Source organism: Doryrhamphus excisus, linkage group LG18 (assembly GCF_037039965.1).
Source record: "Doryrhamphus excisus strain RoL-2023G ecotype Guam linkage group LG18, RoL_Dexc_Guam_v1.1, whole genome shotgun sequence".
Lineage (NCBI taxonomy): Eukaryota > Metazoa > Chordata > Actinopteri > Syngnathiformes > Syngnathidae > Doryrhamphus > Doryrhamphus excisus.
Window position 1 is genome coordinate 11,515,128 of NC_136374.1, and position 576,716 is coordinate 12,091,843.

Sequence of the window (576,716 nt, forward strand, 5' to 3'; positions counted from 1 at the left end):
GTTGAAAAAAACGAAAAAAACGACATACTAACCCCTTACGTTTTTTTTAAAAAATCACCAAATTTAAAATCTGGCATTTTATGCCATTTTTGGATGCTTCTGGGTCCCCTGTTGAGTGTGTGTGAGGTTTCCACTTTTATTTTTGGCAGAAAAGTGCTTTAAAAGCAAGTTGAAAAATTTGAAAAAAACGACATACTAACCCCTTATGTTTTTTTCAAAAATCACCAAATTCAAAATCTGGCATTTTATGCCATTTTTGGATGCTTCTGGGTCCCCTGTTGAGTGTGTGTGAGGTTTCCACTTTTATTTTTGACAGAAAAGTGCTTTAAAAGCAAGTTGAATAAAATGAAAAAAACGACATACTAACCCCTTACGTTTTTTTTCAAAAATCACCAAATTCAAAATCTGGCATTTTATGCCATTTTTGGATGCTTCTGGGTCCCCTGTTGAGTGTGTGTGAGGTTTCCACTTTTATTTTTGACAGGAAAGTGCTTTAAAAGCAAGTTGGAAAAAAAATGAAAAAAACGACATACTAACCCCTTACGTTTTTTTCAAAAATCACCAAATTCAAAATCTGGCATTTTATGCCATTTTTGGATGCTTCTGGGTCCCCTGTTGAGTGTGTGTGAGGTTTCCACTTTTATTTTTGACAGAAAAGTGCTTTAAAAGCAAGTTGAAAATTTTGAAAAAAACGACATACTAACATAACCCCTTACGTTTTTTTCAAAAATCGCCAAATTCAAAATCTGGCATTTTATGCCATTCATGGATGCTTCTGGGTATTCTGTTGAGTGTGTGTGAGGTTTCCACTTTTATTTTTGACAGAAAAGTGCTTTAAAAGCAAGTTGAATAAAATGAAAAAAACGACATACTAACTAACCCCTTACGTTTTTTTTCAAAAATCACCAAATTCAAAATCTGGCATTTTATGCCATTTTTGGATGCTTCTGGGTCCCCTGTTGAGTGTGTGTGAGGTTTCCACTTTTATTTTTGGCAGAAAAGTGCTTTAAAAGCAAGTTGAAAAATTTGAAAAAAACGACATACTAACCCCTTACGTTTTTTTCAAAAATCACCAAATTCAAAATCTGGCATTTTATGCCATTTTTGGATGCTTCTGGGTCCCCTGTTGAGTGTGTGTGAGGTTTCCACTTTTATTTTTGACAGAAAAGTGCTTTAAAAGCAAGTTGAATAAAATGAAAAAAACGACATACTAACCCCTTACGTTTTTTTTCAAAAATCACCAAATTTAAAATCTGGCATTTTATGCCATTTTTGGATGCTTCTGGGTCCCCTGTTGAGTGTGTGTGAGGTTTCCACTTTTATTTTTGGCAGAAAAGTGCTTTGAAAGCAAGTTGAAAAAAACGAAAAAAACGACATACTAACCCCTTACGTTTTTTTTAAAAAATCACCAAATTTAAAATCTGGCATTTTATGCCATTTTTGGATGCTTCTGGGTCCCCTGTTGAGTGTGTGTGAGGTTTCCACTTTTATTTTTGGCAGAAAAGTGCTTTAAAAGCAAGTTGAAAAATTTGAAAAAAACGACATACTAACCCCTTACGTTTTTTTCAAAAATCACCAAATTCAAAATCTGGCATTTTATGCCATTTTTGGATGCTTCTGGGTCCCCTGTTGAGTGTGTGTGAGGTTTCCACTTTTATTTTTGACAGAAAAGTGCTTTAAAAGCAAGTTGAATAAAATGAAAAAAACGACATACTAACCCCTTACGTTTTTTTTCAAAAATCACCAAATTCAAAATCTGGCATTTTATGCCATTTTTGGATGCTTCTGGGTCCCCTGTTGAGTGTGTGTGAGGTTTCCACTTTTATTTTTGACAGGAAAGTGCTTTAAAAGCAAGTTGGAAAAAAAATGAAAAAAACGACATACTAACCCCTTACGTTTTTTTCAAAAATCACCAAATTCAAAATCTGGCATTTTATGCCATTTTTGGATGCTTCTGGGTCCCCTGTTGAGTGTGTGTGAGGTTTCCACTTTTATTTTTGACAGAAAAGTGCTTTAAAAGCAAGTTGAAAATTTTGAAAAAAACGACATACTAACATAACCCCTTACGTTTTTTTCAAAAATCACCAAATTCAAAATCTGGCATTTTATGCCATTTTTGGATGCTTCTGGGTCCCCTGTTGAGTGTGTGTGAGGTTTCCACTTTTATTTTTGGCAGAAAAGTGCTTTGAAAGCAAGTTGAAAAAAACGAAAAAAACGACATAACCCCTTACGTTTTTTTTAAAAAATCACCAAATTTAAAATCTGGCATTTTATGCCATTTTTGGATGCTTCTGGGTCCCCTGTTGAGTGTGTGTGAGGTTTCCACTTTTATTTTTGGCAGAAAAGTGCTTTAAAAGCAAGTTGAAAAATTTGAAAAAAACGACATACTAACACCTTACGTTTTTTTCAAAAATCACCAAATTCAAAATCTGGCATTTTATGCCATTTTTGGATGCTTCTGGGTCCCCTGTTGAGTGTGTGTGAGGTTTCCACTTTTATTTTTGACAGAAAAGTGCTTTAAAAGCAAGTTGAAAAAAACGAAAAAAACGACATACTAACCCCTTACGTTTTTTTCAAAAATCACCAAATTCAAAATCTGGCATTTTATGCCATTTTTGGATGCTTCTGGGTCCCCTGTTGAGTGTGTGTGAGGTTTCCACTTTTATTTTTGGCAGAAAAGTGCTTTAAAAGCAAGTTGAAAAAAACGAAAAAAACGACATACTAACCCCTTACGTTTTTTTTTCAAAAATCACCAAATTTAAAATCTGGCATTTTATGCCATTTTTGGATGCTTCTGGGTCCCCTGTTGAGTGTGTGTGAGGTTTCCACTTTTATTTTTGGCAGAAAAGTGCTTTAAAAGCAAGTTGAAAAATTTGAAAAAAACGACATACTAACCCCTTACGTTTTTTTCAAAAATCACCAAATTCAAAATCTGGCATTTTATGCCATTTATGGATGCTTCTGGGTCTTCTGTTGAGTGTGTGTGAGGTTTCCACTTTTATTTTTGACAGAAAAGTGCTTTAAAAGCAAGTTGAATAAAATGAAAAAAACGACATACTAACCCCTTACGTTTTTTTTCAAAAATCACCAATATTAAAATCTGGCATTTTATGCCATTTTTGGATGCTTCTGGGTCCCCTGTTGAGTGTGTGTGAGGTTTCCACTTTTATTTTTGGCAGAAAAGTGCTTTAAAAGCAAGTTGAAAAAAACGAAAAAAACGACATACTAACCCCTTACGTTTTTTTTCAAAAATCACCAAATTTAAAATCTGGCATTTTATGCCATTTTTGGATGCTTCTGGGTCCCCTGTTGAGTGTGTGTGAGGTTTCCACTTTTTTTTTGGCAGAAAAGTGCTTTAAAAGCAAGTTGAAAAATTTGAAAAAAACGACATACTAACCCCTTACGTTTTTTTCAAAAATCACCAAATTCAAAATCTGGCATTTTATGCCATTTTTGGATGCTTCTGGGTCCCCTGTTGAGTGTGTGTGAGGTTTCCACTTTTATTTTTGACAGAAAAGTGCTTTAAAAGCAAGTTGGAAAAAAAATGAAAAAAACGACATACTAACCCCTTACGTTTTTTTTCAAAAATCACCAAATTCAAAATCTGGCATTTTATGCCATTTTTGGATGCTTCTGGGTCCCCTGTTGAGTGTGTGTGAGGTTTCCACTTTCATTTTTGACAGAAAAGTGCTTTAAAAGCAAGTTGGAAAAAAAATGAAAAAAACGACATACTAACCCCTTACGTTTTTTTTCAAAAATCACCAAATTCAAAATCTGGCATTTTATGCCATTTTTGGATGCTTCTGGGTCCCCTGTTGAGTGTGTGTGAGGTTTCCACTTTTATTTTTGGCAGAAAAGTGCTTTAAAAGCAAGTTGAAAAAAACGAAAAAAACGACATACTAACCCCTTACGTTTTTTTTCAAAAATCACCAAATTTAAAATCTGGCATTTTATGCCATTTTTGGATGCTTCTGGGTCCCCTGTTGAGTGTGTGTGAGGTTTCCACTTTTTTTTTGGCAGAAAAGTGCTTTAAAAGCAAGTTGAAAAATTTGAAAAAAACGACATACTAACCCCTTACGTTTTTTTCAAAAATCACCAAATTCAAAATCTGGCATTTTATGCCATTTTTGGATGCTTCTGGGTCCCCTGTTGAGTGTGTGTGAGGTTTCCACTTTTATTTTTGACAGAAAAGTGCTTTAAAAGCAAGTTGGAAAAAAAATGAAAAAAACGACATACTAACCCCTTACGTTTTTTTTCAAAAATCACCAAATTCAAAATCTGGCATTTTATGCCATTTTTGGATGCTTCTGGGTCCCCTGTTGAGTGTGTGTGAGGTTTCCACTTTCATTTTTGACAGAAAAGTGCTTTAAAAGCAAGTTGGAAAAAAAATGAAAAAAACGACATACTAACCCCTTACGTTTTTTTTCAAAAATCACCAAATTCAAAATCTGGCATTTTATGCCATTTTTGGATGCTTCTGGGTCCCCTGTTGAGTGTGTGTGAGGTTTCCACTTTTATTTTTGACAGAAAAGTGCTTTAAAAGCAAGTTGAAAAAAATGAAAAAACGACATACTAACCTCTTACGTTTTTTTCAAAAATCACCAAATTCAAAATCTGGCATTTTATGCCATTTATGGATGCTTCTGGGTCTTCTGTTGAGTGTGTGTGAGGTTTCCACTTTTATTTTTGACAGAAAAGTGCTTTAAAAGCAAGTTGAATAAAATGAAAAAAACGACATACTAACCCCTTACTTTTTTTTCAAAAATCACCAAATTTAAAATCTGGCATTTTATGCCATTTTTGGATGCTTCTGCGTCTTCTGTTGAGTGTGTGTGAGGTTTCCACTTTTATTTTTGACAGAAAAGTGCTTTAAAAGCAAGTTGAATGAAATAAAAAAAACGACATACTAACCCATTACGTTTTTTTTCAAAAATCACCAAATTTAAAATCTGGCATTTTATGCCATTTTTGGATGCTTCTGGGTCCCCTGTTGAGTGTGTGTGAGGTTTCCACTTTTATTTTTGGCAGAAAAGTGCTTTAAAAGCAAGTTGAAAAAAACGAAAAAAATGACATACTAACCCCTTACGTTTTTTTTCAAAAATCACCAAATTTAAAATCTGGCTTTTTATGCCATTTTTGGATGCTTCTGGGTCCCCTGTTGAGTGTGTGTGAGGTTTCCACTTTTATTTTTGGCAGAAAAGTGCTTTAAAAGCAAGTTGAAAAATTTGAAAAAAAACGACATACTAACCCCTTACGTTTTTTTCAAAAATCACCAAATTCAAAATCTGGCATTTTATGCCATTTATGGATGCTTCTGGGTCCCCTGTTGAGTGTGTGTGGGGTTTCCACTTTAATTTTTGACAGAAAAGTGCTTTAAAAGCAAGTTGAAGAAAATGAAATAAAAACGACATACTAACCCATTACGTTTTTTTCAAAAATCACCAAATTCAAAATCTGGCATTTTATGCCATTTATGGATGCTTCTGGGTTCCCTGTTGAGTGTGTGTGAGGTTTCCACTTTTATTTTTGACAGAAAAGTGCTTTAAAAGCAAGTTGAAAAATTTGAAAAAAAATGACATACTAACCCCTTACGTTTTTTTCAAAAATCACCAAATTCAAAATCTGGCATTTTATGCCATTTTTGGATGCTTCTGGGTCCCCTGTTGAGTGTGTGTGAGGTTTCCACTTTAATTTTTGATAGAAAAGAGCTTTAAAAGCAAGTTGAAAAGAATGAAAAAAAAAACGACATAGTAACCCCTTATGTTTTTTTCAAAAATCACCAAATTCAAAATCTGGCATTTTATGCCATTTATGGATGCTTCTGGGTCCCCTGTTGAGTGTGTGTGAGGTTTCCACTTTAATTTTTGACAGAAAAGTGCTTTAAAAGCAAGTTGAAAAAAAAGAAAAAAAAACGACATACTAACCCATTACGTTTTTTTCAAAAATCACCAAATTCAAAATCTGGCATTTTATGCCATTTTTGGATGCTTCTGGGTCCCCTGTTGAGTGTGTGTGAGGTTTCCACTTTAATTTTTGACAGAAAAGTGCTTTAAAAGCAAGTTGAAAAAAAAGAAAAAAAAACGACATACTAACCCATTACGTTTTTTTCAAAAATCACCAAATTCAAAATCTGGCATTTTATGCCATTTATGGATGCTTCTGGGTCCCCTGTTGAGTGTGTGTGAGGTTTCCACTTTTATTTTTGACAGAAAAGTGCTTTAAAAGCAAGTTGAAAAAAATGAAAAAACCGACATACTAACCCCTTACGTTTTTTTCAAAAATCACCAAATTCAAAATCTGGCATTTTATGCCATTTTTGGATGCTTCTGGGTCCCCTGTTGAGTGTGTGTGAGGTTTCCACTTTTATTTTTGACAGAAAAGTGCTTTAAAAGCAAGTTGAAAAAAACGAAAAAAACGACATACTAACCCCTTACGTTTTTTTCAAAAATCACCAAATTCAAAATCTGGCATTTTATGCCATTTTTGGATGCTTCTGGGTCCCCTGTTGAGTGTGTGTGAGGTTTCCACTTTTATTTTTGACAGAAAAGTGCTTTAAAAGCAAGTTGAATGAAATAAAAAAAACGACATACTAACCCATTACGTTTTTTTTCAAAAATCACCAAATTTAAAATCTGGCATTTTATGCCATTTTTGGATGCTTCTGGGTCCCCTGTTGAGTGTGTGTGAGGTTTCCACTTTTATTTTTGGCAGAAAAGGGCTTTAAAAGCAAGTTGAAAAAAACGAAAAAAAATGACATACTAACCCCTTACGTTTTTTTTCAAAAATCACCAAATTTAAAATCTGGCTTTTTATGCCATTTTTGGATGCTTCTGGGTCCCCTGTTGAGTGTGTGTGAGGTTTCCACTTTTATTTTTGGCAGAAAAGTGCTTTAAAAGCAAGTTGAAAAATTTGAAAAAAACGACATACTAACCCCTTACGTTTTTTTTCAAAAATCACCAAATTCAAAATCTGGCATTTTATGCCATTTTTGGATGCTTCTGCGTCCCCTGTTGAGTGTGTGTGAGGTTTCCACTTTTATTTTTGGCAGAAAAGTGCTTTAAAAGCAAGTTGAAAAAAACGAAAAAAACGACATACTAACCCCTTACGTTTTTTTTCAAAAATCACCAAATTTAAAATCTGGCATTTTATGCCATTTTTGGATGCTTCTGGGTCCCCTGTTGAGTGTGTGTGAGGTTTCCACTTTTATTTTTGGCAGAAAAGTGCTTTAAAAGCAAGTTGAAAAATTTGAAAAAAACGACATACTAACCCCTTACGTTTTTTTCAAAAATCAACAAATTCAAAATCTGGCATTTTATGCCATTTATGGATGCTTCTGGGTCCCCTGTTGAGTGTGTGTGAGGTTTCCACTTTAATTTTTGACAGAAAAGTGCTTTAAAAGCAAGTTGAAAAAAAAGAAAAAAAAACAACATACTAACCCATTACGTTTTTTTCAAAAATCACCAAATTCAAAATCTGGCATTTTATGCCATTTATGGATGCTTCTGGGTCCCCTGTTGAGTGTGTGTGAGGTTTCCACTTTTATTTTTGGCAGAAAAGTGCTTTAAAAGCAAGTTGAAAAAAATGAAAAAACCGACATACTAACCCCTTACGTTTTTTTTCAAAAATCACCAAATTTAAAATCTGGCATTTTATGCCATTTTTGGATGCTTCTGGGTCCCCTGTTGAGTGTGTGTGAGGTTTCCACTTTAATTTTTGACAGAAAAGAGCTTTAAAAGCAAGTTGAAAAAAATGAAAAAAAAAACGACATAGTAACCCCTTATGTTTTTTTCAAAAATCACCAAATTCAAAATCTGGCATTTTATGCCATTTATGGATGCTTCTGGGTCCCCTGTTGAGTGTGTGTGAGGTTTCCACTTTAATTTTTGACAGAAAAGTGCTTTAAAAGCAAGTTGAAAAAAAAGAAAAAAAACGACATACTAACCCCTTACGTTTTTTTCAAAAATCACCAAATTCAAAATCTGGCATTTTATGCCATTTATGGATGCTTCTGGGTCCCCTGTTGAGTGTGTGTGAGGTTTCCACTTTTATTTTTGACAGAAAAGTGCTTTAAAAGCAAGTTGAAAAATTTGAAAAAAACGACATACTAACCCCTTACGTTTTTTTCAAAAATCAACAAATTCAAAATCTGGCATTTTATGCCATTTATGGATGCTTCTGGGTCCCCTGTTGAGTGTGTGTGAGGTTTCCACTTTAATTTTTGACAGAAAAGTGCTTTAAAAGCAAGTTGAAAAAAAAGAAAAAAAAACGACATACTAACCCATTACGTTTTTTTCAAAAATCACCAAATTCAAAATCTGGCATTTTATGCCATTTATGGATGCTTCTGGGTCCCCTGTTGAGTGTGTGTGAGGTTTCCACTTTTATTTTTGGCAGAAAAGTGCTTTAAAAGCAAGTTGAAAAAAATGAAAAAACCGACATACTAACCCCTTACGTTTTTTTTCAAAAATCACCAAATTTAAAATCTGGCATTTTATGCCATTTTTGGATGCTTCTGGGTCCCCTGTTGAGTGTGTGTGAGGTTTCCACTTTAATTTTTGACAGAAAAGAGCTTTAAAAGCAAGTTGAAAAAAATGAAAAAAAAAACGACATAGTAACCCCTTATGTTTTTTTCAAAAATCACCAAATTCAAAATCTGGCTTTTATTTTTGGCAGAAAAGTGCTTTAAAAGCAAGTTGAAAAATTTGAAAAAAACGACATACTAACCCCTTACGTTTTTTTTCAAAAATCACCAAATTCAAAATCTGGCATTTTATGCCATTTTTGGATGCTTCTGCGTCCCCTGTTGAGTGTGTGTGAGGTTTCCACTTTTATTTTTGGCAGAAAAGTGCTTTAAAAGCAAGTTGAAAAAAACGAAAAAAACGACATACTAACCCCTTACGTTTTTTTTCAAAAATCACCAAATTTAAAATCTGGCATTTTATGCCATTTTTGGATGCTTCTGGGTCCCCTGTTGAGTGTGTGTGAGGTTTCCACTTTTATTTTTGGCAGAAAAGTGCTTTAAAAGCAAGTTGAAAAATTTGAAAAAAACGACATACTAACCCCTTACGTTTTTTTCAAAAATCAACAAATTCAAAATCTGGCATTTTATGCCATTTATGGATGCTTCTGGGTCCCCTGTTGAGTGTGTGTGGGGTTTCCACTTTAATTTTTGACAGAAAAGTGCTTTAAAAGCAAGTTGAAGAAAATGAAATAAAAACGACATACTAACCCCTTACGTTTTTTTCAAAAATCACCAAATTCAAAATCTGGCATATTATGCCATTTATGGATGCTTCTGGGTTCCCTGTTGAGTGTGTGTGAGGTTCCCACTTTTATTTTTGACAGAAAAGTGCTTTAAAAGCAAGTTGAAAAATTTGAAAAAAAATGACATACTAACCCCTTACGTTTTTTTCAAAAATCACCAAATTCAAAATCTGGCATTTTATGCCATTTTTGGATGCTTCTGGGTCCCCTGTTGAGTGTGTGTGAGGTTTCCACTTTAATTTTTGACAGAAAAGAGCTTTAAAAGCAAGTTGAAAAAAAAGAAAAAAAACGACATACTAACCCCTTACGTTTTTTTCAAAAATCACCAAATTCAAAATCTGGCATTTTATGCCATTTATGGATGCTTCTGGGTCCCCTGTTGAGTGTGTGTGAGGTTTCCACTTTAATTTTTGACAGAAAAGTGCTTTAAAAGCAAGTTGAAAAAAATGAAAAAAACGACATACTAACCCTACGTTTTTTTCAAAAATCACCAAATTCTAAATCTGGCATTTTATGCCATTTATGGATGCTTCTGGGTCCCCTGTTGAGTGTGTGTGAGGTTTCCACTTTTATTTTTGACAGAAAAGTGCTTTAAAAGCAAGTTGAAAAAAATGAAAAAAACGACATACTAACCCCTTACGTTTTTTTCAAAAATCACCAAATTCAAAATCTGGCATTTTATGCCATTTTTGGATGCTTCTGGGTCCCCTGTTGAGTGTGTGTGAGGTTTCCACTTTTATTTTTGACAGAAAAGTGCTTTAAAAGCAAGTTGAAAAAAATGAAAAATAACGACATACTAACCCCTTACGTTTTTTTCAAAAATCACCAAATTCAAAATCTGGCATTTTATGCCATTTTTGGATGCTTCTGGGTCCCCTGTTGAGTGTGTGTGAGGTTTCCCCTGTTTTTTGACCAGAAAAGTGCTTTAAAAGCAAGTTGAAAAAAATGAAAAAAAACGACATACTAACCCCTTACGGTTTTTTTCGAAAATCACCAAATTCAAAATCTGGCATTTTATGCCATTTTTGGATGCTTCTGGGTCCCCTGTTGAGTGTGTGTGAGATTTCCACTTTTTTTGACAGAAAAGTGCTTTAAAAGCAAGTTGAAAAAAATGAAAAAAAACGACATACTAACCCCTTAAGTTTTTTTCAAAAATCACCAAATTCAAAATCATGCATTTTATGCCATTTTTGGATGCTTTTGGGTCCCCTGTTGAGTGTGTGTGAGGTTTACACTTTTATTTTGGATCAAATAGTGCTTCAAAAGCAAGTTGAAATAAAAGAAAAAAACGACATACTAACCCCTTATGTTTTTTTCAAAAATCACCAAATTCAAAATCTGGCATTTTATGCCATTTTTGGATGCTTCTGGGTCCCTTGTTGAGTGTGTGTGAGGTTTCCTTTTTTATTTTTGACAGAAAAGTGCTTTAAAAGCAAGTTGAAAAAAATGAAAAATAACGACATACTAACCCCTTACGATTTTTCCAAAAATCACCAAATTCAAAATCTGGCATTTTATGCCATTTATGGATGCTTCTGGGTCCCCTGTTGAGTGTGGGTGAGGTTTCCACTTTTATTTTTGACAGAAAAGTGCTTTAAAAGCAAGTTGAAAAAAATGAAAAAAACGACATACTTATGTTTTTCTCAAAAATCACCAAATTCAAAATCTGCCATTTTGTGCAATTTTTGGATGCTTCTAGGTCCCCTGTTGAGTGTGTGTGAGGTTTCCCCTGTGTTTTTGACCAGAAAAGTGCTTTAAAAGCAAGTTGAAAAAAATGAAAAAAACGACATACTAACCCCTTACGTTTTTTTCAAAAATCACCAAATTCAAAATCTGGCATTTTATGCCATTTTTGGATGCTTTTGTGGCCCCTGTTGAGTGTGTGAGGTTTCCCTTGTGTTTTTTGACCAGAAAAGAGCATTATAAGCAAGTTTTTAAAAAACAAAAAAAACGACATACTAACCCCTTATGATTTTTGTCAAAAATCTCAGCCCTCAAACACTGGCATTTTATGCTGTTTTTGGGTGCTTCTGGGCCCCTGTTGTGTGTGTGTGAGGTTTCCTTTGTGTTTTAGACCAGAAAAGTGCATTGGAAGCAAGTTGAAAAAACAGAAAAAAAACGACATACTAACCCCTTATGATTTTTGTCAAAAATCACAGCCCCCAAACACTGACATTTTATGCCATTTTTGGATGCTTCTGGGGCCCCTGTTAAGCGTGTGTGAGGTTTCCTTTGTGTTTTTTGACCAGAAAAGTGTATTATAAGCAAGTAAAAAACAAACCAAAAAAATGACATACTAACCTTGTGATTTTTGTCGAAAAACACCGCCCTCAAACACTGGCATTTTCTGCCATACGATTTTTCTTCCTTTGCTTATTTGCATCATGTTGAAATGGATCATATCTCAAGAAATTGCACCGTATCATATCAAATCACATTGCTTTGAACTAAACGATTATCGCTTCATATCGCATCGTTAAAGAGGGTGAATCGTATCGTGACAAAATTCCATGTATCGTTAAAGTATCGTATCGCTGGCAGTGCATCGAGATGTGTATCGAATCGTCCTCAGTGCTGAGATTCACACCCCTAATACACACGGTCTAATATTGTGAAAGGAGCTCAACCGTGCCTTTTTGTTTTTCTTCTAAAACTGTCACCACAAAAAAAATGCCTTCACAATAAAGCTGGGATGTGACACATAAGAATAGAGAGGCAAGAGTGCACATACACACACACACACACACACACTATAATGCTCCATGCTGCAAACAAGTCTGGACGAGCTTCATCCTCTCTTTGGATAAACACATGCAGGAAATGAGTGTGGCTGAGCAATGATTCACTCCATACTGGAAGCATTTTTTGTCCATTCAAAGCAGCTTTGCCTTGGCGTATGCGGCTCTTATTTTCTCCTTGCTTTGCTCTTTTCATATATATATATTTATACATATATTTATAATGAAAAAAAATCTGATAATTAATTAATTATATAAATAGAAACAAATCATGAATTGTGATGAATATAAAATTTCATTCATTCATTCATTTTCTACCGCTTTTCCTCACAAGGGTGCTGGAGCCTATCCCAGCTGTCTTTGGGCGACCCCGGACTGGTCGCCAGCCAATCACAGGGCACATATAGACAAACAACCATTCACACTCACATTCATACCTATGGACAATTTGGAGTCGCCAATTAACCTAGCATGTTTTTGGAATGTGGGAGGAAACCGGAGTACCCGGAGAAAACCCACGCATGCACGGGGAGAACATGCAAACTCCACACAGAGATGGCCGAGGCTGGAATTAAACCCTGGTCTCCTAGCTGTGAGGTCTGCGCGCTAACCACTCGACCTATACAATTTCAAATTTAGAAAAATATTTCCAGTCAATAAATATGGCAGCTGTGTTCAACCGGTAGCACATGAGCCAACACTGGTCCGTAGATGCCATCAAATCGGTCCGATGTATTTTAAAGGAAATATTCCACTGAGATGTTCAGTCTGATTGTCTACTACTGTTGTACTATTTCTGTACTATAGTATACCTGATAGTATCACATATAGTATCTATCATTGAGTTTATTTGTTGCAGCAGGTGGTTTTTCCCTGTCGTTGTCACTTTGTCGTTCCCATGAGAATGGACCATGTGGAGGCGATACAGAGGCGATGAGGACAGATAGAAGATGTGAGGAAGGGTCAGACTCAGACAGATCAATAATCCCCTGTAATAATCTTTAATCCTATTACCATGACAACAATGAGCAATATCTCGATACACTTTTTTCCGATCAGTTGATACATGTTGGCGGGCCTGTGAGAAAGGAACATCGGAGCTGCTTAGCTCAGCTTTTATAGCAGGAACGCTAGTAGAGTTTACATTTTTGTGGCTCCTCCTGGGCCAGAATGAAAAATGGAAAAAATAAAAAAAATAAAAAAAATGAAAAAAATGAAAAAAATGAAAAAAATGAAAAAAAATGAAAAAAATGAAAAAAAATGAAAAAAATGAAAAAAAAAGTATAAAGGCTATGTGTTCTTACAGTGGTGCTGATGTAGGTTCTGCTTGGTGGCTGATGGTGTCACAGTTTATCAAGAAGGCCTGCAAAGTGACGTACGTTCCCTGAGAACCGACAACATCTGCTGTCTGAACATGGAGGCCCCAGCCAAGGGGGCACAGGGGACAGAGAGGGGGACGGAGGGGTCCACTATCCACAGCGGCTACACTTGGCTACTAATTGGTTGGGGGTGAGGGAGGGGGCGTGTCTTTTGGAGTCAGTGGATAAGGAACAAGGGAGGAGAAGAATGGTCAAAGTACAGAACACAAAAAAAAGGAACCTTCCCTCCTCCCCTTCTCTTCCGTTTGTTGCCCCTCCAGACTCCAGACTCATCCTTGTAATTTAGATTAATTTCTTCCACATTTTCCTCAGGGATTAGGCTGAGAACGCATTTAGAACCCTCCCTCTTTTCCTCCCTGCACACACACGCAAACCCACTCAGCCCCCCCACCTCCCCAGAAATCACAGCAGTTACTTTAAAAAAAATTAAGTACTGACCCCCTGACATTTGTAGGGCCACCTACAAAACTGAAGTACAGTATGTGGGGTATGTTTTGATATGCTATTTATAAATACATATTTATAAATATACCACTGTTATTGTTTATTTTAAACTTGTATTGGGGCGGCACGGCGGTCTAGTGGTTAGCGCGCAGACCTCACAGCTAGGAGACCAGGGTTCAATTCCCACCCTCGGCCATCTCTGTGTGGAGCTTGCAGGTTCTCCCCGTGGGTTTTCTCCGGGTACTCCGGTTTCCTCCCACATTCCAAAAACATGCTAGGTTAATTGGCGACTCCAAATTGTGAGTGTGAATGGTTGTTTGTCTATATGTGCCCTGTGATTGGCTGGCGACCAGTCCAGGGTGTACCCCGCCTCTCGCCTGAAGACAGCTGGGATAGGCTCCCGAAGACAGCTGGGATAGGCTCCAGCACCCCCTCGTGAGGAAAAAGCGGTAGAAAATGAATGAATGAACTTGTATTGGTACTTGTGTTGAATATTTTTAAATATACTTTTGGTGTTAAGTTGCTGTGTGATGATCGTAGCCATGTACTTAAGATGAAATCATGAGTCAGACTGCTACATTGAGTAATAAAATCCTGAAATTTCCAATAGGTTGACAAGCTCTTTTGTTATTTTTTTCAAAACATATGATTGGCTCCTGTCAAATAAAGAGCTGTTTGGCTTCCAGTCCGTTTTAGAGTTGATTTTAAAACTTTTAATGTTGTTTTTAAGACAATTTGAGGTGCTACACTTACTTCTTTACTATTTTATTTTTTTACTAATCATAATAGGCCGCATTCCAACTTGCAACAGCAAGATTTGTTAGTGAAAAAAATGTATAGTTTTCACAAAGTATGATAGAGTGAAGCCACAAAATTGGCAACAAATTACTGTACAACAAAATATCAGTGAATGTTTTAGTGTCTTACATTTTTTGACATTTTGACTGTCATGTTGTGCTGTTGTTTTTTGTCTTTCTGCGACCACGCTACCTGTGAGCAAATGAAAGGAAAGCAGTCTGACCAGATACTTCAAGTATCCTCCTCAGCTGCTGGACTACATTCCCAAGAAGACTCATAACCAGTCCAGGTGTTACTTCTGAGTCATGTTGGGGGCAGACAGACCACTCACACCAAAAGTCAACATCAAAAGGAGTACAAAATAAAAAAAAATATAAAAATACAAAAAAGTACAAACTATATACATACATTAAGTACATATAAATATATATATATAATATTTATATTATAAATATATATAATATAAATAATATACATTTATATTTATAAATATACAAAGATATATGTATATTTTTATGTATTCATTTATTTTTGTCATTCCCCTGAGAATGGACCAAAATACATAAAAAATACAAGTACAAAATATATACATACATTAAATATGTATAAATATATATCTTTAATATTTATGTTTATAAATATACACAGATATATATATATTTTTTTTTATTTTGTCATTCCCCTGAGAATGGACAAAATTACATAAAAATAAAAATACAAGTACAAAATATATACATACATTAAATATGTGTAAATATATATATTTAATATTTATATTATAAATATATATAATAAAAATTAATGTAATATACATTTATAGTTATAAATATACAGAGATATTTATTTATTTATTTATTTATTTATTTATTTATTTATTTATTTATTTTTGTCATTCCCCTGAAAATGAACCAAAAACAAAGATATATTTTAGAATATTTATTTTCAAATGATGTGTGTTGGTTTTACGTACCCTCCTCATTTGGATTTGGGGTACCATCTGCTTCCTGTGCTGGAAATAATTCAAGGTCCACTGAAGAGTTCCACAGAAAAGAAGAATGTGCTGTTAAACGGTGTCACAATACGCCACGTTGAGATGTCGCTCCTCTTAAAGTGGTTTCAGCGGTGGAGAACTGCATGCAAGCAATTAGTCTCACTGCAAATAAGCCGTAATATGCAACATACTGCTGAGGCCAAAGGTTGTATGGAGTCCAGTTGGAAACAGCATTAAAACAGCATTTTTATGTGTGGCTTTCATTGTCATTGTGTTTCTCCATCTTTGTGTCGCCAGGAAAATAACAAATACATTTAGTCATGCATTTCAGCAGTCATTTGGTCGCAAATGGGCGGAAAAAAACACTATAAACAAGAATGAATGTTTTTTTCCACGCTGTCATACTGTGGCCTACATTGGAGGTTCACTCAATCTGAACTACAGAGCCTTTCAAAATAAAAGAGTGCTATTGGGATTCCTTGACTAAGCTGGACAAGTCTACACTCGCCTGCTTTTCTGTGCTTATTAGTCTGTGAATCACTCCCACAGTCGACTGTGACCATGGATGCATCACTGGAAAACAAACCATGACTTAAGAAGCAGGCTGCGGTATCAAACAGGTGCACTTCCAGGCACGTTATCCGACTAATGTGGGCTGTTGTTGCAAAATGAAGATCTATTTCACACTGAATCCTGAACAGCTCCAGTGCAGAAGCATTCAGCAAGATTGAAATCCCTGCCGTGGACTCACATTGTTCCGCGCAGTGCAGCTCCGGTTACCGAGGCCATACGGCACAATGGAAAGATTCAGTTTGGGGTCTTTTCTGGTCATGTGGGGTCATAAAATGTGTGACAAGCCATCACATCCCATATTCAACAATGGACGACAAATATGGCTGTTGTTTACAAGAACTTTCTGTATACAAGGCTAGTAATCACATGTGAGAATCTGCCACAGTGTCTACAGGAGTCAATGATCCACTGGAAAGGATCTACTCAGTGATCTACTGCAAAAATGTTAGTCAAAGATCTTCTATATGACGGGAGTTTTCTGCTGTTTTTGAGAACCTACTGCAAAAATACAAGTATACAAATCAAAGATCCTTATCTGACAGGAGCACTTTGCTGTTTTTAAGGGGTCAGCAACCCATGGCTCCAGAGCTGCATGTGGCTCTTCAGCCCTTTGTTGTGTTTTCCTTAGCAATACTCGAATATTATTTTTAAACTTCATTCATTCATTTTCTACCGCTTATCCTAACAAGGGTTGCGGGGGTTGCTGGAGCCTATCCCAGCTGTCTTCGGGCGAAAGGCGGGGTACACCCTGGACTGGTCGCCAGCCAATCACAGGGCACATATAGACAAACAACCATTCACACTCACATTCATACCTAATAACATGCAAACTCCACACAGAGATGGCCGAGAGTGGGATTGAAATTGTAATGAGTTTTAAAAAAATCCAAGTTTATGTAAGACCATGAATGCATCCTGGTTGAGTTCTTGGATGAGGATGAGCAGACAGGATGTTATTCAGTTCTCTCTCACACAGGTAAACATGAAGGAAAAAAAACAAAACCTTTACTTTTTGACATATCTAAAAATTAATTTCTAAAAATTAATTAGTGATAATTTAAAAAAACAGCGGAATGGGAATTTGTTTGGGCTAGACTAAACATATCAGGTAAGTTTACAGTCATTTACACATACATTTATGTAAGTTTATCTCCAATACTAGCAAGAGTACTCCATAAACTCATCTTTTCTTATCGGAACTACTTTGATACCCCAAAAATTCCCCCCAAATTTGGGGGTAAAATGGCTCTTTTCATAGTAAAGGTTGCCGACCCCTGCTCGATATGAAGGTTTCTCCTTGTCGGAGGAATGCAAGGAAAAATTACTGCTTTACTGGGCAGTTACACCTGATTCAGACACCGGTTATGTATTGGGGAGCACCCAGTGAGTGTCTCCTAAACCCTCCATAACATCTTACTCTTCCCCCAACTTTCACCGATACCTCCTTCCTCATCCTATCATCTGATCTCTAACACCAGCGACTTCTAGTCAACCGCTGAGCCACTGCGCTGACAGTTCTGGTTGAACAGGTTCTGAGGGGAGAGGCTGATACTTGTCGAGCTGACATGTACGCGCTAATGGCTACGCCTCGGCCTTTTTCCAAAATGCTACCTTCGGTCCTCGGCAGGAACCTGTGAGGAAAGAAGGGCCACTTTGCAACAGCGATTATGCCCAAATAAGCATGACAGAGCAGCCACTTACCGGATGAGTGACTCATGATTAGTCCATTTTGCTGTTGGTACGTCAGAGGTGTCGAACTCTGGACGCCGTACAACTGGTTGGGAGAAATATCATGAGTGACGCAGAAAGGAAACAGACATAAGAGATGAAATTTCAAACAAAAAAAAAAAGCATAATTAACTCGGGATGGTTTCTGAAAACGACTGTATCAACCCAAACAAGTTAAAGTGGTACAACCCAAATAGTGGCTTTCTCAGGGAAAAATTTCAAATTTAATAAAATAAAAAATAAAAAAACACTCCGGTATGTCAAGAGCATCAGCAAAGTCAAGGTTTCAAAATAAAAGCACTGCGATAAAATAATATGTTTGCTCACAGCAGGCGGTCGGGTCTTTAAAGCCAGGAATTGTTTCTTACAACATTGATGGGGTAGGGGAGAAATGTCTTTTTTTTTTTTATACATTATTTTCCGTAAACAATTCCCAAATTTTGCAAATATTGTCAGGTATTGTATTGTCAGCAAATTTCACAAGATTTCACCAGCTTTGCAAAACGCTCAAAGATCCTCTATATCAGTGGTCCCAACCTTTTTGGACCCATGGAACCACCTCTGTTTTCTCGTTTTCTCATTATATACATAATTGTGATCAAATTGATCTAATGTATTAGGTATTGTGTAAAACTAAGAAGGGAACAACATTAAATTAAAAGCACCCACAAACCCACCATCCACAAGTAAGAGATCAGGGTTGGTTTTTCAGTCAGAATATTATAACGTCGAATATAAACATTAGCTCTCAATAACGTCACCTTTATCGGTATCTGTATTTTGGAACAAATATGAAGTGAAAAAAAATGGTAAAAATACACTTGGCACAGTGCGATGGTGCATTCAAGTACTGTTAAACATAGTGGGTAGCATGCAAAATTCGATGCATTTACAGAAAAATTATTAAAGTTATTATATAGTTATTAGTTATTATTATTTAAATTTGAGTTATTTAAAAATGTATTTTTTTAGTGCCTGTTGGTTGGAGACTACTAAAAGTATTTAGCTTCTTCTTTAGCTTTCTTTAGTCTGTGTTACTACCACATAAGGGTATCAGTAACGTGTGATGATAACCATAGAACGCAAATGAGACTAATTGCACTATAGAAGAGCATCTGGCTGCTCAACACCACTAACATCAGCAACACATTTTTTATCATTAGAACAAGGATTAATATATTGACATTTTCAAGTGTAAAAAGAAGTTAGTAAACTCGGATTACTGAACAGATTTTTTACATGGTTGACATTTTAAATTGTCATTCAAGTGTAACAAGAAGTTTATATATATATCGATTAAAATATTGATTGTGATTAATCACATTGTACACAATTAACTCAGAATTAATCGCATTTAATCGCAGATTGAAATACGTTTTTATCTATAATAAGCAGGGGAAATCTGTTTGTGGTGAACAATATGATGTGCAACTACAACAATCATTGTTGTTTGTTTACCACTATTTATAAAACTTTATTAAACAAAAAAAAAATAAAAGTAGACACCCTCTAATGTTGTGTAGAGGTGAATTTGACGATTCAATTTTCCTTATTGCCTGTGTTTTTCTAATTTATCACAGCTTTATTTAACTTTTTGTTGTTGACAGTTCACAATGTGACTTAAAATATCACCTGAACAGTTAAGAAAAAAAAAGTTTCCATGATGCCTGGAGCCAATTGGTTTGTATCCTTTTAAAATTAGAACAGCTCGAACGTTGTGAGTCCATCACATGATGCTGCCTGGCTTCACAGAGGCCAAAAACTACACAACAGCAAATAATGAAGCCTTTCTTCTCCTCACTTTGCTGTTTAATTAAAAGGAAAATGGTCATACACATGACCAATCAGTGAAATAGCGAGACAATACCGTGTCTCGCTATAAAACATCACGTCTAGTTTTTCCTGATTTTTTTTGTGTATCTTTTACATCATCATGATCAGCACGCCCAACTTCCTAATCTTCTACTCAATAGAAAACTAACCCGTTTATTATAAAACACGTCATCATAAAAACCACACACCAACAAAAACAAAATAAAAATATTTACAATAACAACAACAAAAAAAGCCAATTAAATTACAACATAAATTAGAAAATATTTACATCTGGGACAGGAGGGTGGATAAAATTCTATATTGGGATTTAATGTCTAATCAGAAAGAAATATGTACAGTATATGTCCACTCATTCTCACAACACACAAAGTAAACTCATCATTAGGTTGTCTTTTTTTTTAAATACTAAGAGGATATAACGTGGTAAACAAATGAATAACTTGACTCATTTATAATTAATGAATACATTCATTCAATGATTCTCAAACTTCTTAATACCTAAATATATTTTTAAAAATTGCATTTAAACCTCAGCGACTCGAATTTCAATTGTATGGAAACACAGGTAATCGACAATATGGATTTCCACACAATGTGTGTCATTGTTTTTCGTAGTACACACCTCATACGTTGGTAATATTGTATAGATACGTGATAATACTAGTAAAATGCACAACATGCATGTACCAATAAAGTCGACAATTTTTGTTTTTTTCAATGTTTACGTCTTTAAGATTCACTGATAATGCTTTTTCGCCAAGAGTTGAGATGTCGCAGTTTGTCCAGAGGTCCTTCAACGCACCATAGCTGTGTGCTTATACACATATATTTGTTTGGCTTTGGAAGGACTTGGTAATATCAGAAACTGTTACTGGAATTATACCATGGAATTATACCATGACTCCACTCATAGATTACATGACATTATTATACATTATTAATGAGTAGCTATACTTTTTGTGCTTTAAATGTGTTTAATAAATATGTGAATCATCTTTTTAGGGCTTAAACCTGAATTGTATTGCGAGTGAACAATGGCAATCGAAGAGACAAGGGTGAATGTTCAACATGATAAATATTTCCTGTGCACGTGTAGTTACTCAAATATTTACAGTATATGTTAAACATCATTTTTGTAGTGTATCGTCTAATATAATTATATTTTTAGTTCAAATTTTAATAATTCCACGTACTACCGATGGTACTGGTATCACAGTTTAAGAATCAGTGAATGAATGGATTCCGATGTCCATCATTAGTTTTAAAGACATGGCAGCATCCTCTGTGTGAACACTGACGAGGTTTCTCTTGGACCCCATCAGACTGAAGGTCAGTAAAGTACAATAACACTGGATCCATCCTGACGTGAGTGACGTGGTGCAGCACAAACAATAATCAGATTTTTTTTTCGACTTTTTTTAAACCAGAAAGAATTGCGTCTCTTTTTCATAAAACGTGGTCCTTGTGTTGAGACACAGGAAATCAGAGGATTTGCCTCCAGACGGCACTGAGTAGGAGGAGAAGAAGGAGGAGGAGGAGGATGGGGAGATCACAGCATCTTGAAATGATGTCCTCTTGAGGGGAAATAAAAGAAAAAAAAACAGCACACCTGCTCTTGTCCTCCACCAACGTCTCCCAAAGTTGTTTGTCATGTTAACAGACAGCTCTCCATTGTAGAAAAGTCAAAAAAAAAAAAAAAAAAAAAGCATACGGCAACATGAAGGATGCTTCTCCGAGTTCAAAAATGGATTCTCCCAGGAGAGCGTCTCATTTCCGGTGCTTGTCCAGTTTATCAGCCGCTTTGCTCCCGCCATCTCCCGCCGTGTCGCCGCCAGCGCTCAGGTACATCTTATCCACCTGTTTGAGGGCCTCGTTCAGGTAGTTCTGCAGCGACGTCATTGCGGCGCAGATGGCCGGTGAACCGAATCCGTGGCTGATGAGGCTGAAGTGAGTCAAGCATCCCTGGATGCCCGGCTCCAGGATGGGCGCCGGCCGCGAGTTGCCCAGCGGTGAGCGGTCCTGGGTCAGCAGGTCGGTGAACTCCTTGCAAATTTGCCTGCAGGATTTAAGAGGAACTATTACAAAAGCAATCAAGGATTTACTACATCTGGTTAATTTGAAAGCTTTATTTGTTTACCAACACTACAAGTCTTGTTATGATTTGACGTAATACTCTTTGTAGTATTTCCAGCTAAATCCGGGTGTGATGCACACAGAAGTCTTCTAATAAAAGGGAAATTCCTCTGGCACTCACTTGGCAGCGAGGAGCATGTTCTTGCGTGAATTAACCTCATTGCGTTCCACGTGAGGCCTGCCCAGGTACTCTGCAATCGCCTTGGCAGGAAACTCCGTCTCACACACGTAACCGAAGTCTCTGGCTAAGTGAACCGCTTCACCTGAGGAGAAAGAAAACAAACAAAAGCGTCATAAGAGCTTCAAATTCAAGAGTGCACTGTTAATATGACACAGACTTTTTCCAGACTATACAGAAAATAGAGTGGTATTACAAAGTGTTGGACCGCGTCCTGATTTCGTACTTTTTTTTTTTTCGTACTGAAGCAGGACAAGCATCCAAAACCTACCAGCAAGTCCACCTCTGAATGGCTGAAGAAAAACACAATGAAGACTTTGGAGTGGCCTAGTCAAAGTCCTAACCCCGGGGGGGGGGGGATATTTTCACTTGTCTGGGGGGCCAGAACATATATACAGTATAACCCACACACACACACTATTTTATGCTTATAATTTTCCTTGAATTCATCCATTTATTTTCTGCAGCTTATCCTCACGAGGGTCACGGGGGTGCTGGAGCCTATCCCAGCTGTCTTCGGGCGAGAGGCGGGGTACACCCTGGACTGGTCGCCAATCACAGTGCACATATAGACAAACAACCATTCACACTCACATTCATACCTATGGACAATTTGGAGTCGCCAATTAACCTAGCATGTTTTGGACTAACCACTCACACCAGCTCCAAAAAAGATTAAAATATGTAATTTAAAAAAATTTCATAATATGAGAAACAAACAAGATGAGAATGAGAATTCTAAAAAGTACAGGAATAATGTTGAAACGTGTAAAAATAAAATGGAAATGCGAGCATAAAAGTGTAATGTATATATTTTCATTCATTCATTCATTTTCTACCGCTTATCCTCACGAGGGTCGCGGGGGGTGCTGGAGCCTATCCCAGCTGTCTTCGGGCGAGAGGCGGGGTACACCCTGGACTGGTCGCCAGCCAATCACAGGGCACATATAGACAAACAACCATTCACACTCACATTCATACCTATGGACAATTTAGTCTTTAGCCTTCTTTAGTCTGTGTTAAAACCACATACGGGTACCAGTGACGTGTGATGATAACCATAGAACACAAATGAGACTAATTGCCCTAGAGAAGAGCATCTGGTATTGAGCAGCCAGAATATATTTAATTTTCCATAGCTCTCCAGACCTGGAAATTAATCAAATCAAATTCCACACTTTTCCATACTTGCATAGGAACCCAGATATTATCCCTTAGCTCCAAGGTAAGATGAGCTGATATGAATAAGTTCCCCTCTTAAATTGCATGATCATGATGGGCTCATGTGAATCAAAACGCCAGAAGAGGGGTTTTGCCTAAGGGGGTCTACTGGCCCCTACACTACAGTGGAGGATGCGGGTTCCTATTCAGAAGCTTTAAGGTCAGCCGGGCCTCCTGGCAAGATGCACACTGGATAACAAGGCTCGATTGAGGCACTAAGGTCCCTAAATAACACACAGCATTCAGACATTCTCGGAGTCATCAGACTGTTTATCAAAATCAGAAGGAAAACAGGAAGAAAGAGTCTAACCGTACTGTGGGTTGTCGCCCGTGGCTAGTTGATTACTGTCGGGGTTAAGGTACGACTGCCAAGTGCTGGAAACTCCTAAATGTCTCCATGCATGATGATGCAGCGATAAAAGGAGAAGAGCATGTGGTGGTGCAAGACTCCCCCAGGAGAATGACACAATGAACTGGATTGTGTTCAGCTGATTCTGGTACTCGGGAAAAAAAAAAGTGGGGAGCCACTGCAGACCAAACACTTGCAGATGGAAGGTGCTATTGAGCATGGCATACTTTTTGGGGGGGGTAAGCCACAATCACATATATTGACTGACTATTGTCGTTCATTCATTCATTTTCTACCGCTTATCCTCACGAGGGTCGCGGGGGGTGCTGGAGCCTATCCCAGCTGTCTTGGGGCGTGAGGCGGGGTACACCCTGGACTGGTCACCAGCCAATCACAGGGCACATATAGACAAACAACCATTCACACTCACATTCATACCTATGGACAATTTGGAGTCGCCAATTAACCTAGCATGTTTTTGGAATGTGGGAGGAAACCGGACTACCCGGAGAAAAACTCCGCACAGAGATGCCCGAGGGTGGAATCAAACCCGGGTCCCCTAGCTGTGGGGCCTGCGCACTAACCACTCACACCAGTTCCAAAAAAAACAGATTAAAATATGTAATTTAAAAAAATGTGATAATATTATGAGAAACAAACAAGATGAGAATGAGAATTCGAAAAAGTCTGCAGTGAGGTATCACTCTGATGAAAAATCCACACTAACATTCAATCATTTTCTACTGCTTATCATCATGACGGTCGCAGGGGTGCTGGAGCCTATCCCAGCTGTCTTTGGGCGAGAGGCGGGGTACACCCTGGACTGGTCACCAGCCAATCACAGGGCACATATAGACAAACAACCATTCACACTCACATTCATACCTATGGACAATTTGGAGTCGCCAAATAACCTAGCATGTTTTTGGACTAACCACTCACACCAGATCCAAAAAAACAGATTAAAATATGTAATTTAAAAAAAAATCATAATATTATGAGAAACAAACAAGATGAGAATGAGAATTCTAAAAAGTACAGGAATAATGTAGGAATAATGCAGCCCTATTGTCGTTCAATGCTGTTAAAAAAAAGGACACAGAGTCCCGACGTTAAGACAAAAGCTGTGCTACTTACGTTCCATCGCTAAGAATGTCAATGATGAATGGCGTTAAGGGCACGGCTTTTCCTGAGCACTTATAGCGCTTTTGAAACATGTAGATTGACATTCCTGCATTCTCACTTTATTGAAGCCACATTCTAGGCCGAGACTAATTACAGTTGACGAGGGAGAAACGTCGCTGAGTGAGTGACATGTCCTACCTTCCACCAGTGAGGTAAGTAGAGTGACGTTGGCCGCCTTTCGTCTTCCAGCAGGCAAGTTGAGCCCGATTTTGTCCAGTTTTTCTCTAAGCGAGCGTCCGCCATTTTTCGATTTAGCTCTACAGAGACACAACACACATGCACAAATTAACGTGACTGTCAACTTAGCAAAAGTAATCAAGTTTTAACACAAAATAAGATAAAAACACAATAAAAAGGTCATTGCATTTGAAGTTCAATGGAAACTAAAAATTCTAAAGTAGCACAAATGTACTTTTAATTTGAAGTGCTTAACTTGTTTATACACTTGTCCGGCTGTTATGAATGTTAAAATTGTAATGCTGCGTATTTTATGACAGCAGAACACATTGTTTTGTAACAAAAATGAAGAAGTAATAGGAATAATAATAATAATAATAATAATAATAATAATAATAATAATAATAATATTAAATAATAGTATTTTAATAATTATTATAAAATTATATTATTATATAATATTATATATTTTTTATTACAATATTATATTAATAATATTAATTAATAATAGGAAAAAAATATGTAAAAAATAAAGGGAAAAACACTGTTGGGATTGGTTGATGTTGAGCATTAAAAAAAAAAGGTTGGACATGCAACACATACTGAATACATTTTTTGTAACAAAAATAAAAAAATAATAGGAAAAAAAACAATGTATAAAATAAAGGGAAAAACACAGTTGGGATTGATTGGTGTCGAGCATTTAAAAAAAGAAAGGTTGTACATGCAGTGCATACTAAACACATTGTTTTGTAACAAAAATTAAGAAATAATAGAAAAAAAAACAATGTATAAAATAAAGGGAAAAACACAGTTGGGATTGATTGGTGTCGAGCATTTAAAAAAAGAAAGGTTGTACATGCAGTGCATACTGAACACATTGTTTTGTAACAAAAATTAAGAAATAATAGAAAAAAAAACCAATGTAAAAAATAAAGGAAAAACATTTTTGGGATTGATTGATGTCGAGCATTAAAAAAAAAAATGGTTGGTCAAAATAACCTGCCAGACGAGCCCTTGCCAGCTCACCCACACAGGATCTATTAATATCAAATAAATTGCACATAAACAAGCTCTTTACTTTACCCAAAAGGCCAAGAGAAAATGAAGCAGGCATCACCCATACCGTTTGTGTCATCTGCAATAACACAACATAAGTCCCTCTTTGATGCTTTTTTTTTTTACGCATGAGTGGCGGTCAAGCGATGGGCAGCGTCTTTCGGGGTATGTGTGTATATGTGTGTGTGCGTTCGTGCATGTGTGGTGGCCCTTTGCTTCACCATCCCCCCCACCCCCCACTAACAATCCTCCTCCTCCTCCGTACTAAATGACCTACTTTAAAAAAAAAATGCTTAAACACGGACACATGGGAAGAGCCAAACGTGCACTCCAAGCACAAAATTGCCAGTCAGCGGTGTTGGACAGTGTATACTGTAACCTCATACACACACTACATGTGGCAAGAGGTCATCTCACTGCCAACACTCATATCAGTGTAGTTATTGTCTGCAGTGAGGTATCACTCTGAGGAAAAATCCACACTAACATTCATTCATTCATTTTCTACCGCTTATCGTCATGACGGTTGCGGGCGTGCTGGAGCCTATCCCAGCTGTCTTATAAGCGAGAGGCGGGGTACACCCTGGACTGGTCGCCAGCCAATCACAGGGCACATATAGACAAACAACCATTCACACTCACATTCATACCTATGGACAATTTGGAGTCGCCAATTAACCTAGCATGTTTTTGGAATGTGGGAGGAAACCGGAGTACCCGGAGAAAACCCACGCATGCACGGGGAGAACATGCAAACTCCACACAGAGATGGCCGAGGGTGGGATTGAACCCAGGTCTCTTAGCTGCGCACTAACCACTCAACCGCCATGCAGCCTAGCTTGGGTATATATATCACAAAAATATCTTGCGTTTGACTTGCTGCAAAACAGCTGGCTTTTCCTCTATGAAAGGACGACAGTGACAAGCACCTTCTAGATCATGCAAACCCCCTCTCGTTCAGGACGTTCTCCACGTACAATATTTCTCTGTATTTGTATTTTTTGTATTCATTTTTTATCATCACGGCACAGAGAATCGAACCCAGGTCTTCAGGATCTCCTGACTGTGTAGCCAACATGCTAACCACTAGGCCACCCTTTTTACTATTTGACAAGCTTATGTGACAATTGAAAGGTTTAGTGCTCTGACCTGCGTAAAACTCCGCCCAGCAGTGATGCGTTCAGGCACTCTGGTGGCGAAAGTCGCCTCTGGACCTCGGCAACCGTTACTTTGTACTTGGAGGTGGAGCTCAGCAGCGAGAGGCGACCCGGGACAGAGCAGAACACCTCGGTGGGGTTTGAAACCATGCCCAGCAAGGACTCCTTCTGGAAGGGGAGGCCCAGTGCGTTGCCTTTGGGAAGAGTCACAGGCCCTGACAGGAAGGAAGGAAGGAAGGACAGTACGGGTGAGATGCTGAGGAGTCAGTTTGATTGATAGCCGATGATGATTTATATTATCTTTTTTTTAAGGTAAAGTTAAACATGGTTTATTTGGATTTAGAAGGGATTTTGGGGGAATTTTGAACTGGATGGGTCATTGATGGTCCCTGAGCCTGCATGAGCTACAGGGACATGCACACACATCACCAAAGGGACACACTTAACAAAAAAAGCAACACATTCCACAAAAATGGCCAACAAGATGCAGCAAAAATGCTATATTGTCACATCAAGGGTTTCATTGTAGGGGGTATGATCTTTTTTTCTGCAAACAACCACAAGAATGTTAACCATCTTCTAAATGTTTTACTACAATACACTCCATTCCACAAAATAGCCCAAAATTTAATTTTTTTGCCACAAAAATGCTGCATTTTCGGGGGGGTTTAAGGTTAGACTGATTCATGTTTATCATATTCATAAACAAAAAATTAAAAACAAATGTTTTTCTAGTAAATAAAAAGTATTTTCATATTTACACATGTCACAAATATGACTGACAAGTTGCTGTATTTTGCTACAAAAGTATAATTACAAAATAGATCATGTGACTGAAGTAGTTATATATTATCTTTATGGAATACATGAAACAAAATATGAAGCTTTTTCCGAGTAACCGCAAAAATTGTGATAAGACAAACACAGCTGAACTTTGCAGTGTGCAATATACTGTAATATTGCAATATTTTGCAATGCAATATTGCAATATTTTGCCTTCCGACAAGATAGCTGACAAGTTGCAACAATAAAGCTAATGCTATGTACATCACTTCAAAGTGGTTCATGTTAGGGGTAACACATATCTGTAATACTCCTCACTGACGGGGCTTGGAGATGGGAGGGGGGCACTGAACACTAATCACTGACCATGTACCATGTGTTATCTACTGGGGAAAAAATACTACATGTAGTGTTGTATTTTGCCATGCATGGATGCGACATTGTGTGGTTAATACTAACTACTGTACTAACAGTGTAATAACAGTGCATTATTTTTGTTATGCCTACTAAAGTATCAAACCCAGGGTCACATACATACATTAAACTCCTGATCTAATATCAGCTAATCAGCCAACATCCTTAATTAAAAATCGACACTATAAATATATCCGTTTACAGTATTTTGAGTGTAATAAAAGGGCTGAGATATGATCCCCCCCCCTCTACATCAGCACGTACAGTCACTGGACACATAAGGACAATACAGCACACTAAATAAATACACAACAAAGCTACTGCATATCATTCTTCATCCTCACCCGCAAGGATGCCCCCCTGATAACAAGTCCTCTGTACGCGATCAAGGCTCCTGCCCCCTCGCAGTCCTAATACTGAGACACAAATCACAAGAGTCACATGTGGAGGCTGCATGGTGCACATATCGCTGACGGACTGACGGACTGACTGTGATGTGACGCCGCCGCGTTTTCCCCGAGTGGAAAGAAAGCCTAGTTTGCCCACAGCATACCCTTGAGCGTGGGAACAGGACGTGATGAGTCATTACTATGGCTCTATCACATTCCGATCTGTCTAGCTAAAGCATTTTTTTATGTAGGTTTCCTGCATCATGACTGAACTTTATTATTTGTTCATTATCATATTATGAATGTACTTTTTGCAAATCATATCTTTAATATTATTACTCTTTTTGTTTATTCAACAAAATAAAAACTATCCACTATGGGTCATGATCTGCTTGATACGCAGTTAAAAGCCCAAAGACAATATCTCAGGTTTGTGGCAATTGCTAATGCTAATGCTAATGCTAATGCTGAATGTTAACTGCCGGGCCTCTTATAATCGTCGGGTGCGTGGTGTAAAAAACTGAATAGTGTACAATTAGAACAAAACATTGCCATTTACCAGTTGTGGCTGTAGGCAACCTCCAATATAGCAGTAGCATCATGAGTGGTCAGCATCCACAGCCTTTATCTACCTCTGTGTGCACTTTAAAAAACTACTCATGCCTTAAATGCCTTGTCCTTACTGCTATTACAACATGTAATTTAAAAATAATACAAATTAATAAATGAAGAAGTCGTCAAAGAGAAATATATTTTTGTTCACTTTCTCATGCACTCCAAAACATTATTAAAACTAAAAAAACTAAGTTGGCATATATAATTTCATAAATAAAAGCGTGTCTGATTTCCCCCTCTTATTTGTGGTTTATGTCAACAAACACCGTAGCTACTATTACTATTTTTACTGTTGGTATATTTGTTAGTAATATTCTGTCATAGGGTCAATATTCAACAAAACTATTATTTTCCCTGTGGTGCTAATATTCCTTGGTAATGTTCCAATGCCGATTCAAAGCCAGCACAATAAAGATGTGACCCCTGGGCCGGACTTTGAAGACCTCTGACATATACAGTACAATGTATGCCAATACATGATGTTAGGGTCCACCATTTATAACATCTATACTCTTCTTTTTAAAAGTGATGCTGTAATGCGTACCTCATTGAGTCGAGGTATACGTATAAAGGTTTTGTGATCTAAAACCCACATCGATCAGTCTCTGCTTCTATCCATCTGTCATCAAAGACATTAAGTGACAGAACATGAGTCTGTCAATGATTAAAAATGTTATTAGACAACGTGCTGTGGTTCTGACTCAAAGCATGTATAATAGATTCCCGATGACAAAGCACGCGGGAATTAAGCATCTCAATCAAAACAGTTCATGTCCCAACAAATTACTAAAACTTCACATGCAATGCAAGGCTGCACCCCGCCACACCCCTTCATCCCAATGTGGGATCATCTCCTAATTTCCTGCTCTGGCAAGATGCCATAAAGATTGTTGGAGTTTTTTTCTTTTGTTTTGTTTCAAACACACCCAAAATGGGATCACATGTAGCTTAAGTTAAGTGCATCTCACAGGTAATGGAGGATCATCAACCAAGAGGGTGTAGATGCACAACAAGGCAGAGGATTTAACGTAACTATCCAGCAGTTGTGTGTAATTACAGCAGCTTTTACAACCCAGGAAGCATATTTTTGTCTTTTTTTTTTTTGTTATAATGTTAATATTAGACACTCACCTTTTTTGATAACGGTCTGATCTGCCATGATAATACTGTGGTCATCTACGTGCTGAGAAAAAGAACAAAGTGCAATTTCAAATTAAAAGCATATTATGTATTAAGGGTGTCCAAACTGTGTTTTTTTTCTTTAAAGAGGGCCACATGCAGAAAAAAGACGTTATTTTGAAATTGAACTGATAGCAAAACCTTATTTAAATGTTTCCAAATTTTGGGGGACTCAAAATCAGGGGTCAGGGGTCCTTGTCGAAACTAAACCCCCACTCATGTCAGAAGAACTATATGCATGCCACATTCTATAGCATGGACCATGGGGCCCTATGTACAGCTAGTTCCTGGTGTAAGGAATGGGACAAGAAAAAAATAAGCTGCGGCCCATTCATGGGACTGTTTACTTTCACATGTGCCCTCTACAATATGCCATTATGAGCATAATAATTATCAGTGTGGATACATTTCATGATTTGTATTATTGCCGTAGTAGTGGTGTACAATTGCCTCATAATGAGAGCTGTTTTTAATATTTTGCTGGAAAGGTAGAAATAAATATATCAAATTATTGTCTTTTCTGAGTTTTTAATACTCGTAGATATGTGCAGGTACACAAGCATACACATTATTTATAGTTGAGATATTGTTATTCATGAGGAAAAAAATTGAACATTTTTCAGTACATTGCACCATTTTGCTGTTTTTAAAAATATATTATTTTAAATATATAATTACATTACAATACAATACATTTAAGTGGTGGTCCTCAAATGGTGCTCAGGCTGCACTTTGGGCAACTTAATTATGAAATATTTTGAAGTGTGGGGTACCATGTTTGAAATACTATTCAAGTAACATTCACTGACCTGCACGTCCTCCATCCCATGGCCCATGTCATGCATGCCCATGTTCTCCCCGATCACCGACGACTCAATGCCGTGTGCATGCGGTGCAAGAAGCTCCGGCCGGCGGAAGGCTTCCCTTCTCACCCCGGAGGAACCGCCTCCCTCCAGGCCGAGGATCTGGCTTGCCAGGCCGCTCCTGCCGTGCGCAGCCAGGCCCTCCTGGCTTTGGCGACCGGGCCACGGCGGCTGCTGCTGCTGGTTGGACACCGGCGAGGACTGGTGGATGGAGTTGATGCTGAACGGGTCGGCCAGGTGGGAGTAAGGGTCACCGGACTGCGGGTAGGAGATGGGCTGGTATGGGGGAGGAAAGTACGGCGGTTGGAAGTCCGAGCTGGCCGAGTGTGAGAGGGAGGGAGACGGGCTGTAGAGGTGTTGGCTGACAGCTGGCAGGTGAGGCAACCGCGGGTTGCCATTGCTGCTGCCGTCGTGTCTCTCCTGGAAGATGGAGGATAATAGATAAACGTCATCAAATATAATTTACAGTATTTACAATTAAACGGAAATTTTGACATCCTGCTCAGTTGTTAGCCGTTATTAATTTTTTCGCTATTGTAAAAACTTTTCCACATCTAAACACATACTTCCACAATGTCACCACACCTGTACGTCTTAACATCATTAATATCAACACTTAAACTTCCAACGTCACCCTCAATCATTCTTTTTTCCCAGTGTCCTTCAACTCACCTCGCAGTCATCCTCATACTTGACGTTGTCGGCTAGTTTCCACAACATAGCGAAACAATTACAAAAAAAACACACGAAAAAGTTAATTTAAAAAGCCGCTTGAGTTAATCCAGGCTGTGTTTGAAAAAAAAATCGACCTTTTTAATGGAGTGGGAATTGGTTGCCACCTCGCCAAAGTGGAAACGTTGCCACTTTGCCACTAATAAAGGAGAGAAAATAAAGAAGTCTCTTCTCCGTGGCGGCTCGGCGCGTCTGTGGAGCAACTGGGCCCAACCAGTGCTTTTTAAAAAACTTGACTCCCTCTTATGGACGAAAACAGCGCAGATATGCAAAATGTCACTCGAGTTTTGACTGGAGGTGGGCGTGATCCTGCTTGGTGACGTCACAGAAAAAAGAAAACCTGAATGGGGACATTTCTGATTGGCCAATTTTTTCCCAGCCAATCAGACTACTGTCCGTCTGGAGGTTGTCAGAAGAGCAAAAAAAAACACAGTGGAAAAGCCTTTTATGGATGTTTTACACTAACTACTCGCTTTTGTCACCCTTTTTTGGACATTTTTATAGTCAGTTTTAGGTAGCTGTGCACACGTGGTTTATTATTCCATTGTTTGTTTACCTTACGAATTATGAAAAGATGATAGTTTATAATATATTATTGGTAGCCATGCAATAATATATATGTTTAGTTATTTACATAGTACATTACAATTGCAGCCTAATTAACTACTATATTAATGTCATATTGGGTGTTTTTCTGCAAGTATACAACATTTATTAACAGTAAATATTATGCAACGCTCCAGTTTAATGACTGAATAATGAGCATTCAGATATAGCACTTTTTTCGTTGTTGTTTTCTACAAATGACGTGGTTAAGAATCCTGGTTTCAACTCTAATAAGCCCTGGGGGGGGGGGGGGGGGGGCTAACTGGCATGCAACATTCCCTCCCAAAAGCTACTTTCTTTCTTTACCTCATTTGCATTTTTGGTGGAGCTCTGCAAGGTCCGAAAAAAGGCTGCTTTAAAGATTCAGTATGTATCAATTCAGCCATCAAAATAGTATTACCTCCTTTTTATAACTGCAGACTTGTATTTTTAGGTTTAAATTGCTGTGAATAGGCTATAATAATTAGATGCACGTTTACAGTGACACTTTATAATATTAATTAAATGGGTTTTGCACCGGGCTGGACGAGTACAAACGTCAGATTATAATTCGTGAGATTAAATTATACACTGAAACAGCCGGACCGAGCAGACCCTACAGAGCCAGCATGCATGCATGCATGCATGCATGGGAACAACAAGATGCTCGGCTGGGGTTCGGAGATTAAGTGAAGAAGTGCTTGATTAAAATGTTATTTTACGTCAGAATGGACAGAGGGTAGACTTAAAGGGGCTTACTCACGCTTGGCCTCACGTTTTGAAACACACTCAAATGCTCCCTTGTGTGTGTCTTTTACACATTTTTTAAAGCAATTAAAATAACATTTGTGGCTAAATCTGCATTAAAAATATATATATACAAGGATTAAATTAGATTTATCATCCCAGATGAGACTTTGTAGAATAAAATATAATTATTCATAACCACAAAAGGCATAAATATGTAAGATGTATAAAAATATGTATTTATGAGGTATAATTATCATGTCAAATAACTCTATAGCCCATTATTAACCTGTAAAATGATTAATTATAATTAAAAACAATTCTAAAAGTCATTTAGGAGTATAAAATATTTTTTATCCTACACTAAAACAATTCACAATGAGAAAGACTCCATTTTTTTTCAATTCATTTTCTAAGGTTTTGAGCGTATTAAAAAAAGTTAAAACTCACCCTCCAGTCTATCCTGTCCAGCACAGACATCTGCAAAGCTCCAGTCTCGACCAGTGAGTGAAACCATGAGAGCCTCATATGCTCATCGTCACCTGGTGACTGCTCACTGCGCATGCGCCAGGCACCATCACAACACACCTGAATGGGGCAAAAACGTAATATGCACAAATGATAGTGTGATTTTTTCCTTTCTTTACCTAAAAGAGTAACATTATGATCATTTAAACATTTTTATTAGTAATCTTATTGCTTGTTTTCGCAACTCATTTAACTAATTCCGTAATTATCAGCTATTACAGAACTAAACTATTCCACAGGTTAAAAGCAAAGGCGAAAAAAGAAACAAACACACACATTTCAAGATTAGGTAATTCCACCTCCCACCCTCCCTTTACACAAAAAAGCCACATGGCCTCAGGCTGACCAAAAGAATCCGCTTTCAAAAGCCAGGGAGGCCTTTTAAGGACTAAAAAAACGCCGCCTGTTATCTGATCTTCCACAACACTTTTGACTTTAATTAATGAACACATCAAAAGTGTCGTCACAGCTCGGCTATTGGGTATCCTTCTCAAGAGAAAATAAGACAAACGTAACTCTCTCAACTTGTCAAACTCTCAAATTACTTTTACTAAATTGAACAATTTATCTGTAAAGAGAAAAAAATGAATAGAAGGGATGTATCGTGTAAAAAAGAAAAAAAGAAAAATGTACAATGACTAAATGTGTTGAGTTGTGTTGTGTTTAATTTCTATTTATATTGGTTGTAGCCTATGGTAAGTTTGATATTTGTGTATCAATGTGTTAAAAGCTATTTTTGTACATACATTACAAGCAGGCAGTGAAATTTTTTTCAATTCAAAACCTTTACTGTTCAAAAACAGCTGATAAATAAAATACGCTCCATCACACCAGTCCACAAATATATGTTATGAATTCATCATTAAAAGGAATAAACTACTCTATGCACTTTTTGCTTTCAATAAAGAATGTCAACACAAAATTTTATTATGGAATGTGTGTTCATTGTTTGATATATTACCTATAACAATGTTATAATTTTCGCCAAACAAGCCAATGCTACCCCCTTGTGGTTGTTTTTGCACAGTACAACTTCTCCGGACACTATTAGGTACACCAGCACAATTTAAAGACCACCAGACAAGCTTTATTTTCAGTTGTTTTATAAAGATTAATTAAATATGAAATATTTTAATTATTGTGTTGTTTCTGACTTGTGACTCTTGATAGAAGCGTTGATGTGAGTTAATCAGCTACATGAGAACATAATTACGTCAGTAGGAGGCAGTGTAGTTCTACAATGGGTTCTGTAATAATTCTGCATGGGTTATGTAATAATTGCGCTGCAGCTTGTTTATGATGTATTTTCCAAACAAGGTTCAGTAGAGTGTTGATGTGTGATTATTACTTTTCACTGAATACTGTGTAATGATCTCATATTGAGGTTGACAAATTGCTATAAAGATTATCAATATCAGCTAAACAATATGCAAAACAGAGGGGAATGGCTTTATATGTTAATTTATTGTGAGACTCGCTCATATCACAAATGCATGTGTAATACAAATTACTACTAATTTAAATGTCTTTAAGAGAACACATGGGGGTTAAACTAAAAATCAGATCTGATTGATTTGAAAGGGACTGCACACCCTTCTAGGAGAAAAAAACTACACCAAAAAATGTTGAAGTCACCTGAGAGCATCTTAATCCATGGGGAGATGCTGCAAAACAAAAGTGTGAGCAGCCCGGGGAGTCATTAAACTGTCCACCACATCAGCTAAACATGGAGCAACATGGGCGCACGCAATGGTGGCACGGGAGAGCTGTGTGAAAGAGAGAGAATTAGAAGTGGTAGGGCGTGTGGGTGACCCAGTTGGAGATCTGCTCTTTGGTGCGCTTGGCAGAGCTGTGGGTGGTGAAGATAGACTTGAAGGCTTCGGATTTCTCCTCCATTTCTTGGATGGACCTCTTGGTGGCGGCCGATGATGATGATGATGATGACGACGACAATGACAACTTGCTGCCTTTGGATGAGCCTGAGGAACTCGAGGGTCCTGCCACATCTGAAAGAATGCAAACCAAATGAATGGCTGTAAAATAACAACAAACACAAAATGTTAAAATGGCATGTATCGGTACCTGATTGGCTGCTTTCCTCACTGCTGTGGAGCTCGCCATTTTGTGCTACCTTCACTTGTTTGTCATCTGCACAAAAGCCAGAAGCAATGTCATTACTACTGAACAGACTGGAAATACGCTTCTTTTAGGACAGAGGTGCGTGAAGAAGAGCAACACAGTCTTTGGTCATTAACACAACATACAGCAAATACACAGTAACAGGGATTCATGTAACACCAAAGTAGACAAAATACTAACTACAACTCCTGTGTGTTTTGGTAGTGTTTTAAATCATCCAAATACAGCAAGATACTGCAACTATTGCATGTCATCATCACAGTACATGTTAACGCATGTATATCAAACGATGCAACGTTGTTAGAGGTTTATTTTTTGAGGGATTCATAGTCGAAATAGACAGCATTGTAAGAAATTAACTAATTTTCTTAGATTATAATGCACAGAAAAGGGAAATAAATATGTGTTCATGTTTCACATAGGGATTGTGAATGATGGGCAAAAAAAAAGTGCAGCTCCCCTTATTCATTCATTCTTTTTCTATCGCTTTTCCTCACAAGGGTCGCCGGGGTGCTGGAGCCTATCCCAGCTGTCTCCGGGCGAGAGGAGGGGTACACCCTGGACTGGTCGCCAGCCAATCACAGGGCACATATAGACAAACAACCATTCACACTCACATTCATACCTATGGACAATTTGGAGTCGCCAATTAACCTATTAACCTAGCATGTTTTTGGAATGTGGGAGGAAACCGGAACATGCAACTCCGGAACATGCATACTCCACACAGAGATGCCCGAGGGTGGAATTGAACTCGGGTCTCCCAGCTGTGAGGTCTGCGCGCTAACCACTCGACCACCGTGCAGCCCCAGTTCCACTTATAATATTTGAAATTCCTATGGTATCCAGTACAAATGGCAGCATTATTTACTTATTTTGATGTATTTATTTAAGATTATCAGGGCTTTATAAGGGTGTAATAGTGTAAATGTAATAATAGTTTGACAACCAAACTGGCAAAAAAAATATATTCATGGATATTATTCATGCCTCATGCATGTTTTTCACTATGAGTAACTCATAGTGAACTGTTAACTTCATACATGAACGGTTAAGTTGGAACATTAAAAAATGAGGCTATGTTTACATTGCAGGTCAATTCCGATTTCTTTATGCGTTTATGTGGACAGGAAGAGGTTTGGTCCTCAGGTTGTCATAGGAACTACCATAAATAAATAAAGTGCAGGTGTTTTTTTGGCTGGCAACAGAGCTAAACGGGAAACCCCACCAACAGCAACCCACACAGAAGTCAGACGATGGGGGGAGAAGAGGGCACAGGGAAGAGGTCTTTGCAAAAGTGCAGACATAAGTACGAAGATTCTCACCACAATAAGAGGAAGGCATGGTGACGATGGCGGTTCAAGGGGTCATTTGGGGAAATATTTACTTTGTAGTCTGTGTAAGGACATTTGAATACAACATTCTAATGTCCATTCTAACCAAAAAACAAACACAAATGAGCATGTAAAGTCTTTGTTTTGTTTATGTAAAACGGCTGCTATCATGCACACAGTCCCTTAACTTTCCAGACGAGTCTGTAGTCGTATTGCTGTAAGCCGTACACGAGTCATAAATCTGACTGGGTTGTTCACACAAACCTTTTGGTTGTGATGAGGTGGTCACACTTTCAGCAGCTTTGCTCTTCTTTGACTTCTTTGAGGACATATAACACATTGATTAGCCTATGTAAAATGTCAACTCTTGCTTAAATAATGCACGTTATCATAAACCCTGGTGGATTACCACACTCACCTTAGTTTTGGTTTTGGCTTTGGCTCGCTTCTCCTCCATCTTCTGAGTCAGCTTCTCAACCTCCTCCTTGGTGCCGTTGAGCACAATGATGTCTGAATCTTGAAATGGGTCACCGCACTGAAGCATATAAAAAAAACAAACAAACACAACGGCAGGGACAAAGTTATATTAGGATCAGTTAATTCCTGATTAGTTATTGCCAAACAAGGGGTATAATGTGGCTCTTTCATTCGAATAAAAGACACTATTTATTTTGTATTGGAGGTCTTATTTTTCCAAAACCACTTCTTGGAAAAAGAGTGGCATCAGTCTTATGTTTGGGTGACTACGGTACAAGTTTAAAAATATAGTAGACTAGAGATGAGAACAGAGATGAGTGTGTTTACAGCATGTTGTGTTTGCTGCTTGTTAATAAAGCAATTACTGTATGTCTTTGCGATTATATCTTCCTTAACCACAAGCAAGGGCATTAGATTGTTCAGCATTTTGTAGCAAATAACACAAAGCTTGTCTTTACTGTATGTTATGGTTTCGCCCCAAAATGGACCAAAAAAACCATACACAAATATACTGTATGTAGTGGACACTGTAGCCTTTCCCTTTTCAGTATGGGGCCACCGTGGAAAAGGTTTGGACACTCCCCTAGACAGGAAGGGGGAACAGGTGCAAAAGACAAAATAAAAATAAAAAAAATCCTGCCTCACTCCGTGTTGGCATCCAAATTTTGATGAGTTATTGCTCATCATTTGCACCGCCTCTGTAAAAACTCGGTCATGAATCGTGCTTTGACGCAAACACAATCATTACAAAAAAACAATGCTTTGGCACTCAGATGTCCTTGACCATAATGTAAATACACAGAGACTGTTTAGCAGCAAAATATCTTATCTAAATGTATGGTAAGGCATGGTTCATTTGTTCCAGATATGCTTAACAACTTCCATTTAGAAACATCACATAGTTACATTTCCACAAAGAGTAAGGCGGAAGCAGAGCTTGTTTAATCATAAAGCTTCTCCATTTCTGTTACTGATAATTCAGTCATGCCGTTTCATATGTTGACACTCCCGATATTTCATTGGCGTACATCAGCTTGTTCACTTCCTGCTTTTTTTGTATTTTTATTTTAAGCGAGACAAATAGGCAATGTGTAACTAACAATGGATAGCTGGAAAGAAAAAAGGAATGGTGGGTATTGGGAAAAAGTTATTTTGGGTAAATAAAAAATATATATATATACATAAAATATATTAAAATACAAATGTCAACAAAGATAAAAACAAAATAAAAAAAATGTCAAATTAATAAAATAAAATATAAATATAATAATAATATCATAAATCAAATTAAGGATAGCAATAAAAAAACATAGATCAAGGATAAATGCATAGGTAAATAAGATACTGGAGTAAAAATAACATCAAGACATCAAGTTCTTGTGAAAACACGATCAGTTTGCAATAATTACCACAGACTCAGTGTCGTCACGATAGATTATTCTAGACTTTTTGCATCTTTATTTCACTCTTATTTTGTCTTACTTGTGACAGAACAAACGGGTGCAGGAAGCACAACACCGCAAGCAGTGAACTGATAAAAGTGTTTCAAGGCGGTGTGCCTCATGAGATCAGTCCAACACAAATACGAAGGTAAACCGGTGGGGGGGTTCTATTGTGTCCAGCAATGCAGGGGCGGGGCTGAGTGGGTGTGAGCCGCCACCGCCGCCATGTTCTCTATCTGACACAAGAGGGATCATCTCAGGAGCTGAGCAAGCATCAAACGAACTCGGGACAGTCAGGAAAGGATGCTGCTATTTGAGTTCTTAAGCAGACAGTGAGGCTGATTCGATATGCGTGCATTTAGCTAGAGCTAAAGACAACAATGGAAAATAATGGAAACTGAGACAACACGTGAGCAGGGTACTCTGTGGGGGAGGAGGACCTCAGGGAGAGAGTGTATGTGTAAGGTGTAATGATGTGTGTGTGCGCGCTACGCATTGGTAACCATGCTGTATCTCATGTACACACAAAGCTGACAACCAAATCAAACAGGGACATATTCAGTATAGCAACAACTATTGCTGCTGTTCTAGTTTAAAGGACTTTGATGGGATTGCGACTGAGACTTCAGACTGAGACTAATGGTGCTGATTTCCAAACGGATGAGGGCTGATCTTCCTTAAGGTAAAACTATGTTGATCTTGAACCGTGTTTAGATAAAAGCCTCTGCTTTTTTAATTTTTTTTTTACAAAGATACAATGACAATATAGACAGCAAAATCTGTGAAATGTGAGATTATTTACACAGCTAAGTAGATTCCTCCAAGCAGCATGCTGGGAGTTTGACTTGCAAATGAGGGAATCAATTACTTCTGTATCAATTTTCCACAGTTCTTGGCCATTTTATGGTGGTATGGGAAGGTGACAACTACATAAATCATCCCTAGTAATATATAGCATTATTCAGCATAAAGACTTTCCTCACGTAAATGAGTCCTGCAACAGGTATGCATATTTAGAAAATGCACAACATTTAAAACAAATGCATTCTCACTAGGTGGCACGAGGCTCGTCATTACACCGTCTTTATATTGGTGGACCTGCCAGGATGAACCTGTGTCAACAAGTGTCAATTTACTGCTTTCGTCTTACTCCGCTTCAGATGTTTGCTTTATTGCTGTTATTTTGGTACTGTAGAACCTCAGCTGCTTACACGTAATTCACGTTTCCATCTCAAAAATCTCAAAAATTACCGAGCGTTTCTTAGTGTTACCAATTTTCTGAATTAGTGGCAACCTACATAACTCAACCTTCCCCAAACCCCCATGAGGCCTGTTCCAATTCTGGGTTTTTCCATGTGTGTTTCATCTTTGCAGTGGTGCTGTCTGAATGACAAGAAGAAGCAGGTCTATTATGTGCCAGCTTGAAGGGGCCAAATGCATCTTCCTATTATGCCTAGGGATGAGCGTGATGGTCTTTTCCGTTATTTACTTGCGGGGCAAGTTGCCAAAGGAGGCCCCACCCATGGAACCACTGACTTGCCGGCCTTTCTCTGCCCAATGCTGTGCTTTTCTCCCTGCCACTCACGAACAGACCAAATGGCATCGACGTGACTGTAAGGTATGACTATAAGGACTTTGTGGTTTTCTGTTGATTGTCATAATATAATGTGTTCTCTATTAACAGATACAAAGCTATATCACAAACAATGATCTTCAATGCTCCCATTTCATGACGGACCTTCATTTCATCTCAACACCCCTGAGCGATGAAGAGGTGAACTATCCTTTAGCGTTCATCCTGACTGTTCACAAGGAGCTGGAGCTTTTTGTGCGAATACTTCGGGCGATTTACATGCCCCAAAATGTCTACTGCGTTCATGTGGATGCAAAGGCTCCGCAGGAGTACAGAGCAGCCATAATGAAGCTGGTTAACTGCTTTGAAAACATCTTCCTGTCCAGCCGCAGTGAGATTGTGACCTACGCCGGCTTTTCCCGCCTGAAGGCAGATTTAAACTGCATGACTGACTTGGTCAAATCCAAGGTCGGCTGGAGAAAGGTGGTGAACTTGTGTGGACAAGACTTCCCAATCAAGAGCAACCTGGAACTGGTGCGCTATATGCAGAGCAAAGAGTGGCGTGACATCAACATGACACCGGGGATCAAGCAGCCAGCGCATATGAGGCACCGGACGCAGCTCCAACACAAGGAGATAGTTGGTTATCACATGGCCCTCAAAGGCCTCAAGAAAGGTCCTCCTCCACACAACATGCAAATATATTTTGGGACAGCCTACTACGCGCTCACGAGAGGCTTTGTCAACTTTGTTCTGAAGAGCCCCAAAGCCCGCGACCTCTTGGAGTGGTCCAGGGACACATTCAGTCCAGACGAGCACTACTGGGTGACGCTTAACCACATCAAAGGTAAAACTCTGATTACGAGCTGATGATAGTTTTGGTAATATTCGATTAGACCATGGAAAAAGGATGCGCTCTGTCTGGTTTTGGGTTCCGTCCAAAGATGCTCCAGGGAGCAACCCAGATGGAGGCTGGGCGGGAGCCATCCGAGCTATCAAGTGGCGGGATCAAGAAGGAGACAAGCACAACGGCTGCAATGGTACTGTAGATTATGACATTTTGTCTACAAATATGGAGGTCTATATCGCTGATAAATGTTTGTTTAAACTAAATGGTCCACTACCTGTCCTGAAGTGGCTCCAGCCAGGATTGCAGATGCCAAGGTTGCAGCCGACAGGAACTTTCTCAGTACAAATGTAAATGATTACCTACAAGTCTGTTTTATCTGAGATTCAATGAAAACATTTGACTTTTTTGGTTAAAATCACTGCTGTGATAAACATGACATGAACATAACTAGTCCTGCAAACTTTATGCAAAGCTTTTTTATGGCGAGTTCTGGTCGGATTTCGGTGCTGAGGAAAGTAGTTCCAGTTCCAGTTGCTGGGGACAGTTAAAGAGTTTGGCTTCTCAAAACAATACGCGCTCAAAAGCATAATACAATTGCATTACAAAAATACTTAATTTAAAAAATCCTGACCTCACGAATTGTTATTTTCTCTGCCGTCTCAACACTTTGCGCTCCCGCCTGTCCATTGCTGTCTATGTCTTTCACAGTGTTTCGATGCACGAATCACGGTGGTCACTGTAACACGAGACGTACGTACGTACTTGTAATTATCCGGGCTGGTACAACAAGAAAGTGGCACCCTATAAATTCCATCGTTTTCGTGTAACAGGCATTATTATTAGACAACTTTGGCTGCTTGCCATTGGCTATAACGTGGGAACAATAGTGGCTAGGGTGAAACAGCTTTGTGTGTGCAGTCCACACTTTTGCGAGGAGGATTATGTTCCTACACGCCCAGGACAAAGGATGAGACGTGTTTTGAAGGGTTCTGCTGTTCCAGTAGCACAGGTAAGAACTAGCTAATTTCTGCCACCCATTAGCCCCTTGTTGTTGTTGTTACCCAACTCTATGGCACTAGCACTGAACTCCATCTGATGAAGTTCGGCGACGTCCGTGTATTCCGGTTCATAAATACATCCCTTTGGCTCCGTGCTAAAAGGAATGTCATCATCATTTGTTTCATAATCAGATATGTTTACTTTTACTGTACCAGCAGGAAACACTGTGAAAGTGGTGAAGCAAATGTGCGCAACAATTGACGGGCGGGAGCGCAAAGTGATACGATGGCAGAGAAAATAATGCAGGGTGATTCCTGAGGTCTGATTTTTATGATTAGACATTTTTGTGATGCAATTATATTTTGTTTTGAGAAGCCAAACTCATGACTTAACTGTCCCCACCAACTAGGTGGAACCACTTTCCTTAGCACTGAAATCCGACCAGAACTCAGGACAGGGACACGGAGTGGGGAGTGAGTCGCTGTTGACGAGCTTCGCTGCTTATGAGGGTGTCATACAACTTCATGTAAAAAAAAAAAAATCCAAACTATCACTTTAATTAAAATTGTTGAAAAATAATAGATATGGAAACTATGAGTACTTTCTCTGGTCATTTTCCAGGCCGTTATGTACGAGACATTTGCATCTACGGAGTGGAGGACCTGCCATGGATCATCAACAGGAACAGCATGTTTGCCAACAAATTTGACAGCCACGTCTCCCCTGAGGCCCTGGACTGTCTGGAGCAGTGGCACAGAAACAAGGTGCTAAGCCAGGCCACTGTTCCCATAGAGGCGTCATGGCTGCTGGCCACACAGAGCAACTTAAGCAGCAGTAGCAGTCTCAACAAGTGTGCTGCAGCATAAACTCAATGATGGTAATTATTAGTGAACTTTCAGTATAATGTTGTCCAGATTGTTTGCACTCATTTACGGGAGGAACATCCAAAATGATGTCTAGAAAATGGGATGATGCACTGATTTTTTTTGACCATTGATCAATAACTAGTAATTTGTGTTTGTTTATGAAACTGGTAGGCAGCTGTTCTTCTTTGTTCTGATTGCTTAATCAGAATATCATTGTGAAATTGTTTCCCGTGGCTGTAAATGGTACAACATTTATGTTAAATTTATTAATAAATAACAATGAACATTTTGCTTGCATGCATATAAACTGTCCTAAACATATACCAGGTGGGTGTATTGTCTGAATATGGTAAAATGATTTGGGTACCTAAATAGACATTTCCATTAAAATAAAGGCTATTTATCATATCCAAAAATGCCTTAATGTTAGTGGCTAAAAGTGTAAGTGCTGCTCACCTTGTGGCATATTTCGGTCTTCACCTCCTTGAGGGCACGGTCCGAGAAGACACAACCGCATGTTTGCAGGTAACAGAACCTGAAAATTAAAACATCCGGCACATTACATTTTCATTCGCCATGTTGTGTGGAGTTTGTTGTTGTTTTTACCTATGCCTGCCGTTCATCTCTAACCCGACAACAGGGCAAATAAACATTCCACAGTGGATGTCTTCATATTTGTCTCCTTTGGTGTTCCTTCTCTCTCCCTCCCACTCTGGGTTATCCGTCAGGTTGAGTTCTTTTATATCCTGAAGTCCAAAAACAAATCAAATCATTCCACACACTTCCAAGTACTGTATGCATTGTTAATACTGTGTATACTCATGACATATGATTACAACGTGACAAGATTTCACGAGAACAGGGAAGTGGATATGATGTTCATGAGGTATGTACTAACTTTTTCTAGTGTCACAGAGCAATGTTGCTCTTGTTGTCCTCTCTAGACTGGAGCCTGTTTTAGCTGACTCTTTTGGGCGGGATTCACCAGTCAATCACAGGACAAACAACCACTCACACTCATATTCATAACTGTGGGCAATTTAGAGTCTGTAGAGTCTTTAGAGTTAACCTAACACGCATATTTTTGGAATGTGGGAGGAGACCAGAGTACGTGGAGACAACCCAAACCCCCTTTGGACTCAAAGGGGGTTAAACAATACCAAAACAGAAGAAGCCCACCTTGGTTCCACGAATATGTGTCACGGCCTCAGTGTTAGGTCTCTCGGCAGACTTATCCAGAAGATATTCAATGACAGCATCTTTGTTATAAAGCCTAAAACAAATGAGTAGTTGGACTTAATTAAACGTAGTATGCACATTTTCATGGGTTATTTTAAATTTCGTTTACATTTTCACTTACCTTCCCAGTTCGCAGGCAACAATTGGACGTCTGAGTTTCTCCTGACTTAGGGCGCAGTATTTCCATTTGGCAGCCAATTCTGCATTTTTGTCAACCTGTGAGCAATTGTAAAGTACACATATTAATCGCGACAAACAACATAAATCCAAATCGAGTTTATGGTGGCGTTTTAACCACAACAGCCCCCTGGATAAACAACAATGGTTTCTCTCAGCGACGGAAAGCTAGCTAACATGCTAGGAAAGCAGCTAGCCATGTAAAGAAATCTACCACTGGGAAAAACTAAGAGGGATTTCTGAGAGGGGTGTTTAAAATGAGACTTCTAGATTCGGTAATTCGTTATAAAAACAAACAGCCACAATTACGAAGTGGACGTTAGCCGTGAGCTAGTTAGCAATCTAGCAAAGTTCGCCAACGTAATTCACCTTCTCGACTTTTTTGGGTCCTTTCACCAACTCATGTCTTTTGGGAATAGTTCCACCATCGCATCCCATTTTGAAAGGCGAGAGGACGCGAGTGAAGTTTGCTGCTGAAGTGGTAAGAAAACGTCGAAAACGACCCAGTCGAAAAAACAAAAACAAGACGGACACTTCCTGAACTGAATCGGATATCCGGTATCAACTTTCAATATGGATACCACTCATTTTATTTTGTCATTAAATACACCACTTCCCTAGTAATCATAGACGGGCCTGTTGGTGGTGTGTCTGTGCATAATATGCATGAATATAAAATAAAATAATTTATTAGTAACGCTCACGTGGCTAGGGTAAAGACAGCGATAATGGTGATAGATTCCAACTTCCGGTTCTGCCGATATAGTCACAGAACTAAAACTAAAATCTGTCATAAAAGTAAAATGTTAATCTTTTAAGTCACCGTGACGGAAATAACCGCATATTTGGATTACATTTAAGCGACTAGTCCACCAACTTGAACATATAACATATAAATGACAACATATAGCGGAAGTCCGAATCAGTTACTGTATATCTAACTTTACTGTAGTCGTATGAGCGCTAAAATGCTCTATAACGGCATTATCACTAACAAACATTAAATAATAAAGTAGTCTGAGAGGAAAACGCTTTCATGTAAATCATTCTATAACGCTCGCCGGCAAAAAGGTGTGTTTTTATTGCAATTTCCAAGTTTCCCCGCAGAGTGGCAGCACGTCTCCGCATAGTTGTATAGTTACTTTGAGACGATTAAGGTTTCGTAAGTATGTGTAAGTAAAAACGTATAGTCTCGACATCCTTTTTGTGTGACGTTAATAGTTTTTACACACTTAGTTGGTGTAAAATAGTCTAAAATATATAATGTTCATGAAAGCGAATGAGTGGTAAAAGAACTGCAGCTGTGTATGCACACATGTTAAAACACCAGCATCTTACAGATGACCTCACTCTTTCATGGCTCATATTAGAAATCTTGCATAGACCATTAACCCCACAGCTAGTAAGTGACATTAGGCTGGCTTTCAAAAGGGCTTGCTGTCCAAAGATGAAAGTTTCCTTAGAAGACAGTCCAATGAGCACTAATGAGATCTACTTCCTGTGCCTTGCAGCCTGCAGATTAGTTTACTATCGACGTCCAAGAGCAGCCATTAGTTTTGGGGAACACCTCAGCAAAGACGCCTCCTGACGGCATGAGAGATAATCTTTGCAGGGAAAAAAAAAACAGCATTGGGATTCATTTTGGCTCTTGGAGTGCCATTTTCCACCAATCTGTGCACACAGGCTGCTGACACTGCAGCAAGGTTTTAGCCAAATGAACACATTTCACACACAGAATCATTCGTCTTAGTTTTTTAGCCCTCTGTGTTCGATTGCCTCTTCCTGTCATTTATAAATTGTGTTAAGCATCTTATTGAATTTCCAGCCTTTCTCACACAGTGCTAAATGTTTAGTATGGATTTTCATTATAGGCAATGGAGTGAGAGCTCTGTTAGCAAACTGTCTTAGGGTGTACTCATGCTAGTCCAATTGTACCATGACTGGGCCCACTTAACATGTCTTGTCTAAGTGCACTGACTCACTGTCAGAGCCCCACACGATTTCATGCACACACATACACATACACATGCACTTAACATAGCAGAATCATAGAATCCCTATAATGTGCTCCGTGATACACGATTCATCATCAAAATGATATACAAAGACTCAAATCAAACGCCCAACACGTTCGCTCACATGCGACTACATTTGTAAGCAGACCAAATACAAATAAGACTGAACATAGCCCGCTAAGTCAAGGAATTGCAGTAATATGGCAGAGTAGAACACTATTGCAAGTCATTAATGACAGTGGCAACCTTGTGCAAAATTGGAACAACTCTGATGACTTGAAATAGTCCACAAAGTCAGATAAATTGCATTAATACAGGATAATAGAATGTGCTAGTTAATTAATGCAGTAATTTCTCTTTCAGTTCAATAATGACAGCGGCAAAATAAATAATCAGAATGACTATGATGGCCTGAAATAGCCTACTATGTAAGATAACCTGCCTCTCGCTCGAAGAAAGCTGGGATCGGCTCCAGCTCCATAGTGAGGATGAGCAGCATAGCAAATGGATGGATGGGCAGCAGAAAAGGACGTATTATTTAATTATTGCAATCGCCCCCTTGCAAGTTAATAACAGCAGCACCCTTGAGTGAAATAAATAATCAGAACGACTCCAAAAAAGACTGAAAATAGTAATAAATAGTAAAAAAAAAAATTGGGTGTTAGGGTGTGAATTCGTACCCGGTATTATGGCTGAGTATGAGTACGCCCTTAGAGCAAGGCAGCCAGCGACCAGACCACCCCAAACAGGCTGAGAGTAAGCCAACACCTAAGGAACAAACAATACAACAATGGCCACTGTACAACAACACACAATAGTTCTTCACTTCTTATCAACTTCTTCCCTATAGTTTATAGTGTGTAATCATCACCCATAAGATTAGTTTCAGGGGGATCCTATTTGTGCCGGAAATGTGTATTCATTTTGTATACAGTTCTTTAAAATACTTGACTTTGCTTGTTAAAAGGATATACAGTATTAGATCCTCAACGTTCTTGCATATCACTGTTTAGTTCTACTTCAATTTGTCCATCGCTCCAATTAACCTAGCATGTTTTTGGAATGAGTGAGGAAACCGGAGTACCCGGAGAAAACCCACGCATGCACTGGGAGAACACGCAAACTCCACACAGAGATGGTGGAATTGAACCCTGGTCTCCTAGCTGTGAGGTCTACGCGCTAACCACTCAACCGCCGTGCGGCCCGCATAACTTTTACTTTGATACAAATTCAGCCATATATAACTAGGCAAAATATATAAACAACTAAGCTTATATTTATAATTATGACATTTGGAATTGAACTGCGTGCTTGCATGCATTTGCGCACGTGTGCACATTGTGAATGCATTCAAATTTTGTAATCTCGTCAATGCTACAAGATTCTGTGGCTTTTCACTTCTTGTTTGCTGTGCAACGTGTATTTTAGTAGGAAAGTTGCATGCCGAGTTCTTATAAAATGTACTCTTCTATTGTGGAGTTGCATCATCACATCTTTGTGTCTTTTGCGCAAAAAAAAACCTTTAGAGCGTATATATACATTTTTGGTAGTGAATGAGTTAATCCACAAAATAATAATCAAACTTACTTATTGTTCATATGGAGCGCCATTCACCGTGAGACATTCAGTTGCACTCATAATTAGCAGTGTTCAGCGCTAATTTTTTTCCTTTTTTATTCACTTACCTCAGATAAAAATTGGTGTATCCCTCGTGGTACGTGTGTACCTGACTTTGGGAAGCGAGGTTTTATTTGACATATGATGAAGTTTTACTGAAGTCCAAATTGTATGACTTCAATGGCCCTTCACTGTATTTGATTTGTTAACTATACCATAAAATGACACTTGCACCATCAATTTGCAAAGTAATCCAAGGATAATTGACGCTATCGCAAGTTTCTGTTTGAAAGAATTCAGGTTTAAAGCCAATGAAAACGCGTGTCTGCTTCTTTTTCCACAGTCTGTTGTTGAATGCCTGTTCTTCAAAGGACGCCCTCACCTCACATATCTTTCTGGCCTGCTGCGGTGCAACCCTGCAGGACTGACCCAAAGAAAACCTCAACCCCCTCCCACCCCACAAGCCCCCAAGTTCATCCCCCTGTGTTTATATTTCCATGATGAGTCCAACCTGCCCAATCAGACTTCCACTCACTGGCCTTGAACTGAAACTGTATACATCTCCACCATCCCAGCCATCCGAGGAAGCCAGTGGGAGCCCAGGCTGCATTAATTGCACAGGACCCGGCCCTTGTAGTGTACCGAGTCCAATGCATTTAGCGTTTCTAATTGGGACGGAATTTCTGTGTTTACATTGGCGCTGGTTGATAGGGATGGACCCCCGAGCCCTCTCAAGCCAGCCAGCCAAACTAGCTAAGCTCTCCGAGGAGAAAAATGACACTGCCCATTCCCACAATGGTTTGAGACAAAGCTGGGAGGGAATGATGAAGAGCTATTTATTCATTTGTTAATTTGTTTTTAAGAGCATTGTGCTCCAATTTGTTCACTCGACAACAAAGTGGACAAAGAAGGAAAACACCGGTCAGGCCATTTCGTTAGGTAAACCTGTGTCTAGTGGTTCTACTATTTTAAATAAGTCTCAGCGGTCCAACAATAATGCTGGAATTTATGGTAATGGTAATGGTTTTATTTCATTTGAACATGCATCAGATTACAATTGAATGCATCACATAATCAGTTCACAGTTCCACATGTCCAAAAGGAGTAGGAAGAAGCAAAGCTTATTAAATCCTACCCCTCCATCTGGTACTTTTACAATCAGTAACTGTTACATTTGTTCACTTCCTGCTTTCCATAATACAGTTTAAGGTTTTTTTTGTTGTTGTTTTTTTAATAATGTACCTTGTACCGAAGTACGAGGTGATATGACCATACAATGACATAATGGGTACCATAGTAAGTGTCAATATAGTGATATGTATAGCACATCATGACTGGTTCAAGACTCTTCATCCTTGTATTTAGCAAACATCAACTGCTTGTATTGTTTCTTGAATTGGCTCATCGTTGTGCATTGTTTGAGTTCCTTACTCAATCCATTCCATAGTTTGATCCCACATACTGAAATGCAATGGCTTTTTAACGTAATCCTAGCATATAAGTGTTTCAAATTTAGTTCTTCCCTGAGATCATATTTCTCCTCTCTTGTAGAGAAGTATTGGATGACATTTTTAGGTAATTGGTTATTTTTAGCCTTATGCATTATTTTAGCTGTTTGAAGATGAACTATATCAGCAAGTTTAAGTATTTGTGATTTTTGAAATAAGGAGTTAGTATGTTCTCTGTAGGCGGCATTATGAATTATCCTTACTGACCTTTTTTGCAGTACATTTAGCGAGTGAAGATTGCTTTTATAGTCATTACCCCATATTTCCACACAATAAGTAAGATAGGGCACATATAGACAAACAACCATAAAACCCTAAACAGAACACCCCTATTTTTTTACAAAGTTTTTTTTACAAATCTGGCCTCTGTGAAGTGGTGGACACGGGGTGGACCAACTAGCTGGGGGAGGACGTTTTTCCTTTCTGACATCATGAAAAGCCACTACTTCCAAAATTAGCATCTCTTAAAAGCATCAACAAGTGATCCTTCTCTAGTGATACATATTACTTTTGCAAAATCATTAAAAAGTTACCTCCATATTGCCTCAGGAGAACAACCCCAGCCTGTCTTGTATTTTACTAAAGTATCTGCTTTGTATGAAAAAAAAGAAAGTGTTTTGAAGGTAAACACGCTAAAGTTGTTGCTGGGGTCAAGGCAAACACCCCTGGCTCCAAACTGGAGTTCACGTACCACTCGCATGACAAGAAATGCAAAACCATGGAAAAAAGAACCCAGCACATCCAACACACACATACGGCCAAGGGACGGCAATTATTTTCTCATTCCTTTTCCTATTGTATGTTTACACCCACATAGCTATGTATTGTGTCAGTGGGAAACACCCAACCGTGGACAATTGTTCGACCCCGAGGGCCTGAGCATGCGTAATGAGGGAAAATGATGCCGTTTTTATAGCTTGTTCTAGCTTGTTATAGCTTGTTTGTTGACATAATTTATATCATTGACTACTGATTGTAGAGTAATAAAATTAGGGTGATTTACTAAAGCTAAATCCTTTATTTCACTAAAATGCTCATACAATCATGACAGGAGAGCTCTCCAGTTTGTAAGAACCTACTACAAAATGCTTGGTATGCGCACTTTCAGCAGTACCCCAATTGTGATAAGGGTACGTGAATAAAAATTAAAAACAATTATAACATCAGACTGGGATAAAAAATATGTAGGATGATTACTTATCAGTACTCAGTACTAAGTAAAACTTTATGATGATGTCATTTGCGGCAACTGAAATCCGATTAGGGAATTATTTGGACTCAACAAGAACCGTATTTCGATTCCCATTCTGAGTCTTTACATTTATTTCTATCATGCAAGGTGACAGTTATAAATAACTGGTAGGAGGACTGATTGTATCGTGTATATGTAACCATACTGGTCTCAAGACGTGCACGAGTGCACCCTCTAACAAAAAGAAAAGTACTGCTTTTTAAAAATCCCTTGTTCCAAATGCTTGTCAAGTGTGCACTTGGTTTTTTTAATTCCTACAAACTTGATCAGGCGTTAACCCTTTTTTTTGCACACTCAGCCAAGAACACACAGAATGTTCAAATTTGTCCAGGTGGACAATTTTTTTTACTCCCCATCTGCCAGTGCGTGATTATCTTTTCCACTGCGGCGCAGCAGTCAAAGCAGCCACAGCCTGACAGATAAATGGACATACACAAGGAAAGTCTCCATACATCAGTGGATGGTATATGCACGGAACAAATGTTTGTTCGTTGGCAGCGCTGCACTCAATCACATCTCGTTAGTGTGATTGGACGCCCGAAAGGTTCTGACAGCAAGCTGGCTTTCACTGGTGTGGCCCCGGGTGATGGGGACATACCTGTGGCTGCCTTGTGTGCTCAGTGGGCACGTGGTGACGATTAATCGCGCACAGCAACAGCAGCAGCTGAAGCCTGGAAGAGGCAGTGACTAAGGTTGTGGGTGTCAGTGCTAGTGACTGATTCACCGAACATGTTTTCAGTCATAATAAAACACACTCTCATACTTTTTCACTATTTCTTAGATAGATAGATAGACTTTCTTTATTGTCATTGCACAATAACACAGCCGTGAAATTGCCAACAAAATGTAGTTGCCTGGCTCCCGTATAATAATAATAATAATAATAATAATAATAATAATAATAATAATAATAATAATAATAATAATAATAATAATAATAATAATAATAATAATAATAATAATAACAATAATAATAATAATAATAATAATAATAAGTGGAGAATAAATAGATTACATCAAATATGAACAATAATGCACAGCGTAAACAGTAAATTGCACATATAATTTAAATCATTTTGAATAAGCTGCATGGCGGTCCAGTGGTTAGCACGCAGACCTCACAGCTAGACCTCAATTCCACCCTCGGCCATCTCTGTGTGGAGTTTGCATGTTCTCCCCGTGCATGTGTGGGTTTTCCGGTTTCCTCCCACATTCCAAAAACATGCTAGGTTAATTGGCGACTCCAAATTGTCCGTAGGTATGAATGTGAGTGTGAATGGTTGTTTGTCTATATGTGCCCTGTGATTGGCTGGCGACCAGTCCAGGGTGTACCCCGACTCTCGCCCAAAGACAGCTGGGATAGGCTCCAGCACCCCCCGCGACCCTCGTGAGGAAAAGCGGTAGAAAATGAATGAATAATAATTTAAGTGCAGGGCTGCACGGTGGTCGAGTGGTTAGCATGCAGACCTCACAGCTAAGAGACCAGGGTTCAATTCCACCCTCGGCCATCTCTGTGTGGAGTTTGCATGTTCTCCATGTGCATGCGTGGGTTTTCTCCGGGTACTCCGGTTTCTGTGCCCTGTGATTGGCTGGCGCCTCTCGCCCGAAGACAGCTGGGATAGGCTCCAGCACCCCCGCGACCCTCGTGAGGAAAAGCAGTAGAAAATGAATGAATTTAAGCGCACACCTTCACACTTCACACAACAGGGAGAAAGGGTTGAATAAGATATGCTTCTTCCTACTCCTTTTCAGTTGTGTAGAACTGTACCTTTTTATAACTTTTTTAAACATGTCCAAAACAAATAAAACATCATTTATCATGTTGAAAAACTGCCATCCTCAAGGAAGGAATCATGCTTCACTTCACAATGTCAGCCTGCAGCATTCATGCAGCCCCAGACCATGACATTCAACGTCCAGTGGTTTTCACCTGGTTTATCTTAGGTGTTAAGACAACCAACATCTCTTAAAATGATGCACTGAGAATTAGCCGTCAGTCTTTCAGCACATTGATTCAGTCACCCCTCGATGGCTCTCTGAGGGCTCCTTTGGAAGAGACACATGTTTGCAATAAGAGTTTTTTTTTGCTTCTGGCCTTGCATAAATGTTTAGCAGCGTTCCTTCTGGGAACTGGGGCCCGACTTTACTGTCTGGGCTCAGCTGTAAATTTTGTTTTTAAAAAGGAATAGGAAGACTCCGAAGGAGTTAATGGTCTTGTTTTACCCCCTGCTCTTGCTGCTTCATGCACGTACAGTTACAGTGCAAAAGGCAGGGGACTATCATGATGATGAATTAAAAGAGAGAAGAAAATCTTTGAGGCTTTGACAAATGATCTCATAAATGACTGGGAAGATTGCAGGGAAGGTTCCCGCTGAGAGGAAGCAGGGCAATAAACATTCTTTATGAGTTGTCAATAAATGTGCAGTATTGAGTTGAGAGGAGAATCAATAGAACCGACGAGACTAAGATCCTCGATTAGGTTGTTGATTTGGGATGAGAATTCATCCATCCATCCATTCTCTATGCCGCTAAAACTAGGGTGTGCTGGAGCCTATCCCAGCTGACTTCAGACAAAAGGAGTGGTATTTCTCTTCACTTAAATGATACTTGAGTTTTGTCTAAGTGACCAAGTGGTTAGCGTGCAGGCCACACAGCTAGAAGACAAGTTCAATTCCACTCTCGGCCATCTCTGTGTGGAGTTTGCATGTTCTCGCTGTGCGTGTGTGGGTTTTTCTCCGGGTACTCCGGTTTCCCCCCACATTCCAAAAACATGCTAGGTTAATTGGCGACTCCAAATTGTCCATAGGTATGAATATGAGTGTGAATGGTTGTTTGTCTATATGTGCCCTGTGATTGGCTGGCGACCAGTCCAGGGTGTACTCTGCCTCTCGGCCAAAGACAGCTGGGATAGGCTCCAGCACCCCCTTGACCCTTGTGAGGATAAGCGGTAGAAAATGAATGAATTAATGAATGTATGGTGCTTTTTCAAGATACTCATTGATGCCTTACAGTAAGATAAAAACAAAATAAATCTGAATAAAAACAGAGCACATTAAAACACAACATGCAGAACTAAAAATAAAGCAGAGCAGTCAAATATAAAAAGTCTGTCTGCGTCCGTCTGTCCGTCCGTCCGTCCGTCACTCTGTCTGGAGTGAATAGGGCAATAAATTTGATGGCGATGGAGAAAGCTTTTGGATTTTCTTTCTCCCTCAATAATAATAAAAAAGCAAGTGTGACAAACATACAAAAAAAGAACTCTATATCAGTAAAGGCACATATAAACATATCATTAAATTAATTTGAAAATGTAAAATATGATGTGAAAAGTCTCTTTTGCACATAATATTTGCAGATTTTGGGGGGTGAAATTCAGCTAACTAACAAATAAATAGCCATGAAACCTACATATAATAAATAACTACAGGAGAACTCAGAGCTCTGCCAAGTGCCATATACTGATTCACGCCAAAATAATAATCCTACATTTTTTGGATCAGTCTTTGATATTTTGTTGAACTTGTTGGAATCATTTTTTCCCCAAGTTATGGAGTTATATGCACAAATGCCAAAAATGCTTCTATCTCACAATGTTAAAGAAACGTTTTTTAAAATTCCAACATCCGGATCACCATCGAAAATTTCTCAGTTCTGCCAATTCCTGAAAAGTTAATTCAAATCCATTCAGAACTTTTTACATTATTTTGAGCACAAACAAAAAAGATAAACGCCGGCAAAAACATAACCTCCATGCTTTACTTACGCTTTGCACAGCACTTGCCGAAGGTAATAATACAGTAATGTGAAAAAATAAAACATATAACCCTAATAGCTGTTATTTTATTGATTACATACTATTAGAGTCCCCTTTTTTCTCGGCCCATGCAGTTAAGTAGCTTGTGTAGCATCTGTCACAGCCTCATAAACATCCTGGACAGCCGAATGGCTTTCCCACACCTTTCAAGCACACTTGTTAGTCAGCAGCCCAATTAAACCTGATTTAAGGGTTCACCTGTGTACCCAGCGGCAAAGACCCCCTTAGGGCGCCGCAGCTTGTATATGAGTGATGGCTTGATGAGATAATGACACACAGCCACAGGTCTTACCTGCAGTCAGTAACTTATGATTGGCTCATTACCTAAGATGGGATAGAACCCCTCCAGAAAAATGAGAGAGGGAAAAGGTCATTCCGACAGTCCCATCACTTGAAAGAATGACAAGGTATAGTTGTAAAAATCTAACATGGCCCATGTTACAAATCCGTCATGTACTTGCATGTATATTGATCATATTTGGTGATAAAGTTGCTTTTATAAAAATTCAGTGGTAAAAATAATTAGAGGAACACATTCATTCATTATACTGCTTAAGCTCACTAGGGTCGTGGGTGTATGCTGGAGCCTATCCCAGCTGTCTTGGGGCGGGGTACACCCTGGACTGGTCGCCAGCCAGTCACAGGGCACATATAGACAAACAACCATTCACACTCATATTCATACCTATGGACAATTTGGAGTCGCCAATTAACCTAGCATGTTTTTGGAATGTGGGAGGAAACCGGAGTACCCGGAGAAAACCCACGCATGCACGGGGAGAACATGCAAACTCCACGTAGAGCTGGCGAAGGGTGGAATCAAACTTGTCTTCTAGCTGTGTGGCCTGCTCGTCCACCATGCGGCCCTGCTGTCAATCATTCATTCATTCATTTTCTACCGCTTATCCTCACGAGGGTCGCGGGTGTATGCTGGAGCCTATCCCAGCTGTCTTCGGGCGAGCGGCGGGGTACACCCTGGACTGGTCGCCAGCCAATCACAGGGAACATATAGACAAACAACCATTCACACTCACATTCATACCTATGGACAATTTGGAGTCGCCAATTAACCTAGCATGTTTTTGGAATGTGGGAGGAAACCGGAGAAAACCCCCGCATGCACGGGGAGAACCGAGGATGGAATTGAACTCGGGTCTCCTATCTATGAGGCCTGCTTGCCCACCGTGCGGCCCTGCTGTCAATCAATATAAGCCAATTGCACCATTGTCCATGATAGCTCAAGCATCATCAATACCTATCAATAGTGCTCCTGCCATTTATCAATGGTAAGTGTCAGCTTGCATAATAGAAATAAGCCACAAAGTCAGCAAAAGCAACATCAAAAAACAGCAAAGCGTTCCTGTCATATAAAGAATCTTTGACTAGCCCCCTTTTTTTGCAGAAGTTCTTTAAAACACCAAAGCACTCCTTTCATATGGAGGCTTTTTGACAAGCCTCCGAATGCTGGTTTCCCAGTATTAGTGCATTTATCAGTCTGACAAATCCAAATGGAATACATGTGGTCTCTCTCTTACATATGAGAAAGCCCTCCCTTGAGAAACGGGAGCAGCGTCTGCGGTGATATTGATACGTTTCCTTCACACCTTCCTACTCACGCCTGCAACAGGGTTTGTGTTTGGTAAGCAGAGGCAGCATCCTCCATTCGCTGCCCTTCTTCATTTCCCAGCTGGTTTCCCCATCCTGTGGATAATCTTACACTGATTCCCACCTCCCTGAAAAGAATAAAACGTATGAGTATTGCCAAGGTGTGGCAGCCAGAGGTTCAACACCCCAGTGTTCACAGGCCTGCTACAGTGCAAACCGTTACGTTAACGTTACGTCTTGAACCAGTCATGATGTGCTATACATATCACTATATTGACACTTACTATGATACACATTATGTCATTGGATGGTCATATCACCTCGTACTTCGGTACGTGATAAAAAAAAACAAAAAAAAAACGTAAACTATATTAGGAAAGCAGGAAGTGAACAAATGTAACAGTTACTGATTGTAAAAGTACCAGATCCACTGCATTTTTTATTTAGTTTTCTATGGTTTGTCATACTGAAGTACGAGGTGCATTATTAAAAAAAACAAAACAAAAAAACCTTAAACTGTATTATAAAAAGCAGGAAGTGAACAAATCTAACAGTTACTGATTGTAAAAGTACCAGATGGAGGGGTAGGATTTAATAAGCTTTGCTTCTTCCTACTCCTTTTGGACATGTGGAACTGTGATTTGATTATGGGATGCATTCAATTGTAATCTGATGCATGCTCAAATGAAATAAAACCATTACCATTACCATTACCATTGACGGTCTCTATGTCACTGCATGAGTGCCGCCGACAGAGAAGAACTGTGGTTAAAAGAAGCAAATGATCCCTTTCCCTGGGAATCTGGTTTTCCAAGTGACTTGTGTACATCTCCTCCCAAATTGAGTACCTGTGGAGCATCCTCAAGAGAAAAAAAGATGGAGGAATGTGAGGTATCCACTAGCTCCACTAAAGATGTCATCATGGAGGACTGGATTCCAGTAACAACCTGTGCAGCTCTGGTCGATTCCACAACTGTACTTGCTAAGTTTCATTTGGGCATGCTTTGATTCAGAATGTTGTCTTGGAATTCACGCATCTCCCCAATACTGGCAGCACTCTTGCAGCTAACCATCTACTGAACATCTACTATACTGTCATGTGATCTCAATCACTTGTGGTGTAGTTTCATTTTCAGTGGCTAGTAATTGTGCTACACTGACTACTCTAAAATGTATCAAAGCTGGTTTTCTATAGTTTTGAAAATAAATGGGGCGGCACGGCGGTCTAGTGGTTAGCGCGCAGACCTCACAGCTAGGAGACCAGGGTTCAATTCCACCCTCTGCCATCTCTGTGTGGAGTTTGCATGTTCTCCCCGTGCATGCGTGGGTTTTCCTCCCACATTCCAAAAACATGCTAGGTCAATTAGCAACTCCAAATTGTCCAAAGGTATGAATGTGAGTGTGAATGGTTGTTTGTCTATATGTGCCCTGTGATTGGCCACCAGTCCAGGGTGTACCCCCGCCTTGCGCCCAAAGACAGCTGGGATAGGCTCCAGCACCCCCGCGACCCTCGTGAGGAAAAGTGGTAGAAAATGAATGAATGAAGATAAATGCTTCCTGAAATGTTACGGCTACAGTTCGTCCTATTTTACATTTCCTAGTCAATCAGGATTAAGGTGTAAATGTCTAAATGCACTTTCAATCAGTGTGGCCCTTGTTAGACAGCATCAGTGAATAAACGCCATTCCTAATCGCCTTGCCGTCCTTCACTCACTTTGCAGCTTTGACTTTGCTTAACCGTGCCAGACAGCGGGGCTCAGACCCCTCTGACATTTACGTAGCAAAACGCTCGGAGCAGAAGCGGCGGCTACCAGGCAAACATCACCTCCAATCATCGTCACCAACCTCCGAGGGTCTGGCTGGCTGGCTGCCTCTCCAGTTTCACCTCCCTCCGATTCTCATTACGTTGTGTGAGAGTCTTCTCACACTGGCATCAGAGAGCAGAGTAAACAAAATGAAAGCATGATATCATGTTTTTGTGTCTCCGTCTTGTTTTTGATGGGCAATTGACTTTGGGAATAAGCGGAGGAGAGCTGACTGGGAACGCTTGCCAACAAGAACTGCAAAGGCCTCCTGCTCTTCTCGTCTGTGAGGCCTGCAGCCTGAGTTTGGCTTGGCCGCCATCGCTGCACTTGATGGTTTATGCATATTAAGCGGTGGGGGACGCTGTGCCATGAGGTTCCTTTTGCACTCAATATGTCTGCGCAGAAGTGACAGCAAAGAACTTGCTGCCATGGGTGTTTGAAATATTTCAGATTGGAAACAACGGTCGTTTTCAAAGTAGGCCAACACCACAAGTTGAAGAAAAAAGAAATGTTACTTTGCAGAAATGATGATATTTCACAGCCAGGCAAAAGCGGCTTTTTTATTTTAGCTTCTATGCTACATTTAATGATGCTTATTCACATTTTCCAATCTTTTTTCTTTTTTTATATTTATGTTAGATTAGATTCAACTTTATTGTTATTGCTCATGTCACTGGTACAGGGCAACAAAATGCAGTTAGCATCCAACCAGAAGTGCAAATTCATAAATACATTATTAGTAAATAAATGTAGAAATAGAATAGAGCTGTAAATGGACAGATATATGTACAAACTATAACCGGCTATGACTATGATACAGTGCGGATATATACAGGGATATAAATGACTATAATATGGCTATTGCAGATTATACAGATTATAAACAGTATGCACAGTATGAATGTGACAAGATATAATAACATTAATATGTACAGTAGTGCAATGAAGTAGTGCAATGAAGTGACTATGATACAGTGTGGATATATAAAGGGATATAAGTTACTATAATATGACTATTGCAGGTTATACAGATTATGAACAGTATTATCTATGAATGTGATATAATGATATAATAACAGTAATATGTACAGTAGTGCAATTAGGTAGTGCAATGAAGTGATGGGGGGGCAGAGTTCAACAAGGTTACTGATATAAGTATAAAAATGTATGCTTTGTGTATGTTTTCAAATGTAAACGTCAAATTTCAAAGCATGTTTATCAATGAACCAGACACTTGAGATTATTTTCTTTTTAATTAGCATCCTCTTTAGGTCACCTTAAATCATGTGTAGTCTCATCTAAAATCTAAATTTAAACTGATTCTATTTATTCTTTTTTATGATTTAGTTAAACTATTGATTCTGTACTTATTTATTACTACATAATTCTGTCCATTTTATTATTTTTCTAAAAACTCTTTCAACTTTACTATTACACATCATTTTCTCCCCTATTAGAAAATAGTAATGGCATGTAAAATACAGGTAGTGGACAATAATTAATTATTACAAATAATGTAACGCTGGTAAACATATTCATAATAAAGCAAAACATTACTTTTAAAAACAAAATGTATGCTTTGGGTGTGTTTTCAGATGCAAATCTCCAGTCGTACTGACTACCAGCGTGTGTTCATCAATTAACGAGCCACTTATTAGAAAACAAACAGCACAGACTTCCCCTGAAAGGCCCAGTCAAAACAAGTGGCAAAAGCCGGCTTGTCCCCTCACTGCCGTTCCTAATCAGAGCCAGATGTCTCCCCCAGAAAACTATTTCTGCACAACCCAGTCCCCTTTTTCTGCAATGGCTGCCTCCCCTCTTCTTCCACTGCCCCCCCCCCCCTTCCCCCCGATTCCCCTTTCCTGTCTGAGACGGCGTAGACGGCCGGTGTTTGGCAGTCGTGATTTGGCTCTCTTGTCTGCTTGCTGGGTTATTTTTTTCTTCTTCTTCTACATTCCACGCCACTTCTACTTTTTCAAGCAATTTTTCTACCAGATGGTTCAGTTTGGTAGGCATATTGGTCACTAATAGAACTGATCCCTACTGTACTACTTTTTGTTGTACTGCACTGTCATCCAGTAGTGCAATTCCTCTAACTTCACGTGTACCCTAAGTTACATTGCCTAATATTGCTTAATACTCATTAATATTCATTCATTCATTCATTTTCTACTGCTTATCCTGACAAGGGTCGCAGTTGGGGTGCTGGAGCCTATCCCAGCTGTCTTTGTGCGAGAAGTGGGGTACACCCTGGACTGGTGGCCAGCCAATCACAGGGCACATATAGACAAACAACCATTCACACTCACATTCATACCTATGGACAATTTGGAGTCGCCAATTAACCTAGCATGTTTTTGGAATGTGGGAGGAAACCGGAGTACCCGGAGAAAACCCACGCATGCACGGGGAGAACATGTAAACCCCACACAGAGATGGCCGAGGGTGGAATTGAACACAGGTCTCCTAGCTGTGAGGTCTGCATGCTAACCACACGACCGCCATGCAGCTACTCCTTAATATAAATATCATAATCAATAAAATCATAAATATCTTCTAGTGCTAGGGGAGCTGAGTGGGGGGCAGACAGGAAGTCACGTCAGGGGTTCAAAGTTGAGTTTTAGGGGGGAAAGATGAATTGCAACATTTACTATGACACTGTGAAGTAGAGCAGGATACTCTCAATTGGGAAGCGTTCCAATACGATAAGAAGCCCAAACACACACTCTATCCAGGTTTTAATTTCTGTCATAGGGTTCTTTGAGAAGATTCACTGTCATTAAAAAAAACATAAAATGTATTATGGAAAGCAGGAAGTGGACAAATGAAACAGTTACTGATTGTAAAGTAAACTGTATTATGGAAAGCAGGAAGTGAACAAATGTAACAGTTACTGATTGTATGGAAAGCAGGAAGTGAACAAATGTAACAGTTACTGATTGTATGGAAAGCAGGAAGTGAACAAATGTAACAGTTACTGATTGTATGGTCATATCACCTCGTACTTCGGTGCAAGGTACATTATTAAAAAAACAACAACAAAAAAAACCTTAAACTGTATTATGGAAAGCAGGAAGTGAACAAATGTAACAGTTACTGATTGTAAAAGTACCAGATGGAGGGGTAGGATTTAATAAGCTTTGCTTCTTCCTACTCCTTTTGGACATGTGGAACTGTGAACTGATTATGTGATGCATTCAATTGTAATCTGATGCATGTTCAAATGAAATAAAACCATTACCATTACTATTAAAATGCTAGGTGAAATGTGGCGGGCGTACTGGATATCATGTATGGCACTTTTTGCAACGTGAAAAAACGTGTTCACAGATGACATGCCATTTCTAGAATCAAACCTGTTTCCCTTATTTACCATCAGTGTCAGCATTGCAGCATTTTACTGGGTGGCGTTCATGTATATGCTGATCTGTATCAATAAAACATACATATCTGTAAGAAAGAAAACCTATGTCCCGTCACTGGTGTGAGAGACACAACTCTTTCCAGTTCCAAAGCATTCCACACCAAACTAAAGCGTGCCGTTTTGGGTGGAAACCTCTACATCCGCTTCCTGTCAACCTGCACTGACCCGCCACAGCGCTCACGATCACTGATGGTGAAACATTACACGCCCTCAGCAAAGAAGTGCCTCTTGCGGAACCACTTCCACTCAGCCCGTTTGATGCCGATTTTTTTTGTTGTTTTAAATCCATTCCACGGCCTACTTTGTCAAGCGAAGCGGACTTCTCTCTCTGTTTACTTTAGCACAAGCCGTGCCGCCTCAGTTCCACTCTCTGGAGTGGGCAATCTGGCAGCTGTCATCAGAGCATTCTCCGGGGTTTTCCTCTGAGCTGGGTCGAGTGAGAGTGAATGCTAATTTGCTTTTCCACCTCAACGCTGAGCGAAAACACTCCCGGAGATGAGAAGCGACACAAGCGGGTCTCGTGCGGTGGTGGCAGTGGTCGCCGCCACTACTGCTACTTTCGGCGGGGCCTATCTCCTTCAGTCTCTTTAATCTGAGAAGCAAATAGCCCCCAGTGTTGTTGCTCCAGCTCAGGCGCAGCTCTCGATGGCTAAATGGGTCCTTGGAGAGCAACAATAAAAGTGCACACGGGTGTGTTTGAAGTCGGACGCATGACTGGCACTAATTTGCTGGCTCCTTGCCCCATTTGTACTTAAGCATTATATTACAGTTGTATGGCATTATTGAATTGGGCTTTAACGGGACAGAAAGTTTTGCCCCACTTTACTTAAGTAACCTTATCAAAGACTTGCAAAGTGTAGCATCATTTATTACTGTCATTAATTATGGATTGTATATTTAAATGCATATTTTATTACCAGGTAGTACTTTAATGTAGTTGTATAACAAATTGTATAACAAATGTATTGATCCTTCTTGGCACTTTCATTGTTAAATAATAATTCCACCTAAAAATATATTGGGAGACATTTGTGAATTGGCCAATAAATGGATTGCCTTTATTGTAGCGTTTTTTAATGTAACAAAAACAACACATTTGCAATGGAATCCATGCCTAATTAACATCGAAAACTCAATTTTGTATAAAAATGGTCCTCGGGTGTACAGGTTACAAGGATACAAGTCAAGTTTTAGTGTAAGTCCGGGCTTATTTTGTGTCTAATTTATACCTATATCAACACCACAGTCAGTCACACTGCCCACGGCAACACATGAAGGACATAAATTACAATATGACAAAAAAAAAACCTACATTAGGAAAGCAGGAAGTGAACAAATGTAACAGTTACTGATTGTAAAAGTACCAGATGGAGGGGTAGGATTTAATGAGCTTTGCTTCTTCCTACTCCTTTTGGACATGTGGAACTGTGAACTGATTACGTGATGCATTCAATTGTAATCTGATGCATGTTCAAATGAAATAAAACCATTACCATTACCATTACCAATCCTATAATCTTCAGCCTTAATGATGGCAATGACAGTCGAAGGGTTGGGACAAAAAGAGAGGCCGATATTAGTGGTAGGGGTGTCCTGGTCTGATATTAATATCGGATATCGGGCTGATATCAGCATTAAACCGAGTATCGTATTTTATCATCCTGCATCTAAAATCCCTCCGTCCCACCATGTCTATCCAGCTGTGAAGAGATCATGTGATCAACAACAGAAATTAGCATGTGCTATGTGCTATATGTCGGCTATTTGGCAGTATTTGTCATTATAGTCCAAAAAAGACGTTGCAGCTGAGTGCAAAACTTGTCATGCACAAGTTTCCCGTGGTATCACAGAAAAGGCACAAGATATTCAATATGACCAATCCAGCATATATGTATATATCATCATTTTAACGCCACAATCCAACACAATGGAATGATTTTTTGGTTGCTTTAAATTTTGATTAACCTATATATTAATCTTTAAGAACTCAAAAACTAAAATAGTGCAAACCAGCACGGATAACTGAGACTATCTTAGCAGTATTTCGTGGTGGCAAAACTTCACGCAGGTTTGACCCTTTGGATGTGGATGGTGCTCCAGTGATGGAGGATGGAGGAAGGGACAGGAGATTCTTGAGGTGGTTGTGGGGGATAAAGGGGTGGGCACACTTGTGGGAAGGAAAAGCCTCTCATTGCAAGAGATCAGCTTGTGTAAACATTCAGGTTAATGAAGCTCAGTGGGCCTAATCCTCCAGCCTCTTTCTCACTCTTCCCTCACCCCGGCCTCAAACCCCTTCACCCCTTTCCCTCCCCTCGTACCCCCCGTCCTCCACCGTAATCTCTTGCAGGAGTGGGTACTGTCAATCAAAAGGACCTCAGGGAAAGACACAGGTCTGTAGTCTGCAAGGCGCATGTGAGTCTATGCAGAACACGTGCGGGGGTCCCGTTCTCTATGGTGTGCACCAACCACCAAAGTGGTGTTGCTACCTGGGCTTCAAACCATATGAAGGTCTGCATGTAGACCTGGACTTTTGGTAATCAGTAACACATGAACCGTCTATGAGGGAAAGGGAATAAAGGAGAAAAGGAGGAGGAGGCGAGGATGGAAAGGCTTTCCAGTCAAAGCTCTGCAAACACTGACATCACACATTGTGGTTGCCCTATCAGATCAAACCGACCGGCTTAAGAGTCTGTTTTCATACGCTGAAACATCACCACATATCCAGCACAGTCTGTGCCCAAACACACTCCATGGACAAATATATTGGGACACCTGGTTATGTGCACATACAGGAAGTGAAATTTATGGCAGCTTCCAATGTGGCCACTTTCTATAAATAAATAAATAAAATGAAATGTTAAAGAAAGGCTGCACGGCGGACAAGTGGTTAGCACGCAGACCTCACAGCTTGGAAACCAGGGTTCAATTCCACCCTCTGCCATCTCTGTGTGGAGTTTGCATGTTCTCCCCGTGCATGCGTGGGTTTTCTCCGGGTACTCCGGTTTCCTCCCACATTCCAAAAACATGCTAGGTTAATTGGCGACTCCAAATTGTCCATAGGTATGAATGTGAGTGTGAATGGTTGTTTGTCTATATGTGCCCTGTGATTGGCTGGCGACCAGTCCGGGGTGTACCCCGCCTCTCGCTCCAAGACAGCTGGGATAGGCTCCAGCAACCCCAGTGACCCTTGTGAGGAAAAGCGGTAGAAAATGAATGAATGAATGAAAAATGTTAAAGAAGACATGTTGTTTCCCTCCTGTTTTGCAGCTATGAAATGGTCACCTTTTAATGTCGTTTTCCCTTGAGCCTGTTTGTGAGCAATTTGTGAGCAACCTTGTGTATACACACTCCACGTCCTACAGGGCATCATCCTCGATAAAAACATATAAATAAGTCAGGCTTCGCTACACATCTTTAAATAAAGCCTGGTGATCAGGTCTACTATTACTCAGTCAGGTTGAGGTTTGCGCATTTGAAAGTGAGCCCTGAAAGAAGTTTGAGATGGATTTTTCTAACACTGGAGCCGGACTCCCTTATATGGGCATGCCCAGGTACAAGCTGTACAAGATGAGTGGGACCAATCACAACAGATGGGGCGGGCCATGGGTGGAATAAATTAAAACCGACTGTTTTGGAAATCCAAGGAACTACATCAGGAATAGGTGCAGATTCTGGAAGATCTAAAAAGCTTTCTGTGCAGGTTATTGTGTGTAGCTCCTCTATAGGAGTCCAAGAGCTGAAAATGAGCATAATAGGTCCCCTATCAATACCGTATTGAGGTGAAAGGTCAAATTGGGTCTTGTTGTTACTCTTTGAGTCATCGAGTCCCCTGTCATGAATCTTATTGGTTTTGAAAGTCAACCAATTACTCCTGCCAATTACAGTGGTGTGGTTTAATACAGCATATACAGACTGAACTTATACGATGTTACAGCATAGTCATTGACGTCCTGTGAGGCGTGGCTGCAGCATTGTGGTTCTTTGGCTGCACTGATTTATGGGAGCCCACAGAGTAGGAACACAGCACATTCGGACATAAATCATGATTGTCAACTAAAGCTTCATAAAACTGCAGCCAAACTTGAAGCAACTGAGAAAAAGGAGACATGTGAGAAAAATGGAAAGGCACCAAAGAGCCGATACGGAGCGTAAATGAATACTGCCACAATTAGTCATGCCATCCACGGGTTTTTGGAAATTACCCAGAATGCTCCCCTTACCTCTGTTGTAAAACATTGAGATGTTCTCCATAAAGATGTCCACCTCCCTAAATCTTTCTAGTCATCAACATGTTTGGTCATCAGTTACAGTAAAACCATTCAAACAATTAAGGAATAATTATTGAACTAAATGTGTGAACATCATTTGATCCCTCAGTCAGTTTGTGTCTTAATTGTCAAGCGTTCAAGTCCATACACACCATACTCACTTTTGTGCTGTCTTTAACATGATGATGGCAAAGCACTGATGCAACATTCAAGGGATGCTGTGTGCCAAAGGTCCCATATTGTAATACTTTTTGTTAGCCCTACTCGGTGTGTCTGTAGCTTTAATGCTAATGAGCGGTGTCTGTCCACACTAGTTATTGTGCACTTTTATAAATACCGAATATTGCAACAATGTAATGGATGCCATATATCACATTCAACAATGTAACATTAAGGAGTGGGACAGGTGGACACTAATGTTAGCAACATTAGCATAGGTATGTGATGTTAAGATTACACTCACATTATAACAGAAACATCATGCCAGGTTAGCATAATCATAATCAGACTCCCAGCTCCCATGTCTGTAGTGGACTGAAAAATAATTGGAAGAGCTTGGGGGTTTCATTTTAAGATGTGTAGCGAAGCCTGTTTTTTTCTTTCTTCATTCATTTTCTACCGCTTATCCTCACGAGGTGTGCTGGAGCCTATCCCAGAGGTCTTCGGGCAAGAGGCGGGGTACACCCTGGACTGGTCGCCAGCCAATCACAGGGCACATATAGACAAACAACCATTCACACTCACATTCATACCTATGGACAATTTGGAGTCGCCAATTAACCTAGCATGTTTTTGGAATATGGGAGGAAACCGGAGTACCCGGAGAAAACCCACGCATGCACGGGGAGAACATGCAAACTCCACACAGAGATGGCCGAGGGTGGGATTGAACTCAGATCTCCTAGCTGTGAGGTCTGCACGCTAACCACTCGTCCGCCGTGCAGCCTTTTGTGGAGCAAACAAGTATGGGAGATGATAGCCTCCAATAAACCCATAATGCTGTTCGCACATTATTAAAAATGACTTTTGCATAATAGGGTACCTTTAAAGTACCTCTGACTTAACATTCTTCAGAACATAAAATTCATATTTTGCATGATTATTATTTTTATCATACACACATATTCTTTGTCCCCGGGATGTCAGGCTTCAGTGCACACAGCTGTTTCTGCTCAACTCCTGTGTTTTTCTTTACTTAAGAGGTGCTTTTGCAAAATGTCGTTCCAATGCCCCCTCCCCACATTTCCCCAATCCCTATCCCTATTTCACTCACGTACCCCCCCACCCCCCACTCTCTTAAGACTTGCCTTTATCTGCCTTTTCTTTTGTTATTCGTGAACAATAGGCCAAGTTTAGAATTCAACTTATTTTGAACCATTAAAAAAATGACAGTAATTTGTCGTGAATGGATGCATTATGCAGGCATATTTTGGGAAGGTTTTGGTATTTTTTATTCTAACTACATAACTTTGCAGCAAATTGTTTCTTTTTTTACCTTTGCACAACTTTTTGTACAATTTCCCATTAAATTCTCTCAAGTGCACAGGCTAGTCAGGTTATATTGACTACAGTCAGGCTTAAAGGATGGAACCATAACACCATCAGTGTGTCTGTCAAAAAGCACAGCAGTAAATTAGCTCAATCGGTCACATTGTGTCAGTTATTATTGTAATTATGATTGAATATACATCTGGAAGAGGAAATAAAACAGTCACATCAGCAGAGCGTTGGAGGAATTACTGGTTAGGATCAAAAACATATTTGAAATAGACAGCACTTCCTCACGGTGCTTTAACTCTACTGGGAAGATTTACGCCTATTTTGGTCGGCCATTTATCACATACACACACACACATTGTCTGAGGAGAATGTGGAGACATCAGGCTGCTAATAACCTGCTAGTGGAGGGCTGATCAATAGTGAGGCTCGGGTTTCTCATCTACAATGACAGAAAGTGCAGAAGCAGCAGCTGTTTAGAGCTTCAGGCCTGATGTGAAAAAGACTTCACAGAACAGAGTTGAACTGGAGGCTTAAGCTTGATTATTTGTGGGCAATTTTCTTTGGAAAGTCGTCCTGGTATTCTTGGCATGACATGTGTGTTACAGAGAAAAGCTTTTATTTTGCAAGAAAAAATCTGTGCCTGATAGTACGCAATCTATTTCAATTATGTGTTTACATTGCAAACAAGTTTTTTTCTGGATATAGTCTGTTATAGATTCAAACTGTTGCCATTGCAGTGTGGTGTAGTGTAATTTAGTGCGCATTAAGTGTGGGTTTTTGTACAAAACAAAAATGTTTGCTATAATATATCTTGGTTTGCATTGTGCATAACAAACAAGTCGAGTTCCCAAAACTAAGCATCCCTGTTGAAATATCTTTTCATATACTTTAAGATATGTTATATGTCATGTTATATGTATATACACCCTATCCTTCTCCAGGAAAAGTTTTAATACTTTGTTTTAGTATGATCACTTCCTGGTGAGCTTGGGTATATTCATTCATTCATTCATTTTCTACCACTTATCCTCACAAGGGTTGCAGGGGTTGCTGGAGCCTATCCCAGCTGTCTTCGGGCGTGAGGCAGGGTACACCCTGGACTGGCCGCCACCCAATCACACGGCACATATAGACAAACAACCATTCACACTCACATTCATACCTATGGACAATTTGGAGTCACCAATTAACCTAGCATGTTTGTGGAATGTGGGAGGAAACTGGAGTAAACCCCACGCATGCACGGGAAGAACATGCAAACTTGCTGCAAAACAGCTGGTCCTGGAGAAATAAAAACACTGGCTTTTCCTCTATGGAAGGACGGCAGTGACAATCACCTTTTAGCTCATGCAAACCCCCACTCGTTCAGGAGCGAGTACTGCAAGTGCCTCCATGGACAATATTTCTCTGTATTTGTAGTTTTGTGTTCATTTTTATCATCACTGCACATCACTGGTCGATGTACCGCCTTGGTTTGAGTTAATGACCGATGCATGCATCTACATGCATTTCACACCCTTAACTGTTGTAGTTAATCACTGCAACAACAAAGCCTTTAATTTATCCAATAACACAACATATTTGGTTTGGCTCGACTTGCTATCGATGCTTTTTCTGTGTCAAAAGCAGGACCAGTCAGGTAATAGGAAGTACTACGTATAGTTCCTGGTCAGCTATATCAGCAATGTAAACCACTACTGGTTGCACAATGCAAAAAATTACAAAAATAAACAGTTTCTTGCAGCCTTCAAATTCCTCTTGAATAAAATGTGCCTCCTACTTGTGGCTGACAGCTACACGGTGAGAATAAAATACAAGATATGCCATTGTTGTTGTTTTTTGATCACTTGTGTTGTTAAAACAGACTGATTACTACTGGGTGTCTTTGTACGACAAGAAGACGAAGAAAAAGAAACATTTCTCCCCAAATTCAAACCATACATCTCAAGCTGCGTTCAGGAGCAGAAAATATGATTCACACACTGAGACATGCAGCCGTCGACTTTAATGGATCCCCAAAGTGCCATTATGGTAACCCCGGGGCCCAGAAGAGCCACATATTCTCCACACTGTTCTAGCGGGGCCAAGCATCTTTACAAAAAAAACTGTTCTAATTTGTCAAAATCATATTGTGGCTCGGGAAGAGTTCCACATTATATTCAACGCTAGAAGAGTCTGGATGGTAGCGTTAAGTGCTCAATCATCAGATGCAAAACAGATAACTGAATGTGAGTGGGCCAACTTGACACAACTTGATAGAACATGCTGAGCTCCAGCAAGGATTTTATTGCATGTATTATCAGCAAAAAAAAAAGTACTATGTTATATGTTATTCCAAAAGTGTCAGCTGGTAAGATATGACAGGGCAAAGGGTTCAACTTGTTAAAAACACTCAGCATCCATCAGCCGTCGTCCCAAGACAATTCACTGACTCATCCATCAATAAAGCTAATAGAAAGAACACTGCCTTCTAAAAGCTTATTTACTTGTTTGTTAATTAAATAGAGAATGTGTTCCCTGATCAGATACATGCATTACTGATAAGCTTGGTTGGGAGCTATTCATTATTAATCATTGCTCCCCATTTGGATGAGTTTGCATGACATACAGTAGAGACATGACTACTTTTCTATCAATTTTGCATGGCTTTATTTTGGTACAAGCTAACCACAGCAACCTTCTTTCTTGTTAATGCATTATTTTTCAATTTTTCTATGTTTCTATTATGTGGGGCGTCCCTCAGGGATCCTTTCTTGATCCACTGTTGTTTTAAAATCAGTGAAATTTTCAGTAATTACTGATTACTAATATTTTTCACATGAGTGGATATACTGGATGCTAATTATAATAGTCCCTCATTATTACAGTTAATTGGTGCCAGACCTGAGCATGATAAGTGAATTTTTTATTCTTCTCTCTTTTTATGATGTGGGGCGTCCCTCAGGGATACTTTATTGATCCACTGTTGTTTTAAAATCAGTGAAATTTTGGTAATCAGTAATTACTGATTACTAATATTTTCACGAGTGGATGTACCGGATGCTAATTATAATAGTCCCTCATTATTACAGTTAATTGGTGCCAGACTTGAGCATGGTAAGTGAATTTTTTATTCTTCTCTGTTTTTGTGATGTGGGGCGTCCCTCAGGGATCCTTTCTTGTTCCACTGTTGTTTTAAAATCAGTGAAATTTAGGTAATCAGTAATTACTGATTACTAATATTTTCACATGAGTGGATGTACTGGATGCTAATTATAATAATCCCTCATTATCACAGTTAATTGGTGCCAGACCTGAGCATGGTAAGTGAATATTTGCAACATTATTCGATCTTTGTAGACATGATGTAACACCCTATAGTGACTTTGACTCTGTGACATTACCTGATACAGTAGTATAGTAGTAGTATAGGGTGGTGCATTTAGTACCTGCACCTTCAGTGAGGACTTGGCCAGCTGGTGTTTTCCTTGGCAGACACTGTGAGGGCCAGCATTGTTAAATAAATAATGCTAAAATAAAATAATAATGGACCTGGCATGGCTCTTTCTGAAGGTTGAGTAAAGTTTCCCTTGCTCAGCCTTTCAGCACTATGTGGGCGGAGTTTTCACACACTTTGCCGTGACAAGACAATGTGCAACAAGGTGAGGCCACAGTGAAAATCCACTGCCTGGAGCCACCAAGCAAACCCAAAAAGGAAATGAACACATACTACCTCCCCCCCCCACCTTTACCTGTAGCACTACACTACCCTCACTACTTCCCCTCGTCACTCACCCCAGGCATCAGGTGGATAATCCGAAAAGGTCAGAGGTAGCCTCAGTCTCTTGTCCCTCCCTTCTTCTTTTTCTTGTAGAGAAAAAAGGAGAAGAAAAAGAGAAAACAAGCCTAGGGGAGTTTCACCCTGGATCACACAAGCTAGTAAACTGGGGGAGGTAAACAGGTGTATATATGTATCCTACATAGTATATACTATGTGTATATATACATACATACATATACGTACGTATGTACATATGCATATACACACCCAGATCGAGTTTGTTCAAATGTGCAGGTGTACCTAATGAAATGTTCGGTGAATTTTAATTATGTGTGGAGTCCCTCATGCATCAAATTGTGAATTCAAACAATTCAGGTGCAAAATTCAGAAATATAGTTGTTTGCATGCAGAGGGAGTGGAACGAGTGGTAAAACGTACATTTAGTACTCCAGTACAAGTAAAAGTACAGGTCTACAAGTCGAGGTGAGTAACAGGAAAAAAGTACCTGTTTTAAAATGTGAAGTAGAATTTGCTAGTTACTTTTTAAGAGATGTATTTTTTGTATTGCAAAAAGGCGAAGGTGGTACAATGTGTTGGATTAGTTTTTGCAGGTGTACCTCATGTGTCTGATGATTTTTTTCAATTTCCAATCCATATGGCGTACCTCAGGTATCAATTCTTGATCCACTGGTGTTTAAAGTATACTTGATGTACAGGTGAGATTGCAAGTTTTTTTCCCCGTTTTTCCGACAAAATTCAACAAATTCAACAAATGACCACTAGTAGCTCCCCTCTATTGAAAAAAAAAAAAAAAACAATCTGGGATTTGTTCAAGCAGCTGAATTATGTGGACGGGTTTCAGGTTTTAAAAGCATCCTTGTAAGACAACATCTCATCCTTTTGGCCAAGTTATCACATTACCTAATTCCATTCAAATAATTGATTTTTACAGATTGCTGTTATGGGCTTTGTGGAATCTTTTCGAGGGTTGGAGGTCCAGAAGGTCATAGATCAAGGGCAGGTCACCATACCACATTTCATCTGGGTATCGATCAATATGAGAACACAGTCAAGCAGATGGATAAACAAGTGACATGCATTCATTCTTTTGTTTTTTACTAATTTAGACATTGTTACTTATACTTGTTGATCAGATATACTTGAAAAACAAATAGTTTAATTTAGTCATTCATTATTAAAATGTTTATATATATTTATTTTAGTATAATAGTCATATAATATTATATACTTGGTTTAATATAAATGTGTGTACATACACACATATATATACATATACTGTATATAGACACACACACACACATTCAGATTTTTATGTACTGTGAGGACACTTCTCCCCAAACAAGTTTTTTGGTGTATTAGGGTGGTACCATATTCCGCTTGGGTCCCAGAGCAATGGCATATATCAAAAAATCTGGTTCGTGCAGTACTATGTAAATATTACTTCACAAGCCAGAAACACAAAAAGCAATGCAAGTTACAACCTGACGCCACTCCGACTTGTAAGAACAAAAGTTATGAGCTGCCTAAAATTTTTCAGTTTTTGGATATATACTGTATATACAGTATATATTTTTTTTTGTTGAATTTGATATTGTGTCGGGGCTGCACGGTGGACAAGTGGTTAGCGTGCAGACCTGACAGCTAGGAGACCCGAGTTCAATTCCACCCACGGCCATCTCTGTGTGGAGTTTGCATGTTCTCCCTGTGCATGCGTGGGTTTTCTCCGGGTACTCCGGTTTCCTCACACATTCCAAAAACATGCTAGGTTAATTGGCGACTCCAAATTGTCCATAGGTATGAATGTGAGTGTGAATGGTTGTTTGTCTATATGTGCCCTGTGATTGGCTGTGCTCTGACTCTCGCCTGAATACAGCTGGGATAGGCTCCAGCACCCCCTGCGACCCTTGGGAGGATAAGCGGTAGAAAATGAATGAATGATATTGTGTCACTTCATAGCTTATTCTCCCTCCAGTTAAAGGAAGTAGTAACAGTAATAGTAATAGTAGTACTGTAGTAACTCATAACAACCTACAGTAAAACTGTTGCTTTTAATTAAAACATTTGTCTCTTCATTATTTCCCCAATTATTGTGATAGTTGTCCTATCACATGAATTAAGCAAATTTTTCCACTGCGATTCCATTTAATGTCATCATTAAATTAACTTTGCAGCCTTCACACTCATTCCTGTGATTAAATGTCGAGCTTTGCATTTCGAAATAAAGCCAGAGACGTGCGCTTACTAGCCACACGGTGAACTTTTACAGCCTTTCAGTCATGGGAATGAAGCTCGACATTATGCAGAAATGACCTCATGCACTCTGAAGCTGAGAAAACTCTTGCTTGTATCATTCTAATGACACACACAGTATAATTTTTCATAATCTTTGCAAAGTGGAGTGGTATACAAATGTCAGAACTTTGTATTTATGTGGAAGAAAAATCACAGGATTTGAACAACATGTGCGCTCATGCAATGTTTGTCATTAAAAGTTGATCGCTGGCGGCGCTTTAAAGCGGGAATCCCCTTCCTCTGATTGCTTTGTTGGCGTGCGTTGGCCACAACAGCGGCGTGGAGTGTCTTGTTTCACCGCAGCTCTCATGTGATTGCGCTTGACAATACTTCGTTTTACATCATGTCACAGCAAAGATGATGGGATGGCAAATTAGGAAGTCATCCCGTTGTCAAAGTTCAAGCTGCACCGCAAATGAAAACAAAACAAAAAAAAAAAAAAAGGACGCTTCAGGAGGTGTTTGTGTGATGCTATGACAATGATGAGAAACATGCAGGAAGGATTTAAACACTTTGTTTGTCTCAAAGTGTAAATTAGCAGCATGAATGAACTTTTCACTTCCAGGCATTTCCTTTTACACACCTAAGAAGCACTTTTGGTAGACAAGTAGAAAAAAAAATTGTTGCGCCATGCAGCCTACTGCTAATAGGCCAGTCGAAATAACTACACAAGCCACGTTTACATGGACCCAAATATTCCAATTCCATTATTATTAACATTTGTATACACCTCATTCCGAAAGAAAAGTGCCAATCCGAATGAATATATAATCGGATTCACAGGGGTGGAATATTCCTTTCCCCAATCCGATTGAGGTATCTTGTACCCGCTCAATTGGAAAGTTGTCAGACTGCGTTTTTCTTCTTCTGTTGTTTATTGGTGGTTGGCAAGCAGCTTTCGTGTGCATTACCGCCATCTGTGGAACAGAATCTAAACCCTTCTATACGCCATTCACAAGTCCAGTTTTATTAAAAAAGAAAATACATATCTATATAAAACATGTGCCGAGCTTAATTATAAAATATTAGCAAGATTGAACTTTATCTTTTCCTGTTCCCGGGTGCGTTCTTTCAGCAAATGCTGAGATATGACGTAACACGCAGCTCGAGACGTTCTTCGATTTCGAAAAATGGAGGCGAGCAATCGGCACTGGACTGCTGCGGAAAGTTTGTTTCTGATTCAAACTAAATTTCAAGACTGGACGAACGAAAAACTGGCAATACGGAGTTATTCCAACAAGTGAAAGAAAAACTCAAGGAAGTCGGTATCACGTGATATTGGTGTTTACGCTTTACTACGCATGCCTCATTAACTATTCTGGTTGATTATAGCGGCGCATGTAGACACGCGATTGGAATATTCCTTTCCATGTATACCATTGCTTTCGGAAAGGTAATTCGGAAAGATTCCATTCGGAAAGACAAAAACCCCTCATGTAATCGTGGCTACAGTTAATGTATTATGTCCAGTTAACATTTGCTATCAAACATTACAGATACAGAATAAAAGAATTGAAAATAATTATGCAAAAGACAATGCAGCCGAAGTCAAGGCAACATATTCAAAAGGTTTCAGCAATGGACACATTTTCTATTTGATCATGAAATAATTGTGTAAGAAGTGGGCGTGTAGAAAACACTCATTTCTGTAGTGGGGTTCATGATGTGAAGCAAAGCAATCAACAATTGACATTCTTGCTACATAACTAGACACAACAAATGAAAGGATAACTTTTGTTATAGATATAAGCATCTTACTGCTGAGTTTGTTTATCACACACACAGAGGGAGACACCACCTCCAACATATTTGCACTTGTGTCATTTCTGCATGCTTTATGCTGTCATTTTAACACATTTTAACACCGTCTACTTTTTTGGTGCACACCAGCGTTTGGATCATCACGTTCACACTACAAACCGTACCAACCGACCGTACTAGCACAGCAAAGGCACCAAACTTTGCTTTTCTTACACTTTAGAGTACCCATTTACCAAATTATGACTTACAGAATCTGCTCAATATAATATAAAAAAGTGGAGAAATCCAGCGATGCAAACACATTAAAGAACCATTAAAGTAATTGCAGACATTTTGACAGCAGCAATTTGGAATCACACTCTCTCCCCTGCCTGTCTTTAACCAGCGCCAAAGTAGAGGCAGAGTTGACTGAAAGGTCAGCATGTGAAAATATAATTAGGGCATAATTAATTCTTCTTAAAAAGGAAGTTCTCCGCATGCTGTCTGTCAACAGTGTGTGATTGATGACCTGTTAAATCGTTTTGTGCTCAATGACTAATCCTTGCGTTAACACAAAGCAGTGAATGAATGTAAAATAGAGTGGTGCATTTAAGGTCGGACACTTTATGTGACATCATTCATGGCAGTGGTTTTATTGACAAGTTTGTGAACATTATTTTAACCTCCAAATACAAAATGAGTTCCAACAGTAATGTGTCCCAAAAAAAATCAAAAATCTTCCTCAATTGTTTGCTCCACATTTGAATAGAAGAGGCGCTCAAACGGTTACTTGACCTCTAACCTCTAACCTGAAGATAAGACATTTGAAAATGAAACCTGAAGCTCTGCCAACCATCCATCAGCTGTAAGTTTGATCATTTTTTCATCATTTTTCTTCAGCAAATATGCTAACCTAGCATGATGCTGCTGTTAAAATGTGACTGTTATGCTAGCACTGTCACTTGTGTCGCTAACATTTGTGTCCTCTTGTCCTACTCCTTAATTTTACTTTATTGTCTGTGATAAATAGTACAGTCATCCCTCGACACATTGCAGTTTGAATTCCATGGCTACGTTTTATCAAAAATATATTCATATGTAATTTTTTTAACATAATTAATGCATATGCATCACGGCAAACCATACCTATGTTATGATGACAGATGGAGGCACGGTGTAGCGTTCTCACATCTCACAGAGTCTGACGCTTTACTAACTTTATTGAAACACATCAACAACAGTTCAATTCTAAAACCATATATGTATCTCCAACTCATGAACATGCCTCCAGGCATCGAAACGACACTTTCTCATTGTCAGTAGACAACCACGAGATGCATTAAAAGACACACCGAACATTAACGTCTGTGTGTATGTGTGGCTTAAATAAAGGGAAATACAAATTCAATTTGCATTTATATTTCCTTTGTCGCTGTTAATACATAAAAATATTAATTTTGTCCTGTCATATATCTTACTTCCAATAAAATACTGTTAAAATGTACATATTTCAGGTGATTAATCATGATTAATTAATTTGAAACACATGATGGTCTAATTGAAAAAAGTAATAGTTTTACAACCCTAACTAATATACTAATATAAGCGATTAAGTAGACACATTCAAATTGTGACATATTGTATTCTACACCGGCCACTAGGTGTCAGTAATGTGACTGTAATGTTCAGTGAAACATACACGTGCCAGACTTTTTGCTGAAACAACAGGCTTTTATTGCCGGTTTCAATTATCTCACAAGTACAATAATAATAATAATCATCATAATAACTATAATAATAACACAGATTACTGTTGCAAGTGTTACGGTTGATTAGCATGAAATGAAGTGGCGTGTTCCCAGTAAGACTAACACACTTCTAATACGCTATTGTGGAACCTCTCAGACTTATATTTGTGTAAAATTAATGACAAATTGTAGAATATGGTTATTGTATGTTTATATAATGCAGATTATAGTGGCTGGAGTTGTTTCTGTTGTGCAAGGTGGAGGTTATCATTAATAACTGTCAGGAGGAGGAAGATGTTTTTCTTTTCCCTGTTTTTCTTTTCAAAAAACATTCCCAAAAGCAAAACCTATCACAATTCTGTCACCGCCAACAAACGTTATGCCATCTTAACAATAGACCTTGTTGTTGTGAAAGTATTTCACCCCTACCTGTGAGTCACATGTGCGGAAACACAATACTCCCGACACACCTCATCTTTGTCAGCGCAAGAGAACGTGGCATGGACGGTTTGTACGCCTGATGCATTCTGGCCCGTCGTGGGAACATACAAAAAACCCACAAGTGAACTTATCCTTCACCTTGGGGAAGCCACGCGGAGGAAGCGGAGGGGCTTGAAAGTGTGTTTTGGTGTGTCGGTTTTTGGAGCGCGGTCCTGTTTCAAAAGGAAAAAAAAACTCTCTTAGGAGCTCATCCATCATGTGAGAGAGAGTCTGGCTGAGGGTTTTGCTTTATTTGCATTCAGGCGGGGATGATCCATCACGGCAAGAGTGTATGAGTGTCAATCGCATGTGCCGTACTTCACTTTTCAGGAGTTTACACACTTGTCACACGTTTCAATGCAACTGTTGTTTTTTTTCTCCTTGTTTACTTCAGACTGAAGTCAAACTTTGACCACCTCCTTTATTCACATGGCCAAGTAGTGAACTGGATGTTAAGGACTCGGGCTGAGTCACGTATCTGCCGTCATAACTGTCAATGTTTGCATTTGAAAACAAGGGAAATTTAACAGAAAATGAAGAAAATTCCTTCCCTCCGACACGAGAAAAATTTGCATACACTGCACCAATGTCAACCAATCTTGCACACATTTTATGTGGGTTGACAGGTATCTGTAAACTTGTAGTTTACAAATTGTGGCCTTAATTAAGCATTATCAAAGTATTAAAATAACTAAAGTAACTAAAATGCAAGTATAAGACATTCACAAAATGCACTGACACGCTGATATGTAGTAATGTGCACTGGTCACTCAGTGTCAGTAATGTTTCATAAACCAGGAATAAACAACAACAACAACAAACTCTACCAATGTGAGTCTATATTATGTCTTATTTTCTTTTATTATGTCTACTGTATTGGGACATATGAGCGTAACGGTGTTATTTCATGCCTAGAAGGCTCTAATAATGTTAAAAACTGTATTTAGAAAGTTGGTCTTCTATGCTTTGACTATGAAAATATTCCATGTCTAAATAAGGAATCCTACTCCGGGAAAATTCACTTATCAGTGTTGGGTCTGGAACCAATTAACCATGAAAAAGAAGAGATTTTTTTCATAGAAAAAAAATGTATGGGGCTGCACGGTGTACGAGTGGTTAGCGCAGCTAAGAGACCAGGGTTCAATTCCACCCTCCACGTCTCTGTGTGGATTTTGCATGTTCTCCCCGTGCATGTGTGGGTTTTCTCCGGGTACTCCGGTTTCCTCCCACATTCCAAAAACATGCTAGGTTAATTGGCAACCCCAAATTGTCCATAGGTATGAATGTGAGTGTGAATGGTTGTTTGTCTATATGTACATTGTTCGGTTGAATTTGATATTATTAAAAATAAGTGTCACATGACTGTACGTGTATTCATCAAGGAGTATGACAGTTTTTATGACAATTTTGATGCTAAAAATGACTTCAAACCCCTGATTCAAACTGTGTTGGCAATTATGATGATTTGTTTAATACCTACATATGTGACAGAATCATGACACACAACATATGATCCAAGATGGTAAAAAAAAGGTGACAATTTGTCATCACATGCACATCTACTGTGTTGACAAATACACCACATAGTCGTGCCAACGTTTGACTTGAAATTTCTCACACAACTCAATGCGCTCCTTAGGGTGTATAACCAAACCATGACAATATTTAGTACATCTTTAGCGGACTGACCAGCACATGTGTATAAAGTGTGTACAACATTGGTTGAAAAACATAGCCGCCATCAAGCAAAATGTGCCATTAGGACTTAGTAACTAATTATCCATTAATCATTGAGCATTTGTTTCATGATTACAAAACGTTGAGGATATCTGTATTGCATGCATGCTAGCATGTCTTCCAAAGCATTTCGGACACATGTCATTGACAGTCTGTTGTGACTGTAGTAAAAAGTGTGGTTGTTGCGTCACACTGTGTGTACTACACAGATGATGAATGCTTGGATGACTTTCACACAGGTAACAACTGGCTGACATGAGAACACAAATGAACATATTATTACCTGCCCCGAGGACGTTCAATTGGATATTTCCGTGCAAAACATTCCTTGAAAAGTTTACTGTTCGTTTCCTGCGTTGGCTGGTTGAGAAATGTGTCAGCGGAGCAAACGCTTTCTCACGGTTCAGCGGTGAACTCGACGGGTGACTCATTCACGTTGACTTTTTACTGGAGCTCCTCAAAACTAAACGCTTTGACAGGAAATGAAAGGATACTGTTTCTTTTATGCGCATTGGAAATTAGGGCGAGATATTGTAAAACTTTCAGCACTATTGTTCTCTCTAGATTGACATAGCAGATATACTATTCATTTAGAAAATGGTGGATGAAGTAAGGGGTGTTCTCCACCACCCTTCTGATGGACTCCAAGAAGGCACAAACGACGTCAGGACCTCCTTCACAACCCAAAGGCATAGTGAAATGACCCAAGGATGACTTCAACACAGAGTCACCAAGCCAGGGGCTATTACTAAGCCCACACCAGTTTGCTGTCTCTCCCCTATAACAACTCCAAAATAGAACAAGGTCCAGCCCCTCTTGAAAAAATTTTCTTCCAGAACTCAAACTGTGGATCGAGGTGACACTTCTCCTCACCAGAGAAGTGACATTCCATGTTCCAAGAACCAGATTTGGCCGCCAAAGAGCAGAACGCCCAGGCGCCCACCCTTGACCGCCACCCAAAATGCAATGCACCGGACCGTTATGCCCCCGCAGGTGGTGGCTATGGGTCCATGGGGGGATGTAAAATTCATTCATTCATTCATTTTCTACCGCTTATCCTCACGAGGGTCGCCAGCCAATCACAGGGCACATAAAGGCAAACAACCATTCACACTCACATTCATACCTATGGACAATTTGGAGTCGCCAATTAACCTAGCATATTTTTGGAATGTGGGAGGAAACTGGAGTACCCAGAGAAAACCCATGCATGCAAACTCCACACAGAGATGGGATTGAACTCGAGTCTCCTAGCTGTGAGGTCTGTGCGCTAACCACTCGACCGCCATGCAGCCCGGATGTAAAATTAAATCTGCATATTTCCATTCATTCATTCATTTTCTACCGCTTTTCCTCACAAGGGTCGCGGGGGGTGCTGGAACCTATCCCAGCTGTCTTCAGGTGAGAGGCAGGATACACCCTGGACTGGTCTCCAGCCAATCACAGGGCACATATAGACAAACAACCATTCACACTCACATTCATACCTATGGACAATTTGGAGTCGGCAATTAACCTAGCATGTTTTTGGAATGTGGGAGGAAACTGGAATACCCGGAGAAAACCCACACATGCAAACTCCACACAGAAATGGCCAAGGGTGGGATTGAACTCGAGTCTCCTAGCTGTGAGGTCTGCGCGCTAACCACTTGACCACCATGCAGCCCGGATGTAAAATTAAATCTGCATATTCAACCACGAACCAGTGTGGTTTATTCATATATTTTTGATAGCGTAAAGCTGTGGATTTTGAATGACAAGATGAACTCGTTAAATGTTCCTGCTCATCGTTGTCATGTTTTTTTCCCCCCTTGTCACTCCACAGAGATTATCTCTGTCTCGACAGAAAGACTACTGATTTTGAATGACATCAATCTCTTTTTCCAGGCATGACTGCTTCATTCAGTGCAAAACGCCAGCTGATTTTCAACCAACCCCAACCTGACTTGGAGGTTAGTCTGTAAATACAAAGCTTCCTTTTGTTGTCAGACAGGTAGTAATTCAGCATGATGTCTATTCTTAGCTTGTACTTTTGCAAGAACAAGAACATTTGTGGTTAAAATGAAGGGCAGAGGACGAATAAACGAAGAGATGAATCATCGTCTTTGCGGCACAAAGTACTGTTGAAACTTAGTACCTCATTACAACCTGCAATATACTTCACTATCCCATATTTGGGGCAGCTTCCACGCTACATGGTAGCTTTAATACACTATAAAACACAGAAACATTTGTAATATTACAGCGTATATCAAAGCGGCAGCAACGCTGCTGTAAGGCTGAGGTTTCACCCGACTGTGTTTTCAGCCCCGGAACATCTGTTGTAATTTCTCTCAAATTGAACTTTTATTACCTGGTCATTAAAGCCGCGGCGATGGTGAAACCAGATGGCTTCTCGCTGACCTTACAACCGCTTCTTCTTTTTAATGGCGTTGGTGAAAATTGAACCAAAGGAAGCCGTGTGCTTTATAAAATTAAGGCAATCATTCCCACATTCCTGAGACACGGGGGGAAGGAGGGAAAGTGTGTGTGTGTGGGGGGGTGAGTGCGGAGGCTTTGGAGTTTCAAGACTTTTCTCTACAACCAATATGCATATAAAATATGGACCTAATATTTCTTGCTTTTGCTCATATATGGACTGGAGGCAAGTACAATGGGTACTTCTACCAGTAAATATCCCATATTAGAGTTTTAAGTCTCATTTTATTGCGTCAGTTTGATTATTCATTCACTGATGTTGGAACAGAGTCTTGCTCTACAATTTAGGATGAATAATTTAGACCAGGAGGGAGTCCAACGTCCATTTGTGGTCTGTGGCTTTTTATTGGCCTGTTGCACATCATAAAAATAGAATTAAAAAACAATAAATCCCCCAAAATAATAAAGTCAAAATATTAAGACAAAAAAAATCATAATCTAAGAAGAAAATTTCATATTTTTACGAGAACAACATAATAATGAACATACCTAACGTAGGTTTATTAGTGGCGGAAAATTCAAAATATCGTTCAGACTATTATGGGTATATGAAGTCATAATTACGAGAAGATTTACCAAAAACCTAATTTAAATAATTGGACATTTTTTGAAAAAAACAGCAGTAATAACAAAGCAGCTGTAATTTTAGCCGAATAAACTCAAAATATTAAGAGAAAAAAGTCTTTTCATAATGAGAAAATGTTCTATTTTACCAGAATAAACTCATAATAAGATGAGGACAGATAATGCCATTTTTGTACCATAGAGTTAAAATAGTAATGAAAGCTAGATAAAAAGTCATATTGCTAGAAGAAAATTTACAATAGTTATTGAAGAAAGTTTTTAAAAAAACAAACAGAGGAAAACTGGAGAAATGTAAACTGAAATATAAACAATCGACTACATTTGTTTGTTTACAAAATATCAGTGGCCCTTGCGTCCTTTCATTTTTCAGCTGTGGCCCTCGGTGGAAAGTTTGGACACCCCCGATACAGATCATTGCCCTTGAACCCTCAGCGCAGCCTTCTTTTCATATGAAATAGTATATTTTTGTATGTAACACCTCATCAGTTGGTATCTGAATTAAAGAGAGCCTGCTGCTGACTTGGCAAACAACAACGTTCCGAGGTTACCGAAAAAAGGGCGCACACACTTCACAACATCTGATGCTCTGCAGGAAGAAATATGTCACATGTCATAAATTCCCCTAAAAAGTGAGGAGGCACAATGCAGGTGTTTATGTGCTGACTTGTTTGTGTAATGGCGCGAGTGGATGTGTGCGATTGTATGCCATTGTCTCGCTGTGTACTCTGTAACATGAGCACCAGTGTTGGAGCTCGCAAGGAAGCAGGATGGCCAGACATGGATCTATGAGGGCAGCCGTGGAGGGGGACGCTGGGCTACACTAGTTTTGGCATTGCTGACCTTTCAGAATAAAAGCAAATCCTTGGGGGGTGTATTGCTTTCATATATGCTGAAAATAAGAGAAGGGAGTAAACAGGATCAGTTATCAATTATGCATGGAGACAAAATAAAATAATTTAACAATACTAGTTATTCATTCATTTTCTGGACTGGTCGCCAGCCAATCACAGCCCAGCCAATCACAGGGCACATATAGACAAACAACTATTCACACTCATTCATACCTATGGACAATTTGGAGTCACCAATTAACCTAGCATGCGGGAAATGAGAACCCGGAGAAAACCCATGTTTTGCCCATGCACATCCACACAGAGATGACCAAGGGTGGAATTGAACTTGGGTCTCCTAGCTGTGAGGCCTGCGTGCTAACCACTCATTCCCCATGCAGCCTGATACTACTATGCAGCTACTTCCCTGTCAGGAGTGGCCACCATACTAACTATAACGGCTGCAACGATTAACCAGACAGAAAATGTAGCAAAACAAGAAGTTCAACACTGTGACATGTATCCGTGGCTCCGTTGTATCGCCGTCGCCGTTGTGCTGCAACAATGAAATTCCAGCGTGAAACGGAAAAAACAATTGCGTCGATCACACCATTTAATTTTATTTAACCATGCAAAATTATGTTTTTTTCCAATTACTCGATTAATCAACAACATTTTTAGTATAATACTCGATTAGTAAACTATTCGATAGCTGCAGCCCTACTTACTATGACGTTTGCATTTCAAAATAAGGGGAGTTGTTTGGAAAAATACAAGAAAATTAGGGTAAATAAAATAAATTCTCATCTTGCACAAAAATATCTGTGGTGGTAGCAGAAATGAGGATGCTGAGGTCGTCATTGGGAGTGACCAGGATAGATAGGATCAGGGACGAGTGTAGAGGAAAACCAAAGAGGAGGTTTATGGATGTAGTGAAGGAAGACATGAGGGTAGTTGGTGTGAGAGAGACAGATACAGAAGACAGAGTTGGATGGAAGCAATTGATTTGTTGTGGTGACCCCTGAAGGGAAAAGTCGAAAGAGAAAGAAGAAGTCTATAGTGGCCCCTAGGTGTCACTAGTAACACACAGAGAACTGATCGCCAAAGACAGACATTGTGGCATCTCCAACATCCCTTCCTGTACACATCTGGAAGACATGCATTAAAACAAAAATCTTATTAATATCTTAAATGGATTATTTTATGTACTATTTATCTACTACGCTAGGTGAAAATCAGATTTAGAAAGTCATAAGCAGGTTTTTATGCTCTAACTACAAAAATATTCAATTTATTAATTATTAATTGCAGAAATTAAACTTGTTGGGTCTGGAACCGATTAACCGCGATAAACAAGGGATTACTGTACTTAAAATTTACAGGCAGAAGTCCTGCCAATATGGCATCATTAAGAACACAGCAGAGCTTAAATTAGATCATGTCTTGTGATTATTACTGCTTCTCTCAAAAACACATCTCATCCCAAATGTGTCAAAACATGAATATTGTAAAATGAGAATCGATACCAGTATTGAAGTATTGATATTTTGCTATTGATCCACTTGCCTACTGCGAAAGTTGATACAAATAGAATAATGACAATGAACATATGCCTCACAGGAAATCTGGTCTTACAATGTTGACTTAGGAAAAAAAAAATGCTTTCCAGATCTCGTTTTACAAAATGACAACATCAACGGGAAGCACCGCAACCCAGACACAGTGAACAAGTCACTTTCGGGCCTTTCTTCCAGTGGAATGTGCGCAGAAGAAATAAAAGCTGCCATTGTCTCCTTCTTCCTCTGATTGGCCATCTGTCTATCATGCAGGCAGCTGGCGGACCCTCTGACACACCAATGTGTGTCATCTGGGGTCCTTTGCATCCAATGGCAGTTTTTTGTTTTTTTTTAAATGACCAAAGTCTTCAGTTTTAGGTCAAGCATCATGTTGCTGTTGATGTTGTAACACAAAGCTGTAATTTTGTGCTAATAGTTATAGATATATATGTACTTATATATATATATGAGAAATGCCTACTCTGTGGTGGTTGGTTACACTAGCCATTACCTGCGAAAAGTATAAGAGCCTTCTTTCAGGGCTCATGTCGAAATACGCAAATCTCATTATCTGAAACTTTGGCATTGTTTAACATGAGAATACAACATTCTAACTACATTTATAGGTCAGAGATGTGAAAAAAATCTCAATAGGTCCCCTTTAAAGTCCTCTGGTACTTGTGTTAAGTTCAGTCTCATCAGGAAAAGATCTCTCGTATGTCTCCAGTAAACAGACCCAGCACCCTATCAGTCCTCTCCACTGGGACCAGGGATGGAGTAGAACCCCCAGCACAGTGGGCTAAGATTGTGGCCTGACTGTTATTTTCATAAAAGGGCAGTAAAGTGTATATTTAAAGTGTCCCTATTGTGCAAAAGTGAGTTTTAATGTTTTACTAGTAATATGTGTCCCTAGAGCATGTTTGAGCACCGACTCATCTCCCTCATGTTTACCCGGGTGCTCAAATGCTCACTTTAAAGTTGCAGCTTGACATCATAAAGGATATGACAACCCCTAGCTAGATAAGCCCCTCCCATATATACACCTAGTACTTTGTTACAAAAAACAGCAGACATAAAAAGTAGGCTTCGCTACACATCTTAAAATGATAACTGGCACTCAACCAACTATTCTTCAGTCTGTATGTCTGATCATTTGGATTTGTTAAATGAATAAGGTACCCTCGCTATGCTAGTAACATTTGTGTCCTCCTGTACAACTCCTTAATGTTGTATGTGATCAAGTCTATTGCATCTACAGTGGTGCCTTGGTTAACATCCACCCCCTGTTAGCATATTTTTCAGTGAACAAACAAAAATCTTTTGTTGAAGTTGTGCTTGGCCATTCGCCTGCTTATTTAGCGTCCAAAATACCATCCGGTTTGTTGACATCACCATCTTGGCAATGGACCGCACCGAGACAAAGGTGCAAGACTTCCAAATATTATATTTTTAGAGAAAAGATGTCAGAGGTATGTCTCACAAGTGGCTGTCATCGGCTGCAGTGCACATACACGTTGAGGGTGACGTTTTTTTTTTCTACCTGTCTCATTTTACATCCATAACATTCATTTCTGGTTCAACAAAGCATAAGCATTCAACTTACCATAGCATGTTTGGGAATCAAACATAGCATACATATTCTCACCTGATATTTCATTTGATTGATTGTTTTTAGATTTTTGGCAAATTATGGTTGCAGCAGAATAATGTACTACATAATTGCCTATAAAATGTCTGTTGTATTAACATTTTTGGTTGTTATTAACGAATTATAACTTTTATATTTTCTATAGGAAAATTTGCTTTGGTTAGAGTCTGTTCTGGTTTAAGTCGGACCTTCTGGAAGGTATTAATGATGTTAACCAATGCTCCACTCTAATGTATGTATGTATTGTATGTGTAAAAAGCTAAGACACACATTCGTGGACAAACAGCTCATATGCATGAAAAGCTATACACACACACACACACACACATAACGGTGTGTTCCCAGTCAGGCTTCCTAAAAGACTTTTAAACTGTCAAAATTGCAGCACCAAGGCTAACACACTTCCAACACACTGTTACTGCTGACACTTGTGTAAAAGAGTTGAAAGACAATACAATAGATAAAGATAAGCACACACACACACACACACACAGTTTAGCGTTTAGCATTTTATCTAAGTGTGGACTGAGAGCTTCTTAGTTGTGTAAACAAGCTTGCCGAAGAGCTCTTAACTAAACAAAGCTAGAAAATGCAGATAGAAGAAGAAGAAGCAGCGTGGTGAGGAGAAGGAGGAGGAAGGAAAGGAGGAGGAGCAGTGCATGCATTTACTTAACATGACTTCCCCTCCTCGGCCAAAGCAAACAGGCTGTAGAGGCTCCTGCTGCTGCTGCTGGAGGAGGAGGAGGACTTGCATGAGGAAGACTTGGCAGACTAAAGACGAACTCGCCAGTGGAGCGTCCAGCTTCTTATTGTTTTTTAAACATTTGAACTTTTTTTTTTGCTCATGGATAATCGGATTTTCTGCAGAATGATGGTAAGCACCAAAATAGTTTCATTTTTCCTAAAACGTAGACTAAATATTGTGTAGTGTTGTTAAATAACATTATTTATAACAAACATTGAAACACTACTATAAATACTAATTTTACACACTTGTGCACTTTAACACTTACATTAACATTTTAAATATTTATACCGTGACCTTTTACCATCCTGATATCAGATTAGAAACTACATTTCCACACTATGGTACAAAACATACGTACAATAGAAAACAAACACGTTGCACAATATACAAATAAGTATATATATCGACAAGGTCTAGTGAAATGTGGAGCTCAGGTGCAAAACATGGCATCATAAAAAAATATTGGATTTATTTGAATTATTTTGAATTATGGTCATATCACCTCGTACTTCGGTACGTGACAAAAAAAAATAAAAAAATTTAAAAAACTTAAACTATATTAGGAAAGCAGGAAGTGAACAAATGTAACAATTACTGATTGTAAAAGTACCAGATGGAGGGGTAGGATTTAATAAGCTTTGCTTCTTCCTACTCCTTTTGGACATGTGGAACTGTGAACTGATTATGTGATGCATTCAATTGTAATCTGATGCATGTTCAAATGAAATAAAACCATTACCATTACCAAATAAAAAAGATAATTGCACCCATTGCAATGGTAAAACTATACAGTAGGAACTATCAATATAAATATATGCAATTATTTCACCAATATCTGAATAACTGCCTTACAAGGTGAAATGTAGAACAATTTTTATTACAAAAAAGTAAGTAATAAAAATAATATATAGTAATGGTAAGGATTTTATTTATATTACATATTATAGTTCATAATTCTACATGTCCAAAAAGAAGTAGGAAGAAGCAAAGCCTATTTAATCCTACCCACTGTTTGTTTTGCATCAACTGCCATACATTTGTTCACTTCCTGTATTCCAAATGTATTCCTTGTTAATTAGGAAAATGATCAGGTAATATAACAATGTAGTCAAATAGAAGTCAAGGTTCTAAAATAAAATAATAAAAGATAAAAGAAATAATAATAAAAAGTCATATTTATGGATGTGTCTAATGTGGAGCCCTGCCACCTTATTCTTTACTTTTTCTGGGTGAAGTGTTGAACAGTGCAATGGTGCAGCAAAGCAGGGACCCTCATTAACTAAATTAGGGGCACTTTCAAAAGCCCGTATTCATATCTTTCAAGAACCCCCTTCATACAACCACCGCACGTCCCCTCGCACTTTCCAACTCGCGCGCCCTGTATTTTTACAAGCATTAAAATGCACTTCCATATTTCTGCACATCATTTCAATAAAATGACCACACATTTCTGTGTATTTCTTTACCAGAAATACCAGTTTAACCCTGAAAAAATACTGGAGAGTTTTATTTTCAAGCCATTTTGGCAATGTTGAATAAAAATTATTCATTTATTAATTTTCTATACCTCTTGGCCTCACTAGGGTTGCAAGGGTATGCTGGAGCCTATCCCAGCTGACTTTGTGTGGGAGGCAGGGTACACCCTGAACTGGTCGACAGCCAATGACAGCTAATAATGAATTACATTAAAATATGAATTAAATCAATAACATTTACTAATGGCTTTTGATTTTTATAATATTAAAGAGTAATCATATATATTATTTAAATTAGCTTAGAATGACAACGTGACACATTTGCTCCTTGCATCAAAAAGCACCTTCAAAAATGTCATTCAATTTCTATATTTTTTTATATATGTATTTTGTTATATAGTCAATGGCACTACTATTTCCCATTCAAAGCATGCAGAAAAGTGACTTTTACTGTTTTTTGTGATGGATAATAGATAATTGGGTTTTTTAGTAAGCATACTGGCCTTAAAAGGGTTAAAATCCCACAAAATATGTAATTGTTTTAAGTGAAAAAAAACAGTTTTTGGGAAACTGACATTTTTTGTCATTAGCGTTAATGACCTTAATGAGATCCAATACAACCATCCTCCCTACACAAAGATAATTATGCTCAGTTTTGTTGGCACCTTAGTTAATTACATATCCAATTCAGCTTGTGTATTTTGTAAAGTAAATATTGTAGTACTGGTAGAGCAGATATGTAGTGTAGTATTTCTCAGTATAAAACCAACGCCTCTATATGTAAAAAGTGTGTTGCGGTATCACATGAAGCTGTAAAACATATTCTGTACTTGCACACACGCCAACGACAGTGGTGGGGTGGGAGTGTGTTTGATTTAGTGCCGTGGTTTGTCTCCTAATAATATCCACGCCACCGTTTATGGACACCCACTCACCTCCCACCTCTATGCGCTCTTATTACACACACTAATAAATTGCGAATAAGGCCCCTCCAAAAAAACGTTCTGCTGCTAATTCTCCTGTAAGACACCCACCCTTCTCCTTAAGAAAACACAAATTAAGTCCAAACCCCCCCTCTCAGTAAGCCAACCCTTTGTGGAATGATAAATATTTTCAATGGGGAGCTCGCTCTTCCTGACTTTATCTGCACTGGCTTGCTTTTAAATTTCACTTAAGGTTGGCCTCTTGGTGCTTCTGTTGCAGTCAGTCCACCAGCTTCAGTGTAAAGTGTGGAAAAGATCACTTACACCGCACTTGGTATTCATGTGTTGTGTTCAAAGTTCTAGGAGTTCAAATAATTACAATCTGCTAAGGTGTTAAATTTTTCGGTGACTAAAGACATAAAAACACATTAAATTTGGTGGTACATTCTCGACATAGGACAGCATAAAATACATAGAACTATTACATGTAATGAAGTGGGACTACAGTGACAGAATCAAGTAATTTGGCTTCACCTATCAGCAATAAAACAATAATCCTTTACTTTATCCATTCATTTTTTTTCCCTCTGCTTATCCTTTACTTTAAAAAAATATATTTTTTTTACTTTTTTTTATCCTTTACTTTAAAATATTATTTACTTTTACTTTTTTTTATCTTTAACTTTAAAAAAGTAAAAATAAATATCTTTCTGGATGGTGCATTTTAATATGAGACAACAAAAAATGATAAGAATAACAGCAAATATGGCAAATTAAAGTCTATTGGTGTCAATGCAGGAATTTTATTAATTTTATGGGGCATTTTTATGATGTTCTATAGTTATTAAATAAGCAAAATAAGCTCTAAGTGCATCTACAATAATGTGATTTATCATCAAAAATAGTAAGAAAAAAATCCTATTTAATATGTTTATGTATGTATAACAAAATAACTGACTGATATTATATAGAAATAGTATATATAATCCTCACATTTTGAAACACATGCAGTTGAATGGAGAATGTTTTCATTGCAGTTTGTTTGCTAGCAATATATGATATTAAAAAATTACTAAATCAAACTTCATATTGGGGTGTGAATCCAAAAAAATTAATGTGAATCCATTAATTTGATTTTTTTGGGTCACATTTTGGGCATTTCGTGGTACTACTTTTATTGAAAATTAATTTATCTCAGGTGTAATTAAAGTACAATTATGGATTTTTTTCTATATTATATATATATAATATATATATATATATACGTGATCGTATGGAAGCACAGTAGGAGAAGACATTAAAAACACTTTCCCAGACTGATGAAGAACATTTGAACACTTTTACCCCCATTAAAATCCTCCAGGGAGTTCTGTACTCATGAAGAGACTTGTATTGTGGTCCGTCATGTCTTTAGCAGACGTGCAGGCAGAACCAGTCAGACTCAAAACCTGCAACACCGTGTTGTCAGCAGAAGACAGCTGTCCCTCCACGAAAGCCACACACATACACAACATAGCACCAGTTCTTTTTTTTCCCCTCCCCACAGATACTAATCTTTACTTTCCACTGAAACTTAATAAGAGGCTGCGGGTGCACGAGTATTTTCTTAGGTGTCTGAATTTTGCTCGGCTTTTTTTCCACCATTTTTCCTTCCATCAATATTAACACCAATTTCATTGCCTTCTCTCTTACACAAACTTACCCTCTTACACCAACAAATCATTTTGCATTGTACTGTATAATTATCCCTTGGCATAAATGATGCATGCAAGAGCACTGGATATTTAGATGTTCATCAACTGTCCAGCTGCATAAAAATCCAATTTGATTTCTTCTTGGGTCAATACTGGATGACTCCTCTAGGTAGCGCTTCTTACATCAACTAGGGTCAACCAGGTGTAAAAAAATAGTATTGTTAAATATAAGAGTTAATTAAATTATATTTGGCATATTGGTTGTACAACTGGTTCTAATTGGAATATCCGGGAGTTTCTTTAATAAAATTGCAATCAATTAAACTAATGAATTGTGATTTTTTTTTCCAAACCATAGTCAAGTGAATAGCAGAAAAAAAGAATAGTATTTATTATTAGGGCTGCGAGTCATGTAAAATAAATTAATCATTATGAATCAAATTCTGTCCACAGTTAACTTGTTATTAATTATAATTAATCACAGATATATTTTTTTAAATCTACGTTAAGTATATCTTAAAATTTCAAAAAAGCACATGCAGAGGTAGATGAAGTTGCTGCATTCTGACCGCTCATGATATTTCAAATGCAGTTACTGCCATGTTTTTTTTTTTATATCAGGGGGTTTCCTACAGCCACAGGTTTTAATGCCGATCTCCTTTGACCCAGTACTACGTAGAGGCATGAGTGGTTATTTGCTTTTGTGGACCACTATATGGCTACTAAAGTTGACTGCGGTTAAATGAATACTGATGATGATTGAAACATTTATTGCAGTTTCAATTAAATTTTTATAAATTGAATATTTTCATATTTAGAACATGGAATATTTATTATGTTCTTAGTATGAGTTTAACATTATTAGAGCACTGAAATGAAATAAAACCCTTTGAGTCACCTTTACACTCCTTTTATTCTTTGTTTAAATCAAATTGTGAAAGCTACCGGATCACTGCAGAGACGTAAAAGACAGATGCTGCTAGCATAGCAAGCTACTGAGCTAACTAGTTAGCCTTTCCAATCTACTTATGCAAAACTTGAGATGTTTCAAATGAAATCGGCAAAAAGGACAAAGCAAGAAGCCAAAAACTTACCACTTCCACAAGGAATGAGAGGATACATTTAATTCACTTATCATGTGCCATGGCTGACTACAGTGTTGTAATGTAATATGTATAACGTCATGTCCCACCATTGTCTTTCAATATTTTTGACTGATAATAGGAAAACCATAGGAAGGCCATAGTAAACCACTGAACAGAATCATTAATTATTTTAGGAAAAAATGCAATAGAGTGAGGGAGTGGTGTTCGAACCAAAAGTATAATTAATTTTAATAAAATACTAAGTACTTTTTGGCACCCTCTGGAGGCTACGGCGCCTTTAGCATCTGCCTATATTACCTAATAGGCCAGTCGGTTCTGATTGCAACCAGTACCGCGTTTCATTTTGCCACCTTGTGTGGGAACTCTATTGGCACAGTTGCTGTATTGTGATACTGTTGTGGTTGTTTGTGATATTATTGATTTGCAAGATAAACACACACACACACACACACAGTTAAGGTAGCAGCAAAGAAGTAATTGGACCTTCGTCGGCCTGGTAGTGAGTTTGGGTTGTTAGCAGATGCTGGGGTGCAAACGTCTTTGTTGAAATAACTATTAAAGTAGCAAGTGTGTGTATGTGTGTGTGTGTGTTCAGGGAAGCATTTGAGCGCGTGTGCGACCTCCGTCTCCGTCCAACTACACCAGATGTTTTTCACCTGGGAGCAGGGACCACCATCTGACTGGGGTCAGGCTAGTCCTGCAACCCCTGCAGGCTGCCGGGGGGGGGGGTGGTCTGCCAGCTGTCCCCATCTCAGGGGCACTGGTCCTGGGCGAGACTTGGTCCATCGCTTTGGCATAGGTGATCCTTGTGTGAGGTCAAGGAAGCCTTCGAGGGGAGGGGAGATGGAGTCATTTAGAAGGGTGCAAAGAGATAAAGTGTTGAACAAAGAGCTTGTCATTAGTTGGGGGGGGGGGGGTGCACTGGTTAGTCAAGTGGAAAAGGGGGGAAGCCCACCATGTCTGGAGGGGGGTAAAGTTACACTGTGTCTGTAGCAGGTTCACCCCTGCCAAAGATTTATTAGATCGTTCTTCTTTCCAAGCGGCTCAGCATCTGTTGTCGTTGTCATCCAGCCTTGTGACGAGAATAAAACATTAGTGAGGCGTTTGCGTGTTTGGGTTATTCGAGGAAAAAGTTGCCAGTCGAGAGAAAGGATTAATCGCCTCTCGGACCGGTTGCTCAAGTTTTCCCCGTTGTGGGTTTGATGATGTAAACACAGTGAAGGTTGTACAGCGGTGATGAGATTTTGAGACCGATGGACGGCGGTTGGGTGTTTCAAAATATATTTTCATGATCATTTTGAAGGATTTTGTACTGAAAGTGTCTGTGATTTATAGTAAAATTATATTTATGTGATAACTTCATTTATAGAGAACCTTTACAACAACAGAAGTGCTTTCCAGGGGTTAAAACCTCCATAAAATTAATATGATTACGTCTTTTTTTAAATGGCATGTAGTGCGTCACGGTAGGACTGTATCTGGAAAGTAGTTAAATGTAATATCGTGTGAAGTACAGGATTTCATATACAAATATTTTCATAAGATGATAGATGATTCCTTTTATATAAATGGAATCATTTAATAGTTAGAGCAGAGAAAACCTGTTAAACACCTTCTAAATACATTTGTCAGCAGTAGTAGAGCTCTCTGGACATGGACTAACACCCCTATGGTCACCTTTACACTTATAGTACCCAATATAGTTGACATAATAACAGAAAATAAGCCATTTAAAACATAAATAAGACTTGTGCTCATGTATTTTGTATTAAAAGAGCTGAGTGTGGGGTCGACAGGAAGTGATGTTGGGGTTCAGAGTAGAGTTTTAGCTTGTCGTGGGTTACGGTCTCAACAGGACCTCGTGTTGGGAATTAATGTGCCTGTTGTGAGAGCATTCAAAACTGCAATAAAAGGCTGTTGTTCCAGCTATCAAGTCTAGTGTGTGTGTGTGTGTGTGTGTCTCACCGAACATTATAGTAACATTGCTGACACTTAGTGACCAGTGTAGAATACTGCGTATCATCAAAATGTCTTTCAAAGCATCTTCTGTGTCTTATATTTGTGTTTTAGTTCATTTAGCAATTTTTTATGCTTGAAACTCTTAATTAAATAATAATAATTAATAACAAATACAAAATACATATATTTTGTGTAAATATGCATATATTGTCACTAATAACAACACTTAAAAATGTGAAAATGTAAAACACAATAAATGATCAAAGAAAAAAATACTTAAATGTGAATATTTTTCACTAATAATAAGATGTATTCAACCACAAAACAATACGATTTATTGTTAATATGTTTTTGAAAAACCGTGAGAGTGAAGCTGCGAAAGTCAAAGCGTGAAGTGGCGAGGGAATACTGTAAATACTATCCATTATTCCCCCAGGACTGTAATGTATTTGTGGAGGGGATGGCATGATGACGGTTTGTCAAATTTGCATAATTGGGAATGATGCATTTGGAAAAGTGAGCAAAAAACTTTATTCTATAATTTTCACAAACAAAACAAAGTGAGAACTTTTAGCAGGAAGAGACCACAGTCAATCACAGAGCACATATAGACAAACAACCATTCACACTCACATTCATACCTATGGACAATTTGGAGTCGCCAATTAACCTAGCATGTTTTTGGAATGTGGGAGGAAACCGGAGTACCCGGAGACAACATCACAACATCACAACATCCCACCATCCAACCCCACCCGTAGACAGTCTGTCCAAATGGAGGCCTCCAGGTGGGCTTCCATATGGCATGAGCACAAGTCACCTTGTCAGTCCGTTGATGGAGATGCTTCGATTAGAAAAGGGTCAAAGTATCGCAAGGTCATTAAGGAGGGTAACCAGAGTCGTTCAGAAAAGAACTGACTCAGCACCTACACATTTATTGATGATGTGAACGTGAATAATGACTTATATAAGCAAATAAGTGAGGGAAATGATATATTTTTCACACTTGGTGCTGATCAACATGCTTTAGAGATACGTATTGACGTTAGAACATTAAAAAGTCACTTTTGCATAACAGCGATCCTGTGATGTAATCCAGTCCAATTTAATATGGGTGTAGGAAGCAGTGGTCGAGCTGAACCCTGGAACTCACATGAAGCTGGCTGTGTGACCCCTTTGAACCATCTAACCCCGCCTTCCCTAACCCAACTACTCGCCTCCCTTGTGGTCTGACTGCAGGGTTTGTTTTAGGTTCAGTTTCACCCCACAGTCGTCCACATCTCTACTGAGCCTTCCACTCATCTTCCCCTCCACCAGTGTGCGGTGTTTCCTATGGGCTCGTTTTGCTTACTAAAATGGATACCTAATAGATTTCACTACTTACATGCAGCAACAGAGGACGAAATTACATAACTCATATACTACCAGCCATTTTCAAAGAAGAGAGTGCCATACTGCTAGTTTTGGGGCATTTTTGCTTAACTTTGAAGACCCACAGAATATTGAGTTTTGGGACTAGATAAACATTGAAAATTTAGGCTAAAAATGAGTTTGTTTGTAGCCTTTTGGGGTCTTTATAAATCTGAGGTTTTAGTGAAAACACCTGATTTTGACCATATTTTGTCCATACTTTCTTTCAGTGGCACCTTAAATATCTGTTAAACAAATGTTTACTAAATATTTGATGACTACATTAATTCACAGATTTAGAACATAACACAAAATAATAATCTATTTACAGATGTTTGCATGTGTTTGAATGATTTAAAGATGTGTGTGTTTGCATGTGTGCACACACGCGAACTATGGACGAACAACAATAACGGCGTCACCAACGTCATGTCACCACTATGCTTTGTGATCGCAGACAAATCCTGTGCCAGTGTAAGCTACCTGTACTTTTGTCCCTGCTGGATTTGTCGCCATTTCCCTCCAAATATCGATAATATTGATCCCAGCATTGGTATCCCAACTTCCCGACATAATTCCCTCGCTAAGACTGCTTACCTCTTGAACGCTCACTGTGCCCAGGGCTTGTCACTATGTGTAACTCATGCATACCTGAGTGCTGATGGTTGTCGGTTGTTTTGTCTCTGTAGGACAGCTGAGGACGTGACAGCAACCGGACTAACAGCATCGTGACTGCAAGTGGAGAATACTTCTATTTAGAGAAAGGTGAGAGGATCATTTATTACATCACACACTAGCAGGAAGTAGTAGGGGTCCAAACATGAATTCATTAGACTCCATGATAACTGCTTTTAGGTTCAAAAAAGCAAATGTAGGCTTATCAAACTATTTAAAAAGTTGAAAAATCCTTTTCATATCATTTATTATTTTTTTTTATTTGCATAAAATTGTAATACATTTAATGCAGTAAAAAATACCTTGATTTTTTTGTCCATTTTCTAACAATTTTCATTGAAAATAGTTGAAATAGTCGACTGTCCAAAGTATACAATAAGCCAGTAAATCAGCCAGAGCCATTGCACATTCGCAATTCAGAACTCACGACACAGCAAAATTTGCTGATTTTTTTGGATATGTTGTTTGTTGCAAGCAGCGACCTGTACCACTTTGTTCGACAATCTTTGAACACACCATCGTGTGTGTGCTACCATTGCGTTCCGTTCCGTTTTGATGATGTTATGGGGGCTAATGAGCCAGTCCTTGGGTCAAAAAAAATGTTGGCGACCACTGTTTTACAAGGCTGATAATGTTTCTTTGTTCTAATTTCACACTTGTTCGGCGGTCCTTCAACGCACCATTGTTCCTCCATGAACCGAAGATTCATTTAAAGCCGTGTAACTTCTGAATTCATTCAGCATGTTGCTAGCAGCTAGCGATCACACAACAAGAAACAGGCAGTCATGCACAAAGGACTGGATTGACAATGTTCTACAGCCAATAAGAAGAAGCAGACACAACCAACAGAGCACTGATAGATCACTATAAAGATTGCTATAATACACCACAAGGATGCAGAACACAAATTCATTGCCCTTCATCTCTTTTTGCAGCACTTCTCATCCACGAGTTCACACTTTTTCAACGCCTCAGCTGGTGAGATTTACGTAATCTTTATTTTGAAACGTAATACATTACATCACTCCAGTCACCATAATATTGCAGTATTGTAAGTGTGCGTCTATTTTATGTGTACTGTGTTCTTTGTCAGGATCATCTCCTGGGGGAAGGCGTCATGGCGGCGTACGGACAGACTCAGTACAGCCCCAGCCTTCAAGCTGCCGGACCGTATGCACCTTACACACATCACACACAAGGCTACGGAGTGCCCTCCTACAGTGAGTATACACACACGCACACACACACAACAATGTAATATACCAAAATATATCTCAAAATAATCAGGGGTTTGATCCTTTTTTGGTGCTCAGTCAGCATTGTGTTGTCTGCTGAGATGGGCAAGCGCACGCAAACTACATCAGGAGGTTTCCTACAGCCACAATGAATAATAATCTAACAATAACGTCTGCTGTGTGTGTGTGTGTGTGCAGACATCAAAACAGAGGATGGCCTAAGCCACTCGCCGGGGGCCCAGACGGGACTTTTGGGCTACTCCAACTTCAGTGGCGCCCCCACCAGTCAGAGCCTGTACGGTTACTCACACACACACGGTGAGGCTGAATGACAATAACAGTAATATTGAATAATAATATTCATAATCATAAGACACTTCTGCCTTGGACAGTGTGTCCGTCCTTTCTTCACTCTCCTCTCTCACCTCTCGTCTCGGTATGCGTGACCTCCCTGGCTTTGCCTCCCCCACACCTGTTCCCCATTAGCTGCGGTCTGGACTCTTGGCGTCAAACGTCTCTGCACCCCCCCACACACCCCCTTCCCACCTCCTCTATTCTGAGGGTCAAATCAAGCCCCCTTCTTTTCTCTTTCCCTGCACAACAGGCATGGCGAGGATGGAGGGAAAGTGAGAAAACAGACAGAGAGAGGAGGATAAAGCAAGGGAGGAAAAAAAGAACACTGCGATTATTCTGCAACACAACCACTTGGTCAAGCGTGCTTTCAAAAGCGGCGTGAAATTGACCTTGTGAGCGAAAGGGCTGAGGTTAAAGTGTATTTCATAAGGGTGTGAGCAGGTTTATTGACATGGATGATATGAATGAGATGCAACCGGAGAGAGCACATGAAAGAGAAAAGAGATAGTTGTCTGGACGGGATGATGACTATTATTCTTTTATTAAGAACTCATGTTGGTCAGTTGGGTCCGTTAATTATATATGATTAATGGCAGGATTCTTTGTATCTATACTTTAATGATCTGCTTATACTTTAGAGCATCAGTAATACTCAGTTCCAGGTCAAACTGTAGCCTTTTTTAACCGTACAAAATTGTTTTTAAAGTAAAGTCATAGTCGAGCATGGTTGACTTTAATAGAAAGCTTTGGACAAGAGCATTAAAACACCAAAGAAAAAAGCAAAACATAAGCATCAATTAAGGCATTGGTGACTTTATTCTCAATAGATTATTAATTTTCCCCAAAAAGCAGTTTCAGATAATGAGGTTTGGACATTTGGAGCCCTGAAAGACGTTATGGATGGCTCTTTTAACACCAGCTCCCTGTGATGTCACAGTGAGCCCAACTTCCTTATATAATAGGTCCCCGTTAAAACTTTTCCTGAAAAAAATGTTGACGATATCATCAAAGACGGGGGTGCTGGAGCCTATCCCAGCTGTCTTCGGGAGAGAGGAGGGGTACACCTTGGACTGGTCGCCAGCCAATCACAGGGCACATATAGACAAACAACCATTCACACTCACATTCATACCTATGGACAATTTGGAGTCGCCAATTAACCTAGCATGTTTTTGGAATGTGGGAGGAAACCGGAGTACCCGGAGAAAACCCACGCATGCACGGGGAGAACATGCAAACTCCACACAGAGATGGCTGAGGGTGGGATTGAACTTGAGTCTCCTAGCTGTGAGGTCTAACCACTCGACCCCCGTGCAGCCTGTCTGATGCTTTACATTTCTTTCTTTCCTTTCTCCTACAACACTCTTTCCCCCGACGTTGCTTTTTCTTGTGTAGAAATTACAGATGTCAGACATTATGCAGGAATGTAAATATTCTTGTAAACACACAGTGACCACGTTGCCTTCCAGAGCAGCCATTGGAGAGACGGCGTTCTCAAACAAAATAAATGTGTTTGAAAAATGTGCTTATGCATAAATCAGGAGTGCAGAAGTCACATGGCCACAAACTGTCACAAAAAACCAAATGTTTGCAGGATGTTACTTTTTCCTTGTTGTGCTTTTGCAGTGAAAGCAAATGGGGAATATGGGACTTTTTGTTATTGTTATTGTTATTTTGAAAATTGTTGGGTTGCCAGGGAGCTTCCAATGACTCATTCTTTTCTTATAATTGTCATGAAATGGAGAGGAAGAAAAGGACCCGGTCAAAGAAAGTTGAATTATGAAAAATTATGATTTACAATTAACGTTTCTACTTCATACAGTGGGTGCTGAGTTTTGGTGCTGATGATTTGCATGACGGGGTTTGGGAGTTCAACAAAACAGAACATTGCTGCACGGGCATTTTTAACATCCCATCTCCATGTAAATCAGATTAATCACATTTTCAAATGATTCAATCATGATTCATCAAGATTAATCATGATTAATAATATGCACAAGAAAAGAGCAGACCTTTTAGTGTAACTGAAATGGGTGTTAGTATTTCTAGTTTCTAACTTTGTTTGATGTGGCAATCTGCTCCATGTAAATCAGATTAATCACGTTTTTCAAATGATTCAATCATGATTAATCATGATTAATAATACACAAAAAAGAGCGGACCTTTTAGTCTAACTGAAATGGGTGTTAGTATTTCTAGTTTCTAACTTCGTTGGATGTGGCAATCTGCTCCATGTAAAACAGCTGAATCACGGTTTTCAAATGATTCAATCATGATTAATCACGATTAATAATTCACACACAATAAGAGCGGACCTTTTAGTCTAACTGAAATGGGTGTTAGTATTTCTAGTTTCTAACTTTGTTTTAAGTGGCAATCTGCTCCATGTAAATCAGATGAATCACGGTTTTCAAATGATTCAATCATGATTAATCACAATTAATAATACACACAAAAAAAGAGCGAACCTTTTAGTTTAACTGAAATGGGTGTTAGTATTTCTAGTTTCTAACTTTGTTTGATGTGGCAATCTGCTCCATGTAAATCAGATGAATCACGGTTTTCAAATGATTCAATCATGATTAATCACGATTAATAATACACACAAAAAAGAGCAGACCTTTTAGTCTAACTGAAATGGGTGTTAGTATTTCTAGTTTCTAACTTCGTTTGATGTGGCAATCTGCTCCATGTAAATCAGATTAATCACGGTTTTCAAATGATTTAATCATGATTAATCATGATTAATAATACACATGTGGAACTGAAAGACTGCTGTCTATTTTAAAGTGCAATAATTCATCTATCTTGGGGGCACCGAAGGGCTGACAATCTCCCCACCTCAAATGTATCATTTGGAAAGCTCAAATTAGAGAATTGTCAAGCATGGGTGATAAGATTAGAAGATATCATTAATCAAGCATGACAGAGGTGAAAACTTTCCAAGGAGGAAGACGTTCCTGTCCCGGCTTGACTCAGACGTAACACCTGTATTGTTGTTGTGTGTCCAACATAAATCACTTTCAACTGATCCAATAACCTGTGACTCATCAATACTAAATGGAATTTGGGTCATGAAGTGACCTCAAAGTTTTAACCTATTACCCTTCCCATCATTACTCAGGTGCAGGGATTTCCTCGGGACTTTTCCAAGGCGGCCATGCCATCTCCACTTCCACGCCATTCAACCCCACCCAGCAAGTAAGTGTGTCCTCACGATACAGAAATATCAGTCCGGGGTCCGCTCACTTTTTTGCTTTGCTTTCCTTGCCAGGAGTTCTCATCGTACTCCAGCTACAGCCAGAGTCAGTACTCGCCTTATTACAACACATCACATCACTACAACAGCCCCTACTTGAGCGGCAGCAACATCAGCCCTGCCGCCATCGCCGCCCCGCTAGCCTATCAGCACCCGGAGCACCCAATCATGTTACCCAGTCACAGCCCAGAGTCTCACACAGGTACATTTGTTGATGCAGGGAATCTCTAGAATAAGACTGACATTGAGACATGGTGCATCTTAGGAGAGTACCACCCGCCACCCAGTCCCCCCACTCCTGGTAAAGAGGAAGCAGACAGGGGCGGAGTCTCAACACGAAGGGGATGTGACGGGAAGCTGAGGGGGAGGAAAAGAGTCAATGACCCCGCACCTCCTTTGGATGCTGACATTGAGGTAAAAAATGTTATTACAACAAAAAAATGATAGCAGACGGTGTCTTTAATTTAATAAGAGAACCTTTTATGCTTTGGATGGAGACGGTCTGTGAGGTATGGTGGGGTCAAATCGTGGAGAACTTTGTAGGTGATGAGAAGACTTTGAAATGAATAAGTTGGGGGACGGGAAACCAGTGGAGGTTTTTAAGGACAGGAGTAATGTGTTCACAGGAGCGGGTGGAGATGGACTGTTGCAGTAGTCGATTCTGGATGTGATAAATGCATGGATCAGGGATGTAAGTGATGGACGGAGTTGGGCTAGTTGATTGTTTGACCTGGGGTTCAAATTAAAGAGTAGCGTCTAGGAAAATGCCGAGGTTGCGGATGAGCAAGGATGGAATAAGGGTGGTGCTGTCAAGTTGGAGACAGATGGGTGGATTTTGTGATGTTTTTGGGACCAATGATGATTATATCTGTTTAGTCACTGTTGAGTTTGAGGAAGTTATGTTCCATCCAAGTTTTGGGTGGAGTAGATATTGGAGTTGATGGAGGTGGTGGAGATGTATAGCTGAATATCATCAGAGTAGCTGTGGAAACTGAAGCCATGACGATGGATGATGTTGCCAAGTGGGAGGATGTAGACGATGAAGAGGAGAGGACCAAGCACGGAACCTTGGGGAACACCTTGAGGTAAAGAGGCTATGGAGGAGGAGCAGCTATTGATATGCATGAACTGTTGATGATTTGTGAGGGAAGACTCGGACTAGAATGATTCAAACAGGCTGTTAGTTGAGCAGCTATGACACGTTCAAGAATTTTATCCAGAAAATGGGACCGAAATTAGAGAGGTTATTGGAATCAAGACCAGACATTTTTGAGTGTAAGGGTGAAAAATGCAACAAACACGGCAAAATATTGAGAGACAGTACCACAAGCTACCCAGCATGGCTTGCGGCAGGATTATTTTGGCCTTTTGGCATGTGTCTTTTGCACAAATACAGTAGGTAGGATACGTTGTGTGTCACATTGTGTTGTTTGGATTGCCTCTTTGTTCAAGATATGACTCAAGTGTGCACTGCAAATCATGCTGCCAGATTAAAACGCTTTGCCGTCCTGATGTGGCCGTGGGCTGCAGTTTTCCCACCCCTGCTCCAGACGCTACAATAATATTAATATTAAAGCAAACAGAGCTCTAGTATCTGAAAGATGTAGATTGGTGTTTTTTGTTTTAACCTTCCTCTGACCAGTTTTACATTTTAATGCACAAAAAGAATCACATAACATTTCTTTATTGCTTTAGGCTTTTTGACTTTGTCAGGAAACTCTATTTCAACAAATTAAAATTGAAAAAATTATTTTTACTAAATTTTAAAATCGCCTGGTTGAAATTATAACCACTGTATTGTGAGGGTCGGTTTCAACCCGGTAATAATAATAATATAATTATAAAGCAATATTTTGAGCCAAAACTGAAATCATAAGTGTAAAATTAGCCAACACAATGACAACCAGCTTCTCTTCTCATCATGTATACTTCAGGGGATTCTCATTTTGACCGGTTTTCCAGTATACTAGCAGATGAGAAGCAAATTTGATGGTAACTTATTGTTTTTAATGTATTTTATTGCTGATTTAATACATGGGTCAAAACCGACCTAAAGCTAACACAAGAGGAAGGTTAACATAATACATATTTCAAACTTCTTTTTACACTTGTAAACAGTTGTTGTAAAAAAAAATTAAAAATAAATAAAAAAATTGAATTAAAAAGTGTTTATTGTTATAACACATTAGTATTCTAGTAGTTAACTTCTTGTTACATTCATAAAATGTAATATTTTGCATTAATTGATTTTCTTATCAGAATAACTGACATGTTTTTTTGTTTCTAACGAGGCTAACGTTACAGTATCTGTTATTTGACTGCAGCGCGTGTTTATCTGGGACCTGGATGAAACCATCATCATTTTCCACTCACTCCTCACGGGAACCTTCTCCTCAAGATTTGGCAAGGTATAGTGATATGACTCCACCAGCCCCCCCATCATCCCCCCCCCCCTCCACTGACAGTGATGTGTAGTACAGGTACGCGGACTCTGAGACAACATTCAAAGCGGTCCAGTCCTGCTGTGGTCTCAGGGATGAGGCGCTTGTTTGACTTACAGTTGATGAACTGCTTTTTCACACGCTGGCTGTTTTTGCTGCTCGGCCCCTCGTGTTTCTTTTCATAACGCGGCCGGCTTGTTTAGCTACCCCGGCTTCCTGTGGCATGATTGACAGCAAGCAGGACCTTTACATAACACAAAATGGACAGTGGTGCGTTTCTTGTTTTTGGCCAGCAAACCGCTGTTTTGAATTCTCACGGTCCCCCTGCGGCTTGACACAAGACTGATGAAAGTTTGAGAGCAGGGTCATGCATGCTGGGTTTTTTTTTTTTTTTTTTGCTTTGGAGCAGAAGGACAAAAAAAAAGTCTTGGAGAGCAAAAAGAGTGTTGAAATGTGACTCATGTGCCAAAAATTCCTGATTAACTTGCACGCCTCGCTGCTGGAACAGAGGAAGCTCGCTTGGACTCAACTCAAAAACTTCAACTAGAATGTAACCTCCACCAAGGCCAAAATTAACACACACAAAAATCACAGCTCCCCGTATTTGTGCTGTGTTAGTTAGCAAAGTTATATAGTACTCAAATATTATATTATTACAATATTCATCGTTTCAGAATGGGAATTAGTTAGCTGTCATAACAAACTAATGATTTTTTTTAAAAGTTAATAATGATCTGGAGTGTATGAGAAAGTGGAAAGGACTGAGAGCGTGGTTATTGATGAACAAGTAGAATGCACAACACTGCAGCAGCAGAACCAATGTTGTAATAGCTGTAAGGAGCAGGGCTGCAACTATCGATAATTGTAGTAACCGATTAATTGGTCAATTATTTTTTTTGATTAATCAACAAATCAGATTTTTTAAATTTTATATTTATATTTAAATTATATTATATTATTTATATTTTATATTATTCAGAAATACAATATTTGAACCGACAGAGCAAATAAGTGCCTCCTGAATATTCTGTTAAAACAATGTTAAATAATACAAAATCTAAATGTTTGTCAAATAGCTTAAACAATTAAACAATAAACAGTTAAACAGTAAATGTACACAAAAATATAATCATGATCATTTTTTTAGTCAATTATTCTGAAGCATGTTATTTCAGTTAATGGAATAATCATTAGGCCATAGATGGACCACATTAATATGATGCAACCACCAACAGTTAGTGGTTGGGTCCGCAACATATCAGAATTACCAAGATAGTTGTCAATTAATTGGGTTATTGATTAACCATTGATCAATCGATTAATTGTTGCATCTCCTATTCAGCATTGATAATTCATTGTAAACAACAGGACAACATCTGAATGCTGAGGTCAATAAACCACTCATGATAGTGCACATGCAGCGACTTGTGGAGTTACAAAAAAAAAGACAAATCAGGGGGTTGCCTACAGCCACGGATGTTAATGCCAAAGTTAGAGGCATTAATTGCAGCATTTATGGTAATTAACAAGAGAGTGTATACAGCTTGGATTCTAGTGTGGTGGGAAACGGTTCCATTGACTCTATTGCATGACTCTTTTGTGGATATTGGCTATGCAGATCACTATTATTCTGTGTTCGGATAGTAATGATAATAACCCTCCAGTTTTTAAATACTTTACAATGATAAAGTAAGGTAAAATCAGCCCTGACATTATGTAAAATACTACCTCTTTCGTCAGAGTGAAAACCCAAAAACTGACTAAAAAAGAAAAAAAATGTGCCAAAGCACAAAAGCAGAACTTTGAAAAACAACAGATTTATACAAAATTTGGTGCAAAAAAGTGAAAGTGAGACTACATTGTAAAGTACTTCTTTTTGTGGGTTGAATTACAATTGAAAGTGTTCCCCCAGATTAAAAAAAGGTACGGTCCTACTGTCCAGGAACCAGGAAGTGTCTTACAAGCTAACAAACAAACACACATTTTGTTAGAAATTGGCAGGTTGATACCAAGCTCAGAGTCCAGGCCCTCGGTGTCAGAACACCTAACGAGTGTGTTGAAAGAGCGCTGTTGTCGTCAGCATCTCTTCCAGCTCCACAGGAAGCCTCCAAGCCTTCCGTGATCTCATCTACCATGCAGCGCTCCACTGTGTGGGAACCCGCTTCCCCATAACAACCGTCCCCGCCCCATCCACATATAAGCTGAGAACTCCGTGTTTTAAAACTTCCGGATTATGTGAGAATGAGGCTTTTTTTGTACTGCGTTCCCTTTTAAGGAGAAGGTGATAATTATTCCAATGATTAGACGAGAAGAACAACCCTTTCCTAATCTTTTTTCATCCTTCCATTCAATTGTTCTTCAGCCCCTCCTTCTACATTTCGTCCTTGTTCTCCTGCACCTTCAATTCCATCTTTGCCTCGTCATCACCACAAGGTGCAATTTTTGTAATTGGGTAATTATTTACCCCCGCAGTCTGTGCCACTGCAAGTCCGGAGACAACTCTGCTTGTCAATTTAGACAAACCTAATCCCATCTTCACCTTTGGCTGACACCCTGCAGCCTCTCCCGTACGAGCAACCAAACAATTCCAGACTCACACCTGCTTTTTTGGAAATCTCGGCCCACGCAAACTTCACCGCATGTTCGCTCTTGTAGTTTGTTTACAAGGGAACGGCATGAAAATGTAAAGTGTGTGGAGGTGGGCTAATGGTACGTGCAACAAGTAGTTTTTTTTTTTTTTACATAACTTGTATTTTTTGTCCATGGCACAAAATTGATTATTTACACTGACCAACCAAAACATTTGGTACACCTGTGCAATGTAATGAAGATCATGACTTTATGAAGAAAACTGCAATAAAAAGACGTAAAAAAGAGTAAGAGTAAAAATTTGCAAAAACAATGGCAAAGTAAAGACAAAAATGTTCATACCTGGAAAAATAAACAAAAGTAACTATAATAAAATTAATACTCTTATATGAATTAATAAATGTAATGGTTGTAACTAATCAAAAAAATTATTTAAATAAAGAAAATGATGCCTTTATGAAAAATATACTGAAGCCTGGAATAAAATGAATGTATAAAAAAAACTATGCTTCCACAACATGCTTAATATTGACAATACATTCACATATTCATAATAAAAGAAAAATGATCAAACCTAAAGTGCAATTTGCCAGTTTATAAACAAAAAAAAGTATTTATTATATTTTGGTCTCATGCTTAATTTAAAGTTTGCCTTTGCAAAGTTAATATCTATGCATAATTAAAGATAAAAATGAATAAAGAAATACAATTGCTCACACTGTATAAGAATGAACAAAAAACACAAATTCTAAATTTATAAATATAAAAATGGTTGTTACTACACAGCAAAAAACTAAAATTCGCCTGTGCCTAAAATATACTTTTGAAAAAATAATGCTAACACCTAAAAATATATATTTTATATACTGTATATTGTAAAAAAAATATGCAAGGATAGCAATGCATATGTCCAGTTTAAAAGAAATAAAAATAATGTTCATGTTCATGCCTAATCTAAACATAAAATAAAAACATATATAGGAAAATATGACTTAAGGCTAAATGAAATGAAATTAAATGAAATATGCTTTTGTAAAGATAATAATGATCATGCCTGAAAACAATACATGATATACTATATATGTATACACTTTTCCTCATGTGTAATAATTATGGTAGCATGCCTTTATAAAGGCAGCTATCTCTGGTGTTTGCAGTGGAATTACAGAACAATTTGGTTACCTTGTTCAGTCACATAAGGTGGCCAAACTAACAGAAACAGCTCACACTGCAAAGATACACTAAGAACCCTGCAAACTACAACTCCAAAAATACAAAGGCTGCTAAATGAATTAATAAGTCAGAAAAGTTATAGAATACACAAGCGTACCTAATGTTCTCTCTGGTATGTGTGATGAAGATAAGAATCTGAGGTGCGTTCAAGAAGCAGATTCACACTTGCCTTTTACTCAAACTCCAAATTGTTGACGTTCTTCCAGTTGACGGCCTTTTGCAGCGGAAGAGAGAAGATTCCCGCAGCTGCACACTGACAAGGCCAGGAAATTTGTCAAAATGAATGATGTTGTTCCTAAATTAGATCCGAGAGATACGTTTTGGAACAGCAGCGACCTACGAGGCAGTCAGTCTGTCAAAGATGTTATCTTTGATTAAGTGTTTAAGTAAGAGATGGGATTATTCTGGCCTGTTGTTATCAACGTTAGACTTAAAACTGTTTTTATTGTCCCTGAAATGACTTGAATTTCTGTGTTTGCATGAACAGGACTCGTCAAAAGCAGTGTCCCTTGGTTTATGGATGGAGGAGATGATCTTCAATCTGGCAGACTCGCGACTCTTCTTCAATGATTTAGAGGTGAGTGTAGCTTGCGTCCGTCATAATATTATACAACATACAGACAGAAGTGCAGGCTTTGGAAGGTCATATGCTGACATAGTATGATAATATTATGATAAAATGTTATCATATTTTAGACAAAAGGAGAAAAACATTGCCATTAACAGCTGTGGCTGTAGGCAACCTCCCGATGTAGTTTTAATAAACCCCACAAGATAGCAGTAGCTGAATTTGAAGTATCTCCCGCTGTCATTTAAACTGCAGGTCTCCTCATCACACAAAAATATACACAAAAATACACACAAAAAAAACACAAAAAAGTACACAAAAATATTTTTTACATTTTTGATTAAATCAACCATCAGTCATTTCAACAGTGCGTGTAACATGGCTAGTGAAACGGTAGCCTACCAGAAAAGTCTTATTTAGCGTCACAATTGAACGGCCTCATAATTCCTTCATCACACACTTTGTCAGTCTCTCTCGCTCTCTTTCATTGTCGCTCTTGTTCTCAAGGCAAATTAGCCATTAAGTTTGAGCTCCAGCTTTTCATCAGCCAGTAGTCCAGCCTTTCCAAATGCTTAAAATAACCAAAACACAGCAAAATACTATGAGCATTACATGTTATCACAAATGTACCCGTTAATACATGGTCTTAGCATGTAGTGTATATAAAACTATAAAATGTTGATTTTTGGAGGTGATTTAATAGCAAGCTTTCTATGTGGAATACGTGTGTCCGATTACATGCATGAATTACCTGCCGATTTGTAGCTGTTTTTTACATACACTCATAGAAAAGAGAATGAACAATATTACTAAAAAGTGCAGTGTCCCTTTAAGATGTGTCAGAGTTGATTATGCTATATTGGCTTCACTCATCCACCTCACTACTTCTTGAAGCATCTAAGTATCATGGGAAATTATCCATCCATCCATTTTCTATTCCGCCTATCCTCACTGGGGTCACGGGGTACACCCTGGACTGGTCGCCAGCCATTTACAGGGCACATATAGACAAACAACCATTCACACTCACATTCATACCTATGGACAATTTGGAGTCGCCAATTAACCTAGCATGTTTTTGGAATGTGGGAAGAAACCGGAGTACCCGGAGAAAACCCACGCATGCACGGAGGGAGAACATGCAAACTCCTCACAGAGATGATGCAGAGGGTGGAATTGAACTTGTGTCTCCTAGCTGTGAGGTCTGCGTGCTAACCACTCGACCACCGTGCAGCCCCATACATTTTCTTCTATGAAAAAAATCCCTCGTTTTTCATGGTTAATTGGTTCCAGACCCAACAGCGATAAGTGGATTTTCCCGCAGTAGGATTCCTTATTTCGATAGTTTTTTTTCATAGTCAAAGCATAGAAAACCAACTTTCTAAATACAGTTTTTAACATTCATACCTATGGACTATTTGGAGTTGCCAGTTAACCTAGCATGTTTTTGGAGTACCCGTGAAAAATAGTTTCATCATATTAGACAAAACACTAGATGGGTTTCTGAAAATGTCCATATCCATGATATACTGTATATTATTATGATAGGATATTGGGATTAATACTATATTAAAACTACTACAACTTGCATTAATTCACCTCCATAATGGAATGGAAAAAGTGATCATTATGTGATGCATAGCACAGGTATAGGAAAAAAGTGGAGAATTATTAAACTGCATAGTGAGTGAAGAATGTGTGTGTGTGTGTGTGTGTTGAAAGGGAACAGATTATAGAGAGAGAAAGAAGAGTTTGTCTGACAGGAACAATGTCGAGTGGGCGGAGGAGCATGGAAGGGAGGGAAAGCAGCCAACAAAGCCATTTGCAGATCCCGTCTTTCTTTTCTTTTACGTCTATTCCAGCTTTTGTTTTCAGGCCTCAGTAAATCTCTTAAGCAGTCAGTGGGTTGGTAGGCGGTAAAAGTGTAGAGGTGCAATTATCTTGTCCTTGCCATGTCACAAGCTGAGGGCTGTTATTAACCTTGTCACCACCACCAGAGCTAACTTATTAAGGGCTACTTCACTTAGTGGCTACTCCGCTGACATTTACATTAGCTTCTGTTTTGGCGCAGCTTTATGATACTTTTCTCATAAATAAGTAGATTTTAAAAATCTGTTTTAGTCTATTTTTTCATGATTACATATTGGAAATGTATGTACACTCTGTTTTATTTTCTGTTTTATTAGGTACTCCTGCAAAATCGAATTAAGTTCAACTGAATCAAAAATTTTGTCTTATTTTGTAATCAATTAAATTGGTGGAAATATGGGGCTGCATGGTGGTCGAGTGGTTAGTGCACAGGCCACAATGCTAAGAGACCCAAGTTCGATTCCACCCTCGGCCATCTCTGTGTGGAGTTTGCATGTTCTCCCCGTGCATGCGTGGGTTTTCTCCGGGTACTCCGGTTTCCTCCCACATTCCAAAAACATGCTAGGTTAATTGGCGACTCCAAATGGTCCATAGGTATGAATGTGAGTGTGAATGGTTGTTTGTCTATATGTGCCCTGTGATTGGCTGGCGACCAGTCCAGGGTGTATCCCGCCTCTCGCCCAAAGACAGCTGGGATAGGCTCCAGCACCCCTCTGCGACCCTCATGAGGATAAGAAAATGAATGAATGGTGGAATTCTGCGGCTGCATGAGTGCCCGAGTGGTTAGTGCACAGGCCACACAGCTAGAAAACCCAAGTTGGATTCCACCTTTTTGTGATTAGATTTTTTTTTTTCAACAAATTTCATAATTTATCTTTTCTTTTTTTCAATTTTCAGGAATGTGACCAGGTTCATATCGACGACGTGGCATCAGACGACAATGGACAGGACTTAAGGTTCCCCTCTTTCCATTCATTTTTAGTCTCATTCTAAATAAGTACCGTTTATTTTTATGATTTTTTTTTTCTGACTGAGCTTCCAATGTGTGCATTTATCCTCCATGCAGTACTACCTGTAACAGGATTATGTAAACCTGTAGAAAGCTTAGAAATTGCACTATAAGTGCCTTGTTTTTAATGGTTTGCTAAACATTGTTGATATAAAATTAATAATAATAATAATAAAAACACAAAGCTTTGTCATAAATGTCAAGAAGGCCACTCCATCCTGTGATTCGTCAGTATGCGGTCCTCGGTAGAAAAAGATTTATAACCTGTAATTTTGATGCCTGCAGCACATACAATTTCGGGACTGATGGCTTCCAGAGCCCAGCCGGAGCCGGCTCATTGTGCCTGGGCTCGGGGGTCCACGGGGGTGTGGACTGGATGAGGAAGCTGGCGTTCCGATACCGGCGGGTCAAGGAGATTTACAACACTTATAAGAATAATGTTGGGGGTAAGCTGCAAATTTGGCTATTGCCTTAAAGTGGCAGTACACTTGTTTACACACAAATGTACATGTTTGTAATGCTTCTGCTGCCCCCTGGTGGACAGGCTTGCTAGGCAGCCCCAAGAGGGAGGAGTGGCTGCAGCTGAGGAGGGAGATGGAGGTTCTCACCGACTTGTGGCTGACACAAGCTCTCAAAGCTCTGGCCCTCATCAGCACCAGGTTAGCTATTTTGTAAAATGTGCGCTAAAGAGGCTAATGATAAAATGATACCTCGAAGTTTTTGCACTTGGTATCAGTATGTTGCCTACAGCCACAGCCGGGGATAATGAGAGACACAAGCAGCTCTTTCCATTTGAGTTTAAGCCTTCATGTTGTCAATTGTTATCAAATTAATAAATTTGTATTTTGTGATCATGATTAGCAAATGTTGCTTAACGTGTTTTCCCTTGTCTCAGGCCCAACTGTGTAAATGTGTTGGTGACCACCACCCAGCTCATCCCAGCTCTCTCCAAAGTCCTTCTGTATGGTCTGGGAGCAGCCTTTCCCATAGAGAACATATACAGCGCCACCAAAATCGGTAAATAGTGCAGAGGAAGACACCCCTCATAATGAATCAATTCCGTTATTATAATAAGTCTTGTATTAAAAATGGTCAATGTTGACGTTGGCAGGCAAAGAGAGCTGCTTCGAGCGCGTCTCTCAGAGGTTCGGTAGAAGAGCCGTCTACGTGGTGGTCGGGGATGGAGCCGAAGAGGAGACAGTGGCGAAGAAGGTAACTCAAAGAGTAACGTACAGAAGCTGTGTCACGTGGATTATACTGCACTGGTGCTTTTAGAGACAACTGTTGTTGTACTATTAGTCACTTTGTTTTGTTTTTGAAGTTTTTTTTAATCTGCATCTGTAGTACTCAAGTATGGTATCTTTAACTAATATTATGCTCTTGAATATTTAAAATCTTATCCGTTGTTGAATCATAAAATTGTAAAAAAAAAAAAAAAACAACAACAACAATGGCAACAAAATTGAACTGAAAATCAACAAATGTGTAATCAACCATCTTTATAACGTCAGTGTGCAAATGTATCATGTTCTTTTTTTTATCGTACTTGGATAATTTACTAATAATTAAATTGTTTTTTCAACAAAGTGACACACGCTACTTTTTAGTTGAGAACAACTCTGCCTTTGCAAACGAATCTAAACGGTGTAGTTAATATGCCCAGCCTGTAGGGGGCGCTGTAAGTAGCGCTGGCACAGACAAGGGAGTAGAAAAAAACATTGAGCATGCGCAAAAGATTCCATAAACATGGCGACCAAAACATAAGAAATATAGCTACTCTTTCGTTTTGTTTGTTTCTTTCAGCTTTCGGAGTCGCACAGCGGACCTTTTGATTCGCATACTTATTTTGGCTTGAGTACCTTTTTTTCCGTGTAACGTTTAAAAGTGACATTAAAGTGTCGTAGTCGTATCAAGTTAGTTTTGCTAAACTCATGAATGGATACAAAATAAATTTTCACACAAGGATATAACTACAATAAGTATAAGCAGAAGGCCAGCTAATACACCAACTAAAATTTTTCCCAGTTGCATTTAAGATGACTTTTCTTACCGTTTTCTCAGAAGAACATGCCGTTCTGGAGGGTGTCCTGCCGGGCAGACCTGGAAGCTCTGAGCCACGCACTGGAGTTGGACTACCTCTAGAGGGCGACACCTCCACCTGGATCGCCACTTGAACGCTTGAACGAAGGCACCCTTGGAGGGCCCATTAAAGACTGATTCGGAGTCAGTGGAGAGAACCACAGGAAGTTCATTGGTTGCTAGGAGACGCTGCATAACGCAGGAAAGACCAAAACAAGTTGCGGGGAAAAAAAGGACCAAACACTTGGGAATTACCATGAATCTTTGTTAATACGTTCAGCTCATCTTTTCTTGTGCACAAAAATGTGTTTCATTTGCTCTGCAACGGCTTTACTCATCAAAACCACATTTCCACGTTTTAACAGATTGGTTCGTCATAGTTAGAGGCTATTAAAAATACTCTTGATTGTATTTCACCAGTTTAAATGTGAGCTATTTATTGTTGGAAATTATGGCCTTGTCATTATGGGATGTAAATGCTGTGTGTTTTAACCCCTTCTTTTAACCTGTTATTATGTAAATGAGATGAGACTCTTTACGTTTGTGCATGTGCTATGATTACACTGCCTGTCATCTTTGCTATGATTTGTATATAATGCTTTATGGACACTTTCTTTTGACAGACGGTTAAAATAGACTTAATAAAGAATAAGTTAATTGCATTGAGGAGGCCTTTGTTTTCAATCGTAGTACAATGTCTCAGTTGTACATTTTTATATTGGGTAATAACTATCAAAAAATTATACATTTATTAGGTTAATAGAGATTTTAGTGTTGTATGTTATTTTGTTTAACTGAATTACTCATGTGGGTGGGAGAAAATTGTCTTGTAAGCAAAGGTTAGTTTTAGTAGAAACAACAAAAATGGTGGGCATAATTCACAAATATTTAATTCTGAATCAAAATATCACTTTGAGGCAATCATAAAGCTCAGTTTCATATGTACAAGTTGTAAATTCACATTTGAAAGGGACAATCAACAAAAGTGAGGCCTAAACACGGCGGACGGTCACCATCTTGAATCCCCTAACGGTGGTCTTATTAGAGAGCACAAGGGAAGCCTGAAGCATCTTTGTTCCCGTTTTGCTGGGGAGGAAGTTGATGCGTTGCTCTCCTATTCCTCCTGGACGTAACGGAAACATCCTGCAGGTAAGGAGAAGCGCTATTAAACTCTACTCAACTCAAACTGTATGGAAGCAGAACAATAGATTGTTAATAATCACGTGTGTGGCTTCACTTCCTTGAAGTCTAGACAGGGTGGATTCTTATTATGGCCACAACCAAGCTGAAAGAATGAGGAAATGTGAACTTTTTTTTACCTGAAGTTAGCATGACCTTTGACGAGGCCGCCTCCAGACACGTTCAGCAGGCCGCTTACAGGATGAGAAAAGGGGTTGGCAAAGGTCACGCTGGCTGCCTGTTCTTTGTTCAACACCACGTTCTCTTCGTCTTCAATCTGAGTGAGAAACGCATGACCGTCATTAGAATGAATGCTTGATATACACTCATCCTCTTCATTGGGTGTAGCCCGGCACTCCAGAACAGGAGCTGCAATCACAAACAATGCCTTGACTTAAATAAATTAATATATACATAAATACAAACAAAAAACACTCAAATACACACTCACCCATCCATTATGGAAACACCAAAATTATTAACATTTTGTAAAATGAATACTTCCTTGTGCTTTCCTTTGTGCGGGTGTACCTAATGTTGTGTCCCGTGTGTGTACTCGGCTACGTTATACCTTGATGACAAGCTGCGGACTGGCGATGTTGAACTCCTCAAAAGCCAGCACGCGTTCCTGACTGACCATGTCCTCCACAACTGCTGCCAGGTTGACTAAATCATCCCCCACCAGGTCCTCGTATTGGGGCGGGAGGATCTGCTGCTTCAGGACCTTGACTAAACCAACACACATGCATAAGGACTTGGTACGGTCTTGACGAAAGAGCCAAAAATGAAGACAAAAATGGTGTCTTCAAAGGTTGGGCAATTTTACATTATTTTAGTTTTATTTGATATCTTATTTACTGTTTTGTTTTGTTTTTACAAGCTCAGCACTCTGTTGTGCCTCCCCTAAACTTCTTTGGTACCCTCCTTGGCAGGAATATTTCATACCTTAAAAAAATAAATAAATAAAAATAACAATAAAAATAAAAATAACAATAAAAATAACAATAACAATAACAATAACAATAACAATAACAATAAAAATAACAATAACAATAACAATAACAATAACAATAAAAATAAAAATAAAAATAAAAATAAAAATAAAAATAAAAATAAAAATAAAAATAAAAATAAAAATAAAAATAAAAATAAAAATAAAAATTAAAATTAAAATTAAAATTAAAATTAAAATTAAAATAATCTTATAGCAATTCCCAAAAATAAATGGCTGCCTCATTTCCACCAATTGTGTTTAACCACTGATGTTCCATTGTAATAACTAATTACTGCATTGGCTTACCTTCCAAGGGTGCCAACTGGATCTTGCAGTGGGCCTCCCAAAAAGTCTCAGAGGGGCTGTGGTTGTACTCTTTGGTTTGAGCATTGAGGTGGACCTTTATCATCTTAGCCACGCTTTGCTTGTTGATGACCTTCAAAGTGAAGAGGAGGGTTGCCCCGGCCACAGGGGTTTTATCCAGCGTCAGAAAGGCAGCCATCCTTTCTGTGGAGAGCAGAAAGAGCATCCAGAGAGGAGATCTTGAAGCAGATGATGACTTTGAGGTGACGGCTCTTACTTGTGCCCCTCCTTAGTGTTGAGGTCTCGGACGTGGAGGACCTGTTTGATGACACTGTTGACGTCAGGCCTGTTTTAGAAGACAAAGACATGTTTATTCCAGAACGCAAACAGCTGTTGAAAGCCATATCTCGTACTTTTTATATGTTTATAGTCTCCGGTGATGTTCTGCAGTCTGGGGAGGCCCACAGCTTTAGTACAGATGAGCGGTCCCACCCTGTCTGTGTCCACACTGCGGCTCACGACCCGACCCTGGCTCATCACCAACGTGTGGACATCGGCATTCACCTCGGCATACACAAAGGGAATATCATAGAACAGATCCACGCGTCGCTCCTTGATGGCCTTGGTGGGCGCAGGACCGCAACAGAACACCCCTGGAAGAAGCACAAATAGGATGGTTTATTTTAAGGAGATGATGGGGATAAAAACAAGATAAGAAGCAAGACAGACCCCGGCTTCTCTCCTGAGGGGTGGGATCTAGAACCTGCCAGCCGTCCATGCCACCTCCCAAATCCTGCCGGGTCATCCAACACTCCACCCACACGTGGAAGTTCCTGTTTTGGGGTGTCAATATGTAACGAGCAGACAATGAGGATAAATATGACAGCTGATGATGACCTGCAGTGTCTAGCTTCCACTAAGGTTGGTATCCCAACAAGAGAGTGCCAGGTAGTCTTGTTTCCACCAAAGGGGTGCAGTGAGATCGAACCCTAAATCCGAAGCCCAACCCCGAATGACAACCCCTAATCTGAATATATAATTGATGTCATATAGAGAGCAGGTAGGATTAAAAAAAAATCTGCTTCTTTCTACTCCTTTTCGGACATGTGAAATTGTGAACTATAACATGAAGCATTCACTGTAAGATGTATGTATGTTTGGAAAAAATGAAACCATAACAATAACCCTACCAGTGGGGAAGGTAACCCACCATCCAAGATCCATTTCCACCAAACCATATGGTGGTTTAGTCATTATCACGTTAGTTTAAACTGTAAAGAACACAAAAAATGTATGTTTTGTGGTACCAAATTACGAGATTAACCTTTAACCCGTACCCAACTGTGAAACCTTAACACCAACCCTAAATCTAACCCCTAATCTTAATCCCAAAGTCAAACCCTACTCCTTAAATAACCCTAAAAATAACCTTGACCCAACATATTCCCTATTATGTCCCTATAAAAGAGGCTACTGGTTTCTTCCCATCACTTCCTACTAACCAAATGGAGTCTTTGGTGCTCTTCAGCTTCTGGCCTGTTTCGCTGTAGAACTCCTCAATGACCAGGTTACCATTGGTGTCGTGAGCCGAGTTGAAGTTGGTGACGATACGACAAGGAATGCCAAGGACTCGCATGACTGAAGGTGTGATTGCAAAATCAAAAAGAGAGAGGAAGGGGAGGGTGTGTTAATCTTTCTATCATATGGCAGAAACTTACAGGGCTCTAATTTCGTGACGCAGCGTGAGGTGGCGGAGCGTGGCGCAGCTGGCACAGTGGTAATTTGGTCAAGCGCACCACTGTGAGCAGCGTTGAGATGGGTGTGGCGGCGCACCGGGAGAGGTGTCCACATTTTCACCTTGGCGCAGTGAAGATTTCGTGACAAAACAGCCTCCCAAAGGTGCGGAGAAAGCACGCCAGCTCTGACTTGGTCTTTTCGGGGCGCAGGTGAAGCGCAGCCTGCATAATGTTAATTTGGCTGGCAGGCGCACAGTGTCACAAGCAGATTATTCAGATTGGAAGAAACAATGACAGCAACTACTATTTAATGTAATTTAATGAACCAGCGTGTATTATTTATTTATTTTTTTAATTGTCCCATCACATCTGAGACGTCACGCATAAAGCGAACTGACGGCAGTTGAAAGTATGATGCCAACCGGGTCAGACTCTACACTGGGACGGGATGGGGGACAATGCCTCACTAAATAAATGGGTTGTCCCCCAAAATCAGCATTTTAGAAGTGAAAAGACATTTCCACTCGCATCTCCATGGTTGTGCTGGATGCACGCCAGATCGCCACCGTGACCCAATGGACAACTAATAATTAACAACAACTAAAAACAACAATTAATGTGGACAATAAAAATGGCTTTAGAATATATTTTTTTACTATACATTTTTTCTCAAGGGGAATTAGGAGGAGATACCGCAAATCCATCAAAGGTTCTCCTATTTGGCAATGTGGAGCAGGAATGTTGGTGGAAAACAAGCAAGATGGTTGGATTAATGTGGCGTATGTGGTGAATGACGCGCATGGTGGCCAGTCCAGTCCAGCACATTTTAAGGCAATGAGAGGTGTTCATTTGATTGGTTAAACCCTCTCACGCCTTCTCTACTCCTGGACATGAGTGCACAGCGCTGCGCCAGACTACGCCGCTCATAAAATTTGCAAAGTGCACTGGCCACACCCCGTTGTTGCAACATAGGCGTGGTGCACGGCGGTTCCACCGAAATTAGAGCCCATAGTATCGTCATTATCGATGTTACAATCACCCGTGCACATAACGGCGGCATACACCCAGCACTGGCCGTACTTGACAGGGTGGTAACCAGACTGAGCCCAACCCCTCAAGATGTCGCCACTCCCGGTCCACATGGATGGATGGACTCCGTCGCTGAAGTCGCCTGACCAGTTGCCCTTCAGCACTCCACGGTCGTCCTCGCAGTTGATCTAGGTAGAATGGTAATGGTTTTATTTCATTTGAACATGCATCAGATTACAATTGAATGCATCACATAATCAGTTCACAGTTCCACATGTCCAAAAGGAGTAGGAAGAAGCAAAGCTTATTAAATCCTACCCCTTCCATCTGGTACTTTTACAATCAGTAACTGTTACATTTGTTCACTTCCTGCTTTCCTAATATAATTTAAGATTTTTTTTGTACATTTTTTTTATTTTGTATTTTTTTGTTTTTGTGTCACATACCGAAGTACGAGGTGATATGACCATACAATGACATAATGGGTACCATAGTAACTGTCAATATAGTCATATGTCAATAAAGAATCACAATCAATTAGTCCAAAGTCCACTATTCTGTTTCCTTGGCAACTTGAGACAAAGGCCTCTCCTGTCTCACACAGTTGGGGAAGGACAGGGAGAAACGGCTGACAGAACCGCATGTAACCTGATTTATTTTGTAAAATAATTTTTTTGGTCAAAGTGCTGCAGCTCCTTTAACTATATGTGTAAATCGCCCTCATTAACAAACTGATTTTCTGCACCTTATTTTCTGGAGTTTTCTGTCTCCACTTTAAAATACATCTATTTTTTGTTTACTATCGATTAACTTAGCTGAACATGTTAAAAAAAAAAGTGGCCTTTTTTTTCCTCAATCTTCTGCACCTCTTCTGAAGTTCTCCGGCTGGTTTGGAATCACTCCTTTGTAATTCAATGTAAAATGCACACGTGAGGAAAATAAATAGCTGTTTCTTACGTCAATAACAAACCGATGTTGTTTTGCTGACAGTTTAAAAAGCAGTTTGCTTGCCAGGTTTCTCCCAAGACATCATTGTGGTTTTATGGGCTGCAGTGACGTGTGTGTCAGTCCCAATGATTCAAAGTGTACATGGTGTGTTTGTTTCTCACCATGGCAGACACCACTCGGCTGATGTAGACTGGGTTGCTCCGGTTCAGGTAGTCTGCCCTTCTATTGTGTTTGTGCTGAGGGCTGACATTCAGCAGGTTGAGACACGCCTCCAGAACATCGGGTTCAAACTTTTTTTACAAAGAGAGATATGAAAGAATTGCTGTAAGTGTAAGTGGCACGTGAGTGTGACTCCTTACACAATGTTTTTATTTTTTTATTTTTTGGTCTTCATACCTGGTCTAAAGACCACGGTCTGGACACAAGGTTTGTGGACGTCCCCATGAAGAGCAAACAGGAGTCATTCTGGGTGTATTCCTCTCTCTGGTCTTCAAAAGGAATGTAGACTGCATCGCCTGGATTCAACACACTTTTGTTGATTTGTCATTTACACCTCATTTTTATACACCTTATGTCCACTGTATTATTTTGGTAAGCATTTTGTTTTTACCATGCACATTGGATTTTATACAATAATAATAATCTAATTATTACTACTATTATTACTGCATTGTAATATATTATAACTATAATACAAATTATAAAATTATAACAATATATTATAACTACTATTATATAATTATAGAATATATAATATTACATTATTTTTAAATTATAACTATTATAAAATAATAATAATAATAATAATAATAATAATAATAATAATAATAATAATAATAATAATAATAATAATAATAATAATAATAATAATAATAATAATAATAATAATAATATTTGTGCGGAGTGTGCATGTTCTCCCCATGCATGCGTGGGTTTTCTCTGGGTTCCTCCCACATTCCAAAAACATGCTAGGCCAAATTGTCCATAGGTATGAATGTGAGTGTGAATGGTTGTTTGTCTATATGTGCCCTGTGATTGGCTGGCGACCAGTCCAGGGTGTACCCCAAAGTCAGCTGGGATAGGCTCCAGCACAACCCCAGTGAGGATAAGCGGTATAGAAAATGGATGGATGGATATTATTGTCCGCTTGCCCACACCTCTAAATTGCCTATTAAATATTGGTGCAAATCTGGAAAAAAGATGCAAATGTGCATATTTTTCTACTATTAATAACACCACTACACAAAAAGTACACAAAAAATTGCCAGAATTTTGTTTAAAATGCAACAAGAACAAAAGCGTGGAATAAATAAGCACCCCAAATAACATTTTCTGGCTACTCCCACTCACCACGACACCAGGGGTTGCAGAGCAGAATGAATTTGCCGACAGCGCAAACCTTCATCGTGTCTTGAGTGAACACGCTCAGCTTAAATCTGTAGCATCCCACCGAGGCCGAGGAGGGAGCCGAGATGAATATTGAAGGGTTGTTCGGGTTTAGGCTCTCGGAGTCCATGAAGGCCGCCCAACGGGAGAGAGAAAACTTTGCGGAAAAAGTGACCGGCATGATCACGTACAGGCGGCCTGTGGAGAGAAGCAAAACACTTTATATCATGATTATTATCATTACAAATTGATTTAATTTAGTGTTTTCTAGATATTTAAGATATCTTTACAGTATATAAATGTGAGTGAGCAAACCAAATATTGGTAGTATCGATATCAAGGGTATCAGTATAAGTATCGTCTCAATACCAGCCTAATGAGATTGATATTTTTCTTTTCATATATCTGTGATTTTTATTGTTGTGTCACTCATAGTGACTTGTAACTCAATTTGCAGTATTGATTACCACTATTGTATATTATGAATGAAAAATGTAAATAACAAATATATACAAATCATAAGAAAATAAACCATCAGTGGTAATGTATGCCTAACTACAATACAATAATAGAGGAGTGGTTCAAGAGGTTGGACTAAGAATATTTCTTAACAAAGGTTTTGTTAAAGTTGTTATAGTATAATAATGTAAAACCATTATCTGGGCTTAAGGAGTCTTTACCGAGCATGATTTTGATCCTGAGAGTGTCTGTGCGGGGGTCAAAAGGTCGAGCCTTTAGCTGCATGCTGACTCTGAACAGCTCTCCTCTTCGGACCACCAGAGCATTGGAGCCGCTGAAGCCATCTGTCCGGTGTCGTTCCAGATTCTCGGAAATTTCCAAGTTGACTTGTTGCATGCTGAAATCTGTTCTGGAGAAAGACGAAAGGATGAAACTCTTGCAAGACTACAAAGAGAAACAAAGAGATGTACTGTGTCTCACGTGTACGTTCTATATATACACACCTCTGCTTTTAGGCCACACCCTCCTGAAGCATTAAAATTGCCACAGTATGAAAATATGATCTAGTTTTCTAGGTTAAGTATTGGAATCATGCACGCATGCAAGTAACAATGTGGACACACCTCTTTATTTGTCATGTAGCTGGAGGGCCAACACGTCATTGGTATGTGGGAGTAATCGCCAAGGACAATAGAACTCAATAGGATTATGATACACTGAAAATAAATGGAGCAGAGTGTAGTATCCATGGAGCAGAAAATGAGTAAAAGAGGTGGTCGGATGAAGTATCCACTAGCTCTGAACTTAGTATGAAATAGTTATAGTGTACATGTTGATAAAATGGATTATTTACTGACCAAAACAAATTGTCAACATACAAAATAATAATACATCTATTGATAATTAACCATGTATTTAAACAATGCAAACTTTCAGTAATGGCATCATTAATACAATTTGATAGACTGTAGCCTAAATCAACATCATTACACATTTATGACACATGTAGTACCTGTTTTGGTGCAAGTAATGTCTGAGCAGTGTGCCGAGGACATGTTCACAATGCAGGGTTTCTGGATTCTGCTCACCATCATGGCATCCAAACCTGCATAGGAGATACTACAGAAGTGGAGTCTGAGTCAGCAGACCTGTTAAAGTCAAGTGGTAATCACACTCACCCACTGCATCAACTGTACAGAATGCATAAATGATAGCTTTTCTACATCTTTTTAAGTCATATACGCTGCTGTTATTTGACTCCATTTGATGTCATACATGGGAATATCCAAAAAAACATCTAAAAGTGGCATGATTTGGAATGCCGACCAATTTTTAGAAAAATATGCCTTAAAAGTCAAACAAAAATTAAATCACGTGTTAGATTTCAGCACATCTTGGTAGACTTCAGCGGGCATCCAAAGAATACCTGTTTGAATCTGGAACTAATCAATTCACTTTACATTATTTGCAATGAGAAACACCTAAAAGTCAACCAACCTGGAACTCAAATGGCTCAGGAGTCATACCGCTTGGAATTGGAGCAAATATTTAATGTTCTAAAATTGAATGTTGAAGTCCTACAAAACTTGTGAGATTTCAGCACATCTTGCGAGACTTCAGCTTAGTGAGCATCCAAAAAATACCAGTTTAAGGCTGGAACAAGTGAATTCTTTTTATAGAATTTACAATTGGACATTTTGCCTTGAATCTAGGACAACTTGAAAGTCAACCAACTTGGGAGTACAAATGGGTCAGGAGTCAAATCACTGGGAATTTGAGCTAAGGTTCCATGGAAAATATGGTTTAAAAAATTATAATAATTGTGCTAAGATGATATTGATTTTTTGTTGGCTTCTTTAGATTATAAACAAGTCACTGAACACTGAAAAAAATAAGGACAATGATGAGAATAAGACAAAAGCAGTGCATTATGATTACAGGTAAGTATCACTTATTTTTCTATTACACCACAATTAAATAAGCAAAAATCCATCCATTCATTTTCTATGCTACTTATCCTCATCAAGGTCGCGGGGGTATGATGGAGGCTATCCCAGCTGTCTTCGGGCGGGGTACACCCTGGACTGGTCGCCAGCCAATCACAGGGCACATATAGACAAACAACCATTCACACTCACATTCATACCTATGGACAATTTGGAGTCGCCAATTAACCTAGCATGTTTTTGAAATGTGAGAGGAAACCGGAGTACCCGGAGAAAACCCACGCATGCACGGGGAGAACATGCAAACTCCACACAGGGATGTCTTCCCAATCTCCTGACTGTGTGGCCTACATGCTAATAAGCAAACATGTTTCTTAAAAACATTACATGTACAGGACTTAAAAGTTTCATGATGGCAAAGGTTTGACCCCTGGGTTTGACTAAATCTATTCCACTTATTTCTTCTGGGAAAATGTCATCACAAGAAATCCAGTGTTTATTCAAGCGTACCGGTCCATAAAGGAAGCAAAAAAGGTCTTCATTTGCTAGCAGAAGTCCTAGGCTTGTTATAAATGAGGAAGTCAGAGATGTCGTGCCACACGTTGCTGTCATGGTAGAGGTAGTTCATGGATGACTGCAGCGAGGGTTGGAGGGTATGCGGGTGATACTCAAAGAGCCATAAGACCACACCCCACACCAGTGTGGCGAACAGCGGAAAAGGGTCGTGTTTTGGCTGGGGTATCACGCCTTTCTCCACGGCCAGCCGGGACAAGGCAAATAGAATCCTGGACAGCAAGTACATGTTGATCTAGAGTAGTGGGAAAAAAAAAAAGTAAATCTTTCTGCCAGTAGGGGGCGCCACTGTAGTCAACTTGGATAAGCGGTATGGTTCAGGTTTGGGTTGCAAAATACATTTTGAAACAGATGTGGTGATCTGCAGTAAAGTTTCATGACCGCAAGTTCACATGTCCTATTTCACATAAGCTGAATTAATTTGAAAGCAATATAATTTTCACCTTTATATGGTTTATTGCATTGACATTTACATTTTTTTGTCACCACAAGGAAATGCTGGCATTAATTATGCGCATGAATCTCTTCAGGTGGGTTCTTCATTACCTATTTGTTAACCTATTTCACGTTTTTCAGTCAATTGTGAACTCAAATTTTGCCGGCATACTCCATCCACACACTAGGAAGCAAAAACTCAAAATATTTACATGGTTCAAATTGGGTAGTAATCAGATGAAACAAAAAGGACAAGTTTGATTTTGTATGATGCCTCAAAATGGTTCAATCCAAAAGGTTTTTAACTGCATAGGTCCTTGAGACTTTTTTGTGTCTACTCAAGAACGCTTTTGTTTTTGAGTAAAAATGTAGCACCAACAAACCTGACTGTTGATATTGTTGTTATCGCCGAACACCAACCATCCTCCGACACAGGCGGCCAGAAAGGCGTGTGATTGCAGACTCTTCCCCTGGATCTTCTCCTGCAAGGCCTGCAGTCCTTTGTACGTGAACACAAAGAATGCAAGGTTGCGGGAGTGTGTGTACGTTGCCTTCAAAATAGCCTTGAGTTTATCTGTCAAACTGTCAGAGAGGAGACAAAACAGATAAAGAATGAATCAAACATGCAAAAATAAAAAAATTGACTAAAAATTGAATAAAAAACAATGCTTGATTAGTGTTACTATATAGTCTCCATAATGCAAGCAATTTAAGTGCAGAATACTACATTATAAAAGGCCCTCCCTCATTTATCACTGTCAATTGGTTCCAGACCGCAATAAGTGAATTTCAGCAAAATGGGATTCAATATTAGTTGTTATTATTATGATTATTATTACATATGCAATATAATGTGTACCTGTATCAAATTGTTCGATATAAGGGTGACAGTTCGGAATGCATGTGTATCGAACATTACATAACACAGCTACACACTTCCAGTTTCCACCTTGGCATGACCGGGTGATCGTGATAGATAGCTGACATGCTCCAACTGTTTGCTTGCTCTATTATATATATAGTATGATAAATAACTGTTTTTTGCTGCGTCATGATTCAGTCACACCCTCACAGTGTGTCTCTCTCTGCTGCCTGCTGTGGCCCAATTCCTCACACGGCATTTCTTTATCACTGTGCTGCGCTCTGCTTAGGAGATAAAATGCAAAAAGAAACTTTTTACACCATGGAAAGCTGTGACTTCGTAAAATAATATAACACTACACTGCCACGCTGTCCAAGAGAACAGTCTAATTTTCACACCAGTTTTATGAAGCATACTACAACGTTACAAAGTTGCAACTCCACAAAAAACACATGCAACTGGTAATTCACATGTCCACCATTATCTAATACTATTATACCTCATTTCAAAGTGAAATAAAAATATATATCATGGAAATCATTTTGAAAAGTTTATTTAGTTGTCATTTGATATACTGCATGTTTTGAAAGCAGCTTCATTGTAACATAAGATGTAGTTTAGTCCCTTGTATTAAGTCTAGTAATGTGATACATGTATTGTTTATATTGGTAAGTTGTTTTTGTGACTATCCATCTTCTATGCACTAAGCCTTTTACAAACACATTGTGTATTCGTTGAAAAACACCAGACCCCAGCCTGTGTATTATGACTTTCGGCCCAATGCAGCCACTTGATTTTATTTTGACATGAGCTTACCCTGTGTTGCTATGTCTTATTTCATGATGCTGAAATATTATACTCTACTATATTCACTTGGCTGCTTGTTCTCCGTGTTCATGCAGACTTCAGTTGCCTCTTGGACAAAGGTTATGGACATATACCATATTCTAAAAAGCTAAATATTGCTGTGCCTTATTTCTGGATTATACTCCAGTTTTCATGAAGCCCTCAATCATTTCTTGAATGAAAGTTGCCATTCTCATGCAGTCCCCAATTCCCAATTGGTTAAAAGTGTTGTAACAGCTTGATATTTTAGTTGTACAATTACAAATAGGTTAGTGGACAATTACTGTTAGAGCTATGGTCAAAAAGGTGAATTACAGTCACCTTGCTTACCTTCCACTCCGGAATAGAAAGGTCATCACAAAAGCATGTGGTGCTCTGATTTTGGCTCCGTATCTGCAAACACCAACAACTTAAAGCCAACCGACATTTTTTCCAAACAGGGCCACTTAATACTGTAAGAATACAAAAAGAAACGCCGCTAAACAATAATATTTCATATAATTAAATGACTCACACGGCGCCATTTCGGAAGCCTTTGAGAACTGCCAAGGTCGCTTTGTGTTTCTCCTGTTGTAACAGGTTGTTGACGGTGTACAGAAAAGTTCTTAACAGCTCTGAAACCGCCATGACTTTGGGCGGAGGGGGACACAAATACCGGCTGCACTTTCGCGTCTTGGAAATGTGTCCCACCGCAAAATGGCACCGTCCGGAAACAGTGTACATTAAGTTTATGCCTATGCAACGTCATTGTAAAATGTTGTGTCGCTTTAACATACAAATAAAGTTTTTTTTAGCTGTATTACAATTGTACCCACTAATAGTTACGTTTCGAGTAACAAAACACCTTTAATGGCTTAAATATTATGGTTTGAGGTTTAATTAATATCATTTAATCTTCAGCCTACATCAGTTTACTGTAAATATTCATCACAAGAGAGTCAGTTTCTTATTTCTTTAATTGTAAATACCCCAGAGAGAAAAGGTGATGTACAAGTGAAGTGGTTCATAAAATGATGTTACCGAGATGCAACTGTTATTAAAAAATAATTTCACTTGCCCTAATAATGGGTCTGAATGGGCAACAACCACCAGCCACAATATTGTGTGTCCCCGGGCACAGTCAAGCGAAATTCAATACAAGAATCAGACAGAGATATTTACTTGCACAGTATATTTTGTGTCATTTCTAGCAACCATAGCATCTGAGGGGTAAAATATCTCTTGAAAGATGTCATCAAATTCTGCAGGCATACTTAATGTTGTGGCCATAAATAGTCAAGCCTCACACCTGTAATGATAATTCAGAATTGTGCAAATTTGAATTACATTAGGTTCACTTTATGACGATATAACATATTCTTTAATCAGTAACTGGTTATTTTAAACTCTCAGTGATCAAGAACACAGGCAAAATCTAGGAACCTTATCATTGATAACATATTTGCAATTTTAGGTATTGTTTGACCTGATTTGGACAAATCACACTTGGAGATTTTATGTCTGGAAGCCAAAATTCCTGCTAAAATCTCAATTCAGTACAGTACATCACTCCCTATAAAACTAGGGTCACCTGCTAGCGCTCCACTTCCAAGCCAAAATCATAAAAGGGGACCACTACTTGGGTGAATTCTATGTATTTAGATGTTTAACACATTATCCCGCTGCGTACAGTACCTGTATTTACACTACATTAGTCACTTTCAATCTCATGATTGAGCTTTATTATCTATCCAGTATCATGTATTTTCTACCACTCAGTGGGAATAGGACGTATTTTACAAATCTATCACACAGGATTGTTCCCACTTCATCAGTAATCAATTAACATTATTATTCACACTTATGATAAAAGGAACACTCACGGTCCAATATATTTATATTACACAGGAGACAACTGCCCTTTTTTGAAATAGTTACGCTAAAAAGATTTTCAAACCTGCACCAGTTTTCAAATCAGAGAGTAAAATCAGCACTAAAGAGTGAAAACTTATCTCGTGAAGTCATCAAAACTATTGTTGGTACAGCTACAAAACTATTGCACTTAAAACAAGGAAGAACTACATGCTTTTGTCAGGGACAATCCCACTGTCTTGCCCTTCACAGTTCATGTGTAAACTATGTTAAAGAAATGAAAAATGTTCTTAAAAAGGGACAGCCTCTGCTACATTAATCAGTCCAATAAGACATTTGAATAAATCACTTTTTAAAAGATATATAAATCAAATATAATCTGAAAATATAATCTGAGTGCATAGTCTTAACAGGGAGGTCCTGATGGAGCTTCTTCTGTTCCACACTCGCACGGCGTTAAGCGTGATGTTGTGAAAAGAGTGAAGAATTGTCCACTCTTATGTTAACTAAATGCAGGGAAGTGTCTCTTAGAATTTAAAGCAGCTGTGGGATTGCATACAGTCGATGTGGCAGAGAAATAAAAGCAGCTCCGGGCTGCAGAGACAAATATAAGGAAAAGGTGCTATGGTTACTCCTGTCCAAAGCCTTCTGTCTCCTCGATGGCAAACATGAGCTTCTCCTTCAGCTGCTCGTAACTCTTGTAAGGAGGCAGGTCCAGACGATTAAAGCTAGGTGGGACAATAGGGAGACAAAAATAGATCACTTTCTCAGTAATTACTTATGAATGCTGAGGCAAAATGCCAAAGGCATAACATTGGCCAGATGCAATGGAAATATGCCCCCTAGTGGATATGAGCGGTACACAATAATGTCTCAGCATGAAAGGACCACATTTATATGTTAAGATGGTCTCACAAACAAATGTTGTAATATGTGTCCCAAGAGTCTATTTATGAGCATCAAACTAATTTGAAGTGATTGAAGGGTCGGGCGTGGTAAGTACATGGATGGGAGACCGCCTGGGAATACTAGGGGCTGTAAGAAAAAGTGTTAACATTGTAACAGACCTAGGTTGTGTGTGGAGAGTGGTACACTATGAGCAAGTGCAGTGAAGGCAAGAAGGCTACAAAACAGCACAGAAGGGAAAACAGATAACATTGTAACATATATATTATATATAATATTATTAATATATTATAAATATATTATAAATAATAGTTTTTGAATTTTCAAACTGTCTAAATTCCAACATCAAGGCCAACTATTATACTATTAGGGGACCTTTAAAATGATCTGAAAATAGTATAATATGGCTGGGATAGGCTCCAGCATACCCCACAACCCTCGTGAGGTACCGCTTATCCTCACAAGGGTGGAAAATGGATGGATTGATATTAGAATACGGGCCCTTAACACAATTAAAACCCATTAAGGAGGTTATAAATTGGACATACCATGTGTGGCTTCGCGGAAGCCAGTTCTCTTTGCCCACCTTCTCAATGCAGAACTTCTGCGGCCCGTTACTTCCTATAGTTAATCCAAACAAATGCCGTAACATGAAATAAAGTAAACCGAATTATCGTCCTGTGATAACAAGAAGCAGGGACGCACCCATAAGGTCAGCAAAGCCGCCAACAGGAAGACGACAAGTTCCGGTGACAAACTGTAGCAGTCTCATCCTCTTCTCATTGTCCATCTCCTTTGCAAACTGCCAAGATGGGAAAGTCTATTAGGTCCATTAGTTGTTACGGGATTTGACTGCCGTACCAACCTGCCAGAACCAAAGAATCTGCTTGCTGCTTCGGGCATAATGTCTGTAGATGGTGTTCCTCTGCCAGTCCACAAGGTCAATCTCTTGCATCCCACACAGCATCACCTCAAATGCAATGAAGCAAGAAAGTGACCACCACTTTACCAGTTTCAGACTCACAAGTTAACAACTGGATTCAGGTACCTCTAATTCCTTAGCATCAAAGTACTGCAGGTATTGCTGGGGCAGAACCTCATTGAATCCCTCAAAGAAGGCCTGGGTCTGCTCCTCCACACCTCTTGACAACCTCCACTCAGCCACCAGCCTGATGTTAGCACATCACAAACAAGGTAAAGACGTCCTGAACCCCACAGCACATGCATGTCACAGATGTCACAGTGAGGGTGTGTGTGAAGAAGCACCTGATGTACTCCTCCTTGTTTTCCTCAGTCACTTGAACGTTCCCGCCATCTGGTTTTAGCTCATGGGTGGTGACCTCGCCTAGGATCTCTTTGTCGACTGAGAAGAACATCTCCAGACCACACTCTTCGATGTTATTATCTCTGCAAGACACACAGTTAATAAAAAAATACAATCAAACCAACCTTTGATGCAATGAAACCAACATATCACCCACTCATTTTTGCCAGTTGATCATTAAGTTTGCATTCGATGTACACTAAATATTCATAATAGCATGCAATAAATAGGATATATTAAATATTACAGATACAGTGGATCACCGCATTTGCAATTCCGATTTAGCATTGACAACCTTGCAAAGTTGAAAAAAAATATTGTCTCTCTGAAAACAGGCTGTTTTTTCCACACAAAACATCCCATTCACTTAACTGACTCATCTATAAATACATGATAAACATGTAAAAATGATAGAAAAGCCCAGTTGCTTAAACCACAAAGGGAATGGGTTGTTTTCTGGAATTGGAAAGAGGCAGTAACTAGAGACAGGCTTTCTTGTTCTTTAACACGCTTATCCATCAGCTGCAAATCCACCTATCAAGGATCAAAACCTACTACGTGCCCCTCTCCCCCACCCAATATTTACTTGATCCATATAAGAGAGTTGTAAAACTCTGGATCCACCGACTCCAGGTCTTTGAGAGCCAGTGGCTTGTTCAGGATGCGCTTGTAGAAGGGCAAGGAGAAGCCTGTGTCGATGAACTTGCCGTGGAACAAGGCCTGGGAATGGAAAGCAGTTTGATAATTAAAAAAAAACCCACAGTCAATAGCTGATCATAATTTTTGCTGATTTTAAAGCATCATTACCATGGCGATGAAGCGGCCAATGAACTTGAAATACTTAAGGTGGTCCGGGTTAATGTAGGAGGCTGGGTTGATCTGCAGACAGTAGTTGTCTTTGCCAGCATACTCAAACAAACAGTACATGGGGTTCAGCACTTCGTGAGAAAGCAGGAAGAACCATTCCCTGGACACACAGACATAAGACAAATCATCACAATCAATAAACAGGTTGCAAAAGCATTTGGATACAACAGCGATGCTTCATTTTGATTAGAAATTACCTGGCCACGCCGCCATAGTCCAAACCTTCCTCTCCAGGGAAAATGATCCACAGCCTCCGTCTCAGATCTTGAGGATGGAAGCTCATAATCTTTAACAGAGCAATTAACCCAGTTAAGCACAGCAAGATAAGAAGAAGGTCGAGAAGGGTTAATTTCATCACCTGCTGGAATGAATCCTCAAACAAGGTTTTCCTGGAAACGGAAATCTTGATGTGCTGAGGCATTGATAGTTGCTGTGCAGGAAAAAAACAGAAATAAGATTTAAATTTTGCATTTACAGTATATGGGTGTACATGGGCACATAATATAACCTTCCTTACCTGACACCAGAACCTGAAGTATTGCACTTTGGCTTTAAAGTCCCTGACGTAGGTAATCTGCGGGCCGTTTTCACTGTTGGGAGAACAACAGAAACATTGTCCACACACTGCTTTGGCTATTTAACACAAAATTACCAAACAAACCAAACAACTGACTACTTACAGTGAGGATTTCCCCGTACGAGGGTCAATGTAGGTTGTGGTTCGCCTGTTATGATCCACAAAGTAGGGAATGCCATCGACTGTGAACCTCATCTCCCAGCCCTCGGGCAAAGGTTTGTCATTGAGCAGCCTGAACAGCCCAAGATTGAAACATTAAAAAGTAATAAAATTTCAGTTCCCGTTTGAACAAAACATTTCAGAGACTCACCCTTGTGTCCTGGGGTCTTCCCATTGTGTCGTCCGTGTCGGGTGATGAACAAAATACACTCTGCCATTGCTGTCTGTCCTTTTTTCTGAAATTAAATACATATTTGCAGTCATGCACTCGCACTTCCAAAACTCCAGCAACATCCAGGTGTGACATTCACCCCAGCCGTGCGGTAGAGGTCCCAGGGGGTCAAACTCCTTATTGGACGTGGCTGCAAGCTGGTCCTGGAGCTGAACAAAAATGAAAGACAACATATAAACACTCCTTTGAAAATTGTTCTAAATTTTTTATTTTGTTTCACAGCTCCGAGTCCAGTACCACCTCTGGCTCAAAGTCAGCTTATCCTCAGTGAGGATAAGTGGCATAGAAGATGGATGGGTTTCACAGCTCACCCCATAAATGAACCGCTGGTTGAACTGCTGCATGGCTCCTTGCAGTTGGCTGCGCTGATGCTGCCACTCCTCGTAATTACGCACTGACTCCTGTGTGGGGCGCTGCCACGTGGTCGTCCTGGTGATGTGGTCCACGTAGTACACCCTGCCCATGGGGTCTACCCTGCGCTCCCATCTGCGGACACAGGAGGGTGAAAAAACATTGGAAAATAGACATAGAATAACATTTGGAAATAAATGTAAAACCAGGCTTCGCTATACATCTTAAAACAAAGCCTGGAGCTATGCCAACTGTTCATTAGTCACCTAGCATTTGTTCAGTGAATAGGCTAACCGAGCATGATCCAGCCATCTTCTATATTGCTTATCCTCACCACGGTCATCGGTATGATGGAGCCTATCCCAGCTACTCCAGGCGAGAGGTGAGGTACACCCTGGACAGGTCGCTAGCCAATCCAGGGTGGCACCTTTCAATATCATTTGACTTTCTGACCTATATTTGTTGTATGTGGTATAAAATAGTGCATCCTGTTGGAAACCGGTATGGGCAAACACAGCTCATTAGCATTAAAGTCACAGACTTTAAAAATGGTGTGTTCCCAGTACGGCTTATAAAAAGCACTTCTGAACCGTCTAATTTCTAGCATCAAGGCTAGAATTAGCCTATTATTACTTTTTAAATAATAATAGAGATTTTAAGTCATTAAAACATATACAGTAGGCCCTTCAACACAGGATAGGTGTGATGTGCAGCCTTACCCTGTAGGCAGAGCCTCCGGTCGATCCCAGGTTGTCCTCTTCTCAATGTGATCGACAAAGTACATGCGTCCATTTTGGTCCACACGCTGCTCCCAGCTACACCAAACATAATATGACATCAGTATGACTACACGTGACACCTTAGGAAAGAACTTAAGTGTGAGATGTCTCTACCCAGGTGGTAAGGGGCCAGTGCTCAAGGGTGTGGGTCTTGAAGCAGCAGTGGCTGGTGCTGCTGGGGCCACTGGTCTGGGGACACTTGCAGCAGGAGGCCTCGCGGCTGGTGCCGCTGCTGGTGCTGCTGCTGCACCGCCTGTACCTGTGTCCTCATGGTGATCTGAAACCCCACTGGCAGACGCCTGGGACGAGCCGTCAGATGCGAGACCCTCACTTAACTCGCTTGGAGAGGAACTGCTGGAAGAAGCTTGAAGAAATACAGACAACAAAGTGTTTTTGAACATTTCATGCAAAAGCATTATTATAGCTTTAGATGTATCATTGTACTACTTGGTGAGGTGGCGGGTCTACCAGGGGTGGAAGAAGGTCGGGTAGGTCGACTGCGACGAGAACCAGTAGCGCCCCCTGGAGACTGGGAAGGGGAGCTAGAGCTGTTGACAGTGCGAGTGTCTGGTACAATGACCCATTCATCAGAGTCACTGGATGGAGACGAATCTCTGCTTGGCCTGCAATATTTGCACCAAATTTAGCAAGTGAAGAAATTGACTAAATTATTTAACTGCTTAAGTCAACGTATACTCCACCTGTTGCCAGTTTTCCCATTTTGTCTTGCATCTTCCTTGAGCAGAGAAGCTTGTAGGATAAGGGAAAGAAACTGTTCAGTATACAGTATGTTAAAGTAATATAACTAGGGCTGCAACTAACGGTTATTTTAACAATCGATTAATTAGTCAATTATTTTTTCGATTAATCAATGAATCAGATTTTTTTTAAACAATAATTTCCGCCTCTTTATGCAGAAATCAAAGATTTGAACCAACAAAAATAGAGGCATTTTTATTGTGTAAGGGGCATGAGCCGTTGGAACAATAAATAAATGATAAAGAAATGCAAATCAGAAAACCCAGTAACAGGATTTGTTTCAATATTTATGTATTACTGTAAATGTATGGAAATGTAATGTAAATGTAAACATGACCACTATTACATATACTCACTGATGGACACTCTTGAGAATGCACTCATTCTTTCAAGGAATGCACAATGCAAAAATGTTAGCATGTTAACATGCTAACTGATATATATTTTAATATATTTTAATTAATTTCAATGAATTCCCAAAGTCGTGGTCATCTTCTGAAAATGAAACACTTGGCTATGCATGGTGGAATCATCTCACCATGGTCTTTGTCTGCTGAGGCGAAGGCTTCGGGGTCGACATGCATGCCGTCGAGACAGACCGACAGGTCGCCCACAATATCCCGGGAGTCTCTGTCAGAGCACAGCTGCAGCGTCTGCACCACCTCAGACACTGAGGACAACACACAAAAAGGACCACACAGCATCACAACATGTCATACTGGTTACATACTGCATACAATCCCAAATACAGTATGCCATTTCCTGAAACATTTATTAGCTTTACGGGTGTCCCAATCTGATATTGATCGGATATCAGGCTGAAACCAAGAAACAAGCAATCTAAACAAGCGATCTACTGGGTAAGTTTAATATGACCAAATTCATCCTGCATTTGAAGAAGGATTTTCACAACATCATCGCTTCCTGAAACATTCACCGATGATGACAAATTTGCAAAGCATGATAAACTCCCACGGGATGACGTTTGCTACAACAGAAAAGATGACCAGCCCAGTCGTGAGTCAAGTCGAACTTACAGTAAATGCTTATTAGAGCACCTCAAACCTTCCTATATCATGCCTAGCCGCTACTATATATTGTGGATAAAACTAGAGATACATCCTTTCAAATAGAGATTTAGATTTAACTATAATTTATGCACTCCTGGAAGTAAGAAAGGTGGATTGACAAACCGTATCTGTAGATTTATTATTATTTAATATTTTCTGTGCGGGTTATTGTGTGTATCTGCTCTATAGTAGTCCACAACTCAATACAAAGGGTCAAAAAATTAGCAGGTAACATAACATAACAGGTCATCTTTCAATTAAGGTCCCCTTTTGAGCTACAGTATTTTTGTAACAATGATTTTTGTCCAAATAAATGTACCTTGCATTAGTTGTACCAGGCATGAAAAAGGATCAATAAACTGAAGAAACAAGGGTGGTCTAATAATTTCCTTCCACGACTGTAGATACAACATAATATATGTTCACTTCTGCTAGCATACACACATATACATATATATATATATATACACACACACTTGTACTGCATTGAGTGCTTACATTTATATGAACATAAAACTAAGAAAAAGAGGTAATGGTTGCTTGACTCTTCTTGCTGGATATTCAAGGACAGGGTGTATCTGTTCCCCTTTTCGAAAGTACTGGCGTGCACAGGGTGCAGATCTTCATTAGCTTATGACTTTGAACTCGGAAAAAACATGCATACACATGGCTGTTTCTGTTTTTCCCTCTCAGACAGTATAACTCTGCCTCACTCTTGCTGTCTGATGAGACACTTGGACCGGACTGCTCCGTTTTCTATCAATTCTCATTTTTTTTTGTCTAAACAATTTTATTTCTTCTTCCTACTGTTGAGAGCAATTTTCCACAACAGCACATACACACACAAGCAGAGTCATGTCCACAGGCCGAGTTATCTCAGGCTAATTATATCAAAAGGCATAATAAAACACTGCCTTAACAAGCAGAGGACTCTTACGTAAGAAGTGTGTGCAACATCTGGCAAAGGGCAAATGATTAACTGCTGACAGACACGGCGGTGAGAAAATAACCAGTGGGATGATACAAATCTTGATATGATCCTGAATTTGATAAGTCTGAGCTTGTTTCTTTCACCTCTGTGGAAATGTGGCATGTGGAATATTCCTTCAAACACAAAATACTGGAGAGCATGACACTCACATTTCAAGTCATTTGCCTTCAGCGTCTCACGGATCTCCAGCGTGGCTATTCCCAACAAGATGTCTGCCTTGAGCGTCTGGTGGCTCCAAACACGGAATATCAGCTTGCTGAGAGGAGTCACAATCCTTTAAAAAAGTGTCAATAAAAAGGCATCAATTGAAATATGTCAATAAGAACAGAGCATCGTACTGTTTTGTTATACAGTGGATTCTAAATATTACTATTTTATAGAACTAAAACCCACAGTGCATGCTGGGCAAGTCCTGTTGGGGAAGTGTGCATGTGGGCTTCCCAGCATGCCTTGTGGGTTATACATTTGTATAAAATAGTATTGCTTTGCATGTGTATTAGTTTATATTGATCTCTCTTGTATAGCTATACAAATAATCTGCATAAATATTTGTGTGCACCCATAATATTACAGTACAGGGTGGATGGTCCACTGGAGAGAGTTGGACTCTATCCAGTCATCCGTAGGGGTTGAAAATGGGTACTTACACTGTGAGTGCCTGTTTCCACTTTGGACTGTGTGTGTTGTTGCATTTCTCAGTCCGCTTTGACTGGCCATCAACGGATATTTCCACATACGGACTGGGACCAAACCAGTTCTTTTTGTTTTCCTTCAGCTTGGCTGACAGTACTAAGGAGGAAGAGAAAAGGGAATATAAAACAAAATCTTATTACAAGTAATTGTCATTTTCTGCTATGTAACCTTAATGGTGACTTACCTGTGACTTGTAATTGGGCCTTCATGTTTCAGCCATAACACTGCCCATAAAAAAACAGTAACTTGAAACAATTAGGGACAGTGTTTTCATTTGATATTTGGATTCAATTTGTTTTTTTTTTACTTGACAATAGCATGGGATATGACTTCATTAATGTTTGACAGAAACAGAGACAGTCTGTCGGTTAATAGGATTGGGAATCATACACTCCTTTCGAACAAACAAGCAGTAGAGTGAAATGTGAGCTCAACATTCGGCAGTCAAGTTGCTGTTTTCTGTCAATATCAATGTGTAAACAATTCATAAACCATTAGACACCCATTACAATATACATACTGTTTATTTAATCAAACGGATTCTCTTCCTCAAAGGATGTAGTGCATTTTGTATTGGATCACAGTGTGAAGGTGTGCCTAATATACTGAACTCGTTCTCTCACTGTCCTCATATGAGGTTTTGCTAGGTTACGTAATGATGTGGTTAGTTAATCTTGGCTATTTCAAGAAGGTAGCCTCTACAACAGAGAAAATCCCACTCTGGCCTTAAACTCATATAATATAAGCTAATGTACCATATAGAGTCTATTGAATAAACAATTACGAGATAAAGTGTTTTGTTAGCCAACATGTCACTTGCTTTGCGTTGTCTACATGTCTGCTTCTCCGCTGCTCCACACATAAATGTCGCCTTTTGTTATCTATACGACAGGTTTTGAAAATTGTATATTAAGTGTTGGGGAATTTATTTAACAAGCTAAGAAGAGCCAACACTAGACTAATTTAACCTGAATACATTGCGCACGACAAACTGTTGCCATTAGAGAACCATTGAACGCAACATTCATGCTAACATTGCCGGCACGCAGGAGCTTCTATCGAGCAAAAGTCACCGCAAAACCGTACCTGACACAAACAGACGATTAAGAGACACACTGGCTTCCTAACGTTGTTCCGATGTTGTTGTCACGTAATAAGTATTATTGTCGTCTGCCATCATTGCAGCACCGAACCTCACATACTAGCTAGCAAGAGCCACCATGGCAGTTTTTCCGGTGGAAGGATTTTCAAAGTACTATGTAAAGTGGAAAACGATCGTATGTTGTTGGTAAATTGAATATATATAAATCTCATACTAAATTTGTTTAACTCTTTGAGGACCTCTTATACAGTATCTTAAAATGTAAAGAAAACAGTTCAGGTTATTGTTAAAATGATACTTTTAATTTGAAGGGTTCTACAATTTGACGTATTCTGTCATCTGGGCGGAAAAATAAAAACAAAAAACAAACAAATTATGCGACATCTCCCACATTAGCATAATATTCGCATGTGGTAATATTTAATTATGCTGTTATTTAAAAAATGCAAAAAAAAACACTTATTTGTGTGTCAACCTGAACACGCCCATTATGACGTACCCGCACCGAGTCTCATGACAGTGGTTGTCAGCTGGTAGAATTCCGTGCTCATTTCTTATGTATGTTTACTCTATGTTTATCTCGCATATGCAAGCTTTCAAACAGGTACGACGCCAGCCAGCCGAATGAAGATGTTGTCTCGTTTGCTGAAGGAGCATCAGGCGAAGCAAAACGAGCGTAAGGAGCTGCAGGGTGAGCAGAGCTAAGTACCCATGGCCGTTATGCTAGCAGATGCTAAAACCATAAAGCTAAAGTGGAGTATTTTGGAGCTTGAATGTAAAATTAATAAATGCATGATGATATACATAAATACACTTTATAACGTTACAGCAAATATTAAATTTGGTTGCTTTCATAGAGCGGCGCAGGCGTGAAGCTATTTCCGCAGCCACCTGTCTCACGGAAGCTCTGGTGGACCATCTCAATGTTGGGTATGTCCTCAAAAATGCAGTGTCAAATGTGTTAGTTACACCAGAAACAAGCAAAGATTTGTGTATGTCTCCTCTATATCTACTAATCATTGTATGATTAGTAGATATAAAATATAATAATATATTAAAACAAGCGAAACATTTTTACAACACAAATAGAATGGAAACCTCTGGTTTGGTTTGATCCATGTCACATGGATATTTGATGTTTGAGCAGCATGGGGGATGCGGTATCCCACCTGTAGAGGGCGTCCATCTGCCACACATCCTGACTTGAAGAAATGAGTACTTAACACAATTAAATGATGATTAATGATTTTTTTTCTTTCCCCCCTAAGAAAATGGCGCCTTGCGCAATTGCACATGTGTCCCATAGCTAGAACCGCCATTGAATTTACAGCACAAACAATAATATGTCTTGTTTTCAGAGTTGCCCAGGCCTACGTAAATCAGCGCAAGCTCGACCATGAGGTGAAAACACTCCAAGTGCAGGCCGGTCAATTCTCCAAGCAAACTGCACAGTGGATCAACATGGTGGAGGGTTTCAATCAGGCCCTAAAAGTAAGACGAAGCACTTCACACATAAAGTCCAGCATGTTTGGATAGTGCAAGTTCTTTGAGCCCCGCTTGAGTTTGATGCACAATTGCATGCACATACTGGCATCAAATGTAGCTAGCGGAGTTATCTATTGGCAGTTCTTAATGATAAACAACAATACTCTCATGGGTACATCTGGGGTGTGATAGTGAAAGTGATAGCACAAGCAAACAGGCCAAATCATGAATGATACGTGTGTGTGCGGGCTAGCATACAGTGGGGGAATCGGTACATCCTCTGTAGCACTGGACTCTTGTTTTGCAACAGGAAATTGGCGATGTGGAGAACTGGGCCCGAAGTATTGAGATGGACATGAGGACCATCGCTACAGCTCTGGAGTACGTACACAAAGGCCAGCTTCAGTCGGCACCCTCTTAGATGTTTCTGTAAATGTCTGAAGGAGGGTTGGCCTGACACATAAGTATATACAACAGTCACCAAGGGACTACAGAGAAAGGTAGTACTACATAGTACACTACTTAATGTAGCATGGACACAACTGTTTGGTTTGACATCCTTTCACACAATACTACTGAAAAAGCAGCTATTTTGTCTGTTTCATGCTTTAAAGCAATATTCTGCAATTATGCTTGTCAGTATGAATGGGTTGTCAATATACAATATCAACTGTAACGTTTGGGCTGTGATTATTTTTTTAATAAAAAAGAAAATACACAAACAATGATCCCGTCCTCTTTACTTAACTATTTTTTTTTTCATAAAAACGATTCTTATAATTGTCAAAAGCTGAAAGTTTAGTGGTCAGTAATTTGTGGAATGTGTAGTGTGGAAGGATAAGTCCTCTTCTCCCAAATCTCCTTGTAACATTGCACAGAATCCATGACCCCTATAGAATTCTACAATCTTTATCCTTAAAGCAGCATATGCTGGCATATGCTCCCAATATTGGAGTGTACAAAAATCTATATTCTTCACAATTACGAGTTGAACTTAATGAGATTTGTCATTTAGCCCAAAAAGTGGAGGTAACATTAATGGCCATCATAAGTCCGCTGTGTGTGTGAATATACACATACCCACAGTCTCTGATAATAATATTTAATAATATTTATGTTTTAATACTAGCACCACCATCGTAGTACCTATCTATGACAGACAGCATTTAATGATGGAACAAAAGAACGATATTGATGTTAGTTTTTTCTTCCATGGTGATGACTTTACTTTTTTTGGTGCACTTGGAAACATAATTAAGCACAAATGTTATCCTTCCTCAGTGTTGCTGAGCAGGCACACACTGTATTCTTCCTCATAATAAAATGTTCTAACACAGAAATCATACACTGAAGACCACGTGTATGCACTTTACTTCATGCAAAAATACACATACAAATGTGGCTTTAAGTGTGATTTCCTGCAGATAATTCTAGAATAGTAGCACAACTTTTAAGAATGAGGTTGGCAAAATTAATATATTAACATCAGGCTCGTTTTTAATCTTACAAAAAGCTTTATTAACAAGTGAGATTACTGTAAGTATGTTATATAAAAAGCCTTATTGTGTTTGTTCACATGAAGAAAACTTTACTGATCCTGAAGTAAAAGTAATGCAATACATTCAGAACTTGGCTAATCTCACTCATTGTCACTTTTAGCCATACTTTACCTCAACGTGCACATGTGCACAAGCCAAATGCTTATGGATTTGGGATTACCAATTGTGGACTTGTCTTAAGGGATAAAACGGCACCAGCTTGGGTGAAAGCCTCTTTTTCACTGGCCTCCGTGAGTTAGGACACAAGCATAACCGGAGTTGGAACGCAAAGAAAAACACTTCATTTCTCTAGAAAAGAAAAGGTAGGATGAAACATTTCAAATGATTGATGATACACTCTCTTGTATGCTTTTTGTTGGACTGTTTCCATATTAGCCACTTTGATTGAAAATAATTACACACTGTTGAATCATAAATAATGTCTTTTTTTCCCTCAATTTATTCTCAATTTATTGCCAATTTATTCTCAATTTTTTTCCTCAATTTAAATGTTTTTCCTTGTGTTTTAATTATTACAAATATATATATACCATTAGAGAGAATTCCAATTAAAGTGGACAAATATGATGCAGGATAATATTCACATATAATAATTATTACATTCTTATTAAATAATATCAACAACCTATAAAATCATCTTTTTTTTCTTCACTGAATAATAAGGCTGCAAAGTAATTGGTTTCCAGTGGAAAGTAAGCTGCTTCGTCACAGGCATTACATTTGTACTTGCAAACAATGCAGCCCCTCCCGTCTCTCCATCCCTCAGAAATGCCTTTCAGTCTTTCATAAGAGTCTTATGCAAAAAATTCTCATCAGGCCCAAGCTGAAATGTACAACCAATAGCAACATCCTAACTTGGAAGACTTTTGTAGTTCTCTATGACATATCACTGAATCAATCAGACTATAATGAATTGATTGATTAATTGCAGTTTTTGTACCCTCCTTTCCTCAAAGGTCATCCGAGTGGCCACAAATCCATTTCATAGCCTGGAAGAAACATGGAGTTTCTTTACGATCTTTTAGGGTAAGAAATTTTCATCACAATTAAGGGAAAATGTGCAGGAGTCATTTTTGAGTCATTCGAAGCTAATGGTGCAGTACTTTACCAACTCCACAAGATGGTGCTGTGGTAAAAAAGCCTGTATTTATGTGGTTTGTGCACATTTAATACAGCATAATGATTGAACAATGCCAATAGTATGTCTTGTAAACCTTATAGACGTGTTTTTGGATTAACCACATAGTGTGTTTATGGTAAGACTTTGTCATAAACGTCCGTGTGTAGTTTTGTGTTTGTATTTTTTTAAGCAAAGCATATGGAGGAGTTATTAAGTAAACCGCTGAATATTACATTGGAATACTTCATGTTACAATTCTCAATACCACATGTCCGAAGAGGAGTAGGAAGAAGCAGATCTTATTTAATCCTACCTCCTCTTCTTAATCCTGTATTGAACATGCACTATTTACATTATTCTGCCGTATAATAACAGCAGGGCTGCACGGCGGACGAGTGGTTAGCGTGCAGCTAGGAGACCAGGGTTCAATTCCACCCTCTGCCATCTCTGTGTGGAATTTGCATGTTCTCCCTGTGCATGCGTGTGTTTTCTCCGGGTACTCCGGTTTCCGAAGGAGGCCGAAAACGGAGAATCGAACCCAGGTCTTCCCGAACATGCTAATCACTCCTCCACCGTGCACCATACATATATTCAATATATTTGTATAAACATCCTCTCTCTCTCCTCCTGCAGGGACAATGCTTGGTTATATATCAGTGCCACCTTCACAGTACTGTGGATTGTAGTCTGGCTGTACAGAGACAGCCTGGAGATCGAAGACTTTGCTGATAAATATGTCTTTGTGACCGGCTGCGACTCGGGCTTCGGTAACCTGCTGTGTCGGAAGCTGGACCAAAAAGGTTTCTGCGTGCTGGCCGGTTGCCTCACAGAAAAGGGAGCTGATGATCTGAAAAGGATGACAGGACCGTACTTGAAGACTGTCCTGCTGGATGTGACCAGTCAGGAGAGCATCCAGAAAGCCATGGAGTGGACCAAGAAGGAGGTCGGCGATAAAGGTGAGGTGATTATTTAGAGACCCAGATTGGTCACATTTGCATGGCCACTTTAATTGCCCCAAAAATTAGCATCTGCCAATTATGCTTATTCAGTTAGTACTCCTATTATGAGACTAATTATAATAAATACACATGAATTTTGAAGTTGAATTGCTGTTCTGTATTAAATATAATTCACAGACCTCCACCAAGGCCTATAAATTCTTACTTGTATCCACACGGGACATTTTGTGAAGCGATACTGTTGCTGTTTTCATTAAGCCTCTTTACAAAAGGTTCCATTTCACAAATCTTGAATATGAAATACACGCATATGATATCTCCCAAATGTACAGTTGATTAGAGCAATCTACATTTTGTCCTTTTCACTAGGACTCTGGGGTCTCGTGAACAATGCCGGCCGCTCGTTACCCATGGGTCCCACTGAATGGATGAAAGTGGAGGACTTCCACGGTACGCTCAAGGTCAACATGCATGGCGTAATCGCTATGACGTTGATCTTCCTGCCCTTGGTCAAGAAGGCCCGTGGGCGCGTTGTGAACGTGGCGTCGGTCCTGGGCAGGGTGGCGGCCAACGGTGGTGGTTACTGCATCTCCAAGTTTGCCGTGGAGTCTTTTTCCGACTGCCTCAGGTGAGGGGGGGGGGGCTCTGTGTGTGACTGGGGATTAAAGCTATTTGAAAGGATCTCAGGGCTCAGAACAATAGTTCCTTGTTGTTTCAAATGCAATATTGGGACTGTTGGCACTCCTCTACTCTACTTTATGCGGGTTCAATTCCACCCTCGGCCATCTCTGTGTGGAGTTTGCATGTTCTCCCAGTGCATGTGTGGGTTTTTCGCCGGGTACTCCGGTTTCCTCCCACATTCCAAAAGCAAGGTATGAATGTGAGTGTGAATGGTTGTTTGTCTATATGTGCCCTGTGATTGGCTGGCGACCAGTCCAGGGTGTACCCCGCCTCTCGCCCGAAGACAGCTGGGATAGGCTCCAGCAAATCATGAGCACAGGTAATTCAGGAATCGAACATCTGTAGTGCAAGAGTGACCAACACAACTTAACTCATAGCGTCTCCTTTTTGAGGAGTGTAAGACCACCCCACAGTGGTGTGTGACCAGACTGGTTAACCAGCATGAGGAGGTTTTTGTGCCAGGATGTTGAAGGATAATTTTACTAGCAAGTGACAAGCGATCAATTCCTGATATTCAGTAGAAGTACTGTATATTTAAAAAAAACAACAACAACAGGGGCTGCACAGCGGTCGAGTGGTTAGCGCGTAGACCTCACAGCTAAGAGGCAAGGGTTCAATTCCACCCTCGGCCATCTCTGTGTGGAGTTCGCATGTTCTCCCCGTGCATGTGTGGGTTTTCTCCGGGTACTCCGGTTTCCTCCCACATTCCAAAAACATGCTAGGTTAATTGGCGACTCCAAATTGTCCATAGGTATGAATATGAGTGTGAATGGTTGTTTGTCTATATGTGCACTGTGATTGGCTGGTGACCAGTCCAGGGTGTACCCCGCCTCTCGCCCAAAGACAGCTGGGATAGGCTCCAGCGACCCTTGTGAGGAAAAGCGGTAGACAATGAATGAATGAACTAATTGAAAAAATCCTGTCTGTCCACAGGAGAGACATCAACTACTTTGGCGTGAAGGTGTGCATCATCGAACCGGGCTTTTTCAAGACCGCTGTGACTAGTCTGGAGCCCAATGAGAGGGAACTGCATCGCTTGTGGAATCAGCTCAGCCCAGAAGTACAAGCCAGTTATGGAGACAAGTACCTTGATAAGTGTAAGTGTACCAAATGAAGTGTCCAGTGTATGTTTGTGTACTTGAAGCTAAACACTGACAGAAACAGACCAGTAGATGGCAGTAGCAGCACAATACAACCTACTTGAGCTTAGAGAAATTAACACAGCAGTACAATGTAACTAAACCCCTCAGCTATACAATACTAGTAATACTATTAAATCCATGTGTCGTGGAACAATGACATTTTAAGGTCATCTGTTGCAGACATCAAAATCCAACGACTCATCATGAACGCCATCTGCGACGCCGACCTCACCAAGGTGACCAACTGTATGGAGCACGCCCTGACCTCCATGTACCCACGCACCCGCTACAGTGCCGGCTGGGACGCCAAGCTCATCTGGATCCCGCTCTCGTACATGCCGTCATGCGTGGTCGACATTGGGCTCAGGCTGGTTCTGCCCCGGCCTTCTAAGAGTGTGTGACTTACTCCCCACAATGAGGGTGATGCTGTGAGGAGATGATTAGTTGAAGTTACTTATATTAATTACTGATGTATTTATAAGTTGCATTATCTCTGTTGTAAAATGTACAGTCCTGATCAAATTTTTAAGTTGAAAAATTGCAAGAATTTAGATTTGGCAAAAAGCAGTAAAGGGAGTGAGACAGGAAAGAAAGCGTAATTTATTGCAAACCATTACACTGAAATAGGCTGTTCATCAGCTGATTGAAAGTTTAAGGCCATAGGTCAAAAAAATCTAAGCCTCTTGTTACACCCGCAAACATAATAACTGCCCACAAACGTAATAAACCATAAACGTAATACAAATCTGCAGCTTTGAATGTAATAATCGTGCAAATGTAATAAATTTCCCACAAATGTAATAAAAGCCAATAAAAAGCTAATAACAGCCAATCACAGGGCACATATAGACAAACAACCATTCACACTCACATTCATACCTATGGACAATTTGGAGTCGCCAATTAACCTAGCATGTTTTTGGAATGTGGGAGGAAACCGGAGTACCCGGAGAAAACCCACACACGGTGAGAACATGCAAACTGCACACAGAGATGCCAGAGTGGGGAATTGAACCGAGTCTCCTAGCTGTGTGGCCTGCACGCTAGTCACTCTTAAGATCCAAAAATGCAAAATGTACATTTTTGCAATTTTTCGGTCTTAAAAGTTTGATCAGATTGTATTTTCTTGATTTATTTAGCAAAAAGGGTGTGCCTTTTTTTGCCATAGTATTTATGCTTCTCCATCTTGAGCAATGTACATGGTCAAAAACACCAAAATAAATACTTTTTTTCAATAAACCAGCAGTGTTGAATACGTTTATACCATGAAGGGTGGAGCATGTCATTGTAATACGTATGTTGAGGTGAGTTATGCTCATGGACAATGGACACAAGTGATACAATGGGGAAAAGTGGGGGGTAAGTCATAATAAACATCATAATGGGGTCCCTTTATGATGTGTTTATGCGCATGAACAAAATCTATTTGTACATGGTGTTCCAAATGAATTTTCAGGAAACACTGCCAACTGACTCCAACTTAAGTTTGAGGACATTGAGGTTATAAAGTGGCTGTAGCAACCTAATATTAAGATTATGTTACATATTAAACACTTTAAATGCACTGTGTAATCTCACGTTGGTAACAGAATCTGTTTTATTGATTGAAATAAAAGGTTTCTGAGTGCTAAATTACACCATTTGATAACACTGTAACAAATAATGCAATCAGTCATGCATAGTTTCACTCTTGCACAGGTGTTATATTTATTCTTGATGAGAATATTAATCATGGCGCATATAATCTATCACTGGTTTGAATTGAGTTGAGTGGAGGCAAACTGTCAGTGTCTTTGACAAATTTGTACTTCTGCATTATTGATGCTGTGTAGCGTTGACCTCTTGTGACTCCCTTCTCAAGTTCCAGTCAGAAAAAGAAAAAGAGGGCAGATTTTTTTTGTCACCAGATACTCCACAGGAGACAAGAAGGTTGGTTGGACACATTGGATTTTATTTTATTTTTGTAATTTGTCTATTTTTTTCTTAGCAAAGATAGATAGTATGTTGTTTGTCCGTCTTAAATGTATGCCCTTTGGGTGGGAGATTTAAAAAAAAAATTAAATATTATGACGTCTGAATTTGTCAGTGCGTTGGCTGTTTTCCTAGCCTCCGCTAGATGGCACTGTTCACCAATCAAACAAACACCCGAGCTGGAACTAACCCCAAAATCACGACTTGTGACATATTAGGGCGATATTGAGAGGGAAAAACAAAATATACGAAGTAATTAATACACCGTCGTACAAAATAAATGTACGTACAAAACATGATGTTCAATCGGAAACAGGACGTCCTGCCTATCCTGTCAAAATAAATGTTAATAATCCGGAAGTATGTACACTTGCTATCACAGGGACAGAAGCGTTAATTAATAAGATGACGTCATAATGACCTAAAGCAAGGGTACTTATACAAGTATCAATATGACTATAGTATCCATGTAAATAAAGAAGACTGTAAGTTCAGCAAGTCATGAACATGCATGTTTATAGGATATTACCCAATATGAATACTATGAGCTGTACATATAAATATAAATACATTACATCAACTAGTTCTCTACACATGGCAGCCATCTTGGATGCTACCCCCTGCTAATAGCATGTTTGAAGAGATGCCAAAATGTACTCCCACAAAAGTAACATTATTCACTTGTTTTACTTTAATTACACATGAAAGGTTTCACAACACCATCTTAGCTAATGGTTCGTGGCGATACTGGTAATTAATTCGTAGATGTTCTAATAGTCGGTTAGCCTATGCTAGCTAGCAAAGTGGACTATCACTACATCAAATGAGGAAAAAGGCAAATTGATATTGTTGAACTTTTTATTCTGACGGCTTTTGTTGATGCTTTTCAACCCATGATCTGCGAAAAGAGAGGACAAATTGATCATTATGATGCAATATATAAAGTAGATGAGCTTTTTGTTAGAATACTGACGCTGTTCATCCAGCTGATGTAAGCAGAGACGCGAGTGAAGACGGTGGGCTTCCTGTAGGCGTTGCAGCCAGATGACGACACAAAGCTGGTCACACCGTGCACAACCCATTTGCCGTTGACGCTGCAGTTCAGGGGTCCGCCGGAGTCACCCTGCGGAATCACACAAAACCACTCATAATGACTTGTCTTTTCTTTGCAGTTTGTCACAAAGACTCACAAAGACCAATTCCCGGATGGAGCGTGACTGTGCAAGTCACTGTGCTTTTGAAGCACAAGATAGGAACACTGTAGATGACTTGTGCCCTTGCTGATCAAGCAATTCCCACAATTCTCCTATAAAAATAACTTCCTTGACAGCAAGAGGTCAGCTCACTCAAGACACTCAAGTCTTTTCTGTCCACACTTTGAATTTCTCTCTTGCTGTCTTCATTGCAGATAAGATAAACTTCACATCTCGATTAATAAAATTGTTCAGTCACCTGGCAACCAGATTCACTGCCGCCGCCGGCACACACCATGGAGTCCTTCACCGTGCTTCCCCACCACCCGTAGCTGGTGCATGTCTTGTGGTCCACCGAGGGCAGGTAGGCCTGCTTCAGCTGGGCAGACAGCTGACCGCCAGCTGGAGAACACAGTGGGAATACAGAATTTAGTGGGAAATATAACAAAAATACTTTAACAAACCTGTAAATATTAATATTATTAATTATTAATATTATATTATTAATATAATATACCATTATATATTATATATATTAATATTAATATATATTTTTATTAATATTATTAATATAATATAAATACTAACAAACCTGTAAAGCCATTCAATTGCAGACATTTTCCTTCCGTACCGGTCATTTTAGAAGATTTTGACTTTGATTGTGATATTTGAAGGCAGACAGAATATTGTGTTCTATGGCTATAAAAACATGGAGCCTACCAAAAGAAAGATTAGACTATTGTCTTTCATCAGAAACAAGATTGTTTCTACCTTTTTCCATTCTTTAGTAATCGGCAGTACAACACGGGTAAGTTTCAGGAAAATTTCAGTTCCCAACAAAAAAAACAAACTGGAAAAATATACATTTCAAGCATAATTTTCGCCTTCACACTATACGACAACATAATACAATACAAAAAGGTTGTTTTACATCAAAATAACGAATTATTGACAATAAAAAATATATCACGATGAACTAGTCACAATTTTCACATTTGGAACTAAGCTGAGTGTGCCTAAGGCGTGCATGCATTAAAATGTCCTTAAAATATAAAGTATAAAAAGTATAAAGTAAAATGTGTGCAACTATGGTATGTTCAAGTACCACCTAACAAAACACAAAACTGATTCATGAAGACATAAAAAATAGTAATTATTTTAAACTTTGGTATGTGTATGCTGTACATTTTACATGCATTTGTAAATGACTACCAACTTTTGGTGAATTAGATTAGTGTTTTCTGCAGAATATTTACTCGTAATTAAGTGAACTTAAAGACAGAAGCTAACTCACTCTGTGTGCGTCCCCATCCGGTGATGTAACAGGGGTTGTTGTGGGGAAGGACCTGGCCAGAGGGGGGGAGGGCACCCAGCTGGACGTAGTTGTTGAGGGAAGCATCAGAGGACAGGCGCAGGAGAGCGATGTCCCACCTAACGGAACACAACTGTTAGTTTATCATACAAACAAGAGATCATTTGAATGGTGCATTCAAGGGACTTCCAAAAACAGACTACTGACCCTCCAGCAACATTGCTTGGGTTCCACCTGGGGTGCAGGTGGACACGACTCACGCTCATGAACTGCTCTCTGCCCTCATTGCTGTTGATGTTGTGATCTCCCAGAACCACTCGCCAAGTCCTGGAGCTGTGTAGAAGTAAAAAAAATGGATAGTTTATAGTCTGAATGGCCAATACCACTTTTTACCCCAGGAACCAGGGACTAAAATGTCCTTGCCTTTTGATGTAAAATCATTTTAAAACAGCAATGATGTTGTCAATATTCTAACAACATTTATAGGTCAGAAAAATCGAAAAATAAAACATAATAGGTCGGCATTTAAAGATGCTGCTGCTGATAATGATGATGCTCTCACCGGTCGACACAGTGAGCGGCGGTCATGACCCATCCACGTTTGATGAGAGTTCCTCCACAGGTGTGGTAGAACCTGCTGCCAGATTTGTACTGAAGAGAGATCTAACGGAACAGCAGTAAATCTGGGTTAAAATGTGCTTTACATGAATTGTTACAGAATGCTAAATAATTCAGAACATAAGCAAGGGGAGATTTTCTTTTGTGACACGTCAGTGTTTTTATTATGTATTCTGTCACTGTTAATCTTTTAAGGTCAATCGATTAAGGTATTCAATCACGATTAATCACACTTGTCCACAGTTAACTCGGAATTAAACACATTTAATCACAGATAGAAATAAGTTTTTATCTATAATAAGTAGGGGAAATATATTTTGGGTAAAAAATTTGATGTGCAACTACAACAATGACTACATCAAATTTTATCTAAAGAGATATCAATTTGGGAAATATGGGCCATTATTTAAAATAATTATAATATACAGTCAATTTTCTATAACAACCACATTTTTACATTTCTTTATTATTAGAATATCAGCTCTTAAATTTGCCCACAAAGGTTCAGCAAATCCAAAATGTGAACAAGTAAGAACTCTCAAAATAAAATGTGTTTATTTAAGATGCTGGTTTTAAATTCTAACTGTTGGTGAGTAGAACATTCAGAAATGATTATTATTCAACATTTGCCACAATGCACCTTTCCTTAATGAAATGTTCATATGAAAATACCTTAAAACACATTTTATCTTGGAGCAGGAAAATAATAAACATTTAGTCAAAATTGCTAACTCGATGTAATTTCATAATTTGATTACAATATTGTAAATATTATTCAGAAATCCCACAGTTTTTGAATGTTTAATGCGAGCGGCGATTTGTCCTACTTTGTTTGACTGTCCTTGAACAAACTGTCTATTTTGCCCCATGCAGAGCCTGCTGTGTTTTGGATGTATGGACGTATTTTGATATATTTTCCACCTTTTTTTAACCTCATATTTGCATAAAGGTAAGATTTTAATTACTTTATGGAGTGCTGGTTAGTTGGGCCACTCAGTCTCTGGCAGATCATGTAATCCGTGATAAGTCAAACACAGCAACAGTAGATACAAATAACTTTGGTCTTGCTACAAGAGCCATCTGCCAGGGCTTTGAAGCTACCTTTACCAATCTAAATACTCTTTTCTTTCTCCATTTCTGATCAATATTTGTAGCTTGTGGCTATAGAGTTGCTGTGCTTCAATCAAACTACAGTGTGGGCCGAACGTCAAAAACAGGAGGTGCGCATGTTAATCGTGTGTCCAAAAAATTACGGCTGTTAAAGGAAACTTTGTTGCAACAAAAACATAGTATAAGAAAGTGCCAATTTTTAAGATTTGAATGTTAAAAATGTAGCATGGGACCCAAACCAGACCAAATAAACAAACACACAAACGAGTGGCCTTGCAATGGAACCCAATGGGACCCCACACATCACAGGTATAGGTGGCTACAACTGTTAGCAATATTGTTCTATATATTTTGTCTTTCAATAACAAAATGTACCTAACCTGCCAGGGCCAAGAGTTGGGGCTGGCCACCTCGCCTCCAACAACTCTCTCCTCTGCTTCATCGTCTTCCAAGAACCTGGGCTGGGGCTCCAGTTCAGCCAGCACTAATCCCAGCAGAGGCACACCATAAGGTAGAGTCAGCCGTCATGTATTCAAATGAAGATGGGCAGGAAGAAGCAGACAAATCTTACCCAGGGCGGCAAGAGAGGTCAGCAACAGAAACCTAAGCATGTTTGCAGTCTTCGGGAAAGCAATGCACACTTTTTAGTCCTCTCCTCTTATATTCACTCTCCAAACGCCATCTGTGTGTATCTCACACTTATCACTATATAGGTGGGACGTGGGTATTCATTAATAGAAGAGCTGACTGAGCAATCAATCCAATTTTTCCACTTGTTGTGACATAATAGTGAACCTCTGTGACTAAAAGCATTTTCAGTGAAGCATATAAAAAAAACGGCACAGCATAAAAATAGCATTGTTCAGCGGAAAATTGACGTTTAACCAACACCAAAAATATAAACACTTTAGCTCCCATTTTTATGAGCGGAACTCAAAGAGCTAAAACTGTTTCCATCGAACACAAAAGGTACAATCTGTCTAAAATCTGTGTTGGAAAGTATTCATGATTCATCTACCTTACAGCATGATGGGTGCACACTTGTGCCTGAGGTTGGTCACAGTAAAAGGCCACTCCAAAATGTGCAGACCCCGAAGTGTCCGAGAAACAGTCAGTGTCTGATTTCACCACCGTTTACCTCAAATTCTGTCTACACCGATCTAGAGCATTCCAAACATGTAGCTTGTGGATGAATGACACAACTATGGGTCTCAGGCTCTCTCTTGTCACATTATCTCTGTGCATTTAAAATGCCATCAATAAAAATAAAAATAAAAATAAAAATAAAATAAAAATAAAAATAAAAATAAAAATAAAAATAAAAATAAAAATAAAAATAAAAATAAAAATAAAAATAAAAATAAAAATAAAAATAAAAATAAAAATAAAAATAAAAATAAAAATACGATATTAGGAAAACAGGAAGTGAACAAATGTAATGGAGGGGTAGGATTTAATAAGCTTTGCTTCTTCCTACTCCTTTTGGACATGTGGAACTGTGAAGTGATTATGGTATGCATTCAATTGTAATCTGATGCATGGTCAAATGAAATAAAACCATTACCATTACCATTACCATTACCATTTCTCGTTGCAACAATGTCAACATGTATCTCCTGTATGTATGAGGTGTGTTATGAAGCAAAATTAGGGTCGCCACAGTACCATCATGAATGTTGATAGTGAGTAATGCTAACGGCGATTAAGGTTGCAGACAAATCGTGCCTACATAATCCACACTGCTTGCTTGTTGTAATTCCAGTAATGATTTACAATCATATATCAACTTGTGTTCACGTTACTGCTAATTTTTGCAGATTATTTCATACAAGTTTCACTTTTTCGTCTTACAGTAACTGCGGTGTATTTAAAGGGGAACTGAACTGGAATTTTGCCATCATTCATAATCCTTAAGTGAAACATGAACACGTATTTTTTCCCCTTTTCTTTGTATTCTTGTGTGAGAAAACAAGTTATTATAAGATAGCTAACAATGTACATCGTGGGAAGTACCTATTATAAACCTAAAAAAATACCATTTACATAACGGACTAGTTGGGAGTAGTATGTGAAATCATTGCGCCTAGGAAGGAAATTTTTGTAACATTTTAAATAATCAAAAAATAGAGCAAGATACTGAAAGTATTACACGTTATCATCAGTGTACTTAATGCATACTCACAGCATGTATGTCAAACGATAAAATATTAGAATTTTTTTTAGAGGGCTTCATACTACGTCCCAATGACATGCATTATAAGCTAGCTCACACTTATTTGTTTTCTATTGTTAATTTGCACAGAAAAGGGAAAGAAATACAGTAAGTGTTCATTTTTCACATTGTGGATGACGGACAAAATAAAAAAAAGTGCTACTCCTTTTGAAGGACTGCCAAACAAAGTGCAAAATTTCAACTATTGTGGGCTTTACATGTAGCGATACATGTATGCCATATATATTAACTGTATTATCATGTCTTAATAATTACTACTACTAATTGCTGCATAGTGTCTGACTGCTCCCAAATCCCTACTGAGTGATCCCTACTCATCCCCAAATTTTTCCCACACTACAGCAGTTTGGGATGGGTGATTTATAGCCGCTGCCTGACAAATAATTGCGACTATTGCGACCCTCAAACTCACCACAAACTCGCCGCCAAATGCCTCACCAATCTAAAACTTTGCAAAGCGCCAACCCGGTGAGACATTTTTTGAAGCACGTTTTGCAGGATGCAAAGAGGATGCAAGAGTTTAGGCTTTCCCTTTAAAAATGTATTAATTTAATTAAATAATTTTATTATTTGTGTTTTTCTTCTATGAAAAAGCATTTAAAGAAATAAGTCACCAGTCAAAATTCCGTGAATGACCTTTATTTTGTTAGAATGCAATACAGCGGACCAGAGGACACGAGAAATGATGGCCTGCTCCGTGTGCTGCCTCTTGAACGTGTGTGTTTACATCATGATCTGCAAACAAGAGAAAATGAAACGAGTGAGGAATACAAAGATGTGACACATCATAGCTGCAGGACGCCACTGACCGAGTCCATCCATTCGATGTAGGCAGACACCCGAGTGAAGACGGTGGGCTTCCTGGGAGCATTGCATCCCAGGCCGGACACAAAGCTGGCGATACCGTGCACGTAGTACTTGCCATACACCCGGCAGGTCAGAGGGCCACCGGAGTCACCCTGAGGTACAACACCAAAATCCAACAGTTGACTTTCTCTTTCACTTTGCTAGTCATTTTATGGTTGGGTGTGGATTTGAATGTCGCAGGGCTACTCACATTGCATCCAGACTCGGAGGCACCGCCGGCACACACCATGGAGGTTTTGACGGTGCTGCCCCACCAGCCTGAGCTGGTGCAGGTCTTGTGGTCGACAAGAGGAAGGTAAGCCTGCTTCAGCTGAGGAGACAGACTGCCTCCGGCTGCACACAAAACCAAAATATATACATGAGCAAAAGAAAATTATTTAAGGAAGTGAAATACGAATGAGGCTCAATTTACTGGAGGTGCGTCCCCATCCGGTGATGTAGCAGCGGTTGTTGTGGGGCAGGATCTGTCCCGAGGGAGGCAGAGAGCCCAGCTGGGCGTAAATGTTGATGGTGACCGCAGAAGACAGACGCAGCAGGGCGATGTCGTACCTACATTACACATCGTTTGGTCAGAACTACATAGAAGAAGTTCAGTACAGGGTGTACCAAATATTGTGGTTTGCATATTAGTATTCTGTGAGATACTAATAATAACAAAATCCTCACCCGCCAGCCACATTGTTGGAATTCCATCCGGGGTGAATGTAAACCTGGCTTACACTCTTGATCTGCTCTCTGCCGCTGCTGCTGTTGAGGTCGTGTTCACCCACAACCACACGCCAGGTCCTGCGGCTGTCATGTTGAAAAGCAGAATAAAACAACCATCAGTCAGCTTCAACATGTTTCGGAGTGAAGCCTGGCTAGCATTTATGACTATGTTGTATGGCATATTATGTATTATATTAAACATATATTATGTTGTTGAGTATCAGTCGATGCTCGAACAATGAAATAATCATCCATTTATGCTTATCCTCATTAGGGTCGCAGGGGTATGCTGAAGCCTATCCCAGCTGACTATGGGCGAGATGCGGAGTACACCCTAGGCTGGTAAGAAGTAATCAATAAATCTTTAAATTAAAAAAATTAATTATTTTGACGGGCTGCACGGTACCGAGTGGTTAACACGCAGACCTCACTGCTAGGAGACCAGGGTTCAATTCCACCCTTGGCCATCTCTGTGGGGAGTTTACATGTTCTCCCTGTACATGCGTGGGTTTTCTCCGGGTACTCCAGTTTCCTCCCAAAATAAAATAATATATAATAATAAATAATAGAAAATAATAGAAAACGACTTCCCTAATGCAAAATGGATGTATGAATGAATGTACGGTGGAATTAGACAAATAAAAAGGAAAGAATGTTTGAAAATGAGTGTACACGACCATCCAAAGTTGATAGGTTACTATTGAACATAATAAGAACTGTCTTAAATGGGGAGAAGCACTGCAAAATTAAGACAATAGACTATTAAGAGAAATTACATTTTTTCATGCTGGATGAGTGGTTAGCGTGCAGGCCTCACAGCTAGGAGACCAGGATTCAATTCCACCCTCTGCCATCTCTGTGTGGAGTTTGCATGATCTCGGAGTACTCCGGTTTCCTCCCACATTCCAAAAACATGCTAGGTTAATTAGCGACTCCAAATTGTCCATAGGTATGAATGTGAGTGTGAATGGTTGTTTGTCTATATGTGCCCTGTGATTGGCTGGCCACCAGTCCAGGGTGTACCCCGCCTCTCGCCCAAAGACAGCTGGGATAGACTCCAGCACCCCCGGCAACCCTTGTGAGGATAAGCGGTAGAAAATGAATGAATGAATTAAATTCTTTGGACTTTAGTGCAACAGTAAATATTCAATTGAAATGTAATATTAAATGAGAATGTAATGGAGAAACAAACCACCCGGCAGTCATATAAACATGTAAACAATATTTTCATATGAAGCGCTTTCTCTGTGAAATAGAGGGAATGCCATATCGGGGTCCTAAGTGCTCGATAAGCATAGAAATCCTGTGTTTTCTACAAAGGCGAATTATAGGTCCGTCGTTGATATCATTTGTGCTACATAGACTGACTCGACTTCGGCTGAGTTCCCTGGGTAAACACACTGTATTGTGCCGGGTGTCGTTTTTTTGCGGTGTCGTATCAGGTTTGTCATGTTAAATGCTTCTTCTTTTCTTCGTTTCCATTTTTCACAACCACAGACATAGTCGCACGTCCAGCTTCTCTTGATGGCATTAAACCAATAGTGCACACTGCAGCAAAGTTGCTGATTCTGTGCGTGATAAAGTGAAGAGGTCTCACTCTGTACCACTGCATAACTATAGAGCTGATGAAAAGTAATGAGAGTAAATATTCATATATATTTGAGTCCTGATTTGGAGTTAATGTTCATTTCCGATAAATTCGGAAACAAAGTACTCAATGCCTATTTTCCGATCGGGACACCCTAAATGTTACCTGTCCACACAGTGAGCAGCTGTCATGACCCACTCTCTCTCAATCAGGGTTCCTCCACAGGTGTGGTGGAACCTGCTGCCAGATTTGTACTGAAGCGAGATCTAACAAGAAACAAGACTTTAAAATACAATCATTTTATTTCTTCAACAGTTTGTTTTATTACATTACCTGCCAAGGCCAGGAATTGGGGCGGGCCACCTCGCCTCCTACAACCCTCTCCAGGCTGTCCTCCAGATACCTGGGTTGGGGCTCCAGCTCGGCCAGCACTGGTTAGAAATCACAATAAACGTAATCATAACATGATGCAGTATAATAGCAGCATTCCCTATAGGCTCACTCGGATAAAAACAAGTGTGTGTGTGTGTGTGTGGGGGGGGGGGGGGTCTCTTACCCAGGGCTGCCAGAGTTGTCAAAACCAAAAGCCTCAGCATGTCTACGAAGTGTCACCGACGTTTCTGCAGAGGAGCAAAGGTGTTTACTGCTGCTTTTATACGTCAGCTCAACCTTCAGTTATGCACCTGTTGACTCTCCCACAGTGTGTTATCACACTCCATTACCGCACACCTCAGAGAGAGAATAAGGAATGACACGTAGACCGTATCACCGCGAGACATGAGTCACATTGAAAACACTATTTTTATGAATTTGACTGATAAGTGTCCCAGACAACTGTTTTTAAAATGATGCATTCGGTTCAGAAGTGTTTAGACATGATGATTTGGATTTATTGATTAATTAGAATTTTGATTCTATACTTTACAGTATATTTGAGATGTGAATAAAAGGTAATATTTTAATTCTAATTTAAGAGGTTTCACAAAGACATGACATTTACTGTGCAGAAATGACATTTTCTGCACAGTAAATGTCATGTCTTGTTTTTTTTTGCCTCCATTGCAGTGATATAGTAGATTTTTATTTTAAAAAGGCACAAATGAAGGCCAGGGAGGCTTATTATTGAACCCCCGACAATAGAGGTACTGGAGTATAATCTTTTGCCAATATGCTATTATGTTTAAACACTACAGTTCCACATACAAGACTACATTTTGATTATTAAACACAATATTGTCGGATTGAAACACTATTTTACCAGTACACAGTACACACTATATTTCGCCATTACAACACTACATTTTGCTATAAAACACTATTTTACACCAAGTCCAAAGTGGATTGTGAATCTGTCAGCTTTTTCTTTCCTACCAATTACAATGTTACCTCATTTATCGCAGGGGCGAGCTTCCCAAATAACCTGCAATAAGTGAAATCCGTGAAGTATTATTTTTTTATAATTAGTATATGGCTTAGTATAGTATATCAGTATTAGTATAAGGCTTTTAATGCTCATCATACACTTGAAACCCTTTTCGCAGACAGGTAATAAAATGTTCTCACATTTCCCTCTCATTTAAACAAATCTTAATTAGAATTTTAATGATTAACCTATGAAGTGGGATACAATAATTATTAAGTGCCCCACTCATATCACTCAGCTAATTCTGTCTCTTGTCGTACAGGCGCCATACCACTGTACTGTAGCATTTTTGTATCCTTGTTAAAACATATTGCTCCTGTTGTTGTATTTTCATCCTCCTCTTTCTTTTTCTCCCTGTTGGGTCCCACCGCAGGTGTCATTGATGGTACAGAATGTTTTGTCGACATTGTTGGTGTTGCTGGGGATAAAACTTTCAAATACAAAGCACTTCAGAGTTACACTGCTACCAATTGAATATTTATGTAAATTTGACAAGCTGAATGCATTCTGTATTGCAAAGGGAGGCACAGAGGAGATTGATTGACAACGGTCTCCAGTCCTTTAGCCAACATTTTCCAAGACATAGCAATGAAATACTTTTACAGTATCTCGCAAAAGTTATGTTTCTGTAAGTTTTCATTTGTGGTTAATTACACTTTTTGCTATTACTGTAAGCCTTCTGTGGTCATGTCACAAAAAAAAACAAAGGGGAAAAAACATTTTAGTTAATTCTTAAGATGCTTGCTGACCTTCACTTTGTTTGACTTATTTATTTATTTGACTTACATATTTTTCCAGAATGGATTGGTTGAACACTTTTGGAGGTTTCAATGTAAATATATGAGTCAGGGAACCAAACAGAGTGGCATGAAGCATAGCTATCTTGTCTGACCTTCACTCTCTCTTGTAGATATATAGTTCTATTTTGACATGATCTGGAAAGCAGGAAGTGAACAAATAAAACAGTTAATGATTGTAAAAGTAAACTGTATTATGGAAGGCAGGAAGTGAACAAATGTAACAGTTACTGATTGTAAAAGTACCAGATGGAGGGGTAGGATTTAATAAGCTTTGCTTCTTCCTACTCCTTTTGGACATGTGGAACTGTGAACTGATTATGTGATGCATTCAAGTGTAATCTGATGCATGTTCAAATGAAATACAACCATTACCATTACCATATCTTTCTTGAGCACTCTTTTAAGCCATACAAAATGTATTGTGTGTTTTAACACACTGCAAAACAGACTTTATGTTTAAAAATAAGGAGGTAAGCATGGGAAACCATAATATTCCTGTTGCATCTCCGCTTATAAGACTCTAAGCAAAGCATTAGGAAAAAAAGAAGTTAATTTCATGTATCAGTAAATATTGTTTTTCTGATGGGATGGCTTGAAAATCACATACTGCATTGAGGCTACAGAACACACACACCTTGAAAGCATAGCTTTTGTCATGGTTATGGTGAGAAATAGCCAAATATTATCATTCCAGTGTGAGAATATACTCATATAAGATTTCCCTCATTGTTTTGAGTGGGAGATGGATTAGCAGATCATCAGTCCAAAGCAGAGACTAAAATGTTCCCTTAGTCCTCTTTAAAGTTGTGCTGATAATCCCAACAATAGGTTTGCAATCAGTGGAAAGGTCCCTGATGTGAGTGTCTTGAATAGACAAGTCTTAATTGGACAGAAAGTCATTAAAAGTGTATGGATTTGAGATTATTGCCTTATCAGGCCATTCACGCGATATCCGGCCTGCGCGTTAATGGAGCTGGGCCCGAGACAAACGAGCCTGATGCTGCGCTACTTTTCTCATTGAAGGGGGACATAGTTTCATGCTTGCCTTCTCAGAACCCTCAGAATGCGTAACCACTCTGTCACGGCAGCTTCTACTCACATACATGGATGCAATGGTGGGATCAAAGTCGGGAAGTGTTGGGGGATGTGTTAATTAAAGATGTTTGCTCTTGATATAGCTTCCTCTCATTAATGAATGCTCCATTTGGTTCCCATGAAAATGTCGCTCAGACCAAAGCAAGCAGAGGTGAAAACATAAATGAGGAACTCTTGATCATAGCAGTGTGACGCCATTGAAAGGCCGTGCCACTCTTAGAGATGCATTGCTTGCTAAAATGATTAACTCATGTTGCCGCAGTGATCATTCTCATGCCACCACAGTCAATGATTAATGTCCGACAACGAAGCTCTGATCATCAGGCAGCACAACATCGCACACGTTTTGACTCCTTTGACCTATGGAGTCATCGTTTTTCAATTTTGCCGCTTTTGTTATGCTGGTAGGGAATCAGGAGTTCCAACCACTTGTGTCTGATGGTGGCGTCTTTAGGAATTGTAAACAAATATGGCGTTCCCTTACAAGCCATTGCGAGCAACATAAACAGGAAAACACAGAAAGCTTATCTAGTTGAGAGCCACACCCATACAAGGACGTCTGCTCCTCTGTGACATCACAATGGGTCAGTTTTGTCACGCCTCCTGAAACCGAGTGTTTTGAGCCATGCAAAACCTCTTTCAGGGCTCACTTTCAAATTCGCAAACCTCATTATCTGAAACCTTGGCATTGTTTAATACAAGAATACAACATTCTAACTACATTTATAGGTCAGAAAAGCAGAAAAAGCAGAAAAGGTCGGCTTTAACAAACACATTGAACAACTTTTTTGACAACCATTTTGAAGCTATTGCTTTCATACTACCTGCTAGTAATACCTATAATAAATATCTGTCCCACTTTCTGACTTCATCTGATATAGTCCCCGAAAATATCAGAAAAGTCAGAAAAGTAAAATTAATCGTGAGTTTGATAATTTGTCTGATAGTTTGTCTAATAGTATAAATAATAAGGTTATTGCTTTCATACTACCTGTCAATAATATCTATAATAAATATTTGTCCACCTTTCTGACTTCATCTGATATAGTCCCCGAAAATATCAGAAAAGTCAGAAAAGTAAAATTAATCGTGAGTCTGATAATTTGTCTGATAGTTTGTCTAATAGTATAAATAACTAATATAAATAATAAGGATATTGCTTTCATACTACCTGTCAATAATATCTATAATAAATATTTGTCCACCTTTCTGACTTCATCTGATATAGTCCCCCAAAATATCAGAAAAGTCAAAAAAGTAAAATTAATCTTGAGTCTGATAATTTGTCTGATAGTTTGTCTAATAGTATAAATAACTAGTATAAATAATACGTTTTTTCCATGAATAATATCAACAGTTAACAAGTGTTAATCAGAAATGCACGTATTTCCTCAGTGTTTTTATCTTATGAAAACTTTATATCTTGGAACAAAACAATTGTGTCAGCCTCAAATACACCGTAGTCATGAAAATTTTACATTTGTATTAAATATTTTTCATTTAAACATTAAAGAATAGTTTGCCACCAAGCCAGTTTATTTAGCCTAAAAAAAACTTGCATATTTTACCAAAACTTTATGTATCGATCTAGGCCCGTTATTCCCTCTGGCCTAGTTAAAGTGTAAGGATGCATCAAAGCTGCCGTGTGTCCTGCTGGGTGACAGCAGAAAAACTGATCCACTGTGTTGTTTGCAACCTCTAATTGCAATTAAACCACAGTGAAAACAATCAATATGTCCTCCCACTGACACCAAGATCATGACTGCTTCAGTCCCACTTCACCTTTGAGCTCATGTTTCTCTTTTGGCTTGTGTTTCCATCTACTTCTCCCACTACAGTGCGGTATGCATTATACTGTATATCCGGCCTGTAAATGTCCTGTAAAGGCAGTGGTCTGATGTGTGTTATGGAGGGATGCTGTTCACTGCCAGGTACAGAAAGATGATCTGCTGCGGCTACAAGTGTTTGATTGATTCGAGTGGAGTAGCGGTCATCCATCTTTGCTGCTGCTGCTTTCACTTCTTGTTGCTTGGCTTGCTCTCCAACGTTCCTCCTGCCAGTGCTATTCTGCTGGCTTGTGGTCAATGGGGTTTTTACACAACAGCAAAGAAGGCTGCGGTGGTGCCATATTCTAGTCATGTCCACGATGACGTTTCCCTGGCAACTTGGGGACGAGAGAGAAGCTGTCATATAGCAAAAAAAAAAAAAAAGACTGGGAGCTAGCCCATTTCATTTCCCTTACATTTTGCTGCAAAATATTATATATTTAGCCATGAAAACTATTTATATTGAAACAAAAGTTATATATTTTACCATAAAAACATGTATTTGACCAAAGTTGCGCATAATAAACACAATTGAATTTGTTACCAGTGTTAAAGTGTTATATTTGACAGCCCAGGTTTTTATCTTTTATCTGTATAAGATGTAAGATATACATGCACCCCCTTTCTCGTCCATCTTGGTGATCAGACTTTTACATATAGCCCTTCAACATGGCATTCATTCATTCATTCATTCATTCATTCATCAGTGTTACAAATGGATAGGATCCCAAAATGCAGAGGCAAGTTTTAGCAAAAGGTGTCTCACAGGGGACTAAAAATAGAAAAACACAAAAAGTACACCAGATATCACTGGGTCGAGCCACAGGAAAAATACAAAATAACACAAAACGTTGTGAGACAGACGGATAACAGGAAAAATATAACAAGAACAAAAAGTACTGCTGATATAACCAAGCAGGGATAAATTTACACAAAAACAAAAATGCACTGCTGGAAGCCAAACAGGCACCACAAGAGCAGAAAAGCAAAACTGAACTACTCCCGAGCAGGGACAAAGCTACTCCAAAAAACACCACACAAGAGTGCACCTGAAAGCACCGAACAAGGAGTAACACAAGGCTGGGAGGCGTAAGAATCAGTCAAGGACCAGGGAACAATCTGACAAAATGGTCGCCACACAGCACAGCTTAAATAGTCCAGAGTTAATGGCCTGCAGGTGTGCTTAGGTAGCTCCTCCCAAGCTAATCAGTAATGTGCTGCAACAGGACACAGACAGGCGGCAGCAAAGCGGCACCACAGAGCATCAGAATTCGAGCATAAAAATACCTGGCATTTGACTTGTTTGTGAATCTAACACAAATCGGTACTGTTAAAAATCACTGGCATTTCCTCGGGTGCAAGGACAGGATGTAGAGTCACATAATAAATATTCCTGCAGCATTATATTATTGATGACATGTTGACAAACTATACAGAAAATACATGTATAATTCACATCAATGGAAAAATATTAATATTTATTTTCTGATATTATTCTACAGTCATGAGCTTTGGTTAGTGACAGAAAGTAAAAATCATGGAAAATTAGTTTTCTCCATAAGGTGGGAAGTATAGTAATATAGTATAGTAATAAGTAATATAAACATACAATACCATATTTTGCCATCCAAACTTTATATACATTTTATAAAAGTGGACAGGTTCTCTCACAGCTAGGAGACCAGGGTTCAATTCCATCTCTGTGTGGAGTTTGCATGTTCTCCCCGTGCATGCGTGGGTTTTCTCCGGGTACTCCGGTTTCCTCCCACATTCCAAAAACATGCTAGGTTATTTGCCGATTCCAAATTATCCATCGGTATGAATGTGAGTGTGAATGGTTGTTTGTCTATATGTGCCCTGTGATTGGCTGGCGACCAGTCCAGGGTATACCCCGCCTCTCGCCCGAAGACAGCTGGGATAGGCTCCAGCACCCACAGCGACCCTCGTGAGGATAAGCGGTAGAACATGAATGAATGAATGAATGGGCAGGTTCTGTATAAAAAGCAGAAGCAAATAAATTCCGTTTCGACTTTGTGACTATTTTACAAGACCTCCTCGTGTGTATGAGGCAAACGAGGCAAAGAAAACTGCTCATTAAGATATATAATGCAATTTAATCACTACTTCATATTGATTATGAATGTGTGAAAAATATATAAGATAAAAGTAACAATTACAGTGCCTTCTGGTGCCTACAATACAAAACTACCACTGTATATTTGAGAGCATTCTCCCAGAGTAATTAGAAAAAAAGAGTCGAAGCCATTAAAGAAATAATACAGCAAATTGCACATTGTTTGTAGGCCATTATGGAACTTAAAGTACCCCGGCTTTAATTGCAGATGCTCATTATTCTGGGTTAGAAAGATACAGACAAATTAAAATAGAAGAACAGTGTGCAAAATGTATGTTAAAGACTAATTAAACAGCATTAAGAGCAACTTCAGCCAACCTCAGTGCATTCACCTCACTTTTACACCTGTCACCATAATTACGCCCAGGGGAACAAGGCAGGAAAATAACTGTCTATTAGCAGACGGAGCATCGGGTTGTGTGACTAAATATGCCACCATGAGTGGAACTTGTTCGTGACAGCACAAATTGTTACATGATTATATTAAACTAAACACGGTGAAGTACCAACGTGGAGTTTCCAGTCAAGGTGGTGGTCGTTTGTATTGTCTGTAGATGTTTGACAAACGTCTTATTTCCACATCCATTCTGAAATCTGCCAATCACGCTGCTGCTGCTTCACTGAGCTGTACAATATTGCTGTCATGCATGACGAGCATCTCCATTACCAGGCCACACCAGGGAGGAGAAAATTAACTCAGACTTTGATGAATATGAATACATTCAGGAAATGAAGTTAGGGAGGCTAGTTTGCTTTTTCATCTAACACAAATCTCGCTCTTTGTCAAGCTTAAACAACTTACAGTGGAACCTCAATTGAAAAAAAAATTATCATTATGTGTGATGCCATGTCTTTATTATGCAAAATATCAACAAATGTCATGGTAATTACTTTTTTTTTAATAACACCACCACCGAAGAGCACAAGTGATAGTAAGGTGTATTGAAAAATTCTACTTTGGTGGTTACACAGGTGGTTGTCCTGGCTGCTCAGTACAATATGGCAATGGTGACAGGTGTATGCTTTAAAGTCAACTACTGTATATATTGTGGTAATGTGAAGAGACACATCATATCTTAAAGGTCTCTCAGGTCAAAGGGGAACTGCACTTTTTTTTGGAATTTTTCACAATATCCATGTTTACATGAGGAGTTTTTCCTCTTCCTGAATGGAATTGTTCTGAATGATTTTTCTACTATTGACCTTTTGACTGTAATATAATTGAATTTTTTTCATACTGGCCGAGTGGTTAGCACGCAGGTCTCACAGCTAGGAGACCCAAGTTCAATTTCACCCTCGGCCATCTCTGTGTGGAGTTTGCATGTTCTCCGGTTTCCTCCCACATTCCAAAAACATGCTCGGTTAATTAGCGACTCCAAATTGTCCATAGGTATGAATGTGAGTGTGAATGGTTGTTTGTCTATATGTGCCCTGTGATTGGCCGTAGCGACCAGTCCAGGGTGTACCCCGCCTCTTGCCCGAAGACAGCTGGGATAGACTCCAGCAATTCACAGAAAATGAATGAATGAATAGTATTATTTGTAGTACTGAATATTGAAGATTAACTATATTTGCATTTCCAATATTTGAAACAGCTCTTAGTATGTGGCATCCATCCATCCATTTTCCGCACCGGTTATCCTCACAAGCATGCTGGAGCCTATTCCAGCTGTCGTCGGGCGAGAGGCAGAGTACATAGTATGTGGCAGTGCACCACAATAATCAACCTATTGTTAAATGATTACCTGTCTGACAGTGTTAATCCAAATACAGCATTATCCTTGTAAGGATGGTTCGATTCTGCAGGTGTACCTATGATTATGGCCAGTGAAGGAATGATCGGGGTGATGGGACAGCAGATACAGCGCATCTCATATTCACTGTGTATGATGTGATATGGTTCCTCTCCTGTTCTCCTTTGCTGCAACATTTGGATATGTAGTCATATTTCACTAAAAATAGACGCAGTTCAATTCACACACAAACACACACACACACACACACACTAGTGGGGAGCAGGGACTTACTTAAACATTCTCTCTGTGTTCCATTCGGTCCCACACATTTTCCAAAGATATAGCTTGGGCTCAATGCGGACGGTCAGCTCATTACGGAACCATGAAAAGGAATTTAAAAAATCTCTAAATTGCTAAAAATGTTAACAGTGTCTCACATGTGAGCGGAAATACAAGGTTATTTGTTACAATGTCAAATTTTGACAGTCAACAAACAGCAAAACATAACAACCTTTAACATAGGACTTGACATTAAAAACCAGGCTGTACTAATTATACTAAATATCCCTGTGAGCACACTTTATGGAAAGTCATAAAAAAGTTACTGCCAGCTATTTCATTTTCAATTACCTCCTCAATGAAAGCTAATTCCCTTCATGTCATATTGCAAACTAGGTGCACTTTTTTTTCCTCTTTCAAGCTCATATCTCGTGCATGCAGGGCACAGTGCGATTTACTTTGGCGTTCCTTGCATGTGCAGGAAGAAAGAAAAAAAGAACAAAACAAAGAGGAGAAGGAGGGCTTGTGGTGAGAGGGAGGCCTTGGTGTGAATATTTAATTAGTCGTTCTGTGGAAAAAAAAAGTAATTAGGATTAATTTCTCCTCCAGTCAGGACGTAAATGGTCTTTGAACTCCTCAGGAGAGTTCCTCAGCTGGGAAACATTGAGACAAATGCTAGTAGTATTTAAGTCTTTTATAGTGCAACACGCTAATACATAAAGGCAAGCAGTACACATGTACCCAGTGGTGCTTCTATATGAAATGGTGTTGGGGGAAAAGTACAGCGCTCTTTCTTACTGCCTGTTGTGTATCTTAGTCATCTTGGGATTTCACATTCAGCTGACTAGCAGGGACAGCCATGTAAATCAACAGAATACTTATATACTTGTCTTGGTCACACTGCCACTTGTTGCCAGGCAGAATTTTAATAATAGAAGAGCCGTATTGACAGAAAATAATAGAAAACTACTTCTCTAATGCAAAATGGCCACTGAATGTACAGTGGAATTGGACAAATAAGAAGGAAAGAAAGTTGCTAGGTTACTATTGAACATTATAAGAACTGTCTGTAAATGGCAAGAAGAACTGCAAAATTAAGACAATAGACTATTAATACAATTTATATTTTTTCATGCCGGCCGAGTGGTTAACACGCAGGCCTCACAGCTAGGAGTTCAATTCCACTCCCGGAGTTGTATGGAGTTTGCATGTTCTCCCCGTGCATGCATGGGTTTTCTCCGATTTCCTCCCACATTCCAAAAACATGCTAATGTTAATTGGCGACTCCAAATTGTCCATAGGTATGAATATGAGTGTGAATGGTTGTTTGTCTATATGTGCGGTAGAAAATGAATGAGTGTAATTTTTACAGTATTTTCAAATGTGTAAAAGAGCACATCATAAACATGGTTTCCTCCCACATTCCAAAACAAAAAAAACCTTAAACCGTATTATGGAAAGCAGGAAGTGAACAAATGTAACAGTTATTGATTGTACCAGATGGAGGGGTAGGATTTAATAAGCTTTGCTTCTTCCTACTCCTTTTGGACATGTGGAACTGTGAACTGATTATGTGATGCATTCAATTGTAATCTGATGCATGTTCAAATGAAATAAAACCATTACCATTACCATGCTAGGTTAATTGGCGACTCAAATTGTCCATAGGTAGGCTCCAGCAACCCTAGTGAAGGATAAAAACAGATTGAATGAAAACAAATTTTCATTCATTCTCTGCTTCTGAGAGTGTTTAGGCTAGTAGAAAGGGCTGTACTACTACAGTACTACTTCCTAGTGTTTACAACAATTACCCCCACAATGTGATATAATTATTCAACCCCCCTCGACAGTTATATAATTAAATAATACGTTATACGTATAACTTATAAGATGGGCTGGCGACCAGTCCAGGGTGTACCCCGCCTCTCGCCCGAAGACAGCTGGGATAGGCTCCAGCACCCCCCTGCCAACCCTTGTGAGGATAAGCGGTAGAAAATGAATGAACGAGCTTATAAGATGTGTGATCACTTCACATTACTGCATAAAACATCCTCTAAAAGAGTATAAGGTGATGATACCACAGTGAAATCCCCAAATGTCATTCCTTGTCCTTCATTTGCTCCAAGCAGGCACTGATATTAAAGTCGTTTTCAATAATAAAATACATAATGGATCGGTGTATTGCCCGCTTGTGGAGTAAAACACATAGCAGATCAAACTGTCAAACGTGATCGTCAAAGTAAAAATGCTCATTATCCGTCTGTGTAACTTTTTCCACAGTCTATTTGGACAATTCCTCCTGGAGCGTTGCGTGCGGAGGGGTAATAGCGCGGCTAGTGAATGTGTCAGCATTACTCTTACAACGTTGCACATGCCAGAGCGCAATATCACTTAAGTTAGAGGACGGTATGGGAGGTGGATCTGTTGACGGATCCCTTTGCTGTCAATAAAGGCGCCCTTGACTGATAATGATCATTGCCCACTGAGGTAGTATGGGGGGATTCTCGTTATTAGATCTAACGACCATCTGTCTGCCAAGACCTTGTCTGTCACCTTCTGCCATCTCATGATGTCATTGCCTGGACACATGCCAAGAGAGCCAGGAATTCTGGACTTTGCTGTGGCCTCCGCCAAATCGACTCACATCATCGAGGGTCGAGAGCCTCTTGCTTCCTGCATCCCCTGCCTGGCCAATGATAACAAAAGACGCTTGTCAATGGAGCCCAAGGGTGCGTTCATGCTTCCTGCCAGCTTCCTCACGACTTAGTGGCAGCTGAACTGTGCAACCTTGGCCGCCGTAAAATGTCGTCTATGTGGGGTGAGATAGAGAGAAGGAAACCTGGAGATTATCTCCTCACCAGTGTTAGCATCAACCGTTTAATGACTCTTCATCATTACTGTATGTTAAAACTAACGACTGGAGTAAAAATTAAAGCAAATTGTCATTAGACCAAAGGCTGTATAGTAAGAAACATCTGCATACAGTCAAGACTTGATTGGTCAGAGTTGGCCAAAAACACGGTATCTATCTCTGTAGGCCTCTGAACAAAAATGGCACAACTACTCATTACTGAGTCCTATTTTGAAATTTTCAATTTTTTTTAGATGTTTGCCGTTATGGGGCTCTAATTTTGCAGCACATCAGAAAGTGGCGCAGGTTGGCGGAGGCGCACCCCACGCAGTGGTTATATCATACAGCGCACCACCACAGCCAAACCAATTTGGTAGACTGGGGTGCGCCGAGGATGGGTATGACGGCACACCATTTTCAGCTTGGCACAGTGAAAATTTCATGACAAAACAGCTCGCCAATCTGTGTACTTCATACATAAATAAAAGAGATAGAACACAAAGGTTTTTACAGTTAATCACAAAATAAGTAAATGAGACGAAGAAGTATCTTAAAACAATTTTAAAACATTTTTTAACCAAAATTAATTCTCTTTTTTTGCTGAACCTTTTAATGAGCAACCTATATTATTTCATTCATTCATTCATTTTCTACCGCTTATCCTCACTAGGGTCGCGGTTATGCTGTCTTCAGGCGAGAGGCGGGGTACACCCTGGACTGGTGGCCAGCCAATCACAGGGCACATATAGACAAACAACCATTCACACTCATATTCATACCTATGGACAATTTGGAGTCGCCAATTAACCTAGCATGTTTTTGGAATGTGGGAGGAAACCGGAGTACCCGGAGAAAACCCACACATTGCACGGGGAGAATATGCAAACTCCACACAGAGATGGCCGAGGGTGGAATTGAACCCTGGTCTCCTAGCTGTGAGGTCTGCGCGCTAACCACTTGTCCGCCGTGCAGCCTAATGCTAGCTATGATTAAATGTATATATGACTATCATAACCACACAATGATTCCAAAGTGTCTGTCGCTTGTTTGAAGATTGCTTTTGTGTATGTCCACACTATGTACAGTATATGTACATATTTATGAGACAATGGTGAGTGAAAGCCATGAATGCCAATCATTTTATTTGGTTACAAATTTGGTTTGGCAATGAAAGCTTCTACTGCATAATGAACAGGAATAAGGTTTTCCTCCCGTTGGCCACAGATGCTTCTTGGTGGTGGTGTTGTTTAACCTTCAAGGGACAGCACCTTTAAGGTTTTTTTTATTAGTTTAGGGTGTTTATAACATTTGTTTTGCCTATAAGTCCCTAAAGCAAAATGGAAACAAAAGTAAAACAGGTGATGATGCAAAAGAGTTGCAAAAACCCTGCAATATAGAGTCTTCTTGCATGAAAAAGAGGTTCTATTTTTACATCGCCCCTTACTCCATAATGAATTAAGTAAGTTTTCTTACAGCACAAGTGCTCCCAATAAATTACTTTTCCTTTCAAGCTCTCTGGGCTTTCAAGGGGGCCATTTGTAAAGTAGAGACTCACTTGTGAAAAAATGTGATCATAAGCAATTAAAGCCAAGCTAAAGTAAAGGGCAAAATGACAAAAAAAACCTCGCACTTTGTATTCATCTGGGCTCCTTCAGTCTAAATAAGTCTGCATCTTTTCTGCTTCTACATGTGAATTGTAATATCATCATCAATTAATACTGAACGTGTGTCACAGCCGCATCATACCCGGTTTACCCAGAATTGCTATCACCTTAGCAACAGAGCATTGCTCATCATGTTAATCAATATGCTGCCTTTGCAGATGCCGGTGTTAAAGCTATGGCAAACGGGAATTATGAACACATTCTGAAGAATTTAATGGCGGAACTTGCCACTTGGCTCTTTGGCAACATGGCTACCATGGGAGAGCACACATTCTGCCTTATTGTCTGGTTTTGGGGCTTTCATGATACGTATTTACCTGTGCTAACAATTACTTGTATAGTATTTTTTCAAGTTGTTATAGTGAAAGTCAAACCCTAGAAATCAATTATATTTCCATTGTTAACCTCATATTTGGATTCTATGGTGACTGAGATGTATTTTCTGTAGAAAAATATTTTTTATGGCCAAAAATCGGCAAACATGCGGGCAGTGAATGCTTAATTACTTTATTGTCCGATACCAAATTAATACAGGTTGATTATTTCAGACACACAGATAACTTTTACAAAGAAATGTTGATAATCTTAAGGTAATTTGGTCAACAATTTAACAAAATAGATAATATCAACTCTAAATGATATATTCCTTTATTGCATATAATTTGTGAGCAAAAATAAAACCTGTATTACAAAAATTAACCAACAAATAATAATGAAGTGTCCAGAGTTTCCCCCGCCTCTCGCCTGAAGACAGCTGGGATAGGCTCCTGCATACCCGCGACCCTAGTGAGGACAAGCGGTACAGAAAATGAATAATAATAGTTCCTGAGTCCATATTTATGTAAACATTAATTCTTTCATTTTCTACCGCTTATCCTCACAAGGGTCGCAGGGGATGCTGGAGGCTATCCCAGGGGTACACCCTGGACTGGTCACCAGCCAATCACAGGGCACATATAGACAAACAACCATTCACACTCACATTCATACCTATGGACAATTTGGAGTCGCCAATTAACCTAGCATGTTTTTGGAATGTGGGAGAAAACCGGAGTACCCGGAGAAAAACCACGCATGCACGGGGAGAACATGCGAACTCCACACAGAGATGGCCGAGGGTGGAATTGAACCCTGATCTCCTAGCTGTGAGGTCTGTGTGCTAACCACTCGTCCACTGTGCAGCCCTTTATGTAAACAATATCCGACAACACAAGCACTTATATTTATGAAAATAAACAAGAAGAGAATAAAAAACATGAATCTAATCACAATTGTAGCAATCCGATATGGCTACCATCGAGGTATTGATATTATAAACTAATTTGTATCAGCTTGATACATTAGCCCCCATTAGCTACTTTTATGCAGTTAGCTTTCACTTATGACCGGAAAAGTGGAACATATGAGCTTAAATCAGTTGAAAAATCACCTTCAACTTCATACGTTGATTTAACAACATGGATAGTCCATTGTCTTGTGCAAAGTTAAACTTCTGTACGCTAATTTGTACTGTAACAAGAACGCTTATTTGCTGTGTTAGCTTATGCAAGTCGTGCAGCGTTCATGTACTTTACGTAAATTTGAGTTTTGTTGAGTTCACTGTCAAAATGCTGTTTCATGTGTTGGGTTTTTAGCATAGTGCAGCCGGAATGACAGCTGACGTCGTCACCTGGCGTAAGAACCCCCGCCGTCCTGTCGTCTCTCTCCTTCCTCCACACATCCAATTTCATTGATCGATATCCACCACAGCAGCCATCGGAGCTCCTCTTGGACGCCGGTTGTCTCCAGCTGGGATTGGGACTCTTTTTTTCCCCCCTCACACACATACCAAGCCCAGGTTCACGCTTGTCCTCCTCCGGGAATCTTTACATTCAACGCGGGTTGATTAGCTGCATTATCGTGACGGGGGAGAAGAAAGGCAGCTAAATAAGAGGATGCCAGAAAGCGAGCAGAAGCGACGGTGTGACAGCTCGTCATGATGCAGCTGTTTCTCCAGCAGCCTTGCGTTTCGTTGTCATGAAAAAAGAGGCAGTAGAAAAAACCCCTAGTTCAAACCCCCTCTATCACTAGAAGACAGCCGTTTCCTTGTGTTGTGTTTAAATCCAGCGACATTTTTGGTCAACTTAGTGAAGTGCTACCTCATTTATCACGGATGCACAACCGCAGCTGAGGTGCATCTCTTTGCACTTTGTCCAGGCGTGTAAGTACCACGGGGGGGTTCCAAGTGGGGAGTACGTGGAATTCAGCTCCATGAGATGCATGGAAGGGCGTGAACTTGCAGACTCTTCATAAACCCCCCCACCCTCCTTACATCCTTAAAAAGAAGACTCTTTTGTACATCCATACTACTGCAGTGTATATACTCGGATACCATGGATCTCAAAGCGGACTCCGAGGACATGGACTACAAGAGACCGGCTCCCATTGAGGTGTTCGCAAGCAGGTCCACGCTGCACGGCATCTCGCACATGTTCACCTACGAGCGCATGTGCGTGAAGCGGACCTTGTGGATCCTGTTCTTCCTGGGTTCCGTGGGCGTGTTGGCTCTGGTGTGCGTGGACCGGGTGCAGTTCTACTTCCAGTACCCGCACATCACCAAGCTGGACGAAGTGGCAGCCCCGCTTATGGTGTTTCCGGCGGTCACTTTCTGCAACCTCAACGCCTTCCGCTTTACCAGGGTGACTCGCAATGACTTGTACCATGCCGGGGAACTACTGGCCTTGCTCAACGGCAGGTGCGTGCATGAAATGTTTACTTATGTGTTATTAATGCAATGTATACGTTTATGACTAGTTTAAGTACCAGTGAAACCCATCAAGTTTTCCATAAACACATAACAACAATACATTGCATGTAACCTTTTTGACTACTTAAGGCCACCGTATGTGTTAGCCAAATTTGAAATGAGTCCAGGTACTGACATGTATACAGGTGGGAACACGCGCTTTGCATTTCCCATAAACATGTCCGTCATTCACATCTGTAAAACATCTGTCTACATTTACATATGTTAGGAGCAAAATCAAAACATTATGATTCATATACACACATTTGTCTGCCAATTCATACACACACACACACTATAATATCCAGTATAATATCCATTTACATACAAGCACATTGTAATCATCTCTGTCCATATACATTATCTACACATCTTTCAGTTGATTCAAGCACAGTGTCTGTTCAAAGACATCCATAAAGTAAATATCTAATCATTAAACATAATAATAATAATTTAAACGTCTGTCTGTCCATTTACTTGCAAGTTTATGATGGTTATGGTGATGGTTTTATTTCAATTGAACATGCATCAGATTACAATTGAATGCATCACATAATCAGTTCACAGTTCCACATGTCCAAAAGGAGTAGGAAGAAGCAAAGCTTATTAAATCCTACCCCTCCATCTGGTACTTTTACAATCAGTAACTGTTACATTTGTTCACTTCCTGCTTTCCATAATATAGTTTATTTTATTTTTTAAATGTTTTAAAATTTTAAAATTTATTTTTTAATTTTATTTTTGTCACATACCGAAGTACGAGGTGGTATGACCATCCAATGACATAATGGGTACCATAGTAAGTGTCAATATAGTGATATATATAGCACATCATGACTGGTTCAAGACTCTTCATCCTTGTATTTAGCAAACATCAACTGCTTGTATTGTTTCTTGAATTGGCTCATCGTTGTGCATTGTTTGAGTTCCTTACTCAATCCATTCCATAGTTTGATTCCACATACTGAAATGCTATGGCTTTTTAACGTAGTCCTAGCATAGAAGTGTTTCAAATGTAGTTCTTCTCTGAGATCATATTTCTCCTCTTTTTCACGAGAAGTGTCGGATGACATTTTTAAGTAATTGGTTGTTTTTATAGCCTTATGTATTATTTTAGCTGTTTGAAGATTAACTATATCAGCAAGTTTAAGTATTTGTGGTTTTAGAAATAAGGAGTTAGTATGTTCTCTGTAGGCGGCATTATGAATTATCCTTACTGACCTTTTTTGCAGTACATTTAGCGAGTGAAGATTGCTTTTATAGTTATTACCCCATATTTCCTCACAATAAGTAAGATATGGTAGAACCAGAGAGCAATAAAGAGTGTGGAGTGATTTCTGATTGAGAACAAATTTTGCTTTGTTCAATATTGAAATATTTCTGGCCACCTTATGTTGTATATTTGTAATATGAGGTTTCCAGCTCCTATATTCATCTATTCTGATCCCCAAAAATGTCATTTTCCTTCACCCTTTCAATGTCTACACCGTCTATTTGTATTTGCTGGTGCGTGTCATTTCTGCTGTTACAAAATAGCATGATTTTATTTTTATTTAGGTTCACGGACAATGTATTATCATGAAACCATCTTTTTAGTGTGACCATTTCTTCTCTGACCTTTCACATGATTTTGTCTGTTTGATTTGTTTATATGTGCCCTGTGATTGGCTGGCGACCAGTCCAGGGTGTCCCCCCCCCCGCCTTCTACCTGAAGACAACTGGAATAGGCTCCAGCATACCCACAACTCTTGTGAGAATAAGCGGAATAGAAAATATATGGATGGATGATGTTCTCATGGCATTCAATCAATCGAAACTGGACTGTTTAGGTTGTTACGAATGCCCTGAGAATGAGAATATTAACAGGCAATATAATGACTGTTATACAGTACATGTGTCAATATCAGTCCATTGACAGTATAACACAATATAAGCATTTTTGTTGATTCATACACACATAATACTATCATATTCTTGATGGCGGTAATGATCTGATTTGGCTGCGTCCCTTTGTTTGCATGTTAACAATTCCTTACGGTACATTTTTAATCCTGTTTTGCTTGTTTAGCAAAATAAAGCAGACGTCTCTAACATCCTACAAGTTGCGGTGTGAGTGCAAAGCAGTGTTCTGACACCTGTCTCAATTACTCCTCATACTCCAGGGGACACTGAGATGCACAAAGACAAATGCAAAACCTTTCAAGGGCCTCTGTAGTCTATGTAATGTTTTTTTCTGGGAAAAAAACCTCTTTGACATATAGAAGAACTCCAACATGATGAATGAAAGCCTTCACATCAGTCAGGTGTGTGATGGGCGAAAATGCACCACACATCACATGAGTCCTTCAGTTAACACATACAGTTAATATTAAATGACGAAAGACGAAAAAAAAATGCTGCTGGAGCACTTCCTTGCCTCCTCATCCGATATGATGATCCCAATACTGGAGGTTCTTAAATCCTCCCCCCCACTCCTTTTCTCCCCCCCCCCCCTTTTTTTTTTTTAGCTCTGCTAGGCTTTGATCATTTCAGTCTTTCTGCAGTCAAACTTTAAATTCGCTGCAGAAACTTTAAATATCTTGATTTTCTCATCACGTGCACATACGTATGTCTGTCCTGTCTCTTGCACTGCAAGACGCACACTAGTACAATAAACGTGCCTGCATCAGCACAACACATCTAAATAGCATCTTGAAAAACATAACAGTGTATTTTTAGCGTATTGATCGACACGGGCTGCGGAGCCCCGAGGCATAGTCTGAGCGTAGCTTGTAGCACCTGTCTTACATCCACGCATGACATAAATACGTACCCAATGTGTGAACTCTTGCCGTATAAAATGAATATACATATACAGGTCATAACCTTACAGGAAAGCATGAATGATATCATGTAAAGTGTTCATGCTTGCAGTTATTATTTATTATTTAACAACAGAACACAATGTTATGGACTTATGGGTATTGGGCAGCGGTAGACGTATGCATATGTAAATATTTATGATGTTTCCTTGTCGCCATGTATGATGATTTTAAAGATAATGAATCGATAATGAAAGATAATGTAATACTGTAGGCTTCACTGTAGACGAGTGGTTAGTGCGCAGACCTCACAGCTAGGAGACCCGAGTTCAATTCCATCCTCGGCCATCTCTGTGTGGAGTTTGCATGTTTTTGTTCTCCCAGTTTTCCCCAGGTACTCCGGTTTCCTCCCACATTCCAAAAACATGCTAGGTTAATTGGCGACTCCAAATTGTCCATAGGTATGAATGTGAGTGTGAATGGTTGTTTGTCTATATGTGCCCTGTGATTGGCTGGCGAACAGTCCAGGGTGTACCCCGCCTCTCGCCTGAAGACAGCTGGGATAGGCTCCAGCATACCGGAGACCCTCGTGAGGAAAAGCAGTAGAAAATGAATGAATGATTGAATGAACCTAGCATGGGGCTGCATGGTAATAGAGTGGTTAGCGCGCAGGCCTCACAGCTAGGAGACCCGAGTTCGATTCCACCCTCGGGCATCTCTATGTGGAGTTTCTACGTATGTTCTCACTATGCATGCGTGGGTTTTCTCCGGGTACTCCGGTTTCCTCCCACATTCCAAAAACATGCTAGGTTAATTGGCGACTCCAAATTGTCCATAGGTATGAATGTGAGTGTGAATGGTTGTTTGTCTATATGTGCCCTGTGATTGGCTGGCAACCGGTCCAGGGTGTACCCCGCATCTCGCCGGAAGACAGCTGGGATAGGCTCCAGCGGTAGAAAATGAATGAATGAATTTATCACTGTACATCTAAAATATCACTAAATAAAGAAACATAGGGGATAATGTGATAAATGTGTGATAAATGTGTCTGTATTATGAGTATTGAGCGTGACTATTAGTATTATAATGAGTCTCTATTTAGCTCAAAAATGATGCTCCAATTTTTGTTCAGTCTGGTTACTACCATTAACCTCAACACCAGTGCCATTATGGGACCAAGTTTAACAATATTTGTTTCTTTACTTTTTTTTCTTTTTGCACGATTGTCACGCCTCTGAATGGCTGAAGAAAAACAAAATGAAGACTTTGGAGTGTCCTAGTCAAAGTCCTGTCCTGAATCCCATGCCCGGAAACCCTCCCCATTAGTGTTTAGTCCCACACATGTTGAGTGTATATACAGTACAGTGATTTAATGAGAGAATGGAGAATAAAGCATAACGATTGTCCCCTTGTAAAGTCTGCAATTTAGTGACTTGACATGGAAGGAGGGGGTCCGCAATTAGCGTGTGCCTCATAAGCTCCGAGATGAAGATGACTTTATCCGCGTGTAATTAGAACTGTTTGTGACGCTACAGTCGCACTGATTATGGTAACTCTGTCATTCCTGTTGCTGTTGCTACCCACCAACACTTCTTACTGTTCCTGTGTGGCCTAAAAAGCCTAAAGACGTACACTATGTGTGTGCTTGTTCATGTGTGTGTTTTTTTCCCTGACCCCACTCGCTGAGAAAGAAAATAAAAAATCCAGCGAGATAAGGACTTGAATTGGATCTGTACATTGCAAGCACATTTCTCTGAGGGTTTTAAATCAAGTCTCTGCGAGGTCCACAACGTTTCAGCAGCACACCCGCTGACATCAGACAACATGAGTCCAAGCTATGACGGCATAGCAGTACACATGTTTAATCAGCTGTATCCACATGATGAAATACAGAATAAACACAGCGTATTACCTAACTGCAAGCAGCTGAGGTGCTGTCTCAACTATTGTACAGTCGTCCCTCATTTAGAGTGCTTAACTGGTTCCAGACCCGACCGTGATATACTAAGATACAATATGTTGGAAAATGTGAGTCCCAAGTCGAGACCATTTAAGAACCTCTGCTGTGGCAGGGCTCTGAGTGCTCAGATGATGTTTTATTGGATAGTCTAAAGTATAAAAAACGCCTGAATGGGTGCAAAAGTCTTTACAAAGACAGGAAAAAACCCCACAGGCAATGCCTGCATCATAACTTCTGGTCAAACCCGACCTGACTGAACAGGCTCTCTTAATAAACAGGAACAGGAAGTATTTAACCAACCCAGAAGTAATAGTCGGGTTTCTTTTTTCAACATAGGGAATCACAGCACACAAAGTTACCATCTAGTGCAGGGGTCTCAAACTCAATTTTCCTGGGGTCCACTAGAGCTAGGGTCTGGGCAAGGCTGGGCCACATCCAGGTTTTGCCAAAAAAAAAAAAAATTTATTAAAAACAGAAAAATATACAAACTTTTTCAGTGCTTTGGTTTCGATTTTCGACAATAAAAGCTCTGATAAAACATTCCACTGTTCTCAAATATCTTACTTTTTATTTTTCTGCACAAAATAAGATGAAAAATAAATAAACAAATCAAGAATAAAGAAAATCAATCAATCAGTAATTAATAAATAAATATAATAATAATAATAAAACGGCAAATAATAAAAATTTAAGAAACCACATATAGTTGGTGGGTAGACAAATTACTTTTTTCAGATTAAAATGAACAAAGCATTATTAGAGCCCTGTAGACATGACAAAACACGACTATAGTCACATTTATACTCTTTTTATTTACAACATATTGCGCAACTGCAGAGTCTTGAGACACATGCTAACTCGCAAACTATAGAGCTAGCGACCTAAACGGTAGCCTCCAAGTTATTTCCTTTAAACTTAAATAGCCAAAAACTTACCACTTCCACACAGATAGGGAGGATAACTATTAACCGTTATTTAACCTTTAACATGAACATTAATCAAATGTAATACTCTTTTCTGGGTACATGATACCATACAGCATCCATATAAAAACTAGTGTCCTCAAACTAGTGTCCTGCGGGCCACATTTGGCCCGCAAGCTGCGTGTTTGAGACCCCTGATCTAGTGTATGAATATGTATGACTGAAGTGTGCACCCTTGGTTATAAATATAAATGTGACAATTATGTGTGTATTGAAATGAATTGGATGGCAGGCAAAGAAACTTAGTGTTGTGTATATATGCGTGTGTACTTGCATGTGTGTGTCTGCACTGCCGGTAACCCGCGACGGATGAGCTCCTTCACACATGGTAAAGTGGATCTTGACTAGTGTTAACATTGTGCTTCTTGTCTTAGTTTAAGTTTATTGTTAAAAAATAAAAAATCACTTAAAAAAACTAAAAAAAACATGCCCTATAATTCAAATCAACTCAGTTTTTAAAAAGTCCACAAAGTATAATACAAGCCTAGTGGATTGATTATCACTGTCTGTTGCAAGACAAAAAAAAAAAAAAAAAAAAAGAAAATCAATCCATCTTATTGTGTGTTTGTGGGTTCCTGTCATGCTTTGCAGTGCAGAACATAACAAGTCAATTGCTACATTTTATTTTGATTAAGTTGCAAAGTCAATGATGGTATAATTGACAAAGAAGGTCGTTTTCTGAATAATTATCAGCCAATGTGGTGTTGGCTGCCGGAATATATTGTAGTAGCTTGTGGAAGTCAAAGTAGTAGTTTTTCCTGAGCTCCGGATACTCCGGCTTCTTCCCACATTCCAAAAACATGCTAGGTTAATTGGCGACTCCAAATTGTCCATAGGTATGAATGTGAGTGTGAATGGTTGTTTGTCTATATGTGCCCTGTGATTTGCCGTGCATTTAACCGAAAAACGTGCTAACTGGGGTGGACGTTGGTACCACTGGAATTGATATTTTATCTTCTACTGAGCCATTTATCATTACACTTGGTGATTCTTTGAACTTTTGAGGCAAATTTGTCCACTGTGTCCTCTCTTATGTCTCTGGTTGTATTGTCTGTATTTAAATTAAAGGGATGGGTTGGTTTATTTCTTAAATTTGCAAGGTTTATTAATCATATTATTGTGTGTCATTTGGGTACTATTATGAAATCCTTGATTAATGTGGTTATTAGTCAACCCAGGCACCTTACACACACACTGTGATTTGTTCATCAATTAGTTGTAATTGTATAATTGCCTTCATCAAGTTTTAATATTTATATGCTGAATTCTTACAAGTCTGATTGAAATACCTTGCAGGGAAATACATATTTAATTTTAGACCAGGCGTGTGCAAAGTATTAGGAGCTGAAAATCTTTTTTCCTGCTATGAGGTGACCGAGCGATGCAGATCCGCTTTCATTGGTCTCGATCCTGAGACGAAAATTAAAGTGCTTGTGCCCCATAATCCAATTGAGGGTCTCCCCACCTCTCTGGGCACTGTGAGTTTGTGCCGGAATTTTCTTTAGTGAGCGGTGGAAGGGCAATATTAAAAACTCCAGCCACAATATTGTGTGCTGTGTGTGTACTTTAAGTAAAGTCTCCCGACTGGTGGCTCAGAATGTGGCGGCTTAAGTGCTCTCCTGGCAGCTCTGTGTTGCTTATAAAGCGAAGGCTCGGGATACAATTCATTTAACTAAAGGATAACCCCATAACGAGCCTGTGTCGTATTTCCTGAGTAACTGTAATGATGTTGCACCACCTCCGGGGCCCAAAGTCGAGGAATAGCTGGGAGCTGTGTGCAGAGATGGAGTAATTGGCCCCGTTTTGTATTGACCTGCCATTTCCAGGGGTCAGCGCCAACACTTTTTAGTGTTACCAGTGATGCAACGGACATGCAAATTGAATTTAATCCCATTGATATTTTATTGGTAGAATTATGCTGTCTTTTAATATAACTACATAAAATTTAAGTTCATGCCGTGAATATTAAAAGCATTGAGAGTGTATGGACCACCCATACACTCTTGAAACATTCATCAGGATATCACTGGTTTAATACCGCCACCATGGATGGGCATGATAATCAATTAGTTGATGAATATATTACATGATTATTTGTTAGAATAAAATGTAGATAGAATGAACATAATGTTAGTTATCACCCTTATATCAATTTGCTTAGACAAGAGAAAGTGTTTGAATGTGCTGAATTAGAAATGTTCCCGTGACCCTGATCAGAGACCCCCCAGCGACCCCCAGGTCCTGGAGGTGCCTGAATGCGTCAACAGCAACCCTGCAGATGTTCATGTTAATTCTGCAAGAATGTGCCAAGATAAGAACTCATAAAACAATAAAAGTAATTACTCTCACATATACACATAGACAAACAAATGCACCTTCTCCCCCCTTTTAGAGTTGCACGACCATGTAGTAGGGACCCCCGAAAGAGAATAAAGTGTGAACTGCATAGTGGAGCGGCATGTGGTTTCACTCTCCTCGCTGCGAGTAACTTTGAATATTGTTGTCTGTCTCTTCTGTATTTCTGTATTTAAGTGTTTTTACAAGTGTCACAGGAGTTTGAACCTGACATTATTACATGCACATGATTACTTGTTCAAGCAACTGAAACAAAATGAAGCGCACTCATGTTAATGTTTGCATTGTCAACAGAGTCGGCATTCCGCAACTGTACTACATCCATGATGCTGCAGCACATGACCAGAAAGCACCATGCACATATTCTTTCATTTCATCAGCCATACAATGAAATACACTTGTCTCAAATTGTAAAGCACATGTATTTATTGGTATATCAGCATGTGCACACATTGCTACTAAATCTTAAATAAACCTGTCATTAAGGAAGATGTAGTCACCCATGCAATTCAAACTGCATATAGAAGATTTTTATGACATTCTTTTGTTTACACAGACATGGGGCAAATGTCACTTATTTTGAAGGACAGTCACGGAAGTGTCTTCCATGGTGAAAATAGACCCATTGACTCTGAGTCACGCACATACCACACAAGCTAACCCCCGGTAGCTTCCATTCACGGATAGTATGAGCGGATTCAGCCAACTTTCACTGCCGTTTATTGCCATTTCAACCTCTTTAGGTCGGGAGGGGGTCGTTCAGTGTTTATAATGATATTGTGCCATGAATGAAGGGTCTGTCGAGTTAATATTTCCACGCATGAACGTCCCTTCTCCCTATGATGACAGCATTTGATTCATCTTATATATCCACTGCGGCATGCAGTCATCAACTCGGCTTGTTTATGTTTATAATTTATACCAGGATAAGTCATTTTCTTATCACTGGAAGAATCTATACTGGTATATAAAAACATCACCCAAACCTACTTTTTATTATTTATTATCAAAATGAATATTATATATAATTACTATTTATTATGAACAACCGGCTGCACATCGAACAAGTGGTTAGCGCGCAGACCTCACAGCTAGGAGACCCAAGTTCAATCCCACCCTTGGCCATCTCTGTGTGGAGTTTGCATGTTCTCCCCATGCATGCGAGGGTTTTCTCCGGGTACTCCGGTTTCCTCCCACATTCCAAAAACATGCTAGGTTAATTGGCGACTCCAAATTGTCCATAGGTATGAATGTGAGTGTGAATGGTTGTTTGTCTATATATGCCCTGTGATTGGCTGGCGACCGGTCCAGGGTGTACCCCGCCTCTCGCCGGAAGACAGCTGGGATAGGCTCCAGCACGCCTGTGACCCTCGTGAGGATAAGCGGTAGAAAATGAATGAATGAATTAATTTATTGTGACTGTATCAGATATGGAATACATGAAGTGAACAAATGTACTGCAACTGAATAAATAAGCTTTGCTTCTTTCTACTCCTTTTGGCCATATGGAACTGTGAATCGAATTTAGTGAAGTATTTCAGGAAAAGCCGAAAGAAACAAACACATTTCGGATTACTTGATGACCCTAAAATAATCGAGCTGCAGCCTGAGTTAATTTTGATTTAACTTTTTTTAATATACAAACACAATTTCTCAGCACACAGGTATCGTCAGTGACAAAACATGACCTTGTGGAATTAAAAGGAACTCCATAAAGATTTACTACCAATTATTGTTAGAGCCTGTGGCCATATCATTGACTTATAACTCTGCTGTCCCCATCCACAGTCATTTAGTGATTCATTGGGAGTGAAGTAGAGGGGACACTTGTGTCACTGGTTTTGTACTCTAAGTAACTTTTGACAGCATCATTCACTCAGTTGGTCAGACATGACTTAATTGCATTTTAATAGCGCTTCATTTTAACATCCTTAATTGTAATCGTAATGACCAGTCGCTCGGCGAGGGGGCTGTCACTGTCTGTTTGACCTCTAAGCGGTGGGCCACGCCAGTTAATTGAGGTTAATTTGAATGATCGCGAGCAGGTGCCAGAGGCTGATAATGGCCCACGGAGCTCGACTGTACTTCTCTTTTCGCTTCAGTTTATTGTCCGCCAGTCACTCAGTCATGCTCTGTCATGTGTCTGAATCGAGAAAAGAGAAAGGTCGTTGGTTTGTGTGCTTCACTGCATAAACCCACCTCTTCAAGCGATATATGCATGTATGGAGAGTGGAGCGTCTTCTCTCTATTCCAGCATTAGGATGGTTATTCTTCCTTTGTAAAAGCACTCTTGCCACCTTACTCAATCGTAGCTATCAGGCAGAACAATTAACTTGCCAGCGTAAAGAGAAACACTTGAAATACTGAACTGTTTTCTTTTCTACTCACTAAGACCAAGTGGACCACCGTCAGCTTTATGGACGGTCCTGGTAAACACGAATAACGGCAGGGTTTTCCTTCCAGTCTAATCTCCTCTTTTACCAAAAGTGCATGCTTTATAAAAATGTAAAGCTCAATCACAGGTGGTGGTTAAGGTTTTATGTGTTTGTGCATAAATTACTTTTTAGCATGGTGCCTATTAAAACTGCTTTGTCTTGAATATGTATGCCAGCATACATGTAATACAGATATCCTCAAAGTTTTATACCAATTAAAAAAAAATATGGGCAATTAATTATGCCCATGAGGTCTCTTGTCTCCAAAGCAAGTCCTCCACATCCTTATCACCTGATTCAAATAGCTTTGGGTGTCTAGGCATGTCCGAAGTTGGCCCTTCCCAATCGTCTCTCTCTCTCTGTAAGCATGTACTAGGTATGTGTAGCATAAGTAAATGTCTTTGAAAGTCATATTTGCTTCAGTTTCTGTCTTTTTGGCCATTTCTAGGGGTTTTTTGTTTTTGTTTTTAAAAATTTCTGTGGGGGCGGAGAATGATCAAAACCCAGTGATGGCCTTTTAAAGACCTGTGACCAATTAAAGTGAATGGGAAATATAAGAAAATCTAATCATTCTGGCGGACCAATCGCAGCTGCAGATTGCAGGAGTAATTACTTCAGTTGTTACGGTTAACGAGTGAAATGAAATGAAATGATCCGTCCATCCAGTTTCCGATGCCTCTAATCTTGGATGCAACAATGGCTTGCTCAAAAGTAATTGCACAGTAATTTATAGCACAGCAACTAGGGATTGTATGAATATTAGCAAATAGCAAAATAGCAATATCGGTCACGGGAAAGTGCTGAGATCTTACCCAAAAGGTAAATTATGTACTGTTGCAGCTTTTCAGTTAAACTTTTATTGAACTTAAAAATAAGCCTCTTGTGTTCATTCATTGTTTGTATATTTTATTAATTATATGAAACTGATATGTATTTATTTATCTGTACAGTGCAGACTGAAATTGAAACTGAAACCAGCAAAATTAAACAAAACGGAGAGCAGTGAAGCATACAAGACTATTCAAATTTCATGCTGAATATGATATATTGCACTAATATTGAAAGTCCTCCCTACCTCACGCTCCCCTCCCAGTTCATTGCGCCTCCTTTCCCATTATTTGAGAAGCTCTTGTTTTAGGGTGATGATGTGCATGGGTTCATTACATTTGATATTCATATGAGCTACTCAGTTTAACGCAATTTTAAGGCAACACAAGTGTCGGACCTTCTCTGTGAAAACAATTGCATAAACGGACCTTACTCAATTTTAATTGAAGACCTCTGGTATAAAAGTTCCACTCCATGATGCTCTGATTTCTTTGTATGCACGCAACAAATCCTCTATAGGTGCAGGTTGTTTTCATTATGTATTCTTTAAAAATGTCTTTGAAAGTCATTGGTTGGTTGAAAGATATGTGCAGCTTTTCTTACATAACATTTGCAATTACCTTCCTGTTAACATAATGTGTGAATGTATTAAAGCAGAATTAAAAAAATTCACTTAGACTTATAACTGTTGCTGTATTGAAGTTCATACTAATACCAGAATCTTCCTTCAAGGTATGAGATCCGGGACCCGCACCTGGTGGAGGAAAACGTCCTGCAGGTCCTGAAGGAGCGAGCCGACTTTGACAACTACAAGCCCCGCCCGTTCAACATGCGTGAATTCTACGACCGGACGGGCCACGATATCAAGGACATGTTGCTGTCCTGCTATTACCGTGGCATGGAGTGCAGCGCCGAAGACTTCAAAGTGGTGAGTCAGACATGCCAGTCGTTGTTGAGCCTCTGAGGGGCCCAGCTGGGGCTCGCCAAGGATGTCCTGCTGCAAGGTCAGCGTTAATAGAGGCTGATTACAACATATGAACATCATGAGCAATTTGGTAAACAATCATTGTGACTGCTTGATGAGCTGATATTAAATGGGAAGTCCGGATTGTTCTGTTCCCCTTGATGATGCCAAAAATTGGTGCACAGGAAGTCTGATTCACGGGCTACATATTGGGTGGAGTTCATTTTTAGAAACAATCCATGTACACATCTGATGGTTTTTGTGTGACACTTGGCTGTCTTTTAAAGGTTAAGCAAGAATGTAAAAAAAAACTTTAACTCTTAGGGGAACTTTGGGACACATTCGGGGTGGGGGGTAAACGTTCAGGATTAAGTTGCTGGGTGGGAAGTTTAGTTAGTTAGGTTGGGAGAGGATGATATGCGGGTTTGGTTTGGAGTCATTAAACTGCCGTGGTGGAGGCAAACGAGCATTTTCGATAGTGTTTCCTTTTTTCTTACAGCTGATATCCGCTCCCCCTGTAACCTTCTTGTTTTGCGTTGTAGCCTCGTTACCTTGCGCAATCGTTACAGTGTCAAACCGTAACATTTTCACCAAGCAATTTTCCGTTACACTGCTGAAACACACCTTAAATGCTCTAATACAACTGGGGCATTCAGTGACCTAAACCATAAAAAAAGATGGCGTTAATTAGAATACACACAAATTAAAGTGTATCCCACAGTCCCAGTGTAGGTGCGGAAAACTGGATTTAGTGGATATGTTTGAGGTCAAGACTTGACTTTTTATCGCCAACACTTTTGAATGAATACTGGCTCACCTTGCTCATTGTTCCTCATGAGGTTCCCTTGCTGCACTGCACTGTGGGTATGCTAGTGGTCCCGCCTCTCCCTACAGATAAAGTGACTGTATGACTGACACAAGGTCTCACGCCATTGTTCTATGGACCACCTTTGTTCTATGAAGTGAGCTCTCTTGATCCAATATGGATACAAACAGTCCATTCCATGCTATAAAATAAGTAATAAATATATGTATGATTCATACTGATATCGGATCTCGCTGATATTGGTTGGATAGCGGGTTCCCTTGACTCCATTGTTGGAGTCAGTCTCCTTGTTTAGCAATCATGCTGGGTTTTGCTAAAGCTCGGAAAATAGTTAAAGCAATTACCTTAGCCCCAGCATCCACAATCCATTCACATATAGTGACGTAACACGGCCAGCGTTGCCTATGTGTTCGCCGTCTTTTTCATCCATCGCTCTCACGCAGCTCGTAATGTCACTTTGAACGCCCCGTTTCAACTAATGTCCAGCAGTTGGAGTTCTTTTTTCTTAATCCTCGTGTAATGATGGCAAGCTCAGGATTAATTTGCTTCATTTGGTTTTTCACAGAAGCGGAGACATGGGTGCAATGTTGGGCGTTAAGTGTATGTCCTGTACATATTACATCAGGTTCTCTGATTGGTTTATCATTGCCAGTGGACGTATAAGGCACACCGGATTATATGGCGCATCGTCGATTTTGGAGAAAATTAAAGGCACCTTATAGTGCGGTAGATGCTTTACATTCTATACTGTTCCAAGCAGAAACTGAACAATAACAATGCTTTAATATTTTAATATTTTAAGAATGGCAGAAAATATTGCCAAAACACAACGGGAAACATAATATCCAAATGGAAACTGTGCAGGAAGCAAAATGCCCTCGAGTCTCTCATGCACCAGGATGATTTTCTTCCATCTCGCCGCAATCTGCAATTTGAGGTGAAGCGGGTAGTCTTTCTAGCGTGTTTACTCCCCAAAGCTGCTTACAGCTGCTGGAAACACAGTTAATACAGTAATTGTGTTGACTGGCGACAAAATATTTGTCTGTGTGTGTGCATGTGTGCGTCGAATGGATGCGGTGGTGGTGAGTGGTGGTGGTGGTGGGGGGGTGTTAGTAGTAATGCACAGCATGAAATTCATCACATCCATCCATTTTCTATACCGCTTATCCATTTTTTTGTTAATTCTGTTGTTGTAACAGGTATAATTAACAAAGTTTCAAACTTCAAAAATGTTTATAAACTGTTATGTTTTGCAGCTGCAGGCTATTTCTCTTTCATGGGCAAAGGGCCAAACTTGCTCTTTTGATGGAAAAGGTTGCAGACTTAATTGAAACAACAAGCTTCTGATGAATTGGCTAAGAAAATGATTGTTTAGGCCTGAACACAATAGGCTTGTGTTGTTTTATTAACTTGTTGGCGTTGGTACCAAAGATGGCAGATAGAGAGACAGGAGACGGGGAAAAAAAGAGGTGTCTTCATTTTGATACACGTTGGTACATTGTTCGAGTTCTTTTTTCAATCTGTTCATATTTTGTTCATTCATTCATTTTCTACCGCTTTTCCTCACGAGGGTCGCGGGCGAGAGGCGGGGTACACCCTGGACTGGTCGCCAGCACATATAGACAAACAACCATTCACACTCACATTCATACCTATGGACAATTTGGAGTCGCCAATTAACCTAGCATGTTTTTGGAATGTGGGAGGAAACCGGAGTACCCGGAGAAAACCCACACATGCACGGGGAGAACATGTAAACTCCACACAGAGATGGCAGAGGGTGGGAATTGAACCCTAGTCTCCTAGCTGTGATGTCTGCGCGCTAACCACTAGATGTGACCAATCACAGCGTAGTGAGTGGGATAAATTAAAACGGACCGTTTTGGCAGGAAGCACAAATCCAATGAAGTACAGCTGGAATAGGTGCTGATTCTGCAAAATCTAAAACATTTTCTGTGTGGGTTATTGCGTGTAGCTGCTCTATAGAAGACCACAACTCAATACAAAGGGTCGAAATATTAGCATAATAGGTCACCTTTATAGGTCGAGTGGTTAGCACGCAGACCTCACAGCTAGGATGCCAGGGTTCAATTCAACACTCGGCCATCTCATCTCTGATGCATGTTCTCCCTGTGCATGCGTGGGTTTTCTCCGGGTACTCCGGTTTCCTCCCACATTCCAAAAACATGCTAGGTTAATTAGCAACTCCAAATTGTCCATAGGTATGAATGTGAGTGTGAATGGTTGTTTGTCTATATGTGCCCTGTGATTGGCTGCCGACCAGTCCAGGGTGTACCTCGCCTCTTGCCCGAAGACAGCTGGGATAGGCTCCAGCACCCCCGCGACCTATAAGGATAAGCGGTAGAAAATGAATTAATGAATTTTCTGTGTGGGTTATTGCGTGTAGCTGCTCTATAGAAGACCACAACTCAATATAAAGGGTTGAAAAATTTGCATAATAGGTCACCATTAAGGTAATTTGGCCAATAATTAATGTAATAATCTTTAATCATAGTCCAAATCTATCTTTAAATGCAGTCAACAACATTCACTTCTTCACAATTACATGAAACCCAAATCAAATCCAAGGAACAGGACCTGCAGCAGGGACATCTGGGGAAAAAAAAAATCCAACTGTGAACATAAAACCAGACAAGGGGAAGCATTTAGCAGATGCTTGTGGCACAAAAGTTTGGGAGTAACAAGCAAAGTACGACACAGCACATCCTGTCAGTGCACTGAAGTGCTTCTAATACCTCATGCGTTGGGTTCTCTGGATCTGTGTCGTGCAAACTGCATGCCAGCTGTGTTTTCTGAAGCGATTTTAACATTTTACTTTAGCATTATTTTCATATATTTGTGCAATTTTTGAATTGTAGAGAAGAGCTTATCCCAAGGACAGGAAAGTATGTATTCATTATCCAGTTATTCCCGCAAGAGGCAAGTATCATCCACTTTTAGTGACTCCCCCATTGCACCAAGGGTGTCCCTGTGGCCTATTGGGACATACTGTCTTCTATCTCAGCATAAGAGCAGCAGAAAGCAAACACTGCCTTCCCTTATATTAATATCTGGCCTACAGCTGGAAGCATAGCTGCAGAGTATGATGCAAAAAGAGCCCAAACGTGAAACTATAAGAACAAAGGAGAGTGGGAGACAGAAGTAGAGGGTGATTTACAGGCTGCAGCAAAATGTTTGGATGAAAATGAGCAAAATGGTCAAACGCTGCAGAGAGAGGGCAGTCGGATGGACACTGCAGAGGTGCATCGACTCCTTTGTCATTTATGCAATACAATCAGTCTATATGCTCTAAAATACAAAACTGTAAATGTTCAAATTGTTGTTTTTGCTATAGTCAGTGGGTGTGGGGTCAACCAAATCAAATAACTTGGTCTTGAACTAGTGCTGGGCCAAAAACATTGCCAGCTCATTCGATAGAATGTGATGTGAGTGGCTGATTAGGATGTATTATGAGTGGTCAGGATCAAGCAGTTTTATCTACCTTTGCATGCACTTTAACATCTTGGCTATGTTACACTTGTCGTACAATGAATTAATCAATGGTTTTAATGCTGGATCAGCAGTTTGCGCACCGGTCACATTATTCCACTTGCATATGCACTTAGAAATTAGACTGCGCGAAAGGAAAAAATGAATCAGTCGCGCTCAACTCTTTCATTCGGTTTGCTACTGAAATAAGTCCTAACAAAGTGAACAAAAGTACAATTTTTATTATGGATCGACAGATATGTTTTTTTTGAGCTGATGCCGATACCGTTTTTTTTCCATCACCCTTAGCCGATGGCCGATTTTGCTTGGGACGATATTTGTGGCCGATACTGCTTTTGCGCCCTCAATTTACATGAAAAAATGACAATGATAACAAATATTACAGGTCTCAAGATGAAACAAATATTTATTGAAATATAAACACTGAACACAGTAGGATTCAGCTTTCTTAAACACACATTTAAACGGCATTATCAACTTTAAAAGGAATAAATAATCAACCATGTGCAAAACATTTCTGTCGTAGTTTAAGTTTTATCTAGCATCGATGTGATGGCTGCTCCTCCGCACACACAAACACATCACACCGACACAATTTAGTACGATATTTAAAGCATTGCAGTCTGTAAATCATGCAGCGGAAAAATACATTGGCGAACCCACGCGTGTATCGGCCGATACCGATTCAAGTAAAGAAAGCCAATATCGGTCGATCCTTAATTTTTATGCATCTATATATAAGTCTACAAGTCTCCAACTTGTAAGCTAAAAATCCTTTCTCATTTTAACGCATCATAACTCCGCTCCGAATTCCTTTGCATTTTGCATTAAAAAAAGAAAGCGAGGAAGTCTTTCTTTCATCATGCATTTACTTATCAACAAATGGTCACGAGAAGCTTGTGGCTGTGGCTCGCCTCCCAATGTGTATGCACCTTTTGTGGAAGCCTGCAGCCAGCCTCTGCCTGATTGTCTCTGAAAAATACAGCACGGACACACTCATTTGTTAACACTACCCACTCCCTGTGAAATATGTAAGTCAGGGATGTCCAATTTGTCAACTGCATTTTTTTTTTATGGGCCTGTGAATGCCACATTGTATTAACAAAATCCATCCATCGAACCCGGGTCTCCTAGCTGTGTGGCCTGTGTGCGAAACACTAGAAACAAAATATCAAATAAAACATGAAAAAATGCTAAAAATAAACACAAATGCTGGCATTAGCTTATGCTGAGGTATATATTATATTCCATATTCTCTACTTGGCTGTAGTGCCCTGTTCATTTTTTGATTCCCTCAGTCTCCTCCTCAGCCTTGTGTAATTACCAACATCATCCCATTCATTTCATCCCCAACTATTGGCTTCATTTCAGCTGTCGATTGACCCTCACAGTGCACCCCCTCGCCTTCATTGAAGGGACCAAGAAGTGTCGCTAAAGAGATGTGATCAATAAAGAAATCCAAGATGCCTCATTTGGGATCCTGTTGGCAGTCTTTGGAAGTACTATAATGTATGCACTGGGGTGATTTGAAAGTACATTCTGCATTGGAGGAGAAGTTTATTAGGTTTATTTAGGTTTAGGTTATAGTAATGTTTTTTCAAAATAATTTATAATTTTTTTTATTGTGGTTGACTATAAATAAAATATTTAAATATTTTTTTAATTTTTAAATATTTTTATTACATTTTTTAAATATGAGAAATATTTTTATTACTGGGTTACATGGCGGTCAAGTGGTTAGCGCGCAGACCACACAGCTAGGACACCCAAGTTCAAGCCCATCCTCGGCCATCTCTGTGTGGAGTTTGCATGTTCTCCCGGTGCATGCGTGGGATTTCTCCGGGTACTCCGGTTTCTTCCCACATTCCAAAAACATGCTAGGTTAATTGGCGACTCCAAATTGTCCATAGGTATGAATGTGAGTGTGAATGGTTGTTTGTCTATATGTGCCCTGTGATTGGCTGGCGACCAGTCCAGGGTGTACCCCGCCTCTCGCCCAAAGACAGCTGGGATAGGCTCCAGCACCCCCCATGACCCTTGTGAGGATAAGTGGTAGAAAACAAATGAATGACTATGGTCGATTATTAGTAAAAAAATATGCACATTCAATTACATGTTATGCATTCTTGCCCTAAATTAAACATTTTCAAGCATGAAGATAGCTAGATGAATTGTATTCAGTAGCAGATTCAAAGATATACTATCTAGTAGATAGTATATCTAGACCAGTCACTTGGTGTCATTAATGTTATTAATGAGACAATAGTCATCACAAGAAACTCTCCCAATGCTAACATGTGAGTCTTAAATCTTAATGACGTCTAATTTTCTAACCCCTTTTTCGTTCTACCCTGTTGTTTAAATATTCCATCTCATCTATTGGCTCAGAGCTCAATGATGATTCAACCGGATGCTTCCCATCGTCTTCCCTCTGGAGGATAAATCAATCCATTTGCTATTACTGTACAAGTGAAAGACAATGACCAATTAGGTATTTGCTGAGTAATGAATACACGCCTAATGAAAACAACCCTTTGAGGCAAACGAGACCAGCATTTCTGCTCTTTTGTCTTCTGCTCTTTTTTTTTTTTTTTCTTCTGCCACATCAAACCACAGACGGGAGTTTGTTGTTTGCGAAATTTCCACAGACAAACATGATTCAATATAAGTCTCCAGAGAGACGCTTGTCACAGGAACATGCTATACAAATTGAACAATGCATGCAGTTTGTTTGCAGACCAGCTGCTGGAATAGACAACCACTGTCAATTAAAGCAACCAACAAGAGGAGAGCTGCGTATGTTCATGGAAAACAATCTGCTGTACATTGGTGGAAATAGCTTTTAAACCTGTATTTCTTGCATGTAATGCATATAAACATTTGGATATAAAGTGTTTATTCATAAACAGAACTGTCAACATGCAGCACAAAATCCCGCCTTATTATCAGTTCATTATAACAATTATTTTCTCTCTGGTTTGCATCTTTGACAACGCAGCATTGATAGGAAAGGATATATAACACCACGAAAGAAAATGAACATTTGAATAATGAAATGTAAGGTAATGGACTCACTGTTAACGTGATATGATGAAAAAAAAAAACGAAGCCTTCTACTTGTCTTATTATGGATTTAATGGATTTTTAATTGGATGACCAACGTTATTATGAGACAGTGATAATTAAGTTTTTGTGTCACACATTAAAAGCCACTTAAAGTGAAAAGATGACCAAATTATTAAGAAATATAGTATTACATAAGATTTAGAATAAATTTTCCCATCATTTCAGGATCAAACTTTTCCATGTTTGTACGATTTTAACATAATTAACAGTCATTAAACTGTAAAAAGAAGTTAATATTAACACCTAAAGGTACACAAAACAGCAAGCAATGGCAAGTTTTGTGTCTTTTTTTTTTCCATGCACTTTTCTCAACATTTGCTAATGTGTTGTGATTTGAACTGCTAAATTATGTCCCCCTTAAGCAGCATATTTTCCCCTGACAACTTTGCTTCCAACCCTACTAGTGCTTTGGAATTTAGACGTTCCATAGAAGCAGATAAAAGAAGATGAAAAGTAGTGAAGAAACGACAAACCCTTACTAAAACGATTTTGAATAATGAATTGTGCGGGGGCGTGGGGTGGGATCGCACAGTTGAGGGAGTACTGGAGAGAGAAAGCAAGCGAGATAATGTATCCTTAAAGAATCAATTATAAACACTTTGAGATCGAAGGAAAGGAGGGTTGCTTATGCGCAGCATTTTTGGAGTGGGAAGGGGAACGCAAGCAGGGGTTAGAGCAGATAAGAACGTTAATGTGTTCCAGAGGTGGATTCGCTGCTTGGCTGCGGGTTAGCGCTGACAGGCTGCCTGTGGGAAGAGAGAGGAAACAGGAAAGAGGTGGGGGATTGATAGACACAGATGGAGAGCTGTGATGCGTTTGTGGAATGAGAAGTAGGCTATTCCCAGCCGTCTGCACCTTAGCTGTGTGGAAATCACGAAAACATCATAGAGAGGAAGCTGTAATGTTCAAAACCCTTCTGATTTTTTTGGTGAACTTTACAAAAATCCCAATATTGTTAAAGTACGGAACTATGGTAAATTCCAGTGAATAAGCCCTACCTTTTTCTTAAACTTGGAATCTTGCGGTTTATACAGCGGTGCGGTACTTCAGGACTACTATTCATCGTTTAAATACTGTACCGCTTGTGAATCAATGAGGCGCTTTATTTGGCAGGAGCAAATCCCGAGCTCTTAGTAAACTCAGGGCAAGCTTGTCAACCCATTGCAAATTGTACGATTATTATTATATCATTAATCAATATAACAGCCTGATTCATCTTACATTTGAACTCATCACATAGCATCTTAAAATGCACCTAGTAAATATACAATACAAGTACCGATATGAGTTTAAAATAAAATAAACAACTACTTTAAAGCATTTATTGGTGCCCGCCGGGATGCTGCAATGACGTCAGCTTCCCTCTGGCTCTCTCTGGTGGACAGAGGCAGCATTGCAGTGCCATCCATCTATCCATGCATTTTTCTTGTTGCTTGTCTTCCAGTGAAATGCTTTGCTCAGAGGCAATGCATTATGGGAAAACATTAAAATATTTGTTTTTATTTTATACTCATTTGAAGAGTGAGAGATTTGAAGAGAGAGAGAACCAGTCATTATGTGCTATACATATCACTATATTGACAGTTACTATGGTACCTTTTATGTCATTGTATGGTCATATCACCTTGTACTTCGGTACGTGACAAAATAAAACAGAATAATAAAAATTTATTTAAAAAAAAAACTTGAATTATATTAGGAAAGCAGGAAGTGAACAAATGTAACAGTTACTGATTGTAAAACTACCGGATGGAGGGGTAGGATTTAATAAGCTTTGCTTCTTCCTACTCCTTTTGGACATGTGGAACTGTGATATTATGGGATGCACTCAATTGTAAGCTGATGCATGTACAAATGAAATAAAACCATTACCATTACCATTTAGGTGCTATATTTTCCAGGTACTTTTTGAGTGACAAGTTGCATTCTTTGCAAGACTGTTATATTGATGAATGACCTTGTGCAATTTCCAATGGGTTGCGAAAGTTTTTTTTTCATGGCTCATGATTGGCTCCTGTCAATGGTCCCGGTCCTCACGGACTGAATGCCATTTCAATGCCATTCTTCTAAATTTAGTGGGTGCAGCTTATATTTACAGTATGTTATGCAATTCAGTGATAATGCAGGGGAGCGCTGCTGTTTTTAGCACTCTGCTACAAAAACATTCTGTCTATGACAGGAGCACTTTGTCGTTTACAGCAAAATACAGCAAAAACCCAACCAAAGATAGCCCACATGAGAGCAGCGCTCTGCTGTGTTTAAGGAACGACTGCAAAGATCATCTATATGACAGGAGCGCGCTCCTATTTTTAAGGATCTACAGTCCCTCGTTTATTGGTTAATTTGTTCAGGACCCAAAATATTATGTATCTGCAATAATTTATATTCCTGGTTCTAAGTCATCACACCTGTCGCTCGGTGGTGTCCCAACTGTTTGATTCTGTCACATGCCAGTCATATAATTACCCTGCGGCGTCATCATAGTGTGTGCCTTCCTGTTTTCCACGTCTTTGGTCTTTTTAAAATAAGAAACCTAATTGAATTCTTCCCTCCAGTTCATTAACACTTTAAAATTCATTAAAGAAAAATGAGTGGAAAAAATGTGATGAATGATTCTGCCATTTAAAGCCGGTGCTGATAATTACTGCAGCTGATTGATGACCGCCAGATCGACTGCTCGGTACAGTTTGTGGAACTGCATTATTAGCCATGACTGGCGGGTCAAAGAGCTTTTATTTCATAAAAGGCAGGAGGATTGTGTGTGTGTGATGTTATTTGTGCACAGCGTGGCGTCCGGGGGATGGTTTCGATGTAGTTGAAGCACCATTATATCCCCCTGGGATGCCGAGTTGTCATCTTAGCAGCTATTGTCTTGATTTTTTTCCTTTTGATAATTCCCGACTTTGAACCACCAGTGTACTTTCCTTTGACCTCAGTGTGTTTTCTCTTTAGGTGAGGAAGGAAACACTAAAGCAAAGGTAGTTGTCTTCCTGATACCCACAGCAGATATTTGGATTGTGGCTGTTTAACTGAATTGTTCATAAATCGATCTTTTTATTGTTTGTCAGGGATTGCTGGTACAGGATTTAATTGATTTGAAGCATCTCCCAGAGGGCAACAGGGCGAACTGTACGGGGTGTGTGGGGTCACCAGTGATAGCCTTTAATCTCCTGACGACTGGGGGCCAATCTTTACTACAGTAAAGTTGTAACAGCGCACTTGGGGAGCTCCGATCGATCGGGATCGGACAATATCAATGACATCAACCGATAAAGCTTTAAAACACTGACCCACTCTGCCGGATCAGCTCCACCCCCGCATGTCTGCCATGTGTGGGACTTCCTGTCTAAGGTTTGCACCCAGGAAAACATGCCTCAAAAATGTCTCGCTTTGAAAAGCTTTAGATTGGTGCTGCATTCAGGGACTAACACTTGGCAGGGTGTGGTGTGTTTGAGGCTCCAGATGTGATCATCTGTCAGGCAGCGGCTATAAAGCACCAGTCCCAACCCAATGTACTAGGAAGCGTGGCAAAATTTGGGTATGAGTACCGCCTCAGTATGGATTTGGTAGCATACTATCACGATGTAGAACTTTCAGTGCAGGAGGAACTTTTGTTGTGTGCGGTACTGTGTCGGACTCCGGATGATGTGTGATGCGTGACGAGTGAGCGTTTGCTCCGCGATTGAAACGGGTGTTGTGCACACTGATATCACACAATCACGCATCTGCGCTTCAGAAGGGAGCGCATGGGGCTGCAGCGACCCAGTAGAGGTGGATAAACCTGCTTTTCATTCAGGTTTTCAGTTAATAATGTGAGAAAACTGCACATAAATGTAATTTGATGTTCAATTAAGCATTTTTTTAAATAAAAAATCTCAATATCCACTGATTTCAGCCTCTCAAATGTGAATATTTTTACATTTTCTTAGTCAGTCATGCAAGCAGCACTATTATCTTTGTTTTATACAAAACAAAATATTCACACAACAGTGAATCTGTTTGTGTTTGCTTGATATTGATTTGGTACATCCAGGGCGTAACTGATTACTCAATGAATAGAAGCTAAATAGAAATAAATAGAAAAAGCTTCTGATTAAATGACAGACAAAAGACAAAATGCATATTTAAGCAGATTATACTGTATGTATTTTTTGCCCAACAGTAGCATTTTCAAGCATTAAAATGCCTTGAGGCTGCATAGCAGTTGAGTGGTTAGCGCGCAGATCTCACAGCTAGGAGACCCGAGTTTGATTCCACCCTCGGTCATCTCTGTGTGGAGTTTGCCTGTTCTCCGGTTTCCTTCCACATTCCAAAAACATGCTAGGTTAATTGGCGACTCCAAATTGTCCATAGGTATGAATGTGAGTGTGAATGGTTGTTTGTCTATATGTGTGTCCCTGTGATTGGCTGGCGACCAGTCCAGGGTGTACCCCTCGCCTCTCGTCCGCAGACAGCTGGGATAGGCTCCAGCACCCCCTGCAACCCTTGTGAGGATAAGCAGTAGAAAATGAATGAATAAATGAAAATGGCTTGAAGAAATGAAATACAAGGCATTCAGAAGACACAATCAAAAACACAATATATCGTACACTACACTGGTCTAGAAGTCGAAACCTGCCAATATCCAATAAAGACCAAGAACAAAGTTTGTGTCTGCATTTTAAATAGTTTTATTTTCCAGCATCTTCACCTGTGAGTAAGTCAATCAGTCAACAGTTGTGTAATGAATTAATAACAAACGTTTAGGATGGCTTCCATATGGAGGAAAAGAGAGATGCCACTCAAGGCTCAGACAACCTCTCAGTGCCCTTGTTATCATTTATTTTCCAACCAAGGCCTGGAGGCAACAGCTGATCCATTGTTTACCGCATTCGGTAACGGTGTCCTGACGCCAAACCTTTAGCATGTCAACCTCATGGGAACGCTTGACTGGAGGCAGTGTCGTGTTTTGACTCTTTTAGTCACTGACTCAGGGCAAAAGTTCAAAGGGAGAAGAAATAGAAAAGCGTTCAGGAGTGCATTCAATCTCACTTTTTGCATATTTGACATGTAGAATAATAATTTAACACAAGTTCATGTTCTATCATGTACTATGTTCTATGGTCTATCATTGTTCTATTGCACGCCTACATAACGGTAATCTGCGTCAGTCAACTCGCACATAAATAACTGCCCATAATGATCATTTTAATATTGTTTGTAATAAGACTATAATACTAGCGGCAGGGCGGTTGAGTGGTTAGCGCGTAGACCTCACAGCTAGGAGACCAGGGTTCGATTCCACCCTCGGCCATCTCTGTGTGGAGTTTGCATGTTCTCCCCGTGCATGCGTGGGTTTTCTCCGGGTACTCCGGTTTCCTCCCACATTCCAAAAACATGCTAGGTTAATTGGCGACTCCAAATTGTCCATAGGTATGAATGTGAGTGTGAATGGTTGTTTGTCTATATGTGCCCTGTGATTGGCTGGCGACCAGTACAAGGTCTACCCTGCCTCTCGGCCAAAGACTGGGATAGGCTCCAGCACCCCCACGACCCTCATGAGGAAAAAGCGATAGAAAATGAATGAATGAATGAATGAATAAGAAAAGCATTTTGATTATTAAACTTTGTTGTGTTTTTGTTTGTTTCCAGTACTAAAACATGCAAAAATAGTAATTTGCTTAATGCTTTTGTTTAGTGACGTATATCACCTCAATTAAAATAAAATTTTGGCCAAATTAACAAACATTTACATTTGATTGGACTGTTTCTTATTACTATTATGACTCAAAGGATCATACACAACTTTTTTTGTCTCACTAGAATATAATACAATTTATAGATTATATAGTCTACACCAGTTTGCCGTGAGCGTGTGCAATCTGCAGAAAGGTGCATGTTCACGCTCTCAATTTACAGCCCCGCTCAACGTGAAATACGTGCAGTCGTCTGCAAGCAAACACTCCGAGGTGCTGCAAATTATATGTTTTCATTTGGAAGCGGCGCACTGAGATGCTGACCTGCAAGTTTGTTTTTTTTTTTTTGTTGAAAACCCTCCCAAGGCAAAGTTGAAGCCGTATTCCGGCGTGTTCGTTTCTTGGTTGGCAATTTACGAGCTAAACGAGCTACAGCATCTCTCTGAAGGTCTGCTCGGTGAATTAAGATGTGTTTATGTACTGTATTGCCTTTGACTCCCCAGGCTTGAAAAGCTTCAGTTTGTTTGTCATAAAGGTAAAATACTTCTTTTCAAGAGTCTCGGAGATGTGATGGAAAATGGAGGTCATGCATTTTTTGGCTTGCACTGGTAGTAATTTCGCCCTCATGTCAAGCTGATATTTGAGATAGATCTTTTAGGCCCACAGTGCTTGACAAGTCTCACACTTTGATTAAATACGAGGGATTAATTGAAGGTGTCATGGTAGTAAACGTTACGTTTCCTTCCGATCATATCCCAGCTTGAGCAAGCCTTTGGCAAAGTGATACAAGCAGAATCTAGCTCTTCCCATTATTTTGTATTTTTGTCAGTTTCCACAGTTTTCCAAGTATGGAATTGTTGTATATTCCAATACAATATTTACCCCCTCACTCAGAGTTTAGTTTAAGTAACATTTTACTATTCGTAACTCTAATTGAAGTGTAAACAAAGTTAAATGTCAACCTTTTGGACCTTTCACAATACATTTTGCACTCTGTGTGCAAAATGCCTGTTCAAATATAAGTTGACTTTACTTAAAAAAAGGAATAAGCAAACTTGCTGCCTCACAAAAAGTAATTTATGGTAACCTAGATGAATTGCATGGATTTACTTACCTATTGTGAGTGTGCAGTACTTAAATTAGGCTAAATAATTGGATTGTAGTAACATGGTAATGGTAATGGTAATGGTTTTATTTCATTTGAACATGCATCAGATTACAATTGAATGCATCACATAATCAGTTCACAGTTCCACATGTCCAAAAGGAGTAGGAAGAAGCAAAGCTTATTAAATCCTACCCCTCCATCTGGTACTTTTACAATCAGTAACTGTTACATTTGTTCACTTCCTGCTTTCCGAATATAGTTTTTATTTTTAATTTTATTTTATTTTATTTTATTTTTGTCACATACCGAAGTACGAGGTGATATGACCATCCAATGACATAATGGGTACCATAGTAAGTGTCAATATAGTGATATGTATAGCACATCATGACTGGTTTGAGACTTTTCATCCTTCCATTGCAAACAACTATTCACACTTCCCACTCAAGAAAAAAAATACATTATATCATGACTCTCAATTATAATTAATAAAATTTGGATGTTGGCATTTACAGTGTGGCAGAAAAATATTTGTATGCATATATGAATAAATCTTTTAGGTCACACTGTATATGCTGAATGTGCACTTCAATGTTTACGTTGTGTGTGTGTGTGCCCGCCCTTGAATCCCATTCTTCAACATCCACACCAAATCCATACCGAAAGCTGTTCAACAGCAACATAGCGGACCTCTGAGATCAAAGCTCTTTTCTACATGATCTATTGCAATACTATTTTAGATCGTATTATGAGTATTGCTGTGCAAAAGGCACACACCAGCTATTAAGTATGTTTACCATAATGCTGGAGGAGACCTTTTCCTGGGTGCCAATATTTGCTTACTTATTTGCATGATGACCTGTGTGCATATCCGAGATCATCTCAGGGGGGACTAACTCGGGTCACTCCCCTCTAACCCCAAGAGTGGCATTAAAAAAAAAAATCGACTTATTTTTAAAGAAAGGACCTCATGCATTTAGCAAGAGGGAGGCGAGCGGTGGTAAACAGCTATTACTATGCGCCATCACAGTCTGGACCCACACTGCAATCACTGATTTTTTTTATGATTACTGATTAGCATGTTTCGCTTGAAGAGGATCTTCTCACCCATTAGTGTCATACCATGAAATCTTCGATAACAGAAAGGCATCATTTAGTTGCAGTGAGAGGGGACCTTAATGAACTGTCCGGGGGGAGGGTGGGAGGGGATGAGGCAGAGAGGAAGATGGCAAAGATGGCACTTCAGTCAGCAACCTGTCTATTGCAATAGCTTGTGGTCTATCATTAGATGAGATGAGCAGATCAGCCATCAGCACAGCAAAGAAATACAGTATCTTGCATATGTGACTACAGCTTGGATAGCAGTTTATTTACTATCAGTGACTCAACACAGCCATTATTGTCTATGTAGCATTAATGTAGCATAATTCCTACAGCCAAGTGGCATGGTCTGGTGCTGCATGAGTGTATTGGGGAGTAGTAGTATATACGATGATATTGATCAAGCCACAGGTTTATTGCACATTTATTGCACAGTGATTCTTTTTTTTGCAGTTTTTGTTATGGAGCGAAAAATCCTGCGAAAAACCTGCAGTACCTCTCCCTCACACACATCAGATCATGATCCCCTCCATTGGGATACTGGACACAGGTTTATTGCACATTTATTGCACAGTGATTTTTTTTTTTGCAGTTTTTTTTACGGAGTCCTGCGAAAAACCTGCATTACCACTCCCTCACGATCCCCTCCCTTGGGATACTGGACACAGGTTTATTGCACATTTATTGCACAGTGATTTTTTTTGTTGCAGTTTTTGCTACGGAGTCCTGCGAAAAACCTGCAATACCCTTCCCTCACACACATCAGATCATAATCCCCTCCCTTGGGATACTGGACACAGGTTTATTGCATATTTATTGCACAGTGATTTTTAACATTTTTTTGCAGTTTTTGTTATGGAGCCCGGCCAAACACCTGCAGTACTCCTCCCTCACACGCATCAGATCATGATCCCCTCCCTTGGGATACTGGACACAGGTTTATTGCACATTTATTGCACAGTGATTTATTTTTTTGCAGTTTTTGTTACTGAGTCCTGCGAAAAACCTGCAGTACCCCTCCCTCACACACATCAGATCATGATCCCCTCCCTTGGGATACTGGGCACAGGTTTATTGCACATTTATTGCACAGTGATTTATTTTATTTTTTTGCAGTTTTTGTTACGGAGTCCCACGAAAAACCTGCAGTACTCCTCCCTCACACACATCAGATCATGATCCCCTCCCTTGGGATACTGGACACAGGTTTATTGCACATTTATTGCACAGTGATTTATTTTATTTTTTTGCAGTTTTTGTTACGGAGTCCCACGAAAAACCTGCAGTACTCCTCCCTCACACACATCAGATCATGATCCCCTCCCTTGGGATACTGGACACAGGTTTATTGTACATTTATTGCACAGTGATTTAAAAAAATTTTTTTGCAGTTTTTGTTACGGAGTCCTACAAAAAAAATCTGCAATACCCCTCCCTCACACACATCAGATCATGATCCCCTCCCTTCAGAAACTGGACATTAGGTCTTTTTTACTGCACATCTTGCTGTCATTTAATGTTCTATTCACCAATAAGGCTTTTCTTTCCAGGCATACATGTCAGTGAATAGACTTGGAATCTCACCGGTGACCTCAGACATCTCTGGACTATCTCAGTCTTATTATTTCTGTTAAGGAATAAGAAAAAAAAGTCCCAGAGGGAAATCATCAGACTTCTGCTCCAAGAGCTTATTTAGACAAGCACATCTAAGAGTTAAATATCAGTGAAGTGAATGATGGAATAAAGAGTTGAAATCCCACTTAGGCCAGTAATAACAGCATTAAAGTAGTGATAGGAGGAGAGGGATTGCAAGATGTTTCAGTTCATCCCTTTTTGAAAGTAAAATCAGCCTCATCACTCTTTTTTTTCCTCTCAAGGAGGATGAATGCAAGAGCAAGGGGCAGTTAATTCTCATAAACCAGATTTGATTTGCTCTCATCTTCATCCGCTAATTAACATTTTCTTTTCTTCTTATGACTCGCTCTTATAGTCTAGCCATGCGACACAATAGAACGCCATAAAATAAAAAAATAAAAAAGTTTTCGCCCCAGTGCGCTCCAAGATCATATCTGAATGCTCCATAAAGAAAAAGGCACCAGGCTGTTCTTGTCAGAGCGCCGCAGCAGCACTGATGCAATTATTAGTCGATGGTGATAATAGTAGAACTCATAGGGAGGTGTAATGGCTTTTAGATTTGCACCTCATCATCAGCTCAGCCAGACTACAGACTACTATCAGCAGACAGTATATACAGTATATTTGTGTTGTGATAGTCGACAACTTGTCTATGGGTTTATGCGCACTGGCTTGATACATTGGGAAAAGTAAATATGATGTACAAATCCGACCTTGGAAAGTCATAAAGGCACAGTCGCACAATAGCTCCATTGTTTGGCTTATGTTCATTATTTGCTCATTTGCAGCATGCACGATATTTTAGCTGTAATGAACGGCACAGAAGACCAGCAAACTGCAAAAGCACAAATTGTAATCCTTCTTTTGTTCCGAGGGATTATGATTTATGGTTTTTTTAAAAATTATTATGACAATGTGATGCAAGTAGGCTAGGGTGGTGTATATCTGTTTTCTTCACTTTTAAATGGAATGAAACATGATTTATAAAACACTAAATACATATGGGTGTCTACTGGGAGACTCATCTTCTTATAGCTCATATCTTTTTATTGGGGCGCTAACAGGGTTGTCATACAGCAAAATACAGGATGTCGTTGACTGTACTGTTCGTAAGCCAGTGCTTATATTGAACAAATGAGATGCACTTGATACATTGCTTCCCATTGACAAGTCTGTATTGTAATAAGATCTGCAGGAAAGTTGGGTGTAGTTTAGGTGTGTAATGATATGCAATAATCACTTCTATTAATTACAGTTTATTAATCACAGCACGGCTGCATGGCGGACGAGTGGCGAGCACACAGCTCTCAGCTAGGAGATTGGAGTTCAAATCCACCCTCGGCCATCTCTGTGTGGAGTTTGCATGTTCTCCCCGTGCATGCGTCAGTTTTTCTTCGGGTACTTCGATTTCCTCCCACATTCCAAAAACATGCTAGGTTAATTGGCGACTCCAAATTGTCCATAGGTATGAATGTGAGTGTGAATGGTTGTTTGTCTATATGTGCCCTGTGATTGGCTGGCAACCAGTCGTTGTACCCCGCCTCTTGCCCCAAAGACAGTTGGGATAGGCTCCAGCACCCCCCGTGACCCTTGTGTCAGGGGTCTCCAATCAGTAGCTCATGAGCTAATAGCTAAATAGCTAAAAATTTGAAGTGGGGTTTGGAAGTAGTCTGGAAGTCCTCAGAAGCGCTTGAGATTGTGACCAATCACAGCGGAGTTGCTGTGCCCGGAGGTGGGCCATGGGTGGAATTAATTTAAAACAGACCGTTTTGGAAAGCCAAGGAAATACAGCTAGAATAGGTGCAGATTCTGGAAGATCTGGAAAGCTTTCTCTGCAGACGTAGCTGCTTTATAAGTGTCCACAACTCAATACATTCATTCATTCATTTTCTACCGCTTTTTCCTCACGAGGGTCGCTGGGGGTGCTGGAGCCTATCCCAGCTGTCTTCGGGCAAGAGGCGGGGTACACCCTGGACTGGTCGCCAGCCAATCACAGGGCACATATAGACAAACAACCATTCACACTCACATTCATACCTATGGACAATTTGGAGAAGTCAGGTGTTTCCATCCAGTAGCTCATGAGCTAATAGTTCAAAAAATTTGAAGTGGGGTTTGGAAGTAGTCTGGAAGTCCTCAGAAGCGCTTGAGATTGTGACCAATCACAGCAGAGTGGCTGTGCCCATAGGTGGGCCATGGGTGGATTTAATTAAAACAGACCGTTTTGGACAGCTAGAATAGGTGCAGATTCAGGAAGATCTGGAAAGCTTTCTCTGCAGACGTAGCTGCTTTATAAGAGTCCATAACTCAATACAAAGTGCCAAAAATTAGCATAATGGGTTCTTGTCAATGGGTTCCACATGTCTACCTAACAATGGCTGTTTTTTTTTTCTCTCTCTCGTCTTTTTGTCTGTTAAAGCCGCACATAATTGGTTAAAATGTAACCACGCTGAGAAGGACCAGCTTTCTTCAAGACAATACCGCACATCGCTTTCCTCCCATCCCCTTGACTTTATCCATTTTATGTCTTTCACTGGGAGTCTTTCACTTACGACGCTTCTTCTTGCCTCCATCGCTAGCCATGACTCCTGCTAACCTTTCCCTCATTTCCTGTGCTGAAAGTTCCGTACTGAGATATCAGAAATTGGATGTCAGAAAAATGGAGCAAAAACATTTATGGAGATGGTTTTGATAGTATACCAAAAATACATCCATAAACACTTGGACCTGGTATGATTGCATGACTGAGAAACAAACAGGAAGCTGATGCAGTGGATGGTCTAGTGCCTCTTGTCTGTTCAACTTCCATACAGGAAGTAAACACACTACTTTGGCGCCATTCCACATCAAGTGTTAATTAGTCATTCTCTATTTCAGCAGTCTTGTTTGGACTCTGCTGGATGAGTTGTTTAATTGCCTATTATGGCATCTTCCAGAAGAGGAGCGACTCATATTTCCCACGGCCCCAAGTGAATGGAGTTGAAGTGCTATTGATGTGTGCTTTGGGCCCAACTGCTATAGATCACATTTACACACCACTTGACACTTGATGCTTTCTGAACATGTCAGGATAATTATGACACTCCATGAGCGACGTGTTAGCAATTGACACTGTTTAATGGTCACACTACACATTTAGGGGTAGTTCTTTTTCTTTGTTAAATTATTATTATCATTATTTGAAGTCATTCATTCATTCATTTTCTACCACTTATTCTCATGAGGGTCACAGGTATGCTGGAGCCGATCTCAGCTGCCAATCACAGGGCTCATATAGACAAACAACCATTCACACTCACATTCATACCTATGGACAATTTGGAGTCGCCAATTAACCTAGCATGTTTTTGGAATGTGGGAGGAAACCGGAATACCTGGAGAAAACCCACGCATGCCGAAAGTGGAATTGACTCGGGTCTCCTAGCTGTGATGTTTGTGCACTAACCACTTGTACACCGTGCAGCCTTAAGTAATTTAGTATTCATTCATTCATTCATTTTCTACCGCTTATCCTAACGAGGGTCGTGGGTGTGCTGGAGCCTATCCCAGCTGTCTTCGAGCGAGAGGCGGGGTACACCCTGGACTGGTCGCCAGCCAATCACACTAACATTCATACCTACGGACAATTTGGAAGTTTTTGGAATGTGGGAGGAAATCGGAGTACTCAGAGCAAACCCACTCATGCACGGGGAGAACATGTAACTCCACAGGGTGGAATTGAACTCGGGTCTTTGTGGCTGGTGAACTCTGTGAGCCGTGAGGCCTGACCACTCGTCCACCATGCAGTCGAATGAAATCCAATGACATCAAAATGCATTCATTCATTTTTTACCGCTTTATCTCACGAGGGTCGCGGGTGTGCTGGAGCCTATCCCAGCTGTCTTCGAGCATGAAGCGGAGTACACCCTGGACTGGTCGCCAGCCAATCACAGGGCACATATAGACAAACAACCATTCACACTAACATTCATACCTATGGACAATTTGGAGTCGCCAATTAACCTAGCATGTTTTGTGAATGTGGGAGGAAAACCCACGCATGCTGACGGTGGGATTGAACTCGGGTCTCCTTGCTGTGAGGTCTGCGCACTAACCTCTTGTCCGCCGTGCAGCCTTAAGTCATTTATTAGTTTATATAATTATGTTTTTTCTCTCTATTAGACAATGGTGATAACGGAAGTGAACAAACTATCAACATCATGGATTAACTGTAAAGTTTGATAAGTGCCATTGGCCAAGTGTGCTCTATGGGTGGGGGTAGGTAAATTCCAAGGGCCCCTTAAACCCACCTTAATTGAAACAAAATCCTGCAGTGATTTCATGAATAAATTGGAATTATAAATGTAGTCTTCATCTAAAGATTTAAGAAAAAGTTAAGAGGTGAACACGGGTGTAACCCTTTTTATTTTCCAAATGAACCGTCGCCAGCCTCTTTTAAAAGCTGTTGGTTTCCCTTTTGTTAGTCTACTCCCATCTAGCAGGTCTCACTGTGCTCTGACGATGTAATTGGCCCGCGGTGTAAAATGGGAGTGATTGTTCAGACACTGTGGAGGAAAGTACATAACTTTCTTTAACACCTTTTGCCGTTAAATTGGCTCACTTGGGATTAAAACCATGGATCTGTGTAACCTCTGTTTATAAAAAAAAAAAAATCAAGCAAAGATGGACTTCTTGTGGCTTTTAGAGTTTCTACCTTCTACAAGAGTTGTACATATAAATACTAAAACAGAGGTGTGCATCATTCACTTTAACAGGACAATCGGATATTTTGGTACTGCTGCTCTCTGCATGTTTAAATCAAATGACAGAGGTTGAAGAAAGGATGGCATTTTATAACACCTTATGGCATTTTAATATAAAATAATAAAACATTTTCCATCACTTTAGCCCTCAGCTTGACTCTTTCTGCTATACTCGAGCGTTCTGTACCTCACAAAAGTACGGCTGTCACATTTGAGCAAGCATTTTCTTCATTTTTTTAAATTAAAAAAATTTATTATTTTTTTTTAAAAATTGAATTTTTTTGAAAAAAATTAAAAACATTTTTTTAAAAACTAAAATTTTTATATTCATTTTTAATTTTCTACCGCTTCCTCACAAGGGTCGCAAGTGTGCTGGAACCTATCCCAGCTCTCTTCAGGCGAGAGGCGGAGTGCACCCCGGACTGGTCGCCGGCCAATCACAGGGCACATATAGACAAACAACCATTCACACTCACATTCATATCTATGGACAATTTGGAGTCGCCAATTAACCTAGCATGTTTTTAGAATGTGGGAGGAAACCGGAGTACCCGGAGAAAACCCACGCATGCACGGGGAGAACATGTACACAGAGATGTCCGAGCGGTGGAATCGAACCGGCGTCTCTTAAATCTGCAGCCTGTTCACACACAGTTCATATTTGACTCAATTAATCGTTGCTACATCATTCCGGCAGCACTCATGTAGCCTCAGATCACGGCACCACCACAAGGTTGCAGTTTTGTTATTAAATTGCGTTTAAATCAGAACAATGGAGATGTAGACCAGTAGACTATGTGTACTTTCTGTGTAATTCGACCACCTTACAACCAAACATCGCTGAAAATAACCTCTCAATCGGTACTTAAATCATGTTTTAGTAAAGTTCACCACACATTTTGTTTTATAATGTATTGCAGACAGCAGTCCATGAATGCAACCTGTGATACATCAAAGGCGTGTATTTGCATGATGCTCCTAACAAAGAGCGCTGCGTAACACCATCCCTTCACATTAACATGGAGCCAGTGAGGGCTGCTCATCACCAGCTCCCTTGATCTTTCTTTGCAGAAAAAGGAAGAAAAGAAGGTGCATCTGCAGTTATTTTTTTATTTTTTTTACTCTCCTCTCATCATGACTTCAGAGATTCCCTGTATCCCGTCCCTTGTTTGGTTATCCATCAGGAGCCCGGCTTTGATATTCATGGGAAAGCATCATTGAGATGCAGAAGAGATGGCTGCAAGGGTCATTTCCATCTCCTTGTTTTCTTGCATTGTGCACTTTTATCAAATCAGGTTTCCGCTTGCGTCAAACCGTGTTGGAAGCGGTCATCATGACTTCATTATGACATGGTTTCCGGTCATCCTGAGAAATATATTTTCTAAGAAAGGACAGAAGTGTGTTTCTTCTGTTTACATTTAAAGGGTCCATTACATGATATATCAACTTTGCTTAAATTGTTATAGATTGTTTGTAATTATATGTTTATGTTGTTTGATCTTTGAAAGCAAACCTGTGTGGAGTTTGCATGTTCTCCCCGTGCATGCGTGGGTTTTCTCCGGGTACTCCGGTTTCCTCCCACATTCCAAAAACATGCTAGGTTAATTGGCGATTCCAAATTGTCCATAGGTATGAATGTGAGTGTGAATGGTTGTTTGTCTATATGTGCCCTGTGATTGGCTGGCCAACAGTCCAGGGTGTACCCTGCCTCTCGCCCGAAGACAGCTGGGATAGACCCCCGCGACCCTCTAATGGACAAGTGGTAGAAAATGAATGAGCTATCGAATATTTTAGTACTTGAGTATTCTACCCAAATTTTTGCAGATTAATCAAATAATCCAAAAAAAAATTTTTTTGCTTGTTTAAAGAGAAATACATTCACAAAAAAAATAAATACAAAATGTAATGAAGGACCAATTGGCTGAATTATTTAGATAATCAAGCGTTTTATAGTACAAAGTGTAAGTGGTGGTTATGTTTAGGGCTGTATATATAGTATATATATACAATATGACTGCACACAGAAGAATTCTAGATGAAAGATGAAAGTAGATATGTAGTAGATGAAGTAGAAATAAAATACTACATATATTAGAAATGTTTTGGAAAAGTATGTATGTGGAACAAAAATGTAACAATTAAACAGCCAGAAAAAAAACAATGATTTATCTAACACAAAACCACAGCTTTTATTTAAGTTGTTGTGTATAAAGGATCTTTTTTTTTTTTGGAAAAAGAAGATAAATTAATACTTTAATGGAGGTTGGGAGTTCCCTTAGTCTTGTTGGTAAAATATAATTCATTAGTGCAGTTCAGGGATTAGCAACCATTAAAGATACAATAAGCAGAGACAATTATTTAAAAAAAAAAATAACAGCCAGAATGAAGGGAAAAGAACAAAAACTTAAGCCAATGACACCACTTGTCACACAACAATAAATGAAAAAATAAGTCAATGAGAAAAATACATTGTCGCAATAAGTGGGAGGCTAGCGTCAGGAAAATGCGAAATGCCAGAAGACATTTCCAATGATATAATTTGTTCAATATGAATTTTTATTTTGAAAAGTAGTTGTTGTCATTAAAAACTAGACAGGGGGAATATTACATGAATTGTGTTATGTATTATGTGGTGGTTATTAATAACTGGCGGCCATTCATTTTACCCATTTTACTCATGTCTGTTTCAAGGACATCGGATCCAATGTAGTGTAAATGTTCTGCATCAAAGTACGGATCCAAAGCAGACATTTGGTGTCAAGTGCCATGGATTGCCTAGAATGAGTGCCACCCTAAAGAGCTCATCCTCTTATCTTGCAGCCACTCCAGCAGCTGTGCTTTTAACCGTTGAGATGTAAAAGAAAAGTCATATTAAGAACTGAGGGAAAAAGGACTTGATGCATTTTTACTTGGGATTTCTTGTCTTTTCTTCCTAAAGTCTTTGAGCAAGTTGTTCAGTCTTAGTCATTCATTTGTGTGTATTGATGTAAAAAGGTATGCTTCCAGAACCCTGCTGGGATTACATCTCACGTCTCATTTGTCGGTATTGATCTGTACACACACTCATACAGGCCGCTCACATCACGCGCTTCTTGTAAACTGTGATGCATCAACAGCCTTTTGTTCCAGTTGTTAGAGGATGACTTGTGTAGACCTTTAAAACCTGCGAACGCATCCCCCCGAACCACAACACACCTACACGTACACAACATTTGCACCACTGACCTTTTCCCGACAGGCACGTTGATGCTCGGCACACCGGGTCTTGTCTGTAAAGTCAAAGCCAATATCCAGTTATTTATTTCATTTGGCTTCTCCAGTGCGTCTTCCCGGCCCAACGACTCTGCCTTAGGCAAAGATAAAACTGCCGACTGAGCCCCGGGGGGTGGAGAGGGGGGGTTCTGTTGTGCCCTCACACGCTCATTAGCCACCTTGTGCAGAGAAATACAACCACACAATATTTAAAGAAAAATTTTAAAGTGAAAATTCCATCCATTTTCTATACCTTCGGACGAGAGGCGGAGTACACCCTGGACTGGTCGCCAGCCAATCACAGGGCACATATAGACAAACAACCATTCACACTCACATTCATACCTATGGACAATTTGGAGTCGCTAATTAACCTAGCATGTTTTTGGAATGTGGGAGGAAACCGGAGCACCCGGAGAAAACCCATGCACACACTCCAAGTGGAGAATCGATCCTGGGTCTTCCCGATCTCATTACTGTGTGGCCAACATGCTAACCACTCGTCCACTGTGTGGCCCTAAAGTGATTTTTTTTCCGTTACGTCTAAGTAGCAGCGTGAGCCGGTCTGGAACTCAATATGACTACTTACGAATAACAAAAGAAAAAATATTAAAAAAGCAAAAACACTGCAGCAAAAAGCTAGCAGGCAGAAAAAAACTGACAGCTGAGCGGAGGCCGTGCAGCATGTGAGACCTTGAAGGACAATCTGGCGACAAACAGGTCTGGCTGCCAAACTTAAGAACGCCATGAGGCAAATTGGCAGCAAATGTGCGCAGGAGAACCCTGCCTAGTGCTGGACAGCGGTGCGCTGCAAAGATACGACAAAGGGCGCCAGCAAAGCAACAACACAGATCATGACAGGACCCGCCTACTCCTGGATCTGACGTCAACCAAAACAATTTGTGGGTAAGTAGAGGAGCAGAAGTAAAAAATGACTTGAGTTTATTCAAAGCCATATTACCATATTGAAGCCATATTAAAGTACAAAGTATGAAACTCTGTACGAATCCAGTCAGTAAAATTTATAAACTGGGGTCATTCAGCACAAATGCAGCATGAATTAAACATTTTCATTAATTTAATTTTCATTCCTCACGAGGGTCGCTGGAGCCTATTCCAGCTGTCTTCGGGTGTGAGGCGGGGTACACCCTGGATTGGTCGCCAGCCAATCACAGGGCACATATAGACAAACAACCATTCACACTCACATTCATACCTATGGACAATTTGGAGTCGCCAATTAACCTAGCATGTTTTTGGAATGTGGGAGGAAACCGGAGTACCCGGAGAAAACCCACGCATGCACGGGGAGAACATGCAAACTCCACACAAAGATGGCCGAGGGTGGAATTGAACCCTGGTCTCCTCGCTGTGAGGTCTAGACCACCGTGCCGTGAATTAAAAATATTAGATAAAAATAATTAAAGACAAAGGCCTTACTCCCTTAAGCAGCGCTTTTATTGAATATTTCATATTTACGATTCAAAGGTGAGACTACCAGATATATTACGCAGACATATTAGCATATTAGCTAGCAAGCTCGTTGCTGTGTGGAGCATAATCACTTGTGCGATATGTGTTAGAAAAAAAACATATCAAAATGACTATTGCACCTTCTCTGAGTTCTGTGCAAAAAGCAAAGCCCATATCTTTTAATCCATTTATTTGATGTTTTAAAAAAAAGTTTTTTCGGAAGCTGCTGTTGTGTTAACGTAGCCATACTAGAGTTGTCAATATAGTTGATGCGAAGCTGCATGTCGGGAACAGAAAGCCTGCTGCCTTCATGATATGTGTAACAGCAGTGTCAGAGGAGCCTGGGAATCGACTTCTCAAACGGGCACGCCTGCAGCAAGAACATTTGGTATTCACCCACGAGGGTTGTAGCAGCAAACCCTCAGAGGTCAGCAAAAGAATATGCGCACGATCCCAAACACTCACATTTGAGGTTGACTCACTGTGGACATCTTATACGTGCCTGTGCTACTGTACATGTTTTTACTTTGTAGCGGATGCATCAGCACAAAAATATGGTCTTAAAATAAAATATTTAGTCATAAGTATATGCTGAGTTTGTCTTAAAGGGGATCTATTATGCTTTTTCCACTTTTCTGACCTATAAATGGAGTTAAAATGTTGTATTCTTGAATTAAGTGATGCCATTGAAGGACGTTTGAGGTGGCTCAAAACGCTCTGTTTCAGAAGGCGTTGCAAAAGTGTTCTTTTGTGATGTCACAGAGGAACAGGCTTCCTCATGGACATGGTGCTGTAGGTGCGATCCATTCTCTGCCCTCCCCAAAGTCTGCTTCTCTGTTTACAAGGCAAGCTCAGGCAGAAGTTATTTGGGCAAGAGAACAATATTTTTATCTGTCAAGGCCATTTTACACCAGACTCTTTTTGTGAACATCAACATTAAATAGCCGTCTGGAACCATAGTCCTGCACAAAACGTGTAATGACCACATATCCACTACCGATGTTGTGCCAAGATTGTCTGCAGTTAGTAAATAAGCCGTCCTCACGTCTGGCTTCTGAGCTCCATGACACCTGTGACAAAGTGTATCTGACAATGACTGCTCCTCCTCGGGCAAGCGAGGTTGGAAAAGAACCAGCGGTGCCTACTCTTTGAGTTCATGCACGGTAACTCAGGAGTCTACAGCTAGTAGATCATGACCTGCCAGTAGCTCCTAAACACTTTTCAATTAGCTCTCCAAAGACTTTATTTATTGCAAACTTCTATACCCACTAAAGTAGGAAGTGTTGTTCGAAGTAGTTCAAGTAGCAGAGTGGGCGTGCCCATAGGCGGGACATGGGCGGCATAAATTAAAACAACCGTTTTGGAGGGAATCCAAGGAAATCCAGCTGGAATAGGCACAGATTCTGGAAGATCTAAGATGCGGTTTGTGTGTAGCTGTTCTATAGGAGTCCACAACTCAATACAAAGTGTCGAAAAATGAGCATAATACGTCCAATTTAAAGCAAGAAGTCTCAACCCTCCACAATGGTGATTGTTGTTCATGTGATGTTTCCATGTTGTGCATCCTGTATGACTTTATTTTTATTGGCCTGTAGCTGTTTGAAATTCACATTAGTTTGTTATACAGGCAGCAAAGTGGTCAATAATGCACTCCAAGTCTGTGGTAAAATAATAATGCCTTTGGGAAACAGCACAATAGTTTAAAGATCACTCGAATCATGCATCATAGCATGCAGAAGGGTTTAAATTGCTATTAAATGTGTAGTCAGGATCTGATACACTTGGACTATTCGGTGCATATATTTTTTAGCATACTTGATATTTTTATATTTATATTATATATTATTTTATATTTATAGTTATATTATTTATATTTATGTTATATTTATATTTTTCATATTTTATATTTTTGATCTTGCATGAATATTGCACAGTTTTTTTTTAACTTAAGTCTTAAATGTACAGTATATTTAGGAAATTATACCTCATACGATATAAAAATATTAGTGTAACTTCGTAAGTATGTTTTTTGGTTAATGTCAAAAATATGCCCGAATTTTGCCTGGTTTTGCATACATTGACGGATAATCGTGCTATATGGCACATATTTTGAAGTATTTTTAATATATTCTATGTGTTCTTAATGTATTTTTTATCACAAAACACCCCTGTTAGCAGCCTGTTAGCTTACTAGTACAAATCAGTTACTTGTTTTTTGTTATTCGCGGGTGATCAGACAGGGCAATCTACTGTAAAGCACATCAATTATATTGTTTATTAAAATAATCCATACATTTTCTATACCGCATATCCTCACAAGGGTTGCGGGTGTGCTGGAGCCTATCCCAGCTGTCTTCGAGCGAGAGGCGGGGTACACCCTGGACTGGTCACCAGCCAATCACAGGGCACATATAGACAAACAACCATTCACACTCACATTCATACCTATGGACAATTTGGAGTCGCCAATTAACCTATCATGATTTTGGAATGTGGGAGGAAACCGGAAAAAACTCACGCATGCATTGGGAGAACATGCAAACTCCACACAAAGATGCCCGAGCGGTGTAGTATCTTCTTATGAAGCGCTGGCAGAGCTTTTTCTTTGAAATAGTGGCGAGAAGGCATGTCATATTGGGTTTCTATGTGCTCCACAAGCATAAGAAATTCCGGGTTTTCTACAAAGGTGAATGGCAGGTCACTCATTGCTATCATTTGTGCTACATTAACTGTGATGCCCTGCGCCCTTGCGTTGTCGCTGGGTTTTTTTTTTCCCATCCTCTTCAAAATGTCCTACACGGTAGGCTGATTCGACTAACTTCAGTTTGAATGCCCTGTTTAGACCAATGTGCAGTTTTTGGAGTTCTTTTGTTAAGCTCTGAATTCATACCTTGCAGCCCTGGAGGCTTGGCGGACGTTAAGCGTACGTATTATACTTATTACGTATTGTTATTATTGCTGCCAATGCAGTCTTATGTCCCTGTGTCATCGGGAAATGTTGTGAAGTGGCACAAAATGTTTGCATATCTTGGAACTCCGAGATAACGGATGGAGTCTAAAACCACAATGTTTGTTTATATGTGCCGTGCTTCTCACACCAAAGTTATCTGGGGTAGGCTCCAGCATCCTTTTGTGACCCTAGTGAAGATTAAGCAGTGGATTAATTCCAGTTCTCTTCCAACAAACCACAGTAAAATCTGCTCATCTGCTCTAAAGTCCACATGTTGATGGTGTCATAAAAAATGATCAAAAAGTGGTACATTTTTCCTTTCCGGCAGTGTTTGACACTTGAAAGGCAATCCGCACCTGACTGACACATATTTGGGAAATGCCCGTCACAAATTCTGTGTGATGTACTTCTCCTGGCGCCTGCCTGTTGTAATGAGAGTGACAGAATTTTCAAATCCAGTGCTAATGCACGGTAGCGTGATAGTGAAAGGTGTGTGCTCTCTGCTTGTCTGTCTCGCTCCGTCGACATATTGAGGTCAGCACCTCAGCAGGTTAATATATTGATGTTACTTAACAAGACGCTCTTGTTGCTTTCGCAGAAATTCTTTGGTGAAATTCACATCAATGAGATATACTGTGTTGTGGCTGTTATGCAATGGTCCAAGAAGATGGACAAAAATATTTTTTTTTTCCAGTGTTGACAGTTTTTCCCAATGGAAATAGAAATCTGGGCATGCGGGCTGTGAGTCTGAGACTCTTTCTGATCACTTTGGCATCACTGGGACTATCCAACTCCAAAATGCAATTTGCTAAAGCAACAAATCTAACATTACACAGTATTGTAGGTTTATATAATTACACCATATGTTTGATTTAACTGACCTTTTTATTCTCCCAAATTCACTCACACGCTTGAGGTGAATGCCAACACACGCTCTTTACAATAGAACTCTGACCACACAGAAACACAATTGATTATTCAAACCATTTATTTCATCTAGCATCCGTATCAAAATGGCCACAATCCAGTATTTTTTTTTTTTGCTCCGGCTGTGTTAATATTTGCAAAGCTGTGGAGGATCAGCCATGTTGATCTGAATTCTGAATGTATTCATCTCTATTTGAAAGCAGTTGTAGTACTGGACTGAATTCCTGTCGCACATACCTTCCGCTAAGGCGGTACAGGTTCTACTTTAGAACGGTTAAGGTGCGCCTTTTTAAATAGTTAATGCGGTTTTGCATAATAGATGTGAAAGTTTAACAGAACAGGCGGTGAACTTGCTCACAGTTGCAGCTCTGTTTGGTATTTATATCATCTACCACTAAAGGGTCGAAAAAGATACAGTGGACTTTTTAAATGTCGCAATATGAATATTATGCAAAAGGGACAAACATAGCTCATTTGCATTAAAGCTACAGACGCGAAAAACTGTTCTTAGTAGCAATTTAGTAGTCGGCATCCCTGTATCCATCCAGCCTCAGCTATCCATATATTGTCTTCTTCCCGTGTCGGTGATGATGACCACCTAAGGGCTAGCACGGCGTTCACAGATTGGACTTCATTAAAGTGCAGACATCGCTAGCGGCCACGATGACGATACAAGTCTGGTTCATTCTCTTGTACCGAATAAGAAGAAAGTAACTCGTAAAAAATGAATGCATAATGAGGTCGGTGGCAGGTCAGAATGATCTCGTTAAATCTTTGAAAGAGTAACACAAAAGAAGAGGAGTTGGTGCTGAACTCCATCAGCGCTCCAGCGCCCAAACTTTGTCCATGGAGCACCACATAAACATTTAGGAATACACTTTGGATACTTGTCCAGATGGACACTTTGTGGGAGAAAGTTTCTGTATGTTGTGCTGCAAACCTTGGGTGGATTCTTGTTATAAGATCATTGAAAGCTGATTTGGAATTTTATCCGTTGTGTCCTTGAACACGGTTGCACGGTGGACGAGTGGTTAGCGCGCAGACCTCACTGCGAGGAGACCTGAGTTCATTCCAACACTCGGCCATCTCTGTGTGGAGTTTGCATGTTCTTCCCGTGCATGCGTGGGTTTTCTCCGGGTACTCCGGTTTCCTCCCACATTCCAAAAACATGCCAGGTTAATTGGCGACTTCAAATTGTCCAAATTGACTCCAATTGTCCTGGGATTGGCTGGCCACCAGTCCAGGGTGTACCCCTCAGCTGGGATAGGCTCCAGCACCCCCTGCGACCCTTGTGAGGATAAGTGGTAGAAAATGAATGAATACGTCTTTGAACCACAGCACTTTTAGCACGCAGATCTTCGCCAATCAATTTAGTGAATCTAGGCTCTCCATCGCTGACAGGACGCAGTACTACGAAGCTGTTGTCACGTTTCCTTTAAATTATGTATGGCAAAGCGGCACAAAAAGTGACACATTTGCTCCTAACGACAAAAAAAAAAAGTCCAATTAAACTATGACATGAAAATATCACATTTAACTGAAATTAATGCAGTCTTTTATGTCAAGAATGTAATGTACACATAAATTACATTACATCCCAAAGTATTAAAGGAAAAGTTGACGTGTACATGAGCACGGGTCTTTCTCTTTTCTGTGCGTTGTAAATAAGTAAAAAGAGTGAAAAAGACAAAGCTAATTAATACACATAATGGCACACCTATTCTGACCAGTCCAGGGTGTACCTGACCGCTGGAATAGGCACCAGCATACCCCAGCGACCCTCTTCAGGATAAGCGGTATAGAAAATTGATGGATGGGACATCTATTCCACCTGTAAAGATCGCTATTAAAACTACTATCAAAAACGCTACACGTAGCGTTCCAAAATCCAAAACATAAATACAACAGCAGTAGCAGCTCCAATGTGTAGCGTCACTTGAGTGTGTGGTGAAGCCGAGGTGTCACTACGCCAGTGACGTAGTTCTTTGGTGTAATAATGTTAACAATAATAGCAACGTCGCTGTAGCTTGGCTAATATACAGGTCGCAGTGTATTTAAATTGAGTGTTATTCACCCTTTTTTTGGAGGATTTATCATAGAGTTATAATAGATGCGTCCCATTACATGCAATTTTGACTGCCTCTTTTTTTATATGATTTTATATCTTTAGAATCCACAGAAAAAAGAATGATGTGTGAGTTCTTGTCTCTCATTTTTTTTGTCATGTTCGGGCATGGTCGTGTAGTGTAGCGACCCCAGTATGCAGAGATGAGGACCCAATTGCAGGTAAAAATGTGTTTAATGCAGACAACTCACTAGCACATCCAACATAAAAACAACAATGACCCAACAACTAAAGGTGTGCACACCTGAACTAAATAGCATCATAGAAAATGGGAAACAGGTGTGGGTGATAATGCAAAGCAACGGAAAACAGAACAGAGCAACACAGGAAGTGAATACAAAATAAGAGCATGAGCCAGGAACTAATGCAGGAAAGGAAACAAAAAAGAGCTGTCACATTGTGACATGTTGCCAGTAAACATAAACCCCTTCATGTCTCAATTATGTTGCCACTTGTGTTTTTGAATGCTTGTAAAGTTAATTCTAGCTTTCCTACTACTATCCACAGAGAGTAAGCTGCTGTTAAGAGTCCAGTTTTTCCACTGTGGTGTTTCTATGTGTTTGTGTGCATGTGTGTCAACTCGTTTTGGGATATTTCTATGGAAATGAGCTTTAACTTCCCTGCTATATGCGACAACAAAGAGGCCATGAATGAGTAAACGGAGCAAACAGACTCATTTCAGTCAAATATGCAGGAATTGGCTGCTTTTGCTGCAGGTTTGTTTATCATGGTAGGCAGTTTGAATTAAGTGTGTGTCTGTTGAATGAGCAGGTGTGTGTTTCGGAACATAAGGGGCGGAAAGATAAAAACAGATTAATACTTTTCCCCCTCATTTTCATCAGTCTGTATATCATCACTCGTCCTGGAATAGAGGCCATGATCCCCTGTGGAGATGTGTATATGGAGAATAATTACACTTGAGATCCAGATTCAAGGTTAGCCTTGAGGTTTTCTTTTGAATCAATTCAAATAAACTGACACCTATCAGAAAGCGACTAGGTCTTTTTTTGGCAGCTTTATTGGCATCTGGAAAAAAATAGTTTTGCTTTATGCAGAGGCATATTATGTTAATATGAATGGTAATTTTATCCACCCATCCTTTTTCAATGCCAATTATCCTCAATAGGGTTGTGAGAGTATGCTGGAGCCTATCCCAGCTGTTTTCGGGCGAGCGGCGGTGTACAACCTGGACTGGTCGCCAGCCAATCACAGGGCACATATAGACAAACAACCATTCACACTCACATTCATACCTATGGACAATTTAGAGTCGCTAATTAACCTAGCATGTATTTCTCCAATCAGAGATTATTTTATTATTAAAATAATTATCCTTCATTGGTGTAAAATATTATGGTTAACTTTGCAGGTTAATATAATATTATTATATAATAAATATATTATTTATTTATTATTGTGTATATTATTTATAATATAATAATTATATAATTATCTATATAATATATATAATATTATTTTAATTTTATTAGAATAGTAATGCCTTATGCTCTAGAACAGTGTTTCTCAAATAGTGATACTTTCATTTGACATCAATTATTTTTTTTAGATTATAGATTTTCATTTTATGCCTTAGCTTTTCAATAGCAATGTCTTGCTTAAATTACCAGGAAAATTTGTCTTTTTTGTCATCGTAGGTATATATATATTTTTTTCGACAAGCCTATGTTTTTATTTCATTTTTATGAGCCGAGTCCTCAAACTGAACCTCACTTATTCATCTGAGTCTCCCCTTGAAAGTCTGGCAAGACATCCTATACTGCACTTAACCTCCAGTGCAGTGCAATAATTTGATACTCATCAAAAGGAAAAGGACATCTGCAGTCATCCAGAATGGAATTGCAAAGCCCTCTCTGCAGAGAATAGAGGATGTCACTGTTTGATCGTTTGCATCAGTCAGGAAAGAGTGGCCCATTCAATGTGCCTTGCTAGATCATTTCATATAGACTGAATGAAGATCTGTAACATGGCGCTCCGAGGTGGCGGGCTTGAAATAGGAATCCCTAACGTGTCCTGCTTTGACTTCATAAGACTAGTGTGAACTGTGGTTGTCACTACAAAGATTTTTTTTTTATTTCTAGGAATGTTGTCGGTAATGTAGAATTGAATTGATCTAATGTTGTTATCATTGGTATCATCACTTTGAATCAGAATGCAAATACTCACACAGTACAAGACACTCTGGCACCTTTGAGCAAAATTGGTTGAAAAACATGGCCGCCATCAAGCCATAAGTCGTTGAGCATTTATCGACTGATTATAAAACATTGAGGGTATTTGTATTACATGTATGCTAGCATGTACTTTGACCACCCATAGCGAGCTCCACAATTTCCATTTAAAGGAGACCTATTATGCTCATTTTCAGCCCTTTGTATTGAGTTTTGGACTCCTATAGAGCAGCTACACACAATAACCCACACAGAGAGCTTTCTCGATCTTCCAGAATCTGCACCTATTCCAGCTGTATTTCCTTAGATTTCCAAAACGGTCGGTTTTAATTTATTCCACTGTCTTGACTTCATAAAACTAGTATGAACTGTGGCTGTGACTACACAGATTTTTTATTTCTAGGAATGTTGTCGGTAATGTAGAATTGAATTGATCAAATGTTGGTATCATTCTGTATATTTACATTAAATCAGAATGAAAAACTGGCACAGTCCAATACACTCTAGCAAAACAAACTTGGGACACACCTTCACCTTTGAGCAAAATTGGTTGAAAAACATGGCCGCCATCAAGCCATAAGTCATTGAGCATTTATCGAATGATTATAAAACGTCAAGGGTATTTGTACTACATGTATGCTAGCATGTCTTTTGACCACCCATCTACTATTTTCATTTAAAGAATGCTCATTTTCAGCCCCTTGTATTGAGTTGTGGACTCCTATAGAGCAGCTACACACAATAACCCAGCTTTCTCGATCTTCCAGAATCTGCACCTTTTCCATCTGTATTTCCTTACATTTCCAAAACGATCGGTTTTAATTTATTCCACCCTACCAGTGCCTCCGGGCACGCCCACTCCGCTGTGATTGGTCCCACTCAGCTTGTACCGGGCATGCCCATATGAGGAAGTCATTTTTCTGGCCTTATTGGGTTGATTTACATACCGAAACAATAGAAACAGAATGAGAACAATGTTTGCAATGATTGACCAATACATTTGATGTAAAAACTGTAATATAGTGTGTGTATGAAAAACAGACATGTGACCTCCGTTTGCGTATGTCTACATATATAGTAATGAAGGTTGCAGGGAAGACGGTTTTTGATGAGACTCGGAAGCAGAATGGCATGCTTTCAATCATCTTTGCAGGTTTTGCCGTGTTTATGTAAAGCTGTAAAAACAGGTGTAGTATATCATAATATCTCTTCTTGTAATTCGTCCCTTATCATCATCTGTTCTGTCATCTTTTTTTGGTCTCCAAGTCCAATCTTTACCTTTTCCAAGACCCAGCAGGGATTCCGCTACATATCAACGGGTTTCCTGGGGGAATCCGAGTGTCCAAACCTTTTGTGTAGATTGACGATAGGAAAAAATTCCATTACTGCTTGTCACATGTATCGGGGGAGACCTCCGAGTTGGGAGGGTTGCAGGGAATGTGTGGGAATGTTTCAAGATAAAAATAGAACAAGGAGTGTTTTGATAAAGAATGCATGGCTAGGGGACAGATGATAAAAAGGTAATAGTTGGGAAGTATGGCCGTTGCAGTGAATCACTGTCGTAACAGTCGAAGCAGAGGAGCAGCGGGACTATTTGAACCTCCTCAGCGCTTCACTCCGCTAAGCTGTGACACTGCAGCTGTCAGCCACATGTAGAAATACATTTACTCCATTATTGATAAGAAAAATAATGTCTCAGCAAACAGTTCTGTGAACTCTTCTCCCCCCTCAGATGTGGAAATGATTGACAAACCATCTGACATGTGAGGCTAAAAAGTCCCTATGTTTCTACTACTTATACAGTCGTTTGTTCCAAGACCCGCTATATATATAGAATGTATTTTGTATTACAAAACATGCAGTAGGGATACATGGTTAGTGTGCAGGCCACACTGCTAGGTGACCTGCGTTCAATTCCACCCTCTGGAAAAAAACTTGTGTGTGCGTTTTCTGCGGGTACACTGGTACCATCGGTATGAATGTGAGTGTGAATGGTTGTTTGTCTATATGTGCCCTGTGATTGGCTGGAGAACAGTCCAATCAGGTGTACCTCGCCTCTCGCCCGAAGACAGCTGGGATAGGCTCCAGCACCCCCCGTGACCCTCGTGAGGATAAGAGGTAGAAAATGAATGACTGAATGAATGAATAATAAATTGGACAAGTGGTGGACAAGTGGTTAGTTCGCAGACATCACAGCGAGGAGACCCGAGTTCAATCGCACCCTCGGTCATCTCTGTGTGGAGTTTGCATGTTCTCCCCGTGCATGCGTGGGTTTTCTCCGAGTACTCCGGTTTCCTCCCACATTCCAAAAAATTGGCGACTCCAAATTGTCCATAGGTATGAATGTGAGTGTGAATGGTTGTTTGTCTATATGTGCCCTGTGATTGGCTGGCCACCAGTCCAGGGTTTGATTTATTTTGAACATATGCACACATTACAAACATCACATCTTACAATTCACAGTTCCACATGTCCAAAAAGGAGTAGGAAGACCACTACAATTTTTTTTTACAATTGTTAGTATATTTGTATTTTTATGAAAATGGCTACAAATGCTACTATGCTAATGTTAGCATGCTAATAATGCTAACATGTAGCATAATAGTAGTAATAATAATATTTTTATAGGTGTCTAGCTATGAAAATGGCTAAAAATGCTACTGTGCCAATGTTATCATGCTAGCAATGCTAACATGCTGACGTTAGCATGCTAACACCCAGCATGATAGTGTTAAGAAGACCCTGTCCACATGAAAGCAGGTATCTTTCCACACACACACACATTGTCCAATGGAAATGCACAACCTCAAAAAAAGTTAATCACAGTTATTTCAAAGTAAATTAGATTACTATGAAGTATTATTATGTACGTATGTAATGTATAATATCTGAACCCTCGTCACGTACTCTGAGGCTCATTGTGAACTCCAACTTCCGCCAAAGGCTGTGTAAATTATGGACAAACCACCCATTTGGGTGGAAGCCTGGCACTGTACTAAATAATACAATATTATCCTGCAAAAAAATGTTTTAATAAAAGATAATGTGAGTTTTATTTTAGTGTAACCATAAAAAAAAAACCGAATACACACGACCTACAAGAAATATCATATACAAGTTAAATGAACTGAACTCTTAAGGTACTCTGATGCAGTTTGCATTTTGATTCAAACCATATTTTACCTCATAAAATACAAACATATCCAATTTACCACCTTCTGGATTGCTACTACTACTTATTTTGTATTGTATTTTCCGAATTAAGACACTCATTTGTCATAGTGTGGCTAGTCTTGCTACAAGCCAAAGTGGGTTTTTAATTAGTTGTAAGCTATAATTACAAAAGTACTAAAATATTGAAATATTTCATTCTGTGTGTTGTGAATTTATACAGTATTATTTTCACCTTTTGGATTGAACTAATAAAATAAATTGCAATTTATTGTATAGGTTATACGACTTGACTTGTTTGGTAGGACAAATATAAACAAGTACCTAATTGAAGGACTTATTTGGTGGTGTTTACTTACCGATATAGCGAAGTACTACTTAAATCTCACTGGGATTTCACTGGAATTTAGTGATTAGCGCGCAGACGTCACAACTAGAAGACCAGGGTTCAATTCCACCGTCGGTCATCTCTGTGTGGAGTTTTCTGCGTGGGTTTTTTTCGAGTATTCCGGTTTCCTCCCACATTCCAAAAACATGCTACTCCAAATTGTCCATCGGTATGAATGTGAGTGTGAATGGTTGTTTGTCTATATGTGCCCTCTGATTGGCTGGCGACCAGTCCGGGGTGTACCCCGCTTCTCGCCCAATGACAGCTGTGATAGGCTCCAGCACCCTCGTGAGAGAAAAGTGGTAGAAAATGAATGAATGAGTGACTAGCAACTACAACAAAACGTCCAAACTTCAAACCTCTTGTCCTCTTTAATGACTTTTTAATGAATTGGGAGAAAGTCAATATTTTGCAATGTCGAGTAACTTTCTAGCTTTTCCTCCCAAATCTGAAGTCAATTCTCAAGTAAAAACAAGCAAGTCCAAGTCAGACCTCAAGTCATGACAAGACGGGGCGAGTCAAGTCTTTATAAGTCAAAAGCACCGTTTTGTGTTAACCAAATCCAATACCAGGACCTTCTAATTTAGAAATACAAATGAAATGTTCCTCTGACAGATCCAGATGTTAATCACTTCCACTTTCCAGCAGTCTGGCACTCACAGAAATGTAAGCCACATCCTTGTTGTTTGTTTAACATAACAGTCAAGTCAATTGAATACTTTTGATAGGAACAGATTTTACCCATCACACTCACTGAAAATCTCAAGTACGTATTTTCGAGTAATGTCCCAAGTCATTACTGATATCGTCAAGTCAACTCCAAAGTCCTCAAAATAGTATTTTGTGTCTGACTCAAGTCCAAGTCAGGTGGCTTGAGTCTACACTTGTGCTAACTGGTGCATGAAACAAGTCCAAATGTATTACCTCTACCACCTGCTATTTAAGTGTGTATATTGCAGCTATCAGGGTAGGAAAATGCATCACTTTGTCTTCTCAACTGGTGGTCTAATCAGCCAGAATTACACCAAAGCATCCTTGAGTCTAAATTTGCAGGCGTTCACGGCAAGTCAATAAAGAGCCTCCTTGGAGGTTTGATCAAGCAGAGCCGCTGGCATCCTGACATATGACTACGCCACTAAAAGAGTCTGGGGACAAGATTGGTGTTCCACAATAACCCGGCAGTGATGTGTCGATGGACTTGCTGCAGGGCCATCACAGGTCGCAGGCTGACTTCCTATAAAGCGTTAGAAAGCCAGGATGAGGCTTTTTGGTTTAAATAGTGAGGGGGGCGAAAGTGTCTTTCTTGTTAATAAGACGGGAGGAAAGTCTTCCCTGGTGATGCTCCTCATGAAAATACCCACAAAAAAATATCAGACTTTCACCAAATATTGTTACCATTCAGCGTGCACACAAGCTGCTATTATGGTCTGTCACGTTAGTTAAAAGCAACAATCTGATAAGTTCAGATTCTAAAACCATTCAAAATGTTGTATTGTCGTGTTGAACGGAAGTTTCAGATAATAACATTTACACATTTGAAAATGAGCCCTGAAAGAATTTTGGGATGGCCTTGGACGCTCGGGTTCCAGAGAGTTTTTTTTTTTTCTAACACCGGCTCTCTGTGACATCACAGAGTGCCAGGTTTCCTCTGTCACTGGACTGTTTTGTGTACATGAGCCAGTATGCATCTGGACTAGCCGACATACGCATTTTTTATTTCACAATGCATTCCTTTTTAGTATTTACACATTATTAACTCAAAATCAAAAAAATAAATAAATCAGCAGTAGCAGCTCCAATATGTAGCGTCATTTGAGGCACTGAAAAAGTTTGTGGTGAAGCTATTAGCTAGCCGGTGCGGTGTGCCGAGGTGTCACTACGCCAGTACTGTAGTTCTTTGGCGTAACAATGTTAACAATGATAATAGCAACGTCGCTATAGCTTACTTAATATACAGGTCACAGTGTATTTAAACTTTACACTGTGCTTTATCATAGAGAGTTATAATAGTTGTGTCCCATTACTCTTTTTTTAGCTGATTTTATATCTTTAGAATCCACAGAAAAAAGACATGTGGGTTATTGTCTCTTATATTAAGTACGTTTTTTTGTCACTCTGTGACATCACAAAGTCCGGGCTTCCTCTGTCACTGGACTGTTTTGTGTACATAGGCTAATATGCATCTGGACTAGCCGACAAACGTTGCATTTTTTATTTCACAATGCATTCCCTTTTAGTGTTCACACATTATTAACTGAAATGAAAAGCAGGCTTGCAGGCACCTCATGTGGTCGTATTGACTCCTGTTCAATAATAATAATAATAATAACATAATATTGTGGTTGATGAAAGAAATTTGATTTGCATATTTCCTCACATAGTGGATACAAAACAGCTTGGTTGAAGTAATATATATTGCAATATATCGTACTGGACTATAAATCACATTTACTGGTATATGATCACGCTGTCAGTGTCGTGGCGCCACGGCTAACACTAAATTCACAAAGACGACAAAGCCAGGAGTGGGTATTGTTTACATTAAGGAGACAAACTAAAGGGGCGTTTTCAGTTAAAAATTGTAAAGCACATGTCTGTATAATTATTATTTTAAAAAAAAAATTATTATTATTTTTGTATTTAATATTGATGTGCATGTAAAAGTGGAACATACCACTCTTTGGCCACATGGTCATTTATTAACTCGTATAATGCAGCAGTACCAGAACCAATTTTGTCATAATGGTAATAAAAACTACATTAGTATCTTGCCTACAGACACATCTGTAATGTTCCTTTTGCCCGGCACTAATTAGAGATCCTGACAGTTGTTTACTTTTGTTGACCAATCAGCCCGCAGCTACAGAAGGCATGAACATGCGGTATACAGTATCAGGATATTTATTGTCAGAGTGGACATTTGGTATGTAAATTCCATGTTGCAGAGATAAGCCTTTCCACAAACACAGATAAACAAACACCAGGATTCAAACACAACCAAACATGATACAGCCATGAATATTATTACCACATAAACAGTTGTCCATCATGTAAGAACTCAGAAGGTGTATCGTCCCCCCAAATCCACTTGTCCCTGCAGTATCTGGTCCACACACCTTATGATTATCTCTTCAAAATTTCTTCTGTCATTTCTTCCGTGCTACCCTTCCTAATGCCTGTTGCTTTATTGTTATATAATAATGTCTTGTCCGCCCGTTGCCCTCCATAATGTTTGGAAAAATATGACCTATGATACGTTTTACAGTATATGACATGCCTCGATGTTCTAATGCATTTCATATTGTGGTTGACTTCACCCTCTTAAGGGTGACCTTACATCTTCAGCCTGCCGCTGTGAAATACATAAAAAAACAGAAGTGCAGTTGGGTTCTGTATGAGAAAGAAATAACTGTAATTAGCAGTACTTCTCTGAAATTATGGTAAAAAAAAAGCTTTCATGTCATTGTGTGCACAGTAGTGTCCCTTTTTCAAACAACAAGGTTTACATCTGTGGTTTAAGACATCAATGCATAAATGGCGTCTTGGAGATTCACCGTATTCCTGCTTTTATCACTCGCCGCCACACGAGCAATGTCCAATGCTTTGCTGGCAGTGCAAGGTGGCTGACCATGCGGCACACGTCCAGCTGCAGCACACTGGCTGCTGTTTCACTCCTCGTTTCCCTCTGGTGTTGCTCTCTCTGGGTTTCCCGTTAATGTGTTCTGGCCTTTTAACAAGTTACTCGCCTCTTAATTTTTTGCTAGTATCTGAGTCAGTAGCTTTACTTTATTTTAGCTTTATTGATTTTTAAAAATCCAGTCTTTTAGTACTTTTACATGTGTATAACAGTTGAGAATTTCACATTAGCCACGTATACATGGACCCAAATATTCCAATTGCATTCGGTTTATTTGCTCAAACGAAAAGAATCGAACCTTTGTATACACCTCATTCCGAAAGAAAAGTGCCAATCCGAATGAATATATAATCGGATTCACAGGGGTGGAATATTCCTTTTTCCAGTTTTATTAAAAAGAAAATATATATCTATATAAAACATGTCCCGAGTTTAATTATAAAATATTAGCAAGATTGAATTTGATCTTTTCCTGTTTAAATTTATCCCGGGTGCGTTCTTTCAGCGCATGGTCAGATATGACGTAACAAGTTCGAAATGTTCTTCAGTTTTAAAAATGGAGGTGAGCAATCGGCACTGGACTGCTGCGGAAAATTTGTTTTTGATCCAAACTGATTTTAAGACTGGACAAACGAAAAACTGGCAATACGGAGTTATTCCAACAAAAAAAGAAAAATTCGAGGAAGTCGGTATCACATGATGTCGATGTTTACGTTTTACTGCGCATGCCCCATTGACTATTCTGGTTGATTATAGCGGCGCATGTAGACAAGAGATTGGAATATGAAAGGTCATTTGGAAAGAGAAAAACGCCTCATGTAAACGTGGCTAAAGTTACTTAGAACTATTGGAAATTGACTCTTTCCTTTCTGTGACCTCCAGTTGAACTGAAGAAGAGGTCTGCAACTTATGCGACTTAAGGAGGTCAACGTAACCAGATTATTATACAAGATGTTTTTCTATCACTTATCATCAGATTCCAGATGTCCTGCCAAATAGCTACGTCCCGGCAGAAGGCAGTTCCAAATACAATCAAGGTCTGGTAATGTCATTGTTATTGTTCTGAAACACTGTTTAACTGTGTAGGGGCCCTTCTCCCTCACTGCTTCAAATATATACTAAAAACAAAGTTAAAGTAGGTGTCCCTGGCCGCCCTCTCCAACCTGGTTCTCTTAACCTCTAGAGCAGCATCCTGGCGAAAACAGCGAGGTGTTCCGCCTGCAAGCATGCCCAGCGATGTTCCACAAAGAGCAGGGAAGTGTGGCGGGGTCCGGTACTTGGAGCAGCCCAGAAATAGGGCGTGAAATGTGGATAAAAAAAGGCAAGCGGACACCATCACCCTGGAAACCCGAGGGCTCGGCTATGGAGCTCACACTTTGTCAGACAGTGCAGCGAAACGGCAAAGGATACATGCAAAAATGTATTCATGCAGACTGATTTGGTGTAAGAAAGCAAATAGACATGTCTGTAGGTGTTAATGTGAGTGTGAATGGTTGTCTATATGTGTCCTGTGATTGGCTGACGACCAGTCTAGGGTGCACCCCAGAAGATAAGCATTGTACTACTGTTCCATCTTGTTATCAACTATTTTTTATTTTTTTTATCATCATGCATTACACCATGTGCACTCACAAGGGGCAATTTCAATGACATGCACCGTTGTTCGATCTGCCAAATATTGTTCAAACATACTGAGTGTGTATGTGGTCATATTCATAATTTGACCCCCAAGTCACACAAACTGCCTCTGAGTCACATGACTGAAACCCAGCAATTGTCAAGACCAAAATATTTGGTAGGTTTCTACGAACGATTCACCGATTCTCATTTTTTCACTTCCGATCTAATCTCGATACCTGAATTTAAATATCTTATTAATTACTTCATTCTTTTTCTACCGCTTATCCTCACGAGGGTCGCGGGGGGTGCTGGAGCCTATCCCAGCTGTCTATCCCAGCGACACCCTGGTACACCCTGGACTGGTCGCCAGCCAATCACAGGGCACATATAGACAAACAACCATTCACACTCACATTCATACCTATGGACAATTTGGATGTTTTCGGAATGTGGGAGGAAACCGGAGTACCCGGAGAAAACCCACGCATGCACGGGGAGAACATGCCAACTCCACACAGAGATGGCCGAGGGTGGAATTGAACCCTGGTCTCCTAGCTGTGAGGTCTGCGCGCTAACCACTTGACTACCGTGCAGCCCTTGTTAATTACTGAATCGTTCAATCCATGACCCTTTATTCGTACGCGTTACCACTTCCAATACAATTGTTTGCTGACAATCAAATCAATAATATTCACACATGGTGTCAGAAATTTCAAATGCGTGATTGTTGCAAGTATCAGAACCCAATATTCAATCCATCCAAGTGTATACCCATATATGTTATCATACACGCCACTAGTCATGGGGTGTAAGTCAGCTGGGATTGGCTCCAGCTTACCTGTAACCTATGAGGTGAGCTATATTGAAAATAGATAGATGGATTATCATATGCATATCCACATCGCTACAGCGGAGCAACTCTAATTGAGTTTTCATGCAGTTATACTAATGAAGGACAAATGTAGGCATACATTGGAGTCACTGTGTAGCCTGCATTGCTATGGAAATATTATATAAACATTATATGCCCTGGCACACAGATATTCTATCTATCTATACGGTTAGATAAAGTAGCGTGAAGTGGAGTCACCATGGACACATCACCATCAATCACTGTGACAGGCTTCTTCCTTGGGAGAGTGTTTGCATGTCTTGTTAATGTATAGAGCATTGTTCCTACCTTCGTGACCAGATAAGACGTGTCAATATGTGCAAATTGACGTCTTATTTTTATCTTTTCTACTGCTGGGTTTTAATGTCTCGTTAATCATTTGCAAGCTGGAAAATGATGTCTTTATCATAAATGTCAAAAGCATCCCCATCGGTAAAGACGGTGCTTTAGATGGTTGTCTGATGTAAACTCCAGCACGCTTACCTGCACACATGATGATGCTGAGATAGGCTGTCACTCATTCGGTTACTCCCGCGGAGTAACTGAATGGATATGATGTACTCCGTCTGCTCTACTGTTCATCCTGGGAAACACAGTGGGAGGAGAGTGTGCGGGATTATACTTCATAAAAAGGTTTCTCCGTACGTCTGTGTGGAATTGTCAGCATGACCATGTCACGGGTGGTGGCGGTGGTGATGGATGTGCTACCTGGTTGATGTGATTAATTATACTTGTAGTCCATGTCACTAGGAATACTCGGGCGGAATACTTATACTGTCTCAGTGTGACGTACAAGGACTCGACCACACACAAACCATGATTCAACATAAGCAAATTATCGCATAAAGTATGTAAGACACATGGAAATTATTTTCAGTGTACTTTCACAACACAAGCAAGGCTAAATCAACAAGAGATATCAAACATTCATATGCAAATAAATGCATATGAATTCATTCATATCTGAAACGCATAATCCGGATCAAATGTAGTGTGACATTACAACCGATGACCTTGTTTACACTGCCAGCAGAACTTTTCACCAAATTTCACCCAATATTTAAATTGAAATGAAACTCAAAAGCCAACCGAGAATACAAATACACTAGATTTGTATAAATATTCAAATAAAATTTGATTACCACACATCCATGAAACCCTATTACATTCCTCTCGCAGATATTAAATGCATTTTAAATGAATGCATTTTACACATTAAGAAACAATAGCAGGCATCCAGTAAACAGTACTGTGCTTATAAAATGTTTTGTCAAAGCGTCTTCCTGCTGGAAAACATGGAGTGAATTGACTTGTGAGACAGCACCCTCTGCTGGATTCATTGCTGCAGCACTCTTAACAACTATAATCACAACTATAATTTCTAAGCATCTTAACAACTGTTATCATTAATTCATTTTCTACCGCTTATCCTCACGAGGGTCGCGGGGGTGCTGGAGCCTATCCCAGCTGTCTTCAGGCGAGAGGCGGGGTACACCCTGGACTGGTCGCCAGCCAATCACAGGGCACATATAGACAAACAACCATTCACACTCACATTCATACCTATGGACAATTTGGAGTCACCAATTAACCTAGCATGTTTTTGGAATGTTGGAGGAAACCGGAGTACCTGGAGAAAACCCACGCATGCCGAGGGTGGAATTGACTCAGGTCTCCTAGCTGTGAGGTCTGCGCCCTAACCACACGCCCGTCGTGCAGCCCCCCGCTATTATTAAATAACATATATTACATATGGATGTGTTTCTGTCGATAACGATATAAGCGAGTGATGATGTGCTCCACACAGCAACATGCTTGCTAGCTCAGTCCATGTCCACGGTCTGGAATTATTTCCAAGAATCATCTGTGAATTGTAAATTATGCAAATCTACGATGTTTTCGTCATGCTGTGTTAATGCGCTGCATGCTGAATATCCCTGGTTTAGAGTTGCATGCTTTGCACTTTACTTCTTTCCTGTTGGATGTTTGTGCCACATAACGTAGATATGTGCAGCTTTTTCAAATTATATAGTTGCTAGCTATATTAAATTAGATTCTTATTTGTTAACCCACAGTACCTGTTGACTAGGAGTGTGACAATATGTCCGTATGGCAATTTTGCGGTCGATTATCAATATGCAGCCATCAAGTATCAAGATTTGACGTATAGAGAAATACTAAAAGAAATCGTCAAAAAACTTATTTGCACCTAGTGTGACCTTGCGAACAGCAATCGCCAGTGAAAGCTAGCTGTGTTAGCTTTATTCCGTGCTTGTTAATGTAACCAAGCGGGGCAGGTTGGCCACTGAATTCTCCCAAGTTGTGTGTGAAATAGAGACAACGGCTGTGACTGCAATAGGCACTCTGATATCTAGCTCACAAACATATTTTTAGACACCACATCAAGCTTTCGTCCTTCAAAAAAAAGCAGATTTTTATGCACATTAAATATCCGGCCTTCAAAATAACAGTGACAATATCGGCATACGTGTAAAACAGCATCTCTCATATGACCAGAATGATTCCCTATGGTGAGCCCTTACTGGGAAAAGCCAAAAGTGGAAAAAATATAATGTTGAATTGAGCACCCATAATAGCAAATCTCAAAAAGAATTGTAAACATGACTCTGCACAGACAAAAAAAAAATCATTTGACAAAGGTATTTGGTTTCCAAAAAGACTGATTCCCTGCATATCTCCTCTTCCCACTCCACTCTGGCAACGCAGCCATCCAAAATGATAAATAGGTTTCAATTAAGGCCTGCTTTGTAGACTGCAATGTGTCATGCGCTCCGAGGTCGCCTTTACATTTATTCAATAAGGATGCAGCAGTAAGCAGTAGAGAAGCTATGGTGGGGGGGAAGACAAATGGTTGCCCAAAATTGCAGGTCATGTTTGCTTGCTATCTGGGAAAAGAGCCCCCAGATGATGATTGCATTGGCGGTTTAGCGTTGGCGTCGCATTCATCAAAAAGGCTGCTCAGTGTGATTAGGTTATTTCTTGGCTAACTAATGAATGTCATTCTTTACGACAGAACCTTCACTGAGAAAACAACCTCGGGCTCATTCCAGGATCTTTATTTTTTCTCTTTTTTTCCTGCCAGTTGTTATGTGGTTGTTTTGTTGCTCATTTGCCTGTGTGGTGGTTGGTTTGAATCTTTTTTTTTTTTTTTTTTACCGGCTTCCTCATTAATATAACTTGGTGCAAAGCCACGCCGGTCACCTTGGAGAGAATTGCTTTTCTGCAACGTTTGATTTAAGGCTCACTACGTCTTGTGCCATTTTAAATAACGCAAAGCTCTCCATCAACCCAGCTCGGACTGACATTTGAAGAAGGAGGAAAAAGTGTCACATGTTGATGTGGTTGCGTACTGACAAGACTGATAGGTGGACGTTTGGGGGGAAGTAGGTTTTCTGACTTCCACAAACTTTCTAGCATGATATTCAAAGTAATTCACCATACTCATAAGAACTTGAGGTTGCACGGCGGTCGAGTGGTTAGCGCGCAGACCTCACAGCTAGGAGATCTGAGTTTAATTCCATCCTCTGCCATCTCTGTGTGGAGTTTGCATGTTCTCCTCGTGCATGCGTGGGTTTTCTCCGGGTACTCCGGTTTCCTCCCACATTCCAAAAACATGCTAGGTTAATTGGCGACTCCAAATTATCCATAGGTATGAATGTGAGTGTGAATGGTTGTTTGTCTATATGTGCCCTGTGATTGGCTGGCGATCAGTCCAGGGTGTACCCCGCCTCTCGCTCGAAGACAACAGGGATAGGCTCCAGCACCCCCCGCGACCCTTGTGAGGATAAGCGGTCGAAAATTAATGAATGAATGAATAAGAACTTGAAATTTCTCACGCAGCTCAAACACACTTTAGTCCAGGTTGAATCAACACAAAATCAGGTACACAATTTTAGGGGACTGAAAAGCACATTTGTGTAAAATTTGAGCAAGATGGGTTGAAAAACATGCAAAAAAATTTTTATTTGTAGGGGCACACACACACACACCACCGAGTTCGATTCCACTCTCGGCCATCTCTGTGTGAAGTTTGCATGTTCTCCCCGTGCATGCACCCCCCACGTCCCTTGTGAGGATAAGTAGTAGAAAATGAATGAATGAATGTATGCTACTATAGGCTACCAAAACAAACTCTAATATAATGAAAGAAACATGACTCTTCAATGACAGCAACAAAAATCATACTTATCATACTTTGTGAGCTAAAATCATCACAAACAACCCTATTGAATCGATTATAAGAGAAAGTGTGAAATATATTGGTGTTCTAGAGATTTATACGTGTAAACAAGAGGTGGCACCAAAAGACTTGTCCTCAAGTGACTGTGCTTTTCTTCCCGTCACTCACACATGCCCCGGTATCTTTTGTTCACTGGTTGTTGATTTTGTATCAAAAAAAAAGACCCTCTTGAAATACGATCCAAGCTCAGTAACCCCCTCCCCACCTCCTCTCTCTCATCCATCTGTTCCACTTGTTTCTCAGCGTGTATTGTGTTTTGGTTGCTGCCTCCCCTGCAGGCAACCATTCAAACGTTGTTCATCCCTGTTTCTTTTTCTCGCTCACCTCGGCTGGAGCGGCTTACGTCGGCTCGTCTCTGTAAGCGAATTGACCTGCGAGCACCGTGGCTCCGAGCGTGTGGGCGTATTTCCCAGAACACTCTCGTTCGCTCAGCGCCTTATTATGTTAGAAGAAGGGGACTCAAGGGACAAGGACAGGTTTTTGGGAGCAACATCCCCTCTGGCGCGACTTCACAGGATTTTCTTGGCAGAGTCTGTACCTGTGGTATTTGTTAGGGTTTTTTTCTGCTGTGTTTTCTTTAATCAGACCTTTTTAAGGATTCAGACGATTTCCTTATAATAGCATACATTTCTTGAAAGGTTTTATAATCAGTAGACAAATACTGAATGACTTGATGTTTTGCTTGATGGCGGCCATGGTTTTTAACCAATCTTGGTCAAATTTATGTTCCATGTTAAACCTTAAACTATATTCGGAAAGCAGGAGGTGAACAAATGTAACAGTTACTGATTGTAAAAGTACCAGATGGAGGGGTAGGATTTAATAAGCTCTGCTTCTTCCTACTCCTTTTGGACATGTGGAACTGTGAACTGATTATGGGATGCATTCAATTGTAATCTGATGCATGTTCAAATGAAAAAAAAACATTACCATTTTTCACCTGAGAAATATCTACACATATTATTTTTTGTAGGGATATTTGTTATTGTTCCATTCTGGGGTGTACAATTAAAAAAAAATTAAATAAAAAAAAACAAACTTAAAGTATATTAGGAAAGCAGGAAGTGAACAAATGTAACAGTTACTGATTGTAAAAGTACCAGATGGAGGGGTAGGATTTAATAAGCTTTGCTTCTTCCTACTCCTTTTGGACATGTGGAACTGTGAACTGATTATGTGATGCATTCAATTGTAATCTGATTTTGCATGTTCAAATGAAATAAAACCATAACCATGTTCTTGTCCATCCCCTAAAGATGTGTACCAAATTTAGTGGTAATTTGGATAACCACTCTACAGTTACGGTGGGTGTTTTATAGAAGGCGTTGAAGTTTAAAATATTTGGGGTTCAAAAGCAGCACCACCATGTGTTGTATTTGCTAAACAAATAACACAAGCAACACTTTAACAATTCTCAATTTGTGATGTATTTTACTACATTTGGAGCTTAAAGATGACATACTGAGAGTAAGAGACAAGTCATCACTATCCTATAAAGGTTATGGAGGAAAGCGGCATGCCATTTAGTTGCAGTGTCCCGTCATGCTGAGCAAATGTTCCACTGAGAGGCGAAGCAGCAGTTGAAGATGTTGTTTCACATTTTAAATAAAAAATGAAAAGTCTCCAAAGACAATTCAGATGAGGTTTCTTTTTTTTTTCTTGTAGTCACCAAGCATCACATTTGTTTGGGGCTCATTTCAGTGATGCGTCCGATTGATGTTGAGTCAGTATATTGATTTAAGTCTTAAATCCATCACCTCATCACATGTATCAATCTGCTCCTGTTCTGCCTGACTTTTTTTTAAACATATACATAACCCTCAGGCAGGCTGTCATGACCACCTGAACATGATAAAGGTATTAGCAGTACGCCGACTGAGCCCTGTGTACTTTGGGGTAAACAACACCTGAGCACCAGTAGAGCATATCACCCAGGCACTCACTGCAATCAGGACTCCTGGGCAACCATTAATAATTCATTATCCATTGTGTGGATTGATTGTCGATTATTCATGTCTTGAAGCAACTCCGGTTTATAGTTTCTGGACTAAATGCTATGCATGCCGGAGTTGCAGGTTGAAAGCAAGGCTGCAGGAAAGAATGGTCAGCGATAGAATGAACGCAACAGGTGTCAGCCATTCCCTGGAGCAAGGAAGCCACATTTAGCTCCATTCTGAACGTAGCAGTGGTCTACAATGGCAACTTGCAGCCTGGGTGCTATGGCAACACTCAACAAGACAAGGCTGTGCCAAATAAATGGCACTCCAAAATAATACAAGGATGATATCCAAATACAAAGTTGCACCTCGGTGCTGGCACTGCCACACGACAGCTGCTTGAGAGTTGGATAAAATGTTTTTTTTTGGGGGGGGGTTGATGAACTTGGATTTACATGATTTTTTTAGTTATTTTTGCAAGGTGAACATAAGTAAATTAACTTTAAAATAAATATTTAAAATATATATACTGTGGTTAAAAAGGTGTTAGCCCCATTCCTAATGTCTTTTTTTTGCATGTCACACTTCAGGTCATTAAACTAATTTAAATATTAGTCCATGGCAACACAAATGGACACAAAAGCAGCTTTTAAATGAAAAAGTATATTATTAAGGGAGAGAAAAATTCAAATCTATATTGCACTAGGTGAAAAAGTGATTGACCCCCTTGTTAAAACAGAACTTAAATTAGGTTGAGATCTATTAGTCTTAATTGGCTACTCCAACTTGTCAATAGGTATGAATGGTTGTTTGTCTATATGTGCCCTGTGATTGGCTGGCGACCAGTCCAGGGTGTACGCCGCCTCTCGCCCGAAAACAGCTGGGATAGGCTCCAGCACGCCCGTGATCCTTGTGATGATAAGCTGTAGAAAATAAATGGATGGAGATCTATCAGTCTGGAAAAGGTTGTAAAGCCATTTATAAAGCTTTGGGACTTTAGCAAACCACAGCGAGAGCGTTTAACTAAGCTAAACTTCACAGGAGTTGCCGGCCAATCAAAATTACCCCAAGAGCACAGCGATGGCTCATCCAAGAGGTCACAAAACCCCCACAACATCTAAAAAAAAAAAAAATGCAGGCCTCACCCGACTCCACAAAGACACTTTGCAAAAGCGGCTTGTGTGGCAGGGTTCTGAAATGTATCTGACAAAACTATTAAAAATATTCCCTATCAATACATATTTATTTTTTACAGGGTGAGAGGCTTTAATGTCATACAGATCTAATTAATGGAAAGTCTATTTTAGCATATACAAATGAGTGCACAGATTATTGTTTGCTTGTGTTGTTAAATTTGGGGCATCAAGAAGTAAATGTGAGTAAAACTTGACTTTTTTCCTGCATATTTTCCATTTTCAACTATTAATGTTTAATCCTCGCCTCTGGTCTCTGCTCTCTGAGTGCTCGTCTTTGATTTGTAAACCATCACACTATATTTATGTCTTTATTTCTCATTGCTATGTGTTAATTTGATAGCGCTGCCTTGCTTTTACTCATTGCATCTTAAATAGAATTGTCAGAATGAATGATGCCAAGCAACCTTGGGAGCATGACATTTGGCTGGCGTCACATACGAGGAAATAAATAGCGTCAGTGGGGTGATTGGCATCAGGTGGTCCTCCACAGAGGAGAGAAGCATGGCCGTAGATTTTATTTCAGGTTTGCCGTTCAGATTGTTTGCCTTGACTTTTATTCCTGCATCTTTTCATAAAAGAGTCTGGCAGGAAGATCAATCATGTTATAAATAGAGCAAAGGCATAGTTTTGATGTGCCCCCCGCACACACGCCCCCTTCAGCGTTCACACATACAGTAGACTAATAAAGCAGCGCATGATTTGAATTTAAGAGTGCATTAAGTAAGCGTCACACGGGTGCAAACTCCAGCCAAGGCTGACCTTATGAAATGGAAGTCGTCGATGCGAGCAATGATCTTTATTAGTTTGTGGAAAGGCCAGTGAGACGGCGAGAGCAACAATAACCGCTCACCTGTTGTGCCAATGTTGATATAAACAACACATCTGTAAAAGTCAGCCTACCAGGGTGGTCTATGCCCAAGGGATCGCTTACAAATCTTCACAAGAAACTAATTCTGGTTGTAAATATTTCTCTGCTATTCCACTAAATTGTTCCAGGAAAGCAAACAAGCTGACATTCCGTAGTACTTCCTTTCTGTATTTTTAATTTGTATGTAATCTTAATGCAGGGATGCCATACTGAAAATGTCCACTATTCTCCAAACTGACTTCCCTAGAGCTTATGAGAGTTTATGAGCACCAAATGTGATCATAAACGTGACCAAATCTATGATATCCCTCAATTGTTTGCTCTACTTTCAAGGGAAGAAGCACTTGGACCCGCCTCACCACTTTGAAAAAACAGTAGGCTTCACTATACATCTTAAAAGGCAGTGCTGTTCTTCAGGTATAGATGTGGGAGTTGTAAATTTGATCATTTTGTTTTTCTTGTTATCCTCACGAGGATCGCAGGCATGCTGGAGCCTATCCTATCCGAGAGGCGGGGTACACCCTGAACTGGTTGCCAGCCAATCACAGGGCACATATAGACAAACAACCATTCACACTCACATTCATACCTATGGACAATTTGGAGTCGCCAATTAACCTAGCATGTTTTTGGAATGTGGGAGGAAACCGCAGTACTCGGAGAAAACCCACGCATGCACGGGGAGAACATGCAAACTCCACACAGAGATGGCCAAGGGTGGGATCAAACTCGGCGGGTCCTAGCTGCGAGGTCTGCGCGCTAACCACTCGGACGCCGTGCAGCCCTCTAAATGGCATTTAAATGGTTAATGGACTCTCTCTTCAATAGTGCTTTCTCCACTTACCTTTATCTCGAACGCAGACAGGCATATACAGTACGAGAGCAAGTCTTCTGATGGGGGTCCGACTGAGGACCCCTTAGTCGCCCCGCAAGTTGCCTGGTACAAGTCTGCCCTGAATAGTGCCTGTACTAATCATTACATTAACAATGAGGGAATTTACAACTATATATGTAAAAAGTACAAAATTAAAAGACTAATTATTTTTTTCAGATTAAAATTAACAAATCATTATTAGAGCCCTGTAGACATGACAAAACACGACTATAGTCACATTTATACTCTTTTTATTTACAACATATTGCGCAACTGCAGGGTCTTGAGACACATGCTAACTCGCAAACTAGAGAGCTAGCGACCTAAACGGTAGCCTTCAAGTTATTTCCTTTAAACTTAAATAGCCAAAAACTTACCACTTCCACACAGATAGGGAGGTTAACTATTAACAGTTATTGAACCTTTAACATGAACATTAATCAAACGTAATAATTTTTTCTGGGTACATGATACCATACAGCATCCATATCAAACTTGTGCGGGCCTCACTAACATTAAAATTTTCATATCAAGGCGGGGGCCTCAAACTAGTGTCCAGCGGGCCACATTTGGTCCACGGGCTGCGTGTTTGAGACCCCTGCACTAAGCAAACTGCGAGCTCAGTCCCTGTCAGTGTCCAGCAGTAGCAGTGATCTATGAGGTTCAAGAAGGGACAACTAGAGTAGACGGATCAGAGAGCAACAAACCAAAGTCCCCAACTATCACAGCAAAGCTTTTTCTTGATAAATTGTCTGACGGCGGCTATTTGCGCAGACATAAAAGTCAAACTAGGAGTGATGAATACGACATAATGTTCCACTTAAATGATGAAAGGACAAAACCTCTACAATCATTCCATGAGTACATCATCTCGACTGCTTTTTAAAAATAGCTGTAAAAAATCGTGTCGTGTGCAAAATACCCTCCAGTGTACGATTTTTGTAAAACAGTTTTGTTTGTTAAAAGGCAGTTTTGTATGTGTCATGTGTTCAGTCTGCGGGTGACAACCTGGAGATTGTGTGTTTTTGTTTGACGCTAAAAAATCAGCACGGCTGTCCAATCCTGGCTGCCTCATTTGGTCCAGCAGCAGAGATAATGTAGTTTGTTTATGGAGATTAGGCTTATTAAGTGACATGTCATTTGCAATGTGTGTACAGTATTTGGGCAGACTGCCACAAACTCATTAGCTCTACATTGTCTTTTCTTTTGTGTTCTCCGTGTGTCACGCTGGTAATAAATGAACTTGTTATCATCGTGGACTGCAAGTAGCGACGGATGTAACTCATTTATACGGAGATGGAGTTTGTCATTTAACACAGTGGCCTTTTCCAGCAGATTCCTAAAATAAGTGCTCCTGTCCTATAGAGGATCTTTGACTTGTGCACATATAGACAAACAACCATTCCCACTCACATTCAGACCTATGGACAATTTGGAGTCGCCAACTGTTACAAGTCGCTATGAATGTGGATGCCTGTGTAGATGCTCACAATCGCTACTGTGTGTGGCGTCCATTCCAATCTGCCTGTCGGTCGGTTTGTCATTTAACACAGTGGCCTTTTCCAGCAGATTCCAAAAATAAGTGCTCCTGTCCTATAGATGATCTTTGACTTGTGCACATATACACAAACAACCATTCACACTCACATTCATACCTATGGACAATTTGGAGTCGCCAATTAACCTAGCATGTTTTTGGAATGTGGGAGGAAACCGGAGTACCCGGCGAAAACCCACACATGCACGGGGAGAACATGCAAACTCCACACAGAGATGGCTGAGGGTGGGATTGAACTCGGGTCTCCTAGCTGTGAGGTCTGCACGCTAACCACTTGATCACCTTGCAGCTGAGAGAAGCAATGAGGAAGATAATTAATTTGTCTCATACACAGGCTCTATGGACACATATTGTCAGAACATTATTACATTATTGTTATTAAAACTTGACATCTTGCATATTTTTGGAATGTGGGAGGAAACCGGGCAACATACATAGGCTCCATCTGGGCGTTTCTAGTCTGGAATGGACTGCTTGTATTCGATATAAGAGATTTTACAGGTAAATGCAGGCCGATACAATCATATCAGACCAATAACCCATATCAATATGGGCAGTGTTGATATTGCTGTCATATAACAAAACAACTACAATGGCTGAGGTTCTGAAAGGTCTGGTTTCTAGCTTGGAGTCAAGTCTTAAATCCATTCTTTGCTGAATATGATGCACACTTTTTGTAGTTGATTAAGACAAATTTGGCAACTGCAGTGTAAACTGAGTTACGGGAGATCCATTTCAGATGAATGCCTTCTTTAACGATCTGACAATAAACACGCAGCATCAGTTTTGTATTAAAGGTCATCTGTGCTGAAACCGTTCAGTGTCATTTGTCTTGGCATCGCAAAGGTCACTGGCGCATCAGTAGCATGGCGTCCAGTTCGGGCCCACGGAGGCATTCATCTTCATTCAGTGCCCTGGTTGCCTGACGTAAAACCAGTTTGTCAGTTGTGGCATGAGATAAAACTAAGTGTCATCTCCACTTGTGAGTGAGACGTTTGTTTTTTTTTCCGAAGATAAATGTTGGCTGCGGAGAGGAGGAATACCATTTCAGGCAAAACACTGAAAAGGACAATGATGGACCCCTCTTACCTTGAGGCTGTTTATACAGTTCTAGTTTGGTATTCTGGTCCGGACCAATGCACTTTGGTTTTGAATCACACATAGGCAGGGTCCAGTTCATGTTCACACTGGATTTTTAGTATCATATGCACAAAAACATACAATCAAACGTTGGTTTTTCCAAACATCCACACGTGAAGAATGGATAGTGGCTCTTTACAGTTGGGACACTATAGACAGATTCCATTTAGGCAATCCAATTATGTGTGTGGGGGGGTGGTTTGTTTGTTCATTGAACAAACAGAACAATGAACAATTCATATCTTTCCTTCCTTCCTTTTTTCAAGCTCTGCATTATGCGGCAATTAAGCGTTCCGACTCACTGCTTAGTGGTCGAATAAATTCTGTTTTTTATTAAATATGGCTGCAAAAAAGTTGCAAGTGCCAGAACTTTGATAAAGAAAGTGAAAAAGACAGAATTTGTAGCAAAGTAGGATCTGTTATGATAGCATTGTAATGTAAAGGTTCCTAGTTAAGACAGTTTGCAGGTGGAACGATTTAACAGATGCACATTGTAGATGGTGAGTGAATGAAACGGCATCCGCATGGCTCCATATGTCGACTTTCTCTGGTAGGTCTTCCACGCTGCTTCTTGTGGACCTTTGGACCTTGTGCACCTGACACTTTTTTTGCTTAATTTATATTTAAGTCACATCGCTATTTGTGTGACTAATATCAGTCTTGAATTTTATCCTCATTAATAGCCTTTGTCTTAGTTTAATTAGTTTAAAACTTTTATTCAATTGAATTTTGCATGTTTACACAACAAATACTTCAGCTAAAATTATCGGGGTACAACCTGGACTGGTCACCAGCCAATCACTGGGCACATATAGACAAACAACCATTCACACTCACATTCATATGAATGGGCAATTTGGAGTCCTAGCATGTTTTTGGAATGTGGGAGGAAACCGGAGTACCCGGAGAAAACCCACACATGCATGGGGAGAACATGAAAACTCCTCATAGAGAGTGGAATCCAACCCGGGTATCCTAGCTGTGTGGCATGCGCGCTAACCACTAAAATGCTAAAATGAAAAATAAAATAGCAGGGAACCTTCAAAGAGCAACACATTACATCCCATAATGCTGGTTGACTGCCAAGTTTTTCTAGCTCCATATGTGTAATTGCTAATGTACCAGGACGACATTAGCTTCTACTTGCCAAGCAATTATGCAAGTTGAGCAGTAACGTTTCATATTACTCCCGCTATGACTTATCAGTTGAAATGTACTTCTTGCTTTAGTTCCATGATCCCATTTGTAATCTACACGTATATATATATATGCATTGTCTTATGACTCATAGCACCATGAAGATCCTTGACATCATCCGACACCGATGTGCACTAATAGGTCTCTGATTGCAACGGAGTACCACTCCATCCAATTACAATTACGTGGCACTCATGTTGCATTAGTGTGTGTCACATTGATTGAACACGGAGACGAGACGGATGATGACTGCACGGATGCTTTTGAAGGGTACGGGTGTGAGATTACGTCAACGTGTTTAATTCTACATGTGGTGTCATCTTTCATAGCATGAGTTTATTCCGTGATGGAATGATTTTTGTTCTGTGTATTATTGAGAGGTCATTTTTATCTCAAGTGTTATTTAAATTCATTAAAATAAACTTGAGTAAACACAATCATCTGGACCGCTGGTGTGAAGGCAAGTGGGTCAGAATCAATTATATTTTAGACGTTTTTCATGAAATCAAACCTGGTAAAGAGCCTTCTCCATCGCTGCCCCCACCCTCTGGAACTCTTCACTCCATGCTTGCCCCCACCTTCAAAAAACAACTAAATTCCCACCTGTTTAAATCCATTTTCAATGTCTAACTTTTTATACCTGACTGCTTTTAGCCTTGTTTTTAGCTCTGAATGAATGCATGGATATTGTATTTTAATGCATCGTTTACTGTTTTTTACTCTATTTTTTATTTCTTTTTTTTCACTGTAAAGCGTCTTTGAGTACTCTGAAATGTGCACTACAAATAAAATTTATTATTATCATTATCATACACTATAATGATCAAAATTCTAATACCAGTTGACAAATGGAAATAATTTACATTTTGCATTGGATTCGAAAGTAGAGCTTCAAAATATTAAATAAATACATTGAAAAATGGGTGTGTGACATGACACAAATTGCTGTGCCATTTTCTTAATCATCACAAAATTTGGTTCGGACATGTTTGATGCCATTTTTCCAGGTTGTGAAGATGGCTTCAGTAGCCACGTTTACATGGACCCAAATATTCCAATTCCATTCGGGTTATTTGCTCAAACGGAAAGAATGTAACCTTTGTATACACCTCATTCCGAAAGAAAAGTGCCAATCCGAAGGAATATATAATCGGATTCACAGGGGTGGAATATTCCTTTCCCCAATCCGATTGAGGTATCTTGTACCCGCTCAATCGGAAAGTTGTCAGACTGCGTTCTTCTTTGTGGTGTTTTTCTTCTTCTGTTCATATCTATATGAAACATGTGCCGAGTTTAGTTATAAAATATTAGCAAGATGGAACTTTATCTTTTCCTGTTCCCGGGTGCGTTCTTTCAGCGAATGCTGAGATATGACGTAACACGCAGCTCGAGATGTTCTTCAATTTAAAAAAATGGAGGCGAGCAATCGGCACTGGACTGCTGCGGAAAGTTAGTTTTTGATTCAAACTAAATTTCAAGACTGGACGAAGGAAAATCTGGCAATACGGAGTTATTCCAACAAGTGAAAGAAAATCTTGAGGAAGTCGGTATTACGTGATGTTGGTGTTTACATTTTACTGGGCATGCCCCATTGACTATTCTGGTTGATTATAGCGGCGCATGTAGACACGCGATTGGAATATTCCTTTCCATGTATACCATTGCTTTCGGAAAGGTCATTCGATAAGATTCCATTCGGAAAGAGAAAAACCCATGTAAACGTGGCTATTGAGGACATCTACTATCTGGAATTATCGCTTGCCATCCATTCCCAAATGTCCACAACTAGATTTAGATCAGGATGATCCAAAAGAGTGAGACTATTCCTGTGGAAGAAGCCTTTTGTCAGGCGGGCATTGTGACCTACAGCCAGTCTTTACCACACAGAAGAGAACCTTCAGTCACGAGGGAGGCCCTCTTGCAACATCTCCACACAGCCATCAGCTGTTTGACGCCCTTACACACATTGAAGCTCCATTGTTCCATTGAAGGAAAAAGCACGCCAGATCATGATGCCGCCGCCTCCACTGTGCCGTGTGGAAAACATCTCAAGTGGGATCTCCAGCTTAGTAACATTGTAAGCCATTTTTTCTCATCAGAGAATAAAACTTTTCAAAGCCCCATGTTTGTTGCTCTTGTACAAATTCCAAACAAGCAATTTTGTGGAAAAACGAAAGCTGTCGTAGATGTTTTTTTCTTCTTAAACCCATTCTCCCACAGATTGTCTGATGGTTATTGGATTGCACTTTTCACCAGTAACAACCTTTATTTGGACCGTTGGCCGATCAGATCCACCGCCTCTTGGGCTGGTCATCGTTTTTTGAGGTCGACCACTTGACTATTTTCTTCCATAACGCCCAAGATCCTTTTAAGGATTAAAAAAAAAAATGTTTTACTTTTTCCAACCTCAGCAGCCATAGCGCTGCGAGAGGCCTTGCTAATGCAACTCAAAAATCAAACTGCATTTGAAGTGAGAAGGCTTTTGGGCTTTGAAAAGCAGTGGTCTTAAGGGGGAACTGCACTTTTTGGGGAATTTTGCTCATCATTCACAGGCATATATATTATTATCGACAATTTTTAGACCAAATAATGTATCATAACAATGCAATATTCCCTTTTATATGTAATTTTTCACCACCGTCGGCCATCTCTGTGTGGTGTTTGCATGTTCTCCTCGTGCATACGTGGATTTTCTCCGGTTTCTATTTGCAGATGGATGTTGGACAATGCTTTCTCCGGGTACTCCGGCTTCCTCCCACATTCCAAAAACATGCTAGGTTAATTGGCAACTCCAAATTGTCCATAGGTATGAATGTGAGTGTGAATGGTTGTTTGTCTATATGTGCCCTGTGATTGGCTGGCGACCAGTCCAGGGTGTACCCCGCCTCTCGCCCGAAGACAGCTGGGATAGGCTCCAGCACCCCCGTGCGGCCCTCATGAGAATAAATGGTAGAAAATGAATGAATGAATGTAATCTTTCACTGTGTAAAATTGTCACATGCATTTTCTCATAGACAATTTCGTACTTTTTTTCAATAGGGATGTCAGCATCAGTATTTGCAGATGGATGTTGGACAATGCTTTCTCCGGGTACTCCGGCTTCCTCCCACATTCCAAAAACATGCTAGGTTAATTGGCGACTCCAAATTGCCCATAGGTATGAATGTGAGTGTGAATGGTTGTTTGTCTATATGTGCCCTGTGATTGGCTGGCGACCAGTCCAGGGTGTACCCCGCCACGAGATGAGACGAGACAAGATTTTAACATTAATTTTAAGAAAAGAACAGTGAAAAATATGAATGAAAAATGAAACCGGGAATGGAGCAAACCCCTTTTCACACCACTGCTGGTGTAGAGTAGTAAGTAGTATGTTTGCTTTTTTTGATCCTACATTGACTCCTTTATGTGTTTGTTGGGAAAAGCAGGAAATATTGCAGAATATGTGACGCTTGAAGACAGGACTGTTGCTTTCAGTGCTCCAACAGCTGGAACCAAAGCATCACAACAGACGGAGTGATGCTACCATGACACGTCGCTATTTGCGTAACCTCTCTGTGAAAAGGTGTTAGCTAATCCTTTCCCATTGACTTGATTCTGCTGTCTCTACTTCTGTGAAAAATATCACAGGACATGGACTCCTACTTTAATTATGTCTGCTTCTCAGCTCATTATCTGAGGAACTGTCAGCGTTGAGGAATATCCAACTCAGCCCTTCCCCGTGCCGCCTGCTGTGAGATAAAGGCAATATTTGTCTCCATTGTCAGCACACAAGCGGGAGTGACAGACGAGAAAACAATGAGCGCTGCTGGGTAGACAGCGACAGTTGGTTATTTCCTCCTCTTCTTCCATGTAAAGGCTCAACACACCGCAAGCACAAGAAGACTCCCAACGTGCGGGAACCCTTCACCATGTAAGCAAAGAAGGCTCAGTTCAAGTACCTGAAAGGATGCTGCAATCGATGGGGAGGCCTTGCAAGCAAAGGGCAAGGAGTCAATCACCATCTTAACCTTCAGGCTCTCAGCGAGTCTTATTATTGTCTAAAGATGGTGTCATGGTGGTGGTCTGGGGCTGCACGAGTGATGCTGACACTCGGAAGATGTGGTTAATTGAGGGGAAACATGAATTCCAATATGTACTGTGACAGATCATCACATTGCATCATCATCTCCTTGCTTGTACACTGTAAACCCGAATGTTCAAAGTACTTAAATAAATTAAGTTATGCATACTCAAAGTTCTTAAAAAAGTTCTAATAACTTAATTATGTCAAGTTTATTTAACATGTTGGTCCATTTTGAGTACTTTTAACTAAGTTAAACTAAGTACTTTTTAACATAGTTAACAACTTAAGACACTGTAAATCTGAATGCTTAAAATAATTAATTAGTATAAGTATAGTTAACTTAAATTTTTCTTAAAAGCTCTACTTATAAATGTTGATTGCCAGTTGTATTATCTGTCTTTGGAAACATGAATTCCAATATGTACTCTGACAGATCATCGCATCATCATCTCCTTGCTTGTACACTGTAAACCCGAATGTTCAAATTACTTAAATAAATGAAGTTATGCATACTCAAAGTTCTTTAAAAACTTAATTATGTCAAGTTCATTTAACATGTTGTTCCATTTTGAGTACTTTTAACTAATATGTTTTGATTAAATTGAACTATGGCTATATTAAGTAAGATTTAAAAACATAGTTTACATACAACTTAAGACACTGTAAATCCGAATGCTCAAAATAATTAATTGGTATAAATATAGTTAACTTGAAATTTTCTTAAAAGTTCTACTTATAAATGTTGATTGCCAGTTGCATTATCTGTCTTTTCGGCTTGTAATTTTTGATTCATATGATTATGAAGAATTTATAGTTACTTATGAAAAAAGTATCTATTAAAAAGTATCTATTAAACATGAAGCTATTTTTTTCTTAACCCCAAAATTAAAAAAGTATATCTAATATCAACTCCAAATATTAAAGCTCTAATATACTCAAATGTTTGAGTTTATGAACTCAACAAAAAACGTGGCAACTGATTGCCTCTTTTTTTTAGAGTTCTGCTAACTTATTCGGGTTTACAGTGTAGTAAGGCTTTTGGGGAAAACACACCAGGCTTTATTTTGAGATGTGTAGTGAAGCCTTACTGGCTATAAAATAGCTGGCGGCTCCATCTTGCTTGTAACTTAAAAACAAAACACAAAAATGTGTATTTCCGATGAGAAACAGTACTTGTAATATGATTATTTTAGTTGTCATCAGTGTAGCCAGTAGTAGTATCCTTTTTTAGCTGCATGTAGATAGGAATTGTTGAACTGATCCTTTTTTTAGTGATAGTAATATAAACACAGTCAGATATTCTTATAGTTTTACTGATTCATAACTTTAGTTATGGAGAAACATTTCTCCTCCTAGCTTTCTTGATCACCTCCCATCTTCCTTTTTGTGTCCCTTTTCCTCTTTCTCCATTTGTCTTGCCTTTGTTGTTGTTTTTCTGGCCTTCCCCCTCGCTATCATTCTTCTTCCCCACAGAAGCGACTGCCATCGGGCTGCTCTCGCTCATACTGTCCCGCCATTTCCGAAGACGCTTTTTTAATGAGCTCTGCATCTGTGGCGCTTCGCCTGAGGCTTTCCATCGCTGACCTGTTGGCATTTGCTTCTCCCTGTCGCTCCCATAAAGCCTTTGTTTTGTTTTTTTTTTCCTTAATGGAGGATACGCCTCAGTGTTCAATCTCCTGTCAGACACATGAACGGGGCAGGTATTACTTCCCAACAATACGTCACTGTCTGTATTCCCTCATTGAAATTGCTACAATAAAGGAAAAATGTAACTTTAATGAACATAAAGGCTACATCACAGTACAGTTCTGACATTTTAGTCATAGAGTACGGTCACCATCATTGATGGCTCTGCTTAATTGGCCCCTCTTCTCCTTTAATGTAGACAATTGGAATGGACTTGACGGCTGTGAAATGTGTTATCCTGCTGGAAAATGAACCATTAACCCTTCTTTTAAAGCTTGCTTTAAAAGTGTGTATGCATAATTCGTTTCCATACACACTTCAACACCCCTCATCTAACTTCCAAAAAAGGTAATTCTTGTGCCCGCAGGACATCCAGCAGCGGTGCATGCATGATGAATTGTGTTCTGAGGCTTGGAAAAGAAACCTTAAATGCATAATAATGTTCATTAGATAAGTTATGTCGTGCTATGCAAGCCGAAAAAGGACTTTAGAGAGAAGCCACCAACACTACTCCTGTAATAGGATATAGCTAATGTCAAGGTAAATCTATATACATATAGTAGACTATATATCTATAGTGCTAGTTATTACAGGGTTGTGGAATACATTGGAGCCTGATTAAGTCCGGATCGCATACAAGGTCAACCGCTATTGTTTACATTTATATTTGACATTTATATTTTTATATGTTTACTTATTTATATATATTATATGAGACCAATTATATTTTAATGTATGCAGTATTAATTGAATTATATTTTACAATTTTGATCACAGGTTCTTAAAGATTACAATTATGATAGTGCTTTAAAAAATGAATTCATAAATTAAATAAAAAAATACAAAAAAATACAAAAACGAACAAATGAATTCATTTATTCATTCATTTTCTACCGCTTATCCTCACGAGGGTCAAGGGGGTGCTGGAGCCTATCCCAGGTGTCTTCAGGCGAGAGGCAGGGTACACCCTGAACTGGTCGCCAGCCAATCACAGGGCACATACATACAGACAAACAACCATTCACACTCACATTCATACCTATGGACAATTTGGAGTCGCCAATTAACCTAGCATGTTTTTGGAATGTGAGAGGAAACCGGAATACCCGGAGAAACCCCCACGCATGCACGGGGAGAACATGCAAACTCCACACAGAGATGGCCGAGGGTGGAATCGAACTGGGGGTTCCTAGCTGTGTGACCTGTGCGCTAACCACTGGAACACCATGCAGCCCTCTCAGAGATGACATTATGATAATGCTTTAAAAAATATATTAATGAATTAAATTAAAACCTAATTTCTTTGAAGAAAAAAAAAATAATAATTACTAATCCAACAAAAAAATACAAATTGAATAAAATACATAAATGACTTCAGTAATTAGCTGTCAGGCTGCAAAAATGGCAAATTGTCATGACCTCCATGCAGCCAGTTAAACACAGTTAAAGACACACAACTTTCATACCGGACGTAAAAACATCTCATTTTTACTATTTTGCTCCATATTTAAGTGTAAAACCGACATTTCTGCGTTCACCCAAAGTTGCAATGTTTTAGTTTTATTCCGTTCAACCAAAATATGTGTTGGCGCACCGTTTGTATAAAATACTTTTTTGACACTTAACTTGTAAAGTGAATATGGACTATCTTGTTGTCATATGAGTTGCGCAACCTCCCAATTGTTATCCCAGCTCACGTCGCTATCTCGCCGCCGTGCCGTATTACTGATGTCTGGATTTGTTTGGCTGCCGTGCTTATTGGAGAAGCTGCATGCTGAGAATGTCAAGCTTTTAACTTTGGGTTATTCTATTTTCCTGTTGTTTATGTGTTTGTGTAGCAGTCACTGTGGTTAAGGATATAGACGACCAAATGGAGATGTATTGGTGCAGGCGTAGGACGGTGAATGAGGAAACTTAGCCACTGGGTTTTTTCTATTAAATACAGCTGTGAGGGATAGGAGAGGAAAGAGTGAGGGATCTCTGCAAGAACATCTTTGAGTGGCTGGTCCTCCATCATGGACATCCCTGAGGTGTGACTAGAAATGGGAATGTCAGAGGAGATGAGAAGGAATGGCCGAAGGAGGAGGAGAAAATGACTTCACACCAACAAAAACAAAAGTGGACAAACACACAACAATTAGTACCAGGAATGTGTGTGTCCTTGTTGCGCCGCGTTGATCGCCGACAAAGTCAACCCGTTAACCCCATTGATCTTTGTTAAGCCGAGGCAATTGTGATTGATTTGCTGTTGGGCAGCTGATTGGCTTGCTAGGCCTGGGTGCAGGTGAGCCGTCCAGCCGCATGCATTTTCTCCTCAATTTATAGGGGACCTATTATACTTTTTCCACTTTCTGAGTTATAAATGTAGTTAGAATGTTGTATTCTCGTCTTAAACGGTGTCAATGTTGCAGATCATCTGGTTTGTGCATTTGGAAGTGAGCTGTGAAAGAAGTTTGGGATGGCTCAAAATGCTCAGTTAAAAAAGGCGTGGTTAAACTGCAACTTTGTGATGTCACAGAGGGGCAGACTTCTAAAAATAAATTCCTATAAACAGTTGCCATAAAATCTAAAGAAATAAAGCTGAATATGTGACTATTCTGGAAGAACTAGAACGCTTTCTGTGTAGCTGCTCTATGGGAGTCTATCAAAGTAACCACAGGGAAGCTGACGTCAACGCATTGCCCCTATGAATGTGTTACTCAGATGCAATACTTTTTGGGAAAACTGCTGTTTTATTATTATTATTTTATTCATATTGGTGCATGTTTTTATATAGACCTTTTGAGTATTAAGTTCCTGCGTGATGAATTCACAGCTGTTAATAAAGTGTTCTTGGAAAGATGACAACACTTTACTGTTGTTATACTGGTATATATACTGACCTCCACTGACTTGGTTTGTTGTAGGTGCCCTGGTAATGCGTGGATCGCTCATGCTAAAGAAAGAAATATTGTTTCCTAGCTTATACACCGAAATTGACAGTAACTATTATTACAATTAAATCATTGCATTCTTCATGGGGTTATTGATTATTACGATTAAGTCATCGCATTGCTCGACCAAAACAAGTAGCATTATGCTTATTGATCGTCAAGGGATGCTCCGATTCATAGGCTACGTATCAAAGCATGTGATCATCATGCGCCAATAATTGCCTTCAACTCCATTCACACAAGTCGATAACTGCCGCGGATAGTCCTTGTCTGTCACGATCCCCGTGTGTAGTGTAGTGTCTGGCTCTCGGAGAAGCGCACCTTTTAGGGGCAGGGAGCAACAGCAGTCAAGGCACCTTGGAATTTTCTTTTCACATGAAAAATCACTCATGATAAAAAATTTATTTAACAGTTAATTCATGATAATGATGATAATCCATATCGGAATCGACAGCATAATATAATGCAATGGTCCTGCTGCACCTCATGAGCCACTGCCTCCTGCAGAAAGTCTCCGTTTGAAGATGTCTAATTGTAAATGTATGATGTCACACCATGCTGCTTGATACCATGCGCTTCCTTTCATTTCCTCACTTTTCCGTTTGCTGAATACCCCAAGTAGACTCCCCCCATCACAATCTTTTTTTTTTTTTTTTTTTGCCTCTCTGCCGTCGCTTTGCTTCTCCATTCCTTCGCCACCACCCTTACATCTCTCTGTTGGCAGAGCCTCTGCGTCATGCGAGGAATATCAATTACAATGTTAATCACCGCCTTACGCATCCTCACGGCAACACGTCTTCTGTTTTCCTTTTGAGGTGTCTTCATCAGGGTGATTCTTTAACACAACGGAACAAAACAAAGACCTTTATATAATTTTTTTTGTCAAAGAATAAGGTGTTTTCTTTGGCACAAGTATGCCTGATGATTTATTATCCAGATTCAGTACAGTTCTCCTTAGATACAATGATCTTAGAAAAGTGAAACGTTTCAGCATTTTTATGTTATATAAATTAATATGCTGTATTCTGCATATAATTTAGAATAGTTTGAGTTCAGCTATCTACTGCAAATGAGTCAACACACAACATTATTATCTAAATAGCTGGCAAAACAGCTAGTAGTAAGACTTGTGGTGGTCGTGTCAAGGTTTTAGGCTGCATGAGTGCTGCTGGGAGCACCAGATGGCTGTGGATCATTAAAGGGAAACATGAATTCCAATATGTATACGTAGTATGTAATATGTAACAAAGGTTTATTACAACAAAAGATAACTCACAAGGAGAAAATGCAAAAATAAAAAGGGACAAAGTACAACAGAAGTACTATGGTAAAAAGACACTAACAAACGAAAGCAGTACAACAAATAACAAAAACAAAAATTGCAGCTGAAGTCTTTGCAAGCTATCGAGAAGCTAACCACTGCCGAAGAAGCCGAGCTGGGAACAAAAATACATACAAAGAAAGCACAACAAGGTAGAACACGAGGCAAGAAGGTACAGGAGTCAGGCACATTATAAGGGACAACCTGGCAACAAGCAGTACAAACAGCACAGCATAAGTAGTCCCGTGATAATTGACAAATCTATACGATTATACAACCTGTACACTGACTACTCTAAAGTATATATAACTTTATTTAAAATGAACCTAAGCTCAGTAGTCATCTTTGTGAGATACTGCAGTAGAACGGTTCAGATAAGCAGCACAAAATGAATGGAAGCTGGAAATCAAAACATTCCCTGTTTATTTTACATTCCCACCTGTCAACCCAGCTGCATTTTAATTAGTCAAACCTGCCATGGATGCCAAGCTGGCAAGTAACACATGCAGTAATGGCAGCACTGATAATAAATCCAACATTAAATACTAATCTCCACTGGAGTCTCTGGATATGATAGTGGAGACGCTCAGCAGATTAATCAAATTGTGCCATGTTTTATTCAGCAAAGCTATAGAAGACGCCTTAGATCAGTTGCTGGGTAGGAATTAGAGGTTTAGATTGTTCTTGAATATCACATTTCCTTTAACTGATAGCTGACATTTTGCCCTCATTTTCTTTTCTATGTTACTTGCTATCAAACATAGGATTGGGTATCATTTATGTATATATTTGACACCAGTGTCACCAAATCTGTGCTTTTGAAGCAACCCTTATATGCTTATACAGTGCCTGAACCAGTACTTATAAATCATACTATACATTTTTATTTTTACAACCATTTTAGTCCAGTGTTCAGGTGTCTACATTACATTCTGTCGCTCAGAGAATAGAATAAAACAGCTAGGCTGAACATGTTAGAGTGTCCAAACCTTTTCCACAGAGGTCCGCATATTGAAAAGTCAAAGGATGCATCTGGACTAAGCACACTTTCTCCCGACTTCAGCCATTGGCCAGTGGATAGGGAGTAATGGCGTCCACTGATTCAGCCTCAAAGAAGCATCTTTGACCCATGACTTACTGTGAAAGAATTTAAATAGTGGTAACATTTTAGGTAGGTCCGCATTTACCGATCATAGCGGATTTACCAGTCATAGTGTCTCTGACATAATGCACCTTTTGCCGCGACAGCGTGCTGCTTCTGGCCTCATTAACAGTTTGGCTATGTAGATATTTCATGCTCATGTTCACAAAAACAGTCCAGTGTGAAATGCTGTTGACGGATGAAAATGTTTTTCACCAATCACCAATACTTGCCTCCAAACAAGTACAAACCACACCCCTATTTGAGTGTCTGTATGTCCCACCTCATTTGTAAGTCACATTAAAACGTGGCAATACTTCTAGTTTAGAGAAAAGCTACCTTGCGGTAATTCAAATCATAACTACGAGCCAGGGCATCGCTATGCAAATGATAATACATGTAATATGCAATTGGCAGTGTGCCAGGCAGGATTGAAAGCGGGCTTTATATATGCTATAATCCTTGCAATCCTACCTGGACTCGGTGACACCCCCTATATCCCTAATGCCCAAGCGGTAGAGAAACAATACTTACACTAGGGATGAGCGAGTACACGACTATCTGTATCTGTTCACCCATAGTTTCACTGGAAATTTGGGGGTGGCTGGCTTAAAGCTGTACATTACTTTAATTCTGAAATTGATTTTGAATGATCAGAAGTTGCTATATATATTGTTTCTTATTCATCTATATGTGTAAAGTGATCCTTGAGGCTTTATTCTTTATTTCTATCCAATTATTTCATGTACATGAGCTGTGTGGAGTTGGTGATTCATGCAAAAATGGCAATAAACATCATAATGTGTCAGCCCTGCTGACTGTATTTTTCTCAAGTGCACCGCGTTCAAGTACTTTTTATCACCAGCCACCACCCGAAACAAGCAGATAAAAAAACACAGTTAGTGACTGATGCATGATCGTGCCTGCGGTCTTAAAAAATGCACCATGTAGTTATGAAACAAGTTTAAGATTGCAAGGTGCATCCTGCAACATATTAAGAGGGGAGTAATATTTTATGTATAGTGACTGATGCACGATCATGCCTGCTGTCTTAAAAAAATGCACCATGTAGTCATGAAACAAGTTTAAGATTGCAAAGTGCATCCCGCAACATATTGAGAGGGCAGTGATATTTTATGTATAGTGACTCATGCACGATCATGCCCGCTGTCTTAAAAAAATGCGCCGTGTAGTTATGAAACAAGTTTAAGATTGCAAGGTGCATCCTGCAACATATTTAGAGGGGAGTAATATTTTATGTATAGTGACTGATGCCCGATTGTGTCTGCTGTCTTAAAAAATGCACCATGTAGTCATGAAACAAGTTTAAGATTGCAAAGTGCATCCCGCAACATATTGAGAGGGCAGTAATATTTTATGTATAGTGACTGATGCACGATCGTGCCCGCTGTCTTAAAAAAATGCACCGTGTAGTTATGAAACAAGTTTAAGATTGCAAGGTGCATCCTGCAACATATTAAGAGGGGAGTAATATTTTATGTATAGTCACTGATGCACGATCGTGCCTGCAGTCTTAAAAAATGCACCACGTAGTTATGAAACAAGTTGAAGATTGCAAGGTGCATCCTGCAGCATATTAAGAGGGGAGTAATATTTTATGTATAGTGACTGATGCACGACCGTGCCTGCAGTCTTAAAAAAATGCACCATGTAGTCATGAAACAAGTTTAAGATTGCAAAGTGCATCCTGCGATATATTAAGAGGGCAGTAATATTTTATGTATAGTGACTGATGCACGATCGTGCTTGCAGTCTTAAAAACTTGCTCCTGTGCAAGTATACCTAAAGTTGTGGCCAGGCAATCCAGGTTATACTATGTATTGAGTGTCTGCGCATCGCTGTGCACCGCTCAATGTTACGGAACAAGTTTACCAAGTAACTTTAAATACCAAAATAGAGGAGAGCTAAGAAAAACAAACTAATAAAGTGGAGGCATTGTGACAAACGCTGAGCCACTGGCATTGCCGCAATCATAGAGTGTGAAGAGTGAATACAGAATGAGCATTTTCTTTAAACATGAATACAGATAATGACAAAATGTACTTGTTCATAAGGAGTATCCGTCTCATCCCTAACTTGCACCATTCAAGGTCGGCAAAGTTGGTATGACGATTTATTAATGGGACATAATGGTATTGGAGTATTCGCTTGCATTCCACATATGCCCATTTAGCTGCTTGTGGTTTGAATTTTCCCCAAACGTGTTTTTTTGTTGCATTACGCAGATGTGTAGCATGGGTATGGCGATGATTGTCGACTCAGGGTTTTTCCGGCCTCAAGAGGTTAAAGTCCTTCAAGCGTGTCTTACAGTACATGGTCAGCCTTTAATGAAGTTACGGTTGCTTCAACGATTGAAGACAAGCCTTCAACTTGTGAAGATTACAGTGCAGACAAGCCCTGACAAGAGCTTGCTACGTGAGATTTAGCGTTTTCTCGTCCCAAAACGAGGACCTGGCTGCTAATGAAACAGGCTGAAAATCGATACGCACTGCCGGTTCCCATGCTCGACTGGGAGCACACGGCCCTAAAAGAGGGTCAGTGATTTAGGGCGTCTCTCGCTGGGAAGAAATGAATAAACATGAGGAGGCGTGAGGACATCACATAGACAAGGGGGGACGGCCGGAGTTAATTCGCCAAGAGAGGGAAGGTCACCTCTCATCATTCCTCACATCATTTCGCCTTTCTTGTCTTCTTCTACCATGTCTCTTTGCACCTATCCCAAGAGAGCAGTAAAAAAAAAACTCCACTCATTTGGATGAAGCTCTTTTCATCCTTTTTTTTTTTTTCCTTTATTTGCTACCGAGCTTCTTCTGTTTTACATTTGCAGCAGCTTCTTCAGGCACAACTTCGGACTGAAAAAAAAAAAAGGACACACTGGGATTTACAGGCGAGGGAATGAAGTTTGTGTATTAGAACTAGCAAAGCCACGTACACAGTCATTAAACTGTGTCCCGAGGAGGTGTCGTGACAGCTTCAAGTGGTTTTTGGTAGCGAATAAGCGAGCCCAATTTACAAGCTAGATGATATTTGCATCATAGAGACTCCTCAGTCGAAACACAGCTTATGGAAAGCCAGCATCTTCTCTTATCTGCAAGAGGCTCCTCTTCTACTTTTACATCTTTTTCTATTTTGCCTTGAGAGTAAGCTCCTTATTTTGCAGCCCCAAATGAATAATGGATCAGCCTAAATTTGGTTATATATGCTTGCTATTTTCACTATTATCACTGACTTGAGGCTTAGGTAGCTATGTATTTACACCACAAACGTCTGGATAAATAAACGCTTCTGTTTCGTGTGTAAACCGTTTGCTTTTATTCCTCACAATGTGAGCACCTACATCATCTGTTGACACCACTTGATTTAATACATAAATGCAATGTAAAAAATGTAATTAACTGATTTAGATAAAGTTTTTAAGTTTTTTTTTTAAGTTATTTTCAAATAATAATGTTGGCTATTACATGAACTTAATTTAGCATGTCATATACACTCACATTTTATTGTTGGTAAGCTTAAAACAAAATGCAAGTTGCCATGACTTAATAGCTTGGTAACATAATTTTTTTCTCAACGTTAACCTTTCCATTTTAAGTTCCAACTCCTATAAGACAAGACAACAATTATTCAGTAAGCATTACTTAAAATAAGCTTTGAGTGAAGAGGAAAAGCTAATTCGTGCAATGCAATGTTGTTTGTTGGGTCAAAGCAATTTCAAATTAAGTTGTCATAACTAAGAAAGACTAATGGAAACTGTTGTGTTGATTTTTTTTTGTTGAAGCAAAACATTTATTTTTTTGAGTGTAGATGAATGCTGCTTTTTATGTTTTAGCGGTACTTAACTTCTTTTTACACTTGTGACAAGGGATAATGATAAAAAGTGAAATACTTCAAATCACAATCGCATCATCCTGTAAATTGTAAGACTGTTTGATTGCTAAATATCAACAGTGCTCAGCTTTTTCTTATACATCTAATACCATCTAATCTAGTTATTATGCCAGACACAGTGATGTAACTTTCTTTTTGCATGCACATTTATATGTACATCAATGACTGTCTGTTATGTCTCTCTGATAAATGCAGACAGCAACCTGGCTGGATAATTTGAATTCAGAGGGAAAAAAAAGCTTTCAGTATGTGAGGACTCGTGGTTCATTATAAGACAGCTGCAGCCGGCAGCACAAATATAAAATCAGCCGAATGATAAAGTGAGCAGACGACCTGAAGATGGTACCAACCACAAAAGTTAGCAGGGTTAACACACTTGCAGCCGAGATATTGTAGCATAAAGGGCAGTCGTGGGTGTTATTTACCACCCACATCATCACCCACACTATAATTTTCCCTTGCCAGCAACTAGACACTCATTGCTTGGATAAATGGACATTTAGTACTATGAACAGGTAGTACTATGGTAGTTAACACACCGAAAAACCAAGCAGATATCAGTGCTTTGAACCCTAACGACTTGTACAGTGATGTAGCTCGTTGAAAGCTAAAAGAACGACAGTTGCCGTGATGGTTAAGAGTGCAGCTTCACAATGTGGTGGCATGGACGCTAATACCGCAGTTTGAAGACTTTTGCGATGATCGTATTTTAATATGACACATCTTAAGTTTGATCAAGAGTCGCTTTACTATTAAATTATCACAAAATTACCCACAAAATTAGAAATTGGGTATCGGCAGTAGTCCAGAAGTACTTGAGTGTGACCAATAACAGCAACTGGGCATGACGTGAGGTATCTTTTAGCTTGAAATGTTCTGTTCATTTGGTGGTTAATCATGATTAATTCATTTGAAAATTTGAGTAAATTTTATTTAAATCATTTGACGGCACAAAAAAAAAAACACTTATGTGTGAAATAATACAGAAGATTGCTAGCAAGCTAACACGCTTCTTGCATAATTCTTTTAATAATATTAAGAAATTACTAACTTTTTTTGCTGTATTTTTTTATAATAGCTGGGAAAAAAAACACCCAGGCTATGAAGCAGTGTGCTTTGTCATCTTTTTCGCACATATTTGTGACATAAAAACCAATAAATCTGGTAGCTGTCATCTCGTTTGATTAAAAAATGTGATGCATCTGCAAGGCATCAGTGGTGTTGGCTCTATCCTCCTGCAAAAAAAAAAAAAAAGTTGAGGTACTTCCAATGATATAGTCTTAAGCTCCACCTTGCAGAGCTTGTCATATTATCTGACATGATAAATTGATTGGAGCACATCCCACTCTCCCTCCCTTCTGCTATTCTTCTTCTTCTTCTTCTACCTTCTCGCTGTGTTTACTTACCTTCCCCCACTTGTCCTCCATGAGGTTCTTCACGCATGACTTGTCTGTGTTGATGATGATGTAGCACACGGCTGTCCATCATCTGTCACCACTGTTTTCGTCCACCTCTTTCTGTTCGCACCCTGAGATGCTTCAGCGGCGATCAGGCGCTCACGTGTAGCCTGACCAATGACCAATACTGCCTGTAATAATTGTCATATTTAGACTGACCAATGACTGTACTACGAGTGAGTGAGACTCTGCAACTAAAGGGGTTGCATATGAACACCATTACACACAATTGTACACACAGTGCACTAAGATTTGAGCACCATAATGACAAACAGTCAGCAAGGTTTGCTGGTACATACATCATAAGTGTCATGTAAAACTGCAACACGTTCAACCTCCTGGGCCAAATCATCAGAGAAAGACTAAAAAAAAAGAAATTCTACAACCCGGGTCCTATTTTAGAGCTGTACAAAATTAATGACTTTTTCTTTCCTTTTAGAACCATAATAAGAATGATTCATCCTGAGCTGCAGAGTTTGTAGCAGAATTTATAACGGCATTGTGAAAAATGAAATATGGCAAGTCTGGCAAAAGAAAATAAAGATGTCACGTAATTGCCGTCTGTTGTTTTTGCTCTGAAGGAACATTGGAAAAGTACTTATTTTTTTCCTTTCTTTGTGCTTCATCATCATTAATTTTTTAAGTATTAAAAAGTGAATGAATCTAGCCTATACAGTTAAAGACTAGAATCATTTTTTTTAGGACAGTGGTTTTCAAACTGGGGGGAACGCACCCCCTAGGGAGACATTATGACAGGAAGGGGTGCGTTCATGAAAATATGAAGTTTTGATATTACTATTTCAAAAAGTTATACCTTGAAAATGGTTGCAGATAAATGCATACTGTTAATGAAAAAAGTCATTAGTACGACCTAAAGTTTCATTTTCTACCGCTTTTCCTCACGAGGGTCGTGGACGGGGGGTGCTGGAGCCTATCCCAGCTGTCTTCGGGCGAGAGGCGGGGTACACCCTGGACTGGTCGCCAGCCAATCACAGGGCACATATAGACAAACAACCATTCACACTCACATTCATACCTATGGACAATTTGGAGTCGCCAATTAACCTAGCATGTTTTTGGAATGTGGGAGGAAACCGGAGTACCCGGAGAAAACCCACGCATGCACGGGGAGAACATGCAAACTGATGGCCGAGGGTGGAATTGAACCCTAGTCTCGTAGCTGTGTGGTCTACGCACGAACCACTCATCCGCCGTGCCGCCCAGGAGTAAATTCACATATCTAATTTGAATTATGACTTCACCAGGGTCGGAAATGATCTGATCCTGGTCTCCATGATACCCAACAAGCTCATCAAAATGTTTGATCCACTTCTCATAGTCTTCCTTGTCTGTATCGCAAACATGTGCAATATCATCATTTCCAGCAGGGTATTGAACACTGCTGCTTTCTACAAAATCATCAGTGTATTTCCCACAGCTAATTCTCCTACGGCTGTGGCTACTTCCATGTTTTGTTTATATTTTTTACACCCCCCCCAACACCACCACCATTGCGGTGTTTTTGACCACCCGTGCTACATGCAACATACATGAATCCACTGGGATGTCCCTTCCTACGACCCAGTAATGCTCCAAAAATGTGCTCCTTTGTAGGCCATTATTATGTGTAGACGTGCTGCAGCAGGCAGCGGTGCCGTTTCGTGTACAAAAATGTTTCGGTTTTAGTTTATTCTTGGAGGCTTGGTAAACTGTCCAGTGTATTTTTTTTAACTGTAAAAGTGACCACTGTAGTGATTATTGGAGTTTTGAGTTATGTCTTTCATGAGAAAAACAGATTTAGAAGATCATGGAGGTAGAATTTATCCGTTACAGGGTCAAACTAAAACCTTTGTTACTGTTTTAAGTAATGGTAATGGTTTTATTTCATTTGGACATGCATCAGATTACAATTGAATGCATCACATAATCAGTTCACAGTTCCACATGTCCGAAAGGAGTAGGAAGAAGCAAAGCTTAAAAGTAGTTAGTAAAATTTTGACATTGTTCACCACCATACAAGTGTAAACACAAGTTAAACACTGGGACTGAGATGTAAAATAAATAAAATGTGTACAGACAAACATGAGGGGAAAGACTTATTGCGACCATATTGTACTGAGCAGCCTCAACACAGGTTGGAGCCATACATATATAAATTATATACAGTATATGACGGGTGGGACTACTAAGAGTTTTCATAGGGTCTGACCAAAAATTGGGCTGATTAACTTTTTTTTTTAACTATAATTCTCCATAATTCTGTGAAGCTTTTATTGATTTTGCATGATGATGTACTGTCGCTGCCAGTAATCGTTGACAGGATATAAATTCTATTAAAATGTGGCGGCGCTAGTGCTATACAGTACGTAAGCAATAAAGCCCCTTCACCAGAAATAGAAAGGTGAAAAGCTAATTTAAAAAAGGTCAAAAGAGAAGAAGGCAGCAAGCCTCCCATGTACTGGCTACTACAGAGATAATGACATTCAGAAACGAGCCGCCGCTGCTGCCACTCAGAACCAATCAGAGCAGCCACCATTGAGCTGTGACCCCGGCTCTGTTCCCATTAAAGCTGACTGACGCTGTCACTCTTTTTACCCCAACACGCCGACGTGGCAAAAGCGCACATGAAATCCCATCTGGTGTTAATTTACAGCGACATTAACAGCACGGCTTTGTCTTTATCATCTCTGTTGTCAGTCTTGTCGGGACTAAAAGTGTGCCGCCGGCTGCATATCATCACCAGATAAGCATCGTGACACTGTGGGGATTTACAAGCCTGTCATAGAAGGCAAAGCCACCGTAGCTGCAATAAACAGGCTTAAAAAAAAAAACACCTTTACTACTACTCTTTAACACTCACACTGTAATGTTCATTCATTCATTCATTCATTTTCTACCGCTTTTCCTCACGAGGGTTGCGGGGGTGCTGGAGCCTATCCCAGCTGTCTTTGGGCGAGAGGCGGGCCAGCCAATCACAGGGCACATATAGACAAACAACCATTCACACTCACATTCATACCTATGGACAATTTGGAGTCGCCAATTAACCTAGCATGTTTTTGGAATGTGGGAGGAAACCGGAGAACCCGGAGAAAACCCACGCATTCACGCGGAGAACATGCAAACTCCACAGGGTGGAATTGAACTCGGGTCTCCAAGCTGACCACCCATCCGCTATGCAGCCGAATGAAATCCAATGTAATTAAAATTCCCGGAGAAAACCGGAGAAAGTACCTGGAGAAACCCCACGCATGCACGGGGTGCCAAGGGTCAAGGGTGGAATTGAACACTGTTCTCCTAGCTGTGAGGTCTGCGCGCTAACCACTTGCCCACTGTGCCGCCCTGTGCCGACAAGCAAGTCTCGTTAACTGAAAATTTTCTTAAAAGTTCTACTTATAATTGTTGATTGCCAGTTGCGTTATCTGTCTTTTCAGCTTATTTAACTTGTAATTCTTTATTAATATGAATTTTTTTCAAATTTGTGTAACCTACTTAAAAGAATAAGTAGTTACTTATAAAAAAAAGTATCTATTAAACATGAATAAATCAAACCAAGAATCAATTAAGAATAAATCCATTGCATCAGATACGTAGATTTGTACTGTGTAGGTTACACATGCACACCTTGTTGAAATGAGAACAAAAATTAAAGAATGAAGAATGCATGAGAATGTGAAAAAGATATCTATTTCTCTCTTCACCCCAAAATTAAAAAAGTATATCTAGTATCAACTCCAAATATTAAAGCTCTAATATACTCAAAATGTGGCAACTGATTGCTTCACTTTTTTTGAGTTCTGCTAACTTATTCGGGTTTACAGTGCCGCTTACAATATTAGGTGCACTTGTAGACTCCACTACAAGAGCTGTCATGTGTTTTTTTCGCTCCACTATTTCCACTCATTGTAGTGTAGAGATACCTAGCCAAACAAAGACCGCCAGCAGCACTGATTAACTTTTTGCTTAACAAATTGATGACAAGCACAGTTTAAAGTACTTAAGCTGCTTCCCCCGCGACAGCCACTTGATTCCTACACTGGATTAAATGATAATTAAATCTCTCTTTAAGTGTTGAGAAGATTCATTGATAAGTAGAACTGTTGAGAAGAAGGAGGAGTGTGCATTGCAGCCTTTTTGTTTTATTTGAATCATACATTTTCCTTTTGATCATAACAAAAAATTGGAACTTTGACCTGTTCAAATCATGCAAAAACTGCATAGTTTTTGTAATATTTACATGTTGATGTCTTTATGCTTCACTAATAATGTTTTTTTATTTGTCAACATTCAGACGTGTTTAAAAAATTTCTATGACATTTCTATGGCCATCTCCGAAAATGTAATCCCCATGAAAAGTGGGGCTACAACAGTACAGTCATTTACTACAGTCTCTGAATGTCACATAACTTCTTGTGCAAACACTAGCCACGTTTACATGAGGAGTTTTTCTCTTTCCGAATGGAATCTTTCCGAATGACCTTTCCGAAAGCAATGGTATACATGGAAAGGAATATTCCAATCACGTGTCTACATGCGCTGCTATAATCAACCAGAATAGTCAATGGGGCATGCCCAGTAAAGCGTAAACACCAACATCACGTGATACCGACTTCCTCGAGTTTTTCTTTCACTTGTTGGAATAACTCCGTATTGCCAGTTTTTCATTCGTCCAGTCTTGAAATTTAGTTTGAATCAAAAACAAACTTTCCGCAGCAGTCATGTGCAGATTGATCGCCTCTATTTTTTTTAATCGAAGAACGTCTCGAGCTGCGTGTTACGTCATATCTCAGCATTCGCTGAAAGAACGCACCCGGGAACAGGAAAAGATAAAGTTCAATCTTGCTAATATTTTATAATTAAGAATAATTATTTTCTTTTTTAATAAAACTGGACTTGTGAATGGCGTATAGAAGGGTTTAGATTCTGTTCCAAAGATGCCGCTAATGCACAATAAAGCTGCTTGCCAACCGCCAATAAACAACAGAAGAAGAAAAACACCACGAAGAAGAACACAGTCTGACAACTTTCCGATTGAGCGGGTACAAGATACCTCAATCGGATTGGGGAAAGGAATATTCCACCCCTGGGAATCCGATTATATATTCATTCGGATTGGCGCTTTTCTTTCGGAATGAGGTGTATACAAAGGTTACATTCTTTCCGTTTGAGCAAATAACAAGAATGGAATTGGAATATTTGGGTCCATGTAAACGTGGCTTTTTTGACCAACCACAGCGGAATATCTTAGAGTGTCGTGAAGGCACATTTTGAGTGAAAACAACTGAAGTAACACAGCCAACAAGCCTAATGGGATTGCATTTCAGTAATAATAACACTGTATAGTATTTTAATTTAATTAAATCGGAGATTAATTTGCTTAAAGGAAAAAAATAATGCTCATAAATCTCCTTTAAACGCTCTTAATTAAAATGAGTGCCAGAATTGTATTCTTCTTCAGCAGTCATAGCCAATGATGTGACAATCTTTGAAGGGCTCGCTGGTGCTGTTGGGTTATTAATACCAACCATGCCTGTCCTTGCCCTGCTGTGTTGGGACAGCGGAGTCAAGGAAATACAAATGTAAATACTTCCAAGCAACAATTAGACCAGAAGGAGTATTATTGTTGTTTTATAATGAATCCCATTTCATATTTATTGCATATTGTTTTGCTGTTTGTTGCATTAAATTGGTTTTATAAAGTATACTAATTTTTTCCCAGGAACTTCTCAATACATAAAATACAATACTTATATATACACACAATACTTCTCAATACATAAAATTTAATTTAAATTAAAAATTCTATATTGTACTTCAATACCTATTACTTATACTTATTAACATGTTTAAAAAGTAATTTAATCTAATTTATCATCATGCATATTATTTCTTTCTTCTTTTCACTTGATATTAGAAAATGACGGGCGGCACGGCGGTCTAGTGGTTAGCGCGCAGACCTCACAGCTCGGAGACCAGGGTTCAATTCCACCCTCCTATTGTCCATAGGTATGAATGTGAGTGTGAATGGTTGTTTGTCTATATGTGCCCTGTGATTGGCTGGTGACCAGTCCAGGGTGTACCCCGCCTCTCGCCCGAAGACAGCTGGGATAGGCTCCAGCACCCCCGCGACCCTCGTGAGGAAAAGCGGTAGAAAATGAATGAATGAATGAATGAATGAATGTCTACTGTAAATAAGGAGAAGACGTAGGACGTTTTCTGACATTTTGACTTCCTCAATGTAAACATGTTAAACATGTCATAAATAAATAAACCATGCAATGTGTAGTTTAACCTTACCTTATTTTAGCACTTGATTTATTCAATATTTTAGTCCTCTCTTGAATTTTTTTTTTTTTTTTTTAGTTGTATCATATTTGCTTGGTGTACGTTTAAGAAGAGTTCGGGTTGTTGGAGTAAAAGTCACGGTGCACTCTCCTCATCAGGCTTGGCAGGCAAGTACTTGCTTGCCTGGATGACATTTTATTGCTTATCAGCCTGATCTTGACATCAGGCTGCCACCTCTGTGTTGTTTTAAATAAGAAATAGCTTCAAGGCTACAACAACTCAGGGAGATAAATCATTTCCCTGCTTATTATTTTTCTCCCATATAAAAATAGTATTACATTTTTTTTACTCAAGCCTCAGCTTCATTTTTCCATCGCATGAGTGTTCTTGTTTACTCGTTGTCATATTCTTGTGTCATTTGGACCACATAATAATCTTAACAACATGAATGCCAAGCTATCGACTGCCTCCAGACACAGCAATATCGTTGTGGTGTCTGCTAACTGTTTGCCTATCTTTATTATCTCCTCTTCTCCCGGCGTCTGTGCGTGTGACTCTCATGCACAGTAATGGGCTGGGTGCATCCTCTCTAGCTGACGGCCCCGGATGTCTCCATGGCAACGGCAGGTCGATCCTGGCTGTAAGCACAGGGACTTGAAAGGCGGTGTTGAAGCTCTCCTCTCATCTGGCCCCTGCGCTCTTGTGTCTCTGACCATGGCGAAATGCTTGGCCTTGTTGAAATCCCAGCTCGGGGGCGGGTGGGGCGGGTGGAGGGGGGAGAAGAAGGCCGACTTGTGATGGAGGGCTCTTAAATCACAACACTGCCACCTTTTGACCTGTTGGGGAAAATGTACCCTCAAAATGTTCTTCCCTCCATGAAAGCAAAATTGATGCGAGAATGACGAAAAAGCTCATTTTGATGATGATGATGATGATGATGATGATGCCTTCTCGAGTATCATCATTGGCGTCAGAGCTGTCACATCCGCACTCATCCCACAAAGGTCAAGTCACAACACACCCACAAACACTGGCCCTTTTTACCCCCACTCCCTTATCACTAGTGTCCAACTACCAATTTATGATTTACAGTATCTGTTATCCAATATGTGATCTGTTATTGGCATCTCTGTGGACATGTGATGCATTGTCATGGCAGGTTTGGTCCATCAGGGATGCTCCATGATGAGATATGCTCCTGCTGCCTCCTAGTGGATGCAAATATACGTGCAGTGTGACGGTGATGTCAAAGCACTGAGGTGTTTAAATGTATTAGGTGAGGGTATAGAGTTAAGGATTAGGTTTAACTTATAGTTTTGTGGTATTGCTAAGGTTTGGTATCGTGATTTAGGCACTTTTAAGGGTTCATGTAAGGTTAATGTTAAAGTGTATGGGCCGAGGTTAGAGCAACGTTCAGGCAGGGTTAGGTTTAGAGATTTAGAGATATGGTTAAGTTCAAGGTTAAGGTTAGTGCAAGGTAAAGGTTAGGGTCATTGTTTTGAATTTGGGTTAGGCTCAGGGGTCAGAGTGTTTAGTGTGTGAGATTAAGGATTTACAGTAGGATTAGATTTAAGGTTACAGGTTACAGTTCAAGGTAAGTCTTAATGGTAATGGTAATGGTTTTATTTCATTTGAACATGCATCAGATTACAGTTGAATGCATCACATAATCAGTTCACAGTTCCACATGTCCAAAAGGAGTAGGAAGAAGCAAAGCTTATTAAATCCTACCCCTCCATCTGGTACTTTTACAATCAGTAACTGTTACATTTGTTCACCTCCTGCTTTCCTAATATAGTTTAAGTTTTTTTTAATTATTATTATTATAATTTTTTTTTTGTCACATACCGAAGTACGAGGTGATATGACCATCCAATGCCATAATGGGTACCATAGTAAGTGTCAATATAGTGATATATATAGCACATCATGACTGGTTCAAGACTCTTCATCCTTGTATTTAGCAAACATCAACTGCTTGTATTGTTTCTTGAATTGGCTCATCGTTGTGCATTGTTTGAGTTCCTTACTCAATCCATTCCATAGTTTGATTCCACATACTGAAATGCTATGGCTTTTTAACGTAGTCCTAGCATAGAAGTGTTTCAAATATAGTTCTTCCCTGAGATCATATTTCTCCTCTCTTGTAGAGAAGTATTGGATGATATTTTTAGGTAATTGGTTATTTTTAGCCTTATGCATTATTTTCGCTGTTTGAAGATGAACTATATCAGCAAGTTTAAGCATTTGTGATTTTAGAAATAAGGAGTTAGTATGTTCTCTGTAGGCGGCATTATGAATTATCCTTACTGACCTTTTTTGCAGTACATTTAGCGAGTGAAGATTGCTTTTATAGTTATTACCCCATATTTCCACACAATAAATAATTAAATAAAGTAAAATATGGTAGAACCAGAGAGCAATAAAGAGTGTGGAGTGATTTCTGATTGAGAACAATTTTTGCTTTGTTCAATATTGAAGTATTTCTGGCCAATATTGAACAATAAGATTTAGAGATATGGTTAGGTTCAAGGTTAAGGTTAGAGTAAGGTAAAGGTGAGGGTCATTGTTTAAAATTTGGATTAGGCTCAGGGAGATTTATGTCGACTTAACTTGTTGATTTAGTGATTCAACAAAATGCTGAACAAACATGCATGCTTATTTTATAGCCTTTGCAAATATTCCAGTCCAAACGTCCTAAGGACTTCGGTTTAAGGGGCTTCAATGACCTTGTTAGGTGGAGCTGCATGCCGCAAGTGACCTCTAAGAGATATTCCGGAAGTGTTTCTCTGTTTAACTCCAACATTGAAGCGGATCAGAGCTAAGTCTCCTTTTCTCTGTTTGCTGTCTTATCAACTGTTATTTTTTTTCCCTCTGAGCGCGGCAACCAAAACACATATTGACCCAAACTGCTGCTTTTCTCACACAGCAGCCCCCTCCTTCCCTGATTAGGTTGCCACGAGCCACTTGGACTTGGATAATGTGTTTTTTGCTGTGGTGTAATCTGCATAAAGTTTAATCTCATAGCACCATCATGTTTCTGAAAGTGTAATCCGTCGTCGGGCTAATGGAGGCAGATCAATGCAGATGGATCTCATGTTTCCTTTTCATATCTCCAAGACCGCCGCGAGAGTGCATGTGACTCCATCACCAATAAGATCCATTTGAGGGTTTATTTTTCCCCTAGCTTGTATTTTATTACAGATGATGTAATTGAAAGTGGGTCTGGCAGGGATATGTTGGTAAAATGAGACATTAGATTGTTAATAATGGAGGTCTTGATTTAATTCCTTGAGTTGTTTTGATACATCTTCTCGTTTATCCAGTACAAATCTAGTAAATCCTTTCATTGCGTGGTCACGCCTCCTTGTTCTTCTCTTTCCCATAAGTGCTATAATGTCATCATGCAGCCTGGACAACCCTGAAATGAAAAGTCTCTATGGATGGTTGGTGTTTGTTTACTTTTATCTATTGATTATCGATACAACTGTGGACTAAAATCTGGCCCATGAATTATATCAGACTTTAACATATTTTGACGAGCATTTTTGCAGTAGATGCAAGAAAACTAAGAAGTACGACACAATAAAGTCGTAATATTATGTGTAAGACGAGTCAGGGGGGAAAAAAAGAGCATAGGTCTTAAGGAAGGAAGGAAACTTTCCTTTTGCATCAGGCAAGCTTTTATTTATAATGTGGCAACAAAACAAAGCAGATTAGCATGTTTAGCGCTTCTCACTTCCGCCTTCCTTACCCCGCCCCCAAGGGTGTGGCAAAGGTCACATAAGTACCCCCTTTTCATACTCCGTCATAACAAGTATTTAAAAACTTTTTCTCGTAAATGTCTTCTCGAAATCTCAGGGGTTTTTTTTCGATACTGTGTCATAACAAAGCACCGCTTATCCTACCGCTTATCCTCACGAGGGTCGCGGTTGGGGTGCTGGAGCCTATCCCAGCTGTCTTTGGGCTATTTGGACAATTTGGAAGTTTTTGGAATGTCGGAGGAAACCGGAGTACCCGGAGAAAACCCACACATGCACGGGGAGAACATGCAAAACTCCACAGGATGGAATTGAACTTGGGTCTCCTAGCTGTGAGGCCTGACCACTCAAAATTCATTCATTCATTTTCTACCGCTTTTCCTCACTAGGGTCACGGTTGGGGTGCCGGAGCCTATCCCAGCTGTCTTCAGGCAAGAGGCAGGGTATACGCTGGACTAGTGGCCAGCCAATCACAGGGCACATATAGACAAACAACCATTCACACTCACATACCTACGGACAATTTGGATGTTTTTGGAATGTGGGAGGAAACCAGAGTACCCGGAGAAAACATGCAAAACATGCAAACTCCACACAGAGATGGCCGAGGGTGGAATTGAACTCATGACTAGTATTTGTTAAAGTAAAATATTTAAGGCATGACAAACATTAAGAAAATAAGGTTAGCGAAAGAAGTACCTCTCCTCCATTCTGAGTATGAGGCTGCTGAATGAATCGAGTTGTATAGCTCCACCTGACCTCATCATATATCAGATATATACTACGTGTAAACGCCTTGAAATAAACAGCCATTATCGTTTACTGTACGCTGCTACCTTTCTGGAACATTCACTTCAAGGCATGCTTTCATTTTTTTTTCCTGTAAATGGTGAAATCCTGCCCCTCCATGGTGACCTATGGTCGGGCCCTGTGGGAGTATTCAGTATCCGCACCTTCTTCTTCCCTCCTCCCTCTCCTTAGCTTCTTCTTCCTCTTGCTTAAACTTGTTCTATGGGATGGATGGACCTGCCACGGAGACCCAAGGGTGAAGACTCAATTCAGTGTAGAGTAGCAGCCAGATAGAGCGATGGTGCTCTGAAGTCTGGATGTGGTTTAACTTGTTAGTGGACCACATTGTAGTGTTTGCATAGCAGATTTAATCTTTTGAAGTATTGCACTTTTATTTAGTTGAGGGATTGATAATTGACCGAGTCACAATGCCAGTTCGGATCATGTGCACCATCTCCTTTTCTCCTGATGATGAAGTCGGCAAAGACACTTTTGATGATCACTACAAGCGTGTGAAGAGGAGTTACGGCGATTCTCAGGAGTACCTGGACAGGTGCAGCCACGACGTGGGCGATTATGAAGAAGAAGAGGGCGACACCGACCAGGTGGACGACCTGGCAACCTTCTTCAGTGGTTGCTCTCTTCACGGAGCCAACCACGTCTTTGTGGAGAACAAGAAATTCGGCATCCGTCAGGGTTTATGGGCTGTTGTCTTCACCACAGCGCTGTCCGCTTTCCTGTTCCAGGTTGCCGACCGGGTCATATATTACCTCCAGTTTGACCACATCACCATGTTGGATGAGAAGGTGGCCCAAAACATGACGTTCCCAGCCATCACTTTATGTAACTACAATTTTGTTCGGAAGTCTCAGATGAGTTACAGCGATCTGATCTTCATGGGCCCTCTGCTGGGCTTCGACGAAGGCATGGCGCCGGGCTTCCCGCTCGCCCCGGAGCCTGACCGCCCGCCAGGATCTCGGTTTAGCTTGGATGAGTTCTACAACCGCACCCGACATCGCATTGAAGACATGTTGCTGGAGTGTAGCTTCAGGGGATTGGAATGCGGGCCGGAGAACTTTCGAGAGGTAGGTCATACTCTCACAGAATGTCAGGCAAAAAAACCCAATATTTTTGTTATATTATCTTGAAGATCATTAGGATGAGGCCCGAACGATATAGATGGGATGCAGAAGGCCGAGTGGGGGGTCAAAATATATCACATTTGTTGCTTCTGTGGTTGCATAAGTGGAATACCAAGTTATTGTGTGCTCACGCCATTCTTTTATGGATTTTCTCGTTGACCTTTATCAAATCATGGAGAGCCATGTTGAGAATGCCAATAACAGAATGTTAGCAAGGAAACACAAGCTGTGATGACATCATTGTGTAAATGACGCACTGACATTTTAAAGCAACATGGCTACATTCCATCCCTTTTTATTTGCCGCATTTTTGTCCGTCGTCAGGAATAGTATGATTGGGTATGTTTACAAATGATCCGATATGGGAGTCAAATCAGTACTTAGAACAATCAACCTATTGTTTTGTTGCTGGTGCGTAGAGCGATGGAGAAATGTGTGTGTGTGTTGAAGAATGCAGTGTTGGAAGTGAGCACTGCTGTTAAGGCATGTTAAGGTTGGCAATAAAGTTAAAAAAAAAAAAAAAAATCGACCAAGCCTCATTTGGGACGCTCCATTTTTTAAACAATATTCCCATCATACACTTGTTGGAGTGTGTTAATTTATTTCAGATGTTACATTATGTTACATTATTCTTTCTCACATATACACTTACAATACCTATATATATATATATATATATATATATACACATATACATGCACACACACAAAACCTCATTACTACACATGTCTGAAAAGGAGCAGCAAGAAGCAAAGCTTATTAAATCCTACCCCTTCTCCACGCCATGGCAGTTACCAATTCAATATGTGATTTTTTTTTTCACACATATAATCACAGAATCTTACATAAGACAAAACAACAAAAGAAGAGTGGGAACATCGGACACCCCAGCAAAAACCCCAGGACATTGTCGAAGCAAACCACCATTATTTATACAATTTAGCACCGAAATGAATAGCCATAGCATTTCAGTATGTGGAATCAAACTATGGAATGGATTGAGTAAGGAACTCAAACAATGCACAACGATGAGCCAATTCAAGAAACAATACAAGCAGTTGATGTTTGCTAAATACAAGGATGAAGAGTCTTGAACCAGTCATGATGTGCTATACATATCACTATATTGACACTTACTATGGTACACATTATGGCATTTTATGGTCATATCACCTCGTACTTCGGTACGTGATTTAAAAAAAAAAAAAAAAAACGTAAACTATATTAGGAAAGCAGGAAGTGAACAAATGTAACATTTACTGATTGTAAAAGTACCAGATCCACTGCATTTTTTATTTTGTTTTCTATGTTTTTTTGTATCTGTTTTTCTATTTGTTGATTTATAGCATACATTAGCGGATATTATGTATACACATGTGGCTCTATGTTGATTTTTTTTATATACTATTTCTGCTGGAGTTATCTCTGGACTTAACATAGTACAGTAGGATCAGGGATTGCATGGTACGCATTTCAGTCATGCAGGTACATATTTGTCAACAACCCGATCACTGCAGAAATTCCGAAACGACCCCTCTTTACCACGATTACTATGATTGGTTTTGCCGTGGCGGTGTTCTGTAATATATTTGTTAATAAGTGACAGAGAGTTAGATTGTAACTTTCCACTTTTCACTTGCTCAGCACTCTAACCTTTATTAATGTTTTTTTTTAAATGGTTGTATACTGTATAATGAGTTTTCTCATTTCACATTTTATCAGAATCCCAGCCAGGTGGTTCACTGCTGCTCAGATGGACTGTGTCTTTCTGTAAGCAGCAGTAGGCAAGATGTATCCTTCATTCTTCTTTACAGCAAATCAATAGCAAGTATTTATTTCGGGTTAGCCGATCGTTGGAGGCATCAGAGCGATTCCGGTGTGGACCACAAGGAATTCCTGCTACTGTGGCTGCTAAAAATCCTCTAATGGTCCCCTTCGAGGTTGGATTTGTGTGTGTGTGTGTGTGTGTGGCTGCCTTTTTGGCTCTTACCCAAGGCCCATTTCATTAGGTACACTTGCACAATGAATAATATCTAATTAAAAGTAATAAGCAGTAATAAACAGCAGCTTGTGGCATCCTGCTTGCTGCTCAAGAAAAGCATAAGGAACCAAAATTTGCATAAATCTGTTGTCAAATACTGCACGGCGGTCGTGTGGTTAGTGCGCAGACCTCACAGCTATAGGAGACCCCGGTTCAATTCCACTGTCTGCAATCTCTATGTGGAGTTTGCATGTTCTTCCTGTGCATGCGTGGATTTTCTCTGGTAAGAACATGCTAGGTTAATTGGTGACTCCATAGGTATGAATGTGAGTTTGAAGTCGTAATAGGCTGGGATAGGCTCCAGCACCCCCGAGGATAAGCGGTAGATAAGCGGTAGAAAAAGAATGAATGAATGAATTTTGATTACATTGGATTTCATTCGGCTGCATGGCGGATGGGTGGTCAGGCCTCGCAGCTTGGAGACCCGAGTTCAATTCCACCCTGTGGAGTTTGCATGTTCTTCCCGTGCATGAGCGGGTTTTCTCCGGGTACTCCGGTTTCCTCCCACATTCCAAAAACATGCTAGGTTAATTGGCGACTCCAAATTGTCCATAGGTATGAATGTGAGTGTGAATGGTTGTTTGTCTATATGTGCCCTGTGATTGGCTGGCGACCAGTCCAGGGTGTACCCCGCCTCTTGTCCGAAGACAGCTGGGATAGGCTCCAGCACCCGCTGCGACCCTTGTCAGGATAAGCGTTAGAAAATGAATGAATGAATGTTGCCAAATAGTGACTCCAAGATGGTCAGCGTTATTTTTAAAATAAAAGCATGTCAACACTGATGGTTCGCCTACAGTGGCTCAGGTTGCGTTCCTTATCTCCTTGAGCAGAATGGACTGTCTGGCAACCGTCTGAGCAACTTCCTGCTTCCTGTCCCCATCCCGTCACATCTGCTAGCTGTTTTTTTCCCCCGTTGTCATCAGAATTAGACGCCCACAAGCTCCGGTTACAACCTCGGCCGCCTCATGAAAGATCATGGACTCCGAATAGCAGCGTAGCATTTATCAAAAAGACGGTTAAATGCCAAAATCATACAGATACATTTTGCTCAAATGTCTCTTTCAGATCTGTAAGCTTACTTTTATTCCCGTAATCCTAACAAATCATAATCGTTACGGAACACTCCCGATGTACTTCCTTACTCGCTCGTACCGCACCAATAAAAACACTACAATGAAGAATGTAATTTGTCTTTTAAAACGAAATACAAAAAGAGGCTAATGGGATTAAACATTGCGCCATCAAGCAGCCACTGGGTGTTAAAGTCAATTTGTTTCTGTCACATTCTTTTACACCCACATGCAATCAGCTTAATGAAAGTGTCACTTTGTGGAATTGATTCCAGCAGCTTTCTTTCCTGTGACACTCTTCCCATCTCGCTTTTAAACATCTTTGCCTCTTGTTTAATGGATGAGCCTCACATCCGTCACTTCACCACGGTCTGTTTGCTTTATCTTTATGATGGAAGCAGCCCAAACTTGATGAATAATACTATTCATTGGGGGGAAAGTAGCTGAAACAACACAAATCTGTCACTTGGGTTCATTGTTTTAAGTCCTTAAGTGTACTTTTTAATAGGGATGAGCCTAATAACCGGTTCTTAATTATCTTAATGATCTGAAATTGACTGTTGTTTGAATGCAGTTGAAGTAAATGTGGAGTACAGCGCCTAGTTTGAAGTAGTAGAGGGGCTTTTGATTCCGTGTTGAGATCAGCGACAATCAAAAGTGAGTATTGTGTTTTGATTACATTGGATTTCATTCAGCTGCATGGCGGATGAGTGGTCAGGCCTCGCAGCTTGGAGACCCGAGTTCAATTCCACCCTGTGGAGTTTAGATGTTCTCCCCGTGCAAAACAAAACAAAACATCCAAATTGTCCATAGGTATGAATGTGAGTGTGAATGGTTGTTTGTCTATATGTGCCCTGTGATTGGCTGGCCACCAGTCCAGGGTGTACCCCGCCTCTCGCCCGAAGACAGCTGGGATAGGCTCCAGCACACCTGCAACCCTCGTGAGGAAAAGCGGTAGAAAATGAATGAATTAATTTTGATGACATTGGATTTCATTTGGCTGCATGGCGGTTGAGTGGTCAGGCCTCGCAGCTTGGAAACCCGAGTTCAATTCCACCCTGTGGAGTATGCATGTTCTCCCCGTGTATGTGTTCTCCGGGTACTCCGGTTTCCTCCCACATTCCAAAAACATCCAAATTGTCCATAGGTATGAATGTGAGTGTGAATGGTTGTTTGTCTATATGTGCCCTGTGATTGGCTGGCGACCAGTCCAGGGTGTACCCCGCCTCTCGCCCGAAGACAGCTGGGATAGGCTCCAGCACCCCAACCGCGAATGGATTTCATTCTACAAGTAGTCAATGAAAAATATAATAAATAAATACAGACAAGGCTTCACTACACATCTAAAAATAGAATTGCAGTAACAGAATATGGTTTGTGTGGTGTTTAGACGTACACTGATTCCATTTTAAAGTCATGAAGAGCACAAACTCAACACAAGAAATTGATTTTTTTTGGCAATGGTAATGAGCATGATTAAATGTCGGGAGGTGATCAATACGCCTCTTCAAGCAGCAATGGAAGCATGAAATATTCATGTCTGGGTCAGACTTCCTGTCCCTCTCCCTCTGTCTCAGACATCATTAGCTGCTCACAGATCTAAACCAGACCTGTTTAATTTATATAAAATGTGTTATTGAATTGAACAAGAAGATGTCTCCAAACCTTTGATTGGTACTGTTTGCTCAGAGCAATTTAGTGAATGAATTCATGCATCTAATCTATTGTGTCTTCTCTCCTAAGGCCATAAATCAACACTAAGGCTTCTAGGCTTGTAGTAATCACAAGGGGGCAGTGTTTTACAGTCAATTTACACCCTAAAAATGTCTTTTATGGCCTTATTTGTTTTCAATTCCCTTACTAACCACCAAAGAGTATTCAAGTTCAATGGCTTCACCTTCAAGCAGAGCTGCCCGTTTTGGGTTTTACTTGAAGGATTACGCTCTGTTTGTGTTGTCAGGGATTGAAAATGGACATTTGAGCTTTGGTTTGTTTACTAAAGAAATCTGTTGAAGCTTCTCTAAAGCTGTGACTCCTGCACACAACATTCTCCAACCAGGATGAACAACGACAAGTTGAATTAAAAGGAGGGATGCCTCAGCGCCGGTGGAGTAATTACCAGTGGATAATACATATGACAAGTACATTCCTCATACTGTACATAGGTTGATGTTAATGATCTTTAATGGCTGCCATTCAAGTCTGGAAGTCACACTAGAACAGATGCGGGCCTTTGAAAGAGACAATAGATGTCGGACGACGTTAGAATGTCTTTTTTTTTCTTTTCTCAAAGTGTCTTGCTGCAAATGAACGTCCTGGAACGCAGCACAAATGCCTTTAGAACTACAAAGTGCAACTATACATACTGTACTATAACTAAAAATACTGTACATATGGTACATTTGTATATACATATTGTATATATTAGTGTATTTGTACATATTAGTGCTCAGCAATAAAAAATTGTATTCATTTGCTGGAGGTCAGGATTTAATTTTTTTTCAAATACAATAATTAAAAAATTAATAATAAAAAAATAAAAATAATAAAAAGGCTTGTATTTTATATTAATGGACAATTGGAGGGGGAAAATACAATAAAAAATACAATTATTGCATTGTATTGTCTCTGAATATGATTATGATATCCCATGTATTAATTTCTAGAAATTTTCTTAAAATTAAATATGTAATTATTTTTGTTTATTTGTGCCAAGTTCTTTCATAGGTGTTGCTTTCATGGAATGAAAATAAATATAAATGTTACCACCAACCAATTGTATATACAGTACATTTGTACATGTTAGTGCTCAGTAATAAAAATTTGTATTCATTTGTTGGAGGTCAGGATTTTATTTTATTTTTTCAAATACAAAATAAAAAAGCTTATATATTTTTTATATTAATGGACAATTGGAGAGGGAAAAATACAATAAAAAATACAATTATTGCATTTATATTGTCTCTGAATATGATTATAATGACATTCCATGTATTAATTTCTAGAAATGTAGAGTTTAGAATCACAATTTAAAAACAAAGAAATATTTTTAAAAATTAAATGTAATAATTGTATGTTGATGTGTTATTAATGTATTTGTTTTTATTATTTTTAGTTTATTGTGCCTAGTTATTTAATTTAATAGTAACAATAAATACTGAAAAAAAATTGTAAAGACAAGTCATTTTTGTTGTTTTTAAGATAAAGAAAAAAACAGTAAATGCATTTTTTGGATGTCATTGGGGAAGCTGAGCAGATCTTTTTTGCCTTTTAACTTTCAGGACGCATACATGGGAAGACAGTATGAAAGCATAAACTAAGCCGGTCTTGGATGAGTGCCTCCAGAGATATTCACTGCATTAAGCCAAAACTGGCTGCATGGTAGAGCTAGAAGTGGTAGATCTGGTCTGTTGTAAACTGCTTCTCAAGCCATATGAAACGTGATCTTCATTTATCTGCCATTAAATAAGATATGGCTCTCTTCTGTTCTCACAGAATGCTCCAGGCTATGTGATATTGAATTTGTCCAGTAGGGGTCACTGTTAGTTCAGCTAATTTAGTTAATATCTTTGTAGTAAAATAATTTAACTCCTAGTAGTGATGCTCATGCTGTTGTAAAATATTTTAAATGTCACATAACTTGCTTAAATTGCCTCCTAGTATCTCAAAGCCCGAACTTAATTTTAATTATCTGAAAAAAGGAACTAAAATCATGTTTTTTTTAAGACAAAACTGTAGAAAATAAATACAATTAGCAGCTTTTTATTCATCATGCCGACATACATTGCATGATGGGAAACAAATGTAGTTAACGCCATCACAGTGTATTGCCGACTGTAAGCTTGTAAGGCTTGTAACAACAAAAGAAACTCATTTATAAAAATACTTCTTTCACAGCCTCACAGCTCTTGTCTCCTATTTTGTCATTACCAAGCTTCATTCTCTCTTCAGCACACCTCGACGGCACTCCCAAATGTCACATTTCATTCAGTGAGCATAGGAGTCATTCAAGGACACCTTTTTGTTTGATACAGTGCGCTTGAATCCCTGCTGTCGATTTTTGCTTTTTCACTTTGTTTTGTTTGCTCCGTGTAATTCACTCTCACAGCCCAGAAGATGAAGACATTGTTTGGGGAAGGGAGAACGGACGGCCACTCGGGTGACACTTGTCGCTTACGGCATATCACGTACACAATTATCTTCTAAAATGTTCTCCGTAACACACCACCTGCTCTCTGATGGCAGCCGGCCTGCTATCGCCCTGTGGAGTGTGATACTTTCTTTTTAGGCCTGGAGGAGAACAATCCCATAAAGAACTTTGAAGATAGAGAGATGCTTTCTGTACTCAATTGGGTATTAGGACAAGGCAGAGGTGTAAATGTATTTGTATATATACAAATATATAACTTCTACTCCTGAATCGTTGTACAAAAAAGGGGAATATTTGTCAAAACTTTCACCTTTACTGTGTTGTCTGTGTTATTATTTTTTCTGACAAACACACATGTCATGCAAGTTGTGAACGGTTGTGTGAAAAGTAGCCCACTAGACTGATAAGAATCAGCCATAAATCCTGAGATGAATCGATTGTAGAGACTTACACCGAGTATCGCAAGACTACCAACCGCATGGCAGTGCGTATCTATATCTATTCTATGGTAATGGTAAAGGTTTTATTTCATTTGAACATGCATCAGATTACAATTGAATGCATCACATAATCAGTTCACAGTTCCACATGTCCAAAAGGAGTAGGAAGAAGCAAAGCTTATTAAATCCTACCCCTCCATCTGGTACTTTTACAATCAGTAACTGTTACATTTGTTCACTTCCTGCTTTCCTAATATAATTTAAGTTTTTTTTTTTGTCACATACCGAAGTATGAGGTGATATGACCATACAATGACATAATGGGTACCATAGTAACTGTCAATATAGCCAGAATCTATGTAGTCTTAAACTTTTTCCACTTTTATGACCTATAAATATAGTTAGAATGTAGTATTCTTGTGTTGAACGATGCCAAAGTTTCAGATAATGAGGTTTGCACATTCGGAAGTGAGCCCTGAAAAAAGTTTGGTATGACTCAAAATGCTCGGTTTTGAAAGGCGGGGCAAAACTGCACCTTTGTGATGTCACAGAGGGCCGGACTTCCTTATATGGTTCATAGTGGAGAAAAATTAGCATAATAGGTCCACTTTAAGGTCATGTGGCCATATGGGTTGTGGTGTGGCTCAGCTGGTAGAGTGGATGTCTCCCTACCTGAAGGTTTGATCCTCTGTCCTGCCGTGATCATGTCCAAATATCCTTGGGCAAGATACTGAACCCCAGTAGCGCTAACAGCGCTATACGAGTGAAAGACCATTTACCATAATGTATTTTAAGGTAGTGTATCATCTCATTCTGGTGACCAGAATACTACTCTGTACAAATGGCTTGTCTTTTTTTTTTTTTTTTTTCAAATACAAAATAAAAAAGCTTGTATTTTTTATATTAACGGACAATTGGAGGGGGAAAAAAATACAATAAAAATACAATTATTGCATTTATATTGTCTTTGAATACGATTTTAATGACATTCCATGTATTAATTTCTAAAAATGTAGAGTTTAGAATCACAATTTTAAAACAAAGAAAAAAATATTAAATATGTAATTATTTTTGTTTTTGGGCTTAGTTCTTTCATAGGTGTTGCCTTCATGTAACCAAAATAAATATGAATGTTACCACCAACCATCACCGTGTACACTAGCTGCAAATGTCTTTTTCCCCCATAATTTAGTCCATATGTAAATTCAAGTTAAATCCCATTCTGGTGACCAGAATACTACTCTGTACATATGGCTTGTTTTGTGGTGTTTTTGACTAACAATAAGCCAACCACGAAACCACGAAACAAATCATGTGGTTGTTCCGCGATATTGTGTGCCTCCATGTTCCTGTCATATAGTATAATTGTATTTATTTAGTTTCTAACCCCAGTTTCACTTGATATATATATATATATATATATATATATATATATATATTCTGTACACATAGTACCTGCAGGTTGTACTTTCCAGGCTTAGCTGGAACCCTGCCTCTGCTAGCGTTCTGTTCCTCACTTCTGTTCTCTTTTGTGTAAATTAGGCCTTTAATATATAATCAGGATATTCATCACCAATTCCAATTGAGTTTGAATGCAACACACCACCAAGGCGGATTATATAGAAGCCTTCGTTGGACTCTGCAGTCATCAAGGTTTCAGACGGGCCGAACTCCACCCTCAATTCGGACCTGGCTGTGACACTTTGATTAACTGCAGAATGCATTAACTCCCCAGAGGTGACACAAACAACTTTGGCGACCGGTGGTCCTTTTAAGACAAGTCTTTTGTCGAGACAAACAGGTTTAGACAGTAACTGTTAAATGGAAGCGAGGAGGCAATCTATCACGTGCAAAGATCGTTGTTGCGGTTTTATAGCAAAGACAGTGTGTTGCCAATTAGAGAGGAGAGTGGGTTGAACGTGGTCATTTGATAATGGCATCATCAACAATGGTGGTGGTAATGTAAATATAAGATGCAAAATGGAGGGGGGTGGGTGAATGGTGGACGAGTGGTTAGCATGTTGACCACACAGTCAGGAGATCGGGAAGACCTGGGTTCGAATCTCCACTTGGACATATCTGTGGAGTTTGCATGTTCTCCCCGTGCTAGGTGCTAGGTTACACGCTAGGTTAATTGGCTGTTAATTGGTTAGTGTAAGTTAATATAAATTAATATAGGGCAGCACGGCGGTCGAGTGGTTAGCGCGCAGACCTCACAGCTAGGAGACCAGGGTTCAATTCCACCCTCGGCCATCTCTGTGTGGAGTTTGCATGTTCTCCCTGTGCATGCGTGGGTTTTCTCCGGGTACTCCGGTTTCCTCCCACATTCCAAAAACATGCTAGGTTAATTGGCGACTCCAAATTGTCCATAGGTATGAATGTGAGTGTGAATGGTTGTTTGTCTATATGTGCCCTGTGATTGGCTGGCAACCAGTTCAGGGTGTACCCCGCCTCTCGCCCGAAGACAGCTGGGATAGGCTCCAGCACCCCCGTGAGGAAAAGCGGTAGAAAATGAATGAATAAATTAATATAAGTTAATCTAAAATGGTTAGTGTATATTTTTTTTTGGTTAAAAATTTTACTAAAGTCAACCAGCTGCCAAGAGCAATACAGGACACTTTTTTTTTTTTTTTAACAACATCCTCATCCAGATGATGCTGCCTGCGGCCAAACAATAATACATTCAAAAAGACTTCTACACATTGTTTATGCACATTACAATCTGAGTTCCATCTTGTATCCGTCCCGTTTTATAGAGTTGCTTCTGCAGTAAGATGTGGGTATGCTCCGCCGGCCAATTTAAGCGTTATGATGTGTCACAGCAGCACTAAAAGACATCTGCCAGCAGGTTCACAAAAAAAAAAAAGTAGTCATGCAGGCGGCTGCCAGGAGGCGGACATTAAGACAAAAAGAATATCTTATAACGAGCGCCACTAACCTTTTTTGCAGTGTGCTAAAAAACCTTCAATACTGTATAGATACTAGTTCAGTGGACGGGTGGACTGCTGCGTTATCAAATCTTCTGCAAAACACCTGTGTCATCTGCTTCATACTGTTTTTTTTTTCCACATAGTGAAACTATTTTCTTCACGCCCCCCCCCAGTCATGCAACAGTTCACATAAAGCTAAGTGATGGTGGGAACAGTTCAAAAGTGAGACTGTGGGCTACATAGTACATGGTGCCAGGAACCTGTTTGGGATTTTAACAGGTGCAATATGACAAGCGGCCGAGCATGAACCACCACTTAACTGCATCCCGCTCCACCCCCTTTGACTGTGATGGTTTCCCAGCCCCCCGCAGCTTCCCTGCAGGGGACTGCTTAGTGTCCTTCACCTTGAAGCATCACATACAGAATGTCGTTTAATTTCTACCCTTATTACCTGCCTCTGTCTGCTCTCAAACTCTGGAACTTTTGGTGTCATACCCTGAAACCTTACTCCTATAATCCAACCTTCATTTCTTGAATTCTTCCATTGCTTCCCTCCCTTAAACTGTTATTGACAACCCAACTCTCAAACCTGCACTGCTCACCTTTGACTCTTCCCCATTAAATGCTTTCTATACATTTGACCTCATACTTCCTGTCTTTGAACTCCGCCCTTAGCTTGGACCAGATCTATAAATTATGTCAGAGAAAAGTCTTCTGCATTAAATCAAAAAAACGCCACCAAAGTGAACAAGCTTTGCAAGACATTGCTTGTTTTAACAAAGGTTCCCTGAGTAGGAACCTTCATGCCGTCCCTCCTCATCCTTTTTTTTGTTACTTTGCAATGTGATTGACTTTTAATTGTCCATTCTGTTCAATATCAGCAAATATTGCCTTCCAAAACCCATAGTGGACACTTTGCTGGGCTTTTCAAAACTTTGACCCACCCTTACCTAGATGAGGCTGGTACACGGTGGAGGAGAGCTTTTTAAAAATAATAATAATAGCAATGCAGGCTTCGCTGCACATGTTAAAATTAAGCTCCGTCAACTATGTATCAGTCAGCTACAGATATGGGAGGTGCAAGTGCGAGTAGGTGCTGTTAAAATGCATGTATAATGTTAGCACAGTAGCTGACATTGGTGTATGTAATACTGTATATGGCATTATGTTGGACAAGTCCAGAGTTACAGTGTAAAAAGTGCTCAAAAGCACCCCTAGGTGACACACACACACACACACACACACTGGTGTGGACAAGCACAGCTCATCCACAATCCTTATGAGAGACATGAACACATATGTCTCTCTTTTCTGTGTGTTTGAAAGATATAAAAACATAAAAAGAGACAGCTTACATACATGACGGTCATATGAAAAAGTACCAACAACCCTCTGTTTACATTTAACATACCGTGCTAGAGCGACATTATTATTATTATTAAAAGCTATGGCTTGCTAAAAGCACTTTTAAAGTGTCTAAATCCCAGATTTTGGGAGGCACACTTCCAACACTCCTGTGTTATAGGCCTACGTTTAAAACTTAAAATTGGTGTAAAATACGGATCCAATCCTGGTTCTAATTGTCGTACTCTGGCTTCCTCCCATTCTAGAACGTGTAATTGTATTGAATTGTGATAATTGTACATTTGTTGTTCATATATTGTTAATGTGAGTGTGAATGTGATTGACACGTGACCAAGTTTACCCCACCTCGGCTCCAGCTCGCCCTATTGAAGACAAGCAATATGGCAATGGATGAATAGTATAGCATAGTAATGGTTTTATTTCATTTGAACATGCATCAGATTACAATTGAATGCATCACATAATCAGTTCACAGTTCCACATGTCCAAAAGGAGTAGGAAGAAGCAAAGCTTATTAAATCCTACCCCTCCATCTGGTACTTTTACAATCAGTAACTGTTACATTTGTTCACTTCCTGCTTTCCTAATATAGATTAAGTTGTTTTTTTTATTTTATTTTTGTCACGTACCAAAGTACGTGGTGATATGACCATACAATGAGTCTTAGTCCTAGCATAAGTGTTTACAAATTTCCCCACTGAGGGACGAATAAAGGCATATCTTTCAAATGTAGTTCTTCCTTGAGATCATATTTCTCCTCTCTTGTAGAGAAATATTGGATGACCTTTTAGGTTATTTTTAGCCTTATGCATTATTTTAGCTGTTTGAAGATTAACTATATCAGCAAGTTTAAGTAATTGTGATTTTAGAAATAAGGAGTTAGTATGTTCTCTGTAGGCGGCATTATGAATTATCCTTACTGACCTTTTTTTGCAGTACATTTAGCGAGTGAAGATTGCTTTTATAGTTATTACCCCATATTTCCACACAATAAGATGTGGTTGAATCAGTGGTCTCCAATTTTGACAAAATGGTACTGGCCAAGGGCTCTTTTTTGTAACATTTAGTTTAATAGTTTATTTAAACCCCCAAAACGATATGCTTGTTTTGCCAAGACAACAAAACAAAATGTTGGTATCCACAACTCAGAATGCATTTCTTTCTAGTGTTGTCACAACTGAAAATGTGAATGAAAAGTAGGCTTGCACAACTAGTTGTTGTGGGGGGTTCTCTATGTGGGTATTGATATGATTATGTTGTGATGTTTTGATGCAGCATTTGAGCAAGCAAACTTTGTGTTTAGTGCACATTTACGCACAATATTTATGCATTTATCCATTAAAACGACACTGGTGAAATCAATCTATGTGGGAAGCTGAAAATACAGAAGTACTCCTACTGCGCAAGCTGCAGCTTTCTCTCTCTCTCCTTCTTTTCTCGCTCTCTCCGCAAACCATCCGAGGGCGCACAGTCGAGTGCTGGTTGCGCACACCATAGTGACCACATCGGTAGCGCTTGGGCTCACGCCCACTAGCAAAATGTGCCAGTGCGAATCGTCCGGGTCCAAATCTAGACCGGGTTCCCTAGCCGAAGCTGGCCGGCTCTTCGTGAAGCAGACCACCCTGCACGGCCTGAGGCACGTCTTCAGCGGGGGTTCGTACCCGCGCAGGGTGGCGTGGCTACTGGCGTTCGCCGCTGCCGTGGCGCTGCTCTTCGCCTGGTCGTCCAACCGGGTGCGTTACCTGCTCTCGTCGCCCGTCTACACCAAGGCGCACATGGTGTACGCAAAGCGGCTCGTCTTCCCCGCCGTCACCATTTGCAACCAAAACCTCCTCCTGCCTAGACGCATGAAAAAAACGGACATCTTCAGCGCCGGGAGGTGGTTGGGGCTCCTGGGGAGGAACTGGCAGGTGTCCCCCGCAGCCAGAGAGGCGCTGACATTGCCGAGTATGAGGAGCGACGCCCCCGCTGGCAGCGAGCCGCCCTGGTCGCCGCTCTCCCGGATCTTGGACTTCAACCACTTTCTTCCTCCTTCCCGGGAGGCGCAGCCTTCCATGAGGCAGCTGCTGGACCGGCTGGGACATCAGCTGGAGGAGATGCTCTTGTACTGTCGCTACCAGGGAGAGATGTGCGGCCCTCGCAATTTCAGCACCGTGAGTGTAACAAGAAAGTAATCAGCCTCCTTCCTCCTCCTTTTCTCCTCCTCTTCAACAGGTTGGACTGAATTCAGTTGCTTTGTAATGCTGTTTTTTTTTTTTAATTGTCTACCTTTCTACTTTGGACATTTTACATCCCAAAACACAGTCTTTGTTCTTTCAGTTTGAACTTTGGTAATGGTTTTATTTCATTTGAACATGCATCAGATTACAATTGAATGCATCACATAATCAGTTCACAGTTCCACATGTCCAAAAGGAGTAGGAAGAAGCAAAGCTTATTAAATCCTACCCCTCCATCTGGTACTTTTACAATCAGTAACTGTTACATTTGTTCACTTACTGCTTTTTTTACCGACGTACGAGGTGATATGACCATACAATGACATAATAGGTACCATAGTAAGTGTCAATATAGTGATATATATAGCACATCATGACTGGTTGTCAGACAAGACAAGAATCTATGTAGCCTTAAAGGGGACTTATTATACTTTTCCCACTTTTCTGACCTATAAATAGTTATAATGTAGTATTCTTGTGTTAAACGATGCCAAAGGTTCAGATAATGAGGTTTGCACATTCGGAAGTGAGCCCTGAAAGAAGTTTGGTATGACTCACAATGCTTGGTTTTGAAAGGCGTGGTAAAACTGCACCTTTGTGATGTCACAGAGGGCCGGACTTCCTTATATGGTTCTTCCTGCTTTCCATAATACAGTTTAAGGTTTTGTTTTTTTTAATAATGCACCTCGTACAATGACATAATGGGTACCATAGTAACTGTCAATATAGTGAACAATGGAGAATTTGGAGTCACCAATTAACCTAGCATGTTTTTGGAATGTGGGAGGAAACCGGAATACCCGGAGAAAACTCACACATGGGGAAGAACATGCAAACTCCACACAGCCTGAGCAGAGAATCAAACCACTAAGGAAGAAAAATCTGTTTTTAATGCGGGAGACGGTAACTGTGTGCAACTTCAGATTGCGTCTTGCACCAGAATAAACACAAAATGACAATCTTTATATACAACATTAGTTGTTTAGCTAAACAATCAATTTACGTAGTTGTCAGCTCAACTGAAACCGTTAACTCACTTTTGAATGAACTCAATTTATAAATTGCAGTAATTGATGAAAATAATTCAACTTTCGTAGTCGATTAATGGGAAGATTGTTTCCTTTGGGTAATCGGCTAGGCCCGAAATGGAACAAATCAATATAAACCAAACACAAACAGTTAGCGGTTTGGTCTGTAGCATATCAGAAAAGGAAAAAATGCTAATCACGGTTTTCCACTGTCAAAGCTGGTGTGTGTGAATATCTTGTTTTGCCTAAAACACAACACAAATCAGTATAATTGTTTCACCTGTTTAACGATGTGGCCACTTTGTTGCTAGGCAGAGTTTATCGAGCTAGTCACAAAGGAACAAAAATTCCAAACACGCACAAAGTTGCTTATTACTTTTGAACGACTACCTTGTATTAAATATAAAATTGAAGATTTACACCGCTAAACTTCTTTATTGCAGTCATATAGATACAGACCCCATGATGCAACATTAACCATATGTCGTGTCCTTTGGCGTCCATCACCGCTGGATCGATGTGTTTACAGTCTCACAAGAGACTCATTCCGGCATCCTAATGAAGACTTTTGATTCATGTCCAGTTGCTTTCCAACAACTCACTGGCCTTTTATTGCCCAGCTGTAGTCCCATTGATTGTACTCCATCATTGCATGGAGGACTAAGTGAGCTCATTACACACAAGTATGTTGAGTACACTTTGAGTAGTAGTTAAAATACATGTTTGGTATTTACAAAAAAAAGGATGGTTTTGTCCCGTGCCTTCAAAAATATTCATATGTGCCATCATCGCTTGGTGTTGCGACAAAGTAGCAGCCTGTTCCGGAGATAAACAGCACAGAGGTCTGGTTTTTGGGCACCGGCGGGCATGCACTGATAATCGATGCCTGCGTGGCCTGAGGGTGTTCAAGACGAGCTGTCGACATGAAATAGAGTCAGTCGCGCTTGAGAGGCGAACGAGGACCTTTTCGTCAAGTAGTTTTCTAGGATGTATTGACTTTAGTGCAAAACAAGCAGCCCTTGTTGGTGGGGTCGCTCCCAAAGCTGTAAATATTCCTCGCCGTTTTCTCCGTCCTTCTTGATGTGTTCTTTTGGTTTTTACAGCACACATGCGTCATTTTCATGGTAGGCCTTCCTTCCTGGTTGTTTGTGGAGACTCGTTTCCAAGAACATGTTTACTCCATCGAGTATTGAGTATTTCTACCTGTTTTCTAACATCTGACTAAAGTCTCCACTTCCTCTGCAGTGACTCGCTCAGTATGATGGATGATCTGCCTTCTGGATTTAGTCATGCTGTATCCCATATTCAGTGATATGCAGTCAGGGGAGGCAGAGCTTCACATAAACAAATAATAGCAGAAATAAATATTATTATTATTATCATTCGCTACAAATTAAATACGTATTCGAAAGTACATTTTATAAGAACATTTCCTGAAACTTTCCCTTAGTAATACACGCTGCACAGCAACCAGGAAGTGAAAAGGCAGCATTAAAGTGATTACGCATTGTGGGGAAATTTGAATGCATTCACACGCATACACACGTTCAATTCCAAATGTGAAAATTGAAAAGTGTTACATTTGTAAATATTTTTTTGTAATAAAACCATCAGGGCTGCATAGTGGGCGAGTGGTTAGCGTGCAGGCCCCACAGCTTGGAGACCCGAGTTCAATTCCACCCTCGGCCTTTTTGTTGAAACTTAACCTATATGATTATGACTATACACTGACTGGGCTCAGGGCTCCTGCCCGTTTCTGTTTGTCAGCATGGTGCTAATAATAATAATAATAATACACAATGCAGAAACATGTTTTTTCCTGTGTTTTGTTTGTGTTTGAAATAACAGTTCTGAATAGATTTGGATGAAATTTTCAGGAATTGTTGGAAATGAGATATGGAAGAACTGGTGATCCGGATCACTGTCTACAAGACAGTGAATTGTTTTAAAGATTCTTTAATATTGTAAGATAGGAGTAGTATCAGCATTTATGTATATAACTCCACAAAAAAACATTCAGAGCACTTGGGGGAAAAAAATACAGGCCAATTAGACTCTTGCAATAAAGTTTCAGAACTTTTCCTGTCAAAGGAAAGGCTGCATGCACTTCATATACAAACAATAGGTAAGAAAACAGATGTTTTCATGTTATAAAATAAATAACTACGCCTGAGAAGTATATGGAAATATTTGGAAAACATATATTCTCTGTATGATCAACCCGTATTACCATAAACTTCATAGGACTCAGCGCCTCACCACCCATGAACCTCAGTACACATCACTGCCCAAATTACTACCAGTTTTGCAAATGTGTCTCTGGAGCTTTAATGCTAAAGAGCTGTGTTTGTCCCAAAGTGCACTTGACCCACTTTCCATGCATACATTGTAGCTCTGCACTTGTCCAGCATTATAGATGCCGTATATCACATACAACAATGTAAAATCACAAAGTGGGACATGAGCTGAGTGATGGCTAGTTGGCAGAGCTCCAGGCTGTATTTTGATGATGAAGATGTCGAGTAGAGCCTTTTGTAAAAACTAAGTTGTCCTGTAAAGTGATGAATGTATATACACAAGACTAGCTCATCATGCTGGGGACCGGCCCTTCACAATAGCCACATTCCGAAGGGAATCTTTTCGAATGATGTACCAGAAATCAATGGTATACATGGAAAGGAATATTCCAATCTCCGGAATCGGAATAGTCAATGGGGCATGCGCAGTAAAACGTAAACAACATCACGTGATTCATCGAAGATGGCGGACGAGACATGGGACAGTTGCTACTTTTTTTTAAAGCTTTTTAAACTTGAACGTTCAGTTTTTTTAAAGTTTGTTTTAAAAAAAACGAACTTTCCGCTGTAGTCCAGTGATGACTGCTCGCCGCCATTTTCAAAACCTGAGAGACGTCTGCGTGTTACGTCACAGCTGAGCATGCGCTGAAAGAACGCACCCTGGCACCTTTTCGATTGAGTGGGTACAAGATACCTCAATCGGATTGGGGAAAGGAATATTCCACCCCTGTGAAATTATATATTCATTCGGATTGGCACTTTTCTTTCTTTCGGAATGAGGTGTATACAAAGGTTACATTCTTTCTGTTTGAGCAAATAACCCGAATGGAATTGGAATATTTGGGTCCATGTAAACGTGTTGCTGTTCTATATAAACACCACTGGAATGGAGTAAGGAAAGTTGGCCATTTTATAAGTCTCTCTGCAAGGGTATTCTTTATTCAGAAGCTTAACTTTGTATGGTTTTGAGAGAAGGAAGGTGACAAAGGACGACAACAATGGCAAGCATAGACAGAAAATGGAAAACCAGAGCACGAGGTCTCAATAGACTGTGGAAGTTTATCAGGCATATCTTGACAAAAGAGGCCAAAGAAACTGCGTTATCGCCATGATGTGAGGCCCTGAGGGGAAGAAACGCCATAGGGAGTCCTAGACCACCTGTAGGCAAACCGTAGTGAAAGAGAGGGAGTCTGCTGCTTGGAGAACATACAACAAAACCAGGGTGACAGGTGACTGTGTGGCGTGGAGGTAGTGTATGGAGGCGTTATGTGCCACCAGGCACCGAGTGGATAGGACATGGGAAGCTTAACACCCGACACTCTTGTGTTGTATTTTAGACATCACACCAGATGTTACTATAATGCATCTAATTATCTGTTGCTGTGTGAAAGTGCACAATAATAGTGTCATGTCTTTCACTGGGATAAATGCCGGCTGTAGTGGTAAAGCTTAAAAAGGTGGCTATTTTTGAGGATTTCTTGGATACAGGTTATGTTACACCCGCAAACGTAATACCTGCCCACAAACATAATACAAATTTGCAGCTTTGAATGTAATAATCCCGCAAATGTAATAAATTTCCCACAAACATAATAAAATTTGCCCACTGCAAACGTAATACTGAATTTCCTGCAAATGTAATAACTATTACATTTTCAGGAAATTATTACAGTTTGTGGGGGTACATGTGCGTTTTAGTTACAGTATATTATTGTATGTGTGATTTTGTGTGTATAGGGGGAAGAAATAATCAAAAGAAAATATAATAGTAATAATTTTATTAACAATTGCAATTATCACAATTATAATAATAATTATTATTATTATAATAATAACTGCCCACAAACGTAATAAACTACAAATGTAATACAAATCTGCAACTTTGAAAGTAATAATCCTGCAAATGTAATAAATTTCCCACAAACGTAATAAAATTTGCCCATTGCAAACGTTTAGAAATAAGTAATATGAGTAATAATAGAAATTATTACAGTTTGTGGGCGTACATGTAGGTTTTAGTTACAGAATATTGTATGTGTGATTTGGTGTGTAAATGGGGAAGAAACAATCAAAACAAATAATATAATAGTAATAATTTTATTAAAACAATTGCAATTATCACAATTATGTGTCAATCTTTTTTAATTTAAAATACATCCTAATTTAATAATTCCTGCTGGGATATTTTAATGATTCCTTTAATGTATTCAAATGACACTCTTTGATTAATATTTTTTCCACAAAAGAAAATAAATAATTATCTTGTTAAAATCCTCAAAATGACATCTACACCTTCTCCCTCATTAAAAGAAGAAAAAACAAACAACAACCCCAAAGATCATTATTTTGTCTCATATTACATTTGTGGGAAGTATTACATTTACAGATTTTCACTTTCCCACATATGTAATAATTTTGTGCAAATGTAATAGTTATTACGCTTGCAGTAGGCAAATTTTATTACGATTGTGGGAAATGTATTACATTTGCATTTACTACGTTTGCGGGTGTAACAGGGAAGAACCGAATTGTTTGGTTAAACAATTCATATACTTCCATTGGGATACATCACCAGTGAACAGTTTAGACACGAAAAGAAAAAAAAACACACATATACCAATTGTTAGACAATTATTTCATTCTAGTTTTGTTAGAAAGCACTCAAACTGTATCTTTCTCTGTGAGTAAACATGCATAAGAATAATGCTGGAACCTCAGGCGCCATATGCAAAAGAAGTGCCTCATTAGCCTCCCCAAAGTGGGCCGAAGTGGGATTCCAGGCAATGTAACTTGCTTATATTAGAGCATGAACCAACGGCATGCATGCATGCATAAGGGGCTTGCAATAAAACTTAGTTTCTACTTTTCAGGAGGTGGGGGTTGAGAGGAGGTGTTTTGAACTTTGCAATCCTGCAGGGCCACTCTGGAGAAAACCCAGCAGAGTGCTAACGAGCTAGAAATTAGCAAAATAGGTCCCCCCTTGTTAATCACTTGAAGGCACTGCTGCTTATCTTTAAAAAAAAGGTTATCGTGTTTGCGTTCCAGCGCTACTTTAACTTGTCTTTCCAACTACCTGCTGAACAAAAGTGGAATATTCAATTTAATGACCACAGTTTTTCTTCCAGTAGCTTTCATGGGAAATGTGAGAAGTAACTCTCATCAATAGTTTGTTGCTAAATGTTTCGCTGGCTTCTTTTTGTGCTTGACGCTGATCAGAAACCCAAGGGACTCATAACAACATCAATGTTGGTCTCTGATGAGAAGTTGCCACCACAGCACAACAAGTGGACAAAGGTAAGAGGTGTTAGTAATTGTTCGGTGAGACAAGCACCAGACGTAATCATTAGAAGAGGCATTTAGTTTAGATTGCATCATCTCACAACAGGTACAATAATAATAACAATCATGTTATGTTTCCCCACACAGCACGGTTTATTCTCTCGAAATATCAAGAGCGCCAACTGAGGGTGTTGACTCTCACACACTCACAAAAAAAAGAACCTGAGCAGCAAATGGTCCTTATATACCCGCCCAGACCTGCTGATTACTCAGACCTTCAGGTGGGAGTGGACACCAAAGGTGCTTCCACTTGCTCCTAACGAACAAGGTGATTCTTGTGGGAAAAAAAACCCAAAACTCATAACAATAACATCCATCCATCCATTTTCTATACTGCTTATCCTCATTAATATTGCAGGGATCCCAGCTGACTCTGGGCAAGAGGCAGGGTACACCTTGGACTGGTTGCCAGTCAATCACATATAGACAAACAACCATTCACACTCACATTCATAACTATGGACAATTTAGAGTCGCCAATTAACATAACGGAGTACCTAGAGAAAACCTAGCCCAAGCGGGGACTCGAACCCTGTGTGTCCAACATGCGAACCACCATAATAATCATAATAACAAAACAAGCTAAAACGCAACACTAAACCTTTGACTAAAGTAACATTCATATATTGGGCGATATTGGTGTATAGCCATTTAAGGAAGCTCACTGTCAAAAAAAAATGCTGACATAAGGCTTTTATCTTATTTATGTTTAATATGCTGTACATTTAATTTTTTATTATATTTACTATATTGAGTAACGCAGCCATAAAGGTGATTATGTGGGTGTTCATGTTTAGATGGTTCTAATAATATTAAAAAAAAAACATATCTAGGAGATTGTAAGCATGTTTTTAACATGACAATGTCTACTTCATGATAATTAGCAAATTGCGGTTGGGTTTGGAACCAATCAAGTGTTATATGAAACAAGAGACAACTGTGCTGAGACGTATTTCACATTCACAGTTTCGATGTTTACAAAGTTTTCATTCACAAATCCGCAATTCAATTCACTATGGCAATATTAGATAATTACACATAATTCCTAAATATTTCTATACATAACCTGAGTCGTATGTCAGTCACAATAGCTATGTGTCGTTTATTATATACACAGTTAATGTATTATGTCTGGTTAGTATTTTCTATCATTACAGATAACCAATAAATTAAAATGATCGGAACAGCTTAATGTCATATGACATCTATAAAGTGACATTCATAACGTGGCTCAACCTCGACATAATGGGTATCCTGACGTTATACAATTTTTAATGATTTTTAAAGCATAAGTTTGATTAATATTTCATTTATTTTCATTCTCAAGGAGTCAAAATGATACTATAAATCTCATAAGTGGTGTTAAAGGTTCCAGAGTGTTTTTGCTGACGACGATGAATTTATGTTGATATTTGATCGTAACATGCTTTAGAGTGTACAGACACTTGGGTATAGCCTGATACAGGAAACTTTCACTTTTATCTATATTTTTATGTTTTGTCAGTGTCATAAGAACATGTTTGTTGAACAGCTCTCTATGTGATATCAATGCTGTGGTTCCCTGGCAACTTGGGGTGGGGGCGGCCATGTCATATCGTGTGGCACTGTCATGTGAATGATAGCCGAGGGCGATCTCAACACTCTCATGCTGTCGAGCTGTGAATAATTCAGATAAAATGATGACTTTTTTTTTTTTTTTTTACACGCAGCAACAACATAATTGGGTCGGTGACATTGTGCTTTCTTTGCGTGTGGTCACTGTTACATACATTACCGCTTAAAAGCTTGGGATCACTTGCATATTTTCATGCATTTCAACAATTTTTTCCATTTCACAAACAATTTAAATTAATTAGATGATTTTCAAAGAACGAGCTAAATTTTTTGCATAGAGGCCTACTATCAACAACTGTCAGTCCTCTGCATCAATCTTCTGGTATGGCTGCTAAGTCAAGTTCATCATTTTATCAGGCTAATAGATTATTAGAAAACCCATCTCAAAATCTAAACTAAAACTAAAATCTCTTACCATGCGGTTAACTACTCCCTTCAGAGAGCAGCACAAACTGGGTCTAACAAGGACATAAAAACGATGCACAACAAAAAAAAAGCCATATCTCGGACTGGCTCAAAAATTTTCCAAGTGATCGCAAACGTTTGAGCGGTAGTGTATATATAATTACTTTCTATAAGTGTGTATTTGGGTCGAGTGGTTAGCGCACAGGCCACACACCAAGGAGACCCGAGTTCAATTCCACCCTGGCGATAAGAACACTCACTCTTGCTGTCAAAAAAAGAATCCTTTTTGGAGAAGATGTCTTTTTTTAACCATAGCATTTTAAATTTGATGAACTTGTTAATACTGTATAAACCAACCCACAAAACAAATGAACCCACTGTCTTTGACCCAAAGACAACACAGACTATTCCACTTAGGTGGGCTCCATGTGATGCATTCACTACAGTGAATGCAACATTGGATTTCCAAGCAAATCCGCTTAGGGATTATAAATATTTGCTCAACTTTAATTCTAAATAGACCAGTGTGATTTTAGCAGCACCATATGATCTTTATCCATCTAGATTTTCAATATCACCTGCAAGCTCTTTTCTTTTTTTTTGCATTTTCCTCCCAAAAAATGAGGAATGAGGAAACATTCCAACCTCCCGAGGAACCTTGAATGAGCTTCTCAATAGGAAGACATGTTGTGAACAAACCTCTAAGCGTCAGAGCTTAACAAAGACCCCCCCCCCCCCTCCTTCCAAGGTCATCATCGGCCCCCACCCACTGCAACGAGACTTGACTCAGTACAGCCGGTTACCACAGCAACTCAGGCCTACCCAACAGTCAACCATTTCAGTAATTTAATACTGACAAGAAATCAAAGTAATTATGCTGCCTTCTAGTTTTAGCTGGGTAGTCAGACATGTTTGACTCCAACTCGGAACAGCAGTAGTCTGATGTCACATGATAAAAGACCATATCAAATAATCTCAGTTTAATTATTGCAACTAGGGGTGCTCTGATTCATCGGCCACTGATCGATATCGGCCGATATCAGTGAAAAAGAGCGGTATCGATATCGGCCGACACTTGAAAAAGCAGATCCCCTCCGCCGATCAGCTCCGCCCCCACTGCAGCATCCAGAACAAGCTTGTCTGCCATGTGTGGGACTTCCTGTATTTGTGAGAGTGATCCAGGTGGGAGGAAACTGGATACTCCGGTTTTCCATATTCCAAAAACATGTTAGGTTAATTGGTGCCTCCAAATTGTCCATAGGTATGAATGTGAGTGTGAATGGTTGTTTGTCTATATGTGCCCTGTGATTGGCTGGCGACCAGTCCAGGGTGTACCCCGCCTCTCGTACAAAGGCAGCTGGGATAGGCTCCAGCATGCCTGCGACCCTCGTGAGGATAAGCAGTAGAAAATGAATGAATCAACTAATGAATTTTGATTACATTGGATTTCATTCGGCTGTATGGTGGATGAGTGGTCAGGCCTCGCAGCTAGGAGACCCGAGTTCAATTCCACCCTGTGGCGTTTGCATGTTTGCCCCGTGCATATTTGGGTTTTCTCCGGGTACTCCGGTTTCCTCCCACATTCCAAAAACTTCCAAATTGTCCATAGTTTTGAATGTGAGTGTGAATGGTTGTTTGTCTATATGTGCCCTGTGATTGGCTGGTGACCAGTCCAGGGTGTACCCCGCCTCTCGTCCAAAGGCAGCTGGGTTAGGCTCCAGCATGTCTGTGACCCTCGTAAGGATAAGCGGTACAGAAAATGGATGGAAGGACTTGATGTCTCCCTGGATGACTTGATGACTCCAGGTTAACTCTATATGGAGACCAGCTCCATATCAATACCCAGCATGGCGGACGTACGAGGTTCTGCAGGTCTGGTAGTCCTGGTGACCCAGGATCCACCTGCATATGCTCCTCACTTAGCATTTGTTGCTGGATTGTGCAGTTTTTCCTCTCTCCACATGCTGATATTGTACAACTTGCATCTTCGGTGTGAACAATGTCGCATTGTCCTTCATAATTGTTTTATTTTTAAACAATTGCATAATTGTTTTGTAAGCTGAAGACTTGTCAGCTCATCTTACTCCAATTTGTGCTGTTGTGATGCCACCAGATTTCCTGGTCTGATATAAGAGTGATGGTAAAAGGTGATCTGATTAAGGTGAGAGGGGTTTTTTTTTTTTTTTTGAAGGGCATTAAATCGATGGTGCATCGCATTCCCCCCTTGAGTAAAGCCCCGCTTCAGACGATTTTCTGCTGTGAAGGTCACATCTCATATTGTAACAGACTTTTCTTTTACGACTTTTTCTGTCTAAATGCTCCTTTAAAACCACATCCTACAGCGTAATCTCTTATTTTATGGACAGTATTGACAAGATTAAAGTCTTTTCTGGCTCACGCATCGGTGTTTTATTATTAGTTTAAAGTTGTTTGTCATAAAAGACCCAACTGGTGCTGCATTATTAAGGCTGTTGCAAAAAAAATGTATTTATATATATATATATATATATATAAAAAATATATAAAAATATGTATATATAGAAAGAATATATATAGAAAAAAATATATATATTTGTTTTGTTTTTTACTTATTTATTTTTAAATATATTTTAAATATATATTAAATATATATTTATATATATATATATTTTTTCAACTCATGCATGGAATAAGAAGACTATTCCATTCTGAAGAAAATTCTGAAAGTGCTGCATTATTAAGGCTGTTGCAGAAAAAATAAAAAAAATAAAAAAAATATATATATATATGTATATATATATATATATATATATATACATACATATATATATTAGTTCAAATATAATGCATGGAATAAGAAGACTATTCCATTCTGACATTTTCGGATGTGAAAGCCAATGGGAAGGTTATCTGGTTAGTGAGAATAGCTCACAAACAAAATACATTTTACTGTGGACGCAGGCCATGTTGTCTTTTTTATGTCTATTATTGAATTACAAAGCCATTACTTGACTGGGACTCATAGTTTTACCAATAGGTCACAGCCTCGTGGCCATGCATGTCGTCTAAAAGCACTATTATTTACACACTGTATATTTACTTCAAAATGCCCACATTGCTAGAAGTTTCCAAATAGGACCGAATGCAAAGCAAAGCATTATATATGAATATTTGACTCATTTGTCTCTTTGTGTCTTTGCCAGATATTCACCCGTTATGGAAAATGCTATACATTCAATTCAGGCCAGGACGGGCGGCCGCTATTGTTGACCATGAAGGGCGGGATGGGAAACGGTCTGGAGCTGATGCTGGATATCCAGCAGGATGAATACTTGCCTGTGTGGGGGGAGACTGGTAAGTCAGTTACACCTTTTTTCACATGATTTTAAATTACATTTGTGGTCAAAATGCTTAGGAAGACATGCAAACATACTTGTTTTGTAATTATTAGACCAGTCATACCGTAAATGGCTTATCATGCTCAATGACTCGGAAGGACAAACGCTAGTCTAACTAGATAGAACAGCTCTCGTTTTCTAAGACAATATTCAACAACCCAGTTTGGATCGATTCAATACCCTGAGAATAGTAATTGGTGTCAATCAAACACAGGAAGTGAACATAGTATTAGTAAATGGGAGTAGGATTAAATCAAATCAGCTTCTTTCTACTCCTTTTCACACATGTTGAATTGTGTGACCGTACACACATGACATAATGTTGCCAGTGCTATTATTTCACTTGAAATTTCTCACACAGCTCAAACAAAAAAAGACACACTGTAACTTTGAGGTACTTAACCGAATCAGTGGAAAATTTTTCGGGAAGTAACAAGCACTTTCATAAAATTTGAGCAGGATTGGTTGAAAAAAGGGCAGCACGGCGGTCGAGTGATTAGCGTGCAGACCTCACAGCTAGGAGACCAGGGTTCAATTCCACCCTCGGCCATCTCTGTGTGGAGTTTGCATCTCCGGTTTCCTCTCACATTCCAAAAACATGCTAGGTTAATTGGCGACTCCAAATTGTCCATAGGTATGAATGTGAGTGTGAATGGTTGTTTGTCGATATGTGCCCTGTGATTGGCTGGCGACCAGTCCAGGGTGTACCCCGCCCTCACTCGAAGACAGCTGGGATAGGCTCCAGCACCCCCTGTGAGAATAAGCGGTAGAAAATGAATGAATGAATGAATGTGCAAAATAAGACAAATACTGAAATATGCGATATAAGTTATTAAAAAACTGCAATATTTTGTATACATTTTGTCTTTACAAAAGGTCCAGGGTGTACCCTGCCTCGCGCCCGAAGACAGCTAGGATAGGCATCAACCCATCAACCTCAAATTAGCACCAGGTCCGCCTAAACAGGAAAAAAGAAGGCAACATTGGAACAAAACAGGAAGTGTAATGAAATAAGGGCATGAAAACAGAACTAGGAAATAAATCATACGCCACAAATGGAAAGAACAAGGAAATAAAATTGTAAATTGTCTCAAGCGTCTGTCATATTCATGTAAAATGTTTACAGTGCAGTAGCAGTGAGTTGTCGTTCAAGCTTGTGCTTTGCATTTATCATTCATTTATCATTTGTCATTTATCAAGACACAAAATCAATGCAAGGCCACATCCATTCACGAATGCACTTCTGACACACAATTGTGTATTTTCAATATTTATCACGCACATGTTAGTTAGTGTGCACAACACAAGCTGCAGCTGTGACCTGGCTGTACATCATCTGCTAAAAGGCTTCAGTGTAAATATATCATGGCTTTATTAATGATGGAACACTTCACTGGAGGGGAATGGCAACATTGTGTACACATGTGCATACATTATGTTATGACCGAGGTAACACATCATTTGCATGTGTTGCTTGTGCGAATGACGTAATGGGCACCGCTTATGTGTGATGATCTATTTTCATCATTCTGAAAACACTGTTTTTCCTGGAATTTAACATATCAAAGGCCAAAAATTCCCAATGAGTGGACGTATTTTTCACATATTTCAGAAACAATATGGACCATTCCAGCATCACAACATTCAGGCTAATGATTTTCCACATTCCAAAATTCCCACATTTTTCATAATTCCGCATTTTCCATTCCACAAACAATGCACAACGACGAGCGAATTCAAGAAACAATACAAGCAGTTGATGTTTGCTAAATACAAGGATGAAGAGTCTTGAACCAGTCATGATGTGCTATATGTATCACTATATTGACACTTACTATGGTACCCATTATGTCATTGGATGGTCATATCACCTCGTACTTTGGCAAAAAGAAAATAAATAAATAAATAAAATTGAAAATTAAAAAAATTAAACATTAATTTTTTTTTTAACTATATTACGAAAGCAGGAAGTGAACAATTGTAACAGTTACTGATTGTAAAAGTACCAGATGGAGGGGTAGGATTTAATAAGCTTTGCTTCTTCCTACTCCTTTTGGACATGTGGAACTGTGAACTGATTATGTGATGCATTCAATTGTAATCTGATGCATGTTCAAATGAAATTACACCATTACATTACCATTTTAAGTCAGCTTCAGTTCTTCATCATTCGCCCACAACTTCCACAGAAATTGCCTTCTCAAGTTGATATTGTTTTTTTTTTAGCTAAGTCATCCCGCTAATTTGTTGGCTCCAATTTACCGCAGTGCCTAAAGGCAGCAGCTTTTCTACCATGCAATTTGCACACTTTAGCAGCTTTTATACAGCATCAGCAATAACTATTGTAATGGCCTGCACATAACGAGAGAACATTAAATATTAATTTAACGATCTTAAAGCCAACGGTCTTTGTGATTTGACAGTCAAGTCTCTGTGTCATTCTTTCTTGTCACCAGACGAGACGTCGTTCGAAGCTGGCATCAAAGTTCAGATCCACACTCAGGACGAACCTCCATTCATTGATCAGCTTGGATTTGGAGTGGCACCAGGATTCCAGACGTTTGTGTCCTGTCAAGAACAACGAGTAAGTCTCTACTCAACGTGATGACCAAAAAAACTAGCCTCAAATTGATTTCCTCTAAATTTAAGAAGCCAAAAACGTACCACTTCCACACAGAATGGGAGGAGAACTTTTTTTCACTCTGTCATTGCAACATTTGTGCTGCAGTAACCTGAGATGGCTGCCAGCTCGCAAGCTAACCTGTTAGCCTCAAATTGATTTCCTCTAAATTTAAGAAGCCAAAAACGTACCACTTCCTCATGGAATGGGAGGAGAACTTTTTTTCACTCTGTCATGTAGGACAATCTATGGCTGACCTCATGCATTTTCAATGGTAATGTAATATAAGGCATAATGTATACCATGATATCCACGTTTGCAGAACACAAAGGAGGAGGGCAACCTTTGTCTCCACCGCAGTCCAGGTTCTGAACTCTGACCCCTCCCTGTCCAGATATTGCACAACCTCGATGTCATTCATACTTTTTCTCCAGTGGGAAAAGTAAAACAAATAGCTGGAAAGGGTGCAGGATAATGCTGTTCTGTTTTACCGGACAGTCCTGTATCTTCTTATTCTGTTGTGTCATAACCATGTGAGTCCGCTGTCAGCTCATTGGTCACAAAGCAGAGAAGGGCATCGAATCGGTCGTAAAACTGCATTCGTTTTTCAAGGGACTGTTGACAATAAGCAATGACTGTAGAATACTACATATCACGATGTCTTCTGAATGCTGTTTATTTGTATTTTAGTTCAGTCAGCAATTGTTACACACAAAAAAATAAAAAATAAAAACCTTAAACTGTATTATGGAAAGCAGGAAGTGAACAAATGTAACAATTACTGATTATAAAAGTACCAGATGGAGGGGTAGGATTTATTAAGCTTTGCTTCTTCCTACTCCTTTTGGACATGTGGAACTGTGAACTGATTATGTGATGCATTCAATTGTAATCTGATGCATGTTCAAATGAAATAAAACCATTACCATTACCAAAATGCTTAATTTCGGCAAAAAATATATACAAAATTTGTTTCAATATGTGTATTTTTTACCCTAATAATAGTCTGTGTTTGTCCACAAAACAGCAATGATTTATTAGTTTATATATATTTTTGAAAGCCGCCGATAGAGGGATTACTGTAGTTATATACATGGGTAAAAATTGACGTTTGTGTGGCATTTTATTAAAAAAAAACTCCAACATAAACAACTCTGGGGGCACTGGGGAATCCACGGTATCTTAAAAAGGATGGAAAGTACACATAAAGCTTCTGAAAAGCCCCCCTGGCTATTGAGGTAGTTCCACTCTTGGGGGTGTTAACATTATAAGAGCTCGCAGTGTGCATATGAAGGCTGGTGGAGATGGTGTCTTCTGATAATAATTCCATCCAGACAAATTGTATTCTGGCACTCGTATGTTACAGCAGCATGCATAATAAATGGACAAGAGGATAGGACAGATTTGGGAGAAAATCTCAGTCCCTCCACGTCCACTTTTTTGTGCATGATATCAACGTTGCGTCTGCAAGTTGTTATTCTGCACTCCTAACACAGTCCTTTATTTTCCTCTTCTGCATTTTCTCTTATCACAATTTACGACGATCGTTGTGCTCTCTCCAAACCCAAAGGGCTGGTAGAGAACCATAAGGATGATCGTCTCATAAAATACATTCGCCATTCTTTCCGCCATGCCTCTGTAAGAATGCTGTTTTTCCATAATGTTCAATGTGGCGTCATTTAATATAATGGCTTTCTACCTAGCAAAAAAGCCTGCATTGCCTTGTATAACCTTTGCATGTTGAGTTAACCATCCGTTATGAGCCTGGAATAATGATTACATTAATAACTGTTGCATTCAAAATAACTCTCATTGATTGTAATTAAAAATTACAGCCACGATTGGACAGGAACTTGTTGACATTCAAGATGCGGCGTGACAGTGACAGTGAAACGTAATGGGCATCACAATGAAAATGTCACAACAATAAACATGGAGCACTCAGTAATATTAACTGCTAGAGCTGATCAATGCAATAGGAGATATTTTATATATTTTTAAACAATATACCGTATTTTAGATACATTTTTTTTATACAAAAAAAACATACATAAGTCGCACTGGAGTATAAGTCGCACTTTTTGCGGGTAATTTATTTTACAAACTACTTGACCAAAACAGACATAACGTCCTCTTGGAAGGCAAGTTCTAACAATAAAAGAATAGAGAACAGGTTGAATAGGTGTAAGATATGCTAACACAATGGTTATTCAGCTACACAAAAAATAAACTGAAAAGGTGTCCAGTGTTTATGTAACATCAACAGTTTTTTCATTTATAAGTCGCTCTGGAGTATAAGTCGCAGGAACAGCCAACCTATGAAAAAAAGTGCAACTTATAGTCCGGAAAATCCGGTATTTGTTATGTTATTACTTTGTCTTTCAGTAACTGCACTGATCTATGCATTATATAACCAATTCTTTTGTTATTTCGTTGCCTTTTGTTGGTGTTTTTTTGGAACATCAACACAGAAGGCTACAACAGATAGAAGCGCAAATGAAACCTTTTGTAATGTCTTGTCATTTGTGTGTTGTTGACAGGTTGATATATTACGTACAAGCACTACTTTGTCTGGGTAAAAACATGTTGTGTCAAAAGAATCTAGTTGAACTCCCAAAAAAAAAAGAGTTAAAAAAACTCACATAGTTTGGACCGGACTTGATGAAGTAAGGTTCCCCAGCATGCAAATTGGTTTTTTAATGATGTTCTAACAGTAATACGGTATACTATGTTTGTGAGCACCAAGCGTTTCATCCCCTCGCTTGTTTGCTCCACTTTTGAGGGAAGAGGCTCTTAAAAGCTTGCCTTTGAAGTCGCAGCTTTTAGAAGGAAAAAACCTTCCTTCCTCATGGACATGATGTCTCCTCTGGCCCGCCGCTAGCTTGATGAGCACACCTGGTTTATATACACTCACCACTTCATTTAACAGGCTTCACTACACATCTTAAAATAAAGCCTGACATTCTCCAGAAGTTTGACCGTTTTGTTTGTTTTAACCCTCCTCTTGTGTTAGGGTCGGCAGGGACCTGTTTTACATTTTAATGCATAAAAAAAATCAAATAACATTTGTTTATTGCATCAAGGCCTTTTGACTGTGTCAGGAAACTCTATTTCAACAAAATAAAATAAAAAAAAACTATTTAAAAAAATTTTTTTAAATGGTTTGGTTGAAATTATGACCACTGTATTGTTAGGGTCGGTTTCGACCCGGTTATAATAATATGACTATAAAGTTTATGGCAAACACTAAAGGGAAAAAGTTTTCAGTTATAAGTATTTAGTTGAAAAAGATTTCAGTTTATACTAAAGTTCTGTTGCTGAAAACTTTTTCTACCTTTTCTTGACGTTAATATATATATGGGTCAAAATTGACCCCAACACCATAGATGTTTCTTTAGTGATTAATACTAAAATGACAAAATAAGTCAAACTAATTGATTTAAGTAATAGCCAGGTAACAAAAGAACCTTCAATTTATTAATATGATTCTTTTGAGGTTCATTTTACCATTTTTGGAAATTGAAATCGAGGGGTATAGTGACAAAAAAAGGCCTACATGCCCACACCAAAAGTATTAAAACCAACATTTTCATAGATGAGGAAGCCTAAGAAGGTAACCAAGACATGAGAAGCAAATTTGATGGTAACTTATTGTTTTTAGTGTATTTTATAGCTGATTTAATACATGGGTCAAAACCTGACCCGTTAACATAGAGATGATACCAGAAAGCTAACACAAGAGGAAGGTTAAGCAAGTAGGCGAACCTAGCATGACATTTCTGTTAATAATAATAATAATAAATTTTATTTATATTACACTTTACATTACGGAAATCTCAAAGTGCTACAAAGAAAGCATAAAACCTACAGTGAAGCGATAAAACAACACAACAAAAGTGTTAAAATGTGGAGCTGACATACAGTTGCTATGCTAGCGTTAATGCTAATGTTTATGTCCTCCTTTCCCACTCTTCCCAATCTTACGTTGTTGTATCTGACATGACACATTCTCCGAACCTGCTGACTAAAAATGTACTTATTTTTTGTAGTGTTTAATAATTTTACCGCCACATCATAAAAAAAAACGTACAAAACAGTAGCTGTACAATGTTAAATTCATGAAAAGTCTTGACAAAACATTCCTGTCAGTGATAATGAGTGATGATTTTATATTTCACTACATAATTAACTTAATAACATGTTATTCTTGTGGAGTCATTTGGCCCCATAATTATGGATTCTTGCTTTGCAGATGGTGTGTGTTATGAGTAAAACTGTTGGCATCGCACGCCAATTAATAAACATGGCGGTGGCAGACACGACAGGCAACGATTGCCCTTGGATTTTCAAAATTCCTGTACTGTACTACACTGCAAATCATTGTACCAGATGCAGTTACAATTAATATAAAAAAAACATGCTATTTGTGTCAGGTTTTTAAAAGAGTTTAAAAATCTACATCATCTAAATATGTACGACTTCTTACTAAACAAAACAATGGCTTACCCTAATGCGAGGAGTCCACTGGACGCGTATTGGCTCCGAATTAATGTTCGCTTGGACTGTTGCCATGTTGCCGTTATTCACAGCAAGCCACTACGCGGCAATCACGTAATCTTTGCCGAGAACTGACACCAACTTGCACCTTATCAGATTTTATCCACAGCTACTGTATGTAAAACTTCTAAGTCATGACAAATAGATCCACTGGACACACTGGGCCGTTTTTAATAGAAATCGTTAAAGCGCCGGCCCTTTAAATCACACAGTGGCCTCTACTTTGAAGCAAAGGAGTGATGAATTGTTTGAACTGATGAGATGGAAACATGCAGAGGTTGTTTATGTCCTCCCATTCCATTGAATGCGTCAAACGCAGGGGCAACTGAAGTGTAATTAATTAGTGTTAATATTTAATAGTATGCAAAATAGGAAACATGCTCCAGTAGCTTGATTTGTCTTTGTGGAAGACCTCTCATATCTCATATATATATATATATATATATATATGCATTTTAAATGAAATAGTTCAAATAAAAATATTCATTTATTACTAAAATTACTCTACTTACTGTACTTGTTTATGTTGACATTGTCATATTTGTCGGTATGATGTCAATACCACAGCCTTTAAAAGCCAATACTTGGCAAAAAGATGCATTCAATGTGATATTTTTTTTAGATATTCACACTGTTGTGATCTCTTAATGGCAAAGGCAAAAAAGCTTATTCTCTTTTTTCCAAAAAACAAAACATTTAGTCAACTGTTATTGTCTCACATTATTTCTATATCTATTATTATATGTATTTGTGGTAATATTGAGCCTTTAAAACTTGAATTCCATACCATAGATGCATCTAGATGGCTTGATGTAGCATTGCAGTCATAAAGACATTCAGTTGCAAGCATTTATTCAGCTCTGTCAGTGCCTGAGCTGATACTGCCATCAAGGCATCCCTGTCAAAGAGAGTGATGGTCGCAGCCAACATTCAACTATAGAGAGTAAATAAACAGAGGTTAATAAAAATGTGATCTTTTCTCCTAGGCAAGTCATAAATATACTTTATCATTTGATATGTGAGTACATTAATCTCAGTGAGATGGGTTTTTGGTCTTTTGAATTGGTATATCCGCAGCTGAAATTCCAGACTTTTTATTTACGACCTGCAACCGTTCAGTTTGTCAGTTTATTCATTAGTCCACCCCCACCTAAAAATACATACAATCTTTAATCATTATATGAATATATTTTTTGTTCATTCAAACTAAACACCTCTCTTAAAATTTGGGGGAAAAATGAATTACACCAAAGCAATAATACCAGAACGTTTGCACATTTAACGTAAAAATATACATGTAACTAGCTAGAAAACGTATATATACATGTAATAATATGTATACTACCTGAAACTAATATGTGGAAGCCCTGTTATCATTTTGTCATGAGAATGTTGTCTTTTCCTTACAGAATTGCTCCAAATTTCTATCAGACAGTGGAACCTCAGTTAGCGTACGCCCTGGTTAGCATGTCTTTTGGTTCAAGTGGGAAATTTACTTCTTTCATTCATTTGCTACTGCTTATCCAACGGTCGCGGGGTGCTGAAGCCTATCCTAGCCTATCCCAGCCTATCCCAGCTGTCTTCGGGCGAGAGGCGGGGTACATCCTGGACTGGTCGCCAGCCAATCACAGGGCACATATAGACAAACAACCATTCACACTCACATTCATACCTATGGACAATTTGGAGTCGCCAATTAACCTAGCATGTTTTTGGAATGTGCGAGGAAATCGGAGTACCCGGAGAAAACCTGGAGTACCAGTAGAAGAATTGAACCCTGGTCTCCTAGCTGTGAAGGCTGCGTGCTAACCACTCATCCACCGTGCAGCCTGAAATGTACTTCTTAATTTACTTATTTGCCTCGTGTTAGCAAAATATACAAAACATTTTCCACTTATCGTATAATACGGAGCACATATTGTCATGTAATTTATACACTGCGGGAGTCTATGGTGTTCTTAATGTATTTTTGTCACAAAACGTTCCTTATTTGTGTCATCTTGGAAACAAAAACAGCTACATGGAAACAGGGAACGAAAGTCAGACCATTCGCCCGTTTATGATGTCATCAGAGGTTGACTCTGTGGTTCTTTGCTAACATTAAAAATGTTGACACAAAGTACATTTTTATACTTTTACGATTATAGTTTTACATGAAAAATGACAAATGGAAGGGATGTCAAAGACATGATGTGGTAGTCACCGACACCACTTTTTCACCTTTCTGGATTTGACCAAATTAATGACGACACTAACCAAGACTCCACAGTATTTACATTACTTAGGTTTTTGTGTTCATATTGAACCTGTAGCCTTTAAATACATTGACTTCTGATGTGAAAAAATATCATATAAAACAGAGTACTGCGTATGGTTTTGCATTTCTTTCAATGATGTGTGCGGAGTGCACTAAACCCAGTATCAGTAGATGTGTAGGAGAGAATCTAACACATTTCCACCAGTGATCTGTGACAAACACAATGAATACATAACAAGTATTCATAGCAACGAGGTCAAGTGACGACATTAACAGGAAACAAGGTGCTTCATTGCTGAAGTGATTGTCTTCTCTCTCTCAGCTGACCTATCTCCCACCGCCATGGGGCGACTGCAAGGCCACCCCCATGGACTCAGACTTCTTCAGCACATACAGCATCACAGCCTGTCGCATCGACTGCGAGACGAGATACCTGGTGGAGAACTGTAACTGCAGGATGGTACACATGCCTGGTAAGGAGTGTGCCCACTCACCCCACTATATACCCCACCGCTGCTGATTGCACTGATATTGAAGCAGCACCTTTTTTACCGTGAAGTGACTGGAGGAAAATCAAGTACTTTCACAATCGAGTGGATTGGAACACTCAACAGTTTCACCGTTGCTTCACTGTGAGGGGATAACAGATGATTGACTGCCTACTTCATACGGAGGAGGATTGACATGCAGGAAATGTTCTGATTTCTGTCTCCTGCAATCAAGTTCAATGAACCGTAGTCCCTCAATGCTGGTGCGCTATGATTGCCTGACTTTGCAATGTTTACTGGCTTCCAAAAAATCTGATTACCTAAGAGTACGGGCAGGCATGTACTGTGGAATCATATATGAGAACATTTTAAATGGGTCATGGACCGGTCTTCCAATCACAATGGAGCAACAATGGAGTCGCTCTTAAAATTCATTCATTAATTTTCTACCGCTTTTTTCTCACAAGGGTCGTGGGGGTGCTGGAGCGAGAGGCGGTGTACACCCTGGACTGGTCGCCAGCCAATAACAGGGCACATATAGACAAACAACCATTCACACTCACATTCATACCTATAGACAATTTGGAGTCGCCAATTAACCTAGCATGTTTTTGGAATGTGGGAGGAAACCGGATTACCCAGAGAAAACCCACACATGCATGGGGAGAACATGCAAACTCCACACAAAGATGGCCGAGGGTGGAATTGAACTCTGGTCTCCGAGCTGTGAGGTCTGCGGGCCACTCGACAGCCGTGCCACCCATTAATTAAATTAAAATGGTGTAAAATCATTAGCCTGAATGTTGTGATGCTGGAATGTATGGGAAAAAATACATCCACTTATTGGCAATTTTTGGCCTTGAAAATGTTAAATTCCAGGAAAAACAGTGTTTTTGGAATGATAAAAATAGATCATCACACATAAGGGTGACCATTACGTCATTCACACAAGCAACACAAAGCAAAGCAAATAATGTGTTACCTCGGTCATAATATAATGTATGCACATGTGTACACAATGTTGCCATTCCCCTCCAGTGAAGTGTTCCATCATTAATGGTCTGCGTGCTAACCACTCGACCACCGTGCCGCCCCGCTCTTAAAATATACCTGTTGTAATATTACTGTTGTAATGGGCTGTTACAAAATAAGCAGCGGGTGAATGAATTGCTTCGCCCACTGTAAATATTCTTGACTCTGATCCTGAGTATTCTCTACATCCCCCTTCCAGGAGACGCCCCATACTGCACCCCTGAGCAGTACAAAGAGTGTGCGGATCCAGCTTTGGGTAAGAGATAACCCAGCGTGCTGTGTGTAAACACTGCTATCCGCATGAGACCCACTGCACACTGGTCCTAATCGAAGATGATTGCAGCGAGTGCTCCAGGGTGACGCCATCCATCCTCAAACACTAAATGTCAGTTCTGGCTGTGGCTTTCAGACATGCCTTCAAGAGTACACTGTCATGACACCTGTCAGCCTCACCTTGCAGCATTCACGGCGTCCCTTCTCTCTGCAAGCGTGTTTGTCTTCCTGTATTGCCAATAAATGTCGCTTGTCTTCCTCCTGTGAAGCACCTCTCACTGTCCCTGTCCCTTTCGCAGACTTTCTGGTTGAGAGGGACAACGACTACTGCGTGTGCGAGACGCCGTGCAACCTGACGCGCTATGGAAAAGAAATGTCCTTTGTGAAGATTCCCAGCAAAGCATCTGCAAAATACCTCGCCAAGAAGTTCAACAAGACAGAGCAGTACATAGCGTAGGTTTCATTCGGTTTTTCATTCACCATTGTTGCTTGCGTTGTGACATACCCACACACACATTTTCACAGATGGCAACAGTATTTTTCTTCTTTATGCAACTGTGTATTACTGCATATTTCCTGATTTTGTGGATTTACTGCTTATTTCTAATTGTGCAGTGTTTTGATTCATAACTGCTGAGAGCAACAATCACATTAACTATATACCACAGAGCATATGTTGGGACGTGGGATTTGACTTTTTGGTGCTGTGTTTAATTTTTATTATTCAAGGTGACAGTTATTATTAATGACTAGCGAAAGGAGCAATCACATTAATTATATTAAACATACGTACACAGCATGCTCATTTGATTGTGTGTGAGCCACTATATCACGGTTTTTGACTTGCAGAATATTTCGAGACATCCTGTTTATTTATATTATGCAAAGTGGCAATTATGATTAATAACTGGTGGGAGGAGCGAACACTTACATATTCTATATGACTCGTGTGCTCGTGCATTAGACCAGTGTCCTGTGGGCTTTGACCTTGTGGAATATTTTGAGTCGACTTGTTTATTTCTATTATGCAAAGTGGTAGTTATGATTAATAACTAGCAGGAAGTGCAGGCGCATTTATTATATGACTCATGTGCATATGTGTGAGTGACTGTAGAGTATATTGATAAATGATGCATTGATTTTGTGGACTATTTTTGAGTCATTCTGTTAATATCTATTATGCAAAGTGACAGTTATCATCATTAACTGGCTGGAGGAGTGGTCTCGAGTGGTCTCGAGCCAATGAACCGTGGGCTTTGACTTTGACTGTGGAATATTTTGAGTTCTTTTCATTTCTACCATGCAAAGTGGCAGTTTAAATTAATAATTGGCATAAAGAGCAATCACATTTGTTATATGACTCATGAGCAGGTGCAGCAATCACATTAATTATAATGCACTTGTGCAGCATACACATGTGCTTGTGCGTAAGCAAGTATACTGTGGACTGGATATAGTCGCTATATATATATTATCATTAATGATAAGCAGGAGGAGCAGTTTCCTGTGGGCTTATGTTTATTTCTAATATGCAAAGTGGCAGTTATGATAAACGGCGAGAGGAACAATGACATTTATTATGTGTCGGCATTTGTTCACCTTTTTTTCAGAGCCCTTACACTAGTTTACTAAGGTAGACTTTAAGTGCTCTAATTTGGTGGCACAGGGTGGCGGAGCGTGGCGCAGCCCACATAGTGGGAATTTGGTCCAGTGCACCACTGTGCGCAGCCAATTTGGTAATTTGGTTGACTGGACTGCGCCGAGATGGCCGAGATGGCCGTGGTGGCGCACCAGGGGAGGTGTACACATTTTCAGCTTAGTGCAGTGACAATTTCACGCCAAAAGTGCAGAGAAAGCTCGCCAGCTCCGACCTGGTCTATTCAGGGCGCACGCGAAGCGCAGCCTGCATAATGGTTAATTGGCTTACAGGCCAATTTTTTTTTTTTGCTTTTTATTTTTCTCAAGGAGCATGAGGAGGAGATACCGTGAATACTATTTGGCGATGTAGAAATGCTGGTGGAAAACAAGTACGATTGTTGAGATTAGCATGGTGCTGCTTTTAATGTAACTGTCAGTAACAGATGACATGTCCCACGAGATGGCGTATGTGGTGAATGACGCGCATGGTGGCAGTGATAGGCGTTCATTTGATTGGTTAAGATTACATTCGGCTGTGTTAAACCTGCTACATCGATGGGAGGGATGGAGGCGTGGGTGCGCTGCGCCAGACTGCGCTGCTCACAAAATTAGCAAAGTGTGCCGGCAGCACCCCGTGCAGCGTAGGCGCCTTGTGTCATGTATGCCCAAATATAGCCGGGATTTTTGAGTGTGAGTGCACCTCTTAACTCAATTGTTCTTCAGTTGTTTGCAAAGTAGCCTAACATGACACTTGGTCCTGGTGTATTCCCTCACTCAGGTGAGAAAAAGAAAGTGACTTTAATTGGCTTAATCGTCGGCGTATCAAGCGTTTCTCCGGCAAATCTGCTTAAAAGATTAAAAGTAGTTCAAGGAAATCCGGAGAGGATGCAATAACAGTTGAATCTTTCATCTGTGCTTCCCAGCGGAGCAGTTCAGGACGAGATAATTACAGCAGATGCTGCCAGAGTGCCCCTAAACTCCCCCATTTAATTCCTTCACTTAGACGTGAATTCACACACCTTATTCTCTCTGTTTGCCAGTGATGTTAATCTGTTGTGTCTCCTCGGGGGGGTGGATCGAATATTCATGGAATGGCGAGATGGAGACTTGAGGCAGTGGGAGGAATATACATACACGCGAGGTGCGATCGGACTGTTCCGTGATATTTTTCCCGTTGCAGATGGAGCAAGCCATCATGACTCATCATTCTACGTTATCGCTTGAGGAGGTGATGTGGCTGTCTGCGGACAAACTCACAACCCAAGTGTCTGCTCTTCTTATAAACCAGGGGTCTCAAACACGCGGCCCGTGGGCCAAATGTGGCCCACAGGACACTAGTTTGAGGCCCCCGCCTTGATATGAAAGTTTAATGTTAGTGCGGCCCGCGCAAGTTTGATATGGATGCTGTATGGTAAAAAATATTACGTTTGATTAATGTTCATGTTAAAGGTTAAATAACTGTTAATAGTTATCCTCCCTATCCGTGTGGAAGTGGTAAGTTTTTGGCTATTTAAGTTGAAAGGAAATAACTTGGAGGCTACCGTTTAGGTCGCTAGCTCTCGAGTTTGCGAGTTAGCATGTGTCTCAAGACCCTGCAGTTGCGCAATATGTTGTAGATAAAAAGAGTATAAATGTGACTATAGTCGTGTTTTGTTATGTCTACAGGGCTCTAATAATGCTTTGTTCATTTTAATCTGAAAAAAATAATTTGTCTACCCACCAACTATATGTGGTTTCTTAAGTTTTTATTATTTGCCGTTTTATTATTATTATATTTATTTAATACTGATTGATTGATTTTCTTTATTCTTGATTTGTTTATTTATTTTTCGTCTTATTTTGTGCAGAAAAAAAATTAAGATATTTGAGAACAGTGGAATGTTTAATCAGAGCACTGAAAAAGTTTGTATATTTTCCTGTTTTTAATAAATGCGTTTTTTTTTGGGGGGGGGGGGGGGGGACCTGATGCGGCCCAGCCTTGCCCAAACCCTAGCTCCAGTGGCCCCCAGGTAAATTGAGTTTGAGACCCCTGTTATAAAGCAACGGGGTGAAATGTTCTCCAATGTGTTCTTGCAACAAACTGTGACAAAGGTGGTTAGTTTTTTGCTTATAATTTCATGGGCATGTATTTTTTTGGTGGCCCCCTGAGAATCCTGATTTATACTCTGGACTGTTCAATACTTGGTGGTGTGAGTCTAAAGTCTTTGGCAGGGTTTCGATTACCTGTCTGCGTGGAAACGTTAAAAGTGAAAGCTTTAAAGGAGGAGCGTAGGAGAGACGCTCCCTCAGCAACCAACGCTTTTCTTCTGTTGTCCTCGACGGAGTGGAAACAAGATACATTATTTAGGCGAGTGTCATCCTGGTAGATAGATCCACCTCTGCATGTCTTGGTAGGTGGGCTGTAAAAGCAGAATCTACAGGGAGAAAGGCAGACATATTGCAAGCATGTGACGGCATTAGCAGCATGGAATACATGAGTGAAACGAGGAAGCGAATGCCCACCTGCAGAGAGGAGCTTCATGCAGGAGTTTTAAATGTCAGTAAGATGTTTGAAACATACCTAGTGAGAGGTTTTGCAGCTGAAGAATGAAGATGTTTCTCATGCATTTAATATACGAGATCCATGCATCGCATTCACTTCTTGTCCTAGAGAACTCAAAAAGAAAACAACTAAAAGTGGTAAGGTGTTTAAAGTGTTTACTAAAAGTAATGGATAGTCAATCACTCTAAACCAGGGGTGGGCAAACTGCAGCCCGAGGGCCACATGCGGTCCACCAAGTGTTTGAATCCACCAGTTGCTTTCTAAGTATTTCAACTTTTAACATACAAACTGGCAACATGACTTAGAAGTCGGATGTCTTATTTTGATGTGGGGCTGCATGGTGGTCGAGTGGTTAGCGCGTAGATCTCACAGCTAGGAGACCAGGGTTCAATTCCACCCTCGGCCATTTCTCTGCAGAGTTTGCATGTTCTCCCCGTGCATGCGTGGGTTTTCTCCGGGTACTCCTCTCACATTTCAAAAACATGCTAGGTTAATTGGCGACTCCAAATTGTCCATAGGTATGAATGTGAGTGTGAATGGTTGTTTGATTTATATCCAATAAAGTCTTAGAATTACGAGAATAAATGCTTAATTTTATGATTAAAATGAGATGAGGACCTACCTACACCTACCTAAGTGAAAACAATACAAAAACACAATACATGTTTCTTCACTGGTACCAAATCCATTCCCGTCTCGGCTGACTTATAAAACATCTGAATTGTAATATGAATGCCAGGCCAGTAGATGGTAGTCACTTTGCAGTAAAAATATACTTTTACAAAACTGGTTCAATATTGTTATTTAGATGTGACCGACTTGGACGTGGCATACTGAATGCTTAATATGAGCAACACACAAAAAGTGTCAATGTTGGTCTCCTTAGTTTCAGATCTGTCTTGAATTTTTAGAATATTTTTCCACATCGGTCCTGTAGGTGACGGTAATGAGCATTACAAAGCGAGTACCAACCAACAAACGTTTAAAAAAAAACATTTTCTATCGTGGATGGAGTCTGCAGTGCATATTCCCACAAATCCAAATGCAACATGATAAATGCTTCAAAAGGAAAAATATCCTGTGACCTACATTACTTAACGTGCAAAGGACATAAATATACGAGGAATGTCTTCATGAGGATATGAGCAGATGTTGAGTTGCCTCGAGCCATTTCAAGTCAGCCTTCAGCTTCACCCGAATGTCTTTTGACATCGACAGCTCATTGCTTCTCATGGCTCCAATTTAAGCACACAGATCAAAATAGAGTCCGATGCGCGGAGTCAATATCATCTGCGGAGAGGGGTGCTTTGATGCAAGCTCGAAATATAGCCTTTCATTGTTTGGCTTTTTGTTTTCTTTGTATTCTTTTGTTAGTGACAGCAAATTGCAGAATAAGTCATTTTGGCTCTTATCCTCATTTCCTGGACGTCTCTGGAGAGAAATGTGTCCTGATTTGTATGCTGATTATGATGTCTGTTCACAGCGATAACCTTCTGGTTCTGGATATCTTCTTTGAGGCTCTCAACTACGAGACCATCGAACAAAAGAAAGCCTACGAACTGGCAGGCCTTCTGGGTAAGAAGAGGATAGTGATGACTGAGGCTTTGTATTGAAATGGTTTCTCTGGAGTACAGCAACAGTGCATCCCCTTTTCCTCTCAGGTGACATCGGGGGTCAGATGGGGCTCTTCATTGGAGCCAGCATCCTCACCATCCTGGAACTCTTTGACTATCTCTACGAGGTACAACACCTCCACCCTGCATCACCTGACTTTGCTATGTCACTCTTTTTTCCAGCACGTTTGCATGGCTGCTTGTTGCTAGGCAGAATTTGTGGCGTACAATCACTTGATAGTTTGATTGCTGCAGTACAATAATGAAAAATAACATTATTTTTTTAGTATATTTACACATAGGAAGTATGGAAACAGACCTAAATTTCATAATAGAATTAAAACACTGTATTAAATATAAAATATATGACACAGAATGAAAATATCAAAGCATCAATTTTGCTGATTAATTACCTACAAATATGAAGTACATAGCCAGAAAGACACACAAATCACTATTCTGTATTACATTAAAACATCAATTTCTACTCTGCATTAAATATAAAATATACCTAAATTAGTAATAATGAAAACAGCACCAATTTCATAGTTCATTCGCTACTATGTATTAAAAAGAAAACGCATATCAATCCATCCCTTATCCCAGACAACCATTCACACTCACATTGAAAGCACATATTAGAAAGAATTTTTAAAAAGTCATTATAGAATAGCTACTCTGTATTAATTATAAAATGCATACCGGAATGGAAAAACAGCAGCAATTTTACAATGGAATCACCTTTAAATATGAAGTACAGAAAATCTAATCAATAGAATCAATACTCTGTATTCACTGTAAAATCCATATCGGGAAGAAATAACAACAGCAGCAAATTCACCATTCTTATTCAACACGCTAGAAAGAAGTCAAAACAACGCAAATTTTGCAATGGAATCCCCACTCTGTTTTAAATATCAAACAGAACAGCACCCTCTGCTGGTACTGGTGGGGCACCACTAAATATTGAATCCACGGCAAACACAGTATGTATACAATATGTACTATATCTATAAAATCCATGCAAAATCAACATAAGGACATTAGACGGCAGGTATATTGATTCACATGCAACAATATCAAAGTCTTCTTCTTTCCCTTCCCTGTCTTCTGCATCTGTGTCTCTCACACCAACTACCCTCATGTCCTCCTTCACTACCTCCATAAACCTCCTCTTTGGTCTTCCTCTACGCCTCCTATCTGACAGCTCTAAATGCAGCATCCTTCTACCAATATATTCACTATCTCTCCTTTGGACATGTCCCATCCATCTCAGTCTGGCCTCTCTGACTTTATCTCCAAAGGCCTCTAACATGTAATGTCCCTCTGATGTACTCCTTCCTGATCCTATCCATCCTGGTCACTCCCAATGAGAACCTCAGCATCCTCATCTCTGCTACCTCCAGTTCTGTTCCTGTCTCTTCCTCAGTGGTACTGTCTGTAGACTAAACAACATGGCTGGTCTCACCACAGTTTTGTATACCTTTCCTTTCATTTTAGCTGAAACTCTTCTATCATACATCACGTCTGACATTTTTCTCCACACGCTTCTCCACCTCCTTTTCACAATCTCCATTGTTCTGGACTGTTGAAACCAGGTGCTTAAAATCTTCCACCTTCCACTCTTCCACTTGGGTCACTCTCATTCACACACATATATGCAACAATATCAAAGTATAAGCAAATATTGTTGGGTATATAAAACTAATAAATGTATACTAGAAGTTAACTTTGTTTAGATTAGTTGTGGTGTAATATAAATCTAAATGAGCTTCCAGGGCAAAAACATAATTAACAAAGTTGTTAGGGCAGTAGTCATTAAATCCATCAGCAGACCATAAACACACTTTAGTTTTCCTACAGATACAAATGCAGACACTACAGTGGGGGAAATGAATCAAGCTTCATAAGGAATTCCCACTACTTTTTTGGATATCTTTTCAGTTCCAGCAGACCAAAAAAAAAAAAAAAAGGAGATACTTCCATTGAACTTGTAATCCATGCCACGCATCTGTGTGACACACACTTGAGCTGCAGCAGCACTGAATATATTAACATTTTAGCGGTTATATTTTAGATGAGTCACAATGTCTGTGTCCGCTCTCATTAGTCAGACAGAACTGTTGCATGCAATTTCTGTGCGCCCTCTCTCTCCTCGCAGCAACACTCAGAGCTGTTTGGTGCCTCTGTCACGCGTTTTAAATTGATGTGCGTGTGTGTGTGGTCAATGGGCAAACACAATTATTGCAGCATAAAATCTTAGTCCTGCCTGCCAGATGCTTTTTAAAGAGTTGGAAAAAACATGATCAGGTTGTGGTTTGACAATATGGTAACATTTCTCTGGCTTTTCAGGTGATCAAGTATAAGCTGTGCCGATGCGTGAAGAAGAAACACAAAGGCCGCAACAACAATGACCGGGGAACTGTGCTGAGCCTGGACGATGTGAAACACCATGTCAGTATAATAACGCAACTCTTTTAAGTGTTCTAGCCGTGTCCGAACGCGTGGTGTATGAAGTGGGGGAGGCTTTGTCGGCCTCTCAGTGGAGGGATGATGAAATAGTGGCAGTGGGTGGGTGAGCGCGGGAGATGGAGGAAGCGAGGGAGGCCAAATTGAACGTAATCAAAGCTTTGGGAGGTGTGACAGCTCTCTTGTTTTCCAGCATGAATGAAAGCATTTCGTTTTAATTGTAAACCTGATCAACAAAAAGATGTCATCCCCTGGCTTAGTGGCTTCTCTCATTCCATTAGATTCTTTGATTTCATCTTTATTTGCCCCTTCTTGCTTCCAATTTAAGCTTCACTCTCCATCTTTATCCCCATCCGGAATCCCTGCATTTGTATGTTCAGTTAAAGGTCCCATATTATGCATTAGTCACGTTTTAATAATGACAATATGTGCCCATAGAGCCTGTGTATGAGACAAATTAATTATCTTACTTATTGCTTCTCTCAGCTGCACGGTGGTCGAGTGGTTAGCGCACAGACCTCACAGCTAGGAGACCCGAGTTCAATGCGACCCTCGGCCATCTCTGTGTGGAGTTTGCATGTTCTCCCCGTGCATGCGTGGGTTTTCTCCGGGTACTCCGGTTTCCTCCCACATTCCAAAAACATGCTAGGTTAATTGGAGACTCCAAATTGTCCATAGGTATGAATGTGAGTGTGAATGGTTGTTTGTCTATATGTGCCCTGTGATAGGCTGTACACTGCCTCTCGCCCGAAGACAGCCGGGATAGGCTCCAGCACCCCCGTGACCCTTGTGAGGATAAGCGGTTAAAAATTAATTAATGAATTGGTTCTCTCCACTTTTGAGAGAAGAGGTGGTCAAATGTGGGCTTTTAAAGTTGCGGCTTGTCATAAAGGAAAAACTCCTTCCTCATGGCCATGATATCACCTCTGACCCACCCCTAGTTGGATGAGTCCACCATGTGGACTCAATCCTGCACATCACCCCGCAACACAATTATTTTGGCACCTAAATTGTATTTAAAAGAAAACTGGACAAAATTTCACATAAATTATCAAAGAGGCCAAGCGTGCACACGTTAATTGCGAGTCCAAAAAATAGTGTTTCCGTTAACTTTGACAACCCTTTTGGAGACACACACACACTCGGAGGCAGGAGTGGGCGAACAGAGCTCATTAGAATTAAAGCTCCAGACACACAAAACATTGTGTTCCCAATAGGGGAACATACTTATAAGCTATTTTAAACTGTCTAAATGCCAGCATCAGAGCTGGATTTACACTATTGTGGCACCTTTCAAATTGGTGGAAGAAAAAAGTATAAATATGGGACCTTCACAGATTGAAATTATTCTTCCTGGATACAGTTTTGAGTTCCATTGACATTTTATATTTTAAGTATGCTCTGGTGGGAAATTACACAAAAAATATATATTAAAAAAATTAATAAATGTTCACTTTTTGTTGTTACAGTCCAGTTAGTGAAGCAATATAATATTATATATTATAATATGAATATTAATAATATAATATTAATATTATTAGTTTTTATTAATATAATATAATGTATTATATAGTATTATAATATTGATATTAATAATATAATAATGTAATATAATAATAATATATTATTATAATATAATATTAATATTATAATATTATGACTATCCCTTTTTGCTAACTTTAATCATTAAAAAATTTATAATAATATAATATAATAATAATAGTAATATATTATAATAATATAATATTAATATTATAATATTATGACTATCCCTTTTTTGCTAACTTTAATCATTAAAAATGTTTACTATTAGTTTTGTGCCGTCTGTTGCCATATGTCATCATTTCTCATACTCGCTTTTTTGCTTGCTCATTATTTCATGTCTTTTTACTTCCTGTATGTCGTCATCAGGCTCCATGTGACAACCTGCGCACACCATCCACGTACCCAGGCAACATGCTACCTCATCACCCGGCCCAGGGAAACTTTGAAGACTTCACTTGCTGAGCGCCGCGACGTGGACTGGCGCACATGTGGTGGTGTTGCAACCAAAGTCGACAGTACAGCAAAACTATCGGGTGTGAAATAACTGATGCTAACAGACGCACTTTTGTACGCAGGAATTGACTGTACACCCGAAAACGCACACAAGCGTTTCTGATCCATTTCATGCAGGACTCGTATTTATTTAATCTTCTGGAGCACTGCCGCTAAAAGGAGACGCCTCGCCAAGTCGGACCTCCCGAGAGAACAAAGGGAAAATGTACAGTTATCTCGTTGTAGAAAAAAAAAGAGCCTTCATTTACATCACCACTAGAGAGCACACATCCTCCCTTGCTTACGACACATGTAGCCACATCTTGGGTGTGTTCACAGCGAGGAATGGCGGCAAGCAACGACAACTTCAGGTCCCGTCATGTAAATGCATGCTCGTGTTTGTCCATTTGCATGTTCTTTAGTATTATTTGCATTATTATTTTTTATATGTATACATCTATAAGAATATATTCAACACAAGTACCAAGTTTGCCTCAGTGACATCTCATATATTTTATCTGTGTGTGTGTGTGTGTGTGTGTGCAAGAGAGGGAGATTGCAAAGTGTGTGTGTCAATCATGGCTAGGCCGACTGTGTTGACTCTGCAAAGGGACTCACGTATGGGAGCTGTCCAAGGTCAAATCTGAGTACAGTACCATATTTTCCGCACTATCAGGCACACTTAAAAGTCTTTAATTTTCTCAAAAAACTTTTTATGTGTGCACTAATTCCAAAACCTGTAAAAATGTTGTACTACTTGGGTAAGCACTGACACAGGGACGTAATAAGTACACTGGCAGCGATAAACCAATCAGAGACCATGACATAATATGTACATTAAGTACGCTTAAAGGGGAACTGTACTTTTTTTTGAATGTTGCCCATCATTTACAATCCTTATATGAAATCTGAACAGTTTATTTCCCTTTTCTGTGCCTTGTTACACAAGATAATTAGTTAATATGAGCTAGCTTACAATGCTATCATTAGTATACACCTATGTCGACTATGAAGCCCTCAACATTGCATCGTTTGATATACATGCCGTGATCATACATTAACATCTACACCGATGATGACATGTAATTGTTGCATTATATTGACCTATTTTGATGATTTAAAACACCACCAAAACTTTTTTTGAGGTTCATTGATACACATACTACTTATGCTAGTTCCTACAATAACAACAACAGTGACAACACTTACGATGTCCGCTCTCCTTGGGATGGCTGTGTCTTCCAGCACAAGACGTGTGCTCCAGTCCTCAGGTAAATGCTGACGGCAAACGAACATCTTGTTGAGTCTTTGTAGCGAGAACGCACAGAAAAGAGAAAGAAATATGAACCATTGTGGCTAATTCTCAGCTACTGTGAAAAAACAAGTGAAACAAATTAATTAGCCGCTTAGCATAATTCCAGGAGGATAAACAAAAGAACTCCATATGCTCGACATTGGTGTAAACACGGCGTTCAAAATGACGTTGCAAGCGGCGTGACAACGATGGATGAAATACAGTTAACATGTTGGCAGACTGACTCCGACAATGATGAGTGGGAACCCGATATCTTTGATGGCCAAATTGCTGTGCTGTTTAATTCAGATACAAAAGATGAGGACTTTGATGGATTTGTGGGAGATTAATTAAGATACGGAGAGTGCATTGTTAAATAGTAGAATAAAGTTCAACTAAACTTACTGTTTTGTTTCCGTTGCCTTTTTTTTTTGCAGTAGAAGAAGTATTTTGTTGCGGGTTTTGGGCTCTCCTTTTGCTTATTCCGTTATTAGTGTCAGTTTATGTTGAGCAACCGTATGTTTTAGCATGCGCCTTATGATACGGTGTGTCTTATGGTGCGGAAAATACAGTATATATTTATTTCCTTCTCACTAGCGCTCATTGCCCTTTCAGATTTTGAGGTCTCAATGATACTGTCATCGGAAACACTTTCAGGTCAAAGTATTTCTAGTGTCCTGAAGTAATTCCACTTTGTCATAAGTCTAAACGAGCCTTTGAAAGCAAAAGACGACGGACTCAGACGCATGCATTCTTTCCTCTTCTATATTTTGGTGTGTCCGGTGGTTCCGTCGCTCTGCTTATAGCACCACATGTTGGTGTGCCTTGTGTGTTACATCATTTTCACCCTATGATTCCTTTGTATCTGGCTGCAACTATTTTTTTAATTCGGCACACTGTGGACACAATGTTTTTTTCAACCCGCCAAAAGAAATAAAATGGCAGGAATGCTTCCATGTGTGGACAGGGCCTTATGTGTCGTGGCGAGAACCCTAATGCTAATGCTAATGCTGCTAATGTCAAAGCAGTATATATTTTTTTTCTTGTGACTTCAGTGCCAGTAATGATCTTCTTTAAACTTTCAGTGTTCTTTGTCCTGTGTCAGAGCAAGAACTCTGTTGCTTTTGAATGTTGCCTGATTCAAGATGTCCGAGGTGGGAAAATTTAAAAAGTGTTAAAATCTTACTTGTGACCCATAACAAATGTTAAACCAAGCCTTTTTTGAACTTTCAGGGATTTTTTCTTCTGTGTCGGAGCAAGAACCCTGTTGATTTTGAATGTGACCTAATTCAAGATGGCTGGGGCAGGGGGGGAAAAATGTTGCCTCCACTAAAAATAATTTCCAAACTTTTAGCAATGCTTTTTCTGCATCACAACAAGAGTCCTATTACTTTTCAATGTAATCCAGGACTTTAAGATGTTGTACCAGCCAACCAGTAACAACTTTTAAACTTGTAGGGATCACAAGAACCCTATTGATTTTGAATGTTATACTGTCAAACAGATTTAAACCCATTTTTTTTAAACACTGATGTGTGTCAGTACGAGAACCCTGTACCTTCTGAATGCTACGTAAATACAAAGTTGAAGGTAAAATTCATTAAAAGTCACCTCTTGATCTTTTTTCTACGTGGACAAAAAAGAACACTGTTTATTTTGAATGTCATCTGAAGTTGACACTCATACATGTTTTAGCTGCACTTTTCAATTCAGCATCTTTTATGTTCTCTTCATTTCCAGCCATTCTTTGTCCTTACCGCCATAATCTTTTCAGGAGTTGTCTACTTTTGTGTTTGTGGGGCTGTTCAAAGTGTGTAAACTCTGTGTTGTTGTTGCAGACGTCTAATGAAAGCACAATAACACGACAAGGTTTCTATGTAGAGATAATGTAAAAAAAGAAAAAAAAAGAAAAAGAAAAGCTACTCTTCTTCAGCTTATTCTTCTCTATATATGATTACTATTGTGCCGATATGACTGTTTTCTTTGCTTTCATATGAAACACGCTCACTATTGCCTGGTAATCTTCTCTCCATCTTTCATCCCAGGCAACGGGCTGTTTTATTTAGTTATCCGAGCATAAATAAAGTGTAAATATCATTTTGGAAATTGCTGTTCTGAGATTGTTTGTTTTTTTGTTGTTGTTGTCAGTCAATTTTGACGTCTCCAAAGACCTCATTTGCTTTTGGCTCGCCGTGATCTATTATATGCAGAATTGGGTTGCATACACTCAGGTAACGTGCGGTCTTAATAAAGCTCACACAGAGCGAAACAACATACAAAAACATAAAGTAGAAAATAAAAACGGAAAGGAGGTTCCGCTAAGGCTAACTAATAAAGTCACCATGGGAGGTGGAAACAAAAAGGGGCTACAGCCTGATGAGATGCAACCAAATGCATTGACACTATAGCCAAAGGTAAAATGGTGACCCCATACTGCCGCCGACTACAAATTAATGACTAATGAAACAGCAGAACCAGGGAAAGAAAGTAAAAGCACAAAACAAGAACAACAACAAAAAAGACCAACTGACATGGCTCCAATTTTCAACGCCACCCGCTGCAAATGCTCAAACCTCAAATCATCTAGTTGCAGTGTATGTTTTTCAAGTTTTTTGGTAAAAAATTGAATTCCGATCAAGGCGCCACAATGTTTGAGGGCAAAGAATCGCCATTATCTCCATCTCTCTTATCTACTTTAAGCTTTGATCCGAAAGCTGCCAGCCAAAACATTTGAAAATGCAATTACAGCTCACGGACGGATTGAGAAAAATGTTCTGCGCAACCCAAAAAAAGAAATGTATAAAAGTTTTATCAGGCTTGTCCAGCAGCTGCACAGTCAGACTTGTGCATGTTCTTGTGTGCATCGCTCACTGCTTAACAATGTGGATATTATTGCGTGACAAGTTTACTGCATAGAATTTGTGTTTTATTAATACAGTTATATTAGTATTCATTTTTTAGTGTTCTTTTTATAGCATATCATCATTTAAAGTATTGAAACACAATCAAAGTAAGCTATTTGCTATTCTCATCCCGAAAAACTCCTTGGCAGTAAGAGTGAGACAAAAAAATAGCTGTAAGCAATTTATTGCAAACAAGCATTAAAGTGAAATAGGTGGATGGATGGATGGATAGATAGACTGAAATGTTGATCACTTCTGCTTGGGATTGCTTTTGTGTGTGTCTGGATGGACTGCAGACGCATACGTGAGTAATCAAACATTTAATAACAATTTAGACCAATTTTATTATTTTATTTTCAAAAAATAGACATGCTTTAGTTCAGTCTGCTCTTTTAAACCACATTAGGTATCAACTGCTTCCCAGTGGTGGTATATATATATATATATATATACATATATATATATATATACATAAAAAACACTGCGCTGGTGACATAAAGCAACCTTAATTCTTCAGGACATGACACATTAATCAAGCCAATAACATGGGAAGCTGTTCATTTCCTGCTGACATTTTGAAGGGTCAGAGATCAGATGAGTCAGAAGTGCAAGTCCACTGTGACTGACACTGCGAGTTCCTGCAAAAGAACAATACGCTCGGCTGCATCCTAAAACATGGTGAGTGATGGCCATCCCAACACCGGATGAGATTCTTGGCCATTGAATGACATTCTCACATTCACTACACATCACCTTTAGCTTCCTCAGTAAGATATTATTGGAACTTTTTATAAAAGTCAGGAACTTTCTGCTAAAGTACCTCATGGCTGTCCAGGAGGACAGAGAAATGATCCTCCTACTTCAGCTGCTACTCTGCTCTGCCAAGGTATGATGGAGGGGGTGGATGGTGTAGTTTCATATGGACTGCAGCTTGTTTTTCATTATTCCTTCCACTACATGTCCACTCTCTTCATCAGCCTGTTCAGCCGTCTGGTCTGTAATATCGCCACCCCAGCAGACAGCTGCAGACCAATTGGACATGAGCGGCATCTCTGTACACACGGTAAAAGACCGTGTGCTGGAGCCTATCCCAGCTGTCTTCGGGCGAGATGTGGGGTCGCCAATTAACCGAGCATGTTTTTGGAATGTGGGAGGAAACCGAAGTACCCGGAGAAAACCCACACATGCACGGAGAGAACATGCAAATTCCACACAGAGATGGCCGAGGGTGGAATCGAACTCGGTTCTCGGCCGCCATGCAGCCCATAAAATCACATTAATTCATTCATTCATTTTCTACCGCTTTTTCCTCACGAGGGTCACAGGGGGTGCTGGAGCCTATCCCAGCTGTCTTCAGACGAGAGGCGGGGTACACCCTGGACTGGTCGCCAGCCAATCACAGGGCACATATAGACAAACAACCATTCACACTCACATTCATACTTATGGACAATTTGGAGTCGCCAATTAACCTAGCATGTTTTTGGAATGTGGGAGGAAACCAGAGTACCCGGAGAAGACCCACACATGCACGGAGAGAACATGCAAATTCCACACACAGATGACCAAGGGTGGAATCGAACTCAGGTCTACTCACCACACTCGCCCGCCGTGCAGCCCATAAAATCACTTGTGCCCTTTAATTATCCTTCAGTCCTGTAAAAGAAAAGTCTGCAGTTCTATTCACCTTATGGTTGCAAGTATGGCATTATTGTATGTTGTTAGCATTTAGCATCAAGTCATTCAGAGCCATTGTCTGTAAATGCTCTCACCCGTTTCAGCATCACATCCACACTCGCTTTGGACGTTAGCTAAATGCACCAGTCTGCGTTTGTCATTGGAAGTAAGTGTAAAAAAGCACAGTTCAGTGCCTCCGTGCAAGGAGGATGATGATGCTACATTCCCAAAGTGTCTCAACTGCCTCATCATGCCAGCTGAGTCACGCTTTGTCAAACCAATCTCTGCTGTCACGTCTCTGCCATGCAAAAATGAGGATTCCGGGCCATTTGTCAAAAGATAAGGCTGCTTTTCTGCACTTTTGGTTCTGCTTTTTAAACCGCTTTTTGAGAGAAAGCGGTGGTATTAGACTTGATAATCTTGTCCTCTCATTTGTGTGCAGAGTGAGCCTTCGTCCATGTGCTCCACAGCCTGTCACAAGGACTAATCAGCTGCCATTTTGGATGTCAAATCCCCTCTGGAGAGGTGCAGGAAATGATACGCTCATGCTGCCGTTAATGAGAATGTTGGTACACTAACTGCCGGCAAACACACTCATAAAAGCCACTTTTTTTTTTAAAGGAAGATAGTGTTTGATGTTTGTGTAAATGACCTCCAGGAGCCCTGCTTGTTTGGAAAATAATCATCTTTCTGCAGATGGAGCATTGTACTAATGATGTACGTGTTTACTTCCAAAGCAGGCACCATTGATGACAAAAGAATTATTTGAGAGACGTAGAAAAAATATTGCATTTGTTTAGAAGAGCTCCATAATTAAGTCAAATAAAGTGCAGGCATTGCAATCCATATTATGTTGAATTGTTTTTATATTCTTGCCCACAGTCTGACTCGGCTCCTCATTTTAACTTTGCTGCGATTTGTCGAGAGACAACATCCACTGTCTTAAACAGTTTGCTGCAACAGGCTCAAATAAGGCTGAATGATGTTACATTGGAATACAAAAACACATGGAGGACCTTTGCTCAGCTTGCTCTCCCTCCATTTTTTCTTCCTGCAATTTGATATGCTTGTGGGGTTAACAAAGTTAGCATAGTACAAACCTTCAGTGTAATATGTTTAATACTGTTTCATGTGATGGGATTTTTCATTTTTTTGGAAAGACGTTTTATTTTCTGGAGAGCAAATGATAATCATTAATGTCATCAACTTCTTTACCATTTGTTAGTAACCATTACTGCATATTCAGTTAATCGGTGTGTGTATATGTGTGTGTGTGTGTGTGCTGAAGGGTGTCCACGCAGGGCCTAGAATCCAAGCGTGTCGGCCAAGAGGAGACAATAAAATGCAGATTTACCCTGTACATAACCTTGAGATTTATAGAGTATTATATTGCAAGAAACTTACTTTAATGTAGTGCACTCTCCCCAAGATCTTTCATGATAAAATAAATCATTTTTAATTAATGTGAGGTAAACAAATGCAAATAATGATTTTATTAGTTAATTAAGTTAAAGGGGAACTGCACTTTTGGGGGAATTTTGCTCATCGTTAACAATCCTTCTGTGAAACATGAACACATTTTTTTCCCTTTACTGTGCATATTATAATAAGAGAAAATAAGTTAATATCAGCTCGCTAACGATGCATGTCATTGAGACACAGCGTCGTGGGGGTATCCCAGCTGACTTCAGGCGAGAGGCTGAATACACCCTGGACTGGTGGCCAGCCAATCACAGGGCACGTATAGACAAACAACCATTCACACTCACATTCATACCTATGGACAATTTGGAGTCGCCATTTTTGGAGTCGCATTTTTTGGAATGTGGGAGGAAACTGAAGTTATGCACTAGGAGCATTGGGGGGGTTGACAATCTTTGCCTATTTATTTATCAAATTATTTACATTTAAATCATTTATATTTGGTGGGTTATATTGGCTGGATCTGTATCTTTTGCCGGGGTCATGACCCCTGTACCTCCTATTACTTGCTGCAGATAAATTAAAAAATATATAAAAAAAAACAAACAGAAGCGTGCAGGTGGAAGTAGTCAAGTAGCACAAACATGCACTGCGCATGTACAAATCACAGAAACTAGCATTAAATTCATGAATCAATGTAGTACCGCAGTCATCCAGCGAGGGCGCTGTGACAAACTAACAACATCATTGTCGCGCTTTCTCGCGGTATCCCAGTGCTTCCACAAGGGCCACACACACCGAGAAGAGATGGCGGCCAGAGGCGGCTTTCAGTCGGCGCCCACGGGTGGCGGTGGTGGTGTAATGGGTCCTGGACCGCCTGTATCGGGCGCAGGACCAGGCATGGGCCCGGGCACTCCCTCAGGAAGGATGGGACCTTCACCCGCCTCGCAGAACCACATGTACCGCTCCCCAATGCCAGGGCCCGGCTACCCGGTGAGTCTATCGCTCCCCATCTTTGCTTGCTGACGCCACCACTAGAACAAAGCCCCTTAGCAGCGCTTTGTCACGGCCAGCTAGCCAGTAGCCGCGTTTAAGCCGCCCGCCACATTTTTACAGCCCCGTTAAAGTCTTTACACACATTTTCTAAACCTTCTCACTTCACTGCAATCGACTAACAAAGTTTAGTTTGAATTAGCAATACCCCTGCCTTCTAACAGTAGTCACTTAGCTTAGCATGCTAACACCGTTAGCTGGTCTCTGTGGAAATAATTTACTTAAATTTCTTGGATTTATTGTTTTAGGTTTCAATCAGCAGAACAATCAAATTGGTGTTTAACACCGCATAAGCGTACTTATTGCCTAATAAATTGTCCGGTGTAGTCCTTATAAGTGTTGAATTTTCTTAACGAGCGAATGAATGAATGGCATCTGAAACGGTGGTCTAGTTTATGCTAATGGATGTGAAACGTAATGTAAACCAAAACATGCAAGTAGTCCATCAAGGGGAATAATACTTGCTGCAATTTTCCAGCTATTTAGTTTATTTTAGTCAAAACTAGTCTGCAGTCTAGTCTTAGAACTTTCTTTTTAGGCTTGGTCCTTCGAATAAGTGTGCATCTGAAACTTCAAGACATATGGAAATTTGGAGATTTCTGTTGGGGGGAAAAAGTATTTTCATAGTGCCCATACACTTGAAATATATTACAGATACATAATTTGATAACATGAAGCTGCCCTTTTAAAACAATACTAATGCTATGTGTGGATGGCTCTGTTTTACAGTTAATATTTGAGCTATATATTATGTATTTTTAAATTGTACATAGCATTTGATTAAAATGGCATTGCATCATAACTTGAGATGTTTTTAGGAGTGTTAGAAGACACTCAGTTCCGAGGTCAGACGAAACAGAAATGATGAGATTGGGTCTCGGAGACATATCAAGATTTTAAGATTACTTTAGAGAAAATTATAAAAAAAAATAAATGCACATATATAACAAATAAACCATAATGGCCCTGGTCCTGACATTTTATGCCGATCTGATCGAGTCGCAATCCTTTTTTTTAAAAAAGGCTTTTGTTACAAACATGAATTTGTGGAATTAAATACGGTTATTAAAATAACTCCTCAATGCATTAAAAATAACACCACCAGTCCATCCGTCCATTTTCTATGCCGCTTATCCTCATTAGGTTCATGGGGGTATGATGGAGCCTATCCTAGCTGACTTTAGGCAGGAGGCGGAGTACACCCTGGACTGGTGGCCAGCCAATCGCAGGGCACATATAGACAATCATTCACACCACCTATGAATGGAGTCGCCAATTAACCCAACATGTATGTTTTTTGAATGTGGGAGGAAACCGGAGTATATGGAGAAAACACATGCGTGCAGGGGTAGAACATGCAAACTCCACACAGAGATGCCCAAGCAGAGATTCGAACCAGGTCTTCCTGATCGCGGGTGGCAGGAGTGTGGCAACCAGCTTTGAGGCGCAATACCACAACTACCGAGTGCTTGTAAAGGCAACCTTTTCATACAGGTCTCATGTTAAGTGGTACACTGAATATTTGATTGAAATTCATCCATCCATTCTATGCTGCTTATCCTCACTTTGGTTGCGGGTATGCGGCGACAATTTGGAGTCACCAATTAACCTAACATGCATGTTTTTGGGAGGAAACTGGGGTACCCGGAGAAAACCCAGAATTGTAGTTTCAATGCAGTTATGTGTTTTGCAGTTGACTCTTCAGATGTGGGTTCTCTTAAAACTTGTTGCCAATGTTTTTTCACTGCAAGGATACATTTGTATTTAAGACTAATAGAATTTTTTTATCAGTGGCCTGCAGTTGTCAAGAGTGCCGGTTGCCTAGCAACAAGCAACTTTTCAGAAAAGATGTTGCCCCCCCTTTCTGAGCGTCCTTGACTGCTTTCATTCATACAAGCAGCCTTGTGCAGCATATTCAGAGACATGTTACACTCTGAATAGCTTTGAATCGGCTTGTTCTCAGGTAAACCAAGGCCATGCAGACGTGTATTGTGGGCAGTCCCTATCTGTGCTCGGATTGGGAGCGAGAGGGGGGTAGAGCACATTCATAAGCCCGTTATTGTTGACAAGTCGTCATCTGACGCCCTTGCTGCCGTCCTCCCTTTTTCGTTGGTGGATTTTCTGCTGGAAGACATCTGGCATCATCAATTTTAAGAGTTGTTGGCCACCATTAAACTGCTGCACTAATGCTGTCAGATACAAGGAGTCGGCTGTTTGAGTTCTTAGCACACGGCTTGGTGAGTGTTTTTCCATTAGAACCTTGTTTGCAGTTTGTTGTAGATGGCTCGAACATCTTTATGTACGACGCCACAAAAGTTGTACAGTTGTAAAATTCATATGAAGTTTGCTTTTTCTTTGGCTTTTGTAGTATTTTATTTTGTAGATGGTTGCTATTCATACATATCTTTTTTTTACGCTTGTCTTTGTGATGTTTAAAGGTCGTATCAACGCGTCTTGATTTCTCAAAGTTAAGAGGTGTTTCTAATATTTTCTAATATTTTGACCTTGTCTTGTGGGCACCTTAGTATGATACAATGCAGTTCTACACCACTCCAACTTCCATAAAATGCATATTCTTAATGCATTAATGAATCAATAGCTGATAAATTCCAACCTGAGTGTCATGGGCTGCCAGCCGAAGATGTAATCACACCGCAGCGTTCATTCAGGTGCCTGTGCCAATGGTTTGTCAAGTAGCTGATGTTGCAAAATTCAGCAACCACTACGGTTGTTTGGGATTCTTTCCAAGTATGCGTCGTCTTATGTAGAGTTGTTTTTTTTTTTTCATTACAGAGACCAGGCATGCCTCCATCCAGCCGCATGAACCCACAGGGACCAGCCATGGGTCCACCAGGGTACGGCGGCAGCCCTGTGTCCCGTCCTGGGATGCCTGGTGTGATGGACCCGTCTCGCAAGAGGCCGGCCCCACAGCAGATCCAGCAGGTCCAACAGCAGAGCCGCAACCAGCAGTAAGTTAGTTTCACATAGAAGATCAATATCTTTACAGACATTCATATTGTCACAATAAAAAAAACTTCATTTTGATCACACTGTATTTCAAAGTGAGACTCCTACTAAACACATACGTGAATATTTTTTAAGAAATGAGCTAATATTTGGTGATGTTAATGTACTCACATGACAGCTTCCTCTCAGTAAATTTTTTTATCCTTTTAATGTGTTTTGTACAGCACAAAGAAGAAGAAGATGGCTGATAAAATACTACCTCAGAGGGTGAGATATAGCAGGGCTAGTGATTTAAAAAGAGACACCATTTATCTCTGGATGTGTGTTCTTATAAAAGCCTGTCCATGATTCTGTCCCAGCAGATCAGGGAACTGGTCCCAGAGTCTCAGGCTTACATGGATCTACTGGCCTTTGAGAGAAAGCTAGACCAGACCATTATGCGCAAGAGGCTGGACATCCAGGAGGCCCTCAAGAGGCCCATTAAGGTTTGTTTCAGTTTGAGTCACAACTTTTGAGTTTCTGATGTTGGACTTAAGAGTTTCAGCTGTGTGCTTTCTTACTGATTACATTCAAGCCACCTTGACACTTGCATTAATTTTGTCCATGTTATGCGTGTCAATGAGTTAATTCACCCTAAACAGGTGTGAAATACGTATAAACCGTGCAGAGCTGCTTGCCAGTGAGCAAAGAAAATCTTTAAATGTAAAAAAATTCTGGAATGCACAAACTTTGTGCCACTTGCGTGAACTAGTCGTGAATGCAACACAACCTATTTGAAAGCAATTCCAGTGCACATCAAAGTGTAGCTCATTGTCATGAATTTAACTTTTCCTACCACCTTTTTGAACAAGTCGAGGGCGGAGAATCTCAAGTGATTTCTGTAGCCTCCTTGTGAAGTTCTGTTAATAATTGGTCATAATGGCCAAAGTGATGTCTTCTCGTCAGCCATCACGCTACCACAATGCCCATACTTTCCTTTTTGTAGTTAGGGTTATGCCTTTCTCTTTCTGCAGTTTCTCCTTGTCTTTGGCAAGTAGTACTAGTACTGCAGCTATGAGATAATACAGACACAATTTTTCTGCAATGAGAGCTTCTTCTGTGGAGTTCCAACATCCTGAAGGTCCCTTCAAATCGAGCAATTAATGAAGCTAGGCGTGATGGTTACTATTACGTGACATCACGTGGAATAAAGTGTGACCAAAAATGCCATGGATGCGGGAATTGGTGGTGACAATGCATACCCATGCAGGAACAGCATCATGCGTATTATGTTGTACACTAGATATAAACAGTACTTGATTTGAGTGTCAATAAGTTGTGTGGGAACATGAGATTTCAAACCAATATGCACCATTTTCAGTCACGAGTGACATAGATAGACATAGACTCCCTTTATTCTCATTGCACAAAAACACAGTAGTGAAATTGCCAACGAATTTCACTACTGTGTTTAACCTGTAACTTGTCATTTTAGCAAAAGAGAAAGCTTCGCATCTTCATATCAAACACCTTCAATCCAGCCAAACCCGATGCTGAGGATGGGGAGGGCACTGTTGCATCATGGGAACTACGTGTGGAGGGGCGTCTGTTGGAAGATGTAAGCCCAATAATGATTGCACTTTTATAGCACTTTTTTCAATAAATAGTACTGGTTGATTAATTGCCATATGTATTTTTTTTGTTTTACAGACAGCTGTATCCAAATATGAAGCCACCAAACAGAAAAGGAAGTTCTCCTCCTTCTTCAAGTCTCTGGTGATTGAGTTGGACAAGGATCTTTATGGTCCAGATAATCACCTTGTTGAGGTAAATCCATAGGGACCCACGTTTTTCTTCTGGAACTTTTTACAACCATCTTTGAAGCACTTTTCCCTCATTACTGCTTTCAGAAAGAACAGGGCAAAAAACAATGTCTGTTTTTTGTGTGTTTTGTACCCTTGTGAAAAAGAAACAGCAGATGTTTTCATTTATTTGAAATTGTTTGCCTGAAAATACTGTCCTGTAGAAGTATACTCATTTTAAAAATAATGTCTTTGCCCCATTTTAGTGGCATAGGACCGCCACTACCCAGGAGACTGATGGATTCCAGGTGAAGAGGCCCGGTGATGTGGGTGTTCGCTGCACTGTCCTGCTCATGCTGGACTATCAGGTACACGGTTTAAGCCTAATACTAATAATAAACTGCTGTAATAGGATAAATCCAATATATTCTGACTGTGAGATGGTTTTCTTTGCTAACCTAAACAGCCCCCTCAGTTCAAGCTGGACCCTCGCTTGGCTCGCATGCTGGGCATCCACACTCAGACCCGGCCAGTCATCATTCAGGCCCTATGGCAGTATGTCAAAACCCACAAGTTGCAGGACCCCCATGAGCGAGAGTTCATCAACTGTGATAAGTACCTCCAGCAGGTGGGCAATGGCTTTCTTTCTGCAGGTGACATGATCTCATAGAGATTAATAAAATAACAGTTTATTATGTCTATTATGATAGTTAATCGGCTCTTGATGTTGAACAATGCTGCGTTCTCAGCCTCCTGTTGTCCTTGTATGGCCACAGCTTACGTTTTTGTGTGTCACAGAGGACACAAGAGACAGACATAACAGGCACAGATTCAGAGACTAAACACGACTGTTGTGTGCTGCCCAGATCTATTGCCATGTTAGCATTCGATTTCCGTAAAAAGGCACCAAATTTACACACGAACCGAAGTAGAATGGTGCTCAATGTGTTCTTCTGCCCAGAGAATTTGGCTCAAAATTAGTGGAAATTCAGTTTTTTTTTTACTACGCCTACTCTATGCATCATCCCATTCTTGCTATCAGGTTCCCATAGGTGCTTGAAATTCTTGAAGATGTTCATGTTCAACTTTCAAGGCTTGAAATGCTTTACAGTGCAGGGAATCATGATTATTTGATGTGACTATGTGACTGAATACTACTGGGAGACATTTTCACAAGATATTTATTGATAATGAGAGTATCTGTGATGTTTTATGTGTGTGAAGGTCAGTATGTATATACAGTGGATCCACACACAGCATTCACAATTCTGTCAATTTGCAGATTTGTGAAAAACATTGTTAATAATAGTCTGTAATAATTTCTAAATGCATGATAATACAGGTAAATGTACAGCATAAAATGCACCATATTTGATGCAAAAGTGAAAGTTGCATATAACAACCTAGCCTTAACTTTTAAGTGAGGTGAAGTTAATATTTTATCAGTAGTACTATAGTTACTGGAATCACAGCAGGCAAGCAGTGTGGATTTTGTTGATGCAGCTTGCAAAAAGGCCTTTACCAGCTGGGACGACCCAGCATCCTGCAAAGCAGGTGAGCCTCATACCACAGCTAGCTGCTTCAGAGTGACGTGGAAACAGTTGTCGCATTAGCCTGTGACTCAGATTCATCTGTTCTATTGATCATCATTATCATTCATAGGTGGTGAGTACTTATGCATTTTATAATGTGTTTAATAAGTGTGTGAGGCATATTAAGCCTTCCACGGATGGTGGATTGAAAAGAGAGGGTTCTGAATGTGAACTAATAATTCCAACCATCACTTTTATTGCAAACATTGGTGCGAAATTGGAGGACAATGTTAAGCCAGCAACAGGACGGTTCCAAGCGGTAGGAGCGAGCAGTGCGTTTTTAAAAATAGATATTTTTATGGGCCCATCAATTACTTGTGGATTTTCACAATTCAGTAGCAGGCATGGAATGTAACTAACTCCTGTGAAAAGTGGGGATCTATTGTGTAAGGATACCTGCTGTATTTCATTTGATAATGTCAAGATGTTGGTAATCTTGTAAGTGCTCATAAAAACGTGTATGACCCCTAAAATTTGTTTTCCCCTTATTAAGATCTTTGAAACCCAGAGGATGAAGTTCTCTGAGATCCCGCAGCGCTTGCATGCACTGCTGATGCCTCCAGAGCCCATCATCATCAACCATGTGATCAGGTAGCAACACATCAGGCACCACCTCTGCTGCACTGACTCATGAAATAACTCCAGATCGCTTAAACTAAACGTGCACTCTGTGATGTATCCCTCCCTCTACCAGCGTGGATCCCAATGACCAAAAGAAGACTGCGTGCTACGACATTGATGTGGAGGTTGATGACACACTGAAGACCCAGATGAACTCATTTCTGTTGTCCACGGCCAGTCAGCAGGAGATAGCAGGGCTGGACAACAAGGTAACAACAACAGCAGGCTCCAGGTCTTTATCCACCATGGTTGTTTTGGTTTATGTACTGTACAGCACCACTGTCTCACAGTGATTCTGACATTTTGTCATCACAGCACTTGGTGTACCTAATTAAATGACCAATGTGTGTATATGTACAGGAGTGTTGCTTCATGACACTTACATTTGCAACCAGTTTAAATGTGGTGTGAAGGCGCTGCACCATTAAACACGAACAAGTTACGGCTACAGATGTCGCCAGCGTGCCGCAGCCAATTTCATACAATTCTGCTCCCAATGTGTTTTGGCCTTGTGTGTCATATTCTCTCTGCAAATCTGTGAGGTCAGTCAGGTCCTCTCCACCTGCTGCCAGGGGGATGGCTTTAGTTAGGAGATGGTGTCTCCTGCTGGTCAGTGACTGTTTTTCAGCCTGACAGTTGAGTGAAAACAGTCATTCGTGAAGTCAACATAACCCTGTGTATTCAGGTTCACGTGTCTGTCAGAAAATACCTTGCCTCTCACACTCGACGTATGCTCTCAGATCCATGAAACCATTGAGACTATCAACCAGCTGAAGACCCAGAGAGAGTTCATGCTCAGCTTCGCCAGGGACCCTCAGGGCTTCATCAACGACTGGCTGCAGTCACAGTGCAGAGACCTCAAGGTGAGCCTTTACATCTTTAACTGTCCTATATCCATCAAATCAACAATAATCGTTTTTATTTTTAGGTGGGTTGCGGGCGCTGTCGCACCCGATACAGGCTTTCATATTATTCTCCGATTGTCCGCTAGTCACTTTTTTTTTCCGAACATGAAAAACATCCAAAGCACAACAAACCAAACAATAATACCTATGTGTATATAAATGTACACATGTTCGAAAGGGAGTGGGAAGAAGTCAAGACTTATCTAGTCCCACCCCCCTAAACACCCAAATCCCAACAAAACAATTATTATTCCTTGTCTACACAGAATAAAAACCCCACATCCAACCACCCTCACCCAGCTTGACGCACCCAACCACGTGCCAAGAGCAACCAGTTCATTATTAGTCATCCTATCGTACATCGTCCAGTACAAAAGAAAGAAACCACTCCAACTAAACACCACACCAGTCATCACAAGCTAACATGGATATAAAACATCAATGTTATGGTATTGTTTCAGTGAGATTGAAAAATGAAAGTATGTGAGAGAAAAAAAGAAAAATATTCTTTAAAATACCTCAAATTAAATAATTTGAATTATGTCTTATTTTTTATGGCGGATCAGATGCATGTGTATGAGGTTTTTGAAGAAATAGAGTTACAATGCCATTTCTGACAAGCTATGTTCCTAGTGCCATTATGTGTTGATAAGACAGGGCAAATGTAGTGCCAAATCAATTTGTGACGGGCCACCACAAATACACCGTTTTCTAATGTTGTGGGTATGTTACTGCTTTTTCAGAAATGTATTTCTGACAATCTGCAATGTATAATTGACGCTATTTGAGTGACATTACAGCGCTACAGTGTCGTAGGAGACTCTGAAGTACTCACATCACGCTCAGACATTTCTCTTCGCATCCACTCAGGTGTGAGGCAGTGAGCCGAGCGGCTGCGCTCTGCTGAATCTGACAAGTCACAGTGCTTTAGTTCCCCATATGCACACATTTATGCTCGAACAAAATGTCACTCATCCACCCCTGCAGCACCTAATGCGCCTTTCTTATGTGAACAGACCATGACGGACGTTGTGGGCAACCCAGAAGAAGAGAGACGAGCAGAGTTCTACTACCAGCCGTGGGCTCAGGAGGCAGTCTGCCGCTACTTCTACTCCAAGGTGAGCCTTCAGCGCTGCCTTCATGTAGCTGTGTACATGTCAACAACACAAAGATTAATTTTGATTTTGTTTGGTGTTCCAGGTGCAGCAGAGGAGACAAGAGCTAGAGCAAGCCCTTGGCATCAGGAACACCTAATGGACGCCGTGTGTTGTTCCACCACCAAGTGATTGGAGATGTTCTAGGACAGCCATTTAGGATGACAAGTTTCTTTTCCCTTTTTTTTGTTCACACGTTTGCTTTTTGAGCACAATGATTTTTGCATGTCTTAACCTTACATTCCTCTCACACGTCAACTCACATTGAACACCCCGCCAAAATCTGGAATGTTCACACATGAAAAAAACAGATGAGCAGATTGTTCCCGGCAACAGTTAATTTATCCTGTTCTTTACACACATAAAAAAAACCATTGACCTTACTCTTGCCGATATTGTTTAAAATCATACTCAAACATGGTGCCACTCGTTCAGACATGTAAACACAAGATGCCATTGTAGTTCTTTCTTTCTACAACTAATTGTTCACTTTTAATTTGATTAACCCTTTTAATAAACTATGTATAGTATCAGTACTTGTCTTGTTAGCTAGTACAGAAGATGATAAAGGAAGTAGCTAGTACCTCGTCCATTTTCTTTTTGTACATAACGAACAGAAGATGAAGTCAAATTGTACCTCTTAGCCCATCAAATGTTTTTTCTAAACTTTTGTCTAAGCTCAGATAGTACAAGCTGTATTTATAATAATAATAATAATAATAATAATAATCAGCTTTTTGCTCTCCCTAAACACAAGTGCAGCGGCCACTTAGAAAATGCAACAGGGATGAATCCTTCATTGAAGTGCAGAGATGCAAAAAAGAGCTGAAGGTTCACTGGCAAAGTCGTGATGAAATGATTAAATGTGTGTGTTGGGGAGGAGTGACACCTGATTAGGAAACCACAACACTGGGGAAGTGACTGTAGTAGTATTTGAATCTTTTTCATGGACCAAACCTATTTTTCTGTATGTACTTATGTCATAATAAAGGATATGTAATGATAATAAGCACTTTGTTCCATTTTGCTTAGATTCAATACCTTGGTGCGTTTGTTCCATAGGACAGTAGGTGGAGGCTGGGGCAGTAGCATACTTACAGTGTATAGAATAATGTAAAATAGTAGAAATTATATTAATAGATCACAGTATATTGTCATATTTTTTCAATGTAATTTTCCCAAGTGAAAATCATGTCTCGTTCTTGTACACTCAATTTCATAATCATCTTGTCTTGTGAGCTTAGGTTCTTGTGAGCGTGCGTCATGAAACTGCTGAGTCAATTTGAATGTCTTAAAAGATCCTGAGGGCTATGGAACAAAAAAAGGTGAGTGGTTAAACCAACAAAATTTCATTGGCGCCGATTCTGAGGATTCGATTGGCTGTCTGTTACAGCATGGGATGACTGTCCTCAACCCAAATGAAGGCCATTACTGGTGCGGTCTGCAGCCCAATAGCCATCAGACGCCATCTGTGAGCGAAGGGCTTCAGAAACAAAAAATATTAAAAGCCGTGTCTCTAATGCCACAAAATTGCCCATTTGAGCTGGAAGATGAAATATTTTTTTTATTCCCTGACAAGAAAAAAGGGATGTCAAACAGTGGCTGGCAATGTGAAGATGTTGGAAGTGCCTTCTTGCCTTCTTCCAGGAGAAATAACATCACTTTTTTTAGACCTTCATGCGTGTCCTGAACTGCATCCAACATTTGGGGGTGGATGGAGGGGAGCTTTACAAAAATGGACATCAGTTCCAGACAGTTGGAACCATCTTCACCACCAGGAACAACATTCCCACTTTAGCTTCCTGGAAACACTTGCATCTAGCTGATGAACTGCATCTAGGTGGTCAACAAGAACATAGCCCGACGCCTATTCCTTTTTTGTTCAAAAAGTCAAACTCGTGTTAAATATTTAAAGCTTAATTTTAATGTAAAAACAATCGCCTAGCGTTAATTGAAGAACTCACACATTACGTCATCGTAGCTGGGAGGGGCGGAGCGCCAAGTTCGCGCTTGCTCGAGCACCAGGCGCGTGCCCGCTATAAAAAGGGGCGTGTTCCTTGTAGTGTAAGAAGTCAGTGATGGCTGCTGCCAAGAAAGTCTGTGTGGTGGGCTCCGGAAACTGGTGAGTAACTGCTGGAAACCTTTTATTTCATCCAAAACGCTAAGGCTTGTTCTTTGTTTTGTTGCTATTGTCATTACATAATAATAGCACCCATAAAGTTAAAGCCATTCATTTATTTTTAGCGGTCTTAAGAATGACCCCTGCTGACCTTTGAGAGCTCTACATAAATAAATGGAAAAAACTTTGCTAACACAGCCGTCAGGTTGACACACACACACACACACACATCTTGTGTTTAGAGTAGGACGTGTTAACTTACAAAGACATTCCAATGTATCGTTGGGCTGTTTAATTTGTCACCTGGTGGATTTAGGACGTATTTTGTCCTGTTTACATCTCTACACTTAACGACATAGCAACCCGTGACTTTGAATAATAGCGGGCATGTCTTTTTGCTGCCCCTATGTACACGTAACCAACCCAAAACACACACCCACTATGGGTGGGCGATACAGTTCATGTTGATACCAAGCTGATACATATTAAATACAAAGCTAGTATCACTTGATAAGCGCAAGAAATTAATTTTTAAAGATTTTTTTAAATATATAAATTTGGTTTTATTTTGATGATTGTGATTATAATCGGAATAAAACACTTTTAGGCTTAAAATATATAAATCTAACAACATTCGCATGTAACAATATCAATTAAATCGTTAAAAAGCCATAGCATTTCAGTATGTGGAATCAAACTATGGAGTGGATTGAGTAAGACCCTTAAACAATGCACACCGATTAGCGAATTCAAGAAACAATACAAGCAGTTGATGTTTGCTAAATACAAGGATGAAGAGTCTTGAACCAGTCATGATGTGCTATATATATCACTATATTGACAGTTACTATGGTACCCATTATGTCATTGTATGGTCATATTACCTCATACTTCGGTACGTGACAAAAAAATTAAACAATAAAAAAAAATACTTACCATACCATATTATGAAAGCAGGAAGTGCTATAACAGTTACTGATTGTAAAAGTACCAGATGGAGGGGTAGGATTTAATAAGCTTTGCTTCTTCCTTCTCTTTTTGGACATGTGGAACTGTGAACTGATTATGTGATGCATTCAATTGTAATCTGATGCATGTTCAAATGAAATAAAACCATTACCAAATAATTATTCCCTTTTGTTACATACAATTGTTTGAGCAAAAAAAGTCAGTAGTGCAAAATAATAGCACAGATTACTATTGGCTGTCAGTTTCCCCCCCCCAACAATAACAAACAATGTGTACATATAACAATGCAAAAAACATAGGGTAACTGAAAAACAGTAGTTTCACGCTTTTATAATTCCCATAGCGATACTATCTTTGGTATCGATTCTATTGATATTTGGATTGATTCCCCACCACTAACAGTGACTTTTCAGTGACACTTGTTGTGCTCAACACATGTGTTTAAGTTCAAGCAGTAATAATACCTAGCAGTAATGTAAATAATGGAAATAAACATGATCTGTTCCAGGGTCACACTGTGGCCATCACAAATGTGTTGTTACATTCTTGGTGAGTTTGTAAGCTAAAAGATCCATGATGGTATCCGCAGGGGCTCAGCCATTGCCAAGATTGTGGGTGCCAACACAGCCAAAAATGACAAGTTTGAAACGGTGGTCAACATGTGGGTCTTTGAGGAGATGGTGGACGGACGCAAGCTCACGGAAATCATCAATACAGATCACGAAAATGTCAAATATCTGCGCGGTCACAAGCTTCCACCCAATGTGGTGAGTTCCTCCTCACTTGTTGTTAACATGTTGTATGTTCATGCAATGGTACAACAACAAAATACTTGGCTGTGTCATTAGGTGGCTGTCCCAGACTTGGTCGAGTCTGTGAAGGGAGCCGACATCCTGATGTTTGTGGTCCCTCATCAGTTCATCATCAGAGTGTGCGACACCATCAAAGGCCACATCAAGAAAGACGCTCACGGTGTGTCACTCATCAAGGTATTGTGACCTAAAATGGAACTCATTCCTTCCTACAGCCCTCATATTTCAGCAGGCATTTTATTGTATCTTGTCAAGGGACAATACTACAGGAAGTATGTGTTTGTCCGCTGCAGGGCGTAGACGCCAGTCCAGAGGGTCTGAAACTGATCTCTGAGGTCATCCGAGGGAAGCTGGGCATAAGCATGTCGGTGCTTATGGGAGCAAACATCGCCAGCGAAGTGGCCGAGGAGAAGTTCTGTGAAACAACCATCGGTAGACTGAACAATTTAGTCCCTGAGTGACATAAACATAGCAAAGTGAAGCGACACCTCACATTTCACTAAACATTTCATTACACTATATCTTGTCTATGGACAAATAGTTCTATACAAATTAAACATGGATATACTGGATTTTCTGGACTATAAGTCACTCCGGAGTATAAGTCGCACAAGGTCAAAAATGCATAATTAGGTAGAAAAAACATGCATAAGTAGCACTGGAGTATAAGTTGCATTTTTTGCGGGTAATTTATTATACTACTTGACCAAAACAGACATAATAATAGAGCATAGACTGAATAGGTGTAAGATATGCTAACACAATGGTTATTCAGCTACAAGAAAAATAAACATAAACAGAAAAGGTGTCCAGTGTTTATGTAACATAAACACTTTTTTTCATTTATAAGTCGCTCTGGAGTATAAGTCGCAGGAACAGCCAACCTATGAAAAAAAGTACGACTTATAGTCCAGAAAATACGGTAATTCAGAGTAGTCAGTGTAGCGCTTGTATTGCAGAAAAATTTACAATCCATTAAAAATGAGTCTACAGCCATTATTTTCCCAAAAAAAACATGCCATAAAGCAGAACAGCACCAGCTGTCATAAAGTACACACAATATGGGAATATTACATTAGTTGTAGTTCTTTTGGTATAGGCTGCAAAGACAAAGCCCATGGACCAATACTGAAGGAATTGATGCAGACCTCTACCTTTCGCGTGACCGTGGTCGAGGAGTCAGACGTGGTGGAGATCTGCGGGGCGCTCAAGGTTTGTTCGAAAACACTCACCAACGACCTTGAACAGGAACATCCAAAAACTTCATATTGTCATGTAATGTGTCTTCAGAACATTGTGGCGGTGGGAGCAGGCTTCTGCGACGGCCTCGGTTTTGGCGATAACACCAAGGCAGCAGTGATCCGTCTTGGCCTGATGGAGATGATCGCCTTTGCCAAGTTGTTCTGCACCAACTGTCCCGTCTCGGCCAGCACCTTCTTGGAGAGCTGCGGTGTGGCTGACCTCATCACCACCTGCTATGGTGGACGCAACCGCAAGATTGGGGAAGAGTTTGCCAAAACGGGAAAAGTAGGCAAAAAAAATTCTATCTATTTGCTCATCTAGTTGGATAAAAGTGAGTCTTTGTGTTTGTTCAGACCATCGAGCAGTTGGAGAACGAGCTACTGAACGGTCAGAAGCTTCAAGGACCAGCCACTGCAACTGAAGTGCACCAAATCTTGAAGCAGAAAAACATGGTGGACAAGTATGTGTCTTTCTGGCATTTGAACTGGCCAAAAAGTCCAGTTGGTATCCAGATGATATTAGATGACTTGCGATCAATTCACTATTGAACATTGACAGGTGCTGCAAAAACGTGAATCATTGATTCTCTATATGAATGCATCATTTACCTGTTTTAGGACCTACAGCAGAACTCCTGTAGGTCAGGGGTGCTCACAAATGACAAAAAACTATTAAAAAAAAGATCTACCTTGAAGAGTCTCATGTCACAGCAGACTTCATCCACGCATATCCGAACTCCAAAAATCCAAACTACCCTTTCATCGATAATAAAAAATTGTGACCAAGATAACCTTTAAGGCACTTTGTGTCAAGTGGGTCTCTGTTACAACTGCATCTAATAGGTGTGTGTGTGTGTGAGTGACACAAAGAAAAGCTCTGATTCAGACAGATTTTAAGTGTACTGTTGACAGCCCGTGCGCTGCTGCTTTATGTTGAACAACCCACAATGCATTGCAAACTACAGTAAAAAACTGTATTCCGTTAATACAGTATATTACTTTTGGAAATTGGCCTTAAATTAACAGTAATTGTTTACAGTAATTATGAATGAGGTATACCATATTTTCCGGACTATGAGTCACACTTTTTTTCATAGGTTAGCTGATCCTGCGACTTATACTCCAGAGCGACTTATAAATGAAAAACTGTTGATGTTACATAAACACTGAACACCTTTTCTGTTCATGTTTATTTTTGGTGTTGTTCTCTTCTCCTGTTCTCTATTCTTTTAATGTTATAACTTAAAATAAAATAAAACTAAATAAAGTAAAATAAATTACTCGCAAAAAATGCAACTTATACTCCAGTGTGACTTATGTTTTTTTTATTCAACCTAATTGTGCATTTTTGACCTTGTGCGACTTATACTCTGGAGCGACTTATAGTCCAGAAAATACGGTATTATTAGATATTACGCTAATTTGCATTGTCACCTATAACGTAAAGCTTCTTGTATTTTATTATTGTCATTGTCATTGTTTTCTTTCTACAGGTTCCCGCTTTTCACTGCTGTCCACCGGATCTGTTTCAACAGCCTTCCTGTGGCAGAATTCATCAACTGTCTGCAGAACCACCCCGAGCACATGTAAAGGACTGCTGCTACTGATGATGGTGATGATGAGACTCTCACTGTGGAGCTGCTACTGTATGCGGCGAGTAAGGTGATTTCTCAAACAGAGCGTGAGTGTTAAACTACTGTTATCACTGTTACATAACACCTCTGTGGCCTTTTGCTGAATAGAAAGGCCAAACGTTGTTGCATAAACCGTTAACCTCCAAAGAATTACTACACCGCCGACGCACAAAACCTATGTCCAGTTGCACAAAATTCATACTTTTCTCAAGTGCCTTCATTTGTTCTCTGTGCTTGTTGACGTTATTTATTTGGGAATAAACCATAGAACTATTTTCCTTTTGGGGTCCTTTTTTATTTTTTGTTTTATTAAAGCTGACACTGACTGCACCAGTGCTTTCAGAGCACGCTTACATGCAGCGTCCTTGTAACCCGACCTGTCAAGGCTTTAGGACTGCCACTCTAATCGTTTCACCTTTACCATTTTCTACACTGTACCATCTGACCTATTCAACAGTGTAGCCCCCAGAAATGACTGATTGGTGGTTGTCTCTTTATGTTGGCCCATTTTTAAGTACCTCCTCATGAAACATAAAACGGGTGTGAAGGACTGGTTCCATCTTGCCAGTACCCTCTGCAGCAGGGGTGGGCAAACTATGGCCTGGTTGATGGTTTAAGTAGCTACCCCACCCATTGTGCCAATGGTTGACTGGGTTTGAGAACTTTGCATAGTTTTTGAGTCAACTGTCCAAGATTTCTAATTATAACAAGCTCCAAAGGGGCAAATAGCCATCTATAATTAGACAGACTTTAAGCTGCATCATCTTTCTTCACAGCATGGGCAGATAGAGAAACAACTGTCTGCCAGGCTCATGATACATTTCACACAGACATGGGCAATGATTCAAAAGTGTTTAAAACGTCTGTGACAGTTGAGACAACGCATACTTGGGAATGTAGAGTGTGTAAAATATAAACAAGCCTTGACTTGTAAGCCTCAAGACGCTGCTGTTTCCAAGCTGCAATACCGATAACGACCACTTGGTTGTGCTGTCACCGCATCACTCCACTCTCGTCACCTTAAACACCCCTTTTTGATTACCTTTAACGATAAGAACCTTATAATAATGTTATAATGTGATTGTTAAAACATCACACATCGAGTCACATTACTATAAAAGGGAATTTGAAGCCTGTTTGCCTCATTCGACTCACTTCCTTAATTCCAGTTCTCATCTTTTGGGCGGACATCTGTCAAGTTCTCCTGTAAACGAAGGGAAAGTATCGGAAGTTTTACTCATTTACCTTCAAAATAAAATAATGAATTCTCCATGATGTGAGTCGAGTCTGCATCCAGGTTACATTCTGCTATTACAGGCATGCAGAGCTGTGTTCCATTGCAAAATAATAGAGTACTATTTGTTCAATTATGTGCAAAACACTCGTCCATTGTGGTGTATTTATGAAACTCTCAACCGGAAATGTACTTTCTCGTTTCGAAGTCAGTGCGGTAAAGTTGAGTGAGCCATGCCATCATCAGCGAGTAGGGCTGGCTGAAGAGGCGCCCCACAAGTTTCACACATCACTTTTTCCTCCGGGAAACAGGTTTATATTCTTCTCGCCCGGGGACGGAGACGCTGAGGAAACATGGCTGCACTTTCAACCTGGTTTTGGAATGAAAGGTTTTGGCTGCCTCACAACGTAACATGGGCGGACCTAGCCGACCAGGCTCCCGGAGTGGAGTACCCCAAAGCTGGACACTTGTTTGCCGCCTTGCCGTTGGCTTTGGGGATATTCGCCGTGAGGATGCTCTTTGAAAGGTTCGTACTCTGCTTCGCTTCTATTTCCTCCACAGAGAACAGAAATGACTAACGGTGGCCCCAGGAGGAAGGATGGGGACAAGCTAGCTTCAGTTCGTGTTAGCACACGCTCATTAACTTGTCATGCATTTCCTCATTACTACTTTTATTCACCACAGTAAATAACCTTTAAAAAAATAATATTCCCCCCTAATAAGAGTCTTTAACAGACCAATGGGTAACAGTGTGTGCATTAACTACTAGGTTAAAATCACATAAAAGTTAGCCATCTGTTGGACCACGCCCCTTTTACCATTTGAACATCAACATATCAAATCATGAGAAATGTTCTTTGTAATGTTCTGTTTTTTAAAACACCAGGATTACAATTCCCTTCCTAGCTGATACCATACATCTCATGTATCTGGGAGATTTTAAAAGTTCTATATTTCTAATTAAGTACAGTGACTGCAGTCACCTCAAATGACTGGAGTATCAGTATAGAATCCATTATACACCATTAAGATGTGTTATCATCATGTCAGAAATTGATGGTTTGGTATCGACCTGCACATCGCTACCTCTCTGCCCTTTAGTACTGCAGTACATTGCAAGTGCTGCATGCAATTGAAATACAACACATGACATCATGTGTTGACACCACAGGTGTGCCTGGCCACTTTCACTACTTGATGCTATGTTGCTAGGTGCTAGCATGTTAGCATTTTAGCTAATTTACTCATACACACATGGTATTATGCAGGGACGTTATAGGACATTTGGTACTTGAGGCTCTCTTGCTAGGTGATACCCTAATAACCATTAGCATGTTAGCATTTCAACTAATTTACTCATGTCCAAAGGCAAATACGCACATGGCATGATGTAGGGACACTATGGGACTGCCTTAACATTTTTAGGACTTGGTGCTTTCTTGCTAGATGCTACCATGCTAACTGTTTATGCATATCTAAATGAAAATACACACATGGTATGATGTGTGGACACTATGGACCTGCCGTGGCACTTTCGCCACTTAGTGCTATCTTGCTAGGTGTCACCATGCTAACTGTTAACATTTTGAAAGTTTGGCTATTTTACTCCTGTTTAAAGGCCTACATACACATGGCATGGTGTAGGAATGCTTTGTCAGCACTTTTGGCGGTAGCATTATATCTGTTAGCATGTTAACATTTTAGCTGTATTCCTCACATCTAAAGGCTAATACAGACATGGCGTGATGCTGGGATATTGTCGGACCGCCCTGACGCTTTTGCTATAGAGTGCCATTTCAGATGCTAGCATGCTAACAGTTAGCATGTTTGCTTTTTTGCTAAATTCCATTACTCGGTGGCATGGCAGAGCAGACACTGGGCCCGAAGTTCACAGCACATGTTGCATGTCCATCAAAATTCCCGTGGGAAATTTCTAGTTGTATCATTATTACACTGACATAGCTGGCCAACATCATGTAAGTGTGTGCCCCACCCACCAATTTAAATGATTATCGAATAATCCCTGTATTGTCATTCTAGGGATATTATCAAATGATTGCGATTATGTCCAATTGTGAGTTAGTCTGTCTTTCTCATCCCAAAGGAACGTAACTATGTTCAATCCCCTGCTAAAACTTGAATGCTGCAATGCAATGATGACATTATGACAAAGCTTTTCAAACCCTTGGCAACGCAGAGTTTATGAGCTTAACCTTGTTCATGTGACTGTTGCACCGTGCAGAAATGATCTTACATTATTTTATTGTTGGCTCATGTAAAGATAAGGCCAAAATCTTAGCTACTATACTACTTCTGATAGGAGAGGAAGAAAGGAGTGGTATTCAACCAGATTGTTTTATGGGAGATGTTGGCAGGGCGACCTTTGATGCGGATGAGAAGAGGTTTTATGCTGGATTATAATAACATGCTAGTCCTTTGACTCAAGTCGCCTAAATCGTATAATTATGAGCTGTTGGTTTCTATAGCATTTCTAAGCTCTTTAAACATCCTATTAAGCTATTAGGTTATATTATGCGATTTACTGTACGTGACAGTTTTATTATAGTGGAACCCAATTTTTCCCATAAGTAATGGAGATGACCCGAGATGACCGCATTGCCTAATTTACATAATTTTGATAGGCGTGCATGTACATGGAATTGTAATGCAGTGTTTCTCAAATAGAACCCCACCCACCCCCCGGGGTCTTCACTGTGTCAGGGGGGATCTGAGAGGTTTTCTTTTGATTTCAGTTCCTGGTTTCCGTTTCTAGTTCAGTCTTTACAAGACAGATAAATGAATAAATATGATCACTATCTATAATATTTCAAATCGGGCAGAGCTACAAAGATTTCCGTCCTTTGGGAGGGGTGCATGATCGAAAATAATTGAGAAGCACTGTTGTAATGGAAGCTGTTGAAGAGAGGAACAGTGTTGTGTGAGAGGCAAAACGTGACTAAAGACATGAAAAGCAGAACAAATATGTTTTATAAATAAATACATATTTACTTTTTTCTTGTTGCTTCTTGTCGTTTGAAAAAAATGTCACAAACAAGCCGCCTGATAAGCGAGACACATGTTTTCAGTCAGTCTGTCAGTCTCCAAAAGTGTCCAATAAGACCATGAAAAGCTTGCTAGATTTGTCACTAATTGCTTTTTTTTGAAAAAGAATATCTGGAGGCGTGTGAACACTTGCTAAATATAGTGATAAAGTCACTCAATTGGCAACTCTGATCTCTCCTGCTGTGTCTCTGACAGACCAGAGCCCTCTTCTGTACAAAATGTGTATGGAAATCTTACTAAAAATGTGTGTGTGCCTTAAAATCCAAAATGTACACACAAAATGCCTGGAGGCGGGCTATGAGTTTTGGAAATCCAATGAAATACACCTTCTGATAGATCTTGAAAGATGTCTGTGTGGGTTATTGTGTGTAGCTTGCTCTATAGGTTAGTACATTGTCACGACAGGTTGGCTTTTATTAGTAACATACTTGGCGTATAATAAATGCCGTATGCAACTTTTCGGCCCTGTTTTGTGCGTAAGCTTTATAGGTGAGGCCCCAGGTGCGTCTAAGGTGTATTAACAAGCAGATGATGTCGCCACCTGCTGTACGGTGTTATAATGACAAGCTACTGTACCTAGCTACTGTACCTTCACAGACAGTCCGATTATAATGCGTTCACAAGCGAAGTAACACTAAATCTAGCTGGATGTATGGGAAACCGGGTCTTGGGTCTCCTAGCTGTGAGGTCTGCGCTCTAACCACCAGACTGCCGTGCAGCCCGACACATAAACAGCAAAATGTATTTATTTTCTAAGGATCACTTTTAACCTAAATCACCGGACGACAAAATGCCAAAACAGAAAACATTAAATTTACTATTCATGTTGACCTGTCGCTTTATACATGTTGTATGAGCAGCCAGGACAGCAACATTTGTACTGTTTTTAACATTATATGACCACTACAGTGCTTTCTATGGTTATCATCACGTTTCACTGGTACCCTTACTATGTGATGGCAGCACATAAAAGCCACATTTACAGCAAAACACTGATGTCTCAAGCAGGTTGCTGAAGTCTTATGTCAGGTTGTGCATGGGCCAATTCCACCTCTGAATATTTGTGTGATGTATTTGTACAACCTTTAGGCCTTTCAAATTCTGAGATTCCACTCTTCTGTTCCACTGTTTCATGATGCTCACTTCCAGAGGGTCAGAACAGAACATCTCAAAATTCCCCTGAGAAGGGGATTAAAGAGGAGGAAGTGATTCCAGAAATGATTTTTACACTAATTAAGGCTAGTCCCTTCTCACCGTGTTCTTCCGACGGCAGTGTCTTTCCCACGATGCACAATAATTACATCATGTGAAACTCATGAACTCTTTCTTTTGCATTAATGACATTTCCAACCATGTGACTTCTAGTCAGTTTTCAGCGTCAAACAAGAGACCACATATGTTTTTCATTCAAATCAAAACATTGTCATGTGTGACATACCGTACTGTTGTGTTGTACTACTCCTTCTTTACCCTTGTCCATGTGACACTCTCCTCAGCTCCGGTGATGTTATTAGAGAGCGCTTGCACTCTCACTGACTCATTCATTTATTTATCACACCACAGCTCGGGTTCCTGCTCGGCTTGCTCTGTGCACAACTCGTAAAAAGTTTTGAATGTTATTTAGAAATGGCCATAGAGAACAGCACTTTTAGCATTTGGTTCTTGACTGTCAGTCACTGAAGCTCGTGCAATAAAAAATGCAAGTAGGCAACTTCGGGGATGATATACTGTTGAGTAGATCATGAATTATAAATTTGTGAGTAAATTTGCCTTTAGTTGAATTCATTCCCTCCAGTTATCGCCTACTTCCAATTCATGTTCCGTCCTCTTTGCGGTTTAGATAAATAAACACACTTTTTTGTGTGTCTTTGCTGAGACTACTTCTAGTTCTACTAGTTTAGCCTTCCAAACCAAGATTCTTCTTCATAATGTAAGACCTTGCACCCTCAATCTAAAACCAGTTTCTTCTTGCTTTGATCACAATTGTTGCCTTTCTGCTGGTGTAGAAGCATCCAGGCCATCCCTGTAAGCCAAGTCACGGGTTGGAATTCTGTACAAAGCTGTGACATATGCTCAAGATTTACCCCAAAGCTCTTTTGTGGTCAGTTTTCCCTCGGAAATGGAGGTGGACGCTGCTTGCCAAATATTGATGCTTCACATTAAACATCCTTTCTCGCTAATTGAATTGGCCACAAGCTTTGACATTGTCTGCTGCTTCCTTCTGTCTCCAAACCGTCTTATTTTGAGATGGGCTACGTGTACATTTAGTTTACAAAACTGAATGGGGATTCTTGTCGGTCCACAGTCCTGTTTGCCAAAAAATGTCTGCATTCTCGCACTCACAAGAGGGTTTGGCTCATTGCTCGCTTCAGGGTGGTGCTGTTGATTGCTGATTGTTACAACAACAGCAGTCATTTAAAGGAGCCCTTTCCTTCTCATTTCAGGGCATTTTAAAATATTTTTTGATCCTCAGAGGATACTAGAGTAAACGTCTTTTAATAAAATACAATGGAACCTTGGTTAGCGTCATTAATTTAACTTTTTAACATTAACTTTAACCAAAACGCACTACAACCCAAATAATCCAATGAATCCCTTCCAGAAAGCCAACATATTTTTTAAAGAAAACATGTTTTTATAGTTTTCCAATTATCGTTTTATGTGCACAAAACAATTCAGAATGCATATAAATACTTATAAATGATTAATCAGAGGGATAAATGAACTGTTATGGTAGTGCTGTCCAAGCAGGGCTACATACTGAAAAACTAAAGGGTGCCAGGGCCACTTTGATAATGTGTCAACCAACGCATGTAGATATGCTGAGGACTTATATATATCCAAAGAAAAACTGCATCTCAGCATTGTAATATTAGTGAAAAAACATGTAGTATGAACTTTCGTCTTTTTTTAAATTCAAATTTTAATTCCTGAATTCCAACTTTCTTCTTTCATAATCTTGATGCATGTAATATAATGAATATTTTGACTTTATTTTTAGTTTATTCTTGTAAAATTACAACTTTTTTCCTTGTTAGAATACAATTTTTCTCTCTTAATATTTTGATTTTATTCACATAAAATTACAGCTGTGTTTTCCGTTACTGCTGTTATAAAAAAAATATTATTTCAACTACTATTTCAGCTTGGTTCTTGTCAATTTTCTTCTCGTAATTACAACTTTATCCCCATAATATTATGACTTTATTCATGTAACATTATAACTGTTTTCTTGTTTAACTTAAAATAAAATTATGTATTTGTATTTTTGCAACATTTACATTTTTCTGTTCTTGAATTACAACTTTCTTTTATTTATGTATTTAAAAAAAAAAAAACTTTTTCAGCTTTCCAACATTACTTGGTTGTGTCGAAGAGTCAGAATAGTAAGCAGTAAGAATTTAACTGTGTTTATTTTGTGTAAGTCACGGAACAAAAGCGTTTTTCTGTGTAGCATTACAGCATGTGCATACAGGGAGCGGGGTTGCTAATTTTAAACACTTGTAGTCCCGCAAAAAAACCCTGTAATGTCCACTTTACACTTTACCGATGCTGTGCCTGAACGTGCAAGACTCTTCCACTATATTTTTACTCTGCTTGCAACTCTTAAGAAGCTCTTAAGAGTTATACAATATAGCGCTGCATACTTTCACTGCTCTTATTCCAAACAATGGCGGAGGAGGACGCGAAATACCCAAGAGGTAAATCTGGTTCCCGGAGACAATAAAGAAGGGAGAAGACGAGAAGTATGAATGCAGTTAGGTCACATCAGGGGCAGGGTGGTGCTTCCCAGGCGGTTTTCTTCTTCTTTTCTTCCCCTCTATGTTGTTGCTTAATACCCAAACAACTACATCAAACCAAAAAGGGAAGCTTTCTGAGAATTACACCTGCTGATTATTTTTTCCTCCTCTTTAGTAAGGCAAAAACCGCAATCTAGTGAGTACATGTCTTGATTGAAAGACATCTTTGGCATGGTGAATAACTAGTACTGATGTTTTGGAATTTGGGAACAGGAATTTCCCTTAAGGCAGTGGTTCTTGATTGGTTTGTTTCATTTTCCCCTGAGGGACTGATTTTTATTTCGAAATACCATTGAGAACCTGTAGTATTTATTATCTTTACAAACCACTGTATGAGTTGCTGGCACAATCATGAATTATGAATAAAGAAACGGTTATGGGTATTAGTCCACCTCGCTGTAGCGCCCCCTCTACAGGCTCGGTCGAATATTTTAGAAGAACTGCCTTAAAGGGGAAATTTAGCTTGACTTGAAATCAGTAAGAAAGACACCAAAGGTGGGGTAAATACCGCAATCACAAATGGGTACTAGATATTTTTAATACAGTAATCCAAGTCCTTAAAGCCAAGCAGTGACTGCCATTGTTGACCTACATTTAGTATCTAATCATGCTGCACATGGAATGCTGCATTTAGTTTTTTGCAGGCTGTCCTCTGATTTGAGTTCCTCATAAAAAAGCCTCCCGGTGGTCTCCCTTCCTGGAGAAACAGCACGTTCATTTACCATATCAGATACCAATGTCAAGCCAAAAACCACAGGAATTTCTTATGTACTTTCTTCTATTGTATTGCTAATCATAGATCTTGGTTGTTGTTTTTTCTTTCAGTTCGAGATGTATTATGGTAATAGAACGTTATCGGAAAGCACTTTGCCAAGTGCTCGGAACAAACAAAGGTATTGAGGCGCAAGTCTTTATCAGAAATATTAGATGACATTCCCAACACGATCCCTAGTGACTTTCAAAGGAATGCTTACCCATTTTTATGGTGACCGTTCCATAGTCCAATTACACTATAAAACCTCTACCTCAGTATGTGTATTCATGCTATTCTGCCTAAAAGAAAATCAGTGCAACACACAATAAAAAAACAATGTTCTCCTTCCTCTTCCTCTGTAGGCCAGAAACAGAACAAGACCTTTTTTTAGGCATCATTAATGTTGATAATCAACACCTTTTAAAGATCAGATGTTAGCAACAATTAACTTGACTTGTTAGCGGTTCAAAACGTTGCAATTGGTGCAGGTCCACCTATAAGAATGTCACCCTAAGACAGGTGACATTGCAAATATAGAAAAAAATAATTGATTGCTCGATTAATCGGGGAAAAAAAGGCTTTAGATTAATTGACTAAGAAAATAATAATTAGTTCCAGTCCTATAAAGAACTCATCAATTGTATTAATGCTGGCTGAGCAGTTTGCTCCTTACTGTGTTTACAAGGTTGGTTCTCTTGCTGATGTGCTCCTGTGTTTCCTGTCCACTTTCTCATGCACTCCAAATCATTATTAAAGTTTTTTTTTCTGACCTCTGCCACAGATTTGTTGCCAGTGCCTGTGCCAGGAGCCTTCACATTCATCCAGAGGTTGGACGGCGAGCTCAGCCCAACGCAGTGCTGGAGAAAGTGTTTACGTCCATTACAAAGGTGTTTACATGTCTAAGAATATTCCATCTTTTCATGGAATCTCCAGGATGTGAAAAATAGCTGATGCACAAGTCGAGTGTTTCTTCTTGTTCTAATGTGGTCATTTCCCGCCAGAGTCCAGACTCCCGCCATCTGGACGGCCTGTCCAAGCAGCTGGACTGGGAGGTGCGAAAGGTCCAGCGCTGGTTCAGACAGCGAAGGAACCAAGATAAACCCAGCATACACACCAAGTTCTGCGAGAGCATGTAGGTCCATGTCTGTTTGCCTTCACCTTTGACCTCACTGCAGGCTTGAAGCATTGCTTACTGCAGTGCATGAGTGCTGCTTTGCTGCCATCTTTGTGTGAATCAAAAGGCATGTCTATGACATTATTATTATTATTTAGTGAGTTGAAGCATATATGTGTCCATGTGTGTGAATGTGATTTTGAACCGTGGAATCTTTTTTTTTTCTGGATTATCCATTTCAGGTGGAGGTTAACGTTTTATTTGTGCATATTTACCTATGGATTCCAGTTTCTCTGGCAGGTGAGCACACCACAGGGCTCAAGCCTGTTAGCATAGTAGTAGCCAGGATTAATTTGTATAATTATTACAATATTGTAGGCTTTTGTCTATTTCATTGCAAAAGCAACTAATGCATGATGCTCTTTGTTTAGACCCCTTGGATGTGGGACACGCGGCATTGCTGGTACGGTTATCCTTACCAGGTATGTTGTTGCAGGTGGACGCAGCATTAGGTACACCTGCACATGCAGATTTTTCCGCTTAGCATCTCTGTGTGGAGTTTGCATGTTCTCTACGTGCATGTGTGGGTTTTCTCCGGGTACTCCGGTTTCCTCCCACATTTAAAAAACATGCTAGGTTAATTGGCGACTCCAAATTGTCCATAGGTATGAATGTGTGGTTGTTTGTCTATATGTGCCCTGTGATTGTCTGGCAACCAGTCCAGGGTATACCCCGCCTCTCGCTCGAAGACAGCTGGGATAGGCTCCAGCATACCCCTGCGACCCTCATGAGGATAAGCGGTAGAAAATGAATGAATGAATAATACAGTGGAACCGCCTTAATCGTTTCCACCGGTATCAGTGCATCAAGTCATCAAGTCCTGGTCCACTATGTTCTTATTATTTTTAAAACAGTGCCCGCTTAAGTCAAAGTCGACAGGTAGGTTTTTGTAAAAAAAAAAAATTATGCACATATCAGTTACAATTTTTCTGAGTTCCCGTAACGTAACCCTAGCAAACTGTTTTGCCAACTTCCTCACAATTGCAGCGTACCACAATATATGTAGTGTTTGTTTACACAGCATTAATACTTGCACACACTTACTTCCTGTTCAGTGCAAACTAAGCTTCAATGTAAAAAGCATGGCAATATTTCCATGGATTCTTGTTTGCCACTGGCAAAATGAATTGTGTATGGATGAAAACTTTACTGTTACTGTTATCAAGACATACAACAAAATATATTGGCAGCTTAGGAGTATAAAATATTGTAATGTTAGAGGAATGCTGATGAGGCAGGATGACTGTGCACAAATCAGTCTTTTATTGGCATCTACAAAACTGCTCTGTACACCTTAAAAAAAAGGTTTCATCTATGTCGGCAACCATCTATGTTAGTCAGCCAGAAGCATAAGCAGGTTCCTAAGTAACACTCGGCCATACTGTCTTTTATTATTGTGGATATAGTTAGTAGATGTAGTAAAGAGTCGCTATTAAAATGTCCCCTGTCTTCAACTCAATCACTTCAACTGTTTTTTCTTTGTGCCACCAAAGGTCATGACCCCTGGACTTTACTGTTACTACACAACAGAGCTGGCCTTTTACTGGTCGCTTGTGTTCTCCCAGTTCACAGACATTAAAAGGAAGGTGAGGTGCAAATACTCAGCCCATTTCGTGTAAATCTTCACTGATGACATCATATTAGAAGGTCACATGGGTTTAGCTTCGGTCAAGGAGCTGGGCGGGGGTGCATAGCACGAGGGCGCCCTCTCTCATGTGACTGCTGGCCCAAATGATGTAAATTCCAGAGTAGCAACAGTGCCGAGAGCTGTTTTGATAAGGTTGGACGGATTTTTGTGTGGAAGCAGTTTTAAAGTTGCAAGTGTATTTTCACAAAGTCCACATTCACTCGAGTTAATTGGCACATGTGGAAGTTATCTCACTTTAATGTGTTTAAAGTGTTTATTTTCCTGCATGAAACCAATTTCAAATTAAGCTCACAGTGCTTTTGATAACTTTTTACTTTAGCACAAAGCATGAAGTTTAGACGGTAAACATAAAAGACGACATAAACGACACCTTCCATTCCAGCATCATTGAATCCACCATAACAGAGAATGGATGTTTACATGGTGTATTATTTTCCTCAGGAAAGTGTTGCTGCTGTCCACACTTGTCCCAAGTGTCTTTCTAATTCGTCTTTTCGAACCACAGGACTTCCTTGCCATGTTTATTCATCACCTGGCGACAGTGGGCTTGATCAGCTTCTCCTACGCCAACAACATGGTGCGGGTGGGCAGCCTTGTGATGTGCGTGCACGATGCCTCCGACTTCCTGCTCGAGGTCGGTGAGAAACGGAAGGCAGCCGCACTCACAGGCCACAACATTAGGTACACCTGCGCTGTCTAATGAGACGGACATTGTTGACTCAGCTCTTAGTGTTGCATCTCATTACATTGTGCAGATGTACCTAATAGTGTTTCATAGTATAGCGTTCCACTGTGTAACATACGTAAGGATCGGAAGCACAATAAAGTTTTATTGTTTTTTTTTTTACAGGCAGCCAAACTGGCCAACTATGCCAGGTATCAGCGGCTGTGTGACCTCCTCTTCATCGTGTTTAGCATTGTGTTCTTCATCACACGGCTTGTCATATATCCGCTATGGTGAGTACGCCTGCTGTGAACCATCTCACTTCTTAAGATGCTTACTTTTTTTTGTCTTTTTTGAAGTTTTTAAAAAAGAAAAGCAGCCGTCTGTCGCCACATTGTGCTTCGAATCATACTATTTTGTACTTGTAGTACAGTCTATGTAAAAATACATATTTAAGCACATTTTACACATTTTCCCCAGAATAAAAATGGCTAAATGAATTAAAATACATTATATTTGTATAGTAGTTGATGCTATGTAGTATCGTACATTGGTCAGTAGATGTGAGTAATATTCCTGTAACACAATCATCAGACATGATAGTCGGAACAACAGGCTTTTATTGCAGGTTAGAATGACAGCAATAATAAGACACTAATCATAATAAGGGGCATCATAATAATAACATGTTACAGCAGACTAGTTGTGGACATTTGAATCAATTTACTTCATCGAATATGGTAAAAAAAAAGGAAAAAATTATAAAATATAATAATATATATAATAATAAAATTATAAATATAATTATATATATAATTATAAATATAATTATATATATACAATTGTAAATATAATTGTATATACGTATATATATAATTATATATATTAAATAAAAGTTTAACAGGACTGATTGTTCTGAACTCCTGTTTCTGTAGTTCTCTCCATTTGGCCGCCATTGCTTCAAGATTCAACTAATCCACAACCGCAATTTATAACCATCACTTATTCATTTATCATTAATAACTGCCCAGTGAGGTACATTATGGTGGTCGACATCCATGCATTGGCAGCTGTACTCCGTGCCGTTTGAGAACATCCGGTGATAGCGTGAATGTGTAGACGTGGAAGAGAAGGATGTAACGTGATCAAGCATATTCAGTGTCCTACAGCACGCAGGAGATCTTGTGTTGCTGCTCACAAGAGAAATCCATACCTCTCATTCATGCTTCTTCACGATCCTGTGTCACGACCTTTAGAACCATGACACCATTATCCCCTTAGCAAACTTCCAAGTGGGAATTACAGTAGAACCTGTTAACCTTAGACCGATGTATGTGTATGTGTTGTAGGTTGTTGAACTCCACCATGTTTGAGAGCTGGGTCATAGTGGGACCCTTCCCATCGTGGTGGGTCTTCAACTTCTTATTGCTGGTGCTGCAGGTGCTGCACATCATCTGGTCTTACCTCATTGCACGCATCGCTGTCAAGGCCATCCTGAGGGGCAAGGTGGGTTGCTGTGCTAAAATAACACTTGTTGTATGGATCGAGCTTGCTAAAAAACTAGCTAAAAACATACATATGTACATACAAGCTCTTTTGTTTCATGACACAGTTACGACACGGGTAAAGTGTTAGCGTTAGAAAGCGTTAGCGTTGGAAGGTTTGTCGGCTAGTCCAGCTAAAATGCCGTTGACAGATTAAAATGCATTTCCTTTGCTGGTAGGGAATCAGGAACTCCAGTACGAGGCATTTCTAGCAAGTAAACAGAATCAGAGCTTAGGGAAGTGCGGAGAGCAAACACGCCCATATTAGGAAGTCCACCCCTCTGTGACATCACAAAGGGCTGGTTTTACCACGCCTTTTGAAACCGAGCATTTTAAGTCATCCCAAACTTCTTTTAAGGCTCACTTTTAAATACTCAAACCACATTATCTGAAACTTTGGCATCGTTGAACACAAGAATTTAACATTGTAGCTCCATTTATAGGTCAGAAAAGTGGAAAAAGCATAATCAGTCCCCCTTAACACATGCTATTTATTAAAATAAGGTTTTACAAATGTGTGAAACTGACCTTAATGGTGTTTGATCATTTGACTGTTAGGGAGTTGAATACAGCAGCATTTCTATAAATATGGATTGTTATGAGTTTAGTTTTTTCCCACAAGAATCACCAGCAAGTGGAAGCACCTGTGGTGTCCACTCCCACCTGAAGGTCTGAGTAATCAGCAGGGCTAGGCGGGTATATAAGGACCATTTGCTGCTCAGGTTCTTCTTTTTTTTGTGAGTGTGAGAGTCAACACCCTCAGTTGGCTTTCTTGGTATTTAGTGAGAATAAACTGTGCTGTGTTGGATTTGGTGTTTTGACCTTCCACTGGTCCACCGATTTCCACTCTTTTCTTTAACTGTTTTTATTGGTTCTATCATTTTGATAGACTCAGTGGGTGGCAGGAAGAATTAATATTCCACTGACACCTTTTAGAACACAAGACCCAGTTTTGATTTACATGCAGTTTAGGTTAGTTTCCCCCTTAGGAACCTTTATTTCACCAGTTTGTGTTCACAACACAACAGTATGTTTTAAAAATGTTTATATCTTTGACATTTTGCAAACAACCTAGGAGTTATGCAAATTGGATATGATGTTTGGATAATTGAGTAAATATTTTTTAAAAAGGAGGGGGAAAAAAACTGTAAAGTAGATCGTGTACAATAAGTGTATGTATGATGATTCATTCATTCGTTAGTTCATTTTCTACCGCTTATCCTCACGAATATCGCGGGGGTGCTGGAGCCTATCCCAGCTGTCTTCAGGCGAGAGGCGGGGTACACCCTGGACTGGTCACCAATCAGTCAATCACAGGGCACATATAGTCAAACAACCATTCACACTCACATTCATACCTATGGACAATTTGGAGTCGCCAATTAACCTAGCATGTTTTTGGAATGTGGGAGGAAACCGGAGTACCCGGAGAAAACCCACACATGCACGGGTAGAACATCACCACAGAGAGATGGCTGAATGTGGAATCGAACGTAGGTCTCCTAGCTGTGAGGCCTGTGTGCTTAACCACTGAGCTGTTGTACATTTAATTACATGTACTGCTAATATTGTACAGCAACCAGACTCTTCTGTGGTTATCATCACACTTTTACACTATAAACAAGAAAACTCATGAGATTAGCAAACGTAGCACGTGACAATGGTTTGAACCTTTTCCACAAGTTTCCAGTGTATGTAGAAACCCTGGATTAAGTTTGATTCTGATCTGAATTAGGATTGTTTGACCTTGGCATATTGTTGCATTCAGGACCACTTAGAACATTACATTACTGTTGTGTGTCTGTTTTTATTCTGTTCTAGCGGTTTCTAGTTTTGTGTCCATGCTCTCCGTCTTGTCTCTGCAGAAGCAGTTTCGTTCATCTTCTCCTTCTGGAATGATCAGTCTTTGTCCTTTTAAGCCTTCTTCTTCTCTCACTTCTTTCTGCACATTTTACCTTTAATGGCTGTAAGTCTTCCAGGCCTTGACAATGTTTGGTCAATTAAAGGCGCCACCTTGTGTTCACAATTGGTATGACTTCTGTCTCCAAAAGGTGTGCAACGACGTGCGGAGCGACATCGAGAGCAGCTCCGAGGAGGAGTCACCGGCGGCGGATCAAGTGAAGACGACGCGAGGGGAAAACGGCACAAATGGCCACTGCGCCTCTGCCGCCAGGAGTCGATCCCAGAACCACAGCGACTAAGTTTTTTTTTTTTTTTTAATGCTCGTCGTCTTTGAACTGATGATGCCGACGGTCCCATGGGCCAAGAGGTCTCACTTGGCGACGAGTACGTTCGGACGCTTTGCGATCTTTGCATTTCACACACTCTTGTTTGGAACAAGTTGTTGTATTTTAACTCAACTCTAAGTCAGCCTTTTTCGTGTTACTTTTTTTATTCCTGTTTTTAACTGAGACCACATAGAGATGTAGTCACTGCCTGTACAGGTTTCAGGTACCAACATGTCTTCTCACATCGCTGCCTTCTCCAAATATACATTTTGTTGGTGTAATATGCTGTTCACGTGGTGCAATTACACACATTTTAATATGGTACACACAACTGCATTGCATCCCAAAATGTCCTGCAGGGAATAAAATGAACATCACAAAAAAAGGGGGAGGGGGTTACTGCAGTCCAGTCCATTAGTCCTTAATAACTTCCGGATCCTGGTTTTCAGCGGCCAGTTGGAGCTGCTTCTGCTTCTGCATGAAGCGGTAACCCCTCAAGGCGCACAGGTAGCCCCCGTAGATGGTTAGCAGCATCATGGAGCCCGAAAAGGCCCGATAGCCAATGTCTGCGAGACGCTTAGCCGTTACCATGACGACGACCTTTAAAGGGGAACCAGGTAGAATAGAACAAGTCAGTTCAGTTCTTGTCTTGAAGTTTTAATTACACAATAGTAGTATCAGTATACTATGACATCCCTAGTGACAAACCGCAATTTTTATATTTTACAGCTGTACACGTTCTCTTTAACTTCCGGGTGTGATACCGGATGCGATGACGTCAAACAGACAAACTTAACTATTGCTATTGAGTACAACGAATACTGTCATAATCTTCGTTTATACACCTAATCTGAGAAAGAAATAAAGTTTCGTTTTGAATAATCATGTGAATAAGGAAATGCGCTTGTTTAATTAAACAAGTTTATTGTTTCCCAGATGGTAAAAGCATAAACGGACCAAGGTCAACACATTAGACACTTATTTTAACATAATGCACCACGTTTATCTTATACAGCTTAGGCTAGGTTGTGTTCATTTAACAGTACTTTCGCCTCCTGAAAAGACTACCTCAAATTGATTTTCAAGGCAAACGAGTCACATTCAATCCAAACATTTGAGGTGACGTGTCAAAATTCACCTTACAAAGACGATCCCACCCGATTAAAATCACTTACCTGTTTTAATCCCAAATAAAAAAGTCAGCGTTCGCTTTGTGGAAGCTCAATGTCAGCGGCTACAAACACAGTTAGCAGAGATGCTAACATTCGCTTTCGTAAGGTACGGAAGCCGAGGAGATACAGTATTTTTCCCTTTCGCTGCTTTTAACAGCGACACTTAGTGGTCACAAGCTCTATTGACAACTACATTGGAGCACTTTATTCACTCAGTGAATTCATATAATAAATTACGGTAGGTATAAATGACGCTGTGATTATGTTGATGGCTAAAGTGTCAGGTTGTGTTTAAAATGTGGTAGCTTGTAATAATGTGGAAGCTTTCCGTGTTGCACACACCACAAGTATTAAAACTACTAGTACTACTACATGGATACATGTGATATTTGTTTAATTGCTTCAATAACTAGCCGAAAAACGTTAACGTTAGTTAGCCTATGTGTTGGAGTGGGGCACGAAAAAATAAAGGCTTCGGACCTGCCCGGAAGCATTATAGTGTTGCACAAAATAACACCAGTACTACTACTGCTACAGCAACATGGCGACATGTGAGAATAGTAGCGAGGTCGACGATGAAATAAACGAACCAGGCGCTGCTCCTTTTGGAAATTTTATAAATTATTACACTTTTAATCCACCGGAGAATCGACTGAGTCTGATCCCCACCACGTTGCTTCGGGATTTAGGCTACAGCGACAGCAGTCAGACGATATTGCTGCTGGATGTGGGCTGCAACACAGGGGTAGAAGTAACTTGAATGTTCGTGTTAAATAATGGATCGTTATTCATTAAATTTATGTATTTTGCTTTTATTAATTACAGGATCTAAGCGTAGCACTTTACAAGCATGTAGTGCAGACCTCGGAATCAAACGTTCATCTTCTTGGCTTCGACCTGGACGACACCCTGATCCAGCGGGCCAACTGCACTAACCCTTTCCCGGGTAGCGTCACCTTCACGCCGCTGGACATCACCGGAGACTGCACGCCACTGCAGGACTACCTCAATCTGCACGGATCCTCGCATTTCCATCTGACTTTCTGCCTAGCCGTCACCATGTGGGTCCATCTGAACCACGGCGACGCCGGCCTACTGCGGCTCCTCTCTCGTCTGGCGGAGCTCAGCCAGCACCTCCTACTGGAGGCGCAGCCCTGGAAGTGTTACCGGTCAGCGGCCAGGAGGCTCCGAAAGCTGGGCCGGTCAGACTTCGACCACTTTAAGAATCTCCAGATCCGAGGGGACATGAGCAAACACGCTAGGAGACACCTAGAGGGACACTGCAACATGGAGCTCGTACGGAGTTTCGGGGCCACTGTTTGGAATCGGAAGTTGTTGCTGTTTAAACGGAAGTGACCGGGGGAGTATTTTTGGGTTACACAGGAAGTCGAATAGGGAAACATACAACTGTATTCATGATAAAATAACTACCAACTTGAAATTTCAACACAATTTGATACATTGTAATAGAAAATTTGTAAGTATATAAAATAAAACTTGTGTTAAAACCATATTTTAAACTTATTTTCGACTTGTATTGCAAATTATTTACGTATTTCATAATATACAGTGGGTTTTAAAACAGAATAATGGTAAATTTCAGCCATTCCAGTCATATTATGGATGTATTATTGTGTTTAGGTTTTTGTTAAACTTTAGATTAAGGCAAAAAAAATCTGTTTATTAAAGTAGACGAGCAACAGGAAGGGAACAAACAAACAGCAATGTTCATCATTTTAATTACAGAGTACTAAAAATAACATTACATAAAATGTCTTTTTAAAAGAAACCATTGAAATATTACAAAGGTCTGTAAATCTTGTAAAGTTAGGATATAAAATCTTTGAACAATGGTGCATAATTGAGAAGAAAAATAATCTCCATAAAATGTATATATTAACTGTTCTACTACTTAAAAAAAAAAAAAAGCAAAGAGATGGACACGAAATGCAGACACGGATAAGAGATGAGTCAACAAAAGATGCACAGCAACGCACCAATCAGCTCTCAAGTTAATGATCGTTTAAAAAAAAGTTAACATTTACAAGTGAGCCAAAAACCAGGGTGACTTGGCGAGTGCTCCCCCAGTACTCAAACCCTTTTGCTAAACTGGCCTTTTGTTCCATTCATTCATACTTTATCCACAGGTTTCATTAAAACTGTACACAAAAGAAAGAGGTTGCAACATTGTTGGGGAATACATGATGACATTTTATACTTTCCAGTCTTGTATGCTACTGTACACTCAACACTACCATCAAGAAAAGAGATGGGAGAGACTATACACCAAAAAAAAAAGGGGGGGGGGGTCATGCGTACAGTGTGCTTGCTTTCCTTGCATCACTAGAGCCCTTGTTAGGATGCTGCAGTCCACGCTTGACGAGAAGACGCACTGGCCAGCTACGTCCAGCAAGGAGGTATTTCATCCGCCTCCTGCTGCAGAAGGAGAAGGCGTTGTGTCACATTTTTTTTTTTTTTTTTGGTAAACTAACACACCGCTTCAAGGGAAGGGAGTTCATTCAGTCACGCTTGTAAAGTGTGCGCACTTAGCAGGGGTCAGGAAGAAAGGAAACAAAAAGATGGAAGGAGGTGCGAGTTTTTTTTTGTGTGTTTTTTTTTTGTGGCCCCGTGACGGCAGCTTGTTTGTGGTGGCTTGTGTAGGTTCAGTCCCCCTGAGGTCAAGAGTCAGGCAGACACCGCCCGCCTGCCTGCTCCATTTAAAAAAAAAAAAAATTGTTAAGCTCACAGTTAGCTTTGGAGAGATATGCTTGCTAAACATTTTGAGTCCTGCTCATTTCCTGAAAAAGTTTGTGTGCTTCCCCGACTAGGCAGCGAGATCATGCTTTAGTTTCCCTCAAAGTGGAGCTTCTGGAGGGAGGAGGAGGAGGAGAGGGGGGGTCCAGTTTGGGTGTGCTGGTGTCATGATGCTGACTGACGTGCTTGTTGTCAGTCCGTCGGGTTAGCTAGGTAGGTAGAGGACAAAAAACGAGGCTAGATGAGCGGCGCCGTGTCCATCAAGTCTTTGTTTGGGTCCAGGCTGGCGAAAAAGCGAACGTCTCGGTCTTTGTCCGACTGCAGCGCCATGACCGTCTCCTCCAGCTCGTCCGAGTAGGCGCAGCCTGCATCCTTGAAGTAGGCTGAGGGTGCAAAACAACCCAAAGTTAGCCGGCTAACATTTATGGGTTTTTTTGCATGAAAAATGCTAACTTTAGTTGGATTACGGATTTATACTGTCGCATATATATCGCATTACACCTTGAAATAAATTACACATTTTATTATAGGATTAGAATATCTTTCAGATTTTTTTTTAAACATAGGATTATGTTTTCCTTCTTGGAAATTTTTTTTTTGCAGGATTCTGCCTTTTTTATGTGTAAGATTATGACTTTTTACTAATAGGATTTTTTTCTTGCAACATTACATTTTTATCCAAAATGACTGAACATTAAACAAGAAAAAAATGACACATTTTATTATAGGATTACAATATATTTCACAGATTTTTTTTTTTTTAAACATAGGATTATGTTTTCCTTCTTGGGAAAAAAACAGGATTCTGCCTTTTTATGTGTAAGATTATAACTTTTTACTAATAGGATTTTCCTCTGGATTTCTTTCTTTTAACATTACATTTTTACCCAAAATGACTGAACATTAAATAAGAAAAAAATGACAAATTTTATTATAGGATTAGAATATATATCACAGTTTGTTTGTTTTTTTAAACATAGGCTTAATTTTTCCTTCTTGAAAAAAAAAAATTTCAGGATTCTGCCTTTTTTATATGTAAGATGACTTTTTATGACTTTTCCTCAGGATTTCTTTCTTGCAACATTAAATTTTTACCCGAAATGACTGACCATTAAATAAACTTTTCTTAGTGTCATGGTTGTTTAAATTTTCATACTTTTTTATTATTTTAATATTTTTAACCCAAGAAATTCCTGAAAAATGACACCTTAATTCTTGGACAATGTTTTAGCTAATAAACACAAGCAAACCCAGACTTGTCCTGATTTGGGAAGCATCCTGCTAAAAAGCCAAGTAGAAGTTTTTATGACGTGTACCTTTCTCCATGATGCTCTGTCGCAGGGCCTTGGCCACCAGCACGCGTACGTTTGCCACGGGGTCCGAGGAGAGGCTGAGCAGGCTGGGGAGAAGATGCTGGCTGAACTGCTCCATGGGCATGCAGTCCTCCTCTACGACAGCCTTGAGGATGCACACAGACAAAACGCGCGGAGGTGAAAATGCATCCTTCAACATCTTAGAATTAGAGCTAGCTTATTTGCATCCGAGTAAAGCAATCAGCGGAGAAACAGAAAAGCTTAGGTGCTACTCACCTGGCAGATGAAGGCAAATGCTTGTCGGCCCACCCACTTTGGACAGTGGCAGAACCTGACGGTGAGCTCATTGATGAAGTTAAGACCCAAGTCATCAGCGCCACTGGAGTACAGTTTCTGCAGGATCTCCACCACCTCAAATCATTTAAAAAATAGTTTTGTTTACACTAACAATTGCAGACAGGAAGTAAAGCAAAGCCCTATGGTGGTACGTACCAGCTTGTAGGAGATCCATCTGACCTCTGAGACTTTGTCAGAGCAGAGCGTGAGTGCGATCTGCCTGAGGTAGTCGTACACGTCATAATGGCTGTACAACTCAATGATCAGGATCAGCTGCCTGGAGGAAGCCGAAGAAAGAAAGGAAGGGTTTACGCATCATCATCATCATCCTCAGATAACAGACAGGTGACAAGGCATTCAAAATGTTTGTCCTGCAGACGTACTCTGCCAGCTCATATCGGAACCTCCAGTTGCGACTGTTGTCCGTCACCATGAACTCCTGCAGCTGGTACAAATATTCTCTCCTCTTGTCTGCATGGAGGAGCTGCAACCACAACATTTCCTGTTAAACATCTATGGCGTGATGAAGGCTTTCTCATAGAGTTAGACTTAGAAATATTGTTCCCTCACTCTCACGTAAAAAAAAAAAAGTATTCATAAAGTTTGTGGTTGAATACAATTATTAGTGAAAAGGAGCACATTTAAGCAACTTGTATGTATTCTTGGCCTATATTAAAACTGGCTAAATTAACTAAAATACAGAAGAAGAAGCATCCAACTTGCGAATGTAGTATTCTAAATAGACCACTAGGTGTCACCAGAACATGTGACGTGATAGCCAGAACAGGCAGTTATTGCAGGTTTAAATGATGTCACACAATAACACGTTAATAATAGTAATAACATGACCTACTATTAGTAACCCACAACAAGCTAAAACTCCTTTACTCAATCATTTAGTTTTATTTACCTGTTAAATGGCTTATTTACTCTAATTAAGTCCACTAATGTGGGTAACACGGGTGTAAAGCCATTTAAAACTGACATTACAATACATCAAAACAAAAGCCACCACAGGAAGTACATACTCTGTCCAGAGGAAAACAATAAAACGTATACGAATCTGTTATCTTATTCTTGTATGTCGTATTTTCTCTGTTTATATCTCCTACATTGGGTAATAAGTATGGAAAGATGATTTAATGGTGATTTCATATCTAGAGGGTTCCAATCATATTAAAATCCATACTTTAAAGATCGTAAATGGGTTTTCTATGCCACAACTATTCCATTTATTATTAATACTGAATCATACTTTGTGGAAATTTACTTTTTTGTTGAGGAAAAACAAAAATATGCCATTTGTGGAGTGTATTAAAATATTTGCAAAATGCTTCGCAATACTGTTTCTAAAAATAAAAAATTATGTATTTTTTTGGAGGAAAAACAAAAATATGCCATTTGTGGAGTATATTAAAATATTTGCTAACTGTTTTGCAATACTGTTTCTAAAAATGAAAAAGAGTTGAAGAAGATAGCAATAAAAGCATGCATGCTTGCTAACACTGACTTATATGTACATCAAGAAGAGTCGCTGCTCCAGTCGTACCTTGAGGAAGTCGTAGAGGTGCTTGAGCACACCGATGCGGACCTCGTCCAGGTCTTTAAGGAAGCCGTTAAAGATAGGCACAAGATCCGCCGCCGTCAGCTGGTCTCCCAGGATGACCGCCAGCTCGTGAATGGAGAAGGCGAGCGTGCGACGCACTTTCCACTGAAGACAAGAGACGCCGATGGATGAAACGACAAAGCGAGGCACGACATCACAGTTGAAAACATCGTCCAAAGGCCCTCCGACATCAAACATCAACGACATGTACTTCATTGCTCCGCCTACCTGCACATCAGTCGCCAACGTCTCATAAGTGTCCTTGAGGCAGTGCCAGTTCTGTCGGCCCAGAGTGAGCGCCACTCCCGGCAGGCTGAAGGCACAGTGCTTGGCTATCTCCGTGTCCACCGTCTGGGCCCGTGCTGGGTCCGTCATGGAGAGGTACTGATCCAACAGCTGCTGGGGGATAATATTCTGCTACCGAGGAGAGGAATTAGTTAGCAGATCAGATAAGAACGCAGGAGGGCATGCCATAATAGTCTGAAGTGCTCACCTGGACTTTCGGCTTATCTTCAGACACAGAGTCATTCTTTCCCTCTTCCTCCACACTTTCAATGAGTTCAGACACCTGAGGAACAAGTAACATTAGACTTCTGTTGACAATACAGTCAAAATGTAACAAGCATCATCAGGACCACTACTACTGTTCAATCACTAAGCAATAACAGTTATTTGAGCTGAATCTAATCCAATAATTACAGTAAGTTATAGCAAATGTTGATCCTAAATCAAAGTATAATGTTTACATCAAGCTAGCAGGAAGAGTAAGCCAGTGTAAGGTACGACACCACCTTGATGCGGCAATAGTCAAACATTTTTTTAATAAGAGTCTCAATTACCACCCGTGATTAGATACACTACAAAAAGATAATCATTCATTCACTACATCGTCATACAACAATATTATAATGTCAGTGTAAGGAACTCCATAGTACATTATTTTAATTTTTCCCCCCCACGCAAAACTAAGAGCTATAACCGGATCAACACGTGACAAGTGTAGCTCATCTTACCAGAACAGGAGAGTCAGGTGGAGACTCCTCCGGATACTCCAGGGGTTCTGTCTGTGTCTCCTCATCTCCTTGCTCCTGTACTGGACAGGACTCACTGGCTGAGAGGCTTTCCGTCGTTTGCTCGTCTTCCGTGACACTCTCTTCGCTCTCAGACTGCACCTCCACTGATTTACTCTCAACAGATGGGCTGTCGGCGTCGCTGTCGGCGGATGGTGCCAGCTGGCTTTCTGTGGGACTGTTGTCGGATGGACTGTCAAGCTGAGCGGCCTTCAGAGCTGCCGACAATACCTGAACTTGAGCTGGAGGAGAATGATACGGCTCAGTCGGCACGGCGACACACAGACGAGCATAAAAGCACTTTAAGACGTCATCCTCTCACCTTGGACATCTGGGTCGTCCATGTGTGGCTGCAAACAGTCCAAGACCATCTTGATCTGGTCGCTGGTGGTTTTACCAGGACTAGCTTTGGAATCCAAACAGTTGTCCTCTGGTTCCTTCCTCTCCTCTTTCCTCCCATCCTTCACCACCCCTTCCCCTGTTTGACAACTAAGCAGCTCCAGCTCGCCGCTGATGTCTGGGAGAGGAGACCTCCAGAAGTGGAAAGAGTTAAAGTTCTCGTCTGTTTGTGGCATCTCCTTGGCGTTTCTGGCATTGTTGGCATTGGCGCCGGCATGCATGTAGCTGTCAAGCATCTCTCCGCGAGCTAAACTGTGGTTGTCGTCGTAGTTCATTTCGTCGGCTGCCGGCACATGTTCCGGAGACGGTGTAGCACGGCCATCTTGGTTGGGAGGTGTGTGAGCAATGGTTCTTTCCGTGTGACAGCCTCCAATACCCGAGCAGTTGAGGGAGTTCAAGGAACAGTCACTGTAATGACAAACACGCGGATGTTAAAAACATCCTCATATCATTTTGTCTAATGCAGGAAATTATTTATTCGTCCAAGGACGCTGAAGCACAAAATGATCAGTTTCCAACACCCAATTTGCTCATTTACTTTGATTTCAAACTTTTATGCAGATCTCTTACCTGTCTGATGTGCACCTGGAAACATCAAGCAATCCGCCATCGTCTCTGAAGTGGAGGCCTGCACCAGTTGGGTTGGCGAAGGTGGAGATGAAGCGGCCCAGAGACTGAAACGCAGCCTGCCGCACCTACATTTCAAAACATTTCTGATTAATGCCATCTTTTAGCTAAATGATGTTTAAAATCATAGCAGTTCTTATACCTTATCATATTAATAGAGATATCATGCCAAAAATGTGGTTCTTACCCAACGGGACTGGTCACTTATGAGGCTGATGAAGAGCGGGGACAACTTTGCACGTCGCACCTCAGGAGAGGTGGAGTTGGACACCATCATGAAGCACTCGGCGCAGGCTTTCCTGATGCCCCACAGGCTGTCTGAGCACAGGTCAAAGAACTTGGGAATCTAAAGCACGAGACAAGAGACCAGAATCAGAAAACAACATTTTAGGTGTATGTATGTATAAAAAAGGCGTCAAAAGATGTTTCCAGAGTGCTCACCAGTAGTTTCTCTGTGGCCTCCTGACCCACAATTGAACAGAACTCTCCGAAATTGGCAGCACAGACCTACAGTACACCGGGGGAAATGTTTAATCAAAACCCAAATAAAAAAAGGGGGAATTTGATAACCAAGGTCCGACTCTCGTGGTTTTTGATCACATGACCCTGTTTACCCATGCAGATCAGAGATGTTTCCACATATTCTACATGTATTCATTATTCTCAACAGCCATTTTCCAGCTCTGATTGTGGTATTTTTAACACAATGCATACGCATACTTTCCCCAACTGGCACAAGCCTTCCAAGGAATGAACATTCCACAGCAGAAAAGCAGTTATTTTCTGCAGCGAGCTGCTGTGCAGAATCAAATTAAATCTCACTTGCATATTGATGATATTAAGTCAGACTAGATGGTGGTAACATAATCCTACCTTGGCTAAAATGTTGAGTTATAAAGCTGGTGTAAAACAGGTGTTCAGACACGGTTACCTTGCGGACTTGAAAGAGTCTGGCGTCACTGCAGAGGTCGCAGAAGCGTGGCAGCAAGAGATGCTCCACTGTGTCTTTGCTCAGCATGGTCACTACTTTGCACATAATCTGAACATAAGGACATACAATATTAGATACACTGCTGAAGTCCTGCTGATGTTTTCTCAATGAAAATTTGTACTGATTGAGAGGCAAAGTATTGCGATCTCTAAACATATAACACAAGAGACTTTGGAACACAAAATGCTTTTGGCGGAAAACCCTAAAATTGCAATTAAAAAAAGCAGTTCCCACATGGAATTGGATTACTTGGACTTTCTTTTGCTTAATACTGGTCAGAAAAAAGTCTGTGATTGTGTGTTCTATTGAATTCTAAGGGTCCAATACACTAATGTGGGCCGACTTACAGCAACTGCTTCAATCTTGTAATCGTCATCACTGCTGGGTTCCGTGAGGTCCAGCAAAACAGGACAAACTTTGGACTCCATGTCGGCCTTTGAGATGAGGCCTTGCTCCAGCAGCACAAGCAGTGCTGCTTGGCTGGTCTTTCGCACCTGGAAAATAAGCAGTCGGGTATTGAAATCTATTCTTAACTTTCCTGAGGAAAACAGAATTACAGTCCTACCTGGTTGTTTGGATCTGTGAGATATCGGACCACGATGGGTACCAAGTATCTGGAGAAGGCAGCAGGGAAGTTGGGTCGGCTCTCGTGCAGAAACATGGCAATGTTGGGCACCTGCTCCATCAGCTCGGCTCGCACAGTTGGCTCTGAGGTCATGAGGTTAAGGGTCAGTTAAAGGAATATCCAAAAAAAATAGTAGAAAAGAGAGGCTAACGTCATCTACCTCCATCTTCTGACATTCTGGCAACTGTCTCCATGACACTGATGAAATCATTTTCATTATCGCTGAACTCGCGGAGCACGTCAAGCAGCCCACGAGCCACAATCTGCCTAAAAAACAACAGCAGCGTCAAGTTAGTTTGCCTGCCGTCCCATACCAGAGCACCGACAAAGGTCGATAACAACAAAAGAGTTCATGTGAGGACAAAAGCAAGATGTTTGTGTGTTCTTTGTGTTTTCCCCCACCCACAGGAAAGGAGGAAATAAATAATAAATACACTACTGTTATCGCACCAAACTCGTGCTGAGACCGGAATAAATCTGCTATTTGACATCTTCAAATCAGTGCTGCAGTATAAGGCCCGTGTAGTGATGTGGTGAACACTCACATAGGAATGCAGATAGTCATCCAGGAGTCAGAAAAACAACTTGAGCACTGCCAGTCTTTGTTTATTCCAAAGAGAAAGTATATTCTGACAACTCTCTTCCCAATTATTCATTAAACTTGTTCAAATATGTGAAAGGCAAGCTCTAAGTTAAACTCTTTTAACATCTAAGTGAAGAAAAACTGGAACAAAATAAATTATGTCCAAGTTACTGATCATTGAGAATATGTGGAAGCATGGCTAGAGAGGTACTGGTGCGCTGATGTGGCCAGATCAAGGAACCCAACTTAATTCACTTTCCACGAGACTTCATACACACTATGGCGAAATTTACAGTACAATTACATTTATCAAATCAAAACCTCCTGAGTTCAAACCTCAGTTTTGCTTCCTACAGCAGCCTGTTCAGGCAGAAAAGTAGCTACTTCAAGAATGTATCAATCACGCATCATGCCAGCCTCTTTCTAACCACTAACCACCTCACACACAGTATAAAAAAGGGAGTAACAACTGCGGTGTAATTTCCTCTTGAAAGTGAGTTGACAAGTTCACACTACGGCTACATATTATTTTCATATTTCCTGCCAGATGTGACACTATGCGGTAATGTGCACCCTGACTGCCGAAGTCCACTGATGTGGATTTCCTGTTTCCTTTATTCTCGCACTCTTTGCATGATAAAATAAGCATTAGTACATAGTATGTTTGTGTTATTTATTTTCTTTTTGTGTTCTTACCTGTTAAACACATTCTCACTGAAGGCATACTTCTCTAGCCTCCCGAGTGGCGTTAAGTTGTCTTGACCGGCGTCGAGGAAGGCTGTAATGCGGATGCCGTCACATTCTGAACCATAATCATCAAATCCAACTGCAGGATGAAGACAAAAGTTGACTTTTATGGCCATAAAAGATGAGTCACTGGATCATGTAAACAACTGAGCCAGCCTTAGAATGTGTGAATTAAGTCAGACCAGTCACATTCCAATTGGATTTATTTGTATTTCATAACCATATTAATTGCCGACAGGAGTGGTGTTTGGTCTGCACATTGAAAACTACAGTTTTATGCACATCATCCTCAAGCACATTTCATACCTGAAGGGCAGCTTGTTCGACAAGTCTGAGCGCTGTATCATGCTTGAGTGTGGTACAGTACACTTCATGAGACCCAGCATATATTTTGTATAATTGACGTGACCCCTCCTTCCACCAACTGTTAAGGTTAACCATCACAGGGTTTCCCATATATTAATTTATTTGTAGCGGCCTGTCAGAAGTAGTAAATTTGGGCCACCACAAAAAAGATTTGGCGCTACCTATTCGCCCGCAATCACACATCTGAATGGGATCTGTGAATGTAACTTGTCGCTACAACTCTGCATATTAGGTGGCCGTATGAACCACAGCTTGCTCACCACATATGCACCTGGTCTGTCAACTGTCAAAGTCTTTGCAACTATTTACTGGGTATACCCTCCGGGTCCTTTTTTTTTTTAAAAAAAAAAAGCTTCTGGCAACAAATCTAGTACATTTTTATGGTCTTTTTGGAGACTGATATTAAAGTACATATTGTTCTTGTCAACAAGCAGCAGGTGCTGCTGTGGCCCCCTCCTCCATGTAAAAGCACTCAAGCAGCTGAGTGTTGTTTGTGATTTTATAAAATGACAAAAAACAAACAGATGAAAGAGAATTTTTATTTCTAAACATATTGTTTTTTTGTCAGGTTTGTTTGTTTTAGATGATATCATGTCGAAGACCACCACAAATAAAATAGATTGCAGTCATGTGGGAAACACTGCACCACCTTGCACAATCTTACCAAGAAGTACTCTGCTGGATTTCCAGGAATGCCCAGGAGGCAGAAATCACTAAAGGTTTAGATTTCAACAATACACCCATTTATGTTTTGCATTTCCAATATATAGACCGATGGACAGATAGAATGCTTGCCCTTTACAACTATATTATTCTTATATTACCACTTTTCTTGTAATTGTTTAACTTTTTCAAGTTGTGTACTCACAATCATCCAGATCGTCATGGCCATCTTCAAAATATAACGATAGACCTGCAAAGAAAAAACACGTTATGGAGAATCTGTGGTGGTAAACACGCCATCAACACACCGCCATATGAATCACATTCTTCCTCAGTATCAGGAGACATAATACATTGTGGTCGCAACACTATTCGCACTCCATGCATTTCTCAACCTACTGAAATTTTGTTTGGACGCAACATTTAATTCAAATCAGTCACTGATGTGATTGCACCACAAACAACAACAACAGATTCATGACTTCCAGTTGACAAGCACAGAAAACCCTCACAGAGAGAAGGTGTCAGGACCTCTAACAAAAAAATAATCTGATCAAGAGATTAGGTAGTGGGTATTTGCGTTGGTTAAAACCTGAGCAAGAGCCTAACTCAAACACCCACCCAACCCCATTTTGCATTAATGGTAAATAGATGGTTAGTTTTAAATATACAGTATATGTCTTGTAATTTTAAGGAGAATATTTGCCTCACGAAAGCCATAATAAGACTTGTAATGTCAGTTAATAAGATAATGTAATTTCAGTGTGAACATATGTATCTATTATTTAGGGCTATTATTTATTATATTAGGGCTGTACCATTCTGCAAAAAAGAGGATCACCATGTACAGGTCAAGGAGCTTCTTTTTAAATAAATCACACTGCTTGTTATGTTTAGTTATGCAGATCCTAAAATTACAAAAAAATCATAATGAGATAGCATGTTTGAGTAATTATTTCAGATTTTTTGTGCAGCCCTAAATAAAAGGACAAATGTTGATAATTACTTTACTGCCAATCTTTAACATTGCTTGAGTAAATTGATCAAGTACATACAGCTGAATAACATTTATATCCTAAATATGTTGGTGTATATAATGTAACAGCTATGCAATTAAAGGTGCAATTTAGCTAAGAGAGTCTATGTATAATTCAAAATAAATGTATAATAATGTTACTCACACTACTTCTGGATAATGAGGCGTAATTAAGTGGTTTAAAATAACAGGCATGTGGTTGAGCCTGCTGAAATATTCATTGGGTACCTGCTATCGAACTCACACAGCCAACTGGTGTACTTAACTATTTCAATCATCTTTTAACAGCTTGGTTGTTAGGTGATTTGGGTAGTGTGAATGAAAAAGAGTTGTGAAGAAAGAAGCAGCAGCATGTGGTTAACGCCAGTGTTTACAGCTGGACAACGAAGGGAATGTGCTTCGAATATAAAAACAAGTCGGTTGCGTAAAGAGTACACATTAAATGCCGCGTTTCCTTTAACGGGGGTAGTGACACCCGGGGTGTTTTATTTGCTACATATATCAGAGTATATTGGAGGATAACATTATGTCACCTATGTAGCGACATATAGGGGGATTTGTGCAGCTTAAATGTCTGAATATGACTTTAGCATGCAAGCTAATGTTAGCTAGGTCAACTGGCTAGCATTTGCTATGACAACAATCAGGCTATAATTGCAATATAAACACTCAAATGTGTTTGCCCGTGTTATTTTACAAGAATATAAATGTAAACAAAGTCTTTGTGAGTACCAACATAGCCTTAAAGTCATACACTTCGACATCCCCGTGTACCTTTTGTTAGCGGACTGGCTAATGTTGCTAAGTTTGCTAACACGATCTTGTCCAGCCCTTTCGCTTGACTTGACTCGCCTTAAGAGCTAGCACTTTGTCTATGATACTTATGATACTGAAGAGGCCACTATGCAACCGTTTCTCTCTTTTGGGTGATATTACTGTGTCAAATAAGTTAAAATAAGCAAGAAAACTCAAGTTCCAGAGTGCCATTTACCTGCCATGTTGAGAATCGGCTCGGGCTCTGCGGGCTGCCGTCCCGTGTGGGCTGTCACCAGCGCTCAGCTGTCAGTCAAACAACGCAGCAAAGCGCTTCCTGAATGTACTTCCTGATTGCTGAATGTAGCAGCTAATCGATTGTCGGCTTTTACGACAGTGGTTCAGCTAATCAGCTTAAACATAAAGTCAACATAACTCGGCATTTAAACTTGGGCCTTTGTGTTAGCACAGTATCTCCAGACAAAAAAAGGGGGAGCTGCGGGAGTCATGTGACCGCGCATTTCAAGATGGAGCCTGCTACTTTCGCTGCTTAGCTTACTCCGCTGTTGACAATCATCACAACATGGGATGCAGCCTTTTTAAAGCTCTCACTAAGAATTCCGCTTTAATGTCACATTTTGTATTGCCGTGAAGTGAAACTATATACTTAAACACTCCGTCTTGTGGTAAAATATTCAAGATAATTTAACTAGAAGGAGAAAGTGTATAAAACGTAGAAAACTGCCAATGGTCGACTCAATGTAAACCAGGAAGCAGCAATGGCGTTAAGAGAGTTAAAAGTTTGTCTTCTGGGGGTAAGTCTATATTTCTTTATACTTATTTCACCTCTCGAAGCCACATATTTTTTGTTGTTGTTTGTCAAATGCCTAGACAAACCTATTAACCTATGTTTTAAATCTTGACATCATGGCTAGTTACATCGAAAGCCAAGAAACTGCGGGGGACTGGACGTCTCCCTTCACTGTTATTGTCATTTTGTATGTGTCATTGCCATACCTTCAAATTCTTACCTCACCCAATGGCTAATATAGCCATAAATCAAAACAGAAGCAATGTTCCCCATAGTCAAAGATCGGGAGTACTCTGCAGGTTTTAAGGACAGACTGCAAAACATTAGTCAAAGATCATCCATGTGACAGGAGCAATCTACTGCAAAAACATTACTGAAAGATCCTTTCTCTGACTAGAGAGTCCTACTGTTTTTAAGGAAGTACTGAAAAAACACTAGTCAAAGATCCTCAATATGACAGGAACACTCTGCGGTTATTAAGAGCATATTTCTTGTTAATTAGAAAGGGAATGGCAAGATCTTTGCTGTCAGTATTACGAATTTGTAACTATTTTGGTCCTTTCCTGACTGCACTTCAACACAAGACCAGAACAGCTTGTTGACACCCTCAGACAGGCGAGTGGTACACATTCTTCCAAATAAAAGTTATAAGGGCTGACAGTTGTTTGCAAGCCAATATAACCGGCAAATTACTGAAGTTCAAAGTTGGTTGCCTAGCAACAATGTCAAAACAAAATGCAAAAAGATACCAACCCTGGAAATCCAGGTCCAAAATGAGAACCAGTGCTTGTCTGGCTTTAGGATGAGGATGAGGATGATGAAATCAATTATAATTCCAGTTCCTGACTTACATGAACTTCTACATAACAAAAATGTGATGTTATTTTTCATGAGGACTATATCACAAACAAGATCTAAGAGCCTGCTACCACAGATTGGGAATGTAGAACATCAGCCTCAACAAAAAAAATTCTCTGAGATCCAAAATGAAGTCATACATCTCAGAGAGGAAAACGGAGCACAGCGCAAGGACACCAAGGCAATACGAGATGATAACAAGTGAGGACACTAGACTTAAACAGGACTTCCACCGACTCAACTGCAAATTAATGGAAAAGTGTGTAGTTGGCCATGGAGGAGAAAGTCCACCATGATGGTGAGCAAGACAGGTGGGCGGGGCTGGGTGGACAACAGTGTAGAATGTATTCACGAACTCTGAACTAGAAAAATACAGTTTAAAATAAAGTTATACGATATGCTTACCCTTGATGAATGCTACTGACTGAACAGAATGACTTTATGTGTGTTTGTATGTAAAAATCCCATCGTACAGCAGAACTGACCTACATGTAGATGTCAATCAAAACCAGAGCAGCTGTAGGAAAGAAACATTTTCCTTCCTTCCTTCCTTACAATGTTACCAACTCTTAACAATCAACATACAAAATAATAGTACTTATATGGATAAGTAACTGGAAGTATGTGTTTTCACAATGTAACATTTATGTCAGTAATGGCATTGTTAATACATTTGATAGACTATAGCCAAAATCGTTATTATCACTGACTTCTCATGAATTCAACTAATCCAGAGATACAGATTAGCTTTAAGATATATTGCGTGGGAGTGGAATATTAAGATCATATCACCATGGGGACAAGGAAATGGAGGATGCAACTCGCAAAGAAGGAAGGATTACATTCAATAACATTTATCTACGTAGCAAGGGCCTGCTCAACTAGAAGTACTGGAATAAGGAAGCCATGTATCTACATTCAGTGACATTCACAGTACAACACTGAAGACGGCAGGACAGGAAGACCAGGAAATGGAAGCCATTAGCTATCCAGACAACAAATGATTGGAACTGAAAATGGTAGCTGTGGACAAGGAACAGTGGGAAAGGAAAAAACTATTTAAAAACAACAGTTTTTATTGTATGGCAGAATAATGTAGATAGTGAATTAGTTCATGTTGAATCGTGAAATTAATTAATTAGTCCTTTTTGGACATGTGAATTGTAACATGAAGCACTGTAAACATGTAAACTGTAAGTTCGGAATACATTCAACCATAACCATACTGCAAGAACACTAGAAACACTAATCAAAGATCCTCAGGAGCGCTCTGCTGTTTGTAATTAAAAAACATAACTGAAAGATCCTCACTAAGACACTCTGTCGTTTTTAAAAACAGTTCTACCAGAACTACCAGTTTCAATGGGCTACTAGTTGAAGAGCCCTGGTTTACTTGATTAAAACACATGAATAGTAACGCTGATTGTTTGCTTGCTTGTATATGTATTTTTTAAAGCAAAAAAAGAGGCAATGTGCAGCGTTATTAGTAACATATATGTAAACTGTATATACCTATACATATATATACAGTCTACCTTTGTGTGTTTTTGACCATGTGTCTGTGAATGGTGACTAAAGTTTGTTGTTGTTTGCAGGACACTGGTGTTGGCAAGTCAAGTATTGTGTGGAGATTTGTGGAGGACAGCTTTGACCCAAACATCAACCCAACTATAGGGTAAGTTCACCCAACAACTCGCTTTGATGCAAGTGAGAACGCTTATGGTGTCATTCTGTTCAATCATACCTTTACCATTTTTATCATCACCTGTTCTCCATGGTCAGTTTTGACTTACTGTAACTTACCAAATATGGTTGCTTGCTCTATAAAAGGCTACTGCTTTTTATTAAGTGACAATAATTGATTTTATATGTATGTTTGTTTCCCTTTTTATTTTTATTATGTGCCCCCAGAGCTTCTTTTATGACCAAGACAGTGCAATACCAAAACGAGCTGCACAAGTTCCTGATATGGGACACGGCAGGACAAGAGCGGGTTAGTAAAAGCCATTTATTCTTAATCATTTTTAAGGGTGGCTAGATAGATAATATACATATTAGGCTTGGTTGAGTTTTATTAAATGTCTGTGAGTGTGTTTTTAGGGGAAAGTGCACTTCTGCTTGATTTCTGACAGGGGGCAACGTTGCTGTAAGTCAACACAGTCAAATTGGTTCGCCCAAAGTAACTTTAAATATGTTTTTATGCTTTAGAACCAAAGTGTCACATTGTGGTTCAAGTTTAGAACTTAGGACTGTTATGGAGACAGTGTTGGCATCACTGTAAGGAACTGCTTACACTACGGTTATTATGATGGTTGAGGGCCATTGTTGTCCTCTCCAGAGAGACTAGATAAGAGTCTTTTATTCTCCTCCTCCTCCTCGTTCCTTCCCTCGGCTCCTTGGCGGCCTTCAGAGGACATACATGCATCTCTGGTTAAGATAAAATGAGGATGAAACCCAACCAGTCAAAGTAGGGTTTTTTTCCACATCCATTTCCAGTTAATATACATTAATGTTTTATTGTACAATACAGAGCACATGGCATCACCTTTTATGGCAACAGTTTCTTATGTTACTTAAGCATTTTATTTTCCCTGCATTCCTTCCTCATTTCTATGTGGTCCCTCAACATTCCCAAGAGGCTCAGTGTGTCTGCAGCTTCTCTGCATCATTTGCACTGGAGCCCAACTTTAACAAAATATATGTGTTTATATATTTATTATACTGTAGTGAACTAATGCAATGAAAAATTGGCATTCAAAACTAACTATTGAGGTCAGACAAGATGTAGACAAATCACGCAGTTTAATACATTTTTCAAGTAGTTTGGCACAGAGAATGACCCTTATGTGTATGGAAAATACAGTCCTCCATTAAGATACAACTCATTCTGTAGTCATAGCAAAAACAGTTCCTTGTCCGTTAACAAAGCAATTGAAAATGTTATGGTTGCCAGCCAGTGAAGTCGCTGTGCGCTGGAATGGATTTGACTGAATTTGTATTGTCAAAACATGACCAAAAAGTAAGAACCCCCTCACTCCCAAGTATGGAGAATTTGGTTTGTGAAGAATTAAAGATCAAACGGACACACACAAGTTCCATTTGCGACGGTTTCATGACATTCCGCTTGTCGTTCGCTTGATGATTTCCACATGTGTGAGGTCCATTGTAATTAAAACAGCTCCATGTATGAGCCCAGAACAATATGTCTGGCTGTTTGTGGCATTCCCAATGACAGTGAGGTTTTATTTGTACTTTGATTACGTTTGCTATGGTTTTATTCAACTGTCCTTCCTTCTATAGTTCCGAGCTCTGGCGCCAATGTACTACAGAGGTTCTGCAGCGGCCATCATTGTTTATGACATCACAAAAGAGGTATTGGTTATTATTGTATTTCATTATTGTATTGTAAATGTAGTCTGAGATTAATTTCTCAGACTACATTTTGCACTACGTGCATAAAATTTGGTTCCGATTGTTTATCCTTGGCTCAAAGGTCTGTCTCCACTGAGTGCCTTTCTTGTTGCACATCCTTCCCCGCAGCTTGAGTTCATATTTCTGTGGAAGGAAAAGTTGAAGGTTTTTTTGGAAAGAGGAGCCTAATACCTTGGATTTTGTCTTTTGAATCTAAGGTTTCAGCCAGCAGCTAATTATCTTAGCTTAGTAGAAAGAGGGGGAAAATGCTCGTTTGGCTTTCTCCAAAGGCAGCAAAATTGCACCCAATTGCAACGAAAGAGCACTTGGAAGTGCAGAAAGGACAATTCTGGGAAGGAAGCGAGTGTTTTGTATATATTTTTTTAACTGGCCAAATGATAACAATCAATTACGTTTGAATGCGATAGCAGTGCCTTATGCTTGCTTGTGTGTCGTCAGGAGTCCTTCCAGACTTTGAAGAACTGGGTGAAGGAGCTGCGTCAGCATGGTCCTCCTAATATTGTAGTGGCCATTGCCGGCAACAAATGTGATCTGTCGGACGCCAGGTGAGCGTTTGTTTAAGGTTCAAATACTGTTATCCTACAGCATCTTCCTTATAATTGCATATAGAATCATGTTCGCTTTAGGGATGGAGATCATGCATGAAATTGACTATTTTGCCTCATGTTAACGACATAGTTACAACAAATGATGTCTCTTGGTTAAGCTTGAAATTGCATCTGTGTGTGTCAATGTTTGTGTTGAAATGTAACCATTGTGAACTGTTTACAGGGAAGTCTTGGAGAAGGACGCCAAGGACTATGCCGACTCCATCCACGCCATATTTGTAGAGACCAGTGCCAAGAATGCCATTAACATCAACGAGGTGTTTATAGAGATAAGTGAGTGTTGTTCCCTGAGAATTTGGTGTGTGCATTGTTATGCAGTTGTAATGCTTTCACAAGAATTGACTAAGTACGTATCCTCACTAGGGTCACGGGGGTATGCTGGAGCCTATCTTAGCTGTCTTTGTGTTAGAGGCATTGTCATTGTGAATGTCATTCACACTCACATTCATACCTATGGACAATTTGGAGTGGGAGGAAACCGGAGTACCGGGAGAAAATGCACAGGGACAACATGCAAACTCCATGTTCGAATCTCCACTTGGGTATTTGGTATTGGAGTTTGCATGTTCTTCCCATGCTGGCGACCAGTTCAGGGTGTATTCCGCTTAAACATACATGTTTATAGTGCTATTAATGGTTTGGAAAAAGAACATTTTAAATATTGCCCTGGTTTATGTGGACAAACACTGAAAAGCCACTAATAGTCAAATGTTTGGACATCGTGTATTGCGTGGTAATTCGAGAAGAACAATGCCATCCAAACACCTGTTTTGACTTTTAATTGCACATTTTGTTGTTTATTGTGCGTTTCTTTTTGCAGGTAAGCGCATCCCAGTTGCAGACGCGGCGGGGGCAATGTCTGGAAAAAGTTTCAAACTGGGGCGGCAAGCATCAGAGTCTCGCAGGATGTGCTGCTGATGATGTCGGTGACTTATTCCCAAGTTTCCCCTGAACTTTGCCTAACCTCATTCTTTTGTTCTTTTTCAGTGTACAGCTATCGCACACAAGCATGCAATTAAAAAAAAAAAAAAGGTGGTGGAAGTGAAAGGCTCGGAGCTTAAAAGTTGATGGAAACAATTTAGGTGACAAAAATTAGAATCTTTATACATTTTTTTATAGTGTCTAAGTTATTGTCTTTAATAACTGTTTAAACCCAGTGTGTGCAATCAGTAATTTATCATTATTGATTCCTATTGTTAGGAAAAGGTGGTGTAAGCTACAAATACAAACAAATAATTAAAGATATGAGGCAACCGATGACATTTTTATATTATACAGAGTTCTTAGGTTGTGTTTTGTATCTGCATTTTAACCTGTATGGACATTTTGTGATGAGAAACCGGCGGTCTCTGACCATTACATGCTAAGTCTGTATGTGGTCTTCGCCACTTTGCTTGCACTTTGTAATTGTTTAAACACTTGATACTTTATTTTGGTGCAGTGAGGAAAAAAAATTAAGAAGCTGACGTGGCGCTACGTCAACATACTTTGACTTCTGGGCGAACCGCTGCCTTCTGTCTGTTTTCACTTATCGCTCACACTTGATTCTAATCTCTGTCACTTGTTCTTCTTTATTCCTTGTGACTTCAGGCACTCACTTTAGGGACATCTCATCTTGTATCGGTAGTCCGCTCATACTTGTTGAACTTGATGAGAAGCTCGATTGTATGCAACTTCATGTTCCTTCCTGCTTTTTATGATGCAACAGTTGTCGCTATGACAGAGAGGAGAGACTGGTGAATAGTGCAAGCACATTTTCTGATGTCCTATGTTGGTCGTTTAACAGTACATTACAGCAACGCACATTTGTGTTGACTCTTATTTCCTCTTGAATTATTTGTTATACCGTTTGCATGTTTTTAATGGACATGGAGGACAAAGTGCCATGTTGCAAGCTTCTTTACCAAGCCATGTATACCTAATTAACACTTCTGATTGCAGGTGTATTATAATGGTGAAAAATTGTTGGAAGTCTTGATTGTGCAGGGTGGTTTTTTAACACAAAACAGTTCCCTGTAATTCCGAGGAATTATAAGTTGTGTGCCAGTTTTGCAGTAATTGAAATGCCAATAGTCTTGGGCTGGCCCTGGGAATGTGATTGGTCAATGTTATGTATATTTTACAGCGTTATATGACATAACACTGCACAAAAATCCATGACTATATTCTGTATTAATTGAAACAATTAAATGATGTGTAACATCTACATATTCGGTCATATTAGCACTGTGGTAGATTTATTTAGCTTTTTAGTATGTTTCATAATGAATGTCTGTGAAAGCACTTGTTGTATTTCCAGATGTGTAAAAAGGGAATTGTCAGTTTCCTTTCTAATAAAAGATTGACTGCTTTTTTTTTTCTTTTGGTGCATCCTCCATGAAGTCATGCACATTTCTGTATAATTAAGTTTTGAATAAGAACTGCACTATTAATCATACTGCAAACTTGACATGTTGAGCAACTTCAATCCTGAAAATACATGTATTTGCAATGTCTAAGAATTTGTTGCTTGAAAGTTATTTTAACCAGTCAAACAGGTGCAACTAGTAACTAATCACAGTTGCTTGTACTGTAGTTTTTTATTATGATTACATGTAATACAAGTCTGAAGTGAATGGAGTGAGTGATAAATTAACAATAATTAATAATTAATATCTGATGTAAAAAAAGTACAAAGTAATTATTTTCGACCTAAGAAGTTACAAAATCCAATAAAAAGGGTAAGAGAAAATGCAGTTAATACAAACTCATTCATTCATTTTCTACCGCTTATCCTCACGAGGGGTGCTGGAGCCTATCCCAGCTGTCTTCGGGCGAGAGGCGAGTGGCGTCACAGGGCACATATAGACAAACAACCATTCACACTCACATTCATACCTATGGACAATTTGGAGTCGCCAATTAACCTAGCATGTTTTGGAATGTGGGAGGAAACCGGAGTACCTGGAGAAAATCCATGCATGCACGGGGAGAACATGCAAACTCAACACAAAAATGGCTGAGGGTGGACTCGAACTCAGGTCTCCTAGCTGTGAGGCCTGTGTGTTAACCGCTTGTCCACCATATGTATGATGATGTAATATTTAATTACATGTATTTCTCATATTTTATTGAGCAACCAGACCCTTTCCCATTTGGCAGAAAGCACCATTCTAGGTTCTATGGTTATCATCACACTTTTACACTATAGACAAGAAAGCTCATGATATTAGCAAACGTAGCGTGTGACAATGGTTTGAACCTTTTCCACAAGGTTCCAGGAAACCAGAGAAGACGGTGGAATCAAGTATTTAATTAAACATCATTTTCAGGGGATTGAAATTTCTGTATTATAATAATTTTTAACATGTATTTTATAAACGTCAAGATTTAAAAACTAACATACTTTTTGCTTTCTTAAGCCTATTTTCATTATAAATGCCTGGTACTTTCTGCAGTTGAGTCAATAAACACCCTTGGCCGCTATAACAGAAAAAGTAGTATATAGCATAAATGCCTGTGGACAATACTACTATTAAACATGCATAATATGAATTCGAATTCTTCCCGAAAACATTGTCCACTAGCTAACTTTATCTCCCGACCTTTCCCACATCATAAGCCGTGTTTCACCCCCCATCACCCCGTCACCGTATGTCACCCTGACACCCTCCCCACTGGGTGGCAATGCAGAGGCCGTGACGTCACCGACCTGCCTCTCCCTCCCTTCCTGCTGCTGCTGCTGCTGCATCACCACAGCCGTCGCTTGCTAGCTAGCTAGCTTCACTACTGACTGACTGACCGGGGGGACAGGAGTGTTGTCGCCGAGTGCGTGACGCTGCAACGTGCCTCAGCATCACAACGCGGCCGGGGGGGTTTGAAAAACGTTCACAAGTGGTCCCAGCACGATCGCCCCTGCTCCTGCTTGTTGGGTCATGGCCAGGCCGGAACAGGTTCTGCTCTTGGAGCCTCAGCACGAACTGAAATTCCGAGGTGAGAGGGAGGGGAGGAGGGCCCGGTTTGGACGGGAGGTGGGCGGCAAGGGTAGGAAGTAATAAAGGTAGGGAGGTATTGTTCAGATGCTTCTGGAGACATTTTGTGTAGAAAACAAAGACAATAATGCCGCTTGGTAAGTACTGCAGGTCAGGTGACAGCTGCTAGCCGGACAGCTAGCTGGATTAGCTTCACGGCTAATACAACACAAGGCCCTGTAGCCCTAGTTCCTCCCAGTAGGAGCTGCCCTCAAGGTAAAAGGCTGAAAATATATATCAACTAGGAAGTGTCATTCACACAAAAGAGGTGAAAATTAGGTAAATTGCGTAAACACTGATAACATGGGTTAGCTTTAACATCAAGCAGGTGTAGGTCGCTAACACTAGCTCGCCCTCTGATTGGCTGACAGGACACAAGCTTGACAGATGACTAAAGACATAAAAGTGCAAAAATTCATTTTGCTTGTGTTCTACTGCTTCTGCAGACACAGTCGTATTCACCGTGGAACCTCGCCTTTAGGCTGCAACCTTGCCTTTAGGCCCATGGTGCATATGGTGCGATGATGCATGTTTTGCAACAAATGTCCTTATTTGCATTTCTGCATGCTATTGTTTTGACAGAAGCACAAAATGCAATGAGTATGTCTAAAATAATTGCAATGTGCTGAGCTGCACCTCTCACATCATCACATTTGTTTATAGTGCATATTATTACAAATGATTCATACACAAATACGATAAAGGAACCATGAATAATAAAAAGGAAAACTTAAAAGAGAAACATGGATTTAAAATGATCTATGGCATTTGAAACACAAGCAAAAATGCATATTCTTCCTGATTAGAGTGGCTTCAGAGTTAGATCAGCGACCTGGACTGTTTAATCCTAGACTCCTACTGAGTTTGTGTTTTTTAAACTTTGTTTAAAAAAAAAAAGTGAATTGCAATCAGGGTTTATACACAATCAAAGCACTTTAAAGATAATTTTTTAAATCACGTTTGAGCTGTTTAAATTTTTAAACAGCTCAAACTGTTTTAAATCACGTTTGAGCTGTTTAAATTTTTAGACAGCTCAAATGTGATTTTAAAAATGATCTTTAAAGTGCTTTAATTGTGTATAAACCCTGTTTGCAATTCACTCTAAAAATGTAAACAACTCAAACGTGATTTAAAACAGTTTGAGTTGTTTAAAAATGTAAACAGCTCAAACGTGATTAAAAAAATTATCTTTAAAATGCTTTTAATTGTGTTTAAACCCTGATTGCAATTCACACCACCGATTTTATTATTATTTTGTTTGCTTACCTTCATAATACATAGAATTTAACTAATCAGCAGTAAAAAAGACAACTTGTGTTCACGACACCCTTGAATTCCTTATATTGATAGCGCAAGTCAATTTGATCAGTTTAAAAATAAGACAACTTTGTGAACACTTCCCTCTTTTACTTCATTTCTTTAGATCTATCAGTGTGCTATTATTGTCAACATCATGTCTACAAAATAACATGTTTCTATTCTGTTGGCATCTGAAATGCTTTAAATAACTACTTTTTCATCTTTTAAGGTGGGGTGGCCCATAGTGCTAGCACACAGCTTCCATCGGGCTGGTGTATTTCCGTGTCTACATGATGTAAACAGACACATGCCAGCCAATCAGCCAGTGCATACTTGGTATTCCAGACAATAGCAGTGCCGGACCAGATAATAGCTCACATCACATGCTCTTACTCCGCATTAGAGTGCCCTATGTGGTGAACACGCAGTCTTTTTCTCACAAAGATAGGTTAGAGGAAAGCCTCTCGTATGCAGTATTTACGTATGCTGTACGTGATATTTTGAGTCCCTCACAAACGTGAGTAAATTAGCAGATCAGTAGTCTGTGGTGTATTCTTTGCATTGAACAGTTTTTAGATGTTAAGGCAAGCCTGCCAGGGGTCTGAAATTCACCCCCACACCATCCTTCACTCAAGTAGGGAAGGGACGTGTCTTGCTGCTCTGGGTGTTTGCTGAGCTGAATGAAACTTTATCTGGGAAGCTGATGCTAATTCTGAAGTAGCACCTTGTCCTCATGTACAGTTGTCACCTGCAGAAATGTTTGCATATAAAAATAAAATGTAGGAACAGGCATAATAACTAAAATGATGACATTTACATTTTCATCAAAGGTTACATAGTGTAGTGATATCCCTTATAGCTATGCTGATAGTTTCACTACAGAGGGTTCAGGTTTATTTCAGGCCCAACTCGTCTGCTGCCTAAGGAGGCTAGTGCACAAAGGTAGCAGGACTAGAGCAAAGTTATTTATTTTCTGACAACAACAACAAAAATAGTACCATGCTAAGTTTACTCTACAGGCTTTGTTGGAATGGGGAATACAAAAAAGCAAATGTAGTCAATGCACGCACACACAGCTAATACTGCTAATGCATGGGACCTTATGTCTATTGTATGTTTAAAACTGCACCATCACTGGATGCGCAGAATCCTGCTGAATATGACTACTTTTTTTGTTTTGGATTTACAATTCTGTGTGGTGCACGATACTTGTTTAATTTCACTTAAATTCAATAGCATTTGGTTATATATTGCTGACATTTACCAGCAAGCAGTAGCTAGTTTCGTTCCGAGCATCTAAGTGTTTTTATTAGACTGACAAACACCTTGACTCCTTGATAGATCTTTTAACGAATTATTAAATCGCCTGTATAGAAAAAAAAAAATTCAACGACTCAACTAGTTTGCTGTCTAAAGAAAGACAACATTACAGCTGCTCTATGAAGTCGTGCAACATCCACACTTTGGCAATTCCAAACAAAACTAACATAAAAACAGTACTTCAGAATACTCAGAGAGAGATTCTGTATTGATTATTAGATTTTTCCCATAGCCGTCCGATGAAATGCAGTCAAATACCCTAAAAGCTGCTGTTACTATTACTGCCACACAGACTGGTGTAAATGGAGCAAGGCTCCCTGGGGCGAAAAAAATAGTCCATCAATATTTGTGCTGCACATGCTGTACATTTTGACTGTGATGACTAAAGTTACATATACGTATATTCCATTGTTGTAAACAGTGTGGAGCTGCCACTATGGGAAGCCAGCATCTGCCTTCTCAGCTTCCTACTTGACAGAAGTGATTAATACTTTTATCAATTTTAGCCATGAGGATATAAATTTCACCAAGTACTTTCTTCTCTGTCGGGGATGCTGTCGGACAGAAACAGCCAATGTGACGATAAGTTAAAGTGATGCGGTCAGCCCTTAATGACTTTACCAGTAACTTGCTTACATCAACGTCCAAATTAATTTCTTTGGGTTTTTTTTTGGCTGAGGTGGGTGTTGAATGTGTGTGAACTGAATCTGAAAGTAACCCAGTCTCCCAGAGCAGTGCAATTGCTCTCAGTCAATAGAATTTGAGAGTTACAGAAATACAATCTAATCAAAGTATTTAAGAATACTTTAAAATAAGTTACAATGAATCTGAAATTGTGGAATATGTACAACAGCAAATATCAATATCAGTGACGTCATTCAAAATGTACAATGGCTTGCTAAAAAGTAAGCTGAAAGCTAAAAAATTGAATGGACATACCAAAATATGTTAAAGTGGACGTATTATGCGGTGAGTTGCGGTCTCCAATAGAGCAGCTACACACAATAACCCGCATAGAAAACTTTTTCGATTTTGCAGAATCTATACCAATTCCAGCTGGATTTCCATTGATTTGTGCTTCCAGCCAAAACGGTCTGTTAATTTATTCCACCCACAACCCGCCTCTGGGCATGCCCACCCTAACTATGAACCATATAAGGAAGTCCTCCACTCTGTGACATCACAAAGGGGCAGTTTTACCACGCCTTTTGAAACCGAGCCATCCCAAACTTCTTTCAGGGCTCACTTCCAAATGCGCAAACCTCAAAAACTTCGTTTAACACGAGAATACAACATTCTAACTACATTTATGCGTCAGAAAAGAGGATAAAGCATAATCGGTCCCCTTTAATTATTCCATAATCCAGTGCCAAATCTAAAACTTTAAGAAGCTGTACTCTTGCAGCTTTTCTTTCTCAAAGTGACACATTAAATTATTTAAAATGATTTTTTCCAGAGAAACTGGTGCAGTTTTATTTAATTAAAAAATAAGCCTCTTTGTTCATTGTTTGGATAGTCAAAGCTTTTATTATTTATGTGAAATCTGGTCCCATTTTCATTGAAATGCTATTGTATTGTACTGAAACAATAGGGTAATGTGCAGGGTTTGATTATGTTTCATATTAGGGGTGTCCCGAGCCACATTTTTTGGCTTCTGATCTAATCCAATTTTTGTAATAGTCTTGCCGATGTGATCCTTTTTAATAAGCTTTTATTACAAACATGAATTTGTGGTATTGAATGTGGTTATGAAAATAGTTCTTCAAAGCATTAAAAGTAATGCAAGTAAAATATTGGTGAATTTACCTTTTGCGTACACAGCATGACCAACAATATAGTTTAAATAAATTTGTGAATTTGGTGTGATTTATAATACATGACTTTTTTTTAATTATTTTTTATACAAACAAGCTATCTTCAATGCAATAGAAATTTATTGCCGGTCCCTAGTGTAAACAACCAGCGGTTAGAGCAGAACTTCCCGTGTGAGCTCACTGCACCATGACACAGCAGTCCAGCCACAGTGACGGGGAACTGCTGTTGTAACTCTGCAGCCAAATATTCAACATGAAACTAACTCCACCACTGTACCCTGCGGTCATGTCTGCATGGTGGTGAGGTGTATTATCGCACCTACCATGTTGGAGTGTGGCCCATAGTTTCGAGCGTTATACGGCAACCGGATCTGCCCGATCTCATGGTGGAAGTTGACATTTTCCGATCTTCAAAATACAGCAGATCGGCATCCGGTACTGATCCTGAAGATCAGCATGGGATCCCTATTTCATATTCATATGAGATCGTCTGTTTGATGCAATTCAAGGCAAAATGAGGTTCACACCTTTGATTTCCGAAAATTGGAAGACCCTTCTTCTAAATCTTCATTAAAATATTTGATATATTTTAAGTGTTATAATTCAAAATGTTATTTGTTGACCACACATTTTCTACAGTCTTAACATGTTGGCACGTTGACTTAAGCGCCTTTCCTCTCTCTCCATAGGTCCATTCTCCGACGTGGTCACCACAAATCTCAAGCTTTCAAACCCTACAGAAAGGAATGTGTGTTTCAAGGTGAAGACGACTGCGCCACGCCGGTACTGCGTACGGCCAAATAGTGGAATCATTGACGCAGGCACCTCCATCAATGTCTCAGGTAAGTCACTTTTAACAATTGTTGGTTATACTCACTGTATACATTTACATTGGGTGGGGTTTTACAGGCTTAATTGACTGCTTTCAGCATTTTCACACAGTGTCTTTGCAGATGTCGGTCAGCAGTGGGCGACAAAATAACACATTCCACTGATGGGTCACTTTGTTCAATCACCTGCATCACATTTTTCATCATTTTTATCTTGAGAATATCTGTATGTCAGATAGAAATAGATCAATTTGCCCTCTAATTTAGATTAGGTCATGCACCTACATTCTCATTGTGCATTTTATGAAAAAATGTTGTTACCATAGGAACAGACACAAGCCTGAAATAGGATTCTCCTTTATTACGTGACCTGCAACATTTCTTCAGGGCCAAATGAACCCTTGATATAATGTACAGTCCACTTGTGACCTCGCACAAAGCCTGTTTGAAGCAGAAAAAAAATATTCCATTCTTCATAAAAGGTCCCAGAAGGACAGTTGACAGGGGACATTATTTTTGAATAGAAATTAATAGAAAGACAAAATAAAACATGAATAATCCTCCATAATACATGAACGCACATAATACAAAATCAAAAGTCTATTAATCAGGGCTTTCAAAAATACAGTTTTTAACATCATTAACGCATGTTCGTCAGTTCAAGCCACATCTCTCTCTTATCCTATGACGGTAGACGTACCCATAGTAGTGTCTCCACAGAGCCACACAGTCTCTGACGCTCTTTCATAGCTTTATACTGACCAGCAGTGCAATTCCAACACCAAATGGGTAACTCCAGCTCACAAACACATCTCTAGTCAGCCCGTCCTGGGAACAACACTTCATCATCGTCACAAGTCGACAGCGAGGTGCGTTCATGACACCTCAAAAATCACATTTATGTGTATATGGGGCCTAAATAAACCGAAAGACAAACTGTTCTCAAGAACATAACTGTTTCCGCTGAAGTACAAATGCATTTAAGTATGCCCGGAAATCCCGGGAATTTACTTTTAATGCAAAATGTTGGTTACATGGTGTCTTTAAATGCAAAATCATAATAAAATCATAATAATAACACGATTAAAGTCTGTTTCAACTATTAAAGTGTGAGACAAATCCATATATATATAGTATCTTAGCTTGATTTAAATTTTCACGTACTTTGGTGCTGTTAATACACAAACATATGGAATTGTGCTGTCTTTTATAGATCTGTTAATAAAATGGGCATATTTCACACATAGTGGCAAATGATGATGAATCAAGTTGAAAATTGTGACTAATTTGATTAAAACTTGTAATCAGTTGACAGCCCTACCATTAATGAAGTCCCTTCTACAGTGAACTGATGAATGAGCCAGGGCAGCGCGGCCAACTTGCTCTGGTTGGCGAAGCTTGCCGAGGGATTGGAAGAATATGGACAAAGTGTCTGCCATCATGCTAACAGTGCCACGTTAGTCCTCGAGTAAAATGCCAGCATTTGTTTTTGGCCGTGTGGGATGAAACTGGGTGAACACAGAGATATTCCAATGGAGATTCGAACCCCCCCTCTTCTGATAACATGGTTAGACACGCTAACCACTAGTCCACCATGCAGCCACAAAGTGGATTTGTAAAACAAAATCATGTAACAGTTCCGAAAGACCCATGATATGTCATGGACTCCACTAGCCAAGCAGCATGTGAATCTGAGCTCTTGGCCCCGTGAGCGAATATGTTAAATGAAGCTTTGACCGCAGGAATGCCGCCGTGCTCCAGTCGGTGTTATGTAGCATCCAGTGGTAAAATATGTGCCATGAATGTTTCAAGAAATCCTTGTGTCCACAAACACTGGGTTTCCTCTGGGAACATTTTTGTGTCTGACATTCCAAGACATGCAAGCGAAGACCGGGAGCAAAATAACAATGTTGTGATATAAAATAACAATTATTTTATTGTTGAATGAGCCTCATTAGCTTGTCATTAGCACAACAAACTGCGATGTAGTCTAATCCCTCTACAGAGAGGCTAGTTTAAGTGCTGTGGATTGTGTTTAATATTTGAAAGAGTGTTTTCTTTAACTTTTGATTCACAATTGGACACAGTGTGCCCAGGAGAGCACAATCAGGAGAAAGAGATCCTGCTTGCCTGAGAAGCTTGAATATGAATACATATTGTAAACGTTATATCCTGGCAGGGTTTCCCTCGAGAACAAGTCTGCTTCACGTCACGTCTTTGTTTCCTCACTGTATTTCACTACACATTACTGACCTTTGACCGGCATTTTCCTTGGTGACATAATGCCACCTATTACATGCTCTTCTGAATCTATTACACAGGCATGTACGGTCTCATGTCATGTCTTGTTTCGCTTTGTGATTTAAGGCACAACTCCCACCTGTATCTCGTTACAGTGATGTCCGGTAAATCAACGGACAGACGCCATAACACATGTTAATTGTGTTATTTACGCCGTCCAAAGTAACATTGAAAAGCATATGTCCTGTGTTAGATGTGTACTCGAATATTTTAAATATTTACAAATACAATCATTGAAGGCGCTTGCTGGAACACTCGGCATAACCTTGTTTCCCATTTCCTGAAGATGGGATTCGCCTCCTCAGATCGGCAAACTTTGTGGGGCAAACGTTACTAACCTGCAGATGGAAATAAAAAGTAAAAAAAGATGTTAAACCGTGGAAAAGTGTGCCAAGATGGCAGTCAGTCGATTCACATTTTTTTTCCCATAGTAGGTAGCCCTAGTGCTGATGGTGGCTAATGCAGTGCTATTTCCTATACGGACGCGCCAGTAAAATCTCACAACACAATATTAGTGAATGTTATTGTTGTGAATATGTGACCTTCTTCACATGCATTCATGGTTGTGCTTGTTTGCATCTGTTGCTGGTGTCACCCGTAAGCGTTGTTGACCTTGCAGTCTTTCTCGATCTGTCACTTTCAGCAAGTAAATGCATTTTTTTAAAAATTGGATCTATTCTACGAATAAAACTAATACTGTCGGTTTCCATTCCAGGGCTTCATTTTGCAGTGTTTGTGTCACATGCTGACATACTTGTGGCCATTTTGTGTGTGTCATTCATAATTATCACAACACAATATCAGTGAATGTTATGTGCTATTGTTGCTTGGTGCTTTTGTTTGTCACATTCTTGGCTTTGGTGTTCTGATTTCATGGTTTCATGCGTTTCAATCTGAGCATTTTCAAATGCTCAGGACACCAAAAAAGGGAAAAGAAACAATAACAAAATGAAGGTAATGTTTGTCATGTTGCTGAGCTTGTGCTTTTCACACTGCACAGAGCCTAAGATGAGGGACAACAGTTGTTGTTTAGCAAGCACTTTGACATGAAAACCCAAATTATTCCAAGATTCGTCATGACGCTGCAATCGGATACGACCCGGATACGATTTATTGTTGCATGCTACAACAGAAACCACATTAGCCACCTGGCTAGTACATCACAACAAGCTAGATAGGAATGAGCACTGCATTAGCAGCCAGCGCTAGGTTGCCTACAATGGAGCAATTAGGAGAAATGTAGTAATTAGTTTTAAGATAACAAGTAATACGAATAAATATTTTATTAAATAGAAATCACTCCTGCCGAACAGAATAAATTAAGTGTCCAGGTTGCAGGGGTCTCTAACTTTCACCACTTTTTCAGTTAATATCAAGTCTTTAACTGTACTGACAAGTAATGTTTTTCTAGTAGTCTGTAACATCTTTGCCCCTCTAATGGTTCCATTCATCATGAATGTGCAGGCGAGTGATTGTCCTGCTTTATCATTCCGCCTGCAGTTAACCTATGTGCTGCATAAATCATGCAATTAATTATGCAATTACAAGAAAATTCTCGTGTTCAAAAGCTTTGCGTCAAAACGTACCCCCACTAAGTTCCGGCTATCGGAATGCTTCCCTTTGGGGAGTTTCTTTAAGGACCTTTTAATGTGATACTGTGTTGCTCAAAGAATTTACACACTTTCCTGCCTCCGTTCTCCAGTCGTGTCCCCTCGGACCAAAGTTGGATTGCTTTGCAAATTGGCCCTGATTGAAACAGGACGTTCCCAATCTGTTCACGCCGTCTGTTTCTGTTTTGTGATATTGAGCCGCCCTGATGGCTGTAATGGTGCACTTCTACACCTCCGATGGGACGATTGGCATGTGTCACAAATGAAAACCGTTTGAATAGCTACACCGGCTGTGAAATTAATAGGCCACAGCAGGATTTTTAGCCTGTAGTTGGCACCCATGTCACAATATGGCTTTAAATTACACCCCTATTAAAAACTATTCAATGGAGAAACGATTCCCCCACATTAGCAAGCATTTGAACCATCCTCTCTTCCCTGCCAGAGTGCCCTACTTAAGAAAGTGATCATTGTAAATCTTTGTTACAACTTTATAATACCTTCTCAGTCATATTGGAACAACATCCAAAAAAAAAATGATGTGGTGATGTGTGGATGTGGTCTTCCAACCCAACACCTGTTTTTTGTTAACGGGATATGTAATGCTCAGAAAATAGCAGGGAAGAAACAGGCTTGGAAGCTGTTAGAACGATTAACCCCTAGGGGTATTTGTAGATCTGTCACTGTTTGGCCGTCATGGTAACATTAGCATGAAACTAAATCAAAGACACCAGTCTTTTCGGGCGGCGGGGGGGACGAGTCAAGCCAAGATTTGGTTTGATAGATGAGTGTTTGATACTCACAAATCCTCTTCCTCGTTCCAGTTGAGAAGGTAAGATCAGTAATGATCAAAAAAGAGTTAAAAAGAGTTAGGTGTGTGTGTGTAATGGTTACAGTTTAACATGGCTAGATCTTATTTTCTTGAGTTTCCTGTCTAATTCCCTCATATTTTCAACACAGCTTTGCATTAAATTATAGTCATCAGAGTCATCTAATGATGTGTTTAGATGTCACAAAACATTCTTTCTTTTGCTTTCTTTACAGTTATGCTGCAGCCTTTTGACTATGACCCCAATGAGAAGAGCAAACACAAGTTCATGGTTCAGTCCATGCTAGCGCCCCCTGATATGACCGACATGGAGGGAGTGGTGAGTGTGACTCGTCTTGCATGCTTACTGTATGTTTTTCATGAATTTAATTGCTTTCATAATGCGTGTGAAATGCTGAAAGACCTCACAAGAGTTAGTCATCCTTTTGCCTCTTCATTATCCCTCCAGTGGAAGGAGGCAAAGCCAGAGGAGCTAATGGACTCCAAGCTGAGGTGTGTTTTTGAGATGCCAGCGGAGAACGAAAAGACGGTAAAGGGCATTTGTACCTTTTTTTTAAGCTTGTGAATGAGGCTGTGCCATCAAAAGTCGACTTAACAGCATGCTAACGTTTTGTAACCCACCGGCAGCACGACATGGAGTCCAATAAGATGATGTCGTCCAGCATTCTGAAGTCCGAGTCCTCCATGCTTTCTTCCAAGTCCATGAGCTCCACCCTCGACGACGGCGAGGTGAAGAAGATCATGGAAGAGTGCAAGAGGCTGCAGATGGAGGCTCAGAGGCTACGGGAAGAAAACAAACAGATCAGGGTAAGTGACAAAGACAGACAAGTGTCTGATGGGTACTCTTTCTGTTTTCCATCAAAGGTACCACATTATACTATTTTTATAAGTACAATAGAACCTTGGTTAGCGTCATTAATCTGTTCCTGAAGGTCCGACTCTAACCGGGAAGGATGTTAATGAAGCAATTTTTCCCATAAGAAATATTGTAATTCCAATTAATTTGTTCCAGAAATAAAAAAAAATAATAATCTTAACATAAACCCATTTTGATAGTTTTACAATACTAGTTTTATATGCAGAAAGCAAGTTGAAATACATATCAATACATATAAATTATGAATGAACGACACATGAACATTTGAGGTTACTTGTACCGTCAACAAAGACGTGATTCTTGGCATGACTAAAAACAGGAAGGTGGTGGCGGTTGATCTCGCTGCCACGAGAAGCACCTTGTGTCTTTAGTAGTCATGTTTTGGCAGTGGCAGTGGTGGGTTGCACAAGAATTGTTTAATGATGATCAAACGTGCATGATTGTGCATAAAAAACATGAAAGCACAAACAAATTAGCTTTTTTCTCTCCCTTTTTATTAAAAAGAATGTCACAAGATGGACTTACCTGCCTGTGAGTGCTTTTAGATGGTGCATGGGCCCACATGCCAGGAGTCTCATAGTGACTTTACTATATTTGTTATTTGTTGCTTTTTTGTAAGAGCGTATCTAGAGTAGGGGTTGGAAACCTTTTTGAGCAAAAGAGTCGATTTGCACCATCTTCCACCCCCTCCCAAAAAAAACGTCTGGAGCCGCTAAACATAGAACAATCTACAAACATTTAAATGATGTAACTTTTTTTGTCTATCAAGCAGAAGTGCAGTGTGCATGTGTAACAGATGGGTAAAACCTCATTACTGGACTGCGGGGATGCCAACTGTTACACATGTGGAAGCCTTTTTTTTTTTTTTTTTTGCCTAATATCAAGGTAAGCCTGAGTCCATGCGGAATTAAAGTATTTTTGTGTGAGATGTTTATTTTTTGGGGATATTTGTGGTTCACTTACATAGAGGGGAAACAGATATTGCTCCAGTATGTTGGACCCTATGAAATCTCTTTTATTTGGTCCCAAATTTACAGTTATTTTACCACCATAGAGTGTGTGCTTCTTTTGTCAGTTAATTAAATGCTAAAATTCTTATATTGGACAGTTTTGCCCAGTGACGGATATACGTAGTTTTGTAATGGGATATCAGCATCTGAACACATTGCAACAAACCGTGCCTGTGGTTAAGGAAGACTTAGTTGCTGGTGCAATTCCTGTTGCTTTATTAACAAGCGGTAAAACACAACACGGTGTAAACGCACTCGTATTGCCCGAGTCACACTATCATAGCCGCACTAGCATGGTCTGCTAAACTAAGCTAACCCAACCAGCTTCCACTCTTGCTTGCTGACAAGTTTTTACTTGTCAGTTTTTTTTAGCCGGTGTTTTAGGTGGCTGGTTCGACTTCTGGAGGGATATTTGTGAGGAGAAATGTGAGCGGCTCGCACCAATGTTCCTTCTTCTCACAATGACAGTATTTAATTGACTTCATGTCATTTTAACAGTAGATTCTGTTTTTAATTGGCCAATTTCTGCTATCACAGAGAGTTACATGTCTCTCGAACGCAGGCAGGCTCTTTGCAGCATCCCCTCTCTTCCTCGCCCTCATCCAATCACCAGTCAGTACTACTGTTATAATGCCTTTATGAACAAGGGCAGTAGGCTTTTTTTTAAGATGTGTAGCCATTTTTAAAAAATTAATACTGAGGTCTTTCGTGAAGTAGTGTACATAGACAAAGGGCAGACTCATCAACAGCGACCATTTGAGGGTATCTTTAAATGAAAATAATGATCAGGGCAGGGAGTGTGTCTCCAGTCAGGGTTAAAAGCTCATAATATTGTTTTTGAGAGCCATGATTTCACCCACCACCAACTGCTCCGACTAATTGTGTGTGAGGGGTTTTGTCATGCTTCAGTTAGAAATGAGTCATACGTGCGGCAGAGGGGGAGCCTCATCCAACCCAAAGCGCCGCCAACGTCACCCGTATAGCTTCTTGCCAGAAGCCGAACAACTTTTGGCTGCTCCTGCTGTTTTAAATGTGAACTAAGAGGGCTCCATAAAAGCCTGGTGCCTTTATTGGGGACTAGATGATTAGAAGTAGTACATGCATACATACAGGGTTATCGCATGGACAGATTGACTAAATGATCATCTGTTTTCTCCATATTGCTGCTGTTTCCGCTTCCATCATCCGCCCGCCCCCCCTCTCTGCCGCCGCCACCTCTCCCACATACATCATCGCTTTCCAACCTCCCTCCACCCCCATCCGCTGTCCTCAGGAGGACGACGGTCTGCGGATGAGGAAGAGCAACGTGATGTCCTCCCAGCACTCCTCGGCTGGCATGAAGAAGGAGGAAGGCTTGAGTGCCCGCTCGGCAGCCCTCATCATCCTCTTCTTTTTGGTGGGCGTCATCGTGGGCAAGTTGGTGTTGTAGAGCGCGGCGCAGTCGAGTGGGTGGGGTGGGAGGGGGGAAGCATGCTTTTGGGGGGGGGGAGGATAAAATCCAATCAAATGTGGGATTAAGGATGAGAGATGCCATATCTGCGGGTTTGGGAGGCGGGTTTTGCGGGGGTGGTTTTGATTCAGCCTCATTTATAATTAAAAAAAAGTTATTGTTTGAGGGTGGGGGTGCACAGAAAAATTAATGATTCACCATCTTATAAACAAGCTGTTCCAGGTATTGCCGAATCACCACTTGGTCATTTTCGTCCTTATTCACCAAATTCCATGATGTGTGGGCGGAGCTTAGCATTAACAGGATTCCTCACACCTTTGAGACCACATTTGAGTCAAGTTGTGCGAATGTCACTGGTCACCCCCCCCCCAAAGCCCCTACCTCCGGTGTACAATAGAACCACTACCATCTTGTTGTGGGGCAGTCCTCACTCCTTCATTCAGAGACTGGAACAACAAACCCATATTTGTAGTTTCTATCCTGGTGTTAATTTTCCACCTTATTCTCATCACAACATCCCCACCTCCACCAGGGAGGGTGAAGATCGACATTGATTGCATGCGTTCACAGCCGAGTGTTGCATCTGGACTTTTTTTTTTTTTTTTTGAAATCTTAATTTAATTGCTTTTATAAGGATGTTAATTGTGTGATTGTTTGGCTGTAGGTTTGCACACATCCTTTTATTTCCTCTCATTTGTGTTTCATTTCTATCACTTCTTGTTCTTTCCTTGTCGAAGCGCTAAAGCATTTACAGTTATTGCCGCTGCCGCCTAGGAACAAGCTCCAGAATTTTGTCAGGTTTCCGACGGCGCCTGCTAACGTTCACCAGGCCAACGCTTTGCCTTGTGACCTGTTTGAGTGAGTTTTTTTTTCCTCAGACCGAGACACGAGTACAGTACATGTATGCATTGGAACATACGCACGCCTGGAAAGAAAATACACACAGGACAGAAGGTGTCTGCATGCTCATTTTGTTTCCGTGACAACAAGATCGTTCTGCTGAGCCATACATTCTGTTTCTGTCTGCAGCAAATGTATGTTAGCAAACAGTGGCATGTTGTAAGCTGCCTTCACTTGATTTCCACATACTTTTCCTTTTTGTCCAGTGCCGCCACGTGTTCCGTCATTGTTCGTTTATCCATAAGTGTTTATCCATGTTTTATAATCCTCACGGCATTTGAAGTTTCATGTTTGATGCACTAAGGCGAAGAGTGTGATCTTCCTATAACTATAGCCTCGAGGGACCACATAACGACATTGTACTGTTCTCGGAAGCCAGTGATTTATTTTTGCTTTAAAATAAAATTATGAATGAACACTTTCAAAATGGTTGCATCACCCCAAAACTTTGCTTCAAAATAAGTCAAAATTTCAAAAACCAAAATGCTAGTTTACCTTGTTGCAGATGTGAAGAGCGTGCGTTCCTACTACTGTATGTGTGTTACGTGTTTGGTTTGCGGATGACTTGCGAGGGGAGGGCAGAGCACAACTGAAATTAAGTCGAAATTTGGGGTGCTGAACGTGCATCATAGAATACTTGCAGAAAACTTTTCACTGTGTCTCACTTGGAGCATTGCTGCGTTTGAAACAACAAAAATACCACCATTTACCAGAATGTGAATAGGAATTCCAACAACAACAACAAAAAAACTATTCTGCCATGGCGCCCCACCAATTAGAAAACACACACAATGTACATACTTGTTGATCCAAGGCAAGACACTACAGCGGCCATCAACCTGAAGCAGTTGGGCAACTGTTTTGTATGTATGTAAAAGAAATAAGTCTATCTGAGAAGAGGAAAAAAAGATGAATATTACTAGTCAAGTAGTCTCTCTGGTGTATAAAAACTAAATCCCACCTGGTTGGACTATGTAGCATCTTAATAAATTAAAGGAATTAAAGTCCCTACCTGGCAGTGTGATGTCATTTTCTGTGTTTGCATGAGAGCAAAGTTTAGTCTATGAATTTTTTCTTATGGTTTTATAATAACTGCTACTGTTTGGGGTTCTATAAAAAAAAAGAAATTGGGAGCAATGCCAAACTTTTTAGTTTTTACTTGAAATGAAGCAGATAACTACAGCAGAAATGTATTGCACAACGCCATTCAACTTATAACCCGTAATGTGTTTTACGACATAGGTCATATTTGTGCACCAAAAAAAAAAAAAAAACGGCTGAAATTTGAGTTTGGAGTCGAACCGCACCAGTGAAAGTGATGTCATCTCAATTATGTGTGTTTTATTGGGGAGGGAGAAAAGAAGAATGTCAGTAAGGAAAAACAAAACAAAAAAAACACATCTTCCTGTATGGTCCGTCCAAATACCCTCATTTTATTTCATTTATTTCACTTGTAAGACTGAAGCACCAAACTCTTTGACAAAGATTTGGGAGCTTGATTCAGCTGAAAGAAAATCCCAGAGTGCTGATTTTCTTTTCATTGTGATGAACATTTATTCTCCATAGCATACTGAAACTTTAGTTAAAGGAATAAATTAAAGTGTGCAATATATAGTGCTAACCTTTTTGACGCCACTGCTACGGAGTTACAGGTGACTATATCCTCCATTATCGAAGAAGGTGTATTTACATACTTCAGTACTAGATCAATTCCTCTGCTCCCATCTTGCATCATCTTTTTGAAACCCTGAATCGCCAATTCCAAAATGGAACCCACTTATTCATTCATTCATTCATTCATTCTTTCTTTCATTTTCTACCGCTCATCCTCACGAGGGTCGTGGGGGGTGCTGGAGCCTATCCCAGCTGTCTTGGACTGGTTGCCAGCCAATCACAGGGCACATATAGACAAACAACCATTCACACTCACATTCATACCTATGGACAATTTGGAGTCGCCAATTAACCTAGCGTGTTTTTGGAATGTGGGAGGAAACCGTAGTGGAACCCACTTAAGAATAACAAAATGCTAACTCATGGTAGGTTTAGCCTACAGGTTAGCAAGATAACACTAGTAATATTGAGCGCTAAAGCCATCACAACAGAACACAAACTTACAAAATGTTTCTGTTATGGTAGTTGTTTTCCTTTTTGTATTTTATTGTGTGTACTTCTAGGACACTTCCATTTTTTTTTGGTGTGATCTACATTTGTTAGTGTTAAAATGGTTAGTCTCTCGTCCATTGTTAATTTCCTTTTTTATTGACATTTACGGAGCAACAAATTACTTGCATGCGGACTTCCTTAACCATGATAAACATCAAATTACTGTATATGTCTTATTAGAAAGCAACAACATAGAAATGGGCAGCACGGCGGTCGAGTGGTTAGCATGCAGACCTCAAAGCTGGGAGACCAGGGTTCAATTTCACCCTCGGCCATCTCTGTGTGGAGTTTGCATGTTCTCCCCGTGCATGCGTGGGTTTTCTCCGGGTACTCCGGTTTCCTCCCACATTCCAAAAACATGCTAGGTTAATTGGCGACTCCAAATTATCCATAGGTATGAATGTGAGTGTGAATGGTTGTTTGTCTATATGTGCCCTGTGATTGGCTGGCGACCAGTCCAGGGTATACCCCGCCTCTCGCCCGAAGACAGCTGGGATAGGCTCCAGCACCCCCGCGACCCTCGTGAGGAAAAAGTGGTAGAAAATGAATGAATGAACATAGAAATGTTTGGTAATTTAGGAAGGACACTTCCAAATGTGGCAATATTGCAGTTTGCTATTTTCGCAGGAAGATAAATTAGAGAGAGAGTCCCATTTGTTTGTAAAAACAACAATATCGGAAATCATAAAAATATAAAATCTATGGTAAATTAGTCTGAAAACACCTGTAAATGTGCCTGAATTGCTATCAAAGTTTTGCAGTAATCCTGCGCACTCGTAAGTGCCGATGGGCACAGTTGAGTAATCGAACCACTGTTGATCAATCTCAAGAAACATTGCTGTTATCCGAGATATTCCTTTTTTTCGTGCTCTATCCCAATAGCCTCCCAATGCAGTCATACTTTGCCGTTTTGACACACATACTAAATCACTTGGGTTTTATGTTTTATATCATCTCCTTGAATGGACTCACTCAACAATCGAGCAGAGCCTGATTGCTAACAGGCCGCCCGGAGCTCCTTGCCGCTTCTTGACACAAACCACACAATGAAAAACTCCTCTTTCAGTCGGGAGTTCCGAATTTCAACTGAGTGACAGTATCATACCCCCACTTCTTCTGATCTTTCCTCTTGATCCATGTTTTTTTTTTTTTTTTTTTTGTCTTGGGGGGGCTTTCAGACTGATATTTCCCATCCAAGTTTGAAGGATGACCTCATGAGGTTCGCAGCTGCCATCACCATTCTTGCACTAGTTAATAGGAACAGTATGGCGCATCTGGAAAGGAGAACTTATCACTTACTCTTCTCTTTCTATTCAGTACTTGAAAAGTTGATTTTACTTTCGTTATTTATTGAGCTCCTCTTCAAACGCTGTACAGTTAAAACCCTTGACGTTTTACTTTCCAAACGGCCATTTCCCAAATCTATACAGTATCTACAGTGCAGCCCTCACATTTCAGTCAGTTTTATTATACATTAAAAAAGTATATAGAGTATTATCTTCTCAAGGGGCAAATTGATACAAAGCAAACTTTAGAGTAGCTTGTATTGCAGTATAGATTTACGATGCACTGAAAATGACCCAACACACAGCCATTGTTGTTTTTAAATAGCTGTAAATTACAGAAAATGGCTCTACAAGTGTTACAGCAGTGGCCTGCAGCCAGGGCCTCCTAAAGAAGAAGAAATAACACGAAATAAGTAATTTTTCATTGAACTATATTGGAAATGTACGTAATCAATGAATCAATTAAGCGAACGTTAAATAAAAGAAGTTGGTAATTTTGGTAGCCTCAATTCACTGTATATTGACATGTGCATGCGCTGCACGGTGGTTGAGTGGTTTGAGCACAGACTTCACAGCTAGGAGACCAGTGTTCAATTCCACCCTCGGCCATCTCTGTGTGGAGTTTGCATGTTCTCCCCGTGCATGTGTGGGTTTTCTCCGGTTTCCGCCCACATTCCAAAAACATGCTAGGTTAATTGGCGACTCCAAATTGTCCATAGGTATGAATGTGAGTGTGAATGGTTGTTTGTCTATATGTGCCCTGTGATTGGCTGGCGACCAGTCCAGGGTGTACCTTGCCTCTCGCCCGAAGACAACTGGGATAGGCTCCAGCACCCCCGCGACCTTTGTGAGGAAAAAGCAGTAGAAAATAAATGAATGAATGACATGTGCGTGTATGTTTGTATTCCTCCTCTCTACAAAACAGGTTGGATGAAAAGAGGTTCCACTCTGTGCATCTGTCTCAACAACAATTTACTCATGTGGCACTGTGGATGCAAATTATTATTATTTTTTAAACTCTTTTTGGCCTAGTTTTTCCTGGGGAAGGATAGGTTACCTGTACTTTATATACAAATAAAAGGTAAAACCACAAAGGTTTTCCAGTTAATATAAAACTATCATTGAACTAAGACGTATTTTCTTTTTATTTGTACCCTCTAAATGTGCAACCTTTATTAACATTAAAAAAAACAAAACCGCCTCCCCAGCCTTGAACCTCACAACACGTCACTGTTTTACAAAGTCATGTTTCTCAACCCCCAAACGATGTTGTTTCTCCAACTAAGCCAGACTGTAACTATTGTGTCGTGTTTCTAGAAAGGTGTTTATGGTCAGAACTGAAAAGCCTCCAATTCTTTTATGGAAACAGATGTTTTCCAAGTGGGAAATATTGTTCCATGAATCATTACGCTTTGCTTGCTTCAGCCATAACATAAAAACCATAGCCCAACTTAACTCAAAGCTTCTCAAGACCAAACAGCTTCATTCTCTTCCCTCCCAGTTACTGTTGTGTCAGGACCCAAAAATGGGCCGTGGACATTCATTCATTAATTCATTTTAATTTTCTACCGCTTATCCTCACGAGGGTCGCGGAGGATGCTGGAGCCTATTACAGCTGTCTTCGGGCGAAAGGCGAGTTACAACCTGGACTGGTTGCCAGCCAATCGCAGGACACATATAGACAAACAACCATTCACACTCACATTCATACCTATGGACAATTTGGACAATTTTAATCGCCAATTAACATAGCATGTTTTTGCAGGCAGATACTCAAAAACATTGTAGTGTCATGAAACTTGATTCTTCATCAAATTTCAGTGATGGAGCAGCCATCTTTATTCTTTGTCAAATCCCAATAACAGAGCGGCCACATTTATTTAAATGATTAGGCCAATATGTTAATTGGCCCTTTTGGATACGCAGGGTTAACATTATATGCAGAACAAAATTAAAAAAAAACACATTACAAGGTTAAACATTTTCGGCGGTATCAATAATGCGATATACCAGAATATCAATACTTTGCCTGAATGTTTGACTGTGAGTGTAGTTAAGGTTCATCTAAAGAGTCATCAAGACACGAGAAGTTATGGGAACTTTTAATACACAAAGAAATTAATCACTTCTCTACTCACTACAAAAAAAGTACAGTATATGGATATATAATAAATAGTTATTTGTTTAGACTGAAAGATGATAGAATCTTAGCTTTAAGGCTTTTTAAGGAAGAAGATCTCATACCACAAAGTGAAGTGGGACCAATAAGGATGGTAAAACTGACTTCAGAATGTCTGCTTTTGGCTGAGTTTCTTTCCAGTATAAACAATCCTCTGTACAAAGTGCATTAGTTCTACTGCTGCTGACCCACATTTCAACAGTCATCTTGCTTTGTAACGATGGCATCACACGAAAACCAAATATGAAGAGAGAGCAGAAATTGACTGATTACTGGAATGCCGGTATCAGTGCTTTATGTGCAGATTAATTTGAAGTAGAACCAGAGCTCTAGCTTATGGTTATTAAAAGGCACCATCTGAAAGCCAGGAGGAGGTCCGACAAAAGGGGGCAGATATAAAAATATATAGTGTTTATTCAGCTTTATTGAATGTCTTGTGGTGATCCTCACACCTGGTCAAAACCACACTAACACAGAGAGCTGCCAGGCTCCATCAATGTGTCTAAAAAAGCCAAATCCAGCTGCACAATGCAGATCCGAGCACCACTAACTGGAGTTGTATCAGCCTCCCGGTCCCATTGGTATCCATCTGGACTTGTTTGCTGTTGAACCCTGGGCTGTTATGACCGTAAGACTGCGTCTCCCCTCCATTGCAAAGCATCAAGGGAGGCTGAAAGGAAGTAGCTCTCCGAGATGGTCGGTCCGGGCTAGAACCGTCTGTTGGCCTCTCCCCAACATACAAAAGCAGGTGTCTCCTGTGATCCAGCTCGACCTTGAAGAGCTCATACTCCTTATGAGGCAGCTTGATGCCAAGCACCGTGCACCCATGCGTAGGACTCAGGTCCTGCTCCACCCCAACCTCCCATGCTCCGGCATGACCACATTTTCCCGTCTTTGTCCCGTTGAGCAGCTTAGCCGTTGGCTCATCTTCGGCCGTCACTCTCACTTCCGTCACCTTGAAGACAAACTCAGTGGCTCCCGGCACTTTGGCGGAAGGGTTTCCTTGAGCATAGTGACCCGAGGCTCTCAGGGTGAAGGTTTTCTGGGAGCAGACAGGGTCTGAGTAGTGACGGTAGATCCCTTCCCATGAATGCTGATCTGGGTTGAAGTTGAACTCCCGTGTAAGGAAGAGGACCGTGGGACGGGTCTCGCACTGCTGGCTGACCCAACGTCTAGCCAGAGAAACAGGAGCCTGTGGGCGGTGAGGCAGCACCGGGGGGTGCTGTTCTGTGGCCCGGTACACCAGAGCACAGACTGGACAGGGATGGATGTGATGCTGAAAGGATAAATGTAGCGATAAAAACAAATTAGTGCGGAAATCGAAACTGGATTTTAAGGAGGTGCTCAGTTGGTGGTACTGAAAAAACATATTTATGTATGTCAAAAAAACCTCACCATGGCGCTCTGCAGTGGTTGCTGGTACCCTGTTGGTCTGTAGTGAGTCCTCTGGGTCCAGTCAGTTTGTATGTCCCCTAAGAAGAGCTGCTGGATTTCCCCCCCATGGTTCTGGTGCTGTATCTCCACCCTAACTACATCCATCTCCATCATGGAGAAACCCATAGCTGCCAGGCATGCCCTCCCCGCCCGGGTATTGTGAAGGTCATGGGGCTCCCCCGTCACCACTCGACCCAGCGTTGGACCCACACATGATGGAGGCAGTCTGGAAACCAGACTTTGCTTGGCTGCCAAGCTGTGGATGACTATTGCTACCTTGGTGAGGTGGTGATGGGCTTCGGTGGCGCCTCGGGTGATCCAGGAGGCCTGGCGAAGGCGGAGCTTGCCCTGGATCAGCAGGGAGTAGGCAGGATCCTGACACCCGCTGTCTGAGTAGTAGTGCTGCAGAGCCTGGAAGTGTCGAGTAGGATGGAAGGTGTAGGAGCGGGTGAGGAACTCTGGACCTGGTCGGACTTCACATCTGAAAACAGAGGGATTGAAGCTATCAGTTGAAATAATGTAAGGTTCCCGATTGGTTAGCTTGTTGTATTTACACATTACATTTTGGCAACAGGATGATCATGCATTGGACCCTTGGAAGTCACCCTTTGGTACTTGGAATTCAACTTAAAACAAAAATGACATCAGGTACAACTAAAATGCACAACTATTGACGATGGGGTTTGCGTAACTCGCATTACATTTTTAAGCCTTGGAACCCGAACACTTTGGCGGTCGCAAACTTGGAATTCAAGTTAAAACTTCAAAGAAACTGTGATCCAAAAATTAAACAAGAATCCAGAAGGAATGACGAGGTTTGCTGTAATTGGGATTTAATTCCCTGCAATAGGATTAATGTAAAGTGGACTCGGTTTGGCAGGTGAAAAACTTGAAATTCAAACTAAAACGTCAAAGAATATAATCGAGGAGTCAAACAAGGATCCAATATGAATGTCAACAATGTGTACTTAGAGTAGACCATTTGGAACTCGGACCAGTTGGCAGTTGAAAATCTAGGAATTCAAACTAAAACTGAAAATACTGACTAGAAAGAATCCAGAACTAATGTCAACAAGGGTTGCCGTACTCTGTACATTTATTTATAGCAACACAACTAAGTTAGAGTTGACACTTTGGAACTCAAACAGTTGGCAGTTGAAATTCAATTCAAGTCAAGTGGTTAGCGCGCAGACCTCACAGCTAGGAGACCCGAGTTCAATCCCACCCTCGGGCATCTCTGGGTTTTCTCCGAGTACTCCGGTTTCCTCCCACATTCCAAAAACATGCTAGGTTAATTAGTGACTCCAAATTGTCCATAGGTATGAATGTGAGTGTGAATGGTTGTTTGTCTATATGTGTGATTGGCTGGGTGTACCCTGCCTCTCGTCCAAAGACAGCTGGGATAGGCTCCAGCACCCCCGCGACCCTCATGAGGATAAGTGGTAGAAAATGAATGAATGAATGAATGAATGCTCCAAAAGTGAAACCAATATCCAGAACCAAAATGAAAATGAGGCTCTATATTTCAGTGTATTTTTCCATTTGTGTTAGTGATGGGTACTCTGGAATAAAGATAAGTTAAAAAAGTAATTTATCAAAAGTAGTGATCATCAGAAAAGGTTTTACCATTTGTACCATTTGTTTTACTACGAACCGTTACTTTACCTTGTTGACAACCAGGTGCCATCCAGCTTTGGTGGTGTCTCTGCTGTGATTTTTACTCCATCCTGAAGGTGGTGATAGTGACAGTGGGGTTGCCACTGCAAGCTTTCGCTGAGGTTGTTGGAGGAGGTGGGCACATCCCAAAGTTTACTTCCGGTCGCGGTCATCAATGCAACTGGAAAGCAGAAGTAATTGTAACTGTGCTGAACCCTTGAGAGCCTTACATTTCAGATAAGAATCAGGTTGTTTCAGATGTGAATATGGTGATGATTGTAATGATTGTAGAGTACAGTAGTTTTGTTTGAAGGCCCGGGACTCCTGTAGACTTAAATCTGCAACACCCATTCCCAATTTCTAGGTTCACTTGAAGAGTGCATGTTCACATCATCACCATGCACATGCAAGAAAACTCAGCAGCGGCAGCTGCAAGAATCAAAACCATCTGCTGACCATAGCATTAAAAAAAAAAAGTCCAGACTTTTGAGTTTTTTTTTCCCCAGAACACTGTGACAGTAAACTTTATCCCAATGAAAGCACCAATCATTTGATAACATGAATCTATTTGACGTGCACATCTGCTTTATCTCGCTCCTCCATTGCTCATAACTGCACTCGCAGCTCCCGCACGCCTAAAAGGTGTGGCTTGAGGCCAAAAAACTCCGATCAGGTTTCAAGCCAAGATAAAGACTAAAGGATTTGGTGATTGCGTCCTTGCGGTTTTGCAACAAGAGAAAACCACAGAGTCTTGGCAGTCTTGTGTCTTCACAGAACCATCCCCGCTCATGCAATCAAGTGTAATTTCTCATCCATTTCTGCGTCTTGTTGTCATAGCAGCTCTTAGATTCCTGGCACTCTCATGGTCATCATTGCTGGACAGGTTTATAGTGTAGTCTCAGCCCATTTTTTTTCCTCTTTTGTGGCTTTAGATGCACTTTGCCCTAAAGCGAGCTTAAGAGGTGTCAACAGTTAAGTCCTCAAATGAGATAAAGATCCATTCATTCTCTGTGGATTAAGGAAAGATTTTTCTGTTAGACTTTTCCAAGATGTCCTAATGTGACGTTATCAAGTCTGTATCAGATGTTGTTCGTCCCTTTCCATTACCACAAGTACCTGATGCGTACGCATATACATGCAATGTTCGGACAATATGGACTGGACCACAAATTCCAGATGTTATACTAAGACACATTCATCTTCCTTTAAGCCACCTGCCAGTGTGCTTTTCCCCTCCACATGTATGGAAATATGTGAGCTATTTTCCACATTTGCTTTGATGTGCTTGCTTTCGTGTGTTTTCCGGTCACAACAGATTAGTAGGAAAACATTCTGGCAAGTTTTTAAAACCATGGCATCACACGGCAGACATACGATGGATTGTTTTCATTGTCCTTTATTAGTTGGTCAGCAGTATTAGGCAAAAACTACAGTACATAACCCCCCCAGAACCCATTACATTTACCCCAGAACCCATTACATTTTCCCCATGGTGTCAAAAGTGTGATGATGCGTTAGTATGACGTGTTTCTGTCATCTTTTTTATTGTCCCATAGCCATTGAGGTTCCGTTTTCATTGTATCTTATAATATCATCTGCCGAGGAACTTAATTTTCTCAAAGTTATGTGAAAAGCATGACATGTTTCTGTCATCTTGTTTTTATTAACACAAATTATATAATATTTTGTGGAGATCTGCATCGATGTGGGACCACACCATTACATCTTGGTGTATAGATCCAGGATTCTGTGTCAAATAAATGCATGTTTTCATCATGTATTCTAGTGTGCAAGTAGAAATAATTTTGATTTTTTTTTAACATGAAGTTGTATGACCTCCCCATCAACAGTGTATAGTACATCTACATCGACACTGAGCCCAATTCTGGTCAGATTTTGGTGATGAGAAACATAATTCTGGTTAGTTATTATGGTTTACTTAAGTAAAGAGTTTGGCTTCTGAAAACAATAAGTGTTCAGAATTTGCATGACAAAAATGCCTCCTCAAAAAAAAAATCAGACCTCACAAATCGCTTGGCTTTACTTTGCTTTCTCTAATGTCGTAATAATGCGTCCTATTGGCTGTCCATTGTTGCGTGTGTGTGATGAAGAAGCATCCACAGTGACGTCGCAGCCATCTTGTAAACATATGTGTTCCATATGAAGATGCAAGGGTGTGATAATGCTATTGATTTCTTGGCAAAATAGTCTTATTAGTGCTGCCTTAAAGAAAAAGCTGGGCTGCTTCACTCAAATGAGAACTACAAATAAGAATAAATTCATTTCCAGTTTTCTTGATAGGGCATCCAACAAATCTGTTTTGTGTCATCCAGCCTCTGTAGCTCCATACAACATGTCGCCTAAGTCATCACTGCGTGGACGCTATAGTAGCAAAAAAAAGGTAACATGTCGTCATTGGGCTTTTTCTATATTTAAGTGTCTTGTTTGTGCCAAAAAAGTATTTCTACAGTGTGTTTCCTGAGGTCACATGTCATTCAGCCCCTCCTTTTTCCCCTCTTTTGGATCTTAATCCAAGCCGGCATATGGTTGCATTTACAAAAAAAAGGGAACTCGTAAAAAGCAGAGCTTAGTAAAACAAAATTGCTCATTGAGAGATTTTAAGTGTTCCTCTACAAAAGATGACCACAAGTGAGGCCAATGCCGTAACGCCAATATGCAAACCCCGGTACTCTACTGTAAAAAATTAGTTTTTTATCCCTTGTTTGAATGTTTTACTTAGCAACCAAATTGTCATCTTCCAAATTGTCATAATTTTTCACTGGCTAGTCAATAAAAAAATACTACTAATGTATCCAGATGGTAAAAGGTGAAGAAAATGAATATTTGTTATGAAGAAAGCAGGCTATTTGATAGTTAACAAATCCCCTGAAGCCCTTTGATTGCTTTTGTAGTAACTGGGGTCCTCCACAGGGGGACAGTGCAGCTTCCTGTCACTGATTGTATCTGTTTTACAGTATGTTGGCTCTTTTTCCCACACAATCACATTAATGAATTTGGTAACATAACCAAATTACCATTTGGTTCGCTCCTCTGATCCATATGTCCAATGTCCACTAACATCCAGGCGCTCTTGATACTTGCACAGGCATCAGTTCATGCACAATTTCCATAAGGAGGATACCCCCTTTTGTTCTTCTTTTCATTGGAGACGACAGAGCAGCATACATGCACTGGAATTGTGCCAACTGGAACTGTGCCTGGTCTCTTTACATCTTGAAGTAGCTTTCATTGCTGCAAGACAAAAAGCCTCTAATGTTCCCCCTGATGATACGATGTTTACGCCTCATTTCCCACTGCATGGATATCAGATCTTTTTTTTTTTTTTTTTTTTTTTTTTTTTTTTTTTTTTTTTTTGGCCCTTGCGTGCCTGTCAACGGCGGGACAAGTGATGAAGATGGTGTGTTTGTCTTTCAGATTGGCATTTCAAAACCTTTTTAGCTTGTGACCCCCTTACTTTGAGAGAGTGGTTGAATCAGACTCGGGCCAAAAACAGCAATAGTAATCTGAAAGGTCGCATTTTTGGGTTTGATCTTGGAATATTTCATTTTAATGCATGTTACCCCCCTCCATAAAAGGGTCCCTAGATGCAGTTTCTCATTTCATTTAAGATGAAATGATACAATAGATGTATGTTATAATTAGTTTGCCATACAAGTACTGTTGTACTTTTTATCATGTTTATCTGTTTATATTTGGTCAGGTTTTATGAGTCTGTTGCTGCTCATTATTTCAGGTATTTTTGAGATTTTGTTTAAATTTTATTTAATATCCTGAATTAATGTGTCATGTATCTCCCGTATTTACTTCATATAATGTCATTTTCTTGTAAAAAAAAAAAAAAAATCACCAAAATGTAATCAAGGCCGGCATGGCGGTCGAGTGGTTAGCGCGCAGACCTCACAGGGTTCAATTCCACCTTCGGCCATCTCTGTGTGGAGTTTGCATGTTCTCCCCGTGCATGCGTGGGTTTTCTCCGGGTACTCCGGTTTCCTCCCACATTCCAAAAACATGCTAGGTTAATTGGCGACTCCAAATTGTCCATAGGTATGAATGTGAGTGTGAATGGTTGTTTGTCTATATGTGCCCTGTGATTGGCTGGCGACCAGTCCAGGGTGTACCCAGGAAAAACATCCCGCCTCTCGCCCAAAGACAGCTGGGATAGGCTCCAGCACGGTAGAAAATCAGTAGAAAATGAATGAATGTAATCAATACCACTTACACAAATATACTGCCGTTGTCGCTGTAATGTGTTAGTAAAAACAACCCTAAACTTCCAGACCTATCTAACACTATTCTCTTTCCCTCGCTGCTTGTGGAAGTCAGACCCAGGTCAAGTTGATGTAGAGCTTTTCAAGGAACATAAGCTCCGGTTTATTGTTGTAACCGCCAGTCCCTTTGGTGGGCTTCATTCAAGCGCTGCCAACGATCGATGTGTGACCTGTGTGTCCGCGGGAGCGGCCCTGCGGACGGCCACTGTTGTCTTTTCATCACGCTTTTGAGCTCTTTAATCCAGAGGCCTTGTTTATTTAGACGATAGATCTACACGGCTTTCGGCCGGTTAGCACTACGGTTGCGTAGTGCTAAATGGATGTTGTTCTTGTGTAGTACCTTGAGGTAAAATGAATAAAATTTCCCATTATACCCAAAGTGGACACTATAAAATCTTCACTACTGTCTAGTGTTGTTATGTCTAACCGAAAACACAGTTTGCAAGCGGACGAAGTATTTAAAAATAGCCATGTTCCAGTGTACACTTCACAATGATGTGTAATTAGCTGCTGGATTGGCATCTTTAGCCGGTAGACGCTGAAGAAGATTGCAGCATACATGGCATTGTTCTCAGTGATTACATAAGTTTTGATCCAAGCAGATGCTTGCTAGATGTTGTCTTGTGTGACTGATTTGCATGAGAAGTGTACAACATACTAGAACCTCCAAACCTGGAGCTAATCTTGTGACATTTCATCTTAGTGTGCATCCATTCATTTATTTATTCATTTCATTTCATCTATACCGCTTATTCTCACTCGTTTCACGGGTATGCTGGAGCCTATCCCAGTTTTTGTGTAATCAGCTGTGATGATAACCATAGAACCAGAATTTGACCTTACTCCAACATAAGCTGGGGTTTAGTAATGCATTTTGTATCAATATCACATACCTGCGTATATAAAATGGCATTTGATGACAGAGTTGCTGTTATATATATATATATATATATATATATATATATATATATATATATATATAAGTCATGAATGAGTTGTTCGAAAGTTGTTTTTAGTGAATCGGGAATCACTCTTCATTGTGTCTGTTAACTCATTCACTTATTCACTACTGCTGGCTAACAAAAAAAGACTTGTATGACAGTTAAATTTCATAAATTAATAATTCCAATATTGTATTGGCAATATTATTCACACCTGACTCACAGGTATTACATATAAAATATTCACAGTAAAAAAACTCAGGAGACAGGAGTCCCCTCACAGGCAATACTGTCAGATGATTAATTACAAATTTTATATTAATTTGATTTTAATTGTAACAAATTATGTATATATTTTTTCAATTTATAGTAAATGTAACATATATTTATTTTTAAATATAACAAATTGTCTATTTACACACAATTAACATTTTTTTTTACAAATTATATTAGATTATCATTTATTTTAGTATCATTTGAATTTTAATTATATCAAATAATGTATTATTTTTATATTGTTATGTATATCAAATAAAGCCAATTAATCATTATACGTAATTAACTGTGGGAAAACTGATTTTTAAATATATAATAAAAAATCAAATTAAACATTTTCTTCCATTTTTAATAACAACTTGTCATTCATTTTTAGATTAAAAGCAATAAAAATAATAATAATTATTAATTATGATAAAAACTATTATCAATTGACTTTTAATTATAATAAATTATTATTTCTTATATTATTATGTATATTATATGGAACTGGGTGATATCGCCGTTAGCTCTTCCATCTCACGTTCCCCATGACGACAGACTGTAAACATGGTGGATACCGTCTTCATACAGCAACCTTTATACCGTCTTTTCACTGTTCACTCCCGTTATGCAGCCTCTCTTACTGCGTATCCTCACAGGGATTTTAGCGTAGCAAAGCGATGCTCAAAGCTAACAGCTGCTCCCGAGTGTAAACAATGGATCAAGCAGGAAGCTACAAAGGTAACAAGATGAACATCCATACTTGCACACTTTGTTAAGGAGTTGGTATGGCATCAACAACAAGAAGAAAGTAATAAAACACTATTAAAAAACAAAAATGCCATCTTGAAACATGGGCCCTCTGCATCAAATACAGTCTAAATTAATATGAACAATATGCCTGTTTTTGAGATTAAATTTATGAATTTATATATCGTGCACCCTAACGTCAAAAATGTATTGAGTGTTAATTGTCATACTTAATTAATTTTTTTTGTTGAGGTCCACCCAGTTGACCTTGCTTGTCGCCTCGTGCCACCAAAAAGAAAACACCGCCAGCCATCAAGGAAGGAGGGGAGAGGATGAGGAGGTGGTTTTTGGGGGGAACGTGGGGGTTGTCTGTTGATTGCACCTGGGCAGATCTCTCCGCCTATCTGTCTCTCTGCCATCACCCTAACCAGGTCTGATGTTCTTCACCCTGCAGTGGCGCGACAATCATCTATCCCCCCCAAGGGAGGCTCAGTAATGGCCGCCTCCTGTTATTCTAAGCATTAACATAATGGCAACATTAGTTCCAGGGCCACACTCTCCTGCTCCAAGGAAACCTTCATTGTTTGACTCCTCTGCCGGCACTTTGAAGACGCCTGAGCGGGAACGCACAGAGCGGCCATTCATGAGCTGAGGTTGTGTTTTTATTTGGAAACTGGACTTTGCCAGGCGTTTGAAATGGTGACAAATTGCTTAATCACTTCCTTGTGATCAGGAGCTGGTGTGACATAATGCTATTTAAGTTTAGGCTCCTCACATATAGGAGCATTTATCTCTTTGTTTAAACATGTGTCCTTTTCAACATTCATGCTCTGGAGCCAATTAATACCATATTTATTAATTCATCCATAATCTCTTCATCACCCGGCGTGAACTCACCTTGCCACAGCAAGCAGACCCCACTCAGCACGTGAGACTTTGACATCTTGCCTGCCTTTCAACGCAAAACCTTTTTAGATCCAAGAACCCGGAGAAGCTCCCTTCAGCAGCAGCAAGCGATCATGTGTGGCTTTCCAACATGACATGTAATCCTTGAAAAAAAAAAAAAACACAGCTCTTCTTCTACCTTTTATCTTCCATGGTTTGCAAAAGGAAGCTTGTCACATGGAAGAGCTGTCTTCTTGCAGCATCTCCACAAGAGCAAGCAGCACACAGTGGCTGGTTTCTACTGGATGCATGTGCAGCAAATGTGTGTGTGTGTGTCTGTGTGTGTGTGTGTGTGTGTGTGGGAGTATAATGCGAGTGGGTGGGTGTATATCTGAGGGAGAGAAGACTGTGTGTGTGTGTGTGTGCTTCTAAATTAAAAGCTCAAGGGAGCCTTTTGATGCATGCATACTGCAGGGTAGTATGGATGATTTTATATGTTTTGCTTCTCTTCCCACAATCACACACGTATATTAAACTTCAAAACTCATATAGCATCTTAACTACTCAGAATATGCAGCAAAAACATACAAATGTATTTATGTAAGCTCGCTGTAGTCCTGAACGGCTGCACACAAAAAGGTGTAAATTTGTCAAAACATGCATCCCAAATGTGTTGTCTGTGCTCGACAAAACACCACACTCTAACTTGTGAGTGTTTAGCCAAATCACTACGCAACTGTGAATTCCGCTGCTACTTTTTTTTATACAGTGGTGTGACTAATCTTTGGCTACATTCTAATCTCAAGCCGTGAAAAATCAGTGAAGGAAATGGTCGCTCAGGAATCACTGAACTCACAACAAACTTGTCAACTGCGGGAGGTCATATATGAAAGTATAACTCATGGTGCTATCTGACGAAAAACACCAAACTAATCACTCAGCAAATTAACACTCAAAAGGCACATCTATGAAATATACAAATATGTACCAATACAAGTTGAAAACGCATTGGTCTGAGCAGCATTCATTGGAACCATTCATTCATTGCAATGACATCAGACCCCCTCTTGGCTTCTCTGGCTCCCTTTGGTGGACAGAGGTAGCATTGCAGCACCATCTATTTTCTATGCCGCTTGTCCTTCGATGAAATGTTTGCTCAGACGAAATGCATTATGGCAAAAAAATAATTTTAACCTACACTGGTACATGTTTGTATATTTCTGAGGTACACATTTTGAGTGTTAAATTGCTGTGTGATGTGTTTAGTGTTTGTAAGACGACACTGTCAGCCTGTTACATTGACTGTTGCAGGTCATTTGACCGTTACATTGACCTCCTGCAATTTCCAATATGTTGACAAGCTTGTTGTGAGTCTTTTCACGGTTCCTGATTGGCTCCTGTCGAACAAAGAGCTGCTGCTCCTTATAGGCCTCACTATGCTGTGTGTAAAACTTAAGCAAGATTGGTTGAAAAACATGGCAGCGGACACGCAAAATGTCTTTGCAGGAACACAGACAGGAATTCCCAAATAATTGTCCATAAGTTTATTGTTGCCTAATCAAATTAGCAAAAGGGGACCTATTTTTTCGGCCCTTTGTATTGAGTTGTGGACTCCTATAGAGCAGCTACACACAATAACCAGCACAGAAAGCTTTCTCGATCTTCCAGAATCTGCACCTATTCCAGCTGTATTTTAAGGTATTCCACCCACGGCCCACCTCCCCCCTCTAACTACATTTATTCATCAGAAAAGTGGGAAAATCCTAATAGGCCTCCCTTTAACTGAACAATGGAAACAAATAGCCATGCCCACATCTTTTTGACCCACTGACAAGGGACAGGTTTATTATACTAAATAATGAAGCTATTGAATCATATCTATGTATTGAATCTGTAATACATTTTATAATAACATTTGTAAATGCCATGTAAGGAGAGGATAACCACTTCTTCAATAGAACTAAAATAAAACAAGAGTACTCACCCTTTTGAGATTATGTTTTCGAGTTAGCCAGCAATATACAGAGCTAAAAACAAATACTTTTAAAAAGTGAAAGTGTGTCATGTGAGTGTTTGAAAGCAGGGTAAAAAATTGATCATAAAATTTCTGTGCAACTTATTTTTTTATTATTTGACATTTTTCGTTGTAATTTATTATACATGGTTATGCTTAATGAATTGAAAAAAAAACATGATTTGTGGGTGTTCAGGTTCCAAGTTATTCTCCGAATTTGGTTTCTTGCTTGTTAAAAAATAAAACATGGAAAGTTTGACTATGGAGGACTATATTCAAAAATAGGATAAAAGCACAAATGTTGAGATCTTAGAGTTTTGGGAATTGGAGCAAGTTAAAAAAAAAAAAACAGCATGTCCAGATGTCCCAGTTTCTCCAGAATCCGCAGACCAGTTTACCTTGGAATGGGCTACCAAAAAATCCAAACGCAAACTGTTGACGGTGAGGTCTGTGGCTCGCTGGGAACGTTGGGAAAAGTGATTCTGGAACAAGATCTTGCTGTTCAATTTGTCTGATGTGATGTTTTTTAACGCCGCCGGCAACATAATTGGTCCACCATTAACCTCCACAGTTTAATAATGCAGCGGAGACAGAAATCTGAGATGCTGCCGGCTATCTTAAACATTTTGCACCCCAAATAAAGTATTTGCCAGGGCAAATAGCCCATTTTTTTTTATTCACATGGGCCAACACATTTATTAAAGTGACACACACACACACACATGACATATGGCACCCCATTAGAGCCACACATAAACGCCTCAGTAACGCTGATTCAGAGACTCCATGTATGTATGCGTGCCCGGCGGCTATGTAGACTCTGCTGACCGCCGCCGTTTGGGTGAGGAAGGGCTTGAAAGTGTCTGCCAAGCGAGACTTGGCAGCACATCTACGGCGGGTGGGCTGACTTAGAGTGCTGGCATGCAGTCACAAACCTGCACATAGGCAAAAACCTGGACCATTACAACACTTTTTTTTATTACAGCAGATTAGTACATATACTCAGTCATTCTCAAATAATGGGGTCAGGTCAGGAAGGGCGTGACAGGCTGAGGTTAGGTAGGTCTTTCTTATTGATGATGGTGCCAGCAACTCATACAGTAGTTTGTACAGGTGGATACATACTGTATATACTATACAGGTTCTCAATGATGACCTACTTTCCCCTTTTTGCCTTCGCTGCTGCATCACAGACTCGACAAAACGAACGATTCACTTGCTCAGCTCGCCAGTTTCACTGACTCACAGGTGCTCAAGAAGATTCAGGTTTCACTGATTCATGGTTTAACGAAGACTTGAGTTTCACTAACATGCGGGTGCAATTGGCATTGAAAGGTGATATCGGCCCACAGCAATATCGTTTTTTTTTCACTGCAATGCAAGTGGAGCACCAACACTGCAAAATTGCAACATTGATTGAATTGATATATACGGTAGTTCACTCAATCAAACCCAGTTATTTTTTAAAAGCTGTCCCTCTCGGTACCTGCCATAGACTTTCTTTATTGTCATTGCACAATAACACAGCAGTAAAATTGCCAACGAAATGTCGTTGCCTGGCTCCCGTATAATAAAAATAAATAATAATAATAATAATAATGGCAGCACGGCGGTCTAGTGGTTAGCGCGCAGACCTCACATCTAGTAGACCAGGGTTCAATTCCCACCCTCGGCCATCTCTGTGTGGAGTTTGCATGTTATCCCCGTGCATGCGTGGGTTTTCTCCGGGTACTCCGGTTTCCTCCCCCATTCCAAAAACATGCTAGGTTAATTGGCGACTCCAAATTGTCCATAGGTATGAATGTGAGTGTGAATGGTTGTTTGTCTATATGTGCCCTGTGATTGGCTGGTGACCAGTTCAGGGTGTACCCCAGCTGAGATAGGCTCCAGCACCCCCGTGACCCTTGTGAGGATAAGCAGTAGAAAATGAATGAATGAATGAATGTACATGTTTATACAACATTTTACCTGTATGATCACATATTATTAAATTATAACAAATGTTTGTCTATATTGTGCCCTGTGATTGGCTGGCGACCAGTCCAGGGTGTACCCCGCCTCTCACCCGAAGACAGCTGGGATAGGCTCCAGCACCCTCGCGACCCTCGTGAGGAAAAAGCGGTAGAAAATGAATGAATGAATGAATAATAATAATGTGGTGAATAAATAGATGACATTAAATATGAACAACAATGTACAGCGTAAACAGTAAATTGAATTTTTGATGATTTTGACTGATTTTTCAAGGCACACAGAATCTTGTGTTGTTGCGCTATATTGACACAGTATATACCAAAATAAGTATTTAGACTCTCTTTAGTAATCAACTGTAGAACATTGATAAGTTTCAGCAAAATATCAGTTCTCAACAAAAAAATAAGGAAAAATAAGGAAATAATGCTTAAGTGTAATTTAATGTCACACTTTGACACAAATTTGACCGCATATATTTAGCCAAAATGTCTAAACAACGATACTACAACATAAACAACACAAACAATGTTTTACATGAAAATAATATTTTTTTAGCCGACATAACACCTTGAACTATTTACAATTTTCACCTATTAATTGTGTGTGTGCACACACCTTTAATGCTAATGGGTTTGTACATTCACACATGCACTAATATACTTGGGAAACAGTTAGACACCAAACACAATGTATTTGATCATCTCAGAAACGAAAACAAAAATCAAACGTTTCAAGAATAATTAAAAATATCAACATATTTAATAATATGTAAATAATTTTACAATATCAACATATTAGTTATAGGCAAAAAAGCCAATATCAGACATCCCTAATTAATACACCTGTAAATCATAATAGATTTTATTGTTGTCAAGATATATAAATACAATCCGTCCTTTGGCGGCGGGTGGCGGTTAGTTTGTGTGGAGACAAATCAAATGGACATGATCAACTTGTGGACAGTCGTAGGTCAATAATCGCCAAAACATAGAACTTTCTGTAAACACCGCCGTCCACATACATGCTTGTATTTCCAATTAGCTCCATGTAAACATTGCCTGTGATTTATGTGATTTTGTCAAAGGCAAACTGTGTATAATTATAAAGCAAACAAACTTTTCATGTCAACAGTGACATATTTCTGTGAAGTTTCTTCCCTGAAAGCTTGTAGTTATTAGGAAGGTATTAGGGAACTGTTCCATCTGCTCCATCTCCACTGCCAAACCTTGTAAGCATCATTAAGCAAACAACAACAAAAGGGTTATTTTCTTCAAGATGGGTGTCCGGAGTTGCTCTAATTTTATAACACACTCAATGTGTAAGTTTGTTGTACTCAGTTTAGCCTTAAAGGGCGGGTACTATTACTTTTTCATGAGCAAATTAGACACTTCACAGTTGTAATTTTGTCATTTCATTCTCAAAATGGAGCAAAAATATGATCCTTGTATGTGTTTTTCATGAATTCAATGTACAATGCATGAAAGAAATATGAAAAAAAGTCAGACAAAACTTCAAAGTTCAAACCGCTCTCATGCAAGCGTCACAGAATTTACTCTGCATGTGTTTTGCTTTTTCTTCAGCTGTGATCCAAAATAATAATATACACAGAAATACTGATTTATTACTAAGAATCCATCTTACCCATAGTTGTCAACAAAGTTAATCCACATTGTTTTTATGTTCTTAAGAAAATAGGAGTGGCTAACCTCTTTTGTAGACTTTTTACACTTACAATTCAGCAACACATGTGATTGGACGCACCTCAGCGTTTTGCCTTGGCTGTTAATACTAATATTAATATGGTCATGTTAGTAAAAAACTAAATTGCACTTACAGTCACTAAAGGTTTTGTCATAGTGACAATTTGACCCTGGAACTGACTATTTCTGTTTCTATTGTTTCCTATGAGAATGATAGAGGCCACCAGCCTTAGATGTTCCATTGTATAAACAAAAACAGAAAGTTTTTACGAAGAGAGGTAGGTGATACTACAAACCGTAGTATGGACCAAGTACTAAGTAAATGCAGAGCCCATATTGCCGATACTGTACCTTTTACATAAATATTATTCATTATCTTTGGATGATTTTGTGACAAAATAATGCAATTATTCCAGTTATTTCCTCTTATTACATACAATTTGACAGAGAACATACTAACTCCTTATTTCTAAAATCACAAATACTTGAACTTGCTGATATAGTTAATCTAAGAGCTAAAATAATGCATAAGGCTAAAAAATAAACTAAAAATATCATCCAATACTTCTCTACAAGAGAGGAGAAATATGATCCCAGGGAAGAACTACATTTGAAACAGCTAGGACTACGTTAAAAAGCCATAGCATTTCAGTATGTGGAATCAAACTATGGAATGGATTGCGTAAGACCCATGCCAAAAATAAAATTAAAAAAATATATTAAAAAAAATAATTACTAAAAACTACTAGGAAAGCAGGAAGTGAACAAATGTAACAGTTACTGATTGTAAAAGTACCAGATGGAGGGGTAGGATTTAATAAGCTTTGCTTCTTCCTACTCCTTTTGGACATGTGGAACTGTGAACTGATTATGTGATGCATTCAATTGTAATCTGATGCATGTTCAAATGAAATAAAAACATTACCATTACCATTTTCATTAGTGCAAAATAATGAAACCAAATCAAAAACTACTATAGCTTCTCATTCAGATCTGTGTCCAAAGACTTATTTCCAGAGTTTCTTAAGTATACTGGTACCAGTACTACTCTGTGGATTGATGCGCCCAACTCCAATAGCCAACTTACCTTTAATGTATATTAACATATTTGGATGTCTGATAATTGTTAGAACTATCAGCAAAGTGGTAGGCGGGGCTTGACCCACTGACCCTGCCCCTTTAATACAGAAAATAAGCGACAATATCTTTGGAGTTGGCCCCTAAGACTAATCTGATTGTTGATCAGCGCCTCTGGCTGAGCTCCAACCGGCTGTGACAGACCCCACAGAGAGCGGAGAGGAGTGGGGACGGGTGGCGGGGGGCGGGGGGGACGAGACGCCGCTGATCTCTGATCCCAGATCTGACAGTCGGCTCCCTCAGGAGGACACGGCCTGGAGTGTCAGATGCTTTGATCCATGCGCTCTGTGTGGAATGCACACACAGACACACACATGTTACAGGGCTGGCATACAAATAGAGAAGCTGGCACATGGGGGTTGGGGGGGTGAGGGAGGTGTCCGAGTGCTATTTTATAATCACATAAATCCTCCCCACCTGTAACTAATACCTGACCACAGCCGACGTCTACGGTGGCCTATGTGTGTGGCGGCTGTTTGCTTGGGCTCATATCCGACACGTCAACGCGTTGGCGTGGTGGATCACATGAATGTACACACAACTTTAGACTGGCTTCATTCATGCTGCTGGAAGCTATCTTTGCCAACACCACACACACACTCACACACACACACTCACACACACAGCAGCTGCACTTCGGACGGAGAGCTTTAATCATCACACATTCACATCCCTGCTGCCTCTTATCGGAAAAAGGCAGGAAAACTCTTCATCATTCACACATTGTTCTTTGGATGTTTGCCCACAATGCTGAGGAGCGCTTTGTCGGTCACCCGCAACCCAACCTTTTTTTCATGTTAGCCAGCAGGTGAGGTCTGATGAGGAGATACTGAGACCGCAATCCGTTTTAAACATGTCCCCCCTTGGAAGTACCAGGAATGACTCACATTACAACTGAGCTCCAAGGTTCAATGCACCTAAAATTAGGAGTTCAATTCAAACTGTAGGGCGGCACGGTGGTTGAGTGGTTAGCATGCAGACCTCACAGTTAGGAGACCAGAGTTCGATTCCGTCCTTGGCCATCTCTGTGTGGAGTTTGCGTGATTTTGACTGATTTTTCAAGGCACATAGAATCTTGTGTTGTTGGGCTACATAGACATGGTATATACCAAAATAAGTATACTCTCACCATTTTTGTTCACAGTGGAACATTGGTAAGTTTCAGCAAAATATCAGTTCTCAGCAAAAAAAAAAAGGAGGAATAAGGCTTTTTGTGAAAACATACGTGTAATTTAATGTTACATTTACTTCCACTTTGACATGAATTTGGCCATATATATTAGCCAAAATGTCTAAACAATATAATCAACATAATGTTTTACATGAAAATAACATTTATTTTAGCCAACATAACACCATGAACTATTTACAATTTTTACCTTACCTTAATTGTGTGTGGCTGCACGATGGTCGAGTGGTTAGCGCGCAGACCTCACAGCTAAAAGACCAGAGTTTGATTCCACCCTCGGCCATCTCTGTGTGGAGTTTGCATGTTCTCCCCGTGCATGCGTGGGTTTTCTCCGGGTACTCCGGTTTCCTCCCACATTCCAAAAACATGCTAGGTTAATTGGCGACTCCAAATTGTCCATAGGTATGAATGTGAGTGTGAATGGTTGTTTGTCTATATGTGCCCTGTGATTGGTCGGTATCATGCCTCTCGCCCGAAGACAGCTGGGATAGGCTTCAGCATCCCCCGCAACCCTTGTGAGGAAAAGCGGTAGAAAATGAATGAATGAATTAAAAATGTATTGAGACTCTGGCTCAGTTAACTCCCAAAGCTAGATTATGGTTATTAGGGCGCCGATTAATTTTAATTTTTATCTGAAATGTTGCATTTAATGGCAAATAAGTAAAAAAAAACAAGAACTATAGACCCGTAAATGTGCAAATTATGAGAGTGGTACACGTCTCTCTCCTTGATATCACCATCTTAGTCATTTTATTTTATTTTAGTTTTATTTAGTCATCAATAATCATACACTTGTTACAGTTCAAAATAATGACATTGCATATCAACTTAGTTTTATGAGGGTGACATTTTAAGACTATGCAGCCTTCAGAGTGTTACTTTTTTTGTGTGCATACATGACCAGACATTCTTATCACAGCAAGCTAAAAAAAAAAAGTGTGTGTGTGTGTGTGTGGGTGCACATGTGTTGGAGAGGAGTGTGTGATGAAAGTGAAGGTGTGAGCCAGATGGAGCGTTTCTGGCAGATAGTTGCGCACCAGGAAAAGTTGAGCTAATGTTGGAAGACACTGATTACAACCAGATGATGGAGCGTTTAGTTTCTTGCAACTGTGCTCGTAACTCTGTAATGTTCCATCTTCATTAGCGACGTGCAGCCAAGGCTTGTATCTCTGCCACCTGTGTCTTAGTTCAATAGATTCTTCTATGTGTGTGTGTGTGTGTTTTTTTTAAACATGTGAGTGACATTTATGTCTTGTCAACCATAACTACAGTTTTAATAGTATTTCAAAGAACAACATGTATGTCTCTTTCGGAACAGGTGCTACCTTCATAAATTAAACAAAATTAACTGCTTTTAGAAAGCCCTATTGTGTCTGCAGCTTTAATGCTAATTAACTGTGTTTTGAGTGGGTGTCTCAAATAACCACTATAGTGTACCTTATCCACTTTTTTACATCTAGACAAGGGGTGGGCAAACTACGGACAGCGTGCCACACGCGGCCCACCAAGTGTTTTAATCCAGCCCATCAGTATTTTTTTAGCATACAAGCTAGCAACATGACTTGCAAGTCGGATGTCTTATTTAGTAATGGTAATGGTAATGGTTTTATTTCATTTGAACATCAGATTACAATTGAATGCATCACATAATCAGTTCACAGTTCCACATGTCCAAAAGGAGTAGGAAGAAGCAAAACTTATTAAATCCTACCCCTCCATCTGGTACTTTTACAATCAGTAACTGTTACATTTGTTCACTTCCTGCTTTCCTAATATAATTTAAGTTTTTTTTTACTTTACTTTATTCATTTTTAATGTTTTTTTATTTATTTTATTTTTGTTTATCTATTTTTTGGTTTTTTGTCACATACCGAAGTACGAGGTGATATGACCATCCAATGACATAATGGGTACCATAGTAAGTGTCAATATAGTGATATGTATAGCACATCATGACTGGTTTAAGATTCTTCATCCTTATATTTACACAATCCATTCCATAGTTTGATTCCACATACTGAAATGGCTTTTTAACGTAGTCCTAGCATATAAGTGTTTCAAATTTAATTCTTCCCTGAGATTATATTTCTCCTCTCTTGTAGAGAAGTATTGGATGACAATAAAAAATAAATCAATTTAATTCTATTTCATTTAATTTATTTTCATCATTTGTTGAGGTGTGATGTTTAAAGTGCTCCTGAAAAAAAGGGAATTGAGAACATAAAGCTGATAGTATGACGCTTTTACAGATAAAATTAGACAAATAATTAAATGCGGACTGTTAGATTTATAAGCGTATGTGTGTGAAATATATATTCTGGCTCCTCGGACAATTTTGTTAACTCAACACGGCCCAAAAAAGTCAAAAAGTTTGCCCACCCCTAATTATAACTCTGCACATTTCCAATGTAAAATATGTCATATACTGTATCACACACAACAGCGTAACATTAATAAGTGGGACAGGAGGACACAAATGTTAGCAAGACTAGCATCAAAGTATTTGTATATAATCCAGCTGAAACAGCAACTGGAAGAATATTTGATGGTGAGGATGAGGAGTTACATCTGGCCCCCAAAACCGGGGGTGGCGGGGTTCTTGATGTAGAGACCTAATGGGGTGAGTGGCAAAGGTCAGGCATGTTATTGACATAGCTGCCATCTTGGCTCTTCTTCGCCCCCCTCCCCCTCATCCGCCACCACCACTACTCACTGCTGCTATGGGAGCAAACACACGTGCAGCTCCCACACTGCGGTTGCTGTCATGTGGATCCAAAGGCACATATGATTTTACTCATCCTCTATGGCGGTGTTGGGGGGGTGGGGGTGGAGTGTCATGCCCCGACTTCCCAAAATGAGGCCCTGCCACGCTCTGATTTATGAAGGATGTTGTTTTACTACTCCCGCACTTGAACACGTGTTTCAATAATGCCGATTTCTTCCGAGAAACACGCCTTCTACTCTTACAGAACATCAGCACATTGAGAGAGCACGTATCGTAAATCAAACACACCTCCGCCATTTTCACGCGACCCGGGTCAGCTACCATTGTGTCTCATATCCTCTTGATTTTATAGCGCTGTTCTCAAAATGCGTACACACACAGAGTGGCATGCAGGGAAATAGGGTCACATGACTTGCCACATTCCACCGAGCGTCTCGGCCAGGCCTTGCGGTGCACCCATGGGGGATTAACTAGAGACACCAAAGTGAGAGCTGATGCCGACCATAGATAGACCCTCATGGTGGTCTGCTGGGAAGCTTCAGGTGGAGCCTTGATTAATAAGTCAAAGGTCACACCTGATTGAATGGTTCACATACAGTTCAAAGTAGCCAGTGTACAGCATGCGTATCAGTATTGACTTACTATGTACTGTGTGTCAGGGCGGCACGGCGGTCGAGTGGTTAGCGCACAGACCTCACAGCTAGGAGACCAGGGTTCAATTCCACTCTCGGCCATCTTTGTGTGGAGTTTGCATGTTCTGTCCGTGCATTCCTCCAAATTGTCCATAGGAATGAATGTGAGTGTGAATGGTTGTTTGTCTATATGTGCCCTGTGATTGGCTGGCGTGACCGGGATAGGCTCCAGTGACCCTTGTGAGGAAAAAGCGGTAGAAAATGAATGAATGTACTGTGTGCAGCGTTTCCCACAGAACTCCAACATGTACAGTACCTTCTTTTTACTGTATTTGTGCTGAGCATACATAATGAATGTATGGGAAAAACTAGTGCGTATTTTAAATATTGTTGCTTTTAGCTCTCTCTTACTGAGTGACACAGCTGCCGCTACATGTTTTCCTTTTGTAAAGAGACAGGACGTGAGTGCAGACACAGCCGACAAGCATGGCACGCTCCGTGCACAAAGAGAAAAGGCCGTAAGAATCCCTCTGAAAGAAGTGCTAAACGCTCCAACGAAAATATGTCAGCCTGCTGGAGTAGCGTCTTTGATAATGCTAAACAAAGACTCTGAAGGGATTCAGGAAGCCAAACACGGACAGTAAGATGCAGCATCTGCTTGGAGACAGTTTCTAAGTTTGGAAAACAAGACTTTTGAAAAAAAAAAAATGTATAGCATCTGATGGCAATCATGGCGGTTCCAAGGCAGTAAATCAGTGTGACATTGTGGCGTTGACGGATGTGTGGATAAGCATGTGCTGCAGGCATTTTGTCCAATGTCATAGCTGAGGACAGGTGCACCAACATGAGACGAGGACCTGCGGAGGGGATCAAAGAGGGTCACACTGTTCACCCCCCCCCCCCCAGCCCTAAAATTGATAGACACCATAGTGAGGCAGACATTGTAGTCATAACACCCTCAGCAGTGTTGTGCAAGTTCATAGTTAACCTGAACTAGTTCAACGTTCAGTTTACACAGTATAAATATGAATGGTTCACATTCATAGTTCAACATTTCAATTTTTAACTACTTCAAAGTTCAGTTTATTAAAAATGTTGGAGACGCAAAGTGAGAATGAAAGACTAACTTTGTTTTGAAAAGAAAACTATGGCGTCCATCATCACCTAAAACTATTCACTGGTAACATAACATAACATAATACAACATAACATAAAACACAACATAAAACACAACATAACATAACATAAAATTCAACATAATCCAACATAAAACACAACATAACATAACATAAAACACAACATAAAACACAACATAAAACATAACATAACATAAAATTCAACATAACATAACATAAAACACAACATAAAACACAACATAACATAACATAAAATTCAACATAACACAACATAAAACACAACATAACATAACATAAAACACAACATAAAACACAACATAAAACATAACATAAAACACAACATAAAACACAATATAACATAAAACACAACATAAAACACAACATAACATAAAACACTACATAAAACAAAAACATGTTAAATGAATTATGGAGTTTTAGTTGAAAAAAGTAAAACATTTTGCTTGAAGGCAGCTGCGTTCTTCGGACAATTTTGTTGAAATTTTACACAAATTTACTTCTCAGTCCCATAAAAGTGTGTACCAAATTTTGTGATGATTTGCGGGTCTTATTGAATCCTTTCCATAGTTTGATTCCACATACTGAAATGGTAATGGTAATGGTTTTATTTCATTTGAACATGCATCAGATTACAATTGAATGCATCACATAATCAGTTCACAGTTCCACATGTCCAAAAGAAGTAGGAAGAAGCAAAGCTTATTAAATCCTACCCCTCCATCTGGTACTTTTACAATCAGTAACTGTTACATTTGTTCACTTCCTGCTTTCCAAAAATATTTTTTCCAAATATTTCTCCTTCAAAATAAAAACAATAAAAAGTCAAGCATGTATTAAACATTTTCATGTAATTTTGAATGTTTGTGACCGACTTTTGTGTCCCTACTTTTGCGTTTATTTGAGACAGAACCAGCAATTTCAGTTGTAATGTCATAAATGGCGCCTGTGTGAAAAGGGAACAGCGGAAAGCACTGGGGTGTGACCTGTGGTGTTGAAAGCAATTGTCGCTGGTTGACATTGTTTTATTTCAGGATGCCATGTCATGGTAAAGTGTACACCAGTGTGTTGTTCTGTGTGAAAGGCGAACCATTGCATTGTAAGGCTTAATTTATGAAGACGTCTGTGGAGTCACATAAAGCTGTTGTGTATTTATGACCACAGGCCTCTTTGCTTTATGATTTCTCTACTGTAAAAGACATAATAGCCCTGTGAATAGATGTGGAACCCCCTTCACGAACCCCCCCGCCTTCCCAGCTATTATTTACACTGGAGACATGCAGCCGCGATACAGACAGGAGGCATGCAGGAATTAGATTACACCCAAATTTAGTGATCCTTCAAAAGAAAGGCTTCCCTTGTGGGATAGAGTTACCGTAGTTACACCACAGCCATGAAAGCAAAATGGCTGAAAAGAAAAGTGTTGATGGTGCAGCGTGTGAGCGACATGTCGGCTCCTGTCCTCCGTCTCCCAAAAAGATACAGCATCTTCATCGGGATATTTCATGACCTTTCTTCCTGTTGACCCAATGAATTTACTCACGTTCCGAAAAAAAAAAATCATAAAATCCTGTGAAAGCGTTTATTTTGTCTGTTTCATAGTTATAGTTAGCGCATGCAGAGATGTTTTTCCTGGGTACACCCTGGACTGGTCGCCAGTCAATCACAGGGCTCATATAGACAAACAACCATTCACACTCACATTCATACCTATGGACAATTTGGAGTCGCCAATTAACCTAGCATGTTTTTGGAATGTGGGAGGAAACCGGAGTACCCGGAGAAAACCCACGCATGCACGGGGAGAACATGCAAACTCCACACAGAGATGGCTGAGGGTGGGATTGAACTCAGGTCTTGTAGCTGTGTGGTCTACGCGCTAACCAATTGACCGCCGTGCAGCTTGGAATTCTCCAATTTTTACAAATTTTAAACAGAAAAATTACATTAAAAACACACTTTATGACTTTGGGCGAGAGGCGGGGTACACCCTGGACTGGTCGCCAGCCAATCACAGGGCACATATAGACAAACAACCATTCACACTCACATTCATACCTATGGACAATTTGGAGTCGCCAATTAACGTAGCATGTTTTATTTTGGGATGTGGGAGGAAACCGGAGTACCCGGAGAAAATCTACACACGCACAAGGACAACACACAGAGATGACCAAGCGGGGAATAAAACAGGTCTTCAAGATCTCCAATTAGAATCACTGTGATGTCACAGTGAGCCAGTGTTATAAATAACTCTCTGAATCCAACTGTTTAGAGTCATCCCAAACTTCTTTCAGGACTCACTTCTAAATGCACAAACCTCATTTTCTGAAACTTAGGCATCGCTTAACACAATAATACAATATTCTAACTGCATTTATTAATTTATTTATTTATGTCAGAAAAGTGGAAAAAGCACTATAGGTCCCATTTAAGAGCTTGAATCTTGTTTGACTTTTCGAACATATTTTCCTTAAAATTACTTTTAAATTTTAAGCAAATCAACCACTGAAGCATTAGACACCCTTGGGCCGACTGTATGTACGTATGTAATTCTATAATGTTCTATAATGTAGGGTAGCTGTTAGGTGCTGAAACAGCTTGAAAATAGATATTGTGAGTGTAGAAGATGTGTGTGTGTGTGTGTGTGTGTGTGTATGTTGTTGGTGTGTGTGTGGAAGCAGCGGGGGCAGACTCAGGGCAGCGGGGGATTATCGGTCCACCCTTGATAACACACAGGTGGCTCAAGATCTGACACTTGTTTGATTCCAGAACCTCCTGACAACACACAAACACACACACACACACACACGGCTTACACAAACAAACGCTTTTGAGTTTCAATATCACAACGGTTACTAACTCCAGGGTTGCAGAATTGTTAGAAAAAGTACAAAATGATGACTTATGTATGTTTTTTCTACCTAATTATGCATTTTTGACCTTGTGCGACTTATAGTCCAGAAAATTCGGTGTATACCCCCCGGCCCCCCAACCACCAAATCTACTAATCTTCTTCTGTGACATCAATGAACTATTTCCTCGTCAAAGACCACCGTAAAGTCCCTGCTCGTATTAGCGGAGGGGGGGCTTGACATTTATGGATGCTCATTTCCACTACTTCTCTAGTCAGCTTTTTTTTTTTTGGAAAACTGCTATGTGCACATCCATCACAGCTTAGCAACATAGTGGGGGTGCATTCATTATGTAGCCCCCGCATGTAAGAAGAAGAGGAAGAGAAGGGAGGTCAAAATTAGGGAAGTGGGCCAAAGAGCGGGCCGGGGTCAAGATTAGGGCGTTTGGGTAGAGCGGACTGTTTCGGCGGTGAGGGGCTCGGTTGAAGATAAGGAGATTTTTGTGGGATTTTAGGGTGCCACGGGGTGCGGGGTTGGGGATAAGACCACTTGGAAGTGGTCCAGAAATGTCTTCGAAATCTCCGCATTATTAAAAGAGGATTTGGAGAAGAAAGGCTGGGCTGGATTAGACGGGAGGCCATGCTGAAAGGAATTTTAATGAACACACGGAAGTTAATAAATTAAGCTCATACAGTATGTGGGATATAATACTTCTTTAGGGGCAGGCCTGTGTATAGTTCTCACATTTAAAAATAAAGGACATTCATTCATTTTCTACTGCTTATCCTCACAAGGGTCGCGGGCGAGAGGCGGGGTACACCCTGGACTGGTGGCCAGCCAATCACAGGGCACATATAGACAAACAACCATTCACACTCATATTCATACCTATGGACAATTTGGAGTCGACAATTAACCTAGCATGTTTTTGGAATGTGGGAGGAAGCCAGAGTACCCGGAGAAAACCCACGCATGCACGGAAAGAACATACAAATTCCACACAGAGATGGCCGAGGGTGGAATCGAACTCGGGTCTCCTAGTAGTGTGTCCTGCACGCAAACTGCACCGTGCAGCCCGGCATAAACAACATTCATTCATCCATCCATTTTCTACTGCTTATCTTCACGAGGGACGCGGGGGTGCTGGAGCCTATCCCAGCTGTCTTCAGGCGAGAGGCGGGGTACACCGTGGACTGGTCGCCAGCCAATCACAGGGCACATATAGACAAACAACCATTCACACTCACATTCATACCTATGGACAATTTGGAGTCGCCAATTAACCTAGCATGTTTTTGGAATGTGGGAGGAAACCGGAGTACCCGGAGAAAACCCACGCATGCACGGGAAGAACATACAAACTCCACACAGAGATGGCCGAGGGTGGAATCGAACTCGGGTCTCCTAGCTGTGTGGCCAGCGCGCTAACCACCCGAAATAAACAACATTTTTTAAAACCTTGAAGATACTGTACCTGTATTACATGTACGCTAGCATGTTCTGCAAAACCAAAATTGCAAAGTCAAATTGCTCAAAATGGATAGTATTGTAATGTTTGTCAATCCTAGTAAACCATATACCGTATAGTGTAGAATAGTTACGGAACAGACATATTGCAGACAGTGAAATGTAAACCAGAATATATTTTTTTTAAATAAATTTTAGTCAGCACCAAGCCTGATCACAGAGGAGAGTATTTTAATGTTTGTCAATCCTAGTAAACCATATAACGTATAGTGTAGAATAGTTATGAAACAGACATATTGCAGAAAGTGAAATGTAAACCAGAATAAATTGTTTTTTTTTTTAAATAAAGTTTAGTCAGCACCAAGCCTGATCACAGAGGAGAGTATTTTAATGTTTGTCAATCCTAGTAAACCATATAACGTATAGTGTAGAATAGTTATGAAACAGACATATTGCAGAAAGTGAAATGTAAACCAGAATAAATTGTTTTTTTTTAAAATAAAGTTTAGTCAGCACCAAGCCTGATCACAGAGGAGAGTATTTTAATGTTTGTCAATCCTAGTAAACCATATACCGTATAGTGTAGAATAGTTACGGAACAGACATATTGCAGAAAGTGAAATTTAAACCTGAATAATTTTTTTAAAATAAAGTTTAGTCAGCACCAAGCCTGATCACAGAGTCTGACGCCGGCGACAAAGAAAGATAAAAGTGAGGAAGTCGACCTCGAGGAAGGAAAAATAGAGGATAAACTCCCAGCTCAGGAGCCTAGCAGACAAGCTGATTACGTTTTTTTTTTTTCCTTGCCTTATCAACCCGCCCTGCTGACCTTCAGCGGACTCTTCAACAGCAGATAAATAAATGTTGGCTCCATGCATATCAGCCATCATATTCCTACGGAACGCAGAGGTTCTCTTTGTGATCTTTACAGCCAAATGCTTTTATCACAAATGGAATCTTGTGAGCTGGTCTCGAGTCCAGAGACGGTCGGGCTTTCTTCCAGCAGAGACGGAAGACGACAGCCAAACCTCTCAATCACACATAATCATTTCCATTTGCAGGCAGGGGCGGGGGTTCTTTCAACACCACCTTCCCACAGAATCTTCCCTCACTGGAGCCAAAATAACTTGAATTTAACATCCATTTGTTGAAGGTGCGAACACAAACATTTCATGTTTGCAGACGCGTTACACGCTGGTAACATAACATTTATTAGGATGGATCCATAAATATTTGACCTACCAAATGCAAAAGCATTTTCCAGAATAATGACAAATGCTTTTCCAGAATAATGACAAATTAATTGATAATTGAACATTTAATTATCGCCTTTACCTGGTTTTGCAAAGAACAAGAGTGATAAAAGTAGTTTATGCTTGAAGGGCAATCCATTTTTTTTAACTGTTACTGCACTCATGTGGCACAAAGAATCCATGCATAGAGGTCTGACTTTTTAAAATACACAGTTTTACATTTTTTCTTAGACCCGCCCCCCCCATCAGCCTCGCCTCTGAAACTGTTTCCCTCCAGTTGTCCTTCTTGTTGTCTCTGTTTTGTTAACACCGTTCCTCCTTTTGCAATGATTACATTGTTATTCTTCAGGATGTACTTATTGTTTTTAAGGGCTTCCAGTACATCCTGGCGAGATTGGCAGCACGGACCCGTCTTTGAACTTTACAATGACTCCTTTCTCGAATTCAATAGTGGTCGTCATCCTTTTTGAAATACGTTCACTGCTATCTTGTTTCAAGTTTGTCACACTCGATGAAAAAAGGCATGGATAAGCGTCATGAAAACCGTTTTTCTGTCAGATTACCTCAGAGCAGTTGTGTCTACAGATGTAGTTAACCACCTCCAGTGTGTGACTCAAGAGTGAATGAATAATGGGTTCGATTCAATTGTGTTTGTATGCCTTGAAAAGCGCTTTAAAATGTAATTAATTTGGTAATTAAAAATAGATCTGATAACTGATCATAAAAAAAATGCTTAATTTTGTAACTGCGTAAACTGGAATACTCCAAGAAACACTCCAAGTTTGCAATTGGAAAATATTTCATAAAAAATGTCCTTAAAAACAAAACTAAAGTGTAAAGTCATAATATTACAAGAAAATATTTGTATGTTTTTATCATACAAAATTATTTCATAAGAGCAAAAGTATACAAAATATAAAGTTGGAATAATACAAGGAAAAAACTAAAAAATTAATAAGAACAAATGGTCCAAAAATATATATATTATACTATATATACTATAAAATTGTAATATTAGAAGAAAGAAAGCTTATTTTATTAAATAAAATAATTAAGGAATACATATTCGAAGGCTGAGGCATTCATATTATGTTTTTAATAATATTTTATATGTCTACATAATAAGTATATGAAACATTGAATATTTAATATATATTGACTAGTTACTTATGACTTACTTACTTACTTATTACTACCTTAATGGTCACCCCAGTGAAAAATGTCACAATTCTGCAAAGATGCAAAAATTCCTTGACAGCACTGTAAGAGACTCATTGCAAGTTATCGCAAACTTTATTGCTTGATTGCAGTTGTTGCTGCTAAGGGTGACCCAACCAGTGTGTTGGCAACATTTGGCAACAATTTGGCAACATTTCAACCCCCACTTGATGACATATTTTCTCCAAAACGACTAGCGACAAATGTTGTGGTATTGGGGTATTTGGGAACTTAACAGTGAAAGCACGTATTGTTCGGCGTCCAAGTGGGTGGGGCTCGCCCTGTTTTACATCGCAAGATCTAAAGAGCGTGATCTGTTTTTGCACTTTTATCCAGATCTTCACCAAGATTTATCTTCATCTTCCTTTGTCCTGAGTAGAATATCTACTCAAAGGTATTTTTGCTATAATCCATGTTTTTTTTCAAACATGTTGATGCACCTCCTGGTATGTTTGCCGCCACAATCTGTTTTTGCAAACAACTTTAATCTTAGAGGCCAAACCTGCCTTGTAGTCTGGCGGGGCGGCTAAATAAAAGATCTTCGATATGCTGCTCTTTCACACCACACTACACAGGAAGAAAAAACCCACAGCTCCAACATCTGCTACGCTGGCTTCCACTATTTCACTCCCACACACGCGTTCATCAATTTCTTGAAGATGTACTGAATGAGGAGGAGGAGGAAGATTTGTGTGGGGGGTGAAAGCATGAAAAAAGATAGGGATGAGAAGAATAAAACATGAGAAGCTGGGAGCTTCCCTTGTTGTCCAAGCACAATAGAATGTTTATTATTGGAGATCTTTGCTAGTCTGGCAGGACATGATCTTCTTCCACACGTCCTGAAATGACAGAGAATAGTCAGCATTTTTTTATTACAAGATTGTCCTCCATGTTTTTTTAGCTCGCTACTGAACTTGTGGAGTATTTGTGTAGGCTGATGGAAAAGCAGGGAATTAGAGAACAGTGAAATTAGAGGGCCAACAATTCAGAATTCAAACAGGTCAAATGTGGAACAAAACACTGTAAAATAAACTACGTGTATTTTCTCATAAGAAATACAAATAGTCTGTTCCAGGGTCAAACTGTCTCCACAATGAATGAGTTCTTATAGGACAAAAAAAAAACAAACAACTTATTAATTAAAAAAAAAATTCATAAAATCAAAAGTGTAAAGTATAAAGTCGGAATATTCCAAGAAACAACAGTTTGCAAATGGGAAATATTTTTTATTATAAAAAAAATTTCCTAAAAACAAAACTTAAGTATAAAGTCATAATATTACAAAAAAATATTTGTGTGTTTTTTAACATATTTTTTTTTCATAAGAGCAAAAGTATAACAAATATAAAGTTGGAATAATACAAGAAAAAAAATTAAATAAAAAATGTAATAAGAACAAAGTGTGCAAGAAATATATATATCACAAGGACTATAAAGTTGTAATATTAGAAGAAAAAAAGTCTATTCTGGCGGCACGGCGGTCTAGTGGTTAGCGCGCAGACCTCACAGCTAGGAGACCAGGGTTCAATTCCCACCCTCGGCCATCTCTGTGTGGAGTTTGCATGTTCTCCCCGTGCATGCGTGGGTTTTCTCTGTGTACTCCGGTTTCCTCCCACATTCCAAAAACATGCTAGGTTAATTTGGAGTCACCCTCCAAATTGTCCATAGGTATGAATGTGAGTGTGAATGGTTGTTTGTCTATATGTGCCCTGTGATTGGCTGGCGACCAGTCCAGGGTGTACCCCGCCTCTCGCCCGAAGACAGCTGGGATAGGCACCCCCGCAACCCTCGTGAGGAAAAGCGGTAGAAAATGAATGAATGAAAAAGTCTATTCTATTGAGATAAAATAATTCATATTGTGTTTTTAATAATATTTTATTAGAAGGTCATTATTAAGCTTAGATAATGATGGTGGGTGCAAAGGAAAACATAGTTCTTTTTAGTCATCCTGCACTTGAAAAGTTGTAACCTCAACTCTAGTCATTTTTCTTGTGTTCATTTCACATTTAACTAATACTACTAATACTACTAATACTACTCCGACTAGAGACAGTTGCTTCTTAGAACCAAATATAGTTGTTACATACCAGCGGTTTCGCCAGTTCTCTCGTTACAAGCAGTCTATTCTGTACAACCCCCGAGCTTCATATCATGCATGTCACATACTTACGTATCAAACAAGTCGCCATCATCCATCATATTCATACCAAAGACGGTCATGTGATATCTAATAATATATTCTCAAATAAGCCGAATAAGAACAAACCTTACAGTACTTCAATTAATTAAAGAGGCTGAGAGGTTGCAACTCATTCATTTCATTTAATGTGCTTTATTTTTATATTCTCTTACTTTTTGTCTTAATGTTTTGCTAGCAGTGAATGCATTACAGTAGAGGCATGTCATATGATAAATCATAACTCATATGCAGTAATCAATTGCCACTTTGTGGTTCGAATTTCACGGCTACACTCTATCATGGTTTTGCTATTTGGTGGTCAAATACAGTCTACTATAAGTCATAATGTATGCATATTTAAGCAAATCTAACATTTTTTGCCTAAATTAAACATGGCTGAGATATGTTACTGTAATATTCGTTGAGACACACAAGCACCAGACTTCACGTAGGGAACGCTTTTATAGCAATACACACCGGCATCAGCCATATTTATGTCTTAAATGGCTTATTCACTCTTATTATGTCAACTATATTGGATAATATGAGTGTAAAGGTGACTATAGGGGTGTTAGTTTGTCTAGAGGGCTCTAATCATTTTAAAAAGGTCAATTTAGAAGGTTCATTGTTTTTTTTAATCTAATCTCTAACTACAACAATATTGCATTTATAAAGAAAGAATACTACTTAACCGCGAGAAACAAGGTACTACTGTATAAATTTTGTTAAAATTTTATGTGCAGTACTATAGAAACTAAGACAAAAGTGATCAACATTGTGTGTATGGTTGCCATGCTACTCACACTGTGATGACAAAAACAAAGAGTAACACTATACTGTATATATATGTGTGTGTATGTGTGTGGTGACATGCTGACATGCTGTAGGTTTTTTTTGTTTTTTTTTACTCAAGTGTGTGTGTGTGTGTGTGTGAGTGTGTGTGTGTTTCCGCTATCAATGGCAGTGGCTTTCGAGTGAGTGAGTCAGTGTATTTACTGTTTTCACAGATGGAGCTTTGACACAGTCTGGTTAACTGAGATAGATGACTATGCACTGCGCCAAAAGCAGATGGGGAAAACACACACACATACGTACGCAAAGATACATAGGATGTGTAACAGCAAGTTGATGTTCTTTTGATTCAAGCCTTATTAGAAATTAATAACATTATTAGTATATCGACCAATATAATGAATTATTATCACTAATGAATGCCATAATGAAAGACAGTCAATATGAAAATAATTCAGAAAAGAATATAATGATGTTTATCATGGTGGCAAACACAGCAGGTGTCTGCTTCATGGCCTTTGTCCGCTTCCTAGGATTTAACTTATACTGCCCTCTTGTGGCCACAATTGTCACCGCAGTGCTCTGGACAGGTCCAGATCACATGATTGACAGAGCGCGAACTGAATTAAAATGTAAATTAGTTACTTTACAGAATACTTTATTTTGAATGTAACGAAGTTACATTACTAGTTACTTAACAGCGGCTGCCTGCAACATCAGCAATGTTTTTAAAGTTGCACTTGAAGTTGGCCTTCTATTTGTTGAAAAATAGTGTAGCTTTCGGGTGTGTTGTGTTGTTCCAAGCTGCTGTTTCGTGTTTGGCCACTGGAGGGCAGTCGAGTTCAGCTCGCGTGTTGGAGCTGGCGTTTGGAAGAAAAGGAAGTAGAACAAGAGTTCAAAGGAAGTACTTCCGTGTGTTTACATGTTAGCTAGCAAGTGCCTTATGTTGTTTTTGAAAATAAATGGCCAAGTGCATACAGCCGCCGCTACAATAGTAACGCAAAGTGGTCGTGGGTAAGTAACTTAAATCAGGTTACTTGTTTTGAAATAGTAACCTCAGATTACTCGTTACTGGAAAAAAAGGTTGAAGCAAGAGTAACCCGTTACTTAGTAACGCGTTACCGACGTCAGTGTTGATGACACACGCACACTCTTTATCACTCTTATCAAAACACACTTGAAATAGATTTTATTGCACATTTAAAGAACATAAAAGTGGCACAATACCCATTTCAGTCATGTTACAATTTGAAAACTCAAACAAAAAAAAAAGGATGTCTTTAGAAAATAACAAAATGCTCACTTCACACCTTTTGTGTCTAATTTGTTCCCAATTTAGGAATGCCAGACCTGCCGAAACTGCATAGCTTCATAAAAAAAAAAGTCAACATAAAATAACACAGACACGTTTATTTATATCATGGCACAGATTTTCCAATCAGACCTTGGCTTTATTCACATGAGCGCTTCCTCCCGGCCCACCACCCTCCAGTGAATCACAACACACACTAAAAAAAAAATAAAAATTACTGGAAATAAGCCTGACTTGTATGTTTTGAGTCATAAAGAAAATAAAAATACAGTAGCATCTCATTATTAAAACCTCTCCCGGGAGCAGTTGATGTAAAAAGCTCAGTCAGTCAAATGAAAAACACTTGATAGTCACAGTCGTTGAAGATACTATTTACATCTTTGATCTCATTATTGGAGAACTTCCTGTTTATATGATGGGCTAAATATCATAGAACGGGGATGCGGGCTCTTATTGCTGCTTCTGTGGTTGTCTTTGAGGCTGGCAGCAACCTAAACATCTACTTACTTCAAATAAAAACACAATGCGTGATGTTCTAATCATATATATATGATACAAAAGCAACCCTTGGAGCGCTACGCTATGTACAGTGTGAATACAGTGGATGACTTTTTAGCACAAAAGAAGCACAGTTATGGTGGATGTACAGCATTATAAATACAAAACCCAGCAGAGAATGGCACAAAAAGCATGCTAATTTGTCAGCACAGTTTTATTAGGATTACCTGATCAAACGTTTCTTTTTAGGGGTCCCTGGCTTTGCATATTTCATTAGAAAAAAGGAAGCAAGGGAAGAATGAATAGTATTGTAAAAGTTCATGTAAGCCCCCTTCACAGTAAAATAGAAGGCAAGTGATGAGAGAATGATTCTTTAGTGGGTAAATATTTCATAAACATGGACCCCAGTCACACCGCTGATAATGATGATGATAAAGCTCCTAATAAACAGAAGTAGATGACCACAATGTACCCCACAGGCCAGCCTCCACGATTTCCCGGGAGGCAGAAATCAGCACAACTCCCGACATGACAAATCAATTTTTACATCTTTCCCATTCCAAAAATAAGGATTCATTATCTGTTCTCTCCCTTCATGCTACAGTGAATCGTGTCGTTGCTTCCTTCTTTACCTCGTATTCATGTGTTCCACCTGGTGTCATATCTAACAGTAATATGTGTCCCTACAGCCACCACTTCACGGGAGGACAGCAAAAAAGGCTTCGCTACACGACTGAAAATAAAGCCAACTATCCTTCAATCACCTACAGACGTGCGAGCAGTAAGTTTGATCATTTTACAACTAAGTTAACTTAATGTGAAGTTGCTGTTAAAATGTGAGTGTCATGCTAGCATTGAAGCTTTGGGTCCTCCTGTGCCACGCCTTCATGTTACATATGCTATTTATTAGGATGGACACATGTTGCACTATATATGTACTATGTAAAAAAGTGGATACAATGCACAACAGCGCTTCTTGAAGACACAAACTGTCCAAGACGGTTGTGTTCAAACATAGCTCATCAGCATTAAAGCTACAGACAAAACAAAACGTCATGTTCCAAGCAGGGCTTACTAAAAGCACTTTTAAATGTTCTAAAGTCCAGCATCAAGACTAACGCTTTCAATACACTATCTCTGAGACTTATTTTAAATTGGGTGATAAATAGTAGAATGTGAAACGTTTTGAAATCACAAGGCGTCAATTTCCGCCTCCTGATGGGAAATTGGGAGGGCTGGCAGGTCTGTAAATGTCATATTTTACTGTTAGGTTGCATGACATGTATGTGAATGCGTACTGTTACTACAAAAGAACTGGTCGGCGGAGGTTCCAACCTGACCGACTATAGGAAAAGAATGTGGATCATGTGTCCATATCCACGTTAAACATGAAGTTTCAGAGCAAAGTCGATTGAAGAAGAAGCAGCAGTGCTTTTAAAAACTGGAGAGACACTGAAAGGAGGACGAGGAGGGCACAGGGTGCTCTTCATGGAGAGAATGAGTGACAGTTTCACTAAAAAAAAAAAAAGTCAACTTTTTTTTGCCTCTTTGACCCAGTCTGTCGCTCCTCCTTTGGCTCCTCCACATGAGTGTCGTCCCTCAAAGCCTGAGTGTCCAGTAAACAGTGAGTGCTTACAGAAAAGGAGGTTCTGCGAGCCCATGATGGCACAGAGGAGCCAAGCTTCTATGTAAAGTTCCTCACAGGCTCTCTGAGGTCGTATAGTGCACATTGAGCGTGACTGTGTGTATGTGGTTCTATAGGTTCTCCCCAGGCTGATACTGGGGTTCCGTGGAGGTGAAATAGTCCTCCAGAAAGCCCTGCAAGTACTCGAAAGTCGGCCTCTCTTCCGGATCCTTCCGCCAGCAAGAGAGCATGAGCTCGTGCAAGGAGCCGGGGCACTCGGACGGACATGGCATCCTGTAGCCGCGCTCCACCTGGTCCAGCACCTCGCGGTTCACCATGCCTGCAGGGAAGGAACCACAGGTACGTTATGTTTCCAGTTCAACCAGTCAGATCACAGAGCCAACCCACCATCTCTTATAGGGCTGACTCATTCATGTTGCCATAGCATTTTTATTTAAAGACACTTTTTAACATTAAATAAATGTCATGAAATATATTAATAAAAATGCTAAAATAAATAATATATGAAAAAATATTTGCATTATTGTAATAGATTTAGTAGATGTGCTATGATCGATCTGCCACAGATAAGTATCGGCCGATATCAGCGAAAAAGGACGGTATTGACATCGGCCGATACTTGCTGATACTGCAAATGCCGATCCCCTTCCGCTACAGGGTCCAGAACAAGCATGGCTGCCATGTTTGTGACTTCCTGTCTTTGTGAGAGTGATATAAGTTCTGCACACTGACACTGATATCACTACTATAGCCAGTAGTACATTTAAACATTCACACGGCATGTATGTGATCGATATTGGTATCGGACGATTTCACTCATGGGTTATCGGTACCGGCAGCATAAAATTGTGATAGGAAGATCCCTAATATTTAATTATTAGACACTTTTTATTTATTTATAATTCATTTTTACAATTTATTGTAATTGGCGTTATATTTCATTTTTTCCACTTTTCTTTTCAATTATGTACTTCACTTTAATTCAGAAGCACTGTCCAGGCTGCTCAGTACAATGTAGCTGAAGCTACAATAGGTCCACAATAAGAACGTATACGAGTCTTGATGTGCAAACGGAAGTTTTAGTATACAGCAGTTAGCTTCTTTTCACACTTGACATTATAGCTGTCAAGAACCCTGACCTAAAACAGATGAGTTGTATTTAGATTGGGAAAAATAGTTTTTGTTGTTGTCATTACCTGGATAAGGGACTCGCCCTTTAGTGGCAAGCTCCGTCAGAAGCACCCCAAAGGACCACACGTCCGACTTGATGGTGAAACGACCGTAAAGAGCCGCTTCTGGGGCCGTCCACTTGATTGGGAATTTGGCTCCTACGAAGTTAAGGAGTATGAAAAAGAAGATTCTCAAAAAAATTAAGAAAGATTTAAGAAACTTAAATCAAACCTACTAATTATAATTAATAAAAGGTTAAAAATAACCTGCACTGCACTCGTACCTTGTCTGGCAGTGTACTCGTTGTCCTCGATGAGTCTCGCTAGTCCAAAGTCGGCCACTTTGCACACCAGGTTGTCTCCCACCAGGATGTTGGCAGCACGCAGGTCTCTGTGTACATAGTTCATCCTCTCCACGTACGCCATCCCCGCTGCGATCTGGATGACAGACAGGGAGAGAGAGGACGTGATCCTTTTGCTATCACATCCAAATGATGGGTTATAGACGTGTCATTATGCAGCGTGAGGATAAACCTGAGCGGCCATGTCCACCAGCTGAGGCAGTCGAAGCATTTTGCCGGCTTCCCCTTTAAGGAAGTCCAGTAAGCTGCCTGTGGGGGTCAGATATAAAAAAAAAACATCAGTTACTAAGAAATTGTTAAAATATCTAATTTATTCTTATTTACTGGCTCAATATTTTTTAATTAATTTAATTAATGCAATTATATTAGCAGGATTTATTACTACATCCACATAAAATGATAATACATAAGAAATTAGTTTTGACTTCAGTAAGGTTTAACTTGAACGCAGTATTGAGAGAGTTACCTTGGCTCATGTACTCGGTCACGATGTAGATGGGTTCCTCTGAGACCACGGCGTAGAGCTGCACCAGCTTCTCGTGCCTGAGCTTTTTCATGACCTGTGCTTCCTGCAGAAAGGCCTCTGGTGACATGGTGCCAGGCTTGAGGGTCTTGATGGCCACCCGTGTCGTACCGTTCCACGTGCCTGACAGAAAAAAAAAAAACATACGCGTCAGTGAATGAATGACTTGATAGGATTTACCCTGATTGGAGTTGTTACCCATCCAAACTTCTCCAAAGCAGCCTTGGCCGAGTTTAAGATCAAGACGGAGGGACTCTCGGGGGATCTCCCAGGCGTCTCTAGCTAGTCCCTGGGTCTGAGGCTTGGCCACAGGGCACACGTCGGTGAGAGCGTGGCACAGCCCGTCAGAGTGCTCTAGAAGACGTATATATTGCGAGAGAAGATGTCAGAGAACATAACTACACGCGGCGAGCATCAGTGTGAGAATGACTCACTGCGATAATGGAAGACTAGCTGCTGCAAGCTGGTGAACTGCGTGCGGGACGTGATGTAGAAACCACCACTGTCCAACTTCCTGATCTTGTAATGTTTCACATTCAGGCCTTTGGTGTTGTCATAATCCAACACCGACAGGCAGTAGGCCCCTATGGAAGGGAGGGAGAAAAAAAAAACATATAGAAAAGGACTGGAAGAATAAAAGGGACGTGACAGGTGTGTGGGGCAGCTGCTATGTGGCGTTTCTAGCAGCTGTAGCGGGTCACGTCCCCCCCACTGGCCCCTTTTAGAGCCTGAAAAATCCACAAGTGCCATTTGCTCTCATCTGTGGATGCTCCTTACAGCATGAACAGTCAAGTTGTGGTTGATGATCTTATAAAAGATCTCGAAAACCGAACTGTCCGAACAGGTGAAAGAAAGGAAATGATGCCACCACTTCACCTCCACCTTTTGACAGGTGTCGTGAGTCGTTCATCTTAGTCAGACATGATTCACATTCACATTAGATATCCAATACAGAGCCCAGAAGCTAACACATGTCCTGTTGGAGCTCCTCCCACCCTCCTTTATATGGTATTCACCCCCCCCCCTCTCTCTCTCTGTCTCTCAACATGAAGAGGGGGCTTGTAGCCAGGAGGGAATTGCAGCACCCTCGTAGGCTGACCTAGTTCTGACACTGTGATTCACCCCATCCCATTCACTAGCCCCAATCCACTGCACAAACCCCACCCCTCCTCCTCTCCAGCCCGCTTCCTTCAAAAACAAACCCCCTGAAAGGCCTGCAGTATGTCACAGGGACAAGAGAAAATGCCGCCACGGGCCCAGACAACAAAAGGTGCTTCCAAATGACTTCATTACGAGCTTGTGTCTCTTTCAAATTGGCTCCCTGAAGATCTCGTAGCCTCGTACTCGGCATGCGCTTAACTCCTTGGATGGCTTGATGGCGTCATCACTTCCTGCTTTCTCATAATTTAAAATGGCCAGCTAGGGACAAATAGGAAGCTGAGGTTTTAGTTTTATGGTGCACTATTGTACACACGCCTGAACGACCTAGGAACACTGTACCTCCGAGGCTTGTGATGCATATTTTACTAGCTTGTTCAAGACACTTCCTCAAATTGTACAGCCCCATCTGTCTTTATCAGTTCATGAATTGCTTTTGACCAGTCTCCCATGACAATGGTTCAGACGTGGGTAATGACCACCTTGTGAGGACATGATTCAATTAATACAGTCGCTAAAAGGGCATCCATCTCTTGAATGACCTCCTGATTTTCAGCATTTACAGACACTTTATGGGCGGACATAATACATCTAATACATTTAAATGACTAAACTAAGGACGAGTGGTTACCGTGCAGGCCACACAGCTAGGAGACCCGAGTTCGATTCCGCCCTCGGCCATCTCTGTGTGGAGTTTGCATGTTCTCCCCGAGCATGCGTGGGTTTTCTCCGGGTACTGCGGTTTCCTCCCACATTCCAAAAACATGCTAGGTTAATTGGTGACTCCAAATTGTCCATAGGTATGAATGTGAGTGTGAATGGTTGTTTGTCAATATGTGCCCTGTGATTGGCTGGCCACCAGTCCAGGGTGTACCCCGCCTCTCGCCCCAAAGTCAGCTGGGATAGGCTCCAGCAACCCCCGCGACCCTCATGAGGATAAGCGGTAGAAAATAAATTAATGAATGATTAAACTAATACTAATACAACTTAATCATCACACAATAATAATATGATTCATAAGGATTACATTAATAATCATATAACAATAATAATAGCCTAGCCAAAGTTGAGTTTCAGTGAATTTCTAAGAATTCTGTTAAGCTATTTTCACTATTTGAAAACAAGTTGAGTATATCCATATATCCAATATTTCACATTAAAATCCCCTGTTTCATGCTAGATAAGTCAAGAATATAATACTAATAAATATCTTTATACTGTATTATATCTGCAGTGTTGTCATCTCACCTTTCGTAGTCTCACTCTCCCTCACCAAGAAGGTCCCTCGTCTGTTCTGTAAATTCAAAAGGATCCTTTCCGAGTCCCGCCTTGTGATCTTCCCAAAATACCACCTGCCAAAGTGGACCACAGAGATCAGTTGTGAAGTTGCTGTTGTTATAGATGGTTGTCGTAAACGACATTTGTGTCTCAAGGAAAGAAGTACGTACTCTTCGGCTTGGATGGAGTCTGACGGAGCCACATAGTTGCTGGGGATATAACCGCTCTCTCCGGTCGTCAGGGAGCGAGCAAGCCACCAGTCTCCTTCTCTGTCATGGCAACAAGAGACAGAACGTTGAAAAAAACATGAAAACAGCAATTTTGTGATATTTTCAGAATAGTAGATGTGATGAGTTGTCATTGTGATAATGTGGGGAAGATTTTAGTTGTGCAGACAAAGCAAGGCATCAGGATTTAACAATAACAGGCTCTTTTTTTTCATACAGACCAATATGAAATTGAATACAAGACAGTTGGCTTGATATCTTGTTACCTTGACTCATCTTAGCAGGAATAATGTGTTTGTGAAATAAGGGAAGTGGAGGCCGGACGCTTAGCACATGCTGAGCCACACCACAGTTGCAGAGTTTTGTTCATTGTGTGGAACTGATTGGGTCAAAAGTGTGTGCATTACTTGGCTACAACCAGCAGAGGCACTGTTGTATTGTGACTCAAAAAAAGAATGGACTGATATTAGCTAAAGCCTAAATCCATAGCATATGGCATCAAAAGAGGAGTTCAGCGAGCCGTGTGTCAAAAAATATACATTTTTATGGGCATATCAGTTATTCAAGATTTTTTTTAAGTAGTCGGTGGTCACAGAATGTCACCCCTATGAAAAGCGAGGATCTACTGTACTGCAGCAACAGAACCAATGCTGTAAATGCAGTAACGAACAAACTGCTCAGTCAGCATTAATTCCGGAGATAATTCATTCATTGCAAAAACCAGTATGGTGAGTGGAACCACGCATGTGTTTAACTCCGGTAGCCGAATCAGCATTTTAAGGTGCATGCAGAGGTAAATAAAGCTGCTGGATGCAGACCACCCATGATGCTTTAAATGCAGTTACCAGGAGGTAGTAATAAAAACACACCAGGAGATTGCCTACAGCCACAGCTGTTAATGCCATTTTTCTTTTGTAAAACACGCACCCAGCGACTATAGCAGACTCTGTGGTTAATTTGAATGGAGGCATCTAATGTACATATAAATACGTTAAATGCAGTGTGGATCAGCATAGTGTAATAGAAAATGGGTTTGCGTAGAATTTTCTGTTTGATTGCAGAAACAAATACTGACCTGAAGCTGTACTTTTTCCTAGGAGAGACCATGAGGCGTGAGAGAGAGAAAGAGGGAGAGATAACAGACACAGCAGACACATCAAAACACAGCAAGGCAAGCGGCACAGACAGCGGAGGTGGAGAATATGCGGTGGTACAACACAGTAGGGCCGATGTTTATATATTAAATTATATTTTATAATGTAGTATGTAATCCATGAATGATCGAATCCTCATAGAATTTGTGAATATATTTTTTTATTTACATACAAATTTATGGAAATTGACCCTACTATGTCATTCCAAAATGCAGATACGGTTATGGCAGGAAGCTGGAAAAGGAGCCCATCAAAAACACAATAATGCTTAGAAGTCAAGATGATCTTTAAAAAGGTTGAACTCATTAGATTGAGGTGTACCTAATGTTGTGACTGGTGAGTGTACATTTCAGCGCCATGGTGTCTACATCATTCTACAAGCGCTTCCTCGTCTTCCAATGTGTTTACTCAAACATACGCTACTAATCTGTTAAGACTGTGGCGAAAGTGCAGAATTGTATATCGGCTTTCTTACGTGTTGTTGACAATCTGGAGTCTGTCGCCTTTCCGAAAGGTCAGATCGGATGCCGTCCGTGACTCATAGTCATACAACGCCACAAATGTAGTAACACCTCCTGTAACAGACCATATACATTTAGGGAACAAGGTATTTAAAAGACAAGGCTTCCTCTCTCTCTTTAGCTTTTAAACTTGTGACCGACTAAAATCTGGCCCGTGAATGACATCAGACCAGATCACAATTTCGTAAAAGCCTCACAGCCCAGAACAATTGACTGGAATGACTCTGCTCTATAGGAGCATCCGGATAGACCTTGAAGATACTTTGGCACAGATCCACAGTTATTTTACACCTGTTCTAAATGTAGATAGAACAATTTGCTGTGGCTTGATGAGAACTATCGACACAAAGGCGTGCAGGTCCGGTGGTGCATGATGAAGGACAAAGCCCTTAAGCCAGTGCTTGTCTCCGGTCTTTCTTTTAGTGTTCTGTCAACTCAAAAAGAAGTGATAAGGAGGTATGAGAAGAGTGGTTTTCTCGCTGAATGCAGCTACATTAGTTCAACCATCTGGCCAGTCTAGACACATTAAGGCTTAATGTCAAGTAAGGTCTGCGCGGCCTTTTGTTTTTAATGGGAGATGCTTCACTGCTGAAGGTCGGTAAAAAGTACTTGAGCGAGTATCTGCTGGTGTTGATGTGACTCACTGTCTCAAGGCTGATGTATAAACAAACATATACTGTATGTTGTAGGTTTTCAAATATTTCCTGTCACACAACTTGGTATCACAACGCAATCACATTTTGTCCTTTGGTATGGATCCGAATGATGTGAACATCTAAGGTCGAGAGGAAAGAGGCTGTTTAAGAACACTGATTGACCTCACAACAATTTCAAGGACATACGGAAATAGAAACAATCTATTCCCAAGTCAAACTGTCACATACAGTGTCTTACTACCGGTGTGTATTCTCATCCTAATAAGCCTTGTTGAACCTATTTTAGGAATAGATGTTGCAAAAACACACATAAAACCTTAAGAAAAAAATCAAAAATAGTATGAGCTGAAGTAATTCTATGAATGACAGTAATCAGCTTTTTTTCACCAACATTTTTGGTTTATTTCTGCAAACCTCAAGGGTGTTTATTTGTGCTTCCACTTCAGTTTTCAAAAACTACTGTTTCACGGCACTCAGAATGATGAGAGGCTGAAACGATAAAATATTTTATCATTTTGACCTGAAAATGTTTCCATGTGGATAACCCCTGTAATTGGAATCAATTCTTCCCAGTCACTTATAATTAGATTTTGAGCCTCTCGTTAGCAGCAATGAGATTACCAGGCAAACAGCAAAGACGCCACAGTGGGTCACTCATAAATAATTGATTAAATGGGGGGGGGGGGCAGCATGTGACATATTTTTGGTTCTTGTGTAACGGAAATGTTATCCAAGTCAACTGAACAGCGCTTCGTACCTGACAGAGGTCCTCGCTGAGGTGAGGTGACGGTGCCCGTGTGGTCCACTCCTCCAAAGAGAGCTAGCTCAGGAGTGTTTGTGGGGGCGTGCTGATACTGTCCCTGGTAGCCCCGCCGGCCTGTCCCCGCTGGGCTCCTGTTTGGGGTTTGGGTCTGCTGGGCGGGGCCCAGGTGGTGAAAGTGGCCGCTGTCAGAGCCTGTGCCAATGGTGCCGTCAACACTCATGGAGCGCTGGCCCGGTTCTTTGGGCTTGCTCTTGCCCGCCCCCATGTGCAGACCTGAGAAGAGCGCTACTGATGAGTCAGGATGCGGTGTTGGTAAGAATTAGCAAGTACCAACATTTTTAATTACTTGGTAGAACATTTTGAAAAGAAGCGGAGGACTATGACACCACCACCCCCGCCCCTCCCACCAATACAATGCTGTCCTTTCATCGCTTCCTAAAGCTTCAGTCATTTAGCCTCTGCTTTCAGGTGTGCCCATGAGCATCGTTACATCTGAATGGAGGGCTAAAAAGGGTGATACCACCCAAACGATATTGAATGTTGTTGGCTGGCCGAGACCCCACTCCATTGTAACGTAACGACTGTCAATTCACCCCACAAAAGAGCGAACCATTCTTGTTTGGATATGCTCATGCTCGTCCTTTACAGGATACATACTTTGCATCCCGCACCAAATCCTCAGACGAGTGTTTGTCCTACCTAGTCATTGAGCATAAACTGATGGAGCACGTTCAGCAACTTGAGCAGTGCAATTGCTGAGAGAACAGTACATTCTGAGTCATACAGATATGATACATTTCATTTACGATCCCTAGTAAATTTTTCATTTTCATAGTTCTGCAAAGAGACAAAACTAACAAAGACTTCCCTTAACACAGCGAACACATCCTTTTTTTATGTGGAAATAATCAGCTTCAGAGGGGGAAACATTTCAAGGCGTTTCCAATTGTTTCCTCTATTTAAGTCTTTAATGTACAATATACACTATACACACTATTATTTAAGTGTACTTGACCAAATACAAATCACTAATTGTAAAAGTCTTTCACCTCCTATTCACGCTTGTATCAGGTCCAATGGGACACCTTGAAAAAGTGTCAACACGCCAACAAGACAAGTTAGCTGTCTGCGGAATCAATCTGTCCTTAATCAATGCGTATTAAACCAAAGAGAGTTGTGCCAAGCAAAGCGACCGTTGCAAGTTACAAGGACAATAACAGTTACCTTGTTTATACATAGAATTCAGGCTGTTATTGTTCTTTGATAATTAGAATGATTACTGTAATGGTATTTTTTTATATTGCTACAGGGAACTGGATTAAAGCTGGAAAGCACCAAGGTATTGTCTATTTGGATTCAACCTTACAAGATGAGAAAAAAGTTATACACTGCATGTGGATGGCAGAGTACAAGAATACTCTACAATGAAAAAGAAACATTTAATATTTATACAGTCAAATGATCAGTCCACCCCAGCTGACATTGTTTTCTCTCCTGCTATGTTCTTAAAGGACAGATAAACACAGTATATGTTACAATCACGCCATAACCTTGAACTAGCATACTTTTTCTGAGGATTCGCCCAAAACCTTGGTGGGCAAAGAAAGCGAGCACTACGTTTAGGTGCAGACGAGGATCCCTGAATATGTTTAAAAGGAATTTGTCAACAATTCTGTAATGCGCATTACCTCTACCTACAGGACTGTAGTGGAACGCCTGCAACTTACAACAATACAATTGTGCAGTTCACTCATCTTTTGTGTTCTCTTACAGTTTTACACTAGCAATTGCGCTAAAAAGAACTGGCACGTCTGTACATTTTGTTCTTTTGGTGCTGAAAGCCTCAATTGTGGCGACAACTCCGTTGCTATTGTGAATGCAGACAAAAATCAAGTCAAGTGCCTCCACGGGATAGTTGTGATGTTGTCTGTGTGTGTGTACGTGTGTGTGTTCACACAGCGACTCCAGACCTCCCTGTGGGCCGCTGAAGATGACTCACTGTGAGACCAGCTATTTCAGGCCGGCTGAAACAGAGACACATGAAGACATCCTCTGTGGATGGAGGTACTCTCAGTTCCAGACATTGTGAGTGTGCGAGCAGCTGTTCCTGTGTCTCGGGGAAGCTCTCGCACTCAACATCGGTTGCATCTCACATCCTTTTTCCAACACATGCGTGAGCCCTTGTGGGTTTTTCCGATGCGCAAGTCTGAGTTGGCTATTAACAGACGACGAGGAAGGAGGAACTGCCAGTCGCCCTAAAAAGAATGCGTAGGTGCTGGTTTATGTATGGTGCGGACAGCTGAGGCTTAGTGGGCGTTTTTTTTTAAATGTAACGTGCACACATAATGACACGGGTACAGCACATGTCAAAAGACACGGAAGGACCCTGCTGAGGGAGGAGATGCACAGGCATTCACGCTTATGAGAGCTTTGATTCAACTCCCGCCAAGAAGTAGTCTTGACTCACTCCAGGGGGTGAACGCATCCTTATGGCGCAACATTGACTCACACAGCGACAGGCCACACATTTATGCAAAGGGGTGTCAAATGTGTCAAAAATGGAATAATGCCTTGGAATTCAAATTGGAACTATACAGTACTTGGCATCTTTTTGGTTAACAGGGTTGTACATATAGTACATCAAAATCTTCTCAAGGGACGATAATATAGAAAGTAATGTTGGATATACAATAGAGTAGTCAACACAGCCACCATTGTATAAATAGATGGCAACACAAGTGGGAAGCAAGATAATTGTGGTTTTCCAACATGATAAGGAGCCCAAACACACCTCCAAGTGCCTTGCTGAGGAAGCTGAAGGAGAAGGTGATGGTGTGGACGAGCATTTCTCCTCCATACCTGAACCCAATTGAGCACCTGTAGGGCATACTCAATAGGACCAGCTCCCCCAGTGATGTAATCATGGAGTGGAAGAGGAGTTCAATTACAACCTGTGCAACTCTTCCCAAACGAATTAAGGCGGTGTTTGATAATAATTGTGCTCACACTTAATAAATATTGACACTTTGGAGATGTTCACGGTGAGGTGAACACACTTGTGTTGCCAGCTATTTACATCAATCTAAGTCTACACAAGCTTACACTGAATACTGTAAACTATATGCAACTTTACTCACTATATCATTGTCCACTGAGAGGATATACAGTTATAAAAATGGGTGCTAAAATATGCCAGGTCTACTCACTTTGTGAGATTATTTATCAAGACACGAGAGCAGGCCTATGAATTCTCGCAGCCATATACTGTATGCAGTATAAATGACACACCCCACGCTGCCACTGAGCCTTATGCTTTTTCCTAATATGGTGTCAGAGCGACCTCATATCAGCATGTGCTGATACACGACTTGTGACTTCCATCATTGCGGAAAATAAAAAAAAACAACATTCTAACAGAGAAGCAAAAAGCTAACAAATGCTGCAGAGGAAAATGGAAAGTGAACAAGAAATGGGACATTTAAAAAAAAAAAACAAAAAAACTTGTCCACTCAAGATTAAGAAGAATGCAAGGGAACCTGCCTGTGAATGCAACATGAGCAGGCACCTGAGTTTAGAAATGATAGTCCCCTTCAGTAAGTTATTGATCGATATAAAAATAACAGCAGTACACAAGTATAAACTGTTTGTTTACAAAAATACGGTGCATTAACGCTGCACATTTGGATTTTTCTTTTAGACACGCCCACTTCCAAAATTTTAAGCGGCCTCAGCAAGGCCACACAAAGTTATGTCAAGCCTCACATTCAAAGTTGTATGACAGTTTGGTATTTTTAATGCAATTTTTAATCCAAACAAATTCAACTTCATGTTAACCATACATTTACCCAAATAACTATGTCCGAGAGTACGTTCTTAATCCCATGTAGAGCTTTTTCCTCATCTTTTCTATCCCTCATCTGCGTTCATAAAGCCAATCCGCAACATTTGGCTGTGACAAACGAATGAATGAGTCACAACAGACGGTAACAGTTGCTGCAGAGAATGAAGGAAGCTGCTGCCAATGTTTCAGCCCAATGAGAGCGTCGCAGTCAAGAGGGTGGGGGGTTGCTACAATGTTAGCTCCTCGACTTGGATACCAGAATAAAAATACCGTAGTTGCATAATTGTTTGCATTAAAGTCTTACAATATTGTGCGCGGATCTTCTATAGGCTCAGACAATATTTGTTATCTTCTAACCTGTCAAGAAGTTGAGGAAACAAAGAGGATGCTGGCATTTGCCTGATTAAAAAAAAAAACACTTCCCTTTCCTACCATCTGCAAGAATTAGCCTGGAGGGAGTGGTCACAAGTTACTAATTCTATGAAGGTGGTCAAAGGTTGAAGGCTACTTCACTGAAGCCGTACCACAACCAAAGAGTCAATATTTGACGAAGATTGTTATAAAATAAATGTGTTAGTAGGGAATCATGGAAATGTACTATATACATTCCAGAGATTGTAATAATTAATCATTCCTTTGATTGACTGTTTATTATTGGAGTGCAGTACTTGGCTGCAACCAGCAGAGGTGCTGTTGATTCAGGCTCAGCTAGTTTGCTGTCTAAAGAAGCCCGAAACGTAACATCAACAATTGTTGAGCATTATTGTTCTCAATACACCCTTTGAAATAGGAGTTCAAAACATTCTCCCATCCCACTAAAAGTAATAACTGCACAATTAAATTAATCTATTAATTAAACACAGCTCTCAAACTAAATCCATTCCCCTTTCATATCTATTCATATGCCTCCTTAATATAGTCTGTTAATGCGGTCTGACAAAACTAGGTTGCTGTAGGTAGGATTTGTTTTTTATCGTCCTTTTCAAGGGGAAATTTGTACTCAAACGGCACAGACATCTCCCAAGGCGTTTGTCACTAGTGACAATCAACGAGTTAAAAGAAGAATTCTTTATGGATCTAAATTGAACTAAATTATAGTTTATGCATGCCCACAGGAAATGTTATTCAAATTACATCCAAATTGATTTGACCTGACTGCATCAGATCATGCGTGCACACACAAAATTGTAATAATCCTAAATTTGAATAAAGCACATTTGTCCATTCTTAATGATATGCATTGCTTGATTTTTTTGGCAGTGTATGTATTTTCCCCAATTTTGTCCATCTACAACTGTAGACAGGAAGTTGCTCGCAAACAAACAAAGCCGGTGCCACCATAATCTCGACGACTGATTTCAGAGTGAACAAAACGTTCCCTCCTGCAAAATTCATCCCAAACTTGTGAGGTTATCCAAAGGTAAAAAGCCCAAATATTGTTGTGTTGATGATTCATCCAACTCATTCACTATAGCAAGCCTGAATCCGCTTTGCTTTATGTAAATGAGCTGGAACTGGTCCAAATCCCATCCACTCTCTCTCTCTCACACACACACACACACACACACACAAACGAAAAACTAACTGTAAATGGATTTGGCACATAATTATAATTCTTATTTCCTCAGGATTAAAACACCAGTTGTGGGCAAAGCAACAGCGGCAAAATGAGGGGTGGGGTGGCGCTGGGCTGCCAGCAGGAGTAGCAGCTGTCAAAATGAGGGAATGGACGGGGGAATGGAATTATAAAAATGATATATTGCAGAAAATTCCTCAACATAAACGAAGAGGGGGGAGGTTGTGGGGGACAAACAAAACAACCATGCATTTTCTGTGTAGCTTGGTAGGATAAAGGAAAAAAATCAACGAAAGTGCTGCTGAGGTTCCAAATGCGGCCAGATGAGTCTAAACAGGTGCTGGAACAGCTCCATTTTGAATTAAACGGATTATTTACTCCTCTTGGTTAATAAGTCAGAGCGACGTTTGCCTTTTTAGCCTGGCTTTTATTGTACTGGGGGGTTTGGGGGTGGGGGGTGTCGGTCAACAACAAATGTTTGCCCCCCCCTCTCCTTTTTGAATGGAACCGGCGGACTGAATGGTTGCGTTACAACAATGAGGAAAATACGCAGTGGCTAGCTTGAAAACATCAAGTGTTTTACTACTAAAATTGACATATTTCACTCACCTTTTATCGCGTCTTGAAATAACACAAAGCAGTTAAATCCTCGCTGGCGTCCTCATTTGAAAAATAAGCACACAAGCTGATGGCAAGTGGCTGTCGTCAATCCCATTTAGCGATCTGATGGAGAGGAGGAGAAAGAAGAGGAGGTCATGACGGGGGGTGCCTCTTCTTCTTTCACGGTTACAGTCAGTCCTTCAATCAGTGGGCCGGACAAAGCTACGAGGCGACGCTGGGTTTCCTCGCGGCGTGTCTATGTGTCGACGCGGGCAGGAGGGAAGCTGGAGCGGCGTGGAGCAGACATAGCACCTTGGAGGAAGAGGAGAGGAACCACCAGATAACACGACGTTTAGCGCCCCCCCCTCCCCTCCGCTCCTCCTCATTATTAGTGGGCTGCGTGGAAGCTCGTATTCACGTAAAAGTGGCGTAGAGTGGTTTCAGTGAGGCGTTGGCAAAACACCCCCCCAGGTAGCTCTTTTAATAAAATACAATTCACTATAGCGGGACGTTTTTTATTAAAACTAATCTACTACCTTCACTACTCTAATTGGTTCAATACCTACACGTTTAACTCAACAAATATAGCCATGAATTCAAACACACAATATGTTTATGCTAGTGTGCTACAGTTTTTAAGGACCTACTACAAAAACTGCAGTCAGAAGCGCTCCACTGTTTTTAATGATCTCCAACAAAAGCGCTAGTCAAAGATCCCCTATGTGACAGGATGCTTTGCTGTTTTTAATGACAGGCGCCCTCCCTCTGCTGTTGTTAAGGACCTACTGGAATAATCGAATAGGATGGAATAAGATACTTAACATAACATAACATTTTTTTAAGGATATACTGTGCAAAAACGCTCGTCAAATATTCTCTAAATGACAGAAGCGAGCTACTGCTGTTAAAGGCCTACTGCAAAAAACACTGCTCAAAGATTGTCTATATGACAAGTGTTTGGCTGTTTTTAAAGATCTACTGCAAAAATGCTGTCAAAGTTTTCCACATAACAGGATCCCTCTGCTAATTTTAAGGAGTTACTATCAAGAGAATGTTGCTGTTTTTCAGAAATGGCTGAAAAAACACTCGCCAAAGATCCTCTATATGACCGGAGCACTGCTGTTTTTAAGGATGTACTGCAAAAATACTGATATAAAAAATAATATAAATTTACTATTTACTAATTTACTAATGCAAATATACATAACAGAACCTAGCTCCTGTCAGTCAAATATCTTGATGTTTTTTTAAGGACTTATTGAAAAACAAGATCTTATTATCCAAAAATGGCCATCAAAGATTTTCTATATCAGTGGTTCTCACTATGTAGGAGTGTCATAAGATCTCACAAGACTATAATACACAATAAATAAAAATTAATGATAATTTTGCCAGACTCAATGCAAGGTAGCCTAAAGAGGTGGATTGTAATAGATTGTCATATTTGCATTGTAATTTTCTTAAAAGTAACATTACAATCTTGTCTGGCAGACCAAATCTTGTGTATCATCTCGTTGGTGAACTGAGCATATACTGTACAAAATATTTGGAAAAGTATTGTAAATTTTGTTGTGCAGGTTTACACAAAGCACTTATAATAGTAACTGCAGTATTGCTTTAGGTGATTATCATTAATCCACAGTTAAAATCTAAATCTAAACAATATCAGGAAGTCTTGATATATCCTGCCAACCAAAAATGACTCAATAGTTGTGTCCCAATTCAGAGGTTTCTGAGGTTCCACCAAAAAGGTGTCCTCTGAAGGATGCAGACCCTGAATTGAGACACAACTATTAAGAAAGGACGGGACGTTGCATCATCATTAAAGAACCACACAGAGCTGAGCAATAATGTTATTCAAGAAAGTTTATTAAAAGAAAGTCATACAAAATGCAAACAAATATGCTACTATTTGACCATAATGAGTAGTGTTTTATGTAGCTTTGAGTATCAGCAATACTCGCTAAAACATGATCAATTGACAACATCACTTTAAATTGACACACACACACAAGTATCTATCGCTTCTTTTTGCTTTCTTTCTTTGATTTAGGTCGAATTTGAGGTGCTGGTCCTTTGGGTTTCTTTGCCTGCTCGGCTACCTTGCCATTAACGGACTCACTCTCCTCCTACAAAGAAAAGACAAAACAAGATAGGATCAATTAATTGTCATTTCACAGTTACAGTTGTACCCCCAAATGTAAGATTCTGGCATTCTACTGTAAAATTGCAGGGAAAAATGCTGTGAAAGTTCACAGAGCATCAAACCATTAACTATATATATTTTGCTTTTTCTTCAGTTTTTTTGTGGCACTTGGACCCCAGTAAGGAGTATTATGAAAAGAAACACCCAAGTTAAAGTCCCAAAATATCATATATGAGTGCAATAGCGGCCCGGCACGTTGAAGCAGGAGTTGACTGAGCAGAACTGTGAGGTTTAAGAAAATGCATTGCGATCAATGTAACCAATGTTTTATCATTAGTTAACTTGTTTTTAAGCTTGAACATTGCCTGTACACCCCATCAATGATAGTGGCAATTTGACTCTGGAACAGATTAATTCATTTCCAGCTTGGAGGTTCCATTGTAATTGCTAATTATTTTTTGCTGAATCAGTGGAGTCAGTCTAATTGTTCAGTCAGCGAAAAGCAGCGGGCTGTAATTAGTCCATGTGCTGACAATGTCTAAAAATAGATCTATAACATTAGATTACGGGCTGCACGGCGGGCGAGTGGTTAGCGCGCAGACTTCACAGCTAGGAGCCGAGAGTTCAATCCCACACTCGGCCATCTCTGTGTGGAGTTTGCATGTTCTCCCCGTGCATGCGTGGGTTTTCTACGGGGACTCCGGTTTCGTCCAAAAACATGCTAGGTTAATTGGTAACTCCAAATTGTCCATCGGTATGAATGTGAGTGTGAATGGTTGTTTGTCTTTTTGTGCCCTGTGATTGGCTGGCGACCAGTCCAGGGTGTACCCCGCCTCTTGCTGGAAGTCAGCTGGGATAGGGTCCAGCACCCCCGCGACACTCATGAGGATAAGCGGTAGAAAATGAATGAATGGACATTAGATTTCATTCAGGTCGTAAATGGAATCTCTGAACAGAGTGCAGTTATGAAGTATAAAAAAACTGTATGTTGACATATGAATGGATGGCACATGTTCCTACCTTTTCATGCCCTTTGGAGGTGGGGACAATGATGGCCAGGATGCAGACCAGCTGGAAGATAGCACCAAGAAAGAGACCATATCGCAGTAGGCTCTCTAGAAAAGTCGGTTCAGGGACTTCTGGAGGAGACAGGTCCAGATCTGCAGACATCTTTTGCTTCCTTCAGCAACCTGAGGCACACACAAAGAAAAACGTCATAGATCCCTACACATTGGATTCACCAAGAATGCACGCTAGTCAAGTTATACACGTTATGTGCAGAAAACACATGATTAGGCTAAGGGTTTGTGTTTGTGAAAATGCATATTTACATTAGTAAACACTCCCAACAAGCACACGAACGTCCATATGTACGCACAGCAGAAGCACTTAGCAACAAATTATTCGTAAACGCCTGGCTTTACAATCATTTGCTTAAACGTTATATAGGGAATTGTATTTTACAACCCTGCCAGAAGTCCCCTGAACGCAACAGAGCGCTTATACTGCTAAAACTACTAAACGTGGCACAGTATGAGTAAAAAAACTAACTTACCAAATGCGAAAATACAGCGCTGTGTTAATAAATTGTAGCGATAGTCAAACGTAAATTTGCTAAAACCAGTAGAATATGAGATAATTTCGGGAAAGATGGCGCCACAAATGAAAATAAAACAAACCAGGTTTTCTTTTTCGTATACCTCTGGTTCCTGGGCTGTACCGGAAGTGATGTATCGATTGTGACGTACTTCCAGTTTCAGGTTGGTAGCGCTTCGTTTGCAAATGTCGTCCTCTAACGTTTGCCTTTGCATATGGCAGCTGTTTTCCCCCTCATTTCACTGTGTGCGAACGTGTTATTGTTCAACAGTTTAGTGTTTGAAGTTTTATGAAACAATATTGTGAAGTGTTTTATTTGCTTTAATTTGAATGTATTATACAGGAGCCTTGCTAGCATGGAGCACACCCGGCTCTGATTGGAAACCTTCAATAATAGTACAAACTTTTAGCTGGATAAACACATGATAGTTAGCTTTAATTGAAAACCAGCTACTAATATTAATGGGATTTCCTAACAAACATCTTCATGCCTACCAGCAAAATATAAAACTGGTGGAAACGTATTTATTTATTTTAATCAGGATTTCGTCTTTTTTTATTAGCTGTATGTGTCCACCAACAATGAAAACGTGTTGTCTGTCCGCCTTTTAGTGCCCCTTTCACGTTTTTGTAGTTCTGCTATCTCCACCCATGTCAAACATGTCAAAAATACAGCGAACACTGTACAAAGCCAATAGCGAGAAAGCAGGTTGGGTAATACCAAGTATTCAGCGGGGGGAGGGGGGTTACATTTCCGGGTGATTAAACATTCTAGTGTTTTGCTGGCAAATTATATAACTAAAGGTAATCAACAAAATGGCAATGCAAGATAATGTATATTTTTTATCAAATCGGAATGATGTGATTATATTCGAGGGTTATATTGGCTGGATCAGATTATTGCGGGGGTCATGACCCCCCCCCCAATCCCCGTGCTAATTACGTGCCTGCACATACACAGAATATGTATTTCTTCTACCATTGCATTTTATTAGTGGAAAAATAAGTATACATGGCCCCAGGCCAATTACTGATTATTCAATGACGTCTATAATCAGTGGTATGTACAATATATGAGCCATGTTTTTTCTTTCTTTTTCTTTACGTGATCACATAATGTACATCATCCCCCAAAACATGAAATATGCTACTATTTATTATTATATTTAATGTAGATCAGGGTTATTCAAATGTGAGAAGGCCCACCCTTATGACTTAAGAGGAGGAAGTGCAACAACAAAAACATTTTTCCAAACCTGATAAGATAACTTCCAGTCATATCAAAGAGGGAAAACACATTTATTTTTACTTCCTACACAATTCCCACACATTTTTAGTTCCTAAACAGAGCACAGCATAAAACAAAATATGGTCCAGAAAATCAGTTTAAGCCTTATACAGCTAACTGTAAATGTTCTCTGTTCTCTGAGGGGAGGCTCACTGTACCACACTTTGAAAACCATTCATGTTGGTGATGTAGGCTTCCTTAGAGGTCATGACGCTGCGGTCCTCCAACATCACTGTGATTGTCTCTCAGGTCTCTATGTATGATGTCATTCACTGTAAACAGGAATGGACAACAAGTATTCAGGTCTGCAAAAGTAAATTTCCTTTTTGAGTATTTAAATTCAATTACAGTTCTGTAAATGACCACTAGATGTCGTTGTTCAACTTCTTTGGTGCCTGTACTACCAGTTATATACAATTCTTCATTCATTTTCTACCGCTTATCCTCACGAGGTTCGCAGGGGGTGCTGGAGCCTATCCCAGCTGTCTTCGGGCGAGAGGCGGCGTACACCCTGGACTGGTTGCCAGTCAATCACAGGGCACATATAGACAAACAACCATTCACACTCACATTCATACCTATGGGCAATTTGGAGTCGCCAATTAATGTAGCATGTTTTTGGAATGTGGGAGGAAACTGGAGAAAACCCATGCATGCACAGGGAGAACATGCAAACGCTAAAAAGCCACACTGCTGCTGTGTTTGCTACCAGTTGGACCGCTTTTATTTGCATATTGGCTTCCTATACCTGTGACCACAAGGCAGATAGCAAATATTTTGGTCCACATGGAAATGAGGTCAGGGCGCTGGACTTATGTGGACACATATGTGAAATCATGTTGCTTTATTTGTTTGAAAATGCTCATGACACTTCTGCACCTTGCGTGTCTTGACAAGTGACAAGAGTGAGTGAAAGCGAGAGTAACAACACCGGAAAGTGGATAGAGAAGTGCCTCAAAGCAAACCACAAGGATTTGCAAGCAAACACTTTTCGCCTGCATGCATTTGCAGGCTGGGGCGCAATAATTAATCATTCCATATACATATCTTTAGATACTACATGCTTTAGCTGTGTTTTATATTTGGTATATTATACCCCATTTTTTTAAATTGTGGCTTCAGACTTAATTCTGTTATACTTTTGTTTTGATTCTGTTAACCATCTGGTTGAACCACACAGTCTATGACGTTGTTAAATGCTGATTATTGGTGTCAAAAATAGATATAAATATATTGTTTGTTCAAAGATGTAGTTCTTGATTTTGAGAATAGTGATGGTTATATTTTCCCATTTTGAAAATAGCACTCCACCCTCGGCCATCCATCTTTGTGTGGGTTTTCTCCGGGTACTCTGCTTTCCTCCCACATTCCAAAAAAAATTGGCGACTCCAAAATGGCCATAGGTATGAATGTGAGTGTGAATGGTTGTTTGACTATATGTGCCCTGTGATTGGCTGGCGACCAGTCCAGGGTGTACCCCGCTTCTCGCCTGAAGACAGCGGGGATAGGCTCCAGCATACCTTCGCGACCCTCGTGAGGATAAACGGTAGAAAATGAATGAAAATTGCACATACTTACCATCTTCCAGGTAGACACAGCCCAGGTCCTCCTCTTTGACTGCGAGTCTCTCCTCCGCTCGAGCATCTCGGTTGGCTGTGACAGAGTCGGGTTTAGAGTCCTGGGTTTGAGCCTTCTCACAAATGTCACCTTGGACCCATCTCAAAGGCGGTGACTTTTCCAAAGACTGAACCACTTGCACGGTACTTTGATGTCCTGTCGATGAATAAGTCTGGAATGTGTGGTTGATCTCGGAATCTTGACTCTGTTTGCCTGAAGGATTTTTCACAGTAACAGCCTGAGGGAGCGGGACTACTAAGGCATGGATGTTGGCAGGGTTTGATGCCGTAAGAAAGCCACCATGGAGCACAGCAGCACAATTGTTATGGAAAAGTTGGTTTGTAGGGCCATAAAGAAGCTCTGTGTTGTTGGTTATGTTGCCAGCTCTTGAACGGTAGAACGCTGGTTGGAAATCGTGCTGATCTGCGCCTTTGGTTAGATGGAAGTTTGTCGGGGAAACACTGAATGCTTGAATATTGCTCTGCTGCTCCGGCCAGTGGATGAGCGACTTTGCTGATGTGCCAGACAGAGGTTGGATGTCTGAGTAATCGCACAGATTCAGCTGCCACCTATCCAGTGGCTCCACTTTAATGGCTGAGATACCAAAGTAAATGTGATCAATCACTGAGAAGCATGAGTTCTACATTCACATTCAAGACAGAAGATGGATAACTACCTATCATGGGGGTGTAGATGAAGTGCTGAGGCTCACTGCGCTTCTTCTTCCCATTGGTGACATAGAAGTTTACTCTGGCTGTATGGCAAATGGTCCGGTCTCGATATGGAGGAACCTCAACCAATAGCATATTCTGGAACGGGATTACAACAATTGTGAAAACTTCTAATGCTCATTTAGTACAACTATAAACAACTCACTCACAGCGTTGGATTTTTCTCGGTCCACAGATGCCTCCACCTCCCAGATTTGTAGGCCGTCTGAAAGTAGTGGTACATACTGTAAAAATGTATAGTTTTTTTTATTTGTGTTTTTTGAAGTGCTCAGTTTCTTATTTTGGATGACTAACCTGCTGTTTCTACTTTCTATTCTAAGTGTCGTCTTTCTTACCACATCCTGTTGACTGAAACACTAAACCATGCAACCGTGAAGTTGTTCATGTAGTTGACAATAACCTTGTTTAGAGTCCAAATAGATTAGCGGCGGACAAAAACATTTGTCCGCCGCTTGTGCGGCGCATTGAGTTAACAAAATTGACAATTCACCTGTTATTATTTGTATTATTTAATATTGTGCTTCTGTCCAATTTTTTCAGGAGCGCTTTAAACATCAGACCATATCAAATAACGAATTAGAATTTTACAGGTGATTTTTAAAACTGAATAAGACACAGGGGCTGCACGGCGGTCGTGTGGTTACTGCGCAGACCTCACAGCTAGGAGACCAGGGTTTCGATTCCACCCTCGGCCATCTCTGTGTGGAGTTTGCATGTTCTCCCTGTGCATGCGTGGGTTTTCTCCGGGTACTCCAGTTTCCTCCCACATTGTCCATCGGTATTAATGCGAGTGTGAATGGTTGTTTGTCTATATGTGCCCTGTGATTGGCTGGCAACCAGTCCAGGGTGTACCCCGCCTCTCGTCTCAAAAACAGCTGGGATAGGCTCCAGCACCCTTCACAACCCTCGTGAGGATAAGCAGTAGAAAATGAATGAATGAATAAGACACAAGAATGTTTTTGAATAAAGGATGTATGATAGTAAATATGAACTATGAACTCTAAAACTATGGGTGAGGTAGTATGGATTGCGGCACGTGAAAACCTACTTAAACCATCCAACGGTTGTTTCAGATTGACTCTGATGACTTGCAGGTCATGTTGCCAGTTTGTATCTTTTAAAGTTTAAATTAAATATTCTGGAAGCGATTGGTGGGCCGGATTCAAACGCTTCACTGGCCAGATGTAGCCCCTGCGTCATAGTTTACCCACCCTGGGTGAGATGGTAGACACATTTTTGATATAGGTAATCCCTTCATCCATCTTACCTTGTGTCTTCTCGGAGAATATCACCCTGGAGTCACAGGTGAAGTTTTGCCCAGTCAGGAGCATATGTTGTCGACCGAGTACAGAACATCGGTCAAGGTTCTGTTTCTTGACCAATGGGATCTCCTGAGCTGAATGTTGGGCTGGAGAAACGGAACAACTGTAAATGAATAAGAACAGTATGGAAATCCTTGACAACTACGTCCTTACAGCATTCAATAGGAAGCGAGGCCACTTGAAGAGACACCAGCTGGCCCCCGGATTGCGGTATGTGGACACGAAACACCAAGCGAACCCGGGTGTTCTTGCGTCCCATGTCCGTCTCTCCATTCCTCAGTTCAATGTCAGCGTTCCTCAGCTTTAGGATCCCCACAAAGTCGATCCTGGGGGATGTAACAAAACCTTGACTTAGATCTTTTTGTTTGTTTATTTCGGCCTTTTCCTGACTTCGGATTCGCCACATACTGATCTTGGCTTGAGCACTTTATATTCCGAATACCAATGATGCTTACTAGTGGAGATTAGATCTTGGCTATTTATTGCCAGATTCATATTAAAAATATGTTTGTTGAAAAATAAATATTTCAAAATGTTGTGCCATTGCTTCACAGCCACTATAATGATGCACTGTGATAAAATATTATTTAGTTCAAATTGTTCTCAACTGTTGGGTTAGTCAAAGTATTTATGGTTATGGTTGTAAACTCCTGCTGTGGGTCTTTCTTGGAAAAACTGTGCTGGCACACAGGAAGTGGTGCATGTTATGTTTCCATCAGCAGCAACATAAAAATAAAAGTAGCATAAGCAGCCAATGCCATTACTGACAACACAATTAAGGACGTTTAGAAGAAAGTCAACAACTATTCAGGTCTCTGAGGGCTACTTACACAGCTCTCATGTTGTTTTTTGGCTGGAGAGGGATTTCCAACACTTTGGTCCCTTTGACCATCCTCTCCATGCTTGGTGTGGTCACGGTCTTCCCGGTGATGCGATGGACCTGGTAGAAGGCGTGGGGTTTCAGTAGTCTCTCATCAGCCGTCCCAATGAAGACCTGCAGCCCCAGCGGAGCCGTTCCTTGATAACCGCAGAGCTGATGGGCACACAGCCTTAATTAACTGCAATAATGTTTCTAACTATAGAGAACAACTTCACATCAATAAACCTTCCTCTGGGGATGCTTGTGCACAGGCTGTAGGCATGACCTCCAAGTGCCAGGAAAAACAGCAGCAACAGCTCGTTTATTTATTTGCCAGATCAGTAAATAAAGCTGATTTTGTATTTTATATGCATACCTGCTGGTGTGTTTACAGGCAGTTTCAACAAGGCATGTCATGATCATGAACCTGTGGGGAGCACTGTTAATTTGACTTTTCATGGATGCCTGTTTTTATATAAACCCTCATGTAGGAAGTTTCTATCAGCAAGCAACACTGCTTGTCTGAGTCCATGAGTGGGTTAAATCATAGATAAAACTGGGCACCTGGACTTCTGGGTGTCCGCCATTGGGTGTCTTGACAGGTCCGCGGCTGCCCTCGGTCTCATAGTGAGCCCTGTGGTGAGATCTTGGCTGGGGTTGGATCAACAGCTCGTACTGACCGGACGTACTAGGCAATGGCCACTCTAGCGACGGCAGCGGTACTAAGGAAAGACCTCTTTAGAAGAAAGATAATTTGTTGTTAGGAAGGAGAAAAATAATAAAAACAGACCTCAGTGGTAACATACCCAAATGCTCCAAGGTGGACTGGATGAGGAGGCCAAGATGTTGGAACTACACAGAAACTTCCAGTTCCTGCCTCAGCTCCATCCCTGTTCACGGAACCTACACCAAGGTTTTGCCCATGTACGCTTCTCAACACTTCTTGACATGAGTTGAGACTGCAGTCTTCCAGACCTAATCTAGGCAGCTGACCTTGGGTTTGGAACTCGCCTTGAATGTGCCTGTGATGGAGGTGACAAGAGCCCAAGAGGTCGTAGGCCAAGGGGATTGGACTAGAGCTCCGGGAGCGTTGTTTGACTGGAGTGGCCTCCTGAGCGGAGAAGATCTGGTTATGAGTGCGTTTTCCTTGTGGTGAGACAGAACGGGAGCGGCGCTGGACTAGTGGTGAGGGGGTTCCTTGGCGTTGAGGCAGGAGAAAAGGCTCATCGGTGAAGCTGTTACCCGGAGACGAGCGGGTAGAAGAAGTGTGGATACCCTGCATGTAGGGGCAGAGATCTAGGGTGGACAACTCCGTCGCACATCTGCCCCTATTGGAAGGAGAGATGCTTGGCGAGGCTGATGGAGAGCTTCCTTCTGCTGGCCAGCCTGTGGAGGAGTTGCTACTGGCAGGGCTTGCACACTCCCGGTAGGGCCCCAGAACGTTGGAGCCGGGGCTCTGCTCCAGGGCCTGAGAGCTGAGGGAGTCCCCGGATGGAGTGATCTCAATCCTGGGGCTCGGAGCTGGGATCATCCCTGGTGTTGTAGCCAAGCCCGTGGAGTTAAAAGCCACCTCTGATGATGAACTTTCATTAGCAGGGCTTTGAGATGGGGCATCCTTAATGAATGAAGTGTTGACCACCTGAAGTGGGTGCTGCTCGCCATTAACTGTCAATATAATCAATGTCAGATTAAACAATGTAGTTTCTTGTATATGTACGTATGTGTTTATTAGTTAGCAAGACTTTTTTGCTTTATTGAGATTAACAAATAGACCAGTTAAGTGTCATTATGTTTTTGGGAGTTGGACACAATGTGAAAATAGATTTTTCTTTCACATCCAACAAAACAACATATGAACTGTGCTGGGTTTCAACCCGGTATTGGCGGTATTGGTCTTACTTGTGTTTTCAGATTTTTTTTTTCTGTATGCCAATATCCTAAACAAATGATTTATGTGAGGAAAATCCAGTTTAGGGCTTCAAAATCAAAATTATTTTGTGATCTCAAAGTTTTTATTGACTGCCAATGTGTGTGTGTGTGTGTGTTTCCCCTTTAGACTGCCACCTTAACCTTAAGAATGGACTTTCCATTTGTAAACTGCACTGCCGTCATAGTGAAGTAAAAATAGGGAAGATATGTTTATTGTGTCCATGTTTCAGTCTAATTCTAATTGTTGTTTTGTTTCCTTTTTTTTCCTAAAGACGCATGAATGGAACGTTTGCAATACTGCATCCTCTCTCAATCTATTATGATTCATTTCAAAGCAAAAACTCGTATTTACATTCATGTTGGTGCAGTCAATATAAAGTATACATACCTTGGATGAAGCCACCAGAAAAGTCATCCTCTGGTGGATTATAAAGAAACAAATCTGCAAAGTCCAACTCCTCCTGACTGATGTCAGATGTCATCTCTCTCTCTATGATTTTTTTTTTACAGACAAATTTCCAAATAAACTTGACAACAGCAAGCGACAACAATTTCAGATGTGCAGTTTAAGGGAGGTGCTTGATTCATAACCACAACAGGCGACACTGTGACAAGGGTAAGAAAAAAAAAAAAGAACTTCCTGATGACAATCTGATTGGGTGTCTGTTTGTGTGTGAGACTCTGTTTCACTGTTTACTTTTTAATGTTTGCCATTTTGTTTTGATTTTTCACAAATAGATAATGTAGTGACTAATACGGGTTCTGAAAAGACTGCAGCTATATAGTACTGTACAGCAATAGCAATAAATAATAAATGACCACTAGGGGGTAGTGTTGTTCAATTTCCTTTTCCTGCGTTAACACATACTGTACTACATCCATTCACTGGAGTATATTAGTACACAGTAGTGGATGTCACCCAAAAATATTTATAATAACGCTAGTGTCATATAGAAATATGATATCTTGTGTATGAAATATTGTGTAGTCTGATAAACAAAGGATTATAATATCCATACAGTTTGAAATGACCAAAATACTTTAATATGTAACAGTTTAATATGTAACTACATGAAAGAAAGACGAGGTTTGTGTATTTCTTTTATGTAGGGGAATAAAATATGTCTCTAAGTAAAACAATGTACATCATAATTGCACTTTTATATACACAATGAAAATAAACATGCACAATATATATATATACTGTATATAAAGTTATACTTTGACATCTACATACAGGACATAAGATTTATAGACAGCTGCCTACACTCAGTTTGTACACAATTGGTATTTTGGTCATTTAACAGCCTTAAGTCATTATATATATTTTTAAATAAGTTTGAGGTATTTATGGCATGATTACATGAAGAGCAATAATGTATGTGGTGGTTTTTCTATTTACAGAGCAGCAATACAGGGAGTTAGTGGTCCATCCAAGCAGGGCCATGGCAACAGAGGTACGAAATTTCTAATCCAGAAGAACACAGACGTCTGGAACAGGAATAAGAGGTAATTAGATTTAAAAAAGATGAAATAATAAGTGAGCAATATGAATGCTTTGTAATTTCACCTCATCTTCTGATGAAGGCCACGGGTAGTTCTCTGTTTGGGATCAGTAATCCAGAGTGGATCACATCTAGCGGTTCATTGTCCGTCGCCACAATCTCATAGTCTCGAATCAGCTGATGGAAAAACAGAAAAGTGATTGACAGGCATGTTATTTCCCAAATGTGAAAAAGTGTGTGTGTATTTCACATTTCTGAGCTATGGTAATGGTAATGGTAATGGTTTTATTTCATTTGAACATGCATCAGATTACAATTGAATGCATCACATAATCAGTTCACAGTTCCACATGTCCAAAAGGAGTAGGAAGAAGCAAAGCTTATTAAATCCTACCCCTCCATCTGGCACTTTTACAATCAGTAACTGTTACATTTGTTCACTTTCTGCTTTCCTAATATAATTTTATTTTATTTTTTCGTCTTTTTTCACATACTGAAGTACGAGTATGAGTCAGTACACTCTAGAAAAAAGGCATGCTACCTTCTTTGGCACAAAAATACCTTGTATTTATAGTGTGATACTATATAATGTTTATATTTAATACATATAAAAGCTGTGTAGTCGTTCCAACATTTTGAAGCGCAACCAGATCTAGATAAAGCTGCCCACTTAAGCAGTGACCGCCATATTGTAGAGGTAATAAACTCTACATCAGGATGAACCAGTGATAATTAGTATGCACCCAGCGACAATAGCAGATTCAGAGGTTAATTGAATAGCTGATGCTAATTGGAGCATTCATGGTTTTACCACATCCGTGTCAACCGTTCTAAACTACTAAGTCCAAATCCGGCTTTACCGATCCATAAACCGCCACGAATGTGACCAAAACTCATCTTGTCTTACCCAGCACAAGGCCAGCTGGAGCTGCATCTCGGCTAACCGCCGCCCAATACACATCCTCTTGCCGATGCCGAAGGGAATGTGGGAAAAGGGGTTGATGGTGCTCTTCTCCCGCAACCAGCGCTCAGGCTTGAACTGCTTGCCGTCGTCAAAGTACTCCTCGTTGGCGCCGATGGCGTGACTGTTGAGCATTAAAACGGTCTGCAGGCAGATAGATAGAGAGCGGTTAGATGTGTGAAAATTAGGTACATTATATTCTAACGCCGGGCGGCACGGTGTTCTAGTGGTTAGCGCACAGATCTCACAACTAGGAGACCAGGGTTCAATTCCACCCTCGGCCATCTCTGTGTGGAGTTTGCATATTCTCCCCGTGCATGCGTGGGTTTTCTCCGGGTATTCCGGTTTCATCCCACATTCCAAAAACATGCTAGGTTAATTGGCGACTCCAAAATTGTCCATAGGTATGAATGTGAGTGTGAATGGTTGTTTGTCTATTTGTGTGCTGTGATTGGCTGGCGACCAGCCTCTCGCTCAAAGACAGCTGGGATAGGCTCCAGCACCCCCTCGACAAAAAGCGGTAGAAAATGAATGAATGAATGAATATTCTAACGCCATCCAATACTATAGTTTATTTGTCACGTTTACGGCTGTTGTCCAACTGTGTATGTAATGAAGTGCTTTAAAAGGATTAAGAGCGTTAGCAGAGTTAGGATTTTGTACAGTAAATGAGCTGCCCCCCTTTTTTTTTCCCCTCCCAGGGCAACATGCCTCCTTCAGACATGTGTTGAATATAATTGAATGTATATAAATGTAATCTGCTCATGTAAGGTGTATAACTGCATATAAGCCACTTACTCCTTTGGGAATGGCGTAATCTCCCAACACAGTGTCTTTGTCCAAGGTTCTGCTTGTGAATGGAACGGATGGCGATAACCTGTAAAAAGAGAGAAAAAATAAAATTAGGTCTAAGGTCTAATGTAGCATGTCTAAGCTGTTTAACGTGAGCTAAACATACTGCCGTGTTATAGGTATAATCTCCAATCATAGGTCATATACATTCCCTCCAGTGATGTGCTTAGTAGGCCTCAATAACATCATCGACAACTTGTGACTGCACGTGAAGGAAGGCATCGGGGTTTTATGGAGCGTTTTGACCCCCCATCGGTGAGATCTTAAGCCGGCCAGTCATGCCATCACTACATCTCACGGAGATTGTTTTCAAAGCGTGGTCATGTGCGAGACTTTTTTTTAATCTCCGTGGTACTGTGTGAAATCACCGCACAAATAGAGCCAGGTGCATCCACGATGTCATGAGTGAGCATCGTAAGATATGATGGCGGTATACCTCATGGACTCCTTCAGGCAGGCTTTGAGGTAGGGCATGCTCTTCAGGTGCTCTCCACACGGCTGCTGGTCTGCAGACACCACAGTCCTAATCTCACTCAGCAGCTTCTTCTGTGCGGCGGGGTTACGTGACAGGTTGAAAATAGCCCACAGCATACTGTTGGCGGTCTGAGGGAAAAAAAAAAAGGGAGTGAGACATCGCTCAGTTAGACAGCTCCTCCAAGCGCATTCCTCTGTGAGGTCCTCAAAAGGAGCTGAGAAATGTTTAGTGTTCGTCAAAGGCTCCCCAGTTCCACATTTGAGACACCGTAACTCCACCACCTGTTTTGTTTTTTAATCCGCCTCCTTTACGGGAAGGGAAATAGGGGAAAGGTGAAGCGGTTCCAGAGCCCTACTACATCATGAAAATCATCTGTCAGTTTTGCGGCTCACCGTTTCCACGCCCCCTATCTGCAGATCAGTGAAGGCGGCGTACAGCTCCTTCTTGGAGAGGCCACTGTGGTGTAAGATGTCGCCGATTAAGTCATCCGGCGCGCTCAGGGCGTTCTTCTTCAACTTCTTGTCAATGTAAACTTTGACTGAGGAGAGAGGGTCGTCACGTCAAATACTGTGTGCGGACCAAAGTCCCTTATATAGTGGCTGGGGTGTTGATTTACTCAACTGCAGAGAGTACCAGGTGACATTTATATATTCTACATCCATTTTCTGTACCGCTTATCCTCATTAGGGTCATGATGCTATGCTGGAGCCTATCCCAGCTGGCAGTGTACACCCTGGAATGGTTGAAATAATGCTATTTACTACTACTATAAGCCAATTAGTTTTTCTCATTTAATAAATGTATTAATACGTGAACTCATTTAAAAAAATGCCCATTAATTGATTATATTGTGAAATATAATCAAGAATATTTATATTTATATAAAATTCTTATATATATATAGATATATATATAACACATATAATATTATTTTTGTTTTGAATTATTATTATTATTTTGAATAAAACATTATTTTGTTTTATTCATTAAAATTAATTGTGCAGGTGTACCTAACATGTGTGAGGTCAGGTGAATATTATTTGTGAGCGTTTTTTTATTATTTGTTTTTTTATTGATTTTTAAATTAGTGAACTCATTTACCAAATTGGCCATTAATTGATTATATCGTGAAATGTAATCAAGAATATATATATATATATATATATATATATATATATATATATTTAAATAGAATATTTATGCTGGACCTATGTGTTATTTTTTAATATTTAATATTTGAAATATAATCAAGAATATTTATATTTATATATATTATACATATATTTTTTTATAGAATATACTGGACCTATGTGCTATTTTTTTATATTTTATATTTGAAATATAATCAAGAATATTTATATATATATATATAATATATATATTTTAAATAGAATATTTATATTGGACCTATGTGTTATTTTTTTATATTTTATACATATATTATTTAGTTTTATTCATTGACTAAAATGAATTGTGCAGGTGTTCCTAACGTGTCTGAGGTCAGGTGAATATTATTTGTAAGCATGTTTTATTTTCATGACATGTGATCTATATGAACTTTACATTTAGCTGACTGAAATCCATTTGTGTGAAGCCACTCTAAAACCTGGTCTTCGTATTTGATCTTCTCAATGTCGCCCCCACCCCACCCCAGCTCACCCCCATTGCTCCCGTTACTACCAATATTTGTTTCTCCCTCATAGGTCAGTCAGTTTACTACAATTCTGGCTATGATTCGCTCAAGTACACAAAAAAGGGGAGCATTGAGCTCGTATGCATCCTTCACTGCAGTAGGAGGGGGTGAGTACCTGTGCTGAAAATGCGGTCCCATGCTATGGTGTGGTCCTGCCAGGTCTTGGTGTTGAGGCTCTTGTGAAGCTCCACTGGTGTGACCATCATCATGCCGAAGGTGCTCATCATCTGTGACATCGAGAGAGAGGTAGTTGGCTCTTTGAATCCAATCATCACCTTATTTATCACGATAACCCCTCCCTCCCTCTGTTGTGAGAGTACATAAGCAAGGGTGTCAGTCACACACATTGAACCCCCGCTTTACTGGCAGCAATTCAGCTGATCTCGGCTCAGGTGAACCTGATGAACCTGAAGGCCTCAAGAAACTCACCGCAAATCATTGTATCAGTGGACACAGGTCCTTTATTGTGTTTCTATCAAGAGGAGCAAATACATTGTTTTCCTTTTAGATGTTGTCAGAATTGTTTTTAACCTCCACCAAACCCAATGTGATTGCTAAGAAGTAATAGTTTTGATTAAGTTTATTAGTATGTTCATAAAATAACTCCACAACTCGCTTGATTTAGCACTGAGCTTTATAGAGAGGTGTGACAAAGCAGAAAACACTTTGGGACAGATGTGGCATTTTCCCCATATAGGAAGTCATAAAAATAGGAATAATCTGTTCCAGGGTCAAACTATCGCTGTACTTGAAACACGTGCATGAAACACCTTTTCCCGTTCTTTATCATCAGTAGAACATGGGTAAGTTTCAGCAAAATATCAGTTCTCATAACTTTCACCAAATTTAGCCACATATATTTAGCTAAAATATCTACACTATGCCACAAAATAAACACAAAAAAAATTGTTTTACATGGAAATAATTTTACAAATATAAAACCATGAACTATTAATAGTTTCCACATTTGAAACTGAACTATGCATGCGTTCAAATTCCCCTTAAATGCACAACCTTGTGCACGCTACACAACTCCATGTTTTCCATGCTCTATTACATGGGAAAAAATGCATGGCGACTTCATATGAAATGCACTTCTGCCACCTTGTGGCCATTTTTACAACTTAAAACCTCTTAAAAATCTCTTTTATTGTGAAGTTGCATCATCACCTCTTTTTGTCTCTGGCGCAAAAATAAACATAAAGCATGTATAAACACATTTTTGGGTCAGGTATTGGGGTCAAATACGTCTTTGGTAGCGAATGAGTTAATCAACTTCGCCACTAGGTAGAGCTACTATCATTATAACATTATAATTACACATTATAATTAACACAAAGTGTATATACTCACAGTTTTCACAGCAGTGATGAAGTTCATGGCTTCTTCGTCGACTTTCTCTTGCAGCAATCCAAACCGCTTGTCGTAGAGCACTAGGCAAATAGCTATAAATTAAAAAAAACTGAAATTAGTAAATAATAATAATAAGTACAGCCATAAACAACATTAAAGATTCACGAAAAGGGTAAATATAACGACTACTTACTCTCAAAAGACCATTTATTCAGTTCAAAGTACAAGTCATCAATTTTCCCATCCACGTTTACTTTTCCAATTCTGCCAACAAAGTCTTCCAGCACCTGTTTTTTTTTCCACGCATGAACAGAAACATAACTCATCTTTACATTATTCATTCGCTTCATAATACGAATCACTGCACATGTTTAGCAGCCTCACCTCGTTTATTTTGCCGTCCAGTTTCACCACTTCTGTGGGCTTCATCAACTTCTGCTGGAAGGCGCTCCTCACTCTCTGCCAGTCTTTCCCCTCCCTGGGTTGCATTTAAATAAAGTTTAAATAAAGTCAGCTTCACCCACGAGCGTGAGGATTCCACGGCGACTTACAGGACGAGGAGTCCGTAAGCCTCGTTTCGGAAGTCTCTGTAGGCTTTCCATGGTTTGATCTCCAGCCTCTGCGGGTAGTTGCCTTCCTTCCGGTAGAGCGCCTCCAGCAGGCAAGGTGCGCCGATGTGCACTGACTCGAATGAGCCTAACTTCATGCGGAAGATCTTACCGAATTTTTTGTGATAGTCCACCTTTAAAAAAAAATAAATAAATTAAAGTAAATTAAATAGAATAAATAATGTAATTATATTTACCCTACCAGTGCTTCGTGTTGTCTGGTGAGCCCTCCTTTCCGGAGGAGTTCCACCAGGCTGCCGACCAGAGGCCAGTTGGTGGGTCCGGGTAAGGCATCCAAGCTGTGCGCCCCTAATGAGGAGGAGGATGAGGCGGCTGCAGCAGCAGCAGCATGCGGGCACCTCGCAGCCTCCACAGCATCCTTCTCTTCCTCCAGAACGCACACTGAGGATGTGGGCTTGAAGTGCTGCAGCCCCACGGACTTCTTCTTCTTTAGCAGCTCTACAATCTGTGGAACTCTTTGGATCTGCGCCCTCATCCTCCTTGATTGGTCTGCTTGTTGTTAAAAAGTAACTTGTTAAAAGTTTCTAAACCGCAGCCGTGGATTTTTTTTTAAAGCCTCTGTTCGCTTTCTTGGAAGTATGACACCTTAGTACCATATATATATGCAGAGTGGGTTTATACCGGCCCCGTACCGAGCCAATCAGAGGCTGGTGCGCCATGGTGTGGCTGCCGAGCCCACCATTCATTTATGCCTTCACGTTGAGAGGAATCGGGTGGCCTCAGATGGACCGCGGAAGTGCCCCTTCAACCCCCCCCCCCTTTCTCTCTGCCCCCTCCTCTGCTTTATAAATAAACACCAGTCACCGTAGAGGTGACGCGGTTCGCGTTGGACCGTGTTGCGCACGCATGCAAAGCCCAGCCGCCATCGGGAGAAACGAAACTTTGGCAAGGATACACATTACTACACACGCTCGTCACGCGCACCGTGGGTAAATATTAGAAAACGTCACGTCACAGGACTTGTCAAATGCTGTGACGTTTCTTCTTCACACGTTGAAATTCACCAGCTTCACAACAAAGCATTTTTGGACACGTTTTACTTCCTCTGCACCCCCCCCCCCACACACACACACATACACACACTCGAGTAGTACTACTAAACATGCACACGAGAGCAAATCTGCGTACGTGCACACGTGCAAATGCACAATTACCGCAAACATAACATACAGCATGGTCGCACGTACGAAAGCTCTGATATTGGAGATGCATTACACTCAATGAAATATTTCAGCTATGGATTTGCTTATTTTTTTTAGTTATGGAGACCAATATAGCTTATAACTAATAAAATACCCCAAATTCAGTCAGTAGAGATGCTCCGATCCGGGTTTGATGCTGATTCCGATCATCCTGGGTGAGTCCTGCCGATGCTGACACCGATCACATGGATTAACTGTAGATTGTTCAATATGATGTGGTATTGGCCAGGCATTAGACAATTCAACTAGCAGATTATATATATATATATATATATATAATATCAATATAAAAATTATAAATATATTATTTATATATTTATATTTTTTATTTATTTTATATGATTTATATTTATATATTTATTTTTAAATTAATTAATTTATTTTTAATTTTAATTACAAATTATATATACATAATTTTATCGTGTGAACAATTTATTTACTATATGACACAAACACAGTAGTGGAGTAGTGTAATACAAATACACGGGATATACATTGCTCAAAAATTTAGCAAAATATTTCACAATTAACATAATAAAATGATATGAATAAATATATTCATGAAATATAAATATTTCCTGCTTGTTTTAAAACTTAATACAATTTAAGTCTTCAGGTTGGAGGGGTTAACTATTTGTGTTTTATTGATTATTGGCATTGGTAATTTTGACAAGTTACTACATACCCCGTGAATGTGATATCCACTTTATAGCTTTCTTGTGGGGCAAAAACAAGCTCCACACTAACCACATCGCTTGTTTGTTTTAAATAATCACTATGTTTGGAGTCCAAAGATGAGAAGCTAGGCAGATAACTCTAACTAGTTTGGATTGTAACGGTAATACATGACAATGTGCATCCGTTGTCGGCTCAATACGAGTGTTAGCAACTTTATCTGACACAGGACACATGTGATTGGCTTTGGTCGGTGACCGATTGATGAGAGCTTCCCTAGTTATCAGTAAAATTGTCGTAAAGTTAAATATAGTAAACTTATGGTTTGGGCTGGGATCACCAAATTGTCATTGTATGGTCATATCAGCTCGTACTTCGGTACATGATAAAATATATATATATATATATATATATATATATATATATATATATATAATAACAAACTTAAACTATATTAAGAAAGCAGGAAGTGAACAAATGTAACAGTGACTTATTGTAAAAGTACCAGATGGAGGGGTAGGATTTAATAAGCTTTGCTTCTTCCTACTCCTTTTGGACATGTGGAACTGTGAACTGATTATGTGATGCATTCAATTGTAATCTGATGCATGTTCAAATGAAATAAAACCATTACCATTACCATAGTTCTTGGTCAGTGAGGCATCTCTGTGTGGACACATTTTTTGGGGGTGCACCCAAAGCTACACAGAATGTTTTGGAGGGGAAGGATGCACCTGAATGCTTCCTATTTAGTGCCTAAATTGGATTTTTCTGGACTGTATGTTACATGTCATTTGAATTGACCCATTTATGTTTACATTGACATTGAACACACTCCTGCAAAACTTAAACAAGTACAGTTAAGTGTCAATGTCGGGCATCGGCAACACGGGTTTAAACCATGACAACTGTCGGATGTACTATACCTTATCAGATCCATCTATCTGATGTTGGAATTTAGACTGTTTAAAAGTGTTTACTAAGCCCCACCGGGTGTTCTGGAGCTTTAATGCTAATGAGCTATGTTTGTCCACACCTGTCTTGGAGTGTGTGTCTCCACAGTGTGCTATTGATGACTTTTAGATAAATCATTCTGGATTTTGAACAGTCGTGTTACAGACATGGTGTAGCTGCAGAAGAGATGATTATCACTTAAGTATATTCATGCTGATATGGTTGCTACATCTTGGTGATGAGCTATAGCTTCGTCTTCATCAATTGTGTAAAAGCGGGCAGCTGAATTGAAGAGAGGTAGAGCTAGGAGATGACCCAAAGTGTGGACGTCCTGCCACAGCCACCACCCAAGAAAACATTGAGTGTGATCACCACATGGTGTGCAGATGTAAGTGTTCATCAGATAGCTGTAGGCATCTCTTGGGAACAAGGAGACAACATTCTGCACAACAAAGTTTCCGCACAGTTGGTGCCTCAGTCTTTCACCAGGGCAACGCTTTTGCACACAAGTCTGTGTTTGCAGTGGCTTACATTGATCACCGTCTATAGTCTGTGAATTTGGCAACCCCGGATGCCATGCTAGGTTATTCATTCATTCATTTTCTACTGCTTATCCTCACGCTGTCTTCGGGCGAGAGGCAGGTTACACCCTGGACTGGTCACCAGCCAATCACAGGGCACATATAGACAAACAACCATTCACACTCACATTCATACCTATGGACAATTTGGAGTCGCCAATTAACCTAGCATGTTTTTGGAATATGGGAGGAAACCGGAATATCCGGAGAAAACCCACGCATGCACGAGGAGAACATGCAAACTCCACACAGAGATGGCCGAGGCTGGAATCAAACTCGGGTTTCCTAGCTGTGAGGCCTGCACGGCAACCACTCTCTACCATGCAGCCACCATTCATTCATTCATTTTCTTCCGCTTTTCCTCACGAGGGTCGCCGGTATGCTGGAGCCTATCCCAGCTGTCTTCAGACGAGAGGCGGGGTACACCCTGGACTGGTGGCCAGCCAATCACAGGGCACATATAGACAAACAACCATTCACACTCACATTCATACCTATGGACAATTTGCAAAGTTCATGCAAAGTCCACACAGAGATGGCTGAGGGTGGAATCGAACTCATGTCTCCTAGCTGTGAGGCCTGCGCGCTAATCACTCGACCGCCGTGTAAATGATCCCACATCTTTTAATAATGATAATTGGTAAAGCTATTAATGGATTGATTACAAAACTGTCTTCAGTGAAGTGGTGGGCGTATACATGGGGACAGTCTCATGCAGCGAGGGGCGGGTCACAGCCTCCTTCCATGAGGAAGGAGGTTTTTTTTTTTTTTCATGACGTCATGAAACGACACAACTTCAAAAGCGACCTTTAGAGCACCTCTTCTCTCAAAAGTTGAGCTGTAAACCAAGAGACAGCTATACGATACGTTGCTGTACTGATACTTTGACCCACCACTATTACACACCCCATGCACATTATTACACTCATTCCCCCCGCATACACGCCAGCCACACACACACACACACACATACACACACACACTGGTATGATTGCAAAAACACATGCAGGGGGCCCTGTTTTTTGGTACCTAGTAAAAAGTGCTCATTTCGGAGACTGTCAGGTGGCATCAGAGCAGCCTTTCATTGATTGTTGCTGCATGAACCTTCCCAGGAGGAACACACGCACACACACTCCCGTATAATGGAAGAATGGGGGGAAATACACTCCACATGGAAAAATATATAGTCTTCTTTGGGTAAGAATACGAGGATTATTCACATGACACAAACACACACAAGATTGGCATGACGTCTCCCATGATCATAGTTTGGTTGCACAAAAGGTTAACATAATTCGTTACTATATTTTTGTGCAAAAGTGACTCCTTTATTATCATTGTATTGCATACAATGAAATTTGAGTGCTGGGTTCAATTGTTGCGTGGGTTTTCTCCGGGTACTCCGGTTTCCTCCCACATTCCAAAAACATGCTAGGTTAATTAGCGACTCCAAATGGTCCATAGGTATGAATGTGAGTGTGAATGGTTGTTTGTCTATATGTGCCCTGTGATTGGCTGGTGACCAGTCCAGGGTGTACCCCGTCTCTCGCCCGAAGACAGCTGGGATAGGCTCCAGCATAGCGGCGACCCTCGTGAGGAAAAAAAGGAAGAAGATGAATGAATGAGTGAACCTAGCATGGGGCTGCATGGTAGAGGAGTGGTTAGCGTGCAGGCCTCACAGCTAGGAAACCCGAGTTCGATTCCAGCCTCGGCCATTGCTGTGTGGAGTTTGCATGTTCTCCCCGTGCATGCGTGGGTTTTCTCCGGGTACTCCGGTTTCCTCCCACATTCCAAAAACATGCTAGGTTAATTGGCGACTCCAAATTGTCCATAGGTATGAATGTGAGTGTGAATGGTTGTTTGTCTATATGTGCCCTGTGATTGGCTGGCGACCAGTCTAGAGTGTACCTCACCTCTTGCCCGAAGACAGCCGGGATAGGCTCCAGCACCCCTGCGACTCCTGTGAGGAAAAGCGGTAGAAAATGAATGAATGAATGAATGAATATTGTTATTGAGTTTCACTCGAATGAATGAATCTTATTGCACATAAGTCCAGTATTGCATAATTTGACGCTAATTGTACATAACAGTGAGGTTTTTGTAGTGCAAAAATAAGTAACAACATCATTAGAAACCTTGCACTGCAAAACTTCAAACCAAAATCTCAATCTCATAACTATTATGGAAGTTGTCATAAATCTCAATAACAACCTTTTTTATGTGCATTAAAGTCTGTTAAGAAGTTCTAAAAGGTGGGGGGCGGGATATCAGAAAGGGAAAATTGTAAACAGAGAACTGTTATTCCCTTTATGACCCAATCGGCTCAAAGGAGAGAGGTGGGGGGGCCCGCCTGTTAAGCAACCTGGCTGTAGAGATTTCTCGTGGCTGGGTCGCGCTCTATCTGTCCTGAACCCAAGGTAACGCTGGCAGTGTCACGCACAGCTGGCACTCGCCACAGGGCCCAAGTCACAGAGAGAGAGAGAGAAAGAGAGAGAAAACATGTTTTCTTGGCCTGTTCTCTGGAGGCAAACACATACTACGCAATCGCTTCCACTTTGACCTTGAGCACAATGAGTGACTAATGTGGTTTTATCGCAGTAAATGTGTGTTCGCACTTTCGGTACATCAAAACAAAAACTGTTTGTGCAGTTCAGCCCCTGGCATTGTGCAAGTCCATATATTTATTTTTTGGTCCAAAACAGACCTTTGGGTGGAAGACATGTTGACCTTTTGATGTGAATGACAATACATGATGAGTTACAGTACATGTATTCAGATGTTTTGGGACAGAGCCCTCTGTATGGTACGGACATTGTGGACGACCGGAAGGTTTGCAGAGATTCAGACATGCGGAATGTACACAAATGACGGACGTGTGATGTACAACATCAATGAACAAAAAACATTGACTATTGGAGAGAATGTGAACGTCTCTCCTTTGTTGGTGTCACATATTTTTTGACTTGTGTTTATTTTGGGGGCTGCACGGTGGTCGAGTGGTTAGCGCACAGACCTCACAGCTAGGAGAACCGGGTTCAATTCCACCTTTGGTCATCTCCGAGTACTCCGGTTTCCTCCCACATTCCAAAAACATGCTAGGTTAATTGGCGACTCCAAATTGTCCATAGGTATGAATGTGAGTGTGAATGGTTGTTTGTCTATATGTGCCCTGTGATTGGCTGGCCACTAGTCCAGGGTGTACCCCGCCTCTCGCCTGAAGACAGCTGGGATAGGCTCCAGCAGGTTGTCTCAGATTGACTGACGACTTGCAAATCATGTTGCCAGCTTGTATGCTGTAGGACTCAAACGCTTGTCGGGCCGATGGATGCCCCCCCCCCCCCCCCCCCCCCCCGGGCTGTAGTTTTCCCACTCCTGAGTAAAACAAACAAAAAGGAATAGCAAGACTACAACAGACATAGTTGCCACCTGCAGTTGTGTTTTGGCTTGTTATCATGTTACATGAACCTCACCTCCTCTTGTGTCGGCAGCACTCATGCAGCCCCAGTCCATGACGCAGACATCTTCTTTAACTATACCTGGACTGTAACATGCTGTGGGATAATGTACTAAAAGTTGAAAAAAACATTGGTGAGCTCATAGGTTCATAGGTTGACTGAAATTCTGGAGCGTGGATATGTTACGTGGGGCGTCGTGGGCGCAGACTAGAATGTTTGCGGTACATTTGACAGTTAGCGGCATCTCGGCAGCTACCTGTCCGTGATTAAACAGATTAAACAGAATACACCATCACTGGAAATTGATCATTGTCAGCTTTGTGGAACAAGTTTTTTTTAGGTTTATTATGACCTCTGCCAGGGACAAAAATAGTCAAAGTGGCAATTTTCTGCCTGAAGAGGTACAGTTAGATCCGTAAGAGAGGCAAGATGCCTCTTGTATGTAAGGATATTCCACAGTACCAGGACCAGGGGGTGAAGCTGACCACCTGATACTCACTTGTTTCTGTCCGACCAGCATTTAATGCATCATCAGACTGTGAAGTGCCTTTAATTATCTAATTGAAAGTGCACACAATTGCAGAAGTGTGTTCTTTTGGTGGGTTCTGTGTTAAAAGCAAAAGTAAACAAATGGCGGATTCAGTGGTTCTGTTGTTCTGAGTAGTCCAGACTGTCTTGCCTGTGTGAACCAGCATAATGAAGTAGCATACTAGCATATTGTCAAAGTAAAGTAAAGGAACGAAAAGAAAAGAAAAGAAAACTAAACTAAACTGTACTAAAGTAGTCAAGTCAAGTACAGTAAAACCATTTTACATGTATTTAAGTCAAGTACAGTAAAACCATTTTACATGTATTAAGTCAAGTAAACTAAACTAAAACCAAAACCATTTTACATGTATTAAGTCAAGTAAACTAAACTAAAACCAAAACCATTTTACATGTATTAAGTCAAGTAAACTAAACTAAAACCAAAACCATTTTACATGTATTAAGTCAAGTAAACTAAACTAAAACCAAAACCATTTTACGTGTATTAAGTCAAGTAAACTAAACTAAAACCAAAACCATTTTACGTGTATTAAGTCAAGTAAACTAAACTAAAACCAAAACCATTTTACGTGTATTAAGTCAAGTAAACTAAACTAAATCCAAAACCATTTTACATGTATTAAGTCAAGTAAACTAAACTAAACTAAACTAAAGTAAAACCATTTTACATGCATTTATTTTCTTCTCTACACTACCAAGCTATTATGATGAACTCGCAAGAAAGAACTTATTGCGTTCATTTATTTGCCACAGTGTTGTATCTGACCTAGTAGCGGCTGACCACATTAGCATTGAAGACGGTCACTTTGATCACTTTTGATTGAGCGCAATTGTATGTTTTCTCCACAGATGAGTGCTGGCTGATGATAAGCAAGCGTCCCAGATAGGGGGGCCCGATGACCTTCTCAGGCAGGCAGCAGCGCAGTCATCAGCACACAGGGCAGGCAAACCTGATGACTCAAACTAGCCGGTGTCCAGATTGACTGACAGGTCAGTGAGTTCGGTGATCTGTTTTTTTTTTTTTTCTTTGTTTGAAGCCAAGCTAGGAGGTGCAGACATGCAAGGGGACAAAATGCTAACACAGTCCCGCATGCACACAAAGATGCACATTGATGTGTGAAAGCACAAGCGCACATTCATGTGCACCATGCTTCTGGCAAAATGGTGCAGAGGCCACAGAGCAGGTGATTAGCCAGCTTGGTGCTAACCACCATAAAAGCTCCGTACAGTCGCAGCAGCATCAACAAGTCACGTAACAGCACTGACCTAGAATGTAAGGAGCCCCCTTCTTCCAAAGCCCCCCCCCCCACCTTTAAACCAAGAATGAAAATATTTACAACAGAACAGCAGTGAAGTAATGCAAGGAGCACCTCCCCTCCTGCCCCCGCTGTCTTACACTACGCTACATAACAAGTCAGACTCCCTACATACCACAGAAACCACAATAACAAAATGTTCGCTGTAATGTCTTGGCCAAGCTTGTACTGGATCCCATTTGATTGTGTACCTAATGTTGTGGGAGGAGAGTGTACAGAATGTGACATTGAGGGGTGACCGAGGTGAGCACATATTCACAGATGCAGAGGTCACCGAGAGCACACTTAACAGAGGTCCGTGAACTAGATGAACTGAAGCAACATTTACGCGACATCCACCTACTAAATTCAGGTTTAAAAAAAAAAAAAAAGACCACATCTGCACACTGTGGCTGTGGATCACTGTGGAGGGATTTTTGGTCAGTTTTCTCACAACCTTATGTTCTATATTTTTATGTGAGATTTCCAGCTCATATTTTCATCTATTATGACCCCTAGAAATGGATTTTTGTTCGCACTTTCAGTGTTCACTCCGTCAATTTGTATTTGCACGAACGTATCTATTATGCTAATACCAAAAAGCACGATTGTCGCTTTGCGAGATTCAAAGATAATATATTATCAAACCAGTAATCTGCCTTTTTGGTACCATTTCTAATAATACTCTTTAGAACCCCCCCAAGTTGCTCTAATGTTGTTTTTGTTCTTCTCAGTAATTGCCTGTAATATTGTTTCTTACACACACTCAAGATTTTCATTTTTATTTCTTTCTTCTTATACTTATTTTCTGCTTGTTTCATCCATCCATCCATGCACCCATCCATCCGTCCATCCATCTGTCCATCCATCCATCCATCCATGCACCCACCCATCTATCCATCCATCCATCCATGCACCCATCCATCCGTCCATCCATGCACCCATCCATCCATCCATCCATCCATCCATCCATCCATCCATCCATCCATCCATCCATCCATCCATCCATCTATCCATCCATCCATCCATCCATCCGTCCATCCATGCACCCACCCATCCGTCCATCCATCCATCTGTCCATCTATGCACCCACCCATCCATCCATCCATCCATCCATCCGTTCATCCGTTCATCCATGCACCCACCCATCCATTTGTCTATATGTGCCCTGTGATCGGCTGGCGACAAGTCCAGGGTGTACCCCGCCTCTCACCCTCACAACTGGGATAGGCTCCAGCACCCTGCGCGACCCTTGTGAGGAAAAGCGGTAGAAAATGAATGAATGAATGAATGAATGAATGAAGAACCCAAGGTCAACATGCACAGAACAAACAAGACTGGACCCAAAATGGAGCCTTGAAGCACACCAGAACAAAGACTAGCCACTTTTCAATTAAATAATGACAGAAAATGACCTTCGAGATAAATAGAAGTGAAACCACTGGAGAACAGTTCCTGCAATGTTCCTACATGTAGGATATCATGGTCCACTGTGTCCAAGGCTTCTTGTAAGTCTTAAAATAATTAAAAGAAGATCATTAAAACCCTTAAAAGTGCAGTCTCGGTGCTATGCCACAGTTTAAAACCTCATTGAAATGTTTCAGAAATGTAATTAGTATTAAGGTGAGAGTGAACAACTTTCTCCACCACCTTAGAAAGAAAGGGGAGCTTAGAAATTGGCCAATAATTGGACACAATATTATGGTCCAAAATGTGCTTTTTAATGAGCGGCTGCACTATAGCCTGTTTAAAACATGGAGGGACACAACCTGAAGGTATTAATTAGCCATATAATATAATTGTAATAAAAGACAAAGGGGTAATATGACCTGTGATAATTCCTTCAAAGAGACAAGCTCAAACTCTTCAAAAACATGCAGGAGGAACACAGGAGAAGATGTTAGAACAGAGGATGGACTATCTGAAACCTTGTCAGTGAAAAACACCAGAAACTGGTCACAGATACTCGATGAAGGCACCATGCCAACATTGTTCCAGTGTTCCACGATGGTATTAAGCACATTAAAAAGAACATGAGGCCTGTGGCTATTAACAGACACAAGGTTTGACATGAACTGAGACTTTGCAGTCTTGACAGCTTGCTGATAATTAGCGAAGCATTCTCTCAGTATATGCAAGGACACATGCAACCTATCCTTCTTACAACGTTCCAACGCTGTGTGTTCACATTCAGTCATGGCTCGGATGCAACTTTAGCTCCTTTTAAACCCTGAAGGCCGCAATCAAGTCCAGTATAAGTTGAGTTAAAATCATCATCCAAGTCCATAACACTCTCGGAACAAGAGTTAAGCAAGACATTGTGGAGCTGTTAGGGCGTTTAGGGTCCTGCTGGTGTGTTCTGGAACACGGGGGCTTCTCAATAGGTAGGTGATCCGAAAACTCTTGGGTAAAATTGTTATTAAGCCTGGGAGGGGGCGATTGATAACTGCACACAACACAGGAATGCTCAGACGCAGCTCAAACAGCTGGAGTTCAAAACTAATACAGGAACTGTACTGTAGAGTTTGCTAACAACAATAACGAGTTTTAAAAATCGTGGCTAAATCTTTACCTCTATTCGATCATCGAGAAGAGCTTAAAAAGGAACAGTCCGGAGGAAGAACTCACCGTTCCGAAGTCACGTCACTGTCAGGAAAAGGAAATCCAGTTCATTCATTCATATTCTACCGCTTATCTTCATGAGGGTCGCGGGGGGCCGGGGGGGGGGGGGGTGCTAGAGCCTATCCCAGCTGTCTTTGGGCGAGAGGCGGGGTACATCCTGGACTGGTCACCAGCCAATCACAGGGCACATATAGACAAACAACCATTCACACTCACATTCATACCTATGGACAATTTGGAGTCGCCAATTAACCTAGCATGTTTTTGTGAATGTGGGAGGAAACCGGAGTACCCGGGAAAACCCAAGCATGCATGGGGAGTACATGCAAACTCCACACAGAGATGGCCAAGGGTGGAATTGAACCCTGGTCTCCTAGCTGTGAGGTCTGCGCGCTAACCACTAGACCGCCGTGCCGCCCGAGGAAATCCAGTTGCTAAGATAAAAAAAAGTCATTTAACACAAAATATTTCTTTGCTAGCAATCTAGCATCTTCATTAAAGCCCCCTGAAGAGTGTAATCCTCTCGGGCTAATTTGTTCCTGATGTTACTGTAATTTTATTAAGCATGTTGAACAGAAACAAAACCCTTGTTTGGTCATACATTTTTGTTGTTTTTAACTGTACAGTAAAAGAAAACAGCAATTATGTTTTGTGCCATGTAAATAAATATGGCAAGGTTCCGACTTCGGAACAATTTGATGAATGTATAGTACCTCTCATACATTCTTTGTGACCCTGGCAGAACATTAAAATTCTTGACACGGAGCCAATATCATATAATGTAAAGATATGCCACGCTGAAACAAACAAACAATAGGCCATGGATTATTGACCCTGTACAGAAAGTAGGTCATTCCTATTGATAGAGATGATGGGGAAGGGCCTGAGTTCGAGTCGTTATATAGGAAGGAGATCTTCATGAACTTGCTGACCCTCCTCAGAATCTGGGTCAGGATTCCCTGGATAGAGGAGGACGCAGCTCCTTTCTTTTTTTTTCTGACAGCGACAAGCAGGACGCCTGAAGTCATAGGTCGGTCGATTAAGACTAGGGACCGCCGATATGCAACAAGAAAGTCAAATATTGGGCCAAAGGTTTGTGACAGCTAAATATGTCCTCACAACAACCTGATAAGTTGCTCACCATACCATTAGGTACACAGTCTGATGGGGTCATGTATCAAAAAGTGCCTTCACAAAGATAACTGTCACTGGTTGAAGAGGAGAAGCAGATTCAGGAGAAAAACATTAGCCACGTTTACATGGACCCAAATATTCCAATTCCATTCAGGTTATTTGCTCAAACGGAAAGAGTCGAACCTTTTTATACACCTCATTCCGAAAGAAAAGTGCCAATCCGAATGAATATATAATCATATTCACGGGGGTGGAATATTCCTTTCCCCAATCCGATTGAGGTATCTTGTACCCGCTCAAACGGAAAGTTGTCAGACTGAGTTCTTCTTCGTGGTGTTTTTCTTCTTCTGTTGTCTGTTATTGGCAATTGGCAAATTTCGATACTGCTCCTTGTGCTTGTGCTCCTACTGGTGGACGTTAGTCATCTTGGGCTTCTCCACCTTTTCTTATTTCTTGAGGATCCTTCACAGGTGCTCAGTTGGGATCAAGTCTGGAGTTACTATGGAACTACGTCTCTGTACTGAACTACTATTGTACTGCACTCTACTGCACAGAACATTTCTGTGTGGAATATGCATGTTCTCCTCATGTGTGCATGGGTTTTCTCCTGGTAGTAGGTGAATTGGTGACTGTAAACCAGGGGTCTCAAACTCAATTAACCTGGGGGCCACTGGAGCTATGGTCTGGGCGAGGCTGGGCCGCATCAGGTTTTCCAAAAAAAAAAACCAAAAAAACGCATTTATTAAAAACAGAAAAATGAATAAACTTTGCTTTGGTTCCTATTTTCTACAAGAAAGGTTCTGATAAAACATTCCACTGTTCTCAAATATCTTACTTTTTAATTTTCTACACAAAATAAGATCAAGAATAAAGAAAATCAATATAATAATAATAAAACAGCAAATAATTACAAATTAAGAAACCACATATAGTTGGTGGGTAGACAAATTATTTATTTCAGATTAAAATTAACCAAGCATTATTAGAGCCCTGTAGACATGACAAAACACGACTATAGTCACATTTATACTCTTTTTATTTACAACATATTGCGCAACTGCAGGGTCTTGAGACACATGCTAACTCGCAAACTAGAGAGCTAGCGACCTAAAACGGTAGCCTCCAAGTTATTTCCTTTAAACTTAAATAGCCAAAAACTTACCATTTCCACACGGATAGGGAGGATATCTATTAACAGTTATTTAACCTTTAACATGAACATTAATCAAACGTAATATTTTTTTCTGGGTACATGATACCATACAGCATCCATATTAAACTTTCATATCAAAGCGGGGGCTTCAAACTAGTGTCCTGTGGGCCACATTTGGCCCGTGGGCCGCGTGTTTGAGACCCCTGCTCTAAACTGTCCATAGGTACAGTATGAATGTGAATGTAAATTGTTGTTTTATATGTTTTATAATGTCTGCTGTTTATTTGTCTTTATATATCTTTTTAAGCCACAACAACAACCAAAAAATCATGCAGACCCCAGAAGGGACTGTCTAGGGTGATCTGTTAATTAATTATTTTAACTGAAAAAAAAAATTGAACAAACCTCCTATCATAATCCTATCAACTGTGGAAGCTGAAAAAAAATATCCACAGTTGTTATATCACCTTTTCTACTGCACCCACAATCAACTTGTTGATTATATCGTTGGCACACTCCTCTACCCTTTGACCTCACCGATGACCCGGGGCCTCTGAGGTAAATTTGTCTTGTATTGACTCCCTCCCAGATACTGTGTATGAATGTGTACCCCTGTGGCCCCCATCAAACTCATCGCCCCTTGCCTGTGTTATCTTATCACAATAACGGGTGGATGTCATCACCAGTGTCCTGTCGGTCCTGCTGCTGGTGGGCATTCAGAGGAGGCCATGTATGGTGGAACCAAAGTACTATATAAGCATTAGCTTAATTTACAGCGCTTAAATAAAAGCCTACACTATTTGCCAAGCATAAACTACATAAACTGTAAAGACTTCATGGTTATAAGGGAATTTTTCAGTTCTAAGGGAATTTTTCAGAGATATTTTTCATCCATTTAAGTCTGCAAAGTGTGGGATTATGTTTGTCAGATGGCGATAATATCGGCAGGGTGTTCGCCGCATGCTGCTTTCTTCATACATGACACACTCACTCTTCTTTTACTACAGGGTGTTCTGTTGAAGCCGGCCAGCAGTGATTGATAATGTGCCACAGCGGAATGAGAATTGTGTGATGGAAATCTTGGGAGGTAAACACCAGTGGGTTTTTTTCTTGAAGTCATTTGTCCCACGTGGCTCAACATTTAACTTACATAGAGCGTACAGTAAGCAAAGTCATCCAGTATGGTTTTCGTAGGAGTCACGAAGAACACAAGGATACATTGAATTAACACATCAAAAAATAATAATAGGGCCTGGAAAAGTGCCATTTATTCACATATCAGTTTTGATGTATTTTTTTTTTGCATACCGTCGTAAATGAATGAATTTCCTGACTGTGTGGCCAACATGCTAACCACTCGTCCACCGTGCGGGCATTTTCATATGCTACAAATATCTACTACAACGTAAAAATGATGAAACTGTGCCCCAACTATACAGGTAAGGGCCAGAAAATTAGAATATTTTCATAAACTTGATTTATTTCAGTCATTGTGTTCAAAAGGTATAACTTTTACATTATATTTAATCATTGCACACAGACTGATGCATTTCAAATGTTTATTTCTTTAATTTTGATGATTATAGGTGGCAACAAATGAAAATCTGAAATTCCGTGGGTCAGAAAATTAGAATATTACCTAAGGCCAATACAAAAAAAGGATTTTTAGAAATGTTGGCCAACTGAAAAGTATGAACGTGAAAAATATGAGAATGTACAGTACTCAATACTTGGTTGGAGCTCCTTTTGCCTCAATGACTGCATTAATGCAGCGTGGCATGGAGTCGATCAGTTTCTGGCACTGCTCAGGTGTTATGAGAGCCCAGGTTGCTTTGATAGTGGCCTTCAGCTCTTCTGCATTTTTGGGTCTGGCATTCTGCATCTTCCTCTTAACAATACCCCACAGATTTTCGATGGGGCTAAGGTCAGGCGAGTTGGCTGGCCAATTGAGAACAGAAATATCATGGTCCTTAAACCAGGCGCTGGTAGATTTGCCGCTGTGTGCAGGCGCCAAGTCCTGTTGGAACGTAAAATCCCCATCTCCATAAAGCAGGTCAGCAGCAGGAAGCATGAAGTGCTCTAAAACTTGCTGGTAGACGGCTGCGTTGACCTTGGATCTCAGGAAACAGAGTGGACCGACATCAGCAGATGACATGGCACCCCAAACCATCACTGATGGTGGAAACTTCACACTAGACTTCAAGCAACGTGGATCCTGTGCCTCTCCTCTCTTCCTCCAGACTCTGGGACCTCGTCAGTGATGGTTTGGGGTGCCATGTCATCTGCTGGTGTCGGTCCACTCTGTTTCCTGAGATCCAAGGTCAACGCAGCCGTCTACCAGCAAGTTTTAGAGCACTTCATGCTTCCTGCTGCTGACCTGCTTTATGGAGATGGGGATTTTACGTTCCAACAGGACTTGGCGCCTGCACACAGCGCCAAATCTACCAGTGCCTGGTTTAAGGACCATGATATTTCTGTTCTCAATTGGCCAGCCAACTCGCCTGACCTTAGCCCCATCGAAAATCTGTGGGGTATTGTTAAGAGGAAGATGCAGAATGCCAGACCCAAAAATGCAGAAGAGCTGAAGGCCACTATCAAAGCAACCTGGGCTCTCATAGCACCTGAGCAGTGCCAGAAACTGATCGACTCCATGCCACGCCGCATTAATGCAGTCATTGAGGCAAAAGGAGCTCCAACCAAGTATTGAGTACTGTACATTCTCATATTTTTCACGTTCATACTTTTCAGTTGGCCAACATTTCTAAAAATCCTTTTTTTGTATTGGCCTTAGGTAATATTCTAATTTTCTGACCCACGGAATTTCAGATTTTCATTTGTTGCCACCTATAATCATCAAAATTAAAGAAATAAACATTTGAAATGCATCAGTCTGTGTGCAATGATTAAATATAATGTAAAAGTTATACCTTTTGAACACAATGACTGAAATAAATCAAGTTTATGAAAATATTCTAATTTTCTGGCCCTTACCTGTACCAGCACTATTAATGAATGGTTTACTATTCAATAATTGTATTAAGTAATGATTTAGTAATGCACGGTGGAGGAGTGGCCTTACAGCACGGAGACCCGAGTTCGATTCCACACTCAGCCATCTCTGTGTGGAGTTTGCATGTTCTCCCCGTGCATGCGTGGGTTTTCTCCGGGTACTCCGGTTTCCTCCCACATTCCAAAAACATGCTAGGTTAATTGGCGACTCCAAATTGTCCATAGGTATGAATGTGAGTGTGAATGGTTGTTTGTCTATATGTGCCCTGTGATTGGCTGGCGACCAGTCCAGCCCGAAGACAGCAGGGATAGGCTCCAGCACCTCCCGTGACCCTCATGAGGATAAGCGGTAGAAAATGAATGAAAGTAATGATTTAGTAATTTAGCACCAAAATGAGTCACCGTTAGCTACTTAGTTTTTTTTAGTCTGGATACTCCCATTTATGTCGGCACCAGTGCCATTTATTCACATATCAGTGATGATGTATTTTTTTTTTTGCATACCGTCGTAAATGCAAAATGCTGAGATGATAAACATATGTAGTTCTTTTCAACAAAGGGGTCACTCATTACAGTTTGATGAAGTTGTTAGCACATCCATCTTTATTCAGTTTATATCCCTTTGCGACATTTTAGCTGGTAAATTTGTTTTTTTTTTTTTACATGGAACGTGTTTTGCGTTATGAAGGAATGCTGCATTGCATGTAACACACTCGCTAGTGATGCCAGTGACATATTAGCGTGAGAGTAGCCAGTATATCCGCAAACACTTTTTATTATTAGGCTTATACACGGCGGTCTATTACCCCCTTGGGTTATGCTGATGGTAAGGTTGGGTAGAGGTTAATCATGGCAGGAAATGACTGGTTGGGGCCAACGTTGGGATCACGTCAAGGTAAAAAGGAAACACGCTGTAGCCCGTCTATGATATTTGCTTTGCTACACACACACACACACACACACACACACTCACACGCTTGGTATGTATGCTTCCAGGAAAACATATGTTGCTTCTGATTCATAAAGTGAGAGTGAGCAAACAGCGGAGCCCCAAAGCGGGAAGAGGAGGTAGGAGGTGGGGGGCTTTTGAGGAACAGACCCAACGAAGTGAACACATCCTGCCGCTCTTCGGCTGAAAAACATTCCTGAACGTACAGTAACAATATCGGGTTTCATTGCATTTCAGTGACGTAGTAAACACGGCTAAGAGAAACTCGGAAGTCGATGGTTGAAAACCATCATAACAAGCCTGTCGGGACAAAGCGAAGGCTCAAATAAATCTCCCGCTAACATCAAAAGAGGCCATTACTGGAAAAGTTTGTGTGAGGTACCCGTATGCGGGCCAGTACAAAAGCACTTTATCACAACAAGACAAAAAAGAAATGAATGTGCCACTAGATTTTTTTTTCTTCTTCTTCTCCCATGGAGGCACATGTGCTCTCCATGTTGTCGACAGATGATGTTTACTTGCGTTTCTTTGCACTCACATCACCCAGAGCTTCACTGGGTGAGCTGCACTTCCAAATCACTTTGCAAAACAACACAAAAATCCACCATAAACAGGAGGATGAAGCCAATTAAGACCTCCAGCTAACGACAAAGAAAGCGGCGACATTAACAATTTAGCTGGTAGAGAGAATGAAATTCAGGAAGAGATTGCGGCCTGTGCTCCTCCACCAAGTGGCTTGTTAAAGCGGAGGTGGCATTGTCGCTGTTTTCTCAAGGTTAACCAACCTTTGATGCAAAAACAACCATGTGGTAAAGTTTAGGGGACTGATCTTAATTGCCGCAGAAAAATGTTAGCTTTGCTTATAAACAGAAAACAGCTCAGGTATGTTAATTGTGATACAAGTGAATTGATACAATATTATTATTCCTACTTTTCAAATAGATAGTATAAACAAAAAAATACACACACTAAACACTTTTGGCGATCAGTTCGTTTTTTTCTTGTATTGTCCATCCCTTTGCTACTCTTGTGAAAGAGTTTTAAAAAGCCAAAAAAAAAGCAAAACACGTCAGCTGTTGCTAGGCAGAATTCACAGAGCTCACTCATAACTGCCCCACAGGCCAATATAAAAAAAAAAAGCGCACATACAGTATGTTACAAATAACTAAAACAACGAAACAAAGAACTTTGGGTGATGAATTCTTTGTTGACATTTTTCATGGTTATTCCCAAATTCCCGTTTTTTAATAGCAATTTGTTTATGAACTCAAAAAAGCCAAAGAAAACATAAAAAAACATGAACTGGAGGTGCAAAGAATTTTCTATGCCGCTTATTCTCACTAGGGTCGCGGGGGTATGCTGGAGCCTATCCCAGCTGTCTTCTACACCCTGGACTGGTCGCCAACCAATCACAGGGCACACATAGACAAACAACCATTCACACTCACATTCATACCTATGGACAATTTGGAGTCGCCAATTAACCTAGCATGTTTTTGGAATGTGGGAGCACGCACAGGGAGAACATGCAAACTCTACACAGAGATGCCCAAGCAGAGAATCTCCTGACTGTGTGCCCAACATGCTAACCACTTTACCACTATGCGGGCATTTTCATATGCAGTATGCTACAAATATCTACTACAACTTAAAAATGATGAAACCGTGCCCCAACTATACCAGCACTATTCATGAATGAATGGTCATTATTCAATAATTGTATTAATTAAGTAATGATTTGAGTGGTTAGCGCACAGGCCTCACAGCTAGGAGACCCAAGTTCGATTCCACCCTCAGCCATCTCTGTGTGGAGTTTGCATGTTCTCCCCGTGCATGTGTGGGTTTTCTCCGGGTACTCCGGTTTCCTCCCACATTCCAAAAACATGCTAGGTTAATTGGCGACTCCAAATTGTCCATAGGTATGAATGTGAGTGTGAATGGTTGTTTGTCTACATGTGCCCTGTGATTGGCTGGCAACCAGTCCAGCCCGAAGACAGCAGGGATAGGCACGCCCCATGACCCTCGTGAGGATAAGCAGTCGAAAATGAATGAAAGTAATAATTTAGTCCTTTCGCACCAAAATGAGTCAACGTTAGCTACTTAGTTTTTTAGTCTGGATACTCCCATTTATGTCGACACCAGTAACGATATCGAGTTTCGGTATGCATCCATACCAGTCACACCCAGTAGACTGTTTAAATGATAAATATGAACAGGGAGTAAGACAGACGCACTAAGGACAAAAACACAAAAAATAAAAAAAACACCTTACAAAAGCTGCCTGCTGCATTTGCGATTAGGCCTTCATTACAACTATTGACTGTACTCTTATGTCGGCTTGTCTTCTTGTGCTGGTGCAATTCCATATTCTTTGCCCTTGTGCATTTTTGTGCATGCGGCTTTGCCTGTTTTTGGCTGTACACTTTGTTTTATAAGATTTTTGCAACTGTATGTTGCAGTTTTGGGTTGCCGCCTTTTTTTCCATCCATTACTTTTTGTGTGCTTTCATAAATCTTTTGTATTTTTGTACTTTGTGTCTTTCTGCCTTGGGATCCGCATCACATTACCATCCTGTGACAAAAAGAACATTAACAGCGCTAGAGAGACCTTGATTTTTTTTTTAAGCTTAGACCGTTTTTTATTGTTTTTGGCTTTTTAATAGTGGTGAACTGATTTTTGGCCTTGTATGAGAATGCTAAGAATGTTACACAAGTGTTTTGCCTATGAAGTTAATAAATGTTTTTATAATGGCTGCTGTTTGACCCTGAGAGATGATTTCTCTTTCCATTATTTCCGAAGTTTTGTTTTGTATTTAAACGTGAAAAAATGTAGACATTGGCCAGCCGTTCTGGACTGGATTTTCTTCAACGGTAGTTAAGTGAAACCACAGATGCATGTTGTAACATGTGCGTGTGTAGGTGTGCGTGTGATGTGTGTGTGTGTGTTATCCATCCTTCTTTCTTTTTCTTCTATCCCTATCGTCTATGGCTATTGTTTACAAACCCGCTGCTCTCTTTCTCGCATGTTTGGCTCTGGTACCGGAACACGGGCCCAAGCTGTGTGTTGATATCGCCCCGAGGTCATCCAGCATGATCAAAAGTGGGGGGCTTAAAAAGCTGTTTAGCACACTTGAGCAGCGCTTGTTTTGGAATTTGTGTTAACCCGAGTGTGTTTTTTTTCAAGTGTGTGTGTGTGTGAGTTGAAGGTATGGAGGGCATGAAGACTCCGCTGTTATGAGAGAGAGAGATATTCATTGGAAAGGAGCCAATATGTTGAGTTCAGAGGGGTCCTTGTGTACCCTGCTCTGAACTCTTGCAACCTCAGTGTGTGTGTGTGTGTGTGTGTGTTTACCAGGTATTCCTCATGTTGTGGGATGTTCACATGCTTGCCTTGTGGGGAACACATGGAAGTCCGGGAAGCATAAATAAGAAGGATCCTTAATTATGTTTAAGATCTTAATGCTTCTGATGTGATAGAAATGTTTTTGTGTGTATGTATGTGATGTGTGTGTGTGTGTGTGTGTGTGTGTGTGTGTGAGAGAGAGAGAGAGAGAGAGAGAGTGGAGTGAAAGTAGGTGGTGTGTGTAGGTAAATGAGTTTGAAGGAGTGTGAAAACACGCACCTGTTGACCTCCCATATGCCAACAAGGTGGACGGTGATGCTCCTTATCAAACTTCTTCCTCACCCCCCAACACACACACACATGTGTCAGGAATTTTTGGTAGAGGGCAAAATTAATGTTTCCATTTATCACAGCAAGTCTTTCAGGTCATGACACAGCAAAACAGCCCAGGCCATCACACTACCACCACCATATTTTACTCTTGGTATGATGTTCTTTTGGTTGAGTGGTTAGCGCGCATACCTCACAGCTAGTAGACCAGGGTTCAATTCCACTCTCGGCCATCTCTGTGTGGAGTTTGCATATTCTCCCCGTGCATGCATGGGTTTTCTCCGGGTACTCCGGTTTCCTCCCACATTCCAAAAACATGCTAGGTTAATTGGCGACTCCAAATTGTCCATAGGTATGAATGTGAGTGTGAATGGTTGTTTGTCTATATGTGGCCTGTGATTGGCTCTCACTGTGGTTTGCAGGAGTCCCAACGTTTTAGGCTTTTGAGAGATATCACCTTTTCACACAGGGCCTTTTGGATAGTTTTTTCCCTCCCATAATAATAAAAAGCTTCATTTAAAAACTGCATTTTATGTTAATTTGTGTTATTGCTGACTAATATTCAAATTTGTTTGTAAGTTGAAAGAAATAAGTGTGACAAACATACAAAAAAAAAAAGAAAACAGGAAGGAGGGGGTTGCCTTTGGTCTAAATAGTCTTTTCTGCGCTGGCTCTGTTCATGCTCATATGGTCAAGAGAGCTACCATTCCCCTTTCCACTTTCTCATGCACTCCACATCATTAGTCATACGTTGTGGACTGTATATAATGAAGTTTAAAATTTGGGAAATAACAGGCTCTCTCCAATTATCGCCGGATCTTCTTTGCGGTTTAGGTAAATAAATGCATGGGCTATAATGATAGCATTTACAGTATACATTTTTCCCATAGGAAATAAAGGACATAGTCAGTTCCATGGTCATGTTTACTAGTGGAGGCAAACAAGTGTTTCCTGGTGGCGATAAAAGCTTTATGTCATCCACCTTAAGGTTAGGTTGACTTTTAGGAACAGATGCTTGCAGTTCGCATGGAACTTTTGCCCCTCATTAAAATGAAGGTTGGCTTTAATGCCGCAATGGGTAATAAATAACAGAAAAATAATTGGCTGCATCTGGACATTTTCACAACATCAATTTCCATCCACACTTACAGCTCAAATCACGTTTGCTTTTTATGCACACACTTCTTTGTCGTCTTGTTAAACTTGCCGTCGGTTGTTACTACTTAACAGGAGGTGCTGCCAAAGCTTTTTTCCCCCCTTCATCATAAATAATCATATTTTCTCTCTGACTCACCAGACGAGCCGCAGTGTGTGTGTTGCTTTCCGAGAAATGATGAGCGTAAATCAGTGCCGTGCGTTGCTCTTAAATGACAGAAAGAAAGTGATTGCTTGTGCCTGTGAGTGTGGTGACATTTAAGACCATGGTGAACGTCACATAACCCAACAGGTCAGAACAACAGAAATGACACAACATTAGCGATTCAAACTTGCCTCCTATTAGAAACAGGAGATGGGGGAAATTAGTGGAAGTCTTAAAATCACAACTTCATTCATTCATTCATTCATTTTCTACTGCTTATCCTTGCCTATCACAGCTGTCTTTGTGCGAGAGGCGGGGTACACCCTGGACTGGTCGCCAGCCAATCACAGGGCACATATAGACAAACAACCATTCACACTCACATTCATACCTATGGACAATTTGGAGTTGCTAATTAGCATGTTTTTGGAATGTGGGAGGAAACCGGAGTCAACGGAGAAAACCCACGCATGCACGGGGAGAACATGCAAACTCCACACAGAGATGGCCGAGGGTGGGATTGAACTCGGGTCTCGTAGCTGTGAGGTATGCCTGCTAGGTTCATTCATTCATTTTCTACTGTTTTTTTCCTCACGAGGGTCGCGGGGGTGCTGGAGCCTATCCCAGCTGTCTTCGGGTGAGAGGCGGGGTACACCCTGGACTGGTCGCCAGCCAATCACAGGGCACATATAGACAAACAACCATTCACACTCACATTCATACCTATGGACAATTTGAAGTCGCTAATAAACCTAGCATGTTTTTGGAATGTGGGAGGAAACCGGAGTCAACGGAGAAAACTGAGAAAACGGAGATGGCCTAGGGTGGGATTGAACTTGGGTTTCCTAGCTGTGAGGTATGCGCTCTAACCACTCGATCACCGTGCAGCTGAGTGACCAAGTGTACTAGGTTTAGTAATTTAATATTTTAACAATTTAGCAAGTTTTCCCATAAAAAGATATCCTTAGTAGAAAAACAAGTATATAAAAATGTATGGATTACATAAAAATGAACAGTTTCCTGCTTAATTTTGTGACCTATAGTAATGACGGAAAGCCATCAAAGTCACATTCATGTTCTGTATCACAAATATGCCTCTAAAGTGTGTGGCATTGTCGTAATACTGTACTGTATGTCCAGTATCATCACAAAAGTCATGAACTGAGAACAGCGGTGAGCTTCTTTTTACACTTTCAAATTCAAATGTTTGCCTGTACATCTATTAAAGATGACAGTTTGACCTTGGAACAAATCACTAATATTATTTATGGTTTGTATCGGATTATGCTCAAAGTGGTGTTAGCATGTTTGTACCTATGTCGTATGATATCGGGGTCAGCAAAGTGACTGACCCTCCCCACATATCGATGAGGCCACTCCATGTGATCATTAACCCTCACTCTGTAATCATAAATGCAAAGGCTGTTTTTTGCTACTGTATTTCACTGGGCGCCATTGATTTCTCTCTGAACCAACTCCTCAAGGTCTCCTTGCCAGAGGACTCTGCTCTGTGTTTTGTAGTTGTAAAGTTGTAAACTTTTTTTTTTTTTTTTTTGCCAGGCAGCACACCCGCCGAGTAAGAATCAGCTTCACTGTAAAATCTTGCAGTTAAAACAGCAAGCTTTATTTGCTCCTAATAATACATCACTCAGCCTTTATTGGCTGGCAAATATTATTTCATTGTGACAGAAGTCATTTTCTCCCCAAGAGCACTTAAAAATGACATCATAATGGCATATGCTGGACTTTAAGATCAGTCTGTTATCATTCATAGTTGATATAGAATACACAGAATACATATTAATTTGCATACATACAGTATAATTTGCCATCAATTTTCCTTTATGTAGCTGTGCTGCTTTGTTGTTGAACTTTATGACAGGTGCAATTATTATTATTTCTACCATCCATTACATTGTAATGTCATGTCATGGTAGTTGACATCTACATCGTTTGATTGCAAAAACACTGCCTCCAGTTGCGGTTTATTGACGTTTATTTCATCAGACGCCCCCCCCCCCCCCCCCCCCCCCCCCCCGAAAGAAGGCCAGGGTATAATATGGAGTCCAGTCACTCATCACATCGTTCATGAGAGTGCTTTGCTGCAACTCATAAACTGCACATCAGTTGCAATATGATCCAATTCTTCTTATTGTTTTGCTTCTTGAAAGCATCCACTCGTTCTGGCAGTTAAGCAATTTGTTTGCACTCTCATCCCTCATTTCCTTGACATGACTTGCAACATGACATGCTTTTTTTTTTTTTTAACCTCCTTGCAACAATCGTTAAAGTTCTTCTGACATCTTCTTATTGATGTATTGATATCTGTTTCCACATTCATGACGTCTTTTTTGTGTCATTCAACAATCTACGTTAATGTGTGTCGGAAAAGGGCATGGTTTGTGAAAAACTTCAATTTTCTCCTCCTCGTCATCCTACTGGACACTCAAGGTAGAAGAAGTATCAAATTTAATGGTTTTCATTTTGTGTATTTGCCAGAAAAATAAACGTAAAATGGTGCAATAATAGTTGTTAATACACTGTCACTTAGAAAACAAAGGTAACACACAGTTTGGCATGAAAAACAAATAAAAGCAAAGCACTAAAATGTGCTATATATATATATATATATCACTATATTGACAGTTACTATGGTACCCATTATGTCATTTGATGGTCATATCACCTCGTACTTGGGTACGAGGTGCAATATTAAAAAAAACAAAAAAAAATCCTTAAACTGTATTATGGAAAGCAGGAAGTGAACAAATGTAACAGTTACTGATTGTAAAAGTACCAGATGGAGGGGTAGGATTTAATTTAATTTAAGTCCCGATCCACAGTTTTCTTATAAAAGCAATCTCTCATATGGTCATATCACCTGATACTTCAGTACATGAGAAAAAAATGTAAATAAAAAAATATATAAAAAACTCATTAGGAAAGCAGGAAGTGAACAAATGTAACAGTTACTGTTTGTAAAAGTACCAGATGGAGGGGTAGGATTGAATAAGCTTAGCTTCTTCCTACTTCTTTTTGACATGTGAAACTGTGAACTGATTATGTGATGCATTCAATTGTAATCTGATGCATGTTCAAATGAAATAAAACCATTACCATTACCAAACTATATTTACATTTTTTTTTTTCAAAATAAAATCTATAAAAAATGGCCCACGCATCATTTGACCTTTCCACATGCCAACATCGCTGGAAAAGGTTTGAACACCCCTGCTCGAAGCTCAGGGTCACACAAATATTTTGCGCAAGGTAGGAAAAAAAAAGAAAAAGAAAACAAAAAGGCAACAAGTAGCGTCATGTTTATTTGTTTGACCCCGAGTCGAGTGTTCCCACTTAAAAGCCTGCCGAACAAGCGCGTTGCCCCAAGTGGCGCCAACTGGAGATGCACGGGTGTTTGTGGTTAAGAGAATCGATCTGTCAACATGACCAAATCATGTCAATATTACACCATTTGCCAGCTCTGGTCTATCCTGTGTGTGTGTGTGTGTGTGCTCATGGCCAGTTGCCCTCCTCCTTGTGCAGTTGTGTGTTCAATGCCAGTACAGCGAGTAGCTTGTTGCGAAACTCTTAACTGTTGTTCAATAGGTGTACTGTGTTGCGGGAGGTCATATTGCCAGGTTGCAGGTAACCAGCGTTCCTACAAGGCCTCCGCCATCAAACGTTGACAGGTTTGTGCCCTCTTCAACAAGTGACACAGATTCAGTGGTGCCATGCTTGAACTCAAGAGCCTTTTGACTGAGCACACAAAAACACTGCCAAGTGTTATAACATAGGCAGGAGAGTAACTTTTGCCTTTTGCTTTCCCAATCACACTCTTTGCTTTGGAGTGTAGCCAAGTGTCGTTCACCTGAAATGTGTGTAGGGATGAACTCTAAACAAGTGTCATGTGTTGGTGTTTTTACGCACATGCTTGCCAGGATGGTATTTTTCCGAGATGAAAGTTTGTGGAGGACATTAATTATATCACTCATTAAAATAATCATTAACAGGCTACTTCATTAGGCACACCTGCATGATATAATGTGACACTTATGATTATAAATTCATTCATTCATTCATTTTCAGGGTCGCGGGGGGTGCTGGAGCCTATCCCAGCTGTCTTCGGGCGAGAGGCGAGAGGGTACACCCTGGACTGGTGGCCAGCCAATCACAGGGCACATATAGACAAACAACCATTCACACTCACATTCATACCTATGGACAATTTGGAGTCGCCAATTAACCTAGCATGTTTTTGGAATGTGGGAGGAAACCGGAGTACCCGGAGAAAACCCACGCATGCACGGGGAGAACATGCAAACTCCACACAGAGATGGCCGAGGGTGGAACATTCAATTCAATATAGAAAATTGTAATAGATTAATTTAGTCGTAGATAAAATAGATAAATAACATACTGACGGTAACTATCCATTTATTCCCCCATTGAAAGCACAAGGACAGCTCTTAGTGTAGCTAAATGGCGCCCCCTGCAGTCTTTACAATAGAACTGAAGTACTGTTTGCAAATAGAGGAACGTCACATTACATTTACAGCCCGAAAAAAATGACAATAAATATAGAAAACAAACAGGCAAATAAGGACTGACTATCATACACTTGGAAGTGCACAGTATCAGATTGAAAGCTCTTTGTAATATTTTTTTTTACTTATATGACTCCATAAAAAGATGAGAAACAGTATTTGTATATGTTGGGAACTGTTATTTTATTTACATTAAAGCTACAATATAATATTAAAACACAGTATTTTTACATATTGAAAGTACACTGCATTATACTGAGCGCTGTTTTGAATAATTCGTTGAGTTCGTTGACATTATAGTTACAGTAAAATATATAAAACACAGTATTTGTTTACATATTTATGCAGCTGCATCACACTGAGACAGAAGAGACATGAAAGCCACATATTCTAAAATGTATTTCCGTCATGATATATATATTTTTAATCGTTTAATACATAAATGCGTGTATTTTTAAGCAAGACCAACAATTTTAGAATAAGAATAAGTCTTTCAATGTATTCTTTTGATAACGTTATCCTGAAGATAACCAGTAATAAATGAAGTAATTATTTCCATGAATGTTACTTCTTCTTTTTTTCTTTTAATATTTTCATTACATTATAGACACAGTAAAATATATTTTAAATATTATTTTTACATATTGAAAGTGCATTCAGCCACTAATATTGTGATTACATTACAGACAAGTAAAAGCAGTATTTTTACATATGTGCACTGCATCACATTGAATTAAATTTAGGTTGCAAAATGGTGCAAAATGTTAGTATTTTTACAAATAGTAAAATCATTCCTCGGGTTTTTGGTAGAAAGTCTAGCGTGTCCATCTTTAGCTTCTATAACGGTATGTTTGCAGGCTGATGTGTTGCCTAGCAACGTCTCCTTCCAGACGTTCAGGGTTTAAAGCATTAAAAGCAGCCCCCCCCCCCCCACATAGACGTCGCAATATTATAACATCACAATACAGTCACGTGGCGTGTGTTACAATTATATTAGCATAGCGTCTCGTCCAATAAAGAACATTGTTGTTGTTGTTTTTTTTTTTAATATTGCTATGTTCGGCGTTAGGACCCGGAAGCTCGCCATCGCGGACACCGGTTGATGACTGGGTCCACTCTGCATCTTCTCACCTGACCGGGACCTTCACACACACTCACACACGGCCCCGCCGCCCCCACGATTGCCCGACATAGAGGCGTTTGTTTGATACTCGGTGGCCGCCTCCAGTATCCGCCATGAGCCAGAGGTTCACCGTCTCCAAGACCGACAGCGACCGGCTCCCCGCGGACATCCAGGGGGAGGTGAATGAGCTCTTCGAGGGCGACGAGCCTCCGAGCGGCACCGTGGAGGTGGAGAGTGACACAGCTCCATCTCAAGAAGCAGCATCAACATCAGCATCAACATCAACCGTGGTGGAGCTGAAAGGTAGGAGACCACCCCTTCCTCTTCCACACACATGTTGTATTTTATGTATTTTCATGTATTTGCTGCATGCTACATGCTAGCAGATGTGTGACATGAATGTGTAATAGACACAATGGACAGAAATCTGATATTATCATATATGCAAAATGTATTTTTGTTCTGTTAAATTTGGTTGATTGGTGCGTTTCTTGCACATTTGACAAATAAAAGGGTCAATATTTTATATAGTGGCAGTATAGCGTATATGGCTAAAATATTGGCATACTTGTGTTAATTTAGCACATTCTTGATTTTAATGATGCACACACTCACTGGCTACTTGTGCAATATACTAATATTTTTTTTTGCTTATGTGATAGTGCTATTTGTTTCTTTAATTTAACAATAATTGTCATTCTTGTGACTAATTTGCACTTGAGTAGAACAAAGGTATCCAAAGTGCACCCGAGGGCCATTGGAATGGCTGACATAAGCAAACACACAGCATCAATCCCCCAGTAACCTGAGTATTGTATGCTTACACTATTGCTTTTTGGTATGAAGCTTTACATCGCACAATGACATTTTTCTTCTCTCCATGTCTTCATATATAATCCTTACAATCCACATCATAAACTCGGATGCAGCGCTGTAGAACAATCAGAACCCCCAATTTGGAAAAAAAGAAAGGAAGCCATTATGGTTGCCAGTAATTATCATAAGAAAATGATGTACTATTCACAAGCAGTCTGGTGCAAATGGAAAACCTCTCCGCCTAAGTAAATCAATGCTCTTTCAGAGGGAGGTTTTTAAAAGAATGACATTTAAGATGAATCGTCTGGGCAGCCAGGCGTCTGAGCCAGATTTCCAGTAAGCCCAGCTCTAACTTTGCACTTCCTTTTATTATCCTATTGTTTGTTATGTGTGCTGCAGACTTTACACAGACGTTTTACTCACCGCAGAAGCTCAAGCTCTCATTTGGGACATCTGTAACTGTCATAGACGTCTACAAAGACAATAACGTGTGTATTAACCATGAATACTGATGATATAAAATGAATAAGCAGAGAGAGATGTGCCTGGGAGATTAAAACATCACAAGATCACAAGATTAAAACAACCAAATTTCAGAAAAAAAGATAATTTTGCCGCTTCAATAGAGTTGTCCCTCGCAATGTCACAGTTCAATTATTGCTCCCATGCTCTACTGTTTTTTTTCCAAAAAAATATTAATAATAATTAATCTTATTAGTCATACAATATTGAAATGTAAAGGCCAATAGGCATCAGTAGTGTTCCATTATTGAGATATGACATGTCCTGACATGATAAAGTGAAAAAAAGTTCTCCTCCCATTCCATGTGGAAGTGGTAAATTGTTGGCTTCTTTGTTCTTCTTCTCCACTCTGTTTTAAACCCTTTCTTAAGATTAGAATACAGGAAATAAATCACCTTACATTTATTTTGCGTAAATTCACTTACCACTGTCATGTCTGGTGCCAATTAACCGTGATAAACGAGGGATGACTGTATGTTGCCATTTACATGCGTGTCTGTTTTCCTCTTGTCTCGCTTCCAACCAGGGAGGAAGAGGGTTCACTCTGTGCTTATTTTCAGTCCGTGGACTCTTTTGCGCCATTAATCAACAGTCCTGTCAGTCTCTTTGTCTCTGTGAGGGGAGGCGGGGCCTCTAGCATACGCACAGCCAATTAGGGTCTTACTGTCTCACAGAGATCTTCATTGGAGATTTACCATAGTGTCCGTGCTGCTGCCGAAGGAAGAAGGATCGCATCAGAGAGCAACAGCAAATTAATACTCAACATACTCACAAAATAATAATCATAATAAATAATATATTTTATTTGTATAGCGATTTTCAAAATAGTACAAATTCTGGATTGTGCATATCTTTGGGAGAATATAAACTTACAAAATCAGCAGGGAATCAAGTACTTATTTCCCCCAGTGTCACAGAGTACATACGTAATATGATCTATTATCTGCAGTCTTTTATCTTGACACGACCGCCATCAATGGTCACTACAGTATACGTAGATTCAGCCAGCCAGGTAAAGAATGGAAGCTTAATAGCTGCTTTAATCACAGGCTTAATTTTCCCTACAGGAAAGGGCAAAACATCCCTTCATGCACCCCACTGCATATTGTGAATTAAAATCACACTAGTATACCACTTCAGCACCCCCCCCACCCACCCACCCACCCACACACACACACACACACACACACACACACACACACAATGATAAATGCTCCCAGTGTTCATATTCATCCATCCGTTATGGCTCTGGCTAGAACGATGGCCATGGGGGTACCTGTCGGGACAAATCTTTCCTTCTTTGCACGCTACCTTTAAGAGATCAGGGAGAATTTTATTGAAAGACTTCTCTTCATTTCGTGTAACCTAAAATGATTTGCCTTGGTTCCTCAATGCCCACCGATTCCCTCATACATCAACTTCACAGATTGCCGTGACAATGCAGCATCACATTTCCCATTGGGGCGATCTCACAAATGGAATTGCAAGAAGACACCTGGGTATAGCACGATGAAATAATACCTTATTGCTTCAGTGACATATTGAAAAAATGTTTTATACTAGATAAATCAATGATAATCCTTTTATTTAGAGTGTCTGGATCCATGGGATCGGCCATATTCGGAACATGAATGATGACATTCCAACGTTTTAGCACAGGACTTGCTGATGTGATGCTGTTTCCATTGATCCAGACAGAGATGTGAGCAAGAAGTGTCGTCTAGCTGCCAAACCCCCCCCCCCCTTTTTGACCTTCAAGCGGTGTCGAATAGATCTTCCACTGGAGTCCAAAATGGGCTGAATGCCCTGCTGGTGATGGAATTAGGAGCATTTTATCTGGCACCTGAAAAAGTGTCAAGCCATTAGATGTGTTTAAATATGCATTTATTGAGGTTGTGTTTGTTTTGAGGGGGGGAGCTAAGAAGAATATAAAGTCAATTTATGTATAGCCCTCTTTGATCACATGGTCATGTTGTAATTGTGGGGAGGTGATTGTAAACAACGGCACCGCAAACCGCATTTTAAAACATCTGCAGAACGACTACCATTGTATGGAAGTAATAACAAATTATACCACATCATCCATAGCAGTTAATGTCAGTGTTTTTTGACCTTGCGTTAATTAGAGACCCAGGCGGTTTATTTGCCACCGGAAACTATAGGTGAATGTGTGGTTAATTGAATAGAGGCTTTCATTGAAGCATTAACAGACAGGAATGGTTTCACTTTGTTTCATTCTAACCATTTCTGTCCGGACATCCCTTCTCTTTTACACTGTAAAAAAATTCAAATTGACTCAATTAAAAAAAAAAAAAAAAGGTAACCTCGCTGCCTTAAAATTTTGATTAAATCTAACAAATTATTTCAGGTAATTTCAACTCACAACTAAGTTTTTTGATCTTAAAAGATCAAGTTCACATGACTTATTGCTTTGTTTTGGGAACTTTCTTAATTAGGTCAAATAAATAAATATTTTTGTTGTATCATCAATAGAACTCAAGTAATCTCAACTCACTTTTGATTTAGTCTAACTAATTAGTAAATTCAACTCACAATTAAATTGAAATTAATTGAAATAATTTGTTAACCTGATTTGAAAATGAGTTGAGATTACTTGATTTACATCAGTAATTTATTTTAAAAACATTATAACTTTAACGTTTTGTCTTTAACGTTTCTAGTTGTCTCAACTTTTTGGCGGAAGTTGACGGAACTAAATGCTAATTTTTTTTTTTTTACAGTGTAGACGATAAATACATTGGATCTTGAACCAATTTCTCAGACTAGAGCTGTCCTATCTAGTCCGACGATAGTGTTTGTCCCACTAAGTCATTGAGCTCGAACTCTAATGAGACCTAAACAGTCCAGTTTAGATGGTTTTAGTGCCCTGAGAATACAATAACTTGGATGAATGAAAATAAAAAAATATATAAATTTTTTTTCATGATTGTTGGCTAGTCAGTAGCATTTATTATTTAGTTCATTTGTCCGTATCTTATCCTATAATCTACTGCTAATTCCATTTAGTCTGTGGGATTGTAATCAGTGCAATCAGAAGCAGCATTGATTAGCTTTTACATGCTAAAAGGCTCTCAGTATGACGCAGTGCAATTCAACAGTAACAAACAACACAAGTGAACAGTTTTTAATTGTAAGTAAAAACAACATAAAAACCAGAGAGCTCTCGCTATGGGTGGAAAAACAAGCCTCAAAAATTGATCAAGCCATAAAAACTTTGTCTCAGAATTATTTAGGCTCAGTATCTTCTGGCTATCGTACTTTTGTTCATGAAGTATTCTCTGAACAATATATTGTGATACTTTGTGTAGGCTGTTGTCAAGAAGAATTGTTTTAGGGTCTTGTCTTTAACGGTTCCATGTCTGTTACTTGCACCAGTGGTTTCTTTCTTCTCCAGAGTGTTCTAAATGGTTGTAGTGGCTAAGCCCAATGTTTATACAATGGTTATGATTGATATTCCATCTTCTCCCAGATACACATCGATAGATAGTACTCTCGTTTTCATGTTGTTTTCACCTGTAAATGCAGTATACACAGTCCCTGAGTGTAAGAAAATATCATTTCGGTGATATATCGCGATACTTCGTTCCATGATACTGTATCGATATTAGAAAGTATGATATGGATATTTTTAGGCATTTATCATAGACTGTATATGGTATTTATTCAAGTGCAGACACGGCAAAGGTTCATTTCTGATTTTAATTTAAACCTCCGATTGTTAGGTGGCAGCACTTACGTAGTCAATTAGGGAAGGACATTTTTTCACAGTTAATAGAATGTGAACATTTGAGCAGGATCTTAGAACATAAATTAATTTATTTTTTATGTTTTTTTTGTTGTAAATTTAAAGCTGGATGTTAAAGCTTTATTTATCCACATATGCTACAATTTAAGTTTTTACAGAGTTTGTGATACAGCATAACATACTCTTCTAATTGAATAAAAATGTGTTTAGTAAGTGCATATTGTTGGTGTAATTCAGTTTTTTTCAGGAAATAATCTTTAACTACAGGAAAAACAAAAAAATATTGCCATGTTAACTATATCGTGATATATCGTATTGTGAGCCTAGTATCACGATACGTAGCGTATCGCCAGATTCTTGCCAATACACACTCCTAATACACAGGCCCAACGTATGCTACCCAATCTGAAACTCAGCCTATACATTCAGTGCTCTTTATTGATTGAATAAGCAATGCAATAGTAAACACACCTGTCAGTCACATGTTTATTTATATAGAATCCTACTTTGCACAAATTCACTTGTCACTGGAATCAATTAACCACGATAAACGAGGGATTACTATAAAGAAATGCACTTTTATCACTTTTATCTCAAGGGCATGTGGTGGTTGGGTCTAGCTCCACCTGTACCTGGACTGCACCACTTTAGTTCTAAAAGCTAGAACAGTGTGAGATGAGACATTTATGGTCTGTATGAACTATTATGTTCTTTCTCGGGGAGAATATCTTGACAAATTTATACAAAAAAGAATGTGATGCATCCAATTTTAGTGTTCTGAAAATTGAGCAGACATATGCAATGCTGCAAAGAGACACTAGGAGGCGCTTGTGTTCCTTTATCTCATTTGTGAAGCTTGGTACTGCTGTCAGAATCATGTGGTTAAAAAACTCATGTGAGAGAGGGATCAGAAGACCAGTAAATTACACAACAGTCTGTATTGTGTGTGTGTGTGTGTGTGTGTGTGTGTGTGTGTGAGATGGAAGGTGCGTGCTAAGCATATGGCTGACCGAACAATGTGATGAGATAGAGAGAAGAATAATGGGAAAGGGTTGCAGGAGAAGAGGGGGAGTAAATCTCCCAGAAATCCTCATGGTGTTACGTAACTGTGTGCAAATGTGGTGATGGCGGGTGGGGGTAAGGGAGCGGGGTGTTACAGGGGTTTGTGTGGGTATTTGTGTGCATTTATTTCTTCATGTACGTATGTTTGTGTGCAGCGTGTGTGTTCAGCCCCGATTGATAGGAAGTGACAAAATCCTCCTCACGTTGAGGCGGGCTGTAGGGCAAGACCCCTGTGACACTAACATGGGATGAGTAGGCGTGCAGGAAACCGGGGGGGTTACGTCAAGCAGGGTGAGATAGGACATTTCCTGCACTACCTGGCAACCCCGTATCACAGAGAATCCTTTACAGGTCAGCAGAGCTACTTACAAGGGGCAACGGAGGTCTTGAACCTAAACACACACATGCACACACCACTAGCAAAAATCTAAATTATTAGATAAACACAATATATTTTGCTTTAAAATCAGCTCATTGATTATCCAAGTGGCAAAAATGGAGGCTTTGAAGTCCACCAAATGAGAGTTAAGAGCTCAGGCTGTCATCTCGATATCCAGCACAACTCTTAAAGTGTCAGGATGTGAGGTTTACCAACGCACTGTCTGGCACCCGTTATACTCACCCCCATAAGCCATACTCTCATCCGAGTCACGGCGTCAATACCGTATTTTCTGGACTATAAATCCGGAGTATAAGCCGCACAAGGCCAAAAATGCATAATTAGGTAGAAAAAAACACACATAAATCGCGCTGGAGTATAATTGGTTTTATTTGTAATACTTTTATTGCTTTGCTTCTTGTTTTTAATATTTTAATGTCTATTTTACTATTTTATTTCTTATTTGATCTTTTAGTTTTGGATTAAATTCAATTTGTACCTTTATTTATTGTATTTCATTATTACTTTGTATTTTACTAGTCTAATTAAATAAATAAAGTGAATTGGATGTCGCATTTTTTGCGGGTAATTTATTTTACAAACGACTTGACCAAAACAGACATTACGTCCTCTTGGAAGGCAAGTTCTAACAATAAAAGAATAGAGAACAGGCTGAATAGGTGTAAGATATGCTAACACAATGGTTATTCAGCTACACGAAAAATAAACATGAAAAGAAAAGTTGTCCAGTGTTTATGTAACATAAACAGTTTTTTCATTTATAAGTCGCTCTGGAGTATAAGTTTCTTTTTATTTGAATTGGTTTTATTTTTTATACTTTTATTGCTTTGCTTCTTGTTTTTAATATTTTAATATCTATTTTACTATTTTATTTCTTATTTGATCTTTTGGATTAAATTCAATTTGTACCTTTATTTATTGTATTTTATTTTTACTTTGTATTTTACGAGTCTGTGCAGCACTTTGGAAACTCTGTTTATAAAATGTGCTATATAAATAAAGTGGATTGGATTGGAAGTCGCATTTTTGCGGATAATTTATTTTACAAACGACTTGACGAAAACCAACATTACATCATCTTGGAAGTCAAGTTCTAACAATAAAATAATACAGAAAAGGCTGAATAGGTGTAAGATATGCTAACACAATAGTTATTCAGCTACACAAAAAATAAACATGAACTGAAAAGGTGTCCAGTGTTTATGTAACATAAACAGTTTTTTAATTTATAAGTCGCTCTGGAGTATAAGTCGCAGGAACAGCCAACCTATGAAAAAAAGTGTGACTTATATTCCGGAAAATACGGTAATGCATGCCCGTTACGGGTCCACCTGTTCGAACCATGGTCCACTGAATGCTAAAAGCCCAACTGTCCAAACTGTCTGGTACCTGTTACACTTCACTGCCTCATTGATCATTTTTTTGGGGGGGGGGTCCGAAAACCAGCCTGTATCTGCTGTGACCAGGCCATGTGTACAGGCACAATGCCATCAATACAGTAAAATACACCTGTGTTGTGGATGGAGTGGATATGGACAACATATTATGGATTTTATGATGGTATTTTGAAGATAGCAACCTTGTTTGGGATGCTCTTGATCAGGCTTTTTTGTCTACATTGAAAACATTTTAGATTTTTCAGTTCAGCTCCTAAAAAACGAGAGCAAAAGCCAACCTTGTTGAGCCTTTCAGTGTCTTAATCTTTTCACATGACAAAACCACTTGAGTGCAATTAGGTCTTGTCTTGGTCTGAACAGAATTCCATCACATGGGTTTGATGGACAACTTGATTGCAGTACTCATTCCGACTCCTCTCTTACAAGTTCATCATTTTGGCCTTTTAACCTTTTTGGGAAACAGCCGCTTTGGGAGCGAGCAGGACAGATGTTCCAAGCCTCTATTGAGCCATGACAAGCTATTTATCTTCTTGCCTTTGTCTCCCTCTCAGCTGTCTCACCTTTCTTTCTCCGATCTGTGTGACCTTTTCCTTTATCTCGCTGCCAAAAGCAAGAGCGCCTCACAGAGCTGCGGTGACAATGAGCATTTTGAAGGAGGCCCTCCAAACAGCCTCTTTTCTGTCCCGCAGTCATTTATTCCATTGCCGCGTCCTCGCTGTTGGACCAGCAAACTGCAGATCGATCTATGCGCTTCTTTGTCGTAAGTAGCGCAACAACGTTTTTTAACTACGTCACGTCTCAAGCCCCGCTAGATGGATCTCGGGCTTGCTTTGTTAAGAATGTAAGAGAGACTGAGCCAAGGGATGAAGACTGTCTTGTAAATAAGAAGGTAAAGATCGAGATCCCGACTGTTCTCCCTCCTCTTTCCCAGCACCAGCCAGAGTGAGTGAAAGCAGATGGAGGACAGCTTCATAGCGCCCCCCCCCCCCCGCACGCCATCACACCCCGGCTCCTTAAATGAAACCTTTTCCTTCCATAACGTCAATTTTTTTTTTTTTTTGCCATCACCCTTCCTCTGTATTTTATCCAGTCTCTCGTCTACCGTTCCTTCCCGTCTCGCTTACCCACCCCCTCACTCTTGCAACCTCGCTCCCCTTGGTTTTGGTGCATTGCAGTGGCTCCCATCGCCACGTTGAAGACACAACAGCCTCGGCGAACGAGGTCTCCCCTTCTCATTCAGTATCACTTTCTCTCTCTCTCGCTCTCATGTCTCTCACAGGCTTACGTTCCCTTGGTCACTCCGGTCCCTTATTTTAGCCCCAATTTCCCATCCCTTCCCCTCTCCCTCCCCGGGCTCTTTCACTCTCTCTCTGTCTCTCTGAGGCTTATCGCCAGCCAGAGACAAAGACGTGTGAATGAGGCGAACTGGAGCCGCAACCATTTCAAATAAAGCAGCGCCCGATTTGGAAAAAAATAAAAAAGGAACGGACACAATCCCTTGCCCTGGTTCCTGCAAAGAAAGGCTCGCATACTTCCACACCGCTGCCTTCAGAAACAGTTGCTTATCGAACAGTCGCAAAGACAACCACCTCAGACGTTGAATAGACCTGAATAGATTTACAAGGCGAGGCACCCTTGGAGGTGACTGGCATGGTGTCAAAGCATCAATCCCGTGCCACCTGCTGTCACTCTGGAAGTGCCAGCATTTATTAAACATGTTTGATGAGGTGTTCTTTCCTGGTTTTCTTTATTCTCAAGAGCATGAGTGGGACCGACGGGAACACAAGATTTCAGCATCACATAGTGTCCCGTGACTCGTCTTTTGGGACAGATCAAAAACAATGTGGGGTGTAGATAGACTAGTCTTGGTGTCCATAAGAACCAGAACTTATGTTTTAATCTCACAAAATCTTGTGATATTAAATCTTGTGGCACCTTATAGCAACAGTTTTTGATGCTCTATGAAAATATTTTATTCCTAAATTACGAATCCTTTTCACTTACTGTATCACGGTCGGGTCTGGAACCATTCAATCCTAATGAATGATGGTAATGGTAATGGTAATGGTAATGGTAATGGTAATGGTAATGGTAATGGTAATGGTAATGGTAATGGTAATGGTAATGGTTTTATTTCATTTGAACATGCATCAGATTACACTTGAATGCATCACATAATCAGTTCACAGTTCCACATTCAGTTCCAAAAGGAGTAGGAAGAAGCAAAGCTTATTAAATCCTACCCCTCCATCTGGTACTTTTACAATCAGTTACTGTTACATTTGTTCACTTCCTGCTTTCATAATACAGTTTAAGTTTTTTTATATATGTTTTTTAATTTTTAATTTTTTTTCTCACGTACTGAAGTATGAGGTGATATGACCATATGAGAGATTGCTTTTATAAGAAAACTGTGGACCGGGATTTGATGAGTTGGTCAACATAGTTTTCCATATGAGCGTGACATGAACATTATTTTTGATTATTAGAGGTTATATTCCTCACATTTTATAAAAGAAATAATAGAAATACTCCACCATGCTATTGGCTGGTGACCGACCAGCCCAGGGCGTACCCTGTCTCCCACCAAAACTCAGCTAGGATAAGATTCCCATGTAACCCCGTTAAGGACAAGTGAAGGACAAATGAATGAATGAATGAAATACTGAAAAATAATCCAGAAAGTAAAAACCTACAGCAAGCTAACTCGCATATGCCTTTTGATTAATGACATTGGAGGCCAGCTTCTTAGTGCCTGGACAATTTCATTAACACATTAACATATTTGTAATTTCTGCACATTTTTTTACTTGTCCATATCTTCAGTGTAATGCTGACTCTGTAGCTCAAATGAACTGAACCACACCACATTTCCAATTTCAAGCTGAAAGACTCCAAAATAATCCAGAAAGTCAAAACCCATGAAAAGCTCAAATAAAGACACAGATCTGTTGTATAACAAATGTATCCCAACAACTGTTGTGCTCCGGCGCTACCTAGAAAACAAACTGAAATTGACCATTCCATGTCACCACGTCACACTGACTGTATGTACTCATTTAAGGTAAATTCTATAATTATAAATAATGTTCCTTTGCTTATGTAATTTATGTAATTTTGCCTCATAATGATACACGCATTGCCACAAACTTCAGATTTAAATTGCCTTGGTCCCCTTCTGCCCTTTTAATCTTTGCATTGCCGACTTTGTCAGGCATGATGAAGTCCCGGATTTATCGCCGTCGCTCCAAGTGCCTTTTGTATTTGAGCCAAAGTTTAATATCTACCCGAGAACCGGCCAGAAGTATAGTCCATCAAATACGCAGCAATGACACATCTGCAAATGGGGCCAGGAGTCAGTGTTAGGAGAGTCACACAGACATGAATCCTTTCATGTTGTGTTTATTTGCTGTTTTTTCTGTTGGACTGGCCACTTCAAATATACAATCTCATGTAGTCATTTGGCCTTAAAAACAGCTTCTTGATTGTGGTAGCTGTATACAGGGACTTGCAAAATAGCATGTTTCATTGCCATGGCAACACAGCATCCCTTGCTTTTATTAAGGGACCAGACAGTACTCCTTTCACCATAGTGGCTTAAAAGTGTTATTACACTTCACAACAATAGGGGGAGCCCTAGAAACAAATGGTGAATAGTTTATGTCATAATGAGTTGCTAAGTAGGGTCGAGTGGTTACCCCGCAGACCTCACAGCTAGGAGACCCGAGTTCAATCCCACCCTCGGCCATCTCGGTGTGTTCTCCCCGTGCATGCGTGGGTTTTTTCCGGGTTAGTACCGTAACTATGTATTTCCTCCCACATTCCAAAAACATGCTAGGCAACTCCAATGTTAGACTGTGCTGGCGACCAGTCCAGGGTGTACCCCGCCTCTCGCCCAAAGACAGCTGGGATAGGCTCCAGCACCCCCGCGACCCTTGTGAGGATAAGCAGTAGAAAAATGAATGAATGAGTTGCTAAGTAAAGTAAACTAAAGTAAACTAAAGTAAACTAAAGTAAACTAAAGTAAACTAAAGTAAACTAAAGTAAACTAAAGTAAACTAAAGTTATGGGGCCCATCTTTGAGATGTAATGACAGTGCTGCCATATGCTGTAATTGTCGAAAAAATATTGGTATGGTAATGTTTTTTTTTATTTCAGGCAGTCTTAAACATCACATGGTTACATCTGCACAATTCAAAATGTCTGAAAAGCCGCAGCAAACAGCAGAGTTTAGTTAATCTTTCCCCTTCCCCATGTCTGTTACCAGAAATGCAGTCACACCATATATCACTCTGGGCTCACACTGAATCCATTGTGGCTGCGGTCCTGATCCAGTCCGACTTGCAGCAAAGTGCGTTGAGAGTCAGCTCACAAGAGCAGATGTTCACATGATAACTAGCCTTATACAGGAAGTTCTTTATTTACTTTTATTATAAAGCCTGTGCTAAAATAAATCAGGATAAGCGACATAGAAAATAGATGGCTGGAATTTAATAACAAGGAGAAAATGGGGATAAATTTAATAATAAATAGCAATGAGCTAGATTAGAGTGTCGACTGAAATAAACAAGTAAACTTGTACAATTTATAAGTGATATTACTACTAATACACTTACACATAACACAAAGCTGCAGGCTATTTAAAAAAATATACAGTATAACTTCTTAGCATATCTCTGTTGGATTGGTTTTGGCCTGTTTACAAAACTAAAAATATCAACATGGTCCCTGGCATCCTTTGATTTGTTTTATTTCCCTCCGAGGGAAAAGCTTGGACACCTCTTCGCTTACACAAACAAATATATATACAGTCACGTATGGGGTATCATCATTCCTTATCTAACTGGCAAATTTAGGGATTGTGTCTGGTTGTGTGAAAGCACACATTGTCTTTGCAGGGTTACATGTAAAAAACAAACACTTAATCCTGCTCTGTTGTTGCGTAAAATATGCTAATGTTACCTATGAAATGTGATAATAACATCTGTGCCTGGTAATTACAGCATGTATTTAAAACGATACAATCAAGACAACCAAGCTGGCTATTTGGATTCACTCGAACACGTCGTTATGGAGTTATTTAGCAATTGACCTGTTCTGTTCGGCTCGCTGCACATTAACCCCCATCACCCCCGCCCCCCCCCTCCCCCAAATGGGGGCAAACCCAGCGTGAAGTGGCGATGGTTATAATTGTAGCTATTTAAAGCCAACACTCCCACTTGTGAGAAGCCAAAGCCAAGCCTTTAGAATTCCATGCGTGCATTACGTAACGATGTGTCTTTCGTGCTTGAACTCTTCTTCAGGCAGCAGGCTTACTTTATTAATGACGGGGATTGCATGATTGGGTGCGAGTCGATGTGTGTGTTTGTGTGTTATAACAGTGATGTCATATCTGTTCACATGTGCCAGTGCATGCGGATTCCCATGCACTTGACATGACGACAAGAAAGGTCAGGGTTCACCTTCCTGGGTGATTTCAAGAGGACGTGTCAAGAGTTTGCACAGATTAGCCACATTGGCTCAGTGGCATATGACATGCTGTGTTCACTGACTGCACTTCTCACAGTTGTTTATCACTCTGGTGGGTGACAAAATAAGAGTTGCTATGCACTGTGTTGTTATCTTCTTTCTGCCTGCGATTAACATCCTGGTCTGTCTATTTTATGGATTGATTCATTTACAGTTTGGTCTAAAATTACAGCGAATTGGAAATTGGAGTCAATATTTTATTGAGTTTGTGTTGTTTGGCAGTGCAATTGTCACTATAACTCAGACAAGAATAAAGGCTTGTTCAACTCGGGTCGCAGGCATGCCGGAGCCTATCCCAGCTGTCTTTGGACGAGAGACGGTGGTCGCCAGCCAATCACAGGGCACATATAGACAAACAACCATTCACACTCACATTCACGGAGCAAAGTAAACATTCACATTACTTCTAATTATCACGGTATGTATTACAGATAAATACTATTAACTCCTAAGGCTGCATGGTGGTCGAGTGGTTAGCACGCAGGCCTCACAGCTAGGAGACCCAAGTTCAATTCCACCCTGTTCTCCCCGTGCACGCGTGGGTTTTCTCCAGGTACTCCGGTTTCCTCCCACATTCCAAAAACATGCTAGGTTAATTGGCGACTCCACATTGTCCATAGGTATGAATGTGAGTGTGAATGGTTGTTTGTCTGTATGTGCCCTGTGATTGGCTGGCGACCATTCCAGGGTGTACCCCGCCTCTCGCCCGAAGACAGCTGGGATAGGCTCCAGCATACCCCCGCGACCCTCGTGAGGATAAGCCTTGTTAACAAGGTCTTTCCACAGGGCCAGACGATGCCCCTCAAATCATACATTTCGATCAGCATCAGCAGTTCTGAAACTTTTCTGACACACTTTATATGTAAAAAGGGGCTAAAGTACACAATAGTGTTGATAGTATCCACAAAATGTGTTTGAGACAGGTGTGGACAAACACAGCACATTAGCATTAATGTTGCAGGCACACAAAATGGTGCGTTCCCACTAGGGGTTTACGGAAAGCGCTTTTAAACCGTCTAAATTCCAGCATCAGGGATAGATTGTGTCCTGTACACACTTCCAATAAACAATTGTGAGACCTCTGAGACTCACTCGAAATTGTTGAACAATATTGTGATATGGGACCTTTAAAAACTCACCGAATGAGGTCTTTTATGTGATCCTTTATGTGATTCTTCTGGGCTGAGTTGATTCTTGACCCTGTCCATCTTGTCAGCAGCTTATGTTGACGCTGTCATTGGATGTCTTTCAACTCTCAAGTCCCTGCGTCTCTCAGCCAAAGGGGAGTTAATTGAAATTGATTTTGTACTCCCATCAAGGAAAGTAAAGAATCTGACATGTAACATCAGTGCTAGCAGATCCGCCCTACTTCCTGTGCAATTCCAAAGGTAAATATTAAGGGTGATCGGTAATTGATCGTTATTGAACGATATCAGTGAAAAAGCACGGTATCGGTAACGGTACTTGCTTTAAAACGCCAATCAGCTCCACCACAGAAGAAGCATATCTGCCGTTTGTGGGACTTCCTGTCTTTGTGAAAGCGATATAAATTTTGCACCCTGCAAAACAGGGCGAGTGAGATTGGTGAGTTTGAGGCTTGCGATGTGATCATCCATCAGGCAGCGGTTATAAAGCCCCGGTCCCAACCTGCTGTACTAGTAAGTATGGACAAAATTTGGGGATGAGTACCGCCTCAGTACGGCTTTGGGAACATGCGGACGCTATATAGCACTTTTAGTGCAGGAGGAACTTTTGTTGTGTGCAGGGCTGCATCGGGCCATGAATGATGTGTGACGCTTGTGTCCTCTGTAACCACTTCTGACTCTGTGGTGGGTGCACATCAATCTTTGCACCTCATCAGCTCATGTGGAAACGTGCACCCTGCAAAACATGCTTCAAAAAATGACGCTTTGAAAAGCTTTAGATTGGTGCGGCATTTGAGGGCGAGTGAGATTGGTGAGTTTGAGGCTCGCGATGTGATCATCCATCAGGCAGCGGCTATAAAGCCCCGGTCCCAACCTGCTCTACTTGTAAGTATGGATAAAATTTGGGGATGAGTACCGCCTCAGTACAGATTTGGGAGCATGCAGACACCATGTAGCACTTTTAGTGCAGGAGGAACTTTTGTTGTGTGCAGGGCTGCGTCAGGCCACGGATGACATGTGACGCGTGTGCACCACTTCTGATTCTGTGGTGGGTGCACATCAATCTTTGCACCTCTTCAGCTCATGTGGAAACATGATTTCAGTAGTGGCGCCAATTTGATGGACGAGTGCCGACATTTTGTCTTCTCTCTGAGCACAGAAGAGGGAGTCTGCTGCATCTCCAGTTCAGAAGGCAGCGGATGCGGTTGGAGGGACTCAGCAGAGACAGGCAAACATGCTTTTCATTCAGGTTTTCAGTTATTTTGAGAAAATTAGAAGTAAATGCATTGTGAAATGCAAAAGGTGAGTTGTGGATACCAGCATTTTGTTAATGTTCTGGTAAAACAAGGCTTTGTTTGGATTGAAATAAGCTATGAATTTTTATTTTGTAACAAAAAACCTTCATGAGAGTATAAAACCCTGAGCGGAACATTCCTAATAAATATGTGATATGCAAAACTAGTACATACATCTTTCTTTGCAACCACCTGGAGTTCCTTGTCTCTAAGTGATGGCATGAAGGCCTATTGTTCAGCATCGCCCTCAGATTGAGGGAATTAAATTTGTCCCGTCTGTTTATGTGTGCACCTCTAATTGAATCACACCCGACCAATTACAGCCCTCACACTGCTTTCTGCAGCCAGATGTGGCAGCCAGTATTTATTATCTATTCTGATTGCTGCATCAATACGATTGTGTCTGCCATTGGAGTCGTGTTACCATCCAGGGTCTTCCCCTCAGGGCAAACGGTACAAAACCACTAAAGGTTCTAATCGACCACACAGTCGGACGCTGCAGATAGCTGTACTCTGTTTAAAGTGGATCACATTTCCTCCCCTCTCTATATTTTGTCTCTCCTGCTCCTGTGGAAAAGAAACCCAGCATCCCACGTCACAGTGTTCTATTATTGGATGTGCTAGGATGCCGTGTTCTCAAGGAAACCATCTAATATAGATTCTTATTTGTTTATTTCACAGAGCAGGATTTTGACGCTCTTGATGGGGGAGGGGGGGACTGACATGAGCGCTGCATGCTGCAAGCAGATGCAATAAACAAACGTCTGCGTCCCATTTTTTTTTAATAATCAAAGAAAACTCCACTTCTCCCGTAGATTTAATTAGTGCTTGATGACGCCTCACGGGGTCCGGTGGAGCTCCTTTCCTTCTGACTGTTTGCCGTGCTGATTTGGCTTTTCCTTGGCAAGGAAGCACAATTGTGGGAGATTTATGTAGTGATTCATCTCACTACTGTGGTTTGCTGGCTCTGTGGTGGAATAGCAGCAGCAGCAACAACAGCAGCAGCAGCTCGCCTACTCTCATCCTGTGTGTAGGATCCCTGCTCCAGCGTCACACATGGAGCTGTGAGGTCCATACCAACCAAGAAACAATTTGTAGTAGTAATTGTAGCTTTAAATAACAGCTTCAGAATCAGGCTGATTGCACACTGTAATAAGAAAAATAACATCTGTTATCACCCCAGAAACCCTGAAATAAACCAAGTCAGTGGTTCCCAAACTTTTTTTTGGAGATTCAATTATCTTCACTCCTTACTGCCATTACAACATTGGTTCTGTTGCTGTTGATGAATGACCATGTGTAGATTTTTTCCTCTGCATTTTCTCATGCACTCAAAATCATTCATTCATTCATTCATTTTCTACCGCTTATACTCACGAGGGTCGCGAGGGGTGCTGGAGCCTATCCCAGCTGTCTTCGAGCGAGATGCGAGGTGCACCCTGGACTAGTCGGCAGCCAATCACAGGGCACATATAGACAAACAACCATTCACACTCACATTCATACCTATGGACAATTTGGAGTCGCCATTTAACCTAGCAAGTTTTTGGAAGAGTTCCATCGTTTTTTCTGATGTTTTCATTGATGCCTACCATTCTTTCCGTGTTCTTCGTCACCCATTCTGACCACAATGAAGAGACTTTATGGTGCTCACTCCTCCTCTGATACTCCTTATACCCATAATCAGTCTTTCCAGATCCTTATCAAGATTTCCAACAGTTTTTTGTCAGTTTTTCCTGGTTCTTATCACTTTGATTTGATGCTCTTGCATTGTTTATAAATCCTAATCAATCTTTTCTGTTCTCAGTACTTTCATTCATTTCTATCATTCATCCTCACAAGGGTCGCTGGAGGGGCGGGCTACACCCTGGACTGGTCGCCAGCCAATCACAGGGCACATATAGACAAACAACCATTCACACTCACATTCATACCTATGGACAATTTGGAGTCACCAATTAACCTAGCATGTTTTTGGAATGTGGGAACAAACCGGAGTACCCGGAGAAAACCCACACATGCACGGGGAGAACATGCAAACTTCACACAGAGATGGCCGAGGGTGGAATTGAACCTAGGTCTCCTAGTTGTGAGGTTTGCGTGCTAACCACACGACCGCCGTGCAGCACTGCACTAGAAATCATTATTCAATAAAAAAAATATAATTGTTATATAAAATTCACAGTTCAAAGTTTTCACATTTGAGATAGAACAGCCTGTCTTCAATTATCCCAATTATCCCAATCTTTAATCCCAATCTGTTTTGTGACAGAGGTGACAAAAATAAACACACATGCTTACGTTAGCTTGCCATTTTACTGTAGCATTACACTCTGCAATCTCCATTCAGTTTCCTTTTCAATAAAATGTGTCTCATTCAGGAAACCCCGTTCTTGAATCATTGTTGATGTTTATTAACCGTTTAGCGGTTTTATTTGGTATTACGTATTTTGAAGGGGAAAATCTTATGGCCTCAAACCAGAGAAGCCCCAATCTCTGTGGAGGCTACTTAGCACAAATAAGATTTGCCACGACAACTTGCATATTTTGAGAGACGTGTACAGCACATTACATTTCATGCATCGGTTCTCCCACTAGTGCTGCTGTTTATCACCCCTGAGCAAACACAAGTCAGACCATTGATTGAAAGAATAATTAACCGTGCTAATTAGCGCACAGTTCGAATCTCTCTAGGTGCCGCGCCTCCGACTCTTCGGTTCTAGCCCCCTCACCTCCGAATAATTTGGTGTGTGCTTTTCCCATGTGGGCTGATGTAAGAGGCTTAGGCATCCACCAAAAATGACGATTTGATATTCTCTGCTGACATGTGCGTGCTGTGATAGTCATGCTTGTAATCCTGTTGGCTAAATATGCTTAGCTGTGAAAACAGATTAAGACATGGCTGTGTTGTCTTGGCCAGAGTGGTGATCTAAGCAGGTTCTGTCCAGTGGTGCTGTGTTTTAGAGCGGGCCATTGTCTGGTCAACTCTCTGGGCAGGTTACTGTAGATAGATTTGTGTTGCCAATAGACAGGAAGGGGATTTTTGTCACTATTAATGGCATCATCCATTCTGCTTGTCACTCTGATTCTGTATTGATTCCCGTAGCTGTTGCCGATCAGTTATCTGTGTGCTCTGTAGGGTTCTAGTCTGATCAGTCTATATGACTATTGTTTTGGTACAAAGGCAGAGACAAACCACAGCTCAGTTTATTATTAAGATTTATTTTGGGTAGAATAAGGATTCACCTAGAAGAAATTTAGCCTTTTATAACCCAACTGTGTGCAACAAAAGTCTACTTCTAGTTGATTAAATATAATCGTTCATTTTTCTCTTGTGAATCTAAAATAGGGTACTCTCTCTCTTTGCTTTTACCCAATTCAATTTATTCATTCAGTCATTTTTTACCGCTTTTCCTCACAAGGGTCGTGGGGGGTGCTGGAGCCTATCCTGGCTGTCTTAGGGCGAGAGGCGGGGGTACACCCTGGACTGGTCACCAGCCAATGACAGGGCACATTTAGGCAAACAACCATTCACACTCACATTCATAATTTGGAGTCGCCAATTAACCTAGTTTTGGAATGTGGGAGGAAACCGGAGTACCCAGGAGAACATGCAAACTCCACACATAGATGGCCGAGAGTGGAATTGAACCCTGGTCTCCTAGCTGTGAGGTCTGTGCGCTAACCACTTGACCGCCGTGAAGCCCAATTCAATTTAATGAGCTCTAAAATACCAGTACAGTCGTCCCTCATTTCAGCATGGAAAAAGTTTCTCCCCACATTGTGTGTGGAAGTGGTAACCTTGTACTTTTTAACTTTAGGTTTTTGTTATGAAGAGGACAGCAAGAAAAACAATTCAAATAGTTTTGGTTGATGTTACTAGTATTATTCTTATCCTTAATAGCAACTAAAAGCATGAGCATCTGCACTCCCCAACAACGTTCTATGACCAGTCTCGTCGGAATTTTGGAAAAGCCTGCTGAAAGGGAGCAAACTGTAGCAGAGGAGCATGCTTGTGGGCAGCATAAGGTGGAGGAGGGACAGTGGACCGAGTGAGGGCAACACTCAGTGGTGGTGGGCGCAACAGCCAAGCAGCCAAGTGGAAAAGGGCAGTCTGGTCGAAGTGAAAAGTGTAGTGGTGGTGGCATCTGTAGTGTTTGGTTTAGCGACACACAAAAGAAGAGGCTTTCGTTCTGTCAGTGCAAAATGCAGTGTTGCGGCAAACATCCCACCCAATCCAGCAGGATTAGATCCATTAGAGCTTGTGTGGTCTTTCTGAGTTATGACTGAGTGACAAGGGCGTCCGCTCCCTCAGATGAAAGGTGGATCATTGTCATTTCAAGGACTGTCAATACATATCTAATGACTTGAAGGTATGCTGTGGCATATTGGGAATGAGAATCTCGTCTTTCGCCATGTTCGCTCACATCAAATGTGATCCGAGCCAGAAGGATGACACGTTTGGAACATTCCTCCATAGAGCACACTTAAAGCTCAGGGCTGTGAATATCACACCATCATTGCACACATGTAAACACGTAAGGTAAAAAAAAAAACAAGGAAGATGTGAGATGGAGAGAGAGAAACAAGAACAAGCCATCCACAGCTCACTGGATCGGGCAGGAGTGCCGTTGCCATGGCGACCGGCAGCTCTCGATTGGTATTTGGAGCAGCGGGGTGGAATTACTGCAGAGGAGTTTTGTGTTCACCACACATCTGGGGGTCAGCTAATATAGCTTTCCCATCAGATTCGGCCCCAATCGTAATTCCTCGTTTGGGAGGTGGCGGCTGGCACACGACCCCATGGTGTGAGCGCCATGCTTTCTGTGCCAGAACGTACGACAGTTCTCATCGTGACAGACGCTCCTGTTGTCACATCCAGTGTTGGACTTGCAGGAGTAAACACGGCACATGTTAGTTAGCATGCATGATTGCTTCTCATTTATTTCCACAATATTATGCAAATTTCCGGGTCACATATAAAAAGAAAAAGATATACACTCACTAGCCACAACCACAGTGCATATGTACAATTAGATTGCATTAATTATAGAGGTATTTGTTTAATTTTGTGTTTATTGTTGTGGTTGTAGTTTGCAGTAATGTATACATGCACTTACGTATGTATGTGTGAGCCCACCACTTCACTTTGTAAAAAAAAACAGGCTTCGCTACACATCTTTAAAATAACTCTGCTCAGCCAGCAATCATTTACAGACAATGTTGTAAATTGGTCATTTTATTTTTCAGATGGCATTTCCTTAACGGTACATTGTTTTATGTGCTATAGGACATCTATTATGGGCTGCACGGCGCTCGAGTGGTTAGCGCGCAGAACTCACAGCTAGGAGACCCGAGTTCAATCCCACCCTCGGCCAAATTGTCCATCGGTATGAATGTGAGTGTGAATGGTTGTTTGTCTGTATGTGCCCTGTGATTGGCTGGCGACCAGTCCAGGGTGTACCCCGCCGATTGTCCGAAGACAGCTGGGATAGGCTCCAGCACCCCTGCGACCACGAGGATAAGCTAAATGAATGAATATGATGCAAGATGGTTATCATGAATAACTGGCAGGAGGATCACATTAGCATATTCGTATATATTAGTATATTAGGATTACAAGTATATGACACCTTCATGTTGCATGTACTATGTGTGCATGTATCCCCTAGTGTGTGAGCAACCATATTGTGGATTATATAAGTTGCCGGTTATCTTTAATAACTGGTGGGAGGAGCAATCACATTACATATAAAATACGTTTATGCTGCATATGGACTTTGATTTTGTCGATAATTTTGTATTTTTTCATTGATTTTCTATTACGCAAGTTGGTACAGGTTACCATGTAGTACCATTACATGACAAAAGTAATTCGGGTATGAGCATGTACTTGTGCACAACACAGCTATGGGTTTTGACTTTGTAGATTTTTTTGCATCTTCCTTTTGCACCCCCCGTGACCCTCGAAGAAAGCGGTAGAAATGAATGAATGACATATAGACAGTGTATATGTAAAAGGTGGATAAAGTACACGATAACACGTCTTGAAGCCCCACTCTCTTAAAACTACAAACACAAAATGGCGTGCTCTCAGTTGGGCGTATGGAAAAAAAACTGTAAAAAATTGTCAATTTTTCCACAAGCTCCATACGTTGGTCCCTACTCACCAAACAGGTCTGCAGTAGCTTGTAAGTAATTCAAAGCGGCCCCCTTTTCCTTTTCCCCTTGCTGTTCCTTCTACTCTCACTGTGGTTTCTCTCTCGTCTTTCTGCTTGAGTTGATAAATCTGCTAAAAGGGTTCAATGTCACACCAGCATTGTCATTTAAATATTTGAATGCTGGTTTCACTTCCAGAGGAAAGCGAGCACTTTGATTCCATTTTTAGTCTCGGCTTGTAGATTGTTTGCTCCCCTCCCCACCCCCCTCATCCCTATTCGTGCATCGTCGACTGTTTATGTGTAATCAAATGTTCATCAGCGCACACACGCATAGCCATTTGTGTCGGGATGCTGCATTTAATGACCATAAGAGACCCATGTGTCTCCTGCTTCCATTTGAGTCCAGTATGATAACCCATTGGAGCAAACAAAGTGTTTACAAATGCTCCCCACCTGACAGTACTGATTTTAGCAATTAACAAGCCATAACAGTGCTACCAGAATGATGATTTAGTTTACAAATGAGTGGTTCTAATATCTTACCAATAACAAAATTACATAATGCCAGTGACAATCCATTTTTCACCATCGACGCTCAAACAATGCGCTCCGGTTGTTATCTTTCACCAAGGAACTCTGGCTGAAACGATTTTTCTTGTTCTGTGTGAAGCCAGAACCAGTTAGATGGTCACTGAAGAGCAGCAGAGGAACATTTCAAGCTACAGCCTTTGACAGAATCCAGAGAAAGTTGATATTGTTAAAACTCACCACAAAAGTTTAGTCATCAACTGGCGAAAATGGTGGGCAAAATCTGGCCAATAAATCAGAACGATATTAGACCGGTCCGTGAGTTGTTTACATATTTTTACAGCAGATTTCAAAAAGCATTATAGCACTCCGGTCATATAGACGGCTATTCAGTGTTTTAGCAACTGCTTCTTAAATATAACAGCGTCCTCCCATCAGAGAATGTTTGGCTTGCATTTTCAGGGTTTCTGCTAAATGTATTGAATCGTTTTTTTTTCATTAGTTTTTTTTGGTTAGTGTAAGTGTTGGTCAAGTGTCAAAATACATCTGTAATGTGGTATAGCAAATGCTAACTGGACATAATACATAATGGATGCTATGTAGCTATTTTCAATTACAAATTACTCCGTTTATGTACATGACATTGTGTGTAATTATCTTTATTGCCATTTTGATTTGAATTGAATTACTGAATAATAACTATTTTGATGACCTGTAAACCTCAAAACTGTGAATGTGAAATACTAATCCTTAGTATTACTTAACGATTATTATTATATAGACCGCCCTTGTCATATACTAGAGGAGACTAGTGTTAACATAGTGCGTCCATTTTAATGTTTTACTTCATTCATTCATTTTCTACCGCTTATCTTCAAGAGGGTTGCGGGGGTTGCTGGAGCCTATCCCAGCTGTCTTCGGGCGAGGGTACACCCTGGACTGGTCGCCAGCCAATCACAGGGCACATCTAGACAAACAACCATTCACACTCACATTCATACCTATGGACAATTTGGAGTCGCCAATTAACCTAGCATGTTTTTGGAATGTGGGAGGAAACCGGAGTACCCGGAGAAAACCCACGCATGCACGGGGAGAACATGCAAACTCCACACAGAGGGTGGAATTGAACTCGGGTCTCCTAGCTGTGAGGTCTGCGTGCTAACCACTCGACCGCCGTGCAGCTCATGTTTCACTTTATGATTTTATTTATAACAATACAGAAGATTTTGCACGAATTATATTCCGGGATTACCAGTGAATCTAGAAAAAACAAAAATAGTTGATACACTCGTGTTAATGTAAATTTTTGACACACGGATCATTCTCCCAAACCATCCTGCTGGGTTGAGCTTCTCCACTGATTTCAGATCAACATTTGTCATAAAAGTAACTGTTGTAATTATTAGATTGATTCGACTTCAGAACCCTCCCCTTCTAGCTTCAATTGCTATTGTTCACTCAAGACACAATCAAACCTCAAATGTGTCTCCCATCCATCCAAAATGTAGCGTTACCTTTTAGTATAGTGACTTGAGGCATTGAGAGCGAAGTGTCAATGCTGTCTAACAGTGGTACATGTATGCATCACATTTTACCTGTATTATTATAGCTCTAAATTACCGGCAACAGCCAATTTGGCATTCCCAAGAAGAATGCAGAATGTTGCCAGATTAAGCGTAAACCGCAAAAAACGTATATTCAATATGTGACAACAAATGTGCCATTTTATCTTCGAAATTGATAGTAGCATTAACAGTGGCGTTAAATCAGAATTTACCTTCATGATTGATGCATAGTTTGATGTGTTGTATGGACAAATTCACAGGGGATCCACGCTGTGCAATGCTTTGCTCTCCCCTGTGTGAATATTTGATGTAAAGAGTGTACATAGCCATCTTGTCTCGCTGGGTATTGTGGGGATGAAAGCCCCATGTATCCTCCATATGTTATATGTTCATGTGGAATCTTCAAATATGGAAATTTTTCATATAAAATAACAGTTTGACAAGACGTTTTTCACTTACAGGGTCCAGGTGTACTGACTGAAGTAGCAGAATTTCTGTAATTAATTTGGATATTACCTAAGAGAACCAATCTCTACGCCTCCACTTCCGCCTCCTCGGTGCATTATTTATCGTTGAGGACTCCTGCCCCGCTTCCCCGGGCTATTTTTACCCAGCATCTCCGTCACATTAACTCCCGAGCCCCCATTCCCCCGCTACTCCCGCAGCAAGCTTCCCTCTATCTGGATGGTGGATTACATTCCCTCTATCTCAACCCTTTCTCGCACTCTTGCTACGTCTGCTCCCACCCCTCCATCTTGCCTTTTATCCTCCACTCTTGTTCCTCGCCACTCGGCTAAACCCCCGGCTCTTTAGCCCTTGTCCTCTGTCTTACGCCTTTCAATCATTCATATTAGTGTTACCAGTCCCCTGGGAGTACTCGCTACATGCCTCCTCCGTAGCGCGCTGCGTTTGTATAAGAGTGACTCGCATATCAATCAACTCTCCGCACGTTTGCAGTGTTTACAGGAGCATCTGGTCAAATTGACTGAGGGTTAGAACCAAATTTGATCTCCGACCGTAACTGACAGATGTCCGGTAAATAGCAAAATCTACTTCAGCTTTTACGAGCAAAAATCTTCATAGCGCATAACCTTACTTTTCATTGATCCTGCATTACAATATCTTCTGCAATGAAAACAAAACACATCTATTTGTCAGGACCTCAATCACATTGTATTGATTGATGATGTCAAATCCCACCCTTGCCACCTCCTTTTCATATGATCACCAATATGTGATTGAATATAACCGCAGTGTGGGTCACAACAATAATAACGGTTGTGGGAAGGAGACATTAGCCTTGAATTGCTGCTCCCAAGGCAACAATAGGCTTTGGCTGCTAGGAGCAAAATAGAAGTCAAACCAACCATTTTAACTCCCAAGGTTCCAGGTAAAGAACAGCAGACACAATAACAGACTACAGCTACATTTTTATTTGAATTATGCACCAATTAGTGGTTCTTTCATTGTTTGTGGGCTACATTTTGATAAACGATGGCATAAATGGTAGGTCATCCCTGACAATTAACGGCCTGGGTCTCTTCCTTCTGATGTAGTTTTTATCAACTACACAAGATGGCAGTAGCTGCAATTTGAAGTATCATAAGTGGTGGTCAGCCTTATGGCGCATTTACACCTCCTAGTGCACCCGCCCAAGCTACCTCTGATTGGCTGAATTACAGGAAAGTAAGAGTCTTTGTGCCTGCTTCCATTTAAACGGCCGGTAGAGGTGGGCAAACCCACAAACTTTGGTATTAAAATACATATACGGCCAGTATCACCAATACCGATAACTATTTGTTGCATGTGCATTTTTCATGATCATGAAATGGTTTTGTGATTTTTGTATTTAATTTGTTGATCAAGATTATAATCAGAATCACCTCATACTTTGGTACGTGACAAAAAAAACAAACAAACCTTTAAACCATATTAGGAAAGCAGGAAGTGAACAAATGTAACAGCAGTTATTGATTGTAAAAGTACCAGATGGAGGGGTAGGATTTAATAAGCTTTGCTTCTTCCTACTCCTTTCGGACATGTCAAACTGTGAACTGATTATGTGATGCATTCAATTGTAATCTGATGCATGTTCAAATAAAATAAAACCATTACCATTACCATTACAGAATAAAACACAGTGCAAATTTTGCGGAAAACAAAAAAACCCCAAAGAATTCAACAATATTTATAACCATAAAATGAGCCAATTATTCCCATATTTCTTTCTATTAAGAATGCACACAATAAGTAAAGAAAAGCAAAAAGTAAAAGAAAAAAAGAACCGAAAAATATTGATCTCATCATGGTAGTATTGATCTGATATTATGATATGATCCGATAATATGTATATTTGAACACCCACCTCTAATGTATTTTATTTTTATAGTTGACAAACCGTCAGCTATGACGAATCTGTAGGATTCTGTTTCTATATGGTTTGAATGTGATTTATTTCTCACAAATACAACATGCAGTGAATATTTGTTGACCGTGTTTAAAGCCGTCTATGATGAGCAGTGGACGGTGTCTGTGTAGCACCCGGACCAAATCCAGTCATTGCCGATGGACAGTTTGGTCTAGCTGGCAGTTAACCTTCCGTGTGTTTGGCCGTGGGGGAAATTGGAGCATCTGCAGAAAGCTTGCAGAAAGGCCCCAAACTTCGATGTTCACAGTGGTCTATCAAGAGAGTTTGTGTCCTATTCGACAACAGATTGAACATCCTCGTTGGTAGTTCATAATGCATAACTCAGCTCACTGCAGCACTGAATCAAATGCTCTGTACTTTTCCCAAGACAATGCAGGCGTGGATCATTGTATCTTGCAGGAGCTATAGATTTCAGTTTGCTATTACTGGGAATAACCATCGCTGTTGTGAGCCGCCTGATTTGGTGTTGCTGTTTTATAACAATAATTAGAAAGAGGCCATTATGACAACTGTTAGAATAAAATGTCGATAGAATGAATATAACATTAGTTATCGCCCTTATATCCATTTGCTTAGACAATAGAAAGTGTTTGAATGTGCTGAAGAAGAAATGTTCCCGTGACCCTGACCAGAGACCCCCAGCGACCCCCAGGTCTTGGAGGTGCCTGGATGCGCCAACAGCAACCCTGCAGATTCATTCTTTCATTCATTTTCTACTGCTTTTCCTCACGAGGGTCGCGGGGGGTGCTGGAGCCTATCCCAGCTGTCTTCGGGCGAGAGGCGGGGTACACCCTGGACTGGTCGCCAGCCAATCACAGGGCACATATAGACAAACAACCATTCACACTCAGATATGTTCATGTTAATCCTGCAAGAATGTGTCAAGATAAGAACTCATAAAACAATAAGAGTAATTACTCTCACATACACACACACACATAGACAAACAAATACAGCTCGTGCAACTGCCCCCCCCCCCCCCCCCACCCCAGAGTTGCAAGACCATGTAGTCGGGACCCCCAAAAGAGAATAAAAAGTGTGTGAACTGCATATTCAGAGTGGAACAGCATGTCATTGGGTATGTTGTTTCACTCTCCTCGCTGCGAGTAACTTTTAATATTGTTGTCTGTCTCTTCTGTATTTCTGTATAAGTGTTTTTACAAGTCTCACAGGAGTTTGAACCTGACAACAACCCAACTAAATGTGTATAAACATCCAAAAAAGTGTATTTTGACACCATCAACATGCAGACTGGTCAACATATCTTGTCTAGACTACATGCATAGGGAGGCAGCATCTACCTCGTCTTGCTAATGTCTTTGTGTTAGCCCCTCCCCTTACCTCCCCCCACCCACTCCATGCGACAGCGAGGTCTCATCGGGACAATGTGTGTTTCCTCTTAGCACATTCTGTGTTGCATCATCATGTTTTCTGCCAGTTTTGTCTTGCCCTGTTCTCGCAGTCTCTTGTCACCCTCCCCTTGTCCAACTTAGTTGACATCAAATTCTCCTTAGCATCCTTCATTGGGGCCTCCATGCCACCGTCCTCCCTTCCTCCGTCCCCTCCAATTTCCTCTCGCTCTTGACATCCCTGCGGCTGAACACTCTTGACACCAGCATACCTTCGCTTCGCTTAGCCTCGCTTTTTGTCTTCCTTCTTTCACTTCCCATGTAACCTGCCCCCCCACCCCTCCTCCTCCTGACTCAGCAGGTTGTCTGCGGTGTTGGGGAACAGGTGATGCTGTAGGGTGCAGCTTGACCTCACTGTGTCACTTTAAGTCCAGCTCACATCAAATGAGTGTGAGGGGCTTGCATACATCACTCCTTTTGGCTCTATTTGAGGTTCAGGGCTATAAGGAAGTGAAACATCGTAGTGGAAAGCACAATTTGATCTACTTTAGATTGTACAGCTGGTGCGGGAGTATAGATTTACTGTCTAACTAAATAGCTGGCAACACAAGTGAGTAAAAGTGTTATGATTTGATGAACTGTTGTATGCAGAGAGTCTTTTAATAATCCCAAGCAGGTGCAGTTACCCATAGATGTGCAGGCAACAGGCAACAATAATGACAAAGAAACAGGCTCCTACATATCCCCACGACCTTAGAGAAGATAAGCAGCATAGAATATAAGATGGATGGAAACACAAAATTGTAACAAGTAAGCCAAAACATCTAAATTCTGCGCACGTGTATACATATAAGGAACCCAAACACACCTCCTGAAGGTGATGTAGTGGCCAGACTTGAACCCAATTTATTACATGTGGGTCATCCTCAAGTGGAAGGACTGTGGAGGAGTGCTCGGTGTCTAACATATATCAACTCCACCATCATGGAAGAGTGAAAGAGGACTCCACTAACAACCTGTGCAGCTCTGATGAATTTCATGCCCAAGAGGATGAGGCAGTGCTGGATAATAATGGTGCTCACACTTTGGACACAATTTATATGTTTACTGTGAGGTGTAGTCACTTGTGTTGCTAGCTATATAGATAATAATGTCTGTGTTTTGACTCTTTTTCGGGACATAGTACATATAAACTACCGTGCAAGTTGTACAATGACTACTTTAGTACATTCATTCATTTTTACCGCTTATCCTCACGAGGGTTGCGGGGGGTGTTGGAGCCTATCCCAGCTGTCTTTGGGCGAGAGGCGGGGTACACCCTGGACTGGTCGCCAGCCAATCACAGGGCACATATAGACATACAACCATTCACACTCATTTATGCTGATCACATATTGTGCTATATACAGTATATATTGTGCACTCTATTTTTATTCATTCATTCATTTATTTTCTATCGCTTATCCTCACAAGGGTTGCGGGGGTGTTGGAGCCTATCCCAGCTTTCTTTGGGCAAGAGGCGGGGTACACACTGGACTGGTCGCCAGCCAATCACAGGGCACATATAGACAAACAACCATTCACACTCACATTCATACCTATGGACAATTTGGAGTCGCCAATTAACCTAGCATGTTTTTGGAATGTGGGAGGAAACCGGAGTACCCGGAGAAAACCCACACATGCACGGGGAGAACATGCAAAATCCACGCAGGGAACTCGGGTCTCCTACCTGTGAGGTCTGCGCGCTAACCACTCGACCGCCGTGCAGCCCTACTTTAGTACAAGTACTCTAAATGCAACTTCCATAGTCTGCATAGTAATTCCATAGTATTGTCCTTTGACAATATATAAAAATATGGTTGCCCGATTTACCCGAACCTTTTTCATTGGACATCAACAATTCTACTTAAAACATATAACATTATTACAGAGACTGCAGTCATGATAGCATCTAAAGCCGACTGCCACTGTTATGAAAAAAACATCTGCAAGGAAGCCATAAAGACAAATAGACTTGCTTAATTCACCACTCATCAGCTGAGAGGCCTTTTCAATTGATGGGAAGCAGAAGAAATGACTTTTCCTTCTCTCCAAACTCTCTCTCTTTCTCTCTCTCTCTCTCTGCAAGCCCTCTGATAATCAAAAGCTGATGCAGTTCTATTTTGACTAATGTCACAAACAGACTAATGCATGCTGACAAGCCCGGCAACAGACAAAGACAGCAATGGCATTGTCTTTCCAGTGCGTCTCGGCAGCAAATGTAAGTGCTATAACATTAACAACTGAGTTATATTACAGTCACCTCCTCTCATGAAACATTCATCCTCCATTAATATTGCATATGTTGTGAATTTGTGTTTATACATCAACCTCACATGAATGTTTAATCCCTATCTGGTTTGCATCGTGTGGAACTAAGTTCAATTTAATGAACAACATTGAATATGTGCCATGTAGAACTCTAAACTAAAGGTTTGTGCTACAGTATACAGTATGTAAAGTATCAATATAGGCAATATTTGAACATGCCATGCAAGTGTAAAAGGAAGTTAACCACTTTTAATAAGTTAACGAGATACTTGCTACAGTTTTGACTGAAACGCAGTGATTAAACGGGGGGATTTGAGCAGCAGATGCGACTCAGGCACCTCATTTCTCAACATTCACAATTCTTACAGGCGTGAAAAGAAATGAGCTATTGTTAGGATAACAATAAAATACCTACTATAACTAGCCAGTGATGGCCCAGCTGGGATATTACTGCTTTGAATATGATTCTACTTACTTCCCGACACTTTCTGTGTATATTATTTTTCTCTTCTCAGAGCGAACCATTTGACATTTGTTGGGTCTTTCGAATAATAAAGGTATAGAAATCCAAAGAAAAAACAAATTATGCAGTCTGACGTTTAAAGTGAGAAGCACATATAGCAGGTTGTGGGACACTTTTGCAGATAAAATAAGACAAATAATTCCAGGTGGGGGCTGCACAGCGGTTGAGTGGTTAGCACGCAGGCCTCACAGCTAGAAGACCTACCTCCGGGCATGTGTGGAGTTTGCATGTTCTCCCCGTGCATGCGTGGGTTTTCTCCGGGTACTCCGGTTTCCTCCCAAATTCCAAAAACATGCTAGGTTAAGGAGATCAGAGGAGATCGGGAAGACCTGGGTTTGATTCTCCGCTTGGACATTTCTGTGTGGCGTTTTGATGTTCTCCCTGTGCGTTGATTTTCTCCGTTTCCTCCCAAATTCCAAAAACATTCCAAAATTTTCATGCGTTCAAAAGATATGACAACTGTACTCGGCTGCATGCCGGTCGATTGGTTAGCGCTAGGTTAATTTCGCAACTCCAAATTGTCCATCGGTATGAATGTGAGTGTGAATGGTTGTTTGTCTATATGTGCCCTGTAATGGGCTGGCGACCAGTCCAGGGTGTACCCCGCCTCTCGCCTGAAGACAGCTGGGATAGGCTCCTGCACCCCCACAACCCTTGTGAGGATAAGCGGTATAAAATGAATGAATGAATGAATGAATTCCAGGTGGACTGTTAGAATTACAAGCTTAAACTAGTGTGAGTGTATATGTGCCTCCCGGTTGGCTGGCGACCAGTCCAGGGTGTACCCTCGCCCCAACTCAGCTGGGATAGGCTCCAGCATACCCACGCAACCGTAATGAGGATAAGCAGCATAGAAAATGGATGGATAGTGTGCGTGTATAGTCGACCCTCTTGGCCAATTTTGTTCACTCAATGTGGCTTTTGAGACACATTGTTCCTGAAAATGAAAAACTAATTCATATCTTTCGACTTTTTGTGCTGTTCTACTTACTTTCTGTGATTATTGCTCTATTCTTTATTGTTGTGTCAAATTAGCACAGTTTCTGATGCATCTGTATTCTATCTCCTATACCGTCTTAAACAGAAAGCCCGAACCCCCCCACATACACACTCACACAGATACGACAACATTGTAGCGCCTGTGATAAAGTCGTAATTGCATCAGCACGTAATCGTATTATCTATTAAAGAGAGTTGAGGCCAAGCGGAGGCGCACCAATTGATGGAGAGATGCTCGGCGCAGATTACCTCTGCATTATCCACTCACAATAGCACATTATCACCTATCATAAGCCAGAGGTGTCAATTGATCCAATCACGTTGTGCTTCTCACTGGTGGGGGGCCACATATGGCCACTGCCCACCGTTAGTTCATCATTTGTGGGTAAAGATGATGCACCCTGCTGGCGTTCTGGGGTACTGCATGTTGACCCACTGCATGTATGCTGATCATTCATTCATTCATTTCGTACCGCTTATCCTCACAAGGGTTGCAGGGGGTGCTGGAGCCTATCCCAGCTGTCTTCTGGCAAGAGGCGGGGTACATCATGGACTGGTGGCCAGCCAATCACAGGGCACATATAGACAAACAACCATACACACTCATGTATGCTGATCACATATTGCGCAATATACTGTTTATATTGTGCACTCTATTTTTATTCATTCATTCATTTATTTTCTACCGCTTATCCTCACGAGGGTCGCGGGGGTGCTGGAGCCTATCCCAGCTGTCTTTGGGCAAGAGGCGGGGTACACCCTGGACTGGTTGCCAGCCAATCACAGGGCACATATAGACAAACAACCATTCACACTCATGTATGCTGATCACATATTGTGCAATATACAGTATATATTGTGCATTTATTTTTCCATTATACTGATTTATAGATGATACTCTTGGATTGGAGGTTTGTGTCCATTTCTTGATTATTCATGACAACAAAAGCTTAATAAACAAAAACTCTAACATCTAAAAAGATACAAATCTATTATAGTTATTATTTTTTGAGCATCAGTAATTTTTGTAGACAGCATTTTGTAGTGCAGATTTATTTGCCACACAATATTTTACCTCAGAACACTGCAAGAATAAATTACTATTTGCAAGAAGCTTTATTTTCTACTGTGAGCGACATCATTTTGATATTTGATCATTATCCAAGTGTGACACACAACTGATGTGCAGATATTCCCTTTGTCGCGCTTACATCCATGTGTGCTTAGTCTTTTTTCACATCCCACTGCATAGCCAAGACTTAAATGTCCGGAAATAGCTGTGTTGTGCTGGCCTCGCTTATTTTTCACCACTGAAATAGAACAAAAGAACGGATGAAAGTAGTAGCAAATTGGAGTGGAGCATAAATGGCACCTGCTCCCTGCTCAACTCCTGCCCGCCGCTGTAATTGAGTCCATATTTGGGAAAGATGTGGAAGGTGAATAACAACAAATGGGAGGGCTAGTTCTGTCTCGTCATACAAGGCGGTTGTCTGTAGACGCCCTAAAATTACCCATCTTCATCTGCGTGGTGTTAAACCACTTAACGAGCGATCTTTCCTTTTGGTATTTTGGGTGCAAATGTCATCTTAGCCTCGACTAGCCTACAGGTGCACCGCAGCGCGACAGAAATAGCAAGCAGGAGTCAGTGTGGCGTAAAGTGGACGTCGGATTACTTAATGCAGGAGGAGTGATGGGGTGACCTTTCAGGGGGAACATGCATCTCTAAGGCGCACAAGGGGAGACAGGAAACATGTCTGAGACGAGGGAGGAAAAATGACCGATACGCATCGGTGCATCGTCAAAGATGTCAAAAGAAAAATTGAAAAACTGTCAAGTTCCATGGTTTCATCCTCTGTTGTGCGTCACATCATCTCTTAAGTCTAAACAAAGCACAGGTGTCATGGCGGCAGCAGACCTCAACATCCAGTGTTTGTTAACATGTTGGATTTATCAAGAAATATTGTCTATTTCAGTTAAATGGCCTTTTTTGTGTCTGTTATTGCCAACATTTTTTATTTTATTTTATTTTTTTACCACAATGACATATTGTCTTTAAAACAAACAAGCAATGTGATTCATTTGGAGCTGTTTTTTGTCCCCCGTGGAGGCTACAAGTGGCAGTGAACACACCATTTGAGTGGAGATATGCTTTGTAAATAAAGCACAATTGAAATGTTGCCTCCACACTCGGGTATCTCTGTGTGGAGTTTGCATGTTCTCCCCATGCATGCGTGGGTTTTCTCCGGGTACTCCAGTTTCCTCCCACATTCCAAAAACATGCTAGGTTAATTGGCGACTCGATTGGTTACTTGACAGTAACGCACAAATGAGGTAGTTTGCCAATTGATATTAACTCCTACAGACGAATTAATGAGACAAACACCAAAGAAGAAGAAGAAGGTGGGTCAATGTGTATGAAAAGAGGGCAGTATTAGAGTTAATAGTATTTATCCGTAATACAGTGATAATTAGAAGCAATGTGAATGTTTACTTTGCAAGTCGATTATGGTGAATGCCCCTAATTTTGACCTGCATGTCGAGCTAAGGACAGGTCAGTAACCTTTCATTTTTCTCCAAGGCAGTAGAGAACATAATTGCCAATCAGTGGCACCATTTCCTGCAAAACAACCACTTACCTGAGGTCTTTCAGTCAGGATTTAGGATGCACCACAATACAGAAACAGCAACAGTACAGCACTTGTAAAAAATGACAAACAACCTCCTCATCACTTCAGGCAAAGGCCTTGTTTCAGTAATCATTTTTTTACCTTACAGCAGCATTTGACACAATTGATCACCATGTTGTAATCCATAATGGTAATGGTTTAATTTCATTTGAACATGCATCAGATTACAATTGAGTGCATCACATAATCAGTTCACAGTTCCACATGTCCGAAAGGAGTAGGAAGAAGCAAAGCTTATTAAATCCTACCCCTCCATCTGGTACTTTTACAATCAGTAACTGTTACATTTGTTCACTTCCTGCTTTCCTAATATAGTTTATTTTTATTTTATTTTTTTTATTTGGTTTTTTGTCACGTACCGAAGTACGAGGTGATATGAGCATCCAATGACATAATGTGTACCATAGTAAGTGTCAATATAGTGATATGTATAGCACATCATGACTGGTTCAAGACTCTTCATCCTTGTATTTAGCAAACATCAACTGCTTGTATTGTTTCTTGAATTGGCTCATCGTTGTGCATTGTTTGAGTTCCTTACTCAATCCATTCCATAGTTTGAGTCCACATACTGAAATGCTATGGCTTTTTAACGTAGTCCTAGCATATAAGTGTTTTAAATTTAGTTCTTCCCTGAGATCATATTTCACATTTATCCTCTCTTGTATTGGATAACATTTTTAGGTAATTGGTTATTTTTAGCCTTATGCATTATTTTAGCTGTTTGAAGATGAACTATATCAGCAAGTATTTGGGATTTTAGAAATAAGGAGTTAGTATGTTCTCTGTAGGCGGCATTATGAATTATCCTTACTGACCTTTTTTGCAGTACATTTAGTGAGTGAAGATTCCTTTTATAGTTATTACCCCGTATTTCCACACAATAAGTAAGATATGGTAGAACCAGAGAGCAATAAAGAGTGTGGAGTGATTTCTGAACTAATTTTGCTTTGTTCAATATTGAAATATTTGTGGCCACCTTATGTTGTATATTTGTAATATGAGGTTTCCAGCTCATATTTTACATAAACTACTAATTTTGATTTTAAATACATACAAAATTCACAACCAAGGGCGCCGAATTCAGACCAAAAAAAAATTAACTGTACATGATAGACATTTTAAAACAATGCATGTTCTTTTTACTTAAAAAAAAATCTTTAACCTAAGCCTCAGAAATTCCAGATAAACAGCAGTCTTTTTAAAGCTCACCAGATCGGGACCTGGTATCCCGAAGTAGTGCGTCACCAACATGTCACAACTGGCTGCCCTTCACTCTGATAACCTTGCACTTTGATAAACCAGTCAGCAGCACTTCTTCCTCTGTCTTATCTCCACTTGTGTTTCTACAAATGCTCTTGACCACGTCACCACACATTCGTAAGCTAGCAGATTTTCATTCTGTACACCCAATAAAGACAATTTACGAGCCACAATTTCCTTTTATGGCCCCCAAAACTACATTGTAGTGCGTTATACGCCATTTATTTTTATACGCCATATAAATGATAGATAAGAAGGTTTAATTTTTCATTTTTTTAACCTACGAATCACAAAGCAAAATATTTTTTTGGGGGGGAAAGCGCAACCCCAGTGCAGTGAATGCTTGATTGCAGTTACCTGCACTAATGTGGCTGTGGTGCATCTAAATAGACTAAGGGGACACAGGTTTGATTCTCATACACATCTTAACTGTTAACAGGCCACTCATTGAAATATGTGAATATTTTAATTCATATATATTATTGTTCTACTTGCGTCTGAGACAGGTTGCCTCCTGGTGAGGCGTTCAAGGCCAATTTGGACGCTTATTTAATGTACCAACTATGGTTCTCAACACAATAAAAGGTAATAAAGAAGACAATTATTGTCCACCCATATTGGATATTGGAGCACAAAGTGTCCACAAGCCTAAAAAAAATAAATAAATAACAGCACTATGATCATCAGTTTGTGTTTGTAGGTGTTTGTATGTGTGTGCAAAATTGGCAGCAACCACGAGAGAAGTCTAAATAAATCCTAAACCTCAACCGCTTGAAATGCTTTTGCACTGCAGGCTGAAAATTATTAAGTGTTACACAACAATCATTGTTAATATACACCCTGTACTCAGTTGTTAACAGTCTGGATTTCAGTTCATTTTCTTGGCGGCACAAGCAAATTGGCTGATAATATACTTTTTTTTTTTAGTAGGGCAGTGATTCTCAAATTAGGGGTTTTTGGTGAGTTGCTGAGGGTGGCAGCGTGAGAGGCAAGGGGACGGGGGTATCCTACATTTCTTTAAAGTTGGAAAGTCTGCTAGGCTACATTCACACTGCAGGGTAAAGAGATGTGCATGCGCAAAAAGAGACTTTACTGAAGTACTTGCGTGATGTGCGATACCGTTGATTTCATTTCCGATTCTGATACTTTGTAAAAGGAGGGGTACACCCTGGAGTGGTGACCAGCCAATCACAGGGCACATATAGACAAACAACCATTCACACTCACATTCATACCTATGGACAATTTGGAGTCGCAAATTAACCTAGCATGTTTTTGGAATGTGGGAGGAAACCGGAGTACCCGGAGAAAACCCACGCATGCACGGGGAGAACATGCAAACTCCACACAGAGATTGCAGAGGGTGGAATTGAATCCTGGTCTCCTAGCTGTGAGGTCTGCGCGCTAACCACTTGACCGCCCTGCTGATACTATATGCAAATTTTACCAAATTTACAGTGTAATGAAAATGTTTGAGCACCCTTTTCCTTTATAAATGACTGGTTGTTGGGATCAGCCATTCCAGTTAAATATACAGACGAACACAGTGATAGATGAGGCCTGAAATTTAATTTTGTAGGATTTACAGAAAGTGTGCAATAATTATTTAAACAAATGTAGGCATCTCCAACAACAAAAAAAACATAAATATTTAGTAGTTCCTTCTTTTGCGGAAATAAATGCTTCCTGTAGTTTTCAATGAGGGTCTAGAGTCTAGACTCTGATTGAAAGTATTTTTGACCATTCTTTATCTCCATTTCAGTCAGGTTTGACTGCCCGCTTTAAATCACACCACAGAATTTCAATAATATTTATGTCCGGGGACTGAGACTGCCATTCCAAAACGCTGTACTTGTTCCTCTACATGAATGCCTTAGTAGAATTTAAGCAGTGTTTACGGCCATTGTCTTGTTGGAAGTATCCAGCCCACGGTATGATGGAACCACCACCAAATGTTACTGTGGGTAGCAAGTGTTGGCCTTGGAATGCTGTGTTCTTCATCTACCATGCATACCGCCCCTTGTTATGTCCAAATAACTCCATACGAGTTTCATCAGTCCACAACACTCTCACTCACTCACTCACTCACACTCATTTGCTCACTCATGCTGGAGCCTATCCCAGCTGTTTTCGAGCGTTAATCTTCATGACCCTGGACTGGTCGCCAGCCAATCACAGGGCACATATAGACAAACAATCTCTGACATGTCTTAAGTAGGTTTTATTAAGTGTACAATTACTAAAGCTTTTGTTTGTCGTCCTCGGACTGCCAACTGTCCACTAGTTTAAGCTAAATGGCAAATTTACTTTGAGAAAACAAAGAGACAATGAAAGAGAGAGAGAGAGACTGACAAAGTGTGTGATGAAGGAATTATGAGGCTGTTCAAATGTGATGTTGACGTCGACTTTTCTGGTAGGCTACTGTTTAGCTAGTCATATTACAATGCACTGTTTGGCGCTATTTTGGGCAATATTCTAATTACATTAGATTGGAGAGGCTATCTAGTTAGCTAAGTAGCTTGCTATGCTAACAACTTCCGTCTGTCCCTGCAGTGATCCCATTGCCTGTGCATTCCAGTTAAGCAATTGAGCAAAACAAAGAATAATAGGACTCCAAAGGTGACTATTGAGGTGTTTTTTCATGTCTGCAAGACTAATAATGTTAAAAAACTGTATTTAGAAAGCTATAAATAGTTTTTCTATGCTCTAACTACAAAAATATTGCATTCATTAATATTGGGTGGCTTATCGCAGTCGGGTTTGGACTGAAATGGCCGCGATAAAAAGGAACGGGAGCAGTAGACTGACTATTGTATGGCAAATTCTGCCATGCAAATGCAATGTCTAGTTTAAACGGAAATAAAAGAAAAAGGAAGAGGACTGCGGTGCTGCTGCTATGCCTAAAGACTAAAGCAAAAACACTGGCTTGTGTTCCACTTTCCATCTCAGTCAAGGGTCTCCTCTGTGACGTACAAAAAACAATTACATGAGCAGCCTTGAGCGAAGGAGCTGCCAGCCAACAACACGGTGATATTCTCCAAAACACCATCACGTATCCACCACCCTTGGAGGGGTTCTTCTTGCGACAGTGTACAGCAGCTCATTATTATTGCTTCTCATTCGGGTCGATCCATTTTTTTTTCTCTCTCCTGCAATCGTTTTTCTTTGGAAGAGATAAAAGTGGGTCACATCCTCCCTCCCTCTCTCTGTCCTGCTTGGCACTTTAAATGGAATTAATAAAAAAAAAAAGGGAATGAATGCAGTGATGCAGAGGGGCTGTATCGATATCCTCATCCTCATACACACACCTTCTGTACTCGCTCCCCTCTGAGTGCATCATACTCGCTATTGGTTGTTTTTTTTTTATTTCTCTCTTGAACAAGATATATCTGCTACTGTTTTTCCTCGCGCTACATCTTCATCTAACATCTCAGTGTGGACCGCCTGCCGCCACAGCTCAATACTTCTGTCAGGTTCACCTTTTTAAGGTAGTTCGATGCCAGTTTCCTGACCTGTACACTGCAATACCTCGACCATGGTGAAATTACACATGAATGGTGGTTATATCCTCACAGATTGGTAATTTTTCACAACACGGACATATTTGCAGCATGTTTTGAATATCGGTCATTGCTGCAGCATAAAGAATATGTCTGTAGGAACAACTGAACACAAAATGCACTTTTTAAATGAAATATTTTATTATTAAGAGAGAGAAAAAAATCCAAATCTACTTAGTTCTGTGTGAGAAAGTGAATGCCCCCTAAACCTATGAACCGGTCGGGCCACTCTCAATCTTACGGCGCTGTGGAGCAATTTTTTGTCCTACTTTACAGAATTGTTGCAATTCAGCCAAGTTGAAAAGTTTTCCAGCATGAACCACATTCTTAAACTCATGCTACATGCTATATTTGTAAAGGATTCAGTTCAGGACTATGACTAGGCCACTCCAAAGTCATCACTTTCTTTTTCTTCCACCATTCAGAGGTGGACGTTTGGACGTTGGATCATTAGTCCGACTGTAGAACCCAAGTGTATTTCTGTGATGTATGATTTCTTTTGTTAGAACTAGAATACTGTACATTTGTAGTTAGGGCATAGAAAAACTGTTACAATACAGGTTTAACATTATTATAGGCTTCTAAATATGAATTAAGTACTCTCTGGAGTACCCGGAGAAAACCCACGCATGCACGGGGAGAACATGCAAACTCCACACAGAGATGGCAGAGGGTGGAATTAAACTTGGGTCTTGTAGCTGTGAGGCCTGCGTGCTAACCACTCAATCACTGTGCAGCCCCAACACAAGTGCATGTTTTGACAAATTTTCACCCTTTTATGTGCAGTGGTTCAGGGATTGAAACAAGCATTGTTGGCATCGCCTCGAAGCTGAATGCCAGCCTTTTAAGCTTATATAACAAAGGCTGCTGAGCATTCTGTGTAACAACTAATTCTACGGTACAGTTCACATCTAAATTTTCATCTGTGGGTGGTTTTGGGGACCATCTTCTTCTTCTTTTTTTTTTTTTAAACAAGGCTAGTCAGACAAGACAAACTTCACTCCGAGGCTGGACCTGAAACGCAGCAAAACGAAATGCCAAACCTCTTTGATGGCATCACAATTTCCAGCAGATGCAACAATATTACATATCTCATCTTCTGAAACCTTGTCAGATGATGTATGATGGTTGTCTTATTATAGGTCAACATTGGAGTTTTGGTCTCAGCACCACTTCTGTCTTAGTCTCGACCCCGCAAAATATTGTGATCTTGACCCCATACTACTTTTTGTCACAGTAGTTCAACTTTAATAGAACTTTTTTCTTCAGTATCCCATAATATCATGATCCATAATTTCCCAATGAATGTCTGTGTGGTTTGACATGTGTTTTACTACATGGGACCAAATTATAATTGCATTTATCCAATGAAGGACACATCAACAGCTGGTTGATAGGATGAGGCCAATTAATGCAGAGTGTTTGTTAATTTGGCACAGGAAGTTGGAGTAGCGTTGATGGACACAGCCTCCAGCTGTCGTCAACATAGTCTGTGGACAAGCGGCGATATACTGCACCCGAATACTATCAGAAGTACCATCACGTACCTGGCAGCACCTTTAGAGACTACCTGAAGGTGCTGCTTTTGTCTTCTTGAAACTGGACTTCTATATAGTGGTTGCCCCAGAAATAGGTTGAATTTGATCACCATTGTGAAGTCCGTAGGGGATTTTAACACATTTTATATCAAACATTGTGAAGGAAAGTACTAGCAGTTGTATCGTATTTTGTTGTCCGGCGGGGTAACACAGGATTCCCACCATATCTGGCCTGTTGTTTCCCCTCTTAAGTACCTTGTCAAACTGGACCATGTTCAGACAGACCTTAATACTTTGGCCAGGGTCCATAGTGGTGCAACACTTGTGGAGGCCAGGTTTTGTCACTTGGACCTGGACCTATAATAGCTTATAATGGGTATGTTGTCTGTTTAAAATCCCATCCTTAGTTCCAGGCATGTCCCAAACCGACATCCACAACTCCAACCAAATCCCCAGCTATGACTCCAGTTTTGTCGTCCATGTATATATTCCCAGAAATGACTCAGTCAAACATATTTTCCAGAAATTAATTTACTGTACCACGGTTGGGTTTTGAACCAATTAACTGTTAACTGAGGGACGACTGTATACCCAAGTTTATGTCCAATAGTATTGGTGTCATAAAAATTATTTATTTCTGCTTGAAATACAAAGTAAAACCGAATATTCATTCATTCATTTTCTACCGCTTTTTCCTCACGAGGGTCATGGGGGGTGCTGGAGCTGGCCAGCCAATCACAGGGCACATATAGACAAACAACCATTCACACTCACATTCATACCTATGGACAATTTGGAGTCGCCAATTAACCTAGCATGTTTTTGAAACATGCACGCATGCACGGGGAGAACATGCAAACTCCACACAGAGATGCCAGAGAGTGGAATCGAACTCTGATCTTCTAGCTGTGTGGCCTGCACGCTAACCACTCGTCCGCCGTACAGCCCTTTTTTGAACATTTTATATCTATTTTAGGGGTCCGTTTTTTTGTTTATGTAAATTGTTCAATTGTAGTAGTAATGCTTGAACAAAGCCGGTGTCCGCAGCTCATGCAGTGGTTTGTACAGATAAATAAATATTACAGCTTCTCAGTAGTCACACAAAGACAAACATAATTTTTCCAGCAATGTTGCTATTAGCCTCCTGGAAACACTGACATCAAGCATACCCAAAATGATGGTTGAGTTTGGACTAGTCGCCAGCCAATCACAGGGCACATATAGACAAACAACCATTCACACTCACATTCATACCTATGGACAATTTGGAGTCGCCAATTAACCTAGCCTGTTTTTGGAATGTGGGAGGAAACCGGAGTACCCGGAGAAAACCCATGCATGCATGGGGAGAACATGCAAACTCCACACAGAGATGGCCGAGGGTGGAATTGAACCCTGGTCTCCTAGCTGTGAGGTCTGCACGCTAACCACTCGTCCGCCATGCCACCAAAACCGAATATATTAAACAATATACACCGAAAAGCAATTTGCATCAAATAAATGACTAATATAATAAATAATATAAATATTATATACATTTTATATATAATAAATATAATGTAGAAGTCATCGTCTACTAATGCGGATGAGCCCGGTTGCTGATCATAATTCGAGGCTGCAGCACCTTTTATTGCACATTTGAGTGTTTTGTCAGCAGTTCAGTGAAGTTGTGCCTCATCTCCAATGCAAGCCAGCTCAGCACGCTAAAATCTAGTCAATGCATGACTAAGTTGATCCGAGAACTCACGCATGAGCCTCCTTCTCTCTTCCTGTGGGGGCTCCTCTCTCACTCCGTCTCACTCACTCTCTTTCTTTCTTTTTTATTTGGTCACCTTCCTCTTTCCTTTTGAAGAGGAAGGTCACAGTAGACCAGGAAGCCCCGCTAGGAAGCACAACAGAATTTTTAGTGACGAAATATGGAGTGTTTTGACTTTTCCTTTTGCTTCAGTGCTCGGCAGAACGGGTCAATATGACCTCAAGCTGGGGTCTATGCGACGACAGTGCACAAATATGCCCATCCCCCCCCTGCTGTGGGCCAGAGCTTGCCTCAAAGTTCAGGACATTTGAAAAGCAGTCGAAGTCTTGAAAGTGTAAATTTAGCCAAGTGGATGTGACATGAAGACAAAGCAACAGATTGACATGCACCAAAAACATGAATGACGTACGTACAAACAACTCTTTATTTGTCAATAACACCTCTTAGTTATTGCTTTCTTCGAGTTATCATTGGACGCAGCTCTAAACGCAGCATCCTTCTACCAATATATTCACTATCTCTCCTCTGGCCTCTCTGGCTTAATCTCCAAGGCCTCTAAAATGTAATGTCTCTCTGATGTATTCCTTCATGATCCTATCCATCCTGGTCACTCCCATTGTGAACTTCTGCCGAGGCTACACCTCCACTAGATAAGTGTATTGATAGACCTACCTCCCAACTGACAACATTAGGTTGCTTCTTAAGAGTGAGTCAGCAGTATGCGTGTAGAATGTTGCTGGTAGTAAACGAATGAAGATGCATTCAGGAAACTCAACAGCTGGACGAGAAATCAACTGCACAATGTGAAATGACCCGTGAAAATATTCTGCTTGTCACCTGCTTTACTATAATTGTTTCCCCGTCTTTGGAGTGAGCCAAGATCGGGTGCAGCAAACATAGCTGAGCCGTCTGATCCACAAGTTGTTTGTCCAGTATCGCTGTCATTGGCAAAAGTCCTCTTGTTGCTACTTGGAACAACCTCCTTGTATCAGTGTCTTTTGCACTCACCAGGCGGGTGATAGACTTAGTCCTGACGACAGAGCTAAAATTCATCTTGGTTGTCATTTGAGTGAACCAAATCACAACATTTGTACTACCTACAGTATCTCACTAAGGTGAAATGCTTGCTGTTTTGTTGAGCTAATTGATTCTCAGACTCTACTATATGCATATGGGATCTTTAAGATGAGGTCACAACTGTACCTCTGTGGCATATTTTAGCGAGTAATATGTAATGGGGGAGTGTTGGAGTCGGCTATGTGCGTGCGGTTTTGTGCAAACAGACAATCGACCGTGGCGTGACTACTAATCAGGCGAGAGAGAGAAAGGGAGAGATGGAGGGTGAGGGAGTAGAGCTCAATGAAGGAACGTGTTGCCAAGCGTCAAGGTGTTGCCTCTTTTGTGCATGTAACTAAAAACCATTTTAGCCCAAACACTTGTAATGAATGCATCCAGTGAAGTTACACGTGCAGTTGAGACTTTACCTCACAATCTCCTCTAAAGTGAAATGATGAAGTTAATTGCTTATATTCACATAACATTCATATCTAGGCTTTATTTTGCATAGAAATTTAAGCTTTATGGATCAAAACAAGGTCTTATGATTGAAGCTTGAGACGATGCAGGTCCTTTCAGAGGGAACAGAGGAGAGTGCGATCAAAAAGTGTACTGCCACACTGCATCACGTCACCTCTTGTATCCTGCACCCAATGTTTATCATCCCAGCATGCAAATCATTCATTCATTCATTTTCTACCGCTTTTCCTCACAAGGGTCGCGGGGGGTGCTGGAGCCTATCCCAGCTGTCTTTGGGCGTAAGGCGGGGTACACCCTGGACTGGTGGCCAGCCAATCACAGCACATATAGACAAACAACCATTCACACTCACATTCATACCTATGGACAATTTGGAGTATCCAATTAACCTAGCATGTTTTTGGAATGTGGGAGGAAACCGGAGTACCCGGAGAAAACCCACGCATGCACGGGGAGAACATGCAAACTCCACACAGAGATGCCAGCTGTGAGGTCTGCGCGCTAACCCCTAGACCATCGTGCCGCCCGCATGCAAATCATCTGTTTTTTGAATGCTTGTTTGTCCTTATAATTATTATAATATTCTATATCTAATATTTCAATATTGAACAAAGCAAAATTTGTTTATTGCTCTCTTTATTGCTCTCTGGTTCTACCATAGCTTACTTATTGTGTGGAAATATGGGGTAATAACTATAAAAGCAATCTTCACTCGCTAAATGTACTGCAAAAAAGGTCAGTCAGGATAATTCATAATGCCGCCTACAGAGAACATACTAACTCCTTATTTCTAAAATCACAAATACTTAAACTTGCAGAGATAGTTAATCTTCAAACAGCTAAAATAACGCATAAGGCTAAAAATAATATAAAATAATAATATCCAATACTTCTCTACAAGAGAGGAGAAATATGATCTCAGGGAAGAAACACGTTTATGCTAGGACTACGTTAAAAAGCCATAGCATTTCAGTATGTGGAATCAAACTATGGAATGGATTGAGTAAGGAACTCAAACAATGCACAACGATGAGCCAATTCAAGAAACAATACAAGCAGTTGATGTTTGCTAAATACAAGGATGAAGAGTCTTGAACCAGTCATGATGTGCTATATATATCACTATATTGACACTTACTATGGTACCCATTATGTCATTGGATGGTCATATCACCTTAAACTATATTAGGAAAGCAGCAAGTGAACAAATGTAACAGTTACTGATTGTAAAAGTACCAGATGGAGGGGTAGGATTTAATAAGCTTTGCTTCTTCCTACTCCTTTTGGACATGTGGAACTGTGAACTGATTATGTGATGCATTCAATTGTAATCTGATGCATGTTCAAATGAAATAAAACCATTACCATTACCATAATTTCCATGTGACATTAAACGTCCACTTATTCACGATGAGTGTACCGTTAGAACAGCTAAGTGTTAGCTTTCAAAACAAGTTTTGTTACATTTTGTTTAATGAAATTATTCATAACATATGCTGGTTTTTAGACCATTTGCCCACAGTGTTTCCCCCATGAGTGAATGGGTCGTGGGTTTTGACTGGAGGAACGATCACATAAGGGTCATTCTATGACAGCTATGGTGTAAATGTGCCGTGCCACGGCGCACCCCATTCAACCCTGCCAGAGGTGTAGCGTGCTGAACTTGACGAAACCAAGCACGGTACAATTAAGTGTGTGAGGACACCCTATGGGACAGTTATGATTGCACCCCATATGACCTCTGCCTAGCAACAAGTAGCCTGCTCGCGAGTTTGATTTGTTTTCTGAGATCTACACAGATGACTGTCGGGATCGTACTGTTCTTTTCCTTGTCAGTTGAGGCGGCAAGGAGTTACAGTGCAGCTTTTAGGCGTTCCATCATCTGTTAGCCAAACTCCTGCAGATCCCCTCCTCCTCCTCCTTTTCCTCCCTGTAGGAGAGAGAGAAATAGTGAGAAGAGAGGAGTGAGCGAGTGCAACAGAGGAGAGAGTGAGAGAGTCACGCTTACAAGCCAGCCAGAGAAGAGACGTCAAGAGGAGGACCTAACAAGAGAGAGAGAGAAAGAGAGAGAGGGAAAAAAAAAACCTCCTCTCCCTTTCGGCTGCCTCTCTTCGTGCATCCTTCGGGCCAGCGACGAGCAAAGAGGAGAGCAGAGGAATCGGCTTGGCACATTTCCACGCCGCTTCCCTGCCATTTCGTGGTGTGTGGAGCGCGGGGAGAGCTGCCCACGGCCTCCATCACCGACAAGGCTCTGCCACAGCCGCAAAAGAAGAAGAAGAAGAGGTAGAAGAAAAAGACGCAGCACCGTAGAGTCGGGATGCTTAACAACCTGACTGACACAGAGGAGGGGGACGGGGGAGCGCAGAACCAGGGTGAGTGATGGGATATGTCATGCTGTCTCACACACACGCACACACACACTATACATCTGTCCATTCAAGGGAGATTAGTACATGACATGACAAGTTTAGGTCCATGTTATGCACAACATGTCATGAAACGTGTGTGTGTGTGTGTTTTGTTGCGCCGTACTGCTCGCTTCCTCCTCTGCTGCTCTTACTGCAAGGATGCTGTGACAGGAATAGTAATGTGCTCGCTCCATACCATGCATGCACGGTGCGTGTAAGGGCATTGCAATGTGTACACGTGCATGAATACACGCACACTCACTTGCAATAATCCACGTGTGCAAATCATTTTCCGGTGCAGCCATCCAAAGGTTTTGTGGTACTTGGTGGCGGTGTAAATAGTCCCACAACATATGGCGCGATGTGGGCAGGCGGCACAAACACACACACACACACACACACACTCCATCGCAAGCCCACCGTATCCACTAATCCCCTTGCCCCCAGCTGTCAAAATCAACCCCTCCATCCATCTCTCCCCCCGCTGCAGGCTGTGCAACCTGTGGTGTTCTCACACACACACACACATACTCGGCACCTTCATCCTCCTCCTCACGCCCTTCTTCATGTAATGGATGGAGAGCTTTTTCATTTACATGGCTGCTGCAGCAAATCTTCATCACACACACACACACACACACACTTTGTGGCCCCCTCCCGTGGCCCGTCGCAAGCTCCCAGGGATCCAGCGGGGAGACAGGTTTGTGGATGAGAGAGCAGCCACCGTGCCGTCTCTTCTACCTGTGAGGGCTTAATGATAAAAATAGAGCAGCTTGGGAGCATGAATATTTAACTTAATGCGGGCATCTTTTTTTTCATTTTTTTTGGAGGGGGGGTAGGGGTGGTGCGTAGGTTACAGTGGCACCAATGGTTTGTTTCTATTGGATGGATAGTATGATAAAATGCAAGCATGAGCAGCAGGTCGACGAGTGTAAAAAAAAAAAAAAAAAAAAAAAAATCGGACATGCAGAAGCAATTACTTGAGCTTTGCTGTGTCGGCGCATCCATGTGTCATCTTTGCGCAAAGCTCGGAATGATGAGCAGTAATGCTGTAGGTGTGTGCGCCTCTTTAAAGGGCTGGACGGTTTTTTATTAGATAGGATGCCTCTTTATCTGTTACAAGGTACATAACCTATGCGGAGAGTACCTCTCTATACCCCACCCACACCCTCTCTCTGTGTCTTCTTCCAATCTGGATGTTTTAGCATCCTCTGCTCATTTGCTGACTCTCACACACATGCACATACACATACGTGATTTTCATTTGTATTACAGCGCCACTAAGCTAGTATGGCATCAGCAGGTAATACGCGCAATGCTTTAACCTGCCAACTACAATTGTGTATGTCTAATAAGGAATAATTTATCCCAGAGGACATGTTGTTGTTTTAAATTCATCGCACGCATGGTCAGGCTTCATCTTCATTAAATTACTTTACAGCTGCATAGTCACTGACATTGCACACAAACACCAGAACCCAACATTCACATGAAGCTTATTGTAAACCGGAAAATAATCTGCATAATCTCCTATAAAGTACAGTATATCTTCAGGCATGTCTATAGACACCTAAATGTCTGCCATGTATCGGAAGATGCTAACAAACATACAGCCGAATTTTGATAAAACAAATGGTCAATGACTTATGGACAATTAGACGCTAAGTCTCAGCCATGCCCCTACAAAATGGTGGCCATGCTTTTCAACCATTCTTTCATTCATTCATTTTCTCCCGCTTATCCTCACACCTATCCCAGCTGTCTTCAGGCGAGAGGCCAGCCAATCACAGGGCACATATAGACAAACAACCATTCACACTCACATTCATACCTATGGACAATTTGGAGTCGCAAATTACCCTAGCATGTTTTTGGAATGTGGGAGGAAACCGGAGTACCTGGAGAAAACCCACGCATGCACAGGGAGAACATGCAAACTCCACACAGAGATGGCCGAGGGTGGAATTGAACCCTGGTCTCTTAGTCTGCGCACTAACCACTCGACTGCCGTGCCGCCTGTTTTTCAACCAGTCTTGCCGAAATATTGAATGCAGGTCTGGAACAAATTTGGTGGGGATCCATTACTTTGCTGCTGAATAACAGCACCACTGTGCAGTGTATTGGTCAGAAAAAAACTAGCACAGACAACATATCAGGGGTATATGTTTTAACAAATTTCCACTCTTTTTTTGTCCAGTGGTTCAGTTATCTTACACCAGTAGTTCTCAGTTATTTTCTGTCATGCCCCCCCACAAATGTTCTCCCGAATTTGAAATACGATTGCGAAACCGGTACCTATTTATTATCGGTACTGTACAGACTGAACTCGAGACTAAAAACAGCACAATGCAGCAAAACGGACAGCAGTGAAGCATCCAAGCATATTCAAGAATCAAATTGCATGCTGAGTACAACTAATTCAGACATGTTGGCAGGTCTTGCATTATTATTCAAAGTCCTTCCTGCCTCTCCACCTAGGTGTAAAATTGTATAAAATAGTCTGTAACAGGTAACTTGGTAATTTGGTTCAAGTGAAATATAATGCGGGCTGCACGGCGGACGAGTGGTTAGCGCGCAAACCTCACAGTTAGGAGACTAGGGTTCAATTCCACCCTTGGCCATGTCTGTGTGAAGTTTGCATGTTCTCCCCGTGCATGCGTGGGTTTTCTCCGGGTACTCCGGTTTCCTCCTACATTCCAAAAACATGCTAGGTTAATTGGCGACTCCAAATTGTCCATAGGTATGAATGTGAGTGTGAATGGTTGTTTGTCTATATGTGCTCTGTGATTGGCTGGCGACCAGTCCAGGGTGTACTGCATGATTCCAAGTTTCCTTTGCTAACCTTGAAAGCATCCCAAGCAACCACCTGTGCACACCTATGTGTTTAATGTTGGGGGTACCTGTGGTAAATAAAAATCATGTGTAGTCCGTGGTAATGTCGTACTTTGGAAAATTGGGTCATATGCGGCTTTAGATGTAGTTGCTATCCTTGGTGCTGAATCTTCCCACTCTCATGAACATGCAGTACTGCTCGCTGCCTCTGTCCATGGTGCTGAATCTTTTCCACTTTAACCAACATGCAGCGCTGCTCACTGCCTCTGTCCGTGGTGCTTATTAATGACGTTCATTACATGCCGGAGTAACAGCCAGGGGGAGGAGGGCTGAGGGTGGATATATGTGTGTGCCATTTTTTTATTACTATTTATTCATTTTGTTGCACTAAGCACCTCCTGAACATGAAATTCAAAACTGGGTCATAAGGCAGCTGAGAGATACACTTCGTTGCAACACAGCCAAATATGACTCACAAGTGGTCACGTTGCTCTCCCACCATGTTGTTAATTATCTGTGCAGGCTTCTTTTATTCCACTAGTGTGTGTAGGTTCTAATTACATGTTTGCATTGCAATGGTAATCTAAATGGTCTTTACTGAAGGTTTATTCGTCATCTTCTTGGGTCACTTTGTTGTGTTTGTTCCAGTGCGTTTCTCTGTGGGAATAGGACTTGCATGTTTCCCCTACACCTTGGGCAAAGTCTTTAGCTCAGCAGGTCAGCTGACACATACATGATTGTGTTCGCTGGAGGCCAACAGTTCAAATCTTATTGGTTTTTTACAGATGAGCTGTGGTTGAATGATGTTGATGCATGTGGATGGAAGATACTTAGCCTAATGATCACTACAGTAGAAACCAGTATTGGGTTTTTAATAGGGCTGTCAATAACACGTTAACGATGGTAGGTAATTTATTTCATTAATTACGTTTAAAAAGTTTGTGTCATTAACGCATGCACACCAGAGCAAGCACGTCTCTCTGTTATGACGTCAAACGAAAGCAAAATGGAGCATCCTCTCACAGTCACACAGAGTCCGACAAAAGTCCACCCGATGGTTATGTAGTGGAGGCAAGTGAGGCAATTACAGTGTCCATTTAAAAAGTGGTTAGCATGTAGGCCACACAGTCAGGAGATCGGGAAGACCTGGGTTAGATTCTCTGCTTGGACATCTCTCTGTGGCGTTTTCATGTTCTCTCCATTTCCTCGCACATTCCAAAAACATTCCAAAATTTTCATGCGTTCAAAAGACAGGACAACTATACTCGGCTGCACCGCAGTCGAGTGGTTTGCGCTAGGTTAATTGGCAACTCCTGTCCATAGGTATGAATGTGAGTGTGAATGGTTGTTTGTCTGTATGTGCCCTGTGATTGGCTGGCGACTAGACCAGTGTGTACCACGCCACTTGCCGAAAGACATCTGGGATAGGCTCCAGCATAGCCACGACCTTTGTTAGGATAAGCGGCATAGAAGATGGATGGATTTATAAAGTGGATAAAAGACAGTAGTGCTTCTTGGAGGGTTTGAGTGCACTCTGTTTGAGACAGGTGTGGACAAACCCAGCTAATTAGCATTTAAGCTACATATGCACAAAATGGCTTTATTTTGGTCGCACTTCCAATATTGTGGAACCTCTGAGAGCTATTTAAAATAATACTTGAAAAGTACTATTATATGGCACTTAACACATGTATTATTGTAATTGCAGCTTGTGCCTTGTACTGGGTGCTGTTTCTCATCTTTTCACAGCTAATACCATGTAAGCATGATGTCTTCTCTGAAAGTGTCAATCCAAAAGTGAGCATTATTTCCATATAATCTTGTATGCTATAGCCATACATACACATTTGCCCCCTCTCCCCGCCGCCTGCACTCCTATCATAACCATGAATAGAGTTGTAATCATGTTTTAGTCATAGCTGACTGCATAATACTGCAAAATGCTCCCCGGAGCCTGCCCCTCTCCACCCTCACCCTTGTTCTTCTGGAGGTACTTGTTGTGCATGCTCGGCGTCATTATTTTCTCCAGCTATACCCGCCTTGCGACTGCTGTGAATAGATGCAGCGAGAGAGCAAGAAATGCACTGCAACTAAGAGAAACAATGAGCCTACGGGGTACTTGTTACTTAGAAAGATATAACACCACAATAAAAGCTTATTCAGTAAGTGTATTATTTACACACGAGTAGTTCGACATGGGCAAGCAATATAGGACACTATAGGTTCAGTTCAATACTCAATTGCCAGGTCAACCAAGTTAAATGTGTACTTTAAACTGCAGTACACACATACGGAGTGGCATTTTTTTTTATCCCCTTATTCTTCACCCTCATTTTTCCTTTTTACTCTGTTTACACCCCAGCGAGTGAGTCAGGGCTATATTTCATCATCTGCACCGACCAGCGTTGCACTAATGGCACCACTGTCCAAAAAAAAAAGGTTGTAATTATGTGTGCCATAATTGATTTTATTAAAGGTAAGTATTAATAAAATATGGCTCATGCAATGTTGGGCTAGATGAGTAGAATTTCTCTCTAATTAAGAGTGTGGGTAATGTCAGTGGTGGATGACCAGATATAATGGATGGTTACGGGTTCGCCAATTAAAAAAAAGTAGGAAAGCGTAATCAGTGCACAAGGAGCCGGCCTCGCTGATGATTTAATCAAAACACAATATTAAAACACGTACTGTACATACACATACATACATCCTGCATATCACATTGGTATGGGACCCAACTCAGTATAGAGTGCATGATTTTATATTCTGCTATCTACCAGTTTAGATTTCACCAAAAGCCTTGTTACACCCGCAAACGTAATAACTGCCCACAAACGTAATACAAATCTGCAGCTTGAATGTAATAATCCCGCAAATGCAATAAATTTCCCACAAACATAATAAAATCTCCCTACTGCAAACATAATACTGAATTTCCTGCAAATGTAATAACTATTACATTTGCAGGAAATTATTACATATGTGGGAAAATGAAAAACTGTAAATGTAATACTTCCCACAAATGTAATATGAGACAAAATAATGTTCGTTGTGGTTGTTGTTGTTGTTTGGTCTTTCTTCTTTTAATGAGGGAGAAGGTGTAGATGTCATTTTGAGGTTTTTAACAAGATAATTCTTTTTTTTTTGTGGAAAAAATATCATTCAAAGAGTATCATTTGAATACATTAAAGGAATCTTTAATTATTAAATTATAATTAATTTTAAATGAAAAAGATAACATATTGTGATAATTGCAATTGTTTTAATAAATGTATTGTTACTATTATTATTATTATTATATTTTTTAATATTTCTTTTGATTATTTCTTCCCCATATACACACAAAATCACACATACAATAATATACTGTAATAACTAAAACGTACATGTACACCCACATACAAAATGTAATAATTTCCTGCAAATGTAATAATTATTACATTTGCAAGAAATTCAGTATTACGTGGGCAAATTTTATTACGTTTGTGGGAAATTTATTACATTTATAACATTTTATTTATTTATTACATTTGCGGGATTATTACATTCAGCCTTAAAAGCCTCTAAAATAGATTTTTAAAGAGCACAGAGAGACAGCACATCATACGCATTTTGTATCAGAGTTGCAACGTTTACGGAACGTTTGAATGATCATGTTCACACCTGACAATATTAACTGTAGTATAAGCAGCAAATGCACCAGAGTTCCTTTGAGCTGAACCAAACGTGCATGGGAACAATACTTCCCATCCTATGTAACATTAATTTTTTTTTTTACACAAATCCTGTCTTTAATCAACAGAAGGAATAATCCATAAGCAAGTCACAGAGCACACTCTGGTAAGGTCACGTCATTTGTCCTGGATGACTAGATGGATGAATGGCGTGGTGAGTTTATGGGAGGGAAGAAGAGGAGGCGGTTCGGTAAAAATTAGGCAAAGAGATGAATCATAGTGAAACAAGCTCAACCGAGCTGAACACAGGGACCTTCATCTTCTCTCTCATTTATTTCATCATCAACAGAGAGGCAGTGGTTGTGTGGAAGGGGGGCAACGAAAAGACCAACCGGTAAACGAAAAAAAGTCTTTCTCTCAGATGACGCACCTCGATTATAGCTCAGATTCTACCTCTGAAAAAGTGGAGAAATGTTTTTTATAGAGTGTGTAAAAGTAGGCTCACGTTGAACACACAGCTGATCAATTTCCTTTTTGTGTGTAGCCATATCCAACTCAATATACTGTATAATAGCACTATTAGGGATGGCATGTTGGCTTGGGTTTGAACTCCACTTGATTAGAAATGAAGATATTCATAGTCAGGTAGATCATTTGTTGGCGTTGAATGCAATTAGTGGCTTTGGGTTGTGGTAAAAATATGTAAGCATTCATGTAATGTAAGGTTTTGTAATTATGTATAACCAAGAGGCTTATAAAGATGACCACTGCAGCTGTGAAAGCTTAATATGAAAGAAGACTACAAAGAACACGCTTCTGGTGTTGACATTAAAAGCACCGTGGCTGTGAAGTACATCTTGTCTGAACTGTCTTGCTCTGAACAAAAGTGTCGGAAAAGTAGCCTAATGAATAGAGACTCAGCATCGGCACGAGCCTGGAGTTTGTTTTCCGGAGAGAAGATTATCTCATCTATTTTGATACTTAACAGCTAGTGTGCTAGCATAAATTAAGTTGACATTAAATAAATATGAACATGAGCACTCAACACTCATAATAACGTTGTCAAAGCTCGACTCAATGCATTCGCACCCAGCACCAACATTTGGGAACAATAATAAGAAGGGATAAAATATCAGAGAAACTTTCTGTTTGTGTCCGAGCACAAAATATGGTGCGTTCAAGGACCACTGGGAATAACAAATAACAAACCAATGAAACAAAACACCATAAACCTATAAACACTATGGGCTTTTTAACAGTATATTATTTTTTCCAATAAATTGATCTGAATTTAAATGAAAGTTTTTCCATGGCCCGGTTGTTGGGTGAAAATGGTCAATGACTTCTGGATAATTAGTTGCCAAGTCTCACTCTTGCCCCTACAAAATGGTGGCCATGTTTTTCAAACATTCATTCATTCATTTTCTACCGCTTCTTCCTCACAAGGGTCGTGCGGGTGCTGGAGCCTATCCCAGCTGTCTTTGGGCGAGAGGCAGGGTACACCCTGGACTGGTGGCCAGCCAATCACAGGGCACATATAGACAAACAACCATTCACACTACATTCATACCTATGGACAATTTGGAGTTGCCAATTAACCTAGCATGTTTTTGGAATGTGGGAATGGGTGGAATTGAACCCTGGTCTCCTAGCTGTGAGGTCTACACGCTAACCACTCGACCGCCGTGCCGCCCTGTTTTTCAAACAGTCTTGCTCAAATATTAAACACGTGCTTCTCAGTCCCCTGAAAGTGTGGACCAAATTTCTTGAACACAACACACAGTGACAGAGGGTGTTTTTGGAGAAAGCAGATCTTTCAAGTCAATCTGACTTATGCCGATCAAACGTTGTAGTTTAATAAAAAAAAAAAGGTGTATGAAAAGTAATAGCACAGGCAACATGATAGGGGTTTTTAGCAGGCAGGATTGTCTTCTGTTAGATGTGTATTATTGTATGTGTATTGAGTGTTAAAGTAGTGGTGAACTGTGATCTTGATGCTCTTTTGCTGTGCTTTATGCTTCAACAATATGGAACTAATCAGTTCAGTACAATGCAACTGATTTTACACGTAAATGTAATAATTATGAATAATTATGAAAACAAAGGCGTTCAGACATACAGAAATCAAAAGAAAGTAATTCAATACGATGCTTATTACTGAGCCAGATGGACATATGATTGCACAAGATTATGCACCAAGCAGAAATGCACAGCAGCACAACGCTACAGATTACCATTATTAAACCTCACCTCTGTGCATTTATTTATGCATAGCATTAACATTTATGAACAAGGACGAGGTGAAACGAAGGACAGAAAATACACGTCTGTCTGAAACACGTATCAGTCAAGTCAAGTGTATTTATATAGCACTTAATCACAAAAGAGTCTGAAAGCTGGCAACAATCCCTTGATCTGAACCCCATGGTGTGTTCAAAGACTCCAGTGGCCATGATGCCTGACGAAGACACATTATTCTTGAAAGCATAAATTTACTTCCACGTGTGATCCAACATAGTCAGTGCATCCATAGACAACATACAGCTCAGAAAATACACCAATTAGTCACAGCACCACAGAAGAAGACCAAGAAAACCATTTCTATACCGCTTATCCTCACTAGGGTCGCGGCCTTGCTGGAGCCTATCCCAGCTGTCTTCGGGTGAGAGGCTTTGTACACCCTGGACTGGTCTCCAGCCAATCACAGGACACATATAGACAAACAACCATTCACACTCACATTCATACCTATGGACAATTGGGAGGCGCCAATTAACCTAGCACTAACCACCCGACCGCCGTGCAACCGAGTATAGTTTTTGGATTGGGTTGTGGGGGTGTTGGAGTCTATCCTAGCTGTCTTTGAGCAAGAGGTGGTGCACACCCTGGATTGGTCGCCAGCCAATCACAGGGCACATATAGACAAACAACCATTCACACTCACATTCATACCTATGGACAATTTGGAGTCTCCAATTAACCTAGCATGTTTTTGGAATGTGGGAGGAAACCGGAGTACCCGGCTGTGTAGCGTGCACGCTCGCACCTCTCTTCCACCGTGCAGATGTTCAAGATTAAACACTTTTAATACACGACATCATGGTCAAAGTTACTTATTTGTTCATGTAACGCATACAGAACAATGAACAACTTCATGGCTGTGGTTGTCCACGTAAATCTAAGTGTTCAGCTCTAATGTAATCAATCTGTTTTAAATTTTTGTTCTCATACCCCAGGGGTGCATGTACCCAACTTTGAGAATATAAAGAGTAGCCAAAAAGGACAATTGAGATTTTTTGTCATTAGGTTCAAGTGTAAGTTGAATGGTGGCCTCAGTAGCGCCTCGTTACCACAGAGACCATCTCTAAAGTCCTTGATGGGTCTCTCAATTTCCTCCCTGTTTGGCATTACTGTGAAACCGCCTGTGTCAGGAGATGGAACCATAATGAAAAGCCTCACATTGATTTGCTCTCACTCACGCTGGCTGCCTTTAGGCGCTCGAGTAATGATTTTGCGGTCGAGGCATGCCTGCGAACCACCTTATCTTCTTCACTGCTTATGTGTGTGCGTTAGTCTATGTCCATTTGTTTTTATCAAGCAAGAGAGGGAAAAAGTGCATTGCCATGGTTACAGCTTCTCCATATGCTGAATGTGAAGCGACGTTAAGCATGACTAACAAAACACTGCTTGCTGTGCCGTCCGCCCATTCAACAGTTTCTATATGGAAGTCAGGTTTGTATCATTTCCAATTCTGCATCTCCCAAGGACGGCCTGCAGAACCCACTCGGCTTCCTCTCTAATTGCCTAGGTAACCGCCACCCCCCGACTTAAGAGTAGTTGTCATCCAACGATGCACACTCGCAGTCACATGTAGCCAGAGTTACCCATGAGTGAAAGTGCACATGTAATTGCATGCGTCTTAAGCTAGGTCCATTGTGGATACATTTTTGTTAAGTGGTTTCTTATTTTTGTTTGTTTTGTTGGAGTTTGAGCAGTGATGTTCAAGGAATCTTGCGAAATGGGAGGTCGGAATGACAAAAAAACGAAAAATACAGCAAAAGAAGGCTACCTTTGAAGGACACTTTGATTTGGGCCAGCTTTCACGTGGTGCCATGTGGCATCCATTCATTCATGCGGAGGGTCGCGGAGGGTGCTGGAGCCTATCCCAGCTGTCTTCGGGTGAGAGGCAGGGTACACCCTGGACTGGTTGCTAGCCAATCACAGGGCACATATAGACAAACAACCATTCACACTCATACCTATGGACAATTTGGAGTCGCCAATTAACCTAGCGCTAACCACTCGACCGCCGTGCAGCTGAGTATATTTTTTGGAATGTGAGCAGAAACCGGAGTACCCGGAGAAAACCCACGCATGCATAGGGAGAACATCCAAACTCCACACAGAGATGCCCGAGGGTGGAATTGAACTCGGGTCTCCTAGCTGTAAGGTCTGCACGCTAACCACTCGACCGCATGTGGCATCCATTCTGATAAAACTGTTGCTGAGCTTTTCATAAGCCACCGTTGCTTCCTAGCTTGCAGTTGTTTCTTGCGGTGACTCTTATGACATCACCGGACGTCAAAAAAGGGACACAGCTACTCAATAACAGCCATACTATTTTATATTTATTTTGGGGTGCACGACCTTGACCCTTGACCCTCAGCCCACACTGTAGTTTCATTGGAAACTAACAAATATTGATCAGAAATGGAGAAAGAAAAGAGTATTTAGATTGGTAACGTTATCTTCAAAGCTCTGGTAGATGGCTCTTGTAGCAAGACCGAAATTATTTGTATCGACTGTTGCTGTTTTTGACTTATCCCGGATTACATGGTCTGTCAGACAGTTTTTATTGTCATATACAGTGGTACTTTGTCCCACTGGTGGACCTTTATGCATTCCCACAAAGTATCAGCGTTTAGGAGCAAATATGAGGTGAAAGAAAAAGGGCAAATACAGCATACGTATATTTTCAAAGACAAATTTGAGTTTCCAATTTTGACTAAATGTTTTGTGGCTATATCCCTGCTCAAAGATAAAATATGTTTCAGGTCATTTCATTTGCAAGGGTTCTCTTGAAGTTCAATTTGACCATTATGATATCATCTGCCCGCAGTAGCAACCTTCAAAGGATGCAGTAAGCTGACTTGTAACAAAGCATGCTGACATGTTTTTATTAAAACTGCTGTGATGTTAGCATCCACGCTAATCTCCTAAGGGGTTACAGGCATCATCAGCCTTCATATTTAACCTCGGAAGAATGCAGCTACTGAATTATAACATAACTATATTGTTTTGTGATGCTAAAACTAAAATTACTTGAGCATCCATCTCATCTAATCTTTGTTGCGGCCATCGTTGTTTTTCAGCCTCCAGCTATTTCTCCTTTTTGACATTATGATATGATCTGCATATGAAGGATGCATACTTCTAAGCTTCACCTTCAGATACACAATTCAAATCATATTATGTAGAAATTATTTTATAATATAGTGAAATGTGCATCCATTTCTAACCAATCCTGCCAGATTTCTGTCCCCTCCTGCCTTGAAGTGACAGATAAATGCAGAGGGACATTACTGGATTAGAGCCATCATTACCACGCAGAGCCCACGCTGCAATTTGACCATTTACACTGGCAGGTCTATGAGTGGCCTTGTTGGGGAAAATAGTCATTCATTTTACAAGGAGGACACTTTTCTACCCCCCAACCCCCGACCTGAACAAACACAGGCAATTCAATAACACACACACACTCCTGTGGGCACACAAGCATGCCGTTTGCTAAATGTTCTCCAATCTATTGCGGCTTTTGAAGTCTTTGTGGTATTCATATGTACAAACATAGACTTTAATGTTGGTATGATGGCAGGGATCAAACACACGTGTTAGATTTGTCGGCTGGATTGTCACCTTTAACAGACACACGGCAGGGTGCCCCTCACAATGGATGCTAATCGATCACAGGGCACAACCATTCACACCCATAGACCATTTTGTGTATCTTTATTTATGAAATTTGCACGTATTACAGCATTTTTTTTAAATTTGTCAATGATTTGGAGGGTTCTATTTGACTACATAGCCAAAATTAACTGGTATATTGGTAATGGTAATGGTTTTATTTCATTAGAACATGCATCAGATTACAATTGAATGCATCACATAATAAGTTCACAGTTCCACATGTCCAAAAGGAGTAGGAAGAAGCAAAGCTTATTAAATCCTACCCCTCCATCTGGTACTTTTACAATCAGTAACTGTTACATTTGTTCACTTCCTGCTTTCCTAATATAAATATAAGTCTAAGTCTAAGTCTAAGTCTAAGTCTAAGTATAAGTATAAGTATAAGTATAAGTATAAGTATAAGTATAAGTATAAGTATAAGTATAAGTATAAGTATAAGTATAAGTATAAGTATAAATATATTCATTCATTTTCTACTGCTTTCCTAAAATATATATTTATTTTATTTTATATATAGATACAAAATATATATGTATTTTTATTAAAAAATTTTACCGAAGTACAAGGTGATATGACCATACAATGACATAAGATAAGATAAGATAAGATATGCCTTTATTCGTCCCTCAGTGGGGAAATTTGCATTGCACAGCAGCAAGAGTACAGAATCAGTTAAGCAGTACAAAACACACAATATAGAAATATAAACCACATTAACAAAATCAACAGTTTTACCCAGAGTTATATACAAATACAGTATGCAGATAATATGAAACGAGATGAGATATATGACCAGTCTATACACTGAGATCTTGCTAGTGAGTTAATATGAGGCATTATAGAAATACTTCCCATAGAACATAATATATTGCATTTAGAGCCTTAATATTGCACGTGGAGGTTGATCAGATATTGCACAGAGAATGGAGTCTGGAGTAGCTATACTGAATATATAAAACAAAGTATTGTAATATAATAATAATAACAACAACAACAACAACAATAATAATAATAATAATAATAATAATAATAATAATAATAATAATAATAATAATAATATAACATAATGGGTACCTTAGTAACTGTCATTATAGTGATATGTATAGCATGTATATCATGACTGGTTCAAGACTCTTCATCCTTATATTAACACAGAGCAGCAACAGAACCAATGTTGTTTTCATCGTGGTATCATGGTGTGTCAATGACATGATATAGTCTAATACCTTGCGGCGCTGTGTCACTCAAATGTCACTCAGCTCCAAACCGATGGTGGCGATCCATTTCCTCTCTGACCGCCACTTAAACACAACCCGGCTAAGTGGACGTATAGATGTAATGTATAATCTCTGTATCAAATATTTATGACTCTCGGTCTGATTTTCATGCAGCATTCCCTTGAGTGTTGTGTCGCCTTTGGCAAGGCTGACCACTTAGACACCGCTCTCACTCTTTTTCTCTCTCTCTCTCTTTCTCTCTCTCTTTCCCTCTCTCCCTCACTCGTGTCAGCTTAATTTGCAGCCAAGCAAGTGTCTCAGCCTGATACGCCTGCATGAATAGTATTTTCCCCAATCCCGCCGTTGCCCACAGAGCCTATCAGTGCTTTCGGTAATTGGAAATAAGGCATTTGTAAGACATGCGTCTCCACAGGGGCGTTCCACCTCTAACCAGTTCAGCCATTGTCACAGCGGCCATGGAGCAACTTGAGAGCGACTTGAGAGCCGTGGGAAGGAGAAGGGTAAATACGGCGGATTTCTCCAGGTGCTCTCGCTGTTTGATGTGTGACGTTTGGAGAGCAGGATTATAGTTCCTCTGGAATCCCGGCATTCATCTTGTTTACAGTGGAACCTTTACAATAGGAAAAGAAAAGCCTTGAAATGTATCTTATAGGCAATTTCAAGTCACATTTTTAAGTGTAAAAAGTAGGTAACAAAGTGAAATGTGGTGGTTTTGCGTTTATGCTATTATTATGCTATTATTCATTCATTCATTTTATACCACTTATCCTCAAGAGGGTCGCGGAGGGTGCTGGAGCCTATCACAGCCAATCACAAGGCACATATAGACAAACAACCATTCACACTCACATTCATACCTATGGACAATTTGGAGTCGCCAATTAACCCAGCATGTTTTTGGAATGTGGGAGGAAACCGGAGTACCCGGAGAAAACCCACGCATGCAAACTCCACACAGAGAGGGCCGAGGCTGGAATTGAACTTGGGTCTCATAGCTGTGAGGCCTGTGCGCTAACCACTTGACGCGTATACTATTATTCATTCATTCATTCATTTTCTACCGCTTATCCTCACGAGGGTCGCGGGGGTGCTGGAGCCTATCCCAGCTGTCTTCGGACGAGAGGCGGGGTACACCCTGGACTGGTCGCCAGCCAATCACAGGGCACATATAGACACACAACCATTCACACTCACACCTATGGATATAATATATATGTATATAATTTTCCTACTTCATGATAAGTACAATTTATAGTTCTCTGTTCGTTAATGGGTTTTTTTTCTCCATTGTCAATGTTGGCATCACGAGGATCCAAGTGGAATAAGATCTATTGTCACTTCAGCCATATTGTACTGAGCTTCCAGGACAGAGACACATGGAGTACTGTTTCTGTAGTATCACTTTGTTGTCTTCCATTTTTGGTTCTACAGTTGTTTTTACAATTTTCATCTGCTTTCACAAAAGCCAAAGAAAAAGCAAATCATGCTTGTGGTAATAAACCTTTAGAGGCTCACTAAACTTGAGTTTCTCCATGACTCAATATTTTTTGAATGAGATGAATGATGAGTTTTAGGTTTAGGTTAGGATTAGGTTATTGTAATTTTTCCCTAGAAGATTGGAAAATGCTGATTCCATTGGCCACTGTAGATCTGAACAGTGTTCCCAAAGAATGCACATCAAGCAGGCATCGCCAGGTATGTTCTGTTTAGCATCACGGTCCATTTGGCAGTATCGGAATCAAATATTTGCTCGGAGGGAAGTTAGTGAACTGACTGGTAACTGATCTTTGCCATGAACAAATTGAACAAACAATGTGGACCTGCTGCTCCCAAGAACAGCCAAATTGGAGCGTGCTCAGATCCACCCAACTATTGACATGGACATCAACCGGTGCAACAGGGTACTTCTCCTTCAAAGCGAATTAAATGCTTTCTTTAACACATCACACATGACGGCAGAAACCTTTCTCACCATTTCATCCCCCCCCTAATGCATGTATTATTTGAGCCTAACGGTCTCGATCATTCAATAATGCATCCTAGTCTGCTGCTAAGAGACCTAAAAGCTTCCAGAAATAGAAACCTGTCACATACATGGCCTCATAATTCATGATCCATCAAGTGAAGGTTTTCACCCTATATTCTCTCAAGGTGTAAAAATACAGTTTGATGACTTGATTTGAGTTTTAAGAGCACTCCAGCTAAGTCCCTCGGACCTCGACCCATTTGCTTTATGCCATGTCTGACTCCCGAGACTCCCAACTCATGTGCATCTATAGTATCGCACCAAAGTCAATACAGCCCTCACATTTCAGAAAGCATTTTTATGACAGTATAGCTTCCTCAAGAGACAATACTATAGAAAGTGAACTTGGATATACTTATATAGCAGTATTGATTTACTATCCACTGAAATGGAGTCAACTTCCAAGTATTATTGTCTAAAAATTCTTGCCTACAGTCAACCTCGGCGGTGTTTGTGTCAGAGTCTATAGGGCAGAGTCAAGTGCTGCTGGCACTGGGGAGCTACGGTTGGACATGAGGTGTACACACATAAAGTAGATGCGAGTTTACTTTCTATAGTATTGTCTCTTGAGAAGATGTTTAAAAAAACATTGATAAAATATGAGGCTGCACGGCGATCGAGTGGTTACCACACAGACCTCGCAGCCAGGAGACCTTGGTTCAATTCCACCTCTCTGTGTGGAGTTTTGCATGTTCTCCCCGTGCATGCGTGGGTTTTCTCCGGGTACTCCGGTTTCCTCCCACATTCCAAAAACATGCTAGGTTAATTGGCGACTCCAAATTGTACCCCGCCTCTCGCCTGAAGACAGCTGGGATAGGCTCCAGCACCCCCGCGACTCTTGTGAGGAAAAAGCGGTAGAAAATGAATGAATGAATGATTAAGTTCATTAGGTAAGTTTAGAAAAAAAATTCATGTGTTCAAAAGACAAGACAACTATACTCGGCTGCACAGCGGTCGAGTGGTTAGCGCTAGGTTAATTGGCGTCTCCAAATTGTCCTTAGGTATGAATGTGAGTGTGAATGATTGTTTGTCTATATGTGCCCTGTGATTGGCTGGCGACCAGTCCATGGTGTACACCGCCTTGAGCCCGAAAACAGCTGGGATAGGCTCCAGCACCCCCCGCAGTAGAAAATGAATGAATGAATGAATAATAAAATATGAGGGCTGCAGCCTAAGAAAGTGACGTATGCCTGGTAATCCTGGTATCCTCCTGTTCGACTTGCTCATTTGTAGCCAGGAAGTCTAGATTATAAAAAGCCAACACGTCCCTAATCCCCTCATGTTCCCTAGTCTCTGGACTGTTTCTCGGATTGGTCATCAGATGGCTACTTGCAGGCCATGAGTGACATTAGCAGCCAGACCATTTCCAGTATCACAGAAAATCCCTTTGATATATTTTTCCTGGTAAGATCTTGGAAAACAAAACAATCAATTTATTCATATTCTGTGTCAACTTTCTCATTGACCTTATTTGGACCAGGTAGTTGCCCATTGGGGGCATTGCTGTTTATTTTGAGTGTGCTCTATTATTTGAGTCATAAGTTTGCTTTTGCTCGTGGAAGCAAAGAGCGAAGGGGGTGGGGGGGGGCAGTGAATTAGCGAACGCTCCCAGCAGCCTCCACGCCGACTGAGTTAAAACAGGAAGCCTGAGGGTTTGTTGTTTTTGCTCTATGGCAGCTGTCATGCTCTCTTCCAAAAGAAGGAAACAACAGGGAATAATAATAATCATCCGTGTTTGGAATGTTACAAGCCTGAAGGCCTGACAGGCTTAATGGTTCTTTGGTGGCCAAACCGTCTCTGACTGAATGAGGCCACTGGATTGGTATGTAGGCTTATAAGGGCAGCAGGAGGCCATACATTAATACCCTAATTCTCAGGTGGTTGTCTTCTTATTGCTGCCTTGCTTTGTATACACTAGCTGATCCTCTATCAGCCTACAAACATGGACACAGATGGCGTCAAACCAAATGTTATGCAAACATCTCCTGCAGCCTCCAGTGTTTCTAATTTTAAAGCCACAGTAAGGAAGAACTGAGTCATTTTTTGCTCAGGGCACCCCCTACTGTTGTGGAGTGTCATTGTTTTTAAGACAGTGATAAGTGTGTCCCTATTTATTGATAGTCCAGGGTAATTACTACTTTTGAGGTATTCCTTGTATACTACAGGAAGTACTACTGTGACTGAAAATCCCAAAAGTTCACACAATTGGGAAATCGAACAATTTTTGTGCCTCAAATATTATACAAAAGCTTTCAGTTCAACAACAAATTTCATATCAGTGAATGAATTCCGGGCTGCACAGCGGTCGAGTGGTTTGCGAGCAGACCTCACAGCTAGGAGACCCAAGTTCAATCCCGCCCTCTGGCATGTTCTCCCTGTGCATGCTTGGGCTTTCTCCGGGTACTCCGTTTTTCTCCCACATTCCAAAAACATGCTAGGTTAATTGGCGACTCCAAATTGTCCATAGGTATGAATGTGAGTGTGAATGGTTGTTTGTCTATATGTGCCCTGTGATTGGCTGGCGACCAGTCCAGGGTGTACCCCGCCCCATGCCCGAAGACAACTGGGATAGGCTCCAGCACCCCCGCAACCCTCGTGAAGAAAAAGCGGTAGAAAATGAATGAATGAATTAATGATTAAGTTCGTTAGGTAAGTTTAAAAAAAAATTGTATGCGCTCAAAAGACATGACAACTATACTCAGCTGCACGGCGGTTGAGTGGTTAGCGCTAGGTTAATTGGCGTCTCCAAATTTTCCATAAGTATGAATGTGAGAGTGTATGGTTGTTTGTCTATATGTGCCCTGTGATTGGCTGGCAACCAGTCCAGGGTGTACCCCGCCTCTCGCCCGAAGACAGCTGGGATAGGCTCCAGCACCCCCCGCGGTAGAAAATGAATGAATGAATGATAAAATATGAGGGCTGCAGCCTAAGAAAGTGACATACGTGACAACTATACTCAGCTGCACAGCGGTTGAGTGGTTAGCGCTAGGTTAATTGGCGTCTCCAAAGTGTCCATAAGTATGAATGTGAGTGTGTATGGTTGTTTAAGCGGTTGAAAATGAATGAATGAATGAATTCCAAAACACATTTTGCTTTTTCTTTGTCCCTTTTGATATGACCTCAAATGCTAGCAGTTAGCACCTCTTCAGGCAACCATCAAGTCCTCAGGCACAGTATGTGGTCCATGAAAGCAAATAACCACTAGGGTCTGTAATTATAAGATGGCGGTAGATGCATTTCAAGTACCATGGTTGCAGTATCCTGGCAAAAAGGTTTGACATCCCTGTTCTGGCTTCTCATTTCATCTCATTGACAACAATAGGTTAGAAAAAAAAAGCTGAATATACACTGCAGTTGCATCATTTTGGTCAGTACAATAAACAGATAAATAATTAATAATTTGTTTCATTTAGATTCTCAGACTTACATGCCAGAGATTAATGGATATTTGTCTTACAATATTGATATTTTAGAGGGAATCCTGTCATTTCTGGGCTATTTTACAGCCTTGACATGACCGTCAGATGGCCTTGGATGTGTTGTTTGTTCACTGACACCATAAGGTATCTGCTGGGATGCTAAATCTTGCAGCTCTGCTCATATTTGTGAAGGATGAAGGGAAGGAAGTAAGGGAGAAACGCATCCAACTCAAGCCTCCATCCTCGCCTGCACTGTTAGTTGCCATGGCAACATGACTTTGCATTCCTTTTCACCTGCTGCCTTTCCTTTTTTTTTTTTGCAGCCTTTTTTTTTGCTCATTCTTGATGCTCCCTCAACATCGTTTCTTTATACTAAGCCGCCGTGGCTGACTTACCTCCGCTACGTCAGTGGGAATTACCGCTGCGATGGCGCCAATACTGCGGATATTAGCACTTGATATACCGTCATTGTCCTAGCCTGATGCACACTCACCTATAGAGAGGTCCTGCTGTAAATCCTCACAGTAAGAAATAAGACTCACAATGTGCTACGCTGTCATTATCTCCCTTACTCGTGCTGACTCGGAGAAGACTCATGATCCACCCACGCTAATGATTCATCGAGGGGGGGCAGCAGCAATCTCCGGAGCATCCCTCGAATCACCACTGCCTCAGTCCATCATGACCCAACACAGGACAGAAACCTGACCATGTGTGCATTTGGGTCAAGTCTCTAAGAAATCTGTTGTGTGAACGGTGTTTTTCCTGGAACGGTGTTGTGCTAATTAAGGCTGTTTTAATCAAGTGTAGAGAGGAGCGCTGTGCAGCAGCCTCCCGCGTAATGGGAATATAGATGGATGGTGACAGTTTCTCCTCCATGAAGAAGACTTGGCCATCCAGGGGAGTGCAGCCTGAGCTGGAAGCGCTGAAGCGAAAGGGAAGTCAGCTCTCACATAAGAAATGCTCAGTCAGATGTCCTTGGAACGATATTTGTAGTACATGGTCTAAACCAGGGGGGGCTCACACTTCTTCAGCATGCGAGCTACTTTTAGTAGTCCCAAAGATCTACTAAATATCCAGAAAATATATATATTTACCTGGGATTGGCTGGCCACCAGTCCAGGGTGTACCCTGCCTCTGGCCCAAAGACAGCTGGGATAGGCTCCAGCACCCCCGCGACCCTCGTGAGGATAAGCGGTTGAAAATGAATGAATATATATTTACAATATTTATGAAAGACCGAGTACGTATTTATATACATTACAAGGGATGCATTCAAGTTACAAGTCAAAATGGCCTACCTCTTTTTATAAAACATATACAGTATGTACTGGTAATCCTTGAAATACTATTGTAAAAAGGCGAGGTAAACCCTAGACTGGCCAACGCTCAATGGAAAGACAGATCATTCATACTCACACAACACATTGGGGATGTGAGAGGAAGTACCTGGAAAACATAACAGTAAAATTGCTCACGTTTTCCTCAAGAAGAGTGATAGGAGATTCCAATGTGATAATGCCCAATCTTGCGACTTCAGTACATTTTTTTGAAACGTTTTTTTTTTTTTTGGCTCGCGGAAAAAGTATTTGCTTTGACCTCATTGCACAACATGTAGGTTGTCCATCCATCCATCCATCCATCCATCCATTTTCTATGCCGCTTCTCCCATCCCACAATGATTGGCGATCAGCCCAGAGTGTACCCCACCTCTCACCCGAAGTCAGCTGGGATAGGCTCCTGCATACCCACGACCCTAATGAGGAAAAGCGGCATAGAAAAGTGCGGATACAGAGCTAACATTTCAACTTCCATGGCACTAATCGAAATAACAGGAAATAACCAACACTACAGACTGCAGAAAGTGTACAGTTGCAGTATTTATGGATTCAACAAAAGCTTTTGATATAATTAATCACACGTTATGGAATCAGAGGGTTAGTTTTGAACTGGGTAAAGAGCTACAAACAGGAAGCAATATGTGAGCTAGGAGAATATACATCTGTGAGCCAAAACATATCGTACGGCATACCCCAGGGGTCAATCCTGGGACCAAACCTATATATTAATGATCTCTGGTCACAAAAAGAACTAAAGCTGGTATTATTTGCAGATGATACTACTATTATTTTTTTTTTTACTTAAAACATGGACACTGCATGAAGCTGCATAAAGTAAATCTTTTACTTTATGATGGTGACATTTGGACCCTGGAACAGATGAATTCATAATGGAGGAAAAAATACTATAGAGGTTTCACCTTCCTTTTTTTTGTGTTTGCAATTGTATGAAACGCGCCCTTTTCCATCATTTTCCATTTCCCCACCCTGTGCAGTCATCATTCTCATCTTCCCTTTTTTTCACAGCAGCTCATCATTAAGGATAGAGCATATAGAGCCTCACGGCAGAACAATCAAGCTTCCACTAAATTGCACGTTATAAGTCTGAGTCCATTTCATTGAGATTCCAAGAAGCACAAATTGCATAGATTTCAAAAGAAAAAGGCTTTCACATATTCCGATGCGGATGATAATGTCCGTGCTAGTGTGCCATCGTCAGATTTAAGTGCATTTAGGAACAAAAAAAAAACCATCTCTTGCTATTTGCTAATTGCATGGCATGACAGGGTGGCACCGTTGTCCCGGCTCGTTAGGGAAACATCTGGAGAAGGTCACACAATCCTCCCGCAAAGCAAACAGAGGACACGAATCGCAGGTAGGCTCGTATTTGGATCTAGCACATGCAAAGTCATACTCACGTGGGTAAACAAGTGTGCGGTTGGTGTTTACACGGGGGAGGAGTATTGCTTGTTTCCTTGCTCCTAAAGCAGTAGATGAAATGAGTCATATAAGTTTCATTCCTTTCTATTCTTAGCTAGGTTGTTCAACCTAATATTCCTTTGTATGGGTTTGTGTATAATAACATTGAAATTGTAGGATGAGACTGTTGACAAGGACAAAGCAGCAGTGAGTTGACTCATAGATAATTATGCTGTGCTCGGGCTTCGTTTGTTGAAAAAAAAAAAAAAAACACTTCTCCTGCGGCTTTTGTGTGGCAAATAAATAATAGTAAAAAAAAAAAAAGCATCTCACATCAAACAAACGTGTCAGACAGGCTCATTTATGAAAAATGAGATAATAATTTAGTGCGAGCATATGGCCAATTAAAGCTCTTATTCGGAGTTGATAAGAGTGATTAGGATTCTAAATTCTAGATATTATATATCTATATCTATCGATCTATACCTATCTATCAGTGTCTGTCTAACACTCAAGTTAGCGCCTTGCTTGTGTGAATCAGATAATGTAATGCAATTTGATCCCCATTACAGTACAAAAATAGCAATCTAAATGCAAACCGCTGTTACATGACCTTTGATTATAATGAGTGTTTTTTTTTTTATCTCAGCATTATAATGTGTATTTGTGTCTGCGTGAGACAAAAGGATTGTCACGCTTATGGCAGCATAGCAAAAATATGAATTCATCACGCTATAATGGATGAACATGAGCAGCTTGCGACACGACAGGTTGTATTATAAACAACACCCTGTTCCTATTTGAATGAGCATTGAAGGCTGGGGTAGAGATTTACAGCAGACTTCACTCTGACTCATATACATAACTGTGTACTAGAATTCTTTTATGTTGTATGCTTATACAATATATGCAAGAACCACATGAAGCACTATTAAACTGCCATATTGTTGTATAATACATGTGGCTTTAAATCAACGCCACACACACACACACATCACCAGGTCAGCATTTCAGGGACTGATGGATGTGGATCTCAAAACCTTGATATCAATCAAGAAAGAGTAGCAAGAATCAGGAAGAACGACAGGAAGTAGTCGGAAAGACGTGGATGGATATGGAAAGAGAAATAAAACATTTTAAGGACTGAGAACGGGCTGCTAACCACTGCAAACGAGTGGTTAGCGCGCAGACCTCACAGCTAGGAGAGTTCAATCCCACCCTCGGCCATCTCTGTGTGGAGTTTGCATGTTCATGTGTGGGTTTTCTCCGGGTACTCCGGTTTCCTCCCACATTCCAAAAACATGCTAGGTTAATTGGCGACTCCAAATTGTCCATAGGTATGAATGTGAGTGTGAATGGTTGTTTGTCTATATATGCCCTGTGATTGGCTGGCCACCAGTCCAGGGTGTACTGATTATGGTTTACAAACAATGCAAGAGAATCGAAAAACAAAGTGATAAGAACCGGGAAAAACTGTTGGAAATCTTGATAAGGATCTGGAAAGACTGATTAGGAGTATAAGGAGTATCAGAAAGGAGTGAGCACCATGAAATCTTCTCATGGTGGTCAGAATGGGTGACGAGGAACACGGAAAGAATGGTAGGCATCACTGAAAAGATCAGAAAAAAACTATCTGGGGGTAAAAAAAACTCTCAAAGTCTTGATGAGGATGTGATATAAATTCGGAGTGAGTTAGGAGGACCTTGAATGACTGATGAGGATCAGAAAGGAGACATGATGTGAAGAGCATTGACCATCTAGACAGGCTGATGCTTTTTAGACAAAAGTGATGAAAACCAGGATGTTGGAAAAAGATTGGGAAATAGATGTCAGAGGAACGCGATGAGGATCTAAGACAAGGATCAAGAAAGACCTTTAATAATAGGATTGGGAAATAGTAATATGAGTGATACGATAGTGATGATAATCACAAAAACAACCATGAGACACTGAACACATCAGATTAGGATGCAGCTTCTGTACATCCTCACTTTTTACAGTATTGGGAACAGAGCTGGAGGAAAAAAAGGGATTATGAGGTGGGTGTTTAAGGTGTATAGAGATAATGACATTTTAGGACCCCCTGCTGTCACCAATCCCCTGCGGGCCTTCTTTACATAACGTGGAACTTTCAGCTTCATGATGTACTTCTTCCCATTCTGCAAATGGAAGCAGAGATGGCACGTCGCTTGCATTTCTTTTTAATCAGAAGGACGCTTGTTGACAAAGGTATGTGAAAGATTCATTTGAGGACAATGGACGCCGAGATGCCAGGAGAAATGAAGTCTGGTCTTCCGCGACATCGCTTATTGCTTCAGTCAAAGGCACCAAAAAGTAGGACAGGAGCCCAAAATAGCACAGTCAAGTCAGTGTAGCGTGTTTAAAAGTTTTCACTTGCTTTTTTTTTTTTTTTTTACATTTATCTGTCATTCTACTAGAAAAAAAAATCACTTTTTTAGTAGTTACCTCAATACGAGCAGCGTAGCAGTACACCGTATTCACAGTTCGGTACATACTTCGGTTTTAAGGTCAGTAAGGAAACTACTAGCAGTTAATTCTGTAATAAATAAATTATACAATAATAAAATTGTTCATAGGCTGCACGGCGGTCGAGTGGTTAGCACGCAGACCTCACAGCTAGGAGACCTGAGTTCAATCCCACTCTCGGCCATTTCTGTGTGGAATTTGTATGTTCTCCCCGTGCATGCGTGGGTTTTCTCCGGGTACTCCGGTTTCCTCCCACATTCCAAAAACATGCTAGGTTAATTGGCGACTCCAAATTGTCCATAGGTATGAATGTGAGTGTGAATGGTTGTTTGTCTATATGTGCCCTGTGATTGGCTGGCGACCAATCCAGGGTGTACATCACCTCTTGCTCGAAGACAGCTGGGATAGGCTCCAACACCCCCACAACCCAATCCAAAAACTATACTCGGTTGCACGGCGGTCGAGTGGTTAGCGCTAGGTTAATTGGCGCCTCCCAATTGTCTATATGTGCCCTGTGATTGGCTGGCGACCAGTCCAGGGTGTACCCCACCTCTCGTCTGAAGACAGCTGGGATAGGCTCCAGCACCGCCCGTGACCCTCGTGAGGATAAGCAGTAGAAAATGAATGAATGAATGAAAATTGTTCATAAATGCACAATATAAAGGGTGTAAAAAATTTACATAATCTGAAATATGAATATCTAAGTAGGCAGACAAAATTAAATGGGCTTCATTTTGAGGCAAATTAAAATTTTGTCCATATCACATTAAAATTTGAACATTGAACATTGGAACAAGAATTGCCTATGTGATCAAATGTGTGTCAAATGTTTTGGGACACTGTATAACATATAAACAACATATCTTTATAGTGCAACAATACCCAACAAGTGCAACAGTAACAGTTTGCTCGCCACGTGTACACTACCAGTATAGCTACTGTTCATCATCCCGTGCAACATAACTCTGTTGAATCACATCTACTTTCTTCCTGCATCCATTCTTTTTTATTTCTTCTAGCAGTGTGACTCACCTAAACAGAGACAGAGAGGAAATAAACTTGTGCTGTCATTCTGAGGCACTGACTGATGATACAACAAACTCCATCTAATGTTACGACACAACCATATGCTCTGCAGGGTACAAACACACACACACACACACACACACAAACACACTTTTTGTTGAGTGCAATAGAAATGTATCCGTCTGTAGTTAGCTGTTGCTGGGCATTCTCCGGTGATACATCACAATGCTCCCTGCTTTGCAAACACCTGCAAAGCAGACATATTTCATGAATCACCTTAGGACGGGGAATTGAGTGTGTGTGTTTCTCATGCGTCTTCTCTCATCCTCCTTCGTAAAGTCACCTCTATTTACCTGCCATATATTGCTGCCTCCGAAAAACACACCACTGGCGCAATACAGCATCCCATCTAAGTAAGTTGCAGGTATACCTAATGTTGTGTCCTATGACTCTCCAAGAAGACATGCATGCAGCATCTTCTCATGCAGGGTGTCCAGGGGTGTCCAAAGTGCTGCCTGGGGGCCATTTGCAGCCTGTGAATGGTTATTGTGTCCTCATTCCAAAAGTGTAACATAAAAAATAAAATAAAATAAAATAAAATAAAATAAAATAAAATAAAATAAAATAAAATAAAATAAAATAAAATAAAATAAAATAAAATAAAATACTTTAAATTATTAATATTTATTCTGAATTATTTGTACAAATTACTGTTTACGCTGTACATTGTTCATATTTGATGTCATCTATTTATTCTCCTCATTATTATTATTATTTATTATTATACGGGAGCCACGCAACGACATTTCGTTGGCAATTTCACTGCTGTGTTATTGTGCAATGACAATAAAGAAAGTCTATCTATCTAAAAAACAGCAATAGTGGGAAAAAAACATCTGCAATAAAAAGTATAAAGTCCAAACATTAGAGAAAATATGTGTGATCTAACTTGAAGTATAATATGACAAAAAATAACATTTTAATAGCATAATGAGCTATTAAAAACATATTCTTAACATCTTGATAGTGTGAAAAACAAGCAAATCGATGACTAAGTTGTAATTTTTGGAAAAGTAGGTTGTGGGAAAAGTGTTAAATGTTATGTTATGTTATGAGAATAAAGTAAAAATATGATTTTTCTATAACTACACTCTATATAACTTTTTAGCATATGTTGGTTTACACAATATCAGAGTTGCTCTTGCATCCTTTTCTTTTTCAGTATGTTGCCCTCCTTGGAAAAAGTTTGGACACCCCTGTTCTAATGCGTTTAATTTTACTATGGTTACACAAGACGAACACACACACTCTGATGGGAGGTTACATAACACACACACATAAAAAAGATGGGGGGGGGGCAGAAACGTATCTGTGCTCTGGCGTCAGCCCGCGGTAAGTGGGAAGCGCCTCAGAGCAGAACAGATTCAGCGCGACGCTTTGAGGTTCAGCTGTGCTCGTGTTGGCCTTTAAACTGTGCACGCGTGCGGCCTCGTGGCCCACGGTAATTCCCCCCACCCCCCACCCCCCCTCTCTCCGCTATTCCATCTTCTTCAAAGGCGAAAGGCGGGAGGGAATGGTGAGGAGCACCACACATGTACATCCATATCAAAGAGTGCTTGTCCTCTGCATCCAGGTCGAATGTCACACATTAAAGAGCTGCAGCAGTGTTGCGTGTCCGTTCCTAAATACATATACTTATACATAGATACTTATACAGTGGTTATGCAGCATGCATGTGTGGAAGCACTGCACCAGTGTTTACCTCCCACAAAGAATTTCTGCACATACCTTTTTGTGAAATACACTTGGTTCCCAAACTTTTAATAGCTAAGTTTAGAAAAAAAAAATCATGGGTTCAAAACACATGAAAACTATACTCAGTTGCACAGCAGTCGAGTGGTTAGCGTTAAGTTAATTGGCAACTCCAAATTGTCCATAGGTATGAATGTGAGTGTGAATGGTTGTTTGTCTATATGTGCCCTGTGATTGGCTGGCGACCAGTCCATGGTGTACCCCACCTCTCACGTGAAGACAGCTGGGATAGGCTCCAGCACCCCCCGCAACTCTCGTGAGGATAAGCGGTAGAAAATGAATGAATGAATCTGCATATACCTTTTTGTGAAATATAGTTGGTTCCCAAACTTTTTATAGCTAAGTTTAGAAAAAAAAATTCATAGGTTCAAAAGACATGACAACTATACTCAGCTGCACGGTGGTCTAGTGGTTAGCGCTAGGTTAATTGGCGACTCCAAATTGTCCATAGGTATGAATGTGAGTGTGAATGGTTGTTTGTCTATATGTGCCCTGTGATTGGCTGGCGACCAGTCCATGGTGTACCCCACCTCTCACGCGAAGACAGCTGGGATAGGCTCCAGCACCCCCCGCAACCCTCGTGAGGATAAGCGGTAGAAAATGAATGAATGAATGAACAACTATACTCACCACTGCTTCACATCCGTCGATGGCATTTATGTAACGCGGCTAACCAGACAAAATGGTTAGCGGGCTGCTTGACCTGGAAATCACCGCTCGTTCCAGTCAAGCCACACTTTCAAGAGCCGCTGACAGATGTGTGCTCAAGATCAGCTCAAGTGTACTCGCTCGGGCTGTGGAGTGCACACAGCAACCGTCACCGCATCTGCCTCGCCCGCTGTCAACCCGGTGTCTCATCAGTGGGGCTGCACTACAGAGAGGCTAACTGACTTAGCAGATGCTTATGAAACACATTGGTTTGCGGGGGAAAAGGGGGGGAGGTGATGATGGGACAACATGAAGCAAGGAAAGGAATTATGTGTGGGGAAAATAAACAGGGGTCAGGACATGAAGGATTTTTTTTTTCTCAAAGAAGAGGATCGGGAAGGAAGATTAGACGCGGAAAACATATTGGCGAGATGATGTTTGTCTTGTGGATGAGTTGAGGTTAAGCCGAGAGGCAGAACATGGCGTACCGTACATCAGTCACGAATGACTCAGCCATGCAGGATGTTCACCTGACTGATAAACTATTAGTCACTATGTTACTATTTATTAATCTAATATTACTTTCTACGGATTGGCTAGTCTTGATGTTTGAATAAGCTTGTGCATATATTCTCACAAATTGTTCAATTAAAGCCTATTTTTTAGTTTCCCTGCTAGGTTGAATTTTCAATGAGTTGTGTAAATGTTCTATCAGTACATATTATGAAAAAAACGGCTACAAACTGAAGCTACTTTTACAAATACTTTTTATTTCCCAGCATCAAGACATCCCTCCCCATATCCTAAGGTAAGGTCATCTTATCAGATATCATTTCCAATTTAGGACTATTGACAATTGAATATCAATAACATACTTCAAATGCTTTATTCAATTAACCACATAGTCTCCTGTATGGATATACGCAAATAAACGGAATATACGGAAATACTTAAAATAGATTTTCAGTTATTTGTGTAAAATGCAGGCACAACTGCTGTGGCTGTAGACAACCTCCCGATGTAGTATGTTCATTAACTCCACAAATTTGATATATAATGTTACGGTTTTCTTTCCACTTTTTCATGCACTCCAAATCATTATTTACTTTAAATAATGAACTTGTTATATTCATTCATTCGTTTCATTCATTTTCTACCGCTTATCGCAGGGGTTGCTGGAGCCTATCCCAGCTGTCTTCGGGCAAGAGGCGGGGTACACCCTGGACTGGTCGCCAGCCAATCACAGGGCACATAGCTGTGAGGTCTACACTCTAACCACTAGACCGCCGTGCAGCCCCATATGTTAATTAACTCTACAAATTCGATATATAATGACCACAAGGTCAACAAGCGCTACGGTTTCCTTTCCACTTTCTCATGCACTCCAAATCATTATTTATTTCATCAATCATTATTATATCCTCACGAGGGTCGCGGGGGTTGCTGGAGCCTATCCCAGCTGTCTTCGGGCAAGAGAGCACATATAGACAAACAACCAT

The 576,716-nt window shown here is 40.1% G+C and overlaps 26 protein-coding genes and 3 long non-coding RNA genes across 51 annotated transcripts in view; 14 read left to right on the plus strand and 15 right to left on the minus strand.

The window, feature by feature from the left end:
- Positions 1-18,837: 18,837 nt before the first annotated feature.
- Positions 18,838-34,125, minus strand: tfap2c (transcription factor AP-2 gamma (activating enhancer binding protein 2 gamma)). 4 transcript variants are annotated; one of them, XM_078798398.1, is made up of 9 exons: positions 33,968-34,087; positions 32,126-32,157; positions 31,400-31,873; positions 30,543-30,594; positions 28,752-28,823; positions 27,203-27,425; positions 24,956-25,074; positions 22,006-22,147; positions 18,838-21,807 (listed from the first exon to the last, which is right to left on the minus strand). In XM_078798398.1, the coding sequence occupies exons 1-9, from the start codon at positions 34,032-34,034 to the stop codon at positions 21,519-21,521; spliced, it is 1,470 nt and encodes a 489-aa protein (XP_078654524.1). In that variant the 5' UTR covers positions 34,035-34,087; the 3' UTR covers positions 18,838-21,518. The 4 variants fall into 4 exon arrangements, with proteins under 4 accessions (XP_078654524.1, XP_057911575.1, XP_057911577.1 ...); XM_058055592.2 differs by lacking the exon at positions 32,126-32,157 and having other exon boundaries at positions 33,968-34,125; XM_058055594.2 differs by lacking the exons at positions 28,752-28,823; positions 32,126-32,157 and having other exon boundaries at positions 33,968-34,125.
- Positions 34,126-34,840: 715 nt separating this feature from the next.
- On the minus strand, positions 34,841-45,670 carry rtf2 (replication termination factor 2). Of its 2 annotated transcripts, none has more exons than XM_078798399.1 (9): positions 45,511-45,670; positions 45,086-45,180; positions 44,905-44,998; positions 44,332-44,471; positions 44,182-44,260; positions 37,937-38,053; positions 37,783-37,834; positions 36,128-36,193; positions 34,841-36,051 (listed from the first exon to the last, which is right to left on the minus strand). In XM_078798399.1, the coding sequence occupies exons 1-9, from the start codon at positions 45,577-45,579 to the stop codon at positions 35,831-35,833; spliced, it is 933 nt and encodes a 310-aa protein (XP_078654525.1). In that variant the 5' UTR covers positions 45,580-45,670; the 3' UTR covers positions 34,841-35,830. The 2 variants fall into 2 exon arrangements, with proteins under 2 accessions (XP_078654525.1, XP_057911457.2); XM_058055474.2 differs by having other exon boundaries at positions 34,843-36,051; positions 37,783-37,837; positions 45,511-45,668.
- gcnt7 (glucosaminyl (N-acetyl) transferase family member 7) lies at positions 39,689-44,013 on the plus strand. 2 transcript variants are annotated; one of them, XM_058055470.2, is made up of 5 exons: positions 39,689-40,119; positions 40,812-41,055; positions 41,122-41,857; positions 41,955-42,050; positions 43,481-44,013. In XM_058055470.2, exons 2-5 carry the CDS (start codon positions 40,825-40,827, stop codon positions 43,723-43,725), a joined length of 1,308 nt encoding a protein of 435 aa, XP_057911453.2. In that variant the 5' UTR covers positions 39,689-40,119; positions 40,812-40,824; the 3' UTR covers positions 43,726-44,013. The 2 variants fall into 2 exon arrangements, with proteins under 2 accessions (XP_057911453.2, XP_057911454.2); XM_058055471.2 differs by lacking the exon at positions 39,689-40,119 and adding an exon at positions 40,351-40,440.
- Positions 45,671-87,511: 41,841 nt separating the features above from the next.
- eya2 (EYA transcriptional coactivator and phosphatase 2) lies at positions 87,512-114,102 on the plus strand. The gene is made up of 16 exons (XM_058054921.2): positions 87,512-87,698; positions 96,829-96,904; positions 97,750-97,792; positions 97,908-98,034; positions 98,248-98,367; positions 101,528-101,604; positions 101,678-101,864; positions 101,928-102,076; positions 103,987-104,070; positions 108,413-108,502; positions 111,260-111,318; positions 111,657-111,817; positions 111,916-112,030; positions 112,267-112,388; positions 112,483-112,583; positions 113,433-114,102. Exons 4-16 carry the CDS (start codon positions 97,932-97,934, stop codon positions 113,511-113,513), a joined length of 1,449 nt encoding a protein of 482 aa, XP_057910904.2. The 5' UTR covers positions 87,512-87,698; positions 96,829-96,904; positions 97,750-97,792; positions 97,908-97,931; the 3' UTR covers positions 113,514-114,102.
- Positions 95,319-113,615, minus strand: LOC131106128 (uncharacterized). Its single transcript, XR_009120053.2, has 3 exons — positions 113,422-113,615; positions 96,791-96,871; positions 95,319-95,573 (listed from the first exon to the last, which is right to left on the minus strand). It is a non-coding gene; the product is annotated as an uncharacterized LOC131106128 (long non-coding RNA).
- Positions 114,103-114,324: 222 nt separating the features above from the next.
- tgm5l (transglutaminase 5, like) lies at positions 114,325-122,891 on the minus strand. Of its 3 annotated transcripts, XM_078798565.1 has the most exons (16): positions 122,497-122,891; positions 122,108-122,200; positions 121,988-122,010; positions 121,706-121,893; positions 120,990-121,223; positions 120,036-120,154; positions 119,801-119,929; positions 118,702-118,879; positions 117,429-117,564; positions 116,656-116,759; positions 116,340-116,579; positions 116,204-116,272; positions 115,930-116,130; positions 115,201-115,358; positions 114,770-114,906; positions 114,325-114,593 (listed from the first exon to the last, which is right to left on the minus strand). In XM_078798565.1, the coding sequence occupies exons 4-16, from the start codon at positions 121,878-121,880 to the stop codon at positions 114,443-114,445; spliced, it is 2,031 nt and encodes a 676-aa protein (XP_078654691.1). In that variant the 5' UTR covers positions 121,881-121,893; positions 121,988-122,010; positions 122,108-122,200; positions 122,497-122,891; the 3' UTR covers positions 114,325-114,442. The 3 variants fall into 3 exon arrangements, with proteins under 3 accessions (XP_078654691.1, XP_057910900.2, XP_057910902.2); XM_058054917.2 differs by lacking the exons at positions 121,988-122,010; positions 122,108-122,200; XM_058054919.2 differs by lacking the exons at positions 121,988-122,010; positions 122,497-122,891 and having other exon boundaries at positions 122,108-122,356.
- Positions 122,892-123,145: 254 nt separating this feature from the next.
- On the minus strand, positions 123,146-126,837 carry pxmp4 (peroxisomal membrane protein 4). Its single transcript, XM_058054923.2, has 4 exons — positions 126,661-126,837; positions 126,477-126,539; positions 124,822-125,020; positions 123,146-124,238 (listed from the first exon to the last, which is right to left on the minus strand). The coding sequence occupies exons 1-4, from the start codon at positions 126,771-126,773 to the stop codon at positions 123,969-123,971; spliced, it is 645 nt and encodes a 214-aa protein (XP_057910906.2). The 5' UTR covers positions 126,774-126,837; the 3' UTR covers positions 123,146-123,968.
- Positions 126,838-127,090: 253 nt separating this feature from the next.
- On the minus strand, positions 127,091-137,938 carry itcha (itchy E3 ubiquitin protein ligase a). Of its 2 annotated transcripts, none has more exons than XM_058055388.2 (24): positions 137,792-137,938; positions 136,890-136,929; positions 136,660-136,801; positions 136,162-136,286; positions 134,490-134,621; positions 133,894-133,942; positions 133,661-133,815; positions 133,307-133,556; positions 133,133-133,228; positions 132,374-132,548; positions 132,142-132,211; positions 131,982-132,066; positions 131,775-131,903; positions 131,612-131,684; positions 131,453-131,524; positions 131,292-131,380; positions 131,035-131,194; positions 130,814-130,947; positions 130,170-130,310; positions 129,952-130,072; positions 129,769-129,873; positions 129,609-129,705; positions 129,452-129,524; positions 127,091-128,725 (listed from the first exon to the last, which is right to left on the minus strand). In XM_058055388.2, exons 2-24 carry the CDS (start codon positions 136,912-136,914, stop codon positions 128,626-128,628), a joined length of 2,598 nt encoding a protein of 865 aa, XP_057911371.2. In that variant the 5' UTR covers positions 136,915-136,929; positions 137,792-137,938; the 3' UTR covers positions 127,091-128,625. The 2 variants fall into 2 exon arrangements, with proteins under 2 accessions (XP_057911371.2, XP_057911368.2); XM_058055385.2 differs by having other exon boundaries at positions 133,640-133,815.
- A 376-nt stretch (positions 137,939-138,314) lies between these two features.
- bloc1s1 (biogenesis of lysosomal organelles complex-1, subunit 1) lies at positions 138,315-140,005 on the plus strand. The gene is made up of 4 exons (XM_058055066.2): positions 138,315-138,498; positions 138,665-138,737; positions 139,166-139,298; positions 139,603-140,005. Exons 1-4 carry the CDS (start codon positions 138,432-138,434, stop codon positions 139,711-139,713), a joined length of 384 nt encoding a protein of 127 aa, XP_057911049.1. The 5' UTR covers positions 138,315-138,431; the 3' UTR covers positions 139,714-140,005.
- Positions 140,006-141,657: 1,652 nt separating this feature from the next.
- On the plus strand, positions 141,658-145,371 carry rdh5 (retinol dehydrogenase 5 (11-cis/9-cis)). The gene is made up of 5 exons (XM_058055104.2): positions 141,658-141,877; positions 142,605-142,927; positions 143,300-143,558; positions 144,545-144,708; positions 144,934-145,371. Exons 1-5 carry the CDS (start codon positions 141,852-141,854, stop codon positions 145,152-145,154), a joined length of 993 nt encoding a protein of 330 aa, XP_057911087.2. The 5' UTR covers positions 141,658-141,851; the 3' UTR covers positions 145,155-145,371.
- Positions 145,372-147,568: 2,197 nt separating this feature from the next.
- Positions 147,569-151,645, minus strand: LOC131106228 (elastase-1-like). The gene is made up of 8 exons (XM_058055108.2): positions 151,529-151,645; positions 151,338-151,441; positions 149,792-149,892; positions 149,437-149,562; positions 149,212-149,348; positions 148,177-148,319; positions 147,698-147,847; positions 147,569-147,622 (listed from the first exon to the last, which is right to left on the minus strand). The coding sequence occupies exons 1-8, from the start codon at positions 151,566-151,568 to the stop codon at positions 147,611-147,613; spliced, it is 813 nt and encodes a 270-aa protein (XP_057911091.2). The 5' UTR covers positions 151,569-151,645; the 3' UTR covers positions 147,569-147,610.
- A 2,168-nt stretch (positions 151,646-153,813) lies between these two features.
- LOC131106227 (elastase-1-like) lies at positions 153,814-157,034 on the minus strand. Of its 2 annotated transcripts, XM_058055106.2 has the most exons (8): positions 156,910-157,034; positions 156,687-156,784; positions 156,519-156,619; positions 154,724-154,849; positions 154,470-154,606; positions 154,248-154,390; positions 154,000-154,149; positions 153,814-153,925 (listed from the first exon to the last, which is right to left on the minus strand). In XM_058055106.2, the coding sequence occupies exons 1-8, from the start codon at positions 156,947-156,949 to the stop codon at positions 153,914-153,916; spliced, it is 807 nt and encodes a 268-aa protein (XP_057911089.2). In that variant the 5' UTR covers positions 156,950-157,034; the 3' UTR covers positions 153,814-153,913. The 2 variants fall into 2 exon arrangements, with proteins under 2 accessions (XP_057911089.2, XP_057911088.2); XM_058055105.2 differs by lacking the exon at positions 153,814-153,925 and having other exon boundaries at positions 153,976-154,149.
- Positions 157,035-171,807: 14,773 nt separating this feature from the next.
- On the plus strand, positions 171,808-323,034 carry asic1b (acid-sensing (proton-gated) ion channel 1b). Of its 2 annotated transcripts, XM_078798474.1 has the most exons (11): positions 171,808-172,895; positions 185,041-185,236; positions 297,218-297,368; positions 299,869-299,996; positions 307,169-307,319; positions 308,566-308,622; positions 308,939-309,092; positions 314,303-314,394; positions 314,481-314,560; positions 316,785-316,886; positions 318,813-323,025. In XM_078798474.1, the coding sequence occupies exons 1-11, from the start codon at positions 172,534-172,536 to the stop codon at positions 318,906-318,908; spliced, it is 1,569 nt and encodes a 522-aa protein (XP_078654600.1). In that variant the 5' UTR covers positions 171,808-172,533; the 3' UTR covers positions 318,909-323,025. The 2 variants fall into 2 exon arrangements, with proteins under 2 accessions (XP_078654600.1, XP_057910576.2); XM_058054593.2 differs by lacking the exons at positions 171,808-172,895; positions 185,041-185,236 and adding an exon at positions 284,592-285,286 and having other exon boundaries at positions 318,813-323,034.
- Positions 323,035-326,948: 3,914 nt separating this feature from the next.
- On the plus strand, positions 326,949-337,316 carry smarcd1 (SWI/SNF related BAF chromatin remodeling complex subunit D1). Its single transcript, XM_058055716.2, has 13 exons — positions 326,949-327,227; positions 330,081-330,256; positions 330,479-330,521; positions 330,617-330,739; positions 331,729-331,851; positions 331,944-332,060; positions 332,302-332,403; positions 332,502-332,663; positions 334,121-334,218; positions 334,322-334,457; positions 334,989-335,111; positions 336,170-336,271; positions 336,354-337,316. Exons 1-13 carry the CDS (start codon positions 327,042-327,044, stop codon positions 336,405-336,407), a joined length of 1,545 nt encoding a protein of 514 aa, XP_057911699.1. The 5' UTR covers positions 326,949-327,041; the 3' UTR covers positions 336,408-337,316.
- Positions 337,317-338,352: 1,036 nt separating this feature from the next.
- Positions 338,353-343,360, plus strand: LOC131106159 (glycerol-3-phosphate dehydrogenase [NAD(+)], cytoplasmic-like). Its single transcript, XM_058054967.2, has 8 exons — positions 338,353-338,429; positions 339,985-340,162; positions 340,244-340,384; positions 340,501-340,639; positions 341,307-341,419; positions 341,498-341,734; positions 341,803-341,909; positions 342,942-343,360. Exons 1-8 carry the CDS (start codon positions 338,386-338,388, stop codon positions 343,036-343,038), a joined length of 1,056 nt encoding a protein of 351 aa, XP_057910950.2. The 5' UTR covers positions 338,353-338,385; the 3' UTR covers positions 343,039-343,360.
- Positions 343,361-344,544: 1,184 nt separating this feature from the next.
- cers5 (ceramide synthase 5) lies at positions 344,545-360,711 on the plus strand. Of its 2 annotated transcripts, XM_078798729.1 has the most exons (11): positions 344,545-344,842; positions 352,715-352,820; positions 352,935-353,065; positions 353,290-353,347; positions 353,479-353,529; positions 354,601-354,693; positions 355,261-355,389; positions 355,606-355,712; positions 356,769-356,925; positions 358,829-358,929; positions 359,015-359,162. In XM_078798729.1, exons 1-10 carry the CDS (start codon positions 344,670-344,672, stop codon positions 358,922-358,924), a joined length of 1,101 nt encoding a protein of 366 aa, XP_078654855.1. In that variant the 5' UTR covers positions 344,545-344,669; the 3' UTR covers positions 358,925-358,929; positions 359,015-359,162. The 2 variants fall into 2 exon arrangements, with proteins under 2 accessions (XP_078654855.1, XP_057910863.2); XM_058054880.2 differs by lacking the exon at positions 358,829-358,929 and having other exon boundaries at positions 359,015-360,711.
- On the minus strand, positions 359,195-360,502 carry cox14 (cytochrome c oxidase assembly factor COX14). Its single transcript, XM_058054885.2, has 2 exons — positions 360,367-360,502; positions 359,195-359,791 (listed from the first exon to the last, which is right to left on the minus strand). The coding sequence occupies exon 2, from the start codon at positions 359,780-359,782 to the stop codon at positions 359,606-359,608; it is 177 nt and encodes a 58-aa protein (XP_057910868.1). The 5' UTR covers positions 359,783-359,791; positions 360,367-360,502; the 3' UTR covers positions 359,195-359,605.
- A 163-nt stretch (positions 360,712-360,874) lies between the features above and the next one.
- Positions 360,875-361,903, plus strand: bcdin3d (BCDIN3 domain containing). Its single transcript, XM_058054882.2, has 2 exons — positions 360,875-361,108; positions 361,189-361,903. Exons 1-2 carry the CDS (start codon positions 360,905-360,907, stop codon positions 361,717-361,719), a joined length of 735 nt encoding a protein of 244 aa, XP_057910865.2. The 5' UTR covers positions 360,875-360,904; the 3' UTR covers positions 361,720-361,903.
- A 183-nt stretch (positions 361,904-362,086) lies between these two features.
- ppp4r1l (protein phosphatase 4, regulatory subunit 1-like) lies at positions 362,087-375,090 on the minus strand. Of its 2 annotated transcripts, none has more exons than XM_058054878.2 (20): positions 374,471-375,090; positions 372,649-372,693; positions 371,364-371,493; positions 370,245-370,351; positions 370,025-370,167; positions 369,807-369,953; positions 369,400-369,507; positions 368,910-368,975; positions 368,656-368,814; positions 368,412-368,536; positions 367,765-368,249; positions 367,386-367,684; positions 366,866-366,940; positions 366,601-366,789; positions 366,316-366,477; positions 365,150-365,250; positions 364,923-365,043; positions 364,707-364,841; positions 364,434-364,575; positions 362,087-363,500 (listed from the first exon to the last, which is right to left on the minus strand). In XM_058054878.2, the coding sequence occupies exons 1-20, from the start codon at positions 374,475-374,477 to the stop codon at positions 363,355-363,357; spliced, it is 2,892 nt and encodes a 963-aa protein (XP_057910861.2). In that variant the 5' UTR covers positions 374,478-375,090; the 3' UTR covers positions 362,087-363,354. The 2 variants fall into 2 exon arrangements, with proteins under 2 accessions (XP_057910861.2, XP_057910862.2); XM_058054879.2 differs by having other exon boundaries at positions 366,601-366,786; positions 374,471-375,089.
- rab22a (RAB22A, member RAS oncogene family) lies at positions 374,509-382,297 on the plus strand. Of its 2 annotated transcripts, XM_058054884.2 has the most exons (8): positions 374,509-375,047; positions 377,497-377,576; positions 377,813-377,894; positions 379,202-379,273; positions 379,772-379,878; positions 380,105-380,214; positions 380,762-380,863; positions 380,929-382,297. In XM_058054884.2, the coding sequence occupies exons 1-7, from the start codon at positions 375,012-375,014 to the stop codon at positions 380,857-380,859; spliced, it is 585 nt and encodes a 194-aa protein (XP_057910867.1). In that variant the 5' UTR covers positions 374,509-375,011; the 3' UTR covers positions 380,860-380,863; positions 380,929-382,297. The 2 variants fall into 2 exon arrangements, with proteins under 2 accessions (XP_057910867.1, XP_057910866.1); XM_058054883.2 differs by having other exon boundaries at positions 374,510-375,047; positions 380,762-382,297.
- Positions 382,298-383,636: 1,339 nt separating this feature from the next.
- vapb (VAMP (vesicle-associated membrane protein)-associated protein B and C) lies at positions 383,637-397,293 on the plus strand. Its single transcript, XM_058055711.2, has 6 exons — positions 383,637-383,913; positions 389,074-389,226; positions 394,170-394,273; positions 394,403-394,483; positions 394,582-394,761; positions 397,115-397,293. The coding sequence occupies exons 1-6, from the start codon at positions 383,856-383,858 to the stop codon at positions 397,268-397,270; spliced, it is 732 nt and encodes a 243-aa protein (XP_057911694.2). The 5' UTR covers positions 383,637-383,855; the 3' UTR covers positions 397,271-397,293.
- A 5,958-nt stretch (positions 397,294-403,251) lies between these two features.
- Positions 403,252-414,196, minus strand: apcdd1l (adenomatosis polyposis coli down-regulated 1-like). Its single transcript, XM_058055719.2, has 4 exons — positions 414,048-414,196; positions 406,922-407,093; positions 405,218-405,737; positions 403,252-405,098 (listed from the first exon to the last, which is right to left on the minus strand). The coding sequence occupies exons 1-4, from the start codon at positions 414,091-414,093 to the stop codon at positions 404,325-404,327; spliced, it is 1,512 nt and encodes a 503-aa protein (XP_057911702.2). The 5' UTR covers positions 414,094-414,196; the 3' UTR covers positions 403,252-404,324.
- Positions 414,197-437,494: 23,298 nt separating this feature from the next.
- LOC131106143 (proto-oncogene tyrosine-protein kinase Src) lies at positions 437,495-453,987 on the minus strand. 4 transcript variants are annotated; one of them, XM_058054946.2, is made up of 13 exons: positions 453,614-453,984; positions 447,582-447,860; positions 446,123-446,222; positions 445,569-445,586; positions 444,437-444,535; positions 444,237-444,340; positions 442,265-442,414; positions 442,029-442,184; positions 441,774-441,953; positions 441,480-441,556; positions 441,230-441,383; positions 440,973-441,104; positions 437,495-440,095 (listed from the first exon to the last, which is right to left on the minus strand). In XM_058054946.2, exons 2-13 carry the CDS (start codon positions 447,850-447,852, stop codon positions 439,887-439,889), a joined length of 1,650 nt encoding a protein of 549 aa, XP_057910929.2. In that variant the 5' UTR covers positions 447,853-447,860; positions 453,614-453,984; the 3' UTR covers positions 437,495-439,886. The 4 variants fall into 4 exon arrangements, with proteins under 4 accessions (XP_057910929.2, XP_078654872.1, XP_078654871.1 ...); XM_078798746.1 differs by having other exon boundaries at positions 444,237-444,535; positions 447,582-447,872; positions 453,614-453,987; XM_078798745.1 differs by having other exon boundaries at positions 444,237-444,535; positions 453,614-453,986.
- On the plus strand, positions 438,820-447,106 carry LOC144902069 (uncharacterized). Its single transcript, XR_013630318.1, has 3 exons — positions 438,820-438,912; positions 439,689-440,115; positions 445,591-447,106. It is a non-coding gene; the product is annotated as an uncharacterized LOC144902069 (long non-coding RNA).
- A 1,468-nt stretch (positions 453,988-455,455) lies between the features above and the next one.
- manbal (mannosidase beta like) lies at positions 455,456-457,606 on the minus strand. 3 transcript variants are annotated; one of them, XM_058054712.2, is made up of 3 exons: positions 457,451-457,606; positions 456,771-456,940; positions 455,456-455,733 (listed from the first exon to the last, which is right to left on the minus strand). In XM_058054712.2, exons 2-3 carry the CDS (start codon positions 456,918-456,920, stop codon positions 455,623-455,625), a joined length of 261 nt encoding a protein of 86 aa, XP_057910695.1. In that variant the 5' UTR covers positions 456,921-456,940; positions 457,451-457,606; the 3' UTR covers positions 455,456-455,622. The 3 variants fall into 3 exon arrangements, with proteins under 3 accessions (XP_057910695.1, XP_057910696.1, XP_057910694.1); XM_058054713.2 differs by having other exon boundaries at positions 457,430-457,467; XM_058054711.2 differs by having other exon boundaries at positions 457,306-457,451.
- A 638-nt stretch (positions 457,607-458,244) lies between these two features.
- Positions 458,245-465,880, minus strand: nfatc2b (nuclear factor of activated T cells 2b). The gene is made up of 10 exons (XM_058054702.2): positions 465,481-465,880; positions 463,970-464,828; positions 463,728-463,899; positions 463,135-463,337; positions 462,458-462,630; positions 462,250-462,390; positions 461,132-461,187; positions 460,928-461,060; positions 460,213-460,845; positions 458,245-458,906 (listed from the first exon to the last, which is right to left on the minus strand). Exons 1-10 carry the CDS (start codon positions 465,572-465,574, stop codon positions 458,833-458,835), a joined length of 2,538 nt encoding a protein of 845 aa, XP_057910685.2. The 5' UTR covers positions 465,575-465,880; the 3' UTR covers positions 458,245-458,832.
- Positions 465,352-487,320, plus strand: LOC144902036 (uncharacterized). Its single transcript, XR_013630270.1, has 3 exons — positions 465,352-465,708; positions 480,826-480,966; positions 487,188-487,320. It is a non-coding gene; the product is annotated as an uncharacterized LOC144902036 (long non-coding RNA).
- Positions 466,190-473,195, minus strand: cyp24a1 (cytochrome P450, family 24, subfamily A, polypeptide 1). Its single transcript, XM_058054708.2, has 12 exons — positions 472,742-473,195; positions 472,483-472,673; positions 472,316-472,409; positions 472,125-472,218; positions 471,932-472,023; positions 470,694-470,805; positions 469,278-469,423; positions 468,847-469,013; positions 468,357-468,435; positions 467,505-467,702; positions 466,663-466,774; positions 466,190-466,583 (listed from the first exon to the last, which is right to left on the minus strand). Exons 1-11 carry the CDS (start codon positions 473,033-473,035, stop codon positions 466,664-466,666), a joined length of 1,578 nt encoding a protein of 525 aa, XP_057910691.2. The 5' UTR covers positions 473,036-473,195; the 3' UTR covers positions 466,190-466,583; position 466,663.
- A 13,440-nt stretch (positions 487,321-500,760) lies between the features above and the next one.
- slc12a5a (solute carrier family 12 member 5a) overlaps positions 500,761-576,716 on the plus strand; it is a 131,438-nt gene continuing 55,482 nt past the window's right edge. Inside the window, exon 1 of one of the 5 annotated variants that reach the window (XM_058054698.2) lies at positions 500,761-501,080. In XM_058054698.2, the coding sequence (XP_057910681.1) occupies positions 500,891-501,080 (190 nt within the window). In that variant the 5' untranslated portion in view covers positions 500,761-500,890. Of the gene's footprint in view, positions 501,081-546,862; positions 547,291-576,716 lie in introns of those variants that run through there. The other 4 variants (XM_058054699.2, XM_078798488.1, XM_058054700.2 and 1 more) reach the window with 4 other exon arrangements.

What these genes read in the sequence shown, in the direction of transcription:
- tfap2c (XM_058055592.2), bottom strand. Translation starts at nt 34,081, where the DNA reads ATGCGCAGTGAGCAGTCACCAGGTGACGATGAGCATATGAGGCTCTCA. An exon ending in TCAGACCGTTATCAAAAAAG is followed by an intron (nt 28,824 to 30,542) that starts GTGAGTGTCTAA and finishes TTTGTGTCTCAG; the next exon opens with TATTAGGACTGCGAGGGGGC. An exon ending in AACATGCTCCTCGCTGCCAA is followed by an intron (nt 21,808 to 22,005) that starts GTGAGTGCCAGA and finishes TAAATCCTGCAG; the next exon opens with GCAAATTTGCAAGGAGTTCA.
- gcnt7 (XM_058055470.2), top strand. Translation starts at nt 40,825, where the DNA reads ATGACAAGAAGAAGCAGGTCTATTATGTGCCAGCTTGAAGGGGCCAAA. An exon ending in GGCATCGACGTGACTGTAAG is followed by an intron (nt 41,056 to 41,121) that starts GTATGACTATAA and finishes CTCTATTAACAG; the next exon opens with ATACAAAGCTATATCACAAA. An exon ending in GACGCTTAACCACATCAAAG is followed by an intron (nt 41,858 to 41,954) that starts GTAAAACTCTGA and finishes TTCCGTCCAAAG; the next exon opens with ATGCTCCAGGGAGCAACCCA.
- rtf2 (XM_058055474.2), bottom strand. Translation starts at nt 45,579, where the DNA reads ATGGGATGCGATGGTGGAACTATTCCCAAAAGACATGAGTTGGTGAAA. An exon ending in CACATATTCGTGGAACCAAG is followed by an intron (nt 44,472 to 44,904) that starts GTGGGCTTCTTC and finishes TTTGGACTTCAG; the next exon opens with GATATAAAAGAACTCAACCT. An exon ending in CACCTCATCACAACCAAAAG is followed by an intron (nt 36,194 to 37,782) that starts GTTTGTGTGAAC and finishes GCTTTTGTGCAG; the next exon opens with ATGACAAACAAGTGAAGGTA.
- eya2 (XM_058054921.2), top strand. Translation starts at nt 97,932, where the DNA reads ATGGCGGCGTACGGACAGACTCAGTACAGCCCCAGCCTTCAAGCTGCC. An exon ending in TTATAAGAATAATGTTGGGG is followed by an intron (nt 111,818 to 111,915) that starts GTAAGCTGCAAA and finishes CCTGGTGGACAG; the next exon opens with GCTTGCTAGGCAGCCCCAAG. An exon ending in CTGGCCCTCATCAGCACCAG is followed by an intron (nt 112,031 to 112,266) that starts GTTAGCTATTTT and finishes CCCTTGTCTCAG; the next exon opens with GCCCAACTGTGTAAATGTGT.
- tgm5l (XM_058054917.2), bottom strand. Translation starts at nt 121,880, where the DNA reads ATGCAACAAGTCAACTTGGAAATTTCCGAGAATCTGGAACGACACCGG. An exon ending in CAGGATCAAAATCATGCTCG is followed by an intron (nt 121,224 to 121,705) that starts GTAAAGACTCCT and finishes TTCTCTCCACAG; the next exon opens with GCCGCCTGTACGTGATCATG. An exon ending in GTCCGCAGCTTGTCATCAAG is followed by an intron (nt 114,907 to 115,200) that starts GTATAACGTAGC and finishes TTTCTCACTCAG; the next exon opens with ATTGAAGACGAAGAGAACGT.
- pxmp4 (XM_058054923.2), bottom strand. Translation starts at nt 126,773, where the DNA reads ATGGCGGTTTCAGAGCTGTTAAGAACTTTTCTGTACACCGTCAACAAC. An exon ending in GGCTTCCGAAATGGCGCCGT is followed by an intron (nt 126,540 to 126,660) that starts GTGAGTCATTTA and finishes TGGTGTTTGCAG; the next exon opens with ATACGGAGCCAAAATCAGAG. An exon ending in TTTCTATTCCGGAGTGGAAG is followed by an intron (nt 125,021 to 126,476) that starts GTAAGCAAGGTG and finishes CCTCTCTGACAG; the next exon opens with TTTGACAGATAAACTCAAGG.
- itcha (XM_058055385.2), bottom strand. Translation starts at nt 136,914, where the DNA reads ATGAAGGCCCAATTACAAGTCACAG. An exon ending in GGCCCAATTACAAGTCACAG is followed by an intron (nt 136,802 to 136,889) that starts GTAAGTCACCAT and finishes CTTCCTCCTTAG; the next exon opens with TACTGTCAGCCAAGCTGAAG. An exon ending in TTGGCCGCTTCATCGCCATG is followed by an intron (nt 130,948 to 131,034) that starts GTAATGATGCTT and finishes TTCCATTCCCAG; the next exon opens with GCCTTGTTCCACGGCAAGTT.
- bloc1s1 (XM_058055066.2), top strand. Translation starts at nt 138,432, where the DNA reads ATGAAGATGTTGTCTCGTTTGCTGAAGGAGCATCAGGCGAAGCAAAAC. An exon ending in CGAGCGTAAGGAGCTGCAGG is followed by an intron (nt 138,499 to 138,664) that starts GTGAGCAGAGCT and finishes TTGCTTTCATAG; the next exon opens with AGCGGCGCAGGCGTGAAGCT. An exon ending in GTTTCAATCAGGCCCTAAAA is followed by an intron (nt 139,299 to 139,602) that starts GTAAGACGAAGC and finishes GTTTTGCAACAG; the next exon opens with GAAATTGGCGATGTGGAGAA.
- rdh5 (XM_058055104.2), top strand. Translation starts at nt 141,852, where the DNA reads ATGGAGTTTCTTTACGATCTTTTAGG. An exon ending in TTTCTTTACGATCTTTTAGG is followed by an intron (nt 141,878 to 142,604) that starts GTAAGAAATTTT and finishes CTCCTCCTGCAG; the next exon opens with GGACAATGCTTGGTTATATA. An exon ending in AGACAAGTACCTTGATAAGT is followed by an intron (nt 144,709 to 144,933) that starts GTAAGTGTACCA and finishes CATCTGTTGCAG; the next exon opens with ACATCAAAATCCAACGACTC.
- LOC131106228 (XM_058055108.2), bottom strand. Translation starts at nt 151,568, where the DNA reads ATGCTTAGGTTTCTGTTGCTGACCTCTCTTGCCGCCCTGG. An exon ending in GACCTCTCTTGCCGCCCTGG is followed by an intron (nt 151,442 to 151,528) that starts GTAAGATTTGTC and finishes TGCTGGGATTAG; the next exon opens with TGCTGGCTGAACTGGAGCCC. An exon ending in CGGATGGGGACGCACACAGA is followed by an intron (nt 148,320 to 149,211) that starts GTGAGTTAGCTT and finishes TGTGTTCTCCAG; the next exon opens with CTGGCGGTCAGCTGTCTGCC.
- LOC131106227 (XM_058055105.2), bottom strand. Translation starts at nt 156,949, where the DNA reads ATGCTGAGGCTTTTGGTTTTGACAACTCTGGCAGCCCTGG. An exon ending in GACAACTCTGGCAGCCCTGG is followed by an intron (nt 156,785 to 156,909) that starts GTAAGAGACCCC and finishes ATTTCTAACCAG; the next exon opens with TGCTGGCCGAGCTGGAGCCC. An exon ending in CCTCCGAGTCTGGATGCAAT is followed by an intron (nt 154,150 to 154,247) that starts GTGAGTAGCCCT and finishes GTTGTACCTCAG; the next exon opens with GGTGACTCCGGTGGCCCTCT.
- asic1b (XM_058054593.2), top strand. Translation starts at nt 284,672, where the DNA reads ATGTGCCAGTGCGAATCGTCCGGGTCCAAATCTAGACCGGGTTCCCTA. An exon ending in CAGGATGGTACACATGCCTG is followed by an intron (nt 307,320 to 308,565) that starts GTAAGGAGTGTG and finishes TCCCCCTTCCAG; the next exon opens with GAGACGCCCCATACTGCACC. An exon ending in TCTTTGACTATCTCTACGAG is followed by an intron (nt 314,561 to 316,784) that starts GTACAACACCTC and finishes CTGGCTTTTCAG; the next exon opens with GTGATCAAGTATAAGCTGTG.
- smarcd1 (XM_058055716.2), top strand. Translation starts at nt 327,042, where the DNA reads ATGGCGGCCAGAGGCGGCTTTCAGTCGGCGCCCACGGGTGGCGGTGGT. An exon ending in AGGGGCGTCTGTTGGAAGAT is followed by an intron (nt 331,852 to 331,943) that starts GTAAGCCCAATA and finishes TTTGTTTTACAG; the next exon opens with ACAGCTGTATCCAAATATGA. An exon ending in GTGATAAGTACCTCCAGCAG is followed by an intron (nt 332,664 to 334,120) that starts GTGGGCAATGGC and finishes CCCCTTATTAAG; the next exon opens with ATCTTTGAAACCCAGAGGAT.
- LOC131106159 (XM_058054967.2), top strand. Translation starts at nt 338,386, where the DNA reads ATGGCTGCTGCCAAGAAAGTCTGTGTGGTGGGCTCCGGAAACTG. An exon ending in GTTCTGTGAAACAACCATCG is followed by an intron (nt 340,640 to 341,306) that starts GTAGACTGAACA and finishes CTTTTGGTATAG; the next exon opens with GCTGCAAAGACAAAGCCCAT. An exon ending in AGATCTGCGGGGCGCTCAAG is followed by an intron (nt 341,420 to 341,497) that starts GTTTGTTCGAAA and finishes ATGTGTCTTCAG; the next exon opens with AACATTGTGGCGGTGGGAGC.
- cers5 (XM_058054880.2), top strand. Translation starts at nt 344,670, where the DNA reads ATGGCTGCACTTTCAACCTGGTTTTGGAATGAAAGGTTTTGGCTGCCT. An exon ending in CCTCCGACTTCCTGCTCGAG is followed by an intron (nt 355,390 to 355,605) that starts GTCGGTGAGAAA and finishes TTTTTTTTACAG; the next exon opens with GCAGCCAAACTGGCCAACTA. An exon ending in CTTGTCATATATCCGCTATG is followed by an intron (nt 355,713 to 356,768) that starts GTGAGTACGCCT and finishes TATGTGTTGTAG; the next exon opens with GTTGTTGAACTCCACCATGT.
- cox14 (XM_058054885.2), bottom strand. Translation starts at nt 359,782, where the DNA reads ATGGTAACGGCTAAGCGTCTCGCAGACATTGGCTATCGGGCCTTTTCG.
- bcdin3d (XM_058054882.2), top strand. Translation starts at nt 360,905, where the DNA reads ATGGCGACATGTGAGAATAGTAGCGAGGTCGACGATGAAATAAACGAA. An exon ending in ATGTGGGCTGCAACACAGGG is followed by an intron (nt 361,109 to 361,188) that starts GTAGAAGTAACT and finishes TATTAATTACAG; the next exon opens with GATCTAAGCGTAGCACTTTA.
- ppp4r1l (XM_058054878.2), bottom strand. An exon ending in AGTGAGAATGTGTTTAACAG is followed by an intron (nt 370,352 to 371,363) that starts GTAAGAACACAA and finishes GTTGTTTTTTAG; the next exon opens with GCAGATTGTGGCTCGTGGGC. An exon ending in GGACGACCCAGATGTCCAAG is followed by an intron (nt 367,685 to 367,764) that starts GTGAGAGGATGA and finishes ATTCTCCTCCAG; the next exon opens with CTCAAGTTCAGGTATTGTCG.
- rab22a (XM_058054884.2), top strand. Translation starts at nt 375,012, where the DNA reads ATGGCGTTAAGAGAGTTAAAAGTTTGTCTTCTGGGG. An exon ending in TAAAAGTTTGTCTTCTGGGG is followed by an intron (nt 375,048 to 377,496) that starts GTAAGTCTATAT and finishes TGTTGTTTGCAG; the next exon opens with GACACTGGTGTTGGCAAGTC. An exon ending in CGAGGTGTTTATAGAGATAA is followed by an intron (nt 380,215 to 380,761) that starts GTGAGTGTTGTT and finishes TTCTTTTTGCAG; the next exon opens with GTAAGCGCATCCCAGTTGCA.
- vapb (XM_058055711.2), top strand. Translation starts at nt 383,856, where the DNA reads ATGGCCAGGCCGGAACAGGTTCTGCTCTTGGAGCCTCAGCACGAACTG. An exon ending in GCACGAACTGAAATTCCGAG is followed by an intron (nt 383,914 to 389,073) that starts GTGAGAGGGAGG and finishes CTCTCTCCATAG; the next exon opens with GTCCATTCTCCGACGTGGTC. An exon ending in CAGCGGAGAACGAAAAGACG is followed by an intron (nt 394,484 to 394,581) that starts GTAAAGGGCATT and finishes ACCCACCGGCAG; the next exon opens with CACGACATGGAGTCCAATAA.
- apcdd1l (XM_058055719.2), bottom strand. Translation starts at nt 414,093, where the DNA reads ATGTCAAAGTCTCACGTGCTGAGTGGGGTCTGCTTGCTGTGGCAAG. An exon ending in GGTCTGCTTGCTGTGGCAAG is followed by an intron (nt 407,094 to 414,047) that starts GTGAGTTCACGC and finishes TCTGCTTTCCAG; the next exon opens with TTGCATTGATGACCGCGACC. An exon ending in GGCACCTGGTTGTCAACAAG is followed by an intron (nt 405,738 to 406,921) that starts GTAAAGTAACGG and finishes CTCTGTTTTCAG; the next exon opens with ATGTGAAGTCCGACCAGGTC.
- LOC131106143 (XM_078798746.1), bottom strand. Translation starts at nt 447,852, where the DNA reads ATGGGGGCGGGCAAGAGCAAGCCCAAAGAACCGGGCCAGCGCTCCATG. An exon ending in GACCGAGTACATGAGCCAAG is followed by an intron (nt 441,557 to 441,773) that starts GTAACTCTCTCA and finishes TGACCCCCACAG; the next exon opens with GCAGCTTACTGGACTTCCTT. An exon ending in AGGGCGAGTCCCTTATCCAG is followed by an intron (nt 440,096 to 440,972) that starts GTAATGACAACA and finishes CCTTCCCTGCAG; the next exon opens with GCATGGTGAACCGCGAGGTG.
- manbal (XM_058054712.2), bottom strand. Translation starts at nt 456,920, where the DNA reads ATGTCTGCAGATCTGGACCTGTCTCCTCCAGAAGTCCCTGAACCGACT. An exon ending in CCTCCAAAGGGCATGAAAAG is followed by an intron (nt 455,734 to 456,770) that starts GTAGGAACATGT and finishes TTTTCTTTGTAG; the next exon opens with GAGGAGAGTGAGTCCGTTAA.
- nfatc2b (XM_058054702.2), bottom strand. Translation starts at nt 465,574, where the DNA reads ATGACATCTGACATCAGTCAGGAGGAGTTGGACTTTGCAGATTTGTTT. An exon ending in TTCTGGTGGCTTCATCCAAG is followed by an intron (nt 464,829 to 465,480) that starts GTATGTATACTT and finishes TTATATTGACAG; the next exon opens with TTAATGGCGAGCAGCACCCA. An exon ending in GCGGACACCCAGAAGTCCAG is followed by an intron (nt 463,338 to 463,727) that starts GTGCCCAGTTTT and finishes TGTGCCCATCAG; the next exon opens with CTCTGCGGTTATCAAGGAAC.
- cyp24a1 (XM_058054708.2), bottom strand. Translation starts at nt 473,035, where the DNA reads ATGAGGGCGCAGATCCAAAGAGTTCCACAGATTGTAGAGCTGCTAAAG. An exon ending in GGACCGCATTTTCAGCACAG is followed by an intron (nt 469,424 to 470,693) that starts GTACTCACCCCC and finishes CTCTCTCCTCAG; the next exon opens with TCAAAGTTTACATTGACAAG. An exon ending in ATTACGCCATTCCCAAAGGA is followed by an intron (nt 467,703 to 468,356) that starts GTAAGTGGCTTA and finishes ATCTGCCTGCAG; the next exon opens with ACCGTTTTAATGCTCAACAG.